The sequence below is a fragment of the Chiloscyllium punctatum genome, chromosome 11 (assembly GCF_047496795.1).
Source record: "Chiloscyllium punctatum isolate Juve2018m chromosome 11, sChiPun1.3, whole genome shotgun sequence".
NCBI lineage: Eukaryota > Metazoa > Chordata > Chondrichthyes > Orectolobiformes > Hemiscylliidae > Chiloscyllium > Chiloscyllium punctatum.
Genome location: NC_092749.1, coordinates 51,991,778 through 52,568,493, shown reverse-complemented (window position 1 = coordinate 52,568,493; position 576,716 = coordinate 51,991,778). Strand labels below are relative to the sequence as shown.

At 40.4% G+C, this 576,716-nt stretch overlaps 2 protein-coding genes and 1 long non-coding RNA gene across 9 annotated transcripts; 2 read left to right on the top strand and 1 right to left on the bottom strand.

Moving 5' to 3' along the window:
* The first annotated feature begins 290,354 nt into the window (after positions 1-290,354).
* prox1a (prospero homeobox 1a) lies at positions 290,355-430,567 on the top strand. Of its 3 annotated transcripts, XM_072580796.1 has the most exons (7): positions 290,356-290,576; positions 291,594-291,666; positions 293,741-293,910; positions 298,895-300,677; positions 312,458-312,562; positions 322,546-322,740; positions 423,386-430,567. In XM_072580796.1, exons 4-7 carry the CDS (start codon positions 298,962-298,964, stop codon positions 423,572-423,574), a joined length of 2,205 nt encoding a protein of 734 aa, XP_072436897.1. In that variant the 5' UTR covers positions 290,356-290,576; positions 291,594-291,666; positions 293,741-293,910; positions 298,895-298,961; the 3' UTR covers positions 423,575-430,567. The 3 variants fall into 3 exon arrangements, with proteins under 3 accessions (XP_072436898.1, XP_072436897.1, XP_072436899.1); XM_072580797.1 differs by lacking the exon at positions 293,741-293,910 and having other exon boundaries at positions 290,355-290,576; XM_072580798.1 differs by lacking the exons at positions 290,356-290,576; positions 291,594-291,666; positions 293,741-293,910 and adding an exon at positions 295,166-295,281.
* LOC140482982 (uncharacterized) lies at positions 421,610-513,915 on the bottom strand. Of its 2 annotated transcripts, XR_011961840.1 has the most exons (6): positions 513,717-513,915; positions 510,537-510,587; positions 464,875-464,982; positions 440,502-440,636; positions 437,576-437,864; positions 421,610-422,326 (listed from the first exon to the last, which is right to left on the bottom strand). It is a non-coding gene; the product is annotated as an uncharacterized lncRNA (long non-coding RNA). The 2 variants fall into 2 exon arrangements; XR_011961841.1 differs by lacking the exons at positions 437,576-437,864; positions 440,502-440,636.
* A 38-nt stretch (positions 513,916-513,953) lies between these two features.
* Positions 513,954-574,420, top strand: smyd2a (SET and MYND domain containing 2a). Of its 4 annotated transcripts, none has more exons than XR_011961839.1 (12): positions 513,954-514,264; positions 522,962-523,025; positions 534,566-534,676; positions 538,204-538,264; positions 545,144-545,268; positions 555,194-555,261; positions 557,682-557,784; positions 560,984-561,094; positions 564,080-564,200; positions 567,339-567,513; positions 568,523-568,637; positions 571,056-571,164. XR_011961839.1 is itself a non-coding variant. In XM_072580800.1 (12 exons), the coding sequence occupies exons 1-12, from the start codon at positions 514,116-514,118 to the stop codon at positions 574,205-574,207; spliced, it is 1,278 nt and encodes a 425-aa protein (XP_072436901.1). In that variant the 5' UTR covers positions 513,954-514,115; the 3' UTR covers positions 574,208-574,420. The 4 variants fall into 4 exon arrangements, 2 of the variants coding, with proteins under 2 accessions (XP_072436901.1, XP_072436900.1); XR_011961838.1 differs by having other exon boundaries at positions 571,053-571,164; XM_072580800.1 differs by lacking the exon at positions 568,523-568,637 and adding an exon at positions 574,127-574,420.
* The last annotated feature ends 2,296 nt before the right edge of the window (positions 574,421-576,716 follow it).

The window sequence follows — 576,716 nt, the reverse complement described above, 5'->3', positions numbered from 1 at the left end:
ACTGCCTCCAATGCTAGTATAATCAAAGCTGTTCATGGTATTCCAGTTGTAGCCTAAACAGTGGTTTGTATTGTTGCAGCAATGCTCCCCTATTTTTATACTCAGTTCCCCTTGAACTAAAGGCCAACATTCCACTTGCCTTCCTTATGACCCACTGGACTTGGATGCAAGCTTTTCATGATTCATATACAAGGACCTTCAAATCCTTCTCTGCTTCAGCATTTTAGTAATATTTCTCCATTTAAATAATATTCAGCTCCTCCATTCTTGCTGTCAAAGTGCATAACTTCATATTTTCCTACATTACCTTCCATTTGCTAAGTGATTGCCCATTCGCTTAACTTGTTTATATCCTTCTGAAGGCTATTTTCCTCAACCTCACCACTTACATTCGCAGTTTTTTTTAATATCATTCACAAACTTGGCAAAAGTGCATTCACTTCACTTAGTCACTGATCCTGTGGCACCCCACTAGTTACAGGTTATCATCCTAAAAATGCCCATCTTATTGTAACTCTCTGTTCTTCTTTTAGTCAGACAATTCTCTATCCATGCTAATATACTACCTCAACATCATTGGTTCTTAACTGATAATACAGTGTTAGCTGCTTAGGAACGAAGTGCCCTGTCAATCCAGCACAAGAGAAAGTCAGTGACCCGACCTATACTCACAGGGTGAGGATACTGCAATCCAACGATATCAGACAGCTTGTGTGAACAGTGCCTGAAGACTGCAGCACTGAAGACTGCGTTTAGTCTTTCATCCCATCCCAGATAACCTCAACTGAAGCTACCAACTGCTCATCTTTCTTCCTAGTTTCTACCACGCACTATTCTGGAGTGATGTCTCAGATCAGAGGGAGTGTAGCCCTGTGTCTAAACATTGCCTCCCTGCAAGTTCCCATCCAGTCCACCTGGGAATGACAGGAGATCGCATTTCTCACTAATGACAGCAGAACACCTTCCTTCCTGACCTGAGAATGTATAACCAATCAGGAGCCCTCCTTGACTTGTATTCCAGAGACCACCTCCCCCTCATCACTCCCCCAGACCCCTGTCTTCTAGCTGTATGTTGCAGGACCATCTGATGTTAACCCTGGAGCCTGAAGCCATCATGTCACTATACCCTCCCTAAGTCAGCTTTAACCTTTCATTCAACAGCTTTGACCCCTGTCTCCACCATCCTCTCCCTCCATCCAATCTTAATGCATCAATTCCTCCTCTCCCATGGCTCCAAAGCTCCATACGAAGGAGAGCAGTCCCTCCTCAGTCCGCATCTGCCGGGTATTCTGCCTCATCTGATGTATTCTAACGTTATCCAGTTGTGAAACTGTAGGCAAACTTTGTAGAGTTAATTCCAATGGTACCAGTTACTCTGGTGAAATGGTATGGTGCAGGACATTACAAATAGGTTTCCACAACTTGCCATCAGGAATCACAATCTGTCCTCAATCTAACCAATCCTAATACCCCCATTTCATGCTGCTGTTGGGAAGCGAATGTTTATTGTCCTGCAATAATATGTAAACTGGAACACCTCATTTCCCACAGCTGGTAGCAACATCACATTGTAGCTAATTGGTGTAATGGTGACATTGTGCTCTATTGTAAAATAGCTGATAGTGCTCTCCTTTCCATTGAAATCAATAGTTCTCCAGCAGCAATGTAACTATATTCAATCTGAATGGCACTACTTCAAAAATAATGTGAGAAATTGGAGAGGGGAAAAAAAGAATTAAAAGCCCAATTGCAGGTAAAATAGGGCTTGTAAGTAATGCATTTGCACAAAAATAAACACATCTAGATATCAGTATTCAAAATAATCTCAGGCAAAAATTGCACACAAAACATTCCGTATCTGAGGGACTTTAGTAATATTAATCTTGAAAGCTGCAAGGCCATTACAAAACTACAGTGCATGCCAGTTATTCCTGAACTGTTAAGCAATTGAATACAACAACTTTGTCCTGTGACACAATAGCAATGAAATCTCAAGTACGTTCAAGGAAACAACACTTTTTCATTATAAGTTAACATTTTCTTGCTTTTAAACCCACAGAATAGCACAGCGTCCTAGCTTCACATGACAGTAGAACACAGACTTTTCCTTATGTCTTCATAATTGCCTTGCTTCTCCTTTCCTAAATAAATTAATCCTTCCCTGGGATGTGATTCCACAGTTGACATTGACTCGCCAGTGCATAAGAGACCAGAATGTTACGTGCAGCCTGGGGATAAAACAGCAGTTGAAAGGGGCAGATAACTTTAGGCATATACCATCAACTCTGGTTACCAGTGGTTAGCACTGCTGCCTCATAGTGCCAGGGACCTGGGTTATTCCAGCCTTGGGTGACTGTCTGTATGGAATTTGCGCATTCTCCCTGTATCTGCGTGGCTTTCCTCCAGGTGCTTTGATTTCCTCCCACAGTCCAATGATGTGCAGGTTAGAAGGATTGGTCATGGTAAACAGCCCCATAGAATTCAGGGTTGTGCAGGTTAGGTGAGTTAGCCATGCGAAATGCAGGAATATGTGGATAGGGTTGGGGGGTTGGTGGGTTGGAATATTCTTCGAAGGATCAGTGCAGATGTGATGGGCCAATGGCCTCTATTTGCCCTGTAGAAATTTTATGATTCTATGAAAGTTGCCCCCCCCTCCCCCGTCCATGTCCACTTCAATTTTACCAGCCGCAAGCACAATAATGGGCAGCCCACTCACGTGGGCAAATTGAGGATGTTATGTGGTTAATTAATGGCCATGTAAGGACCTCTTCCAACAAGCACTAGGACTTTGCTCTGGACTCAGGAATCCTACAGGGTAAAAACAATGACTGCAGATGCTGGAATGAAAGGCTTTTGCCAGAAACGTTGATTTCGAAGCTACTTGGATGCTGCCTGAACTGCTGTGCTCTTCCAGCACCACTAACCCAGAATCAGGAATCCTACAGCAAATATCCAGTCCACCAAATGGATGCTTTCTTTTCAGGTAGTTCCTGTCTAGCAGAGGACCCCTCCAAAGCAATTATCATACCCCCATCCCAGGTTACGCCTTTCACCCTAACTCTGATGATCACAGTCCCCCACCCCATTCACTGGGGCCCGGTTTTAGCCTTGGTGAGACCCTCTTCTCACCTTTAAGTCTGGGTTCCATCAGTATCCCCACTTCAGGACAGCCTGCAATCCCAGCAGTGGTCTCTGCTCCTGATAGCACTGCTGGGATAAGAGCTTCCAAGCCTCTGAATAACCAATAGTTAAGAGGAAGGATTCCTCTTGGAAGTTGCTGGGATGGGGGGGAGATGCGGTGTGTGGAAGGCCTCTCTTGCACCATTTCATGGTCCCCTCACCTTAAGTAACTTCAGGGCAAGCTTACCAGGCTCCCCACTGATATGTACTTTTGTTGGGGCAGGAACCAAACCCTCAGAGCAATGTATAGCCCAGAAATAATGGCATAGGTCATTGGTGAATTGCGCTGGTGAGTGTCACAAGTTACTAATCACTTACAGACTGAACCTAATGCTGTCCTCACCTTGCTGTCCACGCATTTGCAAGTTCATCCAGAGAAGCTGGTAATGACCATGAACAGAAGAGCTGACTCTCCTCCAGAACCCAAGGATGCTGAAGCCAACTGTAGTTCTTAAACAGGCTGAAGTGGGTATTGCAGATGCTGGAGATTAAATTAAGATTAGAGTGGTGCTGGAAGAGCACAACAGGTCAGACAGCATCTGAGGAGCAGAAAATTGACTCCTGATTAAAGGCTTTTGCCCTAAACACCAATTTTCCTGCTCCTCAGATGCAGCCTGACCTGCTGTGCTCTTCCAGTACCACTCTAATCTTGACTGTAACTCTTAAACAGTTGACCTTGCTGAGATGAGCCAGTTAGTCTGCTGCAGAGCTCATTTTACTGACATGGACATCTCACCCAACAAATACCCCAATCACATTTGTCTTTAGAAGCGACAACATGCACTGCTGCATCTAATGTAAATGAGAAAAGAACTGGAACCCTCTGCAAATCTGTTAGAAATGCTAAAATGCATCCCACATTATTTATACATCATTTTCTCAGAAATGGGACAATTTGAACAGAACAAATGAGGTCAGCGTGGATTATTTTAAAATAAAATAAGCATTTTCAGCCAAATAATTGTGGGACGGAGCAGCTTTAATCAGGCTTAATCCTATGCGAAAAGAGAAAGCAGATCAAATTTTCCTTGGATATTGTTGCTGAACATCTAATAATGGAGTGTTGCCAACCATTGTGATTTCATTAACAATTTATTTATTTAGTGTTATTGTTTAATGTGAACAATTCACAGGGATAGAGCGGAGAGAAAATGATATCTTTCTGTTTCGTTCTTCTATTCCAGTGAATCTTTTGCATGAAAACAATAGTGCAGAATCGATATATTGTGAACAAAATTGAGAGTGTTGGCAACCTAGTAATAACAACTCTCCTTAAACAGAAGCTTTATGCAAAATAGGGATCAGTTGATGTTAACACTGACAGAACTGAAAGACTGTCTTATCGTAGATGATCTAGAGAGTGTATAAAAATAGGTGAGCCTTTTGCAAATGTGAAATATCTCTCCTCACAGAAAGAAAAAAAATGTCATTTAGGTGACACTGGAGAGGGTGCAGAGAAGATTTACAAGGATGATATCAGAAGTGTGTGGGTATACGTATCAGGAAAACATTGACAGGCTGTCTGACTTCTCTCTTGAAAAAGTATGTTGAGGCGTGACCTAGTACAGGGCTTTAAAATTATGTAAGGATTTGATGGAATGAATATAGAGAGATAATTATGTTTCCTCTTCTGGAGAAGAGCATAAGTACAGGCCATCATGTTAGTCACCAAAAAATACAAGAGGGAATTCTTAAGAAACTTCCATATCGAGAGTGGTGACAATGTGGAACTCACGAACATAGGGACTTGAAGCCGCAGTATTGATGTATTAAAGGTGAGGTTTGACAGGTATGTGGGAGGTAGAAGGGAGTAGATGGTTATGTTGGTAGATTTAGATAAAACTTTAAGAACAGTTTTGAGTGCAGCACAAACACGGGCATTATTTAGGCTGAATGACTTGTTTCTATGCCCCACATACTATGTTTTCTATCATATTATTTGATAACACCCTATGGATTTGGCTCACAGTAGACTGGTTAGGAGAAGGCCACATCATACTGTCTTCAGGCTTAGATTTTGACCACATAATAATACTGAATACTGCTGTACATGATAATCGTAGTTTTATGCCAGGCTCTATTCTTACCGTTACATTTCAGTGTTTATATTACCAGCAATGCATCAGAGACAATCATATATACTGATCAGAACCCATTGACATTTGTGGAAAGATTTAAGGACAAAAATGTCAGACTGTTTAAATGGAGCTTGTTGTTGCAGCTAAACCATAACTTTGCAATTTTTTCAGAAAGTGTACAATAAAAATTACCCGGAGTAAATTAGCTAGGTTGATTACTAGAGTCTAAAACAGACAAAAATTTATTCACAAAATTACACAATGAAACACAAAGAACAGAATAAAGAACCCCAGAATTCAATCTATCCAAACTAATCTTAATTATGCTGTTCCAAATATACAGAACAGTCCCAATAAGCAAACCCCCTTAAAACACAATACAAATGGACACATGTTTACAGTTTGAAGTAGAAGGGCAGAGAGAGAGAGAGTTTGTTTCCACACAGCTCACTGTTGAACTCCCAACCAGTTCTGAACTGAATTAAACTGCTCAGCAAGAGAGCTAACCACTCCCCTTTTATTATACAGGTCACTTCTAAAACATGACCACTTTGGCCTGAAGTCTCATCTGTTTACATACAAACAAAAAGGCCTCCCAATACCCTTTAATCTCTGTACCAAACCAGACTAATTGGAACCGAGAGTCCTCTGAAAGAAACCAAGGACTTAGTAACCCTGAGAAAAGGAACAGCTTGTAGAAAAAAGAAACCAGCTTTGTGACACCTCCTCCCTTAACAAATAATGAGCTATCAACACCAAAAGATGGCTTCATTTTTAAACACATATATATATTATATATACCAACTATAAACATGCCAGCATGCACAACCACATGCGAATTCAGGCTACAGCACACTCACCACCGAATGCCCCGTATCTCATTCGAGTCTCGATAACACATTGACAGTCATGGTTTTCTGACTTGCCACTGCCACATGCCCAATTGTCAAACTGAATGGCTGCAACAACAAGCTCCACTTAAACAGTCTGATAGTTTTGTCCATAAATCTTTCCACAAATGTCAATGGGTTCTGATCAGTGTATATGATTGTCTCTGATGCATTGCTGGTAATATAAACACTGAAATGTTGTCATGCCCACACCAAGCTCAAAGTCTCTTTCTCCACTGTTGAATATTTCTGGTTATGAATGTTCAACTTCCTAGAAAAATACGCATTGGGTCTTTCGATTCTCTCACCATCCTCCTGCACGAGCACAGCACCAGCACCCACATCATTGGCATCAATAGCCACTTTGAAAGGCTTTGTGTAATCTGGTGTGGCTAATACTGGGGCAGTAGTTAACACAGATTTTAGGTTGTCAAATAACGTTTGACAGTTCGCTGTCCACTGAAACCTCTTGCCCTTTTTTAACAATTTGGTGGGTGAAGCAGCCACATCTCTAAAGTTCAGCACAAACCTTTGGTAAAATCCACTCCATCCCAGAAACTGTAGTACTGCTTTTTTCATTGACGGTGTTGGAAATTCCCCAATTACTTTCGTTTTCGCATCTCATGTGGCCATTTGTCCTTGCCCAATAACATGGCCCAGGAAGGTGACCTGGGCTTTCGTAAATTCACTTTTAGCTAGGTTTACCACCAAGCCTGCTTTCTGAAGTCAATCGAACAAGTCTGATAAATGCTATAAATGTTCCTTCTATGAGTAAATAATAATCACCAGGTCATCAATATACACCACACAGTTGGGTAATCCATTAATGACCTCATTAGTAAGTCTCTAAAAAGGGACTGGAGCATTTTTCATACCAAATGGCATGACTTTGAACTAATATAGCCCATTTGGTGTTACAAAAGCCGAAATTGCCTTTGCTCTCTCTGACAGAGGTACTTGCCTGTAACCTCTGATCAAGTCCGACTTAGAAATGTAAGTTGCTTGGCCCACCTTTTTGACACAGTCCTCCAACCATGGAATTGGATATGCATCAGTCTTTGTAGTAGTGTTGACTTTGCAAAAGTCCACACAAAACCGTTGGGTACCATCTGGATTTGGCGCCATGACTATGAGTGAGCTGCAGATTTTGTAACTCACTTCGATTATGCGATCTTGGAGCATGCGCTCTATCTCCTTCCAAAAAAGTGCCAACTTTAGAGGGTTATGCCAATAAGGATGTTGCTTAATCAGAACAGCATCTCCTATATCTGCATTATGCACAATTAGGTTAGTACTTCCCAGTTTATTTCCACATATTTCCCCATGTGATAGTAATAACTCTTTTAGGGCATTTAGATTAGATTAGATTACTTTACAGTGTGGAAACAGGCCCTTCGGCCCAACAAGTCCACACCAACCCGCCGAAGCGCAACCCACCCATACCCCTACATTTACCCCTTACCTAACACTACGGGCAATTTAGCATGGCCAATTCACCTAACCTGCACATCTTTGTGACTGTGGGAGGAAACCGGAGCACCCGGAGGAAACCCACGCAGACACGGGGAGAACGTGCAAACTCCACACAGTCAGTCGCCTGAGGCGGGAATTGAACCCGGGTCTCTGGCGCTGTGAGGCAGCAGTGCTAACCACTGTGCCACCGTGCCGCCCTTTGTCAAGGGTAACTCAATAATTTATCCCAGTTTTTGACAACTTCTTCATTGTCCAATTTGATTTGAGGAATGTCTAATTCAGAATCCTCTGAACTTGGTTCTTCCTTCTGTGATGTAATCATTAACACCTTCTCCTTTTGCTTTCCTTCCCTTTCAAAATACTTTTTGAGCATATTCACATGACACACTCTGTGAGATTTCTTCCTGCCTGGAATCCTTATCAAGTAGTTCACCTCACTCACTCACTCACGGTGGCACAGTGGTTAGCACTGCTGCCTCACAGCGCCTGAGACCCGGGTTCAATTCCCGCCTCAGGCGACTGACTGTGTGGAGTTTGCACATTCTCCCCATGTCTGCGTGGGTTTCCTCCGGGTGCTCCGGTTTCCTCCCACACTCCAAAGATGTGCAGGCCAGGTGAATTGGCCATGCTAAATTGCCCATAGTGTTAGGTAAGGGGTAAATGTAGATGTAGATGTAGGGGTATGGGTGGGTTACGCTTCGGCGGGGCGGTGTGGACTTGTTGGGCCGAAGGGCCTGTTTCCACACTGTAAGTAATCTAATCTAATCTAAATTTCTTCTCAATTTGATAAGGTCCACTAAACCTTGCTTTTAAAGGCATCCCCAATTACAAAATTGTGAATTTGTGATTTCTTACCCGCTTACTGTTTCATTGTATGCTGTGATACCTTTAAACGCTGTCTAGCCAACTCTCTATCTCTATTTCCACACTGTAGGGATTCTTATCTAATCTAATCTAATCTAAACTATTTAATTATTCTCTAAAATTTGACACATAATTCAAATGGATGGTCTCTGAATTCTGACTCATTAATTTCTCCTTAAGCAATTTTAGCGGTCTTCTTACTTCATGCCCAAAAATTAATTCAAATGAAGGAATGGACTGAATTTGATCAATTTATTCGGTGCATCTCTGATTGCAAAAAGTACAAACAGAATGCCCTTATCCTAATCATCTGGATAATCTTGACCATAAACCTGCAACATGGTCTTAAGTGTTTGATGCCAGCTCTCTCGCGCTCCCTGGGATTCCGAATAGTACGCAGTAGATTTGAATTGCTTTATTCCCAAGTTATCCCTAACCTCCTTGAATAGTTAATCCTTGATCGGACTGGATCTCTACTGGCAGTCCATATCTAGCAAAAACTTTAAGTAATTCTTCTTTAGCTGTGATGTTGTATAATGGGATTGCCTCTGAAAATCTAATCGACACATCCATTATTGTTAATAAATACTTATTCCCACTTTTTGTTTGAGGTAGAGGACCTTCACAATCAATCAAGAAGCTTGTGAATAGTTCCTTTAATGCTGGAATAGGTATTGAAGGTACAGGGTTTACTATTGCCTATGGCTTTCCGATTAGCTGACATGTATGACACATCTGGCAAAGTTCAACTACATCCTTGTGTAGTCCAGGCCAGTAAAAATGTCTTTGTATTTTAGCCTGTGTTTTCCTCACCCCAAAATGACTTCCAAGTGGTAGCTCATGTGTCCCTTACAGCACCTCCTTTCTATACCCGCTGGCAAAACAATGTGATGATTCCCTGACCATTTCTCATCTGCTTAAATGTGTGATGGTCTCTATTTCCTCATTAAGACAACATTTCTTAAGTAATAACACACAGGAATGCATTCACTTTCCTTCTCTGTAAATGCCTTTTGATACAACTGTTTTAAGTTCTCATCTTTCTGCTGTAATTCAATCAGCTTAGTAGAGCTAAATAAAATTGCATGTTTACCTATTTGCTCCTTCTCTGATCCACTTATCGGATCAAAACATCTTGGATAACACTATGTCAGCTTCCTTATCTGTGTCTTTTGATCCCTCCTGCTTTAACTTGTGCCTCTGTGATTTTGTGATCATACAATCAGGGAAAACTCCTGGAAAATCATTCCTCATTTGTTCAATTGCCTGCGTCTCCACTGGCTTTTCGATTAGAGTCGACAACATGCCTACTGGTGAATCAGCTGTATCATTTGCAAGGACAAATTGTATTCCTGTGGCTGAGAGTTTGTCCAGTACTCCTACCACAAATTCCCCCCTCTTCTCTGGACTATCTAGCCTCATTTTACATAATTGAGGACTTTTTGTCTCACCATGAATTCCTGTTACCAGTACCTTTTCTGGCAATAGTCCCTCAGGAGTACATGTCTCCTCATCCTTCAGCATTACAGACTGAGAGGATCCTGTTCTCTTAATATTGTAACTTCTTTACCTACTACTCCTGGCCTATGTGAATAAACATTACCCTTGCATATATATTTTTTAAGCAGATTTGGCACTTCTTCCGTAATCAACTTCTGATCATTTTGTACACTCTGACTTCCCTTGTGCTTTTTGTTACTAGTCCAACAAAACTTCCAGGCTTGTCTGGTTTACCTACATTTGGCTTTCTCCTAGCCCACCAACACTGTGATTTCGCATGGCCCACTTAATTATAGTGAAAACACCGGTGCTTTTTAACTTCTTTGACCCCCCCCCCCCCCCCCACAATGGTTTCTTTTTTTCCCTGTGGTAAATTATCCTTATGGTCTTCACTGAGATTACCTTTCCCTTTCCACATGAGGATTTCTCTTTGCCCCAATTTCTATCCCTCATGGACTGAAATTGATTCTTGAAGCCAAATTGCGTTTTATGGACCAACTCATAACCATCAGCCACTTCAGCTGCTAACCTTGCTGTTTTAACTCTCTGCTCTTCCACATGAGTTTGCATTCTTCAGCCTTTATCGACAGCCTTTCAAGCTGACTCTCCTTTTTAAGTGTCAGTTTTTGAAGTTCAAAACCGCTCTCTTTTTTTTCTCTGCTCTCTCTTTTACCCTCTCTTCTGTTGCTCTCTCTTTTTCTCTCTGTTCTGCTGCTCTCTTTTTCCCTCTCTTCTGCTTTTAATCGTAACTCAAACTGTTACATTTCTGCTGTCCTTTCCTTAGCTGTCGTCTCCAGCTCAAGCTGCTTCATTTGCAATTGAATTCTTGCCACCTTTATAGATTCTTCTGGTTTCTCCAGCAAGTTTAAATGCTGAACTACTGCTCCAATTATCTCTCCTTTCCTTACAGAAGCAGACAGTTCCAAATCCAGCTTCTCTGCTAATTTCTGCAGCTTGGTCTTATTTACTTTTTGCAAAACTTCCAAAGTGACTACATCCACTTCCAGAAAATCTTTGGTGACTGAAAGAGCCATTACTATCCCAAGCTTTGTCTACCCAACCAAACCAACACCCAAAACAAAGACACTAGCACCTACCACTCATTGTTTAAAATCCCACAAACAGCCCCCAAGTCTGTTATGGACTAGGCCAAACCAGATTCTGGATTAGTGGTGCTGGAAGAGCACAGCAGTTCAGGCAGCATCCAGGTAGCTTCGAAATCGATGTTTCGGGCAAAAGCCCATCATCAGGAATAAAGGCAGTGAGCCTGAAGCGTGGAGAGATAAACTAGAGGAGGGTGGGGATGGGGAGAAAGTAGCTTGGAGTACAATGGGTGAGTGGGGGAGGGGTGAAGGCGATAGGTCAGGGAGGAGAGGGTGGAGCGGATAGGTGGAAAAGGAGATAGGCAGGTAGGACAAGTCCGGACAAGTCATGGGGATAGTGCTGAGCTGGAAGCTTAGAACTAGGGTGAGGTGGGGGAAGGGGAAATGAGGAAACTGTTGAAGTCCACATTGATGCCCTGGGGTTGAAGTATTCCGAGGCGGAAGATGAGGCATTCTTCCTCCAGGCGTCTGGTGGTGAGGGAGCGGCGGTGAAGGAGGCCCAGGACCTCCATGTCCTCAGCAGAGTGGGAGGGGGAGTTGAAATGTTGGGCCACGGGGCGGTGTGGTTGATTGGTGCGGGTGTCCTGGAGATGTTCCCTAAAGCGCTCTGCTAGGAGGCTCCCAGTCTCCCCAATGTAGAGGAGACCACATCGGGAGCAACGGATACAATAAATGATATTAGTGCATGTGCAAGTAAAACTTTGATGCATGTGGAAGGCTCCTTTAGGGCCTTGGATAGAGGTGAGGGAGGAGGTGTGGGCGCAGGTTTTACAGTTCCTGCGGTGGCAGGGGAAAGTGCCAGGATTGGAGGGTGGGGTGTAGGGGGGCGTGGACCTGACCAGGTAGTCACGGAGGGAACGGTCTTTGCAGAAGGCGGCAAGGGGTGGGGAGGGAAATATATCCCTGGTGGTGGGGACTGTTTGGAGGTGGTGGAAATGTCAGCGGATGATTTGGTTTTTGGGTGGAAGGTGAGCATCAGGGGCGTTCTGTCCTTGTTACGGTTGGAGGGGTGGGGTCTGAGGGCGGAGGTGCGGAATATGGACGAGATGCGTTGGAGGGCATCTTTAACCACGTGGGAAGGGAAATTGCGGTCTCTAAAGAAGGAGGCCATCTGGTGTGTTCTTCTAGGCCAAACCATAATTTTGCAATTTGTTTCAGTAATTAGATTAGATTACTTACGGTGTGGTAACAGGCCCTTCGGCCCAACAAGTCCACACCAACCGTCCGAAGAGCAACCCACCCAGACCCCTACATTTACCCCTTCACCTAACACTACGGGCAATTTAGCATGGCCAATTCACCTAACCTGCACATTTTTTGGACTGTGGGAGGAACCGAAGCACCCAGAAGAAACCCACACAGACACGGGGAGAATGTATAAACTCCACACAGACAGTTGCCTGAGGTGGGAAATGAACCCAGGTCACTGGCGCTGTGAGGCAGCAGTGCTAACCACTGTGCCACCGTGCCATTACCTGGAGTAAGTTAGCTCGGTTGACTACTAGATTTTAAAACAGACAAAAATATATTCACAAAATTACACAATGAAAAACAAAGAACAGAATAAAGAACCTCTACAAAACTCAGTCTATCCAAACTAGACTTAAGTATGCTGTTTCGAGTATACACAACTGTCCCAATAAACAAACCCCCTTAAAAACTAGTACAAATGGAACACATGCTTACAGGTTGAAGTTAGAAGGGCAGAGAGAAAGAAAGTTTGTTTCTACATAATTCACTGTTGAACTCCCAACCAGTGCTGAACTGAAATAAACTGCTCAGCTAGAGAACTGACTACTCACCTTTCATTATTACAGGTCACTTCTAAAACGTGACCACTTCGGCCTGAAGTCTTATCCATTTACATATAAACAAAAAGGCCTATCAATACCCTTTAATCTCTGTACCAAACCAGACTAATCGGAACCAAGACCAATCTATTACCCCCCTGAAAAAAACCAAGGACCTAGTGTCCTTGAGAAAAGGAACAGCTTTTAGAAAAAAGAAATCAGTTTTGTGATACTTTGGAAAGGACTAATCTACCTCTGTTCATGTCAATATGTTCTTAACACGCTCTAAAGTTGTAGTCTACTGTAGTACAATCTATTCTTCTCGAGAGTTCTAACTCTGCCCACACTGTGCTTTTTATGTTCAGTAATATGCAGATCCATCATATCATTATACATTTGCTCCAGGGTCCTGAAACACTTACCAAACACCTCTCCTGAACTTTTCTCCCTTTATCATTAACATTGACCAACATTTTCAAATGAGTTATGCCGATTTTCATTTACTATATACTTTAGTTCCCTGTTTATACTGCCCCTGCTACGGCTTTGACTTGTTTCATTTATTTTGATTGGTATATCAGCAAAGTCTTTGTCCAGGTATAGAAACACTTGAGGTAAAGTTGGTAATTCCTGCCAGCTTCTGTGAGACCAGACATTCAATCAATCTGCTGAAGGAACACGCCATAATGTGCAGGAGATAGCGGAATGTATGTGGATTACATAGTAGTTCTATTTCTACTCCACATATTGTGTACTCCATTATTAACATTTAATATAGTTGTGGGTTCTCCAAAGAAGAAATGAAGTAGACCATCCACGCTTTCTTGTTCTTCATGTAAAGGAGCTTGTTCAAGATTCTATTCCAAGACATGAATACACATTGAGTTGGGCCTGGTTTGACTTGTTGCTTAGTATGTTCTTCAGAGTTCAGTAAGTCTTTGAGAAATGATCTGTTTTGCTCCAGTGAGTATGTTGTTTATCAGACAGCAGGATAGTTTTGTCATCATTCATGTGGAGTATAGAAACCACACCTATGATAAGATCGCTTAGATTTCAGGTGAATGTTGTCACATGTACATTCTTCATATAAGAGGTCTGTCTCCTCTAATCAGGTCATTTATTTTGTTTTATATGGCTAACGTGTCTTATATAATGTTCTGGATGAAATGAAACTTTTACTGTACATTGCCTCTTGAACAGTTTTCTAGACTCTCGATTGAGGTTGTTTTGGAACTGCTCCTTTAGGACTGCTCTTTCTGGAGTTAGATGCTGTTTTGATTGAAGAGACCAATGAAGAATCTGTCACAAGTGAGCTATTATCATAAGTTTCCATATCTGCATGTTTCACATAGTACAGAACATTAATGAAGCTATCTGCTGGGAGTTGATATCTGATCGTTGAGCATGATTTCTCTAGTATTGCATATGTTCTTGAAGTGAAAGATTGAATCTAAAGCTGGCATAAGATTGCCAAACAATTTTTTTAAGAAATTCATTCACAGGATGTGGGCATTGTTAGCCAAGCCAGCAATAATTGCCTCTCCCTAACTGATAAGGGACAACCACAAAGATGAGGGTCTGGTGTCACATAGAGGCCAAACAAGGTAAGGATGGCAGATTTCCTTCCCTGAAGGATATTAGTGAACCATAGGTGTTTTTCTCAGCAATTGACAATGATTACATGATCATCATTAGACTCTTAATTCCAGAATTTTTTATTATCGAATTCAAATTTGTGCCTCATTGATTTGTTGCTCTGATGTATTTCCCTTGTAGTATGCTAGACTGTTCTGAATTTGATTTGGTGTTCAGTCCAGGAACTGTTCAAGCTCTTAGGAATTGTGTTTTTCATCTCTGCAGATTCAGTGATTCATCAAATGGACACAAAAGATAGACCTTGCTAACTTTGCTGACTTTGATTCTTTAAATTGCAATAAAGATTCCTATTTCTATTGTATTTCATTTACAATCAACACTCTTTGAGAATTATTTTAACTTGCTATTGTTAACTTTGGTTGTTGCATGAATAGTTTAGAAATTTGTTAACTCAATGTGAAAAACTTAAACTTTTGTGGTGGAAAGATTGGTGCTGATGAATTCTATTGCATTGATTGATTGTTGATAAGTACTTGAAGTTGTTGATTATTTTCTTTGATTTGAAAGAATAATGTTCGGATTGTGAACTGCTCCTACTCTATTCAGTTTATTGGTCTTCTTAAATAATTAAAGTTGTTGTTGTATTTTTGATGTTGTCAAGATTCTTGTTGTGAATTAATATTGAAAGCTGTAAATTTATACTGTTTCGGAAGTCTGCTAATGAGTCTTTTTGTGGGTACTTGATTTGGATTTGTCTCCTACGCTGCTCATGGGCTGTTACTGCTCTCGTGCCTTTTTAAAAGCTTGTTTCCCCTATTACTGGCTGTAAAAAACTTTTTGAAACTTACATAGTTCCAATGGTTTCCCTGGGGGAAGTTTTCTGTTCTGTGTCAACTGTGCATCAATCAGTTGTGCAGTTATTCCTGAGCTGGGAAGTTGCTGTCTCTAATGCTCTTCCTCCAGCTTGAAAAATCAAGAATGATATCCCAGGGCATTAATATCAACTGTTGCACTGTTCAGTTAACTTGAAGCCTTATCTGGTCTCTAAGTGGAAGACACATGAGACGATGTTGAAGAAGAGCGAGGGAGTTATCTCTGGCATTTTTGTCAATATATATCTTCAGTTAACACTACAAAAAAAAATGATCTGGTCATTACAGTGTATAAAAGCCTGCTATGAGAAAACTGACCACAATGTTTCCTACACTGCAACAGTAGCTACACGTCCAGAGCATTTTATTTGTTGTGAAGTGCTTTGGGATGCCCTCAAGATGTGAAAATAACTGTGTAAATGCAAGGTTCTTTTTGCTTTCATAGTCACAACTTTCCATGTCTTCCTGCTCCAGCTGACCGTGGAAATTACATGGAGAAACGTGTATAGAACATGGGTGACATAGAACATGGAACATAGAACATTACAGCACAGTACAGGCCCTTTGGCCCTCGATGTTGCACCGACTTGGGAAACCATTCCAAAGCCCATCTAACCTACATGATTCCATTAATCATCCATATGTCTATCCATTTAAGTGCTCTTAATGTTGGCGAGTCCACTACTGTTGCAGGCAGGGCATTCCATGCCCTTACTACTCTGAGTAAAGAACTTACCTCTGATATCTGTCCTATATCTATCATCCCTCAATTTAAAGCTGTGTTCCCTCGTGCTAGCCATCACCATCCGAGGTAAAGGGCTATCACTGTCCACCCTATCTAATCCTCTGATCATCTTGTATGCCTCTATTAAGTCACCTCTTAACTTTCTTTTCTCTACAAAAACAGCCTCAAGTCCCTCAGCCATTCCTCATGAGACCTTCCCTCCATACCAGGTAACATCTTGATAAGTCTCTTCTGCACCCTCTGCATCCGATAATGTGGCGACCAGGACTGTATGCAATATTCCAAGTGCGGCCGCACCAAAGGTTTGTACAGCTGCAACATGACCTCATGCTTCCGAAACTCAATCCCTCTACCAATAAAAGCTAACACACCATATGCCTGCTTAAGAACCCTATCAACCTCGGTGGCAACTTTCAGGGATCTATGCACATGGACACCGAGATCTCTCTGCTCATCCACACTGCCAAGAATCTTACTATTAGCCCAGTACTCTGTATTCCTGTTACTCCTTCCAAAGTCAATCACCTCACACTTTTCCACATTAAATTCTATTTGCTACCTCTCAGCCCAGCTCTGCAGCTTACCTATGTCCCTCTGTAACCTGCAACATCCTTCCACACTGTCCACAACTCCACCAACCTTAGTGTCATCCGCAAATTTAGGAGCCCATCTTTCTATAGCCTCATCCAGGTCATTTATAAAAATGACAAACAGCAATGGCCCCAAACAGATCCTTGCGATACACCACTAGTAACTGAACTCCAGAATGAACATTTCCCATCAATCATCACCCTCTGCCTTTTTTCAACTAGCCAATTTCTGATCCAAACCGCTAAATCACCCTCAGTCCCATGCCTCTGTATTTCCTGCAATAGCCTACCTTGGGGAACATTTTCAAATGCCTTACTGAAATCCATATACACCACATCAACTGCTTTACCCTCGTACACCAGTTTGAACACCTTCTCAAAGAACTCAATAAGGTTTGTGAGGCATGACAATATCCTTCACATAACTGTGTGAGCTGAGCACCAGATCTCCAAGGTGTAGATTGTGATCGAATTGTTGAGTGCAGAGTCTCTGACAGTTGATCTCACCGTGCGTCCACGATTCCTCATCATACTTGCATCAGCTATCATGATGCAGCAGTTCCACTTTCAGTAGCCACACGGCAAGAGCTAAATGCATCCTTTTAACAGGCTTTGCCAGCTTCTTGCATTGTGTTTCAGTTTGGCTCAGATGGACTATCATTGCAGGACAAAGTAAATTTTGTGGTGTTATTACAAACAAACAAATTAGAAACAGACTGGAAGCTGATGTATGAAGCCACTGTATTACAGTGCCAGAAATATAGAAGGCTATTCAGCTCATCATGTCCATACCAGACTGCTTCAGCTAGTCCTGTTCCTTTGCCCATTTCCTATAGACCTGCAATTTTCCTTTCTTCAGCTGCTTATCTAATAGGCCTGAGCAGGACAAAAGAACATTATACTAGCATTGCCACACCCACGTCTGATATCCAAGCAACTCAAGCTGAGCAGGGTCCTGTCCAGAGCAGTCACATCACAGCCTTTTCCACACAGGAAAGCAGCAGGCAATATTCTGATGTTCAAGGGGCGCAGATCAGGGATCAACCTGCTGTGGCCAGCAGCAGGGTGATGTCACAAACTACAAAGTGATGAGGCCAGACCATCTGAAAAGAAACTAAAAATGTACACGTTCCACACTGAATGGGAAGATGTATTTCTATTTACAACTATAAAAGATAAGTACTTGCTTTATATGTTAGCAATTTTTATTGTAAATAAAAAGGGAAATTTTGAACAACATCACACAATGATGCACAGTAAACTCAAGGACACTTTTCTCTTGAAAGGCATGCTTTGGACAAAGAGCATTGCTGAATTGAAGGCCATTCAGAAAGCTTAACAATTTTTTTAGATCAATAAAATTTAAACCCGCGCAGAAGCATCATTTCACCCTTGCCATCTTCCGATAAAAGATAAGAAATCTTTCACAGTTGCAAATGGCTCATCCTTTCTTTACTGGGTTTTCAAACAAACATTATGGTTTACTGTGCTTCTTTGCATCCTTACACATTGCATCTGTCCAAATAATCATCTAATGAATGCATCAATTGAGTTTGCTTTCACCACACTGCTAAACAGTGCACTCCAAACCCAAAACACTTATTGTGCAAGTAAGTTTTCTTTCCACATCACATTTGCTACTTCAAATCTGTACAGGTTCATTCTCATTTCGTTTACAAGCGGGAACAGTTATGCCCTAGCTGCTCTCTGTTGGTTCTGAAAACTTTTATCAGATCTCCTCCTAGCCCTTATTCTCTCTATGGATGACAATCCCAAACTTTAATCCAAGATGGAGGATGGTAAAAATTTCTGCCTGTAACAGCTGCTCCTTTTTTGAGGTATTTTGGGTGTTGGAGGTGATTTCCTTGAATTCCCAGGAGCAGCAATTACTGTTTTATATGCTGTTGCATTGTTTTGGAACGTTGGAGACAAAAAATGTCAAAACAACAGCAGTTTAAAAGGGAGAGGAACAGACAAAGGCAGCACATGGTGGGGTCAGTGCAGGAGAGAGAGAGAGAGAGAGAGAGAGAGAAAGAAACTGACATAGCAGTGAATCTGCACAGTTACTACCTTTGCTGTTTGAATTCATGTATCGCTGGACATCAGCGTGCGTCTGGGAAAATTAACAAACAGTGAAATTCATAACTAATCTTGGAGGAACCTGTTTGGGAGAGGTCACAGCACAGAAACAGAACTGAATATTTAAGTGTGACTTTACAGTAAGTCTGCAGTAGTGAGTAGAGTGGTTCTTTCTTGATTATATGTTTTATTGAGATATGTCTCTTGATTAAACTTAAAATATAAGTCATAAGCATTAATTTAACCTAGAGCAGTGTTTTGTAGAGGAATAAGACAGTGCTATTTTCTGGTTTGTAGGTTGAAAGAAGCAAAAATGGCCTTCAGTAGAGTGATATGCTCTTCTTGTCAGATGTGAGAGTTTAGGGAGTGTTTATGTGTCACTGAGGACTATATCTGCAATAAATGCCATTGGTTGTGAATCATATCAGATTGAATAGATCGGTTGGAGAGACAGTTAGAGGCAATGAAGAATTTACAAAAGCAAGTGATGGATCGCAGTTATACAAAGGGGGAAAGGTCAGAGATACAGCCACAGAGATGGGTTAACTCCAGAAAAGGTAAGAGAGATAGGCAGTTAGTGCAGGAGTCTTCTGTGGCTATCTCCATTTCAAACAAGTATGCTGTTTTGGAAAATATAGGGGCTGATGGACTCTCAGGGGAACGTAGCACGAACAGCCAAGTTTCTGGTATTGAGACTGGCTCTACTATAATGAGGGGTACTTCAGGTTCCAAGAGATCAATTGTGTTCGGGGACTCTCTAGTCTGAGGCACAGGCAGATGTTTCTGTGGCGAGCAGTGAAAAAGCAGAATGGTGTGTTGTTTCCTGGTGCCAGGATCAAGGATTTCTCAGAGAGGGTGCAGAATGTTCTTAAGGGGGAGAGGGTCCAGCCAGAGGTCATTGTACACATTGGAACCAATGACACAGGAAGGGAAAAGGTTGAGATTCTGAAGGGAGATTGCAGAGAGTTAGGCAGGAATTTAAAAGGGAGGTCCTCGAGTGTAGTAATATCTGGATTACTCCTGATGCTATGAGCTAGTGAGGGCAGGAATAGGAGGATAGAGCAGATGAATGCATGGCTGAGGAGCTGGTGTATGGGAGAAGGATTCATATTTCTATATCATTCAAATCTCTTTGGGGGTTGAAGTGACCTGTACAAAAAGGACGGATTGCACCTAAACTGGAAGGGGACTAATATTCTGACGGAGATTTGCTAGAGCTGCTTGGGAGGATTTAAACTGGTAAAGTGGTGGGGTGGGACCCAGGGAGATAGTGAGGAAAGTGATCAATCAGAAGAGTCTTGCAAGAACAGTTACAGGAATCAAATTCATTTATGAGGTTAGACTGGAGAGTTAGAATCATAGAAACATAGAAAATAGGAGCAGGGGTAGACAATTCGGTCCTTCAAATTGAAAGATCAAGGTGTAGATTCAGTTTGGATAAGATAAGAAAAGTAAAAAGTGGGAGTAACTTATAGCACCCCTCCCCACAAGAACTGGAGATTAATAATATACTGCAGGACAGACTATGTAGAAAACGTACTATGAGGAGGCACAGTGGCTATGTGGTTACCACTGCTGCCTCACAGTGCCAGGGACCCAGATTTGATTACAACCTTGGGCGGCTGTCCATGTGGAATTTAATGCATTGTTCCCGTGTCTGTGTGGGTTTCCTCTGGTGCTCCGGTTTCCTCCCACAGTCCAAAGGTATGCAGGTTAGGTGGATTCACCATGGGAAATGTAGGGTTGCAAGGTTATAGTAACAGGGTAGTTCTGGATGGGTGCTGTTCGGAGTGGCAGTGTGGATTCGATGGGCTGAATGGCCTGCTTACCACTATAAGGATTCTATGATTCAAGCCTGCTCTGCTATCTAATATAATCACAGCTGATCATCCAACTCTGTACCCTGTTGCTGTTTCACCACACTTTGATCCTTTTAGTCCTAATTCATACAGTCATAGAGCTGTACAACACAGAAACAGACTCTTCAGTCCAATCTGTCCATGCCAACCAGATATCCCAACCCAATCTAGTCCCACCTGCCAGCACACAGCACATATCCCTCCAAATCCTTCCTATTCATATACCCATCCAGATGCCTTTTAAATGTTGCAATCATACTAGTTTCCACCACTTCCTCTGGCATCTCATTCCACACTTGCACCACCCTCTGCATGAAAAAGTTGCCCCTCAGGTCTCTTCCATATTTTTCCCCTCTCACCCTAAACCTATGCCCTCTAATTCCCCCATCACAGGGAAACGACTTTGTCTAGTTATTCTATCCATAGCCCTCTTGATTTTGTAAACCTCTATAAGGTCACCCCTCAGCCTCTGACACTCTAGGGAAAACAGCCCTAACCTATTCAACCTCTCCCTATATCTCAAATTCTCCAACCCTGGCAACATCCTTGTAAATCTTTTCTGAACCTTTTCAAGTTTCATAGCATCTTTCTGATAGGAAGGAGACCAGAATTGCATGCAATATTCCAACAGTGGCTAAACCAATGTCCTGTACAGCCACAACATGACCTCTCAACTCCTGTACTGAATACTCTGACCAATAAAGAAAAACATACCAAACGCCTTCTTCACTATCCTATCTAACTGCGACTCCACTTTCAAGGAGCTGTGAGCCCCCACTCCAAGGTCTCTTTGTTCAGCAATACTCCCTAGGACCTTACCATTAAGTGAATAAATCCTGCTAAGATTTGATTTCCCAAAATGCAGCAACTTGCATTTATCTAAATTAAACTCCATCTGCCACTCCTCAGCCCATTGGCCCATCTGATCAAGATCCTGTTGTAATCTGAGGTAACCTTCTTCAATGTCCACTACACCTCCGATTTTGGTGTCATCTGCAAACCTACCAACTATACCTCCAATGTTCATATCCAAATCATTAACATAAATGATGAAAAGTAGTGGACCTAGCACTGATTCCTGTGGCACTCCACTGGTCACAGGCCTCCAGTCTGAAAAACATCCCACCACCTCCACCCTCTGTCTTCTACATTTGAGCCCATTCTGATTCAAAATGGCTAGTTCTCCCTGTATTCCATAAGAGCTAACCTTACTAACCAGTCTCCCATGGAGAGCTTTGTTAAATGCCTTACTGAAGTCCATATAGATCACATCTACTGCTTTGCCCTTATCAATCCTCTTTGTTACTTCTGCAAAAAACTCAATCAAGTTTGTGAGACAAGATTTCCCATGCACAAAGCCATGTTGACCATCCCTAATCAGTCCTTGCCTTTCCAAATACATCCTGTACATCCTGTCCCTCAGGATTCCCTCCAACAACTTGCCCACCACTGACATCACACTCACTGGTCTATAGTTTCCTTGCTTGTCCTTACCACCTTTCTTAAATAGTGGCACCATGTCAGCCAACGTCCAGTCTTCCGGGACCTCACCTGTGACTATCAATGATACAAATATCTCAGCAAGAGGCCCAGCAATCACTTACCTAGCTTCCCACAAAGTTCTAGGCTACACCTGACCAGGCCCTGGGAATTTATCCACTTTTATGTATTTCAAAACATCCAGCACTTCTTCTTCTGTGACCATCTATTTTTTCAAGATGTCACCATCTATTTCCCTACATTTTATATCTTCCTTGCCCTTTTCCACAGTAAACACTGATGCAAAATACTCGTTCAGTATCTCCCCTGTCTCCTGCAGCGCCACACAAAGGCCATCTTGCTGATCTTTGAAGGGCCCTATTCTCTCCCTAGTTACCCTTTTGTCCTTAATGTGTTTGTACAAACCCTTTGGATCTTCCTTAATTCTATTGGCCAAAGCTATCTCATATCCCCTTTTTGCCCTCCTGATTTCCCTCTTAAGTATACTCCTACTTTCTTTATACTCTAAGGATTCACTCGATCTATTCTGTCTGCACCTGACATATGCTTCCTTCTTTTTCTTAACCAAATGCTCAACTTCTCTAATCATCCAGCTTTCCCTACTACTACCAGCCTTTCCTATCACCTTAATGGAATATGCTGTCTCTGAACTCACATTATCCCATTTCTGAAGGCTTCCCATTTTCCAGCCATCCCTTTACCTGTAAACATCTGCCCACAATCTGCTTTTGAGAGTTCTTGCCTGATACCATCAAAATTAGCCTTCCTCTAATATAGAACTTCAACTTTTAGATCTGGTCTATTCTTTTCCATCACTATTTTAAAACTAACAGAATTATGGTCGCTGGCCCCAAAGTTCTCACTTCAGTTACTTGCCCTGCCTTATTTCCCAAGAGTAGGTCAAGTTTTGCACCTTCTCTAGTAGGTACATTTACATATTGAATCAGAAAAATGCTCTTGTACACACTTAACAAATTCCTCTCCATCTAAACCCTTAACACTATGGCAGGCCCAGTCTATGTTTGAAAAGTTAAAATCCTCTCCCATAACCACCCTATTATTCTTAAAGATAATTGAAATCTCCTTTCAAAATTGCTTCCTAATTTCCCGCTGACTATTAGGGGGTCTGTAATACAATCCGAATAAGGTGATCATCCCTTTCTTATTTCTCTGTTCCACCCAAATAACTTCTCTGGATGTATTTCCAGGCATATCCTCTCTCAGTACAGGTGTAATGCTGACCCTTATCAAAAAGAAACCCCTCCTTCTCTCTTGCCTCCTTTTCTGTCCTTCCTGTAGTATTTGCATCCTTCAACATTTAGTTGCCCGTCCTGTCCATTCCTGAGCCACGTTTCAGTAATTGCAATGATGTCCCAGTCCCATGTTCCTAACCATGCCCTGAGTTCATCTGCCTTCCCTGTTAGGCCTCCTGGATTGAAATAAATGCATGTTAATTTATCAGTCCTACCTTGTTCTTTGCTTGGTCCCTGCCTACCCTGACTGTTTGACCCGCGTCTTTTCTCAACTGTACCAGTCTCAGATTGATTGCTTTCTTCACTATCTCCCTGGGTCCCATCCCCACACCTCATTAGTTTAAATCCTCCCAAGCAGCTCTAGCAAATCTCCCTGCCAGTACATTAGTCCCCTTCCAATTCAGGTGCAATCTGTCCTTCTTGTACAGATCACTTCTACCCAGAAGAGATTCCAATGATACAAAAATGTGAATCCTTCTCCCAGACATAGGCTCCTCAGCCATGCATTCATCTGCTGTATCCTCCTATTCCTATCCTCACTAGCTCGTAGCAGCAGGAGTAATCCAAATATTACTACTCTCAAAGACCTCCTCTTAAAATTCCTGTCTAATTCTCTATTTTCTCCCTTCAGAATCTCATTCTTTCTCCTTCCAAAGTCGTTGGTTCCAATGTGTACAATGTCCTCCGGCTGGACCCTGTCCCTTTTGAGAGCATTCTGCACCCTCTCTGAGATATCCTTGATCCTGGCACCAGGGATCTTGCAGCATTTAATAACATGCACTATAAGGCTTTTTTTTTGCCAGAATTTGCCTTCTGTCAATATTGTTATTTGCTATTAGTTTATACGAACTATGAGAGGTGTATTGTGCACTTTTGTTTCTGGATCTGTTGTGGTATCTACAAGGTATCTACTTTTCACAAAACTAACAGCTCTGGCAGGGGTAATGGAGACGTTCTCTCAGCGTTTTGAGAAACAAAGAGTGGGTCTTGATTAGTAGGAGTCCCCTTTTGATTGGTAGCTCAGAGGTTAGCACATCCCCTTTGTCTGTTTTCAGCCATCAGCACATGTGGCTGATAGCCAAAAGCAGCAAATTTGCTTTTAAAGTTAGTGCCAATTAGCTGAACAGAAAGGTTAGTAAACATTTGTTCTAACTAGGCTTCCATGTAACATAAAAAGCCAAAAACAAAAATCTGTGGTTGCTGGAAACCTGAAATAAAAACAAACAGAGAACATTGGACATGCTTAAGAGGTCAGGGAGATTCCATGAAGTAAAAAAGAGTTTAGAGGCAGAATTTTCCCAAGAGCTTTGAGGCCCCCAATATTCAGGTCAAATAGGGCCGCTAAGTCCATAATTGCTGCACATTGGACAGAGAAGAGGTACTTTCCCAGATGCACCTTCCTAGCAGTTGCCTCCATACTTGCGATCCTGTTACAGATGGTGATTGGGTTCCCATGCTGCTGGGAGACAGGGAGGTCTGCAGATGCTGGAGATCAGAATTGACAGTGTGTTGCTGGAAAAGAACAGCAGGTCAGGCAGCATCTGAGGAGCAGGAAAATCGATGTTGCGGGCCGGAGCCCTTCATCAGGAATGAGGCCCATGCTGCTGGCCCAACTAAAGGGCTTGGTAGACCTAAACCCTCAGTAGTCCTACCAAAACAAGTAGACAGTGCTTAGCAACACAAGGGTGTCTCAGTCTTTGATTGGGCTAGTGTATGTAGAACTATTCTATTGACCTTTATTGAATGATGGGCCATGGGAGGCAGCCAAATAAGGGGCTACCTGCAGGAAGATGGTTACAACAATCCAATTACCTGCTAAATGGGTTTGGGACCTCCTTGTAGATCTGAACTGGAACTTAACCTCTTCTAAGATAAACCCGCAGGTTGTGCACTCAGCTATTTAGGGAAAGGAGAATTCACATGGCAGTACCCCAGTGGTTGGTACTTATACAGTTCACAATATCTTTTTGCCCAGTTATTGGGTTGGGAAAGGTAGATTTTCAGAGCATTGGGTTATAAGGTACACTAATAAGAATAATTGGAAACATAAAACCTTGGAAAACATCTGTTATTGTAACGCAAAAACATTACAGCTTAATACAGTCAGCAGCAGTCATGATCAGTTAAGACCTCAAAGTTGCCTTATTCAGTTTCCAGGCACGCTGCTACATTGATATTGGTGATTGGTATTGCAGAGTCACATAAGATCTCGAAACATGTCACTTGCTAATATCGAGAGATCTGAAGCTAAGGGGAACAATGCAGCAATGTTAAGTAGTGTCAGTCTTGCTAAATTCTATACCAGTGCCTAAACTAGGCTCTGCTCATGACAATGTAATTCTGAAAACGTGGTTTGATTTCAATTGATGAGAAAGCATGCCATTGCATCTTCATTTTTTGTAAAATACACATTATTGTGCGAAAGACCTGTGGATGCTTCAGGACCGACAAAAATTTGCACTTTTATCATCATCAAAGACAAATAAATGATAGATATGAGAAGGATGCCACTATAGATGAAGAGTTGACTATTTATCGAAAATATGTATAACACTTAACTTAATGTATAGAATCAATACATGTTATGTTGTCTACAAAACATATAGCTTTGGTTGCCATGGATACTGAAAGCTAAGAACAAAGTTTATCACAAAGCCACATAATGAGTATTCAATGAACCAAAAAAAGCATATCTTCCTCGACTATATATTTAAAGCTTCAGAGGTACTGCTGTTTATATCCCATGATTAGCCTCAGTAACAATAAAAATTATAAGCTATGACATTAATGTTTGTTATGTTGTCCACAGCATCCCTGATGCCAGTGCTTTAGAAGCCTTGTGGTGATAAAATGACGTACCACAGTTGGCAACTTTTGACATAGCCCTTACGGCTCCCCTTGCCATGACTGTTCCATATACTTTCACAGTCAGCAGATGGTAAGATCATGCAGCTGTAATGCAACATACCAACAGTGGCCTAACCAATGTCCTGTACAGCCACAACATGACCTTCCTGTACTCAATACTCTGATCAATAAAGGAAAGTATATCAAACACCTCCTTCACTATCCTATCTACCTGTGACTCCACTTTCAAGGAGATATTAACCTGCTCTCCAACGTCTCTTTGTTCAGCAATACTCCCTGGGACCTTACCATTAAGTGTATAAGTCCTGCTAAGATTTGCTTTCCCAAGATTTGTAGCACCTTGCATTTATCTGAATTAAACTCCATCTGCCACTTCTCGGCCCATTGGCCCATCTGATCAAGATCCCATTGTAATCTGAGGTGACCTTCTTTGCTGTGCACTACACCTCCAATTTTGGTGTCATCTGCAAACTTACTAACTATACTTCTTATGCTCACATTCAAATCATTTATATAAATGATGAAAAGTAGTGGACCCAGCACCAATCCTTTGTGGCACTCCACTGGTCACAGGCCTCCAGTCTGAAAAACAACCCTCCACCACCACCCTCTGCCTTCTACCTTTGAGCCAGTTCTGTATCCAAATGGCTAGTTCTCCCTGTACCTCTGGATATATAAGAGCAAAATGAAACAAACTTAAAAAAACCAAAACAAAGAAGATAAAACATTTTTAAAAAGCAGACACCTTCAAAAGGGGTAGAGAACTTTATTCCTCCCTCCAAGTCTATTTTGATCTTGACCCCTCCCACATTCCCTACCTCCCCCTTCCCTTTTGATGGTTTGTATTGTCCATATTGAGAATTGCATGTAAATATCCAATTGGCCGCAAGGGATTTACTAGTGGTGGTTAATAGATGGAGAAAAAGAAATGCCATGGTGATTTGGTGTTGGAAAATAAAATAATCAGTTGTGTGTAAGGGCACTTCAAGATATCAAAAACACTAAAGCAGACCTAGGGATAGCTCTGCAGACCTGTCTGTCCTGGGCTGGGACTAGCTTGTATATGCCATGAGTAGAGGCTCTATTTTAGTGGTCAACAGTGAGTGATGTTCCTTTCCAGTCAGGCTTCCTGTGTTATTACTGTGTACAAGCTGGCCTTGTCCAAACTACCTCACAGGTATTTTTAACTTGATGATGAGCCATACAGATACCTCCCATAGCAGCAGCTCTACCTGTATCTCTTAATGTAAAAAGTGTAATGGAACTTATCTGAAAGATGTACTTATCTGGATAACCTTGAACTTTGTAGATCAACATGGCTTTATTTCAAAACAAAATGGTCCAACTTATTTCAGATATTGAAACTTTGCTGAAGTTATTTGTGCACAGCTTGTTCCTATTTCTTGGAACAAGATTTCCTCAGGAAATCTAGCAATGTTTTTGTTTCCCAGAGAAGGAAGAAGTGCAACAAAGGAGCAAGGCCCAGTGGGTGACGTAGCACCACATACACATTTATTTAACCATCAACTATTTTCCAGGTTTAAAACATAGCCATATCTCAGTTTTTCTGAGGAAGGGCATCACAAAATGCCAGAACACTTACTTGGTATTCCACCAGAGCTTTGGAAGTTCCAGTGACACTGAAGATAATTACAGCTTCTAATTGCCACTGATCACAATCCTTCCTGGCATCCCAAGTGAAGATAATATGCATCTATCAATATACTCTTCAAAGGCATTGATTGTGTCTGGGGAATAATCAATAACTTATTCCATCTAAAGCCATGCTATCTAAACCCAATACTAACAACATTCTGTATTTCAATTGGTGCTGCCTGACAAATGATTACAGAACACATTAGAAACACACACCATTAGAAGACCTTCTGAATGACAAACTTTACATCTGCCTGTTATTTTGTTCACCATTTTTCCCTTTAAATGAAACTATATAAGTTGTGTCCTGAAACCTTATCTACCATTCCTTGTAAGTGCTTTCCGAGAATTAAAATCAGTGGGTTGCCCGAGTTTTAGTTGGAGTTTGCTGCAATTAAGATGTCTCTCTACCTTCTGAAGCAGAGTTTAATAAACATTCCAAATGTTATCTTTCAGTGAGGATTTCCTCATTTCGATAAATTCAGAAGCCAGGTTTGGCCAATCTAAACTTTATGTTGCTGTTTCTCTTTTGTATTAGATTGTAAATGAACTTGGAAACAATCCCATTCCCCAAAACCTGATGCAACCATTTCTTCAACGGATGTGGTAGGGGACTGCAAAAGCAGACCAAATTAAAACAAAAAGGAAGAATACAGACCTGCTCAACTTACTCCATTCCAGCTGTAATCAGACAAAGCCAGCCTGTCACAGACACCAGCCATACAATGGAGGAGTATAATTTTGCATGCCAATTTGTTAATGATATCACACATGCACAAGAATGAAAGAAATAAACCATTAACTTTCTAAACATCTAAGACACAATTTCTTAATGGGATTGATCAATCCAGAGACTGTGGGTTTGGTGGAAGTTGTAATGTATTGATTTGCCCTTATTCAAGGTTAGAATTTATTGTGTGGATTATTCCTCAAGCTATAGAAAATTAAATAAAAAACAAAAAGAGCACTATTGAAGCAATTTTGACAAAATATCACAAACTGTGGCCCTAAAATTGTGAGCAATTGATGCTACTGCACAATCACCTAATGAATTGATGTAATTTTTGTCTATCACTTAAAATGTTGTTTGTTATCTCATTTATTAATTATTTCTTACAGGGATCCATCAATCCATCAGGCAAATTCCAAATGAGTGAAACGTTAAAAAAGTTTTCTTTGATTCAAATTGCTATACATGGAGGATAAACTTGGAAATTTTGATTTATGGAAACTGATTTTCCTTTTCTTTCCATGGAAAATAAGACAGACATGCATTTGTTTTTACATTTCTATAATGGGCAGTATTAACTTAGCCTATTTATGAGTAAGTGAGAAGGACACCCATCAGAAAGCAGCTTGCCTTATTCTTTAGAAATACAGATCAGTCATCAACATCTGATGTTTCTTGTTCAGGAATCAGTTTCACTGAAGTAACCCATATAAGTTAGCGAAGTTGAAGATTTTGTCTACTTTGAAGATTGTTGTCAGGGCTGATAAAATGCAAATAGGCTAACATCTTGAGCACGACTCTCGACTAGAACAAGCTTGATTGAATGTTTTCGGACATGCTGCATATCCCAAGAATTTTTGCTGAATTTTTGGGTTGCTCTATGCCTAGTACTCATAGGTAAAGAAATGTCATTAACGTGCTGAAACATGATGATGGGAAAAAGTTGCAGGTGAAGTGAGGAAATTTCAACTCCAGCCCAAAAAAGATCTGGCTGAAGAATGTTCTCCTGAAAAGTCACAGTTGGACATATTAACTCTGATCTTCTCTCCATAGATGCTGCCAGAGATGTCAAGTATTTCCTATTATTTTCTGTTTTTGTTTTAGATTTCCAATATCCGTGGAATTTTGCTTTTAGATGGCTGAAGTCAACTCAGACTGTATGCAGGTATTGCCTTTCAGGGTAGCCCGGTAGTTCAGTGGTTAGCACTGCTGCCTCACTGTGCTAGGGATCTGGGTTCGATCCCACCTCAGGCAACTGCCTGCGTGGAGTTAGCATATTATCCTCCTGTGTTCATGGGTTTCCTCTGGGTGCTCTGGTTTCCTCCCACGGTCCAAATATGTGCAGGTTAGGTGGATTGGCTATGCTACATTGTCCACAGTGTCTAGAAATGTATAGACCAGATGGACTAACCATGGGCATTGCAGGGTTACAGGGATAGGGTAAGGGATGGGTCTGTGTGGGATGCTCTTCAGAAAGTTGGTGTAGACTCAATGAGCTCAATGGCCTACTTCCACCGTGTAGGGATTCTATGATTCATTTGCAGAGTTCAGGCAAGCTGCTGAGCACTCAGAGATCTGACCATTAATTCATGCAATGTTAGGGTGGGCAGTGGTGTAGCACATAAATCACATTCTGTGTCTTGGTATCCCAAAAGATTCCACTTCCTCTCCTCTCCCCCACAACATGCCACCCAAACAAACACAAGTTCCTTGGCCTTTACTGGGGCACTCTGCAGTCTTTCGTTCCAAGATTGAGGAGGCAATCTTATAAAGCAATTTAACAAATTCCTTCAATTGTTGAAACCTCACATGCAAGGAGAAATGTACTAACTCAATGCGGGAACTAAGACTTGGACTATGTGTCCAGCTTCATGGAACAATGGTTTGCCAAAGATTTTCTCATTTTGAATGATCAGAGCAAGCCAAAATACTTATGACAGCATCAAATTGCCCAAGCGCTGGCTTTGCATGGAATAAGCAAATCCTGACTTCAAGACATGGGCAACATATAACTTAAATGGCTCATCATCTCACGACTGGATCATTGTTCACCATGTAGCAAACAAAGGAAATATATTCTACTTAATGCAACCTGTTCATGAGAACATAAGTAATGGGAGTAGGAGTACCGATATAGGCCTCAAGCCTGCTCCATCATTTAACAAGATTGTGATTGATCTTTCATGTCAATATCTCTTTTCCACACTATGTCTACATACTTGTTTTTCTTAGACTTCAAATGGTGTTGATTTCTAACTTGATTATTCTCAATCACTACACATTCACTGGTCTCTGTGGCAGACAATTCCAAAACGTCACAACCCTTTGAGCAAAGGAATTTCACTTCATCTCAATTCTAAAATGACCCACCCATTATTCAGAGAATTTTTACCTTCAAGGAGTAGACTGCTAAATTGGCTTGTTCAGGAAAATAAAAGAACCTGATAGAGGTTACAACATTTAAAAGAGATTTGGACAGGGACATGAATGGAAAAAGGTTTAGTGGGATATGGGCCCAACACAGGCAAATGTGATTAGTTTAGTTTGGGAAACTTTTTCGGCATGGACAAGTTGGACCGATGGGTTTGTTTCCTTACTGTATGACTCTATGACATTGCCTCCTCCTTGACCAGCCTATAAAGAAGAAATTAGAGTGGTGCTGGAAAGGCATAGCAGGTCAGGTAGCATCTGAGGAGCAGGAATATCGACATTTCGAGCAAAAGCCCTTCATCAGGAAGGGCCTTTGCCCAAAACATCGATTTTCCTGTTCCTCGGATGCTGCCTGATCTGCTGTGCTTTTCCAGTACCATTCTAATCTTGACTCTAATCGCCAGCATCTGCAGTACCCACCTCCACCCAGTCTATAAAGAAACCAAACTCATTGAGTGGCATCAAAATGCATGGTAGAGAATGGTGACAGCTTTGGGATTCAGTGGGATTCAGAAAGCATGGCAGTAGTGAAGATCAAGGAGTAGACCTGAAATCATCTGGAGAAGAGAACAGTGCAAAAATCATTTCATTATTGGTACAGCTTTAAGATTAGATACCAGCCGGAAAAGCCTCAGAGCTGAATAGATATTGTGAAGGAAAGGTCTCTAAACAGAAAACCCCTCCCAACAAACCGCTAGAACACTAAGTCTCAAAAGCCTTTTACTGTCAGTAATGAGGAAAAAAGCCTTTAGAAAAGCAGTGAGATCAGTGAAAGCCCATTAACAGATAAGGCAAGAAATCTGAATCAATGACCCAAGAAAGGCGACTCTAGGGAGTGTTGCTGAACAAAGAGACCTTGGAGTGCAGGTTCATAGCTCCTTGAAAGTGGAGTCGCAGGTAGATAGGATAGTGAAGAAGGCGTTTGGTGTGCTTTCCTTTATTGGTCAGAGCATTGAGTACAGGAGTTGGGAAGTCATGTTGCGGCTGTACAGGACATTGGTTAGACTATTGTCGGAAAATTGCATGCGATTCTGGTCTCCTTCCTATTGCAAAGATGTTATGAAACTTGAAAGGGTTCAAAAAAGATTTACAAGGATGTTGCCAGGGTTGGAGGATTTGAGCTACAGGGAGAGGCTGAACAGGCTGGGGCTGTTTTCCCTGGAGCGTTGGAGGCTGAGGGATGACCTTATAGAGGTTTACAAAATTATGAGGGGCATGGATAGGATAAATAGACAAAGTCATTTCCCTGGGGTTGGGGAGTCCAGAACCAGAGGGCATAGGTTTAGGGTGAGAGGGGAAAGATATAAAAGAGACCTAAGGGGCAACTTTTTCACACAGAGGGTGGTACGTGTATGGAATGAGCTGCGAGAGGAAGTGGTGGAGGCTGGTACAATTGCAATATTTAAAAGGCGTCTGGATGGGTCTATGAATAGGAAGGGCTTAGAGGAATATGGGCTGGATGCTGGCAGGTGGGACTAGATTGGGTTGGGATATCTGGTTGGCATGGACGGGTTGGACCAAAGGTTCTGTTTCTATGCTGTACATCTCTATGACTCTATGACCCTGTATCTAAGTGAGATTCCATCCCTTAAGAGAAGGGCAATAAAATATCTGTTTTCCTACAAAAAAAACTAGGCTGAGGAGCAGAGCTGAAATTTCTGAACTGTTTTATTGATAAGAAATTAACAACAGGTCAATTGTTAATGAGATGTTTGAAACATTTGAAAACATGTGGGACTTTTAGCCTGTCACCTAGATATCCTCAGTCCAATAGAAAGGCAAAACAAACAGTTCAGACATCAAAAAAATTGCTGAAAGAAATCCAGATTTTCTTACCCTCTGTTCGTTTACCGCTCCATTCCCTTTTCTTCAGGGCTGTTCCCCATCAGAACTGCCAATGGATCAGAACTCAACTCCCTATATACCTAAGTAACTTGGTTCTGAGAGACAATATGAGGGCAATTCTGATTGCTTTCAGAGGAAAAACAATCTTGGAGAATGCAGGAGCTGAACTATAATAACCCTTCCTGCATCTCATTGCTGTTTACACTGGGACATGGGCAATTGGTCTGGGTGAGGGGCTTTCACAGGAAGGGTACTGTCTGAGAATAACGTCCTGGTCAGCAGTGGAATTTCACAGCTGAAAGCCTTGTCCATTGCAACTGCCGTCTCCCATCTTATTGGTCCAGTCTCCAGTAATAATCCTTACCACAGGAACCCCTTGCCCAACTAGAACAAAAACAGGCATCTTCAGCAAGATGTCCAAGGAAGGATATGTTGGCATGGGAGGGGATCCAAAGGAAGTTCACAAGAAGGATTCTGGAGTTGAAAGGCTTGTCATATGAAGAGCATTTGAGGACTCTGGGCCTGTACTCAATGGAGTGTAGAAGGATGAAGGGCATCTGATTGAAGCTTACAGAGTACTGAGATGCCTGGATAGAGTGGATGTGGAGAAGATGTTTCTAATAGTAGGAAAGACTAGGACCCAAGTGCACTGCTTCAGAGTGAAGGGTCCACAATTTAGAGCTGAGATGAAGAGGAATTTCTCCCCCCAGAGGGTGGAACGCATTGCCACAAAAGGCTGTGGAGGTCACGTCATTGAGCGTATTTAAGACATAGTTAGATGGGTTCTTGATTAGTAAGGGGCCCAAGAGTTATGGGGAGAAGGAAGGAGAATGAGCTGAGAAACATAGCAGCCATGATCAAATGGTGGAGCAGACTTGATGGGCTGAATAGCCTATTTCTGCTCCTACATCTTACAGTCTTTTGGAATTCTCTTCACTCAGAATAGCTCCTTTTAATGGTATTTGAAATGGCATCAGATCCTCTAATACACTATAAATACACTGGTGTGTTATTTTATGTCATTCCAAAAACTCAATCCATTTTCAAGATGGGACATCCCAACGGATGATTTTGAGAATGCCATTCACTTTCAATGATGTATTTTTGAAGGATTGGGAATGCAATAAGGTAATGTGGCAACTAATTTGTACCAGCAAAGTCCCATGACCAGAAATGAGACAAAATAAAGATTTTAAAAATGACTTTAACTGAGGGATAAATGTTGCCAATAATACTCGGGGAACTTTCATAAGACCTACTGAAGATTGGTTTAAAAGTTTTAGCTGAAGAATGGGATTCCTGTCAGTGCAGTGCTCCCTCAGTACTACACGGAATTGTTAGCCAAGGTTATATGCTTACATTCCTGAAATGGGAGTCTGTGACCTTTTCACTTGGAGACAGGAATGTTACCACTGTGGTTGGCAGCTTGTGATGATGGGAAAAGACAAGCTATTATTTTGTACCTACTGCACTCCAAGGTCTTCTGTATTCTCAAAGTTGAAAGTTAGGGAATGCACAGCAAGGAGAACATTATTTGGGGGAAGGTTTGCAATAATTACCCAGAATGGCCTCTTTTTTTAAAAAACAAGTCAATTCTGATCCTTGTCAAGAGTGTAGTACTGGAAAAGCACAGCAGGTCAGGCAGCATCCAAGGAGCAAGAAAATTGACGTTTCGGGCATAAGCCCTTCATCAGGAATTATGAAGGGCATATGCCCAAAACGTCGATTCTCCTGCCCCTCGGATGCTACCTGACCTGCTATGCTTTTCTAGTACTACACTCTCAACTCTGATCTCCAGCATTTACAGTCCTCACTTTCTCCCAATTCTGATCCTTGTGAAGTAACAAAACAACAAGGGGCCTTCTCTAGCAGCAAGTGACACAGCCCTAAGAGGAGCAGCTCAGGTAAAACAAGCTGATGCCTTCAAAAAAAAAAATGCCTCCCGTTTGGACTTTTAGCCACTAATGAGGAAGAAGGCCTCCACATCTTTGGAAGAAATCTTGCATCAAGTATAAGGTACCATTCTTCAGATGAGAAATTAATGCTTGTCAACTGCCTGTTGAAAATTTAATCTTCATAATCTGGCCACCACAGTAACTTCCACAACTGTCACTCCACTAAAAACAAATGATAACTGGAAATACCAGCAAATGCACTCAAAACTCAGACATAGTTCATGGTTTATCATTATTCATAAGGCATTGTTTCCAGTTGCACATGCCAACTGACTACTGGCAACAGTGTATCTGTATTCTGTCTATATCACTGCTTGCTGATGAATTATCCTTGTATCCAGGAATTCAGTTTAAGAGTCACCCCATGAATGCACATGTAAAGTGATGCCTCCTGTGTACATTTCTCCAAGCACTTGTGGTTGAAGGTGTGCATTCCGCAATGGGTCAGTTCTGCATAAATTGGCAAATGACATTTGATTAGAGCTTTGTTTTTGTTTTTAAAGTGTTTTTTGAAGATCAAGGGAAATGGAAAATAAAAGCAGTGCTGAGAAAACTGTCCAAACAAAACAAAGCAAACCCAGGTCAAGCCCATTATTTATTTTTTTGGTTATATTTTTTTAAAGTTACCCACATGCTGGGTGCACACAATGTGCTCGCACTGTGTCTGTTTTTCTCTTCTAAGCTTCGACAGCCAGCACAGGCATCATTGGCAGCGTCCTCAGTTCAAATCACAGAGTATTGCTCTCAGTGTACGATCGGACTTTGCAAGTGGCTGATTGGTTTGTTCTTCTTGGACATGCAGTGACACCATATAATGTAGTTCAGACATGTGACTTCTGACCTGCAATTTTTAAATCAATTTTTCAATGAAAATTTGTGAGATAATCCTCTTACATTTTCAATCACTCTCACAGGAAATTTCAAAGGGAGGATATTTTGTTCTGTTACCAATCTTCTTCCAGTTTTGCCCTGATGTACATTTATTGCCATGACTTTACCCAAGTGGCTCATTTATTAATAAATGCCCTGCAATTGGAAGTCAGTAGGTACTTCCTGCGTGTTGCTCATACCTTACTGTTTGATGATGGAAATCCATTCCTTTCCTTGCATTTCTTCCAAAGTCAGCCTCAAGTGGCTCAAAATTTGCAAAGCAAATGCAGTTATGGATGACTCAGAATGTGATTCTTCATTTTATTGTGAAATGTTGCTCAGGTGCTTTGGATGTCTGTAATTGTAACCAAAATGAAAAATGAAGTGTGTTAATATTACAAAAAATGCACACAGATATTGACTTAGCACAAGATCCCAAAAAGTTGGACACTATAGCGATAGTGATACCAGGACTAAAACAGTTAAACCTTGATAGCTGGAGGAATCCGCTTGCATATGAACACAAAACAACAAACATTTCACATATCTTAATATTACAAATATAACTTTGAGTATTGCATAGCATTTATTGTGAATGTGGTGAGTATCACCTGAGGCCTGTGTGTCTAGTACTGACGCTAACTATTGTCTTTGTATCAGTTTCAGTAAGGACTTCTCCTTTCAATAAGAGGTAGGTTTACATTCTAATGATGAGCAGGTCTGATCAGACACTACCTCAGGCATAACACTGACCAGAAAGGCCTTGTCTTGCCGAAGGGACACAAGATGAAACTACATTGCATTTCACAGAGCAGCCAAGCGGTTACAAGCCTTCCTGAGACCACTGTAGATGACATCTTTAATTCCTGTTAAACAGCAGCCAGCATGCCATCGCTAAAATGAGCCAAACCAACAGCCAGAATTGAATGTGTTCCAGCTCTTATGTGAGTGAAACCAAGGTTCAGTACAGATTTAGTTTCAGCACCTAAGCCACCAAACCCAACAGTGATAGCAGATTGTAAAACAGCCCCATGTTGGTTGTATTAACCTGTGCAGCTGACTGCCAAGTATCAACTACATTGTGGATTGAATTCCTGCCAAACAGGAATTCAATATGCCCACACAAGTCTATTAAGAAGCTTTTCAAGTCTCGTCTACTATTTATATTGAGTAGTCAGCTTTGATTATCTTTAATATATGGCAACAATCCACAGTTAGAGAAAATAAGTATTTTAGAAACTTTTCTTCATAACAATATGAATTATCTTCAGCAACTGCAGAATTGTCACTCTCCTTTGAAGACTTAGATCTTGTTAGATCTGATTTTCACTTATTATGAACTCTATTGAAACTTATATGGCCATGCACATCTTTGCAAAGACATATCCCTTGATATCTATGAGATATAGAAAGTCATACAGCCTAGACAATTTCACTTTTCATTGACTGCATATTTTGAAAAATTCATTTTAGGATGTGAGTGCCATTAGCTGGGTCAGTGTTTATTGCCCAGACCTAGTTGGCCCAAGAGAAAGTGCTAGTGAGGTACTACCTTAAACTACTGCAGTATATGCACAGTAGATATACCCACTATGCAGTTATGGAGAGAGAATTCTAGGATTTTGACCCAGTGACACTGAAGGAAAGGCAATATATTGTCCAATCTGAATGGTGAGTGTTTTTAAGGGAAACTTGCTGGTTGTGATGTTCCCATATTTCTGTTGCTCTTGTCCTTCCAGAGTGGTTGTGTTTGTGAAAGGTGCATCTTGCTACTGAGCATTATTGATGAGGGAGTGAATATTTTGGATGCGCTGCCAGTTGTGGCCTGTTTTGTCCCAGATGGTGTGAAGCTTCTTGAGTGTTACTGGAGCTGTACTCACCCAGGCAAGTGGGAAATGTTCCATCACACTCCTGACTTGTGCTTTATAGATGGTAGACAAGCTTTGGAGAATCAGGAAGTGGGTGACTCACTGCAAGATTCTTAGAGTCTGGCCTACCTTTGTAACCACACTATTTATATGGTTAATTCAGTGCAGTTTCTGGTCAATAGTATCCCCCAGGATGTTGGTAAGATGAGATTCGGTATTGGTAATGCCAATAAATATCAAAGAGCGATGGTTAGACCAACTCTTGTTGGAGGTGTTCATTGCCTCGCATTTATGTAGTGCAAATGATACTTGCTACTTTTCAGCCCAAGCCCAAATATTGTCCAGATCTTGCTGCATTTGGACAGAGACTGCTTCACTATGAGGAATTACAAATGATGCTAAACATTGAGCAATCATAATTGAACAAGCCCTCTTCTGACCTTATGTTGGAGGGAAAATTATTGTTAAAACAGATGGAAATTTTGGTAAAAGGACATTACTCTGAAGACCTCCTGCAGAAATATCCTGGTGCTGAGATACCTGACCATCAACAACTAAAGCAATCTTCCTTTGTGCTTGGTATAAGTCCAACCAACAAAGACTTTTCCCTGATTGCCATTGACTCTGGTATAGTTAGGGCACCTTGACGCAACACCTGGTCAAATGTGGCCTTGATACACTCAAAATTCTGTTAACCATCCAATTGGGATCATTAGACTTAGAATTATAGAATTCCCATTGTGCAGAAAGAGGCTATTCAGCCCATCAAGCCTGCTCTGATCTGCCAAAGAGCATCCTACCAAGATTCTATCCCCATAACCTCACAATTACTATGGCTAACGTACCCAGCCTGCACATCTCTGGACACTACAGTCAATGCAGCATGATCAATCCACCTAACCTGCACACCTTTGGGCTGTGGGAAGAAACAGGAACACCCAGTGGAATCATACACAGATACAGGGAGAACATGCCAACTCCACAGAGTTGCCAAAGGCTGGAAACTAACCAAGTCCTGGCATTGTGAGGCAACATTGCTAAACACTGACCCACCCTTGATGTGACACTAATGCCAAGTTCTCAGGTCCAAGGCGCAGGAGTTAATCTTCCTGTCACCTTCTCCCACTCCTTTCTGAATATGATCCTTGAGGGATTTTTGCCCAATCATCGCCTCATGACTGGCAGAAATCTGACATCTTTCCCACTGCTCATATCCGTCTCTAATGCCTCAGCTCTATATTTGTTATACAGATCCCATGTTTTTGCCCTGGTAATCAATATGCAAGTATGTACATAATAGCAATCTTTTATGGCAGCTTCACCTTAAGATGCAACTTGGGGCATTTAAGAAGAACAGGCTGCCTGTATCATGTGGTTAACAAACAACATTAGGCTGAAGTTTGTGGCATCAGAGAGTGTCTTGACGACAGCGCTAGAACTGAGTAGAACTTTGAAGTGGAAAGACAAATGGTGGTCAGCAAATTAAATATGTATGATCAATGTGTCCAGTCAACTGGTCAGGAAATCACTGACATTGCTGTTATTTCACTGTGATCCAAGGTCTAGATGCTGTGTTTAAATGGCATCCAGAGAGACATTCATTCCCTGCAAGTCAGCAGCAGCATCTGTCTGTCTGAGAGGGAAAGATGTCAGATTTCTGCCAGTCATGAGGCGATGATTGGGCAAAAATCCCTCAAGGATCATATTCAGAACTTTGACTGCTTCCATCTCCTTCTCACCAGCCACTCTTGGTGCCCAGGAGCTTCAAGTCATTGTCATGCACTGCCCCTCAGTCTTCCTTGACCTTTTCTCCATCATCCTTGAGTCTCCCTCTATCCTCTCACCTAGCTTACTTTCACCTTTGAACCATCCACCATTCTCCTTGATCAACTGTCTGTCAACCTGGAATTGTCCCACAATTTTTCAATCTACCAACCTTCTCTCTATTACCCTTGATCTTCCCTCAGTTAGTTTTGACTTTTCCAGCCTTATTACTGACCTACAAATATATGAAATAGGTGCAGGAATAGGTCACTAAGCTCTTCAAACATGCTTTGCTATTTAATAAGATCATAGGTGACCTTATTTTAAACTCATCTCCACAGTCCTGACCACCCTAGATTACCTTTCACCTCTTTGCTAATGAAGAATCTATCTCTTCCTGAACAATATTCAAAGAGTCTGTCTCCACTGTTTTTTTGAGATAGAGAATTCCAAAATCTCACAACCCTCTGAGAGGAAAGGTAAAAAGTTTCTCATTACCTGCATCTTAGATGGGCAATCCCTTATGTTTAAACAGTGACCCTGAGTTCTTGATTCTCTCACCAAAGGAAACATCCTTCCCACATCTACATTGTGGGCGGCACGGTGGCACAGTGGTTAGCACTGCTGCCTCACAGCGCCGGAGACCTGGGTTCAATTCCCGCCTCAGGCGACTGACTGTGTGGAGTTTGCACGTTCTCCCCGTGTCTGCGTGGGTTTCCTCCGGGTGCTCCGGTTTCCTCCCACAGTCCAAAGATGTGCAGATCAGGTGAATTGGCCATGCTAAATTGCCCGTAGTGTTAGGTAAGGGGTAGATGTAGATGTAGATGTAGATGTAGGGGTATGGGTGGGTTACGCTTCGGCGGGGCAGTGTGGACTTGTTGGGCCGAAGGGCCTGTTTCCACACTGTAAGTAATCTAATCTAATCTAATTGTCAAATTCCTCTCAGGATTGCAATCAAGTCACTTCTTACTCTTTTATATTCCAATGAATACAAGACCAACCTGTTTTGTCTTTCCTCATAACACAATCTGCTTGTTCCAGGTATTATCCAAGAAAACCTTTTCTGAAGTGCCTCCAGTTTCATCCTTCCTTAATTAGGGAGCCCAGTGCTGTACAGTACTTCAGATGTAGTGTCACCAGTGGACTCTATTGAAATAAGAACTTAAAACTGAAGCACAATTTCCCAACTTTTGCATTTAATTCCCCTCTTAATAAATGGATAACATTTTATTTGCTTTCTTAATTATTCACTTTAGATATAAATTCATCTTTTAAGAATCATACATTTGGACAACCAGACTTCTGAGTCTCAAACATCTGCATTCTCTCACCCATGAAGATAGTATGCTATTTTTTCAAGGTTCCTGCCAGAGTGGACAAATTCACATTTATTCACATAACATCTATTTGCCACACCTTTGCCCACTCATCAAACCATCTATCTTTTTGTAGCTATGTTGAGTCTTCTTCACAACTTACTTTCCTACATATCTTTATGTGATGAGCAAATTTATCTGTCCCTTCTTACAAATCGTTTAAATAAATTGTAATGTGATGAGGTCCCAGTATTCATCCCTGTGGTAAACCACTTATCACTGTTTCTTCCAAACAGAAATGACCTATTTATGGCTACTCAGTTTTCTGTTAGGTAGCAAATCTCTTTTTCATGCCAATATGATACCCATTGCATGATGAGCTTTTATTTTACACAATAAAATTTGATGTGGCACTTTATTAAGTGCCTCCTGGAAATCTAAGTACAGTACATCTGTTGGTCCCCCCAATCCAGAATACATGGTACTTCTTCAAAGAAATCAATCAAACTTGATAAATATCGTTTCCCTTTCACAAAGCTTCATTGACTTTGCCTGATTACTTTGAATTTATCTAAGTGTCCCGTTATGATACTTTTAACAACTGCAAGCTTATATTTAAATGTTAGGTTAACTGGTCTAAAGTTTCTTGTTTTTGTCTTCCTCCCTTTTTGAACAAGAAGATACATTAGCTACTTTCCATTCTGTTGGAACCTTCCCAAATCTAGTGATTGCCATAAAACTAAAACCAACTATCTCAGTATCCACTTCTTTTAAAAGTTTGGGTTGAAAACATTCAGAACCTGGGGGCTTGTACAGAGATGCAACAATCATTACTTCCCTGATAGCTGTAATTTTCTTCTTTTCCTCCCTCCCTTCCAATTCCTGGTGATAGCTATTTCTAGGATTTTATTTGTATCCTTTATAGTGAAGACTAAGACAGGTAATGGTTCAGTTTATATGCCATTTCCTTATTTTCCAATTTTACTTCCCTGCATCATTTTCTGTAGGATCAATGCACAATATGTAAACTTTTTAAATTGATGAAGAAACTCTTTTTAATTGCCTTTTTTTAAAGTAGCTTTCCTTTAAACTCTAATTTTTCCTTCCTTATTAATATTTTAAGCATTTGGTTCATTTTATATTCTATCCAATCCTCTGACCTATCATTGCACAATTATCAGCTTTTTCTTTGATACGTCCACTTTTTTAAGTTAACTGTTGATAGTGGGTCTGCACCTTGCAATTTCTCTTTCTCTTTTCTCTCTTCTATGCTTTCTGAAATGCCCCCTTAAGTATCTGCACAGTGTTTCTATTAATTCGTTGTTTAATCTAAGATGCCAGTTGACTTGACCTCAATCCATCTATCAAGCTTTGTGCTCCCTTGAATGGTGGTTCCTTTCATTGTCCAAATCCCTACCTCCAACTCTTGTAAGGATTGTCACAACCAGACTTCCTTCCCATGCTCAGCTTTGCCCTGGCCTCTCTGAACAGCTGATAGCCAAGTTTCATATCATAGCTCAGCCTATTTCCCTAAGTTTCTGATTCAAGAAAAGCAGTTTCTATTCGCTCCAAATTATAGAATACCTATAGTGTAGAAGCAGGCTATTCGGCCCATCCAGTCCACACCAACTCTCTGAAGAGCATCCCACACAGACCCACCTCCCTACCCTATAATCCTGCAATTCCCATGGTTAATCCACTTAGCCTGCACATCCCTGGACACTATGGGCAATTTAGCATAATCAGTCCATGTAATCTGCACATCTTTGGACTGTGGGAGGAAACCAGAGCACCCGAAGTAAACCCGCACAGGGACTATGTGCAAACTCCACACAGTCATCAGAGGGTGGATTCGAACCTGGGTCCCTGGCGCTATGAGGCAGCAGTGCTAACTATTGAGCACCATTCCACCCCAGATGATTACCTTGTCTGCTCTACACCAGTGTCCAGTCATTAATCAGAAACATTTTCCTGTTAACTCAATCGTAAATTAAACAGAGATCATGGATTTTAATGACTATGTGTGATAATCTAGTGCAAAATCCACCTTAAATCCATTACCAACTTACTTTCTAACCATTATCCTGACTTGAGAAAGCTGATATTTTATCATTTGCACAGTTAGGTACTACTGCCTCTCCCATCCCTCCATGGGAACTAACTGGACCCTACCATTGCAAGAATCTCCCTTTGTATTCAGCACTATGGCATAAAATAAAACCAGGGAGCAGTGCTGAAAATGCATAGATGAAATGGTACATACATTTTACATGTTGGTCACTTTGATCAGATGTTGTTCTGGTTAATTATAATAACTAGGGTACATGAACTTTCAGCCCAACCTATGGTATATTTAGTTTTGAACATTGTTTATAAGTATCATAAAATATTTGGCTTGATAAAATCTCTGACCAAAAATAAATTATGTTTTATTGCATTTTTCTGTCATCTTTCTCGGATTGCAAATTAATATGTACATCCTTAGAACAGAAACGGCCCCTGAGATATAGCAATTGGTTCAAGGTGCAGGGATTAAGATTTTCAGATCATTGGGATCTGTTCTGGGAAAGAAGTGAGCTTTACAAGAAGGACAGGTTGCACTTGAACTGAAGGGGGACTAATAGCCTGGTGGGCAGATTTGCTACTGCTGTTCAGGAGGATTGAACTAGTCTGGCTGGGATGTAGGACTCTAAACTGTGGTGAGACAAAAGAGAAGGTTGAGGCTAGTGCAGAAGTTAAAAAGAATAGGTTAAATAGACAATGCAGACAAGAGCATGGCATAGAACAAGGGAAGTCTGATTAATCAAACTGCAATTATTTCAGTGCAAGAGGCCTGACAGGTAAGATAACTGAACTCAGGACATGGATGGAAACATGGGAGTGGGATATCATAGGTGTTACAAAAACATGGCTGAGGGAGGGACAGGACTTAATTTTCCACGGAACACATGCTACAGGAAGAATACAAGGGGAGACAAGAGAAGGGGGAATGGTGTTTTTGATTCGTGAAAACATCATAGCAGTGTTTAGAGAGGATTTTCCTGAGGGATCCATTGAAGCTATATGGGTGGAAGTTAGAAATAGGAAGTGAGTGATCACTTTGATGGGATTAAACTATAGGCACTGGAAAATTGAGAAGCAAATGTATAGGAAGATCACTATAAGAATAGGAAGGTTATACTTGCAGGGGATTTTAACATTCCAAATATAGACTGGGACTACAATAGTGTTAAGGGTTTGAATGAGGAAGAATTTGTTAAGTGTGTTCAGGAAAAAAATCTCAATTAATATGTAGAATAGCTACTAGAAAACAGGCAAAACTTGACCTCTTCTTGGGAAATAAGGTAGGGCAAGTAGGTGAAGTGCGTGGGGGAGCATTTTGGAACCAGTGACCATAATTCTAATAGTTTTAAAATAATTATGGAAAAGGATAGGTCTAGTCCACAAGTTAAAATTCTAAATTGGGGCAAGGCCAATTTTGATGGTATTAAACAGGAACTTTCAAAACTTGGTTGGAGGAGGCTGCTTGCAGGCAAATGGATGTCAGGCAAATAGATGGCTTTTAAAAGCCAGATATTGAGAGTTCAGGGACAACATGTTCCTGTTAGAGTGAAAGGCAAGACTGGCAGAAATAAGGAACACTAAATGCCTAGAGATATTGGGGCTTTGGTCAAGAAAAGGCTTGTTTCAGGTATAGACAGCTGGGATCAAGTGAAACCTTTCAGGAACACAGGAATTGTAGGAGTAAACTTTAGAGGGAAATCAGGAGGTAAAAAGGGGACATGAGATAGCTTTGACAGATAAGGTAAAGAGAATCCAAGACACTCCACAGGTATATTAAAGGCAAAAGCATAACTAGGGAGAGACTGGGGCCCCTAAACGATCAATGAGATCATCAATGTGTGGAGCCACAGGAGATGGGCGAGATCCTAAATGAATGTCTCTCATCAGTGTTTACTCGGGGAGAAAGACATGCAAACTGGGAATTCGGGGAATAAATAGCAATATCTTGAAAATAGTTCACATTACAGAGCAGGAGGTGCTAGAGATCTTAAGAAAAGGTAAATAAATCCCCAGGACCTGATCAAATGCATTGCAAAATATTGTGGGAAGTTAAGGAAGAAATTTCAGGGCACCCACCAGAAATATTTGTATAATTAACAGCCACAGGTGAGGTGTCAGAAATTGGAGGATGGTTAATGCTGTGCTAATATTTAAGAAAGGCTGCAAGAAAAAGCCACAGACCAAGGAGCCTGATGTTAGCATTGGGTAAGTTGTTGGAGGGGATTTTAATAGACAGGATCTACATCCATTTGGAAAGATAAGAATTGATTATGGATAGTCAGAATGGCTTTGTGTGTGGAAAATCATGCCTCACAAATTTGATTGAGTTTTTTTTGAAGAAGTGACCAAGAAGATGGATGAAGCTGGAGCAGTAGACATTGTCTACATGGACTTTAGCAAAGTCTTCAAAGAGGCCCTACGTGCTGGACTGGTTAATAAAAGTTAGATCTCATGGGATACAGGGAGAGCTAGCCAATTGGATACAAAATTGGCTTTCTGTTAGGAAATAGAGGGTTAGTTGTAGAGAGCTGCTGTTCAGAATGGAGGCCTGTAACCAGCAGTGTGCCACTAAGATCGGCACTGGGTCTACATATGTTTGCCATTAATGTAAGTGATTTGGATGAGAATATAGAAGGTATTGCTAATAAATCTGTGGATGACACCAAAACTGGTGGTACAATGGGCTGTGAAGAAGGTTATCTAAGAGTATAACAGGATCTTGATCAGCCATTTGGATACAGAATTGGCTCAAAGGTAGAAGACAGAGGGGGGTGGTGGAGGGTTGTTTTTCAGACTGGAGGCCTGTGAACAGTGGAGTGCCACAAGGATCGGTGCTGGGTCCTCTACTTTTTGTCCTTTACATAAATGATTTGGATGCGAGCATAAGAGGTACAGTTAGTAAGTTTGCAGATGACACCAAAATTGGATGTGTAGTGGGCAGCAAAGAAGTTTACCTCAGATTCCAACAGGATCTTAACCAGATGGACCAATGGGCTGAGAAGTGGCAGATGGAGTTTAATTCAGATAAATGTAAAGTGCTGCAACATTTAAAAGGCATTTGGATGGGTATATGAACAGGAAGGGTTTGGAGGGATATGGGCTGGGTGCTGGCAGGTGGGACTAGATTGGGTTGGGATATCTGATCGGCATAGACGGGTTGGACTGAAGGGTCTGTTTCTATGCTGTACATCTCTATGACTCTATAACTGTTCAAGTGGGCCAAGGAATATCAGATGGTGTTTAATTGAGATAAATGCAGATTGTTGATTAGACAAACCAGGGTGGGGCTTATACGGACAATGGTAAGGCCCTGGAGATTGTTGTCGAACAGACCTAGGGGTGCAGGTATGTGGTTTCTGGAAAGTGGCATCACAGGTAGACTGGATGGTGAAGAAAGTGTTTGGCATGCTTGCCTTCATTGGTCAGAACATTCAGGACAGGAGTTCGGATGTCACATTATGAGTGTACAAGACATTGGTAAGGCCAAGTTTTGAGTGCTGCATACAATTCTGGTATAGGAAGGATGTTATTAAACTGGAAAGGGTGCAAAACAGATTTACAAGGACATTTACTGAGACTGGAAGGTTTGTGTTATAAGGAGAGGCTGGATAGACTGGGGCTGTTTTCCCCAGAATGTAGGAGGCTGAATGGTGAGTGGAGTCCAAACTTAAGGGCATAGGTTTAAGGTGAGAGGGGAAAGATTTAAAAGAGACCTGAGTGGCAACTTTTTCACACAGAATTATATGGAATAAACTGCCTGAGGAAATAGTAGACATGGGTACAATTACAACATTTAAAAGACATTTGAACAGGTACATGAATAGGAAAGATTTAGATGGATATGGGCCAAATGCAGGCAAATGGGACTAGTTCAGTTTAGGAAACTTGGTTGGCATGGACAAGTTGGGCTGAAGGACGTGTTTCCGTGCTTTATGACTCTATGACATACAAAATCTTCCTATTAGATGGGAGTTGTGTCATTTTAGTTTTTCATCTCCCAATGTCTCAATCTGAATTACAGATAAACCATCTCTCCTTTATCTACTTCATAAAGTGCTGTAACTTTCACTACAGGTAGTTCTTCCATAGCGCATTGGTTGTGTTCTTGTGCAACCCCACATTACAGAAAAATTGCGCTTTAGAAACAATGTTTAAAGTGTTGGCAGTGTAATCACCTTACAGAAACACACAGTTTAAAAATTTGCACTTTAGAAACAGTGTCTTCAATTTGGCAGTTGTGTTACAGTGAATTTGCATTAACAAAACACCTGTTAAAGCAGAACGGCCTGTATTAAATTAGAAATAATATAAATAAGACTACAAGAAATTAGAATAGGAGTAGGCCGTTTGGTCTCTCAAGACTATTTGAGTCATTCAATAGGATCATGGCTGATAATATTTAAAAATAACAGCAGAATATAAGACATTCTAAAATTCTTAAGAGATCTGACACATGAACCAAGACATATATCGAGATCCCATGTGCCTCCCTCTGAGAGTATTTCCCAGGAAATTGAACCACTGATCGACAATTCTCCTGTTCCTGGGACCCTTGAAGAAAGCCTCCAACTTTATCAGCCAGTTCCGACATATTTTACTGGATAGTTACTCAGGGTAAATATTAAATAGAAAAATCCTGGTATAACTCTTGGGTTACGTCTAACTCAAAGACTGGCACCTAATCATTCACATTGTCCCTAATCAAACCCAAGCCTGCTACTCTTCTCACTCCCTGACTACTGACGATCCATTTACCCACCATCAACTGACCCAACAGCCACCATATCCACTTTCCATCTGACCCAGCTGCCATCGAACTGTCCTGTCCATTTAACATCCTACCAAGTTGCCAACCAGTCACAAAATCCAACTGTGACCTACATCCCTCACCTAACACTTCACCAACCTGCCATTCTACCCAGCTACCCACTCACCTCACCCACCTACTCCTTTACACATTCATTCAATCACCCATTCGCTCAGCCCACATTCCCAAACACACTGAGTAGCTTTAGGACATTAAACACTAACTGGAATGTGGAGATAATGTCAGGGAAAATAAGAGATTTCACCTTTTGCAGAGATTTCTCTGCTTTCTCAGAGGATTCCTGCTCCAAGCAGGTTTTTAGGATCCTACACTGGAAGTTTGGCTAGAAAGATCAGATGCAGTAAGAGAGTCAGTTTCTTTATGATCAGCAACGGAAGAACTCCAAAGATTTGGCTACAATAAAGAATGAGGTAAAAAGACAGAAACCTACAGCTGTCTGAAGAAACAAAAATTGCAAATATTTTGGAGAACCGGGATTCTTGTAAGGAGTTCTTTGCTTGTCCAATAAGAAGGGAACAGAATCAATGTCACTTTTAGAGATTAAAAAAAAAGAGCAGTGCCAATTTGGGCCTCATTGGTGCAAGCTGGTTTCAGAAAATTCAATCTAATTAGAACAACCTTTGAAAAGTACAGGACGTTTTGCAGAAGGAAGCCTGTTAATGAGCTGACAAAAACGTTAGACTTGTTATTGCAATGCAGCACCTTTGCCAGAAATGTGGTGCCTGGTGAAGAGTGTTGTAAGGCATTTCTCAATTTTGTTGCTTAGTTACTTGGAAAATACTTCTTCTTAAGCTTAATATGTTAATTGCCTGTTAAATATTGTCTGATATATTTTGATAATTGTTCGTTGTAGTAGGACTTAAAACGTGAAATCTTATAATTCAGCTATTGCCATTGGTCATTTGGGATTATTGATTTCCAAGGACTCATAACAGCATTCAAGTGTGTGTGTTCCCTCATGAACCTCCATTATCTGGCATTCAATTATCCGAATTTCAGATTATCTGAATAAGATCGCAAGGTCCCAATGCTCAGCTAAATATGTTATATAGCATTTGATTACCCAATGTTCGATTAACCAAACAAAATACTCCCCTCAGTGTCCTTCGGATAATCAAGGGTCCTCTGTATTAGCAGAAATGAGAGAATTGGGTATCCTTGTACCTGAATTACAAAATGTTAGCATTCAGGTACAACAAGTCATTGGGAAGGCAATTGGAATGTTGGTATTTTTTGTGCTAGGTGGATGAAGTACAAAGGTTGGGAGGTCTTGTTACAAGTATGCAACGTATTGATGAGCCCACAGAGACCTTATTAAGGAAAGATGTTGTTGCTTTGGAGGAAGTTCAGAGAAGTTTCATTTGGTCACTTCCTTGGATGAAGGGGTCACCTGTTGAGGAAAGGTTAAGCAAGTTTGGCTGATATATACTCAAGTTTAGAAGAATGAGAGATGACCTTGTTGAAATACATAAGATTCTGAGGGAGCTTATTGAGAGGGTACTTTCTCTTATGGAGCAATACAGAATGAGATGATGACAATTTAAGATGGAGATTAGGAGGAATTTCTTTTGTCAGAAGATGGTTAATCTATGAAATGCTCTACCTCAGATAGTAGGGAAGGATGAGTCCTTGAATACAATATACATTCAAGGCGGAGCTAGATTTTTGGTCTACAAGGTGGTCATGGGAAACAGGCAGGAAAGTGGAGTTGAGATCATGATCAGACTAGACATTGAATGAAAGTAAGTTCAAGTGGCTAAATTGTCTATTCTTGTTTGTATTTTTCGTGTTCTTATTCAGTCACAGACTACACTGTTTATAAAAAATAGGATTTAGATACAACGTGGAGGACAACATTATGGCCACTCGTTTGCAATGAGTGAAATAGAAAATTTCCATTTTAAAATATATTCTGGAGTTTTACATAAGTGGTTTGCAGGTTATTATTCAATCTGTAAATATCATGAATAAATGATGTATACAGTACCATTTTCAGAAACGGGAAGATACTGGCTTAGAAAGTTGATATAACGTGCTCTTGATATATGCACTAAATGAATGGCAGCCCTTCAATTTGGCACTGGTTTTGTATCAGAAATTCCAACCCACTATATTGGATCAGGCTGCTCCTTATGCAGCATAAGCACATACCAGTGCTACTTAACTTCATGAATAAGGCATTCAAAGTCAGGTCTTCCATTTCTTGGGCAACATTTTTGCAATTTGGTAAGTGAAGTCCCACGCATGGTAATCTGTTCCACCACTTGTAATGTTAACAAGAGGTAAAGCCTTCAGCAGTTTAATTTAAGGTACAACGCTGTTTACATGATGGTTGTAGGCTGTCATTCCAGACGGATGATGAACGTTTTGATGCTGTTTCATCATTTGTCTGACCGTAGGAATTTCATTCTCACTGCCTAGAAGACTGTGCTGATGTTACACTGTAATTGGCTATCCTATGCGGTCATAGTTGATCTGAAAGAGCTGCCTTTGGGCTAAAGGAGAAAGAGGAGAAGCAATAATACTGTAACAAGAGGGATGAGAGATGATACTACACTGAAGGCCATACATACCGAATAGCTTTAGGGACATATCACCATTAATCACAGTTCCACAGTTCATCATTGCATCAAAGGCTACTAAGCATTTGTACAAGGAGAACACATAATTTTGTCCTCAGACACAGAGCACAGTATGAGAAAGGAACATTAGGTATGTAACAGGCTTCCTCAGGATTCAAGGTACCTTTGTCTATATCTGTATTGCTTTGCACAACTGGCATAGTATCTCAATCAGAAAGAGATTCCACTCCCTCAACATGTAACTGGCTTGGGACTGTAGGCAATACTTCCTGCAGATTTGATTCTGATATTCAAGCAACAGTCCTGGCACATGCATTCTGCATCATTCTTCTGTGCTGCCTTGGGTTCAATTCAGTTGTCAAGTTACAAACTGGATACTGGGTTACAAGGAACATGCTCCCTGGACATGGGATATCATCCTTTCAATGAATTCCATGTTGCCAATGAGAACAGCATTGAATGAACAATTTGCAGCTTTTGTGGGTAAGTTGTAGTGTCCCTACCTCTGAGTCAGGAAAACCAAGTTCAAGTCCTACCTGTTCCAGAGGTGTGTCATAACACATTTGAACAAGTTGATTAAAAACACACAAAAAAATGAATGAACAATTTGTAACACCTAAAGGATTCCAGGGGGAGTTTTGAGGTACAGCCCTGAGAGGGCATCTGGATTTTGTGTTTGTCATTTTATGCTTCATGACTGCCATTTGAATGAACCAGCCCTCATTACGATCTAAACAGCAAGAAGAGCAGCAGCAACAAGAGGAAGAATGCGCTGATTGCTTTTATTCTTTCACGGGATGAAGGTATCACTGGCTAGGTCAGCATTTATTATAAGAAAAAGAGCTTGCCCAAACAGTTTAAATTCAAGGGTAATAAACAAAGAGACCTCAGTAATCTCATCAACACTTAAACGATCATTGTCAGATACCCTTAAGATCTCTGCCCAAATTGTGGGAATACTCATTGAGTCACAATGCAATGTTCAATGCAATGAGGAAAAAAGTTTACCTCATGCTTAAAGTGTAACTTATTTTACCAGAGGTGTAGGTCATTGAAAGCTCCATTTCTTCAATAACTAGGGAGTCTCTTCCTGAAAGTCAAATATGAAATGTAATGTATAAAAACCAATGATAAAATATCGGGTCATTTTAAGGGATGCTCAAATGAGATGGCAGGCAGCTTAGTGTAGTTCCTTATCTACGTTCATGCAAAAGTGTCTATTTGAACAGCAAACTCTACAATTGAAAACCTTTTACAACAACACATCAATTCCACCAGTATCACTAAATTTGAGAGTTGCTGTTTGTAATCCATGCTGAAAGGTCACAGGAGCTGAAATGACTAGAAGCAGACAATAGGATTGATCAATTCAGCAGCATGGATGTCAAACCTAGTCATTGCACAATGAAATCGTGGCAAACTATCATCTAATATCCTAGAAAAATATTCATCTCTTACAATCCAAGAACTGGTCAGCATCATTTCATTTCTTGACATACAATGGAGCTCTCAACAGATGGCTCCAGCAAACCAAAGCCAATATCTTCAGGTTTTTGTTACACATGAAGTTGTGTTTTAGTACTGCAGAATGCTCTAGCAAGTAGCACATTTCAGAAGATTGTTCATTAATTACTTGTCAGATGTGAAGAGGATCTCAACCTACCTGCTAACCTTGTGGTCCATGGAGTGAAAAGGAAAATACCGTCAATGATCATTAGCAGTGCTCACTCAACTTACAAAACACAATTTGCCACTTAACAAGGTCAAATGCCCATTTGCAATGTCTAATATTGAATTCTAAATTATAGAGTGATAACAGCTGAAGTAAAACCAGTACACTACATCAAAGTCACTCATGCATTTTTGATTTCAGCTAACATGAAAAAAAATTGGTATTGTTCCACAAGACCAAGGATTTTTATCAAAAAATTGGTCCAAAATACGAAGAGAGCATGGATCTTTGGAAATTATGTCCAAAGATGCACAATGAGAATGGACAATTACACAGAGTAGACTCTGTTTGAGATGTTAATGGTGAAGATAGATTCTCTGCCCGTTCTTGCATATTTGGAGTTCAAAGAAATGCTTGTCAGTAACTATGATTGGAGCTGTACTGTCATAGTACATTGAATGAAATGAATGACCAATCATTTATGCCACACTCCCTATCAAAAACTGAAAGCAAATATGTTGCAGGAAAGTGGAAAGCACTGGCTTCCATCTCCACATTTGAACATTGTCACAAATATCTCAACTGTGCAAAACTCACACCCGACATAATCACAAAGCACTAACTGAACTTTTAGTCCAGTGGTGACGCCATTAACAGCAGTCGGCTCAAGGTCCCGACTCTTGGGACAGGTCCACAGAGGGCAGGAAAGAAGCTATTTGCCCTTCGAGCCTATACTGATCCTCTGAAGAGCATTCCACCCAGACCCAGACCCCCCACCCTAACTCCGTAACCTTGCATTTACCACAGCTAATCCACATAGTTGCATATCCCTGGCTACTAATGGGGTAAGTTAGCACAGCCAATCCATCTAACCTGTACACCTTTGGATTGTGGGAGGAAACTGGAGCACCCAGAGGAAACCCACACAGATATAGAACATAGAACATAGAAAAGTACAGCACAGAACAGGCCCTTCAGTCCACAATGTTGTGCTGAGGATTAATCCTAATCTAAAATAAAATAACTTAACCTCCGCCCCCCCCCCCATTTCACTGCTATCCATGTGCATGCCCAGCATTCACTTAAATGTCCCTAATGTCTCTGCTTCCACCACCACTGCTGGTAATGTATTCCATGAATTCACAACTTTCTGCGAAAAGAACCTACCTCTGACATCTCCTCGATACTTTCCTCCTAACACCTTAAAACTATGAACCCTCGTGGCAGTCAATTCTGCCCTGGGGAAAAGTCTCTGGCTATCGACTCTATCCATGGCTCTCATTAGCTTATACACCTCGATCAGGTCACCTCTCTTCCTCCTTCTCTCCAGACAGAAAAGTCCGAGTTTAGTCAAACGTTCTTCGTAAGACAAGCCCTCCAGTCCAGGCAGCATCCTGGTAAACTTCCTTTGCACCCTCTCTAAAGCCTCCGTATCTTTCCTATAATAGGGCGACCACAATATTCCAAGTGTGGCCTCACCAGGGACTTGTAGAGCTGCAGCAAAACCTCACAGCTCTTAAACTTTATCCCCCTGCTAATGAAAGCCAAAGCACCATATGTTTTCTTAACAGCCCAATCCCCTTGGGTGGCAATTTTGAGAGATTTATGCACTTGAACACCAAGATACTGCAGTTCCTCCACACTGCTAAGAATCCTGTCTTTAATACTATATTCAGCATTCAAGTTCAACCTTCCAAAATGCATCATTTCACATTTATCCAGGTTGACCTCCATCTGCCATTTCTCAGCCCAGCTCTATATCCTGTCTATGTTGCTGTGCAGCCTGAAACAGCCCTCGATACTATCAATGGCACCTCCAACCTTTGTGTAATCAGCAAACCTACTAACCCACCCCTCAACCTCCTCATCCATGTCATTTATAAATACTACAAAGAGCAGAGGCCCAAGAACAGCGTCCTGCGGGACACCACTCACCACTGACCTCCAGGCAGAATACTTTCCATCAACAAACACTCTCTGCCTCTGTCAGGCAATCAATTCTGCATCCATACGGTCAAATCTCCCTGTATCCCATACCTTCTGACTTTATGAATGAGCCTACCATGAAGAACCTTATCAAATGCCTTGCTGAAGTCCATATACACGACATCCACTGCCTAACATTCATCAACCTGTCTTGTCACTATCACCTCCTCAAAGAACTCAATAAGAATTGTGAGGCATGACCCATCCATCACAAAGCCACACTGACTGCTTTTAATCACATTATGCTTTTCCAAATAGTCATAAATACTATCCCTCAGAATTTTTTCCAAAACCTTGCTGATCACAAATGTAAGACTGACTGGTCTGTAATTGCCAGGAACTTTCCTATTCCCCTTCTTGAAAAGAGGAACAACAATTGCCTCCCTCCAATCCTCTGGTACGACTCCAGTGGAGAGTGAGGAAGCAAATATGCTCGCCAGCGGCTTAGCAACCTCCTTTCTCACTTCCTGGAGCAACCTAGGATAAATTTGGTCTGGCCTTAGGAACTTATCAATCTTAATGTTTGCCAAAATTTCCAGCACATCAACTTCTTCAATCTCGATCTGTTCAAGCCTGTTTCCCAGCTCCTCAAAGTTCTCATTCACAACAAGGTCCCTTTCCTTAGTGAAAGCCGAAGCAAAAAACTCATTTAGGGCTTCCCCTATCTGTTCAGACTCCACGCACAAGTTCCCTATGCTATCCCTGACCAGCCCTACCTTCTCCCTGATCATTCTCTTATTCCTCACAGATGAGTAAAATACCTTTGGGTTCTCCCTAATCCTTCTCACAAAGCCTTTTTCGTGTCCCCTTCTGGCTCTCTTCAGTCCATTTTTGAGTTCCTTTCTAGTAAGCCTGTAATCCTCTAAAGCTGTGCTATATCCTTGCTTCCTCCACCTTACTTAAGCTGCCTTCTTCCTTTTGACGAGAAGCTTCTCTGTTCTCATCATCCAAAGCTCCTTAATCTTACCCCTTCTTGCCTGTCTCAGAGGAACAAATTTATGCATCACTCATGACAACTGTTCCTTAAACAGTTTCCATTTGTCTGTTGTGCCCTTTCTGTGGAACAATTGCTCCCAATCTGTACTTCCCAACTCCTGCCTGATAGCGTCATAATTTCCTTTTCCCCAATTAAATATCTTGCCATGGTAACTGCTCCTTTCCCTCTCCATGGCTTTGGTCAGTTGATGTCACTATCACCAAAGTGTTCTCCCACCGCGAGATCTGATACCTGTCCTGGCTCATTGCCAAGCAACAAATCCAAAATGATCTCTCCCCTCGTCAGCCTGTATACATACTGAGTAAGGAAACCCTTCTGAACACATCTGACAAAAACGGCTCCATCCAAACCATCTGCACTAATGAGGTTCTAGTCAATATTGGGAAAGTTGAAGTCATCCATAACAACAACCCTGCTATATCTGCACTGTTCCAAAATCTGCCAGCCTATGAGTTCTTCAATCTCCCAACTGCTATTTGGGGGTTTTCTCCAGACCCCCTATGAGGTGGTTGCTCCCTGGACAATATGTGAACTCCACACAGTCACGAAGGGAATGGAACACAGGTCCCTGAAGCAGTGAGGCAACAATGTTAACCACTGAGCCACTGTACCATTCACATTTGGCGTAATTTGAATGAGTTATTCACCTGGCCCATTCTGCAATGGTCTCCTTCCTCAGATTCAGTCAGCAACCCACACCCTTTTCACAATCATTGAACCTCTAGAGAGGTGTTTTAAATTTATTTCCCCCAGAGCTGGTCACTTAGTATATATCTTTACTTAGATGTTATGCACTAGGCCAGACCCCCTCAAAATATTTTAAGGTAACCTTGACCCTAACTTCTTATTTTAAAGATAGATGCAAAAGTAGGTATTCCAGGTGTGATCCGGCTGGTCAAACCATTCAGCTTTAAGAAAAATAGAATTGATTTAATCACTACAGTTGAAGCATGAACAAAAGAAAGCAGAATTTAGAATAACCTAACTATTAGAAAACTTAACTGACCTCTAAGTAACTCTTACTGATTAACTGTCCCAATACAGTAACATCCCATAAACACACCCCTTGGCAGAAAGGTAAATTCAAACACAGATTCTCACAGGCAGGAGGGAACGAGATTTCAGAGCAAGTCAGAGGAATTCTTTACTGAAACTTGCTACTCTTCTGGACTCACATCTTGTAACTGCTACAGCTAAAATAAACTGGGATAAGCTTGAACTGGGAAAACTGGCCACTCCCCTTCTGTTGTTAAAGTAGACTCTTCGGTACCAAAGGTTTATAGAATCATGAGGGCATGGATAGGGTAAATAGACAAGGTCTTTTCATTGGGGTGGAGAAGTCTAGAACTAGAGGGCATAGGTTAAGGGTGAGAGGGAAAAGATGTAAAAGAGAGCTAAGGGGCAACTTCTTCACGCAGAGAGTGGTGCATGCATGAAACGAGCTGCTGAAGAGGTGGTTGAGACTGGTAACAATTACAGCAGTTGAAAGGCATCTGGATGGGTATTTGAATAGGAAGGGTTTAAAGGGATATGAGCTAAGTGTTGGCAAATGGGTCTAGATTAGGTTAGGATATCTGGTTGGCATGGACGAGTTGGTTCAAAAGGATCTCTACGAGTCTATGACAATAAATAAACCCATTGAGGACACAGAACTAGTATCATCTCTGCAGTGCAGGGAGGGAAATCAATATTTAAAGAATGCTAAAGACTGGTGAATACACAACAAATCCTGGTAATATTGCAAATATTCCTGAGATGAGATAACACCAAGCAATGTCCATGGTGGCTCAGTGCTTGGCACTGTTACCTCACAGTATCAAGGTCCCAGGTTTGATTCCAGCCTCAGGTGACTGTCTGTGTGGAGTTTGCACATTCTCCCTGTGTCTGCATGGATTTCCTCCCACGGTCCAAAGATGTGCAGGTCAGGTGAATTGGCCATGCTGAATTGCCCATAGTGCTAGGTGCATTAGTCAGAAATGGGTCTGGGTGGGTTACTCTTTGGAGGGTCAGTGTGGACTGGTTGGGTCAAAGGGCCTGTTTCCACACTACAGGGAATCTAATCTAATCTTTTCGCAGAATGAGAGTAGAGGTTGGTGACTACATAGTCTAAGACAACCATTATCAGCCTAAGAGAGAGAAGTTGGCAGCATGAGAGGATGTTTGCTGCAGTTTTCCTATGGAATGGAGGATGCATTTTGGCTGAAGGGGTTGCAGTGTGAGGCTTGGCTTACTGTGACACTCTGATGCCATTAGTATATGCAGAACATGGGCCTCATAGCACCAAGGACAGTCTGCACTGATTGCAACTTTCTCTGAGAGATCTCGAACATTAAATTTGGTGTTTATGTTAGATCCTTGGACATGTATCACTATGTTTCTCTTTCTCTTTCATTTCTGTGCCAAACATTCACCACTGTAACTATTATTAATAAATGACATTGATTATTTTTCTTCAAAAAGATGGACATTTTTGTCATTCACATTATGCATAGCCAAAGCATGAATTGACAATAGGCACCTGGCAGTTATTATGTTCAGTAGCATACAGTATGCTGTATGCAAAGACAAAGCTCATTGCTTCACATTCTAAAGAATATAATATTTATGCATAAAAGCTCATGCTAGAATGGTGTGAATGTCATTTATGTGTTAAATTATTGCAAACAGAAATTATATAGAGTGTAATTTGATTAAGAATAGCAAATACCGTGGAGGCAGGAATCTGAAACAAGACAGAATGCTGGAGAAGCTCAGCAGGTCTGGCTGCACCTGTGGAGAAAGAAACAGTGCTAATGTTGCAAACCTGATATGACGTCTTCAGAACATGAATTCTGTTTCTCTCTTCACAGATTTGCCAGATCTGCTGTGTTTCTTCAGCATTCTCTGTGTTTGTTACTGTAAATTGGTTAGGTGTTGGATTCAAGGAGTGCACAATTGCCTGTTTTATTTAACAAAAATGAGACATCAGGAAAAAACAATATGGATTCTGATGGTTGATACAATGTGTTGCATCCCGGGTAAATACACCATTAAGTCTGTATGCACAGAGCTGCCGCTTTTGATACTGCAATGAATATGGCTGACAACTGTCCATCATCAATCTATCATCTTTACGTTGTTAACTTGTATACTTGTTCAACACCTGCTCTTTAGAACACATTAACTGCATAATGAGACATACTGCATCACCAGTTTAACCAGTTTAAAATCAAAATATTGTATTTCCCTTCTTACGGATTTTTTGCATCAAATTTGTCTCTCTGTACCTTAGGCAGTAATATAGAAAACAGATTTTTTTAAAAATCTGGCACACTTTCACTGCAAATAGAGTTCAGAACATTCTCTTACTTTTTTCAATTAATTTTAAATGAATATTCAAACTCTTTTTGCAGTGTGTTTCTAACATTGATAATTGCTCCAATGGCACTATTTCAACTGGGCAAATATATTTGTATTCTATAAAAATGCATTTACAATATAATCAGCCTCCCTTCAGCAGTCACAAGGGGTTTGTATTGCATTGAAACTGGCTTCTCATTAAAGTGCTCGGTCTAAAGGTGCGATGAAAGAATTTGTCTTAGGAAAAGTTCACATTACCGTCCTCTGCAGCAAAGGCAAGCTAGTGTGTTGACATTTTCCACTTCCCTCTAATTATCCTTACATTAAACATTAGTCAAAACTGAAGGATGTATTTTCAGTAGGACCTGCAAACTAAATGAAAACTGAATATTATACACATGGAAAATTATATTCCACATTATGCGACAATTCATGGCTTCAACCTTCTGAAACTTGCTTGCTCTCTCATTATTTCCACAGCATTAAGAAGAACAATAGTTTCTGTTCCAGTGCATTTCTACTCCCTTTCAGCAAGTGTCTGTTTTCCTTTGATTCTCCAGGTACTGAACAAAGAAACCAAAGTAGGTTGCCTTGTCTTCCTCTAAGCTTCAATGCCTTTTGTCTGATAATTATTTTGTATTCATCAGTCAGCCACCGTCTTACCCTGAAGAAACAAATAGGGTCAACACATAGATCTCTTAACGACAGAAGGAAGTTATATCCTTTAAAATATTCATGATGATGGGCATCTAAATCTCTTTTACCTTTTGACCTCTAACTTGAATAAAGAAGTTTTAGAATATTGCAGTGTGTGGTTTTAAATATGAATGCTCTTAAGTAATACCAATTTTCTTTTACCATACTTTTAAATTTTTTAATGGATTGTCCCATTTAATTTAGCATACTAACTTCTCACTTCTGAGGCCCATAGTCAAATCCAGCGTTCTGCATTTATTTGAGTCTGTTGAAAAATGAATCTGAGTCATATCAACTTAGTGGCTGGCAGACATCAAATTATGTTTACTTTGCAAATATATGAACTTGGTATACTAATATATCAATACATCTGACAACTCAAGAGACCTGAATTAAACACTTGAGTACATGGCTAAAATCACATTTGAGTGCTTTTTACTGCATTCCACACATACTTGTGTCTGCCACCAAAATACTGGCCTTTTAATAGCAATAGAGCCACCCACCACAGGACATCAAGCACTACATTAATACGTTAATGTCAGGGTCTGAAGAAGTCACTTAAATATCAACCAAATTGGTAGCAGGGCTGCACAGGGTCAGATTTTAGCAACTTGACACAGGTCAAGACAATAGGAGGCATCGAGAAAAAGTGGTGGTCGTGCAGCTGGATGTCCCACTTCCATCTGCCAACAACAATATTTATGAAGGTAGAGTTATGTAGGTCTCTGGTCTCCAGTCTCCCCTCATTAACAAGCCATTTATGTTGCAGTAAGAGCATGTGAAATAGGAACTGGAGGAAGCTGCTCAAACCTGCTATGCCATTCAAATAGATTGTGGCTGACCTTCTGCCTCCAAGGCACCTTCCTGCACTATCCCTTTCTTAAATATCAACCAATCTATCAATTTTTGGGGTAGACAATTCTAAGGATTCACTGCCCTTTAAGTGAATATAATCCTCCTCATTTTCATGTTAACTGTCCTGTCACTTATTCTGAGATTGTCTCCTGGTCCTAGTTTCTCAACAAAGGAGTAAATCCTTACTGCATCTACCTTGTTCAGTATTGTAAGAATTTTTGTATACCTCAATGACATCACTTCTCATTGTTCTAAACTTGACAGAATACAAGCACAGTCTCTCAATCTCTCCTCATAGGACAATCTTGACATAGGAAATAGTCTCGCAAACTCTTGTTGCGTTCCCTTTGGGTGCAGCATTCTTATTGCACAGCTGCAGCAAGAGTTCTTTTCTCCTGTACTCAAATCCTTTTGCAGTAAAGGACAATATATTTACCTTCCCAATTTTGTTTGCCCCAATAGCATGTTAGCCTTCAATGATTTATAAACAAGACATCCAAGTGCCTTTGGACATCAACACTTCCCAACCTTTCATAACTGACCTGCATTTCCGTTTTTCCTTCATGTTTTCTATATTATATTCCATCTGCCTTGACCTTGCCCACTCACTGAGCCTGTTTAAATTGAATTGCCATCACTTTGGTTGAACTTATAACCAGCAGCCACAGCAATGGTTGTCAAACTGCCATTTATGTGACCCATTTCTGAGGTTGGCTGCCTCTGATCTAACAGTAGACCCTTCATTAGCCAATTAAGGTCCTAATTAGCTGCTTCATGTTCCCACCAGGGATCGGTTCTCCATTCAAAATTGAATCAATTTTTCAATTCGTGCCTCCTCCAGGAAAGTCTGACTCCCAGTGTCAGGCCAGTTCTGAGAGTTGATCAGGGAAGGCCAAAAAACATTATGAAATGTGGAAGAATTCGGAATACTTATCCTTCTGGAGGGAACCTCAAGCAAATCTCTATGGCCCCCGCATTAAAGTAATGCAAGATCTGGGAAAATTATTTACTGACTTATTCTTGGTTCTTCAATGAAACCTTAATTAATAAAAATAATTACTTTGATAAGCAAGCAACCAAATTTCTCACAATCTTTTCAATTACTTCATTTAGCTGCCACTTCAGGTACAACAACAAAGTTAAGCTGTTGCTCATCAAAATGGGTCTTGTGCTTATCAAGAGCTTAACAAAAATATATGATTTATAGAAATGATTATGAAAATTAGGCAAAAATGATTTCTCATTCATCCTAGGAAGCTATCATAAGCTATTGGTTAAAACTTTGCTTATTTGAAATACCAATATGCATGATCAATGATCCTTTAGAAAATCAATATCAATCCCAAAAATTAAGAAATAGTTACAATATCAAAATGTTGAAGAAATAGTTTCTCCCATTAAATAATAGTCCAATAGTTTGCAAATAATAAAAATGCAATTTATGTTTTGGTAAAGGTTGCAGACCTGGAATATCATAACCAGTGTGTTCTCATTGAATTAATATTGATATTCTCTGCAGACAAAGTTGGATAAAGGAAGAAGCCAAACATTAATAACTTCACGCAACAATGTTTTAGTCTGGGTCATAAGTGCTGATTTCAGTATCACAGTGACATTTTTTTTGCTTTCATTACAACAATGAATTGTAATATATGGAAAGTATGAACATTATAGAGCTTTATCCATTCAGACCTTCGACAGATTTTATTCATAAGAGGTTTTCGTTGTTACAGAATAATCCTCAAGTGAAGAGTCCTCCAAGGTGCTCAGGAGACCAATAATTCCATCTTTCTGAAAGTAAAATGAAGACTGTCTACAAGATCAGGTGCTGCTCCTTGTTGACTGAGCCTGTGCTATGTTACAATTTTGCTTCTTGTTAAATGAAGCCACTTCTCTATAATATACTTGTCTAAATATTGACATATGTCACTTGCCAGGAATGGGGGCCGAGTACAGCAGGAGGAACTAGAACATAGGAATTCTATAGCATGCCTGTAACATTGCTACTGTTTCCTGAGCTAACTGATCAGATTAGCTAGGCAAAAGTGAGTACTGCAGATGCTAGAGATTAGTGCCAAGAGTGTGGTGCTGGAAAAGCACAGCCGGCCAGGCAGCATATGAGGAGCAGGAAAATCAATGTTTTGGGCAAAAGCCCTTCATCAGGAATGAGGCTGGGACCCTTGGGAGTGAAGAGATAAATGGGAGGAGGGTGGGGCTGGGGGAGGTAGCTGACAGTGTAATAGGTGGAGTAAAGGTGATAGGTCAGAGAGGAGGGTGGAGCGGATAGATGGGACGGGTGATGAGGGTGGTGCTGAGCTGGAAGGTTGGAACTGGGGTAAGGTGGGTGGAAGGGAAATGAGGAAACTGGTAAAATCCACATTGGTGCCATGGGGTTGGAGGGTCCTGAGTTGGAAGATGAAGCATTCTTCCTCCAGGTGTGGGTTGGTAAGGGAGTGGTGGTGGAGGAGGCCCAGGACCTGCATGCCCTTGGAAGAGTTGAAATGTTCGGCCACAGAGCGGTGAGGTTGGTTGGTGCGGATGTCCAGGAGTTGTTTGCTGAACTGCTCTGCAAGTAGGCGTCCTGTCTCCCCAATATAGAGGACACTGCAACAGATACAGTAAATGTGTAGAAGTGCAGGTGAAACTTTGATGGATGTGGAAGGCTCTTTTGGGGCCTTGGACAGAGATAGGGAGCAGGTGTGGGTGCAGGTTTTGCAATTCCTGCAATGGCAGGGGAAGGTGCCAGGAGTGAAGGTTGGGTTGTTATAGCGCGTGGACCTGACGAGGCATTCACGGAGGTAATAGTCTTTGGTGAAAGCAGATAGGGGTGGGGAGGGAAATATATCTCTGGTGGTGGGGTCTGTTTGTAGGTGGCAGAAACAGCGGAGGATGATGCGATGTATATGGAGGTTGGTGGGGTGGAAGGTGAGGACCGGGAGGGGGAGGGGGGGTGGTTCCTGTCCTTGTTGCAGTTGGAGGGGTGGTGTTCAAGGACAGAGGTGCGGGAAGTGGATGAGATGCACTGGAGGGCATCATCAACCATGTGGGAGGGGAATTTGCAGTCTTTCAAGGAGGCAGCCATCTGGTGTATTCTACAGTGGGAATGGTCCTCCTGGGAACAGATCAGATTAGCTTCCAGTCAGATGAGAAGCAATCGAGAGAAAGCTGCAAGTCCATACCCAGATGGAGTGTGAAGTGAGAAAAAAGCAAAGAACGCAGATGCTGGAAATCAGAAACAAAGACAGAAATTGTAAGAGAAAAATCAGTAGATCAGGTAACATCTGTCAAGAGAAAACAGTATGAGTGTTTCAGGTCTAGTGATCCTTTTTCAGAACTGATTGTAGCTAGGAAAGGATTGGTATCAGGGTGGGAAGTAAATGATAGGTGGAGATGGAGCCCAAAAGAGAGAACAACAGTTGGACAGACAAAGGAATGGGTAAAGGTCAGCCTGGGAGAATTAATTGCTGCTAACTGGGACCATAGGTAGCTGATAAAGGGTTGTTTATGGTAGCAGCCCATCTGATGAGAAGGCCTAGTGTGCTCTAAAATTATTGAACTTGATATTGACTCCTGAAGGCTGCAGGGTCCTGAACAGAAAATGAGGTGCTGTTTTTCCAGCATATGCTGAGCTTCGCTGGAGCACTGCAGCAAGCCTGAGACAGAGATGTTGACCATGGAACACAGTGGAAAATGACAGGTAACTCAAAGCTCAATGTCATTTTAGTGAACAGAACATAGGTATTTTACACAGTGATCGCCCGCTCTGCGCTTCATCTACCCAATGTGGAGGAGACCACACTGTGAGCAGTGAATGCCACAGAGTAGCTGGAGTGAAGTACAGGTAAATGGCTTGGTGAAGGCTGGGGCCATCACGCAAAGTTGTGTCTGGGGCCTTGGGTAGTGAGGATGGAGGAAGTAAACACACAGGTGTTACATCTTCTGTTATTGCATCCAGAGGTGCTGTGGAGCTGTGGGAGTGTGTCACAACTGGAGAAGGAGAGGACCAAGGTGCCCTGGAGGGAACATCCCTGCGGAATGGGGAGGGAAGGGGAATATGTGTCTGGTGGTTGCATCCTGTTGGAGGTGGTAGAAATGAAGGCTAATGATGTGGACGTTGGTGGTTGGTAAGTGAGAACAAGGGAGACCCTATCGCCATTGTGCAAGGGAAGAAATAGGTGAAGACAGAAATGCAGGAGATGGGTCAGACACGGTTGATGGCCCCAGCAATTGTGGTAGTGAGCATTTTCTATTGAAGAAGAAGGTGGACATTTTGGAGGCCCCTTGTAGAAGCTTGCATCATTGGAATAAGAGAAATTGGGAAAATGGAATGCAGGCTTTAGGGAGTGAAGTGAGTCCACCTTACCATCGGAGAGGAATGGTTTGCCCAAACCAAGAGGAAAGCATTGATTGGGATTGGACAGTTGATCCCAGGGCTTCTGTTTGGAATTCAATCTTGGGATCCAGAGAGAGTTGAAAGCAAATAGGAGATGCAAGGGGTGGACAGGAAAATAGCAGGTTGAGGCAAGAGGTAAGAAGCCTGGAGATTTGGCAGGTGTGTTGGGTTGGTGAAGGCTGGGGGCATCAAGGGAAGGTTAGGGAGACCTCAGAGGGATGAGTAGGCTGACTGTCTGAACACAGGTTTGTCTAGGCACACATACCTGATCATAAGATTATAAGGAACAGGAGCAGGCCATTCAGCCCATTAAGCCTACTCCCCAATTGATAGGACAAAAAACTGCAGATGCTAGAATCCAAAGTAAACAAGCAGGAGACTGAAAGAACACAGCCAGCCAGGCTGCATCAGGAGGTGGAAAAGTCAACATTTCACGTGTAAGCCTTCTTCAGGACTGGGGGTGGGTGTAAGAGGACCTGCAGATAATGGTGGGGGGATGGCATGGGGGAGGGTTTTGGGTAGGGGAGGGGTGGGGTGGGGTGGTGAGGTAGGGATAGAGGCAGACCAGACCTCCCAGTCACCACCCATTTTAATTCCTCTTCCCACTCCCTTTCCAACATGACCATCCTTGGCCTCCTCCATTGCCACTGCAAATTGAAGGAACACCTTATCTTCCACCTGGGCAGCCTACAGCCCAGAGGACTCAACATTGAGTATCCAATTTTAAATAACCTCCCTTCCCAGCCCCTCCCCCTCACTTCCATTCCTCTGATTAACCCCAACCACCAACCCCAGCTACCAACCAGATTCATTACTCCTATCGACTAGCCAGGTCATACCCTCTACCTGTGATCATCTATGCCAGACTCATCATCTCACCCATCCACCACACCTCCCCTTTATCTACAGCTCCCTTTATTACACCCACCCCCAATCCTGAAGAAAGATTACACCCAAAACGTCAACTTCTCCACCTCCTGATGCTGTGTTCTTCCAGCCTTCTGCCTATCTACCCCTGGTTGATAGGGTCAGACTGATCTGATTATAGCCTTAACTGCACTTAATTGCCTCATCCCAATCACCCTTAACTCATTTGTTGATCAAAAGCCATCTAACTCAGCCTTGAACATACTCAATTATTTAGTCTTCACTGCTTTCCATGGAAACAAATTCCAAAGAGTAATGACTCTCTGATGAGACAAAATTCATCCTTATCTCAAATGGAAGACCTTGAAACTGTGACTGCTAATCTAGGTAGTCCCATGAGAGGAAACCTCCTCTCAGAATCTACCCTGTCAAGATCCCTCAGAACACTAAAAGTTTCAATAAGATCACCTCTCATTCTTCTTATCTCCAATGAGCAAAGACCCAAACCTGCTCAATGTTTCTTCACTAGTAACCCCTTTATTCCAAAAATCAGCTGATTGAATTGCCTTCTTTGGACAGCTTCCAATGTTCTAACATGTTTATTTAAGTAAGGAGATAAAAATCAATACATACTATTCTCTGTGTAGTCACTCCAATGTCGTGTACAAATGTATCAAAACTTTCCTCTTTTTATAATCAATTACTCCTTCAATAAAGGTCAGAATTGCATTAACTTCCTAAGTGATTGTTGTATTTGCATGCTAACTTTTTATGATTTGTATATAACAGCCAGATTCCTCTATATTGCAGCATTCTGAAGTTTCACTCCATTGAAATAATATTCCATTTTTCTATTCTTTATGCCAAAGGAAACAATATTTACTTTATCTGCCAATATTTTTCCCACTCACAACTTATCTAAATCCCTTTGCAGATTATTTGTTTCCTCCCAAATTGCCTTCTTACCTCTCTTTGCATCATCCTCATTGATTATAATACTCTGTTCCTCATTGTGATATTTAAAATGTCAACATGCATCCTTGAAGTAGGTTAGCTGCCTGACTCTTGTCCCATGTCTGTACATTTACATGACGATGATGGTTCTCTATCACTCCTGGAACTATTGCACTATCTGCAAATTGTATTTTGTTGTAATAAAATTGTTTCTGTTCCACATCCTATGTCAAATACTCTGGCTCTTGCTTCATGACTTGAGTGAAATAACTGTCTGCATACTTCTCCTGAATTGTCCTTTAAGTGTGTAAACCATACAAAACCTTGGTTATTGTGATCTTCTGAAGACCTTTCCCTTTGCTTGCCTGTTCTTTAACTGGATTTTCTGCTCTACTATCAGTGTTCTTGTTCCATACCACTTCTCCTGCTTTCTTTTCATGTTTTTTTCCCATTTCTTTGGCTTACTCATGATCTGAGGTATCTTGTTTAATATGAGATTTCACTTTAATAAGGATATTTCTGTTTTTTAATCTTCTTCCCCTAAGTAGATCTGCCTGTGAATATCCATTGTTAAATGGTGTAGAGCTGTGAATTAATAATGCCAATTTCCAGGCTGCACTCATGCCATTACCAATTTTATGGTTTTGATCACGCTTTCTGCTTCTCCATTTGCCTAAGAATGTGTTGCAGACCTAGTTCATACCTGCCTCTGTGACAAATAGTTTTTTTAAATTCCTCATTCACAAATTGATGTCCATTATCCCAAACTACTACTTCTGGTAAATCATGCTTTATGAAAATTCATTTCAGTTCTCTGATCACTAATTCTGCTATAGATGTATGAAATCTCAAACTTTGATCCATCTGGAGTGGTAATCCACCAGTATTAAATATCTCTCCTCTTTTGTTAGCCTCAGCCAACACCTATCTGGAGTTCTTGAAGACCTCAAGGGCTCAATTGGTCCTGGTCGACATGATACCACTTGTGTGACAAGACAATATAAGATTCTTTGTTTCATTATGGACTGTTGAGCTTATTGAATCTGAAGTCTCCACCATCGAGTTATTTTAGCATTTTCTTCCCTCATGATATTGGGAAAATCAATCCATGGTTATTTCCAATAGGTGATCTACAACTGATAAAAAGCTGTTTCAGTTCAAAGTACAGCTTCAGAACGTGATCTCTTGGAAATTATCTTGACTGCTCTTCAAAGCAAAGTTGTCTGATCATTGCCTGTTCCTCATCTGCTTTTCTGAACTGGTTAGATTTATCTTACTTACAGTGTGGAAACAGGCCCTTCGGCCTAACAAGTCCACACCGACCCGCCAAAGCGCAACCCACCCAGACCCATTCCCCTACATTTACCCCTTCACCTAACACTATGGGCAATTTAGCACAGCCAATTTACCTAACCTGCACATTTTTGGACTGTGGGAGGAAATCGGAGCACCCGGAGGAAACCCACGCAGACACAGGGAGAATGTGTAAACTCCACACAGAGATTCGCCTAAGGCAGGAATTGAACCTGGGTCTCTGGCACTGTGAGGCAACAGTGCTAACCACTGTGCCACCATGCCGCCCACCTTAATGTCATCCTAAGGTCTCATTGTAAATGCAGTTTCTGCATTGCTTCAAATCTTGTCTGAGGCTTTTACCTGTGATTTCCAAGTTCTCATCATTGCCTTTGTTTTTAGGAAGAATCACCATGATCACTATATTATATTCTTGTGATCTTTTAATTAACACAGTTACCACTCTAATACTGGATTGATAAAAAGTGTAACTTCAATTCATTTGAAAATCTCGAACAAGATTCTTAACAGACAAACAATTGACTTACAGCTGCGGACCAATTTATATACACATCCTTGGTCTAACGTCTGCTGCTTGGGGTCCTCAGAGCTGCTGATCATGCCGTGCCATCTTGGTGCTAGGGTTAGTAGCATGCATAATTCTTAAGGCAATAATACAGCATCCCTTATCACTGGACTATTTGTTAAATCTTGCCTGTTCTATTAACTAGATTCTTCTCTGGACTAAAATTAGTTTAAAAATGTTTCGCGTACAGGTTTGAAGTTTGAAGTTGGTAGCACTTTTTCCTACACCATTCTTCATGAGGATGTCCTTAGCATTAGGCCCAACTGCATACAGAACTGTACTGACCTGATGCATCTGTTCTTTCGTGTGCAGCCCTGATACTGTCTTGATTGGCTGAACCTGTCACTTCCTGAGCTCCCAATTTTGGCCTTGTTGTGCATCCTCAGCATGGTCAAACTACTGTGGCAATGGCAGTGCACTGACTGGAGCTCCCAACCTGTTCAGATATTGCACCACATTGACCAACATAACCTCAGTAATATTTTTACCTTGTGTGTTAAAAAATCTTCTGATTATTTCTGTTTGTTTTTCTGAGTCCTCCCTTTTCACTGCTTTGCTTTCAAAATCTTCCAACTTTCTGTTCTGTCTTTCCTCTATTCTAATTTTCTTCTGCCTGATAGACTGTGATCTAGCTTTAATTAGACATTGGTGAAGTCTGTCTTGTTGCCACCATATTTTGAGACAACTCCCCTGCAAGCATCTCTTGGATTTGTGCAGCTAGATCTCTGGATTGTAATTCTCCCAGACACTCTTGCCTGCTGTCTGTCCCATTGTGCACTCTGTATTCAGTTCTCTAGGGTGTTGTGTATGTCAGCTTTCACTTTTACAGGCTGTACTTCTTGCTAGGCATTTTTAAAAATTCAAAAGTATACACTTTATTCATCTTTATCTATACCCAGCCACAAACACTGTTTGGTTCTATACAGTATCATATCAAAGGAACAAACAAACCTTGGAGTTTGATTCTGTCCAAACAAACCAAAGGCATCTCTTACTTGAACCAGCCTATACTTACATGGGTTTGAGGCATCAGGAAGGTCCAATAACTAAACGGGCCCCCATTTAACTTCAGCAGAAAGGCCTCAGTCAGTCATGCTACACTACTACTAATCTGATCTCTTGTATTCCTAATTTATTGTTAGCTTAGAGTCATGCTTTTTCATTTTCTGTTAAACTACACACTTTTTAGTTACACTAAGGTATGTATTTTATTAAATATTGCTCTCTAGTTCAGCGTTCAAGTCATGACCACCGATTACTCTTTGTTGTGCTGATATCAGAGTAACACTATTTGCATCATTATCATCATTAATTTATTCGTATCCCTTTATACCACAGTTCCCGAAAACAATTCTGCACTGTCAACTGATACACCAAGAAATGAATGATTTTGCCTAAATTTCTTTTATGTGGAATGCTTGTACATGACCAATTGAGAAGACTTTCATCTGATTTGTATCTAAACACAGTCTAAGAAGTTAAAGACAAATGCTGCAACCAATGAGACATCTAATCATGCCTGTAATTTTAAAAGTTCACTAAACACAAAATCGGAGATAAAATGATGAATACTTTGCATTTTACAGTATTGTCTTGAGGTTGTTATTTCTTAAAAGAACATAAATCACACCAGAGGAAGATTTACTCTTTTAGACTATCAGTGACAATGGTAAAACTGAAATCCCTTCTTCTTAGGCTTCTGATGTTCACAAATGCAGAGCAAATGCAATATCTTCTTGCCGGTAAAATAACATGAGATTCCATTCACATTACAGTGACACTTGTATTTAGAACATTTTTTTCCATATAGAACTAACAACAAGTTGTTTAGTTGGTATTTATCTTGCATTCACAACAGAGTTACACACTTCAGAAATGCAGACTATGTCTTGTTTATACATCAATGTAACTCATACCACACACGTCATATATTTGTAACATGTGCTCCACAAAGTGTAAAATCAGCTGGCCAAGTTGTTGCACATTTTAATCTGTCTGAGAAGAAAATCAACATTACCAGGTGAATTGCAAAAAGTATTGTGTCTTCTTTAATTGAGATACAGGAAGCAACTGTACACATTGCAACTAGCGCATTAATAAATATAAAGGTGCTTATTACGATGACAGCTTTGGAAGTGTAAAGGAATAACATTTATCACTTGGCAGATACAGATCTCACCCCATCTGCTGTGATTTTGCATATATTTTCAGCTTACTGAGCAATGATTAGGGCTGTCAGAACCTCTTTAACCTCCTAACTGCTGGTCCCAACTGGCCCTAATTAAGGATTAATGAATTCAGAAGGCGCTAGCTGCAAAGTCAACTGCCTCAACATTTTGTGTATAATTAAAAGAATGAATTAAATCACAAATACTTCACTGAAACAGTGTGAACAATGCTGACAGAAAAATTACTAATAAGTACTTGATTTAATTAGTGTTAACAATCGATCATTAATTTGTGATTGGAAATTATAATATCATGAGAATTAATTAACATAAACTGATGACAAGAATGATGTAAGGTTCCATGTGTGACTATTTTACTTTCGTTGACTTTTTCTTACGAAGAAATTACCTTGATTGTCTTATGAAAAACATTTCAGCAGTAATCTAACTGTATATTTTACTGAAATGATTTTTAAAAAGTTATTGCACTTCTCTTAGCATGTAATCATAATAGAAACAAATAGTTTACAGTACAGATATTCTTCAATGCATCAATAACCAACAAGTAATGCGGCAACTGCCAATTTGAAGAAAAATAAGCATTTTGGGGTTTTGGCTCCAGAAATGAATACAAATTCTGCAAGTCGTTCTGCTATAATGTGACAGTTGCATTCCTCTGCAACCTCACTCCATAGAAAATGGTGTTGTAGAAGATCACAATAAAAAATCATTATACCCGTTCAGCAGAAGGTTCCGAATTATCCAAACAGTGTGCACAATTCATCAATCGCGTTATAGCCAATTTGTGTTGGCGAAGTGTGCATTATAGCAGAAAGACCTGGACTGGAGTTTTCAATGAAAATCCTAGAAATCCAAATAAAGGCCTATTAATACAAAGGCTGTTTTGCACTTGCAGAAAGTAATTAGTGCCTATATTAATAGCAGTAGTAAATGCCTTTAATTGATGACACAAACAATGCATGACAAATTGATGTAGGCAATACAATATTCACGGGCAACAAAATTTATCAAAACTTCATTTAAACCTTTTTTGTAGTTTTCAAAGTACATATTTTTGTTTTATCATGTAGCATCTTCACAACTATTTTGTAGTTATATCTATAGCATAAGGATATGGAAGAGAATTATAGATATTTAGAAAGCCATGAATTGTTTAAAATAGTCATGCTTCAGAAAGCAGTAATTGATAACATTGGTAGGTTTATATTTTTCCTCCTGCCTCATATACAAATAAAACAAAAAACAAGTAATTTTACAGTTAAATTGTCAAGTTCAGATGTACAAAAGCACATGCAAACAAAACAGTGGGTACTTCAGAATTAACTGGTTAAAATGGCTAATCACTGAGAAGAATGAATAACCAATTCCTGTAGGGAATCTCTGGTTAACCATGTTATGCGCACACAGACAATTTATTTACAAAAGCGTCCTTTGAGACTGTACTAGTGTGCAAATTCATCTGAAAGATAATGCATTTGCATATTTACTACACTAGAACAGCTTCAGTTGCTGACTTTAAATAAACAACATTGAGATCTCCAATATTCCTCAGTAGGATCATGATTTTTAAATGTTTATATGGATTTCTTTATGTTCGTTTGTCTTAATTGAAAATTAAGATGAATACCTATGGTTTGTAAACTTCTATTGTCTATCCCTTTTTACGGTGACAGCATTGATTCTACTTTTAAAGGATTATGTCTGAATATTCCAAAGCTAACAGATGCTAACTTATAGACTGCGGTGGTGCAAGAAGGTAGCTCACCGTCATCTTCTCAAGGGCAACTAGGGACAGGAAATAAAGGTTGGTCAGCCAGTGATGCCCATTTCCCACAAGTGAACAGAAAAATGTAAAAAGTGTTCATATCTAAGGTATCATTCAACAAAGTGCGCAACCATTTCAAAATATACATGCAAATAAACAAAGAAAACAAACAAAATCAAAATGAAAGAAAGTAAAATAAACTTTGAAAACAACTTATGTTTTAAAGTATAGCTTAACTCAACATTCCAACACGCAATACAAAATTTCAAAAAAGCTTCACATAATACATTGTAGGAGCAAAACTTACATTTGAAATTAATGGAAAAGAATGTCACTGCAAAGTAACTCAGCCTCACTATCCATTATATAGTCCTAAAATGATTCCAGCTGTATATTCCACAATTCACCTGACCTCACGCTATAAGAACCTGTTGTACTTAGCACAACAGGAGTTGAACGACAGCCCCAGATTCATTAGCAATGACTCTACAGGATATTTTCACACCCTCAAGGTACAACATCAATTGATCCAGACTCATTCCAAATTCTATAGAGGTTGATTCCCTATGTATCAGTGTATTTAATCCTGCTTAGTGGTTTTATTTCATCTAAATACAAATAAACTCTGTAAATATTGCTTGGAATTCTATTCAGAGCAAAATATTAGGTGCGGCATGCACAGAATGCTCCCCTGGTCTCAGGTGGGATGCTGTTACTCATGTTACACAGATATCTCCATTAGCTGCGTGAAAGAGTATCACATCTGATCCTACACGGTGCCCTTAAATCAAGGTGTGCACATTCATCTACCTGTGATTGGCATTACTCCTGCTTTTCTTGTTCTCTATGCTGCTTCTCCTGTTGCATTTCTTGCAGCCTCACCTGATTGCAGGCCTCAAGATGGCAAAGTTAGGTAGCGTGTGATTGCAAATACTACATTTACTCTCCTTACCACCAATGCAAAACTGCAGTAGGGTGTACCATACACAAGATGGACTGTAGTATCATACCCAGACTCTTCCAACAGAACCTTTTGAGCACCCTGCTTCCGCTACTTAGAAGGACAAGGGTAGCACATGCATTGTAACACCACTGCCTGCGAGTTCTCCTTCATGCCACACACCATCCTGACTTAGAACTGTATCGCTATTCTTTCAATGTTGCTGGATCAAATCCTGGAAATCCCTTCCTAACAGCATTGTGAGCCTCCCTATATCCCAAGAACTGCAACAGTTCAAGAAGGCACCTCAAGGATTTCTCTGGGACAATTAGGGATCGGCAATAAATACTAGCCGAAGGAGCACACTCAGATTCAATGAATGAATAAGAACAATTCCTGCGAGAGATCCAAGAAGCCAGTGATAATAACATTGCCCACTCAGAAGGCACCTCAGCACAGCCAACCCTATGGATGACAGTGGTCATGTAGCCACAGTGTGCATTGTACAAGAATCTCCTCTTTATCCTTCATCTTAGGATATTGTGGGCAAGGTATTTTCCTGCCTGCCACTCCATCTATGAAAGCCCCCAAGAAGACAGTGGTGACCTTAGTCATCCCTGTAGACACCTTCCCCTGCCAATCCTTTAAGGTCATTGCAGATTCATCACATCAGAGAATTGTAAACCCAGTCAGGATTGTCTTGATCTTTCAAAAACTCACTGAAATTCTGTACAACTTTCACGTACCATTTCACTCCTGGATCCTAAGTAGACCGTTAGCATCAGAAAATGTCACCTCATCACTGATGCTGATATGCTTCAGGGACAGGAACAGAAATGATCCCAGCAACAAGTTCTGGATCTCAGATTAAAATTCTTGCCTGAGATTTCTTAGCTCAGAAATGAAGACGTGTAGGACATAGATGCCCTCAATCATAACCCAGTTCAATCATAAAGAGAGCCAATGTACACCAGTTTATAAATATTGTCTAAAAACACTTTTCCCAAAGAAAATTTCTGCTACATCTTATATGGGAGGGATCCTATTGCCTTGAAGACCCGATGTCTATGAATATATTAGCAAAAGCATGTTGCTGTATAAACTATAACAGTTCTGACAAAAGGCCATTGACCTGAATGTTAATGCTGCTCCTTCCCAAAGATGCTGGTGGACCTACTGAGTATTTCCAGTATTTTCAGTTATTTCTGATATCCAACATTCACACCACTTTGCTTTTGCAATTGCATTCCGTTCTGTTGGTTCAGCTACAATTGGCTCAAAGTTTAGATCAGAGTGGTGCTGGAAAAGCACAGAAGGTCAGGCAGCATCCGAGGAGCAGGCAAATCGACATTTTGGACAAAAGCCCTTCATCAGCCTTGGAGGCAGGGAGCCACCAGGGTGGAGAGATAAATGAGAGGGGGTGGGGGTGGGGAGTAAGTAGCAAAGAATACGTAAGGTGAATGGGGGTGGGGATGGAGGTGATAGGTCAGAGGGGAGGGTGGAGTGGGTAGGTGGGAAGGGAGATTGGCAGGTAGGACAGGTCATGGGGACAGTGCTGAGCTGGAAGGTTGGAACTGGGGTAAGATGGGGGGAGGGGAAATGAGGAAACTGGTGAAGTCCACATTGATGCCCTGGGGTTGATGTGTTCCGAGGCGGAAGATGAGGCGTTCTTCCTCCAGGCGTCGGGTGGTGAGGGAGGCCCAGGACCTGCATGTCCTCAGCAGAGTGGGAGGGGGAGTTGAAATGTTGAGCCACGGGGCGGTGGGGTTGATTGGTGCGGAGATGTTCCCTGAAGCACTCTGCAAGGAGGTGTCCAGTCTCCCCAATGTAGAGGAGACCGCAACAGGAGCAACGGATACAATAAATGATATTGGTGGATATGCAGGTGAAGCTTTGATAGATGTGGAAGGCTCCTTTGGGGCCTTGGGAGGAGGTGAGCGAGGAGGTATGGGCGCAGGTTTTGCAACCACTCCCAGCTCCACACCTACACCAGGTCCTAGCTCCCAGCCCTGCCGAGCTTTCACCATCCCCTCAGACCTTCTCCTCACTGAGGACAAACGATCAGTCCTCAGCAAAGGCCTTACCTTTATCCCCCTCCATCCACGCATCAATGAATTTAATACAGCTGCCTCTGTCTCCGAGCTTATTTTTACAATCAGGACTCCCGCCCACCTTCCGAGGACGCCTTCACTCGCCTCCAACACATTCCATCCACCTGGACACCTCGCGCTGGCCTATTACCCGCCCTCGATCTCTTCATTTCCAACTGCTGCAAAAACATTAACCACCTCAACATGTCCACCCCCCTCCCCCACTCCAACCTCTCATCCTCACAATGCACAGCCTCCACTCCTTCTGCTCCAATCCCAACCTCACAGTCAAACCAGCAGATAAAGAGGGTGTAGTGGTAGTCTGGCGCACTGACCTCTACACCGCTGAAGCCAGATGCCAACTTGAAGACACCTCCTCCTACCGCCCCCTCGACCATGACCCCACCCCCCATCACCAAACCATCATCTCCCAGACCATACAGAACCTCATCACCTCAGGAGATCTCCCACCCACAGCTTCCAACCTCATAGCCCAGGAACCCCACACCGCCCGATTCTACCTCCTTCCCAAGATCCACAAGCCTGACCACCCCGGCCGACCCATTGTCTCAGCCTGCTCCTGCCCCACCGAACTCATCTCTACCTACATCGACATTGTCCTATCCCCCCTAGTCTAAGAACTCCCCACATAAGTTCGCGACACCATCCATGCCCTCCACCTCCTCCAAGACTTCCGTTTCCCCGGCCCCCAATGCCTCATTTTCACCATGGACATCCAATCCCTCTACACCTACATCCGCCATGACCAGGGCCTCCAAGCCCTCTATTTCTTCCTCTCCCAATGTCCCCAACAAACCCTTCCACTGACACTCTCATTCGTTTGGCTGAGCTAGTCCTCATCCTTAATAATTTCTCCTTTGAATCCTCCCACTTCCTTCAGACCAAAGGGGTAGCCATGGCACCAGCTATGCTTGTCTCTTTGTCAGCTTCGTAGAACAGTCCATCTTCTGTAGTTATGCTAATCTTAACTCTGGTTTCTAGCATCTGCAATTCTCACCTTCGCCTACAATTGGCTCAAAGTTGATTTTCAAACTATTTAGCAAGAAGCAAGATTCATAAAGCAATGTCATTAGAATTATAGTGACACATAACTTTATGCTACATAGCTTACTAAAACATAAAATATTCCAAAGCATGGCATTAGAAAAAGCGTTCAGCTAGTTGAGTAGAGAAAGTGAGGACTGCAGATACTGGAGATCAGAGTCGAGAGTGTGGTGCTGGAAAAGCACAACAGGTCAAACAGCATCCGAGAAGCAGGAGAATTGATGTTTCAGGCATAGGCCTGATAATTCCTGATGAAGGGATTATACCCAAAACTCAATTCTCCTGCTCCTCGGATGCTGTCTGACCTGCTGTGCTTTTCCAGCACCACACTCTCGACTCAGCTAGTTGAGACCACTCCTTCCACAGTCTGTGTGTAATCTGTCATTGACACACAAATTAAATAGCTGCAAAAACATTGATCTCCAAAAATGTTTAAATAAACTCAAGAATATCTTTCCATTTGTTTGTAAAATCCACTTATAACTGAACAGAAAATGTCACAGAGGACCCTCCTCATTTAGTTCCACAGTGAAACAGTTATTGGAGTAGATCTTGACTTTTTGCAATGATGCAAATGATTCAAAAATGAGTCCACAGCCTGCACACTTGCAATTTTTATTTCCATTAACTATTATAAACAAGAATGGTGAGATAAACAAATGTCTCCCACTTGTTAGCAACCATTGCACGCTACAGCACAAAATGAAGTTCTACCTTACTGTTGTCTGTGCAGGGATTATATTTATTTATTTATATAACTTGTACAAATACATGTTTTCTTCAGTTCCACTCCTAACAAAAGCAGCAACTTTAATTCTGTTGAAAGTCTTAAAAATAGCTAGTATTTATAAGAGTTTTTTTTCCATTCTGTGGTCTCGCTTGGCACTTACAGATTCCTCCTGGCTGTAAGTATTTTGAGCTGATGCACATAAGTGAAAAAGTAAAAATTCAGGATGAGAGATTTAGTGAGTAATGACAGGAGAACAATTGGCAGGATGTTGACATTGGGACTCATTGGCTTCCTTGACCTTGACTTCCTCTTCTTCATCATCCTCCTCCTAGCCTTCGACATTATAAGGTACAAGAAAGATTTACAGTCTTCACCGTTTCTCCTTCTCATCAACATAATTATTTTCCTTCTGTTGCTGCAGTTTCTCCCATGGCTGTGTCAATTCTATAGAAAAGGTAAATACGAGTCTTAAGTCCTTGATATCAAAGATTTAGATAAAGCAATGGAAATCTGTGTGCTAATTCACAGGGATGCCATACAATTCTGAGGCTTGTAGCACTGTACTCCAAGCATATCTCTCATAGCAAAAGTAGACTGTCTCCTCATCATCTCCATGGCTTGTTTCCGACAGAGGGTGAGATTCTACAGATTGAGCTTCCCCCTGTGGTGCCATTCTGCGTGTGTTTTTCCTGCAATCGGATTGGATGAAATAGGCGAACAGAAGCAATTGAGGATTGACTTTCAGGCAGGATCAGACTACTGTAATATTAGTTTAGACTAAGGGACTGGGATTAAAATTGTTCATTCAAATAAATGCTGTTAGAACAATTGCTGTGCACAATGTACAATTTCTAGTTTTTGTCTGAGAGTCATGGAGTCATAGAGATGTACAGCATGGAAACAGACCCTTCGGTCCAACCCATCCATGCCGACCAGATATCCCAACTCAATTTAGTCCCACCTGCCAGCACCTAGCCAATATCTCTCCAAACCCTTCCTATTCATATACCCATCCAAATGCCTCTTAAATGTTGAAATTGTACCAGCCTCCACCACTTCCTCTGGCAGCTCATTCCATATACGTACCACCCTCTGTGTGAAAAAGTTGCCCCTTAGGTCTCATTTATATCTTTCCCCTCTTATCCTAAACCTATGCCCTCTAGTTCTGGACTCCCCGACCCCAGGGAAAAGACTTTGCCTGTTTATTGTATCCATGCCCCTCATAATTTTGCTAACCTCTATAAGGTCACCCCTCAGCCTCTGACGCTCCAGGGAAAACAGCCCCAGCCTGTTCAGCCTCTTCCTGTAGCTCAGATCCTCCAACCTTGGCAACATCCTTGTATATCTTTTCTAAACCCTTTCAAGTTTCACAACATCTTTCTGATAGGAAGGAGACCAGAATTGAATGCAATATTCCAACAGTGGCCTAACCAATGTCCTGCACAGTCGCAACATGACCTCCCAACTCCTGTACTCAATACTCTGACCAATAAAGGAAGGCATACCAAACGACTTCTTCACTATCCTATCTACCTGCAACTCCACTTTCAAGGCACTATGAACCTGCACTCCAAGGTCTCTTTGTTCAGCAACACTCCCTAGGACCTTTCCATTAACTGTATAGGTCCTGCTAAGATTTGCTTTCCCAAAATACAGCACCTCGCATTTGTCTGAATTAAACTCCATCTGCCACTTCTCAGCCCATTGGCCCATCTGGTCCAGATCGTGTTGTAATCTGAGGTAACCCTCTTTGCTGTCCACTACACCTCCAATTTTGGTGTCATCTGCAAACTTACTAACTGTACCTCTTATGCTCACATCCAAATCATTTATGTAAATGACAAAAAGTAGAGGGCCCAGCACCGATCCTTGTGGCACTCCACTGGTCACAGGCCTCCAGTCTGAAAAACAACCCTCCACCACCACCCTCTGTCTTCTACCTTTGAGCCAGTTCTGTATCCAAATGGCTAGTTCTCCCTGTATTCCATGATATCTAACCTTGCTAATCAGTCTCCCATGGGGAACCTTGTCAAACGCCCTACTGAAGTCCATATAGATCACATCTACTGCTCTGCCCTCATCAATCTTCTTTGTTACTTCTTCAAAAAACTCAATCAAGTTTGTGAGACATGGTTTCCCACGCACAAAGCCATGTTGACTATCCCGAATCAGTCCTTGCCTTTCCAAATACATGTACATCCTGTCCCTCAGGATTCCCTCCAACAACTTGCCCACAACCAAGGTCAGGCTCACTGGTCTATAGTTCCCTGGCTTGTCTTTACCACCCTTCTTAAACAGTGGCACCACGTTTGTCAACCTCCAGTCTTCTGGCACCTCACCTGTGACTATCGATGATACAAATATCTCAGCAAGAGGCCCAGCAATCACTTCTCTAGCTTCCCACAGAGTTCTCAGGTACACCTATTCAGGTCCTGGGGATTTATCTACCTTTAACCATTTCAAGATATCCAGCACTTCCTCCTCTGTAATCAGGACATTTTGCAAGATGTCACCATCTATTTCCCTACAGTCTATATCTTCCATATCCTTTTCCACAGTAAATACTGATGCAAACTAGACATTTAGTATCTCCCCCATTTTCTGTGGCTCCACACAAAGGCCGCCTTGCTGATCTTTGAGGGGCCCTATTCTCTCCCTAGTTACCCTTTTGTCCTTAATATATTTGTAACAACCCTTTGGATTCTTCTTAATTCTATTTGCCCAAGCTATCTCATGTCCCTTTTTGCCCTCCTGATTTTCCTCTTCAGTATACTCCTACTTCCTTTATACTCTTCTAAGGATTCACTCAATCTATCCTGTCTATACCTGACATATGCTTCCTTCCTTTTCTTAACCAAACCCTCAATTTCTTTAGTCATCCAGCATTCCCTATACCTATCAGCCTTCCCTTTCACCCTGACAGGAATATACTTTCTCTGGATTCTTGTTATCTCATTTCTGAAGGCTTTCCATTTTCCAGCCGTCCCTTTACCCGTGAACATCTGCCTCCAATCAGCTTTCGAAAGTTCTTGCCTAATACCATCAAAATTGCCTTTCTCCAATTTAGAACTTCAACTTTTAGATCTGGTCTATCCTTTTCCATCACTATTTTAAAACAAATAGAATTATGGTCGCTGACCCCAAAGTGTTCCCCCACTGACACCTCAGTCACCTTCCTTAACTTGAATGAAAAATGATGACTTATTTGTACAGTATTAACTTTTCAGGTTGATGTTCATGCAGATAGAATGGCTGAAATAAAAACAAAAGGTGCTGGAGAAACACAGCAGGTTTGGTTGCATCTGCAAAGAGAGAAATGGTGTCAATGTTTCAAGACTGGCATGACTCCTGTTCTGATCCTGCAGAGTTTGTCCAGCACTTTCTCTTTTCATTTCAGATTTCCAGTATCTGTAGTATTTTGCTTTTAAGATCGTACAGCTGGTGTGTTACCTTGACAATCCTCATCAGACCAGCAAAATTCTTGTAGCACTGGTTTGCAGCTTTGTTTGATACTTTCCCCACCAATGCAGACTGGTTCTGACATGGCTTCTCAAGGAGGATGTGAAGATCAATCTGATGAAATAATAAATTATTCTTCTGTTCCTACTTTCCGTGTGTTTATCCTTCGTTTTGCTGTTTGTGCCAGGTCTTCCATCCAGTGCATGACATCGTTGAAAAGCATAACAAAAAGACAAGTATATATCCCCGCAACAGTTTAACTTATATCTTTCTCTTCATCAGTTTCTCTTACAGGCCTGTTGCAAATTTTATCCAAGACCAAGCTTCTCAAAAGCTAAATCTAATTTTTGAAAAACTACAGTGGATTATTCCAGGCTTACATAAAATTTGCCCTGGAGGTCTTCCACTGGGTAATCAAATGGACAGACACAAAACACTCTGGGATATTCAACTCTACAGAGCACCATTGAATAAAAATCTGACTTACTGATGCAAGTCTAGGTCTGCTGCACTTCACAGCATAGATTGATTTTGGAAAAGCCTTTGTTAAAATATCACACTTACATCTGTAAAGTAAATTCATATTCTGTGGGCTTTGAAGTCAAATTTTAAGTTGCATTGCAAAAAGCAGTTGTATTTGATAATGCAGAGATTGGTTATGAATGGGAGTAGGTTCATGAGCTTTATTGCTAATGGAATACTGCACAGTGCTGAAACTGATGCTGCGAATCATTTCTGTCGCTGATATGGATGAAACGAATATGAAATCTGTCGTTCACCTGAATTTTACCACCTCAATACGCAAATCCCACGGCATCAATCATACATAACCCATCTCTGATCCGGTGTTTTTATCGCTTTTCCCTCCATCCCTTTCAATTTCCAACACAGCCTCCTATACATCCGCTCTAAGGAAAAGCTATCTACCAGTTCACACAAAACTGCACTGTCCAATCCTAATTGGGTATCCTTTCATCCTGTCCAAGAATAGAAAAATCCAGTAAAACTTGTGAATGATACACACTGGCCTGACCTATTTTTTGTGTTTCGAAGTGGAGCTCCAGCATGACCAATACATTTATCTCCAATGATTACTACAGTTTTCTTTTACTGATCTTTCCCTCTGCCATTTGCCACAGCATTTCTGCAGCTACAGATTTGTTCAGCCTCACCCTCTTCTACATTAGATCTGTACATCCTCAGTAATATTCTCTTTTACCCTCACTGATTCCCTCTTCTATTACCCTCATCTGTATTCCCTTAAGTTTAGATTTGAAAGGATATATTGGACAACTGGTTTAGCTTTCCACCACTGGATCTGGCTGGATCTCATAAAGACCAGTCAAGTGCTGTCTCATCAGCTATAAGTTCCCAATCTCTATTCCAGGAGTGGCAACAAAAACATGGGCCTAGCAATAGTGGTTGCATTGATGGCTATCTTTCAAGATTCTAAAGACTCTGGAACAGTTTATATAGACTGGAGGGAACCTAACATAACCCCACTACTTGAAAAAAGGATGTGGATGTACCTGTGTTGGACTGGGGTGGGCAAAGTCAGAAGTGACATAACAAAGGAGCAGTGCTCCAAAAACCTGTTGGGCTATAAGCTGGTGTCGTGTGATTTCTGTCTTTGAAAAAAAGGAGTTAGACAGAAAATAAGACAGCATAGAAACTGATATCCTAACTGATAGGAACTGAAATACTACAGTCTATTATAAATAAACTAATAGAAAAACACTTGGAAAACAATGGCAGGATCAGACAGAGTCAGCATGGATTTACAAAAAGCAAATTGTGCTTGATGAATCTACTGGCATTTTTTGAGGCTATAACTAGTACAATTGTCAAGGAGGAGCTCGTGGATGTGGTTTACTCAGAAGTCTTTTGATAAGGTTCCATATAGGATATTAGCTTGTAAGGTTAAAGTGCATGGAATCAGGTAGCATTCTGACTTGAATACAGAAGTGGCTGGCAGACAAGAAACAACGAAATAGGAATAAACAGGTCTTTTTCCAAATGGCAGGCAGTGACTAGTGGGGTAGTGCAGGGATCAGTGCTTGGACCCCAACTATTCACGTTATATATTAATGATTTAGATGAGGTGAGTAAACGTAATATCTCCAAGTTTGCAGACAACACAAAGCAAGGTGGAGAGTGAACTGAGGAGGATGCAGAGATACTTCAGGATAGTGTGGACAAGTTAATTGAATGAGCAAATCATGGCTGATAAATGTGAGGTTATCTGCTTTGGTGTATAAAAAACAGGAAGGAAGATTATTATCTGCATGCCGATAGATTAGGAAAGGGAGAAGTACCATGAGACCTGGGTGTCCTTATACACCAGTCACTGAAGCCAAGCGTGCAGATTCAGCAAGTGGTAATGAAAGCGAAAGGCATGTTGGCCTTCATAGTGAGAAGATTCAAGAATAGGAGCAGGGATATCTTGCTGGAATTGTGCAGGGCCTTGGTGAGATCACACTTGGAGTATTGTGTGCAGGTCGGTCTCCTTATTTGCATCAGGATGTTCTGACTTTGGAGGGAATGCAACCAAGTTTCACCAGACTGATTCCTGGGATGGTCAGAGGATGTCTAAAAAGAAACTGGATCATTTAGGATGATATTCACTGGAGTTCAATTTATAAAATTCTAACAGAACCGGACAGAAAAAATGGAAGCAGGATGTTCTCAATGACCTGTGAGTCCAGAACTCGGAACCAGAGCCTAAAGAGGCAAAAGTGAGGACTGAAAATGCTGGAAACCAGAGTTCAGATCAGTGTGGTGCTGAAAAAGCACAGCAGGTCAGGCAGCATCCGAGGAGCAGGAAAATTGCCATTTTGGGCATTCCTGATTAAGGGCTTTTGCCCGAAACGTCGATTTTCCTGCTCCTCTGATGCTGCCTGACCTGCTGTGCTTTTCCAGCACCACTCTGATCTAAAAACCAGAGCCTAAGGATACAGGCTAGGCCACTTAGGTATGAGATGCAAATAAATTTCTTCATCCAGAGAATGATGAGCCTTTGTAATTCTCTGCTACAGAAAGCAATGGAGACCAAAACATTGAATGTTTTCAAGAAGGAGTTAGCTATGTTTTTTAGAGACTAAATGGTACAGAGAGAAAGCAGGAACAGGGTATTGAGTTGGATGATCAACCATGAACATATTGAATGGCAAAGCAGGCTCGAAGGACTGAATGGCCTACTCCTGCTCCTATTATCTATGTTTCTATAGAAAGTTGATATGTGTGAAGGACACAATTGGAACTAATCTATACAAATGTTTACTTTTGTCTTCTAGACTTAAAATTACAAGCACAGATCTCCTAACCCCAACCATCACAGTTTAATCTGTACCTATTTATGGGGATCTGAGTGAATCCCTAGTGAATGCCCACCACTATGGTACAATTAATATACAAAGTTTGTGAGAAGATTTGTAGCTCGGGTTCTCGTTGTTGTGGTTCTGTTCACCAAGCTAGGAATTTGTGTTGCAGACATTTTGTCCCCTGTCTAGGTGACATCCTCAGTGCTTGGGAGCCTCCTGTGAAGCGCTTCTGTGATCTTTCCTCCGGCATTTGTAGTGGTTTGAATCTGCCGCTTCCGGTTGTCAGTTCCAGCTGTCCGTTGCAGTGGTCGGTATATCAGGTCCAGGTCGATGTGCTTATTGATTGAATCTGTGGATGAGTGCCAGGCCTCTAGGAATTCCCTGGCTGTTCTCTGTTTGGCTTGTCCTATAATAGTAGTGTTGTCCCCGTCGAATTCATGTTGCTTGTCATCTGTGTGTGTGGCTACTAAGGATAGCTGGTCGTGTCGTTCGTGGCTAGTTGGTGTTCATGGATGCGGATCGTTAGCTGTCTTCCTGTTTGTCCTATGTAGTGTTTTGCATGGGATTTTGTACACTACATTGTAACAATCCGCATCCATGAACACGAACGACACGACCAGCTATCCTTAGTAGCCACACACACAGATAACAAGCAACATGAGTTCGACTAGGACAACACTACTATTATAGGTCAAGCCAAACAGAGAACAGCCAGGGAATTCCTAGAGGCATGGCACTCATCCACAGATTTAATCAATAAGCACATCGATCTGGACCCGATATACCGACCACTGCAACGGACAGCTGGAACTGACAACCGGAAGCGGCAGATTCAAACCACTACAAATGCCGGAGGAAAGATCACAGAAGCGCTTCACAGGAGGCTCCCAAGCACTGAGGATGTCACCTAGACAGGGGACAAAATGTCTGCAACACAAATTCCCAGCTTGGTGAACAGAACCACAATTAATATACAATTATCAGATTTCCTTCTCTCCCTCTAACATTAAGAATTAATATGCATAACCAAAATTTCAAAATAAATTAAACTAAAAATTTCAATACTCTGCATAACGCATTATATTGAAAATTCATCCTCTTCTAAGGATCACAAACATTTATTTTTACATGCATTTCTTGCAAAACAAGGTGAAAGAGCTTATGCCCAAAACGTCGATTCTCCTGCTACTCAGATGCTGCCTGACCTGCTGTGCTTCACACAGCACCATGCCTCTTGGAAACAATCAAACAATTGATAATTGATCATTTACATTCACGCATTTAATTTTCAAGATTTTCTTTCTATCTTGCATTTGTTTCAAGTCAGCAAGGCAAATCGAAAACCCTTTTTCACTCACCATTTTAGTTGAATTTGCATTATTCAAGAGAAATAATTCTCCGCATAACATTAAATCGGTATTCAATTTTCAGTACAACCCTAGCAAAAAATCTTATTTAAAATATTTAACAAATAAAATCCTGTATCCATTTAATCCAGAAGCATCTGCATATCAACAGCTAAAATATTTTATCCTATTTTTACCTTTTCAACTTCCTAAGACAACATTTCCCACGTCCATCAAGAAACATTACAAACCAGTAACACAAGAATATCCAACAGGAAGATTAACATGTGAAACATTTTGAAAAGTGACTGGATTCATATGTTTTGAATCACCTGTGGTTGGGGTCTTTTGTCCAGATTGTTTTCTTTTCCTGTTTTATTTGTCCTTTAAACATTTGCCACTTTAAAATGCTTCTTCTTCACACTTAACTCCAATACAGCAAAAACTAGCATCTGGTCTAGTCAGAGCTTCCAGCCAGTTCAATAGAGCAAATTCTCTGTCTGTTCTTTTTAGGGATATCATCATTCTGTGAGACTTAGTATGAATGACTAAGATGGGAGAAACACTCTCTGAATACATCTGGTGATTTAAAGTTATTTCAGATTTACTCCACTTAATATAGAAACCAATATATTTAAGACACCCATGAGGATGACTTCCAATTTTTTTTTACTCTGTTCTTATTGATAACCTATGACTCAAATTTCACAGTATCACCATGTAAGAAATGAACAACCATCATGAAAAAGCCTGAATGCTTTCTTCTATAACACAAATAAAAATTGGGGAGTTTGCTTTGAGTTGAATCCATTTGGAGTAAAACAGATTTCACAGAAAAATACCACATCCTAGAAGCAGCAACTATAGAAATATATATTAAGTTTCCATCAGTTCTATAGGCATCCACTGTCTCACTGGTCACTTCTGAAATAGTTCTCTCAGAAACATCTTGCCGTGGAGAGGTATAGTAGTTATGTTGATTGATCCACACTCCTGTGAACCTGTGGGCAAAAATACTAAGAAGATTTTCAAGATTATTTTTCCAACAATGGGAATGTCCACTCCAGTATTTGTATCACGTTATTTCTCTTCAAAACTCTTAGCAAGTAACTTTCCTAATCCTTATACGTCCAATCTGCAAGGATCTTTTCAGTGCAAATCCACTTATGTGACAAAGATGGTAGTCTTTATTTGATACATCAGAATAAACCCCAAAATCTTATCATCTATTCCTTTGCTTTGCCTCTCTTATTAGTTTGCTTTCAAATTTATTGGAACCCCCCCACCCCCAAAATGTCACAATCATGATCATAAAACTCTTTCTAGTTTTATTCTTAAGCTATTAATTGGTCTTTATTCATTGTTTACTTATGGCGTTTATTGCACTTTAATGCCTTCCCAGACTATAGCTGCAAGCTTGCCCTCTTGTTCTATCTTTCACCAATACGGTGATCAACAGTCACTTCCAATCCCATTGTCAGCTGTCATACTCTCCACATTTTGCAATTCTATGGATCTCTTTAACGGTTATCATCCTGAACATTCAATCGATATTTAAATTTGCTGATAGCTTATCCTACACACCCCAAAGTTGTCACATCCATTCATTTAGTAGTCAACTCTGGATTATGACATCAAATACTCACATTGAACAATTTATCTTTTGATTTGAAAGCTTTGTCTTGTGTGTAATAATCACTCACATTGCTACTATTCAGTTTTTGATCTCCTGTATTCTATTCCTCAGGACCTTCTTCAAATTGACTTCATCTGTTGACTTCTCTGTATCTGAGAATTTGTAATTGATTCTGAATAATTATGTTGAATGATCTTTACCAGCTTGATTGCCATATTTGATGAATATTCCATGAACATCATGTGGTATTATGTTACAAGGGCCTTCTCAATCTCTACAGCTCTCTCTCCTAAGAAATTTGTTTTTTGTTTAATCAATTTGTGCTGCAGGACCTAGCACTTTTGAACAGTCAGGGGACACTAGTTTCAAATGTACATTTCAGATCCTTTGACATTTGACTGTTCTAAAATATTAATCACATTTCATTTTATCAAGTGGGTGGAGCCATTTTAACTACATGACTATCTGGTTTTGCTGGACATCCAGGGCTCAAATTAGTCCTTAACTAATAACTAATTATGCTTCTGTTAATTGTCATTTTTCAGCCTTGAATCTCTAACACAAACCTGCAACTGTCACTTTATTGCACTGTCAACCTTTCCCATCAAAAGTGGTCATACCCACCTGCACCTTGAACTTTATGCAGAATTTCTCTCCTATAGAAACCATGAATGAGGTCAAATCAACTTTCTAAAACATTTTCAGTCCCATTTCATGCAAAGAAAAAGATTGCCAATTCAAATTAAACACAATTTTACTTGATTTTTAACATTTCCCATCGAGCTTCAGGTCCTGAAATTATCTTTTGGCATATTTTCCAATTAAGGAGGACAAACAAAATAATACACTATTTCGATGGTAAAATATGAGTTAATATATATTTTACAGTTACATTGCATGAGTTGACAAATGAAAACTATTCAAGTACAAAAACTAATATGACACAATTTGAAAGCTCTGGAGAGACATAATCTGATACTTGTAATAAAACAGCAAATCTTAACAGTTGGGCTTAATCTGATGCAGGGATAGCAATCAGCCTGCCCTTCAGAGAAGAGAAGAACTTTTAGAGGATATAAACAGCTACTCACACTGGGCCATCGAATACTGCTGCTTTCTCTTTTTGCATGAAAAATATTTATCCTGAGCTTTTTCATCCCAGAATTACCAATATGACTATACTCATTAAATTAGCTCAAGATTTCCATTTGCAGGTTTTTTAAAACTATCATTAGAACATTAAAGCATTACATTCAAGATTCAATGTTCTATCTGAATATTGGTAATTCAGGAATTAATTCTAAACAATATGTATAATCTGAATGCAGGAATTTAATGCACAAACTGTCATTAATGTGATAAAAAGCTGTTTGAAAACACATTCAGGATTCTGAAGGACACCAGCGACCATCTGCTACTTTTGATAGAGTCCTGATTTGCAGTTTCAGCTGTATTATAACATGAACAAAAAGATAAGGATGACTGAACCAGATGATATTTGATTAGAATTTACTTCTGGCCTCATTGGGAAGAGCCTATTAAACTCAAATGGCAGCAAAGGGTCTGAAACATTGTCTACTGTTAAAAAAAACTTGAAATTTGGGATCAAGCTAGAAATAATACATCAGCACCAATACTACATGTGAAGTGAAAGCTGGAGGAAGGTCAATGAAATAGTACACAAACCAATGAATGAGTACACCATGACTTAAACCATTTATAAGTTTGACTTGTTCAGTATTGAATCATTCCCTCCGAAGTGATAAAAAAATTGAAAAAGAAAACAATTTTGTATACCACATAACATTTTAATAGAAAGGCTCCCACATTCTGATTTGGTGATAAGGGTGCACTGAAATTTCTATCAGATTGACATTTTTATCACTAAAAAAAATTAGCACTAAATTAAGTATAGAACATTACTGAATATTATTGTTCAACTGTTGTATAAATAATCAAAAGTGAAGTTAGATGAATGGAACCATCCAATTAATGATTCAAAAGGAAATTATACGTTGAGGCAAATGGCATTGCTGAAGTATTCATAAATATTTTTAATCCTAGCTTAACAATGAAGGAGATGCTACTGAGGACTTGGTGAAAGAGGAGGATTTTCAGACATCTAAAATGATTTAAAATTTTTATGGACTGTTTGTGCATAAAGATGACAAGATACTGGGATGAAATGAGTTGCATCCAAGGATACTGTGGGAACACAGAATGAAAATTGCCGAGATACATGCAATAAGTTTTCAGTTTTCCTGAGACACTGGGGTGGTGTCAGAGAACAGGAGAATTGCAAGCATTGTTCAAACAAAAATAAGCCAGGCAACTACATGCTGAACTAAGTTTTTTGAAGAAGTAACAGACAAGGTTAATCATAGTAATACTGTTGATATGGCTTTTAACAGAGGGTCGTAGGTGTGAAGGTCCACAGTTCCTTGAAAATGACGTTGCAGGTAAACAGGATGGCATTTGGCACGCTTGCCTTCATTAGTCAGAGTATTGAGTATAGGAGTTGGGGTGGCACATTCGTGTATTAACAATTAGATGGAAACATTGACCCTTTTAATTGTCATAGGCCTTCAAAAGCTGCAAGAGATCACCAGTTCTCATTCACTAATGGGTAAATGGTGAATAGGCATTGGTAATTCTGCCTGATGCTTGCCCATGCAGTACTAATGAGTGGAGTGAGGAAATGCAGCCAGAATCAGCAGAGATGAACCTGGGCATTTTAAACCTACACTCAGAAACAACTTAAATACAGCAACATTAAAGCATTTGATGTTTCATAATCTGTTTCATAAGCTGTTATAGATTTTTTTTTCTCGATACAGGCATAGAACTATGGAAAATTGTTTCTCAAGTTTTAACTTTAAAACTTAAGTTTTGAAACTCACTTATTCTATTTATGGAAACAAATTTGATACGAATGATATAAGCACTTATACAATGACATTTCTTACAGTAGTTTTCAAGGTTTCGCATATGTCTTTGTTAAAATAGTAGAAAAGACAATTAATATGTATTTTTGAGTGTTCATTCAATAATGTTTCACAGTAATTTGCAAACTTGAAATTTCCACTCTTTTCATTGTTAGTACACTCTAAAAATTCATTGATGTAGAGGCTAACATTTATTTGGGTAAAATCTCCTGATTATTAATACTGAATGAGGTACATGGATAGAAAAGGTTTAGAGGGATATGGGCCAAATGCCGGCAAATGAGACTAGTTCAGTTTAGGAAACCTGGTTGGCAGGGATGTGTTGAATTAAAGGGCCTGTTTCCATGCTGTACGACTCTCTGCTATATATAATACTTGGAAAGAGCTAATGATTTCAGTTTTGGCTGAAATGGGTATCTGTCTCAATTGTGTCACTAATAATAATCAACATTGTGATTCAATTACCAATAATCTCGTAAAAGTAACATTATTTTAAGTTTGTAAAAGTTTGTAAAGGAAAAGACAGTGTTCCAGTATTGCTATTTTACCAGGGTCATATTTATTAATATGAGAGGGTTAAATAGACTGCAGATGTACATTCCCACTCAGCTGTTGCCTGACCTGGTTTATCAGGCACCACATGGTAAAGTGACAGATGTGTATTGTCAAGAGAATTGAGGATACATTAAACTCACATTAACTGAAAAAAACTCACTTAATATTAACTACTGGCCTTAGCCATTCATTTTAATAAAAATTATATCTGGTAACTTTATTGTTTATTATTTAAATTATTTTGATGCTAGTTCATAATAAAACAGTTGTTGTTTGATGCAAAACAGCAATCCCGACAATGGGCATCCATAATAAAGCCTGGCGCAGTGAGTTTCCCACATGCATTATTATATAGATGCAGCAGAGTTGTTTGATCTGTTAAACTTTTTTTTTCTGGCAGAAACTTCAAAAACCTTTTTAAATTTCCCTTATTTCTCAGTATTTTTCTTTATACTCAAAAATGCTTTCTGAATTGACACTGAGTTCCTACTGAACAAGAGACCTTGATAATAACTACACTAAAATACTCCAGGATCTGATGATGTGCACATATGAAAAAAAAACCTTTGAAGCAATTTAGCTCAAGGAAGCTTCAAAGGAAGAAAGACTTTCTCAGCTTCACTACGAAACACTTAACTTTTAGGGATGCTACATTTGATGCTCACAAATATTTTCCAGACTGACGCTATCATGCATAATGTCTTTTAACCTTGAAACGTGGTATTGAACCATGCTACAACTGGGGAAAAAAAAGCTTCCTTAGATTCTACGAAGAATAATATGGCTTAAAGAAGTGTGTTCTGTCCTTTTTTTTAATTAAGAAAGGTTGAGATAGAGGTGTGGACTGGTCTGCTCAAAGCCAATAAACAGCTTGAGAGGCCTTGAGTTTCTTTAAGAAGTTGGAACAATAGAAGCAGCCTGTATGGGTGTAGTCAAGTTCCCATAGAACCAGGATTTTTACTTTTAGCTTTCACAGTTGCTGGGGTCTTGAAGCTCTCTGTTACAGCTAAAAGCTAAGGTTCTCTTCCTGTGAGAGAACTGCATGTGAGACAAACTATTTTACTGAATTTGCCTTTGCCAAGGGTGGGTTTATGGAATGTTACTATTATTGGAACAGTTAGTTAGCAGTAGTTAATATAAATATATTATTTTATTGAACAGTAGTAATACCTGGATTACACCCTGTGATTTGAGTAGTGAGGGTAGGAATTGGAGCATAGAGCAGATGAATGCATAGCTAAGGAGCTGGTGTACAGGGAAGGATTCACATTTTTGGATCACTGGAATCTCTTCTGGGGTAGAAGTGACCAGTACAAGAAGGACAGATTGCACCTGAATTGGAAGGGGACTAATATACTGGCATGGAGATTTACTGGAGTTGTTCAGGAGGATTTAAACTAATGAGGTGTGGGGGTGGACCCAGGGAGATAGTGAAGAAAGCGATCAATCTGAGACTGGTACAGTTGAGAAAAGAAGTGGGTTAAACAGTCAGGGCAGGCAGGGACAATGCAGAGACCAACAGGACTGATAAATTAAACTGCATTTATTTCAATGCAAGAGGCCTAACAGGAAAGGCATCATTAGGAACATGGGACTGGGATATCAACAATTACAGAAACATGGCTCAGAGATGGACAGGACTGGCAACCTAACGTTGCATGACATAAACACTACAGGAAGGACAGAAAAAAAGGCAAGAGAGGAGGGGGAGTGGTGTTCTTGATAAGGGATAGCATTACAGCTGTACTGAGGGAGGATATTCCCATATATACATCCAGGGAGGTTATTTGGATGGAACAGAGAAATAAGAAATGGATGATCACCTTATTGGGATTATATTATAGACCCCACTAATAGTCAGAGGGAAATTGAGAAACAAATTTGTAATGAGATCTCAGTTATCTGTAAGAATAATAGGGTAGTTGTGGTAGAGGATGTTAACTTTCCAAATATAGACTGGGACTGCCATAATGTTAAGGGTTTAGATTGAGAGGAATTTGCTAAGCATGAACAAGAAAATTTTCTGATTCAGTATGTGGATGTACCTACTAGCGAAGGTGCAAAACCTGACCTACTCTTGGGAAGTAAGGCAGAGCAGGTGACTAAGGTGTCAGTGGGGGAGCACTATGGGGCCAGCGACCATAATGCTTATCATTTTAAAATAGTGATGGTAAAAGATAGACCAAAACTAAAAGTTGAAGTTCTAAATTGGAGAAAGGCTAATTTTGATGGTATTAGGCAAGAACTTTCAAAGGCTGATTGGGTGCAGATTTTTGCTGGAAAATTTTCGCTTTCAGAAATGAGATAACAAGAGTCCAGAGAAAGTATATTCCTTTTAGGGTAAAAGGAAAGGCTGGTAGGTATAGGGAATGCTGGATGTCTAAAGAAATTGAAGGTTTGGTTAAGAAAAAGAAGGAAGCATATGTCGGGTAGAGACAGTATAGATCGAGTGAATCCTTGGAAGAGTATAAAGGCAGTACAAGTATACTTAAGAGGATAATCAGGAGGGTAAAAAGGGGACATGAGATAGCTTTAGCAAATAGAGTTAAGGAGAACCCAAAGGGTTTTTACAAATACATTAAGGACAAAAGGGCAACTAGGGAGAGAATAGGGTCTCTTAAAGATCAGCAAGGCGGCCTTTGTGTGGAGCCGCAGGAGATGGGGGAGATACTAAACGAGTATTTTGCAGCAGTGTTTACTGTGTAAAAGGACATGGAAGATATAGAATGGAGGAAAATAGATGGTGACATCTTAAAAAGTGTACATATTGCAGAGGAGGAAGTGCTGGATGTCTTAAAACGCATAAAAGTGGATAAATCCCCAGGACCTGATCAGTTGTACCCTCTAACTCTGTGGGAAGCTAGGAAAGTGTTTTCTGGCCTCTTGCTGAGATATTTGTATCATCGATAATCACAGGTGAGGTGCTAGAAGACTGGAGATTGGCTAACGTGGTCCCACTGTTTAACAAGGATGGTAAGGACAAGCCAGGGAACTATAGACCAGTGAGCCTGATGTCATTTGTGGGCAACTTGTTGGAGGGAATCCTGAGGGACAGGGTGTACATGTATTTGGAAAGGCAAGGGCTGATTAGGGATAGTCAACATGGCTTTGTGCGTGGGAAATCATGTCTCACAAACTTGATTGAGTTTTTTGAAGAAGTATTAAAAGAGGATTAGTGAGGGCAGAGCGGTTTACGTGATCCATCTGGACTCCAGTAAGGCGTTCGACAACGTTCCCCATGGGAGACTGGTGATCATGGTTATATCTCATCGATTACAGGAAGAACTAGCCATTTGGATACAGAACTGGCTCAAAGGTAGAGGGTGGTGGTGGAGGGTTGTTTTTCAGACTGGAGGCCTGTGACCAGTGGAGTGCCACAAGGATTGGTGCTGGGTCCTCTACTTTTTCTCATTTATATAAATGATTTGGATGCAAGCATAAGAGGTACAGTTAGTAAGTTTGCAGATGACACCAAAATTGGAGGTGTAGTGGACAACGAAGGAGGTTACCTCAGATTACAGCAGGATCTGGACCAGATGGGCCAATGGGCTGAGAAGTGGCAGATGGAGTTTAATTCAGATAAATGCAAGGTGCTGCATTTTGGAAAAGCAAATCTTAGCAGGAATTATACCCTTAATGGTAAGGTCCTAGCAAGGGTTGTTGAACAAAGAGACCTTGCAGTGCAGGTTCATAGCTCCTTGAAAGTAGAGGTCGCAGGTAGTTGGGCAGTGAAGAAAGCATTTGGTATGCTTTCCTTTATTGGTCAGAGTATTGAGTACAGGAGTTGGAGGTCATGTTGCGGCCGTGCAGGAATATTACGTACAATTCTGGTCACCTTCCTATCAGATGGATGTTGTGAAACTTGAAAGGGTTCAGAAAAGATTTACAAGGATGTTTCCAGGGTTGGAGGATTTGAGCTACAGGGAGAGGCTGAACAGGCTGGGACTGTTTACCCTGGAGTGTCGGAGGCTGAGGGGTAACTTTATAGAGGTTTACAAAATTATGAGGGGCAAGGATAGGATAAATATACAAAGTCTTTTTCCTGGGGTCTGCGGGTCCAGAACTAGAGGGCCTAGATTTAGGGTGAGAAGGGAAAGATATAAAAGAGACCTGAGGGACAACCTTTTCATGCAGAGGGTTGTGCTTGTGTGGAATGAGCTGCCAGAGGAAGTGATGGAAGCTGGCACAATTGCAACATTTAAAGGCATCTGGATGGGTATATGAATAGGCAGGGCTTGGAGGGATATTGGCTAGATGCTGGCAGGTGGGACTAGATGTGGCTGGATATCTGGTCAGCATGGGTGATTTGGATTGAAGGGTTTGTTTCAGTGATGTACATTTCTATGACTCTGTGACTCTATTTTGATAGACTTATAGTTAAGCCAATTCTATTATTTTTATCTTATTTGTATTTTAACTGTCGTGTGAAAATAAGATATGTTTTGCTAAAGTCAAGTAGTTTCACTAATCGAATTGCACCTGGAACGCAAAGCCTTGCACTTACCTTTAAAATAAGAAAAAGTTAGAATCTAGATTATCTTCTTAAAATATTTTGAGGGGGGTTTGGTCTGGTTTGTACAAAATTAAGAGTTTGTCTGGGATTCAAAATCTCTCATTCCAAGTAGGGTTTAGGATTATTGGACTCAAACGCAATAGCTCAACATTTACAATTGCTGAAAATGCCATCAGAATAATTGGATATTAGCTCAAGTTCAATTGCAAATTAAACAGCTAGAATATGAAAAGGAAATGAAATAGTTTGTATTACGATTAAAAGCAGAAGAAAAGCAGAAAGAAAGAATAGCTCCAGCAGAGGAAAAAGAAGAGGAAACAATAGCCCTAACAGAACGAAAAAAAAGGAAAGAATTACCCTCATAGAAAAAAGGGAGAAAGGGAGAGTTCTTGAACTTTAGAGATTGGAACTGAAAACTCAAAGTTTACTTAAAATGGCAAAGGTCGAGATGAAAGGTGGGATTAGTGAGGCATATAGAGATGGAGAGCAATCCCATCATAGCCAAAGGCCTGATGAGGATCTGTTTAAATATGTTCAAGTATTGCCTGAGTTCCACAAGAGGGATGTAGAAGACCTTTTTGTTTCATTTGAGAAAGTAGCTAAACAAATGAAATGCCGGTGACCATGTGAGTATGTTGATCCAAAGTTGGTAGGTAGAGTTAGTGAGTACTTGCATTACTTTCAGAGTATCTGAGGAGTATGGCGAGATGAAAGATGCCATCTTAAATGCATATGATTTAGTACCAGAAGCCTACAGGCAATGTTTTAGGAATCTAAGGAGTGAACTTGGTCTAATACACATATTGAAAGGGTTAAAGCAATTTTGATAGGTTGATAAGGGCATTGAGAATCAATCCAATATATGACACTCTTGGAGAAATTAGTATTTTGGAAGAGTTCAAAAATTCACTTCCTGAAGTAATGAGAATTCATTTGGAAAAGCAGAAAGTTAAGACTGCAAGACTAGCAGCAGATGATTATGAGTTGGTTCATAAATCAGAGTTTGGCTTCTGACATCAATTTCAATCTGTGAGGGATAGAAATTGGGAAAAGAGACATCCTCAGGCAGTAAGGGAAAAGGAGATCTCATTGAAGATAGTAAAGATAATTTACCACAGGGTAAAAAGGAAACCTTTGAGTGGTAAAGAAAAGTAAAAAGGCTCAGGTGTTTTCATTGTAATAAAGTAGACCACATGAAGTTGCAGTGCTGGTGGTTTAGAAAAGCACTGGGAATATGGATGTGAGAAAACAAGATAAGCCAGTGAGTTTTAATGGAGTATTAAAGGAAAGCATCATGTAAGCTAAAAAAACTGCAAAGGAATATGCAACCTGATCATGGGTTGGTTCAGAATAAAGTGCCAGGTCTCTTTAAAAAACTTACTTGTGTGAGTGAGGTTTATTCACATATGTCAGGAGGAGTAAGTAAAGAAATTAAATTTTTAAGAGATACAGGAGCAAGTCAATATTCAATGGTGACAGATGAGGAGAAAAGTAATTCAGAAGGAGTATTGCCCCAGGAGAAGTGGTAATATGTGGAATTCATGATGAGAAAAATAATATTCCGTTGTATGAAGTGGTGTTGGAGAGTCCAGTAAAAACTGGCAAAGTGGTGGTAGGAGCAATAGAGAAATTCAGTTCATTCTGGTAATGATATTGCTGGATCACAGGCAGGAGCGATACCTATTGTGGTTGAAAGGCCAAAAACTCAGGCAACCAAAGTATTACAGGAGGTATATCCTGTGATTTTCCCTGACTGTGTGGTAACAAGGACACAAAGCCTCGATTGGAAACAGGAGGAGAAATCAAAGAGCAAAGATAAGGAGGTTGAAGTTCAATTATCAGAAACTATGCTTGATAAAATGGTTGAGAAAAAAAAACAAGACAGGTGGAGGACAACGTGGATACTTTTAGTTCAGAGAAATTAGGTGAATTACAACAGAAAGACGAAAAATTAAAGTAGCTGTACTAAAAAGCATACCCAGAAGTTGAATCTGACTATATCCCAGAGTGTTACTATCTTAAAAATGAAGTCTTGATGAGGAAATGGAGACCATGACATATTCAGGCAGATAAAAAATTAGCAGAAGTTCATTAATATTACTGGTGGGTTATAGAAAGGGGGTCTTGTGGATAGCACATGAATTATCAGTAGGAGGTCAATTGAGAGGAAGGAAAACTCAAGTCAAAATACAAAAACATTTTTGATTGGCCTGGACTGCATAAGGATGTGATTGAATTTTGCCAGACATGTTGTATGTGTTAGGTAGTTGGAAAACCTCAGGCAGTGATAAAACCAATGCCCTTAATACCCATTCCTGCACTTGAGCAACCTTTTTAAGAATTTTAATTGATTGTGTCGGACACCTAACTAAAACAAAAAGTGGGAATCAGTATTCATTGAACGTTATAGATGTGGGTGGCACGGTGACACAGTGGTTAGCACTGCTGCCTCACAGCGCCAGAGACCCGGGTTCAATTCCCGCCTCAGGCGACTGACTGTGTGGAGTTTGCACGTTCTCCCTGTGTCTGCGTGGGTTTCCTCCGGGTACTCCGGTTTCCTCCCACAGTCCAAAGATGTGCAGGTCAGGTGAATTGGCCATGCTAAATTGCCCGTAGTGTTAGGTAAGGGGTAGATCTAGATGTAGATATAGGGGTATGGGTGGGTTACGCTTCGGCAGGACGGTGTGGACTTGTTGGGCCGAAGGGCCTGTTTCCACACTGTAAGTAATCTAATGTGTTTACTATATTTCCATTTCACAGTATCATGGCTAAAAGGATTGTAGAAAAGTTACTCAAATGTTTTCCTAGATATGGACTATGCATAGAAATAAAATTGGACCGAGGATCAACTTTGACATCAAAATTATTCAAGGAAGTTATGGATAGTTTAGGAATAAATCAATTCAAATCAACTTTGTACATTCAGAATCACAAGGAGCATTTGAACAGTAGCGTCAAATTTTAAAGACTATGTTAAAGGCTTGTAGTCAAGACTATCCAGTGGATTGGGGTAAAGGAATTCCATTTGTACATTTTATAGTTAGGAATGCACCTCATAGATGAACTAAATTCAGTCCATTTGAATTAAGTCAACTTGAATTAAGTTGAGAGGACGACTGAAATTAGTTTAGGAGAAATTGATGAGTTAGAGTTCAGAGACCACATTTATGTACAATGTCTCAAATTTTAGGGAATGATTAAATAGAGTGGGTGAGTTGGCTAGATAGCATTTAAAAGTAGCACAACATGTGATGAAAAAGAAAGCAGACAAGAGATGAAAAATTTGTAATTTTGTTCATGGAGGTCATGTGTTCATGTTACTCCCAGTGGTAGGTGACCCTTTAAGGTTGAGTGACTCTTATCAACTCGAAAGAGAATTGAGTGTGGTGAATTGTTTGATAAGCACACCAGATAGAAAGACATCTCACAGAGTATATCATGTGAATAATCTCAAAAGGCATTTTAACAGAGAAGGAAAGCAAAAGGAAAATGTATTACATTGTAACACAGAGTGGACAACCAAGTTCAGATGATCCTGAATTAGGCATTGCTTGAATTAAATTCATGAGGAAGTTGTCAAAAATTGGGATATATCATTGAGTTACCTTCCAGAGGAAAATCAAAATGACCTGAAAGACTTATTACAATCACATGGAGAGATATATGGAAATAAGCTGGGAAGTACTAATCTGGTTATGTGTGATGTAGATATAGGAAGTGATGTTCCAATTAAGCTACATCCTTATAGAGTTAACCATCTAATGTTTGCACAGGTTTAAAAAAAGACAATATAATCAAAATGAGTTGCATTAAATGGAGCGCTGTCATTGTAATGGTGCCAAAACCAGATGGTACCTAAAGCTTATGTGTGGACTATAGTAAAGTCAATGCAATTACAAAATCTGATCCACATCCTATTCCACATTTAAAAGGTGCAACAAACAACTTATATTTCAAAGTTGGACTTACTCAGAGGACACTGTCAGGTACCTTTATCTGAAGGAGTGAAGACATTCCAGCTTTCATCATGCCAATTTAAAGTTATGCCATTGGGTATGAAAACTGAGGTAGCCACATTTCAAAAAACAACAGCTTGACAGCCTGACAATTGTATTCACTACTGCTTCAGCTTTAGCCACACCTGATTATGCAAAGCCATTCAAAGTGGCTTTTGATGCAAGTGATGTGAGGGTCAATGCTGTACTTTTGCAAGATGATGACAATAAGATAGAAAGGCCTATTGGTTGTTTTTCCAGAAAGTTGAATAATCATCAACAGAAATATTGCACAATTGAGAAGGAGGCCTTGAAATTTGTGTTGGCGTTACCAATACTTATATTGCCAGTAATGCATCTGAGATAATTGTATATACTGATCATTACCCTTTAAAGTTTTTGAAAAATTTAAGGATAAAAATTCCACACTTTTTAGATGGAGCTTATTATTGCAGCCATTCACTTAGGAAAATTTCCACATGTCAGGGCAAGAGAATGTAATTTCCAACCATGGTCGCAAATTTGATGAAGGAAGAAGGAAGCATTTGGTGGCGGGAAAAATGGACTAAAATGGACTCTAAGAGTGAATGTTTGTAATGTCAGAGTCAATGTACTATAAATGTATGAGAGTGTACTAATAGTATATGACTTAAGCTTTTTAAAAATAAAGCCATTTGTGTATATTTATGGTTCATTATTTTAAGGGTGAAGGAATGACAATACTATGATTTCAAGAAGTGTAGTTTGTCCTGGTTATTTTTATAAAGAAAGGTTGAGAGAAGAGGTATTGAGTGAGCTGCTCAAAACGAATAAAGTTGGAGCAGTAGAAGCAGCCTGAATGGATGGGGTCATGCTCCCACAGAACCAGAATTTTTAGTTTTAGATCTTAGCACTTGCTGGGGTCTTGAAGCTGGATGTGGAAGCTTTTATTCCTCTCTCTGTTACAGCTAAAAGCTAGGGTTCTCTTCCTGCAGCAAAAATTAGATGTGAGATTGTACTGAATTTGCCTTTGCCAAGGGTGTGTTTGTAGGATGTTACACTATTGGAGCAGCTAATTAGTATTAATATTTTTTTAAAAAGCATTTTGATAAAGTTACAGTTAAGCCAATTCTTTCATTTTATTTTTATGCTGTCTGTACTGTAGTGTATAGATAAAATGTGTTTTGCTTAAAGTCCATAGTTTGAACAATCGAACTGCATCTGTAACACAATGCCTTACCTTTAAAACAGGAAAAAGTTAGGGCCAAGACTATCTTCTTAATATATTTTGAGAAGGTTTGGTTTGGCCAATAACAATTCTTGTGTAGGGCCAAAGTGAGTTTGGACTAGCTCAGGTTTTTATGTGTGCAGACAAATATTATCAAATTGCTCATAGTTCAAAATCTGTGAACAGAATTTAATCTGACACTTAAGTGGTGCACTGACAAATATTGGAGGATGAATTGTTCAACTGAGACTGTATCTGCCTTCTCAGGTGTTTTAACAGATCCCGCCATACATTCAAAAGAAGAGTATATTGGAGTTCACTGCAGTCTGAGCTCACAATTCTCCTTCAACCAACACCCAAAACAAATTATCTGGTCATTACCATATCCTTATTTCTGAGAGATTGCATCAAGTGAAATATCTGCAATATTTTTGATATCAAAAACCGTGATTATGCTTAGAAAAGATTTAATTGCCTAGAAGTCATCTCAGGGCATCCTGTGCACATGATTTATGCAAATTAATGGAAATATAACTTGTGTATTTTAAGGACCACCAAATAATAGGAAAGAGATAGACAAGCAGATTTCTCAAGGAATCTGAGAGATTCTTGACTTATACAATGGCGATGAAGGAGACTTTGACTATCTCAATATCGGTTGCAGCAATGGTTTTGTTAAAATAAGAGAATGGGATAAGTATTGGAAGTGTGCTCAGGAGAATTGTTTTGATACTGCCAAACAAGGAACAGACTTTTTCTGGATCAAATATTTTGGAAGGAAGTTGGTCAAGTAAGAATGCCAAAGCAGGGGAGATTTTTGAGAATTGTGATCATGGCATCATCACTGATATGAATTACTGAATTATTACAGCAAAGAAGGTGGATCCTCCATATATGCATCTGGCTGCTTCCATGAACAGGGTTGGCTACTGCTGCAGAGACCCAGGTCCAGCACACAGTATCTGCTGGGGATGTGAACAGACCTGCCCTACATTGCTAGAGCCATTGATACTCAGCATCAATGGCAAAATGAGAGGACGGTAGATTGCCTCAAATTCACTCCAAGTGTCCCTTCCTCTCAGGGAGACATATTGGTAGTAATAATCACCCTGAAGGAGGAGGAGCTACACACAGAACACCCAGAAGCTGGCTGCCCTGCCCTTTCACCTATCACTTATGATGCCAAAGTCTGCAGAGGTCCAATCGAGGATGGTGAACCTGCATCTGATCGGGACACTCCTAGTGGGCTTGGGTGCTCCTAATCCAAATGCCCTAGTGGATGACTAGCCAAATCTCCCAACCCAACAGGTCAACTATTGAGCAAACTCCATTTACGATGGCTGTGGAGTCCTGGACTGCATCAACGTATAATGGGAGGGAAAGGAAGAAAAGCCTTACCAAGGGCACAAATAGATGTGGCCAGCTGCATTTGTAAATATATGTTCAGTCACAATTTTGAAATGTGTACCTATCTCTCTTTACTGTTGACATGGAATATTTGCCGTTTGTCCATTTGACATATGAGCATCCACTTCAGGAATCCCAAGGATGAAAGCAGTTGCCATGGATGAGCTTTGCTCAGCTCTGACAAGCAATCAACTCCTTGACTGCAGCTAGCATCAGATGACAGAGATCTTTGAACTGTCACATTGATGACTGTAGCCAAGATGTTGTACTTTAATGTGGACAATACTGAGGCTACAAGCAATGTGAAGTGATTATGATATAGCCTGGCCTGTATTGATCATCCACACGTACACCTAGCCTATGAATGAGAGCAAGAAATCAATGATAATTTCATCAAATCTGAAGCAACTTTGCATTGTTGTTCAGGTTTAGAAGTGGGTGTACTACCATTTAAACCTGGGAGGTATATGATGGGAAGGTCAATTAGTTCAATTGGCTGATGTTAACAGTGCAAATACCACTCTAATCTAGACTCACATACAATTGCCCTGCTTGTTGAGTTCACAATGAGAGCCCAACCTTCTCAACTTCATTTCTGGCCTGGGGCATAGTGACCATCAGGTTTAACTGTCATCTGTGTCTGATGAAAGAGCAGCATATAGTCCTCTGGGACTATGGTAATGTTCACTTTTACTTTTCACATCTCCACTCTCCCTCATAGCTTGGTAGCCTGCCAAGAAAATGTGCATAAAGCATCACCTCTGTTAGGTTAGATACCATCCTATAGGATGATCAAGAATTTTATTGCAATTTCCCAAACTATGTGAAGTTAGATGCATTGAGAGCCAACCAATGGAAATATGTAATGAAGGTGCCTTACATTTGCTCCCAAACTGCTGCCTATTATCACAACCCTAATGGGAAGAGTGCGCAGAAAATCAAGCCTTTTATTCACATGTTGTCAGAAATGTGTAAATGACCAATTTAATCTCAAAGCTGGCTAATGTTGATTGTAACCAATATATAAGATAAATGAAACTCACAACAGGTTTCATCAATGAACATGAAAACAAAAAGCATATTTATTGTAAATAAATATACTTCAGTAAGTGGCTAAGATTGATTATTACTTACTAATATGCAAACTTAGCCCTTTAAATTCAAACACACAAACACATTAATTTACAATTGGATGGACAGTAAAGGTAAGACAAACTGTTTTACAGGATTGTCATGTGTGGAAAATGTAGGCAAAAAGGAACAAAGTCTGTGGATCAAGAATCCAAACAACCAAAGAGAAGTGAATGAGGTGACGTACTCAGAGTTTTTTGGTTTGTTTTTTGGCAATAATATCACTTCATTATTGATTGTGATGATTCTCTATTCTGCAGCTGGTTAATTGGACCTAGGCCTTTTGCTTGAGGTAGAAATTATTTTCTTGTAATGTCTGTTTGTGTTTGTTTTATTCCACTGTAGGAGAAAACGAGAGAGATCTGGCTGGCTTGAAGGCTTTTGGACATCTTAGTTCAACTGTTCCATTCCTTCAATACTTTGACAAAACTGTTCCTTAATACCTCTATAGAAGCTGTTGCTAGACAGTTTGTTTGAACCCAAAGGTGTCTGGTACCACTTAGTCTCACAAGGTATCAAATTCAGCTTCTTTCAAAAGTTACATGCTTTGCCTAACTAATGAGTGAACACCACATAGTTTCACTTTTCCTTTGAATTGTCAAAAAAACTAAGAATGCAAACTTCAATTCTCCAGTTTATATTTCAATATGTAATCTATGCAGTTTTCACACAATCATGCACAACACTCAATATGCGATCTGAAGTCTTAAAAGCCATCTGGACATAGTGTCATGCCATGCAATGTAACTGCCCTGTCTCACTAACTGCTTCTATCTCCAGAATGCTAAAGGGGGTCTCTAAACAACAAATTATTTCCAGTTAAGTCAGTTCAAGTTGGCACAAGTACAATCATATGGATAACAAAACATTTATTCATCCATAGAAAAGTTCAAGGAATCTGCAGGCAAACAGGTCCACAGTACTGTGGAGTGACCAGGGACTCATTGCTGTATAACCTACAGGAAGTAACACAATGAAAGGAAATCAAAGCCCAGCTTATTCTTCCTGAAAGCAGAATTCAATGATGTTCTGTCTGGCCTCGCAAGCTCAAAGATGTATAGCTCTACCAAGAACACTTGCATGTGCCTCTGCATCAATGTTCTTATCCTTAGAGGAATGCTGTTAGTTCCCCATTTCTGCTGATGGTAAAGAATTCCACTGCTTCCACTGTTTGAATCTCCACAAGAGAAGGATATAAACTGATGTAATCTGGAGAAAATGGAACCAGTGACATCCTGGATGCATTTTTGGACCATGATGCCACACAAGTGTCCAGTTACTACTTAGAATAAGCTACTGGCATAAACATTCAAGGCGACTATGCCCTTGACAGGTACAGAATGGGATGGCATTCCGTTCCCTCCAAGTACAAGTTCTACTCCAACTGATGACAGCTTGGTGATGATGACCTACAGTATCCTCAGTCTGTGCCTACACTGTGTTTCTGACAGCAGTAGATAATGACAGCGAGACCTGAATATTCAGGTTCTGGTCACTCTCATCTTCCTCTTGGTTGATCTTCAGCTGTCTCTCTCCATCCAGTATGACAGCCTTTGGAGGCTCCTCTTGTTGCTGGTCTTCCAATTGAAGTCTTCTTTAATGGTGGAATCTCATAATTAACAAAGCCACAAAGTAACTTCTGAGAGCTGGTTCCATCTCAATTCAAGGAGCAGATAATCTGTGGAAGATGTCAGAAACAGAACAGCATATCAATTGGGCTTTTCCAGATTCCTAATGTCAAGCACAATTAAACAACATCTCATGGCCTCACACATTGTGACACGGAGGCTTTATCTTTACAAGGAGGCTGATGCCAAGCCTTGATTTGAAACTCTGAGCTCTGAAACCCAATGCAGATAAATGTTGCTGAACCAAATTACAAACGCTACATTGGGTGAGTTAAATGCAAGCACTTCTCTGCTGTGACAGCGTCTCCACCCAAGAACAAAAATCACCCATGAATGTCACATACATGCAGTTTGGTGTGAAATGTTGCAGTTCCAAAGCATGGTTTTCCAATGTCTGATAAGAAAATCAATGCAGAAATGGTCAAGTCGGGTGAAGTGGTAAAGTGTGCTTCTGCATAGCATTGTCTATCTGACATGATGGCAGGGCTAACTAATGCAAAGTATTTCATGATATTGATTGCTTGAGGTCATAATTTGCAATGTCTATAGTTGCCGAAAGAATTACTTTTCAATTGAATCCAATTTAATGGCAGACGGGTGGCGTTACCGAACCAGTGGATGCATGATTCATACAATTGCCCCACACAGTGACTCACACACAATCATCATACTACACTACTGAAGAGAAAGATTTACTCCACCTACTCTACATGCAGCAGCAGCTACTTTGTCTCTTTTTCTGGGTAGCTAACTTTGATGCGATGGTGGCATTGTTACAATTAAAGGGCTATAATCAAAATGGAGAACAGAGGTTATGCTCTGGTTGAATTTTGTGTCCCTGTGAGAGACAATTAATGATCTCCCCAACCTTCACATTTTGTGTTGTGTTACTACCCCATGTCACTTTTAGTCACTTTGAGCCTCCTCCCCTTTCCATTCAGCCCCCTTATAATACTTTTAATGCCTTTGCAAATGGCCATGTATTTATTGGCTATTCATTCTCCTCATTTGGAGGCTAGGTTGATTGAAAACTGTTCAAAAGTTCCCTCCTGTGCACTATGAGACTCCACCCTTCTCTCTGGAATTGTCCCTATGACCATTATAATTCCCTCAATGACCCAGTTCAATGAGCCAAACACTCAACTTGAGCACCTCATTTTCCACAGGAGTGTATGGAGACCTCCTGATGCACCCTGTGACCATTAATACCTTGACCCACAGGACTGATCTTGGCCCAGCTCCTGGACTGACCTGGGAGAACAGCCCTGACCGCACATGATGTAGCCTCAGATGGATGTCACCATAGCACCCACCTGATATTCCTGTGATCCATGAACTAATTGCACTAGATCTACAGAACTGACTGTTACCCAGTTCCTGGTCTTCAAGAGCATTGACTTCTGAACTCTAGTAAGACCAATAATATGCCTGACTGTGGCAAACTCATTGGACTGAGATAGGATGAGCCCCTGCACTGAGCATGGTAGCAATCCTCAAATGACATGGTCCCCCTCGACTCCAGAAGGACTGGTCCCCTTTGACTTTCAGACATGGACATTTGGTTGAAGCACATGCAGTGTGATGGTTGTGGAAACTGCTGGTATGTGTTGTAAGTGTAACACTGAGATAGCACTGCATGTACAGAAACATATCCAGCCCCTTGACTGTTCAGGACTTGTAACTGCTACAAGCTGTCAGTTTGCACTGAACAGAAATGCAAGCTGCAAAATGCCACCAGCCTCATAGTAAAGGCCAACTCTAAGAGAGCAAGCTAGAAGACATATGCATCATCCTGTAACATACATTTGTGTCCACGTGTGCAAAACACAAGGTAGAAGCATGCAAGGCCTAACTGACTGTAAGCTCTGAAGTAAGGTCTGTAAGGGGGTTGCTGTGATGTGAGAGTTGGTCCAAAAGCACTTGGGTGATATTCTGATGCTGCCAGTTTGATAATGTCCCTTATGTACATGAAGGTGGAAGAGACTGGTACTTGTGGAGCATGCAGGAGTACAGTGATGGAGTAGCTGGGTAAACTGGGTAAACTTGGTTATCATCCAAGTGCATCTTTACAACTACATCCCTGCATGGTCCATGGATACCTTCCTGCTGGACAGTTCATTCACGCAAATCTGCACCGACACATCAGCAAACCACCAGCTTCACGACATCATCATGTCTGCCCCAAATTCAATTCGCACAACCCTTCTTCATTCCCTTTGTTGCTCTGCAACACCTATCAGTTACATGCTTCTGCAGATGATCTTACATGAAGAGAGATACACATGCATCTCATGCATCTGCATGTTATGACTCACATCATGTTTACTTGGAACCTGTCAGCCTCTGTATACCTCACATTGCTTTCTGAGTGCACTCTCACTGAATTCAGCACTGACTTACCAGGTGCCCACCTCTGCGTGGCTCACATTGCTTTCTTAGAGCACAGGGTCTTCAGTGCTCTGTTACAAGCTGTCAGTATCTGTGATTTATGTTACTTTTTGGAGAAGAGGGAGAGACAGGCTGCTTGTTAAGTTGGAGAATATTGAACAGTTCACAGGATACACATGTCACTGTCTGGCATCTTACTGCATTAATGTCATATCTGCATAATGGGCCAATAGTTAACTTGGCAAATATTTGCTTGAAGCAAGTGACCATGACTGAAGGTTGAAAGGGAAGAATTCTTTGTAGGGTTGAAGGGAGACTATGGTCAATCAGGGAATACAATAACTTTCAGTCAAGTGGCTCATCTAATGCCAATGCAATGGCTGGCTGCTATCAGTCAAGCATTCCCAGAGTCTGGGGATCTATATACTTGCAATTTGGGATTTGGGCCACAGTCAGTTCTGCAGGTCAAGCACAACCAATTTAAAAATATATAAATAGTCGAATGGTAATACAGAACTTGAATTATGCTGAAAAAATACACATTTTGTGAAAATTGTTCACCTTGCACTCATCAGGAGAATTTACAGGAATACCAATTCAAGAGGAAAACCAACATTCATTTCATAGAAACTAACCAAAATTGGTTTGCAAATGGATTCTGATTGGTAAAAGTTTAGCCAAAGGATATGCAATAATCAATGACAATTGACAGCTAATTGCCAGACTTTGTTAAAATTTTAAACCAAGTGGGTTAACCGTGCAACACTCAGCAATATTCAATATACAGGCAGGTCTGTTGAGGTGCTATTGTGACATTAGTCTGGCAAAGGGCTGTGGTTAATCGTGGCTGTTCTGTCGAGACAGTTCTGGAGGTTTGCTCAGTAATAGTCAGGCAGCTTATCAGGGCACAGAAGTGGATTCCTGATAGAAGTGGGCAAATTAAGACTGGGCATGGGGTTCATTGCAATGGATTACTAAGGGAATGGTGACAGTGATGAGGAATCTCATAAACACCTAAAAATTTCCACCAGGACTGAAAGGTGAAATGCAGGAAGCATGTTCCCAATGACCAGGGATTCCAGTACCAGGGCTCACAGGCTAAGGATGTGGGCTGAGGGGAAATTTTTTCACCCAAAGGATGGTTTGCCTATGGAATTTTCTGCCACAAAAGGTGGTTGGGGCATGAATGTTTTCATGAAGGAATTAGATGTAATTCTTAGAGCTAAAGGGATCAAAGGGTGTGGGGAAAAAACAAGAACAAGGTACTGAGTTGGCCCTTGAAGCCACCCCATCTCCATATCAATGGTCACGCTCTTCTCTGGATAGATTATTTCCTCCCCATAATAAGTGAGGATGCTGACGTTGTCAAACTGCCGCCCACCCCCCCCCCCCCCACCCCCCACCACTAACCCCACCCACCAGCAGTATTCAACCAGTTAGCCTGATTAAGGGCCAATTTCTTCTCCAATATGGAGCCAGCCAGGTCAGGTGTGCAGGATGTAAGTTTGCTATCCATGCTCTTATCCACGCTGGTGAAAAACTGACAGTGCTGTGATTAGGGGCAAGGATCTCAGAAATATGGGCCCACTTACCATTTTCAAATGGTTCTGGATTCCTACAGATTTCTCTAAAATCAATGTCATTGAGTGATAAAGCCAGGAAGTGATGCTAAAATGATGTAAAACAACAATTCAGTCCTCGTTGGTGTGATGCGTCCAATTCTGGGCACATTATTTTATGAAGGACTTGAAGGCTTTAGAAATGGAACAAAAGAAATTGGCTTGCATGGTTCTAGGGTTAATGGATTACAGTTACATAATAGGCTGGACAACAGTAAGAGGAGATTTAATAGAGAGGTTTAAAATCTTGATGGGTTTAGATAGAGTACATAAAGAGAAATTGTTTGCTATGATTGAAAAGTGAATAACTGAAAGGCAAAAATTGGCAAATGAATCAGAGGTGACATAAAGAACAACATTTTTCTGGGGGTTTAACTTTGGAATGCACTGTCTGATAGGATGTGGATCCAGAATTAGTGGCAGCATCCAAAAGGAAATTTGACAAACACTCGAAGTAGAAATAATTGCAAAGGATTGGGGAAGGAGACCAGATGTGGAACTAACTGAATTATTTTCCAAAAGTTGGTGTAGAGTCAAACAGCCAAATGGCATTCTTATGTACTGTATATTGTGACATTATTTGATTATTACAAGTTTTGTTCCTTTTGCTAGATTATATTCTCTTCATCCAATATTATACATTATAGAAAACTTTTAATCTTACTCAGTAATCATAAAAGCTGATTGTTGTAAATTGGATAATAATACCATGTTAAATGTGTTAACATAAAGCACTATTGGTTCCAAATAAATGCCCTCATGAATCTCTGATCATAGTTTTGAGCAAGAAAAGGTCCCTTTCTTCCAGTTTTAAAACCTTAAACAATGATAACTTACATTTGTACAGCATCTTTAACTTAGTACATCATTTTGGAGACTTGGAGGAGATTACAGGGATAGTATGGGTTGAAGCACCAGAGGGATTTGAAAACAAAGACTGAAAATGTTCAAATCAGGTTTGGCCATGTCAGTGTAGGTCAGTGAGCACAGGAGTGATGGATGCACAGGACCTGTGCATCAGGATATGGGTGGCAAAGATTTTGATGAGTTCAAATTTCTGAACAGTGGAAAGTGGGAAGTCAACCAGAAAAATGTAGGAATAGTTAAGTCTAGAGATAACAGAGAGGCAAGGATGAGATGAGGCAAGGCAAAGAGAGCTACTGTTATAGAGATTCTGGTTCAGCATTAGGTTGAGGTTTGGATTGGTTGGCTAAGGAACAGAGTCGACAGTGTGGTGCTGGAAAAGCACAGCAGGTCAGGCAGCATCCAAGGAGCAGGAGAATCGACATTTCGGGCATGCGCTCTTTATCAGGTGAAGGAACAGAACTTAAATAAAAAACTTAATGTACCAAATTATATCTTTTCCATTTCAGTGTCCAAACAAAATGTTTTAACTCAAAGTCAATGGTTATAACTAAATTGCTTCCAATTTTTAATTAACATTCAGTACATTACTATAATTATTAGCTGTTAGACATACCTGTGAAAAAACAATACATTTTAGAATAAAATTCATTTTGTCATAAGTAAATACTTTTATTATGTAACTTTTTCTGTTTATTTTAAATAACTAATTATTTGATAAAATGAACTGTGACAAAAACTTTTAAATCTGGACTGTGCTTGGTTGGGCATGAAATTTTATAACAAATTATTTGCAAATTTACTGACATGTTTTGCTTTATTTGGATTTTTAAGCTTCTAAATCAGATTTTAAACTTATGTTGGAAGTGGAAAGCTATTTCTGTTGAAACCTGACTGCTATGGGTAATATTCTAAGGATCTCTGATATATTTACATTTTCAAGTTGCCATCCTTTGAGCCATCACAAGAAGGGTATTGCATTAAAGACAATTTTATAAGTAATAATTCTTAGGAAATGCTTAGGTATTTAAAAATTACATGAAATCATGCTTTAATAAATGAGCCCTATCTAAATATCAGTCTCTTACTGTCCATAGAGGAAATCCAACATGTTGAAATCTGGACCATATTCTCACTCATGTGTACATGTATGTATTAATTGTGCAGTTAGAGATTGCACCTATGCATGCAACAATTATGACACAGCAAGCATATTTTTCTAAGTCCGGCACCCAATTCAGTGTTTGAGCTTAACAATCAGGATTATAGTATTAACGATCGCTGCTGCACACATTCTTTATGGACTTTCACTTAATACTGTAAGCCTGCTATGGAGGGGAATAAAAGTGAAAGCACACCGTCTGGAGTTAAGCTGCATGCAACATGGTTATGATCCAATTTAAAGGGACACAAAATTCAAAAATGCTCCAAAGAAAGGTTTCATAAAATTTAATCCTCACCATTTTCATTTCTCTAACTCTGGATTTAGGTGATTGTATTAGCACTGTCAGCTTGAGGGATTGTAAAACAGGCTTTTATTGAGATTATTTTTTAAAAAGGAGGGTGAATGTAAGCAGTAAAACAAATTGTAAATGTCTTTCACTCTAAAAGCAGAGACATTATGCAGAGCTCCTTTATCACAGACTTCCTGTTTAAGTAGTTCACATTTTCAGCAGTACCAGGCAATTCATTGAATTTGAACTTATAAAATATAAAGCTTTATGATAAAATGTTCTTCATCTATGAACGTATTTTCTTATTTGTGAAAATCCAACAAGATAGACAAGTGTAATGATAAGGTATTGTAGGTGATAGCTTGATGTGAGAATTAAGACACTTCGGGAACTGCAAATTCCAAAACAACCTATTGGTGCACAACAACACTCAAACCAACAGGAAATTAAGTAAGCCACTCAGCAAGAATTACACTCAGTACTATAAGTAGGAAAATATTTGACAGTGTTGGGGAGAGACTGCTAAAGAGTGAATTTCACACCAAATCTCTCCAAACAAAACGTGGACAGCATAAATTTTGAAAGATTTCAACCACTTGTGAATGCAGTTTATGAATGGATTGTGGGGCCAAGGTGAAAAAGGGTGCATTGCTCAATATGTGACTATATTAACACAGCTTGCAGAATCCCCTGAAGTTGCATAAGTAAAAGATGATATAATCAAAGACAGGAATGTATTAGGCAAAACAAATCCAAAAGAAACAGTGTGAATAATAAGAGGACAAACTCAGGAAAAAGACCTACATGTGCAGAAGTTGAAGTTGCAGCTAGGATGTAATCATGGTAGAATAGACTAGGATTTAGTTTGTGCTGCTTGATATACCAGGCAGAGAACAGATAGATCATGGACAAATGGTAGGAATTTAATTCTGTGGAGGATATCACACAAAGGAGAATTCATGTACAGCATAGGGAAAGCAGTGTGCAAGAGGCTGAATCATTTTGCCCGCAAGAGTTTGGCTCAACGGAAATACAACAAACAGGTACAGAAAGCTACTGCTAAGATATTGGTAAAGGACTTTAGCAAATAACTCTACATTATAGAGACAGATTGGTTCAGTCAGGTTGATGATTATAAATAGCTTGTGATTGCTCAAATGATAACTGTGGAAGTGGAACATCAAGTCAATAGAAATGTTTGTTAAACATCAGTGCATCATGCAACATTGTGAACTTTGTAGATCTATGTGAAATCACTCAACATGATAATTCAACGTAAGCTTAAAGCTAAATAATGGCACAATACTGAGCGGACAATTACTCTGAGAACCCAATGTCAAAAGCAGAATGAAGATCTGGAGTTCCAGATCATCGCTGGTAAGCAACATTTACTCTTCACTGCTCAAGGCTAAAACTCGGACTGGTAAATTCTAATGTTCCAAAAGAGATTTGTAACATATTGCAGTACACCAAAATATTGACCATTGAACAGATCCTACCCGAGTACAAAAATGTGTTATCTGTTTCAGGTTGTGTTTCTGAAGAACATTATCTTGAAGTAGATGAGAGTGTTAGACCAAGTCAGCTTCTGCTGAAGAATGTTCCTGCTGCCACCAAGGCCAGCCTGAAAGACAGAATAGAAACCTGAAGAAAGTGGAGTCATCAAGAATGTTACAGCTTGCCAGACTTGATTAGCAGCATGGTAACAGAGAATCAACTTGGAAAGCTGAGAGTATGCATCAAACTAAAGGATCTGAAAAAGATCTCATTACCCCAGGTCAGCCATTGAAGAAAGTTTGCCACCATTGGCAAAGGCCAAAAATAAAGAGGTAAAGCATGGTTACTGGCAAGTGAAACTGATTTAAATCAGTAGCTTTTAACTATATTCTGGATAACAATTAGGAAATACAGATAGATGCACATGATATTTGGCATTTCCACAATTTTAGAGACATGCCAATGCAGTCAGAATGAGATAGTTGGTGATCAGCCCCATGTGCAGGGTATAGTGGAAGATCTGCTAGTTTATAGATGCAAAGATACAATGGGAAAAGCCATTGCTGATCATGATCAAAACTAGTGTGACTATGAATCAGTGCTTGTCAGGTGAAAAGGAATAAAATGCAATCAAAGATACCTAAGGTCAGGTACATTGGTCATAAACTGATAGCAAATGGTTTTTGCCTGGTTCCTAAAAAAGGTGAGAGTTGCAGCAATGATGCAGTGACCATCAGTAAACTGTCTGCAATGCTGAACATTTACATAACAGAATATGGCAACTAACCAAATGTGATGGGCAATTAAAGATTGGCAGTAAATGCTGGCCCAGCCAGTGATGCCCATATCCCGTGAATGAATAAAAGAAAACTATGAGAAAGGGGGCCTGTTTGCCTTTCCCCAACAATCCTGCACTATGAGAAACCTGTCAGGTTTAAAGTAAACTCTGTATTTATGAAGGAGCCCTGATCAGAATCCCCTGCCAGAAATATAAAGCTCTTGCTTAATGGAACAGTTCAATGGGTAAATTGGTGCTTCACTTTGTGGACAGGGACCCAGAAACCTGGGTGGATGGGTTTTGCAGAGGAGGACTGGCTGTGGGGACTACTCCACCAGACCCTGCTAACCTGGCCTATGATTGCCATCCAGGTCAATTTCAATTGTCCAGAGGAATGCTCCACAGTGTAGGAAGGTCAATGGCCTCCTGCATTCTGCCAGGGTAAATGTCACCTCACACTCACTCTATTTGACTTACACCTCCATTCCGAAGAAAAGTCATATCAGATTCAAGACATTAACTCTGTTTGTCTCTCCACATGCTGCCAGATCTGCTGAATTTCTCCAACACATTTTATTTCAGATTGCCAGCATCTGCAGTACTTTGCTTTTATAAAGAAACAGTACAGGTTGTCCTCTGAGCTTGTAACAGGCATCATTGCCACAAGGGTGATGTTCTGAAACTAATTGGTTTCAGAAATAGTCCACAGGATACATCCAGTCAAATAATATGGAATCAAAACCATTGTTTCCACCTTCCCCAACAAATAATTTAGAGGTGATATTTGATCAGCACAAAATAAGCAGTGATCCAACAGGGTGTAAAAAGGGCTGCTGAATGATCATCATCCACTTGACTTTCATTCCCAAGTTGAATTTCATCCAGCATGTGTAATAGAACACTCACTCTATATGTATCTTACATTTGTTTAGAATTTGTGCATTTTTAATCTCTCTTTTTAAAACAGAGACAGCTTTTCCAATGGGCATAGCCAAATCTCTTTTTCTCTTTCTTTATTTCCCTTTTATACCTCTATCTATGTTAGCAGTGATGAATTGCTAAGTATACATAGTAACCTCGAAAGGGTAGGACAAGTAGATGACTATAATCACATTACCATGGGAAATTCCCTTAGCTGAAATGTGTAGGAATTAGATTTTTGCAAAACTCCTGTGCCACGATTGGCTCAGCATTTGCAGGCTATTGGAGTTCTGTTTCATCCCTATCAATGGCTCAGGGCCATGCCTCACTGATTTCAAGGTAGGCACTTCTGGTTTTGCAGTATGCAACATAACACAATAGATTTGCATCCTTCGGATGAGTCATACTTTAATACTTCTCTATGACACTGAAATTGTTGCTTGAAAAGAATGTTCATTTGCTCTGTAATGAATTGCATTGCTTTGTGTGCTTGATTGTACTTGCATTCTGCTGACACCTGTGGGTTCTGCAATGGGGTTATGAGTCATGGTTGTGAACCATAGTAATAATTTCCCTAAAGACAGCCTTGCAACCAAGTAGCCCATTTAAGCATCCAAGCGCACTAAACTGGTAAGGATGAAGCAGTCAGAGTTGACCCTGCCTTCGCCACAAAGTTATTTTTTTTTGAACAGCACAGATCACCTGCAAATTAAGGAATGAAAGCTTGCATAGATGATATGCACCATTAATTTGATGATCAGTAACGATCTGTACATGCATATATTTGGCAAAACAATGGGGAAGCCAGCAAGAGCATTGGATTGTTGCTGTTTCTTGTCACTTTGTTCTAAAAGGATAAGGTTTCCAGAATGAGGTATCGGGCATTTAATCATTACTAGTGGCCATTGCCAATGCAAAGATTCATTTGGGGATTGAAGTGAATCAGATTGAGAAAATTAATGACTGCTATCACTTTCACAGCCATAAGAAATGCAGTTAAAGTCACACTCATATCATTATCTCCCACAAATGTCTGAACATCCATTGACATTGTTCTTTGACAGGTCAGACATAACATTTAAAAAGGGGATTTTCTTCCTTGTGCTGCATGTCTGATGGGGCAGGAGTTCTGTTCTCCATTTTATACATTCCACATCCCATTTACCTGCAGTGAAGCTCATTACATATGTATCATTGGCTCTTGATAGATGAGAGAACTCTGACAGGTCTGAAGTGTGGAAAACTAAACAATAGAGCTTAAAAGAGAAGAATGGAGTTCACTGGAGAATGAGAAGATCCCACAATACCATCTCACTCTAATGGTAGAACTCGTCACTTTACTCTTGTGTACTGGGCTTTACTGCCAGGCTTCAACTGACAGCCACAAGAAAAAATGGTCAAAAGGTGAAAGAAGGAAAATCATCCAGAGATCAAGTACACCCAGCCTTCCTCCAAATCTAGGAGATAGGAAGCAGCAGTCATCATGATGTCCACTAAATACTTAAATCCGTTTCACAGATCAGAATTTCCTTCTCCCCCATGACTAAGTTCTCTAAACCTCTCCATCTCTTTCCGTCTCATATAAGGCTTCCATTCAAACTAAAATTAGAAGTTGCTGGCAAAACTCAGCACATCCCGCAGCATCTGTGCAGAGAAAGCAGAGATAACATTTCGAGTCTGGTGACTCTTTGACCTATTCATTTGGCCAAATTTTAAGTCGCCTATCTTAATGCCTCTTTGTGGGGCATCAGAAGATTTTGAATGATGACACTGAGGAGAATTGCTACAAATTACAGCATTGTTGGTGTTCCTTATGTTCCTCATCAAAAAAAGGTGAGACGACCATACTGTCAGTATAAATGAGGCCCACTGTTTGGTTTGTTGGTATCGCTCACATTGTGACCTGAAAATAGTGAATTGTAAATTGAAGTGTGATTTTAGATAACTTCATCCACCCTCACAATAATTGGCTGAATTGCTATTTTTATTCATCAACATAACAGATTTGTTTTTCAGTGGAACAGCTAGAAACTGTGTTGGAATTTATGATCTGCTGTGCATGTTTCACAAGTTAAAACTGCAGTGCAAATATTACAAATACAGGATTTCTTATCCAATTTTTAAGTGGCAGAAATACCACTAAATGAAAGAAAAAAGTTCAGCAAGTACTAATATCAAGCACTAAATAAGACAAAAAGGAAAGCAGCTTGAGAAACAATTTTTGGATTTTGTAGCCAGATGTACTGCGCCGTGACCTTGGAGTTAGTGGAGCATTAAAAGCATGTCAGCTGTGTGACCTTTCTTCACTGTCAATTGCAGTTTACTTGTAAACATAATTTAAAGCTGTAGGGGGTCGGTCTCACATCCAGCACCTGTGTTTCTGAAAGTTAGAAAATGCAATTAATGACGTGCAAATGTTCTTCGCATTTTTCAATAGTCACTTATATAGAAGTGCTAGAGTGCTGGAGGATTGCAAATGTTATCACTCTGCTTAAAAAAGGGAAATGGGATAAATCTGGTCATTATGGGCCAGTCAACCTAGCATCCAGTGGCAGGTACATTTTAGAAACAATTTTTAGGGAAAATTATTTGGCATTTAGGAAAGTATGGGTTCACAAGTTGAAGTCAATACAGATCTGGTAAAAACAAATCGGGTTTAATTAATCTAATTGAGTTATCTGATGTAGTTCAGAGAAGGTTGATGACAATAATGTGGTTGTATATATTTGGACTTTAAAAAGTTTTTATTTAAAATAAAAATGAAATTAAAACCCATGAATTAGTAAAATAGTGGTAATATGCATACATAATTGGTTTAGGGACAGGAAACAGAGTAGTAGTGAATGGCTGTTTCTATACAACAATGTTCTGTGGTGATCATTAGGAGGACCATTTTGACCTTAACTAATGGCCTTGGCTTGAATTATGTTGTGCATAATTTCAAAGTTTGCAAATGACAAGAAACTCGGACACATAGTAAACAATAAGAAGGCTGGCTACAGAGTTCAGGTAGACAGAGATAATCTGGTGAAATAGACAGAAATATGGTAGATGAAATGTACTGCATATTGTTAGGAAGAATGAGATGGTACAATTTGAACTAAATATTATGATTTTAAAGGGAATACAAGAACAGAGAGATCTGGAAGTGCATGCACACAAATCTTTGAAGATAGCAGGACAATTGAAAAGGCTGTTCAATGAGTAGGTATACAGCATCCTTGACTCTGTTAGTAAAGGAATAAAATACAAAAGCATGAAGTAATGCCAGAGCTTTAGTAAACATTGGTTAGACTTCAATAGTGCATTGTGTTCAATTCAGGACACTGGAGTTTAAAAATGACGTCAAGACCTAAGAGAAGGTGTAGATGAGAGTTACTAAACTGGTTCCAGCAATGAGTACCTGCATCAAGTTAGTTACTAATGCCCTCATTGCCACAGCAAATGAATGCATTCCTGCTTCAACTAATAACAACTGCAAGGCCAAGAACTACGGAAGTTTCATTTACAGCCATCTTCTCTTTATTCCAAGCAATAATAAACTGCACTCTTATAGCTATCAGAGCCTTTGATGGAGTGAAAGTCCTTCCTTTTGACATTGTTCAACAACCACGTGAACACTCCAGAAGCATAAAGCAAGTCAGTACCATATCTACAACAACTTCAATCAGCAATGTTCATTTATCCCCTCACTTCTCCACACATTCAGCAATATCAGAGGTTGGCAATGCCAGGAGTGTTGCTTGAGGAGTTTATCTAAGCAACAAAGGTATACACAGAGTTATGATATACCAACTGGCAATTTGAGGCAAAGATTCAATTCAAGATCAGAGCTTGATTGGTCTGGGAATTCCGAACACCAAGGCTCCGAAAAAGTTAACTGTGTCAATGTAAGCAATCTGCAAAATATAACAATAAGATAACTGGAGTTGGATTTGTTCTGATCGATTTATTACTGTCACATGTACTGACGTACACTGAAAACTGTTGTCTTACATGCTTTACAGGCAGATCATAGTATCCAAGTGCATCAGGGTAACAGAACAGAATGCAGGATACAGTGTTACAATGCCAAGAAGGTTCAGAGAGAGAGATCAACATTAACATTTGAGAGGTCCATTCAAAAATCTGATAACAGCGGGGAATAAGCTGTTCTTCAATCTGTGTGTATGTGTGTTCAAACTTTTATATCTTCTGCCCAATGCAAGAGGGTGGGAATGAATACAACCAGCACAGAAGGGGTCTTTAATTATATTGGTTACTTTTCTGATACAGCAGGCAGTTTAGATGTAGTCAATGGATGGGAGGAAACACAGCAACAAATGAGGCATCATCAGATGAAGAAGAATTGAATGAGGCAGGGAAAATAAAAACACAAGAAGCAGACCCAACAGGAACTATTGCAAGTCTTAAAACCAGGAAGCAATTGGTTTCTCATTAACCATTCATTAACTCTTCCTGAACTATGACAAAAAAGTCTCTCAGCATTAACAACTCTCATTACCACATCACAACTCACTTGTTTCTGTATTAAAGAAAATTGGACCAGATTTTACCACAAGTTTTGAAACCATGATGTTGTGAATAAACTGGGGTCTTGAATGCACGCTATATGATAGTGAAACCCACCGCCCCCCCCGATCAGTAATCTTCATGGAGGTGACCTTATATCGGACAACTCAATGGGTGTCTGCCAATTTGTGGAAAGACCAAAAGGCATCTCGGAGCAGTTGCCACATCTTGTGGGGAGTACAGTGATCTGTATTTTCCATCTAACTCTCCTTCCCAGAACAAAGATTTTATAATTTCACATCACATTTTTTAAAAAGTCCTCCAAGTTCAAATGTACTGTTAGGAGACATGTTCCTAATTTTCATTTCTCAAAACACAAAACACTAAACAAATACCACTCTTCCTTTTCTATGATATTCATCATGCTTCTTGTAAAAAAATATTTGGTGGCCCTCTGGCTAGAAAAAAAGGTAGAGTTGTCCTAGTTTTTGGGGAGCATAGAGAGATGACTGGCAGTGGTTTAACCTGAGGGTCAGCACATCTCAAGGGGATAAGTTAGCAAGGAGAAGCCTTCATGTTTACCTCAACTACACTGTTGGCATCACTCTGCACCAAAGTCAGCCATCCAGCTAACTGAGCTAACTAACCCCACAAACTAGTCGGAAAAAAAGTTGCTTTATCAACACTAATTTTCAGAAGTGTAAGAATAACTAACTGCAGAGATGCTCAACATAAGATCTTCACTGAGATTGCTTATGAAGACCTTCAATTATACATATCCCTGGGCTCATTGCAGATAACAACAGTTATGCTACACCATTTCTATACATTGTTAATCAGCAGAATTGTAGCTTTACTGGGTCTTCAAACCTGTTACTCTCTTTTCTTTTTGCCAATTACTTTAATCTGTTTTGAAGAGCAGTCTTTGGACTTAACTCTGTTTCTCTCTTCAGATGCTGCCAGACATGCTGGGTTTCTCCAGCATTCTATGTTATTTTATATTTCAGATTTTCAGCATCTGCAATATTTTGCTTTTACCGGAATCTGTGTCCTCTGATTACTGACTTTTTTGCCATCAAAAACAGTTTGTCCTTATTTACCTCATCAAACCTTCATCTGAACACCTCTATTAAATATATCCTTAATTTTCTGTGTTCTAAAGAACTTTTTTCATCCCCCCAACTCAACTGACGTTCCAAGTTTTTGGTACCATTTAAAAGGTAGCTATCGGATCTTAAAATGCAAAAATGTTGTATACACACGGATACAAGATTCTTTTTAACAGATTGTCTTTTCTAATGAATGAAGGTACTGTTCAGTGTAGTACTATTTCAATGTAGATCTGAAGTTCAAACACTGTACTAGACCTCTACAAGAATCAACATCTCCATTGAGTGACTGAGAAAAATAGGCAAACAATATTGCTTCCTCAATAGATATAAGGACATGCAGGTACACCTTTCCCATTCTGGCTTTGCTTTTGCTTCTCCAGCATTGTGCCACATTTTCCACGATGGGGAGGAAGCAAATTGATGAGTGTAGTTCAATGTTTTTAGCTGAAGTAGCTCTCATGGTGTAGCTGGCAGTGTGTACAAAATATGTGATGAGGGTCTGAGGCATATACAAAAGTGCTAAATGTGTGAGTGTGTACTGAAGTATATAAGCATTAGGTCTGAGTCCTGATTGATGGAGATCGTTGGTAGGTAAAAGAGCTGTGTGAATTGAGCTGGTGTAGGAAGTTGGTGATACAGTTATTAGGACATGTTACCACAGATAGGACTGACTGTCACTTGCTGTGGTCTGCAGCTTAAAATATTTAAATACTGGTCAGATGAGGAGAACAAATTATAGCACCCACCACCATCCTTTCAAAACTCCTTATGGTCTGTCGCAATACTTTTAAAAAATATATTTTAAGAATGCAGCTATCACACTTCAATTTAAACACAGTTCATGAGAAAATGAAAGAGCCAATTAACATGATTTCCTTCTGTGAAAGAAATAAGAATTTTATTACCTTTTAATACCAAGAAAAGTTTAAAAAAGTGATATCAAACATAGGTGGTAGATTAAAACTTAAGAGTGATACAGAGAGGGGGAAACAAAGCTTTGCAATTTATGAGTTTTTGGGTCCTGAGATGTTTGATTTTAAAAGTGAGGACCATAGTTGATTATTTCTTTACTATTGTTTGAGATAATCAGAAAGACAGGGAGAGTGATACGTAGAGAAAGAGAGAGTGTTCCAGGTCTTGTTGACACAAATACATTTTCGCTTCTATTATAGAACAAGCCAAACAGAGAACAGCTAGGGAATTCCTAAAGGTATGGCACTCATCCACAGATTCAATCAATAAGCACATTGACCTGGACCCAATATACCGAACACTGCAACGGACAGCTGGAACTGATAACCGGAAGCGGCAGAGACAAACCACTATAAATGCTGGAGGAACCATCCCAGAAGCGCTTCACAGGAGGTTCCCAAGCACTGAGGATGTCACCTAGACAGGGGACGAATCGTCTGCAACACAAATTCCTAGCTCGGCGAACAGAACCACAACAATGAGCACCCATGCTACTTTGAACACCTACGGGCGAGAGACGCTAAGACAAGCCAGGAAATGGGAATCCTGTGCCAACCGCCTAAGCACCACATACGAACAACTCCGGTTCCTGCACGAATGCCGAAAGAATCGAATCCTTCCACCATGTGTCAGATACAGACCACCAGTAAACAACTCACAAGCCAGGGACACAGCCAGACAGAACGGATTCGGATGATCCAGGTAATGATTACAGATGCTCACAAGAGACTTCACAAATACAGACAAGAAATTGCGCGCCAAAAATCGTTAATTTCAAAAACCACCAATCAGGAATGGACCTGGACCATAGAAGAGGCCATCACCATAGGACAGAACAGGACCACACACCGCAAAAAAATGGCACTAAAAGAAAAAATGGCCAAACTAACACACAACAGAGAGGACACCACAACACCCACCTGGGTTAGAAACCTCTCCCACAGACAGCTCACAGACACAGAAAGAACAATACTGGCCAAGGGACTCAACTACAACCACAGGGACGCCAAGACAGCAGACTTCCTAGCAGCACTAGAATGCACACTCAGGAACAATGGACTGACAGAAGAGACCCAACAAACAGTGAGACAAAATATCGTACCCCTGAAACAAGGAAAAGACAAATGCATAACCTCAACACCAAGGAGAGGGAAGCACTAAAATCACTAAGAAACGATAAGAACATAATCATAATCCCAGCAGACAAAGGCAGAATGACGGTCATCCTAGATAAAGCAGAGTACATCCAAAAAGCGCAACAACTACTTGCAGATACCAACACCTACCAAAAAAGGGAGTTTGACCCCACCCCACAGCTCACCAATACGATAAACAACACACTGAGGAACCTACAAAAAAACAGACAGATAACCAGGTTTGACCTACAGAGAATGAAACCTGAAAGCAACAACACCCCCAGATTCTATGGACTACCTAAAGTGCACAAACCAGATATCCCACTCAGACCCATAGTATCACTACCAGGGACACCATCACACAAACTGGCTAAAGGACTACAGCAGAAACTGAAACACCTGATCAGTGGATCCAGACACTCTATACAGTCAACACAGGAATTCTTGGACATCATCAAAAATATACACATAGACAAGGAAGAAACTATGGTCTCATTCAATGTAACGGCACTGTTCACCTCTATTGACAAAACCCTAGCCAGAGAAACAATAGCCAACCTGCTGGACATACAGAACAGACAACAGGACAGTGAATCTATCAACAAAGACGGCATACTCAAACTACTGGACCTGTGCCTCACAACACACTTCACATTCAACTACCAAATATATGAACAAATCAACGTCACACCCATGGGCTCACCCATCTCTGGACTCATAGCAGAAGCGGTAATGCAAAGATTAGAACAAACAGTCTTACTGCAAATTCAACCCAAACTCTGGGTCAGATATGTGGATGACACCTTTGTAATCATTAAAAACACAGAAATAGAGAACACACACCGGATCATCAACGCCACACTTACAGGAATCCGATTCACTAGAGAGGAAGAAAAGGACAACCAACTCTCATTCCTAGACGTGATGGTACAGAGAACACCGAACAGAGAATTCACCACAAAGGTATACAGGAAAGCCACACACACAGACCAAGTCCTGAACTACGAAAGCAACCACCCCAACACACACAAAAGAAGTTGCATCAAGACACTGTTCAAAAGGGCCACAACACACTGCAGTACACCAGAACTGCAAAAAGAGGAAGAAGAACACCTATACAATGTATTTGCCAAAAACGGATACCTGTGCAATTTCATCAACAGATGCCTAAGGGAAAGACAACAGAACGAGGACATGCCGCAACCCAAAGGACTAGCCACACTACCATACATCAAGAGCATTTCTGAACTGACAGCCAGACTACTGCAACCACTAGGACTTATAACAGCACACAAACCAACAGCCACTCTCAGACAACAATTCACCAGAACGAAGGACCTGATACTCAGCATGAGCAAAACCAATGTAGTGTACAAAGTCCCATGCAAGGACTGCACAAAACACGTCATAGGACAAACAGGAAGACAGCTAACGATCCGCATCCATGAACACCAACTAGCCATGAAACGACACGACCAGCTATCCTTAGTAGCCACACACTCAGATGACAAGCAACATGAGTTCGACTAGGACAACACTACTATTACAGGACAAGCCAAACAGAGAACAGCCAGGGAATTCCTAGAGGCATGGCACTCATCCACAGATTCAATCAATATGCACATTGACCTGGACCCAATATACCGACCACTGCAACGGACAGCTGGAACTGACAACCGGAAGCGGCAGAGACAAGCCACTATAAATGCCGGAGGAAACATCACAGAAGCGCTTCACAGGAGGCTCCCAAGCACTGAGGATGTCACCTAGACAGGGGACAAAACGTCTGCAACACAAATTCCAAGCTCGGCGAACAGAACCACAACGAGTACCTGAGCTACAAATCTTCTCACAAACTTTGATTTTCGCTTCTCTCTGCTGTGCAGTTCAAAAGCAGCTGTTGAAATATAGTTCAGTGTATGCTCTAGAGTCTAATTCAATTACCTTTCAATCTAGCTAATTGGATGGTAGGCCTTTCACCTCTCAATAAATAAATCTGAATTTCTTGGTGCTGACTCAGCTGCCTGACTTTGACATTTTTAAATAAAAATGATAATTTCAAGAAAGATAGCTCATTTATTGCACAAGTTCCCCAAAGTGTGCCTGAATCTGTGATCAGGTGACTACTGCAGCCATTTTAGGTCCACGATTTTCCTTTATAAAATTCATTTTAGTCTATGAAAGATTTTGGGTATAGCAATCAGATGACAGAATTTAAAATTTGCTAGTCCATAATTACCGTTATTGTAACAATTCTCTACCACAAACAATGAACATGAACAATATTTCTCCTTTTTTATTTATGGCAGGTATTCCATTACAAGGGGACTGTGCAATTGAATACAAAGGCTGGGGTGACAACACATACATTCTATTCACTCTCTTTCCTAACCTAAATTCAAAACCTGCTTTGGGGGTAGCCGCCATACTTGTTCCCTACGCTGTGCAATCTTTACAACTTTTAACCCTCCACTGCTCATTTATAAAACCCTGCACTGGATTCAAGCAATTTTGTAAATTTGATCTCTACAAAATTTTGTTTTGGTGGGGATGGTGGTAATATGAGGTTTGCCTTCTGTCTTGCATCCTGAACCTGACTTTAAATTAATTTTACATGGATCTGATTGGACTGGTTGAAGTTGGATACTTGATTCTGTTCCTTGGATTCCCCAATGGATATCTGTAAAATCTTCATCTCTGTGTCTGTTTTTCACAAAGCAACATTAAAAGAGACATTTCCAAATATATGATGTAACATCCTGCATTTGTAACAGCAATCTAAAAATACAGATAACCAATTTCCCAACAAAGGTTAATGTCATTCTCACCTTTTATAAAAGACTATTCTGACATTTAAGTTCATTTATACACTGTTGAACATGTTTCAAATCAGAAATACTTTAGAGCTTTTATATTACATTAAATGTATGTATATATATATAAAATTATTGTTAGGGAAGCAGAACTCCAGTGTGAAAATTTACATAATTTTGCATGGCCTCGTCTTATTAAAGTGTGAAGGTAAAATGAAGCTTGCATGCACAGCAACGTAGCCTGGATTGCAAAACACTGCTACAGCCAGTTTTTTGTTCTATGCTTATGCCCAGCAATGCTCTATGCAGACAGGAATGTTATGCAAAATCAAGATTCTTGAGTTAGCTATGGAATTATTTTATTCTTCATCAACCAACTACAGTTTGTGCTCTTCTGATCCTTCCAAATATGCCAGCAAAATAACTGATAGAAATTTAGCTGGCATCAAAGGTTTCTTACTTTATCTTTCCTTTGCTGTGTTTGGGTTCAATCATGCCTCTTGTTCAGATTTTTCTCATAAGAATTCAGCCTATTGCACCTGGCATCACAACCAGCTTTATCTCTGATTCCTACTCTTTTTTGATTTAATATTACAGTTGGCAGAAGCAACTGAACTGAAAAGAAGCAGAGCATTCAGAAACCATTCCTTCTGGTTCCATGCCCAAAATTATCTTTCATGACTTCTATGAATCATCTTTTCTATCTCTCTTTGTAGAAATGGAAGCAGTCTGAATGAAAGAAGCTGACACTCTTTGCTCACTAAGTCTCTAAATCTCATGTCAATGATCTTGGTTAAGGACTCTTCTCACTTATTTCATTACGCTGTACTGTTATACGAGATGTAAGTTTTTTTCTTCACTACATCCATTGAACCCCTTGCTCTCGAAACTCCAAAAATAATCTGTTTGAAAGGGAGATGGCCCAAGGTGAATGCTGCACTGCCTGCCTTGTGCTTTTATTCTGCCTGGCAGTCACCCATGACATATGGATCAAGGACTTGCAGGTGATGTTTAATTCAGATAAATGCGAGGTATTGCAGTTTGGTAAGCTAAACCCGGGCAGGACTCATACAGGGCCTTGGGGAGTGTTGTCGATCAGAGACCTAGAGGTGCATGCAGGTATATAGTTCCTTGAAAGTGGCATCACAGGTAGACAGGATGGTGAAGAAAGCGTTTGGCACGCTTGCCTTCATTGGTCAGAGTACTGGAGTTGGGACGTCATGTTACAGCTGTGCAAACATTGGTATGGCCACATTTGGAGCACTGCATACCATTATGATTGTCCTGCTACAGGAAGGATGTTATTAAATTGGAAAGGGTGCAAAAAAGATTTACAGGGATTTACCGAGACAGGAGGGTTTGAGTTATAAAAAGAGGCTGGATAGGCTGGGACTTTTTTCCCTCGACTGTAAGAGGCTGAGGGGTTCCTTATAGAGGTTTATAAAATCATGAGGGGCATAGATAGAGTGAATAGCCAAGGTGTTTTCACCAAGATAGAGGAGTCCAAAGCTAGAGGACATAGGTTTAAGGTGAGTGGGGAATGATTTAAAAGGGACCTGAGGGGCAGGTTTTCCCACAGAGGATGATACATATATGGAATGAGTTGCCAGAGGAAGTGGTAGAGGTGGGTACAATAACAACATTTAAAAGACATTTAGACAGGTACACGAATAGGTTTAGAGGGATATGAGCTGAATGCAGGAAAATGAGACTAGTTCAGTTTAGGAAACCTGGTCGGCATGGATAAATTGGGCCAAAAGATCCAGTTTTAGGAGCTGAATTAGACCATTTGCTCCAGCAATTCTGTTCTACCATTCAATCATGGCTGATATGTTTCTCAACCTCATTCTTCTGCCTTCTCTCCATAACCCGGGATCCCTTTATAAATGAAGAACCTATCTATCGCTGTCTTAAAGACACTCAATAACTTGGATTCCACAACCTCTGTGGCAATGAATTCCAAAGATTAGCCATACTCTGGCTGAGAAAATTCCTCCTCATCTCAGTTCTAAATGGTCATCCCTTCACTCTGAAGCTTGGGTCCTTCTCCCAGCTTGCCTGTTCAATTTTTATGTGCAGTGCGACCAGCTCACTGTATGTGCTATACATGAAGATCTCGGCCTTACTGATACTCCAAACTGGCTCCAGCTACCATTTGAACTCCAAAGTAGGATTTCCAGGAGCTGCATTGAAGGTTTCCATATCCTGTACTATTCAAGAGTCTTTACAAAGATCAAAACATTGAAAGGAAACAATAGGTAGACACTCTTTACTATCATGATGGGCTGCAATGCTTTGAATCTTATGCAGTATCCTAAATTCATATACCAAGAAACATAAAATTTACCTGTTTGTTCATTAATCTCCAGCTAATACAACAGCTGGAGATATTTCTTGCATGTGGTCCACCAGGACAGTGGATGTGTTCCTGACTGTCCAGAGGAGGAGAATTCTACTGTGTCAAATTGCCTTGCCAAGACTTAGCCTTTAATTACACTCTTTTTTTTAAGAGATGTACAGCATGGAAACAGATCCTTCGGTCCAACCTGTCCATGCCTACCAAATATCCCAACTCAATCTAGTCCCACCTACCAACATCCGGCCCATATCCTTCTTTTAGTTAAAGGAATATTAAACTATATGCACCAGTGGCATTACCTTATTTCCTGTACTTTAAACATTCTTAATCTATACTAAAGACTAATTGCTATTTGGAACTATTAAAGTCGAAATATTCATCTGGTCTTACTTGCCAAGGTTGCATTCACCTCCTGTTGGATCCCCATCCCTGTGACAGCACTCTTATTTTTAAAACACATCCTCCTTGTGCATCCTTTCAACTCCTGATCTGCCTGATGCTCCTCTCTTAGTAATTCACTGTCTTTCCACTCTCCACCAGATCCCCAGTCAATAATTCCTACTGGCAACACTTGTTTGAAAGATTTGAACATATGTTGAAATTACCTGTGACATGCATATGATACATCTTTCTTTCAGCACTGTCTAAATGATGATAGTTTGCCAAAAGGCCAGAATTATTTATTCAGCAAGTTGAAGAATTGAAGGAATCTCTGTAGGTTTTCTTTATGAGATAGTCATATACCTTACATCTTTGGCTTGCCTGGTTTAGGACAGATTCTGAAATGTGAACCCAAAATTGAGAATGAGCTCTTGGTGGTAAGCTACTGTCATCAGTGAGTGAAGGTTCTGACCACACTCTTCTTTGATTTTGCCCATTATTGTAATAGATAGCAAAACACTGTTCCCATGCTAGTACAGGAATAATCAAAGGACACTAATTAACGTGATTGGCAAAAGAACAAGAGGCAACACAAGGGACAACATTTTTACACAATGTGATCTGAATTGCAGTGCCTATGATGGGCAGATTTAATTATCACAACTGATTAATTATCTAAAAAGAAAAGATTTACTGAACTATGAGAAAAGAAAGAAGAGTAGAACTATCTAAGTAGCTTTTTCAAAGATCAAGAGACATTGCAGGTGACTGGCCTCTTTCTGTGCTGTTACAATTCCATCGTTCTATCAATTCCTCACCATGTTATTTTGCTTTTAAATCAGTGTGTGATAGCTCATCCTTGGACACATTTTCTGCTCACTCAGAGGTTGCCTACTGTTTTTTTTCTTCTCTTCCACTCTGCTTCACTTTTGTATCAACTTCTTTCTCCATTTATCATTCTTCTAGTGATAATTCGAACTGTATTAATTTCTGTTTGATTGTATACCCTGAGTGCATGCAATCCACATTCAGCTTTAGTGTAGTGGTTGAATTTATTTCTTATTGAAGAATTCATTCATTTCTCCCTGGTTTTTGAATGGGTGGTGAAATTTTATATTCTTTTTAAATCTTTATATCTCTCATAATTCTAATTAGTAACTTACATTTCATGTTATATTTGGGCTTAGTCTTCTTCATTTATTAGCATTTTGACTTCACCATCTACTCTGCCTTTCATTGGATTTCACAGTTCTTTTCATTGATTAAACTGCACTTAGAAAAGTGCCTGTTTTTTTCAGTTTTAAACCAAATTACATCTCTCCCTTCAGTACTTTTCAACTTGGTAAAGTTTGCCATGATTAATACTTGAATACTACTTCTGCATTGGAACAATACTTAACATCCCTCTTACATTCCTGATCAGCACGGATCAAAATCCACATTGCAAATTATTTTCATGATTGATATCACAATTTAGATTTCCAGCTTCTGAAAGTTTTTTTCCAGAACTCTTCTTGTAGGAAGATACTGGAGGGAATATGAATCATCACCATCAATGTTGTAGGACACTGCTAGTCAGTTGAACAAGATATGTGTAAATGACAGCCTTGAATGGCTGCATTAAAGGTTTCCATATCCTGCACTATTCTCGAATCTTTACAAAGATAATACCGGGATCAAAACATTAAAAGGAAACAATAGTCAGACATAATTTTTTACTCTCACTATGGGCTGTAATAGTTTGAATCTTATGCTATATCCTACATTCATATGTCAAAAAACATAAAAAATAGCCTGTTTGTTCATTAATCTCCAGGTAATTTGACAGCTCTTGGCACAACTTAGAAAGATTCTGAAATTAACTTAAGTAGTTTATTTTAAACAAAAAATTATGTTGCAGGTTTTATTTCTGTTTGATGAGATGTGGGTTTTGATGGTAAGGTCAGCAGTTATTGCATTGGAAACTGCTTTGCTGTATCAGGCCATCTTAGAGAATAGTTAGAGTCACCCACAATGCAGTGAAATTGGAGTCATATACAGACTTAACCAGGTAAAGTCAACAGATTTATTTCCTTATAGAGAATCAGTGAACCTAGTAAGTTTTTATTACAATTGATGATGGTTGGCTGGTCATCATTTTTTATACTAGCTTTCAATTTCAGATTTTTAAAAATTTTAACCCCCACACTACCGCCTAACTGCGGTAGTGCTTATTTTTTCCCCAGCACCCATGGTGTGTGTGTGTGTAGGTGTGAGACACAGTGAGAGACACAATCTTTATTCAGTTTCCACCACCAGGAAGAAAGGAAAACACCCGAGTGACCAGTGACAAGCACTGCCCTTCACATCAAAGGGCAATGCTGTGTGATCAAAACAGTGAAGGGGAGGGTAGGGACTAAATCAAAATAGAGTTGGAGGGGGAAATAATGCACTCCACTCCCTGCGGCACCCACCTCTCCCTGAACAACTCCAGGGTGTTGGTGGACACCGCGTGCTCCTTCTCCAAGGACACCCGGGCTCTAACGTAACCGCGGAAGAGGGGCAGGCAGTCGGCCCTAACGACCCCCTCCACGGCCTGCTGCCTGGACCGGTTGATGGCCAGTTTGGCAAGGCCCAAGAGCAGACCCACGAGGAGGTCTTCGGACCTGCCCTCCCTCCTCCATACCGGGTGCCCGAAGATCAGGAGCGTGGGACTGAAGTGCAACCAAAAGCAGAGGAGGAGGTTTTTAAGAAAATCAAAAAGGGAGTGCAAACGCCCACACCCAATATATACATGGTCCACGGACTCCACTGCGCCACAGAACAAGCAGTTGGGCTGGGAGTCCATGAACCACCGCAATCTGCGGTTGCAGGGGACTGCTGCGTGTAGCACCCTCCACCCCAGATCCCCGAGAGAAAGGGGGAGGACTCCCGCGTAGAGAGCCCTCCACTGGGGATCTCCACCGCCCGGTGGTAAATGGGCACACCAAGGTGTGTCCGGATGGTGGATGAGGGAGAAGAGGTGGACAATGTGCAGCAGCAGTCGATACAGGGCCTTCCTTTTTATATCCTTGAAAGAGACGAAATTAAAATTCCGGAGGTGGCTCAGGTTGTGGGGCACAGGCTCCCGCAGGAAGTACGGGACCTTGGGGCCAATGTGAAATTCCATCTGGGCTGGGGTGAGCGCGGACGGGATCCCACCGCACACCTGAGCATCCTCCAACTGGTGCACTACGTCGGGTCCGAGCACCGCCGTTTTAAGGCGTCGGATGGCGGTGGCCACGTACCGGATGTCTACCGCTGCCCTGCTGGCTATGTCCTGCGGCAGCGTCCAGCCCAGGCCCCCGGCACCCAGCACGTCCCCGACCCTGGTCACCCTCGCCGCCACGGCCCTCCCCTCTGACAGCCACTCGAACCCGCGAGTATGGAGGTGCGGATTCCTGAGCAACGGCTCCCTGACGACAGCCGCTACTCCAGCCGGAGGGTAGGCGCGACGCGATTCGACCATGTTCCAGACAGTGATCAGGTCCTGGTAAAAGACAGGCAGCATCTTGAGGGCGACCTCCAAACCGTCACGGTCGACGAACAGGAGCTGCGTGTCGTAGTTGAGGTTACGCACCTGGCGGAAAAAATACGTCGCCAGGGTGCACCACCTAGGAGGAGGCTTGACGTAAAGGTATCGCCGCAAGATCTGAAGGCGGAACGTCGCGACCTGGGTGCGGACGCACACCAGCGACTGACCGCCCTCCTCAATAGGGAGACTCAGAACTGCGTGGTGACCCAGTGCATCTTTTTGTCCCAGAAGAAGTCGACCAACGTTCTCTGGATGTCAGCGACAAAGCCAGGAGGAGGGACCAAAGTGACCAGCCGGTACCACAGCATGGCGGCCACCAGCTGGTTTATGACCAGCACTTGACTCCTGTAAGATAGCACTCGGAGCAGTCCTATCCAGTGGCCTAGGCAAGCCAAGACTTTGGCCTCCAGCTCCTTCCAGTTGGCCAGACTTTCTGAATTGCATTTAAGTTCCACCAGTTGCCATACCTCGTTATCTACCATAACTAGGTCTCTGGTTAATAGCATTATTACCGTCTCCCCTTAAAAGTCACAAATTGTGATGGTGGCACAAATAAAGTAAATAGTCATCATTCCTAACATAGCTATCGATAACCATTGAAGTAAAAACATAGTGTAAAGAAATAAAAGGATTACACAATTATCAAGGAGATGGTGTAGTCATTATGCCAATAGAATAATAATTGTGAGATGCCAGCTAATGCTTTGGTTCAAATCCCATCATGGTAATTGTTGGAATTTAAACTTATTTTAATAAATCTGGGACTGAAAATATGTCTACGTATTGGTGTCATGAAACTGTTATCAGTTATAGAGTCATAGAGATGTACAGCATTGAAACAGACCCTTCGGTCCAACCCGTCCATATCGACCAGATATCCCAACCCAATCTAGTCGCACCTGCCAACACCCGGCCCATAGCCCTCCAAACCCTTCCTATTCACATACCCATCCAAATGCCTCTTAAATGTTGCAATTGTACCAGCCTCCACTACTTCCTCTGGCAGTTCATTCCATACATGTACCACCCTCTGTGTGAAAACGTTGCCCCTTAGGTGTCTTTTATATCTTTCCCCTCTCACCCTAAACCTATTCACTCTAGTTCTGGATTCCCTGACCCCAGGGAAAAGACTTTGCTTATTTATCCCATTCATGCCCCTCATAATTTTGCTAAACTCTATAAGGTCATCCCTCAGCTTCCGACGCTCCAGGGAAAACAGCCCCAGCCTGTTCAGTCTCTCCCTTTAGATCAAATCCTCCAACCCTGGCAAAATCCTTGTAAATCTTTTCTGAACCCTTTCAAGTTTCACAACATCTTTCCGATAGGAAGGAGACCAGAATTGCACGCAATATTCCAACAGTGGCCTAACCAATGTCTTGTACAGCCGCAACATGATCTCCCAACTCATGTACTCAATACTCTGACCAATAAAGGAAAGCATACCAAACACCTTCTTCACTATCCAATCTACCTGTGACTCCACTTTCAAGGAGCTATGAACCTGCACTCCAAGGTCTCTTTGTTCAGCAACACTCCCTAGGACCTTACCATTAAGTGTATAAGCCCTGTTAAAATTTGCTTTCCCAAAATGCAGCACCTCGCATTTATCCAAATTAAACTCCATCTGCCACTTCTCAGCCCATTGGCCCATCTGGTCAAGATCCTGTTGTAATCTGAAGTAACCCTCCAATTTTGGTTTCATCTGCAAACTTACTAATTGTACCTCCTACGCCTGCATCCAAATCATTTATGTAAATGATAAAAAGTAGAGGTCCCAGCACCGATCCTTGTGGCACTCCACTGGTCACAGGCCTCCAGTCTGAAAACAACCCTCCACCACCACCCTCTGTCTTATTCCTTTGAGCCAGTTCTGTATCCAAATGGCTAGTTCTCCCTGTATTCCATGAGATCTAACCTTGCTAATCAGTCTCCCATGGGGAACCTTGTCAAACGCCCTACTGTAGTCCATATAGATCACATCTACTGCTCTGCCCTCATCAATCTTCTTTGTTACTTCTTCCAAAAACTCAATCAATTTTGTGAGACATGATTTCCCATGCACAAAATCATGTCGACTATCCCTAATCAGTCCTTGCCTTTCCAAATACATGAACATCCTGTCCCTCAGGATTCCCTCCAAAACCTTGCCCACCACTGAGGTCAGGCTCACCGGTCTATAGTTCCCTGGCTTGTCTTTATCACCCTTCTTAAACAATGGCACCACGTTTGCCAACCTCCAGTCTTCCGGCACCTGACCTGTGACTATCGATGATGCAAATATCTCAGCAAGAGGCCCAGCAATCACTTCTCTAGCTTCCCACAGTGTTCTCAGGTACATCTGATCAGGTCCTGGGGATTTATCCACCTTTAACCGTTTCAAAACATCCAGCACTTTCTCATCTGTAATCTGGACATTTTGCAAGATGTCACCATCTATTTCCCTACAGTTTATGTCTTCCATATCCTTTTCCACAGTAAATACTGATGCAAAATATTAATTTAGTATCTCCCCCATTTTCTGTAGCTCCACACAAAGGCTGCCTTGCTGATCTTTGAGGGGCCCTATTCTCTCCCTAGTTACTCTTTTGTCCTTAATATATTTGTAAAAACCCTTTGGATTTTCCTTAATTCTATTTGCCAAAACTATCTCATGTCCCCGTTTTGCCCTCCTGATTTGTCTCTTAAGTATACTCCTACTTCCATTATACTCTTCTAAAGATTCACTTGATCTATTCTGTCTATACCTGACATATGCTTCCTTCTTTTTCTTAACCAAACCCTCAATTTCTTTAGTCATCCAGCATTCCCTATACCTATCAGCCTTCCCTTTCACCCTGACAGGAATATACTTTCTCTGGATTCTTGTTTTCTCATTTCTGAAGGTTTCCCATTTTCCAGCCATCCCTTTACCTGCGAACATCTGCCTCCAATCAGCTTTCGAAAGTTCTTGCCTAATACCGTCAAAATTGGCCTTTCTCCAATTTAGAACTTCAACTTTTAGACCTGGTCTACCCTTTTCCATCACTATTTTAAAACAAATAGAATTATGGTCGCTGGCCCCAAAGTGCTCCCCCACTGACACCTCATTCACCTGCCCTGCCTTATTTCCCAAGAGTAGGTCAAGTTTTACACCTTCTCTAGTAGGTACATCCACATACTGAATCAGAAAATTGTCTTGTACACACTTAAGAAATTCCTCTCCATCTAAACCTTTAACACTATGGCAGTCCCAGTCGATGTTTGGAAAGTTAAAATCCCCTACCATAACCATCCTATTATTCTTACAGATAGCTGAGATCTCCTTACAAGTTTGTTTCTCAATTTCCCTCTGACTATTGGGGGGTCTATAATACAATCCCAATAAGGTGATCATCCCTTTCTTATTTCTCCGTTCCACCCAAATAACATCCCTGGATGTATTTCCGTGAATATCCTCCCTCAGCACAGCTGTAATGCTATCCCTTATCAAAAATGCCACTCCCCCTCCTCTCTTGCCTCCCTTTCTATCCCTCCTGTAGCATTTGTATCCTGGAACATTAAGCTGCCAGTCCTACCCATCCCTGGGCCATATTTCTGTAATTGCTATGATATCCCAGTCCCATGATCCTAACCATGCCCTGAGTTCAACTGCCTTCCCTGTTAGGCCCCTTGCATTGAAATAAATGCAGTTTAATTTATTAGTCCTACCTTGTCCCTGCCTGCCCTGCCTGTTTGACTCACTTCTGTTCTCAAGTGTACCAGTCTCAGATTGATCTCTTTCCTCACTATCGCCCTGGGGTCCAACCCCTCACCACCTCCCCCCCACCCCCCCCCACCACCCCCCACTACCCCACCTAACTAGTTTAAATCCTCCCAAGCAGTTGTAGCAAATTTCCCTGCTAGTATATTAGTCCCCTTCTAATTTAGGTGCAATCCATCCTTCTTGTACAGGTCACTTCTACCCCAAAAGAGTTTCCAATGATCCAAAAATGTGAATCCTTCCCTCATACACCTTCTCCTCAGCCATGCATTCATCTGCTCTATCCTCCTATTCCTGCCCTCACTAGCTCGTAGCACTGGGCGAAATCCAGATATTGCTACCCTTGAGGACTTCCTTTTTAAATTCTGCCTAACCCTATGTAATCTCCCTTCAGAATCTCAACCTTTTCCCTTCCTTTGTCATTGGTTCCAATGTGGACAATGACCTCCTGCTGGCCCCTCTCCCCCGTGAGAACATTCTGCACCCTCTCTGAGACATCCTTGATCCTGGCACCAGGGAAACAACACACCATTCTGCTTTTTCTCTGCTGGCCACAGAAACGTCTGTCTGTACCTCGGACTACAGAATCCTCTAACACAATTGATCTCTTGGAAGCCAACACTACCCCTCGTTGCATTAGAGCCAGTCTCAATGCCATTAACTTGGCTGTTTGTGCTACGTTACCCTGATAATCCATCACCCCGTACATTTTCCAAAATAGCATACCTGTTTGAAATGGGTATATCCATAAAAGACTCCTGCCCTAGGTGCCGACCTCTCTCACCCTTCCTGGAGTTAACCCATCTGTGTGACTGTAACTGAGACTTCCCCCCCTTCCAATAACTGCCATCCATCACATACTGTTGCTGTTGCAAATTCCTCATCGCATCTATCTGTCTCTCCAACCGATCCACTCGATGTGATAAGATTCGCATCCAACAGCGGTAAGGGTAAATTATACAAGATGGATGGGTTGCACCTTAATAGGTAGGGGACCAGCATTCTGGCAGGCAGGTTTGCCATTGCAACACAGCTGCATTTAAACTAAAAAGCGGGGGGGAGGGGATAAACTGGAAGTTTAAGAAGGAAGTTGAAGGGCAAGATAGAACAAGAGAAGTCAAGAAAGACAATGGTATCAATGGAGCAGAAAACTCAAAAAGCGATCATGCCGTAAGGTTGAGTGAAATAGGGATTGATAGGAAGGGTGAGGGCAGTAACAAATTAAAAATATTATATATGAATACACAAAGCATTAGAAATAAAGTGGATGAGCTTGCGGCTCATTTGGAAATTGGCAGTTACAATGTTGTGGGGATAATGGAGACGTGGCTTCAAGTGGGCAGGGCCTGGGAAATGAATATTCAAGGATATACGTGATATCATAAGGACAGACTGATGGGCAGAGGGGGTGGGGTGGCCCTGTTGGTTAGGAAGGATATTCTGTCCCTTGCGCGGGAGGACCTAGAATCAGGGGATGTAGAGTCATTATGGATAGAGCTGAGAAATTCTAAGGGTAGAAAGACCCTCTTGGGAATTATCTACAGGCCCCCAAACAGTAGTCTGAATGTAGGGTGTAAGTTGAATAAGGAGCTGAAATTGGCCTGTCGCAAAGATATTACTACAGTTGGTATGGGGGATTTCAACATGCAGGTAGACTGGGAGAATCAGGATGGTATTGGCCCTCAAGAAGGAGACTTTGTGGAGTGCCTCCAAGATGAAGTCTTAGAACAGCTGGTGCTGGAGCCTACCAGGGAGAAAGCAATTCTGGATCTGGTGTTGTGTAACGAACCAGAATTGATCAGGGACCTCGAAGTGAAGGAGCTATTTGGAGGTAGTGACCACAATACAATAAGCTTCAATCTGCAATTTGAAAGGGAGACTGTACAATCGGAAGTGACAATATTTCAGTTGAATAAAGGGAACTACGGAGCTATGAGGGAGGAGCTGGCCAAAGTTCAATGGTGCAATACCTGATCAGGGATGACAGTGGAGGAACAATGGCAGGTATTTCTGGGTATAATGCAGAAGATGCAGGATCAGTTCATTCCAAAAAGGAAGAAAGATTCTAGGAGGAGGCAGGGGTGGCCGTGGCTGACGAGGGAAGTTAAGAAACATATAAAGTCAAAAGAGAAAAAGTATAACATAGCAAAGGTGATTGGGAAAACGGAGGACTGGGAAGCTTTTAAAGAATAGCAGAGGATAACTAAGAAGGAAATATGCAGAGAAAAAATGAAGGTAAACCGGCCAAAAATATAAAGGAGGATAGTAAAAGCATTTTTAGGTATGTGAAAGGAAAAAAAATGTTTAAGACTAAAATTGGGTCCTTGAAATCAGAAACAGGTGAATATATTACAGGGAACAAAGAAATGGCAGAAGAGTTGAATTGGTACTTCAGATCTGTGTCACTGGGAAAGACACAAGCAATCTCCCAGAGGTAATAGTGGCTGAAGGATCTGAACTGATGGGAATTTATATTTGCCAGGAATTGGTGTTGGAGAGACTGTTAGGTCTGAAGGTTGATAAGTCCACGGGGCCTGATGGTCTACATCCCAGGGTACTGACGGAAGTGGCTCTAGAAATCGTGGATGCATTGGTGATCATTTTCCAACATTCCATAGATTCAGGATCAGTTCCTGCGGGTTGGAGGGTGGCTAATGTTGTCCCACTTTTTAAGAAAGGAGGGAGAGAGAAAGCAGGGAATTACAGACCAGTTAGTCTGATCTCAGTGGTAGGAAAGATGCTGGAGTCAATTGTAAAGGATGAAATTATGACACATCTGGATTAGCAGTAACAGGATAGGTCAGAGTCAGCATGGATTTATGAAGGGTAAATCATGCTTGACTAATCTTCTGGAATTTTTTGAGGATGTAACTCTGAAGATGGACAAGGGAGATCCAGTGGATGTAGTGTACCTGGACTTTCAGAAAGCCTTTGATAAAGGCCCACATAGGAGGTTAGTGAGCAAAATTAGGGCACATGGTATTGGGTGCAAAATATTGACTTGGCTTGAAAATTGGTTGGCTGATAGGAAACAAAGAGTAGTGATAAACGGCTCCCTTTCGGAATGGCAGGCAGTGACCAGTGGGGTACCGCAGGGATCAGTGCTGGGACTGCAGCTTTTTACAATGTATATTAATGATATAGATGGTGATATTAAAAGTAATATTAGCAAATTAGCTGATGATGCAAAACTGGGTGGCAGGGTAAAATGTGAGGTGGATGTTAGGAGATTACAGGGTGACCTGGACAGGCTAGGTGAGTGGATGGACGCATGGCAGATGCAGTTTAATGTGGATAAATGTGTGGTTATCCACTTTGGTGACAAGAACAGGAAGGCAGATTACTACCTAAATGGAGTCAAGTTAGGTAAAGGGGCAGTACAACGAGATCTAGGTGTTCTTGTACATCAGTCAACGAAGGCAAGCATGCAGGTACAGCAGGTAGTGAAGAAAGCTAATAGCATGCTGGCCTTCATAACAAGAGGAATTGAGTATAGAAGCAAAGAGGTTCTTCTGCAGCTGTACAGAGCCCTGGTGAGACCGCACCTGAAATATTGTGTGCAGTTTTGGTCTCCAAATTTGAGGAAAGACATTCTGGCTATTGAGGGAGTACAGCGTAGGTTCACGAGGTCAATTCCCGGAATGGCAGGACTATTTTATGTTGAAAGATTGGAGCGACTGGGTTTGTATACGCTTGAGTTTAGAAGGCTGAGAGGGGATCTGATTGAGACATATAAGATTATTAAAGGATTGGACACTCTGGAGGCAGGAAGCTTGTTTCTGCTGATGGGTGAGTCCCGAACCAGAGGACACAGCTTAAAAATACGGGGTAGACCATTTAGAACAGAGTTGAGGAGAAACTTTTTCACCCAGAGAGTGGTGAGTGTGTGGAATGCTCTACCCCAGAAGGCTGTGGAGGCCAAGTCTCTGGATACTTTCAAGAAAGAGTCGGATAGAGCTCTAAAGGATAGCGGAATCAAGGGCTATGGGGATAAATCTGGAACAGGATACTGATTGAGGATGATCAGCCATGATCATAATGAATGGTGGTGCTGGCTTGAAAGCAGAATAGCCTACTCCTGCACCTATTGTCTATTGTCTATTGTCTATTTATGGCAGATATAATCTGCAGTAACCCTTAAACTCCCTTTAAACTCCCACATCTGACAAGAAGTATATATCACTGCAAAGGCGATCTTTGCTCCTTCACATTATACAGACCCAGAAAATAACACCATCTTATTCCTCTACAAAACACTGCACCAGGTTAAATTAATAGCTATGGCTTATATTTTAAGTTTAATCTCCAAAATATCTCTCAAAACATATAATCAAGTTGTTAATAAAACTCATCTGTTCCACTAATGTCCTGAAAGGACACCAGCTGGGCTTATCTAGTTTGGCCTACATGTAACTTCTGGCCACAGTAATGTGGTTGATTCTTAATTGTTTTCTGAAATAGCCTAGCAAGCCAATCAGTTCAAGGGCATTTAGGGATAGACAGCGAATGGCTGACTCATGCTGGCAGTAGGGTGGCTGAGTTGTTAGCACTGCTGCCTCACAGCATGAGGTATGTGGGCTTGATTCCAACCTAGGGTGACTACCTGTGTGGAGTTTGCATGTTCTCCCAGTTTCTGCTGGGTACTCTGGTTTCCTCCCACAGTCAAAAGATGTGTAAATTGGGTGAATTGTCTGTAGTCTCCAGGGATGTGTAGGCTAGGTGGATTAACCATGATAAATGCAGGGATAAGGTTGGGGGTTGGGTTTGGGTAGGATGCTCTTCTAACGGTCAGTGCCGACTCAATAGGCTGAATGGCCTCTTTCTGCACAGTTGGGATTTTCTTCAGTAATGTTCACATCCCATGAAAGAATAAAGAAAACATTTCAACATACCAATAATTACAAAACATTACAAAATGTAGTTCTTAATTTACAGAATAATAATGACATATCTACCCTATACTTTGGTTAAAGTCCATAGCTCTGTTGTCAGATTGAGATGCTGAAATTGTCAATTATTTACATATATTTTTTGAGTTTAAGGGACTGGTTGTCTCATAGTTTATTTATTCTGTATGTCATTTGCCGAATGATATCTTTTTTCCTTAATTCTATCATATGTTTGCTTTTGTGTGGTTACACAAGGAGATAATGGAAATTTATGCTACAATTCAAAAGTTTTCTAGGGAAATCCAGACACTTTTCAGCTAGAAAATGCGTATATAATTGTTTGATTGCATCAGAGTAGCTTTGGTAAGTACTGCCTTGGGTTACTTGCAGTGCGCATTTCTGAACTTTTGTGAGCTTGTTCACATGCTCTTTGTTAAGCCCAGTGTTCCAAACTGGCACAGAATAGTCAATAATGCACCTTACATAATTATTAAACACAATGTGATGCTTGAGAAGATGTAGCATGTGAAATTTTCCATTTTCTCTCTTAAGTATTTCACACACTTGATAACCCCACTTGAGATCACTTCGGATGTAAATTCCAAATAGTTTAATGCACATTTGTTGTGCAGTCTCAGCATCTTCTATGCTGATGAGAGGGGTATCAGAATGTTGTGCATGAAACACAGTTCCATAGTATTCCACCTTTGTGAGTTAAGTCACTTGAGATTCACTGTTATCAATTCACTCAATGAAGTGGTTGCCCCTTACACATGAGATGCATCACCATGCTTACAACACTCCAAGAGGGTCAAGTCATATCCATATTTACAGCAATTTACAATGTGGTGATCCCAATAGAAGCATTGATTATAGTAGCTAAAAATATAATCGGGAACGATTCTTTTTGATCCTTGTGGGATCCCAGGAAATAGCATTATTCAACTTGATATGCTTGATTCATATCAAACAGATTGATGTCAATTGTTGAGAAAATCCAAGATCCAGTGTACACGCGAGAGACTTAATTAAAGGAGATAGATGATTGCAGTGTGATCTGCATGGTCAAATGCTTTGCTAAAATCAGTCAGCACTATTGTCAATGATGTTTTCTGTTGTCAGCGTTAAGATACAGCTGATTAAGGAGATTCTCAAAACAATGGACTGTGGATAATGCTTTAATATTAACAAACTGCTGATGGCCAAAATGTTTTGTCATATTGCTCAGCGCACACTTCACAATGAAGCTTTCAGCTAATGTAGTGAAATGTTCAGTGAATGAGATCGAATACTAATTCTCAACAGTAGCTGGAGTTGACTTTGGTTCAGGGGTAATGATTGCTTATTTCCACCAACAGAGGACCTTAAAATTCGGTCTTAAGTAGTGACAATATGTGAAAATAAAGGAAATGGCTTAATCAGTACTTTGTAAGCCATAACGTCCTCTGGTGAGTCTCTCAATTACAAACCCATTTAGTTGATAAAAAGAATTGTAGCAAATTCTCAGACAGCTCAAAGCTTCTCTGATGTGAAAATGTGAAAATATGTCATTATTACTATCCCTAACACCCCAAATGGTTGACTTTATGATTATGGTAGCAATGAAAAACCTCCTTTGAAATTAAGAGTTTCCTGGTTGCCAGAAAAAAAACAATGATGTTCCTTTAAGTTCTGTCAAATCAATCATTTCAGAAACTCTACAAGCAGAAACTCTGGAAGTCATTATGTCAAATTTGTTCCACTGTCTCTATGAGGTATAGCTAAATTGGTGCAAAATTGATCCTGACTGACCATGGAAATTTATACTTTCATTCTAACAGTTGCAGGTGCAGGTGCATCTGAATAGCCCTCTCTGCAGAGGTGACCATATTTAATTGTCTTAGTAAAGCTGTGCCCCTCTGATTCTGACAGTCCTAAAGCTGTATCCCTCTGATTCTGACAGTCCTAAAGCTGTGCCCCTCTGATTCTGACAGGTTGTGAATTAAACTTTTCAGGAATTGGAAAACCTTTAACCTGAAAGGGAAATGAGAGCGACCAGGTCCCCTTTTCCAGCAGCATTTGTCATCTCACTGGAGCAGGAGTTCTTTCCCCAATTCCTCAAACAAAACACTCTGCTGTGAACATCCAGTACCTCAAGACTCTGCCCTCAGCACTCCCTCCATCATTCTCAATCTTGTCATTTGCAGACATCAGCCCTGACAGTGCTCAGCTGATGTCTGCAGGCTTTTTCTTTTATCTTTGGAAGACAAGTAGACTTTCTCTTTGGCTGATTGCTGGGTAGAAAACAAAGTTAAAATATTCTAGTGAGGTCCTGTGGTTAAATTCACAGTTTCTCTGTAATCCTGGCACTTCTGGCTCTTCCAATCACTGGCACCCTCCACAACCACCAATTCCCAACATTCCCCCCACATCACCTCACCCCCAAAATATCAGGGCAACTGGACTTTTCCTGGGCATCACTGAGCAGATTATTGCTGAGCACGTGTTGTTTGATAACACTGTTGATGACATCTCCCATCACTCTACTGATGATTGAGAGTAGACCGATGGGGTGGTAATTGGCTAGATCGGATTTGTCTTGCTTTTAGTGGGCATGATATAGCTGGACAATTTTCCACAGTGGTGGGTTGATGCCAGTGTTGTAGCTGTACTGGAACAGAGCTGAAAATGTGTTGCTGGAAAAGCGCAGCAGGTCAGGCAGCATCCAAGGAGCAGGAGAATCGGCATTTCGGGCATGAGCCCTTCTTCAGGGCTCATGCCTGATACGTCAATTCTCCTGCCCCTTGGATGCTGCCTGACCTGCTGCGCTTTTCCAGCAACACATTTTCAGCTCTGATCTCCAGCATCTGCAGTCCTCACTTTCTCCGAGCTGTACTAGCTACAGCTTGGTTAGTGGCGTGGCCAATTCTGGAGCACAAGTCTTCAGAACAATTGCCAGAATGTTGTCAGGGCCCAAAGCTTTTGCAGTATCCAGTACTGCTGATACTTGATATCATGTGGAGCAAATTGAATTGGCTGAAGAATGACATCTGTGATGCTGAGGATTTTGAAGGAGGTGGAGTTGCACCATCCATTCAGTACTTCTGACTGAAGATTGTTGTGAATGCTTCAGTCTTACTTTTTGCACTAATGTGCTGGGCTCCTCCAACATTCAGATTAGAACTATTTATGGAGCGTCCATCTCCAGTGAGTTGCTTAATTGCCCACCAGCACTCACAATGGGATCTGACAGGAATGCAAAGCTTAGATCTGATCTGTTGGTTGTGGGATTGTTTAGTTCTGTCTACCACTTGCTGCTGTTTGGCACTCAGGTCCAATCAACTTACACTCATTTATCAAAAAAGTATCAGAAGTTGACACCAACAGTGCCATTAAGTGACACTTACTCATCAATGTTCTATATGGATTATATTGGGACGATTTGGTTCCAGAGTTCATCATAGTCTGGGTTCAAACTGAGGCCAAAAGGCTGAATTCCAGAAGTGATGTGAGAGTGATATCAGAGAAGCACTCTTCTGACTCTGGCACCAGGAGGCTCTAATAAAATAGAAGTCATTTGGAATCGAAGCAAAAACACTCCATTGGTTAGAGTCATACCAGTTTTGTAAATGGGAAATTGTGTCCCACTAACTTGGGCGGCACGGTGGCACAGTGGTTAGCACTGCTGCCTCACAGCGCCAGAGACCTGGGTTCAATTCCCGCCTCAGGCGACTGACTGTGTGGAGTTTGCACATTCTCCCCGTGTCTGCGTGGGTTTCCTCCGGGTGCTCCGGTTTCCTCCCACAGTCCAAAGATGTGCAGGTCAGGTGAACTGGCCATGCTAAATTGCCTGTAGTGTTAGGTAAGGGGTAGATGTAGGGGTATGGGTGGGTTGCGCTTCGGCGGGGCGGTGTGGACTTGTTGGGCTGAAGGGCCTGTTTCCACACTGTAAGTAATCTAATCTAATCTAATCTAATCTAACTTGATTGAGTTTCTTGAAGAGGTGAAAAAGAAGATTGGTGAAGGCCAGAGTTGTAAATGTTGTTCATATGGACTTTGACAAGACATTCAACAAGGTTCAGCATGGTAGATTGGTTAGCAAGGTTAGGTCACATGGTATTCAGTGGAGCCAGCCAATTGGATACAAAAGTGGCTTGAAGATAGGAGACAGAGGGTGGTGATGGAGGGTTGATTTTCAGACCGGAGGCCTGTGAAGAGCAGTGTGCCCTGTGGATCATTGCTGGATACACTGCTTTTCGTCATTTTTATAAATGATTTAGATGTGAATATAGGAAATATAGTTAGTAAGTTTGCAGATGACACCAAAATTGGTTATGTAGTGGACAGTGAAGAAGATAATCTCAGAGCACAATGGTACCTTGATTAGATGGGCCAATCTGCCGAGGTGTGGCAGATAGAGTTTAAGTGAGGTAAGGCAAACCAAGACAGGGCATACAGTTAATGATAGGGCCCCAGGGAGTGTTAGGTAAAAACAATGATTGCAGATGCTGAAAACCAGAGTCTAGATTAGAGTGGTGCTGGAAAAGCACAGCAGTTCAGGCAGCATCCGAGGAGCAGTAAAATCGATGTTTCGGGCAAAGATACCTAGAGGTGCAAGTGTCTATTTCCTTGGAAATGAGTCACAGGTGGACAGGGTGGTGGAGAAGGCATTTGGCCTGCTTGCTTTCTTTGGTCAGTGCATTGAGTGTAGGAGTTAGGATGTCATGTAGAGCCTGCACAGGACACTGGTTATGCCACTTTTAGGATACTACATTCAATTGTGGTCTCCCTGCTATAGGATATATGATGTTAAGTGTAAAAGGGTTCAGAAAAGATTTACATTGATATTGCTGGAATTGGAGGGTTTGAGCTATAGAGATAGGTTGAATAGGCAGGGACTTTTTTCCCTGGAGCTGTGACCTTATAGAGGTTATAAAATCATGAGGGGCATGATAGGATGAAAAACCAAGGTCTTGTTCCCAGGGTAGGGAATCCAAAACTAAAAGGCATGGTTTAAAGTGAGAAGGAAAAGATTTAAAAGGGACCTAAGGTGCAACTTTTTCATGCAGAGGATGGTGCGTGTATGGAATGAGCTGCCAGTGGAGGTGGGTACAATTACAACATCTGGCATCTGGATGGATATATGAATAGGAATAGTTTAGAGGGATATGGGTCATCTGCTGGCAAATGGGATTAGATCAGTTTAGGATAGCTGGTTGGCACAAACGAGTTGAACTGAAGGGGCTTTTCCATGCTGTATAACTCAAGACTCGATGACACAAATGAAGATGGTTGTGACCATTAGGGGCCAATCAACTCAGCCCCAATCAGAATTTGTCAGGGAATTAGGCCTAACTGTCTTCAGTTGCCTCTTCTCCATCTTAAGGTTTGCTGGTGATTGCAGTGTTCAGTTCTATTTGTAACTCTTCAGATAATGAAGCAGACCATGTTTGCCTATAAACTAAGATTTGGACAGCAATTATGTCACTTATGTTTTACAGTTTCCAGGAATTCAAAATGATTACCTTTATGCAGGAATTCTCAATGAATCAGTGTTTGATCTACAGAATAATGCTCTGTCGTTTTGTGACATTGGGTGCAGTGCAAGGTGATTCATGTAGCATTGCAAATGCAATTCTATAGATATGTAAAACAATATAGTTCTAAAATAGATTAGAATGAACTTCTACAAAATCCTTCCTTTAAGAAAATAATATTTCTAACTAACAATATGCTTGTTTCAAATATTATTTGGACAATATTTAAAACATCAATGGTTAATTATCAGTTTTATAATTGGACCAACCCATATTTTTGACTTTGCACGTTATCTCTCTCAATAGTGGAATTTGCCCAGTCCATAAACTGTGTAACTCTGGCAATCACTTTCTTTTCTTTCAACTCTTGCAGCTTCCTTTGAAGTCTTTCCTTTATGTCTATTTGATACTTTATGTAGCTGGGGTGGGGAATATTAGTTTCCATTTTGGGCCAATCCTAATGCAATTCTCAAAATCTTCAAAACATCCAACCATCTCATTAAAACACTCTGATATATTTTAAGCACTTCTAACTTCGGATTGAAGGGTGCTTTCCAATAGATTATTACTTTCAACCTTCACTAACAATTCCTTCCGTTCATGGTTTACCAAGATCAGCTGCATTTCTTCATGACCGTTCAACTCCAGGATAGCAGGAGCATCTGCGTTAGTGAGTGTAGCATGTTTCATTTGTGTGCCTCTCTCATCTGGGTTGCTCCTTGCTGTCAAATCTCAGGTCCACCTTTTGCCATTAGCATAGCATTGTTTTATTTCAAAGTACCTTGCTTTCACTAACCATTCCCTTTCAAATATTCACATAAGATCTTCTGGTATAGTACGAATGCGATGATGTTATTGTGCTCAAACTTTAGTTTTAGTTTTATAGTTGTGGACATATTCCTCGCATTTTTGCTGATTTGGTTGACTGCGTGAAATCCTTTTCACTAGGAACTGCCACATTCAGCTATTTCAGGTAATTTTATGGTTCCTGTGTCTATTATGTCCTCAAACTTGTTGAGCTGAGTTTTATGGAGCACCATTTTTCCTGTTCAATTGAAAATGACATTGGCCAGAACCCTGCCCATACAAGTCCCATTGTCATATAGCCATTTTGTACTTGACAGATCATTAACTTGGCTTGGGGAAAGGCACATGCCCCCATCTGAGGAGGAGATCTAACCTTGGACAGCTTCCAAACTCTCCACTATGCTGCTAATTCTGAATTCCCAGCCGCAGTGCATCTGAACATTGACCACTGCTGGGAGTAAAACCAGTCCTCGAAGAGGAAGTGGAGGGGTTTGGGCTGATGGTAAGTCTGAGGTATCAGCAGAGCCTGGCTGGCAGGCCCCAGCTACAAGGGTGAGGGGACTGGCTTTGAGAGGTTGGAGCATGCGGAGTTGGTGGGGTTGGCGCGGAATAGTATTACCTGAGGATACTTCCAATGAGAACAAGGAACCCTGAAGGGAGGTGAACTCCATTACCCAACACCAGTTTGCTCATTAAAAGTTGCTGGGTCACCATCCAGTATTGGGTCTCCCCCTGAAATATGTAAAATAATGTTGTGGTGAAAGAGTGAGTCATTTAAAGAGCCATTTAATCTGTCACTTAATGGAGTCACTAAGTGGGGAGTTGATCTGATGCCTCTATCACCCCAACAGAATGGGAAACAGGTTCACGGGTGGATGTGAAAGTGCAGTAAGCCATGCTTTCAGCTTTACAAGGTGTGCTCTGAAAGCATAAAAAGGCTGCAGGATTGTGAGTTTGTCCTTTCCAATAAGATCTCTCTGTGCATTGGGTGTGCAGAACCCCAAGTCAGCCAATCCAGCAGCACTTTATGTGCTTCCTGGAATTTAAACTGACCATCATTTCTCAATCTCGTGAAGAAACTGTCAATGGGTTCTCCTGGTTCCTGCCTGAAGCTGTGAAGTTCATATTGATGAATACAATTATTTGGCTTTGGCTGGAAATTTCTCAAAATGCTTCACCATTGTCATTCAATCCTGAGCTACTGAAACAGTTCATGTATTTTTTTCTCCAAACCACAAAAAGATGTTGCTGAGCTTCTTTTTGCTGGTGCCTTTTAGAAAGCTATTAAATATCAAGCCACACTATTGATTAAATTCCTTGGCTTAAATCGAGACAGGATCAGCTTTGTAATTCACTGTGGGCTACAGTTGGGCATTCATTGTTGTGGCAGTGGCACTAATTTAGATTGAATTTTCTCAACGTAATTCAGCATATATTTCAGTTATAAGCTTGGCACTTACACATAAGCATCTAATACCATTGTCTCACATTTGGTTGTCTCCAGAAGTTTGAAATAATCTCATTTTTAGACATAGATTTTGAAGGTTTCATCAAAGATAATTCTCACAAACCTGGATGTGCTGTGTAACAATACATTACTGCTTAGGTAAATGGACTGTATGTAATATAAGAGTGTGTGGTATGCCATTTTATGTACACGTGTCCGTATGCATGACAACAATTCCTAAATCATATTGGAAAAGTATATACAAATAGTAATATTTGTGCCACACAAGTGCAAGGAAACTCCAACACCATTGACATTTCATAGTTTAGTCTTCTAAACTTGGAAGAATTTAACCCCATTGTATTTTATCCTTCTCATTCTAGGAATCAATCACCTTTGGTTTTGAAAATTAACTGCAGACAGTGCAATTTTTCAATTGTTTTGGAATCGCATACCAATCCTGAGAAAACAGATGCTTTGTTTTAAGACTGGCGTATTTAATAAAATGGTCTTTTTGACAAGTATTCACATTTCACTTCTTTCTGTGAATGTGCAACTGACCAGCTGTTCAGGTTCTGTTCATTCTGCTCTTTTAAACATTGGCATTCTACAGTGGAAGTATTCATCATTTCTATGAGACCATTAATCCGATTTCCAAAAGTTTTATATCTTTTAAAATCTGTACTATTTTTATGCATGCAATTTTAAAAACACTATTTGCACAAAGTGTAAAGCTTTGACTGTGAACAGACTAGAATAAAAGAAAGCAAGAACGTTTTTCTGGCATAAGTATGTTGGTTTAATCATTGTTAGCAAGCATTTCTATAAAATATAACAGTTATATTTCAGGCATTACCTTGCCCAGTTTCCAAAACTTCTAACATGTGACATTCAAACTTCAAACTTATTTCATTTATAGATATTGTAACTTTAAAAGTTGGACATTTAACCTCAAAGAATTAAGCCATATTTAAAATATAGGTAAGTATAGCGAAATATTTTCTTTTTTTAGAGCAGGAACTACTATGTTTCATAACTTTAGCAAAATATTTATCAAAATGTTAAGTTTAATGTTGCTTTAAGGTAAGGTCAAGTCACCATTGTCCCAGCAGACCATAGAGTTGCTCGCTCACTTAAGGAGGTGGTTTAACCTGAAGGTCACCATGCCTCAGGCGAGGAGAGAGGTTGAGAAGGAGTGTCCTTCAGTGTAACCTCAGTTGGTGTGGGAATTGAACCGCTGCTGTTACTAGCACTGTTTAATGCCAGAAAGCAACCATAAAAAAAGTTAGCTTTTTTTTTGAGAGACCAAAACAGTTGAGTATCATCTCAATGAAATAATCAGTTGTCTGTAAACTACTGCAAAATCAGATGCAAAGCTCTTTTACAACTCCTGAACAGTATTTTTACAGTGGGTAGGATGCTTTTGCCCTCCAATTACACCAAACAGCTCAGTGTAATATCCATTGCATGTAACAGCTGATTTGGTCAGATGCTTCATTGACTGCACTAATGGAAACATTATCACAAAAATTACTGAAAATAGCAGTTTTGTTTAATTGTGCAAATAATTAGCCATTTAAAATGTGTTGGGGCATTCTTGGTATGTGTTTTAAAACCCGCACTTTTCACCTTTATCTTTTTAAAATCCATGTTGTTGAATGCAAAATAGGAACCTAGCAACAGTACAGACAAGGGAATGACACAAAGTATTCAGAATAATAGCCCAGAATGAAGAAATAAGTAAAATGAATACATATGATGGAACTTGAAGAGCGTGAAAACAAAGGATCCATTCCTTGAGAAAGGAGAGATTTAATGCAAGTGGGAACGGAACCAATGAAAACGCAGCTTTTTGTATAAAGTAACTGACATTTCTAAAGAAACGCAGCAGGTCTGGCAGCATCTGTGGAGACAAAGCAGCGTTGATATTTTGGATCTAGTGACCCTTCTTCAGAACTAGTAGTAGCTAGTATATATGGTGTATATATATATATGCTGAAGACAGGTGGGGGAGGGGTGGGGTGGTAATAGTAAAGGAGTACTTGAAAGGTGGAGATGTGGCCAGAGGGAGAGAGAGAGACAGTTAAGCAGACAAGGGGATGAATAATGGTACCACTAGGAGAAAGAGGAGCTGCTTATGGGGATCATAGTAGTAGAAAATGGTTTGGCTCTGCTGAAAGCAGTCCACATGTCACAAAACTAGTCCCTTTTTTTGCTAAAAGCTGTTCCTTGGCTCAAGGTGACTTTGTCCTTGAATTTTTTTTCAGAGGGCAATAAGCCGGGCCAGGCTCCTATCAGTCTAGTTTGGTACAGAGACTAAAAGGATTTTGAAAGGCCTTTTGTTTATATGTAAACAGATGAGACTTCAGGCCAAAGTGGTCACGTTTTAGAAGTGACCTATATAATGAAAGGGGAGTGGTCAGTTCTCTAGCTGAGCTGAGCAGTTTTTAGTTCAGTCTTGAATTGGCAAATTCAGCAGGGAACTGTGTGGAAACTCACTCTGTCTTTCTACCCTTCAACTTCAACCTGTAAGCATGTGTTCTATTTGTACTGGTTTTAAAGGGAGTTTGCTTATTGGGACTGTTGTGTATATTTGAAACAGCATAATTAAGTCTAGTTGGATAGGTTGAGTTCTGTAGGGGTTCTTTATTTTGTTTCATTGTGTAATTTTGTGAATAAATTTTTGTCTGTTTTAAAATCTAGTAGTCAAACCTAGCTAACTTAATCTGGGTAATTTTCACTATAAACTTACCAAAACAAATTGCAAAGTTATGGTCTGGGGCTGCCTGCTTAAAAATGTTTTGAGTGATCTGGCTTAGTCCATAACACATTTGATGAGAGGGTCTCAGGTATGCAGTGGGAAAGGACATGGAAGAAAGTGTTCAGGCCTTAAAATTATTGAACTTGATATTGAGCCCTGAAGGCTACACGATTCGCAAACGGAAAAGGAAATGCTGTACTTGTAATTTGAGCTGGATGACACTGCAGCAGGCCAGAGATAGACATTTTAGCCGGGTACATAGTGGTGTGTTGAAGTGGCCATCAGCCAGAAGCTCACAGTCACTTTTGAGAATAGGAAATTTGTGTTCCGCAAGATGTTTTGTCTTCCCAATGTAGAGGGGACCACATTGCGAGCAGCGAATACAGTAGATTAGATTGAGGGAAGTGCAGGTAAATAACTGCTTCACCTGGAAGACATGTCTGGGGTCTTGGATAGTGAGGAGGGAAGAAATAAACCGGCAGCCTCTGTGAGTGTATGGTAGGGTGCTGGGGATGTGTAGGCAAGTTTGGAAGTGGAGGTGGACTGCACTAAAGTATCCTGGATGATCTGGTCCCTGCAGGAGGCTGACAAAGGAGTGGCAGGGAACATGCATCTGATGGTGGAAACTGTGACTTATGATTCATTGAATGTGGATACTGGTGGGATGGTAGGTGAGGACCAGGGAGACCCTATCAATGAGAAGGGGTGAGGGCAGAAGTGCATGAGATGGATCAGAAATGACTGAGGGCCCTGTCAGCCATTGTGGTAGGGAATCCTTGATTGAGGAACAAGGTGCACATTTCTGAGGCCCCCTGTGGAAAGAGTTATTGTCATAACAGAGACGGAGAAGCTAGGACAATGGAATGGAGACCTTACAGGAAGCAGGGTGTGAAGGTGATAGTCTGGGAGTTTGTGGGTTATAAAGGATATCAATGGCCAACCTATCCTCAGAAATAAAAGCAAAGATGTCAAGGAAGGGAAGGGAGAAGTTAGAGATGGGCTACGTAAAGGTGAGAATAGGGCAGAAATTGGAAGTGAAATTGATAAATTTTCCCAATTCTGGACAAGAGGGGGAAGTAATCAATATACCAGAGCGAGAGTTGTGGGAAGGATCTGAGTAGGACTGGAACAAGGAATGTTTCCACATTTCCCATAAAGCGACAGACAATACTGGGGCCCATGTGGGTGCCTATGGCCACACCTAGATTTGAAGGAAGTGACAGGAGTTAAAGGAGAATCTGTTCAAAGTGAGAATGAGTTTGGTCTGGCAGGGAGGATGGTGTTGGACGGGGATAGTTCAGACCTTTTACCCAGGAAGAAATGAGACCTCCCGGATTGGGGGACGGACCTGTGAGATCACACATCCATGATGAAGAGGTGGTGGCCGGTACCACAAACTGGAAATTCAGTCAGAAGAAGCATCTTTTCACAGTGAACCCATTGCTTTAATTTAAGATCAGAGGAGTACTTAAGTGTGCCAGATCAAGGCAGACATACAAAGTCAACTTTGTGAACTTAATAAAGTTGTCATTATAAATCACTAAGCATAAACTGAAATTAGATTGCTGCCTTTTTCAAATCAATTGTTTGAGTCCAAAATAAAGGACAATTGATATTATTTTTGTTTTGGCAATTCTGTGGGGGTTCAGACTTGGTGGAAAGCGATGTAAAATTAAATGCAAGAGATTTAAGATAGAGAGCAAAAGAACTGATTTACAAAGAGGCAGTGGAATGTTTTTGCTGAAGTTCCTAATTGAAAGAGATATAATTAAAAAACTGAGAGCTGATAAAGGATAAGGGATTGATGCAAGTAGATGGTATGAGGATTACTGCTCATCTGGAGGATCAACACCAACACTAGGTGGTTGGGTTGAACAGTCTGTTTCAATGTCATAAAAATTAAAATCATACCCTGACTCTCCAGACAGTTTGTGACAACTGTTGGAGTTTCAAAAGAAGAAATGAACACAAAGAAATCAAGGCATAAGGTCCCTCAAGCTTGCTTTGCCATTGAATAAGCTTGTTGCAAAATTTCAGCAGATCCATTCTTGGTTATTTGTAATATGGAAATCTTACTCTATACAATAAATATATTATTTTAAAGATGACCAGTACTTCCAAATACATCAAAGTCACAAATCTCACACTTATCATAACTCTTTAACGTTGATTCAATCATTCAAGGAGTAAACTGGTGCAGTTCAATGCAATGTAACTCTACAATCTGCATGAAGATAAGGAAATGATTTCCTTTCCCACTGGTCTAGGTCAACAATATGAGAGAATGGGCTTACCTGCATCATGTAACATTATTACTAGCAATCACATGGCTTAAAAGCCACCGCACACAGAAAATATTACTTCATGAACTACAAGGACTATGATTTCATCAATGTTCACATTATCTAGCATCCTGTACATCTATCCCCAATTACCAGGCAGTAGTCATTCTGTCTTCATAGCAGAGAAATCCTGGTCCAAGCAAAAACTGAACCATCAAACCAATCCTCATCTCTAAGCCTCTTCCTCATAGCCATCTCCCCTTCAGTAACACTATCTATTTTGATTTATGGGGTGCAGATGATGCTAGCAAGCACCTCTTGAACTGTCCCTTGCTTAATACACCACTTTCAGGTATCCAAGAGGTTAAAACTGGCCAAGCAGTGAAGGAAAACCAAGAAAAGAATGATGATCAAGTACTATCTTGTACACTTGTAGCCATCAGCTTCCTGGCACCAAAATCATCTTAAAGTATAGATTAGTGACACAATCTGCAAACTTTGGAAGAATTCATTGTACCCTTTTGGAGTGAGTTGCAAGGCAGTGGTCTGTGAAGTTAAGCATGATTCTGAAGAAGATTTCTATTTGATTTGAAATATTAATGCTGATTCTTTCTCTGCAGATGCTGTCGGATCTACTGTTTTCTTTTCAAAATGGATCTGGACCAGATGGGCCAATGGGCTGAGAAGTGGCAGATGCAGTTTAATTTAGATAAATGCGAGGTGCTGCATTTTGGGAAAGCAAATCTTAGCAGGACTTATACATTTAATGGTAAGGTCCTGGGGAGTGTTGCTGAACAAAGAGACCTTGGAATGCAGGTTCATAGCTCCTTGACAGTGGAGTTGCAGGTAGATAGGATAGTGAAGAAGGCATTTGGTATGCTTTCCTTTATTGGTCAGAGTATTGAGTACATGAGTTAGGAGGTCATGTTGCAGCTGTACAGGAAATTGGTTAGGCCACTGTTGGAATATCGCATGCAATTCTGGTCTCCTTCCTATTGGAAAGATGTTATTAAACCTGAAAGGGTTCAGGAAAGATTTACAAGGATGTTGCCAGGGTTGGAGGTTTTGAGCTATAGGGAGAGGTTGAATAAGCTAGGGCTGTTTTCCCTGGAGCATCAGAGGCTGAGGGGTGACCTTATAGAGGTTTATAAAATCATGAGGGACATGGATGGGATAAATAGACAAAGTTTTTTCCCTGTAGTGGGGGAGTCCAGAACTAGAGGGCATAGGTTTAGGGTGAGAGGGGAAAGATATAAAAGAGACCTACGGGGCAACTGTTTCACACAGAGGGTGGTACATGTATGGAATGAGCTGCCAAAGGAAGTGGTGGAGGCTGTTACAATTGCAACATTTAAAAGACATTTGGGTGGGTATATGAATAGGAAGGGTTTGGAGGGATATGGGCCGGGTGCTGACTGGTGGGACTAGATTGGGTTGGGATATCTGGTCGGCATGGACAGGTTGGACCGAAGGGTCTGTTTCTATGCTGTACATCTCTATGACTCTATGTTCTTCTTTATGTTCGGCAATTGTGCATCGCAAAATCAGTGAGAGATTAAATAATAGAGTGTTGGCTTTAACACCTGTTCACATAACTATCACAAATCAGAAAATATTAACCAAAAATGCTTGACCAAAGAAATGCAGAAAAAAAAATCACCTCTCATATGTATTTGAATAAAAATGAGCACTTTTACTAAAGAAGTGCAGCTTCAACATGATCGGATATATTTGACATTGGTCTGATGTGCCAGTGTAGTTCAGCAAATTTGCAGTACAGAATTATTGAAAATTTGCCAAAAAAAATCAAAACATAGCAGCCTGTAAACAATTATAATATTGGTTACATAAAACAAATGCTCCAATGTTTGACTGAATTAACAGCAACATCAATTAAGTACTCCAGAAACAGATAGACATGAATTGTGAGTAATTTGTCTTTTATAATATATATGCAGAGAATGGCATTTCTTTTTAACATGTAGTAAAATTAAAACCAATATCACTGCAGTTTCAATCAGGTGCAGCAATCACACTTTGTTTTATATTATGTGAATCGTTTGCAGAAGCTGGCTGTTCACTGGTAAACAAAACATTCACTGCCTTCAACGTAATCCAACAAAATGGAACAAGCCTACTTCATACAACTTCTGTTTTGTTTACCAGTGAACAGCCAGCTTCTGCCTTCAAACATACTGAACACAACTGGTTTGAGATGCAGTGGATCTATCTCTAGAGTTTTGCTGTTGGTACATTAGTTTTCTTCAATTTTACAGCTTTAAGAAAGTAACTATGCTGGTTACATGTGGTTTAAAAGTACTTGTATTGGTTTAGTTTTGTCTACTTGTTTATATCTTACTCTATGAGTTCTTAATTGTTAAATATGTTCATATTTCATCTCGTTCATATTCCTTGCATAAGAAAGAATAATGCATTGCATTTTAGAGGGACAATGTGGACACCTCTTGACAGCAAGAAAGACACAAGGAAGGGTGTTCCAGCAGACATGCATAATCATGCAAAGACCAGTTGCAAATGTAAAACGGAGATAGTAGAGGAGATACAGTAATCAGGAGTCAGAGAAATAAGGGATGTGACTTGGGTTGTGTGGTTGAATGCTGAGATAGAGTGGTGAGATGGTATAGAAGAATTTGCAAACAAGCATCAAGATCTGACAGTTGACATAGCTGTGATATAGGAGTCAGTGAATTTGGGAGAAGACTGCCGTAGTGATTCTGCATGCCTTTGCATGGGTTTTACACACACATTGTGATGGATAGGTCTGATGTGTGGAGGTGGTTGTGGTGAGGGGGAGGGGAACAGTGAGAAGAGAATTTATGAAACTGGTTTTTGAATTGATGAGGGTGGAAGGAAAGAAGTCGATAAGGAGAGAGGTAGGGGCGTGAGTGGCCAATATTGTGGAGGTTAAAACTGGGGGTGGGGAGGCCACATGTATTTTCAGACCTCTTGTAACTAAAGAACAAGTTGGAAATGATAAATGATTGTTATGTGAACAAGAGTTAGCTGAAGCGTGAAAATATAGGAGTAGATTGACATTATATTGTGACATACTGAGCACTGTGTTGAATACTAAGAACACAGAAGTATTTAATAAGAATGCACATTTGAACAATCAAACCCACTCCTTGTCATTTACAGTTTGAACTTTCAAAATTTCTTCTTCAGTTTATTTATATCTCCATTATACTTCATATTTGGAGACAGTTTACCAATTCTCATGACTCATGCATTTAAGCAGGTCCACCTTCTCTTGTATTGTGAACAAAGCTAGTTTCAGATGTGCGCATTGTACTGACAGGAAACACTTACAAGCAGAAAAGAAATCACAAGGTATCACAAGTGCTACAATATTGCAGCAGAGTAATGACAATAAAAGGTAATGAGAAAAAGCCTAAATATCTTTCATAGATATTAGACTCACGATACTCTTACTACAGTAATCATCTGCATAACTGAAGAAACTAGTACTTTGCAAACTCTTTGTACAAATATAAACAAAAATAAATATTAAAAATGCATGAACGTACCTATACATGAGCATGTAGCAGAGAAAATGCAGTCAATACTACATTACTAATTACATGTAATAATTAAAAATGAGAGATAATATAAGGAGGAGAAAGAAAGGGAAGAAATGCAGACAAAACATTTGAATGCTAAAACAGTGTTGTATTCAAAGCTGTATTTTTACATTATGAGAGACAGGGAACCATGCACAGTACTTCAACATATACAACACTTCCCCCATGACAAGGCTAATTTATAACAAACACAAATAGTTTGGACGTTAATTATTTTTAGTGGAGAAATATGAACTGTTGCAGAGTGAGGCACCAGAGTTTGTTTTAACTTTAAAATATTTTTGTTGAGACTTTGTACAAATTTCAGAGCTAATGACTACACTTCCCAATGAAAATTCTCCTTGACAAATATGATTAAGTATGACTTCCCACAGATACTAGGAGCCATTGTATTATCAACAACTAGACAATATAGATGATTGGTGAAAGCATTATGATCTGCAATAAAAAAGCAATTTTAGATTAAAACCTGGAAACTTGCTCCATAATAATAAAATGCAAAAGATGCAGCTCAAAATGTTTAATAACAGCTCAGGCTTCGGTTTGAAGTGATGCCTTAAAAATCGGCTAACTCACTGAAAATCTTACACATAGAATTTGTGTGTGTATCATGCCTGTAAGTGAAGTCACCATTAAAGACTTAACATGTTGTGTGTATTCAATATTGTAATTCTTTCAGGCAGTTAGCCTGCTGTGGGTTATCAAACTGCATGCACAGAAGCTAGTTAGTTTGCTGTAATAAAACAGAAAATGCTGGAGAAACTCTGGCAGCATCTGCGGAGAAAGAAACAGTTAATATTTCAAGTTGAACAGATTGAAAAACATACCAATAAATGCTGTGAAATCCTTGAAGGTGTGTTTGCCGCCTCAAACAATAAAAAGGTAGGAAGTTAAAGTGAACGTTTACATATAGAAGGTGCCATAGAAGGGGAAGCAAGGAAGTGTAAGGAGTGATAGCAGAGTGGACTGGATGTCATGGAGGGAACAGTCCTTGCAGAAGGTTGATTTGGAGGGGAGGGTAAGACATTTTTGGTGGTGGCATCTTGTTAGAGTTTTTGGGAATGGCAGAGGATGATCTTTTGAAAGTGGAGACTGGTGAAATCGAAAGCAAGGACAAAAGGGAGGGGAAGGAGTGAGAACAGAAATGAGGGGAACGGATCAGATATGTCTGAAGGTTTTGTTGAATATATTGGGGTAGGGGGACTCCTGGATTGAGGACAAAGGAGAACATGATCTCTGTGCAGTTCCCCCACTGACTTACCTTGACTCACCAGTCTGGTTGTATAGGACACCTTGGGCTGACCATGGCCTACTTCCTGGTCTGCAGAAGTAGGGACTTTCTGACCATGACATTTCCAAGTGGTTGACTGACAGTCCCCAAGTCTCTAAACTGACATTGGAAGCAGTTCTTGAATTATTGTGGGACTTCTTGATTGAAATTTCTGAACTGAGTGAGTGACCGGGCTGATGACTATTCTCCCTAGTCTATGAGACATGGTCTTTTGGTTTGATGCACGTGCAGTGTGTTTACCATCTAAGCTGCTGACACATGGTGCAGGTATGAAATGAACATAGCACAGTGACACACAGTAATATGTCCAACCTCTTACCTGATGACTGCTGAGCAACCAAGACACGCTGTGTGATTTTGTTCCTGCACTAAATAGCAAGGTATGACAGAGAGCATTTAAGATCTGACTAAGGGGGAAAAGCACGAACAGACAAGTCAAGGCAATACAGAAACACTGTTAGCATCAGAGTAGCTGAAAAGTGAGTGAGCACTAAGAGAGCAAGCAAGGAACCCTGAGATATAGCCTCACCCAGTCCATGAGTTGGGTGCTCGTTGTTACAATAACCTTTGACTGAGAGGTGACACTGTGCTCCAAAGTGCAGCATTGAAAAGCAGAACCATATTGGTAGTAGTTAAGAGATGTGCCATGGTGATGTAGTGAGGCTGATAGATGTCTGATGCTAATGTCCATGGATATTGAGTGCATGCAGTCACTGCTCATGGAGCATGCCCTAAAATGTTAGTGACTGGTGTCAAGGTGGAAGATTAGAGGAGCAAGCGGTGAGCTGGAGTCACCAGGTCTGACTTTCATGTTGCAAATTGTTGATGCCTAGTTTCTATTTTTTTTTCAAAGTGCACCAATCTTTATCTCCTGTTTATTTTTTTTTTCTCTTTTTTTATTTTACCCCCACACTACCGCCTAAGTGCAGTAGTGCTTATTTTTTTCCCCACCACCCATGGTGTGTGTGTGTGTGTGCAGGTGTAAACCACAGTGAAGGACACAAAGTGCACGAATCTTTATTCAATTTCCACCACCAGGAAGATGCCTAGTTTCTATCTGGCAGGTGGAGGATTAGGAAATTTCATATAAATGTGGTTGGATTAACTAATAATGAGCTGCTATTGCATGCTAATAGGGCATTAATGATCACAACTAATCTCATCCTACTTTTCTGAATTATTTTTGTCAAGATTCACAACATTTGGTAGCCCATAATAATTTCAAAGGCCAAGAATACAAGGTGAATGAAAGGGGTTTTGTGGTGCATTGGTAGTGCCCTTCCTTCCGGGTCAGGAGGCACCAGTTCAAATCCAACATGCTCCAAAGCTTTGGCAAAATATCTCTGAGCAGGTTCATTAAGAAATATTACAAGGTGAATGAACACGTTATATGACTCTTGGCTTAGTCATTTAGATCAGCTAAGGAGCTGTCTCAGTAAAGATATCATTTATTCACTTATTGCCCACATCTCCAATATGAGGTCTCATGGTTTCAATGTTTCCTTGTGGTACTGTATTTCAGAGCAGCAGAGCAGCTAATGATCTGAGTTGTGATAATACAATATTTCCTGCAATCAACAAGGTCATGCTATTGTTTTTTGATGGGTATAACAGACTTATTGCACACAAACTGGAGATGATACCCAATCACATTCAACAGTAGGTAGACTCTCCCAAATGTGCCACTTCAGAAACAGGACTAATGGCATCACTGATGAATCATCCACTATTGACATTGTGGACTATTGACCAAAAACTAAAATGACTAGCTGCTTAAATAACGTAGCTACAATGGTGGTTTATAGTCTGAGTATTTTCCCATGAGCAACTTTCACCCCATTTTTCCAAAGTCTTTCCAATACCTCAAAGGTAATGATTGGGACTGTGATGAAATACTATCTCCTTTCCTGGATGGGTGCCACTCCATAATTGGTCCCGAAGCCTGATTCCATCTGAGACAAAGTAATCTGTCTCAGTGGCCTTTCATCATCAATGCTAAGAATTCAGTCCCCACTGTAATAATTTAACAAGAATATTTTGGCACCATCTTCCAAATCTGCAACCTCTATCACCTGGAAGGAAATGGGCAAAGGGCATTTGGAACACCATCATTTTCTAGTTCTCACCTGAGTCACAAATCATTCTAACTTGGACATTTATCATTCTTTCATAATTGCTGGATCAAAACACAGGAACTCCCTGTCTAACAATACATTGGAGTATGTTCACCATCTAAACCTCAATGGTTTTGGAGGTTGGTTCACCACCACATTGGGAGAGCATCCAGGACTGGACAATGACTGCTGCAGAGCTTAAAATGTAGACTCGTCCAGAAAATGAATAATCATGGGAAAAACAGGAAGATAGAATTATGAATCTGTCCTCAACTCCAAACCCCTAGTCCATATCCACACTACGCTATATAACATTTTAACTAAATTACTTAAAACCAACAGAAATAATTCTCAAGCTCATGTCACTCAGCTATTAACACTACAGTTCTGGATTAGTGGTGCTGGAAGAGCACAGCAGTTCAGGCAGCATCCTAGTAGCTTTGAAATCGACGTTTCGGGCAAAAGCCCTTCATCAGGAATAAAGGCAGTGAGCCTGAAGCGCGGAGAGATAAGCTAGAGGATGGTGGGGGTGGGGAGAAAGTAGAGTACAATGGGTGAGTGGGGGAGGGGATGAAGGTGATAGGTCAAGGAGGAGAGGGTGGAGTGGATAGGTGGAAAAGAAGATAGGCAGGTAGGACAAGTCCGGACAAGTCATGGAGACAGTTACTGAGCTGGAAGTTTAGAACTAGGGTGAGGTGGGGGAAGGGGAAATAAGGAAACTGTTGAAGTCCACATTGATGCCCTGGGGTTGAAGTGTTCCGAGGCAGAAGATGAGGCGTTCTTCCTCCAGGCGTCTGGTGGTGAGGGAGCGGCGGTGAAGGAGGCCCAGGACCTCCATGTCCTCGGCAGAGTGGGAGGGGGAGTTGAAATGTTGGGCCACAGGGCGGTGTGGTTGATTGGTGCGGGTGTCCCGGAGATGTTCCCTAAAGCGCTCTGCTAGGAGGTGCCCAGTCTCCCCAATATAGAGGAGACCGCATCGGGAGCAACGGATACAATAAATGATATTAGTGGATGTGCAAGTAAAACTTTGATGGATGTGGAGGCTCCTTTAGGGCCTTGGATAGAGGTGAGGGAGGAGGTGTGTGGGCGCAGGTTTTACAGTTCCTGCGGTGGCAGGGGAAAGTGCCAGGATTGGAGGGTGGGTTGTAGGGGGGCGTGGACCTGACCAGGTAGTTGCGGAGGGAACGGTCTTTGCGGAAGGCAGAAAGGGGTGGGGAGGGAAATATATCCCTGGTAGTGGGGTCTGTTTGGAGGTGGTGGAAATGTCGGCGGATGATTTGGTTTATGCGAAGGTTGGTAGGGTGGAAGGTGAGCACCAGGGGCGTTCTGTCCTTGTTACGGTTAGAGGGGTGGGGTCTGAGGGCGGAGGTGCGGGATGTGGACGAGATGCGTTGGAGGGCATCTTTAACCACGTGGGAAGGGAAATTGCGGTTTCTAAAGAAGGAGGCCATCTGGTGTGTTCTGTGGTGGAACTGGTCCTCCTGAGAGCAGATCCGGCGGAGGCGGAGGAATTGGGAATACAGGATGGCATTTTTGCAAGAGGTAGGGTGGGAAGAGGTGTAATCCAGGTAGCTGTGGGAGTCGGTGGGTTTGTAAAAAATGTCAGTGTCAAGTCGGTCATCATTAATGGAGATGGAGAGGTCCAGGAAGGGGAGGGAGGTGTCAGAGATGGTCCAGGTAAATTTAAGGTCAGGGTGGAATGTGTTGGTGAAGTTGATGAATTGCTCAACCTCCTCGTGGGAGCACGAGGTAGCGCCAATGCAGTCATCAATGTAGCGAGGAAGAGGTGGGGAGTGGTGCCGGTGTAATTACGGAAGATCAACTGCTCTACGTAGCCAACAAAGAGACAAGCATAGCTGGGGCCCATACGTGTGCCCATGGCTACCCCTTTGGTCTGGAGGAAGTGGGAGGATTCAAAGGAGAAATTGTTAAGGGTGAGGACCAGTTCGGCCAAACGAATGAGAGTGTCGGTGGAAGGGTACTGTTGGGGACGTCTGGAGAGGAAAAATTGGAGGGCTTGGAGGCCCTGGTCATGGCAGATGGAGGTGTAAAGGGATTGGATATCCATGGTGAAGATGAGGCGTTGGGGGCCGGGGAAACGGAAGTCTTGGAGGATGTGGAGGGCGTGGGTAGTGTCTCGAATGTATGCGGGGAGTTCCTGGACTAGGGGGGATAGGACAGTGTTGAGGTAGGTAGAGATGAGTTCAGTGGGGCAGGAGCAGGTGAGACAATGGTTCGGCCAGGGTGGTCAGGCTTGTGGATCTTGGGAAGGAGGTAGAACCGGGCAGTGCGGGGTTCCCGGAATATGAGGTTGGAAGCTGTGGGTGGGAGATCTCCTGAGGTGATGAGGTTCTGTATGGTCTGGGAGATGATGGTTTGGTGATGGGGGGTGGGGTCATGGTCGAGGGGGCAGTACGAAGAGGTGTCCTCGAGTTGACGTTTGGCTTCAGCGGTGTAGAGGTCAGTGCGCCAGACTACCACTGCGCCCCCTTTATCTGCTGGCTTGATGGTGAGGTTGGGATTGGAGCAGAGGGATTGGAGGGCTGCATGTTGTGAGGGTGAGAGGTTGGAGTGGGGGAGGGAGGTAGACAGGTTGAGGCGGTTAATGTCCAGGCGGCAGTTGGAAATGAAGAGGTCGAGGGCAGGTAATAGGCCAGCGTGGGGTGTCCAGGTAGATGCAGTGTGTTGGAGGTGGGTGAAGGGATCCTTGGAAGGTGGGCAGGAGTCCTGATTGTGAAAGTAAGCACGGAGGCAGAGGCGGCGGAAGAAGTGTTCGACGTTACGGAGTGTATTAATTTCATTGATGTGTGGATGCAGGGGGATGAAGGTGAGTCCTTTGCTGAGGACTGATCGTTCGTCCTCAGTGAGGGGGAGGTCTGGGGGGATGGTGAAAACTCGGCAGGGCTGGGAGCTGGGATCTGGTGTGGGTGTAGAGCTGGGAGTGGGGGCGGAACCTGTAACTGGAGTGGGTGTGATGGTGGGGTATGGAGATGGAGTCATGAGCAGAGGTAGTGTTCCCCTTGGGGTTCTGGAGGGTGGGGATAGTGACAGTGGGGTCTGTGGGGGGCATGTCAGCAGAATGCAGGTGAGTGGTGCTGGTGGGGGCGGAAGTGGTGGTGACCACGGCAGTAGGGGTGGTGGAGGTCACTGAGCATGTGGCATCAGCGATGATGTGAAGGGCAGAAGTGATGTCAGGTGTGATGCATGAGGAATTGTGAGGGGTGGAAGTGGTTGTGGGAGTGGCCATGATGGGGGCGGAAGTGACATCATCAATCAGCGTGGGGGTGGTAGCTGCATGGCTAATGGTGGAATAGGTTCCGAGGCCAGGGGAATGTTCTGGAATGTTTGAGGAGTGCTGGTTATGGAGGTGGGTGGATAAAAGTTTGTTGTACTTACAGTTTTTGATGTTTGAGATGGAATTGAAATACTGTTTGTTGAGAGTATGAATTCTCCTGAGGATGTAGTACAGAGTGGGTCCTTTGCAATTCTGAGAGAGTGTGGCCCTCAGCTGAGGCAGGGTTGACTGGAGAGAGGTTAGGTGCCGGCGCATTGCTGCAAGCGTGGAGCGGAGGATCTTGAAGGAGAACTGTTGCTGGTGTTTTTGAATCTGTAGTCTGTACTGTTTGTCCTGTTCGGGTCTGAACTCTGCTGGTTTAAAGGTGGTCTGGAGTCCGTGTGGGATGCGTTGGTTACGGAGGCAGGCACTAAGGAAGCAAATGTGGCTGTGGTACCGTATTAACACTACAACCCCAGCCATTGGTTTGTTGCATATATGGTTGGCAATCAACATTTGCAATTTGAAATTGAATTACAGCTATCTAATAAGTTCAGTTCAGAAGAAGAGTCACTAAACCTGAAACGTTAAGTCTGATTTTTCTCCACAAATACTACCAGGCTGCTGAGGTTTTCCAGCAATTTCTGTTTTTGTTTCTAATTTACAGCATCCATGGTTCTTTTGGTTTTTTTAGCCATATAATGATGTTTCCTACAATAATATAGTGTTAATAAGGTGTCATTAGAAATAACTATACTGTATGGCAAACACCAGAAATGTTATATGTCTGAGTGGGCATTTAACTGGTTATTTGAACTAGCCTTCCTGATGACGGCCTCATGTGTGAAACGTCGATTCTCTTGCTCCTCAGATGCTGCCTGACCTGTTGTGCTTTTCCAACACCACACTCTTGACTCTGATCTCCAGCATCTGCAGTACTCACTTTCTCTTATATGAACTAGGAGTATGCAGTGGAGTATTCCAGTGGTCAATTTTGGCCCAATTACTGATTCTAATGTTTAGCAATTATCCTGATGTGAATGAAGGGTGCAGAATTATGTTTGCTGATACATGAAACTTGACAATAACTTAGAGAATGGTACAGTTGCTGATAAACTTCAAGATGGCAGTCACAAGATGGCAGATGGAACTAGGTATGGAAAGCCTGAAATGGCCAGAGGACGTGAAGAAAAATCACAAAGAAAATTACATACTGTTCTATATTTCTATGTTTGACCTCTCTCTCTTTTAAATATGATAACTTTTCTGGACTCATAAAATGGCCAATGCTGATCACACAATGCCATTTCCAGCAGTTTCTATTACGCAGACATTGTGTAGACAGAACAGCTAATACTGACACAGTGTGGTTGGAGTCAAGCAGTCTGCCTCCAGCCAGCTCGGGACAACGGAAAACATCAGGACCCTTTTTTGCTAAAATGGGTGCAAACGCTTTTATAGTTACTTCATCCCTGCATAATGAAAATTCTGTTGGGGCAGTTAAAGCTACATTACTAGCTTAATAACCTCCCAATCAGCCCACTGAGAGAGGCCCTCAGCTCCTGCAATGCTTGTCTTGTTGTATGACTAAAATCTGGGCTTGGTGAACTGTTTAATTACACAATTCCACAATTCTAGAGCAGTTGCTGTTAGAACGCCAGAGGGAAAGCAAGACTCCAGGTTGAGTTAGAATCCTGCTTCTGACTTCCATCTCTGCCTTCAAGTTGCTGATAGAAAGAAATCTGCATTTTGCCTTCAAGAAAGAAAACAACTCAGTTTAGCTCACTGAAGAAACTATTATTGGATCCTAACCTCTAGGAAGTTGTAACTTATGTGAACTAATTTTTAATTATTCTAAATATACCAAAAGTTGTAATTTATAACCTATCTCTTCTCCTGTCCTGTCTTCCTTAGTTTGCTGAGTGTTTGTATTTGGCTAGAGTGGCAAAGCAATTCCCCCATTTCGTAATTGTTTTTTAAATAAACCAAGTTTTTAATTTCATCTCAAACATTTTGCTGTGGGTTTATTTCTCAATTTGGAAATCCATAATTCAGGATTTGCAGAATATGTTTCAGCAGTTAGAGATGGGAATAAAAGGTCAAGTATTGAATCAAATAATATTTCACTGTCTTGAGCTTAAAAGGGGAAAATAATCACAATTTATATTAATCCCCCTTTTCTCTGTGAGAATGCATTTTTGAAGGATGGTATGATTTTGAAAGACTCAGATGACCAGGGAGACCTTAGTGTCTGTGTACACAATCATGAAAAATATAGTACAAGTTGATAAGGTGGTTAGAAAAACATATGGGCTGTTTGGGTTTATAAATAAAATGTAAAAACAAAGAGATTTTGAAAAAAAAATCCATCCTCCAGTCGGAAGAATAAGGTTCAATTCAGTGTTTATTCTTGTGATCATAACAGTGGGGGGACCTATAGGTTCATAGTTTGAGTTCAAGTGATTCTAAAGAGATTGGTTGTATTTGTTGAAGGTATATGATCACAAATGTTTGCTTTATGAAGGGCTGAGTACTGGAAGAAATATTTGTTTGTACAAGGATAAATACTTGAAAGGATTTAAAATGCTATCAGTAAGTGCTTTATTACAATAAACCCCGTACAGTACAACCTTGATTATCCAAACATCAATTATCCGAATTTCAGCTTATCTGAACAAGATCTCAAGGTCTCATAAAAACGGCATTAGGCAACTCAGCATTCACTTATCAGTTAAACGGCACTCTGGCATGTCTTGCCGGACAACCGAGACATGTTCGGAGAACCAGCACTCACGAATTACCATTTGTTTATGATCATATCAGTTATCAGTTAAATGGCATTTTGGCATATATTGCCAGATAGCCAAGGCATGTTTGGAAAACTGGCACTCATAAATTCCCATTTGTTTACGATCATATCAGTTATCTCTATGATCAGTTATCTAAACAAAATACTCCCCACCTGTCTCGTTCGGATAATCAACGTTGTTCTGTACTGGGTACTTGGAAATTTAATTTATTTCACCCTGGATCTAGAGGGCTGTTGATGAATGGTGAGTTGGCATAGAGACCGTAAGTAAAAATGCTTCTGTGTTGGGGTATAGCTTAGCATGTGTTTGCATTCGGTTGGCATATGAGCTATAATGGACCATGGGGATAAGAAGTGGGGGTTCATGGGTTTGCATGAGTTGGAACAAAGTTAGCTAAAAAAAAACACGGGTGTGGGGTTGATAGGCATGAAGTTAAGATACATGAGAGGTGATGGAGCCATAGTAACATGAGTTTGGCACAGTAGGGGTATGGTGAGTGGATAGGGGTGAGGAAATATGGTGGATGAGTAGCTGGAGAGTGGGGGCTACTGATTTTTGTTTAATTCTTTTTATTGTAACTGGAGCATTGAGCAAATCTTTTAAAATACCTGTCACAACCCCTGTGTTTGGTCCAGACCAAACCCACTCAAAATATATTCTGGATGAGAGCGGTGTTGGAAAGGCACAGCAGTTCAGGCAGCATCCGAGGAGCAGGAATATTGACGTTTTGGGCAAAAGCCCTTCATCAGAAATAGAGGCACTATTCCTGATGAAAGGCTGTTGCCCAAAACATCAATTTTCCTGCGCCTCGGATGCTGCCTGAACTGCTGTGCCTTTCCAACACCGCTCTAATCCAGAATCTGGTTTCCAGCAACTGCAGTCATTGTTTTTACCCACTCAAAATATATTAAGAAGGCATTCCAGACCCTATTTTTTTCTTATTTTAAAGTGTAAGGTGTTACATTCCAGATGCAATTCAATTGGTAAAACTATCAAATTTAAGCAAAACGTTATTTTTACACTACAATTAAAATACAATATAAACAATAAAGAATCAACTGAACTGCAACTCTATCAAAATGCTTAACAGAATAATTTAGAGATTAAGTACTAATAATTAACTGTTCCAAAATAGTAACAACTCATAAACACACTCTTGGCAAAGGCAAACTCAGTAAAATAAATTGTTGTACATGCAATTCTAGCTGTACAAAGAAAACCCCAAACTGTTTCTATTGTTCCAACTTTTAAAAAAAACCAAGGCGCCTCAAGCTGTTTACTTTATTGGCTTTGAGCACCTCTGTCTCAATCTTTCTTTGTAAAGAAAAGGACAAAATACACCTCTTAAAGCCATAGTATTGCCACACCTAGCCCCTTAAAAACAAGAACCCTCAATAAACAAAATGGCTTCATTTTTAAAAACCTTTAGTCTTACACTTGTACAATACAATACACAAATATCGCATTGATTCTAAGTGTGCTAACTTGTCAGTCCATTTTTTTTTTCTTACCACCAAAAGCCACCATCTTCCTTTATCAAAGTCGCGACAATGCATAGGCAATTAGGTTCTCTCGTCCAGCCATGTGTATAATAAGCAGGAGGCTTCAACCCCGTCAGCACTGATCCCTCACTCTGGAAGGAAAATCCAATAACTCAGGACACTTCCTCCTGAGTAAGGTTTGCTACAGCGAAAATCCTGCCCATTGAGTAACATTTTGAATGGAGACAATGTTATATGTGATCCTAGCCAATCGTCTGGTAAAGTCATCAGCTCTACTCCCTTAAGTCAAACAGGCACAGATTTGAAAGAATTATGGTGGGGGACAATGGGTTTCACCATTTATTTTTAGATCTTATCTATCATCATTCCTGCTCTTCTCAAAAGAACTGATCTTTCATCCCACATATCCTACAATTGCATTTGTAAGACACAGAATTTATAGCAAAAGTTTACAGTGTGATGTAACTAAAATTATACATTGAAAAATACCTTGATTGTTTGTTAAGTCTCTCATCTGTTAGAATGACCATGATAGTTTCACTTCTTTCATATGTAAATCACAAAACTTACATGGACTCTGTTATCTCACTTTTTACTTTAGAATCAGTCTAAACATTATGGCACAGACAGGGAACATAGGGGGCTAACACCTCCAACATCTCAACATCTTATTTGCACTGACATCAATTGTTACAGTTAACCTGAGAATGTAACTTTTTTAAAAAAGTTTTGTGATTTACATATGAAAGAAGTGAAACTATCATGGTCATTCTAACAGATGAGAGACTTAACAAACAATCAAGGTATTTTTCAATGTATAATTTCAGTTACATCACACTGTAAACTTTTGCTATAAATTCTGTGTCTTACAATTATGTTCTCCACAACCACCTGATGAAGGAACAGTGCTCCAAAAGCTAGTGCTTCCAATTAAACCTGTGGACTATAACCTGGTGTTGTGTGATTTTTAACTTTGTACAGGAGAAATCTTTTCACTCAGAGAGCTGTTGTGATCTGGAATGCTCCACCTGAAAAAATGGTGAAAGTTGCTTTTATAAATAACATTTAAAAAGGGAGTTGAGTAGGTACTTGTGGTTGAGAAACTGATGGATTAGACAAAAAAAATGAATGGTGCCATAAAGCAAAACTGCATTTTCAAACAGGCATGTCAGCTGAGTAGTCCCCTTCTGTTTAGGATTTTCTAATCGTCTTTATCAATGAATTCATTGTGTCCACTGTCAACGCTCTCTTGTCTACTTTTATATATCCCTCAAGATGTTCCCTTAGTAGTTTCAACACCAAGTAAGAAACATTGTGAAGTTTTTTTTTCCATTCTGACTGGAAAACAATTAAGGGAAATAGAGAAAGAAAGATTCTATAGTTCTGGAGTTAATAGAGAGTCATACAGGCCATCTAGAGTAAAAGAATTATGATGGGAACTTTAATCTTGGTTGTCAAGGTTAGATTGTTAAATTTCTTCTTTAGCACATCAAGATTCTTGGAACAGCACTAGTTATAATGGTCAATCTAATTTAACGGGTTGTCCACTGCTGTTCACAGCAAAAAAGACTATTTCATTTGTTCCTTCGTTCATATCCATGGGTGTACTGCAGAAAACATGAAGCCCTGGAGAACAACATTGTACATTCTATTTTAACAATTCACTAACCACTCTTGAATGATTAAGTGGCTGCAAATGGCCTTCTGTGATTCATATATTTCCAATTGGCCAGCTACCTACCTGAAACGCAGTTGATGTTATAAAGGTGCTGTCACCCTGAGAGCAGAAATCCCTCAATTTCCCCACATGACTGTCGAATGTCTAAGAGAACTTCCAAATAAATAATGCACATTTAAGATACCACATTTTATAATGAGTTGACAATATATATGGCCCTCGCACAACTCATTGGGTTCACACTCCATCTCAGAGATCAGATGTGTTCAATGTCCATTTGCTTCAGGCAGGGACACCTTATAAGGATAAATTTATTAATAAATCAGAAACATCATACAATTGAATCCAGCAATTGTTTTGTAACTAATAAAGGTCAATGATACTTTGCGTTTAGTCATGGGATCAAAGAATAATTACAGCACAGAAAAAGGCCATTCTGTCCAATATTCTGCAATTCATATTCCTTTACTCCATAGCAATACATAATTTTTTCCTTCAGATAATGATCCAATTATCTTCTATAAGACTGCATCTTCCAAGCTGTGGGCAGTGTTTTCCAGATCTTAATAACTTGCTGCATAAAATATTTTTAGTCCATCGCCATTGCTGGTTTTGCCAATCACCTTAAATTGGTGTCTTTCAATTCTCATGATTTGAATGCCTCTACCTAATCTCCTTACAGAGGGCTTTTGTACTGCAGTGGTAGCATCACTACCCCTGGATTGGGAGGCCTGGGTTCAAAGCCCTCCTGCTCTAGAGGCGGTAATAACAACTCTGAACAGGCTGGTTAGGAAAAATAAGTCAAATCTCCTTTCAAACATCCAATTGCCAACGTGAACAGCCCCAGCTTCACCAAGCTAATGACTTACCCAAAGTTCCTCAATGTTGGAACTATTCTCATGCATATCTTCTGCACTCTCACCAATGTCTTCACATCCTTCCTAATATGTGGTGTCCAGAAGTGGGTGCAATACTCAAGTTGAGGCTGAATACAATATTTTACGTAGGTTTATCTTAGCTTCTTCACTTTTGTACTCTTGAGACCCTATTTATAAAGCACATGATACCATTTGCTTTTTCAAATGCTCTTTCACCCTAGTCTCCTACCTTTAACTATTTGGGCAATATACTTCCAGGTTTCTATGCTCCTGTATCCCATTTTTGAAATGCATCTTTTTTTCGCTGTAGCTTCTCCATGCTTCCTTCCAATTGGTCGATGAAAGTAGTTGAAGGACTTTATGTTTCACTAGACACCCTGCCTGAATTGTTTTATTAAAAATGGAGGAGAAATATTCCTATGTTTGTGTGGTCTTGACCAAATGGCTGAAGCAAGGATCTTTTCCATCAGCAAGCACTAAGAGGACAGGAGTTTGTCTAATAGCAGCAATAGCACTTACAGAGGGGTGGGAGAAGAGAATTTAAGTTTTCAATGGCTGAAAAATAAATACATATGTGCTTCTCTGAAATAATTACCACATGGTTCCTTCTATCTCCCAACTACACACTTAGAGTCATCGAGTCATAGAGATGTATAGCATGGAAACAGACCCTTCGATCCAACCCTTCCATGCCGACTAGATATCCCAACCCAATTTAGTCCCACCTGCCAGCACTTGGCCCATATCCCTCCAAACCCTTCCTATTCATATACCCATCCAAGTGCCTTTTAAATGTTGCAATTGTACCAGACTCCACCACTTCCTCTGGCAGCTCATTCCATACACGTACCACCCTCTGTGTGAAAAATTTGCCCCTTAGGTCTCTTTTGTATCTTTCCCCTCTCACCATAAATCTATGTCCTCTAGTTCTTGACTCCCCCAACCCCAGAGAAAAGACTTTGTCTATTTGCCCGATCCATGCCCCTCACAATTTTGTAAACCTCTATAAGGTCTCCCCTCAGCCTCTGACGCTCCAGGGAAAACAGCCACAGCCTGTTCAGCCTCTCCCTGCAGCTCAGATCCTCCAACCCTGGCAACTTCCTTATAAATCTTTTCTGAACCCTTTCAAGTTTCACAACATCTTTCTGATAGGAAGGTGACCAGAACTGTATGCACTATTCCAACAGTGGCCTAACCAATGTCCTGCACAGCCGCAACATGATTTGATGAATATGTTTCATATATACATAGAATGTTAATGATACTGAAACACACTTGCAACAAATTGTTGGAACTACAACCCTAACCATTGTCAATGCTTTTATTTAAGCCATATGGAAATAAGCATATGTACTAATGATTACAGCTGTTTCCAGCTGCCAGTCTGGACACTGGGATAGGAATGTCAAAGGAACATTTGGCTATCTTTGGCTTTCACTTCATAGCTTGCCTTTTTAAAAATGTTGCAAATGGGTTTTTATTATCATTAAGGGCATGATTAACACATACTTTGTAATGTAATAGCAGAGCTATCATGGCATTGTTCGTCATTAATTTGGGATATGGTACATAATTATGACCTGTAGCACAGCTTTATTTCCAGTCAGGAGTTGGACCACAGCAGGCAACTGGAGTGAGAAGAAACAGGGGCCAAAGGGCAGAATTTTCGCTTAACCCAGGGCAATTATTGGGTGGGCAAGAACAAGGTAATTGTAAAATCCATAGCATCTTAACATCAGCGCCTCACTTAATTCTGACAGTCAGGTTTTTAAAGTTCATTCATGGGACATGGGTATTGTTGGTGGCCACCATTTACTGCCTGTCCCTAGTTGCCCTTAAGAAGGTGGTGGTGAGTTGTCTTCTTTAACCGCTGCAGTCCACATGCTGTAGGTTGTCCCACAATGCCCTTGGGAAGGGAATTCCAGACTTTTGACCCAACAATCGTGAACGAACAGTGATATATTTCCAAGTCAAGATGGTGAGTAACTTACAGGGGAACCTGCAGGTGCAGGTGGTCCCATCTGTCTGCTGCTCTTGTCCTTCTAGATGGAAGTCATAGTGAGTTTGGAGATTCTCAGAGTTGTTGGATTCTGAGAATCTTTGGTGAATCACTGCAGTGCATCTTGTAGATAGTAGCATTAATGTGTACTGAGCATTGGTGACGGAGGGAGTGGATGTTTTTGGATGAAGTACCAACCCAATGGTTTGCTTTGTCCTGAACAGTGTCAAGTTTCTTGAGCGTTGCTAGAGCTGCACCCATCCAGGTAAGTGGGGAATATTCTATCACACTGCTGACTTGTCCCTTGTAAGATGATTGACAGACTTTGGGGATTCAGGAAGTGAGTTACTCATCACAGTATTCCTAGCCTTAGACCTGCTCTTCTAGCCACTGTGTTTATGTGGCAAGTCCAGTTGAGTTTCTGGTTAATGGTAAACCCGAGGATGTTGGTGGGAGGGTTTCACTGATGGTAACACAATTGAATGTCAAGGGGCAGTAGTTAGATTATCTCTTACTGGTGATAGTCATAGCTGTTTGTGTGGCATGAATGTTAATTACTACTTGTTGGCCCAAGCCTAGATATTGTCATTGTTGCACATGAACATGGACTGCTTCAATATCTGAGGAGTCACAAATGGTGCTGAAAATTTTGCAATCATCAGTGAACATCCCAACTTCTGGCCTTATGGAGGGGAGGTCATCGAGGAAGCAGCGAAAGAGGTTGGGCCCAGGTCACTACCCTGTGGAACTCTTGCAGAGATGCCTTGGAGATCAGATGTCAGACTTGCAGCAACCACAATCATCTTCCTACGTGCCAGGTATGACCCCAACCAGCAAAGAATATGCTCCATTATAGTCATTGAAACCAGTTTGTTCTAGGGTTGCTTGATGCCACATCTGATCAAATTTGGTCTAATATCAAAGGCTGTTACCCTCACCTCACCTCTGGAATTCAGCTGTTTTGTCCATATTTGACCAAAGGCAGTAATGAGGTCAGGAGCCGAGTGACCCTGGCAGAACCCAAACTGGGTATCATTGAGCAGGTTATTGCTGAGCAGATATTGCTTGATAGCACCATTGATGACACCTTTCATGACTTTCCTGATGATTGAGCATAGATTGATGGGGCAGTAATTGACCAGGTTAGATTTGTCCTGCTTTTTGTGTACAGGACATACCTGGGCAATTTTCCACATTGTCTGGTAGACTCCAGTGTTGTGACTGTACTGGAACAGTTTGACGAGGAAAGCGAAAAGTTGTTGAGCACAAATCTTCAGTACTATAGCTAGCTATTGCTGGAATCATATCAGCCCCCATTGCCTTTGCAGAATCCAGTGCCTCCAGCTATTTCTTGCTATCATGTGGAGTTAATTGAATTGGCTGAAGACTGGCATCTGTGATGGGGGACCATGGATGGAGGCTGAAGTGGATTATTCATTTGGCACTTTTGGCTGAAGATTGCTGCGAGCACTTCATTCACATTTTTGTACTGATGTGTTAGGATCTTCCATCATTGAGGATTTGAGGAGCCTCCTCCTCCTATGTGTTGTTTAATTGTTCACCACCATTCACAATTGGATGCAGCAGGAATGCAAAGCTAAGATCACTTAGCTCTACCCATCACTTGATGCCTATGCTGTTTGGCATGCTTGTAGTCCTGTTTGGTACCTCACCAGGTTGACATCCTCATTTTTATATATGCCTGTTACTACTCCTAGTATGGCCCCCTGTTGATCCCCTGGCTTGATGGTAATAATTGAGTGTGGGATATGCCAGGCCATGAAGTTCCAGATTGTGCTGGAGAACAATTCTGCAGTCAATGATGGTCCACAGCACCTCATGGATGCCCAGTCTTGAGTTGTTAGATCTACTCAAAGCCTGACGCATTTAACACAGTGATAGCGCCACAAACACGTTGGAAGGTATTCTCAATGGGAAGGCAGAACTTCACCTCCACAAGAATTGTGTGGGGGTCACTCTTCCTGTTATTGTCATAGATAAATGAATCCTCTACTGGGCAGACTGGTAAGGATGAGGGCTTGGTAGGGATGCAGTCTTGGTACTCTTGCCATTCTCAGTGCTTCCTCCAAGTGTTGTTCTGCCTGCAGGAGTACTAATTCATCAGTTGACAGAGGATAGGACACTGTAATTGCCCATGTGTAAATTGAATCTATGAAACTTCATGGGGTCCGGAGTCAAAGTCAAGGACTCCCGGGACAAGTCCCTCTTGATGGTATACAACTGTGCTACCACCTCAATTTTAGGTCAGTCCTGCTGGTGAGACTTGACATGTCTGGTGATGGGGAAGGTGTCTGGAATAATCATACCCATGGAGTCATACCTTAATGAAAATGGCAGGTTGTTGCTTGACTATCTGTAAGACAACTCTCCCAATTTTGGCACTAGCCCCAGACATTAGTAAGTAGCACTTTGCAGGGTCAGCAGGACTGCTTCTGCCATTGTCCTTTCTGGTGCCTAGGTCAATGCCAGGTTGTCCACCCAATTTCATTTTTTTGTTGAGACTTCATAATATTGATACAACTTAATGACTTGTTAAGCCATTTCAGAGGGCAATCAAGAGTCAACCACATGTAAACCAAACAGGGTGAGGATTGCAGATTTTCTTCCCTGAAAAGATAATGAGCCAGATGGATTTTTTTTGACACTTGACCATGGTTTCATGGTCATTAGTAGATTCTTAACTCAGCTTTCGGGACTCTTGATCCTAACCACAGAACAGTGCTGAAAATGTGTTGCTGGAAAAGCATAGCAGGTCAGGCAGCATCCAAGGAGCAGGAGAATCGAGGTTTTGGGCATGAGCCCTTCTTCAGGAACGAGGAAAGTGTGTCCAGCAGGCTAAGATAAAAGGTAGGGAGGAGGGACTTGGGGGAGGGGCGTTGGAAATGCGATAGGTGGAAGGAGGTTAAGGTGAGGGTGATATGCCGGAGTGGGGGTGGGCGCGGAGAGGTCAGGAAGAAGATTGCAGGTTAGGAAGGTGGGGTGGTAGGTGAGGACCAGTGGGGTTTTGTCCTGGTGGTGATTGGAGAGGCGGGGCTCAAGGGCAGAGGAGTGGGAAGTGGAGGAGATGCGGTGGAGAGTATCGTCATTAACGTCTGGGGGGAAATTGTGGTCATTGAAGAAGGAGGCCATCTGGGTTGTTTAGTATTGGAACTGGTCCTCCTGGGAGCAGATGCGGCGGAGACGAAGGAATTGGGAATATGGAATGGCGGTTTTACAGGGGGCAGGGTGGGAGGAGGTGTAGTCTAGGTAGCTGTGGGAGTCGGTCGGTTTATAGAAAATGTCCGTGTTATCGGTTTATAGTAAATGTCCGTGTCCTCACCTACCACCCCACCAACCTCCATATACATTGTATCATCTGTCGTCATTTCCGCCACCTCCAAACGGACCCCACCACCAGGGATATATTTCCCTCCCCTCCCCTATCAGCGTTCCGAAAAGACCACTCCCTCCGTGACTCCCTCGTCAGGTCCACACCCCCCGCCAACTCAACCTCCACTCCCGGCATCTTCCCCTGAAACCGCAAGAAATGCAAAACTTGTGTCCACACCTCCCCTCTTACTTCCCTCCAAGGCCCCAAGGGATCCTTCCATATCTGCCACAAATTCACCTGCACCTCCACATACATAATTTTCTGCATCCGCTACACCCGATGTGGCCTCCTCTATATTGGGGAGACAGGCCGCCTACTTGCGGAACGTTTCAGAGAACACCTCTGGGACACCCGGACCAACCAACCCAACCACCCCGTGGCTCAACACTTCAACTCCCCCTCCCACTCCACCAAGGACATGCAGGTCCTTGGATGACTCCATCGCCAAACCATAGCAACACGACAGCTGGAGGAAGAGTGCCTCATCTTCCGCCTAGGAACCCTCCAACCACAAGGGATGAACTCAGATTTCTCCAGTTTGCACATTTCCCCTCCCCCCACCTTGTCTCAGTCCCAACCCTCGAATCAGCTACACCTTCCTAACCTGCAATCTTCTTCCTGACCTCTCCGCCCCCACCCCCACTCCGGCCTATCATCCTCACCTTAACCTCCTTCCACCTATCACATTTCCAATGCCCCTCCCCCAAATCCCTCCTCCCTACCTTTTACCTTAGCCTGCTTGGCACATTTTCCTCATTCCTGAAGAAGGGCTCATGCCTAAAACGTCGATTCTCCTGCTCGTTGGATGCTGCCTGACCTGCTGCGCTTTTCCAGCAACACATTTTCAGCTCTGATCTCCAGCACCTGCAGTCCTCACTTTCTCCACAGTGAACAGTGTCTATTCCCCCTGACTATACTATCCCCAATTAGAACTACATTTCTCTTTTCTTCCCACTCTTGAATGGCTCCCTGTACCACAATGCTATGGTCAATTTGCTCATTCTCCCTACAGTCGTCCTAAGAGGAAGCAAGAATTTCAAACCTGTTAGAAAAGCTTAAGGGCTGAAGTTCCTTTGGCACTACCTCCTGGATCCCTCTACCTGTCTCACTTGTAGTCACACCTTCCTGTCCCTGACCGCTGGCTGAATTGGAGGCAGTTAATCTGAAGGATATGACTGCCACCTGAAAAACAATGTGCAGGTAACTGTCCCCCTCCCTCATATGTCTCAGTGTTGAAGATGAGACTCCAGCTCATAAACTTTGAGTTGGAGTTCCTCAAGCAACCAACACTTGTTACAGATGTGATCACTGTGAACCACAATGGAGCCCACCAGCTCCAACATTTGATTTGATTTGATTTGATTTATTTATCATCCTGTGTATTTTGTTACAAAATACAGTGAAAAGTGTTGTATGGTGCAGCCATTCTCCGGTGCCATCTTAAAACACAAAAAGAAACCAAAACATAGAATATAAAGGCAGGAAAATGAATCCATAAAGAGAAAGTGTTCAACTTTACATTCCTTCTTGTTAAGTGCTCCGTCATGGTCGCCAGGCACTTCATCACAACACTGCTGCTAAATGAAAGTCACCACTCTTCAGCGCCATCTCAGCTCCCCTGATGCCCTTGCACTATGAGTCCTCGATGGTCCTTACCAATGCAGGTGTCACTAATTCCGCTGGCAGCCCAATCTCAACTCTGCCATGCATGAATCTGCGTCGGACCCAAAACACCAATGCAGCTGCTGCTGATGTCACCAGTTCTTGTACTGGGCCCAAGGTTGCCTCTGCCCTGCCTCCATTAATCTGCACTGGACACAGATGGTGTAGGGAACCCAAACATGCCTCCACTGCAGCAGCCATGACTGATTGCTGGGATCACCTCATCAATGCAGAAACAGCCAGGAACCCAAACTCACCTTCAATGTCATTGTCATGAGTCTGGGCTCAACATCATTCAGTTACAACACATTCACTGGCCCAGCATCCCTACTTTAATTCTCAGTTTCATACTGGTCAAAATTTCCCCTATTTGCCTTCAGGCTGAAAGTAATTTATAATAAATAGTCAAATTAATAGCTCTCACCAACCAATGACCTTACAGTTTTCCTGTGATGTTACTCTGTTGTGCTGGGCCTCGATCCTGGACTTCAATTTATCCTGTTTAAAAAAAGTCTTACAAAGTATGAGCCAAAAAAAGCAAGCAATACACACCTCTTCCCCTCTGCACAGACTTCCCATGCTGCATCCAAATTCCCCAAAACTATATACATACTCAGGTTGTGTCTCGTTCATATGGGATCACTCCTTCCTGATCTAACATCCTAGTGGCCTTCAAAGTCACAGATGCCTTGAATTTTTATGCAAGTGAGTTGTCTTCATGAGAGACTGGGAACTGTGTGAAATCTCCCAATCCTCAATCCACACATGTATATCATTTTCTCAAGATAACACCAGTTTGTATGCTTCCCATTGTGGACTGGCAAACAATCCAGGCAGTGGAACGCCCCCACTATCACTGGTTTAGCCAGGGGCAGGCTACTTGCGACGACGCTGACAATATTTTGAGAATGGCTTCTTACCAAAAGACAGACACCATCAAGCAAAAAGGCCTCCACTCTATCAAATGTTCAACTTATTTGTGGCTATCATTGCCAGATTTTCGACGTCTCTAGCAGATCTCCTTGAAGCTTTCATGACTCTTACATATTAAAGAACTCACAGGTTTCTGTCATCTCAAGGTCATCTGGCTAAACAGGGATGGCTGTTCCATCCAAACATGACTGACATCATCATCTACTACACCGAGCAAGTGAAAAAGCGCAATCCCTACAGTGTGGAAACAAGCCATTCAGCCCAATGAGCCCACACCACCGCTCTGAAGAGCATCCCACCTAGACCTAACCCTCTACCCTATCCCTGCATTTCCCATGGCTGATCCACTTCATTTACACATCCCTGTACACTATGGGCAACGTGCTCTGACCAATCCACCTAACCTGAAAATGGACTATTGGAGGTAACTGGAACACTTGGAGGGAACTCACGCAAACGCAGGGAGAATGTGCAAAATCCACACAGATTGTTTCCTGAAGCTGGAATTGAACACGGTCCCTAGTGTTGTGAGACAACAGTGCTAACCACTGACCCACCATGTCACAATGCTCTAATTTTAAAAAAAAGAATCGCCTGAAAAAGTGCACAAAGCCACAATACTGTACTGAGTGCTCTGAAAGGTATTCCAGGGGATGAACCAGCATTGGCAACATAAGCTCCTTCAGAGAAGCTTTTTGACAACAATTGAAGCTATGCAATTTGCAAAATCCAAGATTAACAAACTAAAGATTCAGTACCTATTTGAATATCTTAATCAAAATTTTGAAGCTAAGATGGTGCTGGCTGTTCTGGACAGAAAGGCTGACACAGCTGCAATCCTTGAATTTATGTGAGAATGTGAAAAGCAGATTTGCAGAAGAAGAATGAATGCACTGGCATGTATTTAATCAGGCTACAATCACCAAGATAACTGAATATGAATTTGGATGGATGAATATTCCACTCTGTGGCCACAAGGTATATGAACAACATTCTGATTTCAAATTTGTAGTCATGGGAAAAGTCAAGATGTGTTATAGAGTTATAGAGATGTACAGCACGGAAACAGAAACTTCTATCCAACCTATCTATGCCGACCAGATAACCCAACCCAATCTAGTCCCACCTGCCAGCACCCGGCCCATATCCCTCCAAACCCTTCCTATTCATATACTGATCCAAATGTCTCTTAAATGTTGCAATTGTACCAGCTTCCACCACTTCCTCAGACAGCTCATTCCATACACTTACCACCCTCTGTGTGAAAAAGTTGCCCCGTAGATCTCTTTATGTCTTCCCCCTCTCACCGTAAACCTATGCCCTTTGGTTCTGGACTCCCCCACCCCAGGGAAAAGACTTTGTCTATTTACCCTATCCATGTCCCTCATAATTTTGTAAACCTCTATAAGGTCACCCCTCAGCCTCTGACGCTCCAGGGAAAACAGCCCTAGCCTATTCAACCTCTCCCTTTAGCTCAAATCCTCCAACCCTGGCAACATCCTTGTAAATCTTTTCTGAACCCTTTCAAGTTTCACAACATCTGTCCGATAGGAAGGAGACCAGAATTGCACGCAATATTCCAATAGTGGCTGAACCAATGTCCTGTACAACCGCAACATGACCTCCCAACTCCTGTACTCAATACTCTGACCAATAAAAGAAAGCATACCAAATGCCGCCTTCACTATCCCATCTACCTGCGACTCCATTTTCAAGGAGCTATGAACCTGCACTCCAAGGTCTCTTTGTTCAGAACACTCCCTAGGACCTTACCATTAAGTGTATAAGTCCTGCTAAGATTTGCTTTCCCAAAATGCAGCACCTCACATATAATCTCCATCTTCCACTCCTTAGCCCATTGGCCCATCTGATCAAGATCCCATTGTAATCTGAGATAACCTTCTTTGCTGTCTACTATACCTCCAATTTTGGTGTCGTCTGCAAACTTACTAAATATACCTCTTACGCTCACATCCAAATCATTTATGTAAATGATGAAAAGTAGAGGACCCAGCACCAATACTTGTGGTACTCCACTTGTCCGGGCCTCCACTCTGAAAAACAACCCTCCACCACCACCCTTTGTCTTCTACCTTTGAGCCAGTTCTGTATCCAAATGGCTAGTTCTCCCTGTATTCTATGAGACCTAACCTTGCTAACCAATCTCCCATGGAGAACCTTGTCGAATGCTTCACTGAAGTCCATATAGATCACATCTACTACTCTGCCCTCATCAATCTTCTTTGTTCCTTCTTCAAAAAACTCAATCAAGTTCGTGAGACATGATTTCCCACTTACAAAGCCATGTTGACTATCCCTAATCAGTCCTTGCCTTTCCAAATACATGTACATCCTATCCCTCAGGATTCCCTCCAACAACTTGCCCACCACTGACGTCAAGTTCACTGGTCTATAGTTCTCTGGCTTGTCCTTACCACCCTTCTTAAACAGTGGCACTACGTTAGCCAACCTCCAGTCTTCCGGTACCTCACCTGTGACTATCAATGATACAAATATCTCAGTAAGAGGCCCAGCAATCACTTTCCTAGCTTCCCACAGAGTTCTAGGGTACACCTGATCAGGTCCAGGGATTTATCCACTTTTATGCATTTCAAGACATCCAGCACTTCTTCCTCTGTAATGTGGACATTTCTCAAGGTGTCACCATCTATTTCCCCACATATTATATCTTCCACGTCCTTCTCCATAGTAAATACTGATGCAAAATACCTGTTTAGTATCTCCCCTATCTCCTGCGGCTCCACAGAAAGGTCACCTTGCTCATCTTTAAGAGGTCCTATTCTCTCCCTAGTTACCCTTTTGTCCTTAATGTATTTGTAAAAACCCTTTGGATTCTTCTTAGCTCTACTTGCCAAAGCTATCTCTTGTCCCCTTTTTGCCCTCCTGATTTCCCTCTTAAGTATACTCCTATTTCCTTTATACTCTAAGGATTCACTAGGTCTGTTCTGTCTATACCTGACATATGCTTCCTTCTTTTTCTTAACCAAAACTTCAATTTCTTTAGTCATCCAGCATTCCCTATACCTACCAGCCTTCCCTTTCACCCTGACAGGAATATACTTTCTCTGGATTCTTGTTATCTCATTTCTGAAGGCTTCCCATTTTCCAGCCGTCCCTTTACCTGCAAACATCTGCCTCCAATCAGCTTTCGAAAGTTCTTGCCTAATACCGTCAAAATTGGCCTTTCTCCAATTTAGAACTTCAACTTTTAGATCTGGTCTATCCTTTTCCATCATTATTTTAAATCTCATAGAATTATGGTCGCTGGCCCCAAAGTGCTCCCTTCTGACACCTCAGTCACCTGCCCTGCCTTATTTCCCAAGTTTTGCACCTTCTCTAGTCGGTACATCCACATACTGAATCAGAAAACTTTCTTGTACACACTTAACACCAGCAATCACCTAGCTTCCCACAGAGTTTGAGTGTGCACCTGATCAAGTCCAGGGATTTATCCACTTTTATGCATTTTTAAACATCCAGCACTTCCTCCTCCTGTAAACCCTGAAGACTGCGGCAGTCCCAGTCGATGTTTGGAAAGTTAAAATCCCCTACCCTAAAATTTGTTTCTCAATTTCCCTCTGACTATTAGGGGGTCCATAATACAATCCCTTTCTTATTTCTCTGTTCCACCAAATAACTTCCCCGGATGTATTTCCGGGAATATCCTCCCCCAGTACAGCTGTGTGTTCCATTTGAACATTCAGTGATTTAGTGGACCATGTGGCAAAGACAGTTGGTTCAAAGAAATCTTCTTTTTGATCTTTGTGTGACATTTCAGGCATGAAGTGTTGACTGTGAGTGTGACCATGTAATTAAATCTAAGGCTAGAAAAACACTAGAGACAGATCACTTCGACAACTTAATGTAAATTATGTTATACAATTCAGCTGGACAAAATATCAACACAGAAGTATATATCGTCACTGGACAGCAAATGAAGACTGGTGCAAAAACCTAACAATAAAGAAGTGAAGAAATTACCAGCATCACTTTCTCTGTGCTCAGAGGTCTGGGGACCCATTGCATTACCAGTATACACCACTTCGCAATGGGTCCCCAGACCTCTGAGCACAGAGGAAGTGAGGACTGCAGATGTTGAAAGGTCAGTCAAAAAGTGAGGCATTGGGCAAGCACAGCAGGCCAGCCAGCATCCAAGGAACAGGAGATTGCACTGGGGAGGGACTTGCAAAGATCCATGTGAGGGGGGAGGAGATTGCGGTGGGACAGGGACTCGCTAAGATCCTTGTGTTGTGGGGTGGAGATCGCAGTGAGAGAGGGACTCACTAAGATCCTTGTGGAGGGAGGTAGAAATTGCAGTGAGAGAGGGACTCACTAGGATCCTTGAGGAGGGAGGTGGGGATCGTAGTGAGAGAGGGACACACTAGGTTCCTTGTGGAGGGAGGAGGAGAATGCAATGGGAGAGGGGATTGCTAAGATCCTTGTGGAGGGGGAGGGGGGAGATCTCAGTGAGAGAGGGACCTGCTAAGATCCTTGTGGAAGGAGGTGGAGATTGCTATGGAGAGGGACTCGCTAGCATCCATGTGGGGGGGAGGGGGGTGATTGCAATGGGAGAGGGATCGCGAAGATCCATGTGGAGGGGGGAGGGGTATGCAGTGAAAGAGGGACTCGATAAGATCCTTGTGGAGGGGGGAGGAGATTGCAGTGAGAGAGAGACGTGAGAAGATCCTTGTTGGGGGGGGAGTGAGGTGATTGCAATGGGACAGGACTCACGAAGATCCTTGTGGAGGGGGGGAGGAGTATGCAGTGAAAGAGGGACTCGCTAAGATCCTTGTGGAGGGGGGTGGAGATCACAGAGAGGGGGGGACCCACTAAGATCCTTGTGGAGGGGGGAGGAGATTGCAATGGGAGAGGGACTCGCGAAGATCCTTGTGGAGGGAGGTTGAAATTGCAATGAGAGAGGGGCTCGCTAAGATTCTTGTGGATGGGAGAGGAGATTGCAGTGAGAGAGCGGCCTGTGAAGATCCTTGTGGGGGGGGCAGGTGATTGCAATGGGAGAGGACTCGCGAAGATCCATGTGGAGGGGGTAGGAGTATGCAGCGAAAGAGGGACTTGCTAAGATCCTTGTGGAGGGGGGAGGGGATTGCATTGGGAGAGGGACTTGCTAAGATCCTTGTGGAGGGGAGTGGAGATCGTAGTGAGAGAGGGACTCACTGAGATCCTTGTGGAGGGAGGAGGAGATTGCAATGGGAGAGGGACTCGCTAGGTTCCTTGTGGAGGGGGAGGGGGAGGGGTATGCAGTGAAAGAGGGGCTCGCTAACATCCTTGTGGATGGAGGTGGGGATTGCAATGGGAGAGGGACTTGCTAAGATTCTTGTGGATGTGAGAGGAGATTGAAGTGAAAGAGGGACTCGCTAAGATCCTTGTGGAGGGGGGAGGAGATTGCAGTGGGAGAAGGACTCGCTAAGATCCTTGTGGAGGGGGCAGGTGATTGCAGTGAAAGAGGGATTCACTAAGATCCTTGTGGAGGGAGGTAGAAATCGCAGTGAGAGAGTGACTCGCTAGGATCCTTGTGGAGTGGGGTGGAGATCGCAGTGAGAGAGGGACATGCTAAGATCCTTGTGGAGGGAGGTGGAAATTGCAATGGGAGAGGGACTCGCTAGGATCCTTGTGGAGGGAGGGGGAAATTGTAATGGGAGAAGACCTCGCTAAGATCCTTGTGGAGGGGGGAGGAGATTGCAATGGGAGAGGGCCCCGCTACGATCTTTGTGGAGTGAGGTGGAGATCACAAAGAGAGGGGGACCCACTCAGATCCTTGTGGAGGGAGATGGAGATTGCAATGGGAGAGGGAATCGCTAACATCCATGTGGGGGGCGGGAAAATGATTGCCATGGGAGAGGACTAGTGAAGATCCATGTGGAGGGGGGAGGAGTATGCAGTGAAAGAGGGTCTTGCTAAGTTCCTTGTGGAGGGGGGAGGAGATTGCAGTGAGAGAGCAGCCTGTGAAGATCCTTGTGGGGGGTGGGGGCAGGTGATTGCAATGGGAGAGGACTCGCGAAGATCCATGTGGAGGGGGTAGGAGTATGCAGTGAAAGAGGGACTTGCTAAGATCCTTGTGGAGGGAGGTAGAAATCCCAGTGAGAGAGCGACTCGATAGGATCCTTGTGGATGGAGGTGGAGATTGCAATGGGAGAGGGACTCGCTAACATCCATGCGGGGGGTGAGAAAGTGATTGCCATGGGAGAGGACTAGCGAAGATCCATGTGGAGGGGGGAGGAGTATGCAGTGAAAGAGGGGCTCGATAAGATCCTTGTGGAGGGGGGAGGAGATTGCAGTGAGAGAGCGACCTGCGAAGATCCTTGTGGTGGGGGGTGGAAATCGCAGTGAGAGAGGGACTTGCTAAGACCCTTGTTGTGAAGGGAGGTAGAAATCGCAGTGAGAGAGGGACTCGCTAAGATCTTGTGGAGTGGGAGGGGGGAGGTCTCAGTGAGAGAGGGACCTGCTAAGATCCTTGTGGAGGGAGGTGGAGATTGCAATTGGAGAGGGAGTCCCTAACATCCATGTCGGGGGGTGGAAGTGATTGCAATGGGAGAGGACTCGCGAAGATCCATGTGGAGGGGGGAGGAGATTGCAGTTAGAGAGGGGCTCGCTAAGATCATTGTGGAGAAGGGTGGAGATTGCAGTGAGAGAGGGACTCGCTAAGATTCTTGTGGATGGGAGAGGAGATTGCAGTGGGAGATGGGACTCGCTAAGATCCTTGTGGAGGGGGGAGGAGTTTGCAATGGGAGAGGGACTCGCTAAGATCCTTGTGGAGGGGGAGGGGGGAGATCTCAGTGAGAGAGGGACCTGCTAAGATCCTTATGGAGGGAGATGGAGATTGCAATGGGAGAGGGACTCATTAAGATCCATGTTGGGAGGGGGGTAGTGATTGCAATGGGAGAGGATTCGCGAAGATCCATGTGGAGGGGGGAGGGGTATGCAGTGAAAGAGGGGCTCGCTAATATCCCTGTGAAGGGGGTGATGAGATTGCAATGGGAGAGGGACTCGCTAAGATTCTTGTGGATGGGAGAGGAGATTGCATTGGGAGAGAGACTCGCTAAGATCCTTGTGGAGGGGGGAGGAGATTGCAATGAGAGAGCGACCTGCGAAGATCCTTGTTGGGGGGGGGAGGTGATTGCAGTGAGAGAGGGACTCGCTAAGATCCTTGTGGAGGGGAGAGGAGATTGCATTGGGAGAGGGTCACGCTAGGTTCCTTGTGGAGGGAGGTGGAGATCGCAGTGAGAGAGGGACACGCTAGGTTCCTTGTGGAGGGAGGGGAAAATTGCAATGGGAAAGGAACTTGCTAAGATCTTTGTGGAGGGGGGAGGAGATTGCAGTGAGAGACAGACTCACTAAAATCCTTGTGGAGGGGGGAGGAGTTTGAAATGGGAGAGAGACTCGCGAAATCCTTGTGGAAGGTGAGAGGAGATTGCAATGGGAGAGAGATGTGCTAAGATCCTTGTGGAGGGGGAAGGCAGAGATCTCAGTGAGAGAGGGACCTGCTAAGATCCTTGTGGAGAGAGGTGGAAATTGCAATGGGAGAGGAACTCGCTAATATCCTTGTGGAGGGGGGTAGGAGATTGCAGTGAGAGAGGGGCTCGCTAAGATCATTGTGGAGCGGGGTGGAGATTGCAGTGGGAGAAGGACTCGCTTAGATCCTTGTGGAGGGAGGAGGAAATTGCAATGGGAGAGGGTCTCGCTACAATCCTTGTGGACAGTGGGAGGAGTTTGCAGAGAGAGGGGGGCTCATTAAGATTCTCGTGGAGGGAGAAGGAGTTTGCAATGGGAGAGAGACTCGCTAAGACCATTGTGGAGGGGGGAGGAGTTTGCAATGGGAGAGGGACTCGCTAAGATCCTTGTGGACGGGAAGGAGATCGCAATGAGAGAGTAACTCGCTAAGATCCTTGTGGAGGAGGATGGAGTTTGCATTGGGAGAGGGACTCTCTACGATCCTTGTGGAGGTGTAAGGAGATTGCAGTGAGAGAGGGTCTCACTAAAATCCTTGTGAAGGGGGGGGAGGAGATTACAGTGGGAGAGGGACTCGCTAAGATCCTTGTGGAGGGGGGTGGATATCGCAGTCAGAGAGGGGTTCGCTACAATCCTTGTGGAGGGAGGAGGAAATTGCAATGGAAGAGGGACTCACTAAGATCCTTGTGGAGGGCGGAGGAGATTGCAGTGAGAGAGGGACTTGCTAAAATCTTTGCGGAGGGAGGAGCAAATTGCAATGGGAGAGGGACCCGCTGAGATCCTTGTGGAGGGAGGTGGGAATTGCAATGGGAGAGGGGCTCACTAAGATCCTACTTGAGGGGGTAGGTGATTGCAATGGGAAAGGGACTAGCTAAGATCCTTGTGGAGGGGGGTGGAGATCGCAGTGAGAGAGGGACTCGCTAAGATCCTTGTGGAGCGAGGAGGTGATTGCAATGGGAGAGGGACTCGCAAAGATCCTTGTGGAAGGGGGGAGGAGATTGCAATGGGAGAGGGGCTCATTAAGATCCTTCTGGAGGGGGGAAGGAAATTGCAGTGAGAGAGGGACTCGCGAAGATCCTTGTGGAGGGGGGAGGAGATTACAATGGGAGAGGGACACGCTAAGATCCTTGTGGAGGGTGGAGGAGATTGCAGTGGGAGAGGGGATCGCTACGAACGTTGTGGATGGTGGGAGGAGATTGCAGAGAGAGAGGGGCTCATTAAGATTCTTGTGGAGGGAGAAGGAGTTTGCAATGGGAGACTGACTCGCTAAAATCCTTGTGGAGGGGGGAAGAAAATTTCAGTGAGAGAGGGGCTCATTAAGGTCCTTGTGGAGTGGGGAGGAGATTGCAATGGGAGAGGGACAGGCTATGATCCTTGTGGAGGGGGTAGGATGTTGCAATGGGAGAGGAGCAAGCTAAGATCCTTGTGAAGGGGGGAGGAGATTGCAGTGGAAGAGTGGCTTGCTAAGATCCTTGTGGAGGGGGGAGTAATTTGCAGTGGGAGATGGACTCGCTAAGATCCTCGTGGGGGGGGGCGGTGATTGCAATGGGAGAGGGGCTTGCTAAGATCGTTGTGGAGGAGGCTGGAGATTGCAGTGAGAGAGGGACTCGCTAAGATCCTTGTGGAGGGGGGAGGAGATTGCAATGGGATTAGGACTCGCTACGATCCTTGTCGATGGTGGGAGGAGATTGCAGTGAGAGAGGTGCTCATTTTGACCCTGTGGTGGGGGCAGGATATTGCAATGGGAGAGGGACACACTACGATCCGTGTGGAGGGGGTAGGAGATTGCAATGGGAGAGAGGCTCGCTGAAATCCTTCTGGTGGGGGGGAAAGAGATTACAGTGAGAGAGGGACTCGCTAAGATCCTTGTGGATGGTGGGAGGAGATTGCAGAGAGAGAGGGGCTCATTTAGACCCTTATGGTGGGGGTGGCTATTGTAATGGGAGAGGGACTCGCTAAGATCCTTGTGGAGGGGAGAGGAGATTGGAATGGCAGAGGCATTCGCTAAAATCCTTGCAGAGGGGGGAGGGGTATGCAGTGAAAGAGGGACTCACTAAGATCCTTGTTGGGGGGGGTGCGAAGGAGATTGCAGTGAGAGAGGGACTCGCTAAGATTCTTGTGGAGGGAGGAGGAAATTGCAATGGGAGAGGGTCTCGCTACAATCCTTGTGGACGGTGGGAGGAGTTTGCAGAGAGAGGGGGGGCTCATTAAGATTCTCGTGGAGGGAGAGAGACTCGCTAAGACCATTGTGGAGGGGGGAGGAGTTTGCAATGGGAGAGGGACTCGCTAAGATCCTTGTGGACGGGAAGGAGATCGCAATGAGAGAGTAACTCGCTAAGATCCTTGTGGAGGAAGATGGAGTTTGCATTGGGAGAGGGACTCTCTACGATCCTTGTGGAGGTGTAAGGAGACTGCAGTGAGAGAGGGTCTCACTAAAGTCCTTGTGAAGGCGGGGAGGGGATTACAGTGGGAGAGGGACTCGCTAAGATCCTTGTGGAGGGGGGTGGATATCGCAGTCAGAGAGGGGTTCGCTACAATCCTTGTGGAGGGAGGAGGAAATTGCAATGGAAAAGGGACTCACTAAGATCCTTGTGGAGGGCGGAGGAGATTGCAGTGAGAGAGGGACTTGCTAAAATCTTTGCGGAGGGAGGAGCAAATTGCAATGGGAGAGGGACCCGCTGAGATCCTTGTGGAGGGAGGTGGGAATTGCAATGGGAGAGGGACTCGCTAAGATTCTTGTGGAGGGGGGAGAGAGATTGCAGTGGGAGAGGGACTCGCGAAGATCCTTGTGGATGGTGGGAGGAGATTGCAATGAGAGGGGCTCGCTATGAATGTTGTGGATGGTGGGAGGAGATTGCAGTGAGAGAGGGGCTCATTAAGACCCTTGTGGAGAGGGGGAGGAAATTGCAATGGGAGAGAGACTCGCTAAGATCCTTCTGGAGGGGATAAGAAGATTTCAGTGAGAGAGGGGCTCATTAAGATCCTTGTGGAGGGGGCAGGAGATTACAATGGGAGAGTGACACGCTAAGATCCTTGTGGAGGGGGGAGGAGATTGCAGTGGGAGAGGGGCTCATGAAGATCCTTGTGGAGGGAGGAAGAAATTGCAATGGGAGAGGGACTCGCTACAAGCCTTGTGGATATTGGGAGGAGATTGCAGAGAGAGAGAGGGGCTCATTAAGATTCTTGTGGAGGGAGAAGGAGTTTGCAATGGGAGACAGACTCGCTAAAATTCTTGTGGAGGGGGGAAGAAAGTTTCAGTGAGAGAGGGGCTCATCAAGGTCCTTGTGGAGTGGGGAGGAGATTGCAATGGGAGAGGGACACGCTCTGATCCTTGTGGAGGGGGTAGGAGGTTGCAATGGGAGAGGAGCAAGCTAAGATCCTTGTGGATGGGGGAGGAGATTGCAATGGGAGAGGGTCTCCCTAAGATCCTTGTGAGGATATTGCAGTGGGAGGGGGACTCGCTAAGATCCTTGTGGAGAGGGGGTGGAGATCGTAGTGAGAGAGGGACTCGCTAAGATCATTGTTGGGGGGGCAGGAGATTGCAGTGAGAGAGGGACTCGCTAAGATCCTTGTGGAGGGGGGAGGAGATTGCAATGGGATTAGGACTCACTACGATCCTTGTAGATGGTGGGAGGAGATTGCAGTGAGAGAGGTGCTCATTAAGACCCTGTGGTGGGGGCAGGATATTGCAATGGGAGAGGAACTCGCTAAGATCCTTGTGGAGGGGGGGAGGAGATTGCAATGGGAGAGGAACTCGCTAAGATCCTTGTGGAGGGGGGAAGATATCGCAGTGAGAGAGAGCGACTCGCTAAAATCCTTGTGGAGGGGTGTGTGGAGATTGCAATGCGAGAGGGACGTGCTCAGATCCTTGTGGGGGGGGGGGGGAGGAGATTGCAGTGAGAGAGAAACTTGCAAAGATCCTTGTGGAGGGAGGAGGAGATTGCAATGGGAGAGCGACTCGCTACGAACCTTGTGGATGGTGGGAGGAGATTGCAGTGAGACAGGGACTCGTTAAGACCCTTGTGGAGGGGGGAAGAGATTGCAAGGGGAGAGAGCCTTGCTGAGACCTTGTGGAGGGGGGGGAAGGAGATTGCAGTGAGAGAAGGACTCACTATGATCCTTGTGGAGGGGGGGAAGGACTTTTCAGTGAGAGAGGGGCTCATTACAATCCTTGTGGAGGTTTGGAGGAGATTGCAGTGAGAGAGGGGCTCATTAAGATCCTTGTGGAGGGGGGAAGAGATGGCAATGGGAGAGTGACTCGCTAAGATCCTTGTGGAGGGGGGAGGAGATTGCCGTGAGAGAGGGACTCGCTAAGATCCTTGTGGAGGGGGGAGGATATTGCAGTGGGAGAGGGGCTCACTAAGATCCTACTTGAGGGGGGAGGTGATTGCAATGGGAAAGGGACCCGCTACGAACCTTGTGGATGGTGGAAGGAGATTGCAGTGAGAGAGGGACTCGCGATGATCCTTGTGAAGGGGGGAGGAGATTGCAGTGAGAGAGGGACTCGCTAAGATCCTTGTGGAGGGGGGAGAGAGATTGCAGTGAGAGAGGGGCTCGCTACGATCCTTGTGGAGGGGGGTGGAGATTGCTGCGAGAGCGGGACTAGCTAAGATCCTTGTGGAGGGGGGTGGAGATCGCAGTGAGAGAGGGACTCGCTAAGATCCTTGTGGAGCGAGGAGGTGATTGCAATGGGAGAGGGACTCGCAAAGATCGTTGTGGAGGGAGGAGGAGATTGCAGTGGGAGAGGGGCTCACTACGATTGTTGCGGAGGAGGCTGGAGATTGCAGTGAGAGAGGGACTCGCTAAGATCCTACTAGAGGGGGGAGGTGATTGCAATGGGAGAAGGACCCGCTACGAACCTTGTGGATGGTGGAAGGAGATTGCAATGAGAGAGGGACTTGCTAAGATCCTTGTTGGGGGCGCAGGAGATTGCAGTGAGAGAGGGACTCGCTAAGATCCTTGTGGAGGGGGGAGGAGATTGCAATGGGATTAGGACTCGCTACGATCCTTGTAGATGGTGGGAGGAGATTGCAGTGAGAGAGGTGCTCATTTTGACCCTGTGGTGGGGGCAGGATATTGCAATGGGAGAGGGACACACTACGATCCGTGTGGAGGGGGTAGGAGATTGCAATGGGAGAGAGGCTCGCTGAAATCCTTCTGGTGGGGGGGAAAGAGATTACAGTGAGAGAGGGACTCGCTAAGATCCTTGTGGATGGTGGGAGGAGATTGCAGAGAGAGAGGGGCTCATTTAGACCCTTATGGTGGGGGTGGCTATTGCAATGGGAGAGGGACTCGCTAAGATTCTTGTGGAGTGGGGAGGAGATTGAAGTTGGAGAGGGGCTCATTAAGTTCCTTGTGGAGGGGGGAGAAGATTGCAATGGGAGAACGACTCACTGACATCCTTGTGAAGGGGGAAGGAGACTGCAGTGAGAGAGGAACTCGCTAATATCCTTCTGAAGTGGGGTGGAGATTGCAATGGGAGACCGACATGCTAAGATCCTTGTGGAGGGGGGAGGAGATTGCAATAGAAGAGGGACTCGCTAAAATCCTTGTGGAGGGGTGTGTGGAGATTGCTGCGAGAGTGGGACTAGCTAAGATCCTTGTGGAGGGGGGTGGAGATTGCAGTGAGAAAGGGACTCGCTAAGATCTTTGTGGAGGGGGGGTGGAGATCGCAGTGAGAGAGACTCGCTAAGATCCTTGTGGAAGGGGGGAGGAGATTGCAATGGGAGAGGGGCTCATTAAGATCCTTGTGGAGGAGGGAAGAGATTGCAACGGGAGAGGGACTCGCTACGAACGTTGTGGATGGTGGGAGGAGATTGCAGTGAGAGAGGGACTCGCGAAGATCCTTGTGGAGGGGGGAGAGAGATTGCAGTGAGCGAGGGACTCGCTAAGATCCTCGTGGAGCGAGGAGGAAATTGCAATGGGAGAGGGACATGCTAAGATCCTTGTGGATTGTGCGAGAAGATTGCAGTGAGAGAGGGACTCATTAAGACCCTTGTGGAGTGGGGAGGAGTTTGCAATGGGAGAGAGACTCGCTAAGATCCTTCTGGAGGGGGAAGAAGATTTCAGTGAGAGAGGGTCTCATTAAGATCCTTGTGGAGGGGGGAGGAGATTACAATGGGAGAGGGACACGCTAAGATCCTTGTGGAGGGGGGAGGAGATTGCAGTGGGAGAGGGGCTCGCTACGAACGTTGTGGATGGTGGGAGGAGATTGCAGAGAGAGAGAGGCTCATTAAGATTCTTGTGGAGGGAGAAGGAGTTTGCAATGGGAGACTGACTCGCTAAAATCCTTGTGGAGGGGGGAAGAAAATTTCAGTGAGAGAGGGGCTCATTAAGGTCCTTGTGGAGTGGGGAGGAGATTGCAATGGGAGAGGGACAGGCTATGATCCTTGTGGAGGGGGTAGGATGTTGCAATGGGAGAGGAGCAAGCTAAGATCCTTGTGAAGGGGGGAGGAGATTGCAGTGGAAGAGTGGCTTGCTAAGATCCTTGTGGAGGGGGGAGTAATTTGCAGTGGGAGAGGGACTCGCTAAGATCCTCGTGGGGGGGTGGGGGGGGGGCGGTGATTGCAATGGGAGAGGGGCTTGCTAAGATCGTTGTGGAGGGAGGAGGAGATTGCAGTGGGAGAGGGGCTCACTACGATTCTTGTGGATGGTGGGAGGAGATCACAGTGAGAGAGGGGCTTGCTAAGATCCTTGTTGGGGGCGCAGGAGATTGCAGTGAGAGAGGGACTCGCTAAGATCCTTGTGGAGGGGGGAGGAGATTGCAGTGGGAGAAGGACTTGCTAAGAAGCTTGTGGAGGGGGGAGGAGATTGCTATCAGTGAGGGGCTCGCTACGATCCTTGTGGATGGTGGGAGGGGATAGCAGAGAGAGAGGGGCTCATTTAGACCCTTAGACACACTACAATCCGTGTGGAGGGGGTAGGAGATTGCAATGGGAGAGGGGCTCACTAAGATCCTTGTGGAGGGGTGTATGGAGATTGCAATGCGAGAGGGATGTGCTCAGGTCCTTGTGGAGGGGGGGGAGGAGATTGTAGTGAGAGAGGGGCTCATTAAGATCCTTGTGGAGGGAGGAGGAGATTGCAAGGGGAGAGAGCCTAGCTAAGGTCCTTGTGGAGGGGGGGGGAAGGAGACTGCAGTGGGAGAGGGGCACATTAACATCCTTGTGGATGGGGGAGGAAATAGCAGTGGGAGAGGGGCTCGCTAAGATCCTTGTGGATGTTTGGAGGAGATTGCAGTGAGAGAGGGGATAATTAAGATCCTTGTGGAGGGGGGAAGAGATTGCAATGGGAGAGGGACCCGCTACGAACGTTGTGGATGGTGGGAGAAGATTGCAGTGAGAGAGGGGCTCATTAAGATCCTTGTGGAGGGGGCAGGAGATTACAATGGGAGAGTGACACGCTAACATCCTTGTGGAGGGGGGAAGGAGATTGCAGTGGGAGAGGGGCTCATGAAGATCCTTGTGGAGGAAGGAGGGGATTGCAATGGGAGACAGACTCACTACGATCCTTGTGGATTGTGGGAGGAGATTGCAGTGAGAGAGGGACTCGTTATGATCCATGTGGAGGGGGGGAGGAAATTGCAGTGAGAGAGGGACGCGCTAAGATCCTTGTGGAGAGGATAAGAAGATTTCAGTGATAGAGGGGTTCATTATAATCCTTGTGGAGGGGGTAGGAGATTACAATGGGAGAGTGACTCGCTAAGATCCTTGTGGAGGGGGGAAGGAGATTGCAGTGGATGGTGGGAGGAGATTGCAGTGAGAGAGGGGCTCATTAAGACCCTTGTGGAGGGGGGGAGGAAATTGCAATGGGAGAGAGACTCGCTAAGATCCTTCTGGAGGGGATAAGAAGATCTCAGTGAGAGACGGGCTCATTAAGATCCTTGTGGAGGGGATAAGAAGATTTCAGTGAGAGACGGGCTCATTAAGATCCTTGTGGAGGGGGCAGGAGATTACAATGGGAGTGTGACACGCTAAGATCCTTGTGGAGGGGGGGAAGGAGACTGCAGTGGGAGAGGGGCACATTAACATCCTTGTGGATGGGGGAGGAAATAGCAGTGGGAGAGGGGCTCGCTAAGATCCTTGTGGATGTTTGGAGGAGATTGCAGTGAGAGAGGGGCTTATTAAGATCCTTATTGAGGGGGCAGGAGATTACAATGGGAGAGGGACACGCTAAGATCCTTGTGGAGGGGGGGAAAGAGATTGCAGTGGGAGAGGGGCTCACTAACATCCTTGTGGAGGGGGGAGGAACTTGCAATGGGAGAGGGACTCGCTAAGATCCTTGTGGATGTTTGGAGGAGATTGCAGTGAGAGAGGGGCTCATTAAAACCCTTGTGGAGGGGGGAGGAGATTGCAATGGGAGAGTGACACGCTAAGATCCTTGTGGAGGGGGGGAAAGAGATTGCAGTGGGAGAGGGGCTCACTAACATCCTTGTGGAGGGGGAGGAATTTGCAATGGGAGAGGGACTCGCTAAGATCCTTGTGGATGTTTGGAGGAGATTGCAGTGAGAGAGGGGCTCATTAAAACCCTTGTGGAGGGGGGGAGGAGATTGCAATGGGAGAGTGACACGCTAAGATCCTTGTGGAGGGGGGGAAGGAGATTGCAGTGGGAGAGGGGCTCATTAAGGTCCTTGTGGAGGGGGGGAGGAGATTGCAATGGGAGAGGGACAGGCTATGATCGTTGTGGAGGGGGTAGGAGATTGCAATGGGAGAGGAACTTGCTAAGATCCTTGTGAAGGGGGGAGGAGATTTGCAGTGGGAGAGTGGCTCACTAAGATCCTTGTGGAAGGGGGAAGAAGATTTCAGTGAGAGAGGGGCTCATTAAGGTCCTTGTGGAGGGGGGGAGGAGATTGCAATGGGAGAGGGACAGGCTATGATCGTTGTGGAGGGGGTAGGAGATTGCAATGGGAGAGGAACTTGCTAAGATCCTTGTGAAGGGGGGAGGAGATTTGCAGTGGGAGAGTGGCTCACTAAGATCCTTGTGGAGGGAGGAGGAAATTGCAACGGGAGAGGGATGCGCTAAGATCCTTGTGGAGGGGGGAAGGAGTTTGCAGTGAGAAAGGGACTCGCTACGATCGTTGTGGAGGAGGTTGGAGATCGCAGTGAGAGAGGGACTCGCTAAGATCTTAGTGGAGGGTGGAGGTGTTTGCAATGGGAGAGGGACTCGCTGCAATCCTTGAGGAAGGGGGAGGAGATTGCAATGGGAGAGGCACTCGCTGTAATCCTTGTGGAGGGGGGAGGATTTCAGTGAGAGAGGGGCTCATTAAGACCCTTGTGGATGGTGGGAGGAGATTGCAATGGGAGAGAGACTCGCTAAGATCGTTGTGAAGGAGGTTGGAGATCGCAGTGAGACAGGGACTCGCTAAGATCCTTGTGGACGGGGGAGGAGATTGCAATGGGAGAGGGTTTCACTAAGAACCTTGTGGAGGGGGGGAGGAGATTGCAGTGAGAGGGGCACTCGCTCAGATCCTTGTGTAGTGGGGAGGAGATTGCAATGGGAGAGGGGCTTGCTAAGATCCTTGTGGAGGGGGGAGGAGATTGCAGTGCGAAGGGCCTTAACCCGAGATGTTGATTCTCCTGGTCCTGGGATGCTGCTTGCCCTGCTGTTCTTTTCCAGCACCACACTTTTCGATTCTGAGCACAGAGTTCAATTTTGTTTATTTTCACAGGTAGAATTGTCATTGTCCACAATTATTCATTAATGAGTATGATTGCCCACCTAGGGAATAATGTTTCACTGATGTCGGTTCTCTCAGTCCTTGCGTGGTAGCTGGGCCTCATCTGGAGCCACATCTCTAACCACACAATTGGCAAGTAGTTTCAGGAGGAGGAATTGCCCCTTGGCTTTGAAATGACTGGTGTTCCTTTCTCCAATTCCTTTTCCATGTTTTTTCTTGCCAATGGTTGTTCTCAAAGAGTTGTGTCCCTTCACAGAGAAAGTTCCTTCAAGTTGGTGTCTTCTCATTTATGGTCTCCCACACACTGCCACCTAACTTGTATTTTTTGAGGGCAGCTTTCAGGGAATCATTGAACTACTTCCTTTGACCTCCTCCTATTTCACTGCTTTCCTTCAGCTGGCTGAAGAGGATTGGCAGCCGGAAGTCAGGCATCCTATGCATGCAGTCAGCCCAGCAGAGTTGATTTCTGTTAATCATGGCCTTGATGCTGGTGCTATTAGTTGTTTCAAGGATGCTATTTACTGGATTAGTGGTGCTGGAAGAGCACAGCAGTTCAGGCAGCATCCAACGAGCAGCGAAATCAACGTTTCGGGCAAAAGCCCTTCATGATTCCTGATGAAGGGCTTTTGCCCAAAACGTTGATTTCGCTGCTCGTTGGATGCTGCCTGAACTGCTGTGCTCTTCCAGCACCACTAATCTAGTATTTGGTTTTCAGCATCTGCAGTCATTGTTTTTACCTCAAGGATGCCAATGTCTGTCCTTTGAATTGGCGCAGTGAATCTTCCTCAAACAGCTTTGATGGTACTTCCTTTGAAGAGGCGTTTATACATAGTCTATGTTTTGGAGCCATATAGAAAAGTCAGAAGAATAACTGCATTATACGCAAGGATCTTGATATCAGCACATACATCATGGTGGTCAATGACTCTTCTCCTCGGGTATCCAAAGGCAACGTTTGCAGACTGAACAAAGAACAAAGAGAGCAAAGAAAATTACAGCACAGGAACAGGCTCTTCAGCCCTCCAAGACTACACCAATCCAGATCCTCTATCTAAACCTGTCGCCTATTTTCTCAGGATCTGTACTCCTCTGCTCCATGCCCATTCATGCATTTGTCTAGGTACATCTTAAATGATGCTATCGTGCTCACCTCTACGACCTCTGCTGGCAACATATTCCAGGCATCCACCACCCTCTTCATAAAGAACTTTCCCTGTATATCTCGTTTAAACTTTTCCCCTCTCACCTTAAACTTGTGATCCTTAGTAATTGAGTCCCCCACTCTGGGGAAAAAGCTTCTTGCTATCCACCCAATCTATACCTCTCACAATTTTGTAGACCTCAATCAGGATGCAGTGTTGAATATCTGCATCAATGTCAGCCTTCGATGGCAGGTAGCTTCCAAAGTAATGGAAATGTTCCACATTTTGGAGAATTTTAAGGAGAGATGTATCAGAACTTGACCTGGGACAAGTTGGTTAAGGATTTGAGTCTTCTTGAGTCTGTAGCTGAGACCAGTTTCTAGGTATGCAGGTAAAATATTTGTAACTGTCATATAATTTAGATGTACACTTTTAATAATTAATAAATGCATTGCAAAGAAATTGTCAGATTGCCAAATGTTGCAATTGAAATGTTGTCCGTAATGGATGCTTTGTTTTAAATATAATGCTCAGACCACTGAGAGTTCCTCAAAAATTGAACATCGGACCAAGGTATATATGGATCCGATTACTTTTGCAGTCCTTGAACCCTTCTTTTGCTGAATAAATGTTCCTATCCATGTTATTGTATGTGTGGTATCGTCAGTTATCTCACTTTCAAGTATCTATTTTATAGGTCCTGCTGACTGTTAATGAGAAAGCAGTAGTCAGTGAGACAGAGCATTAACGTAGCATGGTGTTAACATTAGGTGATTCTTAAGGCTTCAGTCAGCATGTTATGTATGGGTGTTGTGCAATGAAGTCTCTCTTGACAGCCAGTGGGTTGAGAGGAATCCTGATAAATCTCCTTTTCACCCTTCCATCATCAGTAGCCCTGCAATGTTTCAGAATTGGTGTGGGCTGCTCAACTGCCCTGAAGTGCTTGAGCATCCCTGTGGGACAGTTTAACCTGAGAGAGACAACACTTTGTGCAGCTGCACTCTGCAGGCAATATGAGGGAGTGTGGACATGTGAACTACTTGCTGTACACCTCCAAGTCTTGAATGGCAGCGCACTCCAAAGTTGATAAATTGAATGAAACTTTGCCTCCAGAATGTGTGGAATTGTCACTGAGTCCATGCTCTCATTCGGAGTAAAGGTGTCATGTGGATAATTTGTACAGAGCTGGATGTATCAGTGTGCTTGACATTGCTTGTAGCCTCAGTGTTGTCCACATTAAGTGCAATGCCTTGCTTGTAGTTATCAATATCATAGTTCATGGGTCTCTGATGTCTGATGCAAGCTGCAGTCAAGGGTTGGTGCTTCAGATAGATAAGTAATGCTGGGCCATTACAATTTACTTAGTCCTTAAGATATTAAAAGTGGTTGCTTATCTCTCACCCGGGTGCAACTTCACCAAATACAACAGAGAAAAAGACACGAGAGCAAACATGTTGAGTGTATGTGAGCATATATTAACAAAAGTGCAACAAACTTTATAATGATGTGTCACCCATACCACCTATGTGCCCTCAATAAGTTTTTCTCTTCCTTTTCTTCCCAGTTAGTCTAAGTGCAGTCCTGACTTCCACAGCTGGGACAGAGGAATCCGTTCTATAATTTGCAATGTTGACCTGGAAGACTTGGGCAGTCATCCACAGGACATTTGGGTCTAGAGGACCCAGGCCTACTGAGTATGTCTTGCCCAAATATGGGGTCATTCTCTTCAGACTGAACTTCTGCAGGTTTTGACATGACAGACAGAGGGCATGTGAAAGGACTGGGCATATCTGAAGTGTCCTGAGAGGAAGCTTCTGAAGTGGACCTTTGGTGGTTCCTCCTCCGTATGGGCATCTGCTGGCACCAACCTGTCTCCCTGAGGGGAAGAGGCACCTGGAGGTCAGTCTAAGTCCCTTGCCCCCTTAAATTTGTGTCTCATCATTGATGACCTGGCACTTAAGGTTGGAGTGATGGAGTGCAGGTCCGATAGACACTGAGACTGCTGAACCTGGATTTCCATGGCAGCATTCAGGTTGTCTATGGAGACAGCTGAATGCAAGTATGCCAGAGCTAACATGGTACTAATAACATTTGTGGACTTTCTATCTTCAATTGAGTTGATTGAATGCCTCACACGGATGTGCCTGCTATTCCTTTGCCTGTCTAAGCAGTTTGGTAGAGTCAATAATGGATAAGACTATGATATTGTCTTCTGCCTGGGGCTGAGAAGGTGACTTCTGTCTGATAGTCCTCTAACTGCTCGAGTCTTAGCTGTTTTTCCTTCCATCAGCTGCAGGGACATGTCAGTGACGTTATCATTAGTCTAAGCCTAATCCAGATCAAGAACTTGACAAGGTGAAAATCTCTAAGTTGGTGGAATGTGCAGGCAGAATTGGTACCGGTATCCCCTGCATCCCCTGAGTGTTGAGGACACTCACTTCAGAGGTGGAGATGGAGCCAAGGGTCTCCAATGCTAGTTTCTTCCTGGCAGAGGTTTGCTGGCTACCGTTAGAGTCTGAAGGGAGAACTAATAAGAACTAATCATGTAACAGGGATAAAAGCTTCTCCAGTGCAATACCTGATTTGAAAGCCTTCCGAACATCCAAATATACCACATCCACTAGTTCTGCTTTATGTATTATAAGATCCACTTCGTCAGAAAACTCTCCAACAAGTTTCTCAAACCTGATTTGCTTTTCATAAATCCATGTTGTCTCTGCCCAATCCGACCATAACTTTCTAAGTATTTAGTTATCATATTCTTTATAACGGATTCGAGCATATTCCTGCTATGATACCAGACTAACAGATCTGAAATAGTAAGGTTGCATTTAGTACCCTCAAATCTGCAACAACAGTTGCAGAATCTACAGAACTTTAAAGTTGACCTCTAATGCATTCACTACCTCTATTGGCCTGTCTCTGAACAATCGGGGATGTAGATGATCGTGTGCAGAGGATTTATCAACATTCTGTCCCATTATTTTTTCCACTACTACTAACGATTGAGCAAACTTAATTTTTTTTAGCTTCTCATTCTCATTAGTTCTTTGGTACTCTAGTTTTTCAGGGAGTAATTTGTGCTTTCCTCCATGAAGACAGACATAAAGGGTGGAATTCTCCCAGCCCTTGAATGACATGGGCAATGATGAGTCAGCTGGAGAAAGAACAAAGACGAAAATAGGAAGAATTGAAAAATTAGATTCTTGACATTGAAAAACATTATCTACCCAAGATTTCAATACCAAGACAAGAACCTTGCTACTGAGCACACGACTTCTGGTTTATTGAATTCTAATATGCTCCCAATCTTCAGGCTCGCAACGTTGTTGGCAACTTTATAAGCTTCTTCTTTGCAGCTATAACAATCCTTGATATCTTCAAATTGGCAATAGTTTGATCACCTTTCCTGTTGTGTTTTTGTGCATTTACATTCTATGTCTACTATCATTGCAATTTCAAATCTATTTTTAAAAGTTATCAGTCTCTATGTCAAATGCATCAATGATAATGATATTTGGTTTTAAATATTTAAAAGATAAATGAAAATGTCTTAACCCAAAGCCTATCCACCATCTACAAAGCACAGTTGTTTAACAGAATGAGTGCAGCTTCAACAATACTTAAGGAGGTTGACACCATCCCGGACAAAACAGCCCACTTGATTGGCACCATGTCCACCAACTTCAACATTCACTCCCTTCACCACTAACCCACAGTGGCAGCAGTGTGTACCATTTACAAGAAGCACTGCAGTAAATTACCAAACTCAACATCACCTTGCAAACCCATGATCTCTCCACCTAGAGTGAAAAAGGCAGCAGATACATGCAAACATCACCAACTGCAAGTTCTCCTCCAAGTGATGAACCATCCTGACTTGTGACTAAATCACGATTCTTCGCTGTCACTGTGTCAAAATTCTGTAAATCCATTCCTAACACTATTTGGAGTGTCAGTACAATCCACTGTATTACAGCAATTCAAGATGGTGGCTCACCACCAGTTTCTTCAGGGCAATTAGGGGTGGGCATTAAATGCTGGCCGAGCCAAAAACCTAAATACCTTGTTAGCCTTTTAATTTTACATTCCATAAGTTTTGGTGAAATGTTGTGATCGAAGGTGGTTAGGTGGGTAAGGTTGACAAGTAGATAGAGTGGGTAGATTGGATGAAATACGTAGGAAAGATGAGTGGGTGGTAAAGTGGGTAAATTTGTAGATGAGTAGAAGGATAGATGGGTGAATGGTTAGATTGGCTAGTCTGTAATCAGGTGGTCAAGGAGGTAGTCAAACCAGGTTGGGAGAGGTAGATAGGTCATTACAGTCGTCAGCAGATTCAGGCGCCAGACAGGACTGCTGGCAAAGCTAGTGGGGTCTTGTCGGTGTAGTTGATTTGGGGTGTAATCAGATGCTCGCGAGAAGGTCATGGTGTCATGAAGGTAGGTGGGTGGTCTGAAGGGTAGATGGACATATGAATGGGGGTCAGTTCTGGAATTACCAGGAGTTAGAATAGGTTTTAATCTGTTTAACTACTTTTAATAACAATCCAGCTAAGTACATCAGAACTGTCCCAACTCTCTGACTCTAATTCAGAATCAGAGACGTTTGTGGAAGGTCCTAGGGTATCCCTCATTGGAAGTTGAAATTAGGAAGGTTAAAACATAGGACAGCACATAAGGACTTCTTGTGTGTCCTGAAGTTCAATCATTTGTTCAATTTTTAATGAGCGATAGATTGAAAGACATGACGTATTATCTTACAATGTTCCACAACAGTAGAAATCAAAAATGGCATTAAATCCTTCCCATACAAAACAGTTACAGATCTTTATGAAAATAATGCAAGCTTTTAAAACATCAGTAGATGTATTGAGTGAAAGACATATGGTTATTGTATTTTGCCAATATTGTAATCAGCAAAACTCTGTCAGTATCCTACAGCTGTCCATCTGGACAGGGATTATGACCAAGAGAGCTTCTACCACTTTGAAACTGCAGCGTGCTGCAAATACACTTTAACTCATCTGCTAGAAGAACCCATCTTGAAGGGCTCCAGCATCATTAGTCATTCTTACATGATACAAAAGAAAAAAAATTGCCCACATCCTGACCTAGTTTGTACAGTCAGTGTATTAATCATACTTCAGTTTGATGATATATTGACAATAGTCAAGATATCCAGTTTGGTACACAATTCTGCCTGGTTTGTCAAGGATCATCCGTATAATAACAAAATGTGGAAAAACTACAAAAGCAAATAAAGACAGTGATGAGGATAGGAAAGATGCAGGGAGATTAATACTGAATGGTACAAACAAATGGTGCTTTACCAATCCTTTGGCTGCAGTGAAACATAAATAATGGGAATGACACATCATTTATTCAAAATAATGAGTTTATCCAAAGTAGTGGCTGAGGACAAGAGATTAAAGATTAAACATCCATCTCCTGATGAATATCAATAGCAAACTTTAACCTTTACTTTCCTTCTAAAAAGTGCTCTTCTTAGACTAATTGTATCAGCAAATAAACATGAGCCAAAAATGACCTAAATGGAATGTCTTCCAATTATTCTTGGGAAATCATGCTGAATAAAAAAGCATGGATCTGTTGGGCTATTGATTAATACCATGGACAAAGAGACCCTTAAGTAAACTTCACAAAGACAATAATAAATCAATGCTAATGTTTCATTATTCATTTTCCAATAAAATTCAGCAAAATGTTTCCATTAAAATTGATGGAAAAAGTTATAAAATCTGTCATCTGAGGACAAAGCATTAGCCATTTAATCTTTAGACTTTTAAAATAATGGAATTTAAAATGAACTTTAGTTTGCAGAAGGAAATCATAATGCCTGCTACATTTAATCAATTTGCCCTTTTGGTAATTTCCTAAAAAAAAATACAAAGATGTTTCTTGTACTTTGTAAGTCTTCTAAACATGTTGCAGTTCAGACTATTTTAAAGATGAATCATACTGTTAATCTGTTTGCATTTCTGAAATTGGTGGACATTTATCTTTTAAACATAATTTTAATGATTCTTATAGGCTTTGTAAGAAAAATTGGGACTCATTATAACAACCTTCTTCTGATTCCATTTCTTTACCACAATGTTGATGAAATATCCAGTATATGGTTGCCTTTATATCTTAAGAGCTCAGTGGAATAGGCACCGATTCAGCGTGACTCATGATATACTGTGAACAGCAGACTATTTATCAAGCTATTAAGCTGTACAAGGGACTCCAGGACATCAGGGTCTTGGCATAAGCAATCGTTCCTCCCTTTTGCCTTTGCCTTGTGTCAGCATATCACATCAGGACAAATCTTTCAACTGTCAATTTTATTGACACTGTACCTCAAGTAAATTGTCTGTTATGGAACCTGCTTAACCTCCGACAAGTTTATAATATCAAAACTGCTTTGCAAACCTATCTTATAAATGGCTTTAAGATTAAAAAATAAGTAAATGGTTGCATCTCAAACAAACCACAATGCCAATATGCAACTATTGAGCAGTTAGAACTCAGGTAACCATTGGTTGAAAGGGCAGTGTGAGCCCTTGTCATGCCCCCTTGGAGAAGGCAATGTACTTATTGCTCCTCAGTCAGTTCTACGGCCAGTGAAGGGCTTTTCTTGAGATCAAGGACCCAAGAGCTGGGAATCCCATGCCTGACAGCCGCTGGTCAATTAAAGCGTGGTAGCTGTCAATTGCAGATGACATTGGCAGTTATGCATGGTTCAGGGGTGGCTCGCAGTAGGACAAAACACTACCTTGACAATGATTGATTGCTAGATCAGGCACTAAACTCACCAGTAAGTACAGTAGCCCAGAAGGAAAGCCAGTAGAACTTGGGTTCCTGCCATGAGCAGATTATTAGGAGCTGAGGAGGTGCTTACTGATAAAGCTGATTGATTCTCAGTTGACTGAGTAGGTTGGAACTGGAAACGAGTTACACAGAGAAGGGTGTGTGGCCGTTCTCCCCAGCAGAAGCTGCCTGTTCTCTGCAGCAAACAATAACTCAGATAAAGTTAAAGAAAATTAGTTACCTTCCTTTACAGCAATTGCTGTGAGCTGTCACTTTTGAACTGAGAAGTGAGAGGTAATTTCCAAGTGAGTTAGTCACTTTGTACTTCTTAGAAACTAGTAAAAGCTTCCAGAGAAAGATAACTGAATACCATGCATCTGGATAGCAATGGGCAACCATCTCTATATCAGAATTGGGAAGCAAAGACAATTGAACTGACTTTCCAGTTTTTTCTAGCTCTGCCAATAATCTATTTTCCCTATTAGCATGTTTGCGCCTATAAAGGGGGAATTTATACGTGGATGAGAGTTTTCATTATAGTGTCATATTTCAATGGTTCATATCTGTTTACTTATAGCTATTGTCTGATTATCAATTTTCGTCTGAATGTCAGGTAGATTGTGGTACTGCACATGCCTTAAAGAAACTAACATTTCATAGAATCATACAGCTCAGAAAAATCTCTTCAGCCCATCAAGTCTGCACTGTCAAAAGCTACTCTAAATCTACACAAGCTCCACTCTCCAGCACCTGGCCCATAGCCTTGAATATTATGACATATCAAGTGTTCTTCCAAGTACTTTTTAAAGGTTGTGAGGATTCCCACTTCAACAATCCTCCAAGGCAGCGTAATTCAGATTCCCACCATCCTCTGGATAAAAAGATTTTTCCTCAAATCCTCTCTAAACCTCATGCCATTCAACTTGAAAGTATGCCCCCTTGTTACTGACTGTTTATCTGTAGGGAACAGCTGCTTTCTATCCACCTTGTCCATGCCCCTCATAATCTTAGAACCTCAATCAGGTCCCCTCTTAGCCTTTTCTGCTCTAATAAAAGTAACTCGAGCTTTTCCGACCTCTTCATAGATAAATTGCTCCATCCCAAGCCGTATCTTGGTGAATCTCCATTCCCAATGCAACCATATCCTCCTTCTAGTGCACTGACTAGAACCATACACAGTGTTCCAGCTATAGCCTAACCAATATTTTATACATTTATTATGACCAGCAGTTTTTGATTTATGGTGTATTACCCCAGAGGGCTGTAACAGCATCCAAATTAAATAACTGAAAGAATGCGTGTTAGGTATTTACTTTTGATGCAGACAGCATTTCCAGGGTTCATGCCCATTTTTGTGGTCAATTTCCAGCACCCCTCTAAAGCATTTCTACGGTAGTTCCTGTCCTGGCTCCTAAAAACCATCTTTAGAACGTCTCATGGAGTAATTAGGCTCACTGGGGTCTGAGTGGCATTCAAGCATTTCAAGGAGCAGAGTTCGAATTCGGGACTGGTGTTAGTAAGGAGCGAACTGGGAACCCTCTTTCAAGGAGAAGTGGAAACATTATCTGCCTGAATGAGCACAAACTACTAGGAAGAAGAAGTAGCTGAATAAATCAGGAGAGAAAAATGAGAAGAAATCCAGTGAGAATTTGGGATTAAGTTGCTGAAGGAGGCATTTGCTATCGTATGCAGGAAGCAGGGAGAGGAGCACTAATTTGAACTAAGTACTACAGGGGAAGGCAAAGTACAAACTTGAACCTGGACCAAGGGATGGTGAGAAGAGCACTAATATGAACTGAGATTGAAGTCAAACAACATTGTTTAAACTAGTGAAGTTAGGGAAACCTGACATGAATGAGGAACAAAGAATGCCAGATTGAATTGGGGTAAACAATTTGAGAATATCAACAGTAATTCATGTGGCTGGAAGGGAAGAAGTGCGAGTTTCAACTGGAAGGAGAAGTAAGCAATTGTTGTTTTTAACTACAGGAGAGTAGGAAAAGAAAGAAGATTAAATAGGTGAGGAAGAAATTAGGCCAGTTGAATTGAGGGGTATAGGAAACACAGTACCAATAAAATCAGGAAAATTGGTGTAGCGTTGTGCCCCTATAATAATAGTTCTCCAATAAGTGGAGATAGTGTCTCTACTTTCTGCGCAGGCTGAGGAAAGCCCACCTCCCAACCCACTCCCCCAACCTCACCACATTCTACAGGGGGTTCATTGAGAATACCCTGAGCAGCTGCATCACTGCCTGCTTCAGGAATTGCACCGTCTCGGATCGTAGGACCCTACAACAGATAGTGAGGACAGCTGAGAAGATCATCGGGGTCTCTCTTCCCTCCATTACAGACATTTACACCACACGCTGCATCTGAAAGGCTAAGAGCAGTATAGAAGGACCCCATACACCCCTCACTCAAACTCTTCTCACTCCGGCCATTTGGCAGAAGCTACCAGAGCGTTCAGTCTCTCACTGCCAGACTGTGCAACAGTTTCTTCCTCCAAGCTATTAGGCTCCTTAACACAGTATAATCAGACTCTTTCCTATCTGAAATTCTTTGCATGACTTTGAATTGCTGTTAGAAAAAGTCTATTGTTTCTCATTCTTCTATTACACTGTAACTTGCATGGTTTGCACTTCATGCACTTTATGCTGTGTATGATTGTGTAGTTTGTCCTGTCCATGTAGCACCCTCGGTACGGGAGGAACGCTGTCTCGTTTTTACTCTATCCGTGCTATATGGTAGAAATGACAAATAAAAGCTGCTCCACTCTCTCCTCTACTCGAAGTTTTCCTGTGAATAGCATTTGAAGAAGATAAGTTACTTCCTTAAAGGGTTAAGTTACTGATGGTTTAGCTTTTGGGAATGTGATGAAACTCAGTATGTGTTGGTTATCTAGTAGGTTAAGGCGAAAATTCAAGGGACTGGATTTTGTGGTATTTGTATTTGCCCCAACTGAATATTGGAGATACTCTGCAATATCTGGACAAAAAAAACTAAAGAACTGTGGGTGCTGGAAATCAGAAACAAAAACAGAAATTGCTGGGAAACTCAGCAGGTCTAGAAGCATTTGTGGGGAAAGAAAGCAGAGTTTACTTTAGAATAGTTCTAAAGCAGCTACATCTAGAGATATGACCAGATCTGCTCAGTTTTCCCAGCAATTTCTGTTGTTTCGGCAACGTTTGAACTGTGCATGAACTTTAACACATTAATTTGAAAATTGTGGTGGGCAACCAGGCATAATGGACCTTCTCAGAATTCTCAGACTTGGAATTTAAAATGGATTGATTCTTTAACAAGAAACATTTCATGTGATTCTCTGGCTATTATCGAGAGTGTGGTGCTGGAAAAGCATAGCAGGTCAGGTAGCATCCCAGGAACAGGAAATTCAACATTTTGGACAAAAGCCCTTCATCAGGGATGAGGCTGGGAGCCTTGGGGGGTGGAGAGATAAATGGGAGGGGTGTGGGGCTGGGTGGAATGTAGCTGAGAGTGCGATAGGTGGATGGAGATTGGGGTGAAGGTGATAGGTCGGAGGGGTGCGTGGAGCCGATAGGTGGAAAGGAAGATGGGCATGTAGAACAGGTCATGAGGGCAGTGCTGAGCTGAAAGGTTGGAACTGGGATATTGTCCATCATCCTTCCCACCTATCCACTCCACCCTCCCCTCCGACCTGTCACCATTACCCCCAAATCCATCCACCTATCGCAATCTCAGCTACCTCCCCCCACCCCCCAGCCCCACACTCCTCCCATTTATCTCTACACCTCTGAAGCACCCAGTCTCAGTCCTGATGATGGGCTTTTACCCAAAACGTCAATGTTCTTGCTGCTTGGATGCTGCTTGACCTGCTGTGCTTTTCCAGCACCACACTTTCAACTCTGATCTCCAGCATCTGCAGTCCTCACTTTCATCTAGTTGATTCTCTGGCTATGTCTCAATAGATATGAATGAAACCAGGCAAGGTCAATCCTATTCAATTTGACAACATAAGAAAGGTATTGGAGGATGAAGATGTTGTCAACTATGTCAAAGGCTGAGCACAAATTGAGAAGGATAAGGAGGCCTCATTCACAATAGTGGCAATCATGTTATTTGTGACTTTTATATGGTTCACTTCATGTTGTGGTTTGAGTGGAAGCCTGATTGGAGGTGCTCAGACATGCGTTACAGGAGGCAGGCATTGATTTGTGAGGAAGCAACACATTGATGAGGAAAGGAGGATTGGAGATGAGGTGGAAATTTACAAGAACAGAGAAGTCAAAAGCAGGAATTCAAGGAAGGTGTGATGACCAGAGACTTGAAAGCAAACTAGAAACTATACCTGAGGAGAGGGAATCATTAAAAATTAACTAACATGCGAGTGAGAAAGGGCTGTTGGGTCATTAGTTGTTTGGTGGAAATAGGATCTAGAAGTAGCAGCTCAGCCTCATGAACAAGATAAGGCCAGGCAGGAAGAAAACTGGAGAATGTGGCAAGATCAGCATTCAACTGACGCAATTAGATAGTAAAAAACACAAATTTAATCAATGATGAAGAAGAAAATTGTTGAGCTCAAAGGTTGAATATGAACAATTGACATCGCTATTAAGATGCAACAAACTTTTTGAAAACTCTAAGCATTGCTTTCAATTCACAAATTGGAGACTCCTCAGCGCTAGGTTAATCTAATGATTGAAATTAAGTGCAGCCAATTACCCTGTGGACATCATAGGAAGCATAAGCAACCAGTACCATAGTTTTTCAGGTGTGCCTACTCTGGTCTGTCTCCTAGACCCATATTTAATTGCGGCTTTAGTTGCTTGCAGAGGACTCAATTGATGGTGTCTTTCTATGGGTGACATCATGGTGGGACCTAGCAAGGAAGAAACCTGACAAATGGGTCTCCGTTACAGGCAAAAACATATATTTATGTGAAATTTCCTGCATTCATCTTCTCAGTTCTTCCATCCTCTTCTACTTCCTGAAGCTCAGTGAAGTTTGGTACTACGGACATCAATCAATTTCTATTACTTACAATGTCTCAGTTGTAGCTCAGTTGGTAGTACTCTTGTCTCTGATCACAGGGTTCTGGATTCAAATTTCACCCAGGGCTTGAGTCCAAAAATCAAAACTGACACACCACTGCAGCACTGAAAGAGCACTGTTGGAGATGTTATCTTTTGGATTGGACATTATATTGAGGCATCTGCTTGTTCAGGTGGAAATAAAACATCATAAGACACTATTTAAAAAAAAAAGCCTATTGTCCTAATATGTAACAAAAAACAGAAATTACTGGAAAAACTCAGCAGTTCTGACAGCATCAATGGAGAGAAAGCAGAGTTTGTTTCACATCTACTGACTCTTCTTCAGAAGGGCTTTCCTCAATTCTGAAGAACAGTCACTGGACCCACTAGACCCGGCATGGTGGCTCAGTGGTTAGCAATATTGCCTCACAGTGTCAGGGACCCAGGTTCAATTCTTGCCTTGGGCAACTGTCTGTAAGGCATTTGCACATTCTCCCTGTGCCTGTGTGGGTTTGCTCTGGTTTTCTCCCACAATCCAAAGATATGCAGGTCAGGTTGATTGGCCATGCTAAATTGCCCATACTGTTAGGTGCATTAGTCATGTAGGGTACATGTCTGGGTGGATTATTCTTCAGAGGGTTAGTGTGGGCTTGTTGGCCCAAAGGGCCTTTTTCCATACTGTAGGGAATCTACTCTTAAAAACATAAACTTTGCTTCCTCTCTACAGATGCTACCAGATCTGCTGTGTTTTTCCAGCAAATTCTGTTTTTGTTTCTGATTTCCAACATCTGCAGTTTTTGCGTTTTTCTTTGTTTAGCGGTCCTAGTCAATAGTTATTCTACATCACAATAAAAACAGATTATTTAATAACTTTACATAGCTGTTTGTGTGAGTTTGGTATCTTCAAATTGACTGCCACATTTCCTACTTTACTACAATGACTGCCCTTCAAAAGTTCTAATTAACTGTAAAACACTTTAAGATGCTCTGTAATCATGAAAGGTGTGATTAATACATTTTTTTTCTACATCATCCAAGGAATCAATCTTCATGAATGAATCTAAACAATGAATGATTATCAGCTATTCTGACTTCAACTGATGTTGATAATGAAATCTTCCATCAGAGTTTACTGAGCGACCAACAAAAATGGGAAACTGAGTCAGCTTTCCTCTTCCTCAACCAGGGCATATAAAGTATCCTTATGAATTCTCAGTTGATATCAACTAATATCACAGGGTGCAAACATGGAATTGTTTTAACTAGCTGAATGAATTGACAAGAGCTCAATAGTTCAATAAATTTGATTCTTTATCCCTGTATCAAGTGGGGAGAGAGTACTTAGAGCAAAATTACCAGTTGTAATAACAACCTTTTTTTAGATTTAATTAAGCATGCTAATTACAGAACAGAATGTTTGTGAAGTTCACTCTAAAATGCTTGTATAGGTCTTAAATGCAACCATTCAGTATTGAGTAGCTTAGCAGTGGGGATTCATGCTGGGTAGAAAACATGGGTACGTTGACTCCATTAAACAAGATTTAGCGCATTTAAACTAAATTAATTGCTTGTAATTACAAAATTAATTAAAAGGAGAATATTGTCTGTAAGTTACACAGCATGCATTCTGATACTTCACAAGCACTGGTATCATCACTGCACACTACGGATGCCTCTAGGGGCCTGTGATAGATCTGAAAATTAGGGCATTTGGGTATGGAAGCAGGTGAGGCTATATAAAATAAATGGATAATTTATAATGGCTTGTAATTTTATGAATCATAAAATAGAAACGGTTGTTTTTGATTTACGAGTGAATGTCTATTGTATTTAAGCTGTGAGATGAACATCCATTTGTGGTGTGATTTTTCTAATAATTAAATACAGTGATATGAACAAATATGGGAAGGCTAATTCTGTTTCATGTCTCTAATGAAACACTCAAAAAGAATGCTCTTCAGATTTTGCTACAGTTAGAGACCAGAGAAAATCCGAGTCCATTCCTTTCTGATGCTGTTACCGATAGCAATCAATAAAAACCATCCCTACAAAATTAATATTAATGATCACAAAAACAAGTGTAATTCTAGATTTCAGTATCAATGTTTTCTGCCATGATATAAAACGTTTGTTAAGAAATAAGAAATAAAATACTGAAGGAGACAATAGCTTAAATGGACTAATCAGAAATGCCAAATTTTTAGTCAGGAAGTCCAGCAGACTGGAAACTGGGCAAAGATCTAATACACTGGATCTCTGCCCATTTGCCTCTATTTCAATTCTCTGATCTGGATTTAAATTGGTGCAGAAAGTATCCATCAGCTTGTGGACAGATGGATGCAAGCTAGTGCATAAAAATACGACGTCATTTCTGTCCATTGCACTCTGTTTCCGTTACTTAGCCTCATAACAGGGGAAATCCAGGTTATTAGACATAGTGCTTCATGCAAACATCATTTTAAAATAGATCAGAAGTGAGATTATAAAATTACCAACTATTACTCAATTGCTTCTCCTTATCCTCTATCCTTTTTCTTGCAAAGTGTTTGAAAAGACTATGTGCTATGGTATGGAGGCAGCATTTTTTCCTAATGGATCAAAATTCTGCAACACAAAAATGGCATTTTAAAGTGCTGCCTGTGTTGAAGTACAATGAGAGATGCAAGGTAGGTCAGGCTGCAATTAACATGACTATCTCCAAGCATCATACAAGTAACAACTCCATTTCTTTGAGAAATAATGCTATAAAGACCTTGACTCTAACTGAATGAGGAAATGAGAAGAGTGGAGATGAGCCTGGTGTTGAACAAAGAAGCCACTAACGCTGTGAATGTGGATGTGTGAAACAAGTTCTAAACGCATTATTTGCTTGAGCATCAGCATTTGCCTTTGATGCCTATGGCAGGCAATAACAGTACAATATTACAGAGTGGCAGAAGGTCATTAATTATCCCAAAATGATCTCATGTACCCTAATTCTGTTCTACAAGCCAAATGGATGGCAAAGAATTTCAGTTTCTTAACTTCCAATGTGTTTATGGCTGTTAGCTAGAATATAAGGAAACATTCATTTTCCTTGCCACTGTCCTTCATTTTAAGCTATCAATATTTGACATTTAGTAGCAAGCCCTACAGTAAGCTCTGGGATCTCAGGGCCAACTTCTGCAGCCATGGTTTATGGCACTACTGAACTTTCTCAAAGATGAGCTAATTACAGATATTATGAATTACACACCTGAGTTACTATACACACCATTTGTATCTTTTAGTAGCACTTCAGGTACCTAGATTGATCTGGTAGCATCCTGGAAGACACCATGTTGATAGTGTCTAAGATATTTGCTTTTTACTGCACGTTGGAGAACATTACCATTCAATCAGACATAGGTTGATGCCATCAAGATCCCAGGTTTCCCAGAAGGAACCAGGGCAACATGATGAACTGGCCAGTAACAAGTAAACAGCTTACAGCTCTCTGCTTTTAACTTTCAAATGTTCCTCATGGATCAGCAGTCATGGCTTCAATTCTCCTCATTTCCTTTACACACATATCTTCAGCTACAATACCTTCATTTTATGTGTAATTCTGTGAATACCTGTTCCCAAATCTAATCAATAATATTCAGCTCAAACACCAACTGTGGCACAATCATATTTTTAATTCCCATCGATTACACTTGCAAATATTGTTTCCTGCTAAGTTTCCCCTTGGTGTCAACATCTGAAATATGTCCTCCTGACCCAAATCCAGTACCTAATCTAGATTGTGCCCTAGTGCAAGAGGGAATGCTGTCAAAATGCTGCTGTTATATAAATAGAAGTCTCATAGGATTGAGGTGGCTCTCACTTCATGCAGACAAATCCTGATAGTGAAATACTGCAGGCTGCAGCACTTGCACTACTGAAAGTGAGCCCTCTTTGTCTTTCATCATTTGTATTGCACAGGATGATGTTGGCAGGGAAGTCTACTCTAATGGATGACAAAATCATTTGTTGTCATTCCAGCCAGGCCCCCTGCTGCTGGAAACTGCCTTACCAATGCTGCTGACCAGAACGTCTAATGTTCCAATGAGACAGTAAAACTATACTCCAACATTCTGTCCACCATAGCTATTGAAACCAGAAGAGAAAGCCTGCTCCACACTTACTATCTAATTGTCTTTAAGGCTGCTGGCATATAGGGGGATCTCATTTGATGGAGTGTATTAATGTGACATCTACATTCATGAGTGAATTGCAACATGGTTTACTCAACATTACTATTTACAAGGGACCCAGACTCCAGTTCCATGTGATGCAAGATCACTATGACATGCTTCCTTATACATGCCTTTACTCCATATCTCCCCTCAAGTTTTTCCATGGTCGTCCATTTTATGATTTAACTCTTTTGTCCACTTCTCCTTCACCACCATAAGTCTCTTTTAGTTGAAGCATTATTTGCCAACAGTGTTTACTGTTCTCTCTGAGGACATGGATGGATATATATGTTCTCTTATCATTCTTCTTATCATTTTCTCTTACATTGAATGTAAGCTTCCGACAATGACAGTTTCTTGGGCTGTGATACTTGCAAAGCCTTGAAAATAGCAGCAATGAAGACTGACCAAAACTGATTCAAAGGAGAATACACTTGGACTAGAACGATCAAAGCCTCTTGAAAAGGAAGATGATAAACTAAAATTCTCACCGTTATTTCCTTCTGCTTTGCTCTCAGATCAGAATTTAGTAGATGAAAAGAAGAACTCTAGAAGCTAAAAAACAAAAACCTTCACTATTTCCAAGGAAGAATTTTTCCTCTCTACAGGTAGTGGCATTACTTTCACACTTGTTAGATCATGAAGCTGCTGAAGTGCAGACCAAGACATCTTAGGGCCTCAGTGAGAAAGCAGGACCATCACTATCACCTGGATAAATTTCCACACCAGGATCAATAGCAAATTCCTGTGCAGTAGTCTGATCTGCAGAAATGTCTGAAAGGTCAACCTCATTCTGTAGATGACCTCGGTTGTTAATAAGATTTCAACTAATTTTGTTCAATTTTCCAGCTTTTCTTTTTGGAAGACAAAGTCTTCACTCATTAAGGATGTTGCTTCAGCTAGTCATTCACTATGATCTTGGAGTTATGAACATTGCTTCAAGAGAGAGACTTGTTCCATCAATATATCTTCCTGTTGTGTCAATAGCACTGGAATAGTGGGCCTCTTGAACCTCCTCTATGTCCTGCAGAAACCTTTTGCTGCACCTTACACATGTGAAGGCTCTTCAACAGCTTTTTGAGATTGTTGCTGGTTCTGGGCATGCTTTATGCCCACTCAATTTCTCTACACCTTCATAGTACAGTGATGATAACACCTCTTGTAGCTGGATCCATTGCTAATGGTTCCAATGATCCTATGTGGGGACTATCAATGACAAAACAGCTCCTCAGTAATGTGAGCAGTGAGCAGTCACAGTACATACGAATAAGAGTTTACAATAAGGATCTCTTGTATCAAGGACAAGAGATCTTGCAGTCCTCTGACAAAGAAAGCTCTGAGATGCTTCCACATAGATATAGACCATAAGACCATGAGGCATAGAAGCAGAAATTAGGCCATTCAGCCCATCGAGTCTGCTCCACCATACAAGCATGGCTGATAAGTTTCTCAACCCATTCTCCAGCTTTCTCCCCGTAAACCTTGAACACCATGACAAACAAGAACCTATTTATCTCCAACTTAAATATATTCAATGACCTGGCCTTCTGTGGCAGTAAAGTCCATAGATTTATCATTCTCTGGCTGAAGAGGTTTCTCCTTATCTCCATTCTAAAAGGTCTTTCTCTTTATTCTAAGGCTATGCCCTCTGGTCCTTGTCTCTTCTAACAATGGAAGCAACTTCACAACATCTACTCTGTCCAGGCCATTTAGTATTCTATAAATTTCAATTAGATCACCCCTCATCCTTCTAAACTCCATCGTGTATAGTCCCAGGGTCCTCAAAGGTTCCTCATATGTTAAACTTTTCATTCCTGGGACCATTCTCGTGAACCTCCTCTGAACCTGTTCCAGGAGGAATACATCTTCCTGAGATATGGTGGTCGAAGAGTGTGGTGCTGGAAAAGCACGGTGACTCAGGTAGCATCTGAGGAGCAGGAGAGTTGACAATTCAGGCATAAGCCTTTCTATGCACAATACTCTAAATGTGGTCTGACCAGAGCTTTATAAAGCCTCCGAAGTACATCCCTGCTTTTATATACAAGTCCTCTCAAAATAAATGCTAACATTGCGTTTGCTTTCCTAACTATTGACTCAACCTGTAAGATTACCTTGAGAGAATCCTGGACTAGAACACCCAAATCTCTTTGCACTTCAGACTTCTGAATGTTCTCCCCCTTTAGAAAATAGTCCATGCTTCTATTCTTCTTACTAAAGTGCATCACCCCTCACTTTTCCACATTGTACTCCACCAGCCACTTCTTTGTACACTCTCCTCACCTGTCAAAATCCTTCTGCAGCCTCCCCACCTCCTGGCAAATCAGACCTTATTCAGATATATGCAGCACAAGCCATGTTGTGCAAATACAGTAGGAGATTATAGATGCAACAGGATAACTGTCATCTTGTCCTCCCACCCTCACCCTCCATGTCACCCAAGAAAGGCAGCATTGACTACATAATACAGTTCAATGTGAGAGGAAAGCAGATCCTCATCATTGACAGGCCTATGAGACCTTGGCAATATATTTTGGAAACTGTTGACCATAGCTGACATTTTAAAAGTTACCTCTGATCATTTCTGCTTCGTCGAGATTAAGATTAATTTGTAATGATCAATGAAATGGTTATGATTACTTGTGACTAGAATTTATAGTCTACATAGTTGATCAGTTAAGGTACACATGCAGAATTTTGGAATTGTAAATGCCTTTATTCTCAAATCCATAAGTGCCTGATGATTACAATTGCCTGTCATATGGCCTCTTACAGCACATTAATACAGCCCTCTCTCACAGATAAAACAAAACAAGTTTACTCCATCAACCCTGAGTGTACTGGCAGCCATTTTTCATGTTCAGTGTGCAGTTGGGAATTGGATGAAGCTGGCAGGTTTCCACATCACACTGAAGAGAGTGAATTTTAAGTTTTAACTGTCAGCCTAGGTAATCCCACACAACCTTCATGTTCCTTTCTGCATTGCAATCTCTGTTCATCACATCAGATTAGAGCCTCCCCTTGTTCCTGCCCAACCCTGTTCATCACCAAGCTCATCCCCTGAGCCTCAGGCCTATTGTATAGCAATGTCCAATATTGTAATACACTTCCCCCATTTCAAGGCAGGGTGTTGTTGACTGTTGCTGATTCCCTCCTGAAGTACCCCTTCCACATTATTTCATCACTCATCTACCTCTTCACAGAGACTGCTCCTTCTACATCTAAGTGTGCTGGTTCCAATCACGACACTTGACTTTCCTAATGTCCCCAACCCAGCATTGCTCCCTTGATGTGTAGTGCATAAACCCAGGATTGACTGTGGCTCAGTTACTGGATCAACTTTAGAGGACAGCTCCGAGTGATGACAGATCGGGCTAATTTCTGTGTAGCTCTCTCACTGACTTAACAGTAACCCCTGGATGACTTGTGCTCGATATACAGGATTGACTGTGGTCTAATATATCAGGTCTGTAAGGATGGAGGTCCTGCGTCCTTATCGCAACAAGCAGCCAATTAACCATGGCCCCCACACCCAACCGTGAGAGCGAATGATGTCCTCACCATACATGAAAGTACCTCCTGAATGCACACAATCTCCCTTAACTGGACTCAGGACTACTCTGCTTAAATTTTCATGCATGGCCATTTAGTTGAAGCACATGAAATGTACTTATTACATAAGTAGCTGTCACATGCTTAAATGTGACATTGGCATAGCATAGTGCCATATACAGTCATAGAGGTCTACAGTGTGGAAACAGGTTCTTCAGCCCAACTTCCACATGCTGCCCAATTTTCATAATTTAAACTAGACCTATTTGCCTCCCTTTGCTTCATATCCCTCCATACCTATCCCATCCATGTAAGTGTCTAAATGTTTCTTAAATGACAAAACTGTATTCGCTTCCACCACTACTTCTGGCAGCCCATTCCAGACACTCGCCACCCTCTGTGTGAAAAGACATATCCAATCCCTTAAATCTTCACTGCTAGCAAACATGGCAAGCTTTCTGGCTTCCTATCTGTGCTGAAAGGCAAGGCAAGATAGAACAACTGTAAGCCTATAAGCTCTGAAGAAACAGCGATATGCTAAACTACAACGCAATGCAAAGATGTCATGAGCATCCAAGTATATGCAAGGTGAATGAGCACTAAGAAAACATGCTGAGAGCCCTGTTCTGATGCATGCATGAGCTGTGTGTGGCCCTGCACACAAAGCAGCTTGGCAGCAGCTGTGCAATATGACATGTCAATGAGCTCCAAAGTACGTTAGTGAAGTGTTGAACTTTGGTATGTATGCAGCAGGTACTCATGTGACTCGGTCAACATTGTCTATCTCATACGCTGCAGGCAAGGTTGCCCTGAGGATTGGTACATTAGCGAGACCAAGCAGAAGCTACGACAATAGATGAGTGGACACCGCACAACAATCACCAAACAGGGATGTTCCCTCCCAGTCGCAGAACACTTCAGCAGTCAGGGACATTTAGCCTCAGATCTTCGGGTGACCATCCTCCAAGGTGGACTTTAGGACAGGCAACAACGTAAACTGGCCGAGTAGAGGCTGATAGCCAAGTTCAGCAACCATAAGGATGGCCTCAACTGGCTTCATGTCACACCACACTACACTATACACTCTCGTGCACACACACACAAACCCATATATACACACACACACTCTCTTACAAACTCACATTCACGTAGACCCTCTCTCATACCCTAGCTCTCTCACATACATATACACAAACATACACTCCCCACAATCAAACCCACACATGCACCCTCTCACAGGTTTAGACTCCAGCACACTCACACACACTTTACCAAGCTTGCACACACGGAAACACACACTCATGTGCACTTACACTCACATGCACACACTCACACGCATACTCTCTCTCTCGCTCTCTCTCTCCCCCCCCCCACTCCCCCTCCACCCCTGCACAAGCACATTCACATTAGTCTATGGGGTGAATTTGTATGCGCAGAATTATATTTGCGGATACATTCTTTAAAAATGTACAACCTGGAGGCAGTCAATGCAGACAGTCAATCCATACAATATTTTGCAAATTCCTCTTTGGAAATAGAACCAGTCTGACATAAGATTGAGAGACAGACAGACTCTGACTCAATCTTTTAATGCATTGTCTGAGCTGAGATGTCACCTTTTTTTTATAAAACCTTAAGTTATCTTGAGAATGTGACTTAAAAGAAGTTCTGGAATTAATATATTAATGAACCGAAACCTATAACCCATTCTAAATGATGAAAGACTTAACAACAATCTTTGTTGTTAATGATATACTTAACAAACAACAAGGTTTGTTAAATATCATTTTGCTTCCATGACACACTAATTTTTTGCAATAAATTCTGTGTCCTATGGTCCTGCTTCACAACCACCTGAAGAAGGAGTATGCTTCAAAAGCTAGTGCTTCCAAATAAACCTGTTGGACTATAATCTGGTGTTGTATGATTTTTAACTTTGTCCACCCCAGTCCAACACCAACTCCTCCACATCAGAACTCTGTGATGTTAGTCCAGACTGTATACTGATGTGGTACGGTTGGTACTTCTGCTGAAGCATTCTATGCTGCCCCATAGAATGTGCCCTGAGGTGCTGGGGAATGCCAACCAATGTGGAGACCTGGAGAAGATGCAGTGAACTGCAGCCGCCAAGTAACTACACTGATCTACAAATCAAGAATTGGTTCCATTTAATTTCTCACAGGTACCTGGATGCATAGAGAAGAAGTAAGATTACATAATAAGACGTTACTGCATGGAAATGGCACCCTTGTCACTTACTACTGAGATTCTCATCTTGCTGTTGAAAACTCAAGGGGAGAATCAGACTTTTAATTCTTGGCATCAAGAAAGTTATTTTTCACTCTTACTTGATTTTCCCACTTTCTCGCCATTGTTCACATCATTCAAAATCTGGAAACATTCTGCTCACCTTCTCTGGAGCCCTACAGATCCAAGCTACATTTCCAGTCATCACTATTGCAAATGCTCAGTTGATACCCTAAGATGGAGGGTATATTGCCCTTTACACTAGAGGGCCTGGGGAGCATTGAAAACCTATTAATTTGTCAGTGATGAACATCCAGGTAGTGAATTCCTCTTACTGAGCTACCTCTCTACCCAATATTGTATAATTGCTAATGTCTGCACCAAGTTTATTTGCTGCTCAGAAAAAACATTTTAAAAGCAGACACTGAGATCTCCTGCAAAAGGAAATGTCTAGAATCCACTTCCATATGATGGTCAACCAAGACAAGGCAGAAGATAGCTTCAGGACAGCAAATCCTCTACATCAGCCATCACTAGTTGCTTCTGCTGACTAAGTCCAAACCCTTGATAGTGGCTTTTGGAACTATTTGCCATTTAACTTTGAAAGTCTATAAACCTACAACGCACAATGCTTATTTTTGCCTTGAGAAACAGAACAAAAAATGAGAAACAACTGTTGTTATCAATGAAATACATTAATATTCAACATGTGACACATGTTGGATATATTGATAATTACATACCTATAGCAAGATTCCATGGGAGGCTTCCAGTAAACTAAATACATGTTGGAAAGTAAGTGGAATAACACTTCCAAATGAAATTTGTTTCATGGGAGTTCATGTTAAGCCTTCAAAGTACAGTAGAGAATGTGAGAGTTGATAGTTGTAGTGGATGAGTTTTACACACAATATTACTGGAAGGGTCATTTCATCTTGGCTTGTGTGACCTGGTAAGTTTTTTTTAAAAAGTCTATTCATGGGATTATTGCCCATTTTAATTGCCCTTGAGAAGCTGGTGGTGAGCTACCTCTTAATCATTGAACCACCTTCTAAACTGTCTCTCAGTTCTATTTCTCACCATTGGAAGCCAGGCCTTCATCCAGATAGACCCTGAGGGCTGGAACTCCCTCTCTCAATCTGCTTGTCTCTCCACCTCTTTTCTCCTCTCAGACACTTTTGAAAATGCTTCCCTATGATAAAGCTTTCGGTCACCCATCCTAATGCTTCCTTTACATGGTTCAGTGTCAAATGTGTTCCACAAAACTCCTGTGAAGGATCTTTAAGTTATTAAGCTAAAAATGTTGTGTGAAAGCAAGGTGTGTTGGATAGCAGTCTGCATTACTTTGGTTAATTGCACTAAAGTTCATGTAGGATCTATTTATTATTGCTTTATTTTTCCTATGGTTAACAAAACTAAATTGTAGAACTAGCCTTTTTCACTCGAAAGAATAATGGAAGTTAGAAATAGCAATGGCATGAGTCCATGTTGTTTTGCATTTTTCAATAAAATTACTTTGCTTATGTCAATTCTACCTGATAACACATTATTCTGTTCAGAATCGCTGCCAAAATAGTCAAAACAAAATTATGAGCAAGTACAGTTATATGACGCTGGAAAGAGGTTGAATGGTTCAAGCAGATGAATGGCATATCCAGCCCATTCATCTGCTAATTTCCTATTCCTCTGCCCTTTCCACATTAGCAGGGAGTAGTCAGAATGGAAAACGTTATCCTTAAAGACCTCATTTATCAAAAGTCTGAAGTTGCTACTTGTTACAAACAAAAACTTGGAAGCAAGGCACACTTGTAATTTGGCCACCATTTGGAACTACTTATTCATCTTTACCAACATTACTATTAACAGGATGTTATGATTTATTTAACAGTTAAAGCGGGTGGGAAGACAAGGTGGATGGTGCCCTAATGGTGGTCCTCCCCTGATTTATTACGGCAATGCTTTAATTTTTCCCTAGGGATATGTGTTGAAATTCCTGCAATACTAATGTATAGTATAAAAAAACTAGGAAGTAGAGAGCAACATTATTTAAACTCCAAAGATATTTCTAAAATGTTCCTGTCTCATTGAAAAGTTAAATTTGTTCTGTTGTGATAAACTAATGCAACAAAATAAATTTATTTTGTTCTTTATTCATGTTCTTTAGTCACAGTATTATGGCTGAATTCATATTTAATCTATTGTTGATGAAGCATTTTGTTTTCATCAATGAACTAGAGGCCTAAGAGCTTTTTTTTCATTTGCCTGATGTTGAGGAAAATCAGGATCTATGAGGTACTACTTCCACACTAAACAGCGTAAACAGCAAGTGACAGACATACCAAGTGATTCCACAACTCATGGATCAGATCTAAGTTCTGCAATCATATCATATCCAACTGCGAATGCTGATGAATAATTAAACAATTCATTAGAGGAGGAGGCTCCACAAATATCCCCATTCTCAATAATGAGGAAGCCCAGCACATCAGTGAAAAAAAGACTGAAGCACTTGCAACAATCTTCAGCCAGAAGTGCCAAGTTAAAGATACTTGATGACACAAGCTTATGCAGTTCACCATACATCCAAAATCAAAAGGTGCCAAACTGTCAGATTAGTAGCTATTGCCATGTTTACTCAGGTCCAAATGCACATCTGTGGAGCTCATAACTCCCTGACATTATCCAGTCAGATTCCAAAACCGGAAGGGATTCTTCTTATTCAATGTTCACTTTGTGACAATGCTGTAGGTGCTCTTCCACGATGGAGAGAGCTGTAATGAGTTTATATTCTGAACAATTTCCTAATGCTGAAAATGTTTGCCCCTAGCTGCCAATCTCCACTCAACAACATCATTTCTAGTTACTGGATTAGTGGTGCTGGAAGAGCACAGCAGTTCAGGCAGCATCCAACGAGCAGCGAAGCCTGAACTGCTGTGCTCTTCCAGCACCACTAATCCAGTATTTGGTTTTCAGCATCTGCAGTCATTGTTTTTACCTTGTTGATTTTAACATCATTTCTAGTGTTGGTTCCTGAGTGACAAGGATAGCCCCGAAAGGCATAGGTAATGACCCTTGTGTATATCCCTAGATTTGTGTGAAATAACATTACAATGCTGCCCATGCATCCACCTGGGCAATAATAGAACTGACAATTTGTTGACTGAAGATGAGCTTCACTGTCTGAACTGCTCAGGAGGAACACTGCAATACTTGCTGTATTATATCACTTGGATAATGATTGTTTGTTGCACTCTGCAGAACTTAATTCAACAATGGGATGATAACTTTGCAGAGGGGGAGATGGAACAACCACATGTCTCATATGATGAGGAAGAAAAGAGTCTGATAGAAATTCTGTGGGAGACGAAGCTGGTGATGATGCTGCTGAAAGAATTGGGGCAGCTATGAGATGTGGCAGACAGGCCCAAGAAATTCAAATAGCAGCAAGATTTGTGATTGATTATCTTTTCACTAGCATTGTGAACATTCAGAGCTAGGAGTCAACTGTTGTTGAGTAATATTTCTGAGTTGAAGGGAATGTTCCATTTGTAGCATTTAAATATTATGCTTCTTTGTTTGGCATTTCATAAAAGTTATTTTGTTATCTTTGCTCCAATGATCTCCTACTACGTTGCCTCCACAGATAACTACTGATAGAGATGTCAATCCCCAGGAGTTGTGACTGTCCATGTGATTTACTGTAAGAAGAATTTGATATGAGGGAAGTTAGGAATGAAAAGGTTTTGATTATAAACTGGTTTAATGCCTTCAAGTTGTTGGAGTTGATGAAAATCAACAAAGCATTATATGTTGTATGTGACTGATGCGGCCAGACCAAAGCCACCTTTACTAGCTGCTCCCATGCAAGACTTGAGTGAAAACTGACCAGATGTGCGCTTTCTCCAAGTTGAGATGAAAGTGTCTGAGCTGACTGAGTGTTGTCACTCTTTTAATGTTTTAACTCTAACCCCTGTCACATGACAGCCTGTGTCACAGTGGTACACGCAGTGCAACATTATGGCTCTAATTACTTGAAACACATTCAGTGCATACTTGTGCATGGGATGGAGATGCCTGGTACACCAGCTTGTGTGTGACAGTCCTTTACAGGACTTACAACGCTTCATGCCTCTATGCGTTTGAGTTAATATGAGTAAACAGTGGCACATACCCTGCTGGAGCACATCAGGTTATTTAACATTTAGTGACACTGGAGCCAGGTTCTCTTCAACCACTCATGAGCACTGACCTCTATAGCAACCTCAGTCCAGGCTGCATTTGTCAGTTGGGATGGCTTTCTGTTGCCATCCCTCACAAACAGTGCCCACATTCTCTCCCAAACAGTGTGCATGACAACCTAGAAAAAACAAGATTCGACCCACATTATTGACTTCTGTTCAACATTAAACCTACTTCCTAAATTACTGAATTTACTCTATCTGTGGGTGGAGTCCTGTTTATCTGAGCTTAAAGCTGAGAGTATCTTCACTCAGTGCAAGGCAGGGTTTTTGGGTGTGATTAAGTTTGTCCTAGCTCATTACATCTTCATGTGCAGGTAAATCACTAAGTTTTATTGGTGGTTGAGAAGGTCTGCCCCTGCTCTCTATCAGGACCTTCCGGGTTCCAATATCCCACTGCAATAAAAGGCACTCAGATGGCATTTCTTTCTTTGCAAACAAGGGGCATCACTCATCCTCATTCATTCCCCCCACCCAGCCCTAGAGAAGTCAGAGACCTAGTAAAAAGCATCAACATGGTTTAGCGACTCCTGAAAAGTGGCTCTCCTACAGGCTGTCCAGGGGAATATGGACATGCTTTTCCTCATGGATGGCAACAGAAGTCCCTCTCATTTGTTAAATGCAGTCTCGGCCAAAGTAGAGATAAAGGTCGGTGGCCTTGGATAGCTCAAGAGAATTTGGCTTCAGTGGCACAAAAGAACACATGATCTTCTGCACTCCAGCATGGGATTTATCACTCTTAACTCAATGCTTCATGCACAAAAGAGTGTTTTAGCATTGTAAACTCATACTGCATAGGACGGTCACATCCAAGACTGGATATCAAGCAACTCTATCAGATGCCTTTAGCGATCAATGTTTGTCATTAAATTGCAGCTACCAATATAGCACCAGACTGCTACTGCCCCTCACTCATCTACCAGGCCCAACTTAAAACAGAAAAGGAATTACAACAACTCACACACCACCAAGTCACTAAGCTTTCTTCACAACTAGTATAACATATACAGCTGATAGTTTTTCTCCAAGGCTTGCATGGGTCAAGGACAAAACCACAAACATTGCTTTGGAATTAACATTTACAGGTATCTCAGGCATTAATATCATACAATACTTCAGTAGTTTGCATCAAATCTAGCTCTTTGCAAATACCGATCCACCTTACAATCCTTTAACTCCTAACATCCCCTATACCACAATATTCTTATTGGTAATGCACATGGACAATCACAGTTCTGTGGATTGACATATCCATTTGTATCTGTTAAGGCAGGAAAGGCATTTGCACCCATGATAATGTCTCTTAATGTGCCTCTCCTTCTGGGAAGAAAAAAATTCACAATAAGCGCAAACATAACCAGATAGAGGTGGTAGTTGGTGGGGATAGGGTTGAGGTGCCCAGCCTAGAAGTTCTCACCACCTTTCAGGAGCAGACTGCTGTGCTAATAGGAAAGTTAGGGATTGTGGATACTCTAAAGGAGAGGTTGGTTATCTACAGCCATCTCGTGAGAAAATCCCCAAGCAACTAGTTCCAGATGCACATGAAGCAGCAATGTTTTAACAGAATATTAGGTAACTCTTGCAACTTGTAGCTTGTAACACTATGAATTTTTTTTTTGTGCAGGCTTCAGAAGCCATTCCCCCAAGTCAGGACCAAAAGAGAAGAACCACAGACCCTATGCCCATCTCTACCAGCACCTTATAGCATGCCCCTGAGGAAGAGCAGTCATGTGCCTCAAAAGATGCATGAACAACGACTTCCTCCTCACCCTCCACCAGCACAGAGACATTCACTCAGTGCACAATATATCTTGAGGACACTCAGATTCACGGTCAGGTGAACACTGATGCAGATCTGAGGCTAGAAAATGAAGAAAAGCTCAAGGATCTTTCAGTACCCCCACACAACAACTTTCAAGTTCCATTTTCATGCATGCCTTTCCATCCAGCTCACCATTCTATGCATATTTCTGTTGAGTCCCCTTTTCATTGAGCCAATATTATGTTTAAGACTTGTTTTCATTTCAGACCCTATTTCAGTCCCAATCAGGTTTGCTGGCTTCAGTTAGTGTGGTTGCCTTTCTTTGGCAGAATATGTCCAGTCAAATTTTACCCCTTGCACTGTAGAGTGTAAAAAATATAAGCTAGACCGTTTATGACTGAAACAAAAACAGAAATTGCTGGCAAAACTCAACAGGTCTGGCAGCATCTGTGGGAAGAAAGCAGAGTTAACATTTCATGTCTGGTGACATTTCAGCAGAACCAGGTGCTGCCAGACCTCCTGAGTTTCGCCAGCAATATCTGTTCTTGTTTCAGATCGCCAGCATCTGCAGTTCTTTATTTTGTTCACATTCAACTGGGACTCCTCATGCATTGGTTGACCTCTTCCCACCCTATCTCTTGCAAAAATGCCATCCCGTATTCCCAATTTCTCCGCCTCCACCGTATCTGCTCCCAGGAGGAAACCACCTCCAAAAAGACCCCACCACCAGGGATATATTTCCCTCCCCACCCCTTTCCGCCTTCAGCAAAGACCGTTCCCTCCGTGACTACCTGGTCAGGTCCACACCCCCCTACGACCCACCCTCCCATTCTGGCACTTTCCCCTGCCACCGCAGGAACTGTAAAACCTGTGCCCACACCTCCTCCCTCACATCTATCCAAGGCCCTAAAGGAGCCTTCCACATCTATCAAAGTTTCACCTGCACATCCACCAATATCATTTATTGTATCCGTTGCTCCCGATGTGGTCTCCTCTACATTGGGGAGACTGGGCGCCTCCTAGCAGAGCGCTTTAGGGAACATCTCCGAGACACCCGCACCAATCAACCAAACCGCCCTGTGGCTCAACATTTCAACTCCCCCTCCCACTCTGCCGAGGACATGGAGGTCCTGGGCCTCCTTCACCGCCGCTCCCTCACCACCCAGACGGCTGGAGGAAGAACGCCTCATCTTCCGCCTCGGAACACTTCAATCCCAGGGCATCAATGTGGACTTCAACAGCTTCCTCATTTCCCCTTCCCCCACCTCATCCTAGTTTCAAACTTGCAGCTCAGTTACTGTCTCCTTGACTTGTCCGACCTGCCTATCTTCTTTTCCACCTATCCACTCCACCCTCTCCTCCTTGACCTATCACCTTCATCTCCTCCCCCACTCACCCATTGTACTCTATGCTACTCTCTCCCCACCCCCACCCTCCTCTAGCTTATCTCCCCATGCTTCAGGCTCACTGCCTTTATTCCTGATGAAGGGCTTTTGCCTGAAACGTCGATTTCGTTGCTCGTTGGATGCTGCCTGAACTGCTGTGCTCTTCCAGCACCACTAATCCAGTACTTGTAAGGATTTATCCCATACACTTTAAGCAATTAAGAACAACAAGTAAGAACATGTATGACTGAAGCTTCTCATAGGCATAGAGAGATTTCACATTTCACATTGTAGGCGTTTGCAGAAATAATATACTTGTACAGGTATATGAAAGGGCCACGAAATGGAAGAAATTTGTATTCACCAAAGCTTGAAGGAAGAAGGCTGTTTGGTCAGGTTTATGCCTCACATGTATAACTGGGTTCTCAAAAACACACTTCACATATTTGCCAAAAAGATTGTATCCATGAATATAACTCCAATAGGTTGGAGTGTTAATGAGTATTCAAGTATTCAAGGCATGCTAATGAATCCAAAAGAAGTCCCCAAGATTGAGAAAGTTGAAACGTTTTGAGAATTTAAACCTTTAGCCTGCCATCAGGATGCCTTCCACACAATTATGTTCCTGTGCCAACTCTTCTAAAAAGACCAGGCCTGCCCTGTCGTTCTCACTGTCTTTTCCTCTTCAATCTTAAAACTTTGTTTTTCTTTTTATGGTGATCCTTTCTATTTGTTTTATTAATGTGGCTTCCCTTAGGTATGTGTGCCATACTATTGGAGGTGCTATGGATAATCACGAAAGGAATAAAATAACTATTTTGAAGTTCAACATCAGACCTAACCTAGTAAGACCAGAGTGGTGCTCCAAACTTTAAGAAAAATATTTCATTCAAGTTAAAAATGCTATTTAAAACACAACAAAATAGTAAGATAACATTTCATTTGACGTAACTTCAGAAGAAGAAATGGGAAAAGAAATGATTGCCAAAAACATTAGCAATGAATTTTTATGTTTAAATATTCAAAATTTATTTCATATAAAGTTAAAAAATAAATAAGATTGACCTTTCCAGTGCTAAATTACTTCTGAATAGCAAGTTTAAAATTCTGTTGTGTTAAATTGTCAACCCAGAGAAATAAAGGGCAGAGGTTTTTTCCAAACAACTGTATCCGAATAAGCCACCACTCTTCTCAATGCAAGCACAACTCCAACTGGATTTGCCTCCTTGCCGTATAATGAATCTTAAGTGCATTTCTGTGGTGCAAGAATACAACATGTTCATCACTTTACTATTTTGTTAACAATGTCAAAAAAAAAGAATTTTACAGATTTAGATTCTGCTATTGCTGATGTCTAATTTGAAGTAAACCTATGTAAAAAAACACACTGTTCTCACACATTTCATGAGGACCAGGTTTCATAAGATGCAACTTATTTAGCTTTCCACCAAAACCCATTTTGAGTGCAGACTGAACCTAAAATCTGCCAGGATAAAAGAAAGGCCCATAGCCTTTGACCTAATTCTGTAGCGTTACAGAGGGAATTATGTGCCAAATGCTGTTGCAGCCACAAACCTTCTGTTCATGGCAGCAATAGAAGAATTTGTACAAGCCCAAAACATTTATGATCCAGGAGTACACCACTGAGGACAATCTGAACTGATAGCTATAGATGTGTTAAATTTTCAAATAATGCTGTACAACAAATACTGGGAATTTTAAATTTAATAAACGTTACTCTATTTAAAAATACTGATGCAAAACATGTACATTTGTTGACTTAACAATGTATTGTCACTAATAACTATCTAAATTAACTGTCTCATTTTTATCGTTGCAATTGAGAAATGCTCTTCTTTTAACATGGACCAAATACACGAAAGCCCATGATAACATGTATTGTGTAAAGAATACCTAAATATAGCTGTGGATCATCGTGGGTGTGAATGGAAAAGAAAAGGAGTTATGAGCTGAGCTCCTGCTGCTGCGTCATTTTATTACCCATAATTATGTTATTATGTGTACTGCCCACTTAAGCTATATCTGGAAATCCCTCAAAAAGACAGTAGATGATTAATGGCATGTCATTTTTAATTTGCACAAAAATATAAAAACAAGCAGCTTTCTTGTAAGCACCATCAGAATGTAAACAGTGTAAATCTTTTACAAAAAATGTAAGAAACCATTAAGAAATAGACATAAGAAACCACTGAATTCAGAGATCATAATACTTAGTCACATAGAATAAATTGTAAAACTGAACTTTTCTCGTTTCACTGTAGTGAAAAATGAAGGTCTAAGTATTTCCATGAATTGAAATTTCAGAAGTCCAGATGTCATGTTGTCACGCGGGATTAACAGTTAACTTTCATAATGACATGAGAAACTTTCTGAGCTCTTTCCATTTCTGGAATATACTAAAGATAATCTGATCTTCTACAGTAGTCAAATAGAAAATTCAACAAAACTAAAAATATGTAGTAAATTATTTATGATAGTAGGCTAGAGACCTTTACTTGAAAGACAATATCAATTGATGGGATGAAAATGTCGTCTTTATGCCATCAGGGATCATAAATGAAGTGAGTCCAAGTGAATTTAATTGAGTTTGACAGTAGTGCAATTAAGCATAATCAAGTTCTACTGTCTTGTTCACACCACAGAAAAGAGTCTACATGGGCCGACAAAAAAGTGCAGGCAGAGAGCATGTGCATTCAAATATTTATTTTATTTTTGATGTTACCTAAGAGTAACTTCCAACACCTCTTTACTAAAGACATTTACACTCAGCGTCTCTAATGAATCGCAGAATAGTGACATCAATACACCAGCTCCTGTGTTTACATTGTGAAAGCTGGTTCCCTATTTTAGTGGCAGAACTGAAGATCAGCAGTTTCATCAGTCTACAGTTATGTAGTCAGTTTAAGGGGACCATATTTATGAATGTGGATTTAAGCAGCTGTCTCATAGATATTGTTCTTCTTAAACCAGCATAAAAATGAAAAAACTTACTAAGATAAAATTCTGATTGACATGCTTTAAGAATGGGCCCCTAACACTTCTAACTTTGACAAACCAGCTTGCATTCAGACAGTCAAGCAACTGGTCAAAGTCAAAGATGATACTCCATTCACTGGTAGTCAAATCTAAAGAACCTCCAAAGATCTTCAAAATGTAGTAGACAGAATATTTAAACGAGCAAATAAAAATGTAAAATGCACCAGAATAAAGCTTTAAATATGCAAAGAAGCAAATAGGGTTAGATTTTTAATCTTTTAGCAGCCAAATGCCTACCCATTTCATGAGCAACTATAGAATGGAGTCAATCTGAAGCCCAGGCCTTATGTAACAAGAACTGAAGAGCTGCCCATTTCAACTCCAATATGGTATCACAGCTTACTGGAAAAGGGATGATGAATTTTAGGCTTAACATCCTGCAACAAGAAAAGGTCTGAGGGGCAGGATTGAGACGATTGTAATATTTTAAGGGTGAAAGCCCTGGGTATCAGCCTATATATTTTGCTGCATCCGGATGGAGTATGGAGATCAGTTTAGTGTCATATGTTTAACATACCGATATCCATATGTTGAATTAGTCAGCAAAAGATTTTCAGAGATTTACAAGAGCTTTATGGTAAATTGATAGTTTAGCACAAACACCGGTTTCTATCATTCTTTTCTGGACCCTTTGCCTGTCCAAAAACCTACATTACACTGAGAAAGAACTCAGCTTTTTTACGTATATAAATCTACCATCAAATTAACAAATCATCCAATTAAACAGTTACAAACACTGATTATTTTGTAAATAAACCCACAATCAAATTAACTCCATCTAATTGATCAGTGACATATGATACAAACAAACTTTGAAATCAAAGTGTTGTTGGTGGGGAGCTAATGAACCCTAGCCCTCATGGTGCTCACCTATCCCCAAATGTTTCAAGGCAAGAACCCATTATTCCTTATAAAATAAACCCACCACCTACTTTACAAATTATCCAGTTAGCAAACACTGTCAATCAAGGGCAGAAGAACCAGCTTTTTTCCTGAAATCCACCTGTTCAGATGCAATATGAAATACTTCTGGATCTGGTGGGACTTTACCCAGGCCTTTGACTCAGATTTAGGAATATTACCACTGTACTACAAGAACTGTGTCTCGTTATTTCCAATCAACTACTGCAGACATGTCATGACACACATAGACACATAGAGTCATTGAGATGTACAGCACAGAAGCAAACCCTTTGGTCCAACTCATTCATGCAGACCAGAAAGCCTAAACTAATCTAGTCCCATTTGCCAACACTTGACCCATATCCCTCTAAGCCCCTGCTATTCAGATACCCATCCAGATGCCTTTTAAATGTTGCAATTGTACCAACCTCCACCAGTTCCTCTGGCAGCTCATTACATACACCCATCACTCTCTGCGGAAAAAAGTTGTCCCTTAGGTCCCTTTTAAATGTTTTGCCTCTCACCCTAAACCTATGCCCTCTAGTTCTGGACTCCCGTAACCTGGGGAAAAGATCTTGTCTATTTACCCTATCCATGCCACCTCATGATTTTATAAACCTCTATAAGGTGACCCCTCAGCATCCGACACTCCAGGGTAAATAGCTTCATCCTCTCCCTATATCACAAACCCTCCAACACTGACAACATCCTTGTAAATCTTTCTGAATGCTTTCAAGTTTCACAACATCCTTCTGATAGGAGGGAGACCAGAATTGCACACAGTATTCTAAAAGTAACCTCACCAAAGACCTGTAAAGCTGCAATATGACCTCCCAACTCCAATACTCCATGCTTTGACCATAAAGGAAAGCATATCAATTGCCTTCTTCACTATCCTATCTACCTGTGGTTCCACTGTTAAGAAGCTATGAACCTGCACTCCAATGTCTCTTTGTTCAGCAACACTCCCCAGAACCTTACCATTGGGTGTATAAGATCTGCCCTGATTTGCCTTTCCAAAATGCAGCACCTCACATTCATCTAAATTAAAATCTACCTGCTTTCCTTGGCCCATTGGCCCATCTGATCATGATCCCATTATATTCTGAGGTCCATTCTTCACTGTCCATTACACCTACAATTTTGGTGTTATCCACAAACTTACTAACCATACTTCCTATGTTCACATTCAAATCATTTATATAAACGGCGAAAAGCATCCAAAGCAGGTGGCACTTGAAACCTCCTTCTCTGGAGGTGGGGACACTACCACTGTGCCTCAAGAGCCCCTTCAGAGCCCATTTGTATTTTCCTCAATATTTTCAAATCAAACTGGTCAGAGATGTTAATACACACCTTTGGCATAGGTGGGACATGAAATTAGGCTTCCTTGATCAGAGATAAGGCAGTACCATTGCACCACAAGAGCCGTTTAAGAGCTAAGCAAAGTGAGACATCATTACCACAACAGAGACTTTCAGTCAACCTGTTCAGACATGTTATGACACATCTCTAGAAGAGGTGGCACTTGAACCTGGGACCCCAGGCTCAGAGGTAGGATACTACCTCTTCATTTTCACTATCCAGAGATTCATTATACCCCTTCAAACATTTTTTTTACCACAAACAAATCCACCATATCTCTAATTAAATAACCAGTTTACAAGCACAATCCATTGGGTCAGTGCAACAAAAGGTAAGGAGAGAGGGAGGGCAAAATTCAAATAGAGTACCCACCTCTCTTTAAAGGCATCAAAAGTGTTGGTGGACACATCGAGGTCCCTCTCGCAGTACAATGGCACAAACTAGTCACAGAAGAGAGGCAAGCAGTTGGGAATCATGAACTATGAACCTCTGTATGGCCAGCTGCCTGGACTAAATAGAAAGCCCAATGAGCATCATATGCTCTCAATCAACTCTGAGACTGTTTTGTTTGACCCTTGGGATTCTTTTGGTACAATGATAGTATCCCTACATCTGAACCTCGGAGTTAGGTTTCAAGACCCACCTGTTCCAGAGTTGTTTCATAATATCTCTGAACCAGTTCATTAATAAATAGAGGAATCTTGATTATCCGAAGGACACGGGCAAGGAGTATTTTGTTTGGTTAATCAGATGCCGGATAATCAAATGCTGGATAATATAGTTTAGCCAAGCATTGGCACCTTGCATCTCACCGGATAATCTGAAATTTGGACAGTTGAATGCCAGAGGTTGCTCTGTAAATATAAGTTCTCCATAAATGTGCATTTTATAGATATCATATAGTGATAAGTGAAAAAGGAGGAAAACATCTGAAAAGGGGTTATATTGGATTGAACTGTTAACTCTTTTTATGATTGCCCCTTGAAGTAACCTGGAGAAAGTGAGGACTGCAGATGCTGGATATCAGAGTCTCAAAGTGTGGCACAAGAAAAACATAGTAGGTCAGGCAGCATTCGAGGAGCAGGAGAATCACCATTTTGGGTATAGTCTTTCATCAGGAATGTTGTCTGAATGTAGTCTAGAGTCAGAATGTAGTCTAGTCTGGCTGTAGTAGCAGGTCTGCTTCAGGATGTGGTTGAAGAGGTTCAGGGCAGAGGAAATGACCGGGGGGGGGGGGGGGGGGGGGGGTGCAGTGAGAGAAAGACTCACTGAGATCCTTGTAGAGAGAGGAGGAGAGCTTCTTCAAGGTGGGCATCCTTGGAAGAGGCTTCACAGTAAGGTTACAGCAACTAGTAAAAAATGAGGACTGCAGATACTGGAGATCAGAGTCGAAAAGTGTGGCACTGGAAAAGCACAGCAGGCCCAGCAGCATCCGAGAAGCAGGATAGTCGACATTTTGGGGATAAACCCTTCATCAGGAATGACACACTGCTCGACTCTGATCTCCAGCGTCACTTTCTCCTAGTTGCTGTAACTTTACTGCAAAGCCTCTTCCATGGACAGCTACCCTGAAGAAGTTCTCCTCCTTCCTCCACAAGGACCATGCCCCGTCCCCACTCCCCCAGGTCATCTCCTCTGCCCTGAAACTCTTCAACCATGTTCGGAAGCAGACCTGCTACTACAACCACATCTCCTTCTCAGACCTGCCCAAACAATCAACTTATCCCACATGGACCACTTGAAGTAACCTGAATTTCTAACACTGATATCAGACAAGGTCAAATTTCACTTTGATGTCAAAAGCAATTGCTCTTGCCTCATTCTTAGGGTTCAACTCTGACTTGTTCGTATTTAGACCAAGGCAGTGATCAGGACTGGAACTAGTTTTTCTTGTTAAAACTCAAGCTTCACTACAGTTCATAGGTTAATATTACCTTTTTTCCTAAGAAACAAATCAAGGTGGCTGGGGAGAAATTACGATTACTTATGGAAACATGACTTTCTTCAACAGGTTTACTGGGTCCATCGGCAGATGAATGTTGTCCATTGATCTTTTAGGATGTGCCCAGGTATGGCCTTCTTTCGACTGCTGTTGAGTAACCTTTTGACTCAAGATCTTTGTCAGGGTGTCCTTTTTCAGAGTCCAGAGGGTCTTGTGCTGGATTTGAGAGTTCTGACTACTGGAACCTAGGTGCAGGCATTCGACAGAGGTCTTTCAATTTTGTGTATAATGTGGAGGTGCTGATGTTGGACTAGGGTGGACAAAGTCAGAAGTCACATGACACCAGGTTTTAGTCCAGCAGGTTCACTTGAAATCACAAACTTTCAGAGCTACCAACCAGGTCTTAACCTCTACTTGTATTTACCTATGCTTACCTCATCATTCTGCTCCTCTCCCCACCCAAAACCCTCCACACCCCCACCACCCCCCCCCCCCCCCCCACCTTTATCTGGACTCCCCTTATACCCATCCCCAGTCCTGAATAAGGGTTACATCTGAAATGTTTACTTCTCAACCTCCTGATGCTGCCTGGCTTGCTGTGTTCTTCCAGCCTCCTGCTTGTTGATGTTGAGTAACGAATTCCTTATTCAAAAACATTTTCTAGCTTTGGTCATTGCTGCCTTTATTCTTTGACTATTCCATAATGAGGTTTCCTTTCATTGCAAATCTGATCACAGATTAATTGTGTATTGAATAAGCAATGTCGTTATCTAATCATGAATAATATCAGGCATTTGGTGAGTACAGACATGCAACATTATTTTGAGACTCTTTCTATTGCTTATTATTGGAAATAGATGAATTGACTTGCCTGTCAAATAAGCCACTTGTACTTTTGTGATAAACTCAGCTTTGCAGGTTGGGAAATTTGGCAGAACACCCGTTGCTGTTTCATACTGGGACAGAGTGGTGTAAAGGGTAGTTACTTTCATGATTACCGACAGAGTTATTTCAGTTTTGAAAATAGTTTCCAGGCCTGATTTCTAGTGTGTGCATCTTCTGTGATGGCCTCCCACTGATATTATAATGTCTATTATGTAGGTTTCTCAAGTCATATTCGGGTACGCTTGTCTGGTTCCTAAAACGCACTTTTGATTTCTTCCTCCTGATGAATCCCAAACAAAGGGATCATCAGTGACATACTCATAATTCCCAAATAAACAACACAATTTAATTCTGTTGGATTATTAAAAACAAGAAAAATACTTCAAACTTATGTCACATAAAATTATTTCAACTTCAGATAAATATGAGCAATATTAATCCATAAGAACTAGAAACTTCATTGACCATTTTGATTCAGAATATCTGTTGCTTTATATGTAAATGTACTTTACACAGAATTATGTCTTTTGCATGGAAATATATTGTAAATGCTATTTTTAAAATACATTTACAATGTCACTGCACATAATAACCAGAGTAATTCTTTCCCCAGAGTGTCAGGTTTGGTGGAATCTTCATTGAGGCATCTCATTTATTCCTGCAATTTTACACAAAAGGTCATAACTGTGACAATTGTACTGAGAGGTCGAGAAATACATCAGATTTATGGTAATAATCAGCAAAGTGAAAGTATTTCCAATCACATAATCACACTGCAATAAAAACTAGATATCACATGGTCACATTTATCTGCTTTATCTCAAAAATTAGATTTTAGATGAGTACATTTAGTCCATTTAATCTGGGTTATTTAATTATATGAAATAAAATGCAGTCAGATCTCTTCATTCTTATTTCAACCACTGTTTCTGCTTTAAACGCCAATGACTCAGTGGAGTCAGTCCTGACTGTTCGACACATTATATCAGGGAATGTGTGTATGAATGCATTAAAAATAATTTAAGCATACCTCTTGTTTTCAAAAATGTAGTTAATTGTAATTCAATTTAATTAAGCTGATTTAAGTACATTATCTAAACAAATTAGATCTGTTTTGTACTTCCATTAAACAGCGATTGCACAGTTGATAGTGTGGGATAACAGAGGAATGCACTTCACCGATATTAGTCCAACTCACTCATTTTTATTCTTTTAATGCATAATCTAGAGTGATGTTTGGAAATCAATAAGAAGTAGCAAAATTTGGTCATGCCTATATTTTCAGTGTTACAAGTACTGTTCAAGGTTGAAAATGGTGTATGCACTAAGTGTTCTGATGAAAGTCACCACAGACCCCGTGGTTTTCAATGCAGAAGGGAGAGTACGCCAGTAATATGTAGAGTACTTATGTTATGATGATAGTCAGCACATATTTACCTGAAGCAGTCAAGTTTATTGTGGCCATGAACAATTTTGAATCTGGCTGCTTTCAAGTTGAAGCAAACAAATCTCCAGCACTTCCCAATTCACTGTCCACTGTTGTATAATGAAGGTCACTGACACTATCAATGCTCCAAATAAATGGGGAAGGCCAGTGGATCTGGCAGGCTTCCAAAGTCTCAACCACCTGTGAAATTTGGACATAGGGGCAACCAGTCAGACAAAGGTATCCTCATAAATAGATTGGATGGAAATGTTGAGAAGCTTTTTTTCCAATCACAGGCTGGTTATCTCCTACACTTGCTGCTAATGGTCTCACAAGTGAGAGGGTGGGGTTAGGGCATTGTGATTTGGTGCTAGGTCCAGGAGCAAAAATCTGAGAAACAAGGGCTGGGGTCATGGACTGGATGGGGGCCAGGTCCAGAAGTAGGCTGGCCAAGAGCCAGGTGTTGGGGTAAGCTGGCAAGAGATCCAAGATCTTTTGTCAGGGTGCCTTTTTTCAGAGTCCAGAGATCTTCTGCTGGATTTGGGAGTTCTGACTGTTGGACCCTAGGAGCAGGTATCAGACAGAGGTCTTTCAATATTGTGTATAATGTGGAGGTGCTGGTTTTGGACTAGGGTGAACAAAGTCAGAAATCACATGACACCAGGTTTTAGTCCAACAAGTTTATTTGAAATCACAAGCTTTCAGGGTGCTGTTCCTTCGTCAGGTGAAGTGGCTTAAAACCTGGTGTTGTGTAACTACCCAATTTTGTGTATGTACAATAAAAACTCATTAACTATGACTTCATGAATCTGTGGAAGTGCATTTGGGATGATGGATTTTTATATTGAGAAGTGTGTCCCCATTACTTTAAAAAACCTTTTGTTAATTTATGCCTACTATTTTATACCAATTGAAATAATATGGTGGTTTTAGAATTAATGATGAGCTGAGTCCTGAAGAAGGGCTTATGCCCGAAACGTCGATTGTCCTGCTCCTTGGATGCTGCCTGACCTGCTGTGCTTTTACAGCAACACATTTTTCAGTTATAGAATTAATGTTTGCCTTATGTAAAGTTGTTTTAAGTTTGATGGAGAGCTGCTTTTTATTGAGGTTTTGATTAATTATTTGAATTCTACTTGTGTGTATGTCCATATATACTACATTTCAAGAGAAATAGAGGTGTTGTTGCTGTGACAACACCATTTAATAAATGGTGATCACAATGGAAAGGCATGTGGCTGGTGCCTATTGATCATGCCCTGAACTGCAGTTTGATCAAATACAACATGGTGGACATTCGGAAGAAGTGGTGAGCTAAATCTGTCTTGTACCCACTCTGGTTTTCATACTGAATTTCCTTGATAGCTAACTTGTTTAGCAAGTTCAATGATATAGACAGTTGACTATTAATTAGGCAAATTGAGCCATCAATAGGTTTTTAACAAGCAATAATCTCTCTTAATTAGCATATGGCCACTGTCCAGCAAGAATTTCACTGTTTCCTAACAAGAAACTTGTCAAACCACTTGTGAAAGGTGTAAAAAAAAACAAGATGCTCTCAATGTCTAGATCAGCCTCGCTGGATTTCTTGTTCAATTTTGCCACGCATCTTGTGATAACCCATGTTGCTCAGGCCCCTTTAAGATTCCACCCTATATTTATTTCCAACCCTGGAGTCTGCTATCAGCCCTGTTGTGTCACTTTTCCCTGCGCAAGTTGACTTTTACAATGGCTTCCATTAAGCTCAAGTAGCTCTTGTCAGCATGCAAATAAGAGCTGGAGATTATCTTTAAGTAATGCACACTAGTCTGAACTTATGTTAGTCTCTCAAGACTTTTGTCTCCTCTGCTAAGATGTGTCTCCACTCAGCAGTCCACTTAGTCCTGGTTCCATGCCACAGTTATGCAAGTTCATGCAAACTCACATCATGTTAGAGCCGAAATAAACAGTAGGGAGTGCAGGAGGGAGAAAGTGGACCATTGAGTGAATTATGAGGGGAAAGAACAGGAATAGGATAGGGCGAAATGTTTCCAACAAGTGACAACATATGCATCTGAAAAGAAGAGCAAGAAAGAACTCCTTTCTAAATGTAGAAAAGAGATAAGTATTTCTACGGAGGAAAACATTCCTATAGATGTGATTAGCACTATTTTGAAGTCTTAATAAGAAAGGAATTTGAGTAAGAGATCCAAATGAATTAAGTTTAACAAAGTATACAGGGAAGTGATATGTTATAGCATATTCATAGAGCTTTGAAAAAATTAGAAAGGAAAAGCTAATAAGAGCAACAACATTAGTTATACTAACAGTTAAGAAGATTGTGGTGGATAAGTTTTCTTTTGTCCTGTTCAACAATGAAAAAGATGCCAATAAATTCTCTCACATAGGGAAACAGTGTTTAAGTGTTGGTTGAACTTGGACAATATAGGAAGTTAAGAATCACTTAGAAGAAGTGTTTGGCACAAAATTAGGAAACCGTACTGATTAGAGGCAGTGCCTGTTTTAGAGGTGTTAAGAGTTTCATTTACGACTTGAAAAATGATGACAACAGAACATTAATATTTAAAAAGGACTAAAATTGATAAATCATATGTTGTGTTGCCTTTATTAAAAGAAATTGTTCAACCTGACTACTTAATACATAAACTTCTCAATATTATGCTAAACAATACATGCATTTTTTATAATTCATTCACAACTATTGGTGTCATGAGGAAAACCAGGACATATTACTCATTCCAGATTACCCTTCAGATATTGGTGGTGTGCTCTTTCTTGTGAATCACTCCAGTGCATATGGAACCCATCAAACATAACCCAAACCTAAACTGGGAACTGCCACTCTATCTAGGAAACATAGCTTCACGAGCATTGCCAATTACAACACACATTTACGATGACGGAGGTGACATCGTAGTTTAAGATTTTATCACTACCAGTCATAGATATTCTAAAAATTATTCATCCAATGGTCTCTTTCAGGTATTGTATGCACTGTAGATTAGTATGCAATAAAAGCATCATGACTGCTACCAGAATTGGTGAGTCAGGAGCGTATTTCTCATAACAGAATTTCTAGCTACTGAACTGCTTTTCTAACTACAGAATTTCTATTTCTGATCCACTTCAATTCTGGACAAAAGTAATCTCCCAGTTTATTGATAATAGGAGATTTTGTGATGGCGATACTGTAACAAGGATATGGTTAGATTCTCCTTTGATATCTGATGTTTACATGGCATGAATATTACTTGTCACTTATCATTCCAAACTGGAATATGATCCAGGTCTTGCTACACATGGATACAGCTATTTCAGTTTCTGAAGAGTCATGATTGGTGCTGAACATTGAGTACCATCTCAAGGTGGTTAGGTTAATGGCACCATCCTGTGGAGCTTGTACAGTGATGTCCTGGAAGACAGATGATTGACCAATGATCACAAACTTTTATTTTATATTTTGCATGACTCTGAACAATGGAGATTATTCCCAGATTCCTAATTATTTCAGTTTTGCTACAGCACCTTGCTGCCACGTCATCAAATGATGTTTTGACCTCAAGGACCGCCACTTCTACCTGATCTCTGGAACTCAGCTCTTTTGTACATATTTGAACCAAGTCTGTAATTAAGACAGGAGCTGAGTGGCCCTGGTGAAACTCAAACTGAGTGCTAGTCAGCAGATTATTGCTCAGCAATTGCCATGTGATAACATTGCCAATTTCCTCTGCTACCACTTGGCTGATTACTGAGAGTAGACTGATGGATAAGTAATGAACCAATTGGATATGTCATGTTTTCCATGGACAGGAGAAAACTGGCCAGTCTTTCACATTGTCAGGTGGATGCCAGTGTTGTAACTGTACTGGAACAGCTAGGTGAGGAGAACAACATCTAGAGTAGATAGAATGTAAACCGGTTCTTTGGCTCAGAGATAGGAACACTACCACTGCACCACAACAGCCCAATTGTGTTATGTGGGAAATTACTGAGGGTGACAAGGGCAACAAATGCACTTTGTGTAAGGGACAACATTCATCAGCAAGAGAGTGACTCAATAGCACAACTATCTTTGAATCAAAGACCCGGTTTACATTTCTGGAGCACCAGTCCTCAGTAAGATTGTTGAAATGTTGCATCCAGTGCCTTTAGCAGTTCCTTGTTATTACATAGAGTGAATTGAATTGACTGATCTGTGCTGCTGAGGATATAAGAAGGATGGCAAGATGGATCATCTCCTCAGCAATTTTGGCTAATGAAGGTTGAAAATACTTCACTCATGGCTTTAGTGGTGATGTACTTGGCTCACCATCATTCAAGGTGAGATTTTCTGGAGCCTTCTGCTTCAGTCGTATTTTAATGGTCCACCACCATTCATGACTGAAAGTGCCAGAACTACAGGCCTTATGTCTGATCTATTGGTTATGGAAATGCTGCTTCCACTATCTGATATGCAAATGTTGTATGTTAACCAGGTTGACACCTCATTTTCATGTGTGTCCTGAGCTGTTCAAAGTGTGGACTCCTGCACTTTTTATCCAATCAAAGTTGATAGCTTCACTTGAAGGCATAGGTAGACTGGGAGATATGCCCCAAAGTTGAAATTATGGTTGAATGAAATTTTATTTCAGATGGCCCACAGTGCCTCGAGGATGTTCAGTTTTCAATTGTTAGATGTGTTCAGAAACTAGCGTCCTGTGCGTGTGTGGTATTGCTGGACAACATGTTGTGAAATGTCCTCAATGTGAAGCTAGAGCTTTGTCACCATAGGATCGTTGTGGGGGTTAATCCTACCAAAACTATTATGGACAAGTATATCTCTGTCAGGTAGGTTGGTGATGATGAGGTCATTTAGCCTCTTATCTCTTTAGCTTCCTCACCATCTGATTCAGATCCAATTTGGTAGCCATGTGCTTTAGTAGCTTGGTCTAAAGTTGTGCTATTGAGTCACCCTCTTGCTGATGAATGTTTTTTTTTAGATTACTTACAGTGTGGAAACAGGCCCTTCGGCCCAACAAGTCCACACCGCCCCGCCGAAGCGTAACCCACCCATACCCCTACATCTACATCTACATCTACATCTACATCTACCCCTTACCTAACACTACGGGCAATTTAGCATGGCCAATTCACCTGACCTGCACATCTTTGGAGTGTGGGAGGAAACCGGAGCACCCGGAGGAAACCCACGCAGACACGGGGAGAACGTGCAAACTCCACACAGTCAGTCGCCTGAGGCGGGAATTGAACCCGGGTCTCTGGCGCTGTGAGGCAGCAGTGCTAACCACTGTGCCACCGTGCCGCCCACTAATGTTGTCCCCTATACAAAGTGCATTTGTTGCCCTTGTCATCCTCAGTAATTTCCCACATAACACAATCGGACTGTTGTGGTGCAGTGGTAGTGTTCCTATTTCTGAGCCAAAGAACCGGTTTACATTCTATCTACTCTAGATGTTGCTGAACAAGTTAATTAGAAAGTAAATAAAATGCAATATAAAATGTCAGCTAAGTGACAAGTAATGGGGGGTGGAGATGAGCAGTTTTAATTTTTATGAATGACACAAAGGTATAAGTTGTGGTTCACCAGGCAGTGGTCTTTAGTCCCCTACATTCTTGTTTTAATTAATAGTTAGACACAGATGTCCTGGACTCAATTTTTAAATTTGCAGATGACTCAAAATCAGAAATGCTTGAACTCTGAGGATAGTGATAGAATTCAAGAGGACAAAGGCGGGTTAGTGCAATTGTTAAATATAGAATAGGTGAAATTTAATGCAGCAAAGAATGAAGTTTCCCTTTGGTGGGAAAAAACAAAGAAAGGCAATATAAAATAAAGGATACAATTCTAAAACAAGTGGAAGGACTGAGGGACCTGGGGTTTTGAGTACACATTGAGTGTGACAGAGCAGGTTGAGAAAATGGCTCATGAGGCATTTGAGATGCAGGAATTCATAAATAGATGTGTTGAATGCAAACATAAGGAGGGAGGGGTCATATTATGCAGTGGTGATACCCCTACTTGTAGGCTTGGAGTGCTGAGTTCAAGACCCACCAGCTCTGACAGTATATCATAACATGTCCAAGCAGGTTGTTTTAAAAACTACAAAAGCTACGAGGATATGGTGGGCTGTTTTGAAAACTGTTAAGCCTTGCCTGGAGTATTATGCCTATTCTGGGCACTACATTTTTAGATGGACGCAGAAACAATTTATGAGAATGGGTCTGTGGATTTGAGACTGCAGTTACATGGTAGGACTGGCAAAGCTGGTGCAGTTCTCATTAGGAAAGAGAGGTTGAGAGGACATTTATTAGAAGTTTCCAAAATTACAAGGGAGTTTAGATACAGAAGTTAGAGAGACAAACTGCTCCCATTGACGGAAGTGTCATGAACTGGATGAGTCTAATTTAGGGTGATTGGTGAAAGAACCAGAATGATATGAAGAAAACTTTTTTATTCACTGAATATTTAGGATCTGAAAGGCAATGTCTGAGCTGGTGCAAGTGGCACATTCAATTGTGGCTTTCAAAAGGGAATTGAACAATTATCTGAAAAGAAAACATTTTCCAGAATAGGGAAAAGAAGGGAAGTGGGACTAGCTGAGTTGCTCTTCCCAAGACCTAGCATGGAGACAATGTGCTAAATGACTTCTTTATGTGCTGTAACCATTTTATGATACTATAATTTTATGAAACATTACTTTGTACTACATCAATCATGACCAGTGGTATTTCTTTATACAGAACCAATTATTTTTACACTGTAAGAGACTTAAAGAAACCTTTGCCTTACAAAGAAAATTGTATTTATATTTGCATATCACCTTTTATAGCTACTACATATTTAAAAGAACTTAACAGCTAATGAAGTACTTTAGAATTGTAGTTATCATTGCAAGGTAAGTAAAAATTGCAGCAGCCAATTTGGCATAGCCATCTCTTGCAGGGAGCAATCTGATAATGAAATCAGATTAACTGTTTTGTGATATTGCTTGACGGTTAAATGTTGGCCAGGCCATTGGGGACAACTCCCTAGTTGTTCTTCAAAATACAATCATGCAGATATTTTCTGAGATAAGCCAAAAGTTAATTTACTATTTCATCTGATAGGCTGAACCTCCAACATTCCCTTAGTGTCAGCCTAAAGTTTTGAATTTATGTTCTAGAGGGTGGGACTTGAACCACAATTTTGTTACTTAGAGACAAGAGTATACCCAACTGAGCTACAGCTGATACAGGTCTATGTATAATTATAAAGAAAGGCTGGATAGCTGGGACTTTTTTCACTGCAACATAGGAGGTTGAAGAGTGACCTTATAAAAATGTATAAAATCAGAAGGGGTATAGTTAGGGTTAATGATAGGTGTCTTTTCCCTAGGAAGGGGGACTTCAAGACAAGAGGGCACATTTTTAAGGTGGGAGAAGAGAGATTAAAAAATAGAAATAAGGGGCATATTTTTTGCAGAGGGTAGTTCATATGTGGAATGAACTTCCTGAAGAAGTGGTGGATGTGGGCACAATTACAACATTTAAACGATATTTAGAAACCTACTTGAATAGGAAAGGTATGGGTCAGCAGCAGACAGGTGGAACGAGTTTAGTTCGGGATTATGATCAGCACAGACTACTTGGACTGAAGGGTCTGTTTCCATGCTATATCACTATATGACTATGACTCTATAGTCGTGTCACCAAAGGACAAGTGGTCTTGTGGTGCAGTGATAGTGTCCTTACCTCTGAGGACCAAGAGACCCAGGTACAAATCTAACCTCCTCCAGTAGATAAGTAATAACAACCCTGAACAGATTGATTAGAAAATATCTGCACAAAAGGTACAAAGGCTCTTATCATATATGGTAATGCCCCTTTTGCCAGATCAGGAGGTGCAGATTCAAGTCTGACCTACTCCAGAGGTGTGTCATCATATGTCCAAATAGGTTAATTTGAAAATATTTGTGTCAGTGACATTATCTGCTTCATTTAGTTTGTAAGTGAAACTATGTTCCCTGGTGTTTTGTTTTGATTTGGTTTAGTTATCTTCTCCATTAAAATGTGGAAATACTGGAATCACTACAATAAAATACTTGGCTATTTCCAATACTGCAATCAAATGTGGTTTGAACTTAATTTATTTCCACACCCATATAGGAACTCACTCACATGATTACAAATTTTGAGATTATATCCTGCACAGGTCAAAGATCCTTTGTTATCAGCGAAAGGAAGTCTGCACAAACACATTAACAAAAAATCCATTTTTTCTTTGCTTCTCTCCAAGACTGAAGTCATTGAAATTGTTTTGTTCATGCTTCGAGCCATATGCTGTAATAATCACTTCCTATAGTAATCAGGACAATTGACGCCACCATGCAGAGAGCCAATTTACTATGTACATAGAAAAGATTTAAAATTATTGCTAATTCCCTTTCCTCTGCATGTATCTCCTTTCATAATATATGATGTAAATGTTTTGTATTGTGCAGATTCAAACTCATCTTTTGCAAATACATGTTTTTGGTACTTTATTTTGAAAATTACAATAAAGTACAAATAAAACACAGTGCCATATAAATATTGAACAGAATCTTATTAAATGGTAGTAGGTTTGTTACTGTTAAATCACTGAATTATTGCATCTGCAGTAACGTATGTCATAGCTTTGAAAGAGTCATAGATATACTGATCAACAGATGTATTTACAATTATCGAAAAGCAGTAATGTTACAGATTAAAAACACTGGAATCTAATATATATATATTAGCAAAATATATATATATATATATATATATATTATGAATACAGAAGTATTTACATAATATTGATTGTATTGTAGATATTATTGTTGTTCGAGGATTTGAGACATCATAAATAGATCAGATCACTGATCTGAATATGTTATCTGCACGCCCGTCAAAATTATATTAACAAAAACCAACAAACAAAATTCTTTGTTTGATATGGCCATAATTTATTCTACAAACAAATCATTTATAATTTATCTCACAAATGCAAAATTAAAATCCGATTAATTGATTTTAAATACTGGGTGACTTTAAAGTTGTTGAATAATGATTTGACATTACATATAAATGAATTCTCAAAAAATGAATATATCGCTGTCTGCATAAAAAGAATCATAATGATTAATAGTTAAGGTCTGGGTTTGCTTTACTTTTCAGACACATGGGGGAGAATTTAGTTGTCCCAGCACAGATCTCAATGACAGATCGGAGGTGGGGGTCACTTTTGCTCATAGTGAAGAAGGCCACTTGACTATGATTACACAGTGACTGACCAATGAATGTGGTGGAGAAGTGGGTCCCAGGTCAATTATGCGTTGGTGTGAGAAGTCCACTTACCAGCAGACAGTTGAGGAGGTTGGAAGTGTGGGCACAGTTTTTAAAGTGGTGTCTTTTTCAAAATTTACTCGTGGGAAGTGAGCATTGCTGACTGGCCAGCAGTTTTTGCCTGTCCCTAGTTGCCTTTGAGAAGGTGGGTGGTGAGCTATCTTCTTGAACTGTGGCAGTCCACGTGCTATAGGTTGACCACCATGCCCTTACCAAGGAAATTCCAGCATTCTGCCACAGTGACAGTGAAGGAATGGCGATATATTTTCAAAACAGAAAGGTGAGTTGCTTGGAGGGGAACTTATAGGTGGTGGTGTTTCCATGTATCTGCTTGTCCTTTTAGATAGAAATGGTCATGGGTTTGGGAGGTGTATTTCTTTACTGTTAGCGATGAAGGGAGTGAATGTTAGAACATGCGGTGTCAATCAAACTAGCTGTGTGGTCCAGGATCGTGTCAAGCTTCTTGAGTGTTCTTGGAGCTCTACCCATCCAGACAAGTAGATATATTCCATCTCACTCCTGACTTATGATTTTTTAATGATGGAAAGGCTTTGGGGAGTCAGGAAGTGAATCATTCATCACAGTATTCCTAGCCTCTGACTAGCTACTCCTGTAGCTACTACGGTGATTCCAATTGATTTTCTGGTCAATGGTAACCCCAAGGATATTGACAGTGTGGGATTCAGTGATGGCAACACCATTGTATGTCAAGGAATGATGGTTTAACTGCTTTTTATTGGAGATGGTCATTGCCTGGTATTGAGGTGGGGTGAATGTTACTTACCACTTGTCAGCCCAAGCCTGGATGTTGTCCAGATTTTGTTCCATTTTAGCACTGACTGCTTCAGTATTTGAATCATAAATGATGCTGAACATGGTGCAATCATTGGCAAACATCACCATGTCTGACTTTAGGGTGGAGGAAAGGTCATTGATGAAGCAGCTGAAGATAGTTGGAACCACCATGAGGAACTCCTGCAGAGATGTCCCAGAGCTGAGATGACTGAACTCCAACAACCACATCTGTTTTCCTATGTGCCAGGTGTGACTCCATCCAGTAATGAATTTGTCCCCGATACCCATTGATTCCAGTTTTGCAAGAGTTCCTCAATGCCACACTCCGTTGAATGCACAAGTTGTCACTCTTACCTCACCTCTGGAATTCAGCTCCTTTGTCCATGTTTGAACCAAGGCTTTAATAAGTTCAGAAGCTGAGTGACCCTCGTGGAACTCAAACCGGAAATCACTGAGCAAGTTATTGCTGAGCAGGTGCTACTTGATAGCACTGTTGATGGCAACTTCCATCACTTTAGTGATGATCAAGAATAGATTAATGGATGGTAATAGGTAGGTTGGATTTGGCCTGCTTTTTGTACCCAGGACATACTTGGCCAAATTTCCACATTGTAGGATAGATGTCAGCGTTGCAAGTCTACTGGAACAGTTTGGCTGGGGGAGTGGCAAGTTCTAGAGCACAAGTACTATTGCCAGAATGTTGTCAGGGCTTAGACGAGACAGAGGGTGATGTCGATGAATCAGCAATACTTCTCTGCAGTTCTACTTCAAGTTGCCCAGGAACAATGGAGGAGACTCTTTTCAACCAATAGCATCAAGAGATCCACTTGCCTGATCAAAGACGCCTGGATGGAAATTGCAGTAGAGGTTAATTGTCATGGATCTTGGAACACACCTGGGTGCAATGTAAAATAGATGGTCAGTAATGACCTCCATATTATCAAGTTAGCTTTGTTTGAACAATGTGCCTCCCATGAGGGCAACAAACGGTATGTCCCAGTGGAAGGAATTCAGACCTGAAGGATGAGGAGACTTGATTTGTCAATGTACAGTATTTTTTTATGAGATAAATCACTCAGAGGAGTAACTTGATAAAAAAAAGTTACATTTTGAATAAAATAAAACCCAAAGAGCAAGTACAGACATAGGTTGAGTGAATCCTTAGAAGAGTGTAAAGGCAGTAGGAGTACACTTAAGAGAGAAATCAGGAGGACAAAAGGAGAGATGAGATTGCTTTGGCAAGTAGAGTTAAGGAGAATCCAAAGGGTTTTTACAAAAACATTAAGGACAAAAGGGAAACTAGGGAGAGAATAGGGCCCCTCGAAGATTAGCAAGGCAGCCTTTGTGTGGAGCTGCAGGAGATGGTGGAGATACTAAACGAATATTTTGCATCAGTATTTAATGTGGAAAAGGACATGGAAGATATAGAATGTAGGGAAATTGATGGTGACATCTTGAAAAATATCTATATTACAGAGGAGGAAGTACTGAATACATTGAAATGCATAAAATTGGATAAATCCCCAGGACCTGATCAGGTGTACCCAAGAACACTGTGGGAAGCTAGGGAAGTGATTGCTGGGCCCCTTGCTGAGATATTTATATCATTGACAGTCACAGGTGAGGTGCCGGGAAACTGGAGGTTAGCTAATGTGGTGCCGGTGTTGAAGAAAGATGGTAAGGACAAACCAGGGAACTATAGACCAGTGAACCTGAAGTTGGTGGTGGGCAACTTGTTGGAGGGAATCCTGAGGGACCGAATGGGCATGTATTTGGAAAGGCAAGGACTGATTCGGGATAGTCATGGCTTTGTGCATGGGAAATCATGTCTCACAAACTTGATTAAGTGTTTTGAAGAAGTAACAAAGAGGATTGATGAAGCATAACGGTAAATGTGATCTAAATGGGCTTGAGTAAGGCATTTGACAAGGTTCCCCATGGGAGACTGGTTAGCAATGTTAGATCTCATGGAATACAGGGAGAACTCGCCATTTGGATACAGAACTGGCTGAAAGGTAGAAGACAGAGGGTGGTGGTGGAGGGTTGTTTTCAGACTGGACGCTTATGACCAGTGGAGTGCCACAAGGATTGGTGGTGGGTTCTCTACTTTTTATCAGTTATAAAAATGATTTGGATGTGAGCATAAGAGGTATATTTAGTAAGTTTGCAGATGACACCAAAATTGGAGATGTAGTGGACAGCAAAGAAGTTTACCTCAGATTACAACGGGATCTTGATCAGATGGGCCAATGGGCTGAGAAGTGGCAGATGGAGTTTAATTCAGATAAATGTGAGGTGCTGCATTTTGGGAAAGTATATCTTAACAGGACTTATACACTTAATGCTAAGGTCCTAGGGAGTTTTGCTGAACAAAGAGACCTTGCAGTGCAGGTTCATAGCTCCTTGAAAGTGGAGTCACAGGTAGCTAGGATAGTGAAGAAGGTGTTTGGTATGCTTTCTTTTATTGGTCAGAGTATTGAGTACAGGAGTTGGGAGGTCATGTTGTGGCTGTACAGGACATTGGTTAGGCCACTATTGGAATATTGAGTACAATCCTGGTCTCCTTCCTATTGGAAAGATGTTGTGAACTTGAAAGGTTTCAGAAAAGATTTACAAGGATGTCTCCAGGTTGGAGGATTTGAGCTATAGGGAGAGGTTGAATAGGCTGGGGTGTTTCTCCTGGAGCTTCGGAGACTGGATAACCTTATGGAGATTTATAAAATCATGAGGGGCATGGATAGGATAAATGGACAAAGTCTTTTCCCTGGGTCGGGGGAGTCCAGAATGAGAGGGCATAGGTTTAGAGTGAGAGGGGAAAGATATAAAAGAGACCTAAGGAACAATGTTTTCACGCAAAAGGTGGTACATGTATGGAAAGAGCTGCCGGAGGAAGTGGTGGAGTCTAGTACAATTGCAACATTTAAGAGAAATCTGGACGGGTTTCTGAATAGGAAGGGTTTGGAGGGATATGGGCCGGGTACTGGCAGGTGGGACTAGATTGGTCAGCATGGTTGAGTTGGACCGAAGGGTCTGTTTCCAAGCTGTACATCTCTATAAGTCTTTGACCCAATAAAGACTTTTTGGGTGAAAATCTAATTCAATTTAACTACAAATCCATACCATGAGCTATCATGGAATGGACCAACATAACTGGTGCTGGCAAGATCTTTAAAAGGCCACTGTGCACCAGGACAAGCAGCATTAGTCCGGATATACCATGCCTGATTCCTAATATTTGCCCTGGACATGGCGAAGAAGGGATAATTAATTCCACATTGTGGCAAGCACCTGAAAATCCTGCTGAATGAGGTGGTCCAGCAATAGGATGTCCTCTTCATCCAGAACTGGCAGTTGAGTTCCTAGCATCAGACCAAGTTTCCATGTTAGATTAGATTAGATTCCCCACAGTGTGGAAACAGGCCCTTCAGTCCAACAAGTCCACATCGACCTCTGAAGAGCAACCCATCCACACCCACCCTCCTCTGATTAATGCACCTAACACTAAGGGCAATTTAGCATTGCCAATTCACCAGATCTGCACAACTTTGGACTGTGGGAGGAAACTGCGGCATCCGGAGGAAACCCACGCAGATGCAAGGAGAATGTACAGACCTTGCACAGACAGCTGCCTGAGGCTGGAATCACCTGGGTCCCTGGTGCTGCGAGGCAACAGTGCGAACCACTGAGCCACCGTGCTGCCCCAGTGCACTCTCTCCCAGCTACAGGAATGCACAGCACTATAGAACGAAAGACTCCACTCCACCAATTCTCTCCAATACCTCACATTCTACCTCAGTTGCTGCTTCTGTCTTCATCTCCCACCAAAGCAAATTTTCTCCATACTGCTATAACATCTTCCCCATCTGTTTTCATCAGCCTTATACATAACACCACTAAGTCAGTTCTCTTTCCCACTTAACCATTTTCATATCCTTTAATACCTGTCTCACTCTTATACTCAGAAAAAAGCAGATGGAAAATGGGCTACCTGACATTCAGCTCCTTACCCCTTATGAGGAGGAGATCCTGATTCTGACATCTCAAGCAGCTGACTGAACATACACAAGCCCTTGGTCTGTTATCAAAGGCTACCCTTGACTTACGTGCCAGAATCCCCTAACTGAAGGCTGTGTCCCTTGAATTAGCTGAGGATTGCTGAAAACCATGACAAGCTTCCTGGCTGTCTGTGGTAAGCAGTGAGCCAACAGTACTTTGATTCTGTTATCTCTGGCTGAGGGGCAAGGCTCAGAAAGACAAGACAATGCAAGACAAGGATGCTGTGAGCATCCAAGTACGTTCAAAGTACATGAGTACAAAGACACCAAGCAAACGCAGTCTGGTCATGTCCATGAGCTAGTTGTACCTCCCTGTGTAAAAAGTGCCCTTGCTGCAGCATGACAATGAGTGTTGCTGCTGCACTCCAAAGTGCAGCATCGAAGTCCAGAAGCATCCTGTAACTAGATCAGTGATATGACATGAGGGTTCTTATAGGCTGGCACATGTCAGCTGCTAATATCTGTGGAAGTGGGGTGAATATGGCTGGTGCTCATGGTTGGAGGCTCTTTGTGGCAAGCTGAAGTTGCCAGGTAGTCACTCTGATTTACATGTCAAGAATTATCACCATCCAGCTTGTTCATGGTGGGTGATACAATAGAAATCTGCATATTAATGAGTTAATAAGATTGTTAGCAAGCCACAGTTAATAAGCTTGTTAGCAAGCAATAATTCCCCTTAATAGGTGACTTGCTACTGCCCAATGGGAATCTCACCTTGACGCCCAGAAAATAATTATATGATTTGCTGAATCATTCCTGACATTGAGATAGGCCTTGCTGAACTTCTCAAGAAACTCTGCCACAATTCTTGTTATAGCCCAGGTCGTTCAGGCCCCTATAAGACTCTGCCCCAGAAAACGGACACCTTCTGACACAGCAGAATTTCATTATAAAGCTGAAGTTAAAAAAAATTCTTGAAATAATTGTAACATGAACCTTCACACTAGTAATTTTTCTTTTCCATTTCATAATCTTCTGAAATACATATTTAGAGTTAATATAAATCATTAAGACAAAGCACATGCCCAAGTGAATTATTCAAATTTATTTGCAAACAAAAGTTGTTAGCTACTCCTTTCTTAGTTCAGCAAAGTTCCTGATCCGATGAAAAACCCCTTCATAAATCTCTGGAAATATTTCATTATTCAGTTGATTGCTCTTATTCAGAATTACAAACAAATCTCTCACTGACATACATAGAATCATACAGTCATACAGCATGGAAATAGACACTTTGGTCCAACCAATCCATGCTGACCATGATCCCAAACTAAACCAATCCCTTTTAAACATTCTAACTGTATCCGCATCCAACCACATGTAAGTATGAAATTATCCCTTCCACGTGCTAAATTATTGCAATAAATGAAACTCGAAGTTAATGGAAAAACAATTTATTACACAATTCTTTTTTTCCTGTGTTCTTAGCAGTACCCATTTCTGATTATCAATTCATTTTTTAATGCTGTTTGTGGGACATTACTGTGTACAAATTAGCTATTCTGTTTGTTGTATAAGACAGTGGCTTGAAAAGGTTATCTCAGAAACCTTAGAATAAGTCTATCCACTGATATATGAAAGACTGTTTCTGGAAGGAGTTAGTCAGTTCAAATTTGATGTTAGTTTTTCGTCAACTACAGCCATATAGCATGGATCTAATTACTTTCGCTTAGCAGGTAACAATTTCTCTAACCTTGTGTTAGGGCAGTTAAGTGATCTTAAACTAATTTAATCTGTTGTAACCTTGCAATAAACTCAAATAGGTGGAGCAGGCTCAAAGGGGTGAATGGCCTATTCCTGCTCCTATTTTTTATGTTTCTGCAGATGACTTTGAAGTGGTTAATCCTTCACCATTTCATACTAGTAAGCCCCATAGAACAGTATTGCAAGAAGGGTTGGTGGCAATGAATCTATCCAAAGAAGATCCTAACTGAACCAGGTGCCAGCTGAAGGCATCTTTTACAACATGGTGCACAGCAATGCAGATTCCTGTCTTCAAGTGTAAATAAAGCATCATAAGTACAAAGAATCCACAGTCATCCAAAGAAAGAAGAAAGAAGAAACATCTCACAAAGAAGTAAGTTACCTCTTTAAGAGTGTCAGTTTTAAAATACATATTGCAAACCAATCTACTCCTATAGCAACTCAAACAGCATTCAAGGCTGAAAGAGCTGTAACAGCACAGCAACCTTTCTGTAAAGACATTTCTGGAGAAACCCAGTGGGTCTGGCAGTATCCATGGAGAGAAAGCAGAGTTAACATTCCAAGTCTACTGACCCTTCACCAGAACTTTCACAGATGCTGCCAAACTAGTTTTATTTTAACCATTCTTTTAAACCTTCAATCATCAGAACAGGGAAATAAATTCAGATTAGCTAGTGGCAAATAGAATAAGTCTGACTTGAGCACCCAAGGAGAAATTTGATTTATAATCCAGTATTGAAGCATTGGATTCCAAATGAAAGTAAGGTCCTTCAGGGAAAAGGATGAACTAACTTATCTTACATCACAGTTCTGGGCTTTGAAGCTGGAATAAAGTAAAAATAATTTGTCTTATCATTTTCCTTATAATAACGAGCATCTCTTTCATCATGGAAATCATTATTATAAGCTGAGAAAAATTCTTCAAAAATAGGGTCATTCTTTAAAAAATTCTTCAAACAACATAATTTCAGAAATTAGAACCTAAAGTTAAAGGCAGGAGATTTTATTGAAATTATTCATTTGGAAGCTATAATAAATTTTGAGTGTACCAATGAAATTATTTAAAGGTGCAAACAGTGCAGGACACCATTTGCTTTGGTTATAAAAGACATAAAGTAGTTGAGGAAGAAAAGAAGAAATGGTACAAATTCTCCAGTGAAACCAGTCAAAAAAATGACAAAATAGCACATCACTAAATTTTAACCAAAATCTTAAAATTTTATATAGCAAACATAAAGTTTCATTTAGTAGAAGATATAAGAAGTTTTACAACACCTCCAACACTTTGAAATTTATCTATATCTTTATTGAAGAAATATTTTTATGATACAGTGATTAAAAAAGCTTTTAAAATTTAAAGTACAGAAAAATCATTTTGAATAAAATTTGAAGAAAGAAGCTTTTAAACAGTATAAAATAACAAACAAGTAGAGTTTAAAACTTTATTTTTAGATCTTAACTTGGTTTATCAGCATTTAAAATATAATTATAATCTCTTGAAGTTTCTTAACACTGGAATCTTTCACAGCAATTAAGTTGAAACCAAAATTCAAACTTAAACATGAAAAGCAAAGAGTATGGCAGAATTTAAATTATGTTTATAAGCTTCCAGGATGTAACATGAGCAATTTAATATCGTTAAAGAAATGAAGAAATTTCCTATATATCCATGTAGATTCAAAGGTACTGATATTTTAGGAAGAGAATTCAATTGGTTGGCACAGAAGAAATAATTAAATTGGGAGGCATAGAACTGCTTCAGATTTACACACCAAATCACAAGCAAAACAAGTTTTCATATTGCTTTATTTATGGGACCATTTGTGGATCATGATATTAACAGACAAAAAGTTAAATACTGATACCTTGAATGCTGTCTTCAAAGAATTTGACAACTATTATACTTTAAGACCAAATTTATTAGAAAAAACACAATTCTATAAAAGCATAGTTTCCAGGATAATCTGTAAACAGCTTTATCAATCCTCTTTTTAAAATGCCTGAATCTTGAGGATATGGAGCATTACAACCAGAACTAGTTAGAAACATAAATGTCATTGAAAGTTTTGATTCGTCCCTTCCACATCATTTAATATTGAACGAAGGAGGGTGACTGTTAATCCAGAGACCCAGCTAATGTTCTGGAAACCCAGGTTCAAATCCTGCCACGGCAAATAGTGGAATTTGAATTCAATAATCATCTGGAATTAAGAGTCTAATGATGACCATGAATCCATTGTCAATTGTCAAGAAAAATCCATCGGGATCACTAATGTCCTTTAGGGAAGTAAACTGCCATTCTTAACTGGGCTGGCCAACACGTGACTCCTAATATGGTTGACTCTTAACTGCCTCTGGACAATAAGGGATGGGCAGTAAATGCTAGCCGAGCCAACAAAGCCTTCATTCTACGAATGAATTTTAAAAAAGCACTGGAAAAGGCTTCCTAGGTTGATAATAGAAGCCATGATTCATAAAGATTGTAGAAAAATCTGGGGAATAGAAGGACAAATTTACTCCAGAAAATTATCAAAACTTATCAATTTCATACTCCAAACATTCAGATGGCAAATCAATGCAAAGAATGTTCACTGAAAGAACGGTGGATACTGTAAATCAGAAATGAAAACAGAAATTGATGAAAAAGTTCAGTAGGTCTGGCAGCATCTGTGGAAAGGAATAAGAGTTAACATTTCAGGCTTAGTGAAAGATCTGAGGAAGGGTCACTTGACCTGAAACATTAACTCTGATTTTTCTCCATAGATGCTGCCAGACATGCTGAGTTTTTCCAGCAATTTCTGTTTTTCTTTGTGACAAAGAAGGTTCAAATTCTAAGATGCAAGGAGTTATTGTCCAAGATGTGGAGTAAAAAAGCAACACACAAATGAAACCAATGTCCAATTTTGTCATAAGAATGTCACTTTTGCAAGAAAATAGGATGTTTTCAAAAATATTGCATCCACAAAGATGATGATACATTATATCAAACAACATTAGAAGAGATACCTCAATCCCAAGACATACTTTGATTTGAACATCTCCTTTAATGATGACATATTAGAAAAAGTATCACAGCCATACCAGGTAAAATAGGTGACCAAATGATTCAGACATAACAGAGCTCATCCCTGTCAATAGACATCTAATTCAATTCAAGATTGATAGAGGAGACAGTGTCACTGTATTGTGAGGAAAACCTCCTTGTTTGAAAAACAGAAAACTGTAATCCATTGATTTTATGTCAATTGGAACAGGTAGAATGATCTTTTGATTAAAAGAATGATAAAACTTTAAGGCATAAAGGTAATCAGTTAGCAGAATATACTTCTGCTATCTACAACCAGAAGACTTGACATCTGAGCAGGAAGGTATGCTTTGTCATGAGAATCTTGAAGTTTCAGAAAGGATACCAACCATTCAAGACATTCACTATCATCCAATTTGACTTATGTCAGCAAAAAGAATATTTTACAGGTCTCAAACAAATGTTTGCAGAACCCAGAAAAAAACCCCCACCAATTTGTTGCATTGGTATTTGGGTCCAGCAGCAGCAGAATTTTACACAACATAATTTGAAACCTTATATATAGCCATAACCCACCAAGACATAATTGCCAACAAACCAGGGGATCAACCCTGGTTCAAAAAAAATTGCAGGAAATCCCAAGCTAGGACCCTATACATGCATACTTTAAAAAAGATAAAACTACAACACCAGACACATAGGACAACTGTGAACCGATCATGAGCAGCAAGTGAAAGTCAGGGCTAAATGGTTCCACAAAGAATCAGATGAAGATATGTAGTCCTGACAAAACCTATTATGAATGGTGGTGGATGAATAACCAAGTCATTAGAACAGAAAGCTCCAAAAATATTCCCCTTCTCGGTGATGGAGTGTCCAGCACATCAGTATAAAACATAAGACTGAAGCATTCGCAATAATCTTCAAGCAAAATTGCTGAGTGCATGATCCAGCTGGGGCTCCTCTTGCATCACAGATGCCAGTCTTCAGCCAATTTGGTTTACTCCACATGGTATCAAGAAATGGCCAAATGCACTGGACACAACAAAGATTATCGGCACTGGCAATATTACATCAGTTTTTTCAGCTCCAGGACATCACTGCAGGGGTTCCTCAGTATAATGTTTTAGACCTAACCATCTTCAGGCTCCTTTATCAATAACCTTCCTTTCATCATAAAGTCAGAAGTGGGCACGTTCATTGGTGATTGTACAATGTTCAGTATCATTCACTATTGTTCAGTTACGGAAGTAGTCCATGCCCAAATGCAAATATAATCCCTCTGTTCAAGAAGGGAGGGAGGCTGAATGCATGAAACTATAGGCAACTTAGCTAGATGTCTGTCATGACGAAGTTGTTAGATTTGATTATTGAATAGTTTATAGCTGCGTACTCAGAAAAGCTCAAGGTAGTTGGGAAAAAAGTCAGCATGGTTTCATCAAAAGGACATCGTATATAACCAATTTATTAGAGTTTTCTGAAGGACTAACATGATCTTTGGATAAAGGGGAGCCTGTAGGCTTGGATTTTCAGAAGACATTTGATAAGGTACTAAATCAAAAGCTATTGAAGAAAATAAAAGCTCGCGGTGTAGCAGGTAACATATTAGCTTGGATACAAGATTGGCTAACTGGCAAAAAACTAAAGTGTGCAAAAATGAATCTTTGTCTTGTTGGCAGGATGTGACAAGTGGAGTCCCATGGGGATCTGTGCCGAGGCCTCAATGTTTTACAATTTACATCAATGACTTAGATTAGCAGAGCAAAAGCATTGTAGCTAAATTCACAGATGACACAAAGATAGGGGAATGTATGTTGTAAATAAAACATAAAGACATTTCAGACGTATATAGATAGATAGAGTAAATGGGCAACAATCTGGAAGATGGAATATAATGTGAGAAAATGTGCAGTTGTCACTTTGGCAGGAAGAATAAAAAGAGTATCACTGCAGGGTTACAAGTGTAGGGTGGAGGAGTTGGGGCTGGGTGGGTTGTTGTTCAGAGGGTCAGTGTGGACTTGATGGGTTGAATGGATTGCTTCCACACTGGGGATTCTATGAGTTTATGATCACTTAAAAACAGAATGACTGAGACATTCCAAGATGAAGAAGGATTTAAGTGTTCGCGTTGGTATGCAAGTGCACCACATCATTCAGAAGGCTAATAGGATGATAATCTTTATTACTGGAGGAACTGAACATTAAAGTAAGGATGCTATGCTTCGGTTATACAGGGCATTGACGAGACCCTATCTCAAATACTGTGTGCAGTTTTGGTCCCCTTATTTAAAGAAGGGCGAAAATGCATTAAAGACAGTACAGCAGAGGTTTATTAGATTGTTACCTGGAATGAGTGTTTGTCATATGAGGATAAGCTGGATAGGCTAGCCTTATTTCCACTGCGTTTTGAAGGGATGAATTGACTGAACTGTGTAAAATCCTGAATGGATTTTACAAGTGGACATGGAAAGGATGTTTCCTCCTCTGGGCTAGTCCAGAGCTAGGCACCAGTGATTTAAAATTAGGGCTGCCCTTTCAAGACAGAGATGAGGAGACTTTTTTCCCTCACAGGTTTGTGAAACTTTGGAAATTTGTGCCTTAGAAAACAGTGAAGGAGGAGATTAGTAGATTCTTGTTAGCCAGAGGAAATTATGTGTTTTTAGAGATAGATAAGAATGTGGAATTTGAAATAGAAACAGATTAGCCATGACCTTATTGATTAGTGGAGCAAGCTCAAGGTGGCCAAAGGGTCTACATCTGCTCCTATTGCTCCTAATTCACAAGCTCATGTGTAAGTTGAAATTGTTTAGCGAGTTATCACTTCCTGGCTCCTCAAAACCTGTCCACTATCTATCAGGAGTGTGATGAAATACTCCCCAATTGCCTGAATAGGTGCAGCTACAACAACACTCAAGAAGCATTACATCATCCTGGACAAAACAGTCTGATTGACTGCCACCACATCCACAAACATTCATTCCCTCCACCACTAACACACAATAGCTGAGAAGTGGCAGAGATGGAGTTAATTCAGATAAATGCGAGGTGCTGCATTTTGGAAAAGCAAATCTTAGCAGGACTTATACACTTAATGGTAAGCTCCTAGGGAATGTTGCTGAACAAAGAGACCTTGGAATGCAGGTTCATACTCCTTGAAAGTGGAGTTGCAGGTAGATATGATAATGAAGATGGCGTTTGGTATGCTTTTCTTTATTGATGAGAATATTGAGTATAGGAGTTGGGAGGTCATGTTGCGGCTGTACAGGACATTGGTTAGGCCACTGTTGGAATGTTGTGTGCAATTCTGGTCTGCTTCCTATTTGAAAGGGTTCATAAAAAATTTACAAGGATGTTGACAGGTTTGGAGGATTTGTGCTATAGGGAGATGCTGAACAAGCTGGGACTGTTTTCCTTGGAGCATCGGAGGCTGAGGGGTGACCTTATAGAGGTTTACAAAGTCATGAGGGGTGTGGATAAGATAAGTAGACGAAGTCTTTTCCCTGTGGTGGGGGCATCCAGAACTATAGGGCATAAGTTTCTGGTGAGATGGGAAAGATATAAAAGAGACCTAAGGGGCAACTTTTTCACACAGAGCATGTATGGAATGAGCTGCCAGAGGAAGTGGTGGAGGTTAGTACAATTGCAACATTTAACAGGCATCTGGATGGTTCTATGAATTGGGAGGATTTGGAGGGATATAGGCTGGGTGCTGGCAGGTGGGAATAGATGGGGTTGGGATATCTGGTTGGCATGGGCAGGTTGGACCAAAGGGTCTCTTTGCATGCTGTACATCTCTATGACTCTATGGCTCTAATAGCAGCAGTGTATACTATATGCAAGATGCACTGCAGAAATTTCTTTGGATGGCCCCTTCCAAATTCATGATCATTATCATCAAGAAGGAAAAGGGTAGTCAATACAAAGGAATACCAGCATCTGAAAGATCCCAGGAGAAAGTGAGGACTGAAGATGCTGGAGATCGGAGCTTAAAAATGTGTTGCTGGAAAAGCGCAGCAGGTCAGGCAGCATCAAAGGAATAGGCGAATCTTTTTTCGGGCATAAGCCCTTCTTCAGGAATGAGGAGGGTGTGGCAAGCAGACTAAGATAAAAGGTAAGGAGGAAGGACTGATCCCATCCAAGCCACTCACCATTCTCACTTGGAAATATATTCATTTATTTATTGTTTCTGGGTCAATATCTTGGAATTTCCTCCCCATCAGCATTGTAGGTGCACCTACTCCAAATGGACTGCAGTGGTTCAAGAAGACAGCTCACTACCACTTTCTCAAGGACAACCAGGGCTGGCCAATAAATTCTCATCCGCCATCAAAGCTGAACATCCTATCAATGAATAGGAAAAAAAAGTTCACATTACAAACACAGTAAAAACGACCAATTTCAAGGGCTGAAAGAATTGTTTATATTTTCTTAGGCTATGAAAAAATCTTCAGAACTTAACTTCCAGCAAATTTTGGCAGAAACATCATCTGAAACTATCAGTGAACTCTTAATACAATTGGTTCAAAGAACGCTCCACTTTAGAAATAATGTTGCCAATACTTGGCCCGCATCATTGACAATGATGAAACCAAATAAAATAATAGCATTAGCTAAGAAAGTGTAAGTGGAATATCTTCATCTGTGTCCACCTCATGACAAAGTCATAAGAAGAAGATCCCTTCTTTCAACATCTCAATTGCATTCCAATACTTTAGACTTTCAGACGTGACCATTTGGTTGAAACTCATGCAATATGCTTTCCACAGAAGTGGCTGGCACATGCTGAAGTATAATATTGACATAACATGTTTCTGTATAGCAATGTGAATACCCCCTTGACTGTTCAGTCTTGGCAACCAACACAAGCTAGGCGAAAGTGAGTACTGCAGATGCTGGAGATTAGAGTCAAGATTCCTGATGAAGGGCTTTTGCCCGAAATATTGATTTTCCTGCTCCTCAGATGCTGCCTGACATGCTGTGCTTTTCCAGCACCACACTATTAACCAACACAAGTTGCCTGATTTTCTATCTACACCAAGGCAAGAAGACTTGCTATGAGGCTGTATGTTCTGAATGAAGTGGCATTGCACTAAAATGCAAGACATGGCGTAGATGATGTGATCGTCAAATATGTCCAAAATGAGTGAGTATTAAGAAAGCAAGCTGACAGGCCTAGATTCCATCCTCTGCAAATGTATGAGAAAATGCATGCATGTCCTTGTGTGCACAATGAGCAGTGCTCAAGTGTCTTCTGAATTAGTCCAATATCAGCCATATTAATATGGTGAAGTTGCTGTTTTGCCAATACCAATTTCAGTGAACAAAGGATGGAGATGGTTGCTGCTCCTGGGGCATCCTGTGAGATATTGGTAAATGAGGGTGAATTTGAAGGCCTGGAGAAGCAACAGGTGAGCTTCATTCACCAGGTAATATCTCTGACCTTCTAGTTGGGAATTGGCACTGTCTATTTCTCGCCAGTGATTGGGAGATTCACGAATTGCATGAAAATGAGGTGACATTAGCTAATAAAGAGATGCAAATGCATGTAAATAAGGAGATCACCACCTACTACTGAGATTCATATCTACCCATTGAAACATTAAGGGGAGCATTGGATTTTAGTTTCTCACCATTAAGAATCTAATTTTTTCATGCCCACCGTATTTTCCCAAATTCTTTCCCATTGTCCATGCTGCTCAAACGATGGATAAATTCCACTACATATCGTCCTATGAAATAGTTTTCAGATAGATTCAAGCAGGGATCAAACGAGAAGTGATGGCATTTTCTGGTCAGTAAGTTGTAGAGGGTTGGCTGCGATGAAGGCAAGTGAGGAAATAGACGTATATTAGGTCTGAGGTTGGATTTATAATGCATTCTTTGAGACCAGAAGCATATGAAGCAGACTGCTGAAGGAGGTCTCCCTGCCATTTAATGCAACTGATAGGCAGAATATTGTATTTATTTTGTCTTGCAATTAACCTAAAAATGTTATACTAATGTGCAAGACAGACATGATTCAAAATTGTTGAAGGATGAAAAATAAGGTTAATGAGAAAAATAAAAATGAATTTTAAAACAAAATGTATAGTGACAAAAAGCTCAAATCTTTGAAAGTGATTTGGTAAACCATATTGCAGAACAATTGACACAAAATTAGTTTTTCTTAAAACTATGGTCAGAACTCCACCTTTCGTTTTCTTTCTTCCCCTTGACTCTACAGGAATCTTTCACCTTACACAAACAAACTAGCACATCATATCCTTGCAGGATCTACACCTTTGATGTTCTGAAAATAGTCTTTAGATGATGATTTCTGACTTTGTCTCTTTCTCCCACAGTTAGTATAATGAGAAAAATTGAAGGCTCAGTTGATGACTGTATGAGATTCCTACATTATATGAGTTATCAGTCTTCTCAAGGATGCCCTTACATTTAACCGAAGCCAATGAATTATTGTTTTGAATAGCAATTTTGCATATCAGAAATCTTTATTTACTTCAAAACCCAGCAAAGGATGTCAGCAACAATGTGGAACTGACTCCCACATTATGTTGACACCTGAAATTCTGCTTATGAAGATAAATTCAAATATAAATTTATGCCCAATTAAATAGAACAGAGTAGCATATATTGGACAATAGAAATCTTTTGCCTCATTGATATCCTAATATGCCAATCTTTGTCTCCAGTTCCACTCCATTATTTTATCTCACATACATGTATCTTCTGTAGCAGCAAAATAAAAATGAGGAATTCAGTGTGTGAGGCACATAAAGGCCTGAACATTTCATGGATCAGTACACTGGGATTTTACCAAATTTCACCACCACACTGTAAAAGCTTTGGTATTTTGTTTCAATCTTAGGTCCAAGATTATAGTAAAATGAACACTAACTGCTGTTTTTGGTCTATGAAGCTACCTTATGGAATTCCGTTACAGAAATGGCCTTGGGAGTGCTTTAATGCCCTCGTTGTTTGGTTTTCAGAAATATAATGCATTGTAGCGCCTCTTGTTCAAACGTTTACCACAGTGGGCTTCAAGTAATCAATGCTTGAGCACTGAGAAGGCAAATTCAAAATTCATACTGATGCCATCTAATCACAGCTTTAATAGGGCTGAATGGTAGATTCAATTTATGAAGAAAAAATACTGTTAGTATTTATTACTTCTGAATAATGTAGATGAAACAGCATTAGTGTTTAAAGCAGATTAGTCTAGATAATAAAAAAATCCACTATTGTTTGGAGTAGACAGCACAATTTCAATAGATGAGCTACCCCCATTACTCCAGCCAAGTATTTATCTATTACACTTTCAAGGCGCAAAAAAAATCAACCTGCTGCTTTAGATTATCAGGAATTGTCATGATATACTGTAAGAAATTGGCCCTTTCCTCCAAATGATTACCAATGATGCTTTAAAAAGTACTTTTTTTTAATAATAGGATAAGCTTTTCACTATCTACTCTATGCCTATGTACAGACATTAACAGGACTCATGGAGACATAAAGAATTGTCTTATATTTTGTAGCATTTTTACAACTTCCAAACATCTCAAAGTGAAACACAATCAATTATTTATTTTGGCAGCAGCCAATTTGTGCACAAAGTCCCACAAATATAAATGTGATAACTGATCTGTTAATCTGCACTGATGGTAATAGTTGAACCAACATGTCATAGAGTTATAGAGTCACTGAGTCATATACCACGGAAACAGCACCTTTGGTCCAACTGTCCATGCTGAATATAATCCCAAACTAAACTAGTCCCACCTGCATGCTCCTGGCCCATTTCCCTCCAAATATTTCCTGTCCATGTACTTATCCAAATGTCTTTTAATCATTGTGATTGCACCCACATCCACCATTTTCTCAGGAAGTTCATTCCACATGTGAACCACCCTCTGTGTAAAAAAAATTGCCTCTTATGTCTTTTTTAAATCTCACTCCACTCACCTTAAAAATGTGTCCCCTACTCTTGAAATCCCCCATCCTAGGGAAAAGATGACCACCATTTACTCTATCTATACCTCTCATTATTTTATAAACTTCTATCAGATCGTTTCTCAATCTCCTACCTCTAGTGAAAAAAGTTCCAGTCTGTCCTGCCTTTCTTTATAACTCAAACCTTCCAAACCCGCAACATCCTGGTAATCTCTTCTGAACCTTCTCCAGCTTGATTATATCCTTCCTATAACTAGGTGACCAGATGTGGTCACAGCATTGCAGAAGAGGCCTCACTAATGTCCTGTACAACCTCAACAAGACTTCCCAACTCCTACACCCAAAGTACTGAACAATGAAGACAAGCATACCAAACGCCTTTTTAACCACTATATGTGATGAAAACTCCAAAGAATTATGTACCTGCATCCCGGGTCCCTCTGTTCTAAAACACTGCCTAATGCACTACCACTAATTGTATAAGCCCTACCCCTGTTTGTTGTACCAAAATGCAATACCTCATTTATCCGGATTGAACTCAATTTGCCATTTTTCAGCCCATTGACTCATTTGATCAAGATCCCTTTGTAATCTTAGAAAACCTTCACTGTCTACACTGCCACCAAACTTACTATTAATGCCTACTATATTCTCATCCAAATCATTTAAATAAATGAAAAACAATTTCTTGTTCCTTTTTAAATGATATCATTGGTCCTTTTATGCTCACTAGAATCTAGCTGATTTCAGCCTGGTTTAACGTTAGATCAAAAAATGGGATGCTCTGTGGAGGGTCAGTATGGAACCATACTGTAAGGACTCTGTGATTCTATGAGTGCTTCAGTGAAGCAATCTTAAAACAACATTCTCAGCTATTTCATGAAAAACTATCATGAAGTCTAGAATGGAGCTGCTCACCCATAATTCCATAATTATCATTCACAATTTTTCCTGCAATGGAGCAGCTCATGGCAATTTACAAAAGAATCTGTATAAATCTGGATTGATAGATGACAAAAACAGTTATGCTAATTTGTGCCAAATACTCATCAAGAGGAAAGTAAAGCATTTTCCAATGCCAATAAGTCCCCCAAAAGCACCATTCTAGAAATCAATACCAAACCAACCAGAAGCTTAACTTCACCTGCAGCAGTTAAAAAGAGGGAATATTCTTTCCACACTCTTGAAGCCTATTGAGTTACTTTGATGGGTGCAATTGTAGCAAACCTCAAAAATCAGTCCAAAGCACTCTATCTGATTAGCCCAATTGCCATTGAACTCAATATTTACCTTTTAAACCCAAGCATATTGTAGCTGCAGCATGTGCAATCAGCAGAATGCATGCAGAAACTCACCAAGATTATTTCACAGCAGGCTAATGCAACTTCTACCACAGGGAAGTTAAAGAACAATGGATACATTATATATTGTACACCATCCTGACTTGTGTATACATGGTTTCTTCATCACTTGGTAAATATACTAGAAATTCCTCCTTAACATTGTCATGGAGGTATCAGCTCATCCTAATATTCTCAGGACAACTATGCAGGAAGTTTATGTGGCTACACCACAAATAATAATCTCCTACATTCTTTTGATTCATTGGAAATAATACTCACTTTGTAAAACTGAAACTTCATCGTAAATTGAAATAAAATAATTAATATATGCTTCCAAAACTGCCGTGCCAGCCAGGAGAAAAATGTAATAATCAGATCTGGAGATAACAAAAGCATGGATGATAATTTCCAGCAGCAGGTGGACTGAGGCAGGAACAGTGATGGATGATATTATGAAGCTGAAAGTCGTTACTCTTTGTGATGGAAACAATATGAGGCTACATAAGTTCAAACTTGCCTTTATCTCACTTTTTGTGTTATCTATTCCATTTCAATTTTAGGGTGTTTTTTTTCTTGGAAACATAAAATACCATGAAAGACATGCATTCGAGTGGTGCATAGTTGTAAAATTCAGGTTGCTTTTTATGCTCCCTAGTTTCTTGTCCCAGTCACTTTTTAAAATTTCTTGAAGAGCTTTATCTGCCTGCTAAACAATTAGCAAAAGCTGGACAATTCATTTTAAATCTTTATAAATCAAAGATCACCCACTGCCCACCTTCATAATAACATCCTCCTTCACACATGTCTGAGCCCATCTGATGCTGTGAATGTTTTTATACATTTCTTCTTGCCTTCATTTATTAACGGTGATCACTCCTACGTGGGTGAGGATGCTGCAGCCTAGAAGTCTTCCTCTTAACCAACTGCACCCACCCTCAACCTGCATCTCCCCCAATCCCTTTTCATCTGTCTTAATCAATTTTAAGTCCATCCTTAAAACCAACCTTTGAATAAGCATTTGGTCACATATCCTATACAGTAGCGCCTCTACATACGAACGACCCCGTTCACGAACAAATCGGTTTACGAACAGGGTTGTACATAAAATTTTGCTTCAATGTACATACGAAATTCAAGGTACGAACGCAAAAAGCCCGTGTGCAACCACATGGTTTCATTGTTCTGCTTTGCTACACGCTTGTTGAACGCAAAAGCTTTCGGGCCCTGCGTGATCTCATTCAGTTCGTCTTTGGCGCATGCGCTGCGAACAGCGTTTGTTGCTACGTCCAAGCATTCTTACACTATCCGAACAATGGGAAAAATTGATTCAGTTCGTGAACTTTTTGGTTCGCGAACCGGGTCCCGGAACGGATTAAAGTTCATAAGTCGAGGTGCTACTGTATTTTCCTTTAGGTCTAATTTTTATCTTGTTCATCTTTAAGGTGTTTTACGGCCTGTTTTCTTCATTAAAGGCAGTACCATTTAAATGTGAGTTGTTGTTTCCTCTTATGTTGGAACTAGAATGCTATTTGACCTTATGGTGTACAAATTTAAATTTCCATTGTCAAATTTTAACATGATATATGGAAGTTTATTTTCTGATTTAGTCATCCACCTGAACCCAAGAATTCTTCAAAGCGGATCTTCAGAGAGCAACATGTAGCTTTTAAGAAGTTTGAGCAGGATTTGACTGGTCCTTGTACAGCAGTATCAGAGGAAGGGCCCAATAAAGTAGTCGAGAACAACATCAGAACAGGTCCTCAATATAGTCCTCTTACTGGATACATTTCCCATTGGTGGACTGCAAATTCAATCAGCTGCTGCTCCAAGGAAGAGGACAGTAAATTTACATAATTAAAGGACAAATTAAGGGCCAATTTAAGTGTCTGTCAGCATTTTGCTGATGGCAGTGCAGGCTCGTCATCACAAGAGGTTGCCAGTAACTTTTCGGATATAGCCTGTCTGAGATACTGGAGTCTGAAGTTTCATGCCCCACAAAGGGAGCTGTGGGAAGGGAAAGGCAGTTCCTGAAGCCCCATCCCCTGGAGGGGTGTGCCCTCTGGTCTGTGACGTCTATCACCCTTGGCTCTGTAATATTTTTTCTATTCTCCTGCCTGAAGGCATTTACATTTTGCAGCATCCTGAGGTCTCTAAATTGTCTCAGCAATGCCTGTACTTCCCAATGGTGTGAATGACATTGAGCCAGGATTATCAGGAGCCCACATGAATAGCAGGACGAGAGATAGCTAATTTGAGGGCTACCTGAAATTAAATTGCCAAGCAGGTTTCCCTGTCTGCGGGTTGGAGATTCACTTTTCAGCCTCAGTACTCAGAGTCCTGAAGCTCATGGTGTATGTAGTGATTTGTGATGAGGTCAGCCAGGTGGACCTCAGATAATTTGAGTTTCTTGATTGGGGCTGCTAACCTAGTCCAATCAGACAGCCCTGAATGACAGATATTAACAGGAGTGTTGAATAAAGATTTGTGCACTTTGTGTCTTTCACTGTGTCTCACACCTGCACACACACACACACACACACACACACACACACCATGGGTGCTGGGGAAAAAATAAGCACTACCGCAGTTGGGCGGTAGTGTGGGGGTTAATAAAAGAAAAAAAAGGAGTGTCTAAAAAAAAGAGAAAAAAAGAAAAAATAAATAAACAGGAGTGTCAGAGGTTCTACTCACCCTGAGAAAACTGGATCAGTGTCAAAGTCTCTCCATATGTAAATAAATAGTGACTTTATGACAGGATACTGGCCTCTGTGAAGTTATTTCATTGGCAACAAGAGAAGTGCTCGCTCCTGAAGAACAGTCATTTTTAAGTTGGGGTAAACATTTCTGGCATCATACCATGATTTGGAAAGCTCGACCTGTTTAAACCTGCTGTTGAAGACTGGGCCAAGTATGTGGAAAGAATGCACTATTTTTTTCAGGGCAAATGACATTGGGGCAGATGGAAAGCAATGAGTAATTCTCCTGAAAGTTTGTGGACCCACAGCTTTTTCAGTTATTAGGAGCTTAATTTTCCCTGAGGCACCAGATACCAAACAGTCCCACTTCCTATTTGATTATAGAACCACCCCTTACACAACTTCAGGGACATCTCCAACAGTGTTGCATCAGGAATGCCATTTCTGAACACAATGCTCCACTAAGTGACAAAGACAGTTAGTTAAGGGGTTGAAGTTTGGTATAGAAACCAAGAGAATGACCTTGCATGGATAAAAGGCACGGTGGATGCAAGATCAGGTACAGTGATGTATAAACTTCAGGTAGATGCGACTGCCCTGTACAAGCATGAAGACCATATGAAGGCTGCAAACTGCAAATGGTGTGGGAGCAAAACATGTCCAGCTCCTTGACTGCCTTTCCGATTATACTGAAACCGTGTGTTCTCCCTCTCCATCAAGCATTGAAGATGCCTCGGAATCTAGAGATGGACATGGTGGACGTATCTGCCTCAATGCCTTTACCGCCTGAAGAGGAGAATGAATTTCTTCCGAGATGCTCAAGGCAAAAGATGCAAGCTACCGTGCATTACATGCTGCCTGTAACAGAGGCAGAGGTGGAGGAACCTGACCCGGAGCTAAAATGCTACAGAAAAAGGAACCGGCCTATGTCCTCAGACTCAGCGGGGAAGGGATGTAATGATTGTAATAAGGTCAGCCAGGTGGACCTTGTAGAGTGAGTTCCCTGATTGGGGCTGTTAATCTGGTCCAATCAGGGAGCCATTGCTGACAGATATAAATAGGAGTGTCAGAGAGCTGGTTCTGAGAGAGCTGGACCAATGTCAAGGACTTTCCATGTGTAAATAAAGGTGATTTGGAGACAGGACACTTTGTGGAGTTATTTCAATAAACATCAGCTTTTCAACTTTCCAGTTCACATTGACATTTAACGCATTGTTAGAACCTTTCACCATCTGAGTTGGAATAGTTAGGTACATAATTCCAATAAGTATTGTAAATCTACAATATGTCATTACTATTGTTCACTATTTTTGGTCAATAATTTGGTTTGGTGGCTAATGGCCGAACCAAATTTTATTCCATCACTTTTTTTTAAGGCAAGGAAAAGCATTTTAGGACACAGGGTGCTGCAGTCAAACCAAAATGATGTTCTGCTTACGACAGAAATTAGTAATGTAGAAAATGAATTTCAGTCCTGATATGATGCCAGACATGTAGGCTGTATAAACACACAACAGGTAGATCATATCAAAGGGCATGTTCCTTTAGTTGTTCGTTACAGGCAGGATACTAATCATACTCAACTAGCCCATGCTTGCAAGATCGAGACATAGGGGCCAACACTGGGTATGATTCCATAATTCAGTAGCACTTACAGAACAGTCCCACTTGTGCCAAAAAAATTGCACTAGCAGCCAATTTAAGATCATCAGTCAGGCTTGCAGTTTGGCTCACTTACAGTTCTCGGGAGTTTTATCTATTCATCCACAGGGTCCAACCCTATACCGGCGAAAATATGTTGTCTAGGCATTGCACCTGTTCACTTAAACAAAAATCTAAAGATATTGATTCCCTCGTATATTTCCCATGGCATGTTTCAACCAATGAGGGTTGACTTGCCTTTCTTGCATTGCAACTAAGACTTTTTCCTAACTATTTCTTGTTGCTTTCTCCATGACAATGCCCCAACCAATCAGAATCCACTTGTCAACCCCAAACAATACACTATCTCTCATGCTATATAAATTGGTGAGGTGCTGAATGACTGGAAAGTGGCTAATGTTGTGCCTTCATTTAAGAAGGAATGTAAGGAGAAGCCTGTGACTCTGACATCAGTGGTGGGTAAGTTGTTGGAACTAATTCTGAAAGATAGGATTTATAAGCATTTGGAGACGCAAGGAATGATTAGATGATCAGCATGGTTTTGTGCAAGGGAAATCATGTCTCACAAACTTGACTTAATTTTTTGAGGAAGTAAATACAAAGAGTGTGCCAAACGGTAGACATTATTTACTTGGGCCTTAGTGAAGCCTTTGACAAGATTCCACTTGGTAGACTAATTAGTAAAGTTAGATCATGTAGGATTCAGGGTTAACTTGCCAATTGGATACAAAATTGACTTTACGATAGAAGACAGAAGGTGATGGTGGAGGGTTGTTTTTTGGACTGGAGGCCTGTGACCACTGGTGTTCCAAAGAGATCGGTGCTGAGTCCACTTTTGATTGGCGTTTAAGTAAATGATTAAGATGTGAATATGAAAAGCATGGCTTGTAATTTTGCAGATGACAGTACGATTAGCGATATAGTGGACCGTGCAGAAGGTTATCTAAGATTACAAAGACATCTTGATCAATTGGGTCAATGGGCTGAAGAGTGGTTGATAGAGTTTAATCTGGATAAATGCAAGGTATTGCATTTGGTAAAACAAACAAAGGCAAGCCTTATACAATTATAAGTAGAGCCTTGAATAGTATTGTATAACAGAGTGAACTGGGGTTCAGGCACATAATTCTTTGAAGTCTGCATCACATATAGATAGGATGGTCAAGAAGGCACTTAGCATGCTTGCCTTCATTGCTCAGATTTTTGGGTATAGGAGTTGAGGTTGTACAGGGCATTGGTGAGGCATCTTCAGGAGTATTGTGTCCAGTTCTGCTCTCTCTGTTCAAGGAAGGATATTATTCAGCTGCAGAGGGTTTAGAGGAAATTTACCAGGATGTTGCAGGGAAAGCAGGATTTGAGTAATGAGGAGAGGCTGGATAGGCTGGGAAGTTTTTCACTGGAGTATAGGAGGTTAAGAGGTGACCGTATAGAGCTTTATAAAATTATGAGGGGTAGCGATGAAGTAAATGGCAAGCATCTTTTCCCTGGGGTGAGGGATTTCAATAGTAGAGGGCATATTTTTAAGGTGAGTGGAGAAAGCTTTAAAAAAGACATGAGGAGCAAACTTATTCCACTGCAAGTGGTTTGTGTGGAAAATGAACTTCCCAACGAAGAGGTGGATGTGGGTACAGTTACAATGTTTAAAGACATTTGGATAAGAACATGAATAAAAAATGTTTGGAGGGATATGGGCTAAGCGTAGGCAGATGGAACTAGTTTAGTTTGGGATTATGGTTGGCATGGACTGGTTGGACCGAAGGGTCTGTTTCAATGCTGTGTGACTATACGACCTTATTTGAAATCTGGAATTCCTGTGTATGTCCTGATGAGTGCAAAACAAAAACTTCATTAACATATCTTTTTTCAGCAATACTAAAATTGTGAGTTCAAGCCCCACTCTGAAACATGAGCACAAAAATTAAGATTTGACAGTATAGTACTGGGGTAGGTCTACATATTTGAAGATGCATATTTCAAATGAGATGGAGAAGTACTGTTGGTGCTGGCAAGGAATGTAAAATATTCCCATTTTTAAGAGCAGAGATGTTATTGAGGCCAATATTTGTCTTAAATCAGCATTTAAAAAACAAATTGATTTTGTGATCATTATTACATTCCTGATGGCTGTATTTAACTAGCTGCCCTGCTGCCTGCATCAAAACAGTGAATATACGTCAAAAAGTACTTATTGGTTTTCATGAAAAGTAGCATCTCAATGCAAGCCTTTTCTTCAGGACTGCAAATAGAGATTGGACTGAAGTAACATCAAGGAAAAGGTTATTATCGACTCGAAACATTAGCCTTCCACAGATGCTGCCTAATCTGCTGATTATTTCCAACATTTTCTGCTTTTATTTCAGATTTCTAGCATCAGCAGTATTTTGCTTTTGCAGGGTAATTAACACTTAAAAAGGTGAGTTGTAAAGGTTGTTAATGGTCAAGTACTGGATAAGTACTGCATCAACCCCTTCCATTAAGGATATTTTATAGAATGCAATAAAATATAATTCGATTAAATGCTAAATTAATTAATAATACATGCCAATTAACGTCGTCATATTGGGCAAGATGTTTAAAGTACATTTTTAAAAATCTTTTACAAAGCCTTCAAACATTTCAGAAAAAATTATGAACTCTGGAATATCAATGTGGGGGAAATGAAACCTGCAGCTGCGTTCAAGTAGGGCACAGAATTCATGAATAAATAATTGGTGGCTTTCACATATGCTGAAATCGCAAACTGCGGAAGAAAGATTAATTGACCGTTTTAAGAAAAAAATACGTACACATTTTATCCCGATCCGCGCTTCGGCTCAAAAGGTCGCCTGATCTTGAAGCTGCAGAACGTCAGAATCCTGAATGTTTTGATAACGAACTCCTGCCAAAAGCAGCACGTGTTTCCCAACTCCCTCTGGGGTTTCAAATAAAGTAGCGTTCCCTGTCAGATTACAGTGCGAGCAAACAACAAACAGTAATCTGTAACCTCAGGATCGTGCTGTTAATAATCTGAAATCCACATCAACGGGTGGCACTGCACAATACTGTTACAAAAATATGAATTATTGTACGGGCGATCCATCTGGAACGTCCTGTGTGCAGTCGGTGATAAGGGGTGTCCAATGTTAATAAACAGGTTTCCTCTACACCTCATCAGAGCTTTCCTTTTCTAAGCAATTGTTCCTTTAATGTTTTGGTGTGTTTTTCCATTTACTCAGAATTGCGCCTCTGGGGTTGATGCAAGACTACTCGCCGCGTTTCAAAAATAAGTGCCAAGAATGGAGACACCTGTTTTGGAAAGAGTCTAGCGCTAAAAATGAATAGAAAATAATCACTACAGTCCGGAGTGACCACAGGGAGAATTGTTATTTACTTCCATCTTGGAAACTGTTGCGATCGCCTTCTAATCAACATTGTATTTATTTTGGCAATTAATAACCGAATAGGAAAATTCATGTCGGAAAGTTAGAAACAAGAAAACATGGCCAGAACGGAGCAATCAGAAAGACCTTGCAAATTAAATGTTTTATTTTAATTTTAGGTTAGTTATAAATAGGACAATAACAGTTTGAAGAATGAAGCTGGATTAAGCTGGAAATGAATCTGGCAAAGGAGGAAATGAATAACCCCTTACTCGAATAATCGAATTAGTGAGACAAATGAAAGTTTAACTTATCTTTTCTATTTCTATCTGTGCGTGCTGATACCGTAACCAGTATGTGGTAACTGGATTCGATTCCCGCATTTGTCTGCTCCACAACACTTGGTACTCTGCCACAATAACCAAGATTTGACATCGAAACCCTCAAAGTTAGTCTTTCGCAATCTACCAACTCAAAATATACTACTCGACTTGGATGAAAAGAAGAATCCACTTGAGCATTTTATTTCTATTACCCTCTCGATCACATTCAATTTCGAAAGGCCACATTCTCCACTGCCGATAAAAACAACATTAAGAACTGAGCTTGCACCTTCCAAGCAAGAGTAGTATATAATTGCTTAAGTTTACATAATTAAGATATTGAGCAGCCTTGCCCATTATTTCAAGGTGGATTAATAAAGCAACTGTGCTAATGCCAATCATATTTCATTAGGTATTCCAATCAACTGCAATAATGGCGAAAAGAAAATCAAGTGATTGCATCCTTCAAGACAAATCATTTCATTACTTGTGTGATTCAACACTTATTTACATTTACATTGAATTAATTGAAAGCAATTATTTTTAAAATCTAATTATTGAGGCACAGATCTGGGTTGTTGGCTCACGCCAGAGTATAAGTACAAAAATCAAGATTTGGAGGTGCCGGTGTTGGGCTGGGGTGGAGAAACATAGAAATCTCACACAACACCAGGTTATAGTCCAACAGGTTTATTTGGAAGCACTAGCTTTCGCAGCGCTGCTCCTTCATCGGGTGGTTGTGGAGTATAAGAACGTAAGACACAGAATTTATAGCAAAGTTTACAGTGTGATGTAACTGAAATTTTGAATTGAAAAAGGCCTAGATTGTTTGTTACATTCTTAAATGTTAAAGTTCACTTGAGAATGTAACTTTAAGAAAATTCTGGGATTTACATATGAAAGAAGTGAAACCAACATGCTCATTCTAAAAGAAGAGAATCTTCACAAACAATCCAGGTCTTTTTCAATGTATAATTTCAATTACGTCACACTGTAAACTTTTGCTATAAATTCTGTGTCTTACGTTCTTATACTCCCCAACCACCCAACGAAGGGGCAGCGCTCCAAAAGCTAGTGCTTCCAAATAAACCTATTGGACTATAACCTGGTGTTGTGTGATTTTTAACTTCGTACACAAAGTTCAAGGCTGATTCTTATATGAAGAACTGAGGATGTGTTGTGCTGTCTTTCAGATGAAGTGTTTAACCAAGACCCTATGTTGCAAAAAAAAATCACTTGGCCCTTTTCTGAAGAAGATTACTCGAGTTTTCTGTAGATTTCAGGCCAATGTTAATTGCTCAATCAAAATCACAGATAAACAGATTATCTGGTCATTATCATATTGCTGTTTGTAGGAGTTTTTAGTGTGCAAATTGGTTTCCATATTTTCTACATTATAGTAATGACTACACTTCAAATGTATTTGATTGCTGTAAAGTATTTCAAGATGTCTGAACATCATGAAAAATGCTACATAAACCCATTTTTTAAAAAGGTTTTTCAGAAATGTGGTGGTGTTCAAAAAGTTTAGTTAGGATTCCACTCAGTGAATACATTCCTTAAAAACAATTCTATTCAAACTCATGTGTCTTAGTAATGTACAATCTGCAAACGCTATATAATGACAAAATGATAAAGTATTATCTAACAGGACTTTGAAGCTACATTGAAGCTAGTTAAAATATGAACATTTTCGCAAATGTATGTATTTGCTTTATGGATCCTTCATATAGACATAAAGTTTATTATGTCATCAAGGCATTTAAGATGATTGAGGAATTTGATTGAAAAGGAAAAAAAAGTCAAAAAATTGTTTTATGTTCCATTTTTCACAATGAACATATATACTGCAAAGTTCCATGAAAAGCAATGTGATAATGACCAGATAATTTTGTGATATTGATTGAGGAATTAACATTGGCTAGGACACTATGGAAAACTTGACTGATCTTCGAAAGAGGACCAAGAGATCTTTTACATCGTCTCTTGGTTAAACACTTCATCTGAAAGACAGCACAGCAAATTAACATCAGCCTTGATTTTTGAGTTTGGATAATGAAGTGGGCCTCAAACCCAGAATCTAGAAATGAGAGTATCACCACTTGAGCTACAGTTATAGACAGAAGCTCTAAGAAGATGATATAATAAGATCTAGACCACTGGAGGTTATATTGGAGAGTACTTTTTCATGCAAAGGGTATTGAAAATCTGGAACTCTCTCAATCAAAATGCTGTCAAGTTAGGTCAATTAAAAATTTCAAAACTGAGGAAATGTTATACCAGATACACTAGGATTGCAGAACCAAGCCAGAAAAATGGAGTTAAGAAAGTGATCGGCCATAATTTAATTGACGAGTGAAGCAGGCCTAAAGGGGGGAATATACTGTTCTTGTTCCTGTTGCCTGTGATCACAGTCACATTTGCCAGATCTTAAACATGCAAAGTCAAGGTTTGACCTATCCACAGAGAGATGTGCTGTGAGAATCTCTGGAGGGAAGATCTCAGGCGTTACATTGGTTTGAGACCATATGGCATGTAAATCAGTGCCTTACAAATCTGCTTTACAACATAATCAGATGGTCTATTGTATGATATGAATACATTTTAGACCAACTAGTTTATTTTAAAAGAAGAAGGATTGTCTGTAACAAACACAGAAAATGTTGGAGAAATTGAGGTCTGACAGCATCCGTTGATAGAGAAATAGAGTTAATGTTTCAAGTCAGGTATGACCCTTCACCAGAACTGAAGAATCATAGCAAAAAAAATTAACTCTTATTCATTTATCTGTTTCTTTCTCTTCAGATGTTGCCTGATCTTGTGAATTTTTCCAGCAGATTTTCAGAATCCGAAATATTTTGCTGTTTTTTGAAGGATTGTCTGTAATCTTTAAACACTTAAAAATTGATCTCTGAATGAAGAGCTACACCCATGCATGGCTAGATACTGTGAAGAGCTATCAATGGGCAGAAGCTATGGAGTTCCTGTGAGGCAGCATAAAGCAAATAGGACTTAGAGTTAAGCTTGATCACAGTACAGCACAATAAAGAAGGAAGATATTCAGTCCTTTGAGTTTGAAATAACTCTTTGAAAGAGCAATTTAACTAATATTAGGTCACAGTTCTTTTCCCTTATCTTGCATTGAAATTGTCCTTCAAATAATTGTCCAATTCTCAAAATCTAATTTTGAATCTATATCCACCAACCTATCAGACTTAGTATTCTAAATCCTAACCTAACACTTTTCACATAAGAAGGTTTTTCTTCATGCCATCTCTAGTCCTTTTTTGCTCACCAACTTAAACCTATGTCCTCTCACTATCAGCCCTTCAACCATTGGAAAAAAATTATCTTTATTTACTCTGCCTAAATCCCTGGTGATTTTAAATATCTCCTTCACATCTTCCCTAACCATGATGAGTTAGTAATCCCTAAAACAACACGAGCACGACTAAAACGGGAATGTAGCAAGTGCAAAAAAGAACATAGGTACAGGAGTAAATTAGATGATTAGATAATGGCTGATCTATTACAACTCTATTATTCCTACTTGGGCTCCCAATCTTTTGATCCCAAACAAAGACCTCTTAATCTTAATCCTAAAAGGGGCAGTTATCACATTATTTGCAACCTTTAGTGCAGAGTATCAAGAGTCCTACCATCCATTGTGTGAAAGAGTGCTTTCTGATCTCACTGTTGAACATAACCCTAATTTTAGTTGAATACCCCTTTGTTCTTGATATCCCATTAAAGGAAATATTATATTTATTCAATGACCTTATCATTTTAAACACCTTGAACAGAACTTCCCTCAGTCTCCTATACTCAAGGTAATACAAAAATATTATGCATTTAAGTCGTATTTTTCACAACAAACACTTGGATGTCCCAAGCACTTTACAGACAAGAAACATATGTTCTCTAGTAAAAGACATGCCCAAAATTTGTGTCAATCAAGATCTCACAACAGAACAAGAACACATGTACTAGGAACAGGAATGGGGAATTCAGCCCCCAGAATTTCTTCCATCATTTCGCAACTTGATGGCTGACTTGATTGTGGCCTCAACTGTATTTTCTTGCCTGCACCCCAGTACCCTTGACTTGATTGTTGATCAAAAAACTCAGTATTGAATAGATTCAATCATCCAGCTTTCACTGATACCCGATTAAGAGTATTTCACAGACTAACAAACCTCTGAGAGTGAAAATTTCTTCCTATCTCCATCTAGTCTAAGTCTATGGGTTATGTCATTTAGGACTGAAATGAAGAGAAACTTCTTCACCCAAGAGTGGTGAGTCTGTGGAATTTGCTGCCACAGAAAGTGGTTTGGGCGGCACGGTGGCACAGTGGTTAGCATTGCTGCCTCACAGCACCAAAGGTTCAATTCCCACCTCAGGCTGTGTGGAGTTTGCACATTCTCCCCGTGTCTGCGTGGGTTTCCTCCGGGTGCTCTGGTTTCATCCCACAGTCCAAAAATGTGTGCAGGTTAGGTGAATTGGCCATGCTAAATTGCCCGTAGTGTTAGGTGAAGGGGTAAATGTAGGGGAATGGGTCTGGGTGGGTTGCGCTTTGGAGGGTCGGTGTGGACTTGTTGTGCTGAAGGGCCTGTTTCCACACTGTAAGTAATCTAGTCTAAAACATTGTATGTTTTCATGAAGGAATTAGATATAGTTCTTAGGGCTAAAGAGATCTAAGTGCATGGCGAGGAAGTAGGAATAGGATATTGATTTGAATGATCAGCCATGATCATATTAAATGGTGGACCAGGCTCAAAGGGCTAAATTGCCTGTTCCTGTTGTTATTTTCTCTATTTCTATATTCTTTCTAAAATGGGAAACCCCTAATTTTTGAATTGTGTTACATGATCTAGAATCCCCCACAGGGAGAAATAACCTCCCACCACAAATTTTATCAAGTCCCACAGCACGTTATTTATGAGTATAGGCTTAAAAACTCAACCACTCCCCAGAAGATAACCCTGTCATTCCAGGAGTCATTTGAATGAATATTCCCTGAACAGTTTCTCATACAATTTGTGCAATCCTTTCTTATTGAGGTCAAAAAAGTACACAGTAATCCATATATAGTCCACCAAAAAACCTGTACACCTGTCTCTATAATTCTTTACTTTTATACTTGATATCCCTTGTCGTAAACACCAGCACATTGTTTGTCTCCCTAGCTAATCACTTGCTGTACCTGCGTACTAATTTCATGCAATCCAAATACCAGGAGACCCAGATCCCTCTGCACTGCAGAGTTCTACAGTCTATCTCTATTTAAATAATTTATTGCATTTCTATTCTTCCTGCCAAAGTGCAGAAGTTCACACTTTCCCACATTCTACTCCATCAGCCACTCACATTCCATATTTGTAAGTCTTTATGGATTCTTTAATTCTTAATGTCCTCTTAACAACTTACTTTTCTACTTATCTTTATGTCATCAGCAAATTTAGCTAACATAGATTGGAAACCTTTCATCCAAGTCATTTATATACATTATAAGTAGTTGATTCCCTGGCACCCACACACCATGAGCTATTATCTTGTGTTATAGTAACCTTTTGAAATACTACTTTTTCAAATGTCTTTTGTAAATACATGCACACCATATCTACAGCTTCACCTTTATCAATATTGCTTGTTACTCACTCAAAAAAACTCTAATACATTTGTCAAACATGATTTCTCTTTAAAATAATCATGTTGACCTTGTGTGACATATGACCAAATCATCCCTTGCAGAAATAAACATTGCCCAGGGCACCAAGCAAAGTTATCTGGCACTTCTTTAAAATGATGTCATAATACAAGAAAGACTTGCATTAATATCAGCAGGTTATGTGTGGAATTCAGAAGTGACAGCAAAGAAGGTAAAAGAAGCAGCAAGAGAGAAGGAGTCCCGGAAGCACACAGACTGGCAGCAGAACTGCTTCACAAAATTAGTCTGGATGACAATGTGTGCAGGAGTTGACTCCAAACAAAGCAGTTCAAACTTAGGGTCTTTGAGCATGAGCAACTAGAGGCACTATAATACATTCATGCGGCTAAAAGTTTTGTGCACAGTAAGTTTCAGGATGTGGCCAGTCCACAGCTTAAGGAAGTGTGGGCAGAGATGGATTGGGTGACTGCCAGACAGAATAAGAAGACCAGACAGTGCATATTACTCACAAACCATTTCTTAGCCTTGGAAAACAATAAGAGTCAAGGCTCCTCTATGAGTTTGGGCAGAGCCAAGACTACTGTGAGTAGTCAAGTTGATAAGGGGGAGATTGATGAAGTACAGAAGGGCAATAGTGGAAATCATTACTGAGGGAAGTGGACAGATACTTCTGTGGCCATAGATGTCACTCCAGGATGATATTTTGCCTCTGGATGTCACAAAATGTTATATTTTGTGGATAAGCACACCAAGGTCCCTCTGAACCTCAATATTTTCCAAAGTTTTCCCACTGATAGTGTAATCCCCTGTCTTGTGCACTCTTGAAATATATTACCTCATATTTTTCTTGGCTAAATTCCATTTGCCACTGCTCTACCCACAGAAAGAGGTGTATAAGATTACATGGAACATAGATTGGATAGGAAGGCTTTTGTTTTCATTAGTAGAGAGGTAATTAATCAGGGACCATAGATTTAAGATAAGAGATAGAAGACTAACAGGAGAGTTGAAGAGAAACCTTTCCTGAAAGGGAAGAGACAACAGCCAAAGGTTGTGGTCTATGTTAGGACCAATGACATAGGAAGAAAGAGAAATGATGTTCTATGAGCAGAATTTAGAGAGTTAGGTAGGAAATTGAAACACAGGATTTGAAAGTACTAACCTCTAGTACCATGCAATAGTGAGTATAGGAAATCAAGTGTATAGCATGCATGCATTCAAGATAATCGTGCAGGACAGAGGGCTTGAGATTTCTGAGGAACTGAAACCATTTCTGGAGAGCGACCTGCACGATTTAGACTGATTACACCTGAACAATAATTGGAAACAATATCCTTGTGAGAGGTTTGCTAATGCTGTAGGTGTGAATTTAAGTTAGCATCCTGACAAACAGTTCAAAAGGGACAGAAGTCGAGATGAAAGATATCTTGGATGGATCATCAAATGAGGCCACATAGATTGAAGTAAAAAACACAAAAGAGGCAAATGCAGTGTTGAATGCACCATCAGCCCCCAAGGAGCCAGGAAGCGGCAAGGGATCAAACGTATAATCAACTATTCAGAAATGTCAGCATAATAAGGCACTAGTAGTTGAGGATTTTAACTAACCAAATATTAGCTGGGATAGTTTTAGTGTGCAATGTAGGGAGAGAGGAAAATTCTTAAATTGATCCAGGAGAACTTTTTTAACCAGTACGTAGAAAGTCAATAAGGCAGCTTTGGACCTAATAAACTCGTGTAGGTAAAGATGTATCAATAGGGAGGTATTTTGGAAATATTGGCCATAACACAGCTAGATTTGAGATAGTTATCAAATGGATAACATTGTGCCAAGAATAAAAGTTCTACACTGGGGAAGGACTAAAACTACTAAGATAAGTGGACCAGGAGCACGTACTTGCAGATACAACTGTGTCAGAGTAGTGGGAGGTATTCAAGGAGGAAACAGCCAGATGTCAGGACAAATATGTTCCTGTAAACACATCAGGTGGGACCAAGACTGGAGGACTCTGGATGTCAAGCAACACAAAGATTAGGATTAAGGGGGAAAATGGCAGATACAGAAGGTTCAATATTGTACAGTGCTCAAAGAAGTATAAAAAAGTATGAGGAGACCTTAAAAAATAAACTAGGAAAGCAAAGCAAGAATTATACAATGAAGGAAACACAATTTTTTTTTCCAAATATATGAAGAGCAGGAGAATAACTAAACAGGAATCTAGGCCCATCACAGACAATAAAAATAAAGAGCAAATAAAGGAAGAAAATAAACTTTGATTATACACTTAGAAGTAATAGAGCTTCTTTAAATAGATAAAAAGCAAGAGAGAAACTAAAGTAAGCATAGGCTTGTTGAAGAATGAGGCTGAGGAAGTAATTATGGGTAACCAGGAAATGCCAGAGGAGTTGAATAAATGCTTTGCATCAATTTTTACTGTAGAAGACACTAATAGCATCCCAAAATTACGAAATATTCAATGGGCAAAAGGAGAAGAGAAAATATACAACGAACTATCATTGGAGATGAGTTTAGGATATCTGGTCGGCATGGACGATTTCGACCGAAGGGTTTGTTCCTGTGTTGTACATCTCTTTGACTCTAAAATCACAAGTGAAACTTATGGGGCTAAAGGCCAGTATATCCCTGGGCCTGATTGGATGCACCCAAAGATAGTAAAAGAAGTAGACAGTGGGTGTACTAGTAGTAATCTTCCAGGGTCCTTTAGATTCTGGAAAAGCCTCAGAGGATTAGAAAACTGTCAATGTAACATCTTTATTTATTTAGTAAAGGAAACAGAAACCAGGTAACTATAGACATTTAGCTTAATATCTGTTATTGGAATAATGTTAGAGTCTATTATAAAGGATGCAGTAACAAAGCATTTAGAAATGCATAATATGATCAAGCAGAGTCAGCATAACTTTATGAAGGCAAAATCATGTCTTGCAAATTTAGTAGAAGTTTTTAAGGAGGAACAAGAAGGTTAGATAAAGGGATGTAATATATTTGGATTTTCAGAAGGCATAAGGTACCACACATTAGGCTACTTAATAATGTAATAGCTTAGGGCGATGGACATAGTGTGGATAGAGGAATGCACTATAGCCAGGTTTATGGATGACACAAAAAGTAGTGAGAAAGCAAACAGTGAGGATGACACAAAGGGTCTGCAGAGGGGTGTGGACAGATTAAGTGAGTAGGCAAAGAATTGGCAGACGAAATATAATGTGAGACTATGCAGTTTGGCCAAAAGAATAGAGGTACTGAATATTATTTAAATAGTGAAAGCCTGCAGAAAGCTACAGAATAGGGATTTGGGGATCCTCATCCATGAATCTCAAAAAGCTAACATCCAAGTTCAGCAATTAATAGGGAAAGCAAATAGGATGTTGCAATTTATTTCAAAGGGAATGGAATATAAAAGTAGGGATGATTTGCCAAACTGTACAAGGTACTAGTCAGACTTTTGTTGGAATATTGTGAACAGTTTCATATTCCTTATCTAAGGTAAGATATACTGCATGGGAGGCAGTCCAGAGAAAGTTCATTTAACTGATATCAGATATGGACGGACTGTCTTATGAGGAGAGGTTGATTAAGTTGGATCTGTACTCATTGGGTTATGGAAGGAGAAGTGACCTTATTGAAACATGCAAGATTCTTAGAGGATATAACAGAATAGATGTGCAGAGACCACTTCCCCTTTTGAGAGAGTCATTGAGTCGTAGAGATATACAACATGGAAACCAATTCTTTGGTCCAACTCGTCCATGCCGACCAGATATCCTAACGTAATCTAGTCCCATTTGACAACACTTGGCCCATATCCATCCAAACCCTTCCTGTTCATATACACATCCAGATGCCTTTTAAATGCTATAATTGTACCAGCCTCCACCTCTGGCAGCTCATTCCATATACACACAATCCTCTGCATGAAAAGTTTTCCCCTTAGGTCTCTTTTAAACCTTTCCCCTCTCACTCTAAACCTATGCCCTCTAGTTCTGGACTCCCCCACCACAGGGAAAAGACTTTGTATATTTATCCTATCCATGCCCCTCATGATTTTATAAACCTCTGCGAGGTCACCCCTCAGTCTCCAAAGAAAACAGTCCCAGCCTAGACAGCCTCTCCCTCTAGCTCAAATCCTCCAACCCTGGCAACATCCTTGTAAATATTTTCTGAACCCTTTCAAGTTTCACAACATCCTTCCAAGGATGAAGACCAGAGTTGCACACAATATTCCAAAAGTGGCCTAACCAATGTCCAGTATAGCTGCAACATGACCTCCCAGCTCCTATACACAATGCTCTGACCAATAAATGAAATGCCTTCTTCATTATCCTATCTACCTATGACTCTACTTTCAAGGAGCTATGAACCTGCACTCCAAGGTCTCTTTGTTCAGCAACACTCCCTAAGACCTTATCATTAAGTGTATAAGTCCTGCTAAGATTTGCTTTCCCAAAATGCAGTACCTCGCATTTATCTGAATTAAACTCCAGAGCTACTCCTCTGATCAAGATCCTGTTGTAATCTGAAGTAACCTTCTTTACTGAGCAATACACCTCCAGATTTGGTGTCATCTGCAAACTTACTAAATATACCTCCGATGTTCATATCCAAATCATTTACATAAATGACGAAAATTAGTGGACTCCACCACCGATCCTTGTGGCACTCCACTGGTCACCGGACTCCAGCCAGAAAAACAACTGTCCACCACCACATTCTGTCTTCTGCCTTTCAGCCAGTTCTCCTTGTATTCCATGAGATCTAACCTTGCTAACCAGTCTTCCATGGGGAACCTTGTCGAACACTTTACTGAAGTCCATCTAGATCACATCCATCGCTCTTTGTTACTTCTTCAAAAAAACTCAATCAAGTTTGTGAGACATAATTTCCTGTGCACAAAGCCATGCTGACTATTCCTAATCAGTCCTTGCCTTTTCAAATACGTGTAAATCCTGTCCCTCAGGATTCCCTCCAACAACTTGCCCACCCCTGACTTCAGGCTCACTGGTCAATAGTTCCCTGGATTGTCCTTACCACCTTTCTTAAATAATGTTAGCCAACCGCCAGTCTTCTGGCACCTCACCTGTGACTATCGATGACATAAGTATCTCAGATAGGAGCCCAGCAATCACTTCCCTAGCTTCCCACAGAGTTCTAGGGTAGACCTGATCAGGTCCTGGGGATTCATCTAACTTTATGCATTTCAAGACATCCAGCACTTCTTTCTCTGTAATATGTCACCGTCTATTTCCCCACATTCCACATCATCCAATTTCTTCACCACAGTAAACATTGATGCAAAATACTTGTTTAGTATCACCTCCATCTCCTGTAACTCCACACAAAGACTGTCTTGCTGATCATTGAGGGGCCCTATTTGCTCCCTAGTTACCCTCTTTTATCCTTAATGTATTTGCAAAAACCCTTTGGATTCTCCTTAACCCTATTTGCCAAAGCTATCTCATGTCCCCTTTTTGCCCTCCTGATTTCCCTCTTAAGTATAGTCCTACTGCCTTTGTACTCTCCTGACATACTTCCTTCTTTTTCTTAACTAAACCCTCAGTTTGTCTAGTCATGCAGCATTTCCTACACCTACCAGCCTTTCCTTTCACCCTAACAAGAATATATGGTCTCTCGGCTCCTGTTTTCTCAATTCTGAAGTCTTCCCATTTTCCAGCTGTCCCTTAACCTGCAAACATCTGGCCCCAATTTCTGAAAGTTCTTGCCTAATACCATCAAAATTAGTCTTTCTCCAATTTAGAACTTCAACTGTTAGGTCTGGTCTATCCTTTCCCATCACTATTTTAAAACTAATAGAATTATGGTTGCTGGCCCCACTGACACATCAGTCACCTGCCCTGCCTTATTTCCAAAAGTAGGTCAAGTTTTGTACCTTCTTTAGTCGGTACATCCACATACTGACTCAGAAAATTTTCTTGTACACTCTTAACAAATTCCTCTCCATCTAAACCCTTAACGCTATAGCAATCCAGTCTATGTTTGGAAAGTTAAAATTCCCTACCATAAGCACTCTATTATTCTAACAGATAATGAGATCTCCATAAACATTTGTTTCTCCCAAAGTACAGCTGTAATGCTATCCCTTATCAAAAACGTTACTCCCCCTCCTCTCTTGCCTCCCTTTCTATCTTTCCAAGAGCATTTGTATCCTGGAACATTAAGCTGCCCATCCTGTTCATCTTTAAGCCATGGTTCTGTAATTGCTATGATATCACAGTCCCATGTTCCTAACCATGCCCTGAGTTCAGCTGCCTTCTCTGTTAGGCCTCTTGCATTGAAATAAATGCAGTTTAATTTAATCAGTCCTACCTTGATCTCTACTTTGTCCCTGCCTGCCCTGACTGTTTGATTCACCTATTTTCTCAACTGTACCAGTCTCAGATTGATCTCTTTCCTCACTTTCTCCATGGGTCCCACCCCAACCTCCCTTACTAGTTTAAATCCCCCCAAGCAGCTCTAGTAAATCTCCCTGCCAATAGATTAGATTCCCTACAGTATGGAAACAGGCCATTTGGCCCAACAAATCCACACCAATCCTCTGAACAGTAACCAACCAGACCCATTCCCCATCCCTATACTTACCTCTGAGTAATGCACCTAACACTATGGGCAATTTAGCATGGCCAATTTACCTGAGCTGCACATCTTTGGACTGTGGGAGGAAACCGGAGCACCCGGAGAAAACCCACACAGACACAGGGAGAATGTGCAAACTCCACACAGACAGTCGCCCAAGGTTGAAAACCTGGGTCCCTGGCACTGTGCTAACCACTGAGCCACCAGGCCGCCCCTTCCAATTCAGGTGTAATCCATCCTTCTTGTACAGATCACTTCTACCCTAGAAGAGATTCCAATGATCCAAAAATGTGAATCCTTCTCCCATACACCAGTTCCTCAGCCACGCATTCATTTGCTCTAGCCTATTATTCTTACCCTGACTAGCTCGTAGCACCGGGACTAATCCAGATATTACTACTCTCGAGGACCTCCTTTTTAAATCCCTGCCTAACTTTCTATATTCTCCCATCAGAATCTCAACCTTTCCCTTCCTATGTCATTGGTACCAATGTATACAATGACCTCTTGCTGGTCCCTCTTCCCTTTGAGAATATTCTGCACCCTCTTTGAGATAGCCTTGATCCTGGCACCAGGGAGGCTACACACCATTCTGATTTTTCCCTGCTGACCGCAGAAACGTCTGTCTGTGCCTCTGACGAGAGAGTCCGCTATCACAAACGATCACTTGGAACCCGACATACCCCTCATTACGTTAGAGCCTGTCTTGATACCAGAAACTTGGCTATTTGTGCTACATTCCCCTGAAAGTCCATCACCCCGTACATTTTCCAAAACTGCATACTTGTTTGAAATGGGAGTGTAAGACCAGAAGGTATAGTTCGAAATAAGAGATTGTGCATTTAAGACAAAAGTGAGGAGGAATTCCTTGTATCACGTTGTCATTAATTTGTGGAATTCTTTACCAGAGTGTTGTTGAGGATGGGTAATTGGGTATATTCAAGACTGAGATAGACAGATTTTTAATCAGTAAGAGAATCAAGGAGTATGGGGAAAAGGCAGGAAAGTGGATATAATGATTATCAGATCAGCCATGATCTAATGAAGTGGCAGAGCAGACTTGATGGGCTGAATGGCTTTCTCCTACTCTTCTATCTTATGACCTTAATCTGTGTGTGGACTGGGATGATGTAGGCAAATATGAACAAAACTGCAGACGCAGATGAAATTTACCCCAACCTGTTGGGGATGGCAAGGAAGGACATATCAAGGGCCCTCTCAGTAATTTTCAAATTATCCACTGGTAAGGCTCCTGAAGAGTGCTGATGTTGTTTTTCTACTTTAAAAAGGGAGCAAATGATAGCTTAAGAAATTACTGGCCAGTAAGTCTAACCTTGATATTAGAGAAGATATTAGAAAGAATTCTGAGGGACAGAATACATTTGCACTTGGAGATTTGTGGATTTGTTAAGCAAAGGTCAAGATTGTTTGAGTTTTTTCAGGAGGTTAGCCAGGAGTATTAATGCATCTTAATATGTTTGATCTGGTCTCCACAGATTTTAGCATGGCCTTTGATAAAGTTGTTTATGCCAGACTGATCAAGGAAGTTAAAAAAGTCCATGGGATCTAAGTCAAAGTGATCCAAAATTGGCTGAGAGTCAGGAAGTAGAGAGTAATAGTAGAGAAATGTTTCTGTGTCTGGAAGCCCATTTCCAATGGGGCTCCAGAGGGCTTGGTGTTGGGACCCATTGCTGCTTATGGTGTCCATCAATGCTTTGGACTTAAATGTAGGGGTCATGATAAAGAGGTTTGTAGAGTACCTTGGTTAGGTAGGATAGGATGAGGAGGAGAGCTGTAAACATCTGGATAATGGTGGGCGGCATGGTGGCTCAATGGTTAGCACTGCTGCCTCACAGCGCCAGGATCCCAGGTTCGATTCTAGCCTGGGATGACTGTCTGTGTGGAGTTTGCACATTCTCCCCATGTCTGCGTGGGTTTCCTCCAGGTGCTCCGGTTTCCTCCCACAGTCCAAAGATGTGCCAGTCAGGTGAATTGGCCATGTTAAATTGCCCATAGTGTTAGGACAATTAGTCAGAGGGAAATGGGTCTGTGTGGGTTACTCTTCAGAGGGTTGGTGTGGACTGGTTGGCCCAAAGGGCCTGTTTCCACATTGTAGGGAATCTAATCTAATACCAACTGGCCAGATAGACAAAATGTGACAAATGGAATTTAGCACAGAAAACTATGATGTAATACATCATAGGAGAGGACACAAGACAAGGGATTACATTACAAATGGTAGGACCTTGGAAAGTACTGAAGATCAGAGGGATCTTGGTGTCCACAGATTCCTGTGGGTAACAGGGCAGTTAGATGAAGTCATCTAAAACATCTATGGGATACTTGCCTCTATTAGCTGAAGTACAGAATACAACAGCAGGAAGGTTTTCATGAAACTGTATAAAATGCTAGTTTTGCCACAACTGCAGTACTGCTTGCAGTTCTGGTCACCACATTATCAAAATGATGTGATTGCACTCCAGAAGGTGCATAGTAAATTTACCAAGATGTTGCCTGGGCTAGTGCTTTGGTGATATGAGAAAAGATTATATATTTCCCATGGAGCAGGAATGATTAAGAAGAATCTTGATAGAGATTGGTGGGCATAGATACGCTAGATAAGAAGACATGTTTTTCCATTAGTACAGTGATCAATAGATGTAAGGCAACAGGTGGAAGGCTAAAAGTAAAGTTGAAGAGAAATCTATTCCCCCAGGTGAAAAAAACAATGTGAAACCAGTGAGACTGTGCAACTAATTGTACAAGTTTCAATCCATTAACCTGCAATATAACCTTTGATGCATTTTTAAAGTGGGTGAACAAGAATATAGTTCAGAACTCACTGCTAGAAAGCAGTTGGTTGGGTTTGAAACTCTTGTTACATGTAAGCAGTATTGCACTATTCACTTGAGTTGGGCAATTGTATTAAATCTTGGAGACCAGCATGGACATGGGCTGAATGGCCTCCTCTGTGCTGGATATGTCTGTAAGTCTTTATAAGGCCTATAATGGATAATAGGTACCTCAAAGTGCTTTTCAGACAATAAAGTACTTTTGAAGTATAGGCAGAGATATAATTTTGGAAATATGAAAGGCAATTTGAGTATAGCAAGTTCCCACAAACAGTATTATGTTCGTGATCAGATAATCCATTTTTATTGCATTGACTGGGGAGAAATATTTGGAACATACAGGAATAAGGATTTTTTGTGTCCATTATAGAGTGCCTTGATTTAATATCTGGTCAGGAAAACACCATCTCCAATTTCACAGAATTCGGCAATACTGTGTAGGATTGTCTCACTTTATCTTATGCTCAGATTTCACATTGATGCGACATGTTCTTCATAATTTAGAATTTGAAATCCTGGTAATATTTGGTGACTTGGTGTTTCACTCTCTGAAGAATCAATGTACTATTTCTGAGATGTATTGCCCAAAATTGAACACAGAAAAAAATTGTGGATAATTTAATGACTTTTAGACATTTAATAAATAAGTGAAATAGAAATATAGTTATAGCTGGAAAAAACACAATTACTGTGTAACTACAAAAGTGAAGTTGGCAGGCTGTTGTCATGCAATAGTAATGTCCCTACCTCTGAGCCAGAAGTTAAAAATCACACAACACCAGGTTATAGTCCAACAGGTTTAATTGGAAGCTCTAGCTTTCAGAGCGTCACTCCTTCATCAGGTGGTTGTGGAGACTTGAAGGAGCAGCGCTCTGAAAGCTAGTGCTTCCACAACCACCTGATGAAGGAGCGGTGCTCTGAAAGCTTGTGCTTCCAATTAAACCTGTTGGACTATAACCTGGTGTTGTGTGATTTTTAACTTTGCACACCCAGTCCAACACCGGCATCTCCAAATCTGAGCCAGAAGGTTTAGGTTCAAGTTCCAGCTGCTCCAAAACTGTGCAATTATACGCCTGAACATTTTGATCATAAATATATTCAAATGAAGTTAGTAATAAACGTAAGTTCTAAGTGCAGATGTGAAAAATACATTTTCAATACTATGAAAAAGACTGGAAATTTTCTAGGTTATTTTTTACCAACATAAAAACAATAAGCTGCACAGTAAAACATCGAGTGAAAAGATTTTCACAATGACACAAGAAAATAAATAAAAATCACACAACACTCGGTTATAGTCCAACAGGTTTATTTGGAAGCATTAGCTTTCAAAGCGGTGCTTCTTCATTAGGTGGTTCTGAAGAAGGACAATAACACAGAATTTATAGCAAAAGATTACAGTGATACAGTAATGCATTAGACAAACCTAGATTGTAAAGTCTTTTACCTTTTAGAATGGGTTTGGTGGTTTTGGTTCTTTAATATCTAAATCCCAGAGCTTTTTTTAGTCACATTCTCAAGATAACTTAAGGTTTTATAATAAAAGGTGACATCTCAGCTCAGATAATGCCTTAAAGGTGTGACATTAGAGTCTGGCATATATATATGTGGCACATACTCATGTGATTCATCCTACATTTTCTATCTCATATGCTGCAAGCAAGGATTCTCCGAGGCGTAGTATATTGGTGAGGCCAAGCAGATGCTACGACAACGGATGAATGGACACTACACAATAAAATCGACGCAGGGATGTTCCCTCCCAGTCAGGGAACACTTCAGTGGTCAGGGACACTTGACCTCGGACCTTCAAGTGACCATCCTCCAAGGCAGACTTCGGGACAGATAAAAATGCAAAGTGGCCGAGCAGAGGCTGATAGCCAAGTTTGGTACCCATGGGGATGGCCTCAACTGGGACCTTGGGTTCATGTAATACTACAGGTGACCGAACTGCACTCTCTCTGTTTCTCTCACTCACATACACACACACACACACATTCTTACATACTCACACACTCATACAGACCCTCTCTCAGACACAACCTCTCTCTCATATGCACACACATACATCACCCACATTCATACAAATGCCCACCCTCTCACAGGCTTATATCCCATCACATCTACACACACACTTTACCAAGCTTACACACACTCGCTCACATGCACTTACATACACATTCACTCTGTCTCTCCTGCACACACACGAACATAAGTTTATGGGGTGCAGAATTATAGAATCATAGTGTCATAGAGATATACAGAACGGAAACAGACCCTTCGGTCCAACTCGTCCATGCCAACCAGATATCCCAACCCAATCTAGTCCCACCTGCCAGCACCCAGCCCATATCCTTCCAAACCCTTCCTATTCATACACCCAACAGATGTCTTTTAAATGTTGCAATTTTACTAGCCTCCACCACTTCCTCTGGCAGCTCATACCATATACGTACCACTCTCTGCATGAAAATGTTGCCCCTTAGGTCTTTTTTATATCTTTCCTCTCTCACCCTAAACCTATGCCCTCTAGTTCTGGACTCCCACACTCCAGGGAAAATACTTTGTCTGTTTATCCTATCCCTGCCCCTCATGATTTTATAAACCTCTATAAGGTCACCCCTTAGCCTCTGATGTTCCAGGGAAATCAGCCCTACCCTATTCAACCTCTCCCTATAGCTCAAATCTTCCAACCCGGGCAACATCCTTGTAAATCTTTTCTGAACTCTTTCAAGTATATTTGCAGATACATTCTATTTTGCTCAAAAAATGCAGAACCTACAATCAGTCAATGCAAGCAGTCAATCCATGCAATATTTTGTAAATTCCACTTTGGAAATAGAACCAGTCCCTCTCAAGATTGGGATATAGACAGACTCTAAACTCACATCTTTAAGGCATTGTCAGAGCTGAGATGTTGTTATAAAACCTTAAGTTATCTGGAGAATGTGACTAAAAGAAGTTCTGGGATTTAGATATTAAAGAACCAAAACCACCAAACCCATTCTAAAAGATGAAAGACTTAACAGTCTAGGCTTGTTCAATGTGTCATTGTATCACTGTAATCTTTTGCTATAAATTCTGTGTCTTATGGTCCTGTTCCACAACCACCTGATGAAGAAGCACCGCTTTGAAAGCTAGTGCCTCCAAATAAACCTGTTGGACTATAACTGGGTGTTGTGTGATTTTTAACTTTGTCCATCCCAGTCCAACACTGGCTTCTCCAAAACAAGAAAACAAAGATGTTCAGGCTGAACTTAAAGAGAAAAAAAATATTTGGGCATACTGTTCAGAAATCATATTGAACATTCTGCCTTAAGATCAGAGATATGCAGTAAACATCATTCTTTGACAGTCAATACCTTAAACTCAGGCAAGCATCATCAGAGTCACCATCCACTACTGTATATTGCAGCATGTTTGTAGCAGTATCCCAAAATGGAGGATGTGTAATAAAGGTTCAGAATTGATAGTAGGCTCTATATATCGATATACTGCCACAGGGATGCTGGTAAGAAACTCTATGCATAGAACAAATGAGAACCAAGACCTCTTTTTATTTAAACAGCATTGAAAATGTCCCTTCAGCCCATCATGTCCACACAGGTTCTCCAGCATCCATGGATTCTAATCCAACTTTCCAACGCTTGGCATTGTAGCCTGAATGCGATGCATTTCAAGTGCTCATCTAAGTTCTTTTTATATGTCTTGAAGGTTCCTGCCTCTGTAACCCTTTTATGCAACAAATGTTTTGTGAAAAAGGTTTTTTCTTTAAATCCTATCTAAATCTCCCGTTCCTTACCTTAAAACTGTGTCTGAGTTGAAAAGTGTGGTGATGGAAAAGCATAGCAGGTCAGGCAGCATCCGTGCAGCAGGAGAATTGACAGTTCGGGCATAAGCCCTTCATCAGAATGCCTGTGTCTACTGATTTGTGGCCCTTTAACTGTGGGGAAAACTTTCTCCCTATCTACCTTATCTTCTCCTAACTTTGTACACCTTAATCAGGTCTCCCCTCAGCCTTCTCTACTTTAAGCAAAACAACCCCAAACTATCTCTTCATAGCTAAAATACTCCATCACAGACAATATCCTGGCAAATCTCAAATTCACCCTCTTTGGTGCAAGCACATATTTCCTGTAGTGTCTCAAGCATAATTACACTAATGTTATACACAATTCCATCATAAAACTCATTTATCACGAATGGAGTCCCACATAAATAAAAGCTGCCTTGAGATTGAGACTATTTTCTGTCAAAAAAGTTGTTTGGTATTCTTGTTTCCAAAAATAACTATATTCTTGTTCACCCACTTTAAAAATGCATTAAAGATTTTATTGCATGTTAATGGATTGAAACTTGTAAAATTAGCTTCATTGTCTCACTGGTTTCACTTTTTTTTTCACTTTTCCAAACTCTTTTGTGTTTTCATTCTTGCCCATTCTCTGCATGGATTGCAATGAGAGAGCTGAGTGTTCAAATAAGAATCAACAGTTTTAATGTGAAAGTGAGGGATTTTTTTTGCTTATTAATTTTAAAATATAATTATTAAGGAATGTGAAGTGCTTCTACTTTATCCACTCGTTGTCAAATGGAAGTTCTGGTAGTGTGGGTTAATGAGCTGGGGAATTTTACCAATTTCAGAAGATAGCTTTCTGCTTAATGATGACGTTTAGTGTATCAGTCATTTATCACAATAAGAATTATATTCAAAAGGTGCACGCGTTGCTCTTGAATAAGAGGTGCATCTGTAGGTGAGATACAAGGGGAAAATATTTACAAATTAAAATGTAAATATATTTTATGTAGATCCATTAGGTCACGCCATCTCAAACTTGCAGCAATCTAGAATCCAAACATTCCATACATTGGACCTCAAAATCGAAATGGGTACCTTTCGGATTTATAAAGTTGTTGCTTGGGAGAACTCCATTGGAAGTCGTGTAATAGTCAGATAATCCTCATCTGCAAACAGTTCGAATTCGATCTGGGACCGGAAAAGACAATTTTTGGTCATTGCACTGGGCCACGATGCAGGAGCAGGAGGCCTACAAAGCAAGACCATGAAAACTATGATTCTAATTGTTTCCCGATTCACGTTCCGTACACCTGTCTGCTAGATGCTTTTTACAAGTTTTCTATGAAAGTGAAAAATATTTTGTCAGTATGCAAAGTAACCTTCAACGTGACCGGCGAAATTCCATTAAATACAGACCATAGGGTATTTTCAGGGCCAGAGTTCAAATAGCCTTTCATAACCGATCACCCACTGAAGTATATTGCAGCAATACAAGGAAAGTCGCTCTGAGGAGGTTGTTTTGCTTTTCACCGGGAAGAAATACAACGTGAAGAAATTGAAATCCATGGCTATTAGTGGCATTGTGCGACTTCAAAAGCACCTGTAGAGTATTATAAAGCCCAACTGAATAAGTAAGCCGGAGTCTCTAACATCGATTATCGTAGGTAAAGTCAATGAATATTGCTCTGATTTTAAACGCATGAACATTGAATTCCTATAACGCCAGCCTAGCAGTGGCTGATTATGCATGGGGAAGAGACGGAACTTTAATTACGAGAAGTCTTTACTCTCGTTAAATGATTTCGCAATTAACCATCAGCAATACTTTTTTTTCCAAAAATCTTGTAGCCAAACATTTCGGAACAAATAGCTGAGTATACTTTTATAACGTCCCGCTCAACGTTAAACAGTCTCGTGATATTAGGTTATCAATCTACACATAACGTTTTAGCGATACTTCTATCGCAATAAACCCAGGTACAAACTATAATACGACCGCTCCCCTAGTAAAGCTGCTGACTTCCATATCTTCCGCTTGGAAATAACTAAGGACAACATGGAGTTCATGCTTACGAATATAAAATTTCAATGTTATTTTTGATTTATGTAATAACTATCATCAGCATATCTAGACACACTTCTCCTTGTGTTTTACCCAGTTACATTTGTGTCACTATAACCAGAATTCTAAAACTACAATTAAAGTTAAAAGCTACTCCATTAAAATTTTGAACAATAACCAGTGTCAAATTAATCCTGAGATACATTAATTGTCAATATTGTTACCGGTTAGACATAGTTGATGAGGGATGATATATATAGGCATCTGACATTACAAAAGACGAAATGTTTAACCGAATGTGATGAGATGTTCCACGTACTAAAGAAAGTCATTTTAACAAGTCAACGATTTAAACAATTAGAATTTCAATATTCTTAACGTATCTAAAAAATGTATTGACAATGGCAATAATTTAATGTAAATAAACGTTATTTAGTTAGATGATATTTATTTCACATTATTGCTTTCTTGATTACTTCAAATTGGTAAATCATTATTCGATCAGTTGAATGAGAAGACATGACACAATAGACGGAGCCAACGGGATTTGAGGATCCATCATTTTTGCGGTATGCAAAGATCGGAGTTGACATCAGTAATTGTCACTTTGCTTTCTTAGGTTGAAGTCCAGTTATAGTGCTCCCGAAGGTGCAAGATATCCGGAGGAAAGCTACAATCATCAGAGGCATCAGGTAAAATGACTTTTCATCACTTTCTATGTTGGTAGTCATTAAAAAGAATGTTAAACTTTATTAAATTTGAATTCATTGGTCCGTATGCCAGCATTTCGTAGACAAAAGAAAATTAACTTTTCCTGGACGGAAAAATCTACCACAAACGATTGCCAGGCATGGCTTCATCATTAAAAGAAGAATTCCGATTTACACTTCCACTACTTTGCATCAATAGAACCGGCACGCATCGAAAACCAGTTTAAATACATGGAGGTGTTTTCCTTTTAATAGCGCCATATGTTAAAATAGAATACATAAATCTCGCACCTAGTGATCGATACTTAACAGGTCTAGAATAAGGAGTGGCATAATTATCGTATCCCACTTGTGCTTATAAAGTCTGTGATTGAAAATATTTCTCAGTCTAAGGCCCGGGTTCAAGTCCCTCCTGCCTCAGAAGTATATCATAACGCATCTGAACAGATTGATTAAAAATCAGAAGCGTGGCACTCAGCAATATCAGAAGACAGTCCGAATTGCTTTTAAAATTAATGAGGCTTTAAGTACAAGAAAACTGTTGTGATAAGATTTTTAGTCATATTGGCAAAGTATTATTGTTATTAAACACTTAATACGCAAATGGTTACTCCAACTTCGAATAACATGACATTTCTTCCCGAGTACTCAACTTGGCATTTGCGATATATCTTTTTTTCCATGTTGCCACTACGCTATTATATCCATGGGCCAAATACGTACCCATCTGGTAGAAATTCTGGAAAGTCTTTTATTTGTTGTCAGAAGATTAGAGTCACGACAGTGAATGCTATCAAATTACACTGCAAATAACACATTCGTGGGTTTGATCGTGGCAATGACTAATATACAAGCGAGGCACAAAGTAAGATGTGGTTAACTGTAGTCGTCAGCCAGCACCATAAAAGGACCAATATTGCAGGCTCACGACCGGATAAGTGCATCGCTCCCTGCCAAGTAACTAATATTTTTGTGTGTTTGGTGGGATCTTGACTTTTAATTAGGAAAATGAACAACCGGGACGAAGACAATGATTTAACAGGATAGTATCAATTTCAATCAGAACTATAGTGGTTTATATCTGTACAGATTTCAGAACGCAAAAAGTTACTCAACCTTTCTGTTATTTTCACTGGTCAAACTGCGTACCTCCAAGTTTCGGTGTTACCGTCCCACAAAACTCATTAAGCGCCAAATTTAAGAGTTCAGTTTGGAAACAGTGACACATCCTGTATTGGGTGTTAACCCCTTGCAGCACTTTGCTTATCTTCACTTCCAACTTTCCCTGTCACAGATTAGAGTTCCCGAAGTCCGGAAGCTGCCCGAGTATTGATTGCGCATCCTTTTCCAACGCCACTTTGGCTTTTCCGCCAATAGTCCCCTCTAACGCCTATTGTCGACTCACCATTTGGTTTTGTTCTGCTGTCAACTTCTCTTTTCCAAGCCTACAGTACATTTTGGCGGGGGTGGTATTGGTGGGGAAGAGAGTTTATAGGTGAATGTAGTTTTCTTATGTTTTTCAACTGAAGTTGACAATGATGCGAATCGAACGCGGGGAAACATATGTGACAATCGAAAAGCCTTTTTTTGTGGTTGTGATAGATGGGAAAGAGATCAGTTTATGTTGCAATGAGCGATTCAGCATCTCCAACCCAAAGTTGCTAAAGGAGAGGAGCGCGCGGGCGGAGGTGTTGGAGGGGGCGCGCATGGCGAGGGGGGGCGCGCATGGCGAGGTGGGGCGGGAGGGAGCAGAGGGGACACGCGCGCTATTGAGAAGGGAGCGAGCGCCGAGCGGAAAGTGGCTGCGGGGAGGTTGTGGTTGCGCGAGGGGAGGGGGTAGGGAAGGGCAGTGAAGACGGAGAGCCCAATTCCCTGGAGCACGTGACTCGCCCCTTCCAGACCCCGCGCCGATTGGCTGCCAGGGAATATTTTTGAAGGCGACCGCCAAGACCCTTCTCATTGGACGGAAGCGATGGCGGCGGCGATTGGTTCGGCGGGGTGACGTCACAAAGACAGTGACGCGTGTTCTTCCTGTTTCCTTCCTCGCGTCTTGAAGTGTATCTTCAGCGGCTCGCGCAGAATTAACAATCAGAGAGAAGAGAGCGGCGCGAAGCCCTGCCTCCTGGAGGTCTCCAGTATCCTCACCAACCCTCCACTCTCCCTGTCTCTCTCCCTACCTACTGCCAGCAGAAAGCTTTCTTCCTCGCTGACCAATACTACAACACAGTAAGTAACCTTGTCCCTTACTTAGCTTTCTCCACGTCCTTCATAAACTTTAAACGGCTTGCCGGCAGCTAGTTGCTGCACCTTTCGGACGGGGTTTCTTTTTGTGCTGTGTTAAAACCATATGGATTTTTGGCTGGAGAACAGGAGGAGCGGAGAAATAAAAGTATTTCTAACCCCCTTTACCCCCCCCCCCTGTTTTGTACACAATGAGCTGCTTGTTTTCCAAATATTGCATTGTACTCTTTTGTCCCATCATCTGCTGCCTCTTTGTCTTTTGTCAAGTGTTGTGTCCTAGGTATTTCGTGTCTCGTCGCGCAACTGATTTGCTTTTGATTTGCATGGATACTTCGTTTTTTTTCCCCCGGACCTGGTGCAGATGTGTTAGTTTCGGTTTGCTTTCTTTTGGGATATAATTTATTTTGCAAATGACCTATTGTGTCGTTGGATTCGCTGTGCATTGGTGTTTACGCCTGGGTTTTATTAAAACTTTGGGGCTGTGATTAAATTAAGGCGTTTTAAAGTGCGCAGTGGGTCACACATTTTCCGATCTTTGCCTCCCCCCGCCCCCGGCTGCATTGATGGTCAGATGTGGACAAAGAAGTTGTCGTCACAAGGTGTCCTTTGTCAACATCCCCCACCCCCTCTCATACCCATTTTCAATTCTGCTCTTAATATTCACCGAATCTCAATATGGTAGTTTCGTTCGGTTTGCGATCACAATAACGAAGAAACTCCGACACTGCTCCCAATGTGTTAAGTGTGGAGGTGTGCTGTCAGATCGTTTTGCTTTGACAAGGAGCGATTAACAGAAAGCAACATTGTAATTGCTGCGTTAGAACTGTTGGAGCACTAGTACTTGTAGGGAAGACTCATTTAGATTTAATACAAGGCTGTTGTATTTACTTCGAGACGCGTTAGGGGAAAGAAGTGCCTCTGCCGAGAAAGTGTAACCAACTTTAAGAAGGTGGATTGTGTAGCATCACGAATCCTGGCGATGCAATTTTGTGGCTTGATAAAATGAAGTCTCCCCCGAAACAGTTCTTGTTAATTCTGTATGTAAATGTAGGCCAAAAGAAACTCTTGATACTTCTTACTACTTCATATTTGCGTATTGCCGTTTTTTGTGGCAGTTGGAAAAAGACTTGGGGCTTTTATCCCACTCGGTTCTGACCTCTGTAGAATTGTCTTTTGATCGTTTACAGTCAGGTCAAAGTGGCTGGCATCCCTGCTCGTCCTGTACATTGTCCCCGATATTGATGTTTATCCAGCCAGCTGCTGGATGCCCCGTAACCCAGACAAACCAACGGAAGGATTGCCTTGGTATTGTTTACCTAAAGGCTGCCCGCCCCAGCTCCGGCTGAAAGTGAGCTGGTAAGCACTTAAAGACAGATTGTTTATTTGTTTTTTAAGAAGCAAGCAAGGTGTTGAATGGTGTTGGCGTTAGGCAGAAACTGCGCATGGGCACTGTCAGACAGGTGCGCGGTGTCAAAACGGCAGGTGCAATTTCGAGTTAGGAGGGAGCAGCAACACTAAGAGTCTGTGCTTTTTCACAAGCAAATATTTCAGTCTGCAACCAAATCTGAAGCAAAATCACTAGAGATCAAGTTAAGATCCACGCTGCTCCGAGTAAATTTAAGGCATTATCGTCCTTTGTTGGTTAAACGTCTGTTTTCATTTTTAAAAAAAAAGTTGCAAGATGAAACACTATGTATGCTTCTTCTTGCTCACTCTCATCTGATAATTTGGCGAAGGACAGTTTGAATGTATTAATATGACAATTGTGCTGTACACACAGGATAATGAAACCACAAGTCTACAGAATCAGATTTTACTGCTTTTCAGCTGTTGAACAAAAAAGACCCACAAAGAACTTCAGGAAAAATTGTTAGATGGAAATATTTAAAGTACACTGGTTCTCTTGAAATAATTCAAAGTAGCATCTGTGTCATAACAATAGAGTTCGAGGTAGCAGAATCATTTTCACATTTATCAACCTCTATAAAGCATTACTTTAATTTGCCTAAATATTCCGTTGTATCAATTAGACTTTTGAAAATGCTTCCAAGTGAGTGGCATTTATTTGATCCTTCTCATATTTATAGCACCTATATATGATCAGGAAAAGTAGAACTGGCTTTTTTATTGGCTTTAGATGAAGAATCTACATTTATAGTGGCTGTAAAGTTTTAAAAGATAATGCTGTAAAACATCTGTGATTATTTAAGTTATTTTTCTCAAGTGCAGCATTCAATGCACAGAATTGTGTATCCTTGATTACCTACCTTGCTACTAATGTCACATGGCAGGTGTGTAGAATATCGTGTACTTAGTTCAACTTTCCAGAGAGAGACCAAAAGGCCAACACTCCCTTGTCACAAATTTAGCCTCAGTAAATTTTTGATTTAGGATATTTGTGTCAAAAGCTGCTGATAATTAGTCAAAACTTAAAATGTGCCGGTAATAACAATTTTCATCATATAAATTATTAGATAGGACTCAAAAATTAAGAATGTTTTCACACATTCCTAAGACTTTTTAAAAAGTTCCAATGACCTTTATGTAAGTTGAGACCTTTACTTATAAAAATATACTTAATAATATTATCGTTCTTATTTTTTTTACTCACAAACAGTTCAAAGCCTGAATCTACTTGAATTTGTTTGTTCATTCTTCCCCTCAGAAATAAAAAAAAACTGCTATGCCTTTTACAACAGAAGCTTAATAAACACATTGCTGATTTACTACTGAATGATATACCTCGATTTCTGAATGGAAAATGAAGGGTGTGCTGAAATTTTGTGCTTACTTCACCTAACCACTTTATTCCCAAGGAGTAGAATTATTACAGATGTTCCTTCTTCCAGGTTTTAATGAGCTAAAGACTACGCATTGATTTTTAAAAAAAAATATATGTCTACCAAGAGAGTAATTAAAAGCCAATCATGTTTAAATGCATACAACACATCAGCTCGGAGTCTCCTGCCAGATCTCCCTGCCTTATCCTGCTCTCCACATGTAGCACTGACATTTTGTTTTTTTTAAAAAGGGTTGCTGTATAGTGTAGTACTTTGGCAAACAAGTTAAATGCCATGGATATTGGCCCCCCCCCGAAATATTTGAGGTTCTAGGTGTATTCTGCATCTTTGACGACTCAAATTGTTTCTCTAAGACGGTAATGGCATCAGAAAATCCCGTCTTCTATGGATTTCCCTACTGAGGTCTTGAAAATTTAAATTTTAAAGTCCGCTAGAAGGCAGTGCATATAAACTGTGAAGAATGCAATATTTGTATTATTATAATTCTGGAAACATGCTTAGCTGGTTGAATGTTTACACTTTCAGTGGTCAGCAACTTTTACCAGATGCAAATTAACCAGCAGTGGTAAGTTTTTTTTGATGGCTATTTTGTATTAATTATAAATAATGCATTAAGGATGCTGAAATTTAGAGCTGAAATCTAATTTTTTTTTCTCTTTTCTCCCCCCCGCCCACCACTCACACTCACACTCCGAGGTAGTGGTCTGATTTAAAACCCATCATGAGATAAGCCTACTACAAATGTATTTCATACTGAAAGCAAACAGTTGCTTAGGTAGATTGTGTTTCTCTAAGGATTATCATAGTTATGATCTTGGGGAACATTTGATATTTTTACAGGTAAATTGAAAGGGATGGGAGCTGTTCCAAAAAAATGTCTGCATGCTGTCTTTGGCAACTGTTCAGCTGATGTAAAAGTTTCACATAGGATAAATCTAGCATGAAAAATATATTTTGATTTGTTGTTTATATAGGTTATAAACCTAAACCCTATGTTCAGTTGAATCAGCACTTGAAACCTGGATGGGTTTAGTTCTGTGCTTGTTAACCAGGAATCTAGATTTGCCTTTATATGAGAAATACTGCAAACATTTAGTAGTGTTTCTGTTCTTGGGAAATCAAGATCTGACCTAAAAGAAATGCATTCCCTTCCTTTCCCACGCTTTTGTCTGATGTTTTCTTGCTCTGTCACTGAACATTTTTATATTTTTTCTGAAGAGACAGAGGATGTGCAGGAATTCTTACATACTTGGCATCCAAACATCAATTTTTTTTTATTAAATGAGAAGCAAACAAATCTATAACCAGTTCTTTATAATGTTTCTTTTATAAAGCTAATCTTTTGATAAATATTACTGTACAATTTGATGTACATGTTTAGTCATGCCATTGTCGCTTTTTTTGTTTGTAGGGTATGAAACAGGAAGCTATATCTTAGTACTAGAGCAATAGATAACCTTTTACTGGCAGTTACCTATATATAGGTTTTAAAAAAGAATGAATGGATGCTGTCAACCTATATTTAGGTTTGTTCTGTGATCTTTCGTTTTGTGCAATCAGTAATGTCATATCATCTTGGCATTCTTGGAATGATGTGTGGAACAAATAGATGTACTTTAGCAGATTCGTTAGTTAAGGGTCCATATGAATTAAATTTACAAAAGTAAAAGTTGAACTTAACAAACTTTAATTTTATATAGTTCATTTTTTCCATAACTCTGTATTTTCAAGTGAAAGATTAAAAAGAAAAGGCTGTCAATGGAACGTCTGAAAGCACAGAGATTTATCATGTTTTAAAATAATTTAGTTATCAGTTTGGTTTGAATTTTTTCAGACTTTAAAGTCTGTTTTACCAAAATACACAAATCTACCGATTATTCTGTTCCATTAAGATAAACCGTAATAGTTTAGGCTTTCATACAGGTGATTTAAAGTGCGTAACCAGATTTTTTTTGTTTTGTTTTTTAAAAATCTGAATCCATTTTGAGATTGGAGTAGAAATTTTTTAAAATGTTTGATTTGAAATAGAATTTGTGGTGAATTGTAAAAAATGTATCATGTTATATATACCGCTACCAGCACATTTCTGCTCTGTACAGAATTGAGGTCAGGAAATTTGGACGAAATTAAAGAAAATGATTCATCAGTCCTTTTGTTCTATTGGCCAGGGTCCCGGGATTCTCGAGCTGTGCCCAGCTGACAAGCTTTTGAAGATGGCACAATAACAGTCCAGTGATGCCTGACCATGACAGCATAGCCCTCTTAACTAGACATACGAAAAGACGCCGGGTCGACATTGGAGTGAAGAGAACTGTAGGGACATCTACAGTGTTTACTAAAGCGAAAGTGAAGCTATTCAGTGCCATGAATCCCCACGGTTCAGATCAGGACATTGACTGCTCAGTGGTTCAACATACAGATGGGGACAAATCAAATGTGCTCCGCAAGCTGTTGAAGAGGGCAAACTCGTATGAAGATGCTATGATGCCTTTTCCTGGAGCTACCATAATTTCCCAGCTGTTGAAAAATAATGCAACTAAGAATGGAAGCTCAGAGCACAATTTGCAAGCCAGTGGTCTATCCAGCACCGGCTCGGAAGCAAATCAGGAGGATGCCTGTAGTAATTCATCAAGGGAAAGTGCCCAAGAATGTGTTTCACCGTTTAGCAGACCTAGCATGAGCCAGTTTGACGTGGATCGTCTTTGTGATGAACATCTGCGAGCTAAACGTGCCCGGGTTGAGAATATAATTCGAGGCATGAGTCATTCGCCAAATGTGGCATTGAGGGGTGGAGAGAATGAGCGAGATGGGGTGCAGCAGCCTGTGAGTCCCCGAGAAAGCTATAGGGAAAATAAACGCAAGCAGAAGCTTCCTCAGCAGCAGCAACAGAGCTTTCAACAATTGGTTACAGCCCGGAAAGAGCAAAAGAGAGAAGAACGTCGACAATTAAAACAACAGCTGGAAGATATGCAGAAGCAACTGCGACAGCTCCAGGAAAAATTCTACCAAATATATGATAGTACAGATTCTGAGAATGATGAGGATGGCAACATGTCTGAAGACAGCATGCAATCTGAGACTGCTGATACTAGGGCACATGACAGGTCTGACAATGAGATGTCAGACCTAGATCCAGGACATTTTCTTGATCGTGCTCGTGCTCTTATTAGAGAACAGGAAATGGCAGCAGAAAATGAAAAGTTGAAGAGAGATGGCCACTCCAGAAAAGGTCAAGGCTCAACCAACTTGCATGCTGAAGGGAAACAGCTAGCTGAGACTCTTAAACAGGAGCTTAATTCAACTATGTCACAAGTAGTAGACTCTGTTGTTAAAATGTTCTCTAAATCCTCCCACCAGCTTCCTCAGGTCTTCCCACCAATCCAGATTCCACAGGCAAGATTTGCTGTGAATGGAGAGAACCACAACTTCCATACTACTAATCAACGGCTCCAATGCTTTGGTGACGTCATCATTTCCAATCCATTGAACACCTTTGCCAACATGCATGTATCTAATTCTTCAGACCAGACAGAAGCACTGCCTCTTGTCGTACGCAAAAACTCATCTGAGCAATCTGCCTCCACCCCTTCTATGGGTGGCCATCACAGCTCTCTTCATCAGTCTCCACTTTCAGCTGCAGCGGGGTTTTCATCTCCTGCCTTCCGCCATCCATTGCCTCTTCCTCTTATGGCATATTCCTTTCAGAGCTCTTTGGGTAATGCATCCAGCACAGTTTCTGGGAAAGACAGGTCATCTCCTGAGTCCTTGGACTTGACCAGGGAAACTGCCTGTCTGCGGACCAAAGTGTCATCACATCACATGAACCATCGTCCGTGCTCACCAATGCATCCATCCAGCACAGCTGAAGGTCTCTCTTTGTCTCTCATTAAATCTGAGTGTGGTGACTTGCAGGATATGGCAGACATTTCACCATATTCTGGAAATACAATATCCTTTTTCTGATGTCTTAGTGTATCATCTAGGTGTATGCAGTTAGAGTATGTGGTATCCTGATAGAACAATAAGTTGAACTTTTGGAAAGAACTCCACATTTCTGGGGCATGCATTTTATGTACCATCATTACCTGTTTTTGCATAACCCAAATACGTTGAAGATGCAACAAGTGCATCACCCCCACCCTCCAATGTTCTACAAGTTCAGTGCAGCTGCCTGATATGCATGATTAACCTCTGTTCAGCTGTACACAGAAATCTTTTGTTCTTGTATATACAAAGCAAATGATTTTAAAAGCTTGTGAGCACAATCAGAGTGGGATCAGCTAAACTGAACTTCTTTCACAAGATTTACTTGTTTTTTTTCCCCCTCTTTTAGGTAAATGAGTATGCTATATCTTTTCAGCAGCATTTTGTTTCTGATGTTAAAATTGTGCTGGATTATCTGGTACAAATCTCCTTCTGTCAAAGTGCCAGTTCTCTGTATAGGTTTTCATTTTTCCTTTATCATATCACTTAGTCAAAGTAATAGAGCTTCTATTTTTGTTCTTACAAAGGTTTGTTGACAGATGTCAGTAACGTGCTACACCATTTGCTTTTGCTTAGCGACACCCTGATAATTTGATTTAGTAGCCAATTCCATATTTCACAGCTAGCAGAATAGAGCATTCAAGATAAACTACATATTATGAATTTTCAGTGCGATTTATTGTATTTTTTTTAATTGCCCTTTCTCATCAGTATATTAAACTTAACACTTGTAGGAATTTGGAGGTGATTGGTCTATTTAGGTAATTTGGAGGATGCACAGCCACATTTCTCTCCATGATAATTATACTTGCCCCTTGTGTAACAAGCAAATATTGGCAGCATCTGAGAAAAGTTTAAATACTGCTGGTGCTGGAAATATATACAAAAAGGAAAAAAAAGAAATACTCACATCAGGCAGCACCTGTGGAGATGTATAACAGTTGCTGTTTCAGGTGAATGACCTTTTCAGTTATTGACCTGAAATCTTAACTCACTTTTTCTCTAAAGAGTCTGCCTGACCTGAGTATTTCTAGCATTTTCTGTTTTTACTAATCACAGCTCCTTTGCTAAGAACAGAAATGTACTTTTATAAGTTACATCAAAAACTTTACCACAGACTAAATTGAAGTTTTATTTTGAATTTATTCAAAGGGTTGTGAATACAACTATTTATTAGACATCAGTTTTATTCCAGTGATAAAGAAAACAGTTGAACTGTTCTCAAAATTCCAGACATGATCTTATGTCTTAGACTCTCTTTGCATTTTAAGAAAATAGCCTTGCAGAATTTAAAATTTGCATACAGTATATTGGAATAAAGCAACATTATGCAAGGCTAAGATAGATGAACCCTTGATCTTTGTGGCTCTACTATAAAGTAAAATGTCATTTAGAGATAGAAACTTAAGCTGTGGCAAATAATGAAAGAGGAAGGGCATAAAAAAATAAATTTGAAATCTGCTTCTACTATTGTTTAATAATTGCTGCCAATTAATTTAATTGAGAACAGTGCACTAACAAAGATTAAATTGCATGTAACCTTAAATGACAAAAAGTGGCAATTAAAATAGAATTGGATCTAGAAATTATATCTCCAATGTTGTAATTATATTTTTGATCACAAATTTGGTTATGCTAATTCTTAGGTAGCCAGAATTGTAATAAAATTTTAGTAACATATGTAAAGTGTTTACAGGTTTTAATTACAACAAGCATTATTACCCAAGTAAAGTATGATTTCAAAAATTCTTTAATTTTCTATGTTGCATTGAGAATTTTATTTGGAATTCTAGTTGCACTGCTGCAGTCTTTGATCTAACTATGCAGTTCTGTATCTATGTTGTGTGCCACTGACATAACCACTCATCTGCCTCTCAGGTAATACTACATATTTGCCTTGTAAAACTCTGTATGCAGACTACACATAAAGTCATGTGGTGTTTGAACACTACTTTAGGTTCAGCTGCACCACAGTATTTCTCTGATCTTTTATTTTCCTGAGCAGATGTCTTTCATTAATTTATGGATTTATCATCTTTTCTTTTTTTTACACCTGGCAGCTGGCTCAAGTTTCAGCAGTTATTGTCTATTTTGCATGACATGTAGAATTGAATGTCATCTGTCTTAACAAAGCTGAAGCTGAAAGAATGAGGTGAGCCACATGAGCTGCTGGGACAGAGCTGTACATTTTCTTACCTCCTTAATATTTATTTGTGCTCACTTCTTCTGGCCTTGAATGGACTGTGCTTGCATTTTGTGCAGCTGTATGTTTACCAAATCTATTCCAACATGAGTCATTGTGCGTGTGTAAGTATCCTAGAAACAGCTAGTGCTTTCTTGGGAGAACAGTTGCTTTCAACGTAAGCGTAAAAGGAAAATTAGCCAATTGGTCAGTTTTGCTGTACAATATTTTGAGAAGCAGTGGCATCTAATTGCTGTTCATTGAATTTAGGATGCTTTTTACAGTCCCTGTTATCAGTTGCATGAAGTATATGTTACCTAACATCTTTTTGAATGATGTTCTTGTTTCTCACTGTGTTAATGATAGGGTTTTTAGTAGCTTCTAGAAAAGGTGCTATGATAGAAATTTCTTTAGAAATACAGTTAGCTACATATTAAACTAACAGCAGTCAAAATCATATTATTATGACAAATTTCCAAAATAACTGAAAGCCAAAGTCTATATAAACCAAATCATTTTATATTGGATCTTGTAAGTATATTTACATTGCTCTAAAAATGAGTTAGGATAATGCATAGAAGCAACATTTTTCATGTTCACTGTCAATACTTAAACTATTTTTCTTGATTTCACCTTCCATTCCAAAATGTAATGATTACAGCTGAAGTACAGTTCTGTGGACACTTGATCACCATTCAGTAAATGACTTTTCTTAGCCAGTAACCTATGATAGATTGCTTGACAATCAAGAAAAACATTTAATTGCACAGCCTAAACTGTTAAGAATGAGAGTAGGCCATTCACCCTGTTAAACCTGCCCAACTATTCAATAGGATCATGACTTTTACCTTTAACAATCCTTTTGTGGATCGGTTAGCTGAGTTGGCTGGTTGGTTAGTTTGCAATCCAGTGATGCTGATAGCAAGGGTTCAATTCCAACATCAGTTGAGGTCACCAAGAATGGCTTTCCTCCTTAACCTCCCCACTCGCCTGAGGCGACATGACCCTCGGGTTAAACTCTTCACCAGTTATCTTTCTAATGAGCAAGCAGTCCTATGATCTGTCTGGAACTATAGTGACTTTGCCTTTTATTTCACAATCCTGAATACCACTAGTAAGCAGAAATTCATCAGTCTTTCCCTTAAACATACTGGAAGACTGAGCTTCGACATCCCTCTATGGTAGAGATTTCAAAAGGCTTATAATCTGAGTAAAAATATTTCTTCTCATCTGAGACTTAAGTGCCCCCCTCCCCCAAATTGTTTCCAAAGTGTGTCCCTTGCTTCTAATCTAATGGCAACACGGTGGCTCAGTGGTTAGCACTGTTGTCTCACAGCAGTACGGACCCGGGTTCAATTCCAGTCTTGGGCAACTGTCTGTGTGGAGTTTGCACCATTCTTCCAGTGTCTGCGTGGGTTTCCTCCCACAGTCCAAAGATGTGCAGGTTAGGTGAATTGGCTTTGCTAAATTGACCATAGTGTTCAAGGATGTATAGGTTAGGTGCATTTGTTAGGAGTATATGTTGGGGAATGTGTCTAGATGGATACTCTTCGGAGGGTCGGTGTACACTTGTTGGGCCGAATGACCTGTTTGCACATAGTAGAGATTCTAATTCTAATTCTTAAAATTACAACTCTGGATAACAACTTGTCAGCATCTATCCTTTAAGCATTTTGTAAATATCAATGAGGGAAACTCTCATTCTTTGCAACTGTAAAGGATACAAACTTTCAAATCTGTCTTCATAGAACAGTCCTGTGATCCTGGGAGCAAGTCTATTGAACCTCTGTATTCCCTCTATGGCAATAAATCTTTCTGGACATGAGACTAAAACTGCACACAGTGCTTCAGATGTGATCTAACGAAACTCCCATGCAGTAAAAGTAAGACTCAGTACTCCTGAATGTTTGTTTGTCATTTAATCATTATGTATACACTTTGTAGCAATATCCATTTTATGGTAAGCAACTGTATAAGACCCACCTGATTTGTTTTTATACTTTTCCAAAATGGGAGTTTAATTCCATGCACTGTCACAAGCTTAAGTTTTGGGTTTGCAAGCTGATTGTTGAAATGGCTGCTGTGGAACTCTGAGTTCCAACAAGTGTCCTCTGCTGTAAAAGAAAGACCTCACTTTCACAGGCCCACTGTCTCTGCACACCTCTCAGGTATCCTGGAGGGAGTCATGAGAATTTCAAGTTTTGATATAATGTTTAGCAAACATTAGCCTACAGTACAATCAGAAAGAAAGACTCTTCTTTATGTGGCACGCCATGGCCACCAAATGTCGCAAAGTAGTTTACTACAAGTTAACTACTTTCAAAATGTAATCACTGCTGTGCTTATGGGAAATGCAGCGTTAACTTGTTCACAGAATACTTCCACAAACAGTAATGTGATAATAATCAGAAAATGTTTGTGACAGTGGGAATAATTTCCCTGTTTTACTGCAAGATATCGCTGTTAAATTTCTTGCATCCACCTAAATAAGCAAATGGGGCCTTGGTGTAATACCTAATCCTAAATTCAAACTGCCATTATGACTATGACAAATTAATATTCAAGGCATTGTGGATTAAATTAGCCTTACTCTTAACATGCCACATTGAAATGCACGCACATACACAAACCTTATTCCTAGAAAATAATTTGTTGTGTATTCCTAATCTCCTCCAAGTAGTTATGAATGTGTTCCCCATACACGATAAGAAACAAACAGAAGTTGGCTATTTGGCCCTTTGACCCTGCTTTGCTATTCAGGTGGATCATGACTGATCCATTATTCCACTTTTCCACCTTGTTTCCTTTAATCCTTAGCTCCCCCACTGATCAAAACCTGTTCTCTCTTAATCTTAAATTTGTCCAAGGTCTCTGCCCCCACAGGTCTCTGTGGTAAGGCATTACAAAGAAACACAGCTGTCTGAGAAAGAAATTCCTATTCTCAGTCTTAAATTGACTCCCCTTTATTCTGACACTCTGCTCCTGGACTTGTCACACAGGAAATATCCTCAGCATTTGCCCTGTAAAGCCTAAATCTTCCATTTTAAGAATAAGAGTGTATATCAAGATGAGGCAATAGTTTCCAGAGGGTAGCAAATGGTAACACTGACATTATCCGTTTTGAAGGAGGGCCAAGAAATATGTAACTTTGGAAATATTCAACGTAAGATTAAACTTCTGTTATTGAACATCCCTGCGCAATAACTGTTTTAGTAGATTATGCTTGAAGAAAGATATTTAAATTTATGATCTTTATTTAGAAGTGTCCTTCAGAGTGGAATAATAACGGTATTTTAATTCAACTGTTATCCTCTCAGAAGTTCAAATACGATAAATGTAGCTGTTCTATGTCTTTATATTTGAGATTATAGATTTATTATGAATAATTACAAAGTTTTCAGAGCACAGATTTGACTTGTTAGTGTCAAACATAACATCTGCTAATATAACAACATTTGTTAAACGGCATAACAATCCAGTTTGTATGAAAGTAATCTTAGAGAGCACTTCAGAATTTATTCTATGATTTTTATGCTGTAATGCAATTTATTTTGTGCAGTTGCTGTCTAAGAAGGGGTCTTTACATTAGTAGTCAAAACGGCAGGTAAAGCAGGATGGGTCAGTGACCACAAACAAGAAAATCCGTGAATGTCACTCCACATGTTACTAGCTGTTCATCATGTAAAACAAAAATCTGGTAGTTGCAAACCGAGAAACGTGCAGGTCATCTGTTACCTTCATTTGTTTTTTGTTTGCTAAGAACAATAGCATTTAGAAACCCTATTAACTTCAACCGTATGTTTTTCTTTTAAGATGTGCATATATTTGACTTTTGTCATATATCTTAAAAATCATGTTGCTGTTGCGATAATTAAATTTAGTCTCATTCTTGGAATCTTATTATGCCAACTTCTGGGTGTGTGGTATGAAGGAAGCCCAACAGGAATAGTTTTTTGCCACCAAGATTTGGAGACATAGCAAAAATTGTGATATCTGGTGATGGCAGCCAGAGTTTCCAAGGGAATGGGGAGAAAGTTGCTCAAGGCTACAATTGAACCCAGGTCTCTGACACTGTGAGGCAGTAGCGCTAACCACTGAGTGCCTCCCCAGCATAAAACTAGGATTGGACAATGATTGTGGGTTGGTGCCGGGAAAGTGTTCTCCATCTTTGATTGCAGGTGTTCCATAGGTAAATGATCTTCTTAAACTGCTCAGATTATTTTGATCATGTAATGTCCCTTGCTGTTGTTTTGTCAGGATTGACCCTCTTCAAATCTTCCCAGTTCAGAAGTTTATAATGCAGTTGTGACAGCCATAATTTCATTGGGATATGGTTCTCTCCTCTCTTTTTCTCTCTCTCTCTCTCTCTCTCTCTCTCTCTCTCTCTCTCTCTCTCTCTCTCTCTCTCTCTCTCTCTCTCTCTGCCTGAATTAATATAACTGTGGTAGCCACCTTGCCTGCCTAATTCAGTCCAGAGTGAGGGGAGTGTAGAAATTATGCCCTGATTTTTGCAAAGATGTAGACCTTCTGTGCTGTAGTAATATTCCAAAAGAAGTTGGAAATCACAAGTCTCCCCCCGAACCCAAAATCTCTCCTTTTGTTGAGGAAGCAAGATTGTGAAAAGACATATTTCTGTGTATAAGTACATTAACTCAGTAAAATTGCAAAAGGCGTCAAAGAACTTTCCAAACAAATCTGGATTTTAAAAAAAGCAATAAGTATTTCAGAGTGCCTGTCAACTTAAGCCATCATAGGATTTGTGCTGCATAACTGATTTCCCAAAATATTCTTACACAATGGACTGCCTATATCAAATGAGCATTTTGGTGGAAGCTCCACCTGCTTATACAGTTGAAATGTTTGCTTCCAAAAAAGGCTAACCACTTGAAATGCAATAGTTATATTTCATAAGGGTTCAAGATAAGAACTTAAATAAAATAAAAGTAAGATAAATAAACATGAGGGTGTGAACGGCCACAGGAATCGGTAGAGAGAGGCTCTGATGGAGCATGCAGATTGAGGGGGAGTGAGGTGAGAAGGATCTTTTGACTTTTGTCTTTATTTTTAAACATTGACCACAGCGTTGGAGCCGTGAAGCAGGCTTTCCACCCAGACCACTCCTGCATCTAGCCTGATTACCAATCTATCCTCCAAACTGATAATTGGAGGGGTTGAAATTTTTACTGTTTGTGTTTGCAGAACCAGGAGTTCTCTAGCTGTGTGCTTCTGGGCCATTGTTTCTTATCAAAGTGAGAAACCATCAAGACAGTGAAATGCCTTTCTAAACTATTTAGAGTGACTCATTTGGTTATACATGTGGCTCCATCTCTTGGTGCCACTTTGAGCAGTGTTGTTTTGTCATTTCTGACAAAGTGCTAGATACTTTTCTTGTGTGCTATTTATAGACTGATTATAATAGGAACTTTGTATATGAAATACTGGAGACCCCTAATTTGTTGACATTTTTGGTTCTCATCAACAAATATCTTGCAAGATTAAATTGATTAACCTGATTTAATATAAACCAGGATTTTCCCATTTTCAGACTTAAGAAAAAAAAGGTTCCTGGAGATGAATCCTGGACCTACCATAATCAGAAAGTTTTCTGGATCTTCTGGCAGTCAGGCAGCTGATTGGCTGCTATCAGCCATTCTACTAGAATTACAGCCTGAAAGCTGGAAGTCCCAGCCATTTGGATTTGCTGGACAATCAAGGTTGTACCAAGCAATGCCATGATCCAGTTCATGGCTGCAGCCAAGACTACAGCCACTCCCCCTGCCCCCATATAGATGGAGGATCACCACCAATATATCTTAGTGTTGTTTATGGAATGGTTTGTGATGGGAATTGTTGGACTGAGATCAGCAATGAGAACAACGGTTCTTTTCCTTGGCTTCCAAAACTGACCGCCTACCTGCACTGGTTTTTCAGTTGGTTTGACCAACTCTTTCTTGACCAACATGGATCTGAAATAATTGTCTTCCAGGTAGCTCTTAAGTGGTCATTAAAGGCCTTCATTGATGGATCAGGAAAGTAAAGTCTTGGCCTTCCTACCTAGATTGTTGGAAGGAGGAGGATTTCTCCCTGATGTCCAGCTGTTAACAAGAAGGACAGATAATCCATGATCAGGTTCTGCAGACCAAAGATTGCACCCATACTTTTCACAAACCTTCAGAGTGGAAATCAATTCAGTCTATGCACGTAACTTTTATTTGGTATTGCTCTATTTAAATGAGTATGTTATGAAGCCTCAAATTACATCTTATAATTTGAGATATAGCTATAATAAAAGTTGCTGATTTACAATTTACCAATTTTATCTTGTACCAAATTAGTTAATAAATATCCTTTATGGTATCTAATCATAATATTGAGATATATATTCACTGGAAAATTATTTGTCATGGGTAACTATACCAAAATGATGCAAATTATTTGCATGAATTTTCGATTTCTAAGTAAAGCAAATTTACTCACCTCAATATTTGACATAGTTTATATTTAAGCTATCTCCTCTAAGTGAAATGGGAACAGGCAATGAAAACTGGCTTTGCCAGGGTTTTGTTTTATTTTTAATGTCCCAAGAACAGTAAGAGTGCAGCAGGGAGGAACTGAAGTAATTGCATATTTATATACAAAAGCAAAAAATTGAGCCTGAACTTAAAAATACTAGTTTTCTTGCAACAAATTTTCAAAATGAACATCTTCAAATTTCATTCTTTAACCATGAAATTGTGATTTTTTTTTTTCTTTCTGATAACCTCTATTTAATAGAGTTGCATTCAAAACATGAACCATAATATTATATGAAGTGTGTCATCTTATGTCAATAAACAGTGGCTTACTTGATGGACGCCAATGTATTTATTGAAATATCTTGCATGATTTACAGATGCTTGGTACTTGTGCATTATGTTGTAAGTAAGAATATTCCATTTGAATATATTCAGGTTTTTTTAGATGATTCTGAATATTATAAAATGTCTGGCACTTTTATTTTGTGGTCCATTTACTGAAATTTGCAATTTTATTTAGATTAAAAAGTGTTTTGTTGAACATTGTCTAACAATTTCTCTATTTGCATCTTTGAGAGGTTTTCAATATGATAAATACAGTTATAATCTTGTGTTTTGCCAGAAGCACTTTGGCAAACATGCAAGCCTGTAAGATTGTTTTATTTAACTCATGATCTTATGGACTTTTACTACTTTTGGCAAATCTGAAATAATAATTTGAGTGTTAATTATCGTGAAGTTACTTTCCAACAGTAGAGGCTTTTAGAGCTTCTGATTTACCAGTTACTGATTTTTGTTTTTCATTTGCACTATTTGATAACTTTTTAAAAACAAAACAAATGACTTGCGTCACCTGATACCAACATTAGATATTGGATTCACAACCAGAAGATCAGAGATTGTGCCCTAAAAGCGCTGGATTAGCAGAATATGGCAAGTTTACCAGTTTTGAACAAATTGTAAAAGGACTTTAATTCTGATTTTTGTGCAGCCTGTTGAGTTGACAAAGTATAGGTGGAAATCCTTGACTATACATTTCACATCCTTCCAAGGCAAAAGGTTAAAGTAAAAGAATAAGTAATTCTTGCTACTTTTGCAACTGAGACTTTGTTTGTTTGTATGTTTGTAAGCAATTCATTTATTCCTCTAACTGTGTTCTAAGTGTCTATTTAAAAATATGATCATGGTCTGTTAAAAGTTAAAATGTTCCATAATGGTCATGGCCTGAATCTTCCATTTGAATGAACACCGTATGATGGGATCAATCTTCCACTGGATCTCCAAGCAAAAGGCAAAATTTAAAAATAGTGTTTAGCATTTCTACATTTACAAACTAATACTGTCAATTCAGTTGTACTTTAATCACATTTCTTCCTGGAAAAACATAGAAACCACAAGTTGATTTTTGAATTTGTGAAATTGAGCTGGAATTGACAAATACATTTTTAAGATAATACATTGCTGAATCTAATTTAAAGTCATAACTTGGCTCAAAATCTCCATAGTGAAACCTAATCAGGTCAACAGTTTTCCGCATGTAAATTTCTGTTTTGTGACTCTTGGATCACACATCTTTAAACCTGTTGAGGGACTTTGTTTCTAGTCTTTCCGTTTATACTCAACAATGCAAGCAGATATTGATTGCTTTAATATCCTGCACTTCATGGACCAGTACAGGACAGCTTGCTGCATTTCCTTTTCACTTGCTATCATTATTTCACTTATGCATTATGACAGATGGCAGTGGGGAGAGTAATGCTCTTTTAGTCTTCACTCTCTGTCTAATGGAGGTGATGGAAGGTTTTTAAACTTTTTTTTTTCCCCCCTCTCTTGGTACAAGAAGCGTGTCAATTATGAGTTATCAACCCCACCATCATTAAGTTTCCGAAACACAAAGGACCAGCTTGATTGAGTTGTTAAAGAGTTTGTTCACTTTGATAAGATCTTCTTTTACAATGGTTTCATCTTTTGAAATAAGTTTTTCGATCTTTTCTTAATAACTTCTGTAGCTTTGGAAGTTAACAGCAATTTTGCCCTTTAAACTCAGTCTTTTTTAAACAAATCACGCTTTTGGAATAACTTCTGGAAAGGACCCTTTAATTGACGATCTGGGATCCAGATTGTTTTTTTTAATACATTTTCATTTCTGATGAATTATAAAGCCATTAATTTATGAAGGAGATGGTCAGCGATCTGCAGCACAGTTGTGTCAAAACCATACTGACGTACAAAACATAAGAGTGTCAAGGAAGCTGAATGAAAATCGGAATTTCTAGATTGTTACGTTTAGCCTCTCATTTAACTTTCTCTTGGGAACTATTTTAGGCAGCCTTTGTCTACTGAGCTGAAGGGTAATAATATTTGCAGATAAATAGGATTCTTTATCATTGTACGAAAGAATTTATTGATCAGTTGTCCCCTGGGGACTTTTTGACTGTCAGAAAATGAGCCCTTGATACATCTTGGTTCAGTACCCTTATGCAGGTCAGATATCTCCAGATCTACCCGGTGACCTCTCTGTCTAAGGGTTCTAGGCATACAATGTTCTCTGCTATGAGTCAAGATGTTTAATTTTTAACTTTATAATAATACTCTTTTTGTTTTGTGAATTTCTTTTGCATCTTAATCCTACTTGTTAAATTTTAATGCAGATTGTGAATTATTCTGCTGTAACACAATAGTGGTTACAGTTTTCATTTCTTGTTGGAGCTGATGAATAGCTGTATTAGTGGAGTAATCATTTACTGCTTTTGATTAAAATGTCCTTATAACCATCATTATAATAAGACTGTTCTGCTGAATGATGAAGAAATGCATTTCAAAAAATATTTTTCTTTTTAAAAAAAAAACGAGCATCTTTTGTTGGATTAACCTCAAATTGAACAAGTGCATATTGTTTGACCATTGAATATCGGCAGCTGATGTTCTTTTCGGTTTGTTCACTCACTTGCCTAGTGACTAAGGGGTTACTCTGCAGCTCAGTCCTCTCCAAACAACCTTGTTTCCATAATTGCTTTGTATATTTTCCTTGACAAACAGCATCTCACATACAGGAAGGACTGTCACCTAATCACCTGAAAAAGGCCAAGCTGATGTTCTTCTACACCCGGTACCCTAGCTCCAACATGCTAAAGATGTTCTTCTCTGATGTGAAGGTAAGCAAGAGAAGCAGGATTATGCCCTCCTCCTTGCCACAGCCATTGCAACAAGAAAAACAATGGTGGTTATTGTTTTCTATTTACTACTTTAATTTGTTTTTGATGTGGCATAGACTGAGCATAAGGAGAATGAGTAAACTGACAGATTCAGGCCACATTATTCAAATGAGAATGTGAAGGCTGTCCAGTCACAGCTGCACCCTCCCTGCTGGTTTATTTAACCCTAATTTGTGTGTTTTTTTTCCCTTCACATTGTAAATAGTTTACATCTTCCCAAAGGCCTTAAAGATTGTTGCTAAAACTTAGTATCTTTATCGGCCATGAATAATTTTTGTAATTTTATCAATAACATTCTATTGCTTTTGGTAATTTAACAAAACCATCATCATTTGGTCATCATTTCACGTGTGTGTGTGTGTGTGTGTGTGTGTGTGTGTGTGTGTGGTAGAATTTACTTTGTTACTTTTCAGTTCAAGAAAACAACCAGATCCTATACAGTACCTTCTTACTGAAGAAATATCAGCAAAATTATCTTTACATTCCTTGTCAAGTATGCTGATGATATTACGAATGTGATTTTGTTTTCCCTTATCTGTGGTGAAACTTAACTTTTTTTCTTTCTAATTTTAAAATGCAGCATTAACAAAGAAATAGTATTGAATTGAATCAATTCCTGGACATTTCCTGTGTCTCAACCTTCTGTTGCTGACAGTGTTGAGACCAATCTTTTAATTTATTGTAAGATGTTAATAGAGTTGTGTTAACACTCCTATGTATGCAAGTTTTAAAATAAAGAAGAAGTAAACTCTAGCTTGGTTAGGAAAACAAACTTAGTTGTGTTAAGTGATATCCTCATTTTGAAAGTACTGCACTGTATTGAGTGTAACACTAATATGAAGTGTTTGGTTGAAATACAGTAATTATGTTTTAAAAGTTGCGGAGTTGTATGTTGTAAGTCAATCTTACCTCTTGAGATTTGCAGCAGCATTTGTGCACCACATTGCAATGTGTCTAAGATTATTATTAATAGCAGAAACTAGTAAATGGTTACTAATACTTGCCTTAAGTGAGGGACTTAAGAATTAAGTTTTGATTTTTAAAATATTTTTACAGACATTGCATATTTTGAAATTTCCCAAATTGTTATCAAATTATTAATATCACTTCAATAAAAGCTGAAATTGGTAGATGATATTTGTTTTCAGTATTTCGTATGAATGGAATGTTTTATGACAGACTAATTGAGCTTTTAATATCATAAGTTTTCATGATCTGAATTGTCCAAAAGAAAATATGAAATTAATAATCATTAATTTCTTCAAGATACCCTTTAATATAATGTGTGTATATTTCCCTTCTCTGGATGATTAACCCCCAGTTGATCCAAAGGCTGCCTCTTTTTTTTTTGACAGTTTACCCATAAGGCATCATTGACCAGTGACATAAAGGGAATAAGTTAGGTTAAACAATGCTCATACATCAGATAAACATTACACATGCACTCCAGAAAACCGGATTACGTGGAGATTAACTTGAAAGAAAATATTTACATTCATATAGTGCCTTTCACATCCACATGACATCCCAAAGCACTTTATAGCCAATTAATGACCTATGAAGTGACATCTCCAACAGTTCAGCTCTTTCAGTGAATTGAAGTGTCAGTCTAGATTGTGTTCACATTCTGGGAGAGGGCTTGAAACCACAATATGCTGACTTTCTAAGGTAATGTTGCGACCACTGAGTTGAGCTGACTTTTCACAAATATGCACTGTCCTTTCCCTCTAATTTTACATGTGTATATATGTGTGTGTGTATGTATGTATGTATGTATGTATGTATGTATGTATGTATGTACCTTGTTTGTTTGTATTCCTTTTAATTTCTTCACACTCAATGGTTTGATTCACTGTGAATAGTGCCTGAGACGATTTTCATGAATGTGCCAATACAATTGGAATGGACTACTAACCCGCGTGGATGGACGTGAGTAATTCTGAGAGTGGAATTGCCGGTCTTTATCTTTTCAACAATAATTCTCTCTTATTTACACAATTGGAATTATAGTTCTAATGAAGGAATTCTCTGGTTGCCATTGACCGTTTTACTTTTCAGAAAAAAAATTCTTCTACTGCATACGTCGTCATTGCATTTGATTCTTTACATTCCTTTTTTTTATGATTTCATCTCTGTCTGAATATGAGCAATAAAAAAAAACTAGTAAAGTTATAGACTTGCTAAGCAGCAGTGATTAAATTTGCATTTGAGTTGTGAGATCAAACTTCAAGAACTCCACTTACCCACTTATAGGATAGCTAATGGAAGCCAAATTTAAAATATTATTTTGACTTCAGTTTGTCACTAAGTGGAACAGTTTGTTGCTTTCAATTTCACATTGAAAATGCAAATGGCTTCTGCCTGTGAATTCGTGCCATACTAAATTCAATGCGGGTGAAACGGTGACTGGGAATACAATCTATGGCCTTCACTGGATGAACTTTTACCACACTCTATACACTAGCAAAATGGTTTCACCATTGACTTCACTATTCTTCCCTAGAACTTGAGAATGTTATAGCTGTAAAAGAACCGTGGGTCTAACCTGCACTTTCAAAGATAGATGGATTGGAATCATGTTAGAGATTTTAAAAATTTGGAACCGCAACTAAATGCTCCCATTTCTGGCTTTGATGAAAATGGAACATGTTTGGATGGCCAGCCATGATTGTGGTAAACTCATTTGTCAGATTAAAAGTATTAGATTCTATGGATTCATTTTAAAATCCTTTTTTTTAAATTTCACAACTCTGTGAAACAGGTTTCTGGGCTAAAAGGCCTCCACTCTTGTCATTCGAGTCATCTGTGGATGGAAACTCAGCTTAATAAATTCTGACACGAATTGGGGAAATCATTCATTGATATTTTCCAACTACTCAATAGCCTGTCTGAACAATACTTGCCTTTAGACTAAAGTACAGGACCGAAACTTTAAATATTCCAGTATATTTGTATATTTGTTATTGGAAAGCTCTACTCATACATTTGGTGGCAAGAAAGGAAGCATTGAGCACACAATCCTGGTGTGGTGATGAACTCTGGGTCAGGAGCCTAGAGATATTGGCAGGATCCTGGAAATGATTTTTGAAATAGTTGGCCAATTTAATGGCAGCGCCTGCCCATTGAAGACATTAGGTTGGATCCTGAACAGTCCATGTTCCGTAATTACACTGGCACCACTCCCCACCTCTTCCTCCGCTACATTGATGATCACATTGGTGCCACCTTGTGCTCCCGCGAGGAGGTTGAGCAATTCATTAACTTCACCAATACATTCCACCCTGACCTTAAATTTGCCTGGACCATCTCTGACACCTCCCTCCCCTTCCTGGACCTCTCCATCTCCATTAATGATGACCGACTTGACACCGACATTTTTTACAAACCCACCGACTCCCACAGCTACCTGGATTACACCTCTTCCCACCCTATCTCCTGCAAAAATGCCATCCCGTATTCCCAATTCCTCTGCCTCCGCCGTATCTACTCCCAGGAGGACCAGTTCCACCACAGAACACACCAGATGGCCTCCTTCTTTAGAGACTACAATTTCCCTTCCCACGTGGTTAAAGATGCCCTTCCAACGCATCTCGTCCACATCCTGCACCTCCACCCTCCGACCCCACCCCTCCAACCGTAACAAGGACAGAACGCCCCCTTCCAACCTTCGCATAAACCAAATCATCCGACGACATTTCCGCCACCTTCAAACGGACCCCACCACCAGGGATATATTTCCCTCACCACCCCTTTCCACCTTCTGCAAAGACTGTTCCCTCCATGACAACCTGGTCAGGTCCACGCCCCCCTTCAACCCACCCTCCCATCCTGGCACCTTCCCCTGCCACCGCAGGAATTGCAAAACCTGCATCCACACCTCCTCCCTCACCTCCATCCAAGGCCCTAAAGGAGCCTTCCACATCCATCAAGGTTTTACCTGCACATCCACCAAATATCATTTTATTGTATCCGTTGCTCCCGATGCGGTCTCCTCTACATTGGGGAGACTGGACGCCTCCTAGCAGAGTGCTTTAGGGAACATCTCTGGGACACCCACACCAATCAATCCCACCGCCCTGTGGCCCAGCATTTCAACTCCCCCTCCCACTCAGCTGAGGACGTGGAGGTCCTGAGCCTCCTTCACTGCTGCTCCCTCACTACCCAATGCCTGGAGGAAGAACACCTCATCTTCCTCCTTGGAACACTTCAACCCCAGGGCATCAATGTGGACTTCACCAGTTTCCTCATTTCCCCTTCCCTCACCTCACCCCAGTTCCAAACTTCCAGCTCAGCACTGTCCACATGACTTGTCCTACCTGCCTATCTTCCTTTCCACCCTTCCACTCCACCCTCCTCTCTGACCTATCACCTTCATCCCACCCATTGTACTCTATGCCACTTTCTCTCCCCACCCCCATCCTCCTCTTATTTATCTCTCCACCCTTCAGGCACTGCCTGTATCCCTGATGAAGGGCTTTTGCCTGCAACATCGATTATCCAGCTCCTCGGATGCTGCCTGAACTGCTGTGCTTTTCCAGCACCACTCTAATCCAGAATCTGGTTTCCAGAATCTGCAGTCATTGTTTTTACCCTCCTGAAATTGGTTCTGCAGTAGGATGCTCTCCAGCATTATTAGATTGGAATCCCTATGTCAAATGACATTTGCTGATGATGTTGGGAGAAAGAGTTCTGAAGATCTTCTACAAACTTAAAAATATAAAGTGGTCACCACTGCCAGGCAAATGACAAGCATCAGAGGGGAGGTCAGTATCAGGGAGTAGACAAAAAATTCTGTTAGAGTTTGTCTCTCCATTGATACTGGGAAGATGCCTCCACCCCCTGTTTGTATTTCAACCTTGGGGAGCCTGCATACTAACTCAAATTCTAGTCTTTATCTTCAGAGCAGTCATCACATACCCAGTCCAGCTTTTACTAAGTTAGCTTACAGACCAAACCATGTCATAAACTAGTACACTGCTTGGTGATGTGAAATTGCGGCCTCGTCTGCCTCCAATTCTTTTGCTACAGCTAACTGAAAATGCAGCCGTGTGTAAATGCATTGGTTGTAACAGGTCTTGAAATCATTTACTTTTTACAGTTGTCATGTTCTTTTTTTTAAAAAGGGCTACAAATACTATTGTTTCTTCTGTTCTGCACTGTGCCCTGGATATTTTCTGTACTTTTGACAGGCAGTCTCGAGACCTGTGGAAGTATGAAGTTCACTTCATTTATATTCTAGTGCACTATTGGTCGTGGTAGGCACAAGGGATTGCCAGCAATAGCACATTATTAATATAAAAGTGCCTCTTGATTGCATGGTTTAACGTCCATTAAATGTGCCTGAGGTCATTTTTTTTATTGAAAACAACTTTTATCCGTTATAAATGCAACTAAGGCCTATTTCTGGAAGCTTTTGATGGTGTTCTGTCCTTTTTATCATCTGGTGGAAAATGTGTCCCAAGATTCAGAGAAAACTTAACTTAATATTCATGAACTCCATATTATGTACTGTGTTCCTATCATTGACCATTTACGAACCCAGAATACTACCAGTAATTGTAAAAGTAAGATTTATGCTAACAACTAAATCAGAACAAAGACTTTAGGCATAAAATCTTTCTTTTCAGTAGTTGCATTAAAATACATTTTGCAGTAATTGAATTTTGATGTGATGTTCCCAAGTTATTTTGGAAACAAAGTGAATCAATTGAATCTTTGAAATTTGGAAATGAATTCTGAGAGGAACATATCATGCAGCAAAATAACTGGTCTTGTGCAATTGACAGCATTATAAATTGTCTGAAATGCTTTTTAGTTTTATTTTTCATTTGGACCATTTACAATCCTCTTCCCTCTTTCACTTCATTAAATGCGACTCAGACTGCTTTCAACTTTGGTGATAGTAGCATGCAAAAAAAAAAGATGAGGTGACAGTTTACATTTGGTGCCCTACACTTATTTATTCATCACTTAATTTGCTTGATAAAAAACTATCATATTGTGTAATGTAATATAATTACATAGGAATTTGAGTAACCACACCATTTTTAATACACTTGGATCCCAACAGTTTTGAGGTTCAAAGGTCTTGTGTTTTTAGAAATGACATTTTATCATTACTCATGTTTGATCTAATGCCAAAATTAATTTGAGTAGTGTTAATGTAACGAGTTTGCTGAAGGAATTTCAAAGTAGTCCATATATTGTCTGACTCTGTTAAAACTTGTATACAACTTTACATTTAATATGACTTCCAATACACTTTTACTGCTTGAAGATTACCTGAAATAGCAACAAAATCCTGAACTTCAATAGCTCGCTTCTAATATTGAATCACTTTGTTCTCCAAGCGCAGGTGCATTTATTGTGACTGCACTTTGCTAATAACTGGCAATATGTAACTGTGTGCATTCTTACAAAATTACTTTTTAAAGTCCAATTTTGGAGAGGAAAAACAATATGGTTTAATATAATGCTTTAAGAGCAACTGATATCTTCAGGACATTTCATCTGTCTAAAGAAAAATATCCAATTTTCTGTTCCATCCAATTGCTCCCCCCAATCAGTCCAAACCTAGTCGATCATTGCCGAGCTGGATTAAGGTGTCTAATTGATTTGGTTCATACATCTTTTGACTGTGTACTCATTGAATATTTAGGAAATTTCTTCAACAAACATTGGGATTGTCCCATGTCCCGTGGGAAGCATTAATCCATCGTAGGGCCAACTAGCCTGCAGAAAGAAGAGGCCTTCTCTTGTGGCATTCACATGTTTGTGATGTACCAGTGAGGACCATTTTTAAAGATCAAGATTGCGATGTTTGTTTTTTAAAAAAAACTAATTCAGGAACTGTTGATGTTTGATAAGCAGAAAGCGACAGAAGTCTTAAATGCTGAGCCCTCATGTTTGAGTGGCTCTGCTGTGGCCAGTACATCTCTGGTATTTCAATTCTGTAACAATAGATTTTAAATCTCCCTTTATACCCTTCTGCCAAACACTGTCATGTGGACTTACTTTTTTTTTGTAGTCCCATTAGGTCATCTACAGGCCATTCTAGAAAAAAATACCCTTTCTTTTTCTCTATTCTTGTATGTAGGGGACAATGTCTTGTAACAATACTGAAGCTTAATCTCCATGTCAAAGCAATTTTCATTCCCGGGTGCGCAGGCTGCTATCGTTTTGTTATGTTTTGTTTCTTATACTAAAAGAATTAAAAAGAAACAGTAGTTGTCATGGGGCCTGTAGTTCTTATCTCAGTGTCTGGAAATTTGGACAGTGTATTTTGCTGCAGAGATAACATGGAAAGAACTCTGAGTTCAGCAAATAGTAATGGGTTTAAGTTCTATTGAAATCAGCAGCAAATCAGATAACGGGGTCCTTCAGTTGTCTTTTTAATCAGGTCCCCGCAAGGCTGAATGGAGACAGAGCAGACACACAGTGAAAATATAATTCTTGGATAGGTTAAGTACATGTTTGAACTCTTGCAGTCAGAGTGATTTGATGATGACTTAATCATTTTCTGGTCAATTATCTGTGAGGACCCTTGCAACTGGAAGGCAATTATAATGCAAGCTGGCCTTTGGGAGCTGCAACAGTCTCCACTTCTGTTTCCCTGTTACTTAGCCTTCATTGCCATGAATTTTCATTCACTTCATTATCTTAAATTCACTGGAATAGAAACAACTTTCTGCATTGTAATTACACACCCATTAGCTGTCAGCTTGATAGAAGCAGGCAGCCCTCTTCATGGTCGGAGCAAATGCTTGATAAGTGCTCAGTGATTTTTGATTAATGCACACCCCTTGCTGTAAAAAGAAAAATGATAGATGTCTATGATGAGAAAAGGCAGTGGATCATGCTTTCTTATATATAGCCAGTTTAAATGTATTGGTTTTAACTTGACTAATAAAGATTTATCTGACCTTGTGCACATATGACCCTGTTGCAGATGAGGACAATATTTGTTGTTGTCAAATAAGTCTCCATGAAAGTTCAGGGTCATCAAGCTACAAAGTCTGAAGCCAGCTACCACACACAATCAAACTTCCACATAGTCTTCAAGAGATATCTACTATCAACCTCGCGATGACCTAACAGCTTTTATGAAGGGAGAGGGAATAGAAGAGATACTCTAAAATCATTCTGTTTGGCCACTTCAATTCCCAGTCATGGATACTGCAAACTAATTTTGAAATCTTGAACGATGTATTTTCACTAGTTCTGAATGTATTGGTAGGAAGAGGGTAGACAGAGTTTTAAATTATCAGTTAACTTATTTGCCAAATTGCTGCTTTTTGTAAAAAATACTTCTGTTAGAAAATCGTTATTTTTAAAAACTATTAAACTTTAGTTTTGTACATCAAGGAGGCTGTAAAATGGTCAGATTCTGAATTTATATTGGCACTTCACCCAAGATTTTAACTAGATTGAGCCATCCACCACAAGAGTATTAACACAGATCCAGCAAGTTATCATCTCTGTGGATGCATTTTGGTTGCCTGCTGGGATGAAACATTGAGGATGATGGAAAGGTCCCTCAGAAAGATAAATTATTTTTATGCGACTATTTTCTTCCAAAAAGTTTGATTTTCAGGCAAAAAAGGAACAAATTCTGCAGAGACCCAGACATAATTGAGCTCACTTCTGCTTGTCTGGAAGCAAGCTTCACTTACAATTCATTCAATGTATTGTCCTCCTACCTTATTGAGTCTAACTGAGGACAGTAAGCCAGAGGCTTTCAGCATACAAAGTCTTCTGGCATAGACCATCATGTTTAAGGAGTTGAAGGTTTCACCCAATTCCAAGAACTCCATCAAAGTTTGAGCCAAATCATTTTGGGGCTGGGGTCTGTTGAACTCCTGCTGAAGTTAAAAGCCAAACTGTATTATTGTGCTGTAATGACTGTATGGCTTGAACACACATTAGTGTTTGGCCACTAAAGGTACAGGCCATGTAATGTATTTTGTATAAATACAGGACTACGAATTAAAAGTCTGTAATTGGAATATTTGCTATTAAAGTAAACTTCTGATAATGTGTGCTTAATTACATTTGGCCAACTCTTCATCTGTAATTATTCTGTCATCATGACTATTCAGGATGCTATTGAATTTTGATGTCATTAGATTCCTTTTTGTAGTACAATATGTGCTCCTTAAACATCATCCTCTTTCATGAACTGATCAAATGATGAAATGGCAGTCCAGTTCCAGGCCTTTATTCATGTAGGTCAGGTGAAGGTAGTACATGAAAGCAGCCCTGGGTGAGAGAATGCCCCCTGAATGTTCCATTTTCTGGGGATCCACTTGGTCTCTTACACATAGCTTTTTAATCTGAACAAACATTTGGGAGGGGACAGTAAAGTATATAAATGTAGAATTTTATCATCAACTTAAACTCTTTCCTAGATCAGAAATTGTGCTAAACACAAAAGTGGTGAAATTTGTTAGAGCTGCTTCAACCAATCTTGAAATAAGCAGTAGTCAGCTCTTGTGGTGGTTGTTGGGTGGCATACAGGCAAATATGTGTGAATAAATATGCCTCTACTGAATTTACACTAATGATGGATTCAGTTCATAGTCTAAATAGGATTCCAATTGAACTTGGCATCAAATCAATCAAATGATCTCTTAAATTTTTTGATGTTTTAGTTGTGTGTTTGCAATGACCTATTATTGAACTAACCATGTGTACAGGTAGACATTGACGTAAAACTGCTTCATTAGGGATTCTGAGCAGAGCACTGTATTGTACAATGTATTTCAAATGGATATAATGCAAGCATTTTTCTGTAATTTTATTTGAAATATTCTTAAAGATTTTCAAATATATCACTTGATTTCACTTAGAATTTCAGTGACTGAAATATATTGTGGAAAATTGAAAAATAAGCTGTTCATTCTGTTGTATTTTCCTATTGACAGTTTAATAGGTGCATCACCTCACAGCTTATCAAGTGGTTCAGCAATTTCCGAGAGTTTTACTACATCCAGATGGAGAAGTTCGCTCGTCAGTCTATTAATGATGGAGTAACAAGCACTGAGGAGTTAACTGTCTGCCGTGACTCTGAGCTCTTCAGAGCCTTGAATATGCACTACAACAAAGCAAATGATTTTGAGGTACAGGTTAATTTGTTTCATTTTTCAAGTGGCTCAAGAGTGGTAAATGTTTTTGTGAAGATATCTGTTTTATACAACCAATTTCATTAATTTTACTGAAAATAGGACCATATGCCAGGACTTTGTTTTAATGCTTGAAGATTGACAACTACTGTAAATATGTGTTCATGAAAACTTAATTATAATGATACTGAACAAAAATGCAATACATCCTGATAATTTATGCCTGCTAAAATTATTTTGAGTTTGCCAAGCAAAAGGAATTAAAATTGTAGCTTGAGGTTCTATTGTTGAAATTTTACAGATCTCTTTGTTGCCTGTTAATTCTGTGTTTTGACCTTGGGTGTTCTCAGCAGTTAGTCTTTGATGTCGCTGAAATTTAAATTCCACTGTGTCACAAAACTCTTGGTATGATGCAATCTGCTTTTATAGAGGTCACCCAGATGAAGCTACCACAAAACATTTAACCTTGGGTATTGACCATGGCCACAGGAAAAAAAGGAAGTAAATTGCAACATGTTGACCAATATTTTACAATAGATTATATCTTCTTGTTGTTTGCATGTATTTTATAAGTCATTCCATGGACTATAACGGTTGGTGTAATTAGATAATGAAATAGGTTTAAGCATACTCCATTTTACTTTCATATTTGGTTTCAAAAGAAATATGTTAGGAAGGTAGTCAGAGTATGTTGCCAATAAAGGATGAGAATGAATTTCACATAGCTGGGCTAAAATGTTTAAAAGAAATGCAGAAAGTTATGGAAGAGAAAATTAAACTCTAGCAGACCTAGCTTAATGTGGATAGGAATCTGGCAAACAAGTGGTAAATAAAGTAAACATTTAGAAATAACATTAACAATCGCTGGGCATATTAGCTTATTTAAACAAATAAAGGCTGCATAGGAAAAGAAGAGTGAGAGTTTGAGTGATTACAGCAACTATCCATCCAGTCCCTTCATCATAATCATTGATATAAGTTGAAAGTAATTGAGGCCTTAACATTAATCCCTGCAGTTACTGAACTCAAATTTACAATTTTTCATATTGGTCTTTGAACTCCGAGCTTCCAAGTTGCTAGTGCAATACTGTAATTGCTAACACGTTTTTCACAGCAATTGTTATAAAAGCAAGGTGGTGGGCAGGATCAGGAAATGGGGATAATTTTGGAATTCCTACCTTTTTAAAACCTATCATGACCTGTGTTCTGCTGGATTTTTGATTACCTATCCTTTTTTTTTTTTGGATGCTCACAATGACTGAGGTAAGGATCTTATATATCACAAATTCCATTTGCTGGTTCATTTGCATTTCCATCAATACAAAATGAGCATCTAGATTTGCTGATCACCACAGAAGAAAATTGTACAGTCTATATTTACCAGTGAGAGATGCAGGTAAAAGTCATTTTCTTTTTTTTAAAATTGTTGCCAACTAAATTTCATCTGCCTTTTGCATTTATACTTGGTTATTTTTCTCCTCTTTACGTCCCAACCCTCATTTCTGTATGAGGGGAAAAGTGAAGATGTAACAGAAGGAGGCCAGGTTAATGTGGTTATACTGGAAGGAAATGCTCCACATACTGTTTATACTCTCTGCACCTAACGTACTTACACCGCCAATATATCAACGGCTATCAAGGGTCACTATTACACTTATGTTTAGCTGCCACAGAGCACATCTACAATGTTATCTGAACAGCTGTATACAAATGCATCAAGCAAATCATTGATCAATGCTATGAAATCTGACAATTGTACCTTCTGTGGACCCAGTGAGAAAATGTCCAGAAAGTGCAATTTACAAAATGCCCACATTTCCTCCCGTCAAAGAGACAAATTTCATCGATATATTCATAATTGTCTATTGCTTAATCCTTTTACCAAGACACCCAAGAACAGATTTCATAATATGTCATTTATGATGGGCAACACAGCATAAATTGAAGCATGTAGTGCTGGAAAAGCACAGCCAGTCAGGCAGCATGTGAGAAGCAGGAGAGTTGACGTTTTGAGCATCAGCTCTTCATCAGGAATGGGGGTGTGGCCCAAGAGGGCTGAGAGGTAAATGGGAGGGGTGGAGCTCTGGGGGAAGGTAGCTAGGAATGTAATAGGTCAGAGAGGAGGGTGGAGTGGATAGGTAGGAAGGAAGGTGGACAGGTAGAACAGTTCAAGGGGACGGTACAGTGTTGGAAGGTTGGATCTGGGGTAAGGTGGGGGAGGAGAAATTAGGAAACTGGTGAAATCCACATTGATCCAGTGTGGTTGGAAGGTCCCAAGGCAGATGATGTGTTCTTCCTCCAGGTGTTGGGTGGCTAGAGTTTGGAAGTGGTGGAGGCGGAGTGGGAGAGGGAGTTAAAGGGTTTGGCAACAGGGCTGGGACACATGCACTAAACAACCCCACCGTTCTGTCGCTGAACACTTCAACACCCCCTCCCACTCCACCAAGGACGTACAAGTCCCGGGCTGTCTCCACCACCACACTCTAGCGACCCGACGCCTGGAGGAAGAACGCCTCAACTTCTGTCTTGGGGTCCTCCAACCACACTGGATCAATGTGGGTTTCACCAGTTTCCTCATCTTCCTTCCTACCTATCCGCTCCACCCTCCTCTCCAACCTATCATCTTCACCCCCATCTTCATTTATCCATCGCATTCCCAGCTAACTGCCCCACCCCCTCCCATTTGTCTCTGTCCTCTTGGGCCACTCTTCCCCCATTCCTGATGAAGAGCTTATGTTCAAAACGTCGACTCTTCTCCTCAGATGCTGCCTGACTGGCTGTGCTTTTCCAGCACCACATTCTCCCACTGTGATCTCCAGCATCTGTAGTCCTCACTCTCTCCTAGCGACACGGCATAATACAGGTTAATTTTTTTTGTTTTTCTAGGAATTTGCCACAATTCCTTAATTTTAAAACAGCCCAAGTAAAGAGCATTTTCTTAAAGGCTAGATGCTGCACAGCTCCTGGGAGATCAAGGCTGTCCTTTGCACCCATGGTTAGTGTTGCATGCACTGTCTCAAGACACCAGATGAGCGCCATTTTTAATGAGATTCATTCATTATCATACTGAGCAACTCACTAGCATGTGAAAAGTGTGTGCTCCAAATGTTTGCACCAATTTGCAAAGGAGCAGGGAAATTGAGATGGTGGGTAAATTGCAGGAGTTTTGACTGAAATCTTCTGAAACTAAAAGAATTTAACCTTAATCCCAGGAATCAATGATCTACTGATTGACATCTACAGCATAAAATATTTGGGCTCAGCTCTGATGTTTTGAGTTTTCGCTTTATTCTTTGCTGTTGTTCTGACTTCCCCACTACTATTCAGCTCAGAAATTTAAACTGGGTGAATTACGTGCTAAATTAGGTGCAGGAAGAGAATTAGAGAGGGAAAGAAAAGTTCAACTGAGAAGGAAAATGAGAGAACAGAAAGATGAGTTAAAATGTATTTGTATTTGGGGAAAAAAAACAATTTAAAACCTGAAGGAATAAAAGTTAATTTAAAATTGTTTAATGTTTGTTGTTCTAGAGGGTAGAAAAGCTATCAGAAAGGCCACTGTCACTGGAATAGTTTTTCCATACTAGCAGCTCTAGCTGTGATACAGGGACAGGGTGGGTTTAATCTCATGCTCATGTTCTGTCTCAGTTTGCTTTCTCGACAATAATCTTTGGTATTATTTTCTTTCTGTCGTACTGAAAGTTGACCATTATGTGTACATATTTATATTTCAGTGTTACCTTTTATTCTCTTTTCTATTGCTATGTACCCTTTTATTTTCCCTCACCCTCACCTCTGCCATCATGTATTCATATATTTCAACCCTTCCCTCTTTCTCTCTTGACTTTATTTTACTTGGCAATTTTTGCGAAGATTCCTTCTGCTGAACTTGCAACAATTTTCTCTTGAACAATCTCCTGTAGAAATTTATCATTATGCCTTCTTTAATTTGGATGTCCTGAACCAGTTGAACCCACCTTATGCCCAAACCATATCAGAAACGCCTTATTTTAATGCATGCTCGTACATACTCCAGCTTCAAAGCTGATGTTAGAGAAGCACTCTGATATTTAGTTTTTTTTTAATCTTGCAATTCGGAGATTCTTTGCAATCCATTTCCAAACATTGTTGGTAAGGATGCAGGAGAGAAGAATATTGCATTATTTTCAGATATTCTCCCTGTGGCAGTTTTATTGCTGATAAAGTATAGCAGTGTGCAGTACAAAAAAGCAGCAGAACCAAATGAAAATGTTTCATTGATTTCTACATACAATGATCAGTACATAATTGTCTGTGAAATACAAGAATAACTATAGCTTTAAAAAAAACAAACTAAATGCTCTTCCCCTTTTAGAAGACAATGAGCCTAATTGAATTGAAATAAATTGCTTGTATGGATGACATTTGGTGAGAACATTTTTGAATATTCAGTCTGTGGAATCTTACAGCCAAATAAATGTTCCAAAATTTTGAAAATATGCAATGTTAACAGACTTATGTCTTTGACTGTAGAATAATGCAGTAATTTGGAGCAAGTGTCATACATGGAGCATTGGGATACAGATCAGTGCAAGTAAATATCAAGCAGCAGTCTCTTTACTAGCCATAGGAATTAGGGAAAAGTTTGAGTGAGTTAATCCATGGGTCAAATCTATTTTGTACATAAGAGAGCAGTTAACTGAATTTCCCTTTTTCATGTACAAGATGGTTGGGAAGGGTGTGTGTGTGGGTGTGTGTGTGTGTGTGTGAAAAAATTTGGAAACAATTAAGGAGTTACTATCCTCCAGTAAAACTTCACGATTATGAAAACCATATAAGTCTCCATCAAATCCAGCCCTGCTCCTACATACTCGACATTTCTTAAAAATGCATGCGTGAATTCCACTTATTTAGGATCAGCATCCAGTAGTTTAACCTGTAGAATGGTAATAATTGTACAAAGTCAGCACTCCTATTCTAGTTGTAAAGCTTGTAAACATGTATGCAACCATGATTGAGATTGTTATGCATTGTGTGCACTGTTGGTACAAAATGATTCCAAGGTACTCTGTCAATATTATCAACCCACACTAACATTTTTAACAAATGTACAATTTTGATCACCTGCAGCATCCAACTCATGCTAATAAGTAAGTAGAAGCCTTGTGTGTTAGACCAGTGTCTTAGACTGAAGCTAGACAAGGCTATTCTGCAAAACATGATACAGTTCATTTTTGCTTTGCTTACAATCAAGATTTATTGAAATATGCTACCACTGTTTGAGTATACTGCTAATAAGATACACAAATCTAGAAACCATTCCAAACCAATCCATTCGTTTGTAACTTTTCAATTCGCTTCATATAATCTAGCGTAGTGTCTACATGCAGACTGCCCTCCTGATGATCTGAAATCTGCAGTTCTTGCTGTCTAATTTTCTTGAACTGGACCTTTTAAATTAAGTTGCAGAGGCACTGGTCATAACTTTCCAAGTTGCCTTGGAAATGGGTTGATGCCGGTGGGTTGGAGGATTGCAAAAATTACATCCTGGTTCACTAAAAGGATAAAGTGAGCAAATACCCAGTCAGTTTAACATCTGGTGGAAAATATTTTAAAAATGGTCATTTGGGACAAAATTGACAATCATAGACAAGGAAAGAGAACTTTTTAAAGGCAGATCATGCTTGACTATTTTTTTGATGTAAAAGTTTGAGATGAATGTGGGTTTGTGGTGGTGAATGGATTTCCTATAGGCATTTGATAAGCTGCCCCAGAATAGGCTTGCCAGCAGAATTGAAACCCATTGACTAAAAGGAGGGTAGCAGCTGCATGATTGTGAAGTTTGCTTGGGAAGAACAGTTAGTGACAAATAATTTTTCCAATAGTAAAATGGATGCAATAGTAAAATGGATGCAACAGTGTTGTGGGGTTGGGGTATTATTGCGACAGCATTGTTTTTGGTCCACTTTAGTGACTGGTTTAGGGTGTACAGGGCTTAATTTCAGAACACAAGACTTGGAAGTGTTATGGATTACAAAATATTTCAAGGGAAATGGGTAAGTAGGCAGTTTGGCAGATGGAATTTATACAGGGTAGGATGAAGTAATTTATTTTGGTAGAAAGCATGTCAATGGCAATATAAATTAGAGTGGTATTCCAGAGGGGATGAAAGAAGAGGAATCTCTGGGTGCATGTGCACAAATTATTGAAGGTGGGCAAGGCACTTTGAGAAATTTGTCAACAAGAATGTGGAACCCTTGACTTTATAAATAAGGCATAGAGTATAAAACTTGAACTAGTGGGTCACCTCATAGGTGGAGTATTATGTTTTCGAAAGACGTGAAAGCTTTAGAGAAGGTACAGAATCCAGTTATGTAAATCCTTCCAGGAATGAAGAACTTCAGTAAAATGGATAGATTGGATAAGTTGGGGTTGCTTTTTCACAGTGAGTAGTTGCAATCAGGAATGCACTGCCTAAGAATGTAAAGGAGGCAGATTCAATCAAGACCTCCATTGAATAAATGCCTGAAGAAAAGATTTTCAGGGTTATGGGAAGATGTTGAGAAGTGGCACTAACTACATTGCTCTTTGTGGAGACACCACGTAGTAGATGAGCCGACATCTTCAAACATTTTGATTCTAATTTATAATAAGTTGCTCACCAGAAGATCAGTAGGAATTTGTCCATGTTCTTAGTTCCTAAAATAAGAGAAATACCAAATCTCTCCATTATTAGTAGAAAGAGAGCATCTTTCCAGTGTTAACCATAATTTAGTTTATCCAATTAGCTGTTTTTGCTGGAATTTTCTTATTTCATCCATTGCTAGTTCTGGTGATGAGCAGTGATTTTAAAAAGTCAGGAGGCCATGTGTTAAGAGTAATTCCAACTAAATCATGCCCCCTTTTTTTAATGTCATGAACTGAAGACACTTCAGTTATGCTCGCATCCAAATCATTTATGTAAATGACAAAAAGTAGAGGGCCCAGCACCAATCCTTGTTGTACTCCACTGATCACATGCCTCCAGTCTGAAAAACAGCGCTCCACCACCACCCTCTGTCTTCTACCTTTTGAGCTAGTTCTGTATCCAAATGGCTAGTTCTCCCTGTATTCCATGAGATATAACCTTGCTAATCAGTCTCCCTTGACGAATGCCTTACTGAAGTCCATATAGATCACATCTACTGCTCTGCCCTCCTCAATCTTCTTTGTTACTTCTTCAAAAAAACTCAATCAAGTTTGTGAGACATGATTTCCCACGCACAAAGCCATGTTGACTATCCCGAATCAGTCCTTGCCTTGCCAAATACATCCTGTCCCTCAGGATTCCCTCCAACAATTTGCCCACCACCGAGGTCAGGCTCACCGGTCTATAGTTCACTGGCTTGTCTTTACTGCCCTTCTTAAACAGTGGCGCCACGTTTGCCAACCTCCAGTCTTCTGGCACCTCACCTGTGACTATTGATGATACAAATATCTCAGCAAGAGGCCCAGCAATCACTTCTCTAGCTTCCCACAGAGTTCTCGGGTACACCTGATCAGGTCCTGGGGGTTTATCCACCTTTAACCATTTCAAGACATCCAGCACTTCCTCCTCTGTAATCTGGACATTTTGCAAGATGTCACCATCTATTTCCCTACAGTCTATATCTTCCATATCCTTTTCCACAGTAAATACTGATGCAAAATATTCATTTAGTATCTCCCCCATTTTCTGTGGCTCCACACAAAGGCTGCCTTGTTGATCTTTGAGGGGCCCTATTCTCTCCGTAGTTACCCTTTTGTGCTTTATATTTGTAAAAACCCTTTGGATTCTCCTTAATTCTATTTGCCAAAGCCATCTCATGTCCCCATTTTGCCCTCCTGATTTCCCTCTTAAGTATACTCCTATTTCCTTTATACTCTTCACTCGATCTATCCTGTCTATACCTGACATATGCTTCCTTCTTTTTCTTAACCAAACCCTTGATTTCTTTAGTCATCCAGCATTCCCTATACCTACCAGCCTTCCCTTTCACCCTGACAGGAATATACTTTCTCTGGATTCTTGTTATCTCATTTCTGAAGGTTTCCCATTTTCCAGCCATCCTTTTACATCTGAATGTCTGCCTCCAATCAGCTTTTGAAAGTTCTTGCCTAATACCGTCAAATTGGCCTTTGTTCAATTTAGAACTTCAACTTTTTAGATTTGGTCTATCCTTTTCCATCACTATTTTAAAACAAATAGAATTATGGTTGCTGGCCCTAAAGTGCTCCCCCACTGACACCTCAGTCACCTGCCCTGCCCTATTTCCCAAGAGTAGGTCAAGTTTTGCACCTTCTCTAGTAGGTACATCCACATATTGAATCAGAAAATGCTCTTGTACACACTTAACACCAGCAATCACCTAGCTTCCTCTCCATCTAAACCTTTAACACTATGGCAGTCCCAGTCGATGTTTGGGACTACCCTACCCTGTTATTCTTACAGATAGCTGAGATCTCCTTACAGGTTTGTTTCTCAATTTCCCTCTGACTATTGGGTCTATAATATAATCCCAATAAGGTGATCATCCCTTTCTTATTTCTCCGTTCCACCCAAATAACTTCCCTGGATGTATTTCTGGGAATATCCTCCCTCAGCACAGCTGTAATGCTATCCCTTATCAAAAATGCCACTCCCCCTCCTTTCTTGCCTCCCTTTCTATCCTTCCTGTAGCATTTGTATCCTGGAACATTAAGCTGCCAGTCCTGCCCATCCCTGAGCCATGTTTCCGTAATTGCTATGACATTCCAGCCCCATGTTCCTAACCATGCCCTGAGTTCATCTGCCTTCCCTGTTAGGTCCCTTGCATTGAAAGAAATGCAGTTTAATTTGAGTCCTACCTTGTCCCTGCCTGTTTGACCCATTTCTGTACTCTGCTGTACCAGTCTCAGATCGATCTCTTTCCTCACTATCTCCCTGTGTCCCACCCCCCCCCCCCCACCTTACCAGTTTAAATGCTCCCAAGTAGTTCTAGCAAATTTTCCTGTCAGTATATTAGTCCCCTTCCAATTTAGATGCAATCCATCCTTCTTGTACTGGTCACTTCTACCCCAAAAGAGATTCCAATGATCCAAAAATGTGAATCCTTCTCCCATACACCAGCTCCTCAGCTATGCATTCATCTGCTCTATCCTCTTATTCCTGCCCTCACTAGCTTGTAACACTGGGAGTAATCCAGATATTACTACTCTTGAGGACCTCTTTTTTTTTAAAATTTCTGCCTAACTCTCTCTAATCTCCCTTCAGAATCTCAACCTTTTCAGTTCCTGTGTTGTTCGTTCCGATGTGGACAATGACCTCCTGCTGGCCCCTCTCCCCCATGAGAACATTCTGAGACATCCTTGATCCTGGCTCCAGGGAAACACCACACCATTCTGCTTTTTTCTCTGCTGGTCACAGAAACGTCTGTCTGTACCTCTGACTACAGAATCCCCTAACACAATTGATCTCTTGGAAGCCGACGTTTTCTAAAAGAAAACTGTCTAACTAAATGCCTGGAGTTTTTAGAGGTAATGGAGAGGGTTGAGGAGAGCAAGGTTGCTAAGGTGGTGTATGTGGATTCCACAGATGTTCAATACAGTGCCACAGAATAGGTTTGAAGAATGTTGTGTTGTCATATACTATTGTGTTAATTAACTTATACCAATAACCTACAACATCTTTTAGTGTTGAAAACTGTTCCAAAAAGCATCAAACATGTAGTCAGAAATGAATGTGAGGCCAAAGAAGCAGGTATTCGGTGGGTTCACTATAAGCTTGAACAAAATATGATTTTTATTAGGGAAGCCTTAAAATAGATGGAGCTAGAGATTATGGAGGGAATTCTTGAGCAAAGTGGCTGAAGTCGCCATCATTAATGATGGAATGATATGGGATAATATACAAGAGACCAAGTGAGTTTTGAGAAGATTTGTAGTTCAGGTTGAGGTTCTGGATGTAGGTTTGGTCGCTGAGCTGGGAGGTTCATTTCCAGACGTTCCAGTCATCACACTAGGTATCACAGCAGAGTGAACAACCAGTGGGCAACTTCAAGCCAGTGTCTACAGGAAAACAACACATACGGACCAAATATTGAACTACAGAAGCAATCATCCCAATATCCACAAACAAAACTGGATCAGAACATGATTTCAATGAACCAGCACACACTACAGCACAGAGGAGAGGAAAATCACCTATACAGTGTATTCAAAAAGAAAGGGTACCCAATGAACACAGTCCATTGATTTCTTAGCAACAAACTCAAACAAACAGACAAAACATGTCAAGAAACCCTAGTCACTCTCCCACAAATCAAAGACATCTTGGAAATGACTGCCAGACTACTTAGACCCCTTGGCATCATGGTAGCCCACAAACCCATCAACACTAAAACAGCAGCTAATGAACTTGAAAGACCCTATACAGACAACAAGCAAGACTAATATCATTTACAAAATACGATGCAACAACTGTAACAAACACTATATATTGGACAAACAGGCAGAAAACTAGCCACAAAATGGCATGACCCTCTCTCACTAGTATCCTTATATACAGATAAGGAAGGACACCACTTCGACTGAGACAACACATCCATCCTAGGACAACCCAAACAGAGACATGCACGAGGATTCCTAGAAGCATGGCGTTCCAACCAGAACTCTATCAACAAACACATCGAGTTAGACCCAATCTACCACCACCTGAGAAAAAGAACCGGAAATGACATCACCAACCCAAAGAAACCCAAACATTTAAATGGAAAGCAGGAACAGTGCTTCATTCGGTGGCCTACTGAAGATGTTACCTAGTAGCGTGACAAAATGTCTGGAAATTAACCTTTCTGCTTAGCGAGCAAACCTACATCCACAATGAAGAATTCCAGGGCCTTTGTGGGGTGGAAGGAAATTAGAGAGCAACAAGGTATGAAAAGCTATAAACGACTATGAATTTTTAAAAATTTTGAATCATTGGAGACCAGTTTCAATCAGCAAACAGATATTTGAAGAGTAAATAGGAGTTGCTATAGCAAAGGATACAGACAGCAGAAGTTTGAATAAGCTGCAGTTGTAGGATAAGTGACCTGTCAACAAAGCATTGAAATAGTTAGTGGTAATGGCATCAATGAATTTCCTTGGCAGATAGGTTAAGAAATGCAATATTACATGGTCAATATAGTATCGCAGTAATCAGGGATCTTAATCATCGCTAATAGCAGGGAATTGTGAATGAGGTGGTACGAATGAGGAAGCAATAGCATATCATAGACTTTGGAGAGCAAAAGAAAGTTGAAAATGCGGCAGTAGTTTGCAAGAACAAAAAAAGATTAAGCATGGTTATTTTATTGAGGAGAAGATAAAGGTTTCTAGTTCTTGAACGTAACTATTTGCATACTGGCCAAGGTGGGAAAGTAAGCAGTTTATCAGCAATAGGATTAGCAAAGTAGCAGAAAGATCTTCTAGACAAGATTAAGCTTGAAGATGGCATGAGCAAAATAGGAATGAAGCTACAGTCTTGTAGGTTTAATATGATAAGGGATCTGATGAGCAGTTCAACTCAAATTATAGAATATGGAGGAAATAGTGAATTCAAGTGCTGAGAGCACCATTACAATGGAGATCAAGAAGTCTGAGAGTGAGGACTTAATGTTGCTTTCAAAGATTCACATTTCATATAATTAACAAAATGGCACTTTTTCCCAAAAGATAGCAAAGTTAGCTTGTATACTTGTTATAAGTTACAATGCAGATGTGAAATTCTTATACATACATACATACATACATACATACAGTGGAAACTGAAAACCGTGTGACTGCGCCCATCCCCATTAATTCATTTTCTTTACAATTTAAGTTTTTTGTTCTGTATGTTCACATTGCATTATGGAAAACAAGTTTCATTAGAAAAATTGGGCCAACCTTGATTTTCCAAGCAAGAGCACCAAACTTTGCAATGCCCACCAGTCTACCAGATTCCTAAATTGGACAATTAAAGTGCTTAAGAGTCATACAAGGGCGAAATCTCAGAAAATAGTACAATATTGTCAGGCAAACTCCTAAATAGTTCAGTTTATTTTGTTTCTAAAGTTTTCTCATTGTAGAATGAAATATTAGTGATTCCAGTCAGTATTAGCATGATGTTGCCAATTTATATTTGAAGTATAAAGGGCTACGCAAGAGTTACCAAACCAGCTGATTCAGTGTGCTCTCAGTGAAAATTCTTTTTGTTAAATAGTCGAAGAAATTGTAGATTCCAATGTGGTATCCGGGTAGATTCCAATGTGTGGTAGACATAGGTCGGTTGTGATTCACAAAATTAGAATGCCTGCCCACTAGCACTGGCCAGCCTTGTTTAAGATTCCAATATTTAGGTCTGGAAGCTAAAGAATAGCTATGAATAGCTTGCTAATGGTGAGGGGAAACTGGACATTTCACTGTTTGTCCATGAATCGAAATCATTATTTTATCATTTTAAAAAGAGAAAGGAAGCATCCCGTGACCAAGCTTTCAAGGATCTGGTATCTACCAAATGCTAATGGAAAGTCTGAGTCCTAACATAGTATGATGAGGTAAAAACAATGACTGCAGATGCTGGAAACCAGATTCTGGATTAGTGGTGCTGGAAGAGCACAGCAGTTCAGGCAGCATCCAAGTAGCTTTGAAATCAACGTTTCGGGCAAAAGCCCTTCATCAGGAATAAAGGCAGTGAGCCTGAAGCTTGGAGAGATAAGCTAGAGGAGGGTGGGGGTGGGGAGAAAGTAGCATAGAGTACAGTGGGGGAGGGGATGAAGGTGATAGGTCAGGGAGGAGGATGGAGTGGATAGGTGGAAAAGAAGATAGGCAGGTAGGACAAGTCCAGACAAGTCAAGGGGACAGTTACTGAGCTGGAAGTTTAGAACTAGGGTGAGGTGGGGGAAGGGGAAATGAGGAAACTGTTGAAGTCCACATTGATGCCTTGGGGTTGAAGTGTTCCGAGGCGGAAGATGAGGCGTTCTTCCTCCAGGCGTCTGGTGGTGAGGGAGTGGCGGTGAAGGAGGCCCAGGACCTCCATGTCCTTGGCTGAGTGGGAGGGGGAGTTAAAATGTAGGGCGGTGTGGTTGATTGGTGCGGGTGTCCCGGAGATGTTCCCTAAAGCGCTCTGCTAGGAGGCGCCCAGTCTACCCAATATAGAGGAGACCGCATCGGGAGCAACGGATACAATAAATGATATTAGTGGATGTGCAAGTAAAACTTTGATGGATGTGGAAGGCTCCTTTAGGGCCTTGGATAGAGGTGAGGGAGGAGGTGTGGGCGCAGGTTTTACAGTTCCTGCGGTGGCAGGGGAAAGTGCCAGGATTGGAGGGTGGGTTGTTTGGGGGCGTGGACCTGACCAGGTAGTCGCGGAGGGAACGGTCTTTGTGGAAGGCGGAAAGGGGTGGGGAGGGAAATATATCCCTGGTAGTGGGATCTGTTTGGAGGTGGCGGAAATGTTGGCTGATGATGAGGTCCTTGCCTGTTTCACTGAAACTTTTGCTGCCTATTAGCCTCCAGTGTGAGTGGAGTGTTCATTTTTCAGCTCTGATTTTAAGTGTACTGTCATCCCGTTTCTTGTTAAAATTGGGAATCAAAGTCAGGGCCAGGTTTTCATTGTAGAAAAGTAATGTAATGATACAGTTTCAGAGTCATACAGCATGGAAACAGACCCTTCAGGTCCAACTCCTCCATCCAACCAGATATCCTAAATTAGTATAGTTCCATTTGCCAGCATTTGGGTCCTATTCCTCTTCACCCTTCCTATTCGTATTCCCATCCAGATGTCTTTTTTAAGTGTTATTGTACCAGCCTTCTCCATTCTGTGTGAAAAGTTGCCCTTTTGGTCACTTTTAAATCTTTTCCCCCCTCACCTTAAACTTATGCCTTTTAGTTTTTGAGGGGTCTTATTCTCTCCCTAGTTATCCTCTTTTGTCCTTAATGTATTGTAGAATCCCCTTGGATTCTCCTTAATCCCATTTGCCAAAGCTATCTATGCCCCCTTTTTGCCCGTTCTAATTTCCCTCTTAAGTATGCTCCTACTGCCTTTATACTCTTCTTGAGATTCGCTCAATCTCTGCTATGTATGCCTGACATATGCTTGCTACTTTTTCTTAACCAAATCCTCAATTTCTCTCATCTTCCAGTATTTCCTACACCTTAACAGAAACATACTGTCTCTGGACACTCATTATCTCATTTTTGAAGGCTTCCCATTTTTCAGCTGTCCTTTACCTATGAATGTTCACCCCCAATACCGGCAAAATTAGCCTTCTTACAATTTAGAGCTTTAACTTGTAGATCCAGTCTATTCTTTTCCATCAGTTTTAAGTGGTAGAATTATGGTCGCTAGCCCCAAAGTGCTCTCCCACTGACACCTCTGTCAACTGCCCTGCCTTATTTCCTAAGAATAGGTCAAGTTTTGCACCTTCTCTAGTAGGTGCATCCACATACTAAATCAGAATTTTCTTGTATACACTTTACAACTTGTTGTCCAAGTCCATAACACTATGGCTGCCTTGGTCTATGTTTTTGGAAAGTTAAAAATCCCTTACCATAACCAGCCTACTATTCTTACATATAACTGAGATCTCCTCCAAATTTGTTTTGTAAATTTCCTGCTGACTATTGGGGTCTATAGTACAATCGCAATGAGGTGATCATTCTTTTCTTTTTTCTCATTTCACCCAAATAACATCCCTGTATGTATTCCCAGGAATATCCTCCCTAAGTACAGCATCTATATTATGCCTGATCAAAAACACCATCCCCCCTCCTCTCTTGCTCTCTTTTCTATCCTTCCTATAGCATCTCTATCCTGAAACATTTAAGCTGCCACTCCTGTCTATCCTGAGCCACGTCTCTAATTGCTTTGATATCCCAGCCCCGTGTTCCCAACTATGTCCCAAGTTCATCTGCCTTGCTGTTAGGCCTCTTGCATTGAAATGAATGCAGTTTAATTTATCAGTCCAATCTTATTTTTCTGTTTTTGTTCGTGCACGTCCTGACTTTGTTTGTTTGTTTGTTTGTTGTCTTGCTCCTTTTCCCAATTGAATCAATCTCACTCAGACTTACTATGTCCCTGCGTCCCACCACCACAACCTTCCATTTTAATCCCCCTGAGCAGCTGTAGCAAATCTCTCTGCCAGTATATTAGTTCCTTTCCAATTCAGGTGCAATCCGTCCTTAAACAGGTCACTTCTACCCCAGAAGCAATTCCAGTAATCCACAAATGTGAAACCTTCTCCCTGCACCAGCTCCTTAGCCATACATTCATCTGCTCTATCCTCCTATTTGTATCTTCACTAGCTTGTAGCAGTGGGAGTAATCCAAATATTACTACTGTCAAGGACCTCCCTTTTAATTTCCTGCCTAACTTTGTATATTCTGTTCTGAGATATCCTTGATCCAGGCACCAGAGAGGAAGCACACCATTCTGATGGCTAGCTGTCAGCTACAGAAATGCCTGTCTGTGTTTTTGACTACAGAGTCCCCTATCTCAATCGATTACGTAGAATCTAGCAAACCCCTCATTTATATTAAAGCAAATCTTGGTCCCAGAAACCTGGCTGTCAGTACTACTTTCCCCCGAGAGTCCATCACTCCATATGTTTTCCAAAACAGCATACTTTTTTGATTAGTCTGAAATGAAAGATTAAAAAAAATTGAAATTTCCTTTGTTGATTAGACAACAAATTTGTGTATTTGTGGTGTAAATAAATTTAGCATTTTTAGTTGATACTAGGCATCTTTTGATATATTTAACGTGAGTAAATTATCTATCTCCATTGAAGAATCCATGATTGTGCTCTCACTGAAAGCTTATTGAGTGATAATTAATACTTAGCGGGACGATATAATGTCTATATGTACAGTATGACCACTTTTTCACCACAAGCTAGTAACTCTGTTCTAAAGGTGTTTACTTGCCATTTTTAAGAATAAATATATCAGAGCTGTGTTGTGGACTGTAACTTTCATTAGGTTATACCATTTCTTACTTGAAGCTGCTAGGATGTCTAGATGAAATGAAATTTCATTTATCTGCTGACAACCGATCTAGAAACATATCATGCTAAATAAGTCAATGACCTATGTATTCTAGAAAAGGGTTTAAGAAGGAGAAAACAGTTTTGTTTTTAAACTTTCCAAGTTTTTTGCATCCTGCATGTTTAAAGGCATAGAAGCCTACATGGAATTTATGGGAAATTTTTTCATAAAGGTGCCCTGCACAAGATTCTGTTCACCTGTTTACATTTGTGACATTTTAGCCAGCTACACCATCTATACCTTTTTTATTATTGATTTTTGTCTCTCAGGTTCCACTACTTCTATTTTAACCATCTCTCTTTTCCACATATGCATTTTATCAGCCATTGTATTTATTTTTCCTGTGTGTGGAATTGCAATATTTAATTTTCCTTTCCTGCTTTTTCTTTGTTACATTCTGGTTGTTTCTGGAAAGAAAAAAAACAAATACTTAGTGAGGGAGAAGTTAGATCAGAGACAAATCTGACCAAAAGTAAAAAACTAGATTCTATAAATATTTTTTAAAAAGAAGTTAGAGCGAGGGTTGATTGCAGAAAACATTGTAGAATTAATAATGGCAAATAAGGAGGTGGAAGGTGAATTGAACCTCTAGTTTGCATCAGCCTTCAGTATACAAGTAACCTCCCAAGTTCAGCAATAATCAGGAAACTGGAAGAACCCAGGGAAAATCACAATCGCCAGCGAAATGGCTGGCCAGGGTCCAGGAGTTGATGGACTGCAACCTATGGCCTTTAAAACATGGGGCTGGTGAGATAATTGTGGTCAGTTTTAATTTGTCGGGGATTACATTGGCATGAACAAATAAAGCTTCCTTATTCAATAGGAGAGAGGGAATGGAAACTGAAAGTAGGAAACCATAGACCAGTTAACTTAATTTCTCATGGAAAATGTTCCAAGCCATTATTGAAGATTTTCTAGTGGCACGCTGATAAATTCAAGGTAGTCAGGCGAAGTCAACATGGTTTTGTGAAAGGGAAATCATATTTGACAACTCTATTTAATTTTTTGAGGAGGTAACAAATGTGGTTGATAAAGGGATACTGGTGGATGTACTGTACTTGGATTTCCACAATGCATTTGATAAAGTGCCACATTAAAGGTCATTATGGAAAACAAAAGTTCGTGGTGTAGGAGGTGACATGTTAGTATGATTAGGATATTGGCTGGCAAATAAGCATTAATTTTCAGTTTGGCAAGCTGCAATTAGTGATGTGCCACAAAGATCAGTTCTGGAGCGTCAACTATTTATAGTTTATAAAAATGATATGTATTAAGGGATGCAAGATATGGTTGCCATATTTGCAGATGTCACAAAGTTAGATGGAAGTGCAAGTTGCAAAGAGGACATAATGAGTCTCCAGCAAGAGAAAAAATGAGTAGGCAAAGATCTGAAATGTAATATAATGTGGGGAAAATGTTAATGTCTATTTTGGCAGGAAGAATAAAGGATCATATTATCAAAAATGATACTGCAGTAATTAGGAAAACAGCATATTATAGTTTATCATGAGGGGAATGGAACACAAAAGTAGTGAGTTATAGTTCAGTTATACAGGACAGTAGTGAGACCGTATTGAGAGTATTGTTTGGCAGAATCTGTCACCTTTTTTCGAAAGAAGGATGTAAACGTGCTGGTAGCACTTCAGTGCAAGTTTATCAGACTAACCAATTGGAATGAGAGGGTTATTTTATGAGGAAATATTAGTATGAATTGGAGTTGATTAAAAGGTAACTTGATTGAAACATGTAAGGTCTTGAGGGGTCTTGACAGGGTGACATGTTTGACAAGATGATCTTCCCTCTTTTATGTGAAAATCTAGAACTAGGGATTACTCTTTATTAATCAGGGATTGCTCATTTATTACAGAGATTAGGCATTTGTTTTTCTGAGGGTTGAGTGTCTTTGGTTCTATTTTCCTGAAAGGCTGGTATTAACCGAGTTCTTGAATATTTTGAAGGTAGAACTAATAGAGCCTAGTTAAGCAAGAGGGTGAAAGGTTATCATGGGTAGGTGGAATGCTGATTTGAGGTTGCAATCAGATCAGCTATGATGTTCTTTAAATCATGAAGAAGGCTTGAAGGGCTGAATGGACTACTACTTGTTCATATGCTCATCTGTAATATTTTTCCAGTTCTGAAAAATGTCAACTTTGGTTTCTTTGCAGAAGTTGCCTCACCTGAATATCTGCAGCATTTTCTATTTGTTAGATTTCAAGCATTTACAGTATTTTTGATCAAAACAGTTCTAGATTGCACCCTAGATTTACGGTTCAAACAACATCCACTAAGTCAAATTGTTACAGCATTGTAAAGGGCTTGTTCTTGCCAAAGTCAATTAGGATAGTTGTTTTAAAAGAGTAGACACTTGTGGTGAAGCAAAAGAACTCTGACACCTCCATTTTGAGTGCTTTTATTTTTGCTAATGATATTGCTGAAATAGTTGGAATCACCTCTGTATTTGTGCCCAGGTAAACCTGTAATCTTGGCATAACCAAAATTTTTGAACTTTGCATATTAATGAGTTATATTTTAAACTACAGTGCAAGTTGTTTTTTTTTAAAATATACATTTACCACTCTAACCAGCCATTCCAAAGGGTCTCCATTATTAAAACCACAATTTCACCTCCCAAATACGATTATCATCAGTGCACTATTTGAGTTGAGGGACATATCTCAGCAATATGTCCAATTTTTCAGGGACATAAGGAAATATTTTTTCTGCTTCTAATTGTTGTTGAGAATGTTATTGTTTTTTATTCCTTTGTACACTTGACCAGAAATCAGGTATGCTTTGTATTTTCTGTTGAAAAACAGAAATTGCTGGAAAATCTCAGCATGTTTGGCAGCAACTGTAGAAATAATTTGGACTTAACCTTTTGTGTCCGGTGACCCTTTTTCAGAACGCTGAACTCTGTATTCTGAAGAGGGGATACTGGGCCCAAAACATTTGCTGAGTTCTCTCCACAGATACTGTCAGACCTGTTGAGATTTTTCAGCAATCTGTTTTTATTTCTGGTTTCCAGCATCCACAGTTCTTTCATTTCTTTTTATTCTATATTTTCTGTTTCTATTTCTATGGCATAAGTACATTACATTAAAATCCAGGTTTCCCTGATAGTTTTAAAGTCAGCATATATAAAAATATACAAAGTTTTATGATTTATTTGGTCTTGTTTGGTGGCAATTCCTGTTGATTTATGTTCATTAACATTCATTTTATGTTTGGACATATTATGGTGAGCTTAGGAAGATTACTGACTGCAGCTTTGGGTGCATTTTTGTGTTTTAACTTACAAATTGTACTCAAGGAGGATAAAAGATGACAATATCTTAGTTGCTAAACTTCCAGATTCAGCAGTATTAAGTGCATTGATAGTTGAGATGCTGGCATGAACAACTGCTGCCAGCAGAAAATAGAATAAAGCTCCACTTAAAATTAAAACTGTATATATTTTAAAAAGTGATTACAGGGCTGTAATCTAATCTAGCAATTCAGATGCCTGTTATAAACCACTCTGGCTTTGTTCTCACAGTTTATGATGCCATGTCAAGCCTTCGATCAAATTACTGAGTTGTAATCATTGCCAGGTATCCATTATTCTCCATTTTTAAAAAAAGACTGTTGTGGAGTTGTCTGGTTTGTGCAGTCTATTTGTACAGTAATATTCAGTTCATCCATTGGAGAGGGAAAATACTTCATAAACAAGTCAAGAATAAGATAAGTTTTCTGATGTTGCCATTATTTACATCATATAGTTTACATAATTTTGAGGCCACATGGTTACAAGTACAGTTGAAGCTTGTGTGCTAATGACGGAATTAAATAATTGTACAAGTGAAATGTAATGGCTTATGATAATAAAAGGTTAGAGCCCTACAGAAAGACGTAAGTTCTTTAAAATTTTGAGAAGTCCCAAAAAACATCAAAATCCAATAGCAACCTTTACCAATGCTGCAGGGGAACAAAACTAAGAATGATAAGCACACATGAAGGAAAGAGAAATATAAGCTGAGCCCTTGACCCTTGATTTAGTAACAGGTCAATAGCAATAGTCCTACATGAAATAGTTGCAAGTAGGGGAGCATCCTGCTACTCCACGGCATTGTTCCCAGTTGTCAACATTGAAGCTCACCTATTTGTGTTAGCCCAGTGCTGTATGAAAGGCACAGATATCCAAGTAACTGATGATTCGGCTGTGCACCTGCCCTTCCCTTGCCTGGTGGATGAGTAAAGACCTGCAAAATGGCTGGCATCATGGTGATTGTGGTGAGTCAGGCTAAATAGGGTTTTGATTACACTGGCATACTTCTGGCAGCACTAAGTAGAAGAAATTATCAGATGCTATGATTCAGGTGCTTCTGAGGAGACATTCAGCATTGTATTTTGTGACTTTGATTTCCAAAAATTGCAGCAAGCATCCTTTGTTCTAGGTGTGACACCAGCCAGTAGAGATATATCCATTATTTCAGTCCTAGGATACCACTCCTATAGTTCTTCATGTCAGCATCCTGAGACTAACGGTCTTTAGCCACATAATCAATGAGTTTCCCTCCAGAACTGAGACAATTTGCTGATTTGGATTCCACAATTTAAGTTCCATTTACAACTCCTCAGATAATCAAGAAGAGCATTCCTGCAAATAAGGCTTGGATTAAGTGAGAAGTAGCATTCATGTTATACAAGTGACAGGTAATGACTATCTCTATAAAGAGAACTTCTATCTCCTCATAAAATTCAGTTGTATTAACATTGTTTCTAGTCAATAGTAATGCCAGTAAATTGATGGCAGGGGATCTGACACTGAGCTGGATAGCCATTGTGGCTACAAAAGCAGGTCAGAAAGTGTGTATTCTGTGGCCAGTGATTCAACGCTTTATCACCAGTCTTTCCACTATCTGTATTTGATGAGTCAGGAATGTGATGGAATACTCTCCATGTGTCTGGGTGAGTACACCTTGAAATGCACTGAAGAAGCTTGACACTACCCAAGACAAAGCTGTCTCTTTAACTGGGATTTCAACAACAATGTAAACTATCCATTCCTTCCACCATCACTCACTGTGGGTCCTGAGCGTACCATATACAAGATGCACTGATCTCCGTTTCTTCAAATCTCCAAATGATGTGACCATAGGAGGTACACTTACTATGTTTGCAGAAGACAAAATTGGCAGTGTAGTGGACAACAAAGCAGGCTACCTCGGAGTACAATGCAATCTTGTTCAGATGGGCCGATTGGGCCAAGGAGTGGCAGGTGAAACTTAATTTAGATAAATGTGAGGCGCTGCAGTTTGGAAAGGCAAATCAGGTGAAACCTCCAAATCCACTGCGATCACTGAGAAAGACAAGGAGAACAGGCATGTGAAAACACCACAATATGCAACCACTCAAAATTGCACACTTTTTTCTGAATTGAAACTGCATTGCTGTTGAATAATTGTTGGAATAAAATCCTGAAATTCTGTCTATAGAAAGATTATAGTTGTCCCTTTATTGAATTGTTGCAATTATAGAGTCAGAGATCAACAGCATGGAAACAGACTCTTTGGTTCAGCTCATCCATGCTGACTAGATATCAGAGATAAATCTAGCCCCATTTGCCAGCAGTCCCAAATCCCTCTTGATCCTTCCTATTCATATACCTATCCAGATGCCTTTTAAATGTTGTAATTGTATCAGCCTCCACCAATTCCTCTGGCAGCTTATTCCATACGTACGTCATCCCTTGCCCCTTAGGTCCCTTTCAAATCTTTCTCCTCTCACCTTAAACCCCAGCCTTCTAGTTTTGTACTCTCCCACCCCAGGGAAAAGACCTTGTCTATTTACCCTATCCATGCCCCTCATGATTTTATTAACTTCTATAAGGTCACCCTTCAGCCTCTGATACTCCAGGGAAAACAGCCTCAACTTTTTTAGCATCTCTGTAAATCTCAAGTCCTCCAATCCTGGCAATATCATTGTAAATCTTTTCTGACCTCTTTCATGTTTCACAACCTCCTTTGTATAGCAGGGAAACAAGAATTGTACACAGTACTCCAAAAGTGACCCCACCAATGTCCTGTACAACCGCAACATGACCTCCTAACTTCGATATTCAATGTTCTGACCAATAAAAAAAACAAGCATACCAAATGCTGCCTTCACTATCCTATCTACCTTTGACTCCACCTTCAAGGAACTATGTACTTGCATTCCAAGGTCTCTTTGATCAGCAACACTCCCCAGGATCTTACCATTAAGTGTACAAGTCCTGCCCTGATTTGCCTTTCCAAAATGCAGCACCTCACATTTATCTAAATTAAGTTCCATCTGCCACTCCTTGGCCCATCGCCCCAACTGATTGAGATTCCATTGTACTCTGAGGTAGCCTTCTTCACTGTCCACTAAACCTTGTATTTTGGCATCATCTGCAAACTTACTAACCATATCTCCTGTGTTCACATCCAAGTCATTTATATAAGTGATGAAAAGCAGTAGATCCAACACCAACTAATGAAGACAATTTATCATTTCTCAAGGACAGTTAGTGGTCTTTACCAGCAATACCACATCTGAGAATGAGCAATTTAAAAAAAATCATCCTTTGTAGCATGAGAAATATTTGCAGCCAAGTAAACATAGGTTTGAGTGCATGCTGGATGTGAATCCCATAAAGATGACCTTGGCAAAGAGCCATAGCATCATACAGATTTCACCTGAGTGGATTTGAAAGTAAGTGGGAAATATTGGCATTGGACCATCCTGAACGTCATTGAATAATGCTTCTTGGTTGTGCCCTGCTTCAGCCACTGCCTGGATAGCATCTAATAAGTCAGACATCCGATACCATTCTTGCTCCTTTTTTCTTAACACTTTCACTAGTGGTCACTACAAAATAAGAAATAACTTTTTGAAAATCATTTTGCCTGAATTGCTGTTCAATCAATATCATTTGCACTTCTTGCTGTCCGCCTCCACTTTAGCAATATAAGGCATAGCCAAATAAGCCAATGAGGAAGAACAATGCTGTTAGCAGCAACAACACCAAATGCATTCTCTTCAGCCACATGTCATCTCACAGGACAGAGAAGATAGACACAAAGGGAGCAAGGCAAAAAGTGGGTAACTATAGGCCAAATAGCTTAGCATTTCTTGTTTGGAAAGAAGTGGGAATTAATTTTTAAGATAGTAATAGCAGCACATTTGGGAAATTGTAATCTAATCAAGCAGAGTCAGCATGACTTCTTGAAAGGGAAATCCTATCTGACCAATTTTATTTGGAGTTTTACGAGAAAGCCTCAACCAGAGTGGATAGAAGGGAACCAGTAGATGTTTTGTATTTGGATTTCCAAAAGGCATTCAACAAGGTATCTCACAGAATGTTAAATCATTAAAAGCCCAAGGTGTTAGAGGTAGTATATTAGCATGGATAGAGATTTGTCTAATGGCAGGAAGCAGCATGTGGGGGTAAAAGCTTTTTTTTCCAAATTAAAACCGAAAGAACTGCGGATGCTGGAAAAAATCAAAAACAAAAACAGAAATTGCTAAGAAAGCTCTGCAGGTCTGGCAGCATCTGTGGGGAAAAATATCAGTTGACATTTTGGATTCAGTGACCCTTTCTCAAACCTGGCTTTTTTTCAGGTTGGCAACCTGAAACCAATGGGGTTCCACAGGGATCAGTGCGGGGACAGTAACTGTTTACAGTATATTTCAATGACTTGGAGGAAGGAAGCAAACATACTTTGGCCAAATTTGCAGACAACACAAAACTAAGTGACAAGGCAAGTTGCAAAGGAGATCCAAACAGTTTAGAGAGATATTGATAGGTTAAGGGGGGGAAAAGTTGGCAAGTGGACCATATGTGGAAAAGTGAGAAGTTCTTCTTTTGGAAGGAAGAACAAAAGAACAATATTATTTAAATTGGGGAAATCTGCAACACAAAAGGACTTGGATACTTGTGCACAAAATATAAAGCTAGGATGCACTGCACCAGGTAATCAGGAAGGCTAATGGAATGTTGGCCCTTATTTCAAGGAGGTTCAAGTATATGAGTTGGGAAGTCAACATAATAAATACATCTGGTCCTTTGCGTCCACTCTGCCATTCAATAAGATAATATCTGATCTTTTCATGGACTTAGCTCCACTTACTCACCCTCTCACCATAACCGTTAATTCATTTACTGTTCAAGAAATTACCTAGCTTAGCTGTAAAAACATCTAATGAGGAAGTCTCAAGTACTTTACTGGGCAGGGAATTCCATAGATTCACAATCCTTTGGGTGAAGAAGTTCCTCCTTAATTAAGTCCTAACTTTACTCTCCCTAATTTTGAGACTATGCCCTCCTTGTTCTAGTTTCACATGCCAGTGGAAACAACCTTCCTGCTTCTATCTTATCTATTCCCTTCATAATTTTATATGTTTCTATAACATCACCCTTCATTCTTCTAAATTCCAATTAATATAATCCCAATCTGCTCAGTCTGTCCCCATAACTCAACCCTCTCAGCTCCAGAATCAACCTAGTGAATCTCCCATGCACCCCCTCCAGTGCTTTATACATCCTTTTCTCAAGTAAGGAGACCAAAACTGCATGCAGTACTCCAGATGTGACCTCACCAGCTCCCTATAAAGGTGCAACGTAACCGCCTTGCTTTTAAACTCAATCCCTCTAGCAGTGAAGGTCAAAATTCCATTTGCCTTCTTGATTACCTGTTGCACCTACAAACCAACCTTCTGTGATTCATGCAGAAGGACACCCAAGTCCCTTTGCACAGCAGCATGCTGCATTTTTTTAGGATGACTTCACATTTATGAACATTGTGCTCCATCTGCCAGACCTTTGCCCACTCATTTAAATTATCTATATCCCTCTGCACACTTTGCTCTAGCACTTATCTTAGTGTCATCCACAAACTTTGCCGTAATACATGTGGTCCCCAACTGCAAATCATCCATGTAAATCGCAAACAATTGTGGGCCCAACACTGACCCCTGATGCACACCATTAGTACTGATTGCCAACCAGAAAATCATTCATTTATCCCCCACTCTTTGCTTCCTGTTAGTTAACCAATCCTCTGTCTATACTAATACATTGCTCGTAACACCATGCAACTTTATCTTATGCAGCAACCTTTTGTGTGGTACCTTGTCAAATGCCTTTTGGAAATCCAGATACACCATATCTACTGGATCCCACTGTGCTCATAATGTCTTCATAGAATTCAGTAAATTCTTGAAGCATGACCAGCCTTTCATGAACCCATGCTGTGTCTGCCCAGTGAGATAATTTCTATCCTTGTCTATCCTTGCTATTTCTTCTTTTGTTGATAGGTTCAAGTATTTTCCCCACTAAGCTAAGCTAAGAAGTTAAGCTAACAGACCTATAATTCCACATCTTTTGTCTACCTCTTTTTATTTTAAACAATGGAATCACATTTGCTGATTTCCAATCCGCTGGAACTGCCCCAGAGTCCAGCAAATTTTGGAAACCTACAATAAGAGTATTTGCTATTTCTCCCATCTGTTTTAGTACCTTGGGATGCATTCCATCAGGGCCAGGAAACTTGTCTTCTTTTAGCTTCATTAGCTTGTGCAACACCACCTCTTTTCCGATAATAATCGTTTCTAAGTTCTCACCTTAGTCTCCTTGACATCCGTTACTGGCATGTTACTCGTGGTCACCACGTGAAGACCGACACATAATACCTGTTCAATTCCTTGGCTATTTCATCATTTCCCACTATTAAATCCCACTTCTCATCTTCTAAAAGACTGATGTTTACCGTAGCCACTTTTTAAAAATTTTATATATTGCTTGTCTGTCTTTTGTATTCTGAGCTAGTTTACTCTCATAATCGACCTTTCTTTACAGCTTTTCTTGTGGCTTTCTGTTGATCTTTAAAGTTTCCCAGGCTTCTAGTTTCCCATTGGTCTTTACCACTTTTGTATACCTTTTTTCTTTCAATTTGATAGCCTCCCTTATTTGTTAGACATCCATGGTTGATTAAACCTTTTCCTACAGTCCTTCCTTTTCACAGGTATTTACTTTTGCTGAGCTCTTAGAAAAATTGATTTGAAAACCCTCCATTGTTACTCAACTGTCCCACTATGTCGTTTTTGCTTCCAGTCTACTTTAGCTAACGTCTCCCTCCTCCTATTATAGACTCCTTTTTGTTTAAGTACAGGACCCATCTGTATTCTAAATTCAACCGTACTGTGATTGCTCCTTCCAAGAGGATCTCTAACTATGTGATCATTAATTATTCCTGTCTTATTACACAGGACCAGATCTAGGAGAGCTTGCTCTCTCGTCTGTTCCATTACATACTATTCAAGAAAACTATCACCGATGCATTCAGTGAACTCCTCCTCAAGGCTGCCTTGATTGATCTGGTTTGATCAATCGACATGTAGATTAAAATCCCCTATGATAATAACTATACCATTTTTATAGGCATTAGTTATTTCTTTATTACCCATCCCAATGAGATGTTATTATTTGGTGTCCTGTAGACTACGTTTGTGACTTTATTCTTAGAATTCCTAATTTCCACCCAAATGGATTCAACCTTATTCTCCACAGAACCTATATCTCATTACCGCCGCTCTGATGTCATTCTTAAATATCAGAGCTACATTCCCTCCCTTACCTTGCTGTCTGTCCTTCCGGATAGTCTGATATTAGATATATCATTTGAATATTTAATTCCTATCATGACCATCCTGCACCTAGGTCTCCATAATGGCTGCTAAATCTTACTCATTCACAAAGACTTTTGCTGTTAACTCGTCGAATGCTAAAAGCACTCAGGTAAAATGCGTTTATGTTAGTTTTTAATCCCTTATTTTTGAATTCGAACATCTCCATTATTAATATCTTCTGAGCTTTCCTTCCTTTTAACTTCTTTCATAGTCTTTGTAGTTAAACCCTACTGCACATGTTAATCTGCTGCTTTCTTTTCCATTTACCATTATACTTACTGTCATTTTCCCCTTCCCCCACCCACCCCCAATTCATTCATTTAAAGTCCTAATGACCACCCTATTTATCCTTTTCGCTAGAACACTGGATCTAGATTGGGATGGTCTCCACCTGAACCAATGGTACAGATACCTTCTGTTACAAAACTGAGCGATTGCCTTTAGCTACATGTTAACTTCCCTAATTTTCTTATCCTGTCCTACTGCAACTGTACAAGATGCTGGTAAGACCACATTTGCAGTATTGTGAGCAGTTTTGGTCCCCTCATTTAAGGAAACATATTGTTTCATTGGAGACAGTTCAGAGGATGATGATCCCTGGTATGGAGGGATTGGCTAATGAATAAAGGCTCAACAGGTTGGGGCTCTACTTGCTGAAGTTTAGAAGAAAGAGAGATGATACCATTGAAACATACAGGATCCTTAAGGGGCTTAACAAGCTAAATGCTGAGATATTGTTTCCCCTAATGGGAACAGTTTAGGACCAAGATCCACAGTCTCCGAATAAAGGAGTGCCAATTTAAGACTGAGGTAAGGAGGAAATACTTCTGAGGATTGGAAGTTTTTGGAACTCCTTGCCACAGAGCTGTGGGGGATATAGGCCTTGTGTATATTTAAGGCTCTGAGAGAGAGATCCTTTATCAGTAAGGGAATCAAGGGTTACAGGGAAAAAGATTTGAGCAATATTGGATCAGCAATGATCCTATTGAATAGCCATCTCCTGTTCCTATTTCTTATGGTCTTAGGACAGCTTCCAAAGAGGCTGTTCTAAGAGGTGGCCCTAAACATAGGATCAGCAAGCAGTGTATCATTGTGTTTGAGGAACACTTATGGAGTTCAAGTTTCACAGGTCATTGCTGACATCTGTAGCCTCCGGGAACAGGACCCCCTTCCCAGTGCGCCAGATAGAATAACATTTCCAATCTCTGTTGTGATGCTAGTCACTTGCTCCCATTCTTGAAGAAGGATGTCTCACTGCATTCCTTCACAAATCTGAGCAGGAATCTAGGGAAAAGTGCAATACCCAACAATCTGCTTTCCCAGATCTTTCCTCCATTTCTGTCATTACCACCTCAGGTCCATGAGCAGGTAAGCCATTCTGACCCTGTTGCAGCCCCTTTTAATTAGGACTTTTTCCTTTCACAGATCCAGTCCAAGATTTCACCTGTCTTCTCTGTTCAAAAGAATGATAGTAATGCCTGCACTCAGTTAGGAACCATAGCAAAATCTGCCAGAAATGCTGGTGGGTTTATGATCTGCTGATGGTCCCGATGTTTCTGCCAAAACAATGTTGTGAAATTTCAGTGCGGTTTGTGATTTGAAAAGCAGAGGAGGGCAAAGGACCCATGATATGACACTCTTTTAAGTATTTCTTGTAGCATTTATAATGTTTTCTTTTTTTCCTCTTATTCAAATATTGGAAGATAGAATTCTTCAAAGTGAAAATTCATCTAGACTTTCTTTTATCTTGTGCTCAGAACAAAATTAAAATCTATAATTGAATGGATAAAATTGTCATTTTTTAAGGGAATAGCTACCAAGCACAACTTACATTTGTCACAAATTAAAAATCTAAATTACTTGCTTATTCTTGCACATAAATGCAATTGCTTATCATTGAACAGATGATAGAGCAGTCACTACTCTGTTCAAAAGCCTTATGAAAATCTCATGAAGTGGTATAACCTGGGGAGGATGTTCCAACATATTCCTATTTTGTGCCCAGGAGGTTTCTTAACTTCAAGAACCCAGTGCTTGTTTCCAACAACATAATAAAGACTAAATGAATAATTGTGATGAGCAATCAGTACAGACTTAGACAACTACAGAGAGACCATAAATGCTGAGTTCCATCAATTCTTCTCTGTCTTTTAGTGAGGTCATTGATGATATAATTCCCAATGCCACTTTCCTGCCTTTTTTCCCATAACTCTTCATTCCATTGCTGATTAAGTATCTGGTTACCTAAGCTTTGCATATTCTTAATGATCCAGCTTCTACAGCCCTTTCTGATAAAGAATTCCACAGATTGACTACCCTGAGAGATTAAATTCTTCCTCATCGATCTTACATGGCTGTCTCCTTTCTCTGTAATTACACCTTCTGAATTCAACTTTCCCACATCTACACAAGCCCCATAAGAATCTTAATCTTTTCAATAAGTTCGCACTTCACTCTTCTAAACTCCAGGCTCAACCTTTCCTCAAGACCGTCCCTCCAAATACAGGATCAAATGAGAGGCCCTTACCTGAACAGCTGCCAATGTCAACATATCTAAGGAAAGATAAGAGGACCAAAACTGTTCACACTATTCTGTGTGGTCTGACTATTTGCAATTAAACATTGAATTTGGATGCTAGCTTTTTGTGATTCCTACATGAGGACCCCAAATTGTTTTGTGCTGTAGCTTTCTGCATTCTTTCTCTATTTAAATAATCTCTTCCTCTTTCTACCAAATGCATACCCTCTCAGTTTCCCACATTGTATTCCATGAGCCAAGTTCTTTCCCACTTATGTCACCTGTTTATATTCTCTGTCATCCTCGCCATTTGTTTTCTCGCTTGATTTTGTTAATCACAAACCTGTGATGGTGATTTCACCTGTTACCCAAGTCATTAATATATAATATATCCCCAGCATTGATCCCTGTAGCATTCCACTGATTACTGGTTCACATCCTAAAAATATCCTGCTTTATCAGAACTCTCTAGCATCTATTTCTTGGCCCATCCTTTATCAATGCTAATATACCCCAAAACCATAGGCTCTTATTAAGTAGTTTTATTTGTGATACCTTATTGTGTGCCTTTTGGAAATCCAAATATATTACAACTACTGGTTTCCCTTTATCCGGTTTGTTACTTACTAAAAGAATTTCAGGCATGACAAGCAAAGTTCTGCAATAATTTGGTTATGCAACCAGGCATCTTGAATAAAGTACTGCTTTATAATTTTCTGAAATCAGAGCCTTCCTGATGACCACTGACAATATCTGAAAAAAGCACCACTTTCCCTATGTCAATACATATGACCAGTATCAGAAAAAAATACATGAACTAATCTCACTAAGTTGTTCAAACCTACCTTCTACACCATGACCTCCTTTATAATTATGATGTATCTTCTTATTATGTACTTGCCCAGTTGGCAATGTGGCATGACATAGATTTCAGAGGATCTGGTCATTCCATATGTAACCAATCCTAATACACTCACCTGAGGACAGCAATCTCCATAACTATAGTTTCTATTTCCCCAGTATTTTCAGAGCTGATGCTTACTGTCATTTGTATATATAGTAATTAGAATAAGATGGATCTTGTTGACTATGACTAGCAGTGAGCTACAAGAATCCGTGCTGGGTCTACTGTTTTCCATCAGTTACGTAAATGATTTGGATGTGAACATAGGAGATATGGTTAGTAAGTTTGAAGATGACACCAAAATACGAGGTGTAATGAATGGACAGTGAAGAAGGCTACCTCTGAGCACAAAGGGATCTTGATCAGATGTGTTAATGGATCAAGGGCTGGCAAATGGAATTTAATTTAGATGGAATTTAATGCTGCACTTTGTAAAAGCAAATCAGGGATGGACTTGTACTCTTAATGGTGAGGTCCAGGAGATTGTTGCTGAACAAAGAGAACTTGAGGTGTATGTTCATAGTTCCTTGAAAGTGGAGTCACAGATAGGACAGTGAAGAAGGTGTTTCATATAGAACATAGAACATAGAACAGTACAGCACAGAACAGGCCCTTCAGCCCACGATGTTGTGCCGACCACTGATCCTCATGTATGCACCCTCAAATTTCTGTGACCATATGCATGTCCAGCAGTCTCTTAAATGTCCCCAATGACCTCGCTTCCACAACTGCTGCTGGCAACACATTCCATGCTCTCTCAACTCTGTGTAAAGAATCCGCCTCTGACATCCCTGCTATACTTTCCTCCAACCAGCTTAAAACTATGACCCCTCGTGTTAGTCATTTCTGCCCTGGGAAATTCGTTTCTGGCTATTGCCTCTATCTATGCCTCTCATTATCTTGTATACCTCAATTAGGTCCCCTCTCCTCCTCCTTTTCTCCAATGAAAAAGTCTGAGGTTGATGCTTGCCTTTATTGGTTAGTCCATTGAGTATAGAAGTTGGGAGGTTATGTTGTGGCTGTACAGAAAATTGGCTAGGCCATTTTTGGAATACTGTATGCAATTCTGGCCTCCCTGCTATAGGAAGGATATTGTGAAACTTGAAAGGGTTCAGAAAAAATATACAAGGATGTTGCCAGTATTGGAGAGTTTGCATAGTCTGGGCTTATTTCCCCTAGAGAGTCTGAGGCTGAAGGGTGACCTTTGAGCTTTATAACATAAGGGGCGTGGATGGGGTATTTTTCCCAGGGTGAGGGAGTCCAAAATTAGAGGCATAGGTTTAAGGTGAGAGGGAGAAGATTTGAAAGAGCCCTAAGGGGCAACTTTTTCACGCAGATGTTGGTTCATGTATAGAACGAGCTGCCAGAGGAAGTAGTGGATACTGATACAATTACAACATTTTGAGGCATCTGGATGGAAATGTGAATAGAAAAGGTTTAGCGGGGTATGGGTCAACTGTTGGCAAATGAGACTAGATTTATTGAGGATAATTGGTCAGCATGGACACATTGGATCAAATGATCTGTTTTCATGCTGTACAACTCTTTGACTATAAGATCCTTGATAGGGGTTATTAATCTGGGCCAATCAGGAAGCCCTAGCTGACTGATATAAATGGGGCATCACAGCATTGCCCTGTGGTTTGAAGGGCAGTGCTTGTCACTGGCCACTCGGGTGTCTTTCCTATCTTCCTGGTGGTGGAAATTGAATAAAGATCTGTGCACTTTGTGTCTTTCACTGTGTCTCACATCTACACGCACACGCCATGGGTGCTGGGGAAAAAAAAGAAAAAAGAAAGAAAAAAAAAAAATGGGCCGTAAATAAGCACTACCGCAGTTAGGCGGTAGTGTGGGGGAAAAAAAAAAAAACCGGCATGTTTCCCGGGTGTCCTTGGAGAAGGAGCATGCGGGTGTCCACTGACACCCTGGAGTTGTGACTGGCCACTTGAGTGTTTCCTTCCCTTAAAAAGAAAAAAAAAAGAAAAAAGAAAAAAAAAAAGAATAAATGGGGCATAATTGAATAAAGATTCGTGCACTTGTGTCTCTCACTGTGTCTCTCTCACACACGCACACACCCACCCACCCACCCATGGGTGCTGGGGGAAAAAAACAGAATTTCCCCTAAAAGGAAAAAAAGAAAATAAACAGGGCATTTACAGTCTTCTCAGACCAGGGGACTGACTTTGAGCTGGCTGCCTACAGTTAATGTACTATGTGCAACTAAGTAAAGGATGATTTGGTGACTGGATACCAGCCTCTCTGCAGTTATTTCAGTACAGTTATGTAATGGTACTGAGCAACTGTTAACATGAGTTCCAATGGATTGCTCCTGGGCTTCTCTATGCAGGAGGTTAAGGGCATGTCTTTACAATGCCTATTAATCTGTTTCAACATTGGAAATTGGTCTTCTGTAATCCTTCAGAATGCATTTACCTTCTGTTTATCTGACTCTGGTTATACTATGGTTAAGCATTCTCGAGCCAATCGAAACTATTTAGGCTTTCACAGTAGAAATGTGAGCACAAATCCTCTTTATTACCATCGGGCAGGTTTCTTTTGCGTGTGAAATTCTGGTCTTTATGACCTAATTCTCAATTGCAGATGCTGCCAGATACTCAGTGGAGATACAAAAATCTTTTTGATATCATGTTGCAAAAGCTGGCAGTATGTAACTGGGTATTTGGTTCTGTCCAATGATCCAACCATCTTCTAATGCAGGCTGTAAGGAAACAATTGCTTCCTTCTTACAATGTGATTACTTTAGCAGAAGATCCATTAGGATCTCAGTATATTACTAGTAGAAGATAACATACTGGGATTTCTTCCTACTGCATCCCCTACCACCACTACATCTATCACTTATAGCTTTATTTACTAATTGCTGGTGCCTTCCTCCGCACTTCTGTGTTCACATCCGCCTTGATCCTGCTGAATGATGGAGCAAGTTCAAGCAGTTAAGTGACCTACTTCTGTTCCTACTCCGTATAAACAGTCAGTTCTATTCTCATGCAATTCTGTATTATGAGAAAATCGTGTAACAGCAGCACCATTTAAATAAATTCGGCTGGAATCTCATTATAACCAGTACACACTTTGAATGTTTGCGTTATTGAAACAGTGTCCCCAATTCATCAGTTGCGTTATAGCGAATTCGTGTTAACAAGACACGCGTTACTGCAGAACGACCTGAACATCATTCTCAACATCTTTTCCACATGTATGCATGTGCCGAAGTGCGATTTCCTTCTGTATATAGCATTGCCACTTTTGTTATGTACCACGTTGTGAGTGGTATTGCAGTCTCTGTCAAACGAATCCACCATTGCCTCATGTAATTGGAATACATCAGATGTGCAAATCCAGCTGATACTTGTTATTTACTGTTGACCTATTACATAAGAGTTTTGCATGTCAAGATAAGATTGGTAAGATTTGAAATTGCAGTTGTGTTCTCATGGATGTTCCTTCCTGCAGTACATTTCTTCTGGAAACTGTACGTGAAATGTAGAGTTTTGTTACTTTTGAGTCAGAATTTGCTATAACCACACTAATGCTTTTTTCTGTATTTTGGTAATACTTTCTATGGATGTATCTTTACATAAGCTTCCCTTGTACATATGTTTCTCTGTTGCAGCACATAATGTTCATGCTTTACCTCTTTACTGCTCTTTAGACATGTTTATCTTTTCTGAATTCACAGCCAGTAGAGAGGAGTTTGTTATCTCTGCCAGAGATGTGCTTCTGTATTTATTATTTTCCTGAATATTATATGTAGTAAAGAACCTTAAATTCCATCCTGATCCTAATGTGTTTCACCTCTATATACACCATGCCCAGACTCTTGCTGAAACAGGTTTTTGTTTTTTTTTGTGTGTGAACCATTATTTTGTATTAGATAGTCAAAGGTTCAGACTTGTTGAATTAAAAAGGGATCAAGTATCTCATTAGCTGCTTCAGAAGCATGAAAAGCCCCTTATTACCAGTGCAGTGGTTGGTTGTTACTACTTCAATACTAGTTATGACTTTACTTCACACACTGGACACTTTAGGAAACAGTAATTTTGTTTTCAGTCAAAAAATTGAGTACATCAAATATTTTCTGTTTTTAATAAATTGAGGAATGCCTCTGTTATTAATCAGTTTGAACCATTTTGAATTTTAATGGGAAAAGAAACGCAAAAGGCAATTTACAGGTTTCAGTTGCCACTGCCAGGAATAAGCCACAGTAGTTGTAATGACCTGGTAATAAAAGATTGTGCACATCCTCCAAGGATGTTAATGAATTCTGAAAATGGAAACAATCCAAATTGAAGCTGGTTCCATATCAGTATAGTTTAATTTATAAATTTAATATTCACACACATTTCCTATTGGCATGACTCAGCCGAGAGATTGTACTGGAGAGTCCCCTGTTTTCAGGTGTTAAGCAGGCTCTCACAAAATGAAAAACCACAAGCCCGCGCGTGCGCACACACAGAAGTCTGTTGCCTGCCCTATTGGGTAAACTGAACAAGTGAAATCGTTTACCTGCTTGAGGGCCCCATTGCAGGACAGTTTCGTGCCTGAGGGATCTCGGCAAAATAGTAGGCCCCACTCAGAAATAACTGCAACAATCAAAGTAAGTTATTTATCTCTAGATATTGAGGTGAGAGATTCTTGATTGCAAATTACAATGTCACCTGTCCTCCCCAGCCCTAAGAGTTCCACACTTACCCTCAGCCAGCCGAAGATTTCCCCACATCCAGTTTTCAATTTCATTGGTTGCTGCTGCGCCCTGCCCACTCATGCTGTCAGTTATCCCAATTAATGACAATTCATCCTTCCTGCCAACCCTGTGAACCACTGTCTCCATTCCCAGAGTCTTTTTCAAATTTACTCATTTAGTGGATGTGGGCATTGCTGGCTGAACCAGCATTTATCTCTGATCCCAAATGGACCTTTACGTAGTGGCTGTCTGCATTCTTGAACCTCTGCCATACATTTCATGCAGGTTAATCCATATGCTTTTAGAGTGGGAGTTGCAGGATTTTGACCCATGTCCAAGTCAGAATGGTCAGTGGGTTAGCGAGGAGTTTGCAGGTGATTGTGTTCCCATGTACCTTGTGCTTCTAGATGCTAATGGTCATGGATTTGGAAGTTGCTACCTTAGGAGCTTTGCTGAATTACTGCAGTGTGTCTTGTATGTGGTGTGACTGTGCATGGGTGATGGACAGCGTGAATGTTTGAAGTAGCAGTCAAGTGGGCTACTTTATCCTGGATGGTATCAAGCTTCTTGACTGTTGTTGGAGTTGCAGTCATCCAAGAAATGAGACATCACATGCCTAATGTGCTTTGGTTCAGTGAAGGCGAATTGCTCTTGTAGATACTGCATTTATACAAGGATACCAGAACCAAGAGCAGGAGTGGCCTCAGCTTCACTTTCCTGCTGCTCCCCATAAGCCTTCAGTCTGTTAATTTTAAAAATCCATCTGTCTCCTCAAACTTACTCAACCACCATGCTCTTGGGTAGTGAATTCCACAGGTTCGCAACCTTTTTGGGAGAAGTAATTTCTCTTCATCTCTGTTTTAAATGGGCTATCCCTTATTGTAAAAGTATGACCTCACTTTCTAGATTGCCCCACAACAGGAAACATTCTCTGTGTGTGCCTACTTTATTAATCATTTTGCATCATGTTTACATCAGTCACATCTCCTTTCATTCTTCTACACTCTTTTAAAAAAAAGTATAAGACCGTAAGATTTAGAAACTGATTTAGGCCATTTGGCTCATCGGGTGTACTCCACCACTTGATTGTGGCTGATCTGTTTCTCAACCCTATTGTCCTGCCTTGTCCCCTTTTTGATCCCTTTGCAAATCAAGAACCTATCTATCTCAAATAACACTCAAGGACTTGGTCTCCACAGCCTTCTGTGGCAGCAAGTTATGCAGATTCGCCATACTTTTGGATGAAGAAATTCCTCCTTAACTCCATTCTAAAAGGTTGTTCCTTCCTTCTGAGGAAGTACAAACTAGGGTTCTAGTCTGTTCTACTAGTGGACATGCATCTTCTCCACTCTATCCAGGTCTCTGTGTTCTGAGAGTTTCAATGGGATTCCCTCCTCATCCTTCTAAACTCTAAGAAATGAAGTTTTCTCTGATTTCTGTTTTACTAGAGCTCCTTGCTCCCACACAGTCAAATTTAACCTTGCTTTCAAGGGCAGTCACTGTAGTAAAAGTTTTTCGTCCATATTTAAGCCCAGGCTGTAATAAGGTCAGGAGCTGAGTGGTCCTGGCTAAACATAAACTGAGTATCATTGAGCAGGTTGTTGCTAAGCAAGTGCTGTTTGAGAGCTGTGTAGATGACACCTTCCATCACCTTTTTTCTGATGATCCAGAGTAGACTGATGGGAAGTAATTTGTCAGGTTAGAAATCCTTTTGTTTTTGTGGACAGGACATAACTGGGTGATTTTCCAGAAGCAAGGTGATTGCCAGTCTTGTAACTGTCTTGGAACAGCCTGGTTTAGAGCATAGGTCTTCAATAATATAGTAATTTGTTGATTCCTGTTGTTTAGCGCACAAGTACTTCTGTGTTTTAGATTCATCAGATTGACTTTTCATTTTTAGACATGTCTGGTCCTGCTCCTGGCATGCTATCCTGTACTCCTTTTTTTGTTAAAAGTTATGTTTAGCCAGGATTGATTCCCTCGCTTGATGGTAATGGTGGAATGGGGATATGCCAGGTCAGGCCGTGAGGTTGCAGATTGTGTTGAAATACAATTCTGCTATTTCTAATGGCCCACAGGACCTCATGATGTTGATGCCTTAAGTTTCTAGATTTGGTTGAAGTCTATCGCATTTGACACAGTGGTCGTGCCACGCAACACAATAGAAGATGTCACTGTGAAGCCACAAGAGCGATCACTGCGCACAGTCCTTATCAATATTGTCTTGGACAGATGCATCTGTAGCATGTGTTTCTGTGAAGGCAAGGTAAAATCTGGTTTTTCCCTCGTTTTGATTCCTTCACCACCTGGTGCAGACCAGACTAGTCTTAGGAATTGACAGCTCAGTGAGTAGAGCTGTTGCTTTTGAGCCACTCTTTGGATTGGGACACTAAAACACCCAACCTGGAACACATTCTTCACTCTGTGCTTCCTGCAACATAGTGGCATACTGATCCTAGCTGAGGAAAGATGGTGCATGAGTATCAAAAGCAAGTTTCCTTGTCCAAGTTTGACATGATGCAATGAGGCCTCATAGCATCCAGAGTTAATATTAAGGACTCCAAACATATCACCTCATTGTATGCAAATATGTCGCCGCATCTTTTATCAGTCCTGTCAGTGAGACAGGACATACCAAAGGATTGTCGTGTTTATGGAATCATACCTTAAGAGATAATGTCAGTCTTTGCAATTTTGGCACTACTCCTTGGATGTTAACGCAGAGAACCTTGTAGTGCTCGAGTTGATGCCAAATTCTTTGAGACTTTTTAGGGCACCACTTTGGTGTCTACGTCCGACAATATGGGTTGATACAACAATGGTTTCTTTTAATGCCAGAGGTTTGTTTTGGAATTTAGATTTCACTACATGGGATTTGCGCTCAGGTCCGAGAGCATTACCTAATCGCTGGATACTGCCACACCATTGCTTCCGCTTGCATTCTTATCTCTGAGTACATCAATTAAGTGTAGCTGCAATGCTAACTGTGATCCAGTCTTTTTTTTAAGCTAACCTTCTAGTACCCCTATTAAAATGAGTCCAAAGCCTGATACCTGAAGCTGCTTGGTCCTCTTCACTCAAACATGATCTCTCTCAAATTTGTTAATGTCACATTATGCAGTTTATCAACCCTTTCCTGTTAGAAATGGTGAACCATCAATTTATAAGAGGCTTTGTATATGTGAATGCTGTCACCATGTCCTTAGTATCACTATTTGAAAGTGAATAATATAAAAAAAAGCTATTATGAAAGTATGAGATAGAATAGAACTGGTAAAGGCATGAGTAAGGTGATACAATGGTTTGTTTCTATTTCTGTGAATTAAAACACCAGTGTTATCGAACACCTTTCACTCTATCAAATTCCTCTAGTTTTGCCACACTGCAACTGCAGTGTACCTTCTTTTTTGTTTCCACAATGCAATGAAAAATGTATATAGGAATCAGAATTTGGTTATGATGGATCATGGACTTTGAGAGGCCTGCCCCTGGCCAGTTGCTTTGCATCCTCCATCTACATTTCAGCCCCAGTGATGTTTGAATACTGGAGGCCTTTTCTCTGTCTTTTGCAAGAGGGTAGAATTCTCACATAATAGGCCTTGAATGTTTTCAGGCAATCATGTTGATTCCAGTCTTGGGTCCACAGTTCATGGCAGCATTCTTGAATCCTTGCACAATCTGTGGCTGCCACCAAATTGTTTAATTTCCCTTTCACCAATCCTTTTTTTTTTGTGCCAACTGTCTACTTGAACAGAGATGGTGGTGAGAGCCATGAATGGTGGCTAAGCGTGTCACTTACATAAAGTATATATATAGACCTACATCAGTATATTCTCCAACATTGAGACTAGCCCCTGGAAATAGAAGTGGGGTAGAACCAGAGTATATTCCTACCCTAACAGCTTCTGCCTGAAGGGAGGGTTAATCTAGTAGCAATTAAAGTAAGATGCAAGACAAACAGCAGCAACTTGCTCTGAGAATACAGTGGCCAACATACATGATTTACTTCCAACAGTACTTTTTTTTTAATGCTGGACTATAAGACTGGAATTCCTGAGGCAAACTTCCACTAGAGGTGGAGAAATAAGATCCTGCGAGTGCTTGGTGCTAAGAACCATTGTCGCCATTACCTCATTTATTCTTATTTCTCTCTGACAAGTCTTTTTTTTCAGAGGTGAAGGCTTTGGATAGGTGGCCTCAGCAGTTCCTTTTTCCAAATTGTCTGTCTCCGCAACCAGCTGTAAGCAATAGGAAAGAGAACAATAAGAAAGCAGAAGTGAAAAATTAAAAGTGCTGGGAGAAATATTTTAAATAAAGGCAACTAGTGAGTTAAAAAGAATGAAGGACTTGGAAACTGCATGACGCATAGAAACAAAATATGCAGAAGTTTTGAAGTGGGTATTTAATGATATTAATCATTATTCTTGGTGTGGGGGGGAGGGAGGAGAAGAAAAAATGTGGTCCATTCAGTAATTGATATACACCACACTTGGTCTGCTGCTCCAAAGGTTAGACTGCTATCTTATATTTAGTAAAGTTTAAAAAGGGACATTTGGAGTATTGGCAGGATTGCTTACATTTAAAATTGATGTCCATTTGGCATAATTGGCAAATTGAGGCAGCCTTTTTTGTTTCTGATATAGGGATAATAATGAAGTCACCATGTATCAGAATTTGGTTGTGGCATTTGGGTTTTATATGAATGTAGATTTTCTTACCTTTGAACTTCCTAGAGATAGAATCAACAAGAAATAATAGCACAAGTCAAGCTATTCTACTCAGTGACACCAAATATAATGAAATGTGTCATTCAGTTATTGCATTACTGACCATGGGGAAAGACTAAATGCCATATGATTTGGTAAAGCTTTTTACAAGAGAGTGATTTGTTGCATGTCGCTCCATATGCTAGATGCTCAATCTCACAACTTGGGCCAGAATTTTATGTGCCCCTCCATGGGAGTTGAATTAAAGACAGAGGGAGCATAGAATTGTAACAGTAGTGCTCACCTGTCCCCATTGTAATTTTGCCAGCAGTGGGGAATGTCCTGGTGACAAAACAGAAGAGAACCAATTTGGGATCAAACTCACACTCTACTTCAACTCCTTCGACCTCAGGAATATTGGTGGAATTGAACAGAGACACATAGAAACAAAAGGTTAGCTTCTGTTTTGTGTACATCATTAGGGGAAATTTTGATTCATTCAAGATTCAGTGTTGGATATGTTATTTGATAATCCAAGTCCAGAAGTGACACATATACCTCTACATTTTGAGCACCTGAAATGAAGGATAGAGAAAAAGGTGAGCTATTATTCTGTAAACTGAGCAAAGACAGATGAAAGGCTGGTGAAATCAACTGGCATTTTCATTAAAAGTGGTGTCTGTCCTAGAAGTAAGAAGGGAAAAGATGATGGGGAATGGAGCAGTTCTGTACGATGACTCCTCCAGTGTTATCATTTGCCATGGCAATATCTCTTCCTCCTGTCTAATGACCAATGAAAAGGATGGTCTAATTATATTTAATCAACCTGATCAAACATGTCATCATACACCTTTTGGGGGCAGGTGGTACTTCAAGCCAGACCTTCAGGGCCTGAGATAGGGATGCTATCATTCTACCACAAGACCCTCCTAACAAAGAGTAAGGGAGGTTTGAACTCTGGATCTCCAAATATTTATTTACTGTACTCATTAAGAATCAGAACAAAAAAAATGTGACATATCTAGGGGGAAAATGGGACTTTAAGCCAGATCTTTTCTCCTGAGATAAGATAGGACAGTACCATCACATCAAGAGACCGTTAAAAGCATGGTCTATTCTGATTGCCTTGCTGAAATTATCTTAATGAGGCTCTAGCAAGAATGTAATATCCTACCTGGGACAACATGCAAAGGTGTATGTAGCATTTGCCCAGCCTCCTGGCTGCCCACATATAAGGGTGATTTGAATTTTGTCTGTTATATTGCCTAGAAAATGGCATCTTAACCCATAATGCCATTTGTACTAGCTGCAGAATAGTTTGCTCAAAGCTGCCCATCTGTTTTTATTGTGAAGGGGTTAAACTACGGATTGACTCCAGCTAGATTCTAATTGCAATTTAGTGGTTTTAGGTTGGTGTATCTCATTCACTTTCAGGGCCTGTGCCAGCCTAAGGCAGCTGAGCACTGAGCATAATTGAGCTCCAGGACATCAGTTTTATTTAAAGTGGCAATACAAAAAAGCTTTAATTAGGAAAAACATACAATCAGCAGCAGGTTTGATGCTCTCTTTAATTGTGAAGAAAGTGTACAAATGTTATGTAATAAGACAAAATGTAAAGACAACCTCAGGATACTTTTGAACGGTTTTTCTGACGGTGATAACTATTGTTGCCTGTGTTTTTTTAGATTTTATGCAATATTTCAAACCTATAGGTCATGGAAATTATATGCCACCACCTTGCATAGGAACAAAAACCCACTTAATTATTAGTAATCTGGTGGCTAGTTCAGTTTTGAGACAACTTTGCAGTCTACTTGTGTTTTCTATGTACTCTCTCTTCATATTTCATTGTGGATGTATACCAATAAGTGAGAAGTGAATGCACTGCAGAGAAACCAGCTGAAGGATATTGTGGCTTTGCTGTGGGCAATATTACATGCACTATTACTGATGAGCATTTTTCTTATACATACTTAACTGTTTATCTGCGTCTTTGTAAACTGATGAATCACATATTGTAAGATGTTGGTAATCCAGTAAAGGTAAATTATTTTGTTACTGTAAAATGTGCCAGATTGCATCAACTCACATAGCTATCAATGGTTGACTTGTTTTAAGCCAGTGTTTACTTATTTAGCAGACAGTTGAGCCACTTCAGAATCTTACTGTATAGCTGTCAATTGAAATAAATGAAAATTTCTCCTGCGAGTTGGATCTGTGGAATTTAGAGTTGGTGGAAATTACAGACACACGGTTTCTGGCATTGAACATGTAGTGTGCCATGTAGTTCAGGGCACTACTGTGGTCTGGACAGTTTCACACTGGGCAGATTATGATGCTAACAGCTTAATTTGAAACACATTCTTCTAGTTTGTAGTACATAAGACAGTTAACATCATGTCCTGACCATTTTCTGTTGAACATGTGTTCAGGATCCTTTAGTTCGTGTTAAAGGTCCAGTAATCCACCTTGCTGGTTAGGTGATTTTGACTTGTATTTACTTTCGAAAATTTGTGGAAGTACTGTGATATACTCTTAGAGAAGTTTTGGTCAGATCTGTTAGATTCTGAAGGAAGTGTTGGTACATCCTGACAGTGAGGTCAGAACAGTTTTATGCCCTGTGCAGAAAGCCTGCTGGAGTTATGGTTGCAGTTTCGTATGGCCTACAACACAGCAAATACCTGGAACACAGGCTGTACAGAGGGGAAGCTGTGTACAGCAGGAGATGGGGGAGGGCTCTCTGGGGATGGCCTTGCCCACAAACATTCTCATCTAAACCAGGAGCAATGTTAGAGGTGCCTATGATTCAACAAGAAAATAGTCATTGAGCTATGCTGCCTCTAGTAGAATGTAGCACTGTATAACAGGGCAAGAATCTAACTGTCAGAATGAAGAACACCTTTGTGCTGAGCTTGTATAGAAGCAGATCTTTGCAGGTGGAAGCAGGTGATGGGCCAGCTTTTTCTGGTTTGCTGTTCAGTGCTACACAGAAAAGGACAGAAGCTCTGCATGGTAGAGGAGCAATCTACCAGAAGGAAGCAAGAAGAGTGGACATGTGGTTTTGCCAGGGTAGCAACATAACAATAATGCAGAGAGCCATCTGCTGGCCCCATATGTAAATGAGAAGAGTTACTGGAAGTACAAGGGCTACCATACCATCAACATGCAGTTGATGTGTGACCATATCGCTGCCTGCTATCCTGGCCTCCGTTATAATGCCTTCAGCCCTTTCTGGGATCTTTGGGCCGCCAAGATGATCCAGAGGTGAGTGTTTGGGGACTAGGGATATCTCTGTGCACACAGCATAAGATTTTGCCATGCAACTGCAGTGGTGACGCAACAATTCTGGTAATCTGCTGGAGGACAGCATGCTGGCCTATAGGAGAATGTGTATACATTTTTGAGCATTTGAGATCCACAGTTAGCAGAGCAGCAATGTTTTTGAGGTGGTACAGCAGCAAACTAGAGCTCATTATCGCTTTATTGGAGCACTGAGATGTTGGGTGCTTTTTTTGCCTGTGCTGTTCTGGAAACTGAAATTAGTCACCGTTAGACACATTCCATCATGGCTAGATTCTTTGGTAGTTGACCACCATTTTTATGTTGGAAAGGATAGAGTCAAAGCTGCATGTGAAGCCTTGTACAAAGTTAGAATTCAATCATTCCATGCTCCTTGATAGAGACAGGACTATTAGCAGGCCTGCCAAACACCAAGTTTCTAAACTGACGACAATTCATTGATTCCTCTCCTTTATGCCACTTCTTCAAAGTCCTCAACTATCCCCTTTAGCAGAATTCTTCTGTAGCACAGTCTTTTGGTGCATGCTGTGTCATTTTTTTCCCAGCCTCACTCATGCCTGATGGGTTACCCTGTACAGATCCTGACCTTGATTCTGCCACGCTATAAGATGATAGTTGGGTCAGTAGGGAGGTGATGGCCCAATGGTATTATCACTAGTCTATTAATCCAGAAGCTCAGCTAATGTTCTGGAGATCTGCGTTCCAATCCCACCACAGCAGGTGATGAAATTTTAATTCAGTAAAATAAATCTGGCATCCTATCCTACTGATGACCATGAAACCATTGTTGAGTTGTCAGAAAAATCCATTTGGCTTGGCCAAACAAACCACTCAGTTTATCAATTGCTATGAGTCAGTTTGAAGAAATGAAACCAGACAGATAATCTGCCATTGACCATCAGAAAAGACAACAGCAGAAAAAGCTCTGTCACCCCTGCAAAGTGCTCCTAACATCTGGGAGCTAGTGCCAAAATTAGGAGAGCTGACTCACATTAATCAACAACCTGGCATTATCTTTAAAGTAGAACAGTTCAACACCACCATCATCGTCCCTGGATGCGTCATGTCCCACCAGCAGGACAGACCCAAAAAAGGTGGCAGCACAGTTGTATGCAGGAAGGAGTTGCCATGGGCATCCTCAATACTGACTCCAGACCCTACAAAGTCTCATTGGCAGATTTCCTTGCCCATGCTTAAACTGAAGCAATTACCACATACCATCCTTCCTCAGCTGATGAATCAATGTGTCTCCATGTTGAACAACACTGAGGGTGGCACAAGCAGAAAATGTACTCTGGGGTGGGGGATGGTTTCATTGTCTACTGATCAAGATGGTTGGATCCTAAAGGACAGCTGCTAGACTGGATGAGTGGTGAGGGAACTAACAAGAGGAAAAAACATACTTGTCCTCATTCTTACCAGTCTGCTGGCTGAAGGTGCATCTGTCCATGACCAGATCAGTAAGAGTGACCACCACATAGTCCTTAGTGGTGATGAAGTCCAGCATTCACATTGAGAATATCATCCATTGTGTATTGTAGCATTGTTACCATGCTAAATGGATCCATGAGGTGCTGTGAGCGATCATCAGCAGAATTTCACTCCATCACAATCTTCAACCTCAGCCTGGCACACCTGCCACTCAACCATTACCATCAAGCTAGGGGACAACCTTGCTTTAATGGTTCGTGCAGGATGGCATGATGGGAGCAGCATTGGGCAACAAATGGTTGGAGGCATTGGATATTGCAAACACCTGAACGCCCCCCCCCCCCCCCCCCCCCCCAAGGCGTTGAGTCCACCTACAGCATGTCGACTACACAAGAGGACACTTCTTGAGGGCATGCCCATGTTCCAAAAATGAATTTAAAAATGTAATTGAGCTGGTGGCTGTAATTGGTCTGTCAAGCAAGTACGTCTTCCTGAGAAGTCTGTATCAGCTCTCCCCCTTTCTCCTGTATCTACAGTAGGTGTCTAGGTGCAGTTCTCTGATATCTCAAATAATAAATGCTGTAGGGATGTGAATTGGGATGAGTTGGAAGGCATAATGTCATGATGTCACCATATCCAACTTCCATCACTTCATGCCAGATTGCAGGTGAAAGTGGAACAGGATCTGAAAGGAAGGAGTTAGACAGGAACACATCATCTTGAATGTTCTTGGATGCTGAGCTCTTCCACACAGCCATCCTAGGTGATGCAAGCATCCTCCTCTGGTTCCTCGACTCTCTTTGGTTTTTGAGCTTCCTTACTTTGTTAGAGAGAGGGAAGAATGTGTAGGATTATTTGGATGAAATGCTTGTCATGGCTGAATTACTGGAAGTACAGAACAACCTTGATTATCTGAACGAGGTGGGCGGGAAGTATTTTGTTCAGATAACTGATAACGTTTTTATGGGACCTTGAGTTCCTGTTTGGATAATCTGAAATTTGGATTATTGATGTTTGCATAACTGATGTTTGTATTTGGAAGTGGTGAGAGATGGATGGAAGCTGGTTATGTTGAAAGGTGTGTGTGTGAAGTTGAATATCTGAATGTTAGCCTTGAGTCCAGACTGCCAGAGGATTTTTGATAGGCCAGTGAAGAAATGTGGTGCAGTGAGCAGTGTGCGAAGTTAAAGCTTTTGTAGGTATTTCGTATGAATTATACTTTGAAGAGGCATTTACTGATCTTGATCGCCCATGTGAAGTTATTAAACTTCTTTATGGTATAATCTGGCTCTCCAGCACAACTCCAGGAATTGAATTATCTGGCCAACTAGTCCTGTTCCCTTTTCAGGGTTTGCTGTCAGTGCTTTCAGAACTCCTGTGAAAACGTTTTCCTGTCATGTCCATTTGATATCCTGTAATAATGCCCCCAGCACATATTGGAAACATCAGGAGATCCGTGTCTTCTCTGATTTAATTTGGGGTGCTTTCCTTTCAACCAATTCCTGCCCAGGCAACAGAAATATCCTTATAATAAGTGCAGCTCCTCATTTTAAAGAGGTATATTTTAATTGCAGCATATGTCAGTCACATACACAGCTTCGCTCATGATGAACATTCAGTCAGCCAGTAGTATCCATTGTGTTTGCTGAACTCCATAATCATTCAAATGAGGAGGCACCATGGTATTTGTATATTACCTGCCGAGATGTGACTCATCATGGGCTAACCACAAATGAAGACACCAGAAACCAATTACAGGATCTATTGGCTTTAACATTTCACTACCCATCTTAAGTGGCAGACAAGATGATGGGGAGCATCATCAGGTGAACACCACCTAACTCCGATTTGTGGAAAAGAGTCAGTCCTAAACGTTTACACTTCCTTTGTGGTAGTAAACCATTACTGCTATTAGTTTTGTGAATATGTACCTCTGAAAATCAGATTACTTATATCTCCCAATCATCTGCACTAAATTGCACTTGCTATCAGTCTTCCCATTTAATGTCTTTATCTATATTCTACTATCCTCCTTATTATTACTGTCAACTTTTATATCTTCTGAAAACTTCTAAATTATTCACTCTGTCCTCCAAATGAAGTATTTTTATATTTAACAAGAAAATCATTAGTCTGTGTTTTGATCACTGGGGAATCTCACTGCATACTTATGTTAGAAAACTTTGTTCAACTTTGTCCTTCAATCTGTTTTCAAAATGTAGAGGTGCTGGTATTGGACTGGAGTGGACAAAGTTTAAAATCACACTACACCAGGTTATAGTCCAAGCACAGTGCTAGCTCTCGGAGTGCTGCTCCTTCATCGAGTAACTAATGGGGCTGGTTTCTTCTGATCCCGTCCCACCAGTAACCAGATGAAGGAGCAATGCTCTGAAGGCTAATGCTTCCAAATAAACTGTTGGACTACAACCTGGTGTTGTATGATTTTTAATTATTTTCAAAATGTAATTGTGGTTCTAGCGACCATAATAACCAGAAATGAGATCCACTTCAAATTATACAAACACATCATGTAGCAAACTTTAGTTTCATATTTATGGTTAATACTTACATTTTGACAATTTAATGCGTTCACAATTATGATTGTTCCAGTACTAAAATCCATTGGCACAGCTCTAAACTGGATTTTAAAATGTTGATAAATCCTAGAATTCTGGTAACTCAATACCCACTTATTAAAGGAAAGATTGTTCGTAATTATTACTTCGTCATCTTTGTTATTCAGTTTTAGTGATAGGTAAGATGGGGTTGATAAGAAAGAGATGGAGTCAAAATTTAGAAGTTAATACAATATATTCCTATGTGAAAAGTGAGACTAGTTGCAGATATAAGTTTCTTTTGCCTTTTTTGTAAAAACATTAGGTATTGGCCTTGGACTTACGTTTTTGGGATCCTTCCCTAGACTTGTACTCTTTTCAGTCTGACAAAATTTTGTGTTTAATTATTATTAAAACATGTTTAGAAAAGCATTTTCCTGAAATCGGTTTCAACATTTTGAATATGTAATGCAATGTTCTGAATCTTTATTTGAATAGTGAACTCAAGTAAAGTTGGCAAATAATCATCATAGTTATTTAACCTTTTCAGTGCTATATTTAAGGTATTGGTTACTGTGGTAGTGTAAAGCAACTGTTCTGCCTTATACATCATAGGGTTTATCAGGCTAGCATGTTTGAATCTTAGGAAGTGCTCTACTTAGGAGAGGAAAAGTACAACACCAAACTGCTGTGGCTGTTCTTTTTAGACAACTGCAAAGAAATGTGGGGGATAGAGGAACTCATTGTCCCAGGTCATACGATTGACTTTGAGTTGTTAGCAATTAAGAAGCTTTTGCTCTTTTAAGTTGGCTTGAATGTTAGTATTTTGCTAACAATTCCAGGGTCCATCTAGGACTTAAACCTATGTTGTGATTCATCATTTGTGAGCTCTGTATGAAGTTTTTGACAGGTTGTTTAACTGTTGTATTTTTTCTCACCTGACACCTTGTTATTGAGTAATTAATCCTCCAATCTGAAAGAGGATGATGGCAGAGTTTTTAAATGAGGAAACCATTTATTTTTGCACCAAACAAGAGATGCTAAGGATGTAGCAACCCACCTTCACTCAACCACCATCCTTAAACCTTTTCCTTTTCAAACATGTCTTCAAATCCTTGGATATGTCATCAGCTCCACATCAATTTCTCCTGCAACTCCTTTGTTTGAATCACTTTGATCTGGATACTTTAATTTGTAGATATTTGTAATTATGGAAACCCTCCAAATGGAGAAAGTTTTCCATGTAGTCTAATGACTGCCTCATCACTGATCTTTCGAATTCCTCCTCTGCCTCTGATTTATCTCATGCCAGCCTGATGGCCATTCTTTACTGAGACTTATTTCTTATAGGCAAGATTTGGAAGACCAAAAGTGTTGTTTTTAGCTGCGACTTCAAACTTCATGTCACACCATCAGTTTCATTCTTTGCCCTAACACCCAGGCCAAAATCTTTAGCAATGAGGTTGTTGGTGGAAGAACTAGAAGTACCTGGCACTTCACTCCATAAGCAGGATAACTTGTGGCCAACCATTTAATCAGTTCACGGTAGTGAAGCACAGCAGGTCGTGCAGCAGGGGATGTAGGAAGTCAATGAGCCTGCCACTACCTCGTATGATTGAAAGCTCCAGCTGCTCCACTTCAGGAAGTGGCGTGGAGGGCTGTGTTGAGGTGGAGATGGTTGAGAGCACCAACTCCTGGAAGTGATGATCACCAACAATCTGTCCTGGTCCACCCACATTGATGCGGCATGCCCACAAGGACTCTTATCAATTTTTATAGATGAATCACAGAAAGTATCCTATCTGGTTGTATCATAGCATGATATGGCAGCTATTCTTCCCAAGACTGCAAGAAACTATGGAGCCATGAACACAGCCCAGTCCATCACATAAACCAGCCTTCCATCCACTAACTTGATCAATACTTCCCGTTGCCTCTGGGAAGCAATCTATAAAAACCAAAGGCACCTCCCACCCTGGTTAAACTGTCTGCCACCCTCTTCTGTCAGGCAAAGAATTTTGAATACAAGTTGAATAAAAGTTTGAATAGAGGTATGAATAGATTCAAGAACAGCTTTTTTCCCCCACTGTTATCAGATTTGAATGGACCTCTCAAATGTTAATGTTGATCTCTCATCTCTGCATCTTTTCAACGGCTGTAACAGAGTATTCTGCACTCTGTTCTGCTACCCTGCTACACTTTGTATCATGCAATCTGCCTGTACTGCACTCAAAACAACACTTGCCATGTGTACTGAGACAGAGTGAAAACAGTAAGTCAATCAGGTATATTTAAAAGGCACTTAGACAGGCACATTCCCTGTAAACCTTTAGTGTCAGTTTTGCTTTCTGAGGAATTCTTGGGACTGCAATGGTCATCCTTCTCTCTGCCTGCCATTGGGTTCCCTGGAACTGCAGCCACCAACTCTCCACCTGAGATCTGCATTCCTGGAACTTTAAGCCATCATGCTGCTTCCTTGATCAATCACCTTTCTGACTTTTCCTCCTTCACTTTTGACCCATGCTCCATCACCTTAACCTGCTTTATGTTCTGTCACCCATTACCCTCTACCCTCAACCTAACATCCTGTAACATCCCTGTCCTTAGAAACCTTGATCTCTCCGCAATCATGCTTGGCCTAGTATCTTTTGATGTTGACCTTCCCTATATAGTGCAGCTTCCTCTGTCTAACCATGGTGAGAAGTCTTCAAATTGTTGCCACTTTCCCATGCTGTGTCCCTCCCTCAGTAAGCCATACCCCATTTCCCTTTGACTGCCAGAACCTGATTTCACTTATCAATGCTTCCTGTCCAATAGATTTTAAAAAAAAACTCCTGTAACAAGAAACTACCAGCAGGTAGACTGCATCATCTACGTGCCATGTTTAAGCAGAAATTTCCTGTTTGCTGATTATACAATTGAAAAAGCACACTGAATTCTGGGGAGGTTAAAATCTTGTAGTGCATTGGCAGTGTCCCTACCTCTGAGCCAGAAAGTCCTGGTTTAAGCCCCACCTGCCCCAGAGTATATCCTGGCATGTCGGAATAATTTTTTTAATATAAAAAAAAATTCAGGCAAAGTTGTCATTTAATGAATAATATGCAAATATATTAAAAATATCTTCAGCAGAAGCACAAGCAATTTCACCCTGCTGTTAGGAAAGCAGACTATTGGTCTCTTGCACAATTAAGTGCCCCACCTGTCTTGTCTCTTGTTCTTGAAAATTTCTCAAGATTCTGTCATCACAGTCTGCACCAAATAGTACACCTGCTGTTTGGCACCAAGTTTAGTTTCCATGAAAATATCACTTTCATTACGAGGACTATTTGCTGCAGCTCTACCCAAGTCAATCTGGTACTGAGACCCTCCTTCCTGTTCTTGGCCTTTCTAGATATGATCGTTTCCTCTGCGGTTCAAACCTCCATGCTGTGTTGATCAACTAAAGCTAAATCTACTTAAAGCACATTTCAATTTTCCTCAATGCCTCAAATTAAACATTTTTTCCTTTGACCACTTCTCTGAATGTTTTCCCTGGCACCACATCTCTTGATCCTTGTCTGTCTAAAGAGTGTTTGATTTGTTTTTTTCTGCATTGTGTTTTATGAATACAGGATTTGGGTGATGTGTTGATTATTGTGCAATATTCCTTTGGTAGTTTGAAAGTATCCACCCTGGTATTTTGAATAACAAAATTTGTTTCTTCTAAGCATCATATAACTGCCACACCACCTGTATCATTACCTGTACAATGATACAAATAACAGACAAGCTTGCTTATTATTACAATCAGAAGCTGCTCTGCTCTGTATCCATTTCAAAACTGCTTTTCAGTTCAAAATGGGCTAGCAATGTTTATAGGGCACATTGCTGTGTTGCAGAGAGTGATGGATAAAAGCCCTTTAATGTTTTAGCAGCATGTAGATGATGTTTTATTTCCTTCACCCCAACCTCAATGTTATTTATTGACACTTTTGAAGAAGTCCCTTTTTGGTAAATGGACTTCTGGGATGTTTGTTGGGGAAGTAATGATTTGTGCGGAGACTGACACTGATTAATTGCATCCTCTTCTTTTCAAATAATTATGATGAGTGGATGATGTATTAATTTAAATTGGCTATTTGGAATGCCTCTTTTTAGTTATTTTGACAATAGAATTTAAAGAAATTGCTGATCTTGTTGAAATGAATGCAAGTCGAACAAAATATGCTTTTCTGATTGACAAGTATTAGTCACAAAAAGAACATATGAAATATTAAACGTAGCAGATTCAGCAAATTGTACAATTGCCAAATTTAGAAACATCAAAGATATATTTCACCTTGTACTATACTCTGGGAATGAATAAGATTTCTCTTAAGATCTTCCGATGTTGATTTGTTCTGTCAGTGCTTTCCTAATCTTTTCACATTCACTGATGTGCACCCTCTCACCCCACTCCTACCACAATCTCTCCTCCCCTTCCTTAACACACACATTTCTCCTCACTCTTCCACCCCCCCAACTCCCCACCACACTTTTCTTTCCACCCAAGTCCCATCACACTCCCTACTTTCCTCCTCATTCTTCCCTTCAGAGTCCTTTCTATCCTCCCCACACTTGCGCCCTCTCCCATCTTGCCCCACTCCTCCCTGCTCTTGGTCTCCCCTCTTCCTAACCTCCTCTGTGTGACCGCTGTCTCCTCTCTGCACCTTCACCCTGCGCTCTCTTGCCCTTGCTCTGTCTTGCCCACCCTCCATCCCTCAGCTGTGGCAAGAAGACATTTGATCAGCTTTCCTGCTTTTGTCCTAATTTACATCCAGTATAAGAGTGATCTTTGGCCTTCCCCATCCTACTCTAATTGAGGCCCTTAAGTATTCAACTAATAACTCATTCAAAGGTCTCTGCCATCAGTGGAAGGAATTAACACAGCAGTGACCAGGGTAGAGATGGGTTCCCCTGTCAGTGCCTGCCTCTGAGAAGTGGGAGGCTTGCTGACAGCCTTTGCTGTGAACCACGCTGCCCACCGCCCACTACCATCTTCCCACATTTGCTACTGACCCGAGATCTAGTGACAGTCCTAGCCTTTGGGTGGGTGTCGTTCTGATTGCAGCCACAGCCACAGCCACAGCCATAGCATCTCTGGTATAGCTGCTGGCCTCTAACTGGCCAGGCCTTCCAGCAAAGAGGTGACATCGAGCTCTCGCTAGCTGTCCAACCGGATGCTGAGACTCCAATCCCCTTTGCAAAATTCCATCCACAGACTTAATTTCTAAGCCTTACTGAACCAAAGCAGAACATAATTTATAATTGTGGTTTTTCTTTCTACATAATTTACTGCGCATTTCTTCTGTTTTTTTTGCTCTTCTTTTTGTGGGATTTGATAACTTGCAGGTGCTTACCAGATCCAGTAATTCATTTGTGGGCAAAGACGTCACGTAAGATGTTACCCTCTTCTTGGGATACTGTTTTTGTTGAGATGAATATGACTTCACCGCTGAAGTATAGCACATAATTGTTCTTGCTCTCAATAGCCGTGTCTTCAAATGTATCAGAGTTCACAGGAACCTCTGGGAAATAAGTTTTTTTTTGTTGGCTGGGAAAGTCTCATCTTTCTCCCAGAATAGTTGAAGGCTGTTCTGTCATGCTTTACTACTTACAACATTTTTTTTTCTTACTTTATAAAGTTTGAGTGGCTTGTGTGGAATGCTATGATCTTTTGTGCTTTGAAAGATTCTCCTTGCGTGGTGTAGCATGGATGTGTCTTTTGAATTGAAAGTTTTGGATTTGTCTTAGGGTATCATGTGTCTGACCTTATCAGTTACTCCATTTAATGTTTGAGAAAAAGTCTCAAGTCTTTGTGTTTGTCTGTTTTGCCTCCCTCAATTGCTGCAGTGAAAAGAGTGTCCCTTTTAATACACTGCTGAGAGGCCATCTCCACTCTGACCTACCCTGTGGCTCTTCTGAAAATTGTTCTTGGGTGAGTGGACGAGTTCACAGTGAGAATGGAATTACACAGGGGCAGTCACATACAGTATCAAAAACATTCTTTCACTTCCTTTAAATGATGTATCGGTTATTTTGGTTGCTGCTGCTGTTGCTGTGTCCCGAAAGGCACAGCCATTTAACAAACATGAATACCAGCAGGAGAGCTCAACCAGCAATAGCTTCTCCCTTGCTTTGACCTACCCCAAAGGCCTTCATAATTAATCGTCCTTCAGAGATGGGAGAAGTTCAAAGACTGAATGTGGTATATCTATTGTCTGACATTCAGTTCTCCTTACCCACAGCTCTGTCAGCTCAGTTCTTTCTTCATTCCGGAGAGGATTATCAATTGGAGCAAAGACTTGGTTCTTCAAACAGCTGCTGGGGGTCACAGCCTATAGTGAAGCACGTATTTCTGCTAACAATAAAGTTAAAATGCAGGTGCCCATAGTTCAAAAGCAAAGGTGTAAGGGATTTCAGTGAGCAAACTGAGTTTAAAAAAAAGACAGTGCACTGACAAAGCACAAATTATTCTCTGAATAACCTTTTTACGTTTTATGCCTGCTTGCATTGTAATAGCCCTTTCAAATTGTACATAACATTGATTATTTGAATGACATTTAGAAAGCAATAGTCTATCAAAGAGAATTCATAAGGCATTTCCAATATTCTTTTAAATGTTTTGCGTAAAGTTACCAACTGCAGTGATTGATCTGTGACTTCTGTTTGTCAGCTGCAGTACTCAGTCAGCAGACCTTTCGTTGTATCGAACTTAATGCAGTGTGACCAGGATCAAGATGTAGCAATAGAATTGCAGTGTGCAAGGTGCAGACTCTATATTTTTGTCAGTAACATTCAATGTTGGGAAAGCGCATCAGGATTGGCCGCGAGTTTTGAGCACTACTAGGCTGTAGAAGGGAGGTCAGTTAGCTCAGTTAGCTGGATGGCTGGTTTGCAATGCAGAGTGATGTCAGCTGTGCAGGTTTATTCCTAACACTGGCTGAGGTAACCATGAATGTCACTCCTTGTTAACTTTGCCATCTCCTCAAGAATGGTGACCCTTGAGTTAAACCACCACCAATTGTCTGTCTCCAATGAGAAAGGAACCTGTGGTTCGGGCTTATGGATTGAATACTTGAACAGGTAAAATGCAGGGCTGTGGGGAAGATGCAACAGAATAGGATTAGTTGGAAATGTCTTGAAAGTGAAATTGCAGGTCAGCAGGATAGTGAAGGAGGTGTTTGGCATGCTTGACTTTATTGGTCAATGCATTGAATGTCATGTTACAGCTGTACAGGACATTGATTAGGTCACTTTTGGAGTACTGTGTGCAATTCTGGTCTCCCTCCTATAGGAAAGATGTAATTAAACTTGAAAAGATTTCGAAAAGATTTAAACGAATGTTGCTCAGAGTTGGAAGATTTGAACTATAGGGAGAGGCTGAATAGGTTGGGGCTGTTTTTCCTGGAGTGTGGAGGCTGAGGGATGACCTTTATAGAGGATTATAAAATCATGAGGGGCATGGATCAGATGAATAGCCAAGATATTTGTTTCTAGGGTAGGCAAGTCCAAAACTAGAGGGCATAGGTTTAAGGTGAGAGGGGAAAGATTTAAGAGACCTAGAGGGCAACTTTTTCATGCAGATGGTGCATGTAAGGAATGGGCTGCCAAAGGAGATGGTGGGGCAGGTACAATTATGAGATTTAAAAAGCAGCTTTAATGGGTGTATGAATAGGAAAGAATTACAGGGATATGTGCCAAATGCTGGCAAAAGAGACCAGATCAGTTTAGAATATCTGGTCAGCATAGATGAGTTGGACCAAGGGGTCTGTTTCCATGTTGTTTCCAAGAGACAGACAGTTGCCGTACAACTGTTTCTGTGCTGTACATCTCTATGATTCCATGACGCTAACACGTCACGTTGGAACGAATAACCTCCTTCAGTGTTTTATGATTCTCCAATGCTGCTGCTACTAATTCTACAAAAACAGAATCTGAGATATCTAAGCTCTAAGAAATATCACTTAACCAGAATTGTATCAACTGTAGACCCACAGCAATGTGGTTGACTCTTAGGAATGGGCAATGAATGCTGGCCTAGCCAGTGATACCCTGTGAATTAATAAAAAGAAACCATTCATGCTTTAAAAACCTGTGCAGTAATCAGCCTTTTATCTCCTCCAGTAACACATTTTGACTCTGCTCATAACTGAGTTTTTTTCCATTTACAGAATGAACTTTTTAAATGTTTAATACCAACTTGTAATGAATTTTAGAAACATAGGTAAGGAGCAGAAAACAAGAGGAAATTCAGCAGCTAGTGAGAACAGGTCCAATAGAAGTCTGTCTCATTGGCGGTAACATGCTGTAGACAGGAATTAAAAGGGAATGGGACTTCTGCCCTCAGTGGATGACAGCCAGTGTGATTAATTGACAGCTCCAAATATTCAGGCAGCACCAGACTAATGGACACTGCTGGGATTGCAGCCAGTCCCAGGATTGAGACTAGTGGATCCCTCGACCCAAACAGGTAAGACATAGTGGGCGGGAGGCTTCTGAAGAAGCATCAGTGGACCTGAAATATTGACTCTGCTTTCTCTCCAAAAATGCGGCCAGATCTGCTGAGTTTCTCCATCTATTTCTATTTTCTTACAGATTTCCAGCATTCACAGTTCTTTGTGATTGGGCAGGGAGCATTTGGTTACCTTGAGAAAGGGGTTGAAGGCATGGGTTGTAACTCCCAGTGGGGAGGAAGGGAGACTACTACCTTCTACAAAAATGCAGAGGACACTCTCCAAAATATAGTACCTCCCTCCATCGCACACTTTTAAAACTTAGTAATGGGCACCCTGTTTATCATTACAGACTCTGTGCCCACACAATTCCCACCTGTCCATGCCAACCATGTTATGGTGTGGGCAGGGTGATGTTGGCATTACTGGAACTCTTAATGAGCCCACTAGGCCCTTATTTATTTAAATATGGTGGGCAAGATGCCAGTTTTGGGGTGGATGAGAAGCTGGCCACCTGCCCTATTTTTCATTCCCAAAAATTCATCCAGCTGAGGCATATTATATTCAGCCCAACATTTCTGATTTTGCCTTGTGTCTCGACAAAGCAAGTTGGAACATATTGCTTTCTGTGATAAAGATGCATGTAAAAGAAGGCTGTTATTGTTGATTTCGACCATCTTATAAAATCCCAAATCTTTGTGGGTCTGTCTGAGCCACTTTGAAAGTGCAGCTTAGTGTTGGGTAAGGAATGAATTGTAGCCAAAATAAATTCCCAGCAGTCTGAAATAGCTTCTTGAAAGTGTCTTCGTTTGGTTGTAGTGTGTCTGGGTGTCAGATTTGGACTTCACACCTGCATTAGGTTGCCATCTTTCACAATGATGCGCATCCAAAACCATTTTGTACTTGCACATAAAGGGAAGAACAAATACAAATGCAGCAATTTAGGAATTATTTTAAAAGTTTATTGAGAGACCACAAAGTTGAAGTAATTTATACATAGCTATAGTTTAGTACAATTTGAGATTGTGCGCCAAAATATAAGTACTCAAAAGACAGACTGGGAAATTACAAGAGGGCAAACATGACACTGAAGCTGATATCCAACGATTTTTGGCTTCAAGTATAAAATCCTGAATGGTGTTGAAAAGTGTAACACTTCTGGTCATTTATTTAGTTAAATTTTTTTTGTTCATTTTAAATAAGATTCTTAATTCTACATTTTTTGAAGTGCAATGCATTTCTAAACTACTTAACAATTGCATGTCAAAATTGTGCATCAGCCGAATTACTTTTTGGAATCATCTATGACAAGTAATCCAACGATGGGATTCTTATTTTCTAAAAGTGAGATCAAGGCAGGAACTTGGGAGCACCATCAAAGTCTCAAATGGAATCTAAACATGTTGCAACAATGTATTGAGCAAAAAAAATTATTGAAACATTAACTTTTAAAATTAAAAAATGGCGAAAGTATTGATTTAAAATAATGTACCAGAGACATTCAAATTCATTTATGCTTCCAGGAGGCTACAATAAAATAAATAAACAAATGAGTTGCTCTGGCTTATCATGACATAGTGAAAGGCTAGAGACAAATCACTTTGCTGTTTGTATGATGATTTGTGCGTGGCATCATTGGCCTGAATCTTATGTGGGCAACAAGGATCTCAATCGCTGCTACGGGCCCCAGCAATTCACATACATTACAGATTGACTCGTACGACTGGAAGGCCACCTGGAAAGATCTAGTTGACACGCCAGTAGCAGGCCTTCCATCTGAATTAGGTGCCTCCTCTGCCCTTGAAGTCCCATCAGGAATTACCTGTAATTCAGATTTGTACAGCTCTCCCAAATGATGGTGCTACTGGGGGGGGGGGAGTAATGCTTGCTGATAGAACAACAGTCTCACAAGACCTGGGCCATGGCTGAGTGATGTTAGGAATAGGTTTTTGGGGAAGGGCATGTAGGGGATTGGGCACTATGGATAGAAGGTGACTTTCAGTCAGCGCCTCCCTTTCCAGTCCTGGATTCCTCAATCAGGCACTTTAAAGGAGGGATCATCCACCCCATCCTAGCATCCTACCTGCTGCTAGGTTAATAACGATTACAGTGGGATGAGGCATGTTAAATGTTCATTGAGGGTTTTATTTGACAGTGAGCCACAGGCCATTTCACCACTCCTACCAACCACAATCTTACCAAAGGAAAATCTCCCCCACCACCAAACTCACCATGAAAGGGTACATGATTCCATCGAAATGTGTTGTTTGTTTTTATTGTTATTGGAGAAAGCTTGTGTTACTTAGTTTGCTGCAGTGGGCACAATGAATGTATTTGCATTATAAAGTTACTAAAAGGTAAATCTGCAAGACAATCAAAATGAACTAGAAAATTCAGAGTGAAGGAAGAAAATATCACTTGATCGTAGGTGTTACACTTTTCAACACCATTCAGGATTTTATACTTGAAGACAAAAAAATCCTTGCATATCAGCTTCATCGTCATGTTTGTCCTCTTGGAATTTCCCTGTCTGTCTTTTGAATACTTATATTTTGGCACATAATCTCAAATTGTACTAAACTATAGCTATGTATAAATTACTTCAACTTTGTGGTCTCTCAATATACTTTTAAAATAATTCCTAAACTGCTCTTGAAGTAATTTGAAAAAGATTTTGACGTGGTAGTTATTTTTGATCTTTGTATACTTCGATTTTACTGATATCTGATGGGTTAAGTATGATATTTAAATTTAGTACTATTCACTGAAAAGTTGCTTTAGGATTATTTCCTTAATTAGATGCACAAACCTAATAAATGATTTGTAGCAATTTTCTACCTGATATACAACAGTTAGTGCAATACTATTTTGTGATTACAGAAACTTTATTGTTCTCTCTTTAATAATGAAGCCACAGCTGGTAAATGCAATATTTCATTTTGGCTAATAAAAAAAAGCATTTGTTTTCTATTTCCTAGGCAGTCTCATAAAATAAAGTTATCAATCAAGTGGCATATTTTTCTTTTTGGGTTAATTGTTAGACTTGTATATTGTATACAACTCTAGATTTGTATATTTCGTACATACATACAAAACTTAAAGTGAAATTAGAAGTAGATGCTGTTGATATGGTAATGCAAAAGAACTCATAAAAAATTGAAACCGTTCTTATGAATCTTTAATTAGAAGCAATGAAAGGGGCACTACTGGAGCCAAATGCTTTGTTGCAATCTTTTCTCGTTGGTTACTTGCCACTATTCTTCCACCTTCACAAGCATTCACTTAAAGCTGACAAGTCACTTGAAGCCCAGACAGCTGTAGTCACACAAGCACCATCATACTGAAAGCCTGTTCATACTTTATTCGTGCCACTTTTTAAAAAAAACCTTTAATTTTTGTTCGTGTGTAGTCCACAGGCTATCACTTCATGAAATTTCACCTTAATTTCTTTTGTATTTAAGTACGTTTGGTATCTCTAATGGGGAGAGAATAAAGATGCGAAGGCTTGAATCAATCTTGCAGTATGTATTCAGAGCCTCTGAAGGATTCACTTTCATTTTTTTGTCTCCCATGTCACCTTGTGTGCAGTCTGGTCTGTGACACTGATGGTGATTATGTCATTATTTTGCTCTAGGGGGCTTTGACACATCTGCAAAGCTGATGCACATCTCCTTCCAGTGCTGGCATACGGCCCACATCCCCAATGCTTCATTAGTCACCACTGCCTGGCCATCGCCAGACAAAACGCCCAGCTTCGAGCTGCTTCCCCACTGCATTGTCCATGCTGTGCTCCTTGTCAGTGTCTGTGATTGGTTTATTCAAGCACCTCCCTTTCTTGTTCTAACTCCATGCTCCAGATGTCCTGATTTCTGCCTGTATAAGCAGAAGCTACACAATAAAAACAAGGTGACTTTTTAACCCCTTCAGTCTTCTGTAATCAAATAAGACACTCTCTGAACAAGAACTTTAACATATTCCAAATTCAGTGACTATCTGTTTTATACACAAATTTGCCTAGTTATGGAGGTCAGTAAGCCTCTTTTATACTCTTGTCAGTAAAATCTTGTATGTTTATGAAATACTGACTACTGTGTGTGTGTGTGTGTGTGTGTGTGTGTGTGTGTGTGTGTGTGTGTGTGTGTGTGTGTGTGTGTATTTAAGTGGTTTTGTATGTACACATTTGTGTGCTTGCATGAGGTTGTATATTTGTGATTCTTTATGTACATTTCAGTAGTTGCTGTAGTTGTACTTCTGCGAGTGTGAAGCATTTGGTTTTGGGTTGACTGCTTGTTTGAATTTTACGTTTTTAAAACTCTTAAGTATAATGGGACACTTGCAATTGAATTGTTACTTCCAAGCACCAAGGTAGAGCTTCCCTGCTGCCCAAGCCTCCTATGTTCACAACTCCTTTAGATGTTGACAAAATATGCATGCATGGTCGTGCAGTAATTCAGAGAATATGTGCTCATAAAGTGATATGGTGAAATGTTGCTGTCTATATAAGTTTTATCTACAATAGATTCAATCTCTGTAGTTTCATGTATGCTTTCAAAGTTTGTCTAAACCAAAAGCTTTGTGCTGTATTTGAAAATTATTCCATTCGACTTGCCTCACTAGAAGTGTTTCTTCAATATGCTCTCATCATCCAGGTGAAAAAAGGTTACTCATTCGAGATATTTTGATGTAAGATAAATGTTCACTTTACTATTGGCTTACAGATACCAAGTGCATCAAATTCTGAGCTGGGTGTATTGCTATGATGGTCAACTTGTACAAACAAAACTTTTCAATACCTGATGTGTGGATTTTTTATTTTTCGGTTTGCTGTTAATGTATTGTAATGTAAAATTCTGTAGTTTTTTACACAAGCAATCCAAACACAAATAGGATTGATTTACATTTGGGAATGCAAATTAAAGGTCCAATAGATATTTTGAGTGGTCTTCAATGTTGCAGTACTTTCAAATAAGCTTGCCATCCTAAGATTAACTTACAATTATAACATTTCAGAAGTTTTTGCTTTTTGATATGTAAAATTTGTAAATGTACTTAATGAATGGAAAATAGTTATTCTGAGCTAAGTATGTATGCGGTTCTCTGGATTTGGGAACACTGATACTGCCTTGGATTTAGTACAAAGGTTGATAGCAGATACAAAATAATACAGGAATCTAAATTGAGGAAAAGTCATAATTTTTTTTCTGTGGGGGATTGATAAAGAAAAGGCTTTTTGTTTAACAAATTGAATTTTTCTAAATTATGAAGATACTGATAAACTTTATCTGCCCATAAATATGGTTATAATTAGGATATACATTTCCTATGTTTTCATTTAACATGTTTAGGAATGAGAATGTATTTGATTATTGTGAAGAACTTTCTCTTTCCTGGTTAACTTAAAGACCAATAGAACCATGCACTTAAGCAATACTGGTTTAGTTGTGTGTTGGCAAATTGATGGGTGATCTGCAATTACTATTGTGGCACTCATTGATAAATCTCCTATATTGTATTGATTTCTGGAATAAATAAAAGCTTGGAACCTTTTCAATAATGAAATATCTCCAATAGTTGTCTTATGTTGTGGAAAAATATTTATAAAACAGCAACTTGTCTAAAAAGGAATTCCAGATCAAAGACATCAGAAAATGGCGATCTTCCCATGCAGCATATGGAAATTTCTGGGTGGGAAAAGATTGTATGTAAAAGATCCGTTCCAGTTCTTTTTGAATAATTATTGCTGCCAAAAAAAAGTATTTGAAGATTTTTCTTTTAGTCAATCCCTTATGGCAAAGCCTCATTAGTGGTATGCTTGGTAAAATCCAGGCATAAAAAAAATCACTTGACCATCCAGCAACATTTAAATAAATGGTACATAACTTTGTAGAGATTTAGTACTCTGAATTAGATGAAAAATTTGTAAGTGTGAGAAGTGAATAACTGTCTTTCAGAAGAAAACAAAGGTCTAAAGAAGTGATAAATTAGTTGAGTGGATTACCATAGGATTCCTCCACTCAGATTAAATTGAAGCATTTATGCATATTAGAAAGTTAGATTAATTGGTATATATGTTAATAGTAAACATGTTTTAGAAATATATTAAATGGAAGACTTTTGATCAATAATGGTACTAGTTGGAGGACTAAATTGTCCAAATCACATGACGATTTGGGAATTACTTGTGAAGTAGGTGAATGTTTGATATTAAATCACCTCAATAGACATTAAAATGAGGGCTAATTAATACAAATAAAACATATTTTACCCATTCGGAAAAATTATGATGTGTAATAATCATGACCTAATAATAGAAGAAGACCAGAAAGACATTGGTATAAATATCAAAATGACTGAAAAAGAATTCCCCCTCCTTTGTAATATAAGAAATCAATTGAGGCTCAAGTGACATTTTAGTCAACTGTTGCATATAACTTGTTTTCATAATATAATTTTAATCAAAATCACATGGGATTCCATCTCCTGAAAGTACCTACATAATTGCATATCAGGAGCTCCAGAGACACCAATGCTATTAAACAGATTATGCAATTAAGCAGTCCCACATGATGATCCTTTAGTACAAACATCTCAAACAAGTTGTTTTGATGCTCAGTTGACTTTAATAATCTTTTTGGCATATTGTTTATTGTCAGTGGTTTGGTTTTTATCAGTAGGGGTTTTTGTTTGTGGTGTTTAGACCAAGAAACCGTATTGAAAGGAAAAGACACCATTGATGGGGCAGATCTCCATATAATAGCTGAAATCACAGGCAAATGAATGTGTTTTTTTTCACATTTATGTATTGAATTAAATTGAATGTATTTTCATTGAAGGTAGTTGGAAAATCGTTTGGTACACAATACTGAATTGATTGAAACCATATGAAATTAAATGGAAGGGAATTTTACAAATGAAGAAAAAGCTTGAAAATGCTTTTCGATGTGCAGAATGTTTGCAAAAAGGCATTCTTATTTATGAGGTTCATATAATTTACAATAAAGCAATTCTGTATACTATGGCTGGAGAAAGGCTGTTTGTCAGGCAATGTAATGTTGTATTCTGCCAAGTTAATTTTCATGAGCGACTTTTAAAGGCCTTTTACATTGCAGTGGTAGAATTGCATCTGTGCAATAGGAAGGAAATGGCTTTCCTTGGCATGCAAGTTTAAAGGGTCTATTTCCTCCTTGGCCACAAAACAGTTGTTTTTAAGACCGTTTGGAGTTCTCAACAATGTAAATGTGTGTAAGACCACTTTCACTCCACCTTTTTAATGTGACTGTGTGTACACCATTTGAATTGAAACAACCTGAAGACAAAGAGGATTTGTGGTGCAGGAATACTATCCATCACCCTTTTTGAGAAAGGATGCCAATTGTTCTCCAGTACATATTAGAAATATGTGCAACTCATGGGCTACCTAGCACACATTTGTATTTGTGTCACTGACTTCAAATAAATAGTTTTAATATAGTTGTTTGGAAGTATAGAACTTGAGTATTGCTGAATAAAGACAGTCTTTGTCAATGCTTTTTGACTTAACTCATAATCTGGACAATTCACAACAAATGCCAATTTAAAATGAAAAATACATTTTATGCTGTATGAGAAGAGTACTGGTTGGTTACCAAGTGGACTGTGATTGATAGAGATCTTGCAGACCAGAATGCAACACATAGGTGATGACTGACAATTGTCAAGCTTTGTTTAAATTTTAACCCAAGCAGTTTACTCAGGTGACAGCCACTTTCTGGCTCATGTCTCAGAGTAATGATTCACCAATTTTGTTGAGTTGAAATGGGAAAATTGTGTCTAAAAGTAAAATAAAGTGCTGGAAAATTTCACTTGGTCTGGCAGGATCTGCTGAGAGGGAAATAAAGAATGCATTTTACTAAAAATCAACAAAGTGTCCATTTCAGGGAGTTTTGTTGATGGTATTTCTTTGTGAGCTCTAGCGCATGACCTCATTAAAAGCCCAGCTGTGCTACAGGTCAGGTACTGCTGACCAGTGAGCTGCCATTCACAGTGCGTACAATGGGAGGGGGTGCATGAAAGAAAACTCCTGAGGGTGAATAGGTGGCATGGGTGACACTTATTGCAAATACAAACTCAAATTTGTAAATGTATTGATATGTTGCATAAGCAACTATTTGCTCCACTGTCTGTGACGACAGCTATTAGAGTCAAGCATCATACTATGTTAGAGCCCTCTTTAAGGGAGTGCTACTACTCCTCATATGCCCAGCAAAGCATAACCTCTTCTCATTGTTCAGTGTAGGAGTATCACATGCTGGGAAGTCTTTAGATGATCAAAAGCATTAACTTCTTTTCAAGAATATCAAATAGAAAAAAAACAAAAATAGCTGCATTTGCTTCTGGAATAAAAAAGAGGGATATCCAGCCTTTCGAGCAACCTCCGCTTTACCATCGATGAGTGATCATTGCACCCAGGTTACATATGTTGGAAGCAGTTATCAATTGAGTCTTGTCTGACTTGTGCCCAATGCTGCACAATTCTATCATGCTGAAGGTGATGTTCCTTTTTCTCAATGTTTTCATAGATTAGATTAGATTAGATTAGATTACTTACAGTGTGGAAACAGGCCCTTCGGCCCAACAAGTCCACACCACCCCGCCGAAGCGTAACCCACCCATACCCCTACATCTACATTTACCCCTTACCTAACACTATGGGCAATTTAGCATGGCCAATTTACCTGGCCTGCACATCTTTGGAGTGTGGGAGGAAACCGGAGCACCCGGAGGAAACCCACGCAGACACGGGGAGAACGTGCAAACTCCACACAGTCAGTCGCCTGAGGCGGGAATTGAACCCGGGTCTCAGGCGCTGTGAGGCAGCAGTGCTAACCACTGTGCCACCGTGCCGCCATGTTGCTCCATAGAGGACTGCTGTCACTCTGCCAGCTCCTCAGCATCCATTATAGCCACTTTCACACTGTCTCAGCTAAGAAATACTAATAAATTGCACTATACTGAATCTGATGCGTGTACATGTGTCTGTCTGACCCTGGTCGACGAATGGGCTGTGTTGTATCTGCACTCTGCCTCAGTCAAGTGGCTTCGTAAGACTCATCAGACGTGTTTGCAGAAGGTAGCCTTTGTCTCCCAGTAACCACCCCTGTAAGGTATTCAGACCTTGAAATGAAATTGAGGGTTTGGAAAGATATGTGTCATGGCACCTTCTAGGGCGCTTGGCACAGACTTCTAAGATATGGTGCAGATGATCACACATGACTTGACCATTGGAGGGATTGAGCATACTTGTTTGTAATGTCTGCTGTATGATATTGGCCTCTCAAAGCAATATATGTGCAGTCTGTATAATTCCCTGCACCTGGAGGAAGCTAGCGCTATTGGCAAATTTTACTGCCTGGTCTACAACATTGACCTCATCACAGCGAAACCAGATCAAGTTGTGTGATCTGGCATATATTGCATTGGTATCACCTTTAATTCATTTGTGTGTTGAGAATTGAGAGATCCCACATATGTCCCTAGTGGGTCATTGGACGCAATAAAAATAAGTGTTGCATAAAAACGAAACTCTGCTGTCACCTTGACTGGCACCATGATGGGATGGCAACCTACCCTTCAGGACACAGGCCCCACTCCAGTTGGCACTGTCTGTGACCGTATCCCTGGATACCCTCTGTCTGCGATGATCCCTCTTCAAGAAATGACATCAAAGATGATAAACCCTGGCCCTCCATGTCTACTTCTGTGTCCAACAAGGCTCACTATGGAATGCCTTTACATGGACCTTATTCCTTTGTATGCGGCAGAAGCCGTGCTGCACAAATTCCAGAGGAATTGGTTTAGTGTGGTAGAATTACTGAATCCTTGCAACAACCCACCCCCATTCAATTACCGTATCACCCAAGAAAAGCAACATTTAAATAAGAGCACATTGGCCTACTCCCCATACTGTAATATGGAACTCCTGACCCCGATGACTCCAAGTGGCCTTCTGACTGTGTCCAAGCTTCTGCACTGAGATCAGATTCTTCCCTTGACTAACCTGCAGCAGGACTCCCGATTGACTGACAGTCCACTTGATTTGACTGAGACCTCACCTTTTTGAGACGTGTCCATTTGAATGAAGCAGCTGATGTGTGTTTGTTGTGTAAGCTGCTAGAACATGCTGTCATTGTGACATTGATATAGCATGGTGCCTTACAGCAACATGTCCACTGCTTAATTGATCATTGCTACCAACTGTGACAAGATGACCCCTACCTCCCCACACCCCAAATTCCTCTGCGGTAAAGCACAACACAATCCACTCAGGCTAAAAGATCAATGCAAAAAATGGCCTGGCAGCAACAATAGGTCCAGGTTCACTTCAAATTATAGTAATTAAGAGGAAAACTGTATTCTAATTGAGTGGAAAATGTGCCATAGGGATGTGGTGAGGCTGATGCGTGTTTGATGCCAACCTCTGGAGTGGAACCGGAGATGTAGGGACTGCTATGCAAAATGGATACAAGGAGGAGCAGATATTAATCTGGAGCTACCTGGTACTTGTTCCTGAGTTTCATGCTGAGAATTAGTCATACAGCATGGAAATAGACCCTACGGACCAATTCATCCATGCCGACCAGACATCCCAATCTGGCCTAGTCCCATTTGCCAGCATTTGGCCCATATCCCTAATACACTTCCTATTCATAGATCCATCCAGGTGCCTTTTAAATGTTGTAATTGTGCCAGCCTCCACCAAATCCTTGTTCCATACACGCACCACCATCTGCTTGAAAAAGTTACCCCTTAACTCCTTTATTAAATCATTCCTCTCTTGCCTTAAATATACAGATCTTTCTGGTGTAATGCGTGTTTCATTAACACGAATTGGCTATAATGCAATTGAATTGTAGACCCTGAATCATGCAAACTTCCAATGAACAGGTATGGTAGTTTTCTATAGTGATTGTACAGCTCTATTTTCTGTAGTGTTGGGTTGCAGAGGAACGCAGCTGTCATGTTATAGCAGATCGTCCTGTAGTTTTCAACCCCCAACCGTGGGAAAAGAATCTTGCTATTTATCCTATCCATGTCCATGATTTTATAAACTTCTATAAGGTCACCTCAACCTCCTACACTCCAGTGAAAATAGTTGCACCCTATCCAGCCTCTCCTTGTAACTTCAACCCTTCATTCTTGGCAACATTCTTGTAAATCTTTACTGAACCCTTTCCGGTTTAATAATATCCTTCCTATAACAGGGTGACCAAAACTGGACATAGTACTCAAGAAGGGGCTTCACCAATCTCCCCTGTACAATCTCAACATGATGTTCCAACTCCTATACTCAAAGATCTGAGCTATGAAGGCAAACCTGCTAAACACCTTCTTTTCCCTAACTAGGTCATTCCTACGAATGTGTTCAATAACTTTTGACTTCTCACTCTCCCCATTAACAATATGCTTCAAACATTTTGAGATATCCTTAATCCTGGCACCAGGAAAGCAACATACTACCCTAGATTCCCACTCACTGCCACAGAATCCCCTGTTTGTACCCCTGATGGGATAGTCCAATTATTCTTTTAAAGTTTGTCAAACATGGCTTAACATAAGATTCATTCTTAGTGCCCAAGATTTGACTGCCTGTTCTATTTTTCTCCAAGACTATCCCTTTCAACAGTACCCAACCTGAGCATCTGTTTGAGAGAGGAATAGCCACAGGAGACTTCTGAACTACCTTCTTACCTTTCCTGACAGTCACCTGTCTATCTGATCCTGTTGCGTAATAATGCCTCTAAATTTAATAGCCATCTCACTGTGTCTGTGTTTATGCCCTCCGTAATATTAAGTCTAAAAGCAAGGAATTTTGAATAGCGCCTTTATATATAAAGTAAGCTACCTTTCTTTATCCAAAGAATTAAGCATGCCAAAATAAGAAATTTAAAAAAAACAAACCTATGAATCTTATATAAAATCAACCACATAGCTGACCAATTGAATTTAAAACCACTCATCCTCGAGTGAGTGAGTGATTGATTGAGTTTTTTGAAGAAGTGACAAAGAGGATTGAGGGCAGAGTGGTAGATGTGATCCATATAGACTTCAATAAGGCACTTGACAAGGCTCCCCATGTGAGACTGGTTAACAAAGATAGATCTCCTGGAATACAGGGAGAAGGAGCCATTTGGATACAGAACTGGCTCGAAGGTAGAAAACAGAGGGTGGTGGTGGAGGGTTATTTTTCAGCCTGGAGGCCTGTGACCAGTGCAGTGCCACAAGGATTGGTGCTGGGTCCACTACTCTTCATCATTTATATAAATGATATGAGCATAAGAGGTATAGTTAACTTTGCAGATGACACCAAAATTGGAGGTATAGTGGATAGCGAAGAAGGTCACCTCAGATTACAATGGGATCTTGATCAGATGGGCCAATGGGTGGAGGAGTGGCAGATAGAGTTTAATTTCAATAAATGCGAGGCACTGCATTTTGGGAAAACAAATTTTGCAGGACTTGTACACTTAATGATAAGGACCTAGGGAGTGTTGCTGAACAAAGAGACCTTGGAGTGCAGGTTCATAGCTCCTTGAAAGTGGAGTCACAGGTAGATAGGATAGTGAAGGGAGTGTTTGGTATGTTTTCCTTTATCGGTCAGAGCATTGAGTAAAGAAATTGGGAGGTCATGTTGCAGCTGTACAGGACATTGGTTAGGCCACTTTTGGAATATTGCGTGCAATTCTGGTCTCCTTCCTATCAGAAGGATGTTGTGAAACTTGAAAGGGTTCAGAAAAGATTTACAAGGATGATGCCAGGGTTGGAGGATTTGAGCTACAGGGAGAGGTTGAATAGGCTGGCGCTGTTTTCCCTGGAGCGTCTGAGGCTGAGGGGTGACCGTATACAGGTTTATAAAATCATGAAGGGCATGGATAGGATAAATAGACCAAGTATTTCCCCTGGGGTGGGGGAGTTCAGAACTAGAGGACATAGGTTTAGAGTGAGAGGGAAAAGATACAAAAGGGACCTAAGGGGCTACGTTTTCATGCAGAGGGTGGTACATGTTTGGAATGAGTTGCCAGAGGAAGTGGTGGGGGCTAGTACAATTGCAACATTTAAAAGGTACCTGGATTGGTATATGAGTAGGAAGAGTTTGGAGGGATCTGGGCTGGGCGCTGGTAAGTGGGACTAGATTTGGTTGGGATATCTGGTCAGTATGACAAGTTGGATCGAAGGGTCTGTACATCTCTATGACTCTTTGACTCTAACTCAGTTTGAAATTAAAATCATGTGCTTTTATTGCATCTTTGACTCCAAAAGAACCAAAAATGAATTCAAATAAATATCTTATTGCTGAAATGAAATAACTGTGTAAGAAGAAATATAGAAGTCAGCATGCAGTCTCATGAGTAGCTACAAGATCTGTGCTACACTCAATCCATTATACTTTCTCGTAGCTCCATTCAAAACCTGGTTCCAGAATCAGATTTTCTTTTTCTCGGTCACGCTTACTTTACTCGGTAACAATTTCCTAACTAATTTGCCCGCGTCTTTGAGGAGCTAGGAAAGTTTAACGTGAAATTAACATTTTGAGTTCAGTGTGACTCCGTGTGGTGCAGTTATATATACTGGAGGTTGCACACATTAATACAAATGGTTCTGCTCTTTGCAAACAGAAAGTACATGTACACATACTGTGCCTGTTTCATTTGAACAATTTAGGTGACAGCCATTCTCGAGTTTATTGGTTAGAATTGCTATGAGAATCCGAGTCAACCTGCCTGGTTTTAAAATTTAAGTAAAACTCAATAGCTAACACTAGTCATCATCTAACTGCTGCATTCTTCATGGCAACACCTCAACTCCCCTCTACTTCAGTATAAATATTGTTTTCTCTTTATACTTGTATTTCTTGCAAAATTCTTGAACACAACAAAACTCTGACAAAATGTAAGTTGTTTTTCTGCAAGAAATGACATCAGTTTTGAATTTGGACTTGCTTTGTATTTAAAGTGATTTGTTACTACTCCTTCTCCCACCCTTATCTATTCCATTCCACAACACACATACAGTTTGTAAATTTGCATTAATGGAGCATTACCTGCCTATTGTCTTATTGACTTATTGTCTTTCTTGTGATTGTATTTGGGTTGAAGCAATGTAATTAAGCTTAAATTAAATTATGCGCTTTTGGAGAATTATGGTGTCAATTTTCACCAAAAGCTTTGGTCATCTAAGAGCTGGACATGGCCAGTTTGGTGTCTTTAAACTGAAATGTCCATTTAGCTTGTGGTTAGACCAAGTGCCTATTTGTGAAGTGATTGAAGCAAATCCTAAGAATGGCTAGTAGCTGATTGCTATCTAAAATGGCTGCTAGCATCTATCAAAGTTTGCATGGTATTTTGGCAGCGAGCACTTGTGTTAACACCCTGTCCTGACAGCAACTAGCCTGGTTGAGGTTAAACAGTGCAGTAATGCCAATTTCAAGCACTATTTAAAGGGATGCTTACCATTTAGCAGTTATTATTGTTGAAGATGTGAAGAAGATATCTAAAATGTGTCAGGAGATTTTGAGCTGTTTATCAAGTCTTTTAACAACACTTGAGTGACATTTATTCTGGAAATTCACTGAGGGCATTACTCAAAGAAGTAACTGCTTTGCTAACCATCTTAGTGAACAGCTCTTACAAGAAATGGAAAGTGGAAGAGAATGCTTCTTCGTGGGTATCTTGCTAGAGGTCCCCCTTTGTCTGAGTGGGGAGTGGGAGGGGAGCAGCACTAGCTGCTGCAGGTGACAGTTACAAAAAGGCAATGATGTTCTTCTCCCCTGCAGTTACAAGGTACCCCGCAGTTTAGGACCACCTCCAGTAGGATTTCTGGTGCTACATTTAAAATCCAGTGTGCCTTCTCCTTCAGTGCAATGTGCTGCCATGTGCCAACCAAAGGACTCTGCATGTTCAGTGGCATTCTCATCTACATTTCAGTGCTAAAGCTGTAGGGTGTCTTTTCAGAACACCTAGGGAAGTTTATATTATAATTGGCTCTTAGAATTAAAATTGTGTGTTAAGACTACACTGTGTTAAAGTCTGGACTTATGGACATTTAGTGCCTATTTTTACCCATTAACAAAACATTTGGAGGTTTCATACAGTCTTGTCGCTCCTTTTTAGCATCTGATTGTTCCAGTACATTTATTTTGAATGCAACTATTCCTGCTTTACAGGTTCGAGAATTGGATAAGTTGGTCTCTGTAATGTACAGAATAAAGTACCTTTTTTTTTGTTCCTCATCTGCAGGTGCACTAACCCAGGCTATCACCCTCAATAGAGTTAGTTTCAGCATGCTGTTAACAGAATACTTCCTTCATCTTTTTCTCAATTCAGTAGCTAGATTATTATCTGATGTTCACAAGAACTGGTAAGATTTGAGGTGAGGGACACTGTTGAGATTCTTTGCTAATTATTGAATTGTTTGTGAAGACCCTGTCTCTCAATTTATAGGGGAGGCTGTGGAGCTAGTGGTACTTTCATTCAGGAAGAAAGTAATGACTTGCATTTACAGTTCCTTTTGCATCTTCAGGGCATTATAATGCTGAATGGTCAATTAATAACTTTTGAAATGTACTTAATTGTCTTTTAGACCGACAAAGTTATCCATTTGCATACGGAAGAGCTCCAACAAACAGCAAAGACAAAAATGAAAAGTTTGGTGGTTGAGTGATGAATGTTAGCTAGGACATTGAAGACATTCACTGTTCATAGTCAGAATTCTCCACCGCTTCAGGAAGATGACATCAGAGATAATGCAACATTCCTTTAGTTATGTCCTAGATAAGGGTTAACCTTATCACCTAGATCTAATATGAAACTGCTACCAGTGAACAAAGGCTGATGTTTAATGTTGGAGTCTACACAGAATGACTAACTGACTGTGTATTTCACACTTGGCCAACTCGATCCAAAGAATTATGTGAAAAAGGACTGAGATCCCCTTTTTTTGGCATTAAAACTCAGCGACATAATGGGATTTCCATTTCATTTTGCAGGAGACCCTAGCAGGTTGCTCATTAGTATTTTATTGCTCAACCATTATTATTTTCCTTTTATGAAATCACTTTTTCTCTTGTAGCCTCAGGTCTGAATATTTGATTTCACACAAGATCATGTAAGCAGTATCCTTTCTGATTTGTCTCACATCACACTTGTGACCCATGAACTATTAATACTATATTCATTTGCTACTAACTATATCCTGTTTAGCTCATCTACGTAGATCATGCCTTTGCTGCTCCCACAACCAGATTACACTCAACCTTATCTTCCTATGCTGCCCACATTGGCTAACAGAAAAGCTGTATCATACAGTGTAGACAAAAATCAGTGTGTCGGGAGGTTGACTACTTTGTATTATATTGAATTAGGATTTATGAATGACTAGTGCAAGGGTAATAGCTCACTAGTTTACAGAAAAAGATTGACTCTCATCAGCCCTGAAACTATTTTACTAAGCAAAATATTGCAAAATATTTCAAATAGATGATCTTTCAAGACATTTAAGTAAACTTTACTGCAATATTTGCCTGCTAAGAACAGACAGTCCTGAAAAGGTGTCTTTGTGATGCTTGGAGTTGATGATCAATCCTCCTGGAGTGGTGTCACTTGAGGAAAGATCCAAAAGATATACAAAGAATTCCAAATTAGGTAAAGTAAATTATTTACTTTGAAGACAGAGAGCTATTGTATGTATAAAGTAAGGTTTTTTTGCAAATGCCATGCCTCCAATCGACCACCCTTGATTTGTGAGGATCTTGAGGAGAGTTGTAGAAACTGGTAATACCATTAAGCCCCTCAAACTACCTCCACCATTCTGTTAGAGTTTGGCTGATTTATATCACAAAAATATGGCAAACACACTGTTGAAAATTTTAGTTTAAAATTGGTTTTGATTGAGTGTTCCTGATCTTGCTAACTTTTCGCTACAATTTCCACAGTCTCAAATAATTGGGACAATGGTTTTTCTAGATGTTGGAGTTTTCTAGAGAACAGAAAAGGTTTGGAATGCTCAACCACAAATGAGATTTAAATCTGCATTTTGTCCTATTGAAACATGTTTAATTTGTATATTCCAGAATGTAGCTCCATTATGTTTCCATGCTGAATACTCCACAGTACGTAAGCTCCCAAATAAATCTCCCAGTATTAAACTTATCATGCAAGTGTGAATTAAATGACAAATACAAGTCTATTGAAGCTAATTTAGTTGTTTGGTTTAATTGTATTGAAATGAAATGGTCATTTCAGTGCAGCCAGTTGAGTATATTCCATTGAGCTTCTTAAACCTGTCTGTAGTCAGGTCATCTAGATCAGTATGTGTGGTCTTTAAAAATACCTTTTTAGTTTATGGATGCCTTGGGTATGAAAACCAGATGATGGAAGTTGATTGTTCATATTTACTATTAGTGTGATAAAACACTTTTATTAGTCCCCTTTCTCCACTTTTGGTCTAGTTTGCCAAAACCTGTGAAGCAGACTTGCAGACTAGGGATTGGAAGCCTTACAATAGCCAAACTGGAACAGAAACTGAAAGTATGAAATCTACTCTCACTTCTCACCTCAGCCATGTAACCTCCAAAATTTTCTAACATTCAGTCAGTCACTGAGTTGCACTCCTCTGACACACAAAAGATCTTTAACCCTCTTAGAAAACTTTCAGCAGTGAACTTCAAATTTAGTGAGTAGTTTGTCCCCAACATCCAACCCTCCTTTTTGTTTTTGTGGGCATTAATCCAGTGGATCAGGTATCCAGGGACATCCCACTAGAGACTTGGAGAGAAAAGTCCTCTATCCATTTCCCAGTATTACCACAGAGGAGGCATTTGGGGCTACAGGCCATGTGTTGCAAAATAATTTAGATAGTTGTTTTGACTGATGCAGATATGATGGCCAAATGGCTTTTTTACATGCTATAGACTCTGAAGCTGTATCTGACATTTCTCAGCTGCAAGTACATTCCAGATAATTGGTGTTTCCTGATTCTAAATGTTCAAACTGGAAAGGTTGCAGTGTACATTTTAACGAAAAAAAAATTCTGCTTTCATTTGTGAATGACTGATCTGAAATATCTCCAATATTGCCAATGTTATTCCATCTTTATGATTATCTATTTGAGTTCATTATTCTAGGATGCAGTGGGTTAGTGGAACCCCTCCCAGCAGGAGTGTGTACCTTTTTACCAAAGGAAAATTAATATAAGTGAAGTTTCATGTCTGAGCTTAAGATTCCCTTACTAGAGGAAATATTTTCTTTATGTACACCCAATCAAATCGTTTCATTTTAAACACCTCCGTTAGATCACTTCTCAACCTACTAACTGCTAGCGAATATGAAGCAAATTTATGCAACTGTTCTCTTAATTTAACACTCCAACCCTCTAATTATTTTAATTAAGTTTAGTTCTGTACACCCTGTAAGGTTAATCTATCTTAACTGAGGCACATTGTCCAAAGTTAAATGGAGTACCCCAGATGGGCCTGACCAATGAGCGTTCCTCCTTCATCTTTAGAATTGCTACTCCTGTTCCATTCACCTCTTCAGTTTTATTTCTTTATTTGCCCAAGCCTCTAACTGACTACACTGTCATGAAGATGCTTTCACTATCAGTATTTTTGAGGATTCCTGTTTAAGGGATAGTGAAAATTGGTTGATTTGAAACACTGAGGTAATGCAAATTTTGGTTTTGCTAAAAGGTCCACAAAAAGGTGTTTTGGCTTTTGTAAAAAAAAAAGACGCTTATTGGAAGTCACAAGTCCTAAGCTTACACTTGCTGGAACTTGTTTATGGGGACCCCAGTGATAGGGTTGATTTTTTTTCTCCAGATGGTTCCAGTTGTATTCAAAAATCCATTTCCTCATCTCTGCCAAAATAGTTCCATGAAATACAAGCTTGTTTTGTGTATTCCATTAGTAGAAGCTTTTTTGTAGATTTACTAATTATAGTTGAGGTTCAGTTTCCAATTTGTAACCATTCACATAAATATGCAAGTCAAAATAGACAAGTGTTGCTTCATGGCTGATTGGGTTTACTATTTTCATTGCCTTTTGATAAAATGTTAATTTGGATTTAGACTGTCTATGATTATCTCTTGTTGGTTTCTTGACTGCACCAACCTGTAGTCTGCTGATTGTCATGGCCATTTAAAATCAGTGTTTTCCTTTTTGAAATCCATGAAATTGCAGGTCTTAAAGTTTGTTGATGAAATTTGAAAATTAATAATCCATATTTATCACTGTCAGAACAATATGCTTTTCATAGATTCAAAGTAGATGAATTCATACTTCACCACATTGAATCTCAGCTCCCATTGGCCAGTTTGCCCAGTTTATCTTTCGGTCCCTTTGTAACACCACTTCCTACCCACACAGCTCATTATGCTTCTTAACTTTTTGTCATTTGAGAACTCTGACATATACCTTGGCTTTTTTCTCTCTTGATTTTTGTAGAAAGCTGGATAGCTGAGGCTATTGTACAGATTATTGGGGAATTCCACTTTTCATATCGCATCAATCAGAATGTTCCGTATTTCCTCACTCTGTCTCCTACTTCTCACCCAATTACCAACCCATGTCACATTAATTTTTGTTAATCTTTTGAGTTAAACCTTATTGAGAGACCTCTGGAAGTCTTTTATAGACAACGTACAATGTACTTTCCTATCCACCCATGGTGGTGACCTTCACAAAACTTGCCACTAGATTACATAGGTGTCACTTATCGTCACATATCTATACCATGTCTCTCTCATCAGGTGGATAAATGATAATCATTCCTGTCCCTGATAGATTTCAAAAACTTTCCCTCAGGTGATGCTCAACTAATATCTATAATGTTGTTTGCCCTCTTGACTCCCTTTTTCAGTGGGTACATACAGTCAGAGCTTTGTAAAATTATGATTAAGTCAATTCAAATGTTCTCACTTTTTAATAGACCAGCAATCTATTTTCTCAATCTGTGGTATAATTATCCATATTTTGTTTATTAAGAACCATTTTTCACAAACTTGTTTCCCTCCCTAAGTAATTGTAATTGACTTTATTAATTCTAACCTATTTGCCATCTGCTTGCCTACATAAAGATCACAAGGAAATATTCCTTTGTTTGGAATTAAATAGATCATACCTTGATACTAATGTTCTTGAAGATTACAGTTGGTTACATGGTGGAGCAGGTTTTTTAATTAGATGTTTACAAAAAGATACAATCTCTCAATTTCAGCTATCAGTGTCTCTTAAAATAGATATACTTCTTTGTGATGTATCAATTGCTTATCTTACTGTATGTTATGGGGCCTAACTTCATTTAAAGAATCAGATGAAACCTCAAAATAATATACCTTGTTTGAACAACTGTTGTAAACAAAACAAAAAAGAATAAAATGTGCTGAGAGAGGTGGTAACACAGAATACAAGAAAAAATTGTGATTTATTATATAATCAACATTTTATTAGTCCATGTTCTCCTGTTTGTCAGTGTTGTAAATTACAATTGTCTATGAAAGCTCAGTATTTCTTTAACTTATCTGTTGAGTGATTGACTTAGAAACCTATGAATCAAATTTTGTTTTAAAAGTGCTAGAAAGAGATCAATGCACTGGCTATCTTATCATTTTTAAGTATGTTTATCCAGCTTTGTGCTCGAAGACTGGTGACTGCTTCAAGGCCAAATAACATTTGAACCTTGGTTGCGACACGTCAACCCATTTTGAAACCATCTTTATCTAACTGAGAAACCTGAAATCTGTTTGACAAAGTGACACTAGAGCCAGCTTATCTTGGAACAGAGTTGTATTTCACATAGGTCATTGATTCTGTGAAATTAATGTTTACATGTTGGTCTGTTTTTGTAAGCAAGTTTTGCTTTGAGATTGTATATATCAGTTTTAGAAACATGGCCTAAGACTAAAGGGACTGCGTTTTCATTTGTGGTTTTTGTCTTTTTTTTTAATCAAACCTATTTATATGGTTAAATTAAATGCTGTCTTTGTTTTATTGGCAAATCAAGTTGCCTGTAAAAGTCTAAAATGTCTTACCAGTCGGAACAGACCATCTCTCTTCATCTTTCTGTTGCAAAAAATAGCAAATCATATATCCAAGACTCTTAACCAATAACAAACCTCTTTGCAATGTTCCTCTTTTGGGTCCTTGCATATTTTCCTTGACATCACATACAGTGACAGAATAGGATTGTAGAATTGTTACAACACAGAAGGGGGCTATTTGCCCCATCAAGTCTATGTTGGCTGTATCCCACCCCTTCCCCGTAGCTGTACAAAATCTTTTCACTTCAGATGTCCAATTTCATTTTGAACACTGTGATTCAACTTGTTTCCACCACCCTCATCGGCAAGGTATTTATATTATTGAGTCTTTGTTTGCATTTTTACCATAGATGCATTTTTGACCTTTTTATATCTGAAGATTGGTCATGTAAGTGAGCCCTACTCTCTATAAAGTTGCATAATTTTAATGCCATGCTTATTAAACTTAATTTTAGGCTTGACTGTCTCATGAACCTGTTGGGCAAAAAGTGGTGCCAGCCAATAAATGGCAAAACTGAAATACTTACACATTTTATGATAGATGTTAGATTATCATAATGTTTCAACAAAGAAAATGAAAGTTAAAAACAAAATACCCTGAATGCTGGTGATCCGAATTATAAAACAGAAGAGCTGGAGAAACACTGATCTGACAGCACCTGTGGAAAGAGAAACAGAGTTAACTTTGAGTTTAATGACTCTTCATAATTGATAGGCTGTAGATAAAAAGGGGAATAGGAGCAAGTGGAACAGTTGTGAATGGTTCCTCCGAGAAAAAGGCAAAGTGTGTTCAAAGTTTGGTAGAAGATTTGTAGCTCGGGTGCTCGTTGTTGTGGTTCTGTTCGCCGAGCTGGGAATTTGTCTATGCAAGACAAATTCCCAGCTCGGCGAACAGAACCACAACAGGCAAAGTGTGTACTAATGGTAGCAAAGAGATCTAGATAGAGCCAAGGTTTTACAGAGTGGTCACCTAGTCTACATTTAGTCTCAACAATTTGGAGAAGCTTCTATTGTGAGCAGGGAATGTGATGGACTAGATTGAAAACATTGAAGTAAATCACCGGAATGTGTTTTGGGGCTTTGGACAGTGGAGGGGGATGTAAAGGCACAAATGTTACAACTGCAGTTGTATGGGAAGATGTCATGACAGGTTGAAGTGGTTTTGGGAGTGATGGAGGAATGGAACAGGATATTGCAGAGAGAACAGTTCCTGCAGAATACTGAAAAGGAGGGAGAATAAGAATTTTATGGTGACGTCCTGCTGGGGATGACCAAAATCATGGCAGAAGAAAGATTTAGTAAACCTTTTTTATACTTTGTACTATTCCAAATTTTCATAAAGTCACTTCTTTTGTACAAAACTTGCATTATGTCTCTTATTGTAAAGAGAAAGTTCTGAAGTGCTTCACAGAACATTAGAAACAATTAACTTGGAGCTTAAGGTGGAAATGTTTGGAGAGATATGGAAAGATTTGGTTGAATACATAATTCTTATCGGGGTCTTGAAGGAGAAGAGTTAAACATCCTAAAGAAGTTGATCGAGGGAGATCCAGGGCATAGATCCAGGGCATAGAGCCCAGCCACCTGTAATTTTAGGTGCTGATGGTCGAGGTGCTGATGGTCAGACATAGAGATGAGGAGACAATCAAATTGTCAGATGGAAGTCTGAATTTTCATTACCAAGATGGCAGCAGGAAACTTGAAAATTCCCAGTTTCAGGCACTTGCCTCCAGAGAATGTACCAACAGTGATAAGATCTATGTTGCTGGGGTTTTGTGCAGGCTGCAAAAAGAACCACTGTGGTACTATGGCACACATGCTCCCAGAAACACACTCATACACGCACACTCCATGCCACCTCAACCGTACGTAATGAGGATTGACTGAGTGCCTAGAACTCCATTACTCTGTAAGAACACCTGGGTCCCAGTAAAAACCCTGCTTGATTATCAGCTGAGGCTCTCATCTTTGTCAATTGTCCAATGTTTATTTTATGCAGTGTTGAAATTTCAGATGCTTGTAGTTTCTGCCTTTTCATACTTTAAAGAGTCTGGATGATTGGCAGTTATTGCCTTGTAGTAAATTAACTTTGCTCTCCAAAATTGTGGAAAGTAATGAAATAATGAAACTTTCTCTTAACCTTTTTCTTTAATATATACTAATGTCACTATGTGGTTCATTGGTTCTATAAAGTGGTATCATACATAGTTGTGATCAGCCTGCCTTCTTAAAAGCACTTCTGAAAATTGGAAAGCCAATGGATGAGCTCCCAAGTTATCCTCATTCAGCAAAAACCAAGGCCAATGAATTTTAATGTGGTTGTAGGGTTGGCGATGATTATTAAGTGATCAGAAAGGTCAAGACCATTAAAGATTTAATGAGAGTATTAAATTGCAGTATTGGTGGGGTGAGATGACAAATGCTACAATTTAATAGCGAGACTGTGGGCTCAGCCAATGACTTAAAAGTCAGGTGTGAGCCTGTTGCCATCACCTTTGGAAGCCACAACTGAGTTTCATGTGGTTTAGGCATTTTGTAATCTGTAGTTGTGGCCTGTGTTCCTCTGGGCAGGTATTTTGGCCTCCAAGAGCTGCCAGGGATCAGAGGGCTGGCAGTTCTTCACTACTGAAGTTAGTGGTTTGTAGGCCCTTTTCAGGCCCAATCATGGAGGTGCAGATTTAAAGTGGGTTTGTCAGGCCTAGACAATTAGGTAGGCCCCGTTGAAGGTGGTAGGGGCAAAGCAGTCTGAGACAGGGATAGCAGTGGTGGCTCTTTCTGCTTTTGTGAGGGGGGGTGGGTGCTTGTACAAGGTGCAGAAGCAGGTAGCCAACCCCACCTTTTTTACTTGGAACCTCCCTGTTCCCCCCCCCCAAATCCCATGTGGTAAAATAGCACTGGTGTCATAAAAAGAGTCCTTAGATAGCTGGTAATTAAATGGCACTAGAGGTGGGTAGGCATCTGGCACACTACAGCCCTCTGCTTTCTGCTCCATTTTACTCCATTCCCCAGACTGAATCAGAACAAATTCTCTTTTTCACACCAACACCCAACTGCCTTGTCCACAGCATCCAATGGGAGGAAAGCAACTCTTATCTTTCATTAAAATACATTTGGAAATCTAATTTTCATTTAGGCATAAAAGCGACTTTTTCCCTGTTAAAGTGAAAGTAATTGTTTCTGGCTAATGAAAGATGCACTTATTTTTTAGAGGTACAGACCAAATGCTATGGGCTGGTTCAGAATTTTTTTTTGTTATCTCATGGAATACTGGGCAAGCTACACACTGAGTGACATTCTGAAGCTGCTGACCTGAGAAGTGATTTGATGCAACATTATGCAAACAGATTTCTCCTAGGAGTCTAACAAGTCCTCTGATAACACAGGGGAAATGGAGGGGTCACGAGAAATGATGAAAATATAGTTCCTGTTACCAACGGTTGTTATCAGAATTTGTGTGGAACCTGAGTCCATGTCATCAAGTTGAAGTACATAGATGAAAATCATGAATGGTCCAATGGGTGGTCCATTGTTGAAGAAATTTGATTAGGATAAGGATAAAACATTCGGAGGAATAGGTGACCTGTCCTTACTAATGCTGCAACAGGTATAGGGCAGAAGTGGCAACATCTTTTGGGTCTGCATTAGAGTCATAGAGATGTACAGCATGGAAATGGACCCTTCGGTCCAACCCATCCATGCCGACCAGATATCCCAACCCAATCTAGTCCCACTTGCCAGCACCTGGCCCATATCCCTCCAAACCCTTCCTATTCATATACCCATCCAAATGTCTCTTAAATGTTGCAATTGTACCAGCCTCCACCACATCCTCTGGCAGCTCATTCCATACACATACCACTCCCTGCATAAAAATGTTGCCCCTTAGGTCTCTTTTATATCTTTCCCCTCTCACCCTAAACCTATGCCCTCTAGTTCTGGACTCCGAGACCCCAGGGAAAGGACGTTGCCTATTTATCCTATCCATGCCCCTCATAATTCTGTAAACCTCTATAAGGTCACCCCTCAGCCTCTGACGTTGCAGGGAAAACAGCCCCAACCTGTTCAGCCTCTCCCTGTAGCTCAGATCCTCCAGCCCTGGCAACATCCTTGTAAATCTTTTCTGAACCCTTTCAAGTTTCACAACATCCTTCCGATAGGAAGGAGACCAGAATTGCACACAATATTCCAACAGTGGCCTAACCAATGTCCTGTACAGCCACAACATGACCTCCCAACTCCTGTACTCAATACTCTGACCAATAAAGGAAAGCATACCAAATGCCGCTTTCACTATCCTATCTACCTGCGACTCCACTTTCAAGGAGCTATGAACCTGCACTCCAAGGTCTCTTTGTTCAGCAACACTCCCTAGGACCTTACCATTAAGTGTATAAGTCCTGCTAAGATTTGCTTTCCCAAAATGCAGCACCTCACATTTATCTGAATTAAACTCCTTCTGGCACTTCTCAGCCCGTTGGCCCATCTGGTCAAGATCCTGTTGTAACCTAAGGTAACCCTCTTCGCTGTCCACTACACCTCCAATTTTGGTGTCATCTGCAAACTTGCTAACTATACCTCTTATGCTCGCATCCAAATCATTTATGTAAATGACAAAAAGTAGAGGGCCCAGCACCGATCCATGTGGCACTCCACTGGTCACAGGTCTCCAATCTGAGAAACAAGCCTCCAGTCTGAGAAATAACCCTCCACCATCACCCTCTGTCTTCTACCTTTCAACCAGTTCTGTATCCAAACAACTAGTTCTCCTTGTATTCCATGATATCTAACCTTGCTAATCAGTTTCCCATGGGGAACCTTGTCGAACGCCTTACTGAAGTCCATATAGATCACATCTACTACTCGGCCCTAATCAATCTTCTTTGTTATTTCTTCAAAAAACTCAATCAAGTTTGTGAGACATGATTTCCCACGCACAACCCCATGTTTACTATCCCGAATCAGTCCTTGCCTTTCCAAATAAATGTACATCCTGTCCCTCGGGATTCCCTCCAACAACTTGCCCACCACCGAGGTCAGGCTCACCGGTCTATAGTTCACTGGCTTGTCTTTACTGCCCTTCTTAAATAGTGGCACCACATTTGCCAACCTTCAGTCTTCCAGCACCTCACCTGTGACTATCGATGATACAAATGTCTCAGCAAGAGGCCCAGCAATCATTTCTCCAGCTTCCCACAGAGTTCTCAGGTACACCTGATCAGGTCCTGGGGATTTATCCACCTTTAACCATTTCAAGACATCCAGCACTTTCTCCTCTGTAATCTGGAAATTTTGCAAGATGTCACCATCTATTTCCCTACAGTCTATGTCTTCCATATCCTTTTCCACAGGAAATACTGATGCAAAACATTTATTTAGTATCTCCCCCATTTTCTGTGGCTCCGCACAAAGGCCGCCTTGCTGATCTTTGAGGGGCCCTATTCTCTCCCTAGTTACCCTTTTGTCCTTGTATTTGTAAAAACCCTTTGGATTCTCCTTAATTCTATTTGCCAAAGCTATCTCATTACCCCGTTTTGCCCTCCTGATTTCCCTCTTACGTATACTCCTACTTTCTTTATACTCTTCTTAGGATTCACTCGATCTATCCTGTCTATAACTGACATATGCTTCCTTCTTTTTCTTAACCAAACCTTCAATTTCTTTAGTCATCCAGCATTCCCTATACCTACCAGCCCTCCCTCTCACCCTGACAGGAATATACTTTCTCTGGATTCTTGTTATTGCATTTCTGAAGGTTTCCCATTTTCCAGCCATCCATTTACCTGCGAACATCTGCCTCCAATCAGCTTTCCAAAGTTCTTGCCTAATACCATCAAAATTGGCCTTTCTCCAAATTAGAACTTCAACTTTTAGATCTGGTCTATCCTTTTCCATCACTATTTTAGAATGAATAGAATTATGGTCGCTGGCCCCAAAGTGCTCCCCCACTGACACCTCAGTCACCTGCCCTGCCTTATTTCCCAAGAGTCGGTCAAGTTTTGCACCTTCTCTAGTAGGTACATCCACATACTGAATTAGAAAATTGTTCTGTACGTACTTAAGAAATTCCTCTTCATCTAAACCTTTAACACTATGACAGTCCCAGTCGATGTTTGGAAAGTTAAAATCCCCTACCATAACTATCCTATTATTCTTACAGATAACTGAGATCTCCTTACAAGTTTGTTTCTCAATTTCCCTCTAACTATTGGGGGGGGTCTATAATACAATCCCAATAAGGTGATCATCCCTTTCTTATTTCTCAGTTCCACCCAAATATCTTCTCTGGATGTATTTCCGGGAATATCCTCCCTCAGCACAGCTGTAATGCTATCCCTTATCAAAAATGCCACTCCCCCTCCTCTCTTGCCTCTCTTCCTATCCTTCCTGTATATTTGTATCCTGGAACATTAAGCTGCCAGTCCTGCCCATCCCTGAGCCATGTTTCCGTAATTGCTGTGATATCCCAGTCCCATGTTCCTAACCATGCCCTGAGTTCATCTGCCTTCCCTGTTAGGCCCCTTGCATTGAAATAAATGTAGTTTAATTTATTAGCCCTACCTTGTCCCTGCCGGCTATGACTGTTTGACTCACTTCTGTTCTCAGCTGTACCCGTCTCCGATCGATCTCTTTCCTCACTATCTCCCTGGGTCTCCCCCACCCCCCACCTTACTAGTTTAAATCCTCCCACACAGTTCTAGCAAATTTCCCTGCCAGTATATTAGTCCCCTTCCAATTTAGGTGCAATCCATCCTTCTTGTACAGGTCACTTCTACCCCAAAAGAGATTCCAATGATCCAAAAATGTAAATCCTTCTTCCATACACCAGCTCCTCAGCAATGCATTCATCTGCTCTATCCTCCTATTCCTGCCCTCACTAGCTCGTAGCACTGAGAGTAATCCAGATATTGCTACCCTTGAAGACCTCCTTTTTAAATTTCTGCCTAACTCTGTAATCTTCAGAGTCTCAACCTTTTACCTTCCAATGTCATTGGTTCCAATGTGGACAATGACCTCCTGCTGGCCCCTCTCCCCCGTGAGAACATTCTGCACCCTCTCTGAGACATCCTTGATCCTGGCACCAGGGAAACAACACACACCATTCTGCTTTTTCTCTGCCGACCATAGAAACATCTGTCTGTACCTCTGACTACAGAATCCCCTAACACAATTGATCTCTTGCAAGCTGACACCACCCCTCATTGCATTAGAGCCAGTCTCAATGCCACAATCTTGGCTGTTTGTGCTACGTTCCCCTGAGAATCCATCACCACCTACATTTTCCAAAACAGCATACCTGTTTGAAATGGCTATATCCACAATAGACTCCTGCTGTAGGTGCCGACCCCTCTCAATCACATACTGTTGCTGTTGCAAATTCCTCATCGCTTCTATCCGTCTCTCCAACCGATCCACTTGATCTGATAAGATTTGCATCCAACAGCATTTATGGCAGATATAATCCACAGTAATCCTTAAACTCTCTTTAAACTCCCATGTCTGCCAAGAAGTACATATCACTGCAAAGGCCATTTTTGCTCCTTCACAATCTACAGACCCAGAAAATAACACCGTCTTATTCCTCTACAACCACTGCCCCAGGTTAAATTAATAGCTATGGCTTATATTTTAAGTTTAATCAAGAGACTTACCTCCAAAAACATATAATCAAGAAAGAATCCACTATACTCACTACTGCAGCCTTTCTCTTGGACAGACTTAAAACAACAATTAACTTATCTGATTCTGTGCTGTGAACTTTGCCCAATAGTTCCTCCAAGATTAGTTGTTACTACTGTGATGGTGTGGAGGTTGCAGAGAATTAAGAGTAGGCTATTAAGCCTCTCTGCCATTTAATACAGTGATGGTTGATCTCATCTCAGCCTGAGCTCCACTTTCCTGCCCATTCCTTGTGACCATTTAACCTGTTGCTAATTCTAACTCTATCTCCTCCTTAAATTTATTTAGTATTGCAGTATCCACTGCACTCTGGGGTAGTGTGTTCCACAGATTCACAACACTTAGAGAAGTCATTTCTCCTCCTCTCTTTTAAATCTGTCACCCTTTAGCCTAAACTATGACCTCTTGCTTTTTATATCACCCCACAAAGAGAAACATGTGCTCTGTGTCAATCCTCTAGAATCTTTTATGTGTACCTCCCATTAGACCTCCACTCATTCTAAACTGTAGTGAGTGTAGTTCTAAACTGCTCAATCACTCCTCATAAAACTGGCCTTTCATCTCTGAAATTAATCTAGTGAACCTTCTCTAAACTGCCTCCAATCCCCCTTCTCAGGTAAGGGGACCAGAACTGCACATAGTAGTCCAGATGCAGTCTCACTGATGCCTTCTACAGTTGCAACAACACTTCCTACTTTTGTACTCCATTCTTTAGCAATAAATGCCAAAATTCCATTTGTCCTCCTTATCACCTGCTGTACCTGCATATCAGCTTTATGCTTTTCATGTACAAGGACACATTTTAAAGTTTCTCTCCATTTCGATCAATTGCCTCTTATTTTTTGGACCAAAATTGATAACCTGACACTTTGCCATGATAAACTCATCTGTCAAATTTTGGCTCATTCACCTAACCTATCCATATCTATTTTTTAGTTTTTTTATTTCTTCTTTATAATTTACTTTCCCGCCTAATTGTCTACAGTACTTTAGATCCCTGCAACAAGGTTATTAATATAGATTGTAAAGAGTTGAAACACAAAGACTGAACTCTGGCAGCCCACCAGTTATAGCTCACCAATGAGAAAAAGAATATGTATCCTGTCTCTCAGCTTTCTGTCGTTTAGCCAATCGTCTACCCGTATTACCCCTAACACCATGTGATTCTACCTTCTGTATTAACCTTTTGTATGACACCTTATCAAATACCTCCTGGAAATCCTGATACATTACATCTACAGGACCCCCATAATCCACTCTCTTCGTTACATCTTTGAAGAACTGTAGCAAATTACAGAGAGTAGTCACTGCAGCAATTTGTTAGGCAGGGGAACCTGTACTTCAGACATTTTATTGCACATGCCCAAGCTGTAAAGTGCTCCATCTGGGACATTTGTAGCAGTCTTTACCTCTCATCTAGTCTTTGAGCTGGCAAGCAATCAATGTGTTACCCCGATCCCTACCCCTGCAAGCCACTTCTAGCTGAATGACTCACCATATGCCAATCCCAGTAAAATACTTAACCTCAAAGTGTGTCACAGAGCCTGCTCGTTAGTGCCGTGCTGTTGTTCACTTTCCTTGACCTGGGTTTATAGTGGCTTGGAAGGTGACAGTTCTTGGGTGTTTAAAAGTAGGGATTCAGAAGTTAAGAGTTAAGGTGAGAGAAAGATTTGGGATGGAAAATGAGTGATATTATCAATACCTTAATCATCAGATAGCAAGATAAAGATGGGCTTCAAGCAGAGAAGGGCATAAGATAGGAACACTGAAGATGAAAATGCATTCTGTTTCAAGTTCGACATTATGGCCCCCACATTGCAAGTGGTTTCATATTTAGGAGAGCCATCTCCTCTATATGTTTCAGTCAATGCAGAAATTCTTTGTCCCGACTCAATCCACTCTGTACCAATTATTTTACCTTTTTCTTGCAAAGTAGTGTCACTAATTGTGTAGGGCTTGGGTGTACTGCCGTCGTTAAATAAGTGGAAGGAGTAAGAGAGAAGTGTGAGATTGGCAACTTAGATATGAATGCTGAAGGCAAGAAAGTGCTCTTTCCTGAGGGTGAATGATGAGATTTTGTTACATTTTAAGCAGCATTTGAAACTCTTGTAGAGATGGGTAGGAGGTGTGAGTTGAATTTGCTGATGCTGAACATCGACATTAGAGCTGTTGTGGCGCTACATTGAGTGTTCAAGTCCAGATTCGGAGTTGTTCTTCTGTTTAGCTTCTTCCCTTCAGAAGGAGGTTTTGAGAGCTCCTGATTCCTTGCAACTCTTTGAAATCTCTGTTCCTGCCAACGTCTGCCAGTAGAGACTTGGTGCTGCATCAGTAGTTATGGATGCCTCTGTCTAATCTGATGTTTTCATTAATTTATGCTCAACACAACTTCTAAGATTAGAATCTACTGCCTGGCAATCTTCAGATATTGCCTGGTAATGCACAATCTGAGGTTCAACTTCAGAATGTAACCAGCACCTCAATATACTCATTAAGGTGCAACCTTTAAGACTAGCATGCTGATCGAACATTGTGTTGTGATCTGCATTGAATGTTGCTGGTCCCTCCTGTTGAACTTAGTGGTCACAGGCAGCTTGGAGGTGCAAACTAGGCAAGCAGGAGACTGGAAGAACACAGCAAGCCAGGCAGCATCAGGAGGTGGAGAAGTGAACATTTCATGTGTAACCCTTCTTCAGGATTGGGGTTGGGTGAAAGGAGAGCTGCAGATAAAGGGGGGTTCTGGAAGGGTTTTGGGTGTGGGAAGGGGTGGGGTGATAAGGTAGGGATAGGTGAACACAGGTAGAGGGTACGACCTGATTGGTCAATGGGAGGAATGAATCCAATTGGTAGCTAGAAGGAACGGTCGGAAAGGAGGAATGGAAAGGAGGGGGAGGGGCTGGGAAGGGAGTCAGGGAATGGGAAGGGAGGTTATTTGAAATTGGAGAGCTCAGTTTTAAGTCCTTCGATCTGTAGGCTGCCCAGGCAGAAGGTAAGACATTGTTTTCCAAGGTAGTCAAATATGAGGCTGGAAGAACACAGCAAGCTAGGCAGGATCAGGAGGTGGAGAAGTCAATGTTTTGGATATAACCAGCATTGTGGGATCTGTCAACCATACACTACTATCATGAAAGGAATACTTCGCCTGAAACATGTTCAGTGTGTCAGATAGTAGGATGACTGTAAGGTGAAAAGGGCAATTAGACAGGAACATACTGTCATCTGCAAAGACCCACAAAGCACCTAAAAAAGGAAAAAAGAACCATCTATTTTCAAATGTAATACTACTTCAAATTCAAATAAAAATATTTTGTACAGTGATACTATCATACATCTAGTTTCTTGATGTGAGTGCTTTGAGATTATAAGCAAGTAAAATCAGAGAGAAAGTTATCTCTTGCCTCTCTTGGCATGTCCGAAAAGATACTGGAAACCTGGTAGTTATTCTAATCTATCATCTGACTCTTGAATTCATAACATTTCTAAAAATGATTATTATGCAATAGGAAACCAGTATTAATAAACTCAAACTAGATGTTATTTGTTGGGTTAACTGCATTTCCAAGTCTATTAGTGAAAAGTTGAGCCGTTGATTCCTTTTATTTTCTAGATACATGCACGTTTTGTTTATTATTGCCTAACTCATGACATGTACTTGGCTCAATTGCTTACTGGTATTCTGCCAGAGTGAATCATTACTTACAGTTCAAACTCCATGGTTCCATCTGAAGGTCTGAGTAAAGTTTTTCTTTGTGTAACTTGCAGGGGTCGCATGCCCTAGTTTGGCACTGATAGACTCCTCATCTTCAATAATATGAATATATTAGGGGCGCTGGTTATAATCTGCAGTTGACCCTCAAATCCTACATCATGAGATAAGATCTTGATGACAGCTAGACAGTAGATTCTGTGTCAGATATTGTTTTCGGCATGAACTCATGCGGAAAGATTTGACCAAAGTTTTATTCAGAGAATAGTATTCTAATAGGATTTTCTTTGAAGATATATAATCATGTAAAGAAATGAAAATCTCTGGTTTTGTTGAATATCAAAATAATCCTGTCATTTGCTTTGCAAATATAACTTTTTGGATAAATAAAGCATAGTAGTGGTTTTAATCCATTTTCTAATTATCTCTATTCTGGTTGTTTACAATTGTTTAAAATGTAGCTGCACTTAATACTTTAGGATTGTGGCTATTTATAATATTCCTTGCTAAAAGCTTAATTATTGAACTCAACAAGATTTTAAACAAGGCGAAGTGGGGGAGAAAGCTGATTGATTTATCCAATCACTGTGGAAAATAATTGTCTGACAAGGGTTCCTTACTAAATGACAAAAAGTTTGCAAGTGTTTTGTTATTTGAATGAAATGTAGTGCTTGTGATTTTAGACTATGATTTATTTTGATGAAAATAGTTCCACAATCATTTATTTTATTTAAAATTCATGTTCAGGCAGACGGACATGTTTTGATCTGTACTAATCAGAAGCATTGCATCTTTTCCACTTACAGCTGTGTCCTTTCCAACACCAATGTTTTAAGTGAATAGAATTATAAAAACCTATATTTTGAAAATTGCTCCCCATTGTATAGATCAATATACATATTTTTTCTATGATCATACCATTCTGATTATTAAAATGTAGCACTAAATCTGAAATATGAGGCTGTACAACTCTTCCCAAACTCAGCAGGAGCGCGACTCACTAAGAAGTGGTGAGTTTGCAGGGTATTAGTACTGCATGTGTTTATTTAGCAGTAGGTGCTCATGCAGCATCTCAATCTATTTGTACAGTGTGTATTGATCATATTTATAACTTGCACTAAAAAGTCTGATTCTCTGAATGAACCTTTCACTAAGGAGTAGTTAGCATTTGTGTCAAACTGACACTACAAATTATGTTCCCTGCATCATGTAACTTGCTTGGACACAATGTATGTGTAACAACTTAGATTGTGGTTGTGGGTCAAATAATTTGGACCCTTTGTTCAGCTTAGGATCTTTTGATAATTCCCACAAATCTGTATTTAAACAGCATTGCCATATATTTGAAGTGGTGAAAATTAAGGGTGTTATGCTAAAGTTTATGGGTTCATACCATGCAATAAATCTATTTTAAGGATGTGAATGGGAAGGTATTAAGGCCTGCAAGGGGAATCTTTTTCTCTTTGAATATGTTTATTCCACTAACAGCATTTTAACTGTTCTGAATTGCCTTTTTCCAAATTAATCATGTAATCTTGTAATATTAATCACTAATCACCAATTAGTCTAATGATCACTTTTATTGTTTAATAGTTTCTTTGGTCTCTTAACTCAACCATTACATTTTCCAATTGATGCTGTAAGGTCTTATCCATTCCTTTGAAACAATTGACCAAACGAGAATGTTTCCACTCAGAACTACAATTAGCAATATGTATATGTCTAGTTCTTGCCTAATGGGATCACCCCTCCACCAAGAGATATTAAGAATTGATTATCGTATGCAAAGTGGCCACGCCAAGCTGTTAGCCTACTCAAGGGGTCAAGACCTGCATTTCTAATCGACTGGCTAATGAGGGAAAATTTTAAAACCTGGTATTAGTGTGCTATGCTTCCCAATTCTACTTGAAAATAAGAAAATTGTATATCGTGTTTGCTCACTTCATTGAAAACCTCTTAAATGCAGTGGAACAGTTTCAATCCTTCAAAATGAGTTGCTGCTTATCCACTTGATTCTGTTTTTCAGCACTTTCTCAAGGCCGCTGACAATTTTCTTTATATTTAAATTTCATTTTTCAGACAAATGCTGTTTAGTCGTAAACTTTTCAATCTTCAGAAATATCTCGCATAATAATGTAGTTGCACGAACCGTCCACAATCAAACTGTGTAATATAGGTAAAATGTCCTCCGCTCTTTAGACGTGAATTGACTCTCTGCAGAGCAGAACAAGTCCCCAGCTTATGTCATTGCTATCAGGAGATGCAACTCTCCTTGATCAATATTTGCTTAACAAACAGCAGGGAACGGAGAGTTTGTTCAGAGAAGTCATGTGCATGCAAGGGTGAATGAATGTTCGGTGAAGTACTTTGATTATTTGCCTCCCGCTGTTTTTTTTTGCCCCCTCTTGTGTTGTCCTTTGTTCCTAACCAGGGGGACATGCATCTACCAAATTCCCCAAACAAAATAACAATTGGAATGTCTGCAGAATAAAGTGCTGATGACAAATAAGCGTCATCCTGGTTCCTTTTATTAGAATCAGCAATTCCTAGAACATAACACACTCCACCTCCTCAGCATCAGGTGGCAGCAGTCAATCAAGTTGCCGTCTTGTCAGTACAAAAGAGCGCGTAGTTTGTGCCAAAGAATCACCTCATTTCTGAGTTGCTTTGCCTTCAGGGGTCATTTGTTTGATCTTCTGACTGTCCCCAGACTCGGCAGCACATAATAAAAGCCTGACATAGCAGCCTGCCTGCCTTCTGTGTCCTGCGGATACTCATCATAAGTGTCAGGACATACCAAGGTTAGCGGTCATTGAAACAGTGCTTGTTTGCCTGCCTTCACAAAACACTCGCGAGTGAACTGATGTCAGTAGTATCAGAGGGGAGAATTTTACAAAGGTGAAAGAGAAGAGAGTCAGGCTTTTGCTATTTCACAAAAAAATACTGATTTGCAAAATCTTTCCAAAAGTCAAATTAAGCATACACACAAAGGTTTGTTAAGGCAATTGTTTCAAAAAAAAAGTTCAATTCCTGTCATTTAATTCCTTAAATGCTTAGAACATGCTGCAGTGGTACCGTTTCATTTTTTGACTGTAAAAGGGCACTTACTATTATAAGAAGATAACAGTAGGGAGGGCAAGGAGAAAAGGGTTATTGGTATTTTGGATTCTCTTGACTCTTCGCCTTGGAGAGAGGGTTATTCTTGTCACTGCCTTTTGTCTACATCTGCTGACTGCTTGCCTGCAGCCAGCAGCATGCTTTAACTGCTCAGTCACCTCCTAACATCACATGCATCAGCTGTTGTTCTTTTGTTAGAGGTTTTGTGCGTCTAATCCACTGTGACCATACTGCTGCACAGTAAATCAAATGTAGATTGTTCCTGAGATGACTTCCTCATAAATATTTTAGACAACCTTTACTGCCTTTATTCTTAAAAATTGAAAAACAGATTAAACTTAAATGTTTGTCTGCTGAGTGTGTAGATGATCTCTGGATATTTCCTGCTGCTAATTGCAATTTAGAGTGTGCAAGGACATTATATTAACCCTTTGATGACTCAAATTCTTTTATGCAAATCTTAACATTTGCACTATTTAACCTTGACTTCTCAGGAATGAAATAAAGCTGTGAAACCTCTTTCAATATAATTTAAATTTGTGAAAGCTGTTTTAGTGCACAGACTCTTTCAGAATTCTTACTTACTGCTCATTTAATTCAAATAGTTTAGATTTAAAATAATGTACATAGTAATTCTGAGTGCATTAATATCTTTAAAAAATAACAGATTTTAAATTGAATTTGTAGCAACCTTGAACGAAAATTGAATCCTTGTGTGTTTAAACTGATATCATGTAGACATGTGGATCACCTAGATAATTCCTGCAATATACTTAACCCAGTCCCATGAAGGAAATTTGGAGTTTGATTACATTTCCATTACTGGTATAAGACCCAAAGCAAGAACTGGGCTAAAACCTTTATTAGGTAGATGCGACTAATTGATTCTGCAAATTATATTAAGTCTCTGGAAAGTTGTTATATAGACAGTTAACAGGAGCATTGGTGAAAAATGATAAACTCTGCAGTATCTATTGAAGCCGCTCTGTAGTACTGTGGCACAGAAGTTTTCTGCAACAAATTAGGATTCAAAAGTGGACTTCACACAACACTAAAACATGCTGGTGCCACAAATCACACCTGTTGCACATCTGATTGGGTTAACAGAATGGGGTAAGGTGACATAATTTCTCCCTTTATTTCTAAAATATTGAACTCCATCTTCTGCTCAGCATCAGAACCCCGTCTTTCCAGTGCTGACCAAACAAAGAAGTTACCAATTTATCTTTCTCCAATTTTTGTGGCCAGTGTCCTAATGAAGGATTCTTCAAAACTCCTTCAATGTAAGAATCCTCAAAGTAAGCTGCAGAGAGGATCGGCATGGGAGCCATGCCACCTTTGGCATATTATGGGAACAGTTTAAAAGTCCCAAACTTTGTCTGTGTGAGTGTCAGTGGATAAGGAGTTAGGAGGGCAGGTAGACAGGATGGAAAAGGGTGACAGGGAATAGGTAGGTAGGGGATATATGGAAAGGGTGCTATCTGGGCAAGGTGATGGGGGTAGGGTGGGGAGGTTGAGTCAAGTCAGGGATTTAGTGGCTCAAGAAGGTAAAGTGGGAGGTGAGTGGATTTATGTGGAGAGCTAAGATCTGATTGGTTGTGGTAGAGGGGGAGTGTTTTGGGTGATCAGTGTGGAGTCCAGAGAATCTAGGTCCTTATTGTGCATATAAAGGATATGTTTTATCACCAGAGTGAGTTCACCACATAATTAAGCTTGATATCTTGTAAACTGGACTTTAACCTTTTACTTGACTTATTTGTTGATGAGGAGTAGCCCATAGCTAGTTATCATGCATCCTGTTTGTCATGTATTGAGCTGTGAAAATAAATTGTATGTCATTTTAAATGGGAAGTTGATCAGTGTACAGTTTGCGTAACTGCTGACATCACTGAGCTTTCTCCCCCATTGTACCATCTGTTATCATTTGTAATGGAATCTCCATGAGATCAAAATATTCTGTGAAGATGACATTGCCACATGTGGTATAACTTTTTGTTAGGCATGTTAAATATGATCATCATAAAAATGTCAGGAGTAGATTTTCTCTTCTGCTCATTGTGAAAGTAAATATGTTATTAGTTCTGCTTTGAATTTAATTCTAAAAGTGTTCGGAATTATTTTGACAGATTTCCATTTGATATTGCTAATGGTATGGCGTGCATTGAGTTGACTTTAAAGTTAGGGAATATGTCGTTGAGAAGAAGATTCAGTTGACCAGAACACTTAACTCTGCTTTCTGTTCACAGCTGATGTCAGATCTGCTGAGCTTTTCCAGCAATTTCTGATTTTGTTTCTGATTTCCAGTATCCTCAGTTCTTTGTGTTTTTTTAGGGAATACTTCATGCAGCTAAAATAGAAGTATCCTAAAATGGAACCAGCTCACTCAACCGCCTTTCTTTTCTCTATATTTTTAGCTCTGTCTCATTTGAAACACACCCTGCACAGGTTGATTGCATAAACTCCTAATGTTGCCATTAGCAGTGTCTTTAGCTGATCCATCAACTTACCCTGTCACTTGATCTTTGACATCAACTTTCCTGATTGTAACAGCCCTAATGACAATCCTTAACTCCTGAATAACATGCTGATACTGTGCAGATTTTCTCTTCATGATCAATTTCTGTAACTTGTCATGCTTGCTCTAGGGATACTCAGTCAATATTCTTTTTATTAAACCAATTTTCAGTGCATGTTTTTGACACCTTCTTTGAGAGTTTCATTTCAATTTTTTGGCATCCTGAATAAATATTTCAAAACTCAAAACGCTAGCATCTTCCTAAAGTAAAAGGGATACTTCAAGAATTTTTTTTAACTAGGCCAATATTGCCTGGAGTTCTGAAGAATGAGAGATGGTTTCATTGGAACTTGTAAAAGTTTTGAGGGTTTGATGGGTGGATGCTGGTAACATGTTTCCACTGGTTGGGGATTTGAATCTCTGGATCACATTGTCAGAATGAAAGGTGAACAATTTAGGAGATTTTTTTGATTATGTACCTAGTAGGATTGATAAAGGGAATGCTCTGTTGGATGCGGTGTATTTATTTTACTGAAACCTTTCAATAAGATCCTATGTAAGAGCTTGGTAAACAAAATTAGAGCAGATGGGATTGGGGGAAAATGCTGATGTGGATTAAGAACTGGTTAATGGACAGAAAGCAGTTACTGGCAGACGATATAAATGAGTGTAACGATCAGTGCTACGGCCCCAGCTACTTGCAAACTATATCAATGATCTGGGTAATAGGATACAGATTTGATATTTCCAAGGGTGCATGTACTCAAAGCATGGTGGGAAGTTGGAGTTATGAGGAGAATGCAGACACTCCAAGTAAATTTGGAGAAACTAATTGAGAGTATAAAAACATGACCGATGTATTACAATGTGGAGAAATGTAAGGCTATCCACTTTGGTCAGAATAACTGAAATATTGAGTATTTCCTAAATGGTAAAAGAGTGAGAAGCATTAAGCTGCAAAGAGACTCTGGTGTACTTGTTCATGAGTCACTGAAAGTTAACATGCACTTGCAACAACCAGTTAAAAAAGCAAATAGAATGCTGGGTTTTTATTACAAGAGGATTTGAATGTGGGAGCAAAGAAGCCTTCCTGAAATATTTACCATCTTGATGACTGATGCTTAGTGTCGTGGGCAGCTTTTGGTCATCTTATCCAAAGAAGATACACTTGCCATAGAGGGAGTGCAATGAAGGTGTTCTGAACTAATTCCTGGGATCCAGGAATCAACTAATGAAAAGATATTTAAATAGGCTGGGCCTATATTCTCTTTTTTTTTAGAAGATCAAAAGTTGATCTTTTTAAAACATCTAAAATTCCTCGGCAGAATAAATGCAGGAAGGATGTTTTGCCTTATTTTCAGTTGTGCACAGAAACTAATCTGCTGTCCCTACCTTGTCACCTCAACTGTATTAGGTTTTCGACAGCATGTTATCCCAGTCAGTAGGTTTAGTAACCAGCTCAATTGACCTTTAATTATCTGTTTGAAAATAGCAGGCAGGCTGCTGATTTCAGTGCCCACCCACTTGACATGGTATAGACAAAGTAGGTGGCAAGGCTGTGGGATGGAAATTCCTTATGTTTTTATGTGCCCTCACCTCCCAAGCTGAAAATACGTCTAGCGGGAAGGCCATAAAATCCATTTAGTTGAGTATGTTCAAATTAACAGGGTTTTAAGAATTAAGGAATAAAGAGGTGCTGTGGAAAGATGGAGTTGAACGAGAAGAGCCAAGGAGCCTACTTCCGATGCTGTTTCCTGTGGTCTTAGGATATTTTATTAATCCTGGAAGCTTCTCTACAAAAGAGTTGTAATCTTGATAAGCAGCTTTTTATTTCTTGAACAGCTGACTTTTTTTGTAAATAGCTATCAGGACCTAGTTAATGATAGTGACTTTACCATAATGAAATCTCCTGAGGGTCTTCACGTGGTCATTATCAAACAAGGTATGACACTGGGGCAGCACAATGGCTCAGTGGTTAGCACTGCTGCCTCACAGCAAGAGAGGCCTCATATTATCATTTTAAGTCTGGTACGACTTTTCTTCAGAACTGAATTCTTTGTGCGCATTGGAATAGCCTGGTCTAATGATAACAGGCACAAATTATGTCTTAAGCAGCTGATCAGCTGAGACAAGGTAAAGTCAAGCAATGTTAGTAAGGTGGAAACAGACTGGTTTTAGTAATGGCATGAATGAGGTCAGATGCTCATCTCCAGATTGAATGTGAGACCAAGTTTGCAAACTGATTTAATTTCAGACTGTTGATAAAGAGATAAATATATTTGTTAGCTAGGAAACACAGTATGGAGCAGGAGGTGCAAAGTGAATGGTTGCACCACTCCCAACATTTAGTTGGAGTTAATTTCTGCTCATTCAGAATCAGATGTCAGATAAGCATTCTGATAATTTAGGAATAGTGGAGAGGCAGAGACTGGTAGTGGTGCGGCAGAACTGGGTGTTATTGCGTACCTATGAAAACCAACACTGCACTTTAAGAGGATGTCGCCAAGGGGCAGCACGTAAATGAGATTTAGATAGGAGCCAAGGATAACCAGCGTTAATGGTGCAGGAAGAGAAGCCATTGTAAACGAGTCCTGGCTGTGATTAAATATGAGTGGAAAACATGAGACCAATCCCACCCAGTTCAATGACAGGACTGTGATTCAACCATATCAAAGTCAAGGAGGCAACATTTACTTTTGTCAAGGTCTCATTCGTGGAAATCTTGCTTTAGTAAGAAGTTGTTCTTTGATCATGTCACATAAGTAGACAGTTATGTGTAAAGATTTGGAAGCAAGTAGAACCATGAAATGATGGACTTTATGATCAAGATTTTGGCTTTTGTGTTAACCAGCAAGAATAACAATAACTTGTTTTTATTTAACATGTTTAATATAATATTGCATCCAAAGATGCTTTACAGAGGCATTATAGCATAAAATGTATTGCAACCAAATAAGATATTAGGGCAGGTAGCCCAACAATTGTTCAAAAGGTCTAAGGAGGAAAGAGACCTTGAAACTTAGACAGCTAAAGGAATAGCCTCAAAATCAGAGATGCTCCATTAGAGGTGTACAGAAGTCTCATAAGATTGTAGGACTATAAGACATTGCTGTGAAGGATTTGAAAGCAAAGATGAAGATTTTAAAATCAAAGTCTTGTTTAACCAGGTGTGTAAATAAGGACAAGATGATGAGTGGAAGATATTTGCTGAAAGGTAGGCCACAGGCAGCAGGTATAGAAAAGTATCAGCAGCAAAATAGCTGAAGCAGGAGCTGATTACAAAGGTTGATATAATGATGGTGTGATTCTGTGATTTGATAGTTAATCTAAGTGGTAATGTTCCCACTCTAAGGGTCCATGTCTGGCGCTTGACATGCTGATGCCGTTTACAGCTTTGATTTCTGATTCCATAAGTCACTGCTGCATGCTGAGCTCTGAGATCTATGCAGAAATGCAAAAAATTAGCAGGAACACTACTAGGTGTTAAATACCTGATTTAGTCTCAGGTTGTTGTCAATGAGCAGGATCAGGTAATGAGTAAGCAGAGTTTGTAGTAGGAACTGAAGACAGTGACATCAGTCTTCCCAGATAATTGGAGGACATTTTTGTTAATCCAGCATTGGAAATTGGCCAAAGCAATAGGGCAACATTGAGATCGTGAAAGGGTCAAGTGAGTGTGGAGGCCACCAACATACATATAAAAATTATCATGTTATCAGATAATGTCACTGAGGGACAGCATATAAATGAGAAATAGGATAGTTTCTGGAAGGGACACTAGAGATAACTATGCAAGAATGGGGGAGAAACCATTGATAGGAATTCTACTTGGAATTGATAGAGAAGCATGGAATCAAGCTGTCCCATCCACTGAACAACAGGTAGACGATTTAGACAACAGGGGAGGGGATTTGGACAAGGATCAGTCTACAATTTATCTGCCACTAAAATAACGGGAGGAAATCTTGAGTCAACAAGTGTGCAAACAGAAAGCTCTGGCTTCTGTTCCATGTCTTAATACTATGGATCTGTAAGTAACTCTTTTATTCTGCCCGTATTGGATGCACACTGCTGGCAATCTGAAGGAGTGGTGAAGCAATTTCTCTGTACCAATTATCTGCCTATGGTACAGGGTTACAATATCTCCGATGTACAAGGACCAGCTTTGGTGATTGTTACCAATGTTTCCCCGTTCCATATTAGAAAATAACACTGTCATTCAACATTGCTTTGTAACTCAATAAGGATTGGAAGTGTTCTCATTAAGAATTTGCTTATGTGATGACTCATGTCATCCCACTCTATAGCATCACATTAGTAATCCAATTAATTGCACTCTATATGTATATAATAAATAATTTGTTAACTTATTACTTTATCTTTTGTCAGGAATCGAAACAGGGATCTTGCGTGCATTTATATATCTATGCTTATGTATGTATCGAGCATAACATTGTGTTATTGTAGGTACTTTTTACTAATCAGGTAATCCAAAGAATTGGGCAGCACAGTGGCTAGCACTGCTGCCTTACAGCGCCAGGGACCCATGCTTGATTCTAGCTTTGGGTGACTGTGTGGAGTTTGCACATTCTCCTCTTGTCTGCATGGGTTTCCTCCAGGTGCTCCAATTTCCTCCCACAATCTAAAGATGTGCAGTTTAGGTGAATTAGCCATGCCAAATTGCCCATATAATTCAAGGATGTGTAGGTTAGGTGCATTAGTCAGGGAAAATGTAAAGTACTAGTAGAGGAATGGGTCTGGGTGGGATACTCTTCGGCAGGTTGGTATGGGCTTGTTGGGCCAAATGGCCTGTTTCCACACTGTAGGGATTCTATGAAATCAGCAAACAACTAATGATCATTTTAAAATACTATAAATTAGAATTAACACATGACATTGTAAGGTGCAATGTCCAACATTCTAAAAATCTATCGCTCCAAGCACTTGGAAAATTCCATCTATCATTTCAAAATGTAAGGACTAATTCAGTCTTGAGATAAGAAAAGCAGGATACCAGTTTTAGAACTGATACAAATGAGGTAGAGAAGGCTTGGAGTAAAGCAAATCTTGTACCACCTTCACTCATTTGTGTCCTGGGATCAATTGTCAATCCTCTGGCTTTGTCCTACTGGCTTACCAGCAGAGCTACTGTCCCCAGTGATTCTGAATGCCCGTGGAGAACACTAGCCTCTGTGATTAGATTCCAGGGACAGGATATCCCCACAAACCCCAGTCATGTAGGAAATTGGAAACTGATTAGTTAAATGACACGACTGTACACAGCATCCCCTTCTGTAGTGGTGTGGCATTCCCAATATTTTTTGCAAACTTTGGGAGACCGGGGGGGGGGGGTTGAAATTCATATCACTGAAAGAAAATTCAATTCATTGATTTTGAAAAAGCTGATACTTTATTGTCATTATTAACAAATCACTTTGCATTACTTGGAAAGTATTGTCTGAGTGAATATTGCAACTGAAAGGCTTGAAGACTAACTCTGGTGAATGGCTGCAATATCCGAATAATATCATTATGGTCAGCAGTGATGAGATGGTATACATAGCTGATCTTGATGAAGACTGAGCAAAAAGACCTAGCAATCTCTGTGGCTTTCTCTCCCAACATTAGTTTCAGTCTGGTGCCAGGCCGGGGGGACTGCCAAACGCCCAGCAACATTGATGTAATCTAGTAGTGTAAGCAGCCAATCACAATGAAACATCTTCACAGACCGCAAAACAGGAAACAAAACATGCTGCTTATCCTTCATTTTTAATATAGAGAGAACAAATACTCAATTGGAATAAACCTACAAGAAGCTAAAATTTTAGAATTTTTTTTAAAGTAATAAACTTGATGTTTTAGAAAAAATAAAAAATGTGACATTACACCAATATAAAATTAGCTGTCCAGGACTAGAGTGATTTTTCACCAGTTGCTTTGACAGATAAATGTTCGGCCACAAGATAAAGAAAAGTAGCGGGTAATGTTAAAGGAATGGATGGCGGCATTGCCTTTGTGCGCACTCACTTATCCAGAAGGCACTTGATTCTGTTCTCCTCAGTGGCTGAAATTGCTTGATGACAGAACAAGGGTCTTTTTGGTTCTGTGTAATATTGTTTGCTCCCCATATGAGGATTCAGCTTGTACTTGAGGTTAGCTTTCAGGAAGGAAAAGATATTCTGAAAGATAGAAATTAATGGATCTTTAAAATGCAATTATATTTCAATAACAACGGATAACTTATTGGGGAAAATTTAACTTATATTATAGCTCTAGTCTATCATTAGTGTTTCAGGTTTTCATTAGTTACCTGATTCTTAACTGATTACAGTCTGGGGAGATTTAAGCACTGGAGAAGACTGGAATTGCTGACAGCAAACTCTAGGTTTTTTTTTTGTTTAACTCCAGTATGCAACCTCCAGAAGTTGCTATAGGTTTCAAGAGAGAATGGAAGGCAAACACTGGCAGTTTTGCCCCTATTGTTGCTACTGTCAAATCTGGCCAATATACTGCAAGTACCTTAAAGTGAAAATGTTAATATTTGTCATTAAATGTCACTTCATGTAAAGGTAAAATGATGTCTTGAGGCTTTATGATGAACTGAATTGCATTAATTTCTGTTGAACAAATTAAAGTAAATAGATTTCAGGTTTGTATTTCTTTTCAAAATAAGTACCCTTTGAAATGTCCACATTTTGCTTGTATACCTCCAAGAAATTAGAGACTTCCTTAACTTAATTCACAATTTATTCCAAAAGATTACATGTTTAATATGTGGAAAATATTTGGAAATATTTAAAAAAAATTTGTAGAGTCGTGTACTGAATTAAATCAGCTTCTAAAGGTAATTGCCTTTACACTCCTCCCTCGTTGCTAAATTGTCCAGCTAGATTATTGACCCCTTTGGCTGGAAATTGTGAAACAGCTTCTCCTGTGTGTCAAAAATAAAATTATAGAAAATGTTGAAAGCTTGAGCCTTCAAGTGTGGAGGTAAATAAGTCTGATTGCTGGAATGAAGGAGGATAAAATATAAAGATCATCTTTCTAGAAATAGCCTTCCTGGAATAAACTGGAAACTGTTAACTTTGCCATATAGAGAGGCTGTATGCACAGAGCTGCTCACAGACCTCGGGGAGGTTGATGAAAGCTCAACCTTCTTCCCCTCCCCTTTTAATGAATCAGAGCCTTTGGGTTGAAATTGAAAACCCTACTAATGTCATTGTCTCCTTCTGTATCAGCAGGTTCCGGAGAGGTTCTTGGAAGTGGCTCAGATCACATTACGAGAGTTTTTCAATGCCATTGTTGCAGGCAAAGACGTTGATCCTTCCTGGAAGAAGGCCATCTACAAGGTCATTTGCAAGCTGGACAGCGAAGTCCCGGAGGTTTTCAAATCTCCAAACTGCCTACAAGAGCTACTACATGAGTAAAGATGCTGAGAGCCATCTGAATGTATCGGATGTAATATACCCCTTCTGTTCTGATGTCCAATCCTTGTATTCCTTTTCTCAGCTCTGATTTGTTAATTTTCCTTAATGTTTTACCCTTTTACATTTGACCTTGTAAGAAGATTATTCACCACAGCCTTGAACCCACTAAAACTGATACCTGAACCCTTCTGTTTCAAAGGTTAGATTTGATTGATTTATTGAAGGAAAAACTAAAGTGTGAGAGTGTACTTTTAATTTTTTTAATTTCAACATAGGGTATTACACCTAAAGTAATCTGCTCTGTCAGACAGAAGGATTTATTAATGATTACTTGTGGCAAATGGCAAATAACTATGACATCATTTGGACAATAAAGTAGCTGTCATGGGATACAACACTACACACTAGGAGGTTTCACCTAACTATATCATTATAAGTGAAGACTAAGCCTGCTATTGTTTTGATCTCAGGCATGAAAACAATTGATCTTTGCCCCAATATTAGAATGCTCCATATAGTCAGAGCTTACCTAGTGTCATTTTTAATTTACATAACCATCACCTTGCAAATGTTTGATTCTGCTGTTTCTAGCTGACACTGGTCATGTTTTACTGATCCCCATATTACAGTCAACTATCGTCCCACTAAAATTATTCTTTTCTGCCAAGATTCATTAATACTTCATCCAACAGTTGTGTTTTCCTGCAGTAACTAAGAATCAGGTATCTGTCCACTTCTGATGATTCCAACTTAATTTGCAATCATTCGTGGCTGGCCAGATCACCAGAAGTAGGTTCAGTTCTCCAGCTAGCATGAGGAAAATAAACATTTTCAGTTAGTTTTAACTGAATTCTGATAAAACGTAAGAACTATTATGCTTCTACTCAAAGCAAAGCTATCAAGTCAATCTGCTGTTTCATTAGCAGCAGTCTGCATTGAACCTAAAGCTGAGATTTGGAGTTGCTAATGTGTTCCATTAAGATCACTTTTATTGTTACTGAAGCAATGTACTGTATTCAGTTTTTCAGTATCCTGTAAGCTGACAGATTTTCAAATCAACTGATGTGCTGTGAACTTTATTGAAGACTTTTTTCTGGCTCTGCTGCTTAAAATAATACTAATGTAATGGTTTGCATTGCATAGCATCACTAAAGAAAAGGAACTTGAACATTTAATTGAACTAATGAGAATGTGTTAGCTTATCACTTGAAACGATGAAAAGACATCAGATCGTTATTGTTTAAAATAGAGGGAATCCATTCAGGTACAAAAGAAAAAAATCTCAAATGCAAAAACAAATGCTTTAAAGTGCAAATCATTACAAGAGTACTGTTGAGTGCATTATTGTAATTAGAATACAGATTATTTGTGAAAATGATTGCTTGTACATAGTGTGCAACCATTCTGTTGACACGGAAAATCGCATGTGCATAAACATGCCATACTGTTAGAATCAGTTTTAAACTAAATTGCTCACCACAGGGAATTTGAGGCTGTGACCAGATTTAATCTGATTTCTGTTAACTGCAACTATATAAAAGAAATTACATTCTGTTTTAAATTATTTGCAAGGACATCTATATTATTAAATCTGATGTGATGCCACTTCATAAACAGCAAGATTTCTCCCCCTCATCCCATTATCTTCTGTGGCATTTGGTTTTTATGTTGGTAATGACTGCTGTAAGCGTCTTGAGTCAGTAGATGAAGAGAACATGCTGAACTGTGTACAATCTTTAAAATTTATATAATATATATAATATACATATTTACGCAGTCGTACTGCAAATGCCCTCATTAGCCTGATTTAATTGTTATCGGAGCGTGAACTTTAGTAGTAGTGTACTTATTTTATTTGCCAACGTAATTACTACTGAGAGCAAATTTCTATATATGACATTGTGATCTATACCTGTATCTGTGCCAGTTCATTTGACGTTAAACCAATCCATTTTGAATCAGTCAGATCCACCAGCCAACATGTTCACGAGATATTTTAAAATGACTATAAATGAAATGTTAGAACTGGATTTGAATATAGCCACTCTGCCTTTTAATTGCAGTTTCTGACAAAATGATGAAGCATGCAAGTGTGCACTTTCCGAAAACACAATTTATGATATCCTATTCTAAAAGGATTGGCATAATTATTGCACCTTTTTGAAATGTGTTTAGATAGAATGATTTTTCAACTTGTCATCTCTCACAATCCAGTCATTTATATAGTACAATTATGCTGATCACTTGTTTATAATGTTAGATGCCCACAACCGCAGAGTAAAAATGGATTTGTTCCGGTACCTGCCTTAGTTAAAAGTGATTAATGTCATACTTTCTGTTTTATGGTCTGTTACAGAGCTTTTTTTTGGTTTGATTGGGAAATTAATCTACACAACTAGGTGTTAAATGGATTGTGTCATCAGGAGTTTCTGGAATGCAAGCTGGAAATTCCTGATTGTAAGCAGTGATTCACTCAACAATTTACAGGGTGCAGAAAAGCTGATACTGCATTGTGACTTAGTTCAATTATTAGTGTTATTGGAAAAGATTCCAGTAGGTTCCCAGTCCACTGCCTTGGACAATACTAAACTGAAGTACAGTAAGTTACAATGGCTTAGACTGTTCTAAGCTGTTTATCACAATTGGTCACCACCTGACTCTTCTTTGCAAAATGACCTTGTCACTTTATGATACATCCATAATTGTTTTAATCCTTTCACTGGCATTGGTCTATATTTAGTATTATATTAAAACTACTGCAGGATAGTATAAAGCTAAATGTAGGATTCCTGTGTTATTTTTCCTTTGTTTTGCATAAATCAAACATTAATTCAATATGCAATTCAGCAGTACTGAATTCAGTTTTTAATGTATGGATATGTTGATTAAATGACATCTACAGGACTGTATTTTCATGGCAAGCATCTGCAGTGTATTCCAGATTAAAATTGGACATATTTTCAGGCCAGCAAAACTTAATTCCAGTAGAATCTGAATACGTTAAGGCTGAGTTAAATATAACTGGGTACAAAAACTGTTCAGGCACTAGAACTTTGTGTTTGGATTTCAGCATTACCAACCTTAGAGGGTCTACAGAATGTTCAAACATTTCAACACTATACAGAACATGTCTGAAAACATAGTACAGTTTCAACCTTTAAAGTGAAGTAATCCAATTTTTTGTAATTTTTAGTATTTCTTTTAGGTAAGGATTACATTGCTTCAAAAGCTATTTTCATTTGAGTAAATGAATAATAATGATTAAAATCTGATTTATGTCATAAAAGTTTAGCATTTGTTAGAAGCTGAGGGGACAATATGGTACAATAGAGTGAATTAATCATTCATATTTCTAATGATATAGCACTAGAGCATTATTGGAATTCATCATTTCTGTGAAACAAATCAAAAATATTGCTAGTTGCCTAAGAGGATATAAAATTCTAATTGGTCAAGAAAATGTCATAAACGACACCATAAACCAAGCCAATGAAAGGGTTAAAAAAATTATTGAAATTATACTCTCAATCTACCACCATAAGAAGCTAATTAGTATTGAGAGACCCAGCATCAGTGTAATAATTCAAGCACCATGAGAAACACAAATTGTGTTTTTGGTTATGTAATAGTTTCATGATTCAATTCAATTTGAAAAATTGAGTTCTCTAAAGATAAGAGCACTTAAAATCTAGAATATGCAAACATTTAACACATATTCCGCGTTTAAAATTTAAAATCCACAAAGAGTAAAATTTGAGATTTTGCCCCAATGCTACAGTTTTAGTTGTATGTGTAGTTGATGGATAGAAATGCAGGGAAGCAATTAATGTCAGCACATAGCCTTAAATCCTGCTGACTTCAAAATAACAGCACAATGCCTGCAATGCCCTGTCGGTATTATGAAGCACTTGCAGTATTTGCAGACTTGAGGCAATGCAGACAATAGCAATGGAGTGCCAATGTATTTACTATGCATCTAAAGCAAGTCTTTCTTTTAGTTTTGGTTTGCCCAAAGTGATAAATGTTTTATTTTGGTTGTGTTCTACACTCTTTCTCAGCCCTGCCTGACAGAACTCTGTACCAGTCACTCAGTCTCAATTAGTACTGACGTGTTGTGACTATGAAATTCGAAATCAAACTTGTCTAATGAAATTAGTCATGAATATTGGTGGTCCTATTATAGGACTGACCTTGAAGAATACAAGCTAACCGTTCTGTGCTGACATTACAATGTGGTCTCAATTAGAGTGGGATTGATTATCATAACCAGAATAAAGGGTCTTACTACCTTGTTTAATTGTTTGGAGATTAGAGGATAATGTTTGTAAGGTTTGTCAAATAATTAAATTGTGCACAAGATTGCTAAGTTTATCATATATCCTGGCATTTTGTAAAAAAAAGTAAAACAATTGGATTCTAAAGAATTTCAGTACTCTATTCTGTAATGATTACACCTTGGCCTAATAGGAGAGTTTTGTAATATGATTTTAATAAAGACGCGTTCAACAGTCTAATTGTAATTCCATTTAAACTAATTTCTTTTTGTGCAGTATATAAAGAATGTTTCTGGAAATTTTATTTGAACTGGAATGCTTTTATGAGAGCCATAATGCCTTTGTGCCTCCAGCTACATTTTTCCTTACAAACCTGAGATTATCACAATTGCTTCACAAGGTTTTCTGTCATTATACTGGCATACACTTTACGTATTCATGATGTAACAGCTACAAGAGGCAGGAGGTCAGATGTTTTAAGAGTGGAAATTTATATAGTTTAATATGAGCTGGTGATGGATGCTATATCTGTAAATTAATTCCCATTTTCTGTACTCTTATTACTAATAGAAATTTAACATTGCTTATTAACTTGAGGTGAAATCCTGTGCCTAGACCTTAAATGCACCAGCTTGAAGGATGCAGACACCTTCAATTTACCGATTCCCACATATACAATTGTTCTTGTGCCTTCTGTGGCTGAACATTTCTTTTGGGATTCTTGAGGATTTCCTTTTTATTCATAACCCACTGCAATAAATGCCAGATTTTTTCCTGCAGTTTACCGTGATGGTAATAGCTATGCACATATTGTATCTTTATAAAAATAAACAGCTGGAAAAATTTTTGAAGAAGAGAATTTTTAGAACAGTTTGATAAAGCAAATTATTTTTTCCTCTTCGACTGTTTGCTCAGCATTCAAGTTTGGGAAATCTTGTAGAAGCCAATTTTTATGTAACCGTGGTGCAGATTTTGTGTTTTCATAGATTATAAAAAGTAGTATAGAAGCAATATTTCATATGATGTGTTTTAAGTGTGAAGTGAAAGCTGATTTTTCCCTTTAGATGGACAACTTTTCTATTTTAGACATGCTGAAAATATGTTTTGTGAAGAGATTGTTTTATTGTGACCTCTGCGGCACTTATATTTATGACTATTGCCGATTTGTCGCAGATAATGTTCACAGTAGTGAAAAATTTATAATGGCAGACGATGAGTTGTAGTATTTAAATAGTATGAGATATTTACTCACATATTTTGTTGCAGCTAGATTGTGCCTCAGAATATCAAAAGCTGGTAATCGCTTTAAGTTTCTGATTTAATATTTTTAATCTTTTAAGCATCCTGTTGTAAAGTAATTGCATTAAAAATATGTGGGTAAATATTTTTAAAAGTTTAAAAAGGGAGCCCTCGAGAAATGCTAACCTTAAATTACCATGTTTCATTTGATTTGTTTTGCTTTTTTTCTTCCTTCTTCTTATATTTTTTAACTAATCAACTTTCCCATCTGATTTTATTTTGCAAAACATTTTGCCATCACAGGAAATACAATGCATGATGTGATACTGATCAAAACGTATGTATTTAATTTCCAATGAAAATACCTATTGCCATTTTTCCCACAAATGTAAGTTCATACACTTTGGAATACTTATTACATTTATCAAAATTCTTTGATGTTCACTTCATGGTTTATTGTATTCAAAATCCACAAATTTTGCACTCATTACTCATTATGACTTCTGTATCTTGTAAAATATTTACAGAATGTATATTGCATCTACCCAGTAAATAAATGAGTAAATGGATGAATCCTGAGACCTTCCTTGTGGTGATGTCAGTGGCACAGAAACAGCTGCAGCAAAAGCACATGCACTTGTAAATTATGTAATTTACCCAAATCTTGACCACGTATAATCTTTTTTTAAAGTGGTAGTTTAATGTTGACCTGTTTTTTGAGAACTCCCTTCAAATTGAATGGCAAGGGAGATAGCTGTTTTGGAAATGGTTTTTGCATATTGCACTTCTATTGCAGAATGTGAAGTTGAATGAAATGCGCTCATCTTGTCATAGAAAACTGTGGGAAATGAACTGCCTGCGATGAAAACGCTTGTATGTATATGGTTGCAGAAAAGTGACAAAAAACACTGCCTTTATATTATTTAGCAATATGTTGTACATAGCATTATGCTCCTTTTTGTATAAAATACCTGTTAATTTGAACATAGTGCAGTAATTGAAACTGACCTAGTCAGTGTTTTTGATTTTTTTTTCTAGCTAGAAACCATTTTGATTGTGGATTTTTTGTTGTTGTCAATTGTTCTGAAACTTTGCATAATTTATTTGTTTAATTTATCCTAATTTATTTGAAGGTGTACAATTTTGTATTACCAAGGATGTACTGTAATAATTGATCATATAATGAAATGATAAGCCCTGTCCATGTTATAGGGATGCAGTAGCCAACTGACATAAGCAATCCTTATTAAATTCTGCTTGGCAGCTACTAAATTTTGAAGATAAAACCTTTTGTTGAATAACTGATTTTATTTTGTGTGTTTTAAGCTTTTTTTGTATGGTATCCAGACTTTTACCTTTGCTTTGTACCACCTACAGACTACAGTAGTTCAATTGCCTTGTGTGCCTTCCATTCTTCTCTGAACTGAATGTATGTGCAGTATATATGCAAGCTTGTGCAGAATAAATATAATTCCAAATATACTGGTCGTACTTACTTTGTTTGCTTTTCAAAAGATTTTAGAACTCTAGCATTAGATGTATTAATATACTTACACTACTGAGCCTTTATCTGTGCCTTTTTGTTTTCTTTGTACAATTGGAAGTTAATGTTGAGAAACTGATCAGGAAATAAAGAACTGCACTTCTTTTCAAAAACAAATATGCATGATCTAGGCTGGGAATTTCCTTGGAGCAGCTTTTGCTCTTCCACTATAACTTCACCAGAAATGTGGAAGAAAGCCTGTTTCAGTGCATAAATTGCAGAGAGATACTGATCCAAGGAAATTCTTTGCACAATGTTTAAGAACTTATTTAGCGTAATTAAAGTACCAGACATTAATACACAATAGATCAGGACAACCGACAAAACTTTCAGAATTCCCATGGTATTGCATGGTGTAAGGTGGAGGACTATTGTACCATGTGATGCGCGATTCTGCTTCTGTCGAGAAGTTATGTTTAAGGTAGTCTGTTCCATTTAAGGCCACAAAGACGTCATCATTGTAAGTGGACACGTTCTGAGGTTAATGGAACCTAATTAGTGAACTTTAATTGCTATTTTCAGATATCAATTAGACCATAAGACATAGGAGTGGAAGTAAGGCCATTCGGCCCATCAAGTCCACTCAGCCATTCAATCATGGCTGGGCATTTCAACTCCACTTACCTGCATTCTCCCCGTAGCCCTTAATTCCTTGTGACATCAAGAATTTATCAATTGATAAACCCCTTCAGTTTTCAATTGTGATTTTGTTGATGTTTATTCAGTATGTCTCTAGCTGCAATCCAATTCAAATTCATTTATCCTTTTAAAATATGACACCTTGAGATAAACTGTTCTTTTAAATGTGACATTTTGAACATTACAGAGAAGTGCACTCAGTTCAAAACTCCAGAAATAGAAAATAGGTGTGATTTTTACAATTTTTGATCATCTATTTAGAAAAGGTCAGAAATGAGTTCAATTTAAGTTGTATCTTTAAAATAACATCAACTTAACATGCTCTTTCCATATATGTACTGTAGCAGCCGAGACAAAATCAAGTTCAAGTTACCAAATCGGGCATTGACTGAGCTTACACAACAACTCAGGCTCTTATAACATGCACTCTTCTCATTTAGAGTCATCATCATAGCGCTGTTCAGCATGGAAACACACCCTTCTGACCAACTCGTAAATGTCAACTAGATATCTTAAATTAATCTAGTCCCATTTGCCAGCATTTAGCCCATTCCCCCTCAACCCTTTCTATCCAATTTTTTTTTTAAATGTTGCAATTGTTACCAGCCTCCATCGCTTCCTCTGGCAGTTCATTCCTTATTGTCACCACTTTCTGCTTTTCCCTCTTGCCTTAAATCCATGTCCTCTAGTTTTGGAGCCCCCTACCTGGAGAAAAGACCTTGGCTCTTCACTTTATCCATTCTCCTTGTGATTTTATAAATCTCTATAAGGTCACCCCTGAGCCTAATGAACACTGCCTGAGATGCTGGTTTAAAAAAAATTCTTGTGGGGGTAACATGGAAGAAGTCCAGGCAAAGCACACCATTCCCTACAGTCAAATAATTTGAGAAATACAATGTTTAAGATCAATTAGTGTGGTAAGGTGTTGGATGTTTGCTCAGCCTATCAAAGGAAAATTCACAATGTCAGCAATAATCAAAGATGATCAGGAGAATGTTCATTAATTTGAGATTCAGAACTACTGCCTCAAATATCTTATTTTCCTTAATAAGGAGGTATTTGAAATTGATATGAATTTATATTCTTATTATGTACCATCCCTTGTGTGGCTAACGATTCATATCTGGCATCATCATATAAGAGTGTTTTTAACCAACTACTGAAAGATTGGAATAGAGAAGATGGGAGGACGAATGAAAGGCAAGTTTACAAGATGTTGTAGTCCCCACTCTTCCACTTTCCACTGAGCTAAAAAGTCAAGATGGTGGCTGCTGACACTCCCCAGCTGCCACGTATTAATGAAATGGTCAGATGGCCATTAAGTGAATTGAGGCAGGACTTCAGCTCCTCAGGAGCAAGAAGTGCCACACAGATGGGTGCTGGCAGAACCACCAGCTGCTGGTGTACCAGTAAGGGCCTGACACATTTAGGACTTGCTGGATGTTTCGAGGTGTAACAGCAAAGAAGGTTGCATGATCAGAATTTGAGGCCAAAAAGGTTGAAGGCAAGAAGATGATGATACCTGCACCCACTACCATCCCTCCCTATTAGCATCAGACTTACCACAGAGGAGGACGGAAGATACCCACACATGGTACAAAGTATGGTCATAGAGACATCTGTAAATAAGGAGGTGAATTTTAAGTACCATGACCTGGAAATGCCCCAATGTGAGCCACTAGTTCAATTTCCTTTTCCATGCCCTTCAGCTCCAGTAATTTTTCATTGCAAATTGCTGGAAGTGCAAGTTGATAATATGGCAAGGACAACAGGCCATTTGGAATGATGAGACTAACCATTTATCTGCTAATCACATATAATTTAAGGATAAAAAAGAAACTAAGAGGATAGCAAAGAAAGAAATGGGATGAATTAGAGTCATAGAGATGTACAGCATGGAAACAGACCCTTTGGTCCAACGCATCCATACCATGTGACAAAGAACCAGAACTAGGTCACAGAAACTTAGGATTTAGGAAAAGACAGGAATGACCAGTAAGAGAAATAAAAAAAATAAAAAATCACTAAGAACTAACTATAGAAATGAGATTTGGTACTTTCAAATGTTTTCTTTCAAAACTAGAATAGCATTACAGGACAATTAATTATCCCAGGAAGAAGCTTCTTATAACATGAAAAAGAAGTCCTCGTGTTCTGTGGTGAGTTTGATTGGTATTTACACCACAAACTTAGCATTTTCCTGAAACTCAGGGAGGTTCATGGCAAGGTGCCATGAGCTTTGAATTGCCCCAAGTTGCAATCATTTGGCAATTTATGGTGATTCACAATACACGTAACATTTTTGATACAAATTGTTGTTTACATACTAGTAATAGTGTGCATTGTAAACTATTAATTTTCTACTGAAGTCTGAGTTGATCCATTGGAGGACCAGAAGCTATTGGAGAGCTGTGAAAATGGAGGAAAGTGATGACAGCAGCATCTGAAGTATTATCTGTTAGATGCAGTTGAGTTGTGAACAAATCCTTTGCCTCTATTAGTATTTCAAACTATTAGTTTTAAATAATGTCAACACCAATGCTCTAACTGGTTACATTTTCACCAAAATGCTCCATCTGTTTTCAATAAGTTATTTGAAATCAAAACCTGTTTCGCGAGCCAAACTGTTTACCTTGATAATTGTGAAGACAGGATTGACTTGATGCACTCATACTTTCATATAGGTACAGTGCCTTCTTACTCAGCAGACATCAAAACAGGTTACTGAGACATAATGATCAGAACAGTTACAATACAATTTCTTCTCACCGTCAGGGGCTTAAAGGGATTTTGTGAGCTGATTTTCTTTTCTTCTTTCTTCTTAAAAATAGCTGGTCAAGTACAAGACTAATGCTAGTATGTTTTTAAAATATGCAATTACAGTTAACAATGGAGGAGGGATTCTAGAGTAATTAATTATTTAAGTAGTGAAAATGCAATGGCAGTTCAAGTGATGTGTTGCTGTTACAGCATATAGGAGCTGCTGGACGCCAAGGTGAACCAAGGTGTAAACACTTGTGACAACTGATGTTGAGGTGGTGAAGTCTGTGTTGTAGACATTGTGCTATATCAGGGATGGGGGCAGATTTACAAGGACACTTTGCTCAAGGGAGCGGTCGCACCCCTCAGACTGGGTCATTTATATTCAAATTTGGTCTCTGATCAAGAACAAGAGGGCCACTGTGGCAATGCACATGGGAGCTGAGGGAGCAGCAGTTAAGGGGCCTCCATCTACAATTGTCCAACAGTGGTGGGGACGGTCTTACAAGCTCTCTGAATGAGAGTTGGGATAATAGGGAGATTGAGCGAACTGACCCGCAGCACCTTGGTACAGAGAGCTACTCAAGTGGGGAGAGGGGATAGGGATGTACTCGGGATCAGGGATAGTATAGTTAAGGGAATATACACATAGTTCTCTGCAGCCTTGAGTTTGCATTCTGAAGCTTATTTTCTGTGCCCAGTGTCAGAGTAAGAAGCCTGGGTCAGAAAGAACTTTGCTAACCTTAAATGAGGAAACTCTCAAAGGAATGAGGGCAGACCTGACTGGAGTGGACTGTGAAAGGAGTTTAATAGCAAAGTCCAATAAGAAACAATGGCAGACATTCAAGAAAATTATTCATGAGTCATAGCAAAGATGTGTCCCAGTGAAGAAGGATTCTGGGAAGGTAATAGTATGATCATAGTTAACCAGAGAAGGTAAGATCAAATTGTAAAAGAAAAGACAGCATAGCAAAGGTTAGTGGTAAGCCAGGGGATTGTAAAAGTTTTAAAATCCAACAAACGATGACTTAAAAGGTAATAAAAAGGGAGGAAACAAATTTTGAGGGTATATTATCAAAATAGACAGCAAGGGTTTTTTTAAATATATAAAAAAGAAAGAGATGGCCCAAAGTGAACATAGGCCTCTTAGGAATTGAGGTGAGGGATATAATGGGGAACCAGGAAATTGCAGAGGAATTGAATAATATTTTGCATCAGTTGTCATGGTTGACAACACTTAAAAGCATTCCAAATGTACTAAAGAATCTAGGCTGAAAGGAAATAAACGTAATAACTATCACTTGACAAAAATACTAGGGACCTGATAGAGTGCACCCAAATATATTAAAGAAAGTATCAACAAAGATAATGATTGCACTTGTAGTAATCTTCTAAGAATCCTTAAATTCTGAAAAGACCCAAAGGATTAGAAAACTGATCAAGATAATATTCTTTCAAAAGAGAAGGCAACAAAAAAACAGTAACTATAGGCCAGTTAGCCTAACCTCTGTCATTGGGAAAAGGTTAGAGTCTATTATAAACGGTGTAATAGCAAAGTATTTAGAAATAATATTGGGTAATCAAGCAGATTTAGTATGGCTTCATGAAGGGAAACTCATGTCTGACAGAATTCAGCAGAATTCTTTAAGGTTGGAACAAGCAGAATAGTGAAAAGAGAACCAGCAGATGTAAAATATTTGTATTTCTGTGTATTTGATAAGGTACCTGACATTATACAACTCCATAAGGTAAAATCCCTTGGTGTTGGAGGTAATATATTAGCATAGACAGACAATTGGTTAATTATTAGAAGACAGTGAATTGAGATAAGGGGGGGGAATGAGATTTTCAGGATGACAAGCTGGAACTCGTGAAGTTCCAGTGCCACAGGGTTCAGTGGTATGACCACAATTATTTACAGTACATATTAATGACTGAGATTGAAGGAGGCAGGGTGGTCATTGTTATCAGGTCAGGGGTAGGCTCAATTAGCGGGTTGGGGACAGTGCTACTGTTATTGGGTTGGGGTTGGGGACATTGTATATGGGTCTGTTTTCTAGATTATTCCCTTCCTTTCTAGATGTCTATTCTGTCTTTCAGGCTGAGCTTGAGGGCAGCTTGGACTTTAGTTGATGGATGCTGAATTGGTTTTATACTCTCATCATCTTCAAGATGAAATTCTCCTTAATCCTTAATCTTCGTAATCTTCAAGATAACATCCTAAATCTGAAAACACCGTCTTGTATGCTGTGATATGTTCCACAGTAAATGATTTTCTGTTCTGTGACACATTGCAAATCTCTTGGGATATTGAAGTTTCTCGTTCTAAGGTTTTGACTTGCTCCAGCTAGGATGCGTGTCTTCTGCTTTCAATCTTCAACTCCAGATCTTCATTCTGTCATTGAATTGGGCTGTCAAAATCATCTTTCCTCTCAGCACAACTATGTCATTATGAAAGCAAAATACTACGAATGCTGGAAATCTAAAACAAACACAGTGGAGAAACTCAGCAGGTCTGGCAGCATCTGTGGAAAGTGAAACAGAGTTCATATTTCTAGTTCATATGACTATTCTTCAGAAGACGGTTCCCTCTTCACAAATGCTGTCAGATTAGCTGAGTTTCTCTACCACTCTCCGTGTTTGTTATGGTTCCATCATACAGCCTCAATCCTACTTTGGAGGCTTTCATTTCTGGAATCAGTTATTGATTCACTTCACACATGTCTGTGAAGTTAATGATATTGAATTATGCGTTGGTATCTACCTAATACTTTGTGTGGACATATTGGCCTCCTTCTAAAGCCAACACTCCAGTAGTAACAAAATATTCATCAGCAATTAGCCTGACTAAATAAACTTGGTATAGAATGATTTGTCAGAATCCTCAGCTGATATCTCTCCAGAAGCTGTCTGTCTGTTTGTGTTCTTTTAGTCAATACTTGTGCACAAAGTGACTAGCTTTTTTGCAGTGAGAACATTGCTTTCCCCTTGTTTGGCCTTGAATGTTTATCAGCATAATGCAAGGCCTGGTCGGTCTGCCATGAATGTGCTCTAGCTGATGATTTACAACTTCAGCATTTTTGTACACAATGATCGCTTTGCTGAGAATACATTTCTCCTGTCACGGTAAATGTCTTCTCAGTATGGGATTTGTTCTCCCTCATACAATCCAGTCTTTAATTAGATCATCTTTTAGTTGTGCAAATTCTTAATATTCTGCTAACTGTGCTAAAGCAGTCACATATTGATTAAAAGACTTTTTCATCTTGGACACTACTATTGGACAAATACTTTTCACAATATGTTCGCTCAAGATGTACAAATTATGCTGTCAAGGCTTCCAAAATACTGGCTGCCAATTTCTACTTCATTCTTCAGTGAGAGTTAAGGTAAAAATAATTGCAACAGTCTCTCCCCAGCAGTGATAAAAATATCACCACCTGTGGCTACTTTGGTTTGTTAACTAAATTTGTCACAATTCTGTTTTGTATCATGTTTCATTTGACCGGTGTCATGAGAACAAAATTCAAAATCATTTTGACTTACCCAATTTCTGTTTCCTTGGTCTATTTCTTTGTTTTTTCTCTGCTGCTTTCAGCAGCTGTTAGTAACTCTGAAAATTGCTGTGTTCCTCTCTTAGTAGCTATACTTCTGTACAGCATTTTGACACTCGATCTCACTCTGACAGCATGTTACAAGCTCACTTTGTATAGTCTTTGTTGAATTGATTGTAAGGTAGATGTCTGCAGAGAATGCTTAGAATAGAGATCACATACCACAGCATACAGGAGGTACATTTGTACAGTATTATAATTTAATCTCCAACAGTACTGATCTGAGGAGAAAAAACACAAATGTTAGTAAAGCTTATGTCCTAATATGGATGTTTGGAATGATCTCTTAATGATAAAATAATAGCTTAACATAATAGAGTTCAAGCAGCTTTTGAAGGAGGAATAAATACTGCATCAGTATGATCTTCATATGTAAATATTTTAATTAAACAGACTCACTCTTATAGATGAACATGATTATGTTTTCTCCTGGTTCATACACTACGTATACATTTTTTGATTATGTAAGAGAAAACCCCTGATAATAAATACGTAAATAATTTCACCCATGTTCTGAGCTTAAATTAATACTATTACATAAATTGAAGGCCAATCAAAATGGGTATCTCTTCCTTCCAGAGAAGGGAAAATCAGAAGATTATTAGTGTAATTGAATACATTATTCTCAAAAACTTTCATTGTTATCATGCAATTTAAAAAAAAATCTCTATTACATGTGGAATTTAAAATGATAATGTTCTTTTACTTAGAAATATGTGTGAGGCATTCATGGTGATACAAACATAGAGGCAAGGAATAGATGAAGCTATTGGATTCCTCAAGCCTACTCCACATTCAATAACCTCAAATCTACATTCCCTCCCCCTCCCCCCCCTCCATTCCTGATAACCTTTCACCCCATGCTTAACAAAAATCCATCAACTTTAAAAATATTCAGGAACTTGCTTCCATCACCTTTACAGGAAGTAATTCCCACAGCCTCACAAGCTTCTGGAGAACGAAACCACCACATCTCAGATTTAAGTGGGAAATTTCTTATTTTTAAACACTGACTCCCATAAGAGGAAACATCCCTTCCACTTCCAATCTATCAAGGCTCCCTCAGGTTCTTACATACTTCAATCAAGTCATCTCTTACATCTCTAAACTTCAGTCAATTCAATGCCTAGCCTCTCAACTTCTTGTTGTAAAACAACCTGCCCATTCCTGAAATTATTCTGGTAAACCTGATTTGAACTGCTTCCAATGCATGTATATCCTTCCTTAAGGAAGGTGACCAGAACTATACACTATACTTCATGTGCTTTCACCAGTATCCTGTACAATTGAAACATAATCTCAGTCCCATTTGCAATAAATTATAACATTCTATTAGCTTTCTTAATTACTTGCTGTAGATGCATACTAATTGGTTGCAACTCATGCACTAGGACATCCGGATTCCTCATCATCTTGGAGTTCTGTAATCTCTGACCATTTAGATAATATACTTGTACTTTATTCTTCCTGTCAAAATGGGCAATGTCACATTTTTCCATATTAAATTCCATTTTCCGGATCCTTGCCTATTCACTTGATCTATCCATATTTTCTTATGGGTTACTTTACAACCTTGTTAACTTACATCCAAAATTTATCTAAATAGTAAACTGTTGAGGTTGAGTGCCAATCCTTGTAGTACTAGAGATTATTTGGAAACAATAGTTAAGGTCACAAATTTAAATGTTGATATTGTAGTATCTCACTACTGCTTTTAAATATGAACGAATGCTAGCCGGTGTCAGTTCTTGAAAATTCTTCAGTGCTTAAAAACAGAGCTAAACATTTCCCATTTCCAAAGTATACTAAATTCACTATTTCTTTATGGAAGGTAATGACCTAGGAATAGTTTTGATTGATAGTTCCATTAACCACCAGGCAAAACATGAATATAAACAAGACAGTTATCATGTTCAGGTTTCTGCCCAATGAACTCCAACAACATGGGTGGCACGGTGGCACAGTGGTTAGCACTGTTGCCTTACAGCGCCAGAGACCCGAGTTCAATTCCCGCCTCAGGCGACTGACTATGTGGAGTTTGCACATTCTCCCCGTGTCTGCGTGGGTTTCCTCCGGGTGCTCTGGTTTCCTCCCACAGTCCAAAAATGTGCAGGTCAGGTGAATTGGCCATGCTAAATTACCCGTAGTGTTAGGTGAAGGGGTGAAATGTAGGGGAATGGGTCTGGGTGGGTTGCGCTTCAGCGGGTTGGTGTGGACTTGTTGGGCCGACGGGTCTGTTTCCCCACACTTTAAGTAATCTAAACAAACCATCCCTTCAAAAGATAATTTAATAAACAAAGTTTATTGGGAGTCAGAAAGGGTTAATTTTTCAAATAATTGCATTTCAAAGAACATGGTTCCCTTTGTTTTTTTTTAAAGCAGATTTGCTCACAAGGAGAGAATCACCTTTTCATTTGCGAAAGGACAAAATACAAATCGGTCTTTTTTAAAATTTAAAACACAAATCATGGCAAAATAAATAGTAGTAAACCTTCAAATCTGTTAAAAATATCAACATGACAGCCACCAATAATAGAAAAAAAGCTACTGAACATGATAGATTGTATGGAGGTTTATATTGTCTGTGTGATAATTCTGTTGCAATTCGGTAATATGCCAGAGTTATGTCATGATCTCGAGCAGTCATGTGGCACTCTTCCTCCTGTTTCATTTGTCCACCAATGTAAAAAGCACTTACATAAACCAAATGACATAAAAACAAGCACATATCAATGATCAGACCTTGTTCTCATACTGAAATTAAAAATTATATATTGTCGTATAATATTTAAATTTAGGAGATCTGAACTTCAGAAAATTGAATTTTTTTATTACAATAAGCACTGCTTAAAACTCACCCCAATTAAAACTTTAACCTGCTGCTATAGTAATGCCAGCACAATTAATATAATATCTGAATCCAGTCCAGTCCTGTTATTTAAGGATTATGAGATCTCTTCATTCCCTGGAGAGAATCAACATCCCACTGCTGCCTAATAGATAGAAAATAGATATAATAGATTTTTATCTGTATGAATACACATTATGATAATGTCTGATTGAAATCTGAAGAAAGGCCATTCTCAATTTCTCTCCAGCCTGCTGCCATCTCAATTACCAATGGTCCCTTTCACTCCAAATTCAAATTTAAATCTAAATTGGAGAAGTACCTTGTAAACAGAGCTATTGACGCCATGGGTGAATTTAGTGTCACTGTCAAACACAGCAGCCAGAAGCAGACAGTTTGAAACGACACCACCACTGGAACCACCTGCTTTCTAAATTTCCCTGAAATCTTTTCTACTACCACTATCTGAAGCGCCTCATGTATGGCTGAAGCAGCATCTTTGTATTATACGAACAGTCTGCTCCATAATCAAATACCATCTGTCGCTACATCTGAACCTAGTTTTAACATCTGTGCTTTCTGGTTTTAACAAAGCTTTAAAAACCAATTCACAAGTTTCACAGTCCACTGCCTGGATACAAAATTGCAAACTCAAATGTGTGTTTTCAAAAATTTGTTAATGTATTCTTGCACTAGACTTTGCAAATCGTCGAGGTGTTCGCTCTCCGAGGTATTTGCGAGATTAAATACTATTCGCCTCAGCTTGGCCAGCCAAGTGTAAAGGAACAACACTTGTTCCTGGGAGCTGCAGCAACCTTTGCCTGTGCCAATGGAATTTGCACATGCCAATTGAGAAGCGGCAAGTTGATCAGCACTGCAACCCTCTCATTTTGAATATGACTATAAATGCAATCAGGATGGGGCAGTACTAATTGTTGCAACTACTTTATAGGACTGAACCACAGAACAAATGGTAATGTAAAATCTACTGAAAATTCTCTGAAGGCTGCCGCAATTGAAAGCCTTTTATTTTTGTAGCTGGTACTTTATTCCTTGTTTATTCCCTTGTGCATACCAATCCCCATTTCTGTGCAGTCCTTCAGCAGATGTGACTGATTGTAAGTTGACCAGCAGGAGGCTGAACAAGTCAGATAGAAGAGAATAGGAAAAAAAATGGCTACAATATTAGGTTATAGCATGCACATTTGTTTTATCAGTTCAAATCCCAAAATGACATCTGTGTCACACATGTACATTTCTGGTACAGGTGGAAATTTGGGTCAGTCTTAGGTTTGGTCATCCCAGAGTCCAAACTAAAGAATGCAGAATTGACAAACTATATTCCTAGCCAGTGTGTAACATTGACTTAACCTTAGGGATGTGATTTTAACTTCATGAATTACATAGTGATAAAATCTGATTCTAGCAAAACACTCTAGTTAATGCCCCCTGCATCACAGAGCTGTGTATGTAGTAAATAACAGGAACACCACATCTCCCAGCACTATTTCAAGGAATTATCAAATACTTTCAACCTATTTGACAGTGAATTTCTATTGAGAATTCCTCAATCAGTCAAAATATTTAGAAGATTGTACTTCACATGGATGAATGTCAGAAGGTAAAGAAAGACTAAAATTGCCAGAGAACCATTTGGCTGCTCTCTCATTAGAGAGAGAAACAGCAGTGATGATTTAACCTGAGGATTATCACACCTCAGGCAAGGGATAAAGTCTGGAAGGTGGGACCTTCATGGTGACCTCAGCCAATGTGGAAATTGAACCCATGATGTTGGTGACTTCTACATCATAAACCAGACATAGGGGGAATGATGTGGCATCTGGTGAAGATCTTGCTTCTCAATTTAAAGGTTCTGCTCCGATGCAATTCCAGCTCCCACCCCACTCCCCAGCCTACCAAACGACAGAGACAAAGAGTAGGGCTGGCACAGAAAACAACAAGCTGATCCAAGAGGGCAGAGAGGGGAAGAAAGGATACCAGCAGGATCCACCTCCATGCAGAGGCTTCAATTCCCCTAAATCAAAGGAATGCAACATCTCCATTTCACTCACTGAAAATTGCTACCTGTGGCAGGCAGCATTGCAGCCTCAGAGCCAGGCATTGTCAGGATTTGTCAATGCAAATGTAGCCATCAATCTTTTTCATGTCCGGCTTCTTTCAGGCTTGGACAAGTGATATTTCCAAAATCTCACCATCCAGAGCTACATAAGGGACATCATTGAGGCTGTGTAGATACTTAAAGGACACTTAATTTCCTCTTGCCAGATAGAAGCAGGAAGAGCCAACATATAGCTTTGCCAGAAAGCAAGATTCATGATGGCATCATTGGTTTTACCACACGTCGCTGCGGTCCAGCAATATTCAGTGACTCATTCTTGTCAATGCCTGGTATCTTGGCAACCATTATGATGTCTTTATTTTGCAGCAGTCCACCATACCATCAATGTTTGTGCCACCACAAGAAACCAGAGGGTGCCTACTGGAAGACAGGGATTAACCTAGCTCATGGCTTCATTGTGCTGTCCACAGTTTTGCGCAGTATGCATATAATAAGAGCCATGTTGCAACTTGGAATGTCATTCAACAGTTCATTGTGTGCTTCTAATGCTTGGACCACTCTGAAGGAACCCCAATAATAACTTCCAGAGGTACGTATCAAGATTTGACCTGGTCTGCTCTAGCCTGTATTACCTTGCTATTATGAAGACATATTAGCAATCTCAGTGATGCGTTGCAGGACTGAATGCTAGATCTGAGAGACTCTGGATGACTTCTGCAAATGTTGCAGTTTGAAAGATTAGACACCAGTGATCAAATAATGCATGGGTTGTTGTATTATGGCCCATATGTTTGGCATTGGGTTTGGCGACAATTTGCATGCTGGGAAGGATGTACTCAACCTCTGAACACTGTCCTGAAACACCAGTTTTCTGTCAGATCTGCTAATGCATTGAACAATTCTGTGTCCATATCCACCATCCAGTCAAAGTCCTCATCTGAGTCCTCTGCACAGAACACACTTGAAACCTTGTCTTGCCTTTAGGTGGCATAGATTTACCCTGTCCCTCTTTCTGCAGATGCTGCAGGCTACTTTTGACCTGGGTTTCACTACATGTACATCCTGCCAGTGTGCTACCCTTGAAAGTACAGTGTTAGAAACTTAGAAGGGGACTGTGAGTGTGAGATGGAATAACTGTGTTTCATTAGTATCAATTACTTCTTCCTCTTCTACTTCTTGTCCCTGACATAAAGCCTTGTCAGATTCCAGCTCTTTGGGAAGGGGAAAAAAGCATAAGTGTAAACTGGTGATGAGGGCAGCATTTACGCCATTGCTTACATCATTTGCAATTCTTAAATCAAGAGAGGTTGTGGGATGAGGAGGAGATGGGATGTGAGAAACAGGATTAGATATGAGCAATCACCATCAGCAAATGATTCAAACCTTGTTGCTGGCCACAGCCTGAGTTGTGGCAGTTCCAATGATCATGAACACTCTCCTCCCTCTGACTGAGGGCATCCAGCTGTGCCCGTCCTCTATTGACTCATTAATGTTCACTGCAGTTTGTGCATCACCTCATCGTGCAAGGGACCAGTACATCCATCTGTGCAGTGTGTTTGGGTGATAAACTTTTCATTGCAGACTCTCTGGCAGTGTCTGAAAAGTATAAGCTGTGAGTTTGAGATTTGCAGCAGGATTACACGTGTAAAGGTGAGGTGATGAATGTGAAGTATGAATCTTCGTTGATAGAGATTGTTGGTATCTGAGTGATGGAGATGTGGTGCATTCAGCATTTTCTGAGGCCACTGATGCTATTGGTGGAAATTTGATGATGCATTCCTGACTCTTACGAAACCATTGAAACTCTTTATCCAGGTCATAGACATTTAAAGCACAGAAAGAGACCCTTCAGCCTACTGTGTCTGTGCCAGTCATCAAGCACCTATGTACTCTAATCGCATTTCCCAGCACTCAACCAGCAGCCTTGTATGCGATGTCTTTTCAAGTATTGATCTAAATACTTCTTAAATGTTGTGATTGTTCCCACCTGTACAGCTTTCAAGCAGTGAGTTCCACATATCCACCACCCTCTTGATGGAACTGTTCTCTCTTCAATTCCCTCTAAACTTCCTGCCCTTTATCATAAGTCCATGCTCCTTAGGCATATATTGCTACATTGACCACCACGGTTATCTACTTCTATTGCCTCCACAGTATCTGTTTGGAGGGCTTCCTAGGTGAACATCTCTCTTCCTCATCACATCCTGCTCCAAGGTCTCCCAATGCTGCACTGTATCACTTTGAAGCCGGCTTTCTGCTTTTAAAGACTTTAAAGTCTTTCAGATAAGACCCACATTTAAAATGACTTCCAGTATGTGTTACAGTCAAAGTGAGTCTCTAAAGGTGAAGGCTGGCTTTAAATGGTACTGATTTCTTGAACCCATGCTAGCATCTCACAATGTTGTACCTCCTGCTCAAGGGTGCAGCCACTCAACAGCACACTTTGACCTGTCTGCATGTGACAATTTATAAATGAACACACAGCATAATGTTTCTTGCTACCTGCATCAGAAAGAGCCCATTTTCAAGAAGTATTCAATATTTTGTCCATTGTTTAGTTGCAGGTGCCATGGTTAAACTTCAACTCTCATAAGGTTCAAGATGAGACAAGCTCAAAGTCTCTGAGGGCCACAGTAAAAACCTTTGTCATCGATTCTGACCAGCTTCTTGTCAGTTGTTTGCCATCAGTTGTATAATATGAAACTTGCCCTTAGTTTCAGGTCACCTTGATTAAATACCAGCAGAAGGATACCTAATTTGATTAAATGAAGTCTATACGTGTAATAAGCAGCCACATGCTCATAAAGAAACAGCCAATGATAAAATTTATAAGCACATGGAATATGTAACTAACTTTAGGTTTCTCCATTTAAATAAAGCCAAGATTATTCTTTAATATACCCTTGTTACATTTAAGTCATAATTTCAATATGTTTTGCATGGTTTGAACAAAGACTTGTCTTATTATACCAGTTCAATTCAATTGGAAAAGTGACCATCTTATGATGGTACTCTGGTTAAATGTTCATAACTTAATTTTAGATGGACAAAACTTTCACTCTCTCAATCTCATGATTTGAGGAGACCAGTTCTCCCATTTTCCAGTTACTGCATCTAACTGTTGCTCAGAATAATCTAGCCTCTTGGTCTCAAATTCACTTTATAATGATCCATTCCAGCTGTTGATCAACCTGTAAAAACAAATACTCATGAAAATCTATTCCAAATTTGCTCTTTGCAATAGTGGAACCAATTCCCTTATTAGTTAACCCAATTTAAACTGTCCAAAATGTTTACCCCGTTTTTACTTTATCTGTCCTATATTCATCTATAACCCCTTTATAAGACATCACTTTTTGAGGGTGAAGATCCTGAGCTTATCAAATTACTTCCAATGGCTGTTACTTTAAAACACAAACAATCAATTTTATTGTTTTTGCACTACATGTAGGTAATAGGTAAGCTTTTAATTTAAAATGCCTGAAATGGTCCACAATAATCCAGGTGCAATTCTAAAATGGTTCTGGAGATTTGAATTCTATTGGCATTATATACTTCTTGTATCTTGTAAGTTTTATGTATTAATGCTATAGACTATTTGAATACACAAACAAATAACTAGTATCCCTAAGTCTGGATTTTCCATTATAAATCCCACTATGGAACTTTTTAATTTTACCTTAAGATATAATGTAGGAGTAGACGTAGGCCATTCAGCCCATCAAATCTGCTCTACCATTCAATTAGATCATGTCTGATCTAATAATCATCATCTGCACTTTCCTGCCTTTTCATAACCTTTGATTCTCTGACTGATTAAAAATTTGTCTGTCTCAACCTTGAATATCCATTTATGAAACTCATATATTTCTCTGTACTGAATTTCAGTCGCCACTGATGTCCCCAGGTGCTTAACTTACAAAGGAACAATAAAAACAATAAGTTAAGAAAGGAGAAAATGAGCCACAGATTTTACTCCTATTTAGTATCCAATAATCTTTACGGAAAGTGCCTGCTTCCAGACATCAGGCTTGGACATAATTGGAATGTGATGCCTAGTGGTTGACCTATGGAGAAGGTTCACTCTGACAGACTAATCCAATGTGAAATACATCAACACTCAAACCCAATACTCTGCTCACTTGACAGCCAGACATGAGCATTTATGAATGTTGATCACACCGTAGCAAGCAGAATTGAGAACACTGGTGATTTTGTCCCCCGCCACAGTTTAGACCCAGAGATCAGATCAACTAATGTGGCACAGGGTGCTGGTTAAACCTGGCACCTGCAGGATGATCCTTCAGTCTGCCAATATTCAATATTTAGAGGCACAATTGAGCACAAGTTGTTTCATCGTTCATAATACCAGAAGGATCACCATTAATCAGGACGTTACGCTGCCAAGGAATGAAGGGATAGCACGGAATTGCTGAAAATGAGTCCACTCTATGGTAAGACAAATAATAAAGTACAACAGCATCTGAGATTTAAAAAAACTAGTAAACACTCTTTGATAGTGAATATTACAAAATTTGAATGGTCATATCCACTCTTTTATCATCAAAGGAAGGCATGCAAGGAAATATGTATTCAATGAATGTTGGGCATATTAAATACATTGTCTAAAGACCAGGTTTCCTTTAGTAGCACAAGGGTTTAAAAAATGCAACAGCTGCCCCAGAATTGAATCAGACTTGTGAACATCTATTGAATAAGACGATGGAAGATGAGAGGAGAATTGATACACAAGGACCTTTTTAAAAAACATCCGTCAAAACTGACAGCCGAGAGGGCAGACTAACTGACAGAAAAACAGCAGATTGAGAAGCAAGGAATACAAAGAGCAACAAGTCACAAAAGGAAATGTGAAGTGAAAGATTTGATTAGACTTTTAACATCATTATTTTCAAACTGATGGAAAGTGTACTTCCAAATAGAGGGTAACAGCTATCTCAAAATAAACAAGTGAAAAAGGTTTCATCACCACAGATGTCCCTTTGTGCTGACTGTTGCTAAAGTCTGATCATTCTCAAACAAAATCTGCTATTTAATTTCCAATCGTTGCAGTTCTCATAATTAATTTAATTTGGAAAATCATATGCAGACAAATGCTACACCCTCTTTAAGCTCACTTGTTTAAATGGAAGTGAACAGGGAGTGCATGTGACTTGTTATAAAGGGCTTGGACAGTTCACTTCATAGCTACAATTATAATTCTTAAAGGTTTCACTCATCCTTTATTTAGCTTTCTTAACTCTGGAGTGTTTGAGGGCTTATCTTAACCTAAATAAAATATTTACAAGCTAGTCTGATCTTGTATTTCGATTTCCACTGGTGAGCTATAACCTGGGAGTGAAAGAACAGTATTTTCTGTGGAAGGAATCTTTTTAGCTGTCCTTGATTTCTGTTTCAAGTACAAGTATGATTGTTATTGTATTTTCCAAAGGATAACCGTAATCATGTAATTTAACACAGTGTGGAACTTGTTATTATGTCCATAACTTCAGTGTGATTTAAGATACTCTGTAGCTTACTGTCTCCAATATTAGCATATGAAAACAACACATTTATGAGGCAATACTCTTCTAAATAAATTTGCACCAAAATTAAAGTATCAGGCATGCAAATATCAAACAAACATATTAGGAGCCTCTGTGCTAAGGTCATAAACATTAATTTCGAAGCTAATAATAAAAACCAGATAATAAATTGGAATTATTTGCATCAATTTCTCTAGGTGCTACAGTGCCTATGGAATTGCAAAATGGCAGCTACAGCCTTTGTGCACAATTGTGCAGAAAATTGTGCCAGATGCCAAGTTGGTGACAGTGTTGGCACACACAGTAAACATTCATCAGAACTACGCAAAGCAGGCAAACCATGGCATCAATTAACAATGCTTCATCCGGAGGCTCACTGATGATGTTACCAAGTAGGGTGACGCAACATCTGAAAACAAACTTTCCAGCTCAGTGAGCAAACCTACAACCAGAACCTCAACCTGAGCTACAAATCTTCTCAAAACTCGCTAACCGCTGACTTGTCACTAAAAGTGCTATTTTGGAAACCAATGCTCCAGTCAGTGTCCTCTCCTAACCATGAACAATGAGCATGTGTTCAGAAGCCAGTGGAACACCTAACCAGTCAAATTTAACGGGATCAACAATTACTTAAAGATTAGTTACTGCTTGATTTCTTCTATCTGTTACTTCAGATTTACCTTTGTTCGTTGCTTTCCAAAGCTAAAGTTAAAACTGCAAAAGCCTACAGGGAGTGGTCAAGCAGTTGAAGGTGTTATGCTGACTTGTAGGCTTATAGACTACAGCCTAGATGTGGGTGCTGTACTAGTCATTCCTCTTGTGATACAACATGACTTGAAAAATCAACTGAGGTCATGCAGCATAGGACAAGCTGCTTGAAGAGGGGGGAGAAAAAAGGGAAAGAGGGCTCTTTGTTTAAAATTCATTCATGGAATGTGGGCATTGCTGACTGACCAGTATTTATTGCCCATTCTTACTTGCCTTTGAGAAGGTAGAGGTGAGCTGCCTTCTTGAACCATTGCAGTCCTTACAATCCAAGTGTCCATCTTATCAAGTATTGAAATCATATCAGTCCAGAGTGGTCAGGACAAACTTTTCTACTTGACTTCAGTAAGAAATAGTCTCTGAGATGTCTGCACTTCAGTGAGGGTGTTTGCACTGAAATCTGGCCCTTGTTGTGCTACAACTGAAACTTCAGAGCAGAACAAAGACCACATTGTCAGTGGCTATGCAGGTGACTGTTGCAATGGATTTCTATTCAAATATCTGCTTCTGAATTAAGTCTGCAGATCTTGGCAACATGTTATAGATTCTTGTCGACTAGAATGTGGAAAATTGTTGGGAGGTAAGCTTTTTTGGGTATCAGGATTACAACAGCGTCTCAGATTATCAACACAGTTGGCAGGATATGTCATTAGAATATTAATTTACTGACCCTAACAATTCATGTAAGCCTCTGAAGCTCTTGTGATCCTGCACTCAGCTCCTCACAATTAGATTCCCAACATTGACACTACAGCCTTTTCCTTTCACTGTCTACTGAACATGTTTCTGAAGGGTCTCCTATCCCCACCCCCACGTGATCAGGAAATCTCTCCTCCTTTCCCTCTCCTCCACAAAGACTCATAGCAGTGTGTCGGAAAGCCTGCCAGGCTTCCCCTTATTATTGTGCCATTATTCACTGTTGCCCAGGGTCAGAGTTACATTCTACTTGACCATCAACACCTGATCCAGCTACAAAACACCTCCCATTTTCAAGAAGTAGGCTGGCTTTAAACAGTGTAGGCCAGCTCCAAGTGGTGCTAACCACTCATGATGTTGCATTGTCTGCTGATACCTTCAACCAATCAACAGCGACATTAGTGTTGGCCTGACATGAAATAATTCAGATGATTAGACAGAGCAAAGGTAATGTGCTATCTGCAGGCATGAGTAATTCACACAATGACCATGTCATTTTCAGAAGTTACCATTTCAATGCGGCAGTCATCACAAAGCATGTTTTTGCATTATCATGGATCCATAAGTAATATGGGTGTTATATTTTATGGTATTTAACAGCTCATGGCCATTAGTGTGAATGTCAACATAAAATAGGGAATGTAGAGGGACAGAAATGTTTTTGAATTCTCAATGAGTTGACCATTATTTCCAAAAAGCTAAAAAGGAGTGCAAAATGCCTTTGGTTTCACACAATTCAAACTCTGCCAGCTAAACCCAGAGTCAAAGTATCCAAGGACAATCTCTTGTTCCATTCATTTATGTCCAGAAAGTAAATAATGTTATTTGTTTAGTTTGAATATGAATTTGAAAATCAAAACATAATTTTGTGAAAGTGTTTGATACCAGTAAACAAATGGTATTTTACTTAAACCAAAATGGGTTTTGAGGAATAAAATTAAACAAAGACCATGAGTAACAATGGGAATGAACTTGCTGAGAAAGTCTTTATTTATTCATTCATAAATTACTACTTCCTTAATTAAAACACCATTGACAATAAATGAGGTGGAAAAAGACAATAACAACAACAAAAAATGCTAATATAGAATTCTCCTCTAAAACAAGACATTAACTTTTAGAGCTAAGTTTTCATCTCAGAATAAGGAGAAGGCAAAATATTCCCAGCATCTATTCTTCACTTATGGAATGATTTTAGAAGTTACATTAGCTAATTTCACAGTGAGTTCCAGAACTCCATTATCTAAACTATTTAGAGAAAGGGATCGTTCAAAAATTTGTACTAATCATGCCCCCATTATGATGAGAATGTTTTCCATTTACGTTTCACTGTCTTTATTTGCAGTGCACTGTTGAGGGCAATAATAAAATCCAATCTGGTGTATTAAGCAGAGTCACAATGTGCAAAGCAACCTTTTTTGTTTTTATAGGTCAGGAAACATAGATAGTGCCACATCTTGCATGAATTACAATTAGAGACAGATGTTGGCTGCTTAAGGATATATAGGTGACAATGTGACAGTGCTGGTAGAGTGAACATGCTGTTAGTCAGACAACAGATGTTTCTCAGTTTCTGCTCCAGAATCATAGACCTGACTTTGCCATAACCTTATGCCGGGGTATAAAAGTCTACTGTTATGTCAAAACTGTTAAATTGCTTCCTAATTCTGCACCATGCAGTCTTAAATGTAGAAAATAATAAGTATTGCTTACAGTTGAATTTGTTTTGAACCACATCTGAATTGTTGGTCTGTTCATTTTTGATCGATAAATAAAGCACAAGCTCACATTAAGATAGTGATCTTCATAAGGCCAGAATGCCCCAAAATGTAATTGCAGAGATGACAAGTGTTAAATATAATGTAAATGAATTTTGGTAGTTCAAAAATAGGCAGGAACTTACTTGCTGAAAAGTGCCAATATACTGCTGAGTTTTAAAAGACAGCTATATGGTCATGCATTTGTATGAAGTTTCCCTAAGTTGCAACAATAACCCCCTTACAAAACATTCAGATGAACATGCTGATATAGTTAAGGGGCAGCAATGGCCTATTGGTATTATCATTTAACTGTTAACCCAGAGACCCAGATAATGGGCCTGGGTTTGAATCCTGCCACAGCAGGTGGTGGAATTTGAACTCAATTTTTTTTTTAAATCTGGAATTAAGAGTCTAAAGGATGTCAGTAAAAACTCATCTTATTCACTAATGCCCTTTAGGGAAGGAAATTTGCCATCCTCACCTGATCTGATCTACATGTGACTCTAGACCCACAGCAATGGTGGTTGACTTAACTGCCCTCTGATCAATTGGGAATGGGCAATACCAAGTGACATCCTCATCCTGTGAATGAATATTAAAAGTTGGAAAATACGCTGAATTGCAACAGAGACTCTTATATCTTCAGATACTATCTTTGATACAGACTATGAAAGTAGCATCAGTAACTGGCTGTTAAGGTAAGTCTAACACTTTTAATTTCTGTTATAGCTCTTTAGATTGTCCTGAAGCACTTTGAGACTTTTTATAAAAGCGGTGTTATTTTTTTCTTCAGTATTCAATAATGAACACCCATTAGACTGTCAACTGGGGCTAGAATTTATGTCCACAAACTTTACCTTGTAAAACCCTCCCCCACCCCATCTCCACACTCCCAACCCCACCCAACCACCACTACCATATACCACCACAGAGTTTAACAGTGGCAAAATTGACACCAATTTGCCAATGCAAAGTCATCACATCAGTATCCAATATTGCAGGTGAGCAGACGTGGAAATTGGCAACCTATCTGCCTTTTTGAAATCACTAATTAACAAGCTATAAACCTCTGTTAACAACCTAACTTTCATGGCACACTACATTTTTTGGGTGTCAGCTGTGAAAACATTGGGAGAATTTTAAGTCAACTATGACGCGACGCCAGAGTGACTGGTGACCAAGACCATAGTTAAATGTAGCATTAGATTCTGCTGTGGAAGATGGCAGCATCTACGTGTTCGCTTTTAAAAGCTATCTTAAGCCTATAACAAAAACAAAAGGCTGAAAATTCTGGCCAGCAGCAATGTTGCACACATTGATACAGGTTGTTCTGCTATAACACAACAGTTGTGTTCCTCTACAACCCCATGCTATAGAAATTCACACTGTAGATGATCGCTATAGAAAATTGTTATACCATTCAGCAGAAAGTTAACGATATCTAAACAGCATTCACATTTCGTCAGTCATGTTATAGCCCAATTTGCGTTGATGAAATGCACATAATACCAGAAAGACCTGTATTCCCGACTTGGCATTATCACTCAATTTTTCTGCGATCTTCCTATCTCAACTACAGCAGAAATTAGTAGCACAGTGCCTTCCATATAAGTCAAATGGATCACAGTAGATCTAGGAGAAGGAGAGAAGATACCTCTTTTTATGGAACTATACCCAGAATTAAAAGTCCTTGAAAAATCACACAGAATGGGCGGCACGGTGGCACAGTGGTTAGCACTGCTGCCTCACAGCGCCAGAGACCCGGGTTCAGTTCCCGCCTCAGGCGACTGACTGTGTGGAGTTTGCACGTTCTCCCCGTGTCTGCGTGGGTTTCCTCCGGGTGCTCCGGTTTCCTCCCACAGTCCAAAGATGTGCAGGTCAGGTGAATTGGCCATGCTAAATTGCCTGTAGTGTTAGGTAAGGGGTAAATGTAGGGGTATGGGTGGGTTGCGCTTCAGCGGGGCGGTGTGGACTTGTTGGGCCGAAGGGCCTGTTTCCACACTGTAAGTAATCTAATCTAATCAAAGAATTGTTGTTTCAGGGGCAGGCCATTCAGTCCATTGAGTCTGCACCAGGTCTTTAAAAGCATTTTGAATTGGTGCTATTTTCCCCCCATAGCCTTGCATATTGCTTCTACTCAAACAATTATCCAATGCCCTCATGAATGCCTCAATTGACTACCTTCACATCTCAGCCAGACACGCAGACCACTCACTGTGTGAAAAAGGCTTTTCTGATATCACATTTGCTACTTTTGCACAACACTTTCAATCTGTGCCCTCTCATTCATAAGACTTTATGAGCCAGAACTGTTTCTCCTAATCTACTCTATCCAGCCTCCTTACGATTTTGAAACCTGTTCAAATCTCTTAGCTTTTCTTCCCCCAACAAAGAGAACAGTTTTAACCTCTCCAATCTAACCTTATACCTGAAGTTTCTCATTCCCGGAAACGTCCCTACAGGTCCTAAACCCCCTATTGATGTACTCAAAAAAGTCTGGGGTTCCCCTTTACTTATGTGCAGTTTCAATTCCATAAGAAATGCAACAGGAACAGGTCCATCAGCTCCTCAAGAGCTCTGCTATTCAGTAGGATCACAGCTGATCCAACATTCCCCACATCAACTTTCCTGCATTTTCCCCATAACCACAAATTCCACTACTGATCAACAATCTACTTCTGCCTTAACTATGCACAAGGATTTATTAATATCATTAAATGTGCTTGCCATCAGCTTCCATTGTTAGATTTGAATCCAAGTCCCCACAGCATTAATGGGGGTCTCTGGATTACTAGTCTAGTGATGTTAACACTATACTACCTTCTTCCCTGGTCTTTGAGATTGGGAGAGTGAGTGACTGTATAGATGACAAGCTGTCATGGCAGGGACAGAAACAAGTGGTTCTGCCTCCCTTACTGCATTGCAAAATGTCAAATTCAGCCTACACAACAAATTAAATTGATTGGTGAAAAACTGACCTCACAAGAAATCATTTCATTAGCAACTGCTGAAAGGCAGTATTTAGTTTCAAGTTATAAATTGGTAGCATTTTCAAAAATAATTTGAATTTTGCAGATGTGTACATAAACTAACAAAATTCAGCAATGTGTTTGTATGAAAACGATTGACCATGAATAGAATATCTAACACAATGTCATTTATTAAATCATTGGTAAACTTAAGAATTTACAGCCTTCTGAACTCAAACCTGAGTTCAACAACTTTACGTCATAACCTCTGAATCCCTTTTATTCTTTTTTTCTTCATTCACCCTGTGGTCTACCCTATCACTTCCCCTTTGTTCTTCCTGCCAACCAGCACCACCCCCTACCCTATCCCACCTCCATCCAACCACCTTCACTGGCTTAAAACCTTTTACATTTCTTTCTTCAGTTTTCAGGAGAGGTTACTGACTTGAAACATTAACTCCATTTCTCTCCAGATGCTGCTGATCTGCTGAGCTTTTCCAACATTTCTGGTCTTATTTCTGATTTCTAGCATTTGCAGTATTTTGATTTTGAATTAGGCCATGAGTCTGTTCCAAAACAGGATTCTCAGTTCAACTAATGTGATCACCAGATTTTCCACTGAAATAATATAATGAGAGTCAATGTCTGAAAAGATACCCTCTATACATATTTTCAGGCCTTTACATCCTCATGTTTCAGCTCATGCCTGTTGTGTACTTGATGTTCCATCAACTGCCAGTAGACAAAGATGATGCTGTTGTTTTGCACACTGACTGCCACTTATCAGAAACTGTCAAATTACTGAGACCTACCTTCTTCCCCTGGACCATGACAGATATCACCATTTCAAACCAGAAACTTTCATCCTGTTTGCTGACAAACATCTATCCTTCCCTCACCTAATCAAATGGTCCATGGTAACTCTTCCCTTCCACTAATTCCATAATATCTCCATCTCAAATTCTGGAGATAAGTTATCAACAAATATTCACTATAAACCCATTTACTCGCACATTGAACTTGATTACACTTCTTCCAATTCTGCTTCCTGCAATGACTCTATTCCATTCTTCCAGAGTTTGTTTCTGTCATATCTGTTGTGATAATATCCATATCAATGCTCCTGATAGGTCTTCTTTTCCTCTCAATTGGGAAATCACCATTATTGTTTATTGGTTCCTTGACTGTGTTCCATTGCCTGAATATGTGCTCTCACCCTTCACTCTCACTTCCAGTTTCATGACAGGATTCCCCTTGTCTTTCACTTCCACCCTCAATCCAACCTATCAAGTTAGTCCCAACATTAGTGACAACATTAGTGACAACATTAGGACGGAACCATCTTGTCATACAGCTTTTGACATATACCCTCCAGGCCTGTACCCACAACATTAGATGGATCATCCTTTGCCATTTCTACCACCTAAGATATTGTCACAGAATGAGATTCATGTAAATCGTGGTGACATGACTCTGACATCAGTAAGACAGAAGATACCGGTCTAGAACAAGCAAGTAAAGAGAGAAATCTTAGTGCAGTAGATGGCTGTATTTGAGAACCTACCATGTACAGATGTAAGTGTTACAGTACATAAGGAACTAAAGACCCTTACATAATGATAAGGAACAAACAGTCTTAGGGACAGTTAATATCCAGGCCTACATAGCCCAGATACTCTAGATTGACATCTCAATATACAGGTAGCAGGACCTCCTTAAAACACAAATAAACCTGATGTGTTCCCTTACCCTTTCCAGAAAAAGATATTTCTGAAACATCTTGTTCCACTCTGCACTCAATTCCAAAGTCTCCTCCACTTCCCGCTCAGGTAAGTGTGGAGAAGATTGTAGCAAACAGCTAGTGCAAATGGACTAGTAGTGTCAGGTGGGTTAATCTCCTGGCGTCATGGATTCAAGTGTGGAAGCTGGCAGACTTTTAACCTCATAAATAAATCTGGAATTGAAAGCTGGTGTCATCAACTGAAATTGTGTCCCCAGTGAACCCGAGCGGGAAAATTGGAGAGGTGGTACCGATTCTCAAATCATTTTAAATTTCATCTGGATTGCAGATAACAAATATCAAGCCAGAATCCTTAATTCTTCACCTTGAAAAATAATAATTACAATAACTATAAAAAGCAATGACTTTTAAATTCCTTTTTATATATTTACTTCTGATCATTTGACCATAATTAGCATATTTTGTCAATAGCAGTGATAGAAAACTACTTCCACTTTGGTTCCAAAATCTAAAGCAAGGCAGTACCCGTGCTGCTAAAGGGAAGTTCAGGCCTACATGACAATATAATTCTCCTCCAGTCTCAGACTCAGTTCCAGGAATAATATTTTAACACATTTTAGGGCAATAGATTTAGAACAGGGAACATGTTTTGATTTTGAGGGAACCATATCAAACTATGACAATACCCTAAAAAAAGTAAGATACTCTGGATGCCGGAGATCTGAAAGAAAACCAGGAACTGCTGGAGAAACTCAGCAGGTCAGGCAGCATCTGTGGAGAGAGAAACAGATTTAACATTTGGACTATTCCAAACAATTGCCATTAGACTCAAAATATTATATCTGTTTCTCTCTCCACTGATGCTTTCAGATTTGCTGAGTTTCTCCCGCACATTCTGTTTTCATGACAATATCCTGCTTAGAAGTGAAATAGTAGGTTTGAATTCAGTTTGGAGAACTTGGTTATGCTCCTCAATAACATCCCTTGGATAGTGAGGAGATTTACATGATCAATATGTAGATCCAAACACAGTTCTTAAATGTGCTTCTGGACCTGTGGTCCAGAATGGAAGGACACCAACTTCATTTTGAATTTTAAAATGCATAATCCACTCTAATTACCAAACTACAAACTAAATAAATTATAATTGGAATTTTTAAAAAATTCTTACATGGCACGTGGACGTCACTGGCAAGACCAGCATTTTTTTATCTATTTCAAAATGGCCTTGAGCTGGTTGACTGTCTGAGGCCATTAACCACATTTCTGTGGGTCACATTCCAGCCAGACCAAGTGAGTATGGCAGATTTCCTTCCCTAAAAGCCATTAGTACACTAGACGGGGCTCTTTATGACAATGACATATTACATGGTCACAATTAGATAAGCTTTTTTTAAAGTTTCATTTCTTATTGAATACAAATTCCACTATCTGTCATGGTGAGATCTGAACTTATGCCTCCAGAGCATTAATCTGGGAGCTCTGAATTAGAAGTTTACCAACAATGTCACTAAACTGCCATCTCTCCCAATAACATACATAATCCAACTGAGGGAACCAAATAATTTCAAAACTTCCCAATTATGTTCTCAGAAAGTTCCATCCTTGATTGAACTTGGCACACAGTTCTCGCATAAAACTCACGATAATATATTGATAAACAATTATAGCCATGGGTTTTTCCAGAGGCCTAGCTATGATAACAGTGATGTCCTGCCCAAGTATTGGTGCAACAAATCCTCACTATGACGACTAGCTGAATTCAAAGATCACTATCAAATAATCACATCAGTGCTCATCTTGGTTTTACTGAGCAAGTTTTTTGATTTGATTTATCATTGTCACATGTACTGAAATACAGTGAGAAGTGCTGTTTTGCATGCTCTACAGGCTGATCATACCATAGAAAGTGCATCAGAACAGAGTGCAAAATACAGTGTCACAGCCGCTGTAAAAATGCAGAGAGAGAGAGAGATCGAAATTAACGTTTGTGAGGTCTATTCAAAAGCCTGATAACAGTGGGGAAGAAGCTTGAATCTGTTCATATGTGTATTCAATCTTTTTTATCTTCTGCCTGATGGAAGAGGGTAGAAGAGAGTATAGTATCTATGGAGACAGAAAAACAATGTTACAATTTCAGTATGTGAAAGGTCATCAATCTGAAATGCTAACTCTGTTTCTCTCTCCTCCAGGGTTGTCAGATCCATTGTTTGCTTGCACTCCCTTAAGCTTTTACTTCAGATTTGCAACATTCTCAGTATTTTGCTTTTGTGTCTTCTTAGTTCTAAATGGGTTTCATAGATAAACAGAAATGCATAATATTTGTAGGTTTCAGTTCTGTACAACAGACTGCGTTCTCAGGGACTATCCCAAGAATTTTTTTTCTCTTTTAAAGGAGAAGTGGTAACTCATTATGTTTGACAGCAGATCTCACCCAAGTAATTTGCATGCCTGTAATGACTCACAGGAAGTGATTTCCCAGTGATTTATTAACTTTACTGAGTAATGGGCTGAGCTAGATGGATAGGGTCTGTGCCGGTTTTGCTCATTTCAACTGGAATGGGCTGAAGAAAGTTACCATTGTCACATTTACTTGGCAGAAAACAATTGACTGGAATTTCTGTGCCACAGCCATGGACCTGGAGGAGGAGGTGATGTATTGTGGTAATTTCAATGGATCCAGAAGTCAAGGCTGTTAAGCTGGAATTGAGAACTATCTTCAGTAATCTTCAGTCATGAATTATTGTAAAGACCCATCCAGCTTACTGAATGGTCCACCCTGGGAAAGGAAATCTGCCACCTGGTTTGACTTACATGTGGCTCCTGACCGGTAGCAATGTGGTTGACTCTTAAATATCCTCTGGGCAATTAGGGATAGACAATAAATGCTTGCCTAGCGAGCACATGCCCTCAGCCCACGCATGAATAAAAAAGTTCACAGCAATATGGTTGCCATTTGAAATGGCTTTTATTCCATGTTAAAGTAGTCAGCCAACATTCAGTGCCAAAGTTCACGCATTGTCACTTTGGACAGATAACACAATGCATTGTCCATTGCATGGACACATTTCCAAAAAAGAACTAATACTCTTGCAGACCCATTTAGAACAGCATTGACAGAGGGGAAAAAAAGTAAAGAATAGAATCCTCATGCAATTCTCACTGTTTTCCATGGAACTACTGCCTGTGAATTTTCCGCTGAGGATTTAGTGAAGAAGATAAAGGATACATCGGCATGTGTTGCAAACAAGAGCACACAGTGGAAAACATTGATATCAGACATGCCATTTTTAAAGGGCTTTCATCTTCAGGATAAATATTTTGAGACACCAGTTGAGGTTCAGATAAGGCAAGAGCCATATTGTGAGACCAACTCACAACCAGACTGTCCTGGGAACAAAGCAACAGAGGCAAAGAACTTGCCCACAGGTTCGGGGAGATGGGTCAAGTGAATTGAGCTAGCTATCATAAACTTCTGATTTTCTAAAGTGCTAAATTGAGTTGGCCTTTTGCAATCCAGTTCCTAAGGTGTGTGAATCCATATTAGACAACAAGCCACAATTCAGCAGAACATGTCATAAAATTTGCCCTTGCATGGAAAAAAGTCACAATGTTTTTACTGCTCTTATAAGGTTGAGATTAGGACAGATGGAGGTTTAATTTGCATCTGGTCCAAGCTACCCAACCTAAGAATATTTGTTGTGGGCCTTAAATGCCCAATGTAAGTATCAGTTAGGCTTGCATCAGCTGCAGTTTTATTCATGTAAAAAATACTTGGCACCCCTTCTTCACAGTCAGTTCCAAGATACTTAGGTTTACTCAGGGAGAATGTGATTTGGGAACAGTGGAGTAAGCTAACTCCGTCTGATACAGTTCAGCTAATGCAAAGGCTGTTTGATCAATTTGAGGAAGAGGGAGTGAATCTCCTTGGGGTTTCTTCTGCTTCAGCTACATACCTTCAGCAGAAATTAAGCAGAAACCTGGTTTGCATGTGTAAGTGGGAGTTTGGCCAAAATACAGCCGCAGAACATGAGAGGCTCAAAGTAAATTTTACCCTTGGTCTCAGACTGTTGGAATAGTATCAGAATCATCTGGAAAGCTTTGAAATATACTTTATAGTATATGTGAGAGATACATGTCATTGCCTTTCAATGAGGTTTTGATGCTAATAAAAAATACAACCTCAATCATGTGAAATTTCCTGTGCATTTGCACCCTCAAAGAAAGATGTATGAATATAAAACAAATACTCGGGTAAACATGATCAAGGAAACTTGGCCCTTGTATGATGCAGGTAAGAATGCAGCACCCAAATTTCCTTGATCTGCTGTGCGTGTCTATTGATCACAACGCCTGAATGCTCTGAACTCATGACTGTACTCCAGAGCTAAAGAGGCAAAGGCGTCAATTTCCTGCAATTACACAGCTTCAAAACAGATGTAAAATTACATCCAGAATTTTAGACACAGCAGGAAACAAAATGATTTTTCTGATGTCATATTATGATCTTTTAAAAATGTTGTTTTAAAATTTTCTCACTGAGACCTGCACTGCATTTTCTATTTCTTTGAATGTTTTTTTCAAGGCTTCAAAATGAACCACATTAAAGTGTTAGAAGCTTCTATGATTGCATGTTCTTGAACATGCTGTGCTTAATGTGCATGAATGATGGTTAGTTGGCTTGAAACTTTAATTTTCATACTTAAAGAAGGAATATATCGCCTGATTTCTGCATTTTCCTTCAGCCCCAATTGTCTGTATTGAATGCCATCACTGAATACCGAATTTTATCTTCCAGCGTATGCTAATAAGAAGGGGGAAATTTAGGCATAAATCATTATTGGCACATGAATTGGTATAACTTTGTGTGGAATTTCCCAATTATAAACTCATTGGAAATTCATGCCAGAAGACTTGAACTTCACAAACACTTTTCAAGGCTCATAATACTGCATAGACAGACAAGCAGCGCAGAGGGGTCTGCTGGAGGTTTAGGTAAGACAACAGAGATCCTTGACCAGATGCTGGCAATAGTAGACCTGGAGCTGAAGACTACTGATAAAGACGTAAGATGTATGGATACCCAGCCAAAACATACTGTACAGTGCAACATGCAGGCAGAGTGCAACAACAAAAAGTTAGAAAGAACATCAAAGTGTGGGTGATGATACTATTTGAGAATATGATGATCTGTCATGATGTTGGTTAACAATGCTATTCTCCAGACATTGAGTTCCTGATCTCAGCTACGCTCTTGGGAGAAAGAACCAGTCCAGAGGGAGAGAAGTAAATCACCTGGGCCTAAGGTCTCCGAACAGCTGGCTCAGAACCAGCATCGGCAGAGACCTGGGAAACCTCACCTGCAGAACAGCTCAGTCTAAGGACGGGAGGTGCATGCATTGAAAATTGGGCAAAACATTTTGTACTGGCCACTGCCTGCAGTAAGTAGCTAGCTTTACCTTGAACACAGGAAGTTCCACAGTCTGCAGACGTCCGCTAATTGCAGAATACCCTGTTGGTTAGTCAAGAAGTTCATTGATTGGCTCACCCACCACTTAGGAATAAAGGAAACTGCAAGGAAATGTTAAACCTTTGTGGAAAGACCATGGGAAATTGAAACAAGAAATAGTATTATTATCATAATCTTAAACAAGATGGAAATAATCACACTAACATATAACTCCCATCAAATATTCTTATTCATTTGTTCCATGTAAATGTTCATGTTAAGCAATTTTCAAGAAGCTTTCGTATATAGTGATTTTTTTTACTGAAAACAATACAACCCAATTCTCTCCAATTCAGGAACAGATGAAGCTCACTCCTAACTTTTTGCTGCCATCATGTGGTTAGTTGGGAGAATGATGATGATATTTTCAAGTAGTGTTTCAGCTGTTAAAAATGCAGCTTGCTTTCTGTCTCTTAAAGTTTGCCGTTTTTGTTTTGATCTGTGGACTGATGCCTGGCTGTCTGTACAAACAAGTATGTGGACTGCGATGAACATTTCCGGTGCAGTGGCTTCAGAGCATTTTATTTGGTTTTCATTCGTTTCCGGTAGGAATCTTGAAAGGATCCTGTCAATCAGATCAAGCAAGAACAAGAGAAAAGAAGCTGATCCTAATTGAATTAGACCAACGTGTCTTCTGATATTATGTATAAGTGGAGTGTCAAGGGCAATCAGAAAAAATCAGTAACTTCTCAAGAATGTTTGAGAAATCAAATTATAACTTTTTTAAATGAAGTCACAGCCCAAGAGAAACAAGAAGGGTGACCTTTAATTTCAGCTGGCAGTCCATCTTCATGCTAATAAAGATATGCAAACAAGAAAGCATTTACGTTAGAGAATGCCTATCAGGTTTAATCTTCATGGTTCCATGAGCTCCAACTGCTTCCTCATGACACATTCCAAACTGACAATCCTAGGGTTAGAAGCAATTTGAATGAGTGTGTTTTGGTAATCAAAGTAAATACTCATTGAACTTCTGTGGTGTGGCTCATTGTGAGTTGGACGAAATGCTGATTGGTAACTAACAATCAACCCCTAACAATGCCAGAGCACACTGGGACAGAAAGATTTCTCTCGATTACCACTATCTGCAAACCCCCCAACTCCACCCCTCTTTCCACTCAACGTGTGTGAGAGAGGGGCAGAGATTCTCACTCTCTGTTCCTGCAGCCTCTCAGTGTTTTCCCCTTCCACGGGTTGCCTCCACAACTGAATATTGTGATTGATGATGTTCTGTCCTTTAGATGTAAGCCAACATTCTGCACCAGTTCAACATGTTGCCCCTGTTGCTAATAATTGACAAATATTTGAGCCACTTCATTTCCATTGTTCCTTGTTGATCTGTAAATATTTTAGCTTGATATTGCACCTTGAACCTTTGCCCTCTCTCCAGGAATCATGAAGTACACAGGGATAATGCTCAGCTGGGGGCAGACTTAACATTGATACTGTCCAAGTCCTCCCTCAACAGAGAAGACAGCTGTCCCAGCTGTCAGCATGGCATCAGCAGCCTTTACTAATGTACACATAGCCTTGTTGTGGTCAGCAAGGTAAAAACAATGACTGCAGATGCTGAAAACCAAATACTGGATTAGTGGTGCTGGAAGAGCACAGCAGTTCAGGCAGCATCCAACGAGCAGCGAAATCGACGTTTCGGGCAAAAGCCCTTCATCAGGAATAAAGGTCAGCAGCCTACTCTTTTTACCTAGCAATATTGCTTAACTGTCAAATTACTCCTTCCTTCAAGTACCGCATATATATGGAGGCTTACTCCTAAAGGTGTTAAGGGTGCACTGCAGACTTTTCAGCCAGTGTGTCAGCACAATTGGTGTTAAACACATGCTATTGCTGTCCAAGAGTCTCGAAGCTGTAGGTGGCACTTTGCTCTTGACAAACAATTTCTCCTCCTGCTCTCAAGCTGCTGTCCTCAATTGGCACGTTGGGACCTGTGTTTTCATATAGGGATGGTTCAATATGACAGATCTCAATTTCTTAATTTTATTTGTATGCCAAAACTACAAACAGGATTCAAATGCAAGAAAATAACGTGAGCTATTAAAAATAATCAAAATGATGCAACAAAGTCTCCACAAAGAACACTATTTAATGATTGTCGCAGAGGTTAAAAACAGTAGTAGAAATCAGGAGTACCAATAATTAAAAATGGTGAGAATAGATAAAATGTAAACATTTGGTCTATCTGCTGTTTGAGGTGTTTGCAAAAAGGAGAAAGTGAGGACTGCAGATGGTGGAGATCAGAGCTGAAAACTGTGTTGCTGGAAAAGGAATCCTGAAGAAGGGCCTATGCACGAAACGTCGATTCTCCTGCTCCTTGGATGCTGCCTGACCTGCTGCGCTTTTCCAGCAACACAGTTTGCAGAAAGGTGGCAGCTCTAATGGAGCTAAGCTTGTATAGTGGGTGCTATCTATGGACTAATTTATATAGTGTAAACCCTATGAGCATATCTATAATGTCAAGACATTATTCCCTTCAAACCAAAATACCTTTTATAAACTATCATCTTTGAAAGAAATAGTGAAAGGACAAAATGTGGATTTGGAGAGCCAGCCAGGACCAGCAGCTCAGGTGCCAGAGCATACACAAACAGACAACGGTGCAGGGTGACTCCATTAGGAAGTGGAAGACACAAAAACAATGCACAGGATAACCTAATTAAGAAATGGGGAAGGCCATTGTCAGTGGTTTACCTTGTGAAGCTTTTATGCAGGACATACACATATTCTTTATTGTCTCCGAAAGGAACAACACCAAAACCCTGCAATGCAATTGACTACACAGGAACATAATTATTTCCCACCAGAGCCATTTGTGTTGTGGCCTTCATCTACTTAATACGTTAACTTGTAGTTGATAATGAAAACCTACATAAACTATGCTCATTTGAACCTCAGTGCAGAAGCACTTGGAATGTCCAGTGATGGCTCCCTGCATGCTTAATAAAGACAGCACTTGAACATTGCAACTAGACTTTGAGTGTTGAAATGTTACTGAAACTTTGGGAGCAATTTTAACCCTCACCCAGCTGCCAGAAGAATGAATGGTCAGTTCAAATTGTCTGAGCATTTACTCACTCTCAGCTGTTGGAATCTGACAGTTCCCATTTCTAAAATACTCAACTGAAGCTGAGAGTTAATTCCTTACAATTGCACTCTTGAGTTCTGATGACTGGTCAGAGCAGGAAGCCACACTGACATTATCATTAGGTAACAGGAAGAGCAGGAAGGAGGATCGAGGTCTGAACAGGCCAGATTGATATCTTCTTGCAACTTTAATTAATGAATGGAGAAACACGAACACTTACCTGAGTCCCAGCAGGGATGCTTAAGTCATCATCTGCTCCCAACCTCAACATCTAGATTGGAAGAAGAAAGACAGGGATGGCCTAGGAAGGCTTTTAGTCAAACCGGACCTGAGAAACAGAAAAGACAGAAGAAATGTTGCGATAGAAACGTGCTATATTTCATCCTGCTACCTCTTCGAAGAAGGGAAGTAAATTACGCAATAGCAAGCACAGGGAATACTGGAGGAACTCAGTAGCTTTGACAATATCTGTGGAGAGAGAAACAGAGCTAACATTTCAAATCTGTTCTGACTCTTCTTCAAAATTGGAACGGTGTTCTCTCTCCACAGATGCTATCAAATTTACTGAGTTTCCCCGGTAATTTTACTATTTGTTTCAGATTTCTAGCATTCATAGTATTTTGCCTTTATTCAAATGATGCAATAATTTGGTTGCTGTCAATATGACATATTTGCATATTTCAGCATTAGAATAGTAGGGATATTGACTCCATGACTGCACAGGTAATACAATTACTAAGATCCTGCCAAATGGTAGTTATTGAATCTAAACCAAATGTTATTGATCACTCTATATTTCAGTAGTCAAGAATATCTGCAATAACAGTGGATGCCATCATTCTGCAGCAATGAGACTGATACTGGGTGTACCTCAGATTATTTTTAACCATGTCAATTATTATTTGGCAAAACAGTAAGATTAGCCTGAAATCAAACACTAGAATAGTATACTATGTATCCTTTCATATTTGCCAAGATAATAATTTAAGCATTTCAAAGAAAGAATTAACAATGCTGGTAAGACTTGAGAATGTTAAAAACACGATGTTGGTTCAAGTATTAATAAATTTATTTTAGTTACTAAAGCCCCTCCATTTGTAATGTGTACATAAAGTATAGTTACTATTTTATAGTCACCATTTAATTACCAATACCTATGTCACTTCAAAGAGTTTACAAATTTATTTTAAACCAATGGCTTTTCACATTAGGTAGGAGCAGGATTTTTATACAGTCAGAGTCATACAGGACAGAAACAGATCCTTTGGTCCCCTCATCCATTTCGACCAGGTAACCTAAACTGAACTAATCCCACTTGCTTGTCTTTGGCCCATATACCTTAATAGAAAGATCAGAACATAAGAACTAGGGGCAGGAATAGGCAATTCAGCTACTTGAGCCTACTCCACCATTCAATATGTTCATGGCTGATCTCATCTCGGCCTCAACTCCACTTTTCTGCCGCTGTCTATAATTCCTTAATCCACTACTATTTAAAAATCTGTCTAAATCCTCCTTAAATTTATTCAGGACCATTTATAAAGGATGCAATAATTGATATTTTGTCATTGTAGATTGTAGTCTCCGCACTATCATTGACCACACCCCCTGCTATGTTTATTCTATACTGATCCAAGGAAGTATCCCTGTCCTCTACCTTATCTGTAGTGTTGCCCCTCAGTTACATCATCCAAAAACACTGTGTCTATTTCCATATGTTCACTAGTGACTGCCAACAGTACCTCACCATTACCTCTGCCAACCCATCCACTGCCTCTAAGTTGTCAGGCTGCTTGCCGGGCTTACCATACTGGGTGAGAAAAAAAGCTTTCCCCAACTAACTATGGGGAAAATGAAGCTAGTGCTTAAGGCTCTTGCCATAAATTCCATTCCATAGATGCCTGTTTCCTGCCTAGCATCTATCTAAAGTGGAACCAGACTGTTCACAACCCTGGTGTTATATTTGACCCTGATTTAAACTTCCAGCCATATAACCTTTCCCTCATTAATACTTCTGATTTCCAACTCTGTAATGTTGATCAATTCTGACTGCCTCAATTTATCTGCCATTGAAAAACCTCATCTATGTTTCAGTCACCTCTAGATTTGATTGTTCTAATGCACCCTCAGTCAATCTGGCACATTCCACTGTCTTTAAACTTGTGATTATCCAAAAGCCTGTTGTCCATTTCCTAGCTGTCACTAAGTCCTGTCAACCTTTCTGCTCATTGACCTACATTGCCTCCTGGTTGAATAACACCTTAAATATAAAATTTTCAGTTTTGTTTGCAAAGTTCACAATGCCTTTTTTTTCCCTTATCTCTGTAATTGCTGAACAACCCTCAGAGATATCTATATTCCTCTAATTCTGGCATCTCCAGCATTCCTGATTCCCACTGATGGTGCGCCTTCAGCTGCCAAACACGAAAGGTCTGGAATTCTCTCTGTACATCTCTCTGCCTCTCAAATTTCTTACCCCTTTAAAATCTACACCTGAACTAATCTCTCCTTGTGACACTTGGTGTCAGATTTTGTTTAATAATGTCCTGTGAAGTTACTACCTCCCTATCAACCGCTCTCTGGGGAAATACCAGACCTCTGCTAAGTGAGTTACTGTAACAGTCAGACTGTGAGATCAAACAACGACTGTTGAAATTACTCAAACCATTCCATTCCATGGTAGTACTTTGTCACTAGACACTAGGGCCTTGATTTTCTGCTTGACTTTCTGGGTATTAATCCCACATGGACACACATTCCAGAGAAGAATAGAACTCAAGAAGGATTGAACTTATCTGATGGAGAGTGCCATGCTTTCTGCAGGATGTTTCTGACCAAGAAATATTAAATGTTCAGGCGTTAAAAATCAACATGTAGCCCAATACATTTTTCAGAAGGAATATTCTTAATAAGTTCAGGGGAATTTTACAAGTACGCAAGGCTGTCCTTTCCATCCATACTTCTGGCAACTCCAGCTAAATATTTGGCCTTAGAATTATCTTGTTCTTTGGGTCTTATGCCACTAAAACCTAGCTGAGCTCTTTGAGCAGCTATGTGGTATTTGATGTATAATTAGGAAAATAATATTTGAACATGTATCCTGTTTCTCATCCAATCAATGGGAAATGGGACTTGGGACTTTTGCTTATGATTTCACCTATGAATCGATACTACATTGAGGGGGAACCAGCTTACAGTTAGAGAATTGAAAGTACCTTTCTGACTTCAAACAAATCATTGATGTTGGTTTGGAAGTATGTTGCACAGTACAAAACGATCCTGTTTATGTGGAGTGTACTGAAATTGTACACTCCTAACATGGAGTCCAGCCATGTTTCTTGTTTGATAATGGTCTGCATGTGAGCTGGGAGTTTCTATATGAAAATCCTTAGGGTCTTAATATGCTCTATACGCCACATTCTTTGACTTGGCCTAAGTTATGATTGTTTGAATCAGTTAATTGTCTCTCTTCAGATTTGAAGTGGTGACTGGGAAGTTAAAACTCTGTAATGCAGTGGATGATAGCAGGTGTTGAAGAGACAGGAATATGCATAGGTCACCACATGACAACCCTTACAGGGATGGCATTTGCACCAGGCATGAAAGTGGGATGGGTACAGCAAGCTGTCACATTCCCACCTCCAGGGGCATTCTTGCTCAAACTGGAGCATTACCAGCTGCATCTATTCAGCTGGCAGTGACACATAGTCAATTTGAATCACAGAATCATAGAAACCTGACAATGCAGATAGAGACCATTCAGCCCATTGAGTGTGCGTTGACCCACTGAAGAGCATCCCAACCAGACCCAGCTTCCCTACACTGCAATTCCCATTGCTAATCCACCTTACCTGGACATCCCTGGACTGTGGGAGAAAACCAGAGCATCCAGAGGAAGTCCATGCAGAAACAGGGAGAATGTGCAAACTCCATACAGACAGTCACCTAAGTCTGGAATTAAACCCTAGTCCCTGGTGCTGCGAGGCAGCAGTGCTGATCACTGTGCCACTGTGCCATCCATTTGAATAGTTAACTGGCCATTTTTCCATATGTTATTCAACCTGTTGAGGAATGTTATGGGCACATCTCCGAAACAAATGGAATTTGAACCTGTGCCTCCGGGTTCAGAGATAGGGACATTACCACTGCACCACAAACACCCTACAACAAAATATATCTTGAATCAACCTCTTCTGGCATATTGTGATATATTGAGCTGATTGAGAAGTCTCCCGGATTTTCCAGGCAGTGAGCAGGCCCTCCATATCTAGCAGCTATCTGGAGTTGGCTTGTCAACAGCAAGGGGTGGGGGTGGGGGGTGCGGTCTACAGAGGTCTCATGTACTGAACGAACACACACACAGCATAATGTTTAAAATTTACAAATATATTTGGAGGACAGTCCCAATCTGGCAACAGCCTCTGATTGGACGCTCAGCCTCACGTAACCTTCTTTGCCCAGAGTTGAGCGGTGAAGCCCGAAATAGCCATTTTGGAGGCTACCTTTTAGAAGATAATGCTGGTGGGTGCTTAGGGTCAGGCCCTGGAATTGGATCCTGGCCCAAAATTATTTTTACAGGCGACAAGATTCCACCTACTGATCCCCAGTCTAACTGGATTCGACCGAAGTGTTATCACGGTAATCGTAAGGAAGTCGAGACCTTTGGTCACTGGGATCAAACTAAACACAGTATGACAGTCTGAAAAAATGTTCAGATTTTTAAAGAAACTGACTTTCTTGAGTTTCCGTGAAATATGTGAAAAATGTGAAAGAATCAGCTGAGTCATTCTAACCAGAAAAACATCAGGCTGCAAAAGTGGACAAGCCTATGATAATAAATGCTAAGATCATAAGTTAAACTCAAAATTAGTTAATAAGTAAGAGTGTTGAGTCTTATAACATAAGATTGCTTTCAAGAAGTGCAGTTCCAGCTAAAACACTCTGACCCCAAAACATCAGCAGAGCACACTCTAATCACAGGAGATGTACTCTGCTAAGCCCAGCCCTCATCAGCTGTGCAGACCCATTGTAATGAATATGAAAATTAAATCCTTTTCAGCTTTGAGACCAAGAATATTTTCATCTTTGGCCTGAAGGGAAAGCTTCAGACAGTGGCAGGATTACAAGGTGAATTCACAGGTCACAGGAAAACCATTCCTTTTCTCATCAAGGAAATCAATTTCAGAGCTCAAGTCTTTTAAAATAATACATTCTTCCAACTCATGCACAGCTTTTATTCATATCTGGTATGGAAAAAAAAAATAAGCTTGCAGAAGATGTAAAGAGGATCAGAGGTGGGGATGGAATATTATTATAATCTGCCACACTCACACATCAGCCTTTTACTGAGTAATCACAGATAAATTGAGGATTTACATATTTAAGAGAGAGAGAGAACTGCTGTATAAAAAAATTTTAATTCAAAGATCAGTTTCCAAGACTTTAACTCTTGCCATCCCTAGTCATCTCAAGCTCTCTTTACCAATGTGACAATGGGCAATTTCCCTCCTGTGCCTGAATAAAATTTCTAACCATCTTTTTCCAAACAAAATAGGAATTTTGCTTCAGTAATTTTCTTAACTGAGGCAATCATTTAAAATGCCATCATTGAACATTCACTTCAGGTTTGTCCTTTTGAGATGCAGCATCCTGTATATTAGAGTCTGCTTGTCAATTTCAGGCCTTTGTAATAAATTTAGACTCAAATGAGCAGTTGCCTCTCTGCCCTTAGATGTTGTGTGGGACTAACAGCAGGTGACTTCTGCTGTGAAAAATCCACAGATGCAGAAAGGCAATTAGTTGGAATGCACTACTGATGTAACAGATGATTCAAGGATGCACATAATCAAAGATGAAAATCAAGAACATGATGCACTGGTCAAAAGTAACAGTGGCTCAATCACTTACTTATTTTAATTCCACTTATTTCTTTTTAAACCCCATGTTATAAATACTATGGTCATTAAAAGGCATTTACATTGGTTTCTAAAGCAACATTGCCAGAGGCACGTCTGTCTATATTTTCTGAAAATTTACTAATGTAAAATAAGTGCAAATCAGCAAGATCAAGTGGGGCCTAAGAATAAAATGATAATCATAAGGCAGCTTCCTTCTTTTGGTCCCTCCTGATAACATTATGAAAATTAAATTGGAAGCCATCACTTATACACATTAAGCAAGGCATGCATAAGAAAATACAACATGTAAGCTTTACTTTTATAAGGTAACAAATTGTAATGCCTTGAATATGCATTCATTGAAAATACACTGCTGGTCTGAGTAAAGGGAATAAGGAGATCCCTATAAGATATCACAGGAACAGTATCTGCAGATTTGAATAAATATAAAATCTGAATCACAGAAGAATTACAGCACTGAAGGAGACCATTCAGCCCATTGTGTCTGCACTGGCTCTTCATATGAGTGTCATTATCTACTGCTAACCTCCTGCTTTTTCCCTATATCCTTGCAAATTGTAAGTAATCACCATTGCTGTTGAGTGCCTCAGTTGAATCTGCCTCAGCCACACTTCAAGACAGTGGATTCCATGCCCTAACTACTTGCTACGTAAAAAGGTTTGTTCCTCATCTTGCATTTGCTCTTTTTGCAAATCATTTTAAATCTGTACCCTCCGGTTCTTGATCCTTTTCTGAGTGGTGGCGGTTTCTCGCAATCTATTATATCCTGCCTGATCATGATTTTGAACCCCACCATCCCCCAATTTTTTTTTGTCTTCTTCTCTCCTAAGATAACAATCTGAAGATCTGCAATCTTTCTTCATAACTAAATTTCCACACCACCTCATTCTTGCACACCATTTCTGCGCACTCTCAGTGTGTTCACACCCTTCCTCTCATGTGATACCCAGAACTGTACACAATATTCCACCTGAAGTCTAACAAGTACTTTTTCAAGTTCAACATTGCCTTCTTACTCTTGTACTCGATGCACCCATTAATAAAGCAAAGTATGTACTACAACTTATTAACTGCTCTCTCAACCTGTTCTGCTTATTTCAGTGATTTGTGTACAGATAAACCCAGGTGCCTTTGGTCCTGCCCCCTTTTATAATTGCATGACATTGTAACTTTCTAGAAATGTTTCCTCAGTGAGACTTACTCCTGGCTGAGATTTCTGGAAGCTTGATATCCAGAAATGCTCACTTTTCTTGTTACCATTGTTTCAACAATTGTTTAATCCTGCTGATGCCTTGTGCCATGGTTAGTTCTGGTGTTACCAGTGCTGTCACAGATACTTTTGATGCTCCTGTGTACCATCGTACACACCTCATTCACTACAGTCTCCACCCATGTGGATTCTATAATAACTTGCACAACCATCTCCAGATTCATCCCTGAGGTACCATGCCCAACTGTCTCACTCCACACCTGACAAATGCCACCCTTTTACCAGCTGGCTGCAAATTGCAGAAACTGTGCCAGTACTGCAAAACCCTAAGGCCCTTCCATAATGCTCTCAGATTCTACGAGCTGAAAATTACATTCTTTCCTTTTGGCTAAGTGGCAGTTCCATTGAGTTTAATGAGGAGTTACTCTCCACAAGGTTGAGAAGGAGCACTCATCCCATTCGCATATCTGAAACAACTCATTACTGTTGGGATATCCTGGAATGAACCTTCATCCAAGTGCTGGCACTGTCTTTAAAAGGATGCTATGCACACAAAAAGCACTGATAGTATTGGGCTGTCCTATATGGTTCCTGACATTTGCCACAGATATGGCAGAGAATGAAAGATTGGCACCCCACTTTGTGGACAGGGACTTGGAGGCTATGGCAGTAGGGTGCAGGATGTCCAATAGCCCCCAGACCTGGCATTGGAGGCCATGACACTAGATCATGCCAGCCTGGTTCAAGATTACCATCGAGGTCAGCGCAATCTTCAAGCTGTCTCGAGGAATGCCCAGTAATAGAGGCTGGAAGTCAAGGCCTTTCTCCATTCCACTAGCATAAGTGCCACCATCTTCTCTCTGATATCTCAGCCTCACTTTGTCCCTGTTACTGTACTTGCCTCACACCAAGGTTCATATTGTATCACCCTCACTATCACCTGCAACATCTTCCCTTACTCATTGCCACCTGGCCCAACCACCCAACAGCACCAACCATGCATGCCCTCTCCTCTGCTTACTCACTTCCACTTCCCAGCTGTGCCAAAAATAATAACTGTGCCATCCCCAGCTTAATACCTGCCTCTCTGTCATTGCAGGCGAAAATCAGCCATAAAAGGGCAGAAAGAGTCAAACCAGATGGTGTGCTGCTCAACCTTCAGCTCCTCACATCGTAGGGGGGGGGGAGAGGATCCTGACTCTGACCATCCTGAGTGGCTGACGGACTCTGTTCAAACTCCTGGACTTGTACTGGAGATAGTCTTTTGTCAGGGGTCCTGGCACAGTAAGTCAAGGGCAATCTTTCTTGAATTGACTGATGATTGCTAACAATAATGACAAGCGTCCTGACTTCTCTGTGATGAGGAAGCAGTGAGGTCTGCAGATGTTGGAGATCAGAGTTGCGAGTGTGTTGCTGGAAAAGCACTGTCTGAGGGGCAAGTCTCAAAAAAGGAAGAGAAGGCACAAATGCTGCGAGCACCCAGGTAGACTCAAAATGAGTGGTCTCTGGGAGAGGAAACCCAGAGATGCAGCTGATCCAGTTGATGAACTGGGTGTGTGTCCCTGAGTGCACTGTATCCTTACAGCAGTATTACATTGATAAGTGCTGTTGCACCCCAAAAGTGCAGTATCAATCCTGTAACTAAATCAGAAATATGCCATTATGGTTCTTAGAGGCTGGCATGTGATGAATGCCGATGTCCATGGATATGAAGTGTACATGAGGCATCTATGAGGCATGTTCTAAGAGTTTTATCCAATATGGAAATTCTTCAGTGCAAGGGACAAGCTGAACTTGCCAGTACTTGCTTTGAGGTACATTCCATGTCAAGAATTTTTAGTTCTAGTTTGCTTGTAGCAGGTATTAGTAGGAGGGAGCTCCATAATAATGAGGTGAGATGTGCAGTTTTAAAGGTTGTTAACAAACAATAATTCCCCTTAAAATGCCACTTGCCTCTGCCTACCGAAAATTTTGCCTTCATGCCTGGAACTTGGTTAAAATATGCAGCAAGTTGTATCCGTGTTAGGATAGGCCTCACTGGATTTCTTAGCACTTCTGTCTCAGTTTTCACTCAAGCCCACGGCATTCTGGCCTCTAAACAGTTCTGCCCTACATTTCTGTTTTTCCATTGCTACCAAATACTCCTTAGTACCTCAGGATTTTTTTCTTTAAAATCTGTTGTTTGGTGAATAAACCAAATTCTTGAGGAGGTTAGACATTGAAATTTCGAAAACAGGCCCTTAACAAACATAACCAACTTTCACAAATTTGGGATATTTAAATACAAACCCCATGAAATTTATAGCAGGATTGACCCCTCCACCTATTGACAGCAGGAAATCCCACTGCAGAATTTATATTTTTAGGGTGAAAAACAGGAGCAACACACCAAGGTCTTCCCAGTACAGCAATAAAAATTAAAACATTCATCTTGTTTTCCTCAACATTCAAGCGCTGTAAAAATAATAGGAAGTGCCTGAAAAGGCAAAATAAATTATGTGCATGACACACAAATGATAGCTTGCTTCTGACCTCACAACATGAGTTTACATAAAGCTCCAACAGTGACGTGTAAAGGTTTATTAGTATCATGTTTTAGAGCAGGGTGATGAGCTCTGAAGGAGGCCACATTTTGAGAGAATTACAGGAACAAATTTAGCCTTAATGAAATATATATAACCCTTTGGTTAAAGGGCATTAGTTCACTTTCACTGGAATTATCAAATCTGTTCAGGAAACCTTCATTATGATATTAAACAAGACTTAATAAGGGAAAGTGACTTGTAGTGATAATCATGAGAATTAATCAAACGAGCTTCTGTCTCTCCCCCTCCAACATGGTCAGTGCATTACTGTAAACCTCTTGCATATTAGGATTTCTTAAAGCAAATTTTTAATGAATTACACACATTTAATGAAGAAAGGGCAGCTATTTTAAAGTGATTTAATTTCAGATTGTGAAACCTAATTCTATTCTTGGCATTCTGTTCTCTTCACTAAACTGGAGTCGAAACTGCACAATGATCCCTTTGTTTCTCAGGCAGGAAACAGGTAAAACAGCGACAAATTTAGCAGTGCAATGGTCTAGGGCTCATTTGTGCATAACCCAGGGCCAATGCTGAACAATTCATGCTCAGATGTTTTAGGCAGCCCCCCAAGGATGCCTATAAACAAATCAGCATTGGTTTATATATTAATGTAATGGTCCTGAGAGTGAATGAGGACTTGTATGCTAAATACATAAGAAGAAATACCTGATTCATTGAGCTGCAGCAACATGTTTTCAGGCTTGCTGGGGCAGGCGGGAGTGGGGGTGGGGGAGGGGGGGGGTCCATTCTATTTTACCTATTTTTCTAATCACCCTGTTCAGAGATGTTATGACACACCACTGGAAGAATTGGCTCTTGAACTCAGGTCTCTGGTCCAGGAGTAGGAATACTATCAATGCACCACAGGAGCCCATTTCCACTTTATTTTCATTGTAGCATCTCAGTTAATTGCAATTATAAACTGAGTTAGAGAGAGCCAATCTAAAGGTTTTCACGTCCTGATGAGAACCTCTGGGTACAAGTAACTTTCTCAGAGTTTTCCCATAATTGGTTAAGTTTAAAATAAATACAAAGTAAATGTGTTAATAGCTAGTGCTTCCAAATAAACCTGTTGGGCTATAACCTGGTGTTGTGTGATCTTTAACTTTGTACACCCCAGTCCAACACCGGCGTCTCCAAATCAATATTAAGACAGTGGTTATCAATTAGTTTAATCAAAACACCAGTATGTGACTACTGGCTGACTGGGTACAGCACAGAATCATACAGTACAGATGACATTTCTTCAGTTCATGGACAGCACCAACAAAAAAAGTTACCCTAAATCTCCAAAAATCATACCTTACATTAAGGGGAATAGCTGATTTCAATCCTCCCTATCCATGCCCCTCATAATACTAAGCACTTCAGACAGGTCCTCTTGCAGTCTTCCCTGCTCTAAAGAAAGTAATCTGAACTTTTCCAGCCTCTCCTCCTCATGGCTAAACTGCTCCATCCTGGTGAATATCGTGTGCACGCTGTCCAGTACAATCACATCTTTCCTATAGTGCAGTGACCAGAACTGCAAACAGAACTCCAACTGTGATCAAAACAACTACCAAACTATTCTAAACCATTACCCAGCACTTTGCCCATTGCCTTGTATGCCTTGGCACCGCTAGTAGACATCTAAATATTTCTTAAACGTTACAAGGGTTTCTGCCTTTACCACCCTTACAGGCAATGGGTTCCTGTCTCCTGCTTGCTCTGGAAGAAAAACGTTTTCCTCACATCCCCTCTAAACCTCCTGCCCCTTTCTGTAAGTCTGTGCCCCCGGTCATCTTTCCCTCCACCAAGAGGAAAAATTCCTGCCTGTCTATCTTTTCTCATAATTTTCTACATCACAATCAGCCTCCTATGCTCCAAGGAAAACAATCCCGGTCCATCCAATTCCCCTTCATAACTAAAACTCTCCAGTCCAAGTAATGTAAGAATTATGAACAGGAGTAGGCAATTCAGCCCCTTGAGCCTGCTCCGCTATTCAACATAATCATGGATGATGGCATCACGGCCTCAACTCCACTTTCCTGTCTACTCTCCATAACTAATTAAAAATCTGTCTCTCCCCTTCTTAAATTTACTCAATATTCCAGTATCCATGCACTCTGTGATAGTGAATTCCACAGATTCACAACCTTTTGACAGCAGTAACTTCTCCTCATCTATTTTTTAAATCTGCTACCCTTTATCCTAAAACTATGACTTGTTCCAGATTGCCCCACATGAGAAAACATCCTTTCTATACCTACTGTGTCAATCACCTTATTTACTTCAAATAAATCTCTTCTCATTCTTCTAAACGTAAGGGTGTAAAGGCCTAAACTGCTCAATCTCTCTTCATAAGACAAACCGCTCATAGAGTCAGAGATGTACAGCACGGAAACAGATCCTTTGGTCCAACTTGTCCATGCCAACCAGATATCCTAAGTTAAGCTATTTGCATTTGCCAGCACTTAGCCCATATCCCTCTAAACCCTTCCTATTCTTATACCCATCCAGATGCCTTTTAAATGTTACAATTGTACCAGCCTCCACCACTTCCTCTACAACCCTCTGTGTGAAAAAGTTGTCCCTTAGGCTTTTTTAACGTTTTCCCCTCTCACTCCAAACCTATGCCCTTCAGTGCTGGACTCCTCCAATCCAGAGAAAAGATCTTGTCTATTTACCCTATCCATACCCCTCATGATTTTATAAACCTCTGTAAAGGTGACCCCTCAGCCTCTGACCCTCCAGAGAAAACAGCCCCAGCCTATTCAGCCTCTCTCTAAAGCTCAAACTCTCCAACCTTATCTTTGGAATCAATCTAGAGAACTGTTCAAGTAAAGGGACCGTAATTGTACTTTACTACTCGAGGTGCAATTTCACTAATGCCACGTAAAGTTACAGTAATACCGCGCTATTTTTATAATCTGTTCCTTTAGCAACAAATGCCAAAATTCCATTTGCCTCCTTATAACTTGCTGTGTCTACATGCTAGCTTTCCATGATCAATGCATGAGGACACCCAGATCCCTCTGCACAGAGCATTCTTAACTTACTCTCTATTTAGCTCCCTTTCCATTCCTCCAATGAAAATAGATGATGTCACACATCCACATTAAACTTTAACTGTTGAATTTTGTCCCATTCACTAACTTACTCATATTGATTCTTAAATTTCCTATTTGTTCATTGCAACTTACTTTTCGACCTATTTTAGTGCCATCTGTAAATACAACCCTTTCTATCTATGCATCCAAGTCATTAACATAGATTGTAAATAGTTAGGGTCTGCGGAAAGAACCCTGTGATGCCCCATTAGATACAGATTGCCAACCAGGAAAAAAAACATTTATTCCCCTAAAATTCAGTATGGAATCTGTCTTTTATTCCATCTTACAGTAATGTGGCAATGGAATTTTCTGTGTCTACTTTGCACACCCATTGATCCCAATACCTGTACAATATTTATGGGTGCCCTTATTAAGATGATGCACGTGAATGCCTAAAACTGCTGGAAGTACCTTTTGTTCTATTGGGCTTAGGGTACCAACCATTGTCAACCTGTATTTGGGATAGTTCACTGTCACCAATGCTCCTTTCTATGCTGAGTCTAAGGGCTTGCCCAGGCATCGGTGGTGGAGGATAAACAACTGCTGGGTCTTTAAAACCAAACTGAGCACCTGTCTTACATAATAAGTGTAATCTGCAATAGGTATAATTCACATTAACTAGTTTGTCATAATTACAGTTATCAGGAGCCAGAGATGACATATCTAACTCATCAAGACCTTATGTTAGACTGTCTGATTCTCCACCTAAACACACTAACAAATCAGGGTGAAAGTGAATACTGCAGATGCTGGAGATTACAGTCGCGAGTGTGGTGCTGGAAAAACATAGCAGGTGAGGCAGCATCCGAGAAGCAGGGAAATTGATGTTTCGGGCAAAAGCCCTTCATCTAGAAATTTTGCTTTGAGAAACAAAGGATTGAAATGCCCTGGATGATGAAAAGCATGGAATAAAACTCCACTAGTCCTGTAAATCCTATGACTTCTTTCCTGTTGATAAAATGAAACAATTCTCCTAAGCCAAGCTAGGTACTCTCAATAGATTCTTTCCTTTTTTTGGGTTCCGCCATGAGTCTAGGAAGCCTAATGAAATTTTCTACCAGCTATTCATTGACTGGTTGTTTGACAGTGATTTGTTTCAGAACTAGATGTTTTTGAGGAACTTAATGAACTGCTACTTCTGTAAGGATGTTCAGGCCAATGTATGCATGCACTCAAAAGTGAGGAATATCGATTGTGAACCACATGAATATTTCTAACTCTTGTGCACTGTTTGTGTTGCAATGTTACTTGGACCATATCTTTAATTTTAGTAGTTGTTCCATCTGGCCCATATAGCTCCATGTTTGTCAACTGTTTTTTCTGTTTCTTCAGCTACGGTATCTGATCATACAGCAGAATGGCACACATTCCTGTAGAACCTTAAAATTAACATGGTATGTATTGACATAGATAAGTTATCTGAAAGTCCATTTGGATGGAATCACTAATCCCCCTCCCCAGGAATGCCTCTGATATCTCTTTTGATGGAAGCAATATTGCTAATGAAGCATATGGAATCATATATAGAATCTCCACGGTGTGGAAACAGGCCATTGGACCCAACAACTCCACACTGACCCTCTGAAAAGCATCCCACCCAGATCCATCTCCCTACTCTATCCCTGTAACCCTGCATTTTTCCATAGCTAATGCATCTAACCTATATATCCCTGAACACTGTGGGTAATTTAGCATGGCCAATCCACATAATGTATATATTTTTGGACTGTGGGAGCAAACTGGAGCATCTGGCAGAAACCCAGGATTCTAAAAGAGGGGTTCTGTTGCATTAACCTCTTTTTATGAGCAAGCATTTTGCTTTTGCTGGTCTGAAAAGGTGACCTATTTCTGCACATCATTTGGAACTCACCTATAATTTAAAAGTTGTAACTTGCTTTTGTCATGGTTATGTCTCTTAGGCTTGATGGTTCCACAGCATTGACACATCTGCTATTTGGTTGATTCTCTGTTTTGTTTTGTTTTGTAGGGTTGTTCTTTTCTCCTCAAGACATGTCTGTGAGATTTGCTGATCTCTCTGCCCTCTACTTTGAAACCAATTTGAAAAGCATTCTCTGAAGGTAAGTTTTCCTTAGGCTTAGGAAATCTCAAAAAGATTCAATGATTCTGACAACTATTTGGTTTCTTATGAAACAAGAACAGAAAATGTTTTAGAAACCCAACAGGTTTGGCAGAGTTCTGAACAGGAGTCATACTGGATTCAAAATATTAACTCTGTTTGTCTTTCTACAGATGCTGCCTCGTCTACTGAATTTCTCCGGAATTTTCTGTGTTTATGTCAGATATCCAGCATCCACAGTATTTTGCTTTTATTTGTCTCTGATGAATTCTGATCTCAAATCTCTTTAATCATAGTTCTCCACTAATCTATCGAGGTTGTTGATTAATTACGCAGCTTCCTCTTCTGTTAAATCTTACTAATTCAAAAACATAGTGTTCTCAGTTTGAAATCAAAAGCTGTTAGAATTTCTTCAAAAATATCTGTGCCTTCTTATATATATTGGCAATTTATAATATAATTTGTTATAGGGCCTTTTGAATACAATAGTGTATTAGCGTGTTCAGCTTCACATTGGCCTTTAAATTTGAAGGAATTCTGTATCTTAAGAATTGCCATCTCCAAGATGCCCAGTCCTGTTTTGTATTTGACCCACTTCTGACATCAAATCATTATAGCAATATTATTTCTCCTGCTCTTTCTTGTTCCTTAATTTATTCCAACTCTTTTAAAACTGTAACATCTCAATGCTGTTTGTAATTATCTGTCATCAGGCTTCAAGTCTTGCATTAAATCAATGCTGTTTTAATTCTACTGCCTTAAAGTTTCTTCAAACTTTTAAACTATATAACGGGGTATATTCGTTGTTGTAAGCTTTTAAATTCTGTATTTTGGCAATACTGTACAAAACTCTTTCAATAAGCCTTTAAACTCTGTTGGCCAGCAATCTCCATTGTATCACTTAGTTCAAATTTTAAATGGTGTTAAATGATAATAGTGTATCTCTGTACTGCTTATTTGGGTTAAATCAGCAATCTTAAAAATATCAACATCGTGGTTTCTGGTCTTCTGGAAGGTCTTCCAGCCTTCTGCTGCCAAGATGGAGGATTCCCATTTTTTTACAGGTGAAATGGATTTTTTTTTGTCCTGTCTTTCACTGTGCAATACGTAATGCATGCCCCTTTGTAAATCTTTAAAAATAAACTTGTTTGTTTGCCACTTTAATAGATCTTGCTGTCAAAATCGTGGTTTAAGTTGTGAGTGTCTGATTTCCAAAAATCATAAAGTTTCTAAATTTCTTTTTCTGTTAGACCCTACCTTGTAAACTTGTATTTTATCCTTTAAATAAATTGTCAATTTTCTGATATATGTTATAAATCACTGCAGTCACTGTGCATCATGGTGTCTACGTTTGTTGTAGTGGCCATGATTGTTTTGAAGGGTAATTCTCCCTTTCACTTCTTTCCTGACTGGTTTCTTGCACCTTTAATATGAAGTGTTTTCTCCCTTGTCCTCTGTAGTCTCTAATTTTATTTCCAGAGCTGTAACAGAAGGTTTCTGTCTCTTTTCCATGGCTAGCTTTTACTCTCTTCCTGCACCTCTCACCGGCTCTTAGATGAAAATATCTTTCTGGAGTGGTACTTCCACCCTGTTGCTGCTCTAACAACTGCTGCTGACTGTTGGCTAGTTTTGGCATTTCAGTTGCTGACTAAGCTGCCTGTATCTTCTTGAAGTGGTAATGTTCTTAAAGTGGTAAACTTAATTTTCTTCTAATTGTGTTTTTTTTTCCCTTGGGTTGAATGGATTTGCTCCACCATTGTTACTTGAGGGAATTTCACCAATGGTGCCTACCCCAATTACCATAGCATAATGGAATCTGGTAATCAGTGGCTTGTGGATGGGATAATTTACTGCAACTAATTCTCCTTTCAATGCTGAGTATAAGGGCTATTTATCATTGGTAGAAGATGAACCACTAGAGAATCTTAATGTGTAGAGGCAGTTGTCTGACATAACAAGATGTTGTTTATTTCATGATAGCAGCCCGTACAATTCACATTAACTAGTTAGGTCCGACTACAAGTATCAGAACTGGAGATGACGTATCTGTTGTATTGAGCTCTTGTGATTGATTGCTTGATTCTCCACCTAAGGACTGTGGTACATCATCAGATTGGGTAAGCAAATTCATCTGCAACATTAACACTTTCAGAACCATCAGGTCAAGCTGTTGGGATTCTTCAGATCCATGGGAGTTGTGATTCCCATCCTTACACTCCTCCATGAAAAACTGCAAACCCCCCCCCCCTCCCCTCCAACCCCCCTCCCCTCAACAGCCCACACCCTATATTTCAGCCCCATGGAGTTCTGATGGCTGTAACTAGGCCTTCAATTGCCCAGATATATCCTCTAACTAGATAAGTTTGCTAAAAGTAAGGTTGCCTGAATCCTTGATGTGGTGAGCAGTGAAAATGATAAAGTTGACAATGCTACATGAAACACAGTACTGTTATTTACTCATAGCTTTCCATCTTCCTTTAAATATGTGTGTCCCTCAGTAACTGCATCCATTTACTGCAGCTTGTAAACGTTGCGCTGACTTTGAAATAAAACAATCCTCTTAGTACACACCTCACACAGCAGCACATCCATTTTTCCAGCTGTGAGCCAAGGCACCTCTCCACCACTTACCCAGACTTAATATTATGCTTCGTTTTATTCCTTTATTTCAATACACTGTGCTGTTAACTGGATTAGTACCAACACCTAGACACTCAAACCTACATTTAGTCCTGTCCACAAATCTGATCTTTATATCGACCTCTATTATTTAACAGTCAAAAAGTAACAGGCACAATTAACCAAATTATCACAGACTTCATAATGTCACAAATAAAATCTCAGAACAGCATGTGTGATGGACACAACCTTATATAATTATTGTTTTGATATGTCCAGAAATAATTATTCATAAGTGTAGCGTATTGTTATTTTTGATCCTTATGATTTTCAAATAATGTTTCTCTAATTTTCTCATATAATTTTTCATGTGCTGATTTATGCATATGATAGGTTCAAAATGGGTCAATCAATCCTGTGACAGATGCAAGTCATTTTGGCATCCAAAGCCTCACCATTGGCAGCCAGCCTAGATCAAGCATTTAATTTAACAACGTTTATGAATGTCTGAATATTTCAGTAATTTCTCGCTGAAGGTCAAATAACAACAATCCAATATCTATTCTGGTTTCTCTGTAAAGTTGCAGGAAGAAAATGCAATTTGCTGAGAACAGTAACACAAGCAGACAATTCACTGTGTTATTGCTTGTTAAAATGTCATCAGAAAATAAGGAAAGCAACTGAATTTCTACATGTTTAGTCATTGAGGACAATAATGTGAACTTGTCCAGTCTTTCTTAGTTGCACAGTTTAATGATGTTGACAAAATATGGACAACTGATTTATGAATTTCACCCTCTAACATCAATATGTTGGACTTCTATGTACTAAAACAGTTTTCAACAAGGGACAAAACACTGACTTAACATGAACACAGCAAACACCTCACTACACAGGTTAGTCAAAATTCATGAAACCATTGTAAAATAAATTAAACCACCTGACCTGAAATTAAGATACTATCAAAAGGCCCTGAAACTAGTCGATCCAGTCAGTCATAAAGAGATCCTCATTTCTTGATGTGATTTACACAATTATGGGAAATTTTGATAATGGAGATGGAATCTCAACTAGAATTAGCAAACTTAAAAACAAAACCTCAGCGGACAGAACACACAAAACAAGTTTGCATTTCAAGCTGGAGGAATCAGTCTCATGACCTCTCAAGAAAGTAAAGTGCCTGGTGACAGTACTGACTGGACAGAAGCATCAGAGAACTGAGAAATTGAAAAGGATCTCTGCAATTTTCAAAACTGCTGATGACTCTTAAAATCTTATGCTTTAAAGACATCCTAAGGCCTTCAAACTGGATATTCCTTTCATCGTCCTTTTGTACTAGATTCCATTCCTTTTTAATTTTCTTTATTGACTCACAGGATGTGGCTGTCGTTGTCGAGGCCAGCATTTATTACCCATCCTTATTTGCCCAGAGTTGAGTTAAGTGTCAACCATATTGCTGTGTGTATGCATGCATTCCAGATATCGTAACTTTGTCATTTTTCTTGCGATTAGCAGGAAATAAAATTGTTCTTGCCTTTACTCAAGGAAACCTTATAATTAGCTCCTTATTGTTTCTGGTTGAGGCAGTTAACTCCATTTTAATTGCCAAGAGGTGTAGCCTCACACTCAAAAGAACACAAATCTTTGCTAAGGATGAAAAGAAGTAACCAATTCAACCCCCATCTTGGCATAACAAAAGTAAAAGAAAAAGTGATTATTTTATTCCACATAAGGACTGAAGTTAGTCCTAATTAAACAATCGTCTGAAACTCAGGACAAAATGGGTGACTTGTTCTAGTTGTGTACTTGTTTATGCATGCTTTGCATGAAATAAGCAAATCTTCTTTGGCAATTTGCCTACCCATTTGAGGGCGAGGGGAGGAGAAGAAAATTGGATGTCAGTACAGTACATTAAAGAATGCACTGTGCATTGTGTCTGCACAAGGCTAACTTACACACAACTACCAGCAGAGGGAGTCTGGAGAAAATAAAGGTAACATTAACAGCACATGCACTTTTGATATGAATGCATCTTACTGTTTCATCTCACTCAGTTCACGACAGTGATGAGGTGAGAAATAACAAAACCAAATTGCTTTTAGATATGAAACTTTTGGAAGGAATTTGTCTATTTTCTGCTGGCAGCATTTTAAGTTGGAGATTTAGGGAACCTGTGTTAGTTGCACAAGAGACGCTCAAACTTCTGAGTAACTATCAGGAAAGCTTGTGCATTATGAATGCAAACACTGATCTCATCAAAATAACCATCCAATTCAAAAAATACATCTCGATCATCACAGAGCAGTTTTCCGCTAAAAGGAACGTGTTCCTGGTTCCTTGATCATACGCTACCACTGTATGGTTGATCAAGGTGACATTGTCTCTGCCCAATCTAATGCCTTTTGATGTGCTTTCAGGGCCATCATCTCTATCTTCAGATCACCAAAAGTGGCTGCAGTGTTTCAAAGCATGTGCAGTGTTTGCACTAATAGATGGCAAAACAGAAAAGGCCTTACTTCCCCACTAAGAAGTGAAGAATTATAAGATATTCTCGGGACATTTCTGTCTGAGAAAAATAACTTAGGGCTGAAAATTCCCATTTTGACTTAAATTGTTTCGTCGAGTTTAATTCATGGTGCCTTGTCTGTCATGGCTCAGACTTACTCTTCTCACACAATTTTCTGCATTTTAATCTCATTAACTATGCTCATTAATTACCTCATTGAAAGAGGCTTTTAGGTTAAAGTAAAAAGCACAAAAAAGGGGAAGGTAAACACCTACAGGGTGTTTACTGTAGGTCACCAAAACAGTTATAGAGTCATACAGATGTACAGCACAGAAACAGACCCCTCAATTCAACTCATCCATGCTGACCAGATATCCCAACCTAATCTAGTCCCACTTGCCAGCACTTGCCCCATATCCTATTTGTACACTCATCCAAATGCCTTTTAGATCTTGTAATTCTACCAACCTACATCACTTCCTCTGGCAGCTCATTCCATACATATACGACCCTCTGTGTGAAAATGTTGCCCCTCAGGTCCCTTTTAAATTTTTCCCCTCTCACCCTAAACCTATGCTTTTTGTTCTGGACTCCCCAAACCAAGGGAAAAGACCTTGTCTATTTACTGTATCCATGTCCCTCATGATTTTATAAAGCTCTATAAGGTCACCGCTCATTCTCCGATGGTCCAGGGAAAACAGACCCAGCCTATTCAACCTCTCCCTATAGCTCAAATCCTCCAACCCTGGCACCATCCTTGTAAATCTTTTTTGAACCATTTCAAGCTTCACAATGTCCTTCCAATAGCAGGGAGACCAGAACTGCACATAATATTCCAACAGTGGCCTAACCAAAGTCCTGTACAGCCGCAATATGACCTCCCAACTCCTATACTCGATGCTCTGACCAATAAAGGAAAGCATACTAAACACCGTCTTCACTATCCTATCTACCTCTGACTCCACTTTCAAGGAATTATGAACCTGCCCTCCAAGGTCTCTTTGTCAGCAATACTCCCCAGGACCTGACCATCAAGTGTATAAGTCCTAACCTGATTTTCCTTTCCAAAATGCAGCACCTCACGTTTATCCAAATTTAACTGCATCTACCCCTCCTCAGTCCATTGGCCCAACTAATCCAGATCTCAATGTACTCTTGGATAACCTTCTTTACTGTCCATTACACCTCCAATTTTGGTGTTATCTGCAAACTTATAAACTATACTACCTATGTTCACATTCAAAACATTTATATAAATGATGAAAAACAATGGACCCAGAACCAATCCTTGTGGCACTCTCCTTATGAAAGGCAACCCTCCAACACCACCTCTGTCTCCTACATTTCAGCCAATTCTGTATCCAAATGCCTAGTTCTCCCTGTATTCCTTGTGATCTAACTTAACTAAACAGTCTACCATGAGGAACCTTGTCGAACGCCTTACTGAAGTCCATATAGATCACATCCTCCGCTCTGTCTTCATCAATCCTCTTTGTTACTTGTTCAAAAAACTCAGTTAAGTCAGAGAGAGATCAGGGATCAAATATCATATTTCAAAAATATCTAAGAATAATAAATGCTATAGTAACCGCAGTGGGGGACTTTAATTACCCAACTATTAACTGAGATAGTTTTAGAGTGCAAAGTAGGGAAGGAATAGCACTCTTAAATTTCATCCAGAAGACCTTTTTTTTTAGCCAATACATGGAAAGCCAAAAGAAGGGAGGAGGCAGGTAGAAGGCGGAGGAAGGCCTCAACCAGAGGAGTATTAGGTAGGCCCAGATTCATGAGTAATGTCCTCCGTTGGCCCACTGATGTTATCATGGACTGAGAATTACTGAGTTTCACTGAGAATTAGTGAACACAAAAGCTGCAACTCTCAATCAGTTTTGTAAGAGAAGGTAGATTGGTGCAGATACATGTGAGAAGTTTTGACAAATAATATTGCTGGAGGTTTCTTCAGAAGCACCTGTCTTACAAAACATGAAGGTTTCTGAAGGTCTAAATAATTAACAGTAAACCCAACTGACTATATCCGCAAATAAAAAAAATCCACTAAATGTATCTGCAAACATTTCTGTTCCTGTCTAACAATAGCTGTAGGAAAATGTCTTAACAAACTTTAGGTCAATAGAGAGACCAATACAAAGTATGCCATCTGATGCTAGGATATCTGTAATAACATCCAGCAAAATTGCAATAAGTTAACTGTGGTTTCTAATCTGTTTTTACACCATTCAGGACCTGTTGGATAGCTGACTTATGGAAATCTAATATTATATAGGGATAGATAGTAGAAGTTGGGACTGTTCTCCTTGGAGACAGGAAGGCTGAGAGGAGATTTGATAAATGTTTTCAAAATCATGAACGGTTGGATCGAGAAGATAGGGTGAAGCTGTACCTGCTTGTAAAAGGGGAAAAGAACAAGAGGGCATAGATTTAAAATGACATGCAAAAGAGAAAAGGGCGATGTGATGAAAAATGTTTTCGAACAAAGGAAAATTAGGATTTGGAATATAATGCCTGGAAATGTGATGAAGGCAGATTCAACTGAGAACATTCAAGAGAGCATTGGATCATTATTTGGATAGAAATCATGTACAAGGATAAGGAGGAATGGCTGGAGGTTGGCACTAGATAACAACATTTATTTGAAGAATTGATGCAGGCATGATGGGCCAAATAGCCTCCTTCAGTGCTGCAACAATTCCATGATTCCATGATACTAGATGACCAATCAGTCCACTCTATTCACAACAAGGGAGAATCGTTGTCCCTTGATGTTTAATAGCATTACCATTGCTGAATTCCTAACTACTACATCCCAAGAACTACCAGAAACTGAACTAGTCAATATTGTGGCTTACAACAGTAGGTTAGTGGCTAGTAGTTATGTGGTGTATAATTCACCTGTTTCCCCAAAGCCTGTCCACCAAGGCACAAATCAGGAATGTGAAGGAATACTCTTTATTCAGCTATAGATGAATTTAGCTCCAACAACCATTAAAAAGCTGAACACCATGAAGAAGAAAGCAGCCCACTTGAACAGTACCACATTCACCACCTTTACACCCTTCACTACTGATGCACATTGGCAGCACTGTGTACCATCTACAACATGCATTGCAGTATTACTCCAAGGTTCCTTGGACAGTTCTTTCCAAATCAATTCATTCTACCAGCCAGAAGCACAAGGGCAGCAGATACACGTGAACACCACCACCTACAGGTTCCTCTTCAAGCCACATACCATCCAGACTTGAAATTAAATCATTGTTCTTTCACTGTGTGAGTCAAAATCCTGGAACTCCCTTTGTGACAACATCGTGGGTGTCCGCAAACCTGAAGGACTGCAGTAGTTCAGGAAGACAGCTCACCACTACCTTCGCCAGCTCACTTAAGGATGAGCAATAAATGCTAGCCCAACGAGTGACACCTACATTCCATAAACGAGTGTTAACAAAAAAACCCCATGGTTCACTGTCACTTCCGCAGCCATTAAACAGGGGAGTTGGTTCTTGCCTCCTCCATTACATCGCTGCAAACTCCTGCTTTTGAGTTTCCTTCAGTTTTATTTATTCCTGTCATTTTTCTGCCTCCAGCCTCAAAACACGCTGTCAGTAGTTTGAAATACTTTTTGAACCTTTCTAAAGACTTGTAAGAATTTAAATCCCTTGTTCCTAGAATTTCCCTTTAATTTTCCATATCCCTTTAATTTGCAGCTGTCTGCAATTTTCCACCATTACTGCAACTGTGCTCCTTCACCCATCCAAATCTGTACATGGAGCTGTGAATAATTTTGAGACCATAGTGACCATTGGAATTAAAGTTATTTGAACACATTATCATTCTGCCAGGAGTCGTGCCCTTCAATCCGAAATAGCTTCATTATGTTCCATGAAGTATTTCATCACCTTTGTGTATACTTATCTCTACTGTTCTCCTTTTGAAGTAGTTAATGTGAATTCTTTGTCTTGAAAGATTTTTTTCTGCATATCCACCACATGTAATTAGACTCAGAGCTAAACTATTTCCTTCAGTCATAATGGAGCAGATCAAACAAGAGAAGATACCACCATTTTAGCATTCACTTGATAAGAAACCATTCGGCCTGCAAGTAACGTGACTTCCAGGCAGCTGTTTTATACTGGTCCGATTCAAGAGGTACGGTAGCATGAAGCCTAGAGCTGGAGAATCCATTTTCTGTGCCACTACAACTTGCAAGGGAATACTCTGGCAGAGGTTGCAGCTTACATCTGACTCTGGAATTGGATCTCTATAGTATAGCAGTATCAGTATTTATCCAGGCAAGTATCAAAAATTACTTCTTGTAAGTACAGATGTGTTGGCACTGCAAACTGATTGATCAAACATTTATAAGCTGTCATACAATATGCAGGAATTAAGGGCTTATGCCTGAAACATCGATTCTCCTGCTCCTCGGATGTTACCTGACCTGCTGTGCTGTTCCAGCATCACACTCTCGACTCTGATCTCCAGCATCTGCAGTCCTCACTTTCTCTTGTCATAGTATATGTACTGGTTCATACAGGAGTTCAATGAAAAAAATCATGCATCACAGTGAGACCCAACAGCAATGTCTTGCCCTTAATATGACTGGTATAATGTAAAATGTCAAGGTACTGTTGGTGGGCAACCGTTCTTACAAAGACAAGAGGGACATTGGCTAGGTCAAGGTGGGGTCATGCAGGTTTTCAAAATCCAGTATTAATTAACTTCAGGGCGAAAACAATGCTGAATCCAACCAGTGTCAGCACTCCTACAGCATGGAGATGGCCCAAGGTGTAGAATGATTAGTGAGGAATTAAGAGTTGAATGACTTGGAAGCTGCCCCTGCACAAGACAATGATTTACCAAGGGACAGCAAACTGGATCCACTTTTGTTTGTCATTCGTACAGTTTGAATGAGAATATAGAAAACATGGTTAGTAAGTTCGCAGATGACACCAAAATTAGTGACATAATTGGACAGTGAAGAAGGAAATCTAAGATTACAAAGACATCTTGATCAATTTGTTTCATTTGATTTGATTTATTATTGTCATGTACCTAAGTACAGTGGAAAGTTTTGTTTTATGTGCAGTACAGGCAGATCACAACATGCAAGGACATACAGATCATACAGTGATTAAACACAGCAAGGCATACAAAGTTACAGCTGCACAGAGGATGCACAAAAAGCAAGATCAACTTTAGATTTGAAATTTGAGAGGTCCATTCAGCAGTCTAATAAAAGCTGGGAAGAAACAGTTCTTGAACAGTTGACACATATGTTTAAGCCTGATAGAAGAGGTTGGAAGAGATTATAACCGGGATGGGAGGGGTCTTTGATAATGTTGGCTGTCTTTCGCGGTAATAAGAAATGTAGATGGAATCAATGGATGGCAGGTTGGCTTGTGTAATAATCTAGCTGTGTTCATAACTTGGGCCAATGGGCTGAGGAGTGGCAAATGGAGTTTAATTTGGATAATTTGAATTTTAGTAAAACAAACAAGGGTAGGACTTATGCAATTAATGTTATTGCCCTAGTTCGTGTTGTAGATCAGTGAGATCTAAGGGTTCATGTATATAATACTTTGAACTTTGCATCACAGTTTGACAGGTGGTTAAGAAGGTATTTAGCACACATGCTTTCATTGCTCAGACCATTGAGTGTATGAGTTAGAACATCACGCTGAGCTTGTATATGACATTGATGAGGATTTCTGGAGTACCATGTGCAGTTTTGGTCATCCTGCTATAAGAAGGATATTATTAAATTGAAGAGGATTCACAAAAGATTTACCAACATGTTGTTGGGAATGGACAATGTGAGTTATAAAAATAGGCTGGGACTGTTTTCACTGGAGGTGGTTGAGGGGTGACTTTACAGACATTTATAAAATCAGGGGGGCATAGATAAGGTGAATAACAAGGTCTTTTCCCTAGGGTAGGCGAGTTCAAAACTAGGGGACATCTTTTTTAAGGTGAGAGGAAAATGTTTTAAAAAGGACATGAGGGACAAAATTTTTACAAAGAGAGTGCTTTGTGTATGGAATGAACTGCCAGAGGAAGTAATAGATGCAGGCACATTTGGAACATTTAAAAGACATTTGAATAAGTTCATGAATAGGAAAGGTTTGGAAGGGCATGGGCCAAGTGCAGACAAGTGGGACTAGTTAATCTTGGAAACATGGTTGGTGTGGACTAGTTAAACAGAAGGGTCTGTTTCCATGCTGTATGACTCTAAGAAAAGGACAATAGTGTTATATTCTCAGAAAGCTGTGTGACAATGCAGGGAAATAATGAGAAACAATTATTGGTGGTGTGCACAAGGCGGCCACTTGTCCTATTGGTGTCTGCTCTCGGTCCTGAGCGTTTCAATTTAGTGCTGTCACCACTTGACCACTGTGCCAATTATGTCTTTTCCTCATTTTTTCTATTTAGATAATCATCCTATTTCCCCTAGCAATTGAACCAGCCTCCACCACTCTTCTAGACTGTGTCCTTGCTTTGTGAAAAATATTTTTAATCACCTTCGTGATCTTTGTACCAAAATGTATTACCTCAACATCTCCACATTAAACCTCATCTGCCAACTATCCATCCACTCCACCAACTTGTCAATGCCTTCTTGAAGTGCTATACTGCCCTCCTCACTGTTTACAATTTTAGCAGCTGTAAATTGAAGAGATATGAATAAAATTAAAATTGTCCCCTGCACATGAAGATCTGGATTATTTACATATATCAGGAAATGCAAGGGTCCCAACATTGACTCCTCAGGAACTCAGCAACTTTTCTTCCAGTCCAAAAAGCATCCATTAACAATCCTTCAGCCAATTTTGTATTTGTGCTGCTTCCATCCCCTTTATTCTATGACCTATAACTTGCCTCACAAGCATGCTGTTCAACTTTGTACCAAGTGCCTTTTGGAAGTCCTTGTATAACATCAACAACCTTCCCCTTATCAGCTTTCCATCACTTCTTACAAAAGAAAACTCCAGCAAGTTAGTTGGAGTTGATTTTCACTTATGAAATCCATGCTGACTCTTCAGAGCCAACTCATATTTTTCCATATGACTATTAATTCAGTTTCAAATAATTGTTTCTTGATATTCTGTCTCCACTGAAGTTAAACTGACTGGTTTATAATTACTGAACCAACCTTTGCAACTTTTTTGAAGTTCCTGACTATTATGTCAAGTTTGTATTTGACTAAGTAAAACAGAAATTGCATAACTGCAGTCCATTGGGACCTGGTGACAGAGGATGTGCAATATAGGAGGAGGTCTCAATCATTCACATCCAATGGTGCTGATAGATTAAAGAGAACAGATAGGAATAAGATATTATTGGGTGATGCATTAAAATGTAATATGCAACCTTCTAGATGCTATTATGAATAGTTGGGAATGAATGAACTTTCACTGAGCAGAAGCAGACACTGATCAGATGAGCCGATAGGCTGAGAAGTGGCAGATGGAGTTTAGTTCAGATAAATGTGAGTGTTGCATTTTGGTAAGGCATACCAGACTGTAACTTATTCACTTAATTGTAGCGTTCTGGGGAGTGGTGCTGAATGACGAGACTTTGGGATATAGGTTCATAGTTCTTTGAAAGTGGAGTCACAGGCAGACAGGGTAGTGAAGGTGTTTGGTACACTTGTCTTTATTGATCGGTGCATTACGTATTGGAGTTGTGATGTTGTGTTGTGGTGTTACAGGGCATTGGATGGCCCCTTTTGGAATACTGTGGTCAATTCTGGTCTCCCTGCTGAACTTGTTAAACTTGAAAGGGTGCAGAAAAGATTTACAAGAATTTTGTCAGAATTTGAGGGTTTGAGCTATAGAGAGCAGCTGAATAAGCGGTGGGGGCTATTTTCCCTGGAGATTCGGAGATTGAGGGGTAACCTTACAGAGGTTTATAAAATCATGAGGGGCATAGATAGGGATGAATAGCCAAGGTCTTTTTCCCAGGATAGGGGAGTCCAAAACTAGACGGCATAGATTTAAGGTGATAGGGGAAAGATATAAAAGGGACCTAAGGGATGTCTTTTTCATGCAGAGTGTGGTGCGTGTATGGAATAAGCTGCCAGAGGAAGTGGTGGAGGCTGGTACAATTACAACATTTAAAAGGCATCTGAATTGTACATGAATAGGAAAGGTTCAGAGAGATAATGGCTAGTAAAAGGGACTAGATTAACTTGTGAAGTGACAGGAAATATTTAGAAAATGAAGGAAAATCTAAATGGTTTAAAGTTTTAATATTTTTGATATGAGTTTTCACGTCATTGTGATTAAAGTGTTGTGAAGTTATGTTCAGCTCACGAGGAATTAAGTTACTGGTAGAACTTCCACTTCTGAATCATTTAGTCATGTAGCAGAGAGTAAACATGTAATCTAGGCTGACACTTCACTGAAGGGTGAAAGGCTGTGCTTTATGTCTGAATGTGCTGTCTTTCAAATCAGATTTTAGATTGAGGCCTCTCTGCTGGATCCCATGGTAATACAATCGAGGGTTTTTAAAAAAGTCAACTAAAATGAAAATTGAATGAAATGTATAATGAGATGGCTAATCTGGCAATGCCCAGTTCAAAACTACCCCAATATTGTACTCTTGCTTTTTGAAATATTACAATAAAATACATCCACAAGTTCGTTTACAATCACCTCATTTCGTTTGTGGATTATATACACTATGGAGGTTATAATGAACGTTAGATATCTAAATTTGTAGATGTGGTAAAGATTGACATCGTTCTAAATAATGCAGATGGAAGAATAAATAATAATGATAACTTTTATTGCTAGAAGATTTGCAGGAATAAAGATATCTTCCTACAATTCTAGACGTGGATTTTTCATACAGGTTGGCATCCTTACCGAATGAAGGATAAACTTGCAATAGAGGGACCACTATGAAGGTTCACCAGACTGGTTCCTGGAATGACAGGTCTCTCCTGGGAAGGCAGGCCCTGTATTATGTCCAGTTTAAAAGAATGAGGGGTGACCTCATTAAAAACACATAATTCTTACAGGGTTTGACAAGGTAGTTGCAGGAAAGATGTTTCCCCTGGTATGTTTAGAACCAAGGAACACAGTCTCAGGATAAGAGGTGGGTCATTAAGAACTAAGATGAGGAGGAATTTCTTCAATCTGAAAGTGGTAAGTCTTTGGAATTCTCTACCCCAGAGGATTGCAAAGACTCTGTCACTGAGTACATTCCAGACAGAGATCAATCAATTTTTATCTAAAAATAGCTATGAAGGATATGGGTTACAAGAAGGAAAACAGTGTGGAAATGGAAGATCAGCCATAATCATGTTGAATGGTGCAGCAAGCCTATTCCTGCATCCATTTCCCATGTTCCTATTAAATTATAAATAGATAAGATTGCACATACTGTAAAGGAGGTGATGATCTAGTGAAATTATCCCTACACCACTAATCCAGGAGAGCCAATTAATATTTTGGAGACACAGGCAGATGGTACAATTTGAATTCAATAACAAAACCTGGAATAAAGAATCTAATGATCACCATTAATAAATTGGCAATTGTCAGAAAAACCCATCTAGTTTGCTAATGTCCTTTAGGGAAGGAAAGTGCCAACCTTACCTGGTCTGGATTACATGTGACTCTAGACCCACAGCATTGTGGTTGCCTCTTAACTGGGCAATAAATACTGGCCTAGCTAGCAAGCCAGAATCCAATGAATGGATAAGAAAAATTGAACAGGCAAAGTTGTGGCAAATGGCTTTTAATGTGGGCAAATGTGAGATAATCCACTTTGAACTGAAAAAGGATAGAACTATGTACTTTCTAAATGATGAAAAGCTAGAAATAGACGGAGGTACATAGTTCATTAAAATGCCATGAACTTAGATTAGATAATCAAAAAGTCCATTGGATTGCTGGCCTTTATAACTAAAGGACTAGGGAAAAAAAGCCCTAGAAGACATGTTTCAATTATACGAAGTGCTGGTTGGAAATATCTGGAGTACTACAAATAGTTCTGGATACTATTCGTTAGGAAGGAGACATTGGCTTTGGAAGAAATCTAGCAAAACTACACTAGAATGATATTTGGACTTTGATGGCTAAATTAAGAGGTAAGATTACACTACCTAGGGTTATATTTCTGGAATTTGGCAAGTTACTGAGTTACTTGATTGACACTTTCACGATATTAAGGGAAGCAGACAATCTAAATGAAGAGAAACTCTTCCTATTGGTTCCAGAGATTAGAATTGGGGAGGTATTCTCGAAAAGAATTAGAGCCAGATCTTTCAGGAGTGAAAATAGGAAATACATTGAGATCAATGAGTTGTGGGAAGATTGGAATACTCTTCTACAAATTTTAAGTCTGAGATTGATAGATTTTAGTTATCAATAGATATTAAGAAATATCAGGCAAAGGCAAGTATTGATATTCTGGTCACAGATCAGCCATGATCTAATTTAGATGGTGGAATAGGTTTGAGGGGCAAAATGGCCTCCTTCTGTTCCTATGTTTCAAAGACCACCTTCAGAAGATATGAAAACTCATCTTCAGGTCAATGCAAGATTACATCATTCTGTTCACATATTAAGGGTGTTCATGTAGTATACATGTAGCACATATCATCCGATAAACTAAATGTTAGGTCATAAAGGATGGGGTGTGACAAAGTCTTGAATCGGACAAATGAGCAGCTTTCCTTGTTTATTCTACTGATGACCAGTAGATGGCAGTGAATTAACACTAATCCTCCTGTGAACTCCCAGCTAAATCATCCCAATGAAATGAGGAGCTGGGATGAGTTCCTCAAGATAATTTAACTCATTGCTGTGGAAAACTGTTCAACTGATGCACAGCTTGCATTGGACAATGATGTATAGTAAATTTGGTGTTGAATGCATTGTTACAGGACTGCTACCTATTGTAATGAGACCTGTTTTTCGATGGTCCAGACAGCTACTAATCCAGTGGAGATAAAAAATTTCACATTGGGTTCCTATGGAATCTGCGTCACAGAAGATTCTAAGGGAACTGCCCTGGAAATTGAAGATTTCGCTAAGCAATTCCCCTACTCATGAAAGTCTGTATTTAACTCAGAGAATCTGATGAAATTAAATAACTTCAGGAAAAGTTGGACTATTTAACCATATAGTCTAATTAAGGAGTAACTATTCAACTAACCCCATGACTACACACACACCCCCAGTTACACTTACCTCAGACCCTGACCTGACACCACTTCTCTCCCCATATTTCAACACCCGGCCCTACTCTGGACCTAGCATCTCCTCTCACCTCCTCCCACTTGATCTCCCCTTCTACTTTCCCAGGATTGGACCCAGCTTTCTCCCGACCCTACCTTCATTCCTAAGCAGCAAACCTGACCTCCCATGTTCCTGGCACCAGCTCTCCCTTCCTTGGGACCGAGTCAGCCTCTGTCACCCCCTGTCAGGGCCACAGCCTGACACCTCCTACCCTCCTGGCACACTAACCTCACACTCATGAACTCTGACAGCAGCTGTGACAGTGGCTGAATGTGGTTGCCACCCTTTTAATTCCAGAATACAGCAACTTCCTGTTGTGAAAGGAGGGCATGGTTTGGCTTCCCCCACAATTGTGTGCTGCATAAAAATTGTCAGAATGAAGCATGACTCTGCATTCCTGAAGGCATCCTGAATGAAATTTCCTGTCAGAAATGAGGAGTTCTCTATTTCCATAAAGACAAAGGACTGGAGTGGCAATCTGTATCCACACAGGGATTGGTGCTGGGTCTACTTTTGTTTATAATTTATAGAAGTGATTTAAATGAGAATATAATAGACATGGTTATTTGCAGATGACACCAAAATTGGTGGTATAGTGGACAGTGAAGAAGGTTATCTAAGATTATAAAGAGATATTGATCAATTGGGTCAATGGGCTAAGGAGTGGTAAATTGTGTTTAATTAGGATAAATGTGAGATATCGCATTTTGGTAAAACAAACAAGGGCAGGACTTGTACAATTAAAAGTAGGGTCTTGGGTAGCGTTATAGAACAGAGAGAACCTACAGATTTAGATACATAGTTCTTTGAAGTTTGCATCATATATAGACAACATGGTTAAGAAGGCGTTTACCATAATTGCCTTCATTGATCAGACCTTTGAGTATAGGAGGTGGGACATCATTTCGAAGTTGTTGGTGAGGCCTCTTCTGGAGTACTATGTGCAGTTCTGGTCATCCTGTTAGAGGAAGGATATTATTAAGCTTGAGAGAGTTCAGAAGGAATTTACCAGCATGTTACCAGGTCAGAAGAGTTTGAATTATAGGAAGAAGCTAGATAGGCTGGTATGTTTTTTTCACTGGAATACAAGAGGTTGAGGAGTGACCTTATCAAGGTTTATAAAATCATGAGGGGTCTAGATAAGGTTAATGGCAGGTGTCTTTTCCTTCGGATGGATGATTTCAAGACCAGGGAGAATATTTTTAAGGTGAGAGGAGAGAGATTTAGAAAAGACATGAGGGGCAATTTGTTTACACAGAGAGTGGTTAGTGTGTGGAATGAACTTCCAGAGGAAGTGGTGGTGGATGTGGGCACAGTTATGACATTTAACAGAAATTTGGATAAGTACATGAATAAGAAATGTTTGGAGGTCAAGCGCAGATAGGTGGGGCCTAGTTTTGTTTAGCATTATGGTCAGCATGGACTGATTGGGCTGAAGGATCTGTTTCTGTGGTGTATGACTCTATGACTCTTCTCACTCAGAACCAGAACGATCATAGCTTAAGCTCCAAACAGAGCTTGAGCAAAAAACCAAGTCTGGTACACCAGTACAATTCTGAGTGAGCATTGCACTGTCAGACCTGCTATCTTTCACATGAGACATTAAAATGTCAGCTTGGGCGATCTTTTAACGTGCACTCTGGTAAGAGCTTAACCATATACTGTTAAAGTCACCTACATTAACTCAACATTCACTACCCCTTCTCCAGCAACTCAGAAACTTTAACAACTTTCTGCAAATAATGAAAGTTCTGAAAATGCCAGTTTAAAATGTACTGAAGTGGCTTTAGGTTTACAGGAAAGAAAAACACACAAACACCAGATCTGTACTTTGTGCCAATGTTCCCATACGTCATGGTGAGGCAAGGTGACCAGGAGAACCTAATATCCTACAATGAGGATATCAGTACATTGTGTTTTACAGGAATCTGAAAGAGTTAACATTTACTCACGCCATAAGCACCACCCATTGCAATAATGACAGTTGAACTCTTGGGCAGAACAGTTTAGGATTGAAGGAGTAAGCCCAAATAGCTGATGCTCCTCAAAGTCTCTGGAACAGAATCGCAGAAATGTTACCTTGCAGAAGTAACCCATCTGTCCTTTCAAATCTGCACTGGCTATAAGATACTTTGACATTGATAACATCACACACCATATGGTCCTCAGCTTGTTTTTTTTCAGCACTCACATACTTTCCTGCTTTCTTGGAAGCTTCCAAGCTTGGTGTACTTTATAGGACATAGAACATAGAAAAGTACAGCACAGAACAGGCCCTTTGGCCCACAATGTTGTGCTGAGATTTAATCCAAATGTAAAATATAACAACGTAACCTACGCACCCCTCAATTCACTGCTATCCATGTCCATGCCCAGCAGTCGCTTAAATGTTCCTAATGACTCTGCTTTCACCACCACCGCTGACAACACATTCCATGCGTTCACAACTCTCTGTAAAGAAGAGGTGGGATAGACTGGGAATTTGCCTCAGAGGTTGAGTGGTGACCTTATAGAGGTTTACAAAATCATGAGGGGCAGAAATAAGGTGAATAGCAATTGCTTTCTTAGCCTACACCAGCACTACCTTATAGGCTGCCCATCTCTATGTGATTCCCATTGCCTTCTTGGCAGATAAGATCTTTAACCCTCAACTACAGGCTGCCTGCCCTCTGTGGCTTGCATGTTTTTCAGTGCAGAGGAAGAGACAAGCAGATTGTGGCAGTAGACAGCACTGAACATGAATCTGCCACTTTTGGAGTACTGCGTACAATTCAAAAGGCCATCCTGCTACAGGATGGATGTTTTTAAATTGGAAAGGGTACAGAAAGGATATACAAGGATGCTACCAGAACTGGGAGGTTTGAGTTACAAGGAGAGGTTGGATAGACTAGGAATTTGCCTCAGAGGTTGAGTGGTGACCTTACAGAGGTTTATAAAATCATGAGGGGCAGAGGTAAGGTGAATAGCAAAGGTTTTTTTCACTTGGTTTGGGAGTTCAAAGCTAGACGGTATAAGTTTAAGGTGACGGGGCAAGTTTAAAATGGACCTGTGGACAACTTTTTCACACAGAGGGTGCTTCGCATGTGGGATGAACTCCCAGAGGAAATGGTAGATGCAAGTACAGTTACAACACTTAAAAGACATTTGGACAGGTTTAGAGGGATATGGACCAAATGCTGGCTAATGGGACTAGTTTAATTTGGGAAACCTGGTCGGCATGGTTGGAGGATCTGTTTCTGTGCTGTATGACTATGACTCTGTCAGTCAGAGAGGGGGTTGACATGTCACTATTCTGAACTGTATTATGTCAACATCAGACGACAGTGTGTGACACCGATCAAACAGATGGAATATATTTGAAGCAAATGATGATGTGTGAAAAGGGGAGCAGTCACTCACAGGGCAAAGGGAGACTATAGTCAGTCACGGAGTATTGGCACAGTCAGTCAAGGGGTTTGTCTAGGAACACTACAGGGAGTTGGTCATAGTCAGTCAGGCACTTGGTCCTCCTCGAGTCTGGGAATCCCATTGATCTATGTTCTTGGCATCCAGGAATTGGTCGGCATGGTCAGTTCTGCAGGTCAAATACAGGCAGGGATTACAAGCTGGTCAATCAGGATGCTGTACAGTCCGGAGGCTGGGTTGTGGTCATTAGGGGTTGTCTTGCCAAATCAATCTGCCGGGGGTAATGGTGGCCCACGGTTAATCCTGAGGGATTGGCAATGAAGGTCAGGAGGCTGCCCAGGGGCAGTGCATGGAGTACTGTGAAATGCAGCAATTCAAGGCTGGGGATATGCTTCAGTGTATGGGTCTTTGTGGGAATGATACCAGTGAAAGAGGGAATTAATGATCATACAGTCAGACCTCAGAGAGAATGGGGAAGAGAATGGGAGCTCTCGGAGGAGGGTTCAAACAGGACCAGTCACTCTAGTCTCTACATGAGGATTGTGCAGGACCAACAAAGACTTGAGAATTTCCAGAGTCATGGATGCTGGGGGGGGTTTAAGGTCAGTACATTGATAGTTATGTAAAGGATTCACCTCAATGGTTGGAGACTGAAAGGACTACAGGGCATAGAGACAGCAATAGAAAGGGGAATGTGAAAGAGATAAATTCATGGGTCACACCTGAGCTTGCAAACCACTCACACTAACACAAATTTGGAATCTTGCTTTGTCTGATCAAAAGTCAACAACACAATAACTACCCAGAATGGCTGTGACCATATACAGAGTGGACGGAATAAAAAACTGTATATTTGGGGGAGGAGTATGGCATAAACCTTGGATTTTGAGCCCCCGTTGGGGACAATTACACTAACCATGCCTCAAACAGCGTTGTAGAGTTGTGGAGTCATAGAGATGTTTAGCACGGAAACAGACCCTTTGGTCCAACTCATCCATGCCAACCAAATATCCTAAATTAATCTGGTCCCATTTGCCAGCACTTGGCTCATATCTCTCTAGTGTCTTGCTTTCATTAACCCATCCAAATGCCTTTTAAATGTTGCAATTGTACCAGCCTCCACCAATTCCTCTGGCAGCTCATTCCATACACGCACCACCCTCTGCGTGAAAAAGTTGCCCCTCTCACCCTAAACCTATGCCCTCTAGCTCTGGACTCCATGACCTCAGGGTAAATTCCTTGTCTATTTACCCTATCCATGCCCCTCATGACTTTATAAACCTCTATAAGGTCCCCCCTCACTGTCTGACCCTCCAGGGAAAACAGCCCCAGCCTATTCAGCCTCTCCCTATAGCTCAAACCCTCCAACTCTGTCAACATCCTTGTAAATCTTTCCTGAATCCTTTCAAGTTTCACAACATCTTTCCTATCCTCACAATTTGTTTTCTTTTTTTTAGATTAGATGGATCTTCGGCCTTCGGCCCAACAAGTCCACACCGCCCCGCCGAAGCGTAACCCACCCATACCCCTACATCTACATTTACATTTACCCCTTACCTAACAGTACGGGCAATTTAGCATGGCCAATGCACCTGGCCTGCACATCTTTGGAAGGAAACCGGAGCACCCGGAGGAAACCCACGCAGACACGGGGAGAACGTGCAAACTCCATACAGTCAGTCGCCTGAGGCGGGAATTGAACCCGGGTCTCAGGCGCTGTGAGGCAGCAGTGCTAACCACTGTGCCACCGTGTTGCTGGTTGTTATCACTCAACCTTACCACATTTGTCATCTTTGGAGTGTTTTTCTCACCTGTCTTTGTTCATGATTAGTGTGTAGCTTTGCCAGTGCATCCTCTGTACGATCAGTAGCTTTCTCCTCAGAGGTGGAAATGGAACATAGAGTCTCCTTTTTGTCTGTGTCACTTTCCTTTCTTCCAAATACAGACAATTTTACATGCCCCTTTGCCTTTAAATTATTGCAGGTGTCATGTCCAGGTCATGATGATCTCAGCTAATTCCCACATGCAGTAGCTGCGAACACAGCTGACACTGACCTTCCAAGATAACCTTGTATTACTTAATGAAATGAGATTTTAAAAGAACTCCTATTTTAGTTGTTGCAGTTGCCATTTCTTTGCTTTGTTCTTGCTTTTTGCTTGTTTTGCAGTTCCTAAATTTAACCATTTTTAGATTAGATTCCCCACAGTATAGAAACAGGCCCTTCGGCCTAACAAGTTCACACTGACCCTCTAAACAGTAGCCGACCCAGACCCATTCCCCTACCCAATATTTTCCCTCGACTAATGCATCTAACACTATGGGCAATTTAGCATGGCCAATTCATCTGAATTACACATCGTTGGATTGTGGGAGAAAACTAGAACACCTGGAGGACACCCGGAGGAAACCCACGCAGACACAGGGAGAATGTGCAAACTCCACACAGACAGTCACCCGAGGTGGGAATCGAACCCAGGTCCCTGGCACTGTGAGGCCGCAGTGCTAACCACCGAGCCACCATGCCAGCCTTTTTGTTTCCCTCTTATTATTTCTGCTTGTTAGCTTTAAATTTACTGAAAATCTGGAATACTTTAACGTTCATATCCTCTATTTAGATCATTATGATCTAATCCCCCAAGGTCTAATCAATTAATTAAACAGTAATTAATTAAAACACTAATAACTTATATATATTTGACTTGGTGAGAAAATAAATTAATCACATATCCAAGTTGCTTGGGCTCCTATTTTGAAGCACTTCTTCAAATTTAGATTTTTTTCCAGAATGTTTCCAGTGTCACAAAGCCTGAATCTTACCAGAAATCAGGTAGGTGTCTTATTCATTGTATTTCATAGGGAGTTTCTCTCATGTATTTACTCATATTATCATCCCAAATTCATCTCGTTAACTAAATGCCATGCCCCTATGGTGCCCTGCTCATCCAAGATTAGCCTAATGGTCCTACTCACTGTAGGTGGGAATACTCACCAATGCTTTGACGATCCTGGGGTACCTGGCACTGGCACCATATTTTAAAAGGCCATCACACACTCAGTAACTGGCAGTTCAGAGCTGTCCTGCATGGTTTGAGACATTCTTCCTCTGGTACACGGCAGACAACTGGAAATGGGTGCCATGCTTTGTGGATAGAGACCGTGAGGTGCTGGTGGATGGGGCGGTGAAGGGGAGGGTTGTCCTCGTCGCTCCAGGATTGTCGGAGATGGCCCCAACCGAGGTCTGAGGTTGTCAGCTGGATCAGTGCAGTAGTAGACATTGGGAGGAATACCCAGGAATACCCAGCAATGCTGCACCAAGGTGATGATCCTCTTCACTCCATCAGGAATGCCACTACCTTCTCACTGCTACCTCAAACTCACTCAATCTCTGCTACTGGACTGAGCTCCTACCAAAGTTCATACTCTATTCCATGCAGAATTTTCCCTCACTGGCACTCTCCTAGCCAAAACCCCCTCACACTAACAATTTTAAAAATCACACAACACCAGGTTATAGTCCACCAGGTTTATTTGGAAGCACTAGCTTTCGGACAGCACTGCTCTTTCTTCAGGTGGTTGTAGGAAGAAGGAACAGTGCTCCGAAAGCTAGTGCTTCCAAATAAACCTGTTGGACTATAACCTGGTGTTGTGTGATTTTTAGCTTTGTCCACTCCAGTCCAACACTGGCTCCTCCACATCATAACTAATAATTTTGTATGCTTTCTGCACTGCCTACTCACTCATTCAAGCCACCTCTGTACCCAGTCCAGCACAGTGGCTCAGTGGTTAGCACTGCTGCCTCGCAGCATGGGGACCCAGGGTTTGATTCCAGCCTTGGGCGACTGTCTGTGTGGAGTTTGCACATTTCCACCGACCCCACTCCTGTGTCTACATGAGTTTCCTCCCACAGTCCAAAGATGTGCGGGTTAGGTAGATTGGCCATGCTAAATTGCAGTGTCCAGGGATGTGGAGGTTAGATGTGTTAGCCATGGGAAATTCAGGGTTACAGGGATGGGGTGGGTTGCTCTTTGATGGGATGGGCTGATTGGCCTGTTTTCACACTCTGGGGATTCTATGATACACTTTCCACCACTAAGAGACACTCCACCCACTTCCATCTCGGCCAGTTTTTTTTTGCCTCTATCGAGGGGAAAATAGCCCAATACAGGGCTCGATTGGGATGGTTAACAGGGTGCCTAATATTTGACTCCTCATCCCCTATCAGGAGAGATTGGTGGACCTCAATATGAGGGCAGGGACTGGCTTGTGAAGTCGCTGAAAAATGCATGTCCTGGCAACCAAGTTAGAAGCATTATCCATTGTTGTGTTACTCTCCACTGTGAATATATTAGTAACATGCCACAATGTCTTTCCCTCATCTGGGATGCATTCTCTGCCCTGTCTCCATGTAAGCACCAGCAGCAATCCGACGGTTTTCACAGTCAAGAGGGCAGTGCCACAAGACATTCGCTCCACCATCTCTGGAGGAAGAGAGCACAGATCTATCAGAGGAAGCCCTGCTTCCTGCCCCACAAAACCCACCGACCAGCTCAGATACCGACGCCACCGCAGGTATTTCAGTGAGATTGGAGTCAAGAGCACACAGTGGTGAACACTTCACTGCCACATCGTGTGCAGCTGGCCAAAGGAGAAAAGCCCCAGGTCGCAGGCACACTGAGGATTGCTGGAGATCAGGCATTGGCTGAGCCCTGGGCAGGTGATGACCCCATGGTGTGACTTCATCAAAATGCACAGGAGCGACAGGCAGGTTTGTTATAAGCGCTGTTCAAACCGTCACGGAGTCTGGAGTACTGTGGATGGATCTCTACTTCTTCAGGGTCATGAGCATCTGCCTGCATTGATCAACAGGTTGGTGGCTGTCATGGAGAGCCAGGTTCAGTTCCCTCAGGACCTGCTGGATCAGTGCAGTCTTGCATTGCTCTAGCCATTGGTGCTCAACACTTACTGGAAGGCATGAAGGGCATCGGGAACTTTGACCACACAGCCAGTGTGCCTTTGTCACAAGGAGTAAATTGGCCAGTTCTACTAGTCCACTGCCCCTCATCAAAACCAGGGAGCTGCTCACTATGAATAATCCTGCTCCAGCACCAATGCCCTATCATCTCCCCCAACTATATACTGTTATCTCCCTCACAAATCCCTCTGCATCCCAGCATTCTGCCTCCAATCCACACAATTAGGTTCCATCCCTACAGCAGAATCCCTTAATACCTGCCATTGACCTTTAATGGCTAGACCCTTGGGACTAACCATGACCCCCTTAATCATAGTTTCCCTCCAATGTGGAAAGAGTCTTTTCAGCCCATCAAGTCTGCACTAACCCTCCAAAGAGCATCCCACCTAAGCCCAGCCCCGCCTACCCTATCCCTGTAACCCTGCATTTACCATAGCTAGTCTACTTAGCCTGCTCATCCTTGGACTCCAAGGAGTAGCTAGTGATTTCTCTGAAAGTGCCAAACAGCATGGCAAGGCAAGGTATGGATGCTATGATCGTCAATTAGGAATAAATCACTAACAGTCTGCACAAGGATTCCTGAGAGGCATCAAATCCAGTCCAAGAGCTGGGAGCCTGTCGCTTTGTGCTATGTGTCCTGGCAGCAGCATTCCAATGAAAGATGTCAATGTGCTCCAGATTGTAACAATGAAGTGCAGAAGCACACAGTAAGTAGATTGGAGATGTACCATGTTAATATGGTGAGGTTGGTACGTGTCAGACGTCAATGTCCATGTCATGGGAGTCATGTGGTTGATGTCTTGAGATGTTGATGACTGATGTCTGAGATGGAGGAACATGCAGAGTTCCAGAGCTGGAGTTGTCTGGTCCCAGCTTGACATTTATGTCAAGAATTCTCAATGTCCAGTTTCTAGCTTGCTGGTGGGGAGCATAGGAAACTGCATATTAGTGAGGGGAGATTAGGTAGTATTGAGGGTGATAATGAACAATAATTCATGCATAAAGGCCTGTCATCACTAGTTAGTGAGATTCTCAACTTGCTATCCAACACTTGTTTGGAAAATGTGGCTTTTTGACCTTGAATTCAGGAAGACCCTTGCTGCATGTCTCACCCAGTTTTCCCTTACTTCTCACTGTGCCGCACCTTGTACATGAACTGGAAAGATTCTGCCAACAGTAGTTTCTCAAAATCACTTCTGCACAGCTTTATGTCCTCTTGTGGTTGACAAAGATTTGTGACTGTCAGGTGGATTGCCAACTGTCTCAAGTTCTTATCATCCTGGATTTGTGGGAAGCAGCCAGAACTGCAAACCCAAGGATCCGTTGTTGTTGCAGGTGAAGTTCATGTAATTGACTTCCCAGGCAACAATCCATCAGTAACCTGTCTTACGTGTTTATGTGTAGTTAACTGTAAGATTCTGGATATGTCACCAATGGTGCTCTGGAAGGACACAGAGGTAAAAGTATTGAAAGTAGAGGTCATTTTTACAGTCACTGGTAAGGACTGGCCACAGCAACAGGTCTTTAAAAGACTGCAAATCCTGCCATCTGATCTAACATCACAGCCATCTGGCCTTTCCTTGAGGTGAAGGAGGTCAAGTCTATGACTGTCCACCCTATTCTATGGTTAGTGCCTCCTGTGACCTCAACATCTCCACAAGCTAATGTGTTCTTTCTGGTCATTCAGAGACTGACTAGACCTCGGTTGAAAAATCTGATGCTGGAAAAACACAGCAGGCCAGGCAGCATCTGAGGAGCAGGAGAATCGACGTTTCAGGCATAAGCCCTTCTTATGCCTTCTTATGCCCGAAACATCGATTCTCCTGCTCCTCGGATGCTCCCTGGCCTGCTGCGTTTTTCCAGCATCACATTTTTCAACTCTGGTCTCCAGCATCTGCAGTCCCCACTTTCTCCTAACTGACTAGAGCTCCCCAACACTCACCTTCAAAGGTAAACAAATTGCAACTCCACAAGCTCTACATCAAGACAATACATGTAGGTCTCACTGGTGTATATCCATAAAGTAAATCTATACAGTGGCTCAGCATTAATAAGGGCATCGATCAACTGATCAAGTTGTGTAAAATATATCATATCTATCAAACTCAACAATCCCAAGCTACGCTCATTCCACATTAGATTCCCTCGGAACCATTGTGCAAGCTTGAAATTAATATTTCTCATATCCACGGAGCCAAATTATTTTCTGGTGACTGACTATTTCACCAAGTTCCCTTCTATGTGACATATCAAAGGTACGAGTGCAATTGGTCGTTACCATGCTGATTGCTATGTTCAGTATTTTTGGTGCACTTCACAAGTTGGGTCTGGTAATTGTCCTGAAGGTGGCAGTAGTGTACTCTTCCTGGCCATGTGCCGGAAATAGGGTTTTCAACATCTTCTTGTAATGGACCTTCCAGCAATAGGTGGCAATGGTGATAAGGGGCTCGAAGGGAGCTGAGCAGTTCACTAGGACCTCCAACCAGTAGATGGTGACAGTGAGGGATGGCAGTTAAAGCAGTCAGTCAAATGGCCTCTTGCTGGGAATGAAGGTGTTGTTGGTGAAAGGAGGAATGATGGGAAAGCTATGATGCAGATAGACAAAGCAATCTGCAGCCTAATATAACATAAAAATTTTGTTCTATGTATGCACTGTAAGCAGTTTCCTTTTTATCATTAATTTCCCTTGCTCTTTGTAATGACCTGATGCCAGTGAAAGAAAGAATCTTTGCTCTGTGATCTCTGGGCTTTCCATATGTTTGAATGTCTTGTTACATCTTCTCTACCTTCTGTTGGAACTTTTTCACAACACAGTTTCTGTCCTGCAAAATCCATTATCATGAAATATCAAGCAACTTAGTCAAGATTTTCAGATAGTGATGTTAAATTCACACACTACCCCTTCAGACAATGGGTTACCTTTATTAACAGCCCTCATGTTCAGGTGTCAGATCCATATGGTTCATAGCTCCCACAATCTCAACATCCCGACCACATGTTCATGATAGGTTGTTGGAAAGAAGGGGAAAAAAATTACAAGAGTCTGATCAATAAGTATGCAGATAGGTGTCCAAACTGGAAATGGAACAAGGCCTTTGATTTGGGATTTCCTTGGATCCATGGAAAGACATTATGTCATTTTGTGCAGCCTGGATCTTACAATGTAATGAACAATGGTCAAGCTAAAGGCAGATACTAAGGGCTCAATACAGCAGAGTAAATAAAATGCAGTTAGGAACTTTAAAAGGAAAATAGGAAATCTAGAAGAGTCTGTGACAAAAATAGAATAAAGGTAAGTCCAGAAAGTTTTTTTTTCCAAAATATATAAGAGCAAGAGAAAATCTAGTGAAAGAACCGGGCTCATTAGGGACCAGAGAGGTAATGTGAGGACCTCAATGATTACTAAGTGTCAGTTTTCATAGTAGAAAAGGATAATGCAGATATAAATATCTGCATTAAGATATTTATATCTGCATTAAGAGCTGTGAAATAGTGGACTGAAATAACATAGAGGAAGTACTAATGGGTTTAGCAATCTTAAAATGGATAAATCTGCAGTCCTGGTTCAGCTGTGTCCCAGGTTGTTGAGGGAGACAAGGGAAAGGATATCAGTGTCCTGGCAGTAATTCTCAAATCCTCTCTGGCCACAGGTTGGCGCTGAAGGATCGGAGGGCTGTTAACCTTGTCCTGTTAAATAAAACCAAAGGGTGGATGGTATAGACTAGGAAATTACAGGCCAGTCAGTCTAACTTCAGTGGTGGGGAAATCATTAGAAAGAATTTTGAGGGACAGAATATGGAGAAACATGGATTAATCAGGGATGGTCAGCAAGGATTTGTTCAGGGAAGATTGTGTTTGACACATTGAGAAAATGTTTGAAGGAGGTAACCAGAAGTGTTGATAAGAGTAATATATTTGACATGGTTTCCTTGGACTTTAGCAAGGCTTTTGATATGGTTTGTCATAGCAGACTACTCAAGAAATTAATAGCCCATGGCATCTAAGGCAAAGTGGCATGATAGATTATGGTAATGCATTTCAAGTGATCATCTTGGACTTCAGTAAGGCTTTTGATAAGATATTTTGGCAGATTATCTCAGAAAGTAAAAGTCATGGGATCCAAGGCAAACTGGCATATTGGATCTAAAATTTGCTGTGAGGCAGGAAGCAGAGGGTAACATTTCTGCGACTGTGTGTTCTCAGTGGGGTTCTGCAATGCTGGCACCTCTTGCTATTTGTGATGTTCACAATTTGGACTCAAATGAAGAGACTATGATCAAGAGGTTTATGTGTGACACAAAAATTAGTAAAGTGGTAAATAGTGAGGAGGATACCCTGGTCAGCTTAGCAGAGCAGTGGCAAGTAAAATTAACCAATGCCTTTATAAGCTGAGGCATATAGTGCAGGTATAGGAAGGCTGTGTTGGAATTGTTGATTAAGCTGCTAATTAAGTCTCTATTGGAGTACTGTGTGCACTTCTGGACACCACATAAGAAGGATATGATTGCACCAGAGAGTGTGTAGACAGGAATTACCAGAATGCTGCCTTGGCTAGAGGGTCTGTGATATGAGGAATGATTGGATAGCCTGGGATTGTTTTCCTTATCATTGCAAAGGTTCAGAGGAAACCTGATACTAATATGTATAGGATTATGAGGAATGGAGACAAGTTGGATAGCAGGGCGCTTTTTCTGTTAGTGGAGGGTCAATAACCAGGGGATATTGATTTAAAGTAAGAAGTAGAAGGCTAAGTTTTCTTTTCATCCATAGATTGGTGGATGTCTGGAACTTACTGTCTGAAAGTTTAATTGAGTCAGAAACTCTCAAAGCATTGAATCTCTATTGAGATATTCACTTGCATTGTCATAACCTGCAGGACTATAGGCCAAGATCTGGAAAATGGGATTAGTGTAGCCAAATTTCTGAAGAAGGGTCACTGCAGCTGAAATGTTAACTCTGCTTTTTCTCCAAAGATGCTGCCAGACCTACTGAGTTTCTCCACCAATTTCTGTTTTAACCCAACCTTTGTTAACCAGCATCGATAATATGGACTGAATGGCCTCCTTTTGCACTGTAAACAATCCATGAAACTGTATATAGTGATAAAAACAGGATTACAACTGGATACTGAAGGTACCATGCCAAACAACAGTCATGCATCTACAACAAATGATACACATCCATCCATGACAACAAGCACATTGCAGTTTGAAACTACACCACTAAGTTGTGATTACTGTTTAAGTTATCAGAACTCCTATACAGTAGTTAACTACATTAACTACTATATAGTTATCAGAATATAGAAGCTGTTTATAAGTATCCTTGTATATATCATAAAATAATCCTCCTCCTAAACAAAAAAAAGAGAAATGCTGAATTATGGCATCGACCACACCTGTACCTCTTAAAGAGTTACATGGTATCATGGCATGTGACATTCTGGTCTAAAGGTACCACCTCACCTGTGTCATGCAATCAGTCAGTTTTGTGTGTATAATGTACAGTAATATCTAAAATCACAGAATCCCTACAGTGCAGATAGCAGATTTGGCCCATTGAGTCTCACCTAACCTCTATATCTTTGGACTGTGGGAGGAAACCCATACAGATACAGGGAGATCATGCAAACTTCACAGAAATGGTAGCCCAAGACTGGAATCAAACCCAAGGGCCCTGGCACTGTGAGACACAGAGCTAACCATTGAGTCACCAGGTAAGCACAGAAATCACATTATGTGTGTAAAATCTCTGATAATGTACCCTTGTAAACAAACTCTTAAGATATTTGACTATCTGGGGTATATATTATACAAGCTAACTTATAGAAAACCATAAACCACATTGATAGGTGTTTATCACCATGCACATTCTCAGCTTTTCTGTTCAGCAACACTGACTTGCTGCATTTCAAAACCATTCTAGGACATAGTTCTATTACATTATTCTCTTCAGCTGATGCTTTAATGAAAATCTTTTCTCTGCTCTTTCAGATGTCAAGGACCACAAGCTTCAAGAATTCAAAGCTAACAATTCTCTCCTGGTGTCTTTCCTCTGACCCCATCCATCCTTACAATTTGACCACTCATCATGCCTTCACTCAGTACTTCTTGACTTTTTCTGCACTGACTCCAAATTTAATCTTATTCATTTCAGATCCTTCCCAGAAAAGCATTTCAAGTTGGACACAAAGTTGAACTCTTCTTCCTTTGCCTTCATCTCCATACCTGCTTCTTTGGCCAGGAGTCACTCCCCTCACAGCAAACCCTTTCTTCAATCTGTTGAAATAAAAGTATTGTTTTTCCAATGATTCACTTGATTAAAGTCAATTGATGTTGAGTCATGTTGACCTGAAAGATCCTAGATTCTATCCATAGTCTGTGCTGAAGAAAGTGTCTTCAGCTGAGCAGAGATGAAGATATTCCTTATTGGCCTTATTGCCTGAGAGTAGGAAAAAGCAAGAAAATCAGGGATCTTATTCCTGATCATTATCCAAAGATTCCAAATTAGAAATTACTGTTTCTAGGTACCAGGTAAGGATGTAATAGGATTTGCTGAAAGATCTCTCATGATGGAATAGCATACTGACACTTATGGAGGACTCTTAATAGCAAAGACCACATGGATTTGAGTTCAGGAGAGTCTTCAAATCCAGAAACTAGCTCCAATATAACAAAATGCAGGTTTAACTCAAGCGCACGCCAATGCTTGTGTGTAGCTTCCTGTAGAGAGGCAATCTATAAGATTCAAGTAATTTGGATTAAAAATTCACAGACATTTAAATTGAACATAACATTTACAGGACCTCCTGAAATGAAGGGAGAGCAATTTATGGGGCTCATTAAAATTCTAGTGTATGGACATTAATAAATACTCATCTTAAATATTTTCAAAATTCAACAGCTGGCAGAGCCATAAATTGTACTCAAAATTGCATACATCTTCAGAAATTTATTTTTATGCAAATTACCACCCAAACCTTTTTGCTTATTGCCAAATACAAAATCTTCCATGAATCAGTGCAATTGGGTAGCATTTTAGAGCATTATTTTGTTTGCATTGACTGTAGTCCTTGATATACTTGAAGGAGGTAATCTAGTTGTATTTTATTTGTATAGCTGAAAACATGTTTATCACAAAAAGCTAATAATTTTAGTCCAAATGTCAAGACTGCCATCTGTGAGTGACATGGTATTAAGTTTAAAGAAACCTACTTTTGAAACAAACTGCGTAGAACAATTTTTAAAATGTCTTCATGGGATGTGGGTGTCGATGTCAGGACATCATTGAAGGAGGTTTTCAGGGTTGTGTCCTAAGCACAACCATCTTCAGCTTATTCATCAATGACCTTCCTTCCATCATACAGTCAGAAGCGGGGATATTTGCTGATGTTTTCACAAAGTTCAATACTATTCACAACTCCTCACATACTGAAGCAGTACATGTCCATACACCAAGAGCTGGACACTATGCACGTCCAATTATCCACAGGCAGGAAAACTCACTGGACTGCTAACACCTGATCCACGTGAGATCAGTTAACAGTAATTTACAGTAATAGAACATAGAACAGTACAGCACAGAACAGGCCCTTCAGCCCACGATGTTCTGCCGACCACTGATCCTCATGTATGCACCCTCAAATTTCTGTGACCATATGCATGTCCAGCAGTCTCTTAAATGTCCCCAATGACCTCGCTTCCACAACTGCTGCTGGCAATGCATTCCATGCTCTCACAACTCTCTGTGTAAAGAAGCCACCTCTGACATCCCCTCTATACTTTCTTCCAACCAGCTTAAAACTATGACCCCTCGTGTTAACCATTTCTGCCCTGGGAAATAGTCTCTGGCTATTGACTCTATCTATGCCTCTCATTATCTTGTATACCTCAATTAGGTCCCCTCTCCTCCTCCTTTTCTCCAATGAAAAACGTCCGAGCTCAGTCAACCTTTCTTCATAAGAGAAGCCCTCCAGTCCAGGCAGCATCCTGGTAAACCTCCTCTGAACTCTCTCCAAAGCATCCACATCTTTTCTATAATAGGGCGACCAGAACTGGATGCAGTATTCCAAGTGTGGTCGAACCAAAGTTTTATAGAGCTGCAACAAGATCTCACGACTCTTAAACTCAATCCCCCTGTTAATGAAAGCCAAAACACCATATGCTTTCTTAACAACCCTGTCCACTTGGGTGGCCGTTTTAAGGGATCTACGTACCTGCACACCAAGATCCCTCTGTTCCTCCACACTGCCAAGAATCCTATCCTTAATCCTGTACTCAGCTTTCAAATTCGACCTTCCAAAATGCATCACCTCGCATTTATCCAGGTTGAACTCCATCTGCCACCTCTCAGCCCATCTCTGCATCCTGTCAATGTCCTGCTGCAGCCCACAACAGCCCTCTATACTGTCAACGACACCTCCAATCTTTGTGTCATCTGCAAACTTGCTGACCCATCCTTCAATCCCCTCATCCAAGTCATTAATAAAAATTACAAACAGTAGAGGCCCAAGGACAGAGCCCTGTGGAACACCACTCACCACTGACTTCCAGGCAGAATATTTTCCTTCTACTACCACTCGCTGTCTTCTGTTGGCCAGCCAATTCTGTATCCAGACAGCTATGTTCCCCTGTATCTCATTCCTCCTGACCTTCTGAATGAGCCTACCATGGGGAACCTTATCAAATTCTCTCATCTGAATATGCAAATTGTGCACTCAAGTCCTACTGAATGATCTAAGCATTGTAAAATTAAAATACTCAACATGTTGATAAGCTCCTACTGTCTTCATTTCAAAGAAGCTTTTTTTTGGGAATAAAATTAATTTGCTTTTTGTATAAAAAGTTTGGCAGTTCTGAAGTTTTTGTGGATGTTGCCTTTTTGATAAATATGGCCCAATCTGAACTCTCAGGTGGATGTAAAAGATACAATGGCTCTATTTTGAAGATGATCAGGGAAATTCACCTTGGCGTTCTGGTCAATTTTTATCTCTACATCACAGAAGCAGAGGATCCCAATCCAGAGCTTGTTATATACAAAATGGTTGCTGCATTTACTTCATCCCAGGGACTATTCTTCAAAAATATTTCATTGGCTGTAAAGCACTTTGGGACATGATTATGGATGGTGTAAAACAAATGCATTTCCCTCAAATCTACGAGTCCCCTCTGCCCCCGCCCAAACAGGAGGAACAGAACAAAATTGAAAATCATGGTCTTGGTGAACGTGCTGGACAGGATGAACGCCAATACTTTTTAAAAAAGAAAGTTAAATACACAATTTTTTCAACACAGATCGCTTTGTTCCTTTTAATCCCCAAAACTGTACCGATTTAAACACTAAGTTTTGAATCTGCTTTTTTTAAAAAAGAAAGTTAAATCTTGTAGACACATGGTTTTTAAACATACCCCACTTTGTTCCTTTTGAGCACCAAAATTGCACCGATGTAAAAACTAGGTTTTGAACTTTTCGGTGAGATTGAGAGAGAGAAAAAGAAGTAAATGAGTTGTGTGGTAAATTCCCCCGGGGCGTTATCCTAGCGCAGGAGGAACATCCTGGATAGAGGCGAGCGCTTGGACCTGGGGAGGAGTAGGGAAGCGGGAGGAGCCCGTCACTGCAGCAATCAGCAGGGAGCGCTCAGCCGATTCCATTTAAGTAACTGCTGCTGGTCGGAGCTGAGTGTGCGAGTAAGGCCGGCAGCTATGGAGTGTGCTCTCTGCGGAACAGACTGAAGCAGGGTTGGGCTGAGAGGAGGCCTGCGCTCGCTGCTGCAGAAGGAGCCCGTGGCGGTAGCAGCAGCCGGGCCCATGGAGAGGTTCCTGAGCGAGGGGAAAGGACGGGGGCTGCAGGCTCGCAAAGAGTTCGCGATCGGAGAGCTGGTCTTCACGTGCCCAGCCTATACCCATGTCCTGACTGTCAACGAACGGGGAAATCATTGCGAACTCTGCTTCGCTCGGTATGTGGGTTGTGTTGGAACCTCTGGCGTTGCAGCTGCTGGGACTGTGAACAATGTTTTCTCAATAGTCAGTGGGATCCCATAATATAACTGCAGCGCTTTCACTCTGGTTCCTACTACATGGAGTCACCACACTGAGTTCACAAAGGTTGCCAGTGCTGCAAAGAAAAAAGCAGTTTCGTGGAATTTATCAAGTATTGTCAGAGAATAAGTACTTGCAGGTCTAATTGTTACTGTAGTATCATAAAGGGATGTTTTAACTCTATATGAGCCCTGACTCTTCTAAATATGATCCTTGCTCCTTTATATTGCTTGGAGTTTTTTTATTCGTATTGTGTTCGTAACTAGAACTGAAGTGGGTTTCACTCAAATTGCAACTGGTATGGAATCTGAGGGTTCATTTAAATTGAAGACTTGGAGAGGTTCTGAATGTGAAAAGAAGATTCATATGATAAAGGTTTTTTGAAAACTGTTTTGTAGCCAATTAAATGCTTGCTCTGAAGGGGAACTGCTGTTGCAATTCTTAATATTGTGAGAAATGAGGAATTTGTGTGAAAATGATTCTGGGATGAGGAGAATTCAGATAAATTTATAAGACCCTTTAGATTATTAAAATCTCTCATGATTTCAGACAACCAAAATGTTTGTAGTGGCAGGTGGTAGCCAGTAGCTATATGTTTAAAGTAAGCAGATCAGAAATGAGAATTTTAGAGATGTTATGATCTTGAATGCACTAGTGATAGGAGTTAGTTTGAATAGTAATTTTCAAGAGAGTTGGATAGATATCTGAAGTGCAAAGAATTAGCAGGGCCATGAGGAAGGAGCAGGGAGTGGAACTGTTCGTAAGATCTGGCACGTTGCACGCGTGATGGGCTGAATTATCTGATTTCTATGAATTTTCTACTTTTGATGTTAGATGGACACTTTATTTAATGCCCTCTGGTGGCAGGGCCTAATTCCATATCAATGCAGCCATATTGTAAGTGTAGGTTGGCTTTTGTAGTTGTATTAAAGCTTGACTTTTTTTGACTAAGTACTGTTGATATTGAATCAGTACCTGAAAATAAGCAACCCTGCAGAAGTACTGGCTCATAGGATTGCTGCAGCAGTCTTTTGGTCCATTATGCCTATGCTAGCTGTTTAAGAGCTATTGAATTAGCCTTACTTCTCTAGAACTTTGCAACATTCTCCCTTCAAGATTGATGTAATTCCATTTTGGAAGTTACCATTGAACTTGCTTCCAGCATCCTTTCAAGCAGTACATTTCCGTGAATTTAAAACTTTTTTTTTCTTTTTCTTTTAAAGTCTGCTTATTGTACCCTCTGCATTTTTTTTGATAAATTTTAAATCTCTGCTGTGTAGTTACTGACACTTTTTTGCTTCATTTACTCTTTAAACCCCTTCCATTAAATCTTCCCATGAATGTTTCTGCTTTAACAGAAGCAGCCCCAAATGCTCTTATGTGTCCCTTGATTGTATTTCTGCAACTCTGGTACTATTCGAGTATGTCTTTTGCCATCTGACCCAAGTGACATCATTTCTGCCAAAAAAAATGGTAACCTGAATTAGCTACAATGCTCTAACTGCGGCTGCACTTTTTTTTTCAATTAAGAAAGAATCAACACCATTTCTCTGCTTTTGAATTCTATGATGAGGAGGAGGAGGTGTTGGTGCCAGACTAGGGTGGACAAAGTTAAATATCACCACACCAGGTTATATTCCAACAGGTTTATTTGGAAGTATCAGCTTTTGGAGCACTGCTCCTTTGTCAGGTAGCGAGTGGGGCAGGATCATAAGACACAGACTTTATAGTAAAAGATCATACTGTCATGCAACTGATAAGATATAGAACAAATCTAGATTGCTGTTAAGTCTCCCATCTTTTAGAATGGGCTGCAGGTTTCGAATAATATGTAAATCTCAGAACTACTTCCAAGTCACATTCCCAAGATAACTTAAACTTCTGCTTATAAAGCCAATAATTCTGTGTCCTTTTTAACAACCCCATTCTTCCTCAATATGTCTCTCTTTTAAATTCTGTATTGCATCTGTCGTGTTGGCTCATTTTGCCAATATATCCTCCTTTTTACTCTGCTCATATCATGCAGCTGTTTGAGTTACACATCGTCCAGCAATTTTGAAATTGTTCCATTTTCACATATCCACATAAGAAAGTAAAGAGTAGTCATGCTGACACCTGGTCACTCTATGCTTCCCTTTTTATGTTTTCTAAAATTTTAAACAGTTTTTCTCATATGTTCTGATATGTTAGTACACACCTCTGCAGCAGGTTAGACTTGAAGCTGGGCCTCCAGATCCATCGGTAGGGATATTACTGCTGCATCACAAGAAAACCTGATTTACCGACATTCTCTGTTTTCTTATAGCCAATTTTATATCACTATTGCCACTGTCCACTTAATCCCTTGCACATAATTTTTCTCATAAGCTTATTACACGTACTTCACCAAATACCTGTTGAAAATCGATATACACAATATCAACTTCAAAACCTTCAATTCTCTTTGTTTTTCAAAGAACTCCAGTTCTGTTTGATGTGATTGATTGCTTTTAACAAACCCATGCTGGCTGACATTATTGACACGTTTTCAAGTGAAAGTTTATTTTTGTCTGGAATATTATCTGTATTACTTTACCACAAACACTTGATTGACTGACTGGTCTGTAATACCTGTGTTTGCCTCACTCTCTCTGCTTTTGAATATGAATATGCGAGCCCCATTTGCAAATCTATGGCTCTTTCTCTGTATTAATGGATTGTAAGATTATGACTAGAATTTTCCTCTGCCATCTTGTGCTATCTACCCAGATAGGTGACTTCTTTGATTGTGGATAACATTTTAAATGCCTCCCTTTTATCCATCCACTTTCTCTGTTTCCTTGTTGTTACATTGGCAGCTATATCTACAGTGAAAACAAAGTGCTCATTTTCATATTGCAACCATACCCTCTACCTGCAGAAGAATTCTCCATATTGTACCTTTTCTCCATACTGACTCTTCCCCAAAACCCACTTTTGAGTAAAGGAGTCAAGTCATCTGGGAGCTCCTTTTTCACATTACCTATTAATCTGTCCCGATACCTTTTCTCTCCAGCACCTCTCTTTCTTCATCTCTTCAGTTCTCCTCTGCTTTTTTTATATATTCAGTTTAGTTGTCTAATGAATAATTCAACTAAAATGTTCAGTCAGCTTTTTTTCACCCCCTTCTTTGTTTTAAGCTCTGTCTTTGGTTATCTAGGGAGCCAAAGCGCAGACTTGTTTTCCAGTTTGAGCTTTTTTTCTCTGCTTCTCTTTTGTTTTTCTTTTTAAAAACTTAAACTGAACACAGCCTCATCCTGGGAAGTGATGTGTTGCTGCTATAACTGTTGATAGTCAGGTATAGTCAGCAGCACACCTGCAGTGTTTTCAATTGGGTCATGCTGTAGGGGGTGCTTATGCACAACTGCAATGCTGATTTTTGTTTTTGTGGAACTAGAGCAACTAGACATGTTTGTTTTTTTTTTCTAAGTCACTTCTTTTCCTGTCTTCTCTGTAAATTTTACTTTCAGATTTGATCATAAGGAGTGCCATCATCTTGACAGGGATAGTGCATTTTCTTTAAAAGCCAGAGAATTTCTGCTACAGCAGAAATTGAGTGAGCATCGAAATTTGGGATTAGAAGTTGGTTAGCAAATGTATATCTGTTCATTCTCTGGAAATGTTTCCAAAATTTTTGTATCAGTCTGCCATTCTTGTGGTGAATTCTTTGCCAGGCTTATATCAGCCTTCATTCTATTTTCTTTCTCACGTATTGCTCAAAAAGGAACTTGTAGAGTCAGAGGTATGCAGCACAGAAATCGGCCCTTCAATCCAACATGCTGACCAGATATCCTAATTAAATCCAGTCCCATTTGACTCTTCTTATTCATACATTCATCCAGATGCTTAAGTGTCCCAGTCTCCTCCACTTCCTCTGGCAGCTTATTACATACACTCGCCACTCTGTGGAAAAGATCCCCACCTTGGGTCCCTTTTTAAATCTATCCCCTCTATCTTTGAACGTTCACACTCCAGGGGAAAAAACCTTGTCTGTCTCCCCATCCTGATTTAATGCTAAAAGATAAACTTAGGATGGTTACTGTTTGCACTTCTTAGATCTTGTTGAGGTTGCTATGATTGACTGACTATTGAGAGGACTCTTATTAAAGTTGTGCGCTTGAGAGAACAGAAGAATTGTAGCATTGATGCAGAATTTGATTTTAAAGTGTTGGAGCTGCAGGCTGAGGAGTGCCCTGGTCCTGATGGACCTTTTGACAGAGAAGAACTTCAGTCATAGATGTGGGGAGGTTAAATTTTCTTTTTCTTAATTCTATTTCTTTGGTCATTGTTAGAAAAGACTTCTACTTCTAATGATTTTGGGATATGCTTTCAAAGACATTTTAATGGAATCTGATTTTGGAGGGAATGAATAATATTCAGGGATGTAATGGCTTGGAAAAGGTAGTGAAGGATCATAGGGAGGAAGGTGGGGTGGCAAAAAGTAGTGTTGGAAATAAGGGTATCCTTTTTGAGGAGTGAAAATTTGAATTATTTTGATTTAAATTTGAGGATTACTGGGGATGTTCGCTTAAATTTGAAAATATTGCAAGGGAAATCAGATGTGCAAGTAGTAGAACTAGGGGACTTTTAATTATTCCAATTGATATTTGAATAGTTCAAGTAAATGGAAGACTGACTAGAAAGAATTGTAAAATTTATTCAGTAAAACTTCCTTGAGCAATATATTTTTGGCTTAAATAGGAGTGACACATTGGCTGAGGTTGGGGATTTAGGCAGGCCAGATGATTTCTGTGGGTGAAACAGCAGCTCAGTGGTTAGTGTTGCTGCTGCTCAGCACCAGGGACCTGGGTTCTATTCCAGCATTCGGTGACTATCTCTAGGGAGTTTGCACATTCTCCCATGTTAGCATGGATTTCTGCTGGGTGCTCCAGTTTCCTCCCACAGTCCAAAGATGTGCAGGTTAGCTGGATTCACCATGGGAAATGTGGGGTAACGGGGGTAAGATAGGGATTTGGGTCTGGGTGGGATGCTGTTCAAGAAATTTATAGCAAGGCATTTGGAGAAGTTCAAAATAATTAGGCCGAGTCAACATGGTTTTGTGAAGGGCAAACCATGTTTGAAGGAGGTCTTTTGAGCAAATAACCTGCTATGGAAAAGATGAACCACTGCTTAGATTTGCTGAAGGCCTTTGATAAGGTGCCATGTGAAACATTCCTATAGTGAATAAAATCTCATGTGTAGGGTGTAACATTATGCAAGATTTGGCTGGTGATCAGGAAGCAGCAATTTAAACATAAATTCTTCAGGTTGGCAAGATATAATGAGTGGTGTTCCACAGGGATTGGTGCTGGGATCTCAACCTGTTTACAAATGATGAGAGATTGCAGAGCAATGAAATGGATGAGTATCTTTGTGCATGTGTATGCAGGTACAGTATTTAATGAGCAAATCTAATGAATGTTATCATTTATTACGAGGGGAATGTAATATAAAAGTAGAAAGCTTACGCTTCTGTTATACAGAGCACTGCTTCATCTGGAGTACTGTGCACAGTATTGGTCACTTCAGCCTTCGATCCCTCTGTAAATAGGAAGAACTTCTTCCCATCAATCTTTGGGCATCAGATTCCATCAATCTGATTTTAAAAATCATCAGTTGATTTACCATCCGTTGCAATTTTTGGGAAGGTTCTAAATTTTGAATGCTCCTTGTGTTTTTGCATTCACTAGAATCTGTGGTTGGTGGCTATTATCCTGAATTGTGACAAAGTTTACTCACCTTTTGTGTTGTATCTTACTTATCTCAAATATATTTGTAGCCAATTAAGTACTTTAGAAATTTAATGATGTGGCAGTGCCAGTATTGGACTGGAGTGGACAAAGTTTAAAAATCACCACACCAGGCTAAAGTCCATCAGCTACTTGATGAAGGAGCAGCACTCCGACAGCTTGTACTTCCAAATAAACCTGTTGAACTATAGCCTGGTGTTGTGATTTTTAAACTTAGAAATTTTGTGGTGGATTGGAAATAGCTGTCAGTGTGCACAAGACAAGATCTCTTGTACAGCAATGTACTAATGAACAGGTATGTTTTATTTACACTGGTTGAAGGGTAAATATTGCATGGGAGAAGTGTCTAACACTCTTTCAAATTGTGCTGCAGGATCTTTTATATCCACCTAACCGGTTTAAATTCCTTCAGAATGGCACTGGAATATCAATGTAATTTTCTTTATGTATAGTGCAAGTCTCCACTATGCAATGCAAATACACCATCTTCTGATTGTGACTGTAAGGGCTGTTCTGGCACAATGCTAATGGCCTCTACCTCTGAGCCAGAAAATCTGAGTTCAAATCCCACCTATTCTAGGGGTGTGTAGTAATATCTGAGCAGATTGGTTAGAGAATGCCTGGTTGTGACAAGAGTGCTTTCTACTTTTGTCAGCCGTGGTTCAGTGGTGGCTAAGTCTGGCAATGCTGTTCACCACTGACTTTTTTTTGAATGTCATACTTCAGTCACTGGTGACTACACTTGAGCTGGAAACTCCAAGATGCTCTTGTGTTTCTGCCGTTTCCATATAGAACATAGAACATAGAACATAGAACAATACAGCGCAGTACAGGCCCTTCGGCCCTCGATGTTGCGCCGATCAAAGCCCACCTAACCTACACTAACCCACTATCCTCCATATACCTATCCAATGCCCGCTTAAATACCCATAAAGAGGGAGAGTCCACTACTGCTACTGGCAGGGCATTCCATGATCTTACGACTCGCTGAGTGAAGAACCTACCCCTAACATCAGTCCTATATCTACCCCCCCTTAATTTAAAGCTATGCCCCCTTGTAATAGCTGACTCCATACGCGGAAAAAGGTTCTCACTGTCAACCCTATCTAACCCCCTAATCATCTTGTACACCTCTATCAAATCACCCCTAAACCTTCTTTTCTCCAAAGAAAACAACCCCAAGTGCCTCAGCCTTTCCTCATAGGATCTTCCTACCATACCAGGCAACATCCTGGTAAACCTCCTCTGCACCCGTTCCAGTGACTCCACATCCTTCCTATAGTATGGCGACCAAAACTGCACACAATATTCCAGAAGCGGCCGCACCAGAATCTTATACAACTGCAGCATGACCTCAGGACTCCGGAACTCAATTCCTCTACCAATAAAAGCCAGTACGCCATATGCCGTCTTCACTGCACTATTTACCTGGGTGGCAACTTTCAGAGATCTGTGTACATGGACACCAAGATCCCTCTGCTCTTCCACACTACCAAGTAGTCTACCATTAGCCCAGTAATCCATCTTTTTATTACTCTTACCAAAGTGAATCACTTCACACTTAGCTACATTGAACTCCATTTGCCACCTTTCTGCCCAGCTCTGCAGCTTCTCTATATCCCGCTGTAACCTGCCATATCCTTCCTCACTGTCTACAACTCCTCCGACTTTCGTATCATCCGCAAACTTGCTCACCCAACCTTCTAACCCTTCCTCCAGGTCATTTATAAAAATGACAAACAGCAATGGTCCCAAAACAGATCCTTGCGGAACACCACTAGTGACGGCACTCCAAGATGAATCTTTGCCATCAACTACTACCCTCTGTCTTCTTCCAGAGAGCCAATTCCTAATCCAAACCTCCAACTCACCCTCAATGCCATATCTCTGTATTTTCTGCAGTAGCCTACCATGGGGGACCTTATCAAACGCCTTACTAAAATCCATATATACTACATCTACCGCTTTCCCCTCATCTACCTCCTTCGTCACCTTCTCAAAGAATTCAATAAGGTTTGTGAGGCACGACCTGCCCTTCACAAAACCATGCTGACTATCCTTGATCACATCATTCTTATCCAGATGTGCATAAATCCTATCCCTTATAATTCTCTCTAAGACTTTGCCCACAACAGAAGTGAGACTCACTGGCCTATAGTTACTAGGATTATCCCTACTCCCCTTCTTGAACAAGGGAACCACGTTTGCTAGCCTCCAGTCCTCTGGCACTACTCCTGTAGACAAAGAGGTCACAAAAATCAAGGCCAATGGCTCTGCAATCTCCTCCCTTGCTTCCCAGAGAATCCTAGGATAAATGCAATCAGGCCCAGGGGACTTATCTATTTTCACCCTTGCCAGAATTTCCAACACCTCTTCTCTACATATCTCAAAGCCATCCATTCTACTTATTCGTGCCTCAGTATTCATATCGACAACAATGTCCTGTTCCTGAGTGAATACTGACGAAAAGTATTCATTCAGCGCCTCCCCAATCTCTTCAGCCTCCACACGCAACTTCCCATTACTATCCTTGATTGGGCCTATTCCTTCCCTAGTCATTCTTTTATTCCTAACATACCTATATGTCTAAGCTTTCAATTTTTCCTGTATTGGCATTCCTTGGTTAAATTGGGTCAGACTTTTTTTATGTACATTGGAAGATAAGTTATACAAAATTTATAACCCTCAACTACTGGATATGGTTGTGCTGGTGATTTTCTGGGTGCAGACAATTCAGACTCCACCGAGAAAGGTAGGGAATTGCAGTGTGCCAAATCATGAGCCTCCCCACTAAGCTGCTTCTGTAAAGCCTGTGACCCAGTTCATGTGTCATCTCTTCTCTTCCAGAAAAGAGGGTTTGGCAAAGTGTGGTCGTTGTAAACTGGCATTCTACTGCAATGTTACCTGTCAGGTAAGATTCAAGTTTGTGCTTTATTCTGAAACAATACAATATGAAAATGACATCTGTAAGTGTGCCAGGAACCTCCTTCAAATAATTTAATTGGCTGCGTTGCTTTGTATCCATCACTAAAACATGCAGTATGCAAGAAGGGCTTCTCTCTAGTAAATTTAGGAATCAGTGAGGCAGATTAGAAATTCACTCCGGAGGTGTGGAATATCCCAGATAGTTAGCTATCCTCCATAAGGAGGACAGTAGCATATTGCAGTTAGTCGGTGTTCCATCAGTGGAGAAAAAAAAATAATTTTGGATTATTCCTGGTCATTTAAGAAGCAACTTCTCTTTTAAAGAGGATATCCAGAGGCAGTGCAACATTCATTAGCTTGGCTTTGATGTCTTTGGCTTTGTGGTAAGATAACCTTTGAAAGGAATTTTATTTTTTTAAGTAAAGACCATAACAGATTTTAGAAGATACCTTTTATCCACTTCTTATAGATTTGCACATATGTAAGAGAGACCAACTGTGATCAGGTAACCATTTTGTAGAACACCTCTGCCCAGTCTACAAATGTAACCTTGAATTTCCTGTTTGTCATTGCAGTTCTCCACCTTGTTCCCACTCTTACTTTTTTTTTGTGTTTGTGTTCCAATGAAGCTTCATACAAGCTTGAGGTACAGCATCTTCTTTCTTTGCTGTACTCCTTTTTTTAATCCTTGTGGACTCACCATGGAGTTCAGCAGTTTTTAGATCATCATCTTTGCCTCTTTTGTTTTGTTGTTTAATTTCTTTCTTTAGTCACTAGTTTCTGTATAGATGGCTGCTGTCCACTTGAGCTTATCTTTTTTTGTTTCTTTTGCTTTAACCTTGCTGCAAACCGTTTTTTGATCTTTTTAATCTCTCTTGATTTCTACTATAATCCAGATTTTTTTTTTGGTTCTTTATGCAGCCCTTTTTTGTTTATTTGCATAAAACCTGTTGTATTTCTCCTTTCCTCTGTTATGAAGGGTTTGTTGTCAACCTGATTTGATAGGACTGGCAGCTTAATGTTCCAGGGTATATATGTAAGAGGAAGGATAGAAAGGGGGATAAGAGGAGTGGCGTTTTTGATTAGGGATAGCATTATAGTTGTGCTTAGGGAGGATATTCATGGGAGTATGTCCAGGAAAGTTACTTTGGGTAGAAGTGGAAAATAAGAAAGGAGTGGTCACCTTATTGGGATTGTCTATGTGGATTTTGTCCAGTTGCTCTGGTTTCCTCCCACAGGCCAAAGGTTTGCAGGTTAGGTGGATTATCCAGGCTGAATTACCCATAGTGTTCAATGATGTGCAGGTTGGGTGGATTGGCCATGGGAATTGCAGCACTACAGGGGCAGGGTAGGAAGCTCTGGTCACTTTGGATGTGATGGGCTGAATGGCCTGCTTCCATGGGATTTTCTGAATTTCTGATTGTCTATTGTATGTAATGTTGAATTGAATGCTGTTAAGTTTGACATAGGTCTAGTTTTGAGGCAAGGCGGTATGATAAGTCTAAGCCTTTCATCCCAATGTATCTGTAGGCTCACCAGATAAATAACTTGCTACAGCTGCTGGCTGAACCATTCAGTATTTCCAGCATTTTGTTTTTATTTCAACTTGAGGATGTTCATGATGTAATGTGGCACTACTGTCTTGCTAAACAGCTTCAAAACAGTTCTGGAAGCTGAAGATGACATCAGAAGGCATAGTGGAATTGTATTTGATTGCAATTGATGATAAGCTCATGGACCAGCTTATCCCTCCCGCTATTATTATCAAGTCAGAGTTGAGAGTGTGGTACTGGAAAAACACAGCAGGGCAGGCAGCATCTGAGGAGCAGGAACATTCGATGCTTCGGGCACAAGCCCTTCATCAGAGGTCAAATCCAATCTCCATGAGGAGAGTGTACCCTGAACAGCACCAGGACTCTTCCCAAAATGAGGTATACCTTGTGAAGCCACAATACACCACTATTCATACCATCATTGAGAAGTCAGAGATGTATGCTCTTGTCAGATGTTGGAGTTTAGGGAGAGTTTACAGGTTACTGAGGATTATATTGGCAATAAATGCCATTGGTTGTGAATCCTATCTGATCAAATGGATTGGTTGGAGAGACAGTTGGAGGCAATGAAGAATTTACAAAAGCAAGGGGATGTGATGGATGGCAATTATAGGAAGGGAAAAAAGGCGCAGATACAGTCACAAGTTAACCCCATGAAAGGTAGGAGAGGTAGGTGGGTAGTACAGGAGTCGTCTGTGGCTATCCCCACTTCAAACAAGTATGTTATTTTGGAAAATGTAGGGAGTGAATGGACACGAACAGCCCCAAGTTTCTGGGATTGAGATTGGCCCTAATGCATTGAGGAGTATGTCTGGTTCCAAGAGATCAATTGTGTTAGGGGACCCTCTAGTCTGAGGCACAGACAGACGTTTCAGTGGTCAGCAGTGAAAAATCAATGGTGTTGCTTCCCTAGTGCAAGGATCAAGGATGTCTCAAAGGGTGCAGAATGTTCTCACCGGGGAGAGGGACCAGCAGGAGGTCATTGTACACATTGGAACCAATGACATTGGAAGGGAAAAGGATGAGATTCTGAAGGGATAATAGAGTTAGGCAGGAGTTTATATACTAGCAGGGAGATTTGCTAGAACTGCTTGGAACTTACTAGCAGTTCTAGTAAGAACTGCTTACTAGATTTAAACTAGTAAGGTGGGGGCATGGGATGGAGGCAGGTAGTGAGGAAAGAGATCAATCTGAGACTGGTACAGATGAGAACAAAGGAGAGTCAAACAGTCAGGGCAGGCAGGGACAAAGCCAAGAACAAGCTAGGACTGATAAAATAAAATGCATTTATTTCGATGGAAGAGGCCTATCCGGGAAGGCAGATGAACTCTGTGCATGGTTAGGAAATTGGGACTGGGAGATCATAGCAGTTACAGAAACATGGCTCAGGGATGGACAGAAATGGCAGCTTAATGTTCCAGGTTACAAATGCTCCAGAAAGGGAGGCAAGAGGAGGGGGTGTGGCCCTTTTGGTAAGGGATAGCATTACAGCTGTATTTGGGGAGGATATTCCCGAATGCATCCAGGGAAGTTATTTGGGTGGAACTGAGAAATAAGAAAGGGATAATAACCTTTATTGGGATTGGATTATAGACCCCCTAACAGTCAGTCAGAGGGAAATTGAGAAACAAATTTTGTAAGGAGATCTGTTATCTGTAAGAATAATAGGGTAGCTATGGTAGGGTATTTTAACTTTCTAAACATAGATTGGGACTGCCACAATGTTTAAGGATATAGATGGAGAGGAATTTGTGAGTACACACAAATTTTCTAATTCAGTATGTGGATGTGCCTACTAGAGAAGGTGCAAACCTTGACCTATTCTTGGGAAATAAGGCAGGGCAGGTGACTGAGGTGTCAGTAGGGGAGCACTTCAGGGCCAGTGACCATAATTCTACTAATTTTAAAATAGTGGTGGAAAAGGATAGACAGATCTAAAAGTTGAATTTCTAAATTGGAGAAAGGCTAATTTTGATGGTATTAGGCAAGAATTTTCAAAAGTTGATTGATTGGGGGCAGATGTTCACAGGAAAAGAGACAGCTGGAAAATGGGAAGCCTTCAGAAATGAGATTGAGCGTCCAGAGAAAGTTTGTTCCTGTCAGGGTAAAAGAAAAAGCTGGTAGGTATAGGGAGTGCTGGGTGACTTAAGAAATTGTGGGTTTGGTCAAGGAAAAAGAAGGAAACGTATATGTCAAGTATGGACAGGATAGATCGAGTGAGTCCTTAGAGTATAAAGGCAGTAGGAGTAAATTTGAACACACTCAGCTGGTTAGAATCACACTTTTGGACAAAATACTGTACTACAGTTTTTGTCGGTGAGAGAACCTGCACAGTTACCGCCTTTGCTGTTTGAATTCATGTATCGCTGGACATCGGAATGCATCTGGGAAAATTTAACAAAGTGATATTCACAACTAATCTTGGAGGAGCTATTGGGTGAAGTTCACAGCACAGAATCAGATACGTTAATTGTTGTTTTAAGTCTGTCCAAGAGAGATTCTTTCTTGATTTATTTTTGGAGGTAAATCTCTTGATTAAACTGAAAATATAAGCCATAGCTATTAATTTAATCAGGGGCAGTGTTTGTAGAGGAATAAGACGGTGTTATTTTCTGGGTCTGTAGATTGTGAAGGAGCAAAAATGGCCTTTGCAGTGATATGTACTTCTTGGCAGACGTGGGAGTTTAAAGAGAGTTTAAGGATTACTGTGGATTATATCTGCCATAAATGCTGTTGGATGCAAATCTTATCAGATTGAGTGGATTGTTTGGAGAGACGGATAGAAGCGATGAGGAATTTGCAACAGTATGTGATGGATGGCAGTTATAGGAAGGGGGGAAAATCTCAGATACAGTCACATAGATGGGTTAACTCCAGGAAGGGTGAGAGAGGTCAGCACCTAGGGCAGGAGTCTCTTGTGGATATACCCATTTCAAACAGGTATGCTGTTTTGGAAAATGTAGGGGGTGATGGATTCTCCGGGGAGTGTAGCACAAACAGCCAGGTTTCTGGTGTTGAGACTGGCTCTAATGCAACGAGGGGTATGTCGGCTTCCAAGAGATCAATTGTGTTAGGGGATTCTGTAGTCCGAGGTACAGACAGATGTTTCTGTGACCAGCAGAGAAAAGGCAGAATGGTGTGGTGTTTCCCTGTTGCCAGGATAAGGATGTCTCTGAGGGTGCAGAATCTTCTCATGGGGGAAGAGGGGCCAGCAGGAGATTATTGTCCACATTGGAACCAATGACATTGGAAGGGAAAAGTTGAGACTCTGAAGGGAGATTAGAGTTAGGCAGAAATTTAAAAAGGAGGTCCTCCAAGGTAGTAATATCTGGATTACTTCCAGTGCTACGAGCTAGTGAGGGCAGGACTAGGAGGATAGAGCAGATGAATGCATGGCTGAGGAGCTGGTGTATGGAAGAAGGATTCACATTTTTTGGATCATTGGAATCTCTTTTGGGGTAGAAGTGACCAGTACAAGAAGGATGGATTGCACCTAAATTGGAAGGGGACTAATATACTGGCAGGAAAACTTGCTAGAACTGTGTGGGAGGATTTAAATTGGTAAGGTGGGGGGTGGGGGGGGGGGGGGGGGGGGTGGGACCCAGGGAGATAGTGAGGAATGAGATCGATCAGATCGGGTACAGCTGAGAACAGAAGTGAGTCGAGCAGGCAGAGACAAGGTAGGGCTAATAAATTAAACTGCATTTATTTCAATGCAAGGGGCCTAACAGGGAAGGCAGATGAACTCCGGGCATGGTTAGGAACATGGGACTGGGATATCATAGCAATTACAGAAACATGGCTTGGGGGTGGACAGGACTGGCAGCTTAATGTTCCAGGATACAAATGCTACAGGAAGGAGAGAAAGGGAGGCAAGAGAGGAGGGGGAGTGGCCTTTTTGATAAGGGATAGCATTACAGCTGTGCTGAGGGAGGATATTCCTGGAAATGCATCCAGGGAAGTTATTTGGGTAGAACTGAGATAAGAAAGGGATGATCACCTTATTGGGATTGTATTATAGACCCCCCCCCCCCCCCCCCCCCAATAGTCAGAGGGAAATTGAGAAACAAACTTGTAAGGAGATCTCAGCTATCTAAGAATAATAGGATAGTTATGGTAGGGGATTTTAACTTTCCAAACATCGACTGGGACTGCCATTGTGTTAAAGGTTTAGATGGAGAGGAATTTCTTAAGTGTGTACAAGACAATTTTCTGATTCAGTATGTGGATGTACCTACCAGAGAAGGTGCAAAACTTGACTGACTCTTGGGAAATAAGGCAGGGCAGGTGGCTGAGGTGTCAGTGGGGGAGCACTTTGGGGCCAGCGACCATAATTCTATTCGTTTTAAAATAGTGATGGAAAAGGATAGACCAGATCTAAAAGTTGAAGTTCTAAATTGGAGAAAGGCCAAATTTGACGGTATTGGGCAAGAACTTTCGAAAGCTGATTGGAGGCAGATGTTTGCAGGTAAAGGGATGGCTGGAAAATGGGAAGCCTTCAGAAATGAGATAACAAGAATCCAGAGAAAGTATATTCCTGTCAGGATGAAAGGGAAGGCTGGATAACTAAAGAAATTGAGGGTTTGGTTAAGAAAAAGAAGGAAGCATATGTCAGTTATAGACAGGATAGATTGAGTGAATCCTTGGAGTATACTTAAGAGGGAAATCAGGAGGGCAAAAAGGGGGCATGAGATAGCTTTGGCAAATAGAATTAAGGAGAATCCAAAGGGTTTTTACAAATACAAGGACAAAAGGGTAACTAGGGAGAGAATAGGGCCCCTCAAATATCAGCAAGGAGGCCTTTGTGTGGAGCCACAGAAAATGGGGGAGATACTAAATGAATATTTTGCATTCGTATTTACTGTGGAAAAGGATATGGAAGATATACACTGGAGGGAAATAGATGGTGACATCTTGTAAAATGTCCAGATTAGAGGAGGAAGTGCTGGATCTCTTGAAATGGTTAAAAGTGGATAAATCCCCAGGACCTAATCGGGTGTACCCGAGAACTCTGTGGGAAGCTAGAGAAGTGATTGCTGGGTCTCTTGCTGAGATATTTGTATCATTGATAGTTGCAGGTGAGGTGCCGGAAGTCTGGAGGTTGGCAAACGTGGTGCCACTGTTTAAGAAGGGCAGTAAAGACTAGCCAGGGAACTATAGACCAGTGAGCCTGACCTCCTGTGGTGGGCAAGTTGTTGGAGGGAATCCTGAGGGACAGGATGTACATGTATTTGGAAAGGCAAGGACTGATTTGGGATAGTCAACATGGCTTTGTGCGTGAGAAATCATGTTTCACAAACTTGATTGAGTTTATTGAAGAAGTAACAAAAGATTGAGGGCAGAGCAGTAGATGTGATCTATATGGACTTCAGTAAGGCCTTCGACAAGGTTCCCCATGGGAGACTGATTAGCAAGGTTAGATCTCATGGAATACAGGGAGAACTTGCGATTTGGATACAGAACTGGCTCAAAGGTAGAAGACAAAGGGTGGTGGTGGAGGGTTGTTTTTCAGACTGGAGGCCTGTGACCAGTGGAGTGCCACAAGGATTGATGCTGGGTCCTCTACTTTGTCATTTGCATAAATGATTTGGATACAATCATAAGAGGTACAGTTAGTAAGTTTGTAGATGACACCAAAATTGGAGGTGTAGTGGACAGCAAAGAGGGTTCCCTCGGATTACAACAGGATCTGGACTAGATGGGCCAATGGGCTGAGAAGTGGCAGATGGAGTTTAATTCAGATAAATGCGGGGTGCTGCATTTTGGGAAAGCAAATCTTAGCAGGACTTCTACACCTTAATGGTAAAGTCCTAGAGTATTGCTGAACAAAGACCTTGGAGTGCAGGTTCAAAGTGGAGTCACAGGTAGATAGGATCATGCAGAAGGCGTTTGGTATGCTTTCCTTTATTGGTCAGAGTATTGAGTACAGGAGTTGGGAGGACATGTTGCAGCTGTACAGGACATTGGTTAGGCCACTGTTGGAATATTGTGTGCAATTCTGGTCTCCTTCTTATTTGAATGATGATGTGAAACTTGAAAGGGTTCAGAAAAGATTTACAAGGATGTTGCCAGGGTTGGAGGGTCTGAGCTACAGGGAGAGGCTGAACAGACTGGGGCTGTTTTCCCTGGAGCGTCGGAGGCTGAGGGATGACCTTATAGAGGTTTACAATTTTGAGGGGCATGGATAGGATAAATAGGCAAAGTCTGTTCCCTGGGGTCGGGAAGTCCAGACCTAGAGGGCATAGGTTTTAGGGTGAGAGGGGAAAGATATAAAAGAGATCTCAGGGGCAACTTTTTCACGCAGGGGGTGGTACGTGTATGGAATGAGCTGCCAGAGGATGTGGTGGAGGCTGGTGCAATTGCAACATTTAAGAGGCATTTGGATGGGTATATGAATAGGAAGGGTTTGGAGGGATATGGGCCGGGCGCTGGCAGGTGAGACTAGATTGGATTGGGATATCTGGCTGGCATGGACGGGTTGGACCAAGGGGTCTGTTTCCATGCTGTACATCTCTATGACTTGGAGTATACTTAAGAGGGAAATCAGGAGGGCAAAAAGGGGACTTAAGATAACTTTTATTTGCAAAACGTAAGGAGAATCCAAAGGGTTTTTACAAATACATTTTAAGGACAAAAGGGTAACTAGGGAGAGAATGGGGCCCCTCAAAGATCAGCAAGGCAGCTTTTGTGTGGAGCCGCAGGAAGATACTAAACGAGTATTTTGCATCAGTGTTTTCTGTGGAAAAGGGTGAGGAAGATATAGATGGTGACCTCTTGAAAACATGTCCATATTACAGAGGAGGAAGTGCTGGATGTCTTGAAACACCTAAGTGGATAAAACCACAGGACTTGATCAGGTCTACCCTCGTACTCTGTGAAGCTAGGGAAGTGATTGCTGGGTCCCTTGCTGAGCTATTTGTATAGTCAATAGTCACAGGTGTGGTGTCGGAAGACTGGAGGTTGGCTAACATGGTGCCACTGTTCAAGAAGGGTGGTAATGACAAGCCAGGGAACTATAGACCAATGAGACTGACATCGGTGGTGGACAAGTTGTTGGAGGGAATCTGAGGGACAGGATCTATATGTATTTGGAAAGGCAAAGACTGATTATGGATAGTCAACATGGCTTTGTGCATGGGAAATCATGTATCTCCAACTTGATAGTGTTTTTTTTGAAGAAGTAAGAGGATTGAGGGCAGAGTGGTGGATGTGGTCTATGTGGATTTCAGTAAGGTATTCAACAAGGTTCCTCATGAGAGATGGTTAGATCTCATGGAATACAGGGAGAATGAGCCATTTTGGATACAGAACTGGTTGAAAAGTAGAAGACGTGGTGGAGGGTTGTTTTTCAGACTGGAGGCCTGTGACCAGTGGAGTGCCAAAAGGATTGGTGTTGGGTCCACTACTTTTTGTGTCATTTTTATATAAATGATTTGGATGTGAGTGCAAGAGGTATAGTTAAGTTTGCAGATGACATCCAAAATTGGAGGTGTAGTGGACTGTGAAGAAGGCTACATCAGATTACAACGGGATCTTGATCAGATGGGCCAATGGGTTGAGAAGTGGCAGATGGAGTTTAATTTAGATGAATGTGTGGTGCTGCATTTGGGAAAGCAAATCTTAGCAGGACTTACACTTTTTGGTAAGGTCCTAGGGAGTGTTGCTGAACAAAGGGACCTTGGAGTGCAGATTCCTAGCTCTTTGAAAGTGGAGTTGCAGGTAGCTAGGATAGTGAAGGTGGTGTTTAGTGTGCTTTCCTTAATTAGTCAGAGTATTGAGTATAGGAGTTGAGGTCATGTTGCGGTTGTATAGGACATTAGTTAGGCTGTTGCATACAATTCTGGTCTCCTTCCTATTGGAAGGATGTTATGAAACTTGAAAGGGTTCAGAAAAGGTTTACATGGATGTTTCCAGAGTTGGAGGATTGGAGCTACAGAGAGAGGTTGAGTAGGCTGGGGCTGTTTTCCCTGGAGGCTGAGGGGTGACCTTATACAGGCTTGTAAAATCATGAGGGACATGGATAAGATGAATAGACAAATCTCTTCGCTGGGGTGGGTGAGTTCAGAACTAGAGGGGAAAGATATAAAAGACATAAGGGGCAACTCCTTTTTTCACAGGGGGTGATGCTTATATGGAAAGAGCTTCCGGGGAAATGGTGGTGGCTAATACAATTGTAATATGAATAGAAAAGGTTTGGAGCATTTGGGCTGGGTGCTGGCAGGTGGGACTAGATTAGGTTGGGATATCTGGTCGGCATGGACGAGTTGGACGGAAGGGTTTGTTTCTGGTGAAGACTGAATTAAATTATATTGCATTCATTGAAGTGGATCAAAACTTTGTAGTAGTGTCCCATCCAGAGATGAATTCTGTTGGGCAATAAATGAAGAAGAAATTTCCTTGATATTTCCACCCTCAATGATTGTAGAGCCTAGAGCAACTTTCTGGAACTGTTGCAATCCATTTTATGTAGGAATGCCCACAATGATCGGGAGGAATTCCAGAATTTTTAAGTGAAGGAATAAGGTCCAGTCTTAAAAAGGGGGCCATGTTACTTTTTGGAAATGTTCAAGCCAATGCATTAGCTATATCACGGTTCCGTTTTTAAAAAAGGTTTTTGGGAGGAAGTCCATCACCAAATCCCATTCTGTCCACTGGGTCTCTACGGACCCTCCATATGCATCCCATCCAGACCCAAATCCCTGCTCTATCCCCATAATGCCACATTTCCCATGGCTAATCCACCTACCGTGCACATCCCTGGACACTAAAGGGCAACTTGGCATGGCTAATCCACCTAACCCATACATCTTTGGACTGTGAGAGGAAACAGGAGCACCCAGCAGCAAGCCATGCCGACACAGGAAGAAAGTCACCAATGCTGGAATCAAACCCAGATCCCTGGTGCTAAGCAACACAATACTAACCACTGAGCCACTGTTCTATCCACAGGCATCATTTGGCCTACCTAAATCCCTAACATCAGATCCTCAGCCATCAATGCATTCCTCCTATTTGAGCCAAAAACATATTGTTCAAGGAAGTTCTATTGAATAAATTTGACACATTCCTTCTACTCCCTGTCTTCCATTGACTTGAACTATTCAAATAATCAATTGGAATAATATTTAAAAATCCCCCTTGTACTACTACTAGCACATCTGATTTCTCCCTCAATATTTTCAGACTTATTGAACACCTCCACCTCCAAATCAAATGGTTCAATGTTTGACCCCTCAAAAGGATACACTTCATTTCCAAACTACACTTTGCTACCCCACCTTCCTCCCTCTCCATTATTCCTGCTTCTCCATGTCCCAAAGTTAGATGGGATTGTTGCTTTTGCTCATCTAATGTTTGGTGCAGTTGACCTTCCATGGATACTGAGTAGGGACAGCATTTGTGTTTTTTTTTGTTTTTGTTGTGATGGTGGTCATGATCAAAATGCCCTCTGCTCATTTCCGAGGAGAGTCACCACTCATATCTTATACATTTGTGGGCTTCCCTCAACTTGCAAACAATGCACTCAGAGTAAAGGTAGAAAATTGGGAGAGGGGGCAAACCATACTGTGCAAACAGTAAAAATTTAAATACAGTTGCCCCAAACTGTAAATATTCCCTCATGTTTTTTTTTCTAGTGTGCTGGACTACTTCATCTCTTGCTTGCGTTTGAACTGACTGTTGCAAAGTTGAGATTCCTATACATTTAAGTGGAGTAACATGATCTCCATGAACCCCTTTTGGAATGTATGGATCACACTTTGGGAATCGGACACATTCATTCCAGCTGTTCTTCTTGGGATGCGACAGAGTGTCAAATATTAATGGTTGAATCAAAAGCTGATTATGGCATAAACCAATTTTGAGTCCAAGTGTTATGTTGGAATTCTGAAAGCTAGTGCTATCTGGCTGTTATTTAAAATGTTTGGATTCTTCATGTTAAAATGTATCTGTTTTTCTTCTTGCTTTCTTTCAGAAAGCTGATTGGCCAATGCACAAACTGGAATGTTCTTCCATGAGCAAATTTGGGCAGAACTGGAACCCCTCTGAGACGGTCAGGCTGCTGGCAAGAATCCTGGTCAAACAGGTGAGGTGGATGAATTGACAGTCCTCATCCTCGTCACCAGCAACAGCTGTGATGTATTATACTTTGGAAATGTGACTGGACTGTTTGCTATCTCAGCTGAATTAGCCTCTCTTGGCATGGCATGAGGTTGGAAATTATCTGGGATTCCAGTTTGTGACTATTACTAGGTAACTTGTGCTCCAAGTGCATGTTAGCTAGTATCTAGTCAGGACAGGATTGTACATAATTTCCATTGTCTTTCCTTCCTTCTGATGATAATGATATAGCCTGCTGAAATCAATTGTCCCAACTCTGCATGCTTCTAGACCCCAAATTACAAAAAGAAATCGGTCAAGGTACAAAAATTAATTTTAAGGATCTGAGAGTTTGTATCTCATTAAAAATGACTGAATACATTAGGGTTGATCTGATAGAGGTCTTCAGGTTTTTCTTGGGTTGATAATGGACTGTATTTTGCAGTTAGTGGCACAGTTGATCTTGATGTGACCAGAACACATCTCTGAAGCAGATGTTATTTTTTCCTGACACAAATTCACACTACCAGACATCCCAGCAGTGGGAGTTTTGGTGATTAAAGATTTTCATTTCTGTCTGCCTGTCTGTCTCCGGTAACGTCAACAGTGCAGAATCACCATTAGTAGCCATTAACCGTTTCGCCATTATAACAGCAAAATCTTGGCTATTAATCGGTATGGCTTAGTATTCGTTGCCTGCTGGACATAGATATGAAGGTGGGCAGGCTCAGAATTTCACAACATCACTAGGAGGCAGTTTACTGCTGTCTTCCTGCTTCTTTAAGGAGGTTGATCAGGTGAAAGCTAACCACCCAAAAGAGGTAGGTAGGTTCAAGTTCTTCTGAGATTGGAAGCCAACTGGAATACATAACTCAGCGAGTGCCCCCTACCCCCACCTCCATGGCAACTGGAGTCCAGTGGATGACTAGAAATGACTTGAAGGTTGGACTCCAGAATCTGATTTAACCTCTGTGCCCCTGCCAAGCTGCATGATGTGACTCGTTGTTTTTTTGGAATATCAGGAGCATACTTTTTTCTTTCCCTTATGTCCATAGCCTGCCACACCTCCTACAGCGCTCAAATCTGTCCTTATTTTAACACTGCAGCAAGTTATGTCACCTTTTATTCCAAAGTCATGGTGTTGCATATCATGTTGTTGTCATGAAGAGGGAGATGGTAGAACGAAAAATGAAAGCAGAGCCCCTGCTTGTGTTGGAGGCCAAAATTAAAGGATAATTAGCAAATGCAATAGACAATTCAGGTGGAACATTACCAGGGAGTAGTTAAATATAAAACAAGCTATCGCAAGGATAGGTTGAGCCAAATAGTGTAGACACATTTTAAAGAGAAACTGGAAAAATATAGCTGGGTAAAAAGGGCTGATCATCATGATCGGGATGGGAGGAAACTCACAAGTACATGCACTGAACAGGCCTACGTGGTTCTGCACAGGATAGGCTGTCTGATCTGATGCTGGAAGGCTGTAGCTATCACCTATCAAACCATTGGTTTAAGTCCTTTTGTCGTCTTGGATCAATGGGTGAAGGGATAAATGGGGAGGAAAACAAGTAAGTCAGTAAATTATACCCCTATTGATTAATTGTATATGTGTATATATAACTTTTTTCACTTTGGCCTTGCCTTTTTTTTAAAAGCAAGGTCTTTGCATAATAGACAAAGTGGTCTCTCTGTTCTCCACAATTATGATTTATTTTTAATTTCCAAGCAAAATAACAAACCAAAAGCTAGTCTCCATGGTGTATTTCTAAAACTAAGTGTTAGAGTCCAAGAGATGTACAACACAAACAACCTTTTTGGTCCAACTAGTCTATGCCTAACAGATATCCTAAATTAACCTAGTCCTATTTGCCAGTACTTAGCCCATATCCCTCTAAACCTTTCCTATTCATATATACCCATCTAGATGCCTTTTTTAAAAAATGTTATTGTAATTGTATCAGCCTTCACCACTTCCTCTGGCAACTCATTCCATGCACCATCCTTTTAATTTGCTTTTGAATTTTTTTTCCCCCCCCCCTTACCCTAAAGTATGCCGTCTAATTCTGGACTCTTTCTCCCCCCCCCACCAATCCCAGGGAAAAGACCTTGTCTATTCCCTGTATCCATGGTGCTCATGGTTTTATAAACCTCTAAGGTCACCCCTCCACCTCCGATGCTTCAGGAACAATGGCCCAAGTCTATTCAGTCTCTCTCTGTCGCTGAAATCCTCCAACCCTGGGAAAATCATTGTAAATCTTTTCTAAACCCTTTCGAGCTTCACAACATCCTTCCTATAGGAGGGAGATCAGTGTTGTGCACACTATTCCAAAAATAGCCCAACTGATGTGCTTGAGTGGATCTGTGATTTTAGACATTCCGTAAGGTTATTGTAATGTTTGGTTGTCTAAAGGATATGTGCTGACCAACATTTCTATTGGGAGTAGGCCAGTCATCTCCTTCGGTTTGCACTGTCATTCATAAGATTGTGATCTGATTGTGGTCTCTGCTTTCCTGTCAGTCCCTGTGTCCTTTGACCTCTTTGTCAGTCAAGGTTGTATCTAACTCTGCCTTCAAAAGTATTCAATGACTTTACCTCCACTGGTCTCTTGGGAAGAGAAATCCACCAACTCTTGACACTGAGAACTTTTTTAGCTTTAATCTTTTCCTACAGGGGTAAACATCTATTTATCATCTACTTTTTAAAAACAAAATACTGTAGATGCTGAAAATTTAAATGCTAGTGAAACTCTGGTCTGGTGGTATATATGGAGAGAGGATAGAAGTAATGTTTTAAGTGCAAATTAACTTGTCTGTAATGTCCCTTTTTAGGATCATAAGTTTCAGTTTTTGATTTCCAGTTAACTCCCCTCCAGCCCTGTTGGCTATTCCTTTTGATGTGAAGTAGGAACTTTGTAGGTATATTCTGAAGTTTTTGCTGATCTTTAAAATTCAAAAATCCATAAAGATAAAGTGTATGGAGTTCAAGTTAAGCTGCAAGCAGCTGGGTGACATTTTGGAGACTGAGGCAGCATCAGCGAGCAAGTTAATGAGGTTTTTTTTCCCCATTGTAAGGGAATAGTGATTCTTTTCTAATGGACAAACCTCTTAGATTTATGTCATTATCAGAATTTCAAACATTTGCAGCAAAGCTAAGTGAATGGTGTTACCTGTGATTTGTTGCTCCGTGACTGATGTGTGCTCACTGCATAGAAAAAAAGCCTTCAATTCAGGAAATGGAGGTTAATTTTAACACTAGTTCGTGTTTTTTTTAATCCAGAGGGGACCGGTGACTATGACTAATCACTGCCTGATCATCTTATAAATATTCCTGCTGTATAACTTAAACCGCCCCACCAATACATATAGCATCTTCTACTCCAGTCTTTTATATAATGATTTAATACTAATTGCTGAATGAGTTAATGTCAGATGATTGGTTTTCTGTCTGTTGACATATTCAAACTTTGCTGCAGTTAATATGCTTCTAAATTCTGTTTCTATTTCCTTGTACAGAAAATGCACCCAGAAAAAACTCCTTCAGAGGAATTACTAGCTGTTAGTGAATTTGAATCACGTAAGTATTCATTGCAGTTTGTGAAACTAAAACTGAATTATTGTAGTCTAACTTTCCAAAAGAGGACAGTTTTTAAGTTCAAAGTTAAACAGATCTAGAGGTCATGAGGCTAGAGCTTAGATTAGTGGTGCTGGAAAAGCACAGCAGGTCAGGCATCATCTAAGGAGCAGGAAAACCGACACTTCAGGCAAAAGCCCTTCAGAGGCTATTAGTATGTTGCGTTCATAGAATTTGTATAAATATATCAGAATTTCTCTATATTTACCCTTTATTAAAGATTGACCTGATTTCTGCATCAGGTAAGAGAAAAGTATGATTCTAAAATTTCAGCCTTCAGGGTCTGGACTTTGCTCTGAACAGTGATCAGTTTTTGAGACTGATTTTTGTTGTGGAGAAATAAGTTCTTGAAGTCTACCTCCTAATCCCCAAAAAAATTGAACTTGAATTGTCTTTCCAGGTTTTTAACACTTCCCTTTTTTTTCCCAAAGTCTGCTTGGACCTCCATGCACCTCCTATCTGAAATTCTGACGACTGCACATGCTCCTGCAATACTTCCTATGGAGTGCTCAGAGTCAGTGATGACTGATTATGGAATGTCATAATGGTTAACAACACAGAAAAAGGCCCATTGAGTCTGCGCTGGTCAAAAATAATCATTTTAACTATTCTAATCCTATTTGCCAGTACTTGGCCCATAGTCTTGTATGCCTGAGTTCACAAGTGCACATTTTTTAAAAATCCTTTTCTCAGTGAGGATTTCTGCCTTTATCACCTTTTTACTGACAATGAGATTAAGACTCCCACCACCCTCTGAGTGAATAATAGTTTCATCGTAGCCCTCTCTAAATCTCCTGCACCTTGCTGTAAACCTCTGTCTCTGGTCACTTACCTTTCCCTCCTCCAAGGGGAAAGGTTCCTTCCTGTCTACCCCATCCATGCCTCTCAAACTTGTATCATCACTCTCTGCTTGACAGAAAGCAACCCCAATCAATTCAATCCCTCTTCATAACTGAATCCATCCAGACCAGGAAACATCCTGCTAAATCTCCTCTGCAAACACTCTACTGCTATCGCATCCCTAATTTGCTATTATACTGTTTTAAAAGTATTTGGATTAGCCAAAGTGGATCTCTGTTTGTGGACATATTAAAGTGTTTTAGATTGTAGAGGCTTAGTTGGACAGCAGAAGACCTTCTGTGAAACGAGGATGTTACAAAAGTTACAGTCTGGATTGTTTCCTGACTGACTAGATTTCAGTCCTACGAAGTTAGACAGGAAGAAAAGGAGTATGAACCAGGGAGATGTGGAGATCTGGTTATCTCAGTTATTGAAAATCTAACTGTTAAGGATGAAGTTCAACAAAATGAAGCTCTTATGTTTAGCCACCTTTTTAGGATAAGTACCTCAAATGGATTTTGAATTGAAAGAGTTATACCAGCCTACTCCGATCACATCTGAAACGATACATATTAGTTGAAAGACAAAATATTTAATAAAGCTATGGAGACCAGCTCAAATATCAATTTGAGGAATGGGGTGTGGTCTGTCAGGTAGCTGTCCCTACAGAATATCATAACATTTTACAAAGGGCTCTCAAAATTCATTTGCGAGGTCATTTAGATGTTGGGATAATGGTAAAATGCTAAAACATTTTTATTGGCTTTCATTACTTCGAGGTGTAATCATTCTTGCCTTGACATGCCATATGTGGTCAGTAGTGGAGAATTCCCAACCTTCCCTTAACTCTACAACTTTAAACTCTAATACAGGGTACAAAAACTTTTGGAGAACTGTTTAGAAAAGGCTTAAGATGGTGATCTGAGACAGTACCTAAAACCAGGAATGGGAGTCATTGTATTTTTGTACAATTTTATGGGTGTATACATTCCTGAAGCATGACTTTCGGGATAATTAGAACAAAGAAAATTACAGCAGAGGAACAGGGCGTTTGGACCTCCAAGCCTGCGCTGATCCAGATCCTCTATCTAAATCTGTTGCTTATTTTCTAAGGATCTGTATCCCTCTGCTACCTGCCCATTCAAGTATCTGTCTAGATGCATCCTAAACGGTGCTATCGTGCCTGCCTCTACCACCAGTGTTGGCAATGCGTTCTAGCCACTCGCCACCCTCTGCGTAAAGAACTTTCCATGCGTATCTCCCTCTCACTTGAACTTGTGACCCCTAGTAATTGACTCCCCCATTCTGGGGCAAAAGCTTCTTGCTATCCACCCTGTCTAAACCTGTCATGATTTTTGTTGACCTCAATCAGGTCCCCCTTCAACCTCCGTCTTTCTAATGAAAATAATCCTAATCTGCTCCACCCCTCTTCATAGCTAGCGCCCTCTATACCAGGCAACATTCTGGTGAACCTCCTCTGCACCCTCTCCAAAGCATCCACATCCTTTTTGGTAATGTGGTGACAAGAACTATGCAGTATTCCAAATGTGGCTGACCCAAAGTCTTCTACAACTGTAACATGATCTGCCAACCCTTGCACTCAACACCCTGTCTGATGAAGGAATGATTGCCATATGTCACCTTGACCACACTATCAATCTGCATTGTCACCATTGCTACAAATGTGGTAGTAGAATAGTTGTTTTTTTTCTTTGAAACAAGATATTGTCTTTTTTATATACATAATCAATCTGAGGCTTAAATTTTATGTTGGAAGAAATGATTATTACTTTGGGGCTAAAATCATTTACACCTTCACTTTTCACCCACAATCTCTGTGCTTTGGAAAGAGTCTTCAAAGTTTGAAGACTATGATTAGAGCCAAGAGTGTCCTAGCGATTAGTATAAGGAAATTTAGTTTGTTGCCATTAGGGACACTGTTAATGAGTCCACCAGATTTAGTTTTTGTTTTGAACAAATAAATGAATGTTAAGTGACAGGCCACTTGAATTGTAAATCAAATCTCTGACTACACTTTCAACATCAGTTTGAGAGAAACTGACAAAAGCCTGAGAGTTGGTGGGAAGCATTTGAAGGATTCTAAACAAACAATGAAAAGTAGAGCAGATTTTAAAAGTTTGAAGTTTGACATTTTCTTGCAGGAAATGTGTTTTTGGTCCTATTTTAGTGTCTGTTTGGAGCCATTTCAAAAGCAAGATTCACTGGACCTTTTTATCAAATCAAAAAGAAGCTTAATAATGTGAATTGTGTGTGAGTATTTCAGACAGGAGTGAGAACCAGCATGTCAGGTTAACACATTGAAAAGATATGTAGGGCCAATAGACGACAAAAAAATGAATTTAATGGTATTGGAGTAAAAGGTGAAGTCTAGAAATCAAAGTAGTTGGAGAATGAATCAGCAATTGAAAAATTATTATCCTCCAACAATCAACTTGGAAAAAACACTGGTGCTTAAAAGGTTAGTTAACAACATGTTTTATCTTGAAGTCATTTGAAGTGATTTAGGAAGGCTATTACAGATTCATAAATCTTTGTGGGAACGGATCAGGAAAATTTTGGTTTTTGATGTTCCTGTTAATGTGGGTGATATTGCCAATAAAGCAGCTCCTGTACAGACTCCATCCAGGGAGTGTAGGTCAAGTGAGGGAAGAAACTAAGTTAATTGTGGACAGTGACATTGAACTGTCACAGTAGCTGGACCTCCCCTGTCAAATGATGCTGAAACTGGATAAGTTACAACAATTCTGTTAACTTTGTGATAATTAACATGGTAGTGAACGCCGATTTGCATCCAGTCCTAGACTGGTGGACTGTTAAATAAATCTTACATGCATCATTTATCAAACAAATCCATTGTTAAAAGGATGTCAATTCCATTAACTGATTAAAGCTGATATTTCTTTAGTTCTTGTAATGTGGGATGGATGTTATCAGTGCAAAGTCCTTCTGTTGGAAATGAAAAGTGCACCAGCCACATTTCAATGGCTAATCAATAATCAAAAGACTTGGTGGTAATACTGTTTACATTGACAATTTGGTTGTAGTTTTGCTAAACCAGGGAAGAGCACTTTCACCGTTTTGATCAGCTATGAAAATCCAATTTGATTATAATGAATTTGCTAAAGTCAAAGTGACCTTACTTTGGTCATATGGTGGGACAAAGCCAAGTAGCACACAGAAGTAAAAGTGCAGGCTAGGATAAACTGAAAAGTTGGCATGAGTTCATTTTTATTACAGATTTGTTTTGAACTTCTTCACTGATATTGCACCTTGAACAAAGTTGTTGAAAAATGTAAGAAAATCTGAATGGACTTGAGTATCAAAGTACCTTTGAAAATGTGGAAGTAGGGCTGACAGTTCTACCTAATTTATGGGAGACCATTCAAAGTTGATGCCTGTGACATTGGTCTGGAGGCTGTTTTACTGCAGGATGACCTGTTGGTCAAGAAACTGACCCCATTCACTGTCAATAAAAATGTTGAACCATTGAAAAACCAACATTTGAGCCTTATGTTGGCCGTACATCATTTTTAAATATACGTCAACAGGGAAGAAACTGTTATTTATATAGGCCACAATCTTTTAACTTTTTAATTGGAAATAATCCCAGGACCTTGTCCTGAACTTATAAAGGAGCTTGCTTCCCTAGCTGTATATTGTATAAAAGACTCATTTTAGTGAGCACATTTGATGGATAGTTTTGTGGGTGCAATGAATTTGTGTAAAATATGGTTACTATGTAACTCTATGTTTAATGTCAAAATGTTAGTCCTGTTAATGTGATATGGCATTAGGGTTCAGATTTGTTAGTAAGGAAAATGCCGCTTAAAGATTTTCATTCTTGTGGGTAGATGGGATTTATTTAGATTTTAATATATAATTTATCCTTGTGCTGGACTTTTCAATTTGAACTAGAGACATATGGATTTCTGGTGTCTGAAGTGTCTTCCATAACTTCTGTATCTATGGTAATATCTTTTGAAAAATATAGCTTGAGAGCGGTAGTTTTGGAGACTAATTGGAATTTGTATACGTTTGCTCAGATTCTCCAAAAGAAAACAGTGTAGTGTAGTAGGTTTTCAGATTCTGAATTTTTGTGGTGGAGATGAGGGGAGTGATGAAAACACCCCAGAGCTTGGAAGAAATTAAAGATTTTTAAAATTTCAGTTCCTGCAGATCTGCACAATTCTTTTCTTTTGTTTTACACAGCCAGCTTCAGCTCTTTTTCTTTCTTCCTCTGGTCTCAGAAGATATCTTTAGCTTACACTTGTTAGGAATACATTACCTTTGGTAAGGAATTGCATAAAGCATCCAGACCAGACATGTTTGGTTAAAACTCAGAAGGTGGTGGTTGTTTTTTTTTTTTTGAAGCTGAATATAAGACTTAGGAGTCAAAGCAAGGCCATTCAGCCCATCGAGTCCACTCCGCCATTTAATCATGGCTGATGGCCGTTTCAATTCCACTTACCCCCACACACTCACCATAGTCCTTAACCTGTTTTAAGCTCCGCCTGATCCTTAATTTATCTTAACTGCCAGATTCTCATGACCAGGAATTGAAGCCACACCAAGTCAAGCCCTAAGTGGAATGGCAGAAAGCTTTCTCTTTAAAGAGTCACCAGATTTGAATGTTATCTGTTTTCTCTCATAGATGCTGCCAGACCTGCTGAGGTTCTCCATCAATTTCTGTTTATGTTTCAGGGATGTGTCTGTGGTGTTTGAGTACTGTAATGGAATACTGTTGGGATTAATGAGATTGGGTTTTGAAGTCTTTAGAAATATTATAATAAACTTTGTGTACTTAATGCTGCAGATTTGGGTTATTGTTTCAGTAGAAGACTGCCTCATTTAAAAACAAAACCATCTAAGTCTGGGGATCTGATTTGTCCAGTAATCAGATCCACTGGGCCCATTACCATATTCATTCGGCCATTTGAAGTGAGTTTGAGAAGGATTTTCCTGTTAATCTCTATGTAGCACAATCCTTATCAGTTGGCGGTGTGCCCATTATACCTGGTCGCCCCTCTAAATATGATCAAAGCGCATAAGAAATGACCCAGTTTGAAGTATTACTAACCAATCTTACCAGATAAATAGCATGTGCCACTTTTATGTTACTAGCATCAAAAATAGGTTGCATAAAATGTCCTAAATTGTTTCAGCAGGAATGTGACCAACCAAAAATAGCTTGTGAAATGAGGTAACAGAGGGATGACTAAATGCTTAGCAAAGAAGTAGGTCTGAAAGGAAGATGATTGATTAGTCAAGAGTTTGGAGAAAACTCCAGACCACTGATAGCTCAAAGGGTGGCAGCTGTTATTGGATGATAAGAAGGTTGTGGCATGGCAATTATAATTTTTCTGATCAGCTGTGTGATTTTCGTTCTCAAGCATGTGAGCATCTTAAACCAGTAGGGCTGGACAAACAAGACCGCGTGGGATTAGTGGAAGAGTCTTTAGTCAGCTGAATTTTAATAGTGTAAGATTGGGTCCCATTTTAGAGCAGGCATACCTTAAGAGGCAACAAAATAAGTTTGTCACTAAATTTGTCTGAGAAATTTGATTTTTAAAACTTTAGAAGTGAGAAAAGGATGGTGAGTATTACTAAATGTTTTTAAAATTTTAGTGCCTACAGAATGTCTCCTTTCATTCGTTTAATGAATGAGAAAGAGTAATCCAGCAGAAATACTGTTTGAACCATTTGAAAACCTCAGACTCCAGAGTTGATTATGATGGCGTGCGTACATGTAATGAGCAAAATCACACCCAATCACTAAAACTGGAGGTCGCATAGAAAGTGTCAGATCTCCTCACCTAGTTCAGTGCAACTTCCATGTTACATATTTGGTCATTTTAATGCATGGCTCTCAATCCAATGGATTTAATAGCAATATAAAGATTTCCGAACTACTAGGGTTTCATTCCAGTCTCTCAATGCTTTTAAAATTTCTCTCTGTTTCAGACCTTGATAAATTGGATAATGAGAAAAGAGAGCTGATTGAGAGTGACATTGCTGCCCTTCATCATTTCTACAGCAAGCACCTTGACTTCCCTGACCAGGCAGCCTTGATTGAACTCTTTGCTAAGGCTTGTATCAGATTTGGAAATACTGTTTGTGTTTTTGTTTGTGGATGTGACTAGGTAACTTCAGAATTGTCACATGTACATTATAAATAGTGTGATTTGCCACGTAATATTTATTATTCTGTTTAGAGTTGTGAAGATTCCAACAAGACTGAGGTGTATATCCATAGAAAACAAAAAAACCCGTTTGGAATTCATCAGAAGCTCTCGGTTAATTCTGTTTATCTGTGGTGTGGACCTAACTTTTGGCCTACTGCAAAATAGGGGATGTATTAGTCAACACCATTAGTTCTTGATCTATGTTTTCTAGTCAGTCAGAGCCAGAAACCTAGTACTTGCAACAGCTGCTGGATTTGAAAGTGCAGGAAATTATGACCAATATGAACTTCAGGATCACTCTTCCCTAAAGGTGATGGCAGATTGACACTAATTGAATCCATGTCATCGAAGCATTTTTCAATTTCAAAGATTTGTCTGAAATTCATAGATACTTAAGCACCAACTTGAATTGTGCTTGGCATGATTGATCTTTGAGCAGGTTCAGATTTCAAAATTTTCTGGCTGAAGCCAAGCCCGAGTGTCCAGAAGCAATTGAGGAAGGCTGGTAAGTTGCGAAGTCTTTTGTCTCCTCAATCTCCTTTTGGTAAAACAGAAGTCTCCTTCTTATTGTATCCTATTCTGTATCTGCTAGAGGAGGGCCAAGAAACCTGTTAATGTTATGGTGAGTGTCTCATCATTCTCTTTCCATTTACCTTGCTAACTTGGCAGAGGACCTGCATCTCTGACCTTGTCTTGATGTTATGCCAGAATTGTGCATGATCTTAATGGCAGCTCTACAAGGCAAGCAGTGTTGCCAGTAGATCTTGCACCAGAATTGAATTTCTTATTTCTTGTTTTCTGGGGATGAAGGAGGTCACTAGCTGCATCAGACTGTGTAATATACAGTTACAAAACAAAATGGATTTCTTGTTTGGTAGTGCACCACCTTCCCTGGTGATAGCAAGAGGAAAATAGCTGCTGGACCTCAAAGAAGCAGATCCAGGCTCGTCCTATCACCTGCTCACTCTCTCATTCTGACATTTCTCTTAAGACCTTGGGTTTGATTTTTACCACTTTGTGCCAAGGGGTGTTTGAGGACTGTTGCAAGTATTTGAAACAGCATCATTAAGTTGGTATAATTATGTTGGGTTTTCAGATTAGGGGGTATGGCCTGGCCCATAAAAGATCAGGGGCTTTTTGTGGGGTTTGCTTTAGAGTTTGGATTTTGGATTAAGGTGGTTGGACTCGAACCTGGCAAGTGGCAGGTGTGAGTGTCTTTTCTTCCAGATGTTGAGTTTGGTTGGTTTAAACAGTGCTTAGGATAGCAATGGCTCTCAGTGACCAAGAGTAGTTTTTTGTGGGATTGGAAGACATGATTTTGGGGGTTTTATAAAAGGTGGTTAAGGCCAAACTGCTGGAATTGGCAAACAAGCTGGAGCTGAATCCTTCTGTGAGGTAAGGAGAGAATTACAGCAATCGCTCAGCATTTCAATTTGCTGGAAAAGCCATCGGAATCTTAATGGCTAAAATTCAGTTGAAAATGAAGCAGCTTGAGTTAGAAGCAAAAGACGAGGAATTACAATTAAAAGCAGAAGAGAGAGAAATAGAGGAAAGGAAGACAGGGAGTTTGCACTTAAGAAATTCTCACTTAAACAGGAAAACGTGAGGACTGCAGATGCTGGAAATCAGTCAAAAAGTGTGGCCCTGGAAAAGCATAGCTGGTCAGGCAGCATCTGAGGAATAGGAGAGTCGACGTTTTAAGCATAAGCTCTTCTTCATGAAATTGAAAAGCTGACTCTCCTGCTCCTTGGATGCTGCCTAACCAGCTGTTCTTTTCCAGTGCCACATGTTTTGACTTGGACAGGAAAGTCAGTTTAAAAGTGTAGAGATGAAGGTTGAAGGTAAGCTGAGTGAGGGTGTGCAAACCCAAGGTAGCCAAAGGCCTGTTGAGCAACTGTTTAGATATATTCGAGCATTGCCTAAATTTGAGAAGGATGTGGAAGCCTTTTTCATCTTGATATGGAAGGTGTCTCAACAAATATGGTGGCCAGTGACCATGTGGGTTTTGTTGATCCAAACAAAAAACTTCTAGAGCTAGTGAGGTGTTCACATCCCTAGCAGGAGAGATATCTGGGGCATAAGAGGTGGTGAAGAAAGCCATTTTAAATGCAAATGAGCTGTTGCCAGAAGCTTACAGGCAACACTTCAAGAACCCAAAGGTGGGATACTGGTCAATGCTACATTGAGTTTGAAAGGATCAAACTCAAGTAATTGTGATAGGTGGATAGGGCATTAAAGATGATAGGTTTGCTCTATGATGCTATTAGAGAAACGATTATTTTGGAGTTCACAAATTATGTATAGTGAGAACTCTTGTGGCAGAGCAGAGTTAAATCAGCAAAATTAGCAGCTGAAATGGTTGATTTGAGTTGGTCCATAAGTCCACGTTTGGCTTCCAAAATCCATTTCAATCCGTGAGTGCTAGAAATTGGGGGAAAAGAGAAATCCTCGTGTGGAAAGGTAGATCTCTGAAGATCATAAGGAAAACTTACCACCGGGTGAAAAGGAAACCCTTGCCGGGGAAAGAAGTTAGTCACTGCAATAAAGTAGACCAGATGAAATGAGTGGTGGTGGGTTAGGAAAAGCACTGGTAAGCCAGATGTAGGAAAACAGGACAAGCCAGTGAATTTTGTTGGAGTGGAAATGGAAAGCTGCAGTGAAGGCTAGAAAACTGCACCAGAATGTACAAGCTGTTCAGAGGTTGGTTAAGGAGGAAGTGCCAGATCATCTTAAACCATATACCTGTGAAAGTAAAGTTTACTTGCATAGGCCAGGAGCAGCAATTAGCGGTTACAATATTAAGAGATACAAGATTCTCTCAATCTGTGATCTTGAAAGATGAAGGGATATGTACCTCTGAAGGACCATTGCCAAGAAGCATTCAATTATGTAGAGTGAAGTGAGTGTCCAGTGGAAAAGTCATGGTAGGAGTACTGGACAAACTGCAGGAATACAATTGTCATTGCTGATGATATAGCTGGTTCACCAGTAGGAGTGTTGCCTACTGTGGTTGACAAGCCAGTGGAAACTCTGACAGTTGAACTATCCCAGGACACATCCTGAGATTTTTCTGGACTGTGGTAACAAGGTCACAAAGTTGCCAGTTCAAACAGGAGACATCAAAGAGTACAGAAAGTTTTTTGAGGTAGAATTAGCAGAGACCCTGTTTGATCAAATGGTTGAGACAAACCAGGAGCAGAGAGATGACAAAACAGACCTCTTTTTTTTAGCTCCAATAGTGTAACTAACTGAGTTACAACAGAAAGATGAAAATTAACAGCAATTGTATCAAAAGGCAATTACAGAATCCAAATGTATCCCTGAATGCTACTATCTTTTAAATGATGTCTTAATGAGGAAATGGAGATCATCATGTATTCAGGTAGATGAAAAATGGGCAGAAGTTTATAGATTAGATTCCCAACAGTGTGGAAACAGGCCCTTCGCCCCAACAACTCCACACTGACCCTCTGAAGAGTAACCCACCCAGACCCATTCCCCTCTGAATGGCACTAGGGGCAATTTAGCACATTTTTGGACTGTGGGAGGAAACCGGAGCACCCGGAGGAAACCCACGCAGACACGGGGAGAATGTGCAAACTCCACACAGACAGTCGCCCGCGGCTGGAATTGAACCTGGGACCCTGGTCCTGTGAGGCAGCTGAGCCACCATGCTGCCCTTATTTATTTATTTATTTATTTTTTAAAAAAAGTTTAGATTTAGTGTGGAAACAGGCCCTTTGGCCCAACAAGCCCACACCACCGACCATCTGAAGAGCAACCCACCCAGACCCATTCCCCTACATTTACCCCTTCACCTAACACTAGGGCAATTTAGCATGGCCAATTCACCTAACCTGCACATTTTTGGACTGTGGGAAGAAACTGGAGCACCCAGAGGAAACCCAAGCAGACGCTGGGAGAATGTGCAAACTCCACACAGACATTTGCCTGAGGTGGGAATTGAACCCAGTTCTCTGGTGCCGTGAGGCAGCAGTGCTAACCACTGTGCCACCGTGCCGCCCAAGTTCATCAATCATATTGTGAGCGGGTTATAGAAATGTGTTTTAAAAACACATTTCTATACTGCATGAGCTACCATTAAGGGGTCATTTAGGGGAGAGGAAAAACTCTAGCTAAAATACAAAAACATTCTTGCTGGCCTGGACTGCACAAGGATGTAGTTAAATTTTGCCAAATCTGCCATACATGTCAGGTAACTGGAAAACCACGGACAGTAATAAAACCCACACTTCAATAGCTATTCCTGCATTTGAGGAACCTTTTACTCGAGTCTTAATTGATTTGCATAGGGCCTCTACCTGAAACAAAAAGTGGGAATCAATACAGAAGAACCTTGATCATCCAGCATTCAATTATCTGATATTCGGATAATCCGGCAAGATGGCAAGGTTGCCTAATGCTTGGCTAAACTGGTATCTGGCACTTGATTATCCGGCATTCGATTTAACTGAATGAAATACACCCTCCGCTCATGCCCTTTGGCTAATAGAGGTTCCTCTGTATTTGTTGATGATAATAATGGATGTGTTGATTTCCAGAGGTTGTTCCATTACATAATATCACAGCTAATAAGATTGTAGAGGAATTACTCAATTTATTTGGACCAGATATGGTCCACTCACAGAGATACAATCAGATCAAGGGAATTAATCAAGGAAGGTATGGACAGCTAAGGAATAAAATAATTCAAATTTACTGCATACCATCCAGAATCGCAGGGATCACTAGAAAGGTGGCATCAGACATTAAAAGACCATCCTGAGGGCTTCTAGTCAAGACAATCCAGGTGATTGGGGTAAGGGAGTTCTGTTTGTACTTTTTGCGATCAGAGATGTCACCAAATGAATCAAATTGTCTATTTGAATTCGCTTTTGGGCATGAAGTGCGGGCCACTAAAATTAAGGAGAAATTGGCAAGACAGAATTCAGAGACCACAAGATCGATTTTAAATAGAGCAGGGTAATTGGCTAGACAGCATTTTAAAGTAACAAAGGATAAAATGAAACCGGAAGCAGACTAGAATCAAAAACTTGTAATTTTGCTACCAGAGATAAGGTGTTAGTGTTACTTCCAGAGATAGGTGAACCTATTAAAAGCAAAGTTTAGTGGATCTTACCAATCAAAAGGAAACTGTGGTTAACTATTTAAGGACTCCAGATGCAAAGAAATCAGTGTGTCATGTGAATAGGGAAGGAAAGCGAGAGGACAATGTGTTGATTGGTTACAGCATAGAGGGAAGAATCCAGTTCAGAGGATTCTGAATTGGCGATTCCTAAAATTTAGGCTGGACAATGAGGAAGGTGTCAAAAATTGGGATATATTATTGAGTTACCTTCCAAAGGAAAATTGAAATGAGCTGAAAGAGTTATTACTCATGGGAAGATATGTGGCAATTAGCTGGGAAATACTAACCTAATTATGCATGATGTAGATATAGGAGATGCTGTTCCAATTAAACAACATCCGTATAGGCCTAACCCTCAAGTTGACAGTGGACTGTCAAAGGCATTTGACAGCCTAAAAGCTGTGTTAACCACGACCTAGTATTAGCCATACCTAATTACACAAACCGTTCAAGGTGGCTATCGATGCAAGTGATGTGGGTGTTCGTGCTGTGCTCTTTTAAGAAGATGATGAGAAGATAAACCTATTGGGTATTTCTCCAGGAAATTGAGCATTCATCAGCAAAAATATTTGATGGTTGAGAAGGAGAGAGTTTGGTGTTGGCGTTACAATGTTTCAATATTTGTTAGGAGTAACATATTTGAGACAATTCTATACGCTGATCATAACCCATTGAAGTTTGTGGAGAAATTTAAGGACAAAAATGCCAGACTGTTTAGATGGAGCTTGTGTTTACAGCCATTCAATTTGAAAATTGTACAAGTAGTGGTATGAGAACTTAATTCTCAATGTATTATTGAGACTAGAATGGGGCATTCAGTGGGAGGAATTCAACAGACTGACTGACTATAAACATACACAAATACATTCCGGTTCAATGTAATGTGTATGTTATAGGGTACTAACAGTTTAAAATTAAGGGGTTTAAAGTGAAACCATCTTTGGATATTGATAGCCCTTTTAAGGGGGGAACGTTTGACAATGCTGTTCCTTTTAATAAGGTTATGTTGCCCTTTTTTTCAGAGGTTACAAAAGACAGACTCCAGTCTTAGTTGAAGGGTTTCAAGGCCAATTTGATTATAGCTAACATACTGCCTCAGGCAAAAGGCTTTCAAATTTAAAGAAAACACTTGTATAATGAAAGGGGAGTGGCTGGTTCTCCCAGCATCAGTGACTTTGGTTTGGTTTTAGCACGTAACGTTTAAAAAGCTGCTGACCTCGAGAAGCAGATCTAGGCTGGTCCTCTGTCTTTGTGTGTCTCTGACGTCTCTCCTGTAAGACCCTAAGTTAGGATCTGGGCCGCTTTCTTGAAATGTTTTGACAGGGTCTGGCCTGGTCCATAACAATTGTTTTAACTAACTAAAGTCCCCCAGACCTTTTGTTCTAGGGAGATAGGAGAGGGGTTAAACATCTGTTAAATTGTGGCTGTTACTTAAGTGTGTCTGTCTGCTTGCATAATTAAGAGGTGCTTGCCCTTTCTTTAGTTAGTAAAAATATATTAGGCCTAAATACTCCAAATTAGATATTATACCTGTGCTTAAAAGCATACTGGATATTAAATTGATTCCATAGCTGGATTGTGAGATTTGTCAGTGTGAGTTTCTCACATTCATGCAGGTTCACTTAAGCATTGTTTTGATGGTTTATTCAAAGGGATAACAGCCCACTTAAGGTATTTAGCAAGTACATACTAGATGGGGAAAATGTTTGCTGTTTTGTAATCTAGTCAGGTCCAAGAGACAGTTGGCCAGGGCTGATTAATATTATATTTCCATAGTTTCAGGTAGGTCATGGAGACATAATGCTGGCGATGGTATTGTTCTGAATAGGTTAGTTGTCTTTGGTATTTATTCAGAGGTAGCTTTAGATGTAAATGGGTCTGATAAGGGTTGATGGTGTGAAGGAGAAGTAATGGATTTGGAAGTATTACGGGCCATTGCTTTAATTTTAGTCTACTTTGCAATAGTAAAATGTATTATAAAACCATAGTTTATGAATGATAGTGTTTATAGTAGGCAATTATGAATGAATACTGGTATACGCTTGAGGGTTAATAAAACAATTATGAATGAGTAAATATAAAGTGCTTGTGACTGGGTTAGTGAAGAGACCTATAATACAATATCTCTGAGAGGTAGCAAAAAATGTGCTGGTATGACCCCAGGAGAAATTTGTAAACTATTTTACAAAGCAAAGATTCCTTGCAATTGATTGAATCACATGACAAGATTTGATGTTTACTGTAAGTAACAAACTCAGATCAACAACAAGTATTACTTATTGAATTAATAAATTTCCAAAAAAACTTTTTATTTTTCTCTATTGATTACTTAACACAGTTGAAAATGTCACATTCTTAGCCAATACATAATCTGTTGATTTAAAACTGCAGGCTCCTTCTGGATATTCTGTCGGTTCCGTTCTCATTCCTGGGTGAGGCTGTATTTTTTCAGGGTTCCCTGTTGAGAATTCCCTCACCTAACTGCATTGTTGGAAGGAATGAGTTTCATGGCTCCTTATTTAATGTGCCTCTATTTGGCTTTGAAACTTAGCAAAGCTTTCAAATCTGTAAATGCCAAGTTGGAATTGATCTAGATTGAGCATGCCTGGATTCATTCATCCTTTTGGTAAATACTAATTCAATTGTTTGAATTTGTCAGTGGAAAATACCAATACAATGACTAAAAGTCCAAATTTAATTTAGAAAATGCTACATAATGTCCATCATTTTTATCTTTTAATGGCCATGTTTCTGCATTCAAATATAAAGTGATTTCCTAAGCTGCATGCCTTCAATTAGCCAACCAGATCATTAGCTTGCTGTGCCTTTCTTTCAAACTAGGGATTATCTGAAATTGATGACAGCAAGCCAGAAGCTGTAGTACAGTTGTGTGCTTGGCTGGCGAATGCTAGATTGCAACTCTCGGACTCTGTGTTTGTTTGGCAGTCACTATTCCTGACACTAAAATCTGGGTGGTCAGGTACCTACCTGTTGTGGGTCATGTTTCAGCACCTCTTGAGGCCTAGAACTCACTGAACTTGTGCTAAATGGAGAATGCTGGCTACTCTACGCACTGTCTGCTTTTAGAAAGGGGAAGGAATGGTGATTAGTTCAGCACCCATGAGTGAAAAAATTGTTATGCTGACGAAAACAATACCTCATTTCAAGAAAATGTTTTGTGCAGAAAGAGATTACTAAATAACTTTGCAGATCACAAAAATCAGCCTTTCATTCATGAATTTCTAAATGTTGTCTGTGACTGCAGTTCTGCTTTGCGACCATTTTCTCCCTCCAGCCTTTATTAGGCAGCACCAGGTTTTAGTCCAACAGGTTTATTTGGAAGCACTAGCTTTCAGAGTGCTGCTCCTTCTGGTAGCTATGGAGCCAGATCATGAGACACCATTTGTATCAAAAGATTAGTGTCACGCAACTGAAATGATATTGAACAAACTTACAATGCTGTTAAGTCTTTCATCTTTTAGAATGGGTTGCAGGTTTTGGTTCATTAATATGTAAATCCCATAACTCCAGAATGTGACTTGAAAGAAATTAAGGTTTTATGAGAGTGTGGTCAGAACTGGTTCTATTTCCAAATTTATAAAGTATTACATGGATTGACATGGAGAGTGAGTGTGTGTGTGTGTGTGTGTGTGTGTGTGTGTGTGTGTGTGGGGCGATCATGGTCACCTGAGGATCCAAGGCCAAATGTCCCTGACTGCTGAAGTGTTCCAAGGTTGTCGTTGCCTCTGCTTGGTCCTGCCAATGTACCGTGCCTTAGGGCATCCTTGCCTGCAGCATGTTAGAGCGATGACGTCAGCAGAGTACCTGCTGCGTATGTAGTGACTGGTGTCCCCATGTGTAATGGTATCCACGTTGACACTGACATGTCACGCCATGACAGGGTTGTATGGTTTTTTTTTTAAAGATGAGAAGTGGAGGCATGGGAAAGTCTTGGTGAGTTGCTCACTCTCCTCAATGTGTTGTAGGCTGCCCAATGAGAGTGCTCTCACTCGCTCACACAGACCAATCTGTGGGATGAATTTATATTTGCGGATACATTCTATTTTGCTCACAAAGCACACAAACTGCAGGCAGTCAATCCATTTAATATTTTATAAATTCCTACTTTTGGAAGTAGAACCAGTTCTGGCTCCAGATTGGGATACAGACCAACTCTAACCTCACACCTTTTAATGCATTGTCTGAGCTGAGATTTTGCCTTTTTTTTTTAAATAAAACCTTCAATTATCTTGACTGTGACCTCAAGAAATTCTGGGATTTACATACTAATGAACTAAAACCTGCAACCCATTCTAAAAGATGAAAGACTTAACAGCAATCTAGGTTTGTTCAATATATCATTTCAGTTACATGACACTGTGTAATATTTACTATATAAGTTCTGTATCTTATGGTCCTGTTCCACTGCTACCTGTTGAAGTGACGCTCCGAAAGTTAGTGTTTACAAATACACCTGTTGGACTGTGACCTGGTGTTGTGATTTTTACCTTTTAACCACCCCAGTCCTACATCAGCTCCTCAACATAATGTTCATCAGGCAAGTTCAAATTGATACCAAAGCATAGGGGGACACTGGTCAAGCTCTTATCTGTAGGGAAGAACTTGAAGCAATTACTTCTGCAAAGGTTTTAGTTTTTGGCTTTCTTTTTTTTTTAAAAGGTCAACTGTAATGGGTTCACAATTGAGGATGAAGAGCTTTCTCACTTGGGTTCTGCTATCTTTCCAAGGTGAGAACTGTAATGCATAGCTTTGTTTTCTATTGATATTTAATAAGATTGTTCTAATATAAGGTAGTCCAGTGTAATTGGTTCATCTTTAAAGTTTATAGATGAGTTCCTGATAAGACTGCTTGCTGCTAACACCCTCTGCCTGTTATACTCAATAGTATTGTTATTGCTAGCATGATATAGGTTACAACATAAGAGCTTTCAAAAGTAAAAGCAGGTTTCATCCAATGTAATTTGCACAGATAATCATAGGATCAGTGACCTGAGCGTTTCCAGAAATTTCTTTCTATCACAATGCACCTCAACTGAGGAAGCAAACATTATTCATTATACTGGACCAACTGATGGGGAGCAGAGGAATGTAATGCAATATACTAACTGATTTTGGGGGGAGGGGGCAAGCAGACAAATGTAATGCAACACACCAAGCAAGTTAACATTTTTAGATCCGGCCTTTAAAATGGGCAACGCAGTGAGAGGGTTGATTCACTTTAAAAAGTTGGTTCCACATACACGTCCTCCAACTTCCATTTTGTGCAGCTTTACTTTGGGTTTTTTTCTGTCCCCTTTTTCAGATATAGCTCCTGTGTCTTTTTTTTTTTAAAGAAATGCTCCTGTGCTTTATTTCCCTACTGTCAAAGGCTATTATCCAGCTGAGAGGCAGCCAGATACCTAATGTGAAGGTAGTGTAGCTGGCAATACTATATCAATTAAAACAGTAGTAATTATTTATTATTGGTGGCTAGATTGGTCATGGCTATGGAATAATATTTGTGCAGGTGAGTTAGAGTAGCCACTATGTAATATAGAAAACAAGAACAGTATGGTATAGGAATTCAAAAAATCACCTAGGATACTGTTGCTTTACTGCGATTTTTAATTTCTTTATCCAGTGCTGCAGAAATCAAAATTTGGGAGTTTTCCAACTTAAATCAAAAATTGTTCTACTATTATGGATATTTTTTGTATATTTTGCATGAGACTTTGCTATTTTGTAGACTGAGAAAAATACACTTGATTCAGTTAGTCCAGAGAGCAACATGATATTTATGCATTTCCCTTCTTCAAACATAAAAACTGAGATCTCAAATGTATTCAGGATAGGGCACTGGTACACTGGGTGAAAGCTGAACTCCCACTCTATTCTACTCTGTGCTTTTTTTTTAATATAGAGTATGGCATCTTTAACTAAAGAGGGTAATGAAGAGTTTGATAGGAAGATGAAGGCTGATTTATCCTTGATGTCCCCAGTTGAGTTTTTTTTGATTGAAAGCTGCTGATGGTGTCTTGGGGCACTAGCCTTGGAAGACTCAAGCCTGACAGTGTTGTAGCACTGTAATTACACATCCTTGGACTGACCTAATTGCTGAAGCTCTCTGCGTTAATGCCTGCTGAGTATTTATTTAGTTCCATTATTCTGTCAGATTCAGTAACTCCTCCAAGATTGTTACTGCAGTGATGTGGGTTGTATTTGGCATTTACAAAACTATCAACATCTTTTACATACTTTTTAACTATTTGTAAGTGTTTTGCACTTCCTCGAAGTATTTTGTTAAGGCTACGGGGCGGGGGGGGGAATTTTAATCTAATGCTGCATCATCAAAGCAAGTAAAATCTCGAAGTCTCTTCAATGGCTTGGTTTTTTTTCTGTTTGTTAATGCTGACATGATTATGAACCAAAAACAGAAGTCACTGGAAAAGTTCAGCAGGTCTGGCAACATCTGTGAAGAGAAGTCATAGTTACCATTTTGGGCCCAGTGACCCTTGGAGAAATCAAAGGGTCATTGGACCCAAAACATTAACTTTGAGCTCTCTTCAGATGCTGCCAGACCCACTGAGCTTTTTCCAGCAACTTCTGTTTTTGGTTCTGATTCGGAGCATCCACAGTTCTTCCGAATTTTGCTTGTGATTTTAAACTGTGTAGTATAGTCCAGTAAAAGACTTGCTTGATAAATTGCAGAACAAAGTTTTCTGGATCTGAGTTGATTCAAAGTCTAACTTTCTGTGCACACCGATGTTAGTTAGTTGGGTTAGTTAGGTTCCAGTGGGCTATCTGTAAATTTTGCACTCTAGGAGAGGAAGACCTCGACGTACCACAAACCAGACACACACATCCTGGAAACAAAACTCTGACTTGCACAGCCCCCTTGACTATATCACCATCACAACAGCTGTACTCATTATGCCAGTCACTTTAAGCATCTCCATGTCTTGTCTGAACATTTTCTTTAAACGGTTGCAAATACAAGTTATAACATTTTTTTTACTAGTTTTTTTTTTATAAATTTGGTTGTACATTATGTATTTCCAATTTGTAAATGTTTTATCCATTTTAAGTTGAGGTTTTGAAACTGAACTGCTAACTTTAGAGTATTGAAATTCCTGAAATACTTTGGTTTTGTTCCTTTTATTTTATATAGCGTTGCCTTGATGAATCATAGCTGCTGCCCAAATGTGATTGTAACCTACAAGGGTACAACAGCAGAAGTCCGAGCTGTGAAGGAGATCCATGCTGGGGAAGAGGTTAGAAAGAGAAGGATTTTAAAATCCTAATTGTAGTAATTCTATGTTGTTGTGACCATACCAGGGATGTCTGTAGTGTGGCCCATGCACTCAGGAATTAAGTAGCTTGTGTTAACACCATTGTTTCAATGTTTAAAAATAACTGACTAATGCTTTAGCTTTAAATAAGATAAAAGCTTAGCAAAGCAACTTTCATCAACAGTTGAATAGTAAATTAAGCAAAAGTTTCTTATTGTTATTAGATAAAATAGATGCAAATTTGAAATGTACTTGTGAATAAAAGATACTAGAATGAAAATCTGTTTAGAGCTGAAAACGTGTTGCTGGAAAAGCACAGCAGGTCAGGCAGCATCCAAGGAGTAAGAGAATCGACGTTTTGGGCAGGAGCCCTTCTCCAGGAATGAGGAAAGTGTGCCAAGCAGGCTAAGGTAAAAAGGTAGGGAGGAGGGACTTGGGGGAGGGGCGTTGGAAATGCAATAGGTGGAAGGGGGTTAAGGTGATAGGCCAGGGTGGGGGTGGAGAGGTCAGGAAGAAGATGGAAGGTGGTGCACGGAGGGAGTGGTCTTTTCGGAACGCCGATAGGGGAGGGGAGGGAAATATATCGCTGGAGGTGGGGCCTGTTTGGAGGTAGCGGAAATGACGACGGATGATACGATGCATATGGAGGTTGGTGGAGTGGTAGGTGAGGACCAGTGGGGTTCTGTCCTGGTGGTGATTTGGAGGGGCGGGGCTCAAGGGCGGAGGAGCGGGAAATGGAGGAGATGCGGTGGAGAGCATCGTCGATCACGTCTGGGGGGAAGTTGCGGTCTTTGAAGAAGGAGGCCATCTGGGTTGTTCGGTATTGGAACTGGTCCTCCTTGGAGCAGATGCGGCTGAGACGAAGGAATTGGGAATATGGAATGGCGTTTTTACAGGGGGCAGGGTGGGAGGACGTGTAGTCTAGGTAGCTGACTCCCACAGCTATCGAGACTATACCTCCTCCCACCCTGCCCCCTGTAAAAACACCATTCCATATTCCCAATTCCTTCGTCTCAGCCGCATCTGCTCCAAGGAGGACCAGTTCCAATACCGAACAACCCAGATGGCCTCCTTTTTCAAAGACCGCAACTTCCCCCCCCCAGACGTGATCGACGATGCTCTCCACCGCATCTCCTCCATTTCCCGCTCCTCCGCCCTTGAGCCCCGCCCCTCCAAATCACCACCAGGACAGAACCCCACTGGTCCTCACCTACCACCCCACCAACCTCCATATGCATCGTATCATCCGTCATCATTTCCGCCACCTCCAAACAGGCCCCACCTCCAGGGATATATTCCCCCCCCTCCTCCCCCCCCCTCCTTCCCCCCCCCCTCCCCCCATCAGCGTTCCGAAAAGGCCACTCCCTCCGTGCACTACCTTCCTAACCTGCAATCTTCTTCCTGACCTCTCCACCCCCCACCCCCAGCCCCACTCAGGTCTATCACCCTCACCTTAACCACCTCCCACCTATTGCATTTCCAACGTCCCTCCCCCAAGTTCCTCCTCCTCCTACCTTTTTTATCTTAGCCTGCTTGGCACACTTTTCTCATTCCTGGAGAAGGGCTCCTGCCCAAAACGTCGATTCTCCTGCTTCTTGGATGCTGCCTGACCTGCTGTGCTTTTCCAGCAACACACTTTTTCAGCATTGTCAGTGCAGACCCGTTACTTGTAGATGCTCTTTCTTACAGAAAATGAAGTCAATATTTTAACAGCTGCAATGGTTTCAGTATTGAATAGCTTTGAGGCCATTTTATTCAAGTGAATTTTATTAGGGCACAGTATATGAGAGCAGGTTTCCACCTCCTGGAGCTACGACATGTCCGAACTCTTTCGGAGAACCCTGGTTGAACTCCAGAAGTATCTTTTTTTCTTTTGTCTTTTTTTATTCTGCTTTACTTTTTACTTTTTTCTCTTGTGTTTTTTTTTTGTCTTTTCCTCCTCTTCTTTCTCATTAGTCCTTTGCTCATTCGCTCATTAGAGGGTGAAATGTTGGCTCAGTAGTTAGCACTGCTGCATCGCAGCGCCAGGAACCCAGGATCGATTCCACCCTCTGGCAACTGTCTCTGTGGAGTTTGCACATTCTCCCAGTGTCTGTGTGAGTTTCCTCTGAGTGCTCTGGATTCCTCCCAAAGTCTAAAAATGTGCAGGTTAGGTAGATTAGCCGTAGGAAATGCAGGGTTGGGGGATCTGCACGGGATGCTCTTTGGCAGGTCCGTGTGAACTCGATGGGCCTAGTGACCTGCTGCCACGCTCTAGGGATTCTGATTCTAGGATTGTGTTATCCCCTGTTGCCCTGTACTCTGGCATTGCTCCTTCTCTGCTCTCGCTTTCTTTCTAATGTGGAAATTGAAAATAAGCAGGTATGTAAATTGTATTATAAACTGGCTTATGTAAAGTCAGAGATGTACAGCTTGGAAACAGACCCTTCAGTCCATTGAATGGTGAGTTTAAGGTAGGGTTCCGTGCATTTTTTTTTAACTTCAGTTCTGATGATGTGAATTCCAAAAAATGTATTATTGCATTATATGGGGGCTGTTTTCCCTGGAGCGTCGGAGGCTGAAGGGTGACCTTATAGAAGTTAACAAAATCATGAAGGGACTGGATAGGGTAAGCAGGCAAAATCTTTTCCCTGGGGTCAGGGAGTCTAGAACGAGAGGGCATAGGTTTACGGTGAGAGGGGAAAGATTATAAAAGAGACCTAAGGGGCAACTTTTTCACACAGGGTGGTACATGTATGGAATAAGCTGCCAGAGAAAGTGTTGGATGCTGGTACAATTGCAACATTTTAAGAGTCATTTGGGTGGGTATATGAATAGGAAGGGTTTGGAGGCATATGGACCGGGTGCTGGCAGGTGGGACTAGATTGTGTTGGGATATCTGGTCGGCATGGACGGGTTGGACTGAAGGGTCTGTTTCCATGCTGCACATCTGACTCTATCGTTCTATGACTTAATCCTTCATGTGCTTATTTAGTTGTAAAAACCAACTTAAACCAAAAGAGTAGTACTTTCAAACAAAACTGTATATCCTCAAAGTATTGGGCCATAGAGTAATCTAGTCATAATATTTTTCTTGGTTGCTTATGATGCAAAGGATTCTCTTTCACTTTTGAATAAAACTGTAGGCTTATGGAATGTATACGTTATTCATTGCACATCTCTTTGATCCACCACCTTTCAGATTTTCACTAGTTATATTGATCTTCTGTATCCAACTGAGGATCGACAGGATCGACTGAGGGATTCCTATTTCTTCACTTGTGACTGCAGAGAATGTGCAACAAAAGCAAAGGTAACCTTTTTTTTTCAACCACTTCTTCTTTTCTGCTTTTTTTTTTAGTCTCTCGCTCTCTCCATCCTCCCTCCCCCTCATGCCGTTGCATGTCAGGATATTGGTTTTTTTGTGAGCAGAGCCCACACCATCTGTGCTGAGAGGATAACACAAATATTGTCATGTTATGTAGGATGCAGTAAGGCCTTCCAAACCTGGAGGTCCTGGCCTGTCTAGGTACTGGAGTAGGATATGACCATTCCAGTGACCTGGCTTTGCTGTTGGCATTTGGATCTTGCTGAACCTGTTTTCAGCTCCTGCAGTTTGATTTCCTTAAATGTGACTTTGGCCATGTGCCCTACTTGCTGATTCCACCTGTAAAAGCAACCTTCAACTGCAGAAGGCATTGCAGCAGCTCAATTTTGATTTCAAGTTTTCAACACCTTTTCACCTTCCAAACAATTAACAGGTCTACAGTCTGTAATGGACTGATCTGGCTTTCATATTTCCAAGTATCTGTATTTACTTTTAATCTTTTTATATCTGGTAGCTCTTCCTAGTTTCCCCTATTGTGACTGGGGAGTGCTGCTTTGCCGGGTTGCTTGTGAATCACAGCTATTTCCCAGGTGGCTCTCACTGTACAGTTTGCACCTCCTCACTATCTAGATATTTGGAGAAGGAAATCTTGTGCTGCTGAAGTTGATGGGCCTTTTCATTTTGGTTTTTGTAGCTGCAGGGTAATTATCCCCGACACACTTACTCTAGAATTCAACCACTCAGATGGTGCAAACTTTCTGAATTTACTGATTCTAAGTGAATGGAATAAACTCTGGATGTACAGCCCAAAAAATACACCTATGACCTGTTAATAGATGATCAAGAAATTACAGATTAAATTGTTATGGACTAGGCTACATCCCTCAAAACATAACCAGGAGATGGTCAGACCCCAACTTTTATCATTATTTAAAGGCAAGTGTAAGGCGCTGTGTTCAATTACACCAAACTACTAGATTTTAAGCAAAACACACGTTATTCTTGCACCATAGTTAAAATGCAAAAACTGAACTTTTATTGAAGTGATTACAAAATAATAATATTATTTAACTATTGCTCATCAACTATTCCAGTATAGCACCATCCCATAAACACACCCTTGGCAAAAGCAAATTCATCAAAACCGATTTCCCCCTCGCATGCTATCTCTAGTCCAGGAGAAAACAGAAGCCTGAATCCAACAGTAGAAAGTGAGCTCTGGCTTTTGCAGTAGCTCCAAAACTGCAGCTTCAACAACTGAAAGCAAAAACTAAAACGTGTGTCTCTCCACCCACTCATGCATCCTTTGACTGGGTAGTTCTTTTTTTTTCAAAAAAAAAGTAAAGTTATTTATTGTGTTCCCTGGAGCAGACGCCAGGTTTTCTAGTTTTCAAGAGAATCAGGGCAGAATAAATGCTTCTTAAAAGCACATTTTATCACTATGAATAAATATTTTGCTTTTCTCTTCACCGTAGGTGATACAAATTAATCTCCTTCATTAGCTGTAAACCAAAAGGTGGGAGGAAGAGTTGAACTTCTTTGAAATTGTCATCCCTGGGGAAGTACTGGGCATACTGATAGAGCTGCAGATGGGTCTGGATGGATATCATCCTTGGGCCCCTTTTTTAAAAAGGGGTGACTTATGATGTAGTCAATGCATTTGCATGAACTTTGTCCAATTTGCTAGATTCTAGAAAGGTTCTATCAGGCCGGCAAGCAGCAATTGTAATGTGCCTCTTCAAGAAATGAACGAGGCTTGAAATTTTAAAGACAAGCAGGAGGCTGGAAGAACACAGCAAGCCAGACAGCATCAGAAGGGGGAGGAACACAGCAAAGCAAGCAGCATCAGAAGAGAGAGGAACACAGCAAAGCAGGCAGCATTAGGAGAGAGAGGAACACAGCAAAGCAAGCAGCATCAGGAGGTTGGGAGAACACAGCAAAGCAAGCAGCATCAGGAGAGAGAGGAACACAGCAAAGCAGGCAGCATCAGGAGGTGGAAAAATTGATGTTTCGGGTGTTACACCCAGAACATTGACTTTTTCACCTCCCTGATGCTGCCTGGCTTGCTGTGTTCTTCCAGCCTCCTGCTTGTCTACCTTGGATTCCAGCATCTGCAGTTAAATTTCATGAGAGATGAAAATAATATGAACAAGTTAGCTTGGTATTTGTCATTCGTAGGGTGTTAAAATCATTCTTAAAGGAAGTCACTTAGAAAAATTTGATAATTGAGAAGAGTCCGTGTTTTACCAAAGTGTTTGGAGCGCTTTTAAGGTGTGATGGGCTGTGGATACGAGGGAGCCTATGGACACTGCTTTTTGGTTTTGAAAAAGGCATTTAACAAGGTGCCACAAAAAAGGTTTTTGAGCAAAGTAGATGCAGAGATCGATTTTCCTTACTTAGCAAAAATCTATCTAAGGTTCTTGGAAGTAGATGGGAAAGTGAAGTTTGAGTTACAAACAGATTAGCCATGGTCTTATTGAGTGGTTGAGCAGGCTGGAGGGGCTGCTTGGTTGATTTCTCCAAATCCATATCTCTGATACAAGCCCCATGACACAATGTGTATTTGTGTAGGGCTTTTCATGTCGTTGGGATGTGCCTTTGTATTTCCCTGCCAAAAGAGCATTTTGCGACATAACTCCTATCAAAATGTGGCGAATGACTTCCTGCCTGATGCAAAGTAAATATTTTATAAAGGGGGAAATGAGGAAAACAAAACAAAATGGGGATGGAGATTGCAATCTAATGTTGCAGAACTCCATCTTGACACAAGAAGGCTGGAAAGCTGTGGTTGTACTTGTCGACTGAACGGAGATGTTCTGACAAATGGTCACCCAGTCTACGCTTTTGGTTCCCCAGTGTAGAGGAGATGACATCACGAGCAGTGAATACAGTATGCTAATTTGCACAGTTATAATTTCAACTGTTTAATTGTCTTTAATATTAAATAAATATTCCCATCCATCTCTGCAGGATAAAGAAAAGTTGGAGCTTACAAAATATGGTGAACCACCAAAGCCAGAGGTCATCAAGGACATGATCAAATATGCTCGGAATATAATTGAGGAATTCAGAAGAGCAAAGCATTACAAAAATATCCTTTTTTTAAAAAAAATTTTTGCTGTGAATTGGTCATACGCCATACCTCTCTGTAAAAAAAAAACCAAACTACCGCAGATTTCAGTGGTGCTGTTTTCTTGTGTTTAATTATTTAATTTCAGTTATTTCCGAATGCTGTTCAAACCCTGTGTGATATTAGCTATTTACTATCCTTGTTCCTGGTGCATAGAAATTATTTGGACCTGGGAATAAACAGCTGTTAAAAATTTGCTGAAGGCACAAAGTTGAAGACTTATTCAGGAAAACTACACTAAACTTGAGACAGGAGCCGGCACAATAGACAATGAGCAGATTGGCGGCAGGAGTAATTTTGATTGTAGAGAAGTGAGGTGATAAATTGTGGGAGGGAAAGTAATGAAAGAGGGTACGAACTGAACAACCAACTGAATGTGACGAGAGCCATTTATTTCAAACGCCATTCCTTATGAGGCAAGTTTTTTTTTGAGTATCTTTGGTTTTACAAAACTAGTGAATGGGGACAGAAGGCCATTCGGCCAGTCAAGCCCACCCTGCTCATTCAGTATGCTCTTGGCTGATCAAACACTTCAGTGCCCTTTTACCATCTCTATAATCTGGTACACTGTTGATAATCCAAAATATATCAATTTCTATTTTAAACAAGTTGGAAAATGGAGCTCCCGTAGTCTGCTGGGGCAGAGACCCCTAAAAGGTGTCCCCATTTGTTTGTTTTTAAATGGTGCCCCTGGTTCTAGACTCCCAAACAGGGTAAACATTTTGCCTGTATCCACCTTGTCTATCACTATTTAGAACTTTTGTAGGTTTGTGATATCACTTCTCATCCCTTGAAACTGTGGAGAGTACAGACCCAGTTTGCCTAATCTCTCTCTATGGCATTGTCCTACTATCCTAGGGGCAAGTGTAGTGCGCATTCATTGCACTGTCTCTGACAATATTTTTCCTGCGATGAGGAGGCCAAAACTGCACTCAGTATTCCAGAAACTGTCTAACCAAGCTCTGTCAATGAAGCAAGACTTTAATGCAAGTCCTCTTGCAATAAAAGCTAACGTTCCATTCGGCTTCCTAACAGTCTGCTGAATGTGCATGTTAACCTTCAGTGACATCTTGAAGGATGCTTAAGTCCCTCTCTGTATGTCTGTACCTTCCAATCTCTGGCCATTTAAAAAATACTCTGCACATTTTATTTCACTTATTAAAGTGGACAATTTCACATTTTCACAGTATTTTTCATCTGCCATGCTCTTGACCATTCACTTAATCTGAGAGGAAGTGCAGATGCTGGAGGTTGGAGTCGGAGTGTGGTACTGGAAAAGCACAGCTTGTCAGGCAGCATCCAAGAAGCAGGAGAATCAACGTTTCAATTTTCTGAAGGCTTTTGATAAAGACTCCATAGGAAACTACACTTGCTCCCAGGATAGTAGGACTATACCATGGAGAGAGATTGGGCAAACTTGTCCTGTACTCTACAGTTTCAAGGGATGAGAGGTGATATCACTTAAACCTACAAAGTTCCTGATGAAGAGCTTATGCTTGAAATGTCGATTTTTCTCCTGCTCCTCGGATGCTGCCTGACCAGCTGTACTTTTCCAGCACCACACTCCAACTCATTCACTGCACCTATCCAAACCTTCCTGAAGGTGCTTCACATCTTCATAAACACACATTCCCACTTAGAATTTTATCACCTACAAGTATGGTAATGTTACATTTGGATCCCACTTTGATATCATTGATACTTATTGTGAATAGCTGGGTCTGCAAGTTTACTGATCATTCTGCTATCCCACTCGTCAGTCTGCTAACATGAGTGACCCATTTATTTCTGTTCTCTGGCTAACTGACTGAAATTGATCATTCATCTGTGCCAATACATTACATCCTATCCTATGCTTTAACCTTGCTAACCAGTCTCTGTGGAGTCTTTATTAAAAGCCTTCAGAAAATAGTGTCAATAGATATAGTACTGTTCCGTCAATTTTGTTAGTAATACCTTCAAGTTCATCACAAATGATTTCCCATTTTGACGTAGTGAGCATGTGTTTGCAATCAGATCATTCTCGTCCAAGTGTCTGTTTTCCCCCCATTCTTTGTAATAGATTCTAGTACTATCCCTAATACCGTGTAAGACCAGATCCGTAGTTCCCCGTTTTCTTGCTCTCTCCTTAAATAACGGGCTTATGCTTGTTATCTTCCAACTACAGGAGTCATTTTAGAAGAGAATTCCTCAATGTCTTGCCCACTCTGTAGCCACTTCCATAGCACTCCAGACTTTGAATATCACATCCTGGCAGTTTTAGTGCATTTCAGCCCCATTAATTTCTCCAGTTCATTCTTGCTAATGCTAATTTCCTTCAACTCCTCATTTTCCTTAGCCATTTGGATCTCTACTTCTGAGGGATTTCTTGTATCCTCCACAATGAAAACATATACAAAATAATCCTTCAGCTTCTCTTTCAGTAAACATTAATTAAAACACCTAAATTCCCCTCTGCTGCAAATTTCAAGTTAGCACCTCTGTCTCTGTCTTGCTCTGAAATCTCCCTCACTCTGACCATGCAAACATGAGTACAGGATCCAAAAATGACAGGCCATGATTAATGCTGTTTGCTGTTTTGAGTGTATAATCAACATAGGATATTAAAGCTGCAGTGTAGTATCAAAATGAATCTAAGTGATAGAAACTTTGACTTGAGAGGTTATGCAAGATGTGTTGAGTCAGACTGGATAAAAATTTGCAAATTAAATTGACTGCAATAATTGTATGTAGACCAATATGATAGTGACTTTTTCTCACCATTCGAGATAGCTTTGTGTTCCTGGATATGAGAAATGATTGGTTCTAACAGTAATAATTTCCAGGATCTCAATGTTAGTGAGAGAATTTGGTTTTTAAATGGTTTTGAAGGTCTTGGATTATTTCCTCTGGGCTGTCAGTTCATCTTCACAGATTCCACAACCAAAGTTCTCTGAGGAAGAGAAATGTCCTTGTACAGACCCAGCACTGCTAAGGACACAATTTGTGCAAGAGAAGCACTATGAATTTTCAAAATGAAGTATTTGTTTTAATCTTTCATTACAGAATAGCTTTGAGCTCAGTGATATTCTTTTTGTACAGTTCTTAACTATCTGGCACCCCCTAGTGAGCTGTTGGAGATCTGCGAGTTAAGTCTGGATAAGATGGGCTCCACGTTTGAGGACAACAATGTCTATATGCTGCATATGATGTACCAGGCCATGGGAGTCTGCCTTTATATGCAAGACTGGGATGGAGCCTTGCGCTATGGTCAAAAAATAATCAAACCTTACAGGTGATCGAAAGAACATACAGTTAATGCAGTATTTATTTCTTGTAATCTTTCTACAGGATAATTTCTAAAAATAGTTCATTTACTTTGGGTCTTAGAGCAGATATTAATAGTAACATCTGCATGAGTCACTTGTGTACAGTGCAAATTTAATTCTAAATTGTTGCATGGTGCAGTATAATGCAACCACATTACTTTTACAGAGCATTTAATTTTAAAAATGTAATAACTACTTTTATTTATATCTAATGACTAGCAATTTCCATGAGGGGAGCCTACATTCAGGTAGCCAGAAGGGAGCAGCAGACTCTCCTCGTGCTAAGATGTTGTATATTTTTGTATTGGCAAGCATGCTAGAAAATGCAGGTGATTTCAAATTAGGGAGCCGTGGAGTTGTGAAAATGTAAGTCAGGGAGCTCTGTTTGGATTTCTGTGTAGAGAGAAAATGGCCTACAGGCTAGATGTGGAAAATAACTTGTGATGAGTCAAATAAACAGACTCAGGTTCTCGAGAAGCTTTCCATAGTAGAGGTGGATTTATGTCTGCACTTCTGTGTGGCAAGTTTCGAAATTTGACAGCGATGCACCAGGTTCTGTGCTCTTCCTTGTGGAGGGAGGGGGTGTTTTGCACCTCATCAAATAATTAGCTGCTTGTTCTCTTCTTAATGCACAGTCGAGATGAGGAAAAGTAAATTTATACTGAACATTCTATCCTTCATGTTTCTCTTTTGTCTACAAAGCAGGCATACAGTCACAGTACCCATTAAGTGATGCCTTGTCTTCAGGCTCTAAGCTGCTCCTGTTTTTAGATAAATTTAATTGGGTGTTGTAACATACTTTTTCTTTTGTCTTCAGCAGTAGATTGTAGTTGTATTTAAAACTTTTCTAGACAAGCATTCTTTTTCTTTTTTTTAAAAAAAGTGGATCTGGTCATTCAATTTGGTCGTACCTGGTATTATCACATTTTAACCATTTTTTGATTCTCACATCCTGGATGCTGTTGCTTTGTGCAGGAAATTATGGGTACCCTGATGTGGCAGAAAGCTCCTGGGGAGGCATTGTGACGGTGATGTCTACAGAAGGCAGTATCCTTCTGCAGGGACTGGAGTCACATGTAGGCCAAACTGGGTAAGGATGGCAGGTTTCCTTCCCTAAAGGATATTCCTTTCCTTTTTCTGCTGTTAATTACATTTTGAGACCAAATGTACAAATCAGGATCAAATTGGTGGCATGGAAGCTGTCACATTATCATTCAACAAATCATGATAGTTTTAAATAGGGTGAAGTGTAAAATGGACTGTCTATTGCTATTTCCCAAGGCGAACATTTGTTCCTTCTCAGTCCTCTCGGCTGTTCAAAGCAATTTAAATCTGAAGAAGACAGAAATGGACTATTTTGAGGTTGTTCTCACACCCGAGGGCTGTGTGTGTTATTGCAGACAGTGCTTTGAATCCTACAATTAGTTGAATATTGTAATTGCAAAATATACTTGCAGATAGCCCTTGACTGTGCACAGAGCTGTCATCAAACATATCCTACCAGTGATTGAGAAATATGTTTGGCAGTTCAGTTCGTTGTGTCCTGCAAGCATTTCCATTGCAGAAACTTGGTGAAACTGACACTTTCTGAGCCAAGGAGTTGTCAATTTAAATACTACAATCTAGTGACTGTATTGATGTATGGTTGCACATTACCGTTTACTTTTAATAAACCTGAATATTTGATTATAGCAAAAACTGCAGTTTTTAACCTGTTACTTTTCAGTAGCAGGTTTTCTGCTTGACCTTGGGGAGGAGAGAACTTTTTTCTTCGTCAAATAATATGTGACCTTTATGAATGAAGATTGACTTTGACTTTGACTTTGAATACTGGAATAATGTATAGTACAGAACATTATTACTGTGTCTGAGTCTAATGATCTATTACGCAATAAGTCATTCCAACTGACTGACTAACTCAGATTTTCTGTTGGGATATTGTTCTGTAATATTCTGCATTATGAAGATTCACTAGTGACAAACAGATTCAGCACCTTTTTTTTTCTTTCTTTTTCCTCCTAATGTCAAAGACTGAGTCCAAGGATGTGCAGTTTGGGTGGGTGAGCATGCTAACTGCAGAATTACGGGATAGGGTGGGATGATCTTTCGAGCATTGATGCAGACTTGAGGGGGCAAATGGCCTCCTTCTGCACTGAGATTCTGTGACAAATTTCAGAAAGTTGAGCTTGCAAATTGGATGTTCACTCCCTGGAAACACTTTGGGAATCCATGAGTGAACTAAACTTAACTATGCTCTCATTAAAATGGAAAACCTGATGCACATGATGTACCATGATTTCCTGATGTGCACTGCTGATGGATTTGGCTTTTTGTTGGGACAACATTTTTTCATAAAAGCCAGTATTTCCAGGTCTGGTTAACCATCCAGAGTCATACAGCACGGTCTGGATAAAACCTTCTCCACTGTAGGCACATCTGTAAGAAAAATAAACGCACTTGCTGTTATCTTTTGAGCATCTGGATTTTCCACATCAGCCTTTCTTTCCGATTGGAATTCTTAATTTGAGCTCCGATTATAGATATATTTGTGAAATGGTGACCCATTCATTTAACATCTGAATTAAGATAACTCTAAGATTTGTGAGAGAAAATAATTTTATCAGTCTTTCATCCAATGTGTTTGAAATGATTTTTGACCTTTTTAGGTTTAAGTGACTATATAAAGATTACACATTTATCCACTGAGACACTTCAACAATGCCAGGGATATTTTACTTGAAAACTTACAATTGTTACTGATGAAACAATATTTTTCTAATGCTGAAAACTATATGTAAGGGTGTCTAACTAAAAGGAGATGGTCAGGAAAGTGATTAAAATCTTTTCAAGAAAGATGTTTCCCAGACAATCTTAAGAGCAGATCTTGGTGGAGAGGATGTGTGTGTTTAATTTCTGAATGTTGGCCATGCCTTCAGCTACAATAGAGGGATGGAGAGAGTGAGAAATGCACTTGCTAGAGTTAGATGGAGCAGCGCTTTTGCAGATTTAAAAAAAAAAGCAAAGTAGGAGCGGTGAGGCCATAGAGGAATTGAAAACTTCTATGATTTTCATTTCAATGTAAGCCTTTTGGGATGAGAAAACACGTTTTGAGTTTGGAGAGTAATGTGCAGTTGTGATCAAAGTTTGTTATGAATTGAGGCAAAGACTGGATCTTTGGATTTGAAGTTTATGGGGGATGAGAAGTTGGCAGAGGAGCAATAGCACGTTCAAACTTTGACAGGCATGACTGAAGCTGTAGAAGGAGCTGGGCTAAGCCAGGGATGGCAAAGATTAATGTGGAGGCGGAAGGAGGTGTACTTTTGTAGTGGGGAGAATTTGGAATTAGAAGCTTGCCTTGCAGTTGGAAGTTGTTAGAATCCTTGGTTATCCCACTCACAATAGCTCCCAGTTGCTAATATACAGATTGAGAATGAAAGGAGGGCAGAAGAAAATTAGCATCTTAATTTTGAAGCTTTAAAAAATTGTTGCTTTTTCTTTCTTAAAGCAGCAAACACTATCCAGCATATTCTCTGAATGTTGCTTCAATGTGGCTGAAACTAGGACGGTTATATATGGGCCTGGAACATTATTCTGCTGGAGCTAAGGCACTAAGGAAGGTAATAAATTTACCCTCACGCTTTCCTCTTTGCCACCAAGCATTGATTTTATAACAGATATTTTGTGTTGTTGATGGCTTGTTTTTAAAAGGAACATTCCAAGGGAAGCTCTTGTGTACTTTCTTATCCAGTAATTTAGTTTAAGTAAAGAGTTTGAACCTATGTCTGCCTTGATTTTTATTAGATCATGCATATTGTGTAATGTAGCCAGTAGGCTGTTCCTGAGTGTTTTCAAAATGCTTGATGGAAATTATCCCACTGTGCATCACTTATTAAAGCTGTAGATGCATTTCCTGAACTTATAATGCATTGAAACTAGTATCTAAAAGTGCATCTTTTTCTGAACTTCAACTATTTATTTCTTCACTGAAAATAATACTGAACAAAAGTAACACTTTATTTTCTGCCAGAATGCAGTGAGCTTTGTGGGTTTTAGGGTAACTGTAATCAAACACTTTGCACAAATTTATTTATTTTTATTTCAACAGTTCAAGACATGCTAATCTTAACTCCCATGTTTATGAAGTTAAATGTGTTTTTTTTGTGTGTTTACTTAGAGTTTCTGATAGTCACCAAAGTTTAGGATTCTAATATGAATTTCATTGCCTGCACAAGTTTTTTGAAGGTTCTTGTCCAGCAATTGGAATCAGTAATTTTGACTTCATTTAGAATGATGGCTAAGAAAGTTGAGCTGCACAAGTTGTGCCAGATATGTCTCAAAACAGAACACTCCCTCCCTCCTTCAAAACCCCAGTTATCACAAAAGAAACCCTGAGCTGGATGGAAGTACATCAACATGAATTAAATTGTTTCCATCCACATAATGACAGGCTTGCTGCATATTTCTAGCATCTTAGGTACCATAAGACACCAGAGCAGAAATTAGGCCATTTGGTCTGTTGAGTCTGCTGTATCATTCGATCATGACTGATGGGTTTCTCCAAACCCATTTTCCTGCTTTCTCCCTGTAAACGTTGATCCCCCTTGACAATCCAGAACCTATCCATCTTTGTCTTAAGTATACTCTATGACCTGGCTTTAACAGTCTTCTGTGGCAATGAATTCCATAGAATCACCACTCTGACTGAAGACTTATCTCCCCTTCTCTCTTGTTCTAAAGGATCTTCCCTTTACTCTAAGGCTGTACACTTGGGTTCTAGTCCCTCCTGCCAATGGAAAAATCTTCTCAATGTCCACTTTGTGCAACATTCAGTATTTTGTAAGTTTCAATTAAACCCCACCCCCCCCCCCCCCACCCCCACCCCAAATCCTTTTAAACTCCATTTGAGTATAGACCCAGAGTCCTTCCATGTTCCTCATATGTTAAACCTTTTCATTTCTTGGATCATTCTCTTGAACCATCTCCTCGACCTTCTCCAGGCCCATTATTTTGGAGGTATGGGGCACAAACTTGATCACTATACTCTAAATGTGACCAGAACTTTATAATCCTCAAGAGTACATCCCTGCTTTTATATTCTGGTCCTCTCTAAATAATAAATGCCAACTTTTGTATTTCACTTCCTAACTATGAGACGTTTACTTTCCAGAATCCCAGACTCCGACTTCCAAATTCCTTTGCACTTCAGATCTCTGAATTTTCTCTCCATTTAGAAAGTAGTCCATGCCTCTATTCTTCCTATCAAAGTGCATGACCTTGCACTTTTCCCACACTGTATTCCATTTGCCACTTTGCCCACTCTCCTAACCTAAGTCTTTCTGCAGCCTCCCCGCTGCCTCAGTGCGACCTGTCTCTCCACCTATCTTTGTATCATCTGCAAACTTAGCCAGAATGCCCTCTGTTCCTTCATCCAGATTACTTAATGAAGAAAGTGAAAAGTTGTGGTCTTATCACCTAACCCTTGTGGAACACTGACCTGTTACCGGCTGCCATTCTGAGAAGGACTCTTATACCCCCACCCTCTCTTTTCTGCCAGACAGCCAAGCTTCTATCCATGCTAGTACCTGGCCTGTAACACTAATGGCCCTTATCGTGCTCAACAGCCTCCTGCACGGCCTTCTGGAAGTCTGGGTAAATAATATCCATTGACTCTCCTTTAATCTACCTGCTCATTACCTCCTCAAATAATTCTATCAGATTTATAAGGCAAGGCTCCCCTTTGATGAAACCATGCTGACTTTGCCCTATTTTACTATACACTTCCAAGTATTTGGAAATTTCATCCTTCACAATGGACTCCACAATCTTGCCAAAGACCGAATCCAGGCTAATTGGCTTGTAATTTCTCGTCTTTTGCCTTACTCCCTTTTTAAACAGCAGGTTTACATTAGCAATTTTCCTGTCCGCTGGGACCCTCCCTGACTCCAGTAACTCTGATTTTCTGTTGTAAGATGCAGGTTTGTTTTCAAATATCAAATCTCTCTCTGATGTGAAATTTTAATTTCACAATCATTAAAAATTTAAAGACCTCATTCAAAGTTTTGTAAATAAAAACTGAAAGCACCCGGATGCTGTAAATCAACCAAAAACAGAAATTGCTGAAAAAGCTCAGCAAGTCTGACAGCACCTGTGGAGAGAAAAATCAGAGTTAACCTTTTCCAGTTGAGGAACACTTCCGAATGGAGGAAGGTCATTCAACCGAACGTTAGATGCTGCCAGACCTGCTGAGCTTGTCCAGCAATTTTTGTTGTTTTATTATTCAAGGCTTCCCTACCATATCAGTAAAGTACAGAAGCAGTTAGAATGTTATAAATTACATTTTTTTAGAAATGCTTGTTTTAATTTTTTAGCAGTGTTGTAATAGCTGACCTGTTTCAAAATTCAAAGTTTTTATTAAAGAAACAATCTTTCTAACATGAATGTTTGTAATTATTCATTTTCGTATCATGTAATTACAATAGCTTTGTAAAATTTTTAGCTTCCTTTTTTTTTAAGAGTAGTGTTTTAGAATGGATCTTGCAAGAAATGCTAACTGACTTAAACTTGCCTTTTCATTCACAGGCATTGACCATTATGGAAGTGGCGCATGGCAAGGATCATCCATATGTTCTTGAAATTCAGAAAGAGCTGGAGGGAAAATGAATGAATGGTTTCCTTTGATACTTCGATTCCTTGCAATCACAGTATGAGACTGTATGTATGCTGGTATCTGTCAACAAACTGATCACTTCAGATCAGTTGGTGTGGATATGAACAATTCTGAAAATAATAGCATGAAGATCACAGGAATGCTATTTTTATTTTTGTTTTTAATATTTAAATGCACATTACAATAAATGTTGTAAAAGCTTTGAATCATGTGGATACTATTAATTTATAGAACCTTCTCACTTATAAGTGTCTTCAAAACTGAATTCAAATTTAAAAGGAAAAACAATTGGTTAGACCACACTGCATGCAGTTCTATTGCCATATTGTATAAAGGAGTAAGTTTAGGAAAAAAGTAGAGGGGTAATTCTAATACTGGGGGAGCGGGGGGGTAAAATTGAGAGCCTGAGCTGGGGGTGTTGTGGATAAGTGGTGCTCTGGCACTGAGGCAAATGATTCCCTTGGGCTATACCCATCAAACCGTAGTGACACACAAATTACACTCTGATGTTACTGAATCCGAGCTGATCTCGGGGCTGTTCTGCCTCCGTGCTGTTCCCTTGGAGAAGGAACCTACTTCTGACCCTGGTTTCTCAAGGAGTAATGTCCCACAGTTTGGGAACTCATGGCTTAGGTAGTAAATTCATCATAGTAGAAAAAACAGACTTAAGAGGAATAGTAAAGCCCTGTGTAGCATGCACATGCTGGCTGCATAGTAATACCTCCTGATTTGGAGAGTGTATTTATTCACATGACTAGAGGAGCAGGTATTGTTTCATGTCCAGGTTCAAAATCTACTAAACTGGGCCAGATAAAGCAATGAATTGTAGTGGCACCCAGGAATGGATCTCTCCAGGCAGAAGTTCTGTTTTGTGGGTGATGGTCTGATAAGGGTGACCATGGTGACAATTTGAGCTGATCATGTTCCACTCCAATTAGGGGCATTGGTAAGAGTGGAAACTGGGAGAATGGTAGTTTGCAGGAAGTCCTATTCCCATGCGGACTTACTTTGGTTCCTGGTCTAGCAACATCTCAATTTCCATCATTGCTTCCAAATTCTTGCATGGCCTATCTCTTAGAAATCTGTTTACAACTCTACACCAGTTCACAATGGATATCTGTCCTACTCTAATTATGGCCTCTTGTGCATTCCCCATATTTGAAGGCACAAGATTTTTTTAAAAAAAAATAGCCTGTAGACAAAGACTGACTCTCCAGCTCCCAGTGCAGACCAGTTAGTTAATTTAAGCAGAAGAAAATTGCCTGTTTCTTATACAGTATGCACTTTGTTCTGTCCAATTCTGCTTGGATTGTCTGGATGCTGAAACTGTTCCAGAAAGTTCTTGCGAATGAATAATTGTTCAGAATGTGGAGCATAATATTAGCATGATTCAGTGCAGGACAACTGGCCTCTTTTTCACAGGATGCTATCAATCAATTATTCAAACTTCCCGTACCTGAACCTTTGAAAATATGCAGTTAGGCTGGACTATTCAAATTAGAAAATCAAACTTTTCAGCTAGTTCAAGGACAACTTGTAGGTTTGTGTGAATTTGACAGGAAAATGAAAGACACCTGCATTTTGAATTAAAAATTGTTTTTCCATGTGTACAGAGTTTAGTTTAGGCTCCTCTGTGCTCAACAGAACCAAGTAGCTCAAGAATAAATAGAAATTGATTCTCTGGCTTGATCGGCAATCTGTACGAACTGCTGGTACTGGCTGAGTCTTCAGCCACATCTCTTTGCCAGCAGTGACACTTGGCTAAGTCTGCCTGCAATTGCAGCAAAGGCTGCTGAAGAACTTGGTGCTGATCACTGACCAGGTATGATGTCGCTTCAATATATAGATTAGAAACCCAGTTCCCAACAGCTTTTCACCTAGGATGGTGATGGCTAGCTTGCATGATGGGACATTAGCTTTAAATTGAGGGATGATTAGATATAGGACAGATGTCACAGGCAGGTTAGATTAGATTCCCTACAGTATGGAAACAGTACCTTTTGGCCCAACAAGTCCACACTGACCCCCTAAAGAGTAACCCACCCAGAACATTCCCCTACAGTTACCCCTGACAAATGCATCTGATACTATAGGCAATTTAGCATGGCCATTTCGCCTGACCTGCTCATCTTTTGGATTGGGGGAGGAAACCAGAGCATCCAAAGGAAGCCCACACAGACATAGTGAGAATGTCTGTCTGTGTGGAGTTTGCACAGTCACCTGAGGAAGGAATCTAACCCGGGTCCCTGGCGCTGAGGTAGCAGTGCTAACCACTGCCGGAGCCGCCGTGCCACCAGGTAGTTTCTTTACTCAGTAGTAGGGGTATGGAGCACACTGCCTGCAACAGTAGTAGGCTCAACAACTTTAAGGGCATTTAACTGGTCATTGGATATGCATATGGATGAGAATGGAATCGTATAGGATAGTTGGGCTTCAGATTGGTTCCATATACTGCGCTGTAATGTTCTGTGGTTGGAGAGAAGGAAAGAATAGCTCCCAAGA

What these genes read in the sequence shown, in the direction of transcription:
- prox1a (XM_072580797.1), top strand. Translation starts at nt 298,962, where the DNA reads ATGCCTGACCATGACAGCATAGCCCTCTTAACTAGACATACGAAAAGA. An exon ending in TGTTCTTCTCTGATGTGAAG is followed by an intron (nt 312,563 to 322,545) that starts GTAAGCAAGAGA and finishes TCCTATTGACAG; the next exon opens with TTTAATAGGTGCATCACCTC. An exon ending in ACAAAGCAAATGATTTTGAG is followed by an intron (nt 322,741 to 423,385) that starts GTACAGGTTAAT and finishes CTTCTGTATCAG; the next exon opens with CAGGTTCCGGAGAGGTTCTT.
- smyd2a (XM_072580799.1), top strand. Translation starts at nt 514,116, where the DNA reads ATGGAGAGGTTCCTGAGCGAGGGGAAAGGACGGGGGCTGCAGGCTCGC. An exon ending in ACTGCAATGTTACCTGTCAG is followed by an intron (nt 523,026 to 534,565) that starts GTAAGATTCAAG and finishes GCTTTCTTTCAG; the next exon opens with AAAGCTGATTGGCCAATGCA. An exon ending in CAAGAATCCTGGTCAAACAG is followed by an intron (nt 534,677 to 538,203) that starts GTGAGGTGGATG and finishes TTCCTTGTACAG; the next exon opens with AAAATGCACCCAGAAAAAAC.